The sequence below is a fragment of the Podarcis bocagei genome (genome assembly GCF_964188305.1).
Source record: "Podarcis bocagei genome assembly, chromosome: 10".
In the NCBI taxonomy this organism is placed as follows: Eukaryota; Metazoa; Chordata; class Lepidosauria; order Squamata; family Lacertidae; genus Podarcis; species Podarcis bocagei.
This window is the reverse complement of record NC_138135.1, coordinates 22,683,877-23,202,812: the sequence shown is the minus strand read 5'-3', so window position 1 is coordinate 23,202,812 and position 518,936 is coordinate 22,683,877. Positions and strand designations below refer to the sequence as shown.

At 42.8% G+C, this 518,936-nt stretch overlaps 7 protein-coding genes, 1 long non-coding RNA gene and 1 pseudogene across 50 annotated transcripts; 5 read left to right on the top strand and 4 right to left on the bottom strand.

The window, feature by feature from the left end:
* Positions 1 to 88,421: 88,421 nt before the first annotated feature.
* On the top strand, positions 88,422 to 144,770 carry PKP2 (plakophilin 2). 2 transcript variants are annotated; one of them, XM_081212040.1, is made up of 13 exons: positions 88,422 to 88,737; positions 103,346 to 103,452; positions 104,837 to 105,525; positions 116,230 to 116,365; positions 124,688 to 124,895; positions 130,081 to 130,258; positions 137,047 to 137,164; positions 137,554 to 137,715; positions 138,531 to 138,704; positions 140,138 to 140,291; positions 141,110 to 141,299; positions 143,204 to 143,279; positions 143,931 to 144,770. In XM_081212040.1, the coding sequence occupies exons 1-13, from the start codon at positions 88,533 to 88,535 to the stop codon at positions 143,997 to 143,999; spliced, it is 2,466 nt and encodes an 821-aa protein (XP_081068166.1). In that variant the 5' UTR covers positions 88,422 to 88,532; the 3' UTR covers positions 144,000 to 144,770. The 2 variants fall into 2 exon arrangements, with proteins under 2 accessions (XP_081068166.1, XP_081068165.1); XM_081212039.1 differs by having other exon boundaries at positions 88,425 to 88,737; positions 138,534 to 138,704.
* A 14,932-nt stretch (positions 144,771 to 159,702) lies between these two features.
* Positions 159,703 to 173,115, top strand: YARS2 (tyrosyl-tRNA synthetase 2). 5 transcript variants are annotated; one of them, XM_081212065.1, is made up of 7 exons: positions 159,703 to 160,514; positions 163,430 to 163,597; positions 164,990 to 165,145; positions 165,340 to 165,510; positions 165,926 to 166,334; positions 168,526 to 168,667; positions 172,884 to 173,115. In XM_081212065.1, the coding sequence occupies exons 1-5, from the start codon at positions 159,718 to 159,720 to the stop codon at positions 166,104 to 166,106; spliced, it is 1,473 nt and encodes a 490-aa protein (XP_081068191.1). In that variant the 5' UTR covers positions 159,703 to 159,717; the 3' UTR covers positions 166,107 to 166,334; positions 168,526 to 168,667; positions 172,884 to 173,115. The 5 variants fall into 5 exon arrangements, with proteins under 5 accessions (XP_081068191.1, XP_081068190.1, XP_081068192.1 ...); XM_081212064.1 differs by lacking the exon at positions 172,884 to 173,115 and adding an exon at positions 169,983 to 170,571; XM_081212066.1 differs by lacking the exon at positions 168,526 to 168,667.
* DNM1L (dynamin 1 like) lies at positions 169,854 to 206,203 on the bottom strand. Of its 4 annotated transcripts, XM_081212043.1 has the most exons (20): positions 205,964 to 206,203; positions 195,625 to 195,772; positions 188,162 to 188,200; positions 185,840 to 185,886; positions 185,294 to 185,365; positions 184,560 to 184,646; positions 183,918 to 184,080; positions 182,980 to 183,100; positions 181,886 to 182,017; positions 180,098 to 180,304; positions 179,797 to 179,917; positions 179,442 to 179,597; positions 178,742 to 178,831; positions 177,743 to 177,835; positions 176,971 to 177,027; positions 176,635 to 176,712; positions 174,423 to 174,590; positions 173,126 to 173,235; positions 171,818 to 171,977; positions 169,854 to 171,031 (listed from the first exon to the last, which is right to left on the bottom strand). In XM_081212043.1, the coding sequence occupies exons 1-20, from the start codon at positions 206,063 to 206,065 to the stop codon at positions 170,975 to 170,977; spliced, it is 2,208 nt and encodes a 735-aa protein (XP_081068169.1). In that variant the 5' UTR covers positions 206,066 to 206,203; the 3' UTR covers positions 169,854 to 170,974. The 4 variants fall into 4 exon arrangements, with proteins under 4 accessions (XP_081068169.1, XP_081068171.1, XP_081068170.1 ...); XM_081212045.1 differs by lacking the exon at positions 176,635 to 176,712; XM_081212044.1 differs by lacking the exon at positions 188,162 to 188,200.
* DHX58 (DExH-box helicase 58) lies at positions 190,423 to 227,817 on the top strand. Of its 4 annotated transcripts, XM_081212049.1 has the most exons (15): positions 206,517 to 206,594; positions 207,441 to 207,573; positions 209,683 to 209,818; positions 211,707 to 211,909; positions 212,022 to 212,223; positions 213,107 to 213,297; positions 214,424 to 214,540; positions 214,697 to 214,823; positions 215,772 to 215,963; positions 219,536 to 219,792; positions 221,133 to 221,282; positions 221,921 to 222,094; positions 224,143 to 224,333; positions 225,504 to 225,600; positions 227,079 to 227,817. In XM_081212049.1, exons 4-15 carry the CDS (start codon positions 211,742 to 211,744, stop codon positions 227,256 to 227,258), a joined length of 2,046 nt encoding a protein of 681 aa, XP_081068175.1. In that variant the 5' UTR covers positions 206,517 to 206,594; positions 207,441 to 207,573; positions 209,683 to 209,818; positions 211,707 to 211,741; the 3' UTR covers positions 227,259 to 227,817. The 4 variants fall into 4 exon arrangements, 3 of the variants coding, with proteins under 3 accessions (XP_081068173.1, XP_081068174.1, XP_081068175.1); XM_081212047.1 differs by lacking the exons at positions 206,517 to 206,594; positions 207,441 to 207,573 and adding an exon at positions 190,423 to 191,213; XM_081212048.1 differs by lacking the exon at positions 207,441 to 207,573 and having other exon boundaries at positions 206,465 to 206,594.
* Positions 216,285 to 218,809, top strand: LOC308596795 (general transcription factor IIF subunit 1 pseudogene; annotated as a pseudogene). The gene has a single exon. The product of its transcript is annotated as a general transcription factor IIF subunit 1 pseudogene (transcript).
* Positions 226,045 to 342,204, bottom strand: FGD4 (FYVE, RhoGEF and PH domain containing 4). Of its 9 annotated transcripts, XR_014012707.1 has the most exons (19): positions 341,880 to 342,204; positions 274,780 to 274,941; positions 262,700 to 262,880; positions 259,035 to 259,512; positions 256,046 to 256,135; positions 254,060 to 254,205; positions 252,788 to 252,944; positions 250,841 to 250,979; positions 249,328 to 249,386; positions 247,890 to 248,036; positions 244,088 to 244,260; positions 241,156 to 241,186; positions 240,786 to 240,881; positions 239,896 to 240,021; positions 238,398 to 238,538; positions 237,133 to 237,273; positions 236,280 to 236,554; positions 228,964 to 230,833; positions 226,045 to 226,140 (listed from the first exon to the last, which is right to left on the bottom strand). XR_014012707.1 is itself a non-coding variant. In XM_081212031.1 (18 exons), the coding sequence occupies exons 1-17, from the start codon at positions 342,055 to 342,057 to the stop codon at positions 236,291 to 236,293; spliced, it is 2,709 nt and encodes a 902-aa protein (XP_081068157.1). In that variant the 5' UTR covers positions 342,058 to 342,204; the 3' UTR covers positions 228,009 to 230,833; positions 236,280 to 236,290. The 9 variants fall into 9 exon arrangements, 7 of the variants coding, with proteins under 7 accessions (XP_081068157.1, XP_081068156.1, XP_081068162.1 ...); XM_081212031.1 differs by lacking the exon at positions 226,045 to 226,140 and having other exon boundaries at positions 228,009 to 230,833; XR_014012708.1 differs by lacking the exons at positions 226,045 to 226,140; positions 228,964 to 230,833 and adding an exon at positions 233,452 to 234,953 and having other exon boundaries at positions 235,068 to 236,554.
* Positions 342,205 to 342,373: 169 nt separating this feature from the next.
* LOC308596815 lies at positions 342,374 to 345,926 on the top strand. Its single transcript, XR_014012711.1, has 2 exons — positions 342,374 to 342,512; positions 344,165 to 345,926. It is a non-coding gene; the product is annotated as an uncharacterized lncRNA (long non-coding RNA).
* BICD1 (BICD cargo adaptor 1) lies at positions 345,601 to 482,039 on the bottom strand. 21 transcript variants are annotated; one of them, XM_081212008.1, is made up of 11 exons: positions 481,560 to 482,039; positions 423,490 to 423,702; positions 399,152 to 399,304; positions 395,755 to 396,192; positions 391,687 to 392,778; positions 384,934 to 385,085; positions 382,384 to 382,701; positions 380,976 to 381,175; positions 378,184 to 378,294; positions 354,184 to 354,259; positions 345,601 to 351,484 (listed from the first exon to the last, which is right to left on the bottom strand). In XM_081212008.1, exons 1-11 carry the CDS (start codon positions 481,770 to 481,772, stop codon positions 351,400 to 351,402), a joined length of 3,051 nt encoding a protein of 1,016 aa, XP_081068134.1. In that variant the 5' UTR covers positions 481,773 to 482,039; the 3' UTR covers positions 345,601 to 351,399. The 21 variants fall into 21 exon arrangements, 19 of the variants coding, with proteins under 19 accessions (XP_081068134.1, XP_081068151.1, XP_081068148.1 ...); XM_081212025.1 differs by having other exon boundaries at positions 380,976 to 381,147; positions 382,494 to 382,701; XM_081212020.1 differs by having other exon boundaries at positions 351,348 to 351,484; positions 354,184 to 354,269.
* Positions 482,040 to 500,393: 18,354 nt separating this feature from the next.
* RESF1 (retroelement silencing factor 1) lies at positions 500,394 to 518,580 on the bottom strand. 3 transcript variants are annotated; one of them, XM_081211986.1, is made up of 5 exons: positions 518,448 to 518,580; positions 512,057 to 512,124; positions 505,360 to 510,679; positions 502,838 to 502,915; positions 500,394 to 502,046 (listed from the first exon to the last, which is right to left on the bottom strand). In XM_081211986.1, exons 3-5 carry the CDS (start codon positions 510,647 to 510,649, stop codon positions 501,904 to 501,906), a joined length of 5,511 nt encoding a protein of 1,836 aa, XP_081068112.1. In that variant the 5' UTR covers positions 510,650 to 510,679; positions 512,057 to 512,124; positions 518,448 to 518,580; the 3' UTR covers positions 500,394 to 501,903. The 3 variants fall into 3 exon arrangements, 2 of the variants coding, with proteins under 2 accessions (XP_081068112.1, XP_081068113.1); XM_081211987.1 differs by lacking the exon at positions 518,448 to 518,580 and adding an exon at positions 518,300 to 518,430; XR_014012703.1 differs by having other exon boundaries at positions 501,908 to 502,046; positions 502,702 to 502,915.
* Between the last annotated feature and the right edge of the window lie 356 nt (positions 518,581 to 518,936).

Genomic DNA, 518,936 nt, shown 5'->3' with positions numbered 1-518,936 from the left:
ATACCCTGCCCATCTGGCTGGGTTTCCCCAGCTACTCTGGGCGGCTCCCAACCGAATATTAAAAACACAATACAGCATTAAATATTAAAAACTTCTCTAAACCCCAAAACAGTGACAGCCTGGAAGCATCCAAAATCTTAATCATGCATGCAACAAAAAAATCTATACGCTCTTCATAACTGATGGACACTGTGTATATTTTGTGCTTGCGTAGCTATATAAAAAACTCCAGGAGCACAAAATACCCTGGGAAAAGTCAGCCTCCTAAAAGATGAACCGGCAATGACTGGTCAATTTAGGTGACATCTTTCTTCACGTTACTCCTCTTATTTCTTCCTCCTTCTCTTCGCCCAGATCTATTATTCTTTTCTACCAAGAGTAGGAGACATCAAGTGTTAGGGACAATGGTTGTCAAAAGATGAGGGATTTGCCTGCCATCCCATTTTGCACGCTGCAAGATTCTCCAGGGACATTGTGTTCAGTTTCTCTCTGTACATGGAGTTCACAAACTCTGTCATATACCCCTTTAGAAAAATCATAACCACCTCAATGCTCTTTAGAGTCCAGCCAAATAGATTACAGCTCTATGCTGTCGTAACAGAAGTTCATCGCCCTCAGGCTGCCAAGTATGGAGTCAACAGGTTTGCTTAGCAATCTGCCTTTGTAAGGTTGGTTAGAGGTCCAAACAGGACACTGATAATCACTCCATTTCTCCTCCTTTATAATATTGTATTCAGGGAATCTACTCCATGGAAATGAGGTGGACAGAGTCTGGCTTTTGATATATATTTTATTCATCAGAGACTATTTTAGCTTTTACCACAGATATATATATATATATATATAGAACAGACATGCTTATTTTTTAAACAAAGTGATTATAAGGATTAACTGTCTGAAATGGGATGGTGGGGGGACTCATGCAGGGATAGCTAGCTGCTGGAAATCTTGAAAGCAAAAACTGTAATAGTGCACTTTTTAAAATAAGTTTTTTTAAAAAAAAATACATAAAGTTGGTGTGCTACCTACAGCCTGGTGCAATGCCCACTATAGACTTCTATCCACATGGTTAATAGATAAGATGCTCCCAATGGATTCACAAGACTGGCCTTTCCCAACCTGGTACCCTCTAGGTGTGGTGGGACTTCCATCATCCCTGCCCAGTGGCCATGCTGACTGAGAATGACAGGAATTGTAGACCAAAACACCTAGAGAGCAGCAGGTTTCAGTAGGCTGTGCTAGGCTTCTGAATCTCCATTTTCCTTCCACCACTAAAGTCAATGGACACCATTTCTAGATATATACTTATGGAACTGCCACATGTGTTCTCTGGCCTAATGGAAGCTCCTGCGGGGGAAGTAAAATGTAGCACACTTCAATCTGGAATCTAGGGTGCATGCATATGGACACAAACATAGCCCATAAAACCTTGCTTTACAGGATAATAGTCCTGTCCCAATAGAGGATACTGGGTTTGCATATGCTACAAATGTGCTGAATTGTGCATCATTCCGGCATGCCTCCCACGTAATCCTATTTTATTACAATGGAGCTAAGGCAAGGCTAGGAGCAGCCACTATTCCTACGAGCAGTTTTGCCAATTAACTTTGGTATATGCATCAGTTTATCAGGCTCTGAGCAGCCCAAACTCAGCTCAACTGAACTGCCTATCTGTGTGGAATAATCTAAGTCACAGGGCCAGGTCAATGTAGCCTATGAAGGACGAATTTGTTCTTCAAACCATCTGCCTAGTCTTTGCTATTTGATGTTGGCTGAATGGGATCTTTTCTGGTACCCTTTATGCAGTGTTAATTCTGTGACTTTTTCAAGGCAGTTTGTGGTTTGGTACTTAGCCATTGTTCATGTTGGCACCTTTGGCTTCTGCATTTGATAGACAGAATTTTTTAAAGCACACTTCTCCCACCTCCCAACCCATGTTCCTGGCTTTTTGTATGCGCTATAAACCGCCGTTTGTGGAAACTTGAGAGTATATAATTGTTATTAATGATATAGTAACTGTATTTTTGCACTAGCCTTTAAGAGATGTACAACATGTTTCTGTATTTTTACAATGTATCACCTAGAATGTGTGAAAAATCATTTTGTCAACAGAGAGAGAGAACTCAAACTATGTAATGACAACACCTCAAATATACGTTAACAAGTGTACAGTTTGTGATAATTTTATATCTTAAAAAACAATAAACATTTGATATAATTTTATTCTATTTGTTTCATATGTATTTTGAAGAAGAAATAAAGTAATCTAAAATTACCTACTTTGCATTTCTTGAAGTCATTCATGATGGCATGTTTGCTTTTGTGTCAATACAGAAATAACAAATACAGAATTTGGCTATGAAAGACCAGCCACTGAAATCTAGAAATTAGGTAAAACACAGATATTAGTATATTAATAAGAATTAATTCATAACTCTAAAGGTCCTGAAACCAAGAATAATAAAATTGCAAATCTCATTAGAAAGCAACATAAACAATCTACCATTTTTCCACTCTTCGTTTTTCCACATTTCCACATTTAAAAAATGCAAAGTTTAAGTCCTCATGAAAATTCAATGGAGCTTGTGCATAGAACTTCAACTTAAATTTCAGAGGGTACTTATTTCCCCTGACCTTTCTTGAGTCATCACAGATCAAACATCACAGATAGAACATTAATATACCTCCCACCACCTCAAACACAAGGAAATGACCAGTGGGAATCAATTCACACACTCATCAGGTGGTATACATGCATTTCTGTTCAAGCCCCAAGAACAGTATAGTTGTTCATGACTTTCAGCTCTATTAATATTCTTTACTAGTGTTGAATGTAACCACAGCCAAGCATGCATTTCCTAGTATGAGCAAGCTTGGGGCTACGGATTGTGTCTGTGTTAAAAGCGCACTTATTGTTCCACCTTTGCAAATGTGTGCAAATGGTTTTGTCTTAAAACAGGTGACACAAGACACCAGAATGGATTTTGCAACATACGGAATACTGCAAACCCAAAACACTGTTTAATTACTGCATTTATATCATCTTCCTGCTAAAGCACTCAAGCTGGGTTTATAGTTTATAAAACAGGGGTTGGAAATCTTTTCAGCCCAAGAGCCACTTTCCTTCCTGGGAAACCTTTTGGGGGCCACATGAATGGGTACATTGACCATTGCTGGAGGCAGCACTCAAGGGGGAGGAGTCAAAGGGCAGTTGGGCCCAGCCAGGCCAGTGGAGGGGGTTTGGCACTGTCCTGCCTCTTCCCTGCCCCCCCCCATGCAGCCAAGTAAAATGACTACTGATTTACTGCTATTTACTCTTCTGCTGCCAAACAGCCTATGAAATGTGGCAAACAGAAAGCATTCATAATTTGGATGTGATTTGTTTGAACGTAAAATAAATTGCCCCATGCTGTGCTCATTGGATTCCTAAATGGAGAGGCCTGATTTATTGATTTGGATCTCTACTCTTATCATGTTTCTTATCTCCAGTGACATCAAAATTCATTTGCTCCTACCAAACTGTCCACTTAAGAAACAAAATGCAATTTACCTTGGAGGCTTGTTGTGGGAATTCATGCTTGCAGTGGAGAAACTGATTATTTAAATTCACTGCCAAAGATTTGGGTGCAACTGCTGCTTTGGCTCTTTCCAGGAGAACAAGGACACAGTGCCCATTGAGACAGGGCTGGCGTATAGAGATGAAACAAAATACACCCATTTTGTCCTTCGCACATTACAAAATGTACAAATGTACACAAGTGAAAGTGCAGGCAACCAAACAAAATACAGCCATACCTTGGATCCTGAATGCCTTGCAAGTCGAAAGTTTTGGATCCCAAATGCCGCAAACCCAGAAGTGAGTGTTCCAGTTTGTGAATGCTCTTTGGAACCCAAACGTCTGACGTGGCTTACACGGCTTCCAATTGGCTGCAGGAGCTTCCTGCAGCCAATCGGAAGCTATGCCTTGGTTTCCAAACATTTTTGATGTCAAACAGACTTCCGGAATGGATTCCATTTGACTTCCAAGGTACCACTGTATGGGCAATTGATAAGAAAACAGCACAAGAATTCTCACCTCCACAAAGGAACCCCCACCACTTCTTCCAGCTAGATATTCAGCACCAGTCAACTTGCAGTATAGCTGAGCCAGTGTAAGTTTGCAACAGTCTTCACCAACCAGGCAACCTCCAGAAGTTCTCCAGATGTTCCAATCCCCACCATCCCTGATAGTTGGGCATAGTTTCTGAGGCTGATGGGAGTTGAGGTCCAGCAACCTGCACCACGACCATGGGCTGAAGGGCAGGTAACATATGGCAATAATAGTAACAGCAACAGCAACAGCAGCAAGAAGACATCCAGTTGGCTATGGCTTGTCCATAATACTGGAACATAGGAAGCTGTCTTCCACCATTTTATCATGCAAGATATATATAAATTTAATAATAGCAAGTCAGACCACTGACCCAACTTGCTCAGTATTTAAACAGAGCCTGGCAGGGGCTCTCCAGGGATTCAGACAGGAGTCTTTCTGGAGATACCATGGATGGATCCTGAGACTAAACCTAGGACCTTTAGCACATGAAGCACGTACTCTACCACTGATCTGAACTACTTCTATCAAGAGTTTTGCTCTGTGTTCAAAATAATAATAATATAATAATAATAATTTATTATTTATACCCTGCCCATCTGGCTGGGTTTCCCCAGCCACTCTGGGCAGCTTCCAACAGAATATTAAAATACAATAAACATTAAAAGCTTCCCTAAACAGGGCTGCCTTCAGATGTCTTCTAAAAGTCTAGTAGTTTGACATCTGGTGGGAGGGCGTTCCACAGGGCGGGCACCACTACCGGGAAGGCCCTCTGCCTAGTTCCCTGCAACTTGGCTTCTCGCAGTGAGGGAATCGCCAGAAGGCCTTCGGCGCTGGACCTCAGTGTCCGGGCTGAATGATGGGGGTGGAGACGCTCCTTCAGGTATACTGGACCGAGGCCGTTTAGGGCTTTAAAACATGGTGTAGTGGTTAGTATGTTGGACTAGGAGCTGGACTAGGAGCTGGAAGACCAGGGTTCTGAGCCCCACACAGTCACTGGGTGGTGACCTCAGATCTGTCCCCATCCCTCAGCCTAACCTACCTGATGGAGTTGTCAAGAAATTAAGCAGGATTCAAGCACATATGCACTCTTGCCTCCTGGGGTTTCCAGCAATTTGTATTTTGCAGCATTGCTGCCACAGAACATGGAGGCAGAGCACAGCCAACATGGCTGGTAGCTATTTATAGCCTTGTCCTCCATGAATTTGGCTAATCCTCTTTTAAAGCCATCCAGATTGGCCACCACTCCCTCTTGTGGGAGGAAATCCCAAAGTTTAACTATGTGCTCTGTGAAGGACTACTCTGTTTTAAATTTTCCAACATATATGTATGCAATAATACAAATCTAAATGTATAGATAATCTTTCAACAAAACAACAACACCACAAACTGGCTTATAAGTATAAAACCAAATTTACTAGAATAATAGCTAGAATAGAGACGGACTTGTAACCATTCAGACAACAAACATACTAAGGTGCCATGTGCAAGACAAAGCCTGGAGATACTGTAAACATAGAGCAGATAAATGTACAACTGTATCTTAACTAGTTACATGTGCAGTAAACTAGTTACATGTGCAGATAATCTTTCAGCCACAATGCAATACCAGTTATGGCAACAGCCCACACTAAGTTTGTTTTTTGTTTAAAAACTTGTTCTGACAGAGCCTGGTCTCCATTCCAGCTGTGACTGCTGCTGATCCACTCCTTCCCAATTATACTAAAAGCTGGTCCCATCTGCAAGGTTGTCATCACTCGCTGACTTGTTAATACCAGTGATGACTTGTATGCATGAACGAGGTATTAGAGGTCAATTAACCTTTCCCAATGTCAACCCACAGAAATGTATTTTCGGTGGAGGCAGTTCACGCACGTGACTGAAGGTAAGCAAAGACGGAAAGAGCCAGTGATGAGAAGTTACATAAATAAAGGAGTGGTGTGCCTCCCTTGCCTCATTAATGCCAGAAGTGAAGCCAAGGGCTGCGAGACAGAACAGACAAAAGCAGTGTCGACCCTACCATTAGACAGAATGAGACAGCTGCCTCAGGCAGCGGATAGTGACAGATCCCCATCTAGTCCTCTTTGCTGGAGGAGAAATGTGTTGCTGCCATACAGCCTCCCTTTAGCTTCCTAAACTGTTGCCCTCAGGCGAGGTGGTGGACACTGGCCCATTGCTGGCGTTGAAGTCCAGGTGGCTTCTGTACATAAAAACGGAGGGAGGGCACCATCTTGTCCACCCCAGGCAGCAAAATGTCTCAAACAAAAGGGAGTCCTTCTTCACAAAGTGCTTAGTTAACCTGTGGGATTCACTGCGACAAGGTAGCCTAACCAACTTTATCTGTTGATGGATGGCCATCCTGACTCGGCCCCAGACACACTGACCAGATGTCTGGAAGCTGTGGCTGGATGGTTACGTGGGAGCCGGTTGAAGTTAAATCCTTCGAAGACAGAGGTCCTCTGGCTGGGACGGGACGATATGGGATTGGGGGGGGGCAACTCCCATCTCTTGCGGGGGTGCAATTAGTGCCAGCACCGTCCGTTAAGAGTTTGGGTGTAATCTTCGACACCTCCCTTTCCATGGAGGCGCAGATTGCAGCTATAACAAAGGCGGCATTTTTTCATCTCCGCCAAGCTAAGCAGTTGGCCCCTTATCTCTCTCGCCCTGGCCTAGCCACTGTGATCCATGCGACAGTCACCTCCAGACTGGATTATTGTAACTCGCTCTACGTGGGGCTGCCCTTGAGACTGACCCAGAAACTCCAGCGGGTGCAGAATGCCGCAGCGAGACTCCTTATGGGGTCTTCGCTGCGAGATCACATTCATCCGGTACTATACCAGCTGCACTGGCTCCCGGTGGAGTACAGGATCAGGTTTAAGGTGCTGGTTTTAACCTTTAAAGCCCTATACGACCTAGGACCCTCGTACCTACGGGACCGCCTCTCCTGGTATGCCCCACAGAGATATTTACGGTCTGCAAATAACAACATCCTCAAGGTCCCAGGCCTCAGAGAGGTTAGGCTGGCCTCAACTAGAGCCAGGGCCTTCTCGGCTGCGGCTCCAATCTGGTGGAATGCTCTGTCACAAAAGACTAGGGCCCTGCGGGACCTGACATCTTTCCGCAGGGCCTGCAAGACAGAGTTGTTCCGCCAGGCCTTTGGTCAGGGCGCAGCCTGACTCCCTCCTCTGGCAACCTGCACAGAATTTTGCTTAATTGGTTGCCATCAATTTGATTTAATTAATTTTTATAATGAAATATTTTTAGATTGTGTGACTATTTGACTGTTTGATTATTTGATTGTTGTTAGCCGCCCTGAGCCCGGCTTCGGCTGGGGAGGGCGGGATATAAATAAAATTTATTATTATTATAAAAGGGGATTAATCAATGTGGAGAATAAGGCTATCAATGGCTGCTGTCAGTGAGGGCGATATGCCAACTCCAAATTGGGAGACAGTGTGTTTCTGAATGGCCAGTTGCTGGAGAACAACAGTGGCAGACGAGAACAGATTCCTTAATTTTCTGTTCATGGTCTTTCCAGAGGCAGAAAGTTGGCCTCTGTGGGTAACAGGATGCTGTTCTAGAGAGGCCTTTGGCCTGACCTAGCAGGGCTCTTTTTATATTCATTAGTGTAACCCGGTCCAAAATATTTCCAAAAGGGAAACCAGGGGTAAAATTCAGGGCATGAGCCCAGCCTGCCTAGCTATTCTTGCATTGGGTTGTCAGTAGTTAACCTTTTACTTGAGATAGATTAGCGGGAACTTGTTTTAATCAAAATAGCATATATGGTATATAATATTTATGTCACCCATTAAAAAGACTACTGAAGGTTCTGGATTGCCTCAGATTCTTCACAGAATCATAGAGTTGGAAGGGACCACGAGGGTCATCTAGTCCAAACCCCTGCAATGCAGGAATCTTTTGCCCAACCAATTTGGGGCTCAAACCCATGGTTGTATATTGGTTTAGCTCACTTCTTGTCCTGGGGTGCTCAAAGCTGAATGATAGCCCATGGGTAGCAAGGAGAGTCATGGCTTCATCTAATGCAGGGGTCAGCAAACTTTTTCAGCAGGAAGCCAGTCCACTGTCCCTCAGATCTTGTGGGGGGCCGGACTATATTTTTGGGGGGGGGGAAATGAATGAATTCATATGCCCCACAAATAACCCAGAGATGCATTTTAAATAAAAGGACACATTCTACTCATGTAGAAACATGCTGATTCCCAGACCGTCCTCAGGCTGGATTTAGAAGGCGATTGGGCCAGATCCAGCCCCTGGACCTTAGTTTGCCTACCCATGATCTAATGTGTTAGGTGCCTAATATCACCTGTGGAGAGCCACCTAGTTCCTGAGCAACAATTCCACCTCTGGATGAAACTGCCACAGAGGAAGGTTCCTGCACTATAGGCAGACAAGCATGAATGAATATCCATATTTGAAATAATTCAAAATTTGACGCACTCCTACACTCACAGCCATCTCCCATCCAAGCGATTGATCAGACCTTCCAGCAGTTTTGCTTCAGCAATACCTCAGTGTCAGATGGCTCCCGGACCAGCCTCTGAACCTCTACAAAATTGTGACAGTTGTTTTGTCAGAAGAGGGCTCAAAACTCTGTATTGGGCTATGTTTTCTTGGGAGATTTCCTGTCCTGCTCCAGACAGTACCATTCCTTTGAAATACAACCTCTGATCTTTTCAAATCTCACTCACGTCAGTGGGCATTACAAATGACTGCTAAGTTCCTGGCAATGCTGCCAAGGAGTTTTCCTCATGAAAAATGGTCTGATGCCTCCAGAGTAAGGAGCAAGCTGAAGAAGTCTTAAAACGGAAAAGGAAAGCGACTGGGCTCAGACCTCGCTAGAAGGAAGGTTATGTTCTCATAACAAGCCAAAGTTCAATTTGTTTCTTAAATTCCCCCCGCAAAGGTCAGCAAAGGTTTCTATGGAGAGCATCTTCAAAGCGTTCTGCTGGGTTGTTGAAAGAAAGCCGTCTCCCATGGGAAGCTATAACTAGCCCGATCACTAGAAGGGAAATGAGCCTATCACTTCATCAATGCAAAAGCTCTCAGAGTGGGAGCTGATAGCAAGTTAAATAACATCTCTGACCGTGTATCAGTTGCAGCCAATAAGGCCTAAAATAATGTCTTCTGGCTTTGCAGTACCTAGTGTTTCAGAATTCAATTAGTCACCAGCAGTATGCGATTCCTCTTGTGATTCACTAGCGAAAAGCTTGCTAAGGCCAATATAAATCAGAATGCCCCAGGGTGGGAGCACGAAAGTGCAGCTAGATTTTCAGCAGCTGCTTTGCCCAGGGAGAAGGAAATTCAATGAGTTTTGTCATCCATCTTCTGCAGCGGTGCTTGGAAACAGCAGCAGTCAGAGTCATTCACCATTGCTTCAAAAATCTGTGACCCTTTTAGATTCTCTCTCTCTCTCTCTCTCTCTCTCTCTCTCTCTCTCTCTCTCTTTCCCTCTTTCCTTCTCTCAGTGGTCCTAGAATATGGAAAGAAGCATTATTCAAAAAGAGTAAGTGGTTATTTGAAAGAAGTTACAGAAAGTAATCTCTGCTTCCAAACAATATGGAGCTACATCTTCAGTTGCATTTGGTGTCTGTTCAGAACCCAGGGAAAAGCTTTGAAGTTTCACAGCTGATGATAAGTTTGTGGTGTTCAGAAAGGTCCTTCTCTCCATTTCCCCATGCTTTGGGAGCTTCTTTCAGTTCCTGCCAGGTAGGGATGGGGGAGAAACTGTATTCAGTTTGCATCTGCAGGTGAACCTACCTAATCTGCATTTCCCAAAATAATATGCAAGCCTGACACAGCCAAAATTCAAAATTCACACTTCTTAGAATAGCTCTCCAACCATGTTAGCCAGGTAATGCATACAAAATTTTTTTTTGCATATTCTTGGGTAACGTTAGTGGAAATAACATACGCAAATAACGTTAGGAAAAGTTGTTTTGCAATTATGTGTATATTCAGAGAATATTCACACTAAAATGCTGATGAATTTTCATGATACATTATATATATTATAGACAGACGGACAGACAGACTGCAAGTCCTGGAAGGCCTTTTCCACCTGGCCTGGGAGTGCGAAGCCCTGATTGACTCCAACTACAAAAGCTGAGCTGCTGAATAGACTCTTGGGTATTGTTTAAGGGGTGGGGGCTGTTGGGAGTGGTGCTATTTCTGTTGTTAATATTTTGTATCTTTATTTTAGAATTTATTATGATTTATGTGGAAACTGATTTGGTTGAGTACTTTTTGATGTAAGATTTATTGTTTATTACGTTTATTAATTGCATGTTATTTTTGTAATTGTATAATTTTTTTCATGTTGTAAGCCACCTTGAGCATGGTTTTAACTATGCAAAAGGCAGCATACAAATAAAATTATGCATGCATGTATATTTGGAGAACTGAATTTAAGTTTGGAAAAATCAAAGAAAGGTTTGAACATCCCTACTGCTACCCACCCCACCCCACACAAAAATGCCCCCCTTCGCTCTTCCCTCTTACTCTTCAGTAAGCAATGCTTTGAGAATCACATCACAATGATGCTTGAGACCTGCATGGCATGTGAAACTCTCTGGTTCCTCTCTCCACCTATTTGCATGATGACTAATATCCCTTTGCCCATCACATGAGCAATTATCAAGCCAGTTATTGTAATTATTTCCTGGGAAGTGCGCTGTAAAATGTGCTTGCCTTGAAACTATTTGTTAAACAACACAGACTGTGGAGCAGGAAGTGGGGGGAGGGGGTTCCCTTTAGGTTCTGTTGTTCTTTCCTGGCAGTTTAATTGCACCACTGTCAGATGGATCATAGTTAACATCACTCCTCTCTCATCCATGCTGTCTGACTGTCTTTCCATTTAATATCCACATTTGCAAAGTATTAAAAAGCAAGCAACGATAAGTGATTAAACGGTGAGGACTTGAAATCACAAGGACTGTGTTGAAGGAAAGGGAGGGAGGAGACTGGGAGATACAATGGGTGATAAACACAGAAGTTGTTGGAAACGAATATGTTGATTGGCATGCACTAAAATTAAGAAGATTTCGCTTTTAAAAGAGTGGGCAAACAAATCTCAACTCTGAAATGAGCTTACAGCTCCAGTTCAATTAGGAGAAATGAAATGGGTGAAGGGCAACAGCCTTAGCCATCAAAAACCTTCCTCCATTTTTCAACCAAGCTCCCTTTGCTTGTGCTAAGCAAACTTTGAGTTTCAGCACACACACCTTTTCTACCCCCATAATCTCAACTGTAATATACATGGTGCAACAGCTGTTGTCTTCTTGCAAGTTTTGCCTCTTTCCTGTTTTCCAGTCTGGCCTGCGACTCCACTCCCACCCCATCTCTTACACCATCAAGGTCAGTAGAGCCCTAACCTTGCGGACACCTTGGTTCTTGGCTACAGGTTGGCACGTTGCAAACACACCAGTAGGATTGCCAGATAGGCCCTGCCGGTGAGTTTGCACCACACTGACCTCTCCACTGCCTTGCCTCTCCCCTTCTTCCTCCCAGGTAGCAACAGCAACCCGCATTCTGTGAAGCTAGCACAGAGGCTCCGCTGAATCCAACAAGCTTCTTCTTCTTAATAGTTTAACGTGGGGTCTTTGGGGAGGGAGAGTATTCATAACATTTTTTATCCTGACTTCTTTTCTTTTTTCAGAGGGAGTACTTTGCCATACTGAATTGTCCTGTGTCTCTTGTTTGTTTGTTTGTTTGCTTGTTTGCTTGTTTGTTTGTTCATTTTTGTTGTTTTCCAGTCCAAAGTGTGGTTTGCTCATAGTTAACAAGGTCATGTGAGGATGCTTCCAGAGGCTCAGATTTACACTTGGGTGCACCACTGAGTCAAGAAATCAATGGGAAAGCAGCGAAATTTCATAAAGCTCTCCTTAATGCTGCAGAAGCTGTTCTCATAAACTCTAGGAGGAATAAACAGTAAAAGCAGGAGCTATAAATTTGGTTGCCTCCCCAAAGGTTTTGGTGTCATCCAGTGCTTCATCTGTGTGTGGACTTATATGTAGTTGAAAAGAGGTTGATGATTTCAAAAGATGGCTTGTTTTTTAAAATTCTTCTGATAGTATGGCTATGCCTCCAGGGCCTCCTCCTTTAGAGCTGATTTGGGGTTTATGTTTAGATCATGAAAGACAATTTTTAGAAGTACATCTTGCTTTTAAACACAAAGACCATCTCTACATAGGGATATTGCCTATAGCAACTGTATAAAAAATGGAAACCCGAACACAAAATCAAAGAAGCTATTGAGACAAACAATTCTTTAATGCACCTGACTAATAAATGCATATTTTTCCAGCTTCTTGATGCTTAGTTTTTTATTGCTTTGGAGAACAGAGACATGCATGTCCACAAAGTCCTTTTTTCCCTTGACATTCATTTCTATTAGCTATTCCCCTGAAGAAGAGAAATTTGCTCAAAATGCATTGGGAACTCTGGAATTGCTTTCATAAATCTTTGTACACCCCTTAGGAGTCTGCTGTTAGCTTTGCCAAAGCCTAGTAGAATTGCAGTGATATTTATTTTCAGCTTTTCTGGATTGCCTTAATACCAAAAGTATCCAACACAGACCAGTCTCTCTCACCAAGTTATTTTTGCTCTTTTTACCACGAGTCAAGCCATCCATAGCTTGCCACACTTTACAAGTGACCCAAGGTTGATTTCACATGTTGTATTACTTACATCATAATTGCAATTACCAAATGAATAACATTGCTGCGTTCACTTTAAGCGGCAAGAGACCCAGGGTTCAGTTTCCTTGGAATGAAGATCAATGGAGACTGTGATATCTTTAGGATATATAGTTTTATTTACACATTTATATAGAAGACTCCCTGGAAAAGACCCTGATGCTGGGAAAGATAGAGGGCACAAGGAGAAGGGGATAACAAAGGACGAGATAGTTGGATAGTGTTCTCGAAGCTACCCGCATGAGTTTGACCAAACTGCGGGAGGCAGTGGAAGACAGAGGTGCCTGGTGTGCTCTGGTCCATGGGGTCACGAAGAGTCGGACACGACTAAACGATTAAACAACAACAACAATAGCCTGGGCATAGAAAGGAGTCACTCACAGCATTAACACCCCAATAGATCTTGCTTCCATCTTAGGTTTCCAGAGAATTCCCAAGTCATAGCTTTGGGTCCAGACAGAACAGTCAGGCCTCCAGCTTCCAACATTAGTCCAAACTCACACAGAGAATTCTGGCTATTGTTCTTCTCCCTAGGATGATGCAGCATTCAGTCAGATATGGAGGATGGGGAGAAATATAGTTTGTTAAGAGTGCTGAGAATTTTAGCTCTGGTTTTAAGCAGAGGAAGCCTTTTGGATTGAGAGCACTGGAGGAAGCACTTTGAATCCCAACTTCTTCCTCCAGTACCTTGGTTGCACCGGGCAATGCTAATCAACTGATTCACCCTTTCCAAGCATGGCTCCATGTCAGAACCAATCAGAAGCTCCCTTTAAGCTCCTGCTTGTTCTTTTCTAGCAGCATTCAACCCTTATAGCCCAGACACCTCATTCAGGGTCTGGTTCAAGTATTAATTTGCAAGGGCTTAACAATTTGGGAATGGCTTTGAGGGCCAGATTGGGACCTATGCTGAGCCCAGTTGGGCTAGCATGGCCTAGAATATCCCAATCCTGCTGTAATGGATGATCACTTTCTTCCGAATAACTCAGCAATGCTCAGTAATTGCAATATAACTTCCTTAGAGCTTCTCACAGAAACTGTATTCTCTATTTTCAGGAAGAAGTAGAAGAAGAAGAAGAAGAAGATTTGTACCCCGCCCCACTCTGTGCAGTTTCCAGCATATACAAAAACATAATAAAACATTAAACATTAAAAACTCCACTATACAGTAGTACCTTGGGTTAAGTACTTAATTCGTTCCGGAGGTCCGTACTTAACCTGAAATTGTTCTTAACCTGAAGCACCACTTTAGCTAATGGGGCCTTCTGCTGCCGCCACACCGCCAGAGCACGATTTCTGTTTTCATCCTGAAGCAAAGTTCTTAACCCGAGGTAATATTTCTGGGTTAACGGAGTCTGTAACCTGAAGCGTATGTAACCTGAAGCGTATGTAACCTGAGGTACCACTGTACAGAACTGCCTTCAGATATCTTCTAAAGGTTGTATCGTTATTAATCTCCTCAACATCTGATTGGAGGGCATTCCACAGTGCAGGTGCCACTGCCAAGAAGGCCCTCTGCCTGGTTCCCTGTAACCTCGCAGTGTGGGAACCACCAGAAGGCCCTCAGAGCTGGACCTCAGTGTCCGGGCTAAACAATAGGGTGGAGATGCTTCCTTCTATCGCCGCTTGTTGTATCAAAAGTGTAATCAAGCCTACACTTTTAATGTTGAGAATTAATGTCTAGAAGAGGCCTCTTTGCTCTTCTGCATCCAATGCCAGCAACTAATAAAACCAAGCAATGGGTGGAATCACAGACGATCACTGTTACCGAAGATGGGGATGAAAAGCTGGTATGTACATGCCTTGTTTAAAAAATAATACCCACATGTGCCAAGCTCATTCTCCCCCCTGCCACCCTACAGGTTCCTCTTGTTTTCCTGGAGTAGCTTTAACTATAGGAGGGCTAGAAGCAAAATCTATCAAGTTTATACTTCCCCCGCTAATGTCTGTCTGTCTCTCTCAGCTCTTTCTGCTCATGAAATTGACAATGACATTACAAGCTTTGACATTTTCCTGACCACAAGAAAGACAGCTGCAATAAAAAATACCAATAACTGGTAAACATCAATCAGAAAGATGGAGCACTGAGATTTCAAATTATAGATATTTATATAATTTGAGATATAACAAAATGCTGCAGTGGGGGAGGGTTGCACCTAAGCAGAAGAACATCTGCTTTGCATGCAGAAGCGGCTGGTATCAATCCCTGGCACCTCCAGGTAAGGCTTGGCGATAACTTAGTCTGAAACCCCAGAGATTCACTGCCAGCCATTGCAATCAATACTGAGCTTGGATGGACCAATTATCAGACTCAGTGTGAGGCAGATTCCTATGCTGTTCAGGATTTTGCCCACTCCATTCTGTTCCCCACTCCTCAGATTCCATCCCCCTACAACTTGCTCAGTCCTCGCTGGGCTGTTAGGGGCCCCCAAAGGGTTTCCCCCCTAAATATTGGGGGAGGGTTTTGGAAAAAATGGCTGATCTCTATCTCTGGTATGCTGGGGGTAGTAAAGGTAAAGGGACCCCTGACCATTAGGTCCAGTCGTGGCCGACTCTGGGGTTGCGGCGCTCATCCTGCTTTATTGGCCGAGGGAGCCGGCATACAGCTTCCGGGTCATGTGGCCAGCATGACTAAGCCGCTTCTGGTGAACCAGAACAACGCATGGAAACACCGTTTACCTTCCCGCCGGAGCGGTACCTCTTTATCTGCTTGCACCTTGATGTGCTTTTGAACTGCTAGGTTGGCAGGAGCAGGGACCGAGCAACGGGAGCTCACCCTATCGCGGGGATTCGAACCGCTGACCTTCTGATCAGCAAGTCCTAGGCTCTGTGGTTTAACCCACAGCGCCACCCACGTGGGGGTATTTTGGCTATAAAAACAATGGGGCAAGCACGCTGAACAGCATTGCAGGAAAGTATCACTACAAACACAGAGAGACTATTTTGAAAAGACCAGCAAAAGCATGCCCCCAAAACCATTCAAATAGGAAATATCAGTGGAGTACAGGCATTTATTTAATTACACTTATACCCTACTTTTCTTCCATTATGGAGCTCAGGGAACTGCATGTAAAAGAGCTCCTGCCCAGCAACAGACCTGATTGAGACCTGCTTAGTTGTATAAGCAGGTCTTTGTTTGGTTTCAGAGCATTTTGAGCCAGGATGGAGAACTTGTGGCCCTCTAGATGTTGCTGGACTACAACTACAAATCACTGGCTATTGGCTATGCTGGCTGTTGCTGATGGGAGCTAGAGTCCAATAACATCTGGGGCAGCATCTGCTTGGAGGACATCAATTGTGAGGATGGAAACATAGGTAGGGAATTTGTACTATCTTAAAGAGGTGTTTCCTTGTTAGAGTAGACCAACGCCAACCTAGTTCAACATTGTGTTTCCAATGGGATCACCTTCCTGGTGTTCATAAACCAAGCTTGGATGTAACAGCCATCCTCCCTTTGTTTATCCCCATCCCAAGTAGGGATGGTCAGATCATTCTGTTTCTGGTCCATGTCAGTTTTACATGTATGCATTCAAACATCTGTACCATCCCATTTTCATATTTATCTGTCATTTTCTTAAAAAGCCTGGAACTTCGCTCCTAAACATGTACCAAAGTATGCATCTTATCATATTTTATCTTAGCGCATGTATTTCCAAACACATTTTATCCTAAAATATGCAAAAAAAAAAGTATGCATTTTAGTATGGAGTTTTTGAGCCAAAAACTTTGTCACAAAATTTGGAGAAGTGCAAAATCCCAAGTATAATTATGTTCTGATCTGTGTATGAGATCAAATTAAGTGCAGATTAGGTCAGTTTACTGCAGATGTGGACCAAACGAAATTCTCTCCCATCTCTATCAGGTATACTTCATGAAAACATAGAAATTCCATAGAACCCCAGATGGGTGGGGTAGAAATAAATTTATTATTATTATTATTATTATTATTATTATTATTATTATTATTATTATTATTATAGCAAATCATTGTTAATAAAATGACGAATTTGCCTACCCCAGGATCCACTCCATATTATGGTTATGGATTCCATAGGTTAAGATCTATATTGTGAGTTTGGGTCATAGCTGTCAACTTTTCCCTTTTCTTGCGAGGAATCCTATTCGGAATAAGGGGATTTCCCTTAAAAAGGGGAAAACATTGACAGCTATGGTTTGGGTCCACTTCATGGATGCATGCAGTAGGAAGAGATCCTGCAGTGGATCATACAAATGGACCGCACTGGCCACAGATGAGATGTGAAGCCGACCAGGATGGCACAGCAACAGTCTATAGCACTCGACTGAGACATTTGAATGAAGTGTCATTTGCTTTCAGATCCAACTGTGAGCAAAGTGCTATGTGACAGGGTGACTCTGCCTCTGTTCCCCTTAAAATAAAGGCGGTAGAAAATGAAGAGGGAGCGATGGCATAGAAATGGGCTGGTACGCGAGCTCTGCAGGAAGTTGTGGATAATTGCATACTGACTTGTATCTAAATTTATCTGACTAATGAACGCTTTTCTTGATAAGTAAGGCTATCCAAGGTCTTTGCCACCCTGAGTCATTGTCACATGTCCCTATAATCCAATGACTTCTTGTTATACCACTGCAAAGACCAAGTATTGCTTTGGCCCTAATTTATCTACATTTAATTGCATTTCTCACTAAGCTGCATTTAGAATGGTTTAGGTATTTATGCATCTCATACATACTCATCTGTGTTGTTTACAGATGCCCAAATCCAAGCAGGGTCACTGAGGCAGACCTCTACATATATCCACAAGCTAGATGATGAAGAAGAAGAGTTTGGATTTGATATCCCGCCTTTCACTCACCTTCAGGAGTCTCAAAGCGGCTAACATTCTCCTTTCCCTTCCTCCCCCACAACAAACACTCTGTGAGGTGAGTGGGGCTGAGAGACTTCAAAGAAGTGTGACTGGCCCAAGGTCACCCAGCAACTACATGTGGAGGAATCATAGAATCATAGAATCATAGAATCATAGAGTTGGAAGAGACCACAAGGGCCATCGAGTCCAACCCCCTGCCAAGCAGGAAACACCATCAGAGCACTCCTGACATATGGTTGTCAAGCCTCTGCTTAAAGACCTCCAAAGAAGGAGACTCCACCACACTCCTTGGCGGAGTCTCCTTCTTTGGAGGTCTTTAAGCAGAGGCTTGACAACCATATGTCAGGAGTGCTCTGATGGTGTTTCCTGCTTGGCAGGGGGTTGGACTCGATGGCCCTTGTGGTCTCTTCCAACTCTATGATTCTATGATTCTATGATTCTATGATTCTATGATTCCTCCACATGCAGTTGCTGGGTGACCTTGGGCCAGTCACACTTCTTTGAAGTCTCTCAGCCCCACTCACCTCACAGAGTGTTTGTTGTGGGGGAGGAAGGGAAAGGAGAATGTTAGCCGCTTTGAGACTCCTGAAGGTGAGTGAAAGGCGGGATATCAAATCCAAACTCTTCTTCTTCATCATCTAGCTTGTGGATATATGTAGAGGTCTGCCTCAGTGACCCTGCTTGGATTTGGGCATCTGTAAACAACACAGATGAGTATGTATGAGATGCATAAATACCTAAACCATTCTAAATGCAGCTTAGTGAGAAATGCAATTAAATGTAGATAAATTAGGGCCAAAGCAATACTTGGTCTTTGCAGTGGTATAACAAGAAGTCATAACAAGTGGTATAACAAGAAGTAATACTTGGTCTTTGCAGTGGTATAACAAGAAGGAGCGGAGACGCAAACCCGGTTCCCCAGATTACGAGACTACCGCTCTTAACCAATACACCACACTGGATGAGTATTCAGTGCAATCAGACGTGCAAAGTGCAATTCACCACGGACCAATTCAGAAACCGGGGAAGAACTTCCACAGCCCTGTCAGGAAGTCAGGGAGACCACCAGTCAGTTGTTCAGCTGCATTTTAGTCTACCAAAAAGCTGTTGTTATTTGGTAATTAACTTTTTATTGTATTTTCAACAGTGCATTGCCGGGGGGGGGGTTCTAGATTACGGTACCCCTGGGATCACTTCGAACTCTGCAATTCTATGATTCTATGACTGTATACAAAAAAATGACGAGAACATAGAAAAAGAGAGGAGCAAAGAGGGAGAAAGAAGAAAGGTGCACACAGAAGACAAAATGTATCGAGGAGTAAGTGGTCTGTCATGGAGCCCTTCCTGCCTCTGTTCCTTCTCCCTCCCTCTCCTGTTAAGTTTTTGATGGAATGTATTTTGGTTTCTCATCGCTATTTTGCAATGTGAATGTTTTGAGAACAGTTTTAAATGTTTTGGGGCCATTGGAGGTGAAGCCTGCCTTGTCAGGGAGGATAGTGCTTCGTGAGGCATTGGGAAGGGGTGGCCAAGGGATTATCTGCACATGGCCAGTCTTCAAAGCTACACAGGTTGTCTATAAAATCTGATGGTTTGGGCAGAGGTTCTCTGAAGCTTGTGCACAGACTGATCAGCCGCAGGGCTTTGCAAACTGAGGCGACCTGGGAGAGTCGCTTTGCCGCTTCTTGAGGGCTTCCAAGTGGCAGGTTGAGGTGTTTGCTTGGTATGAATGCATTGCTTGCTGTTTTAGAATAAAATCTTTCATCTTCTCACTCACTTGTGCATTTTGTATTGCTTCTCAATCTCATCTTAAAAGAACCACCTTGCCTTTGGCAAGACAAAAGGGCAAGGCAGTGACAAGATCAGCACTCCAGATTGGCTCCACCAGTCAGTATGTTTGCACCAGGCCAGACTCACTGCCACCTCACCTCTCACCCTCTACGTCCCAGAAAGTAGCAGTGATCAGAGGTCAAGGAAGTGGCAGTCACCCAGCACACCATAAGCTGCTGCATTCATGAATTGACCCATACTGCATGTGATCAGCAATAGGCTCATGTTTACATGGAGCTATTGACTAGAAGAAATAATGTCTGTGTTCTAACTTATACACTAAGCGGATTAGCTCTGAGCATGATTTATAATATAGACAGGCACAATTTATTGGATAGCTGTAGCTACATCCTCTCTGCTCAGTGACACAGTCTCACCTCTGTGTCCCTAAGTAACTCCTGCCACTACTTAGCAACATCACTTGCCTTCCAAGAACAAACACTCGGTTAGAAATGTTCCAATAGGGGCTCTAATAAAATAGTTATTTGGTGTATACAGTAATTTACCATCATTACCTGACATTAATACAATATCCCAGGGAGATGGGTCATTATTACAAGTGTTAAACAGCGGAGAAACTCATGCAGAAAAGGACAATACTTTGCCGAGAGCTGCCAGGCAAAGGCATGACTCAACAAGGACATGACCCTGGTTGTCAGAGAACTAAGGCCTTTGTTAGAAAATCTATTCTCTTGGGAGTAGAAAAGGCTGCGTAGGCTACATCAAAATGGCTGTGATCCTAAATGTATTTCTCCAGGAAGAAAGGTCCCTTTGCCTGAGGTAGATTTCCTACATGGAGTTCTGCAACCATGTGAGCTGCAGGACTGATTTTAGAATCAATGGAGGCGACTTGTTTTTCCTATGTAGTCTACACACAATCTAGACCTATTGCCCTTGAAAAATGCTTTCTTGGAAACTGGTTTCATTCCAAAAATAAAAGCTCAGTGAAGATCAATTCCACATTACCCCTCAGTGCATCCACAGCACAGAGGAACACATGTGCATTAAGCTTGGATTGGCCATTGTTTTTCTGGCTAGGTTCCTATTCTTTCAGGCAAAGCAAACCAAAAACCATGGTTTTGTCAACATGGAAAGCTGGTGTAGTGTAGTGGTTGGCATGTAGGACTAGGACTGGGGAGATCTGGGTTTGATCCCTGATCAGCCATAAGGATTCACTATCTCTTAGCCTAGGCATAGGCAAACTCGGCCCTCCAGATGTTTTGGGACTACAACTCCCATCATCCCTAGCTAACAGGACCAGTGGTCAGGGATGGTGGGAACTGTAGTCCCAAAACATCTGGAGGGTCAAGTTTACCTATGCCTGTCTTAGCCTACCCTACTTCATAGCAACAGCATGTGACATTAGCTGCAACCCATAAAAGTAGGTTGTAGCTTTCTGGGAAATGCCCCTATTTTACGCGCTTTTGCTTAAACCCATGTCCATCCGATTTGAAAACAGAAGCCATGGTTGTATACATTTCAGGCAGCCATAGTGCATGAGCAGATGGCAGCTTCTGTGAATTGGAGTTTGGTGTTGGGAAAGTAAATCAGGTAAATCAGGTGAAGACATCTCCCCCCTCTGATCTGAACAGCAAGATAAAAAAATTAACTTGCAATGCAGAAGGGCAGCGAGATCCTTGCTGTGTTTCAAACTGCTGGTGTGTATATCAATCTATATTCAGTGTGTGTCTGTGTTTGATTGTTTTTCATTGAGTATATTTTTCCAAGGGGAATTTTGCTTTGGATTCCCACCCCGAAACATCCTCAACTAGGTAATCCCACAAACGTGAGAATTCCTATTGTGTTTGTTCTGAGATAGTCATGATTTCCAGAGAAGTATGGGGAGTAGCTGTGTTGCAAATGAGAGCCACCGGCTGCAGCAGCCCAGAGCACAACTTATAATGCCCTAGGAACAGATCCAGCTACAGTCTGTGAAAGCAAAGGAATTAGTGCTGTTTTCAATCATTGATTTTAGTGGGCCAACAGTGCAATCCTAACCAAGCCTACTCAGAAGTAAGTACCACCGAATTCAGTAGGGTTTACTGCAAGGTAAGTGGAGCCTTAGGCATGACTAAGTTAGCTCATGGCCACTGATTTCCGTGGGACCTTTGTGGTTCATTTTCTACCTAAGACTCAAGTCAGCCTTCTAAACACAGCTATTTGACAATCTCTTGGGAAAGGAGAGGTTGGCAAGACAGAATCACAAGCTAGAGGAAACTGCAGCTGCCCAGATTTCCTTTATAGCTAAACTCAATCTGTCCACAAACATTTGTTGAAAGGAGCAAAGGCTAATGAGAGGACCAGTTGCATGCTGGCAGAATTGTTATAAAGGTCAGGACTTATTGTGTGTAACAGGAAGAGATGAGGTGGGGCAGAGACTTAACGAAACACAGCTGAATAAAATAGTTGGAAGCTGTTAACAGCTGTTATTCTTAAGAACTTTTTAAAGCCCTGTATTTGTTAAAAAAAGAAAAATCCAGGTCAGCTGCAAATTAAGGTTATAGTAGTGCCAGGATTTTAAGTCAGGTGAATCATGGCTTTAATCTACCCAGCCAACCAGCCAAAGGGGGGAAAGAGTGGATTCTACTATCCATATAAAAAGAGAAGGAAGCAACAAGGAAGACTGATTTCACAAGCAGCATTTGGGGAGGCTGGTTTATGAGGGTTTTACAGTAGGGCTGGTGATCCAATTTCCTTTTCTGAATCACTTTTAGTTCCAAGGAGAGACATTATACTGTAAAAGCAGTTTGCAACTTGAAAGGGGAACAGTTTAACAGCTTGATGCTACTGAGGGTTATTTTAACAGCAGAAGTTGAAATATTGAAACCTGCTTTTACTTCTAAGGAGGGACATTGTGCTGTAAAGGTAGAATTTGTTACTAGATAAGGAGCAACAAGTAACAAGGGTTATTTAACAGTAGAAGCTGAACCTTAAATTTACAAAGCAAATATCTCTCTAGATCTTCTTAACAAACTCTCCAGTTTGGGCAAACCTTTTGTGTACTTGCTCTTATCTTAGGAAGGTGCAAGGCAAAGATAAAGGACTGGTAGAAAATGCCTTTTTTTCTAGATACAGTTGTTTTATCTTTTCAAATCCTAGATAAGCTTTGTGAGGTGATAGCAATTAGTTACCTAGGAAACAGTTGCATTGTAGTAGAACTATATCCAAGAGGTTGTAAGTGTTTGTTGAGAGAAACAATAGAGGCCCATGCTTCAGGCTTCTATATATTGACAGGAGGGGCAATTTTCAGATATACCTGGGTCAATTCTAATATTCCACTAAGTACAGTTAATGGCGGAAGCTCAGTTGCTTCAACAGTAAAGAAAGCAGTGGTCCTTAAGAGAAGAATAGCACTCCTGCAGCTAAGCAAACCAAATGCCCATGAACTGAGAACAACAAACAAATATCTTAAGATTAGATGCTCAGTGTAATACTTGAGATTCATATACAAATTTATTGAACAATGATAGGTGGTAGAACAGCTTATTTTTTTTCTACATTCAAGTTTCCTTCTTCCACATCTTATATGTAGAGGCAGCTAGTGCCCCAAGATGCTGTTAGCTTACAGAGTCCCCAAATTCTACTCTCTCTCTCTCTTCAGGTCTTCCACAAAATGCAGTTTATTCTCTGCTAGTAGCCATCTTGCATCCTCCCTCTGGCTAGCATATCCTCTGACCTCATCCTCTGACCTCATCACTTTGCCTTAAGTGCATTTAGGAGGTGTTTTCCTAACAAAACAAAAAAATACCTTGCAGTTTGGTGGACCATAGAGAAACATTTGCGGTCATTCTGTACTAGCCCCCTCTCTCTTCTCCAAACTTAAACCATATGTTCAAAAAGATACCTGGTAGTATTAAAGGCACACACCTGGTAGCTTTGCCTCCTAAAGAAACATACTCAACTGCTTTTGAATTCAACTTTCATTCTGTATTTGGAGAACTCACTAGCATTTTTCTTTGCCTTCAAAAACTGTTCTGTTCATTCCACCACCATTACTCCTTTTTTCCCTCTTGAAAGCTTGCATAGTATGGTGGCCAGAACTGAATCAACCAGAAAGACCCCACTCAAGTTTCAAGTTTGATTGCGGCCAAAGCCAGTGACACTAAACACCACAAGATCAGACAACAAGAAATCAGCAACAACCTCAGAAAAGAAAAAAGGTTACACAAGGGAACTTCGCAGTGTGCCATTCAACAGAAGAGATTTACGCTTCCTAATTACTAAAGTGCAAAATTTAGCCACCTCATATGATATTGAGCTTGAGGAATCTTCCAGGAGGTATTTTCGAAGAATTTCAGGGGAGGGTTCCAAATAATATTGAAGGGGTATAAATTTTGATAGAAGCGGTAAAATAAGTTGAACTCATTCTCATAGTGAACTCATTCACTATAAAATTCGCAAAATAGAAGAATGTGTGTGACAGATTCTACCTTATTAGACATACAAGAGCAGAGACGCGCATGCATTGGAACCCGCGTGAATTTGCCATACAGCACTGCTGAGGGCATTGTCTCAAAGCGGGCTCTAGAGAAAGCCCATCTATAGGCTTCGTTAGTGATGTTAGTTAAGTAAGGGGCAGCTGCAAAATTAGGCCAAGCTTTTAAACATCTATACGTCTCCGGGAGTAGGGCGCCTTCTTGTTGTAATTCGATATCATAAAGTCTCTGAGTGATAATAGCTTTTGCCTTGTTCAGAGTTCCAATAAAAAGATTTTCAGGGTTTAGGCCAATTTGTTTGATCTTGTTAGTTATTTGCATAAGCCAAGGAGGATAGGGAACTGCGGCCAGGAAGCAAGGTAATAGACCCTTAGGACTGTAATGGATTTTCAGCCAGAGGGATATTGCTTGTTCCCAGACTTTTAATTCCACTCTGGGCAGTCCTGCCTCTTGCCTTAAGACTGCATTAGGTGTACACTTAGGGGTAGCAAATAATGATCTTAAGAATTTAGATTGTACTGTTTCAAGGGTCTTAAGGTTGGCAGAGGGGCTAATTTGAGAGCCATATAGAAGTTGGGCTAAAGATTTTGCCTGAAAGACTGTTAGGGCCATCGGGAGGAAGCCAGCTCCTTTCCTTCTGAATAATCTAAGGATAGCATTTGCACTTCTTTCTGCTGATATAGCTGATGTGGTCAAGTGCGTTGACAATTTGGCATTATAAGATAAAGTAATGCCTAAGTATTGGAAGGTCTTAGTCTGTTCAATGGCGTTTCCCTTTACGCTCCAATTATCTTTCCTGAAGGAGCGGTTAAAATGTACAATTTTGGTTTTGGCAAAGTTAATTGTTAACAGTTCAGTGTTACATTGGTCACTAAACTTTCCTAAGGCACGTTTCAGACCCACTTTGGTTTGAGAGAGAAGAACAGCGTCATCCGCATACATTAAAACTGGTACTTTTCTGCCGTTAGAGAACACAGGGGGGTGGGTTTCAATTTCACGGCAGCATGTGACCAGGGAGTTAACATAGATGTTAAATAGGAATGGGGCTAATAGGCATCCTTGTCTAACTCCTCTTTGGACTGGGATTTCTCTAGAGAGTCTGCCATCCTGTGCAAGTCTTATCTGGAGGGTATTGTTCTCATGAAGCTTAATCATCAGAAGTAATAACCTTCTGTTAATACCCATATTGGCCAATTTGGCCCAGAGCCTACTCCTGGATACAGAATCAAATGCTGCCTTTAGGTCCACAAAGGCCGCATATAATGACTTTTTCCAATGTTTCGCATACTTATAGACAAAGTAATCTAACACTAAGCAGTGATCAATGGTGGAATGTCCGGATGTAAACCCTGCTTGTTCAATTTCTAGCAAGTTATTATGATCTAACCATTCACATAATTTTAGGCATAGATGTTTTGTATAGAGTTTACAGATCACATTCAGGAGACTAATTGGTCTATAATTAGACAGATCAGAGGGGTTGCCCTTTTTAAATATGGGAACAATTATAGCTAGTCCCCAATCTTTAGGGATTTCAGTTGGAAAGACCCCACTTCAAGCCTCTAGGTGCTCCTCAGCAAGCTATGTCCCCTTGTCTGAGATATGCTGCCCCTTAATGATGACAGAAAATGCATGTGGACAGACCCAAGATGTTCTAGGCTGATATACAAAATGCAAGTTATTCTACTGATGCACAAAAGTTTGTAACCTTTTTCTTTCTTTCTTTCTTTTTTGGCTTAGCCTCCCCTTTTTATAGAGGGTAAATCCCAGGATCTTGTATATGTATACAATCTGCCTGAACTGCAAGATTTATCTAATATACAGAACCACTAGGAAGTGTAATAAGAGCTTTTAAAAGATTCTTATTCTTTGGTGACCACTCATAGCTGAGTAAGATTGTCTTCCATGAACATGGGCTTAACAGTAAGTCCATAAGTGACTGTGGAGGCCAATTCTGGATCCACACGTCCTTCCACAGTGGGGACATAAGTTTCCAGGTGGGAGTTGATCACAGTGAGGGTTTGCCAAACGATACGATAATCTTTATTGTCATTGTCCCATACAGAACAACGAAACTGAAAAAAATCTACATCACACATTCAAAAACCCACAAGCCTGCTATCCCAGCCTGGTCAGCCCCTAAAAACTCTGATACCCCATAATTGAATAAAATATACCTACATAAAGACTACATTAGACTGTGTTTAAAACCAAAATCGCATTTGGATAGAAACTGTTTCTCAGGCGGCTAGTTCTAGTCTTTATAACCCTCTACCTTCTTCCAGAAGGTACGTGCCTTCCTCTTAGCACCTTTCTCCTTTTTGCCCTGAGTTCATGCTTCTTCAAAGTCCATGACCCCTTTTGTAAAGCCTGTTCTTAATAGCTTGTAAAAACAAGCACCGTGTTACGTAACTCCTCCACAACTGATCACCCTCTTCCAGATTTATTTATTAAATTTGTATCCCACATCTTCTCGCAAAAGGAGCCCCTCTTTTCTTAGGATATTAATTCTTAAAGGTTAGAAACTGTTAAAGCTAATATAGGGATCACTAAAGGGATCACTTTTGTTATTTGTTATTATTAACCTTGTTTTGAACCACCTATGCTCTTCAGATGGTGGTATATATAATTTTAGGAATATGATTATGAAGTTATGAACAAGGTTACAGCCAAACAAGTTCATTATGAATACAACCAGAGCATCTGTAATTCATCAAGAAGCTGTATGGAAGGCAGAAAAACTCCGCCTTGCAGTATCAATAGTTACTGCTGTTGTAAAATGATCGCTCTGCTTATTTTGCATAACTTTAAGCTTTAATTTAATTGTATCTTTTGCATCCTATTAACGCTTGACCAAACGGGAGCTGGGCATGTTTAGCCTGGAGAAGAGGAGGTTAAGGGGTGATATGATAGCCATGTTCAAATATATAAAAGGATGTCACATAGAGGAGGGAGAAAGGTTGTTTTCTGCTGCTCCAGAGAAGCGGACACGGAGCAATGGAGCCAAACTACAAGAAAGAAGATTCCACCTAAACATTAGGAAGAACTTCCTGACAGTAAGAGCTGTTCGACAGTGGAATTTGCTGCCAAGGAGTGTGGTGGAGTCTCCTACTTTGGAGGTCTTTAAGCAGAGGCTTGACAACCATATGTCAGGAGTGCTCTGATGGTGTTTCCTGCTTGGCAGGGGGTTGGACTCGATGGCCCTTGTGGTCTCTTCCAACTCTATGATTCTATGAAACAGTGTTTTCCCCCTCTCTGCACTCATGTATATAAATCAGAGTACATAAAAACAATTAAAAATAGAAACTGGATTGTTTCTTTTTAGTTTTAAATGCAAATACTCAGTTTCTCCTTTTAAAAAAACATTTTATTTCAAGCTTAAGTTATATCCAGTTCTACAATACTAATGACTTCACACTCACCCACCATCAATGTTTAAAATCCAAATTTCATACATACACATTTTATAAGTCCACCAAATTATCATCGTCTTTAACAGGTTTCATAATATGTTCTGGGGGGTTTTTCCTCCTTTAAATTCAAACTTTGCTGTGGACTTCACATATGGAAAGTAACATTTAATAGTTGCCTAGAAGAGTGAATGTCAGCAGGTATTTCTTGCAAACATCTGGGAAGCTACACATGCTAAAAAATCTCTGCTGCACAACTTTTAAAGATGCAGCAACTCTATAGCATTTTTGTTGTTTTTGTGAAGGTGCAGCTTCACAAAAATAATACACCACTTATTGTCACTGCTTAACAGCTCAATACTTGTCCCCAATACTGCTTATTCCAAGATACAATGCTGTCATGCTCCTCCTCCTAATATAATTGGGAGAATAAACCTATTTGCAACATTTTTTGAAACAGGCCTATGAGAAATCCTTGAAATCCAGTTAACTCTTTGGGTTCCAATGGCATATTTGGTTACTAGAAAGGTCATTTATTATGGCAGTATCATATCAAACCATTTTGAGCATCCAACATCATAAACACTTTATATTGTTTATGTCTGTATAGTGGTTTCAAAAGCCAAATCATAAGAGTTGACTCATAATCTGTAAATGTCTTCCTTTTAAAAAAGGAAAGGAAAACCAAATGGATGAGAAGTTTATTGTAAACTGCTTTCACCTAGTCAGGTTGACTATAACTGTACAGGACACCTGCATAGAGACTACAGATTCTGAGATAGTAGTATTAACTTGCCACATGACAGCTTCGGACAAAATGAAAGAATGCAAGAACTTGAATAGAAAATGGCGGAAGACTTGTTCCCCATACCTGTGACCATTGTACAGTAGGCCAATGTGGAGGCTATGCAGACTCTGTCAGCAAACTGGATCGAAAAATTACCGTACTCCACATTAGCATCTCACAATTTCTTCTTCAGGGGAACTAGCTTTGTCGACAACAGGAAGTAGATGGCAAGGCTGGCTCTTTTTGAAACTAACATGTTTGCAACTTGCTCTATGAAACTGGCCAAGTTGGTATCCTACTCCAAGCCTGCAAACTTATGGGTGTTTAAGTTTAGGTGAGCCTTGTAGTAGACATTGAACCAAAGAGAATGTTGGTCCAATTTTTCTGCCTGTAGAGTTCCTCTGTTCTCGTCCATAAATCCAAAGGACTGGTTGAAGTCCTTGAAGTGAAACTCTTTGTAAAAGCCATTATAGCTAGTAAGGATGACACCAATGTCATCTTAAATCCCAGCCCTTTCACCACCACCCTGAGAAGTATTCTCAGCATGAGAGGATAGCTGTTTGCCCCCCAAGGAATGGATCCCTTCCAAGAGACTGTCTCTACTCCCTCAAAGAAATCCACCCTTTCCTCATGGCTCAACTAACAAATAGGTTAAGAGGTAACACCAAACAATTATTTTCTCAAAAATGGGAAATGTGTAAGAGATACTTACAAAAAAATAACAGTGACATATTATCTATGGTAGTGTTTGAATGACCCTTGTGTACATAAAATATTACAAGATAAAGGAAAATCAGAATGCTAGGTTGTAAGAAAGTATTAGAAAGTATATTAAATGTAAGGTAATAATTATAAGTACATTCAAAATCACAAATGTCAACTATATATGATGGGAAGTCTATATTTATTTTACTTCAGTTTGTTGTTGTTTTGTTTTATTTTATGTACCATTATATGATTTTAGCTTAGCTGATATCTAAGTGGAATTGCTATCAATTGCTTTCTTGTGCAATGGTGCTATCAATTGTTTTCTGTATTTGGTCACTAATGTTGGAGACTTCATTTTTTACAGTCAAAACTTCTGCCTTAGATCTTTGAATTAATAATGGCATCAAATTAAAAGAGCATTTGTTCAATATGGCTATCCATTTGTGTTTGAAATCCACATCATTTTGAAACGAAGTAGGTGCCCTTTGTAATCTTAAGCCTCTAGGAATTCGACTATTTTTAAGGTAGTTACTTAAAGAGGTGGCATGGAATTCATATTGAACCTTACGTATACGTGCATTCAAAAGTTGAGTAAAGTCCATGGATAGTAAGTTCTTATCAAGATTAAAAGCAGGTATGTCACTCAATATTTCATGAGAATCCAAATCTGAGAAAGCTAAAGTTTGTGCCCATTTAGCCATGGTACAACAATATACAACAAAGGAAATCCCCTGTGTGGCAAAAACAGAAAACTCTGAACAACTGCAAGCAACACATGGCTAATAATGTTCTAACAAAATATTTATAACATTATATTGTTTCACAAATAATAAGCAAGAAACTATGTAATCCTTGCATCAAGTCACAAATAATAGGAGTCAAATAAATGTTCCATGAATAGAGTTAGAAAGCATAGTCAGTCAGCATCAGAGACCTCTGAGATGAAGGCAAATTAATAATAATAAATAATAATAGGGGGGCCACTAGGGGTGCATTGGAAGATGGCTGACAATAACATCTCTCCGACCCACAGGAGGTAATTAGGAGGCTGTGATTGGAGTAAATAGCCTCCCTACCCCCCCCCCAGGATTGTGGGGTGGCTGCCTTTGCCTGCTGTGCCCTATACCACCCCCGAATTTGTGGGGATGGGGGCACTACATGGACTTCAAATAGCAATGGATCAGCAATCACTTAACAAGTGTAGCAGATTCATAGTCCTGAAAGTCACAAGCAAATTTATGTAATTTCTGGAGATAGTCAAATGCTCCTTTAAGAAAGGCAGCAAATAATTTTATTTTACTTTTAACAAAGTATTAATAATACAAATAAAAATGTACCCCCTGCCCCAAGAAGAAGAAGAGTTTGGATTTGATATCCCGCTTTATCATTACCCGAAGGAGTTTCAAAGCGGCTAACATTCTCCTTTCCCTTCCTCCCCCACAACAAACACTCTGTGAGGTGAGTGGGGCTGAGAGACTTCAGAGAAGTGTGACTAGCCCAAGGTCACCCAGCAGCTGCATGTGGAGGAGCAGGGACGCGAACCCGGTTCACCAGATTACGAGTCTACTGCTCTTAACCACTACACCACACAAGACCATTATTTATCATAATTACCCAACTTTCCCAAAATTTAACAGTTATTGATTATTATTTTTTCTGTAACTGATAAATTCTCAAAGGGTATGCCAGAAACTACAGTAGTACCTCGGGTTACAGACGCTTCAGGTTACAGACTCCGCTAACCCAGAAATAGTACCTTGGGTTAAGAAGTTTACTTCAGGATGAGAACAGAAATTGCACGGCGGCGGCAACGGGAGGCCCCATTAGCTAAAGTGGTACCTCAGGTTAAGAACAGTTAATTGATTATTAATTTTCCTGTAGCTGATAAATTCTCAAAAGGTATGCCAGAAACTACACTGGTACCTCAGGTTACATACGCTTCAGATTACAGACTCCGCTAACCCAGAAATATTACCTCGGGTAATTAAGAGGCTGCTATGGGAAGTATGCAGTCTTCCTACCCCCCCCCAAGGAGATGGGGGGGCTGCCTTGCCAGCAGTGTCCACAATGCACCCCAGATCCAAGGTCTGGGGGTGCCGGTCACTTGGCACGAGCCCTCGATGCGGTCAGCTCTTCCTGACGCCGATTCCAATCAGCGCGTGCTGGTTAGCTTCAGCTCGGAATTATAATTGGAAACATACGATTGGAATGAAGCTGAAGCACATACATCAAGTAACGCTCGAGAGATAAGACTGCTGATTAATGGATCTCTGTGACCGGGAGTGACGGACGGATAAATAAATCTTCTGATGAATCACCATTAAGAGACTGTATGTTTGGAATGAAGGGGGGTGGAGGAAAAAACCTTTTTTCTTTGTACTATGTGATATTAATAACCCTTCACCCCAGAAAGAAACAAGATCGTTGTGTTTTACTAATCACAAGCAGGAAGTTAAGAACTGTGTGGGATGGAATATAGCTAAAGAAAGGATTGGTAAACAATGAGAACAGAGGAAAATTCTATGACGCAGTCAAAAAATGGCGTCTCGCCAAGACAGGCTTGCCGTAGAAAGAAGGACAGGGGAGGAGAATCGGGACCATTGGAACGAGAAGGATTGCTGAAATGTAATTTTGACCTGACAGAGCCTCCTGATATACTGGGCAAGTCTGAGAAAAGTAAAGGACAGATCGAAGATTTTTTTTTTTTTTATGGAAGCGAGGAACAGCGGCTGTCCCTGAGCGATATGATCTTTGGAGAGTACAAAACCCACACAGAGCATGTCTGTTTCCAATCTGCTTGTGAAAATTATCAGAGATCGCAAAGAAAGGAATATACGATAACAACAAGAAGATGAAGAAAGTAATAAAGGACTATCTGGATTGAACTGGATAGAACTGTTTAATTAATGCAGCAATATAAGTGATGTTTGGACTCGTCCGGAGCTTAATGTATGGGTACCCCCAACAAAATTTAAAATTCGGCTGTATAATTTGGAACTAATGTGATTTGGATAATGTGATGTGATTGGCCTGTTAATAAAAATTATTTTTTAAAAAAAAAAACAGTTTCAGGTTAAGAACGGACCTCCGGAATGAATTAAGTACGTAACCAGAGGTACCACTGTATGTGCACATGAAAGGTTTCCATTCTCTCCCCAGCGTCTCCACTCCACCTCTCACCAAGAGATCAGGTTAGGCCCACACCCTTTCTCCCAGTTGCCCCTGCTTCTCACTCTGGGCGGGGGGGGGACGACCCAGTTTTTTATTTATTTTACTTTTGAAATATATGACAGGAAATGCCCCAGCCCCACCCACCCCCAGGAATTCTGGGTGCTATAGTTTGTGGAAGGTGAAGGGGGCAGAGTTAACGCAGTGGCCGATAGAAGGGCCAATCTGGTCACTTGGAGTGGACCACATAAATTCCAAACCCAAAGGCTCCACCCACAAACTGCTCGGTTTGTGCTTACAGCGCTGAGCGCAGAATGTTGCTGATAGATTCAAAGAAAGGAAAGGAGATCGAAAGAGGAAGGGCAAACTTTCTTTATCCAGAGCATTAAGGGGAGAGGCTGAGGCCGCTTGAAGGATTGAACTGGGTTGCCTGAGGGAGGGTTATCTTTTTTATTAAAAAAAATTGAATTAATACTGGACTGTCTGAAAAATGTCTGAAAAAATGCACTTGAAAAAACATCCATTTTCTTCACAAGAGGAGTCAAGGAATGTATGAATGAAAAGAAAAATGGTGTCTTTATTAAAGACAGTGAAGCTGAATGCTTCTCTTGCATCAAAGATCAGAACAAAAACGATAAATAACTCCACTATAATTAAGTTCTCCCTACAACAGAACAACAAAGCATTGGCTTTGACTCTCAATGCTGCAAAGACAGCCAGTCAAAGACTAACTTATGAAAAGATGCTATTGCAGAAAGAAATGGAGTTGTGTCACTTAGAACAGCCTTTGGTGCAGTGAAGCATTTTCAAAGTGAACAAATATATTAATGAACTACACCAATATATGAACAGCTACTTGCAAATAGCAATGAAGTTGAGCAGACTTCCTGAGAATGGTTCATGCTCTGGGGTGCTGGATGCTGGATATTACCAAAAAAAACCCACCAAAACCCACTAGAATGCCTATACTATGCAAATCTAATTTAAAAAACTCATAAACGTAATAAGCCATATAGTAACAATTGCAAACTTATTTACTAGAAACTACTTCTTTAAAAAATAGATACAGCTTCTTATAATGTAAAAATCAACATTGTGGCACAATATATTAAAATGCAGCTTTCCAGTTGACCACAAAATCCAGTATGTACAAAATACAAGTCCTATTGTCAGTGCCGTAATACATTCTTTTCTAATTTCTTCATCTTCTCTTGTATGTTTCTGTCTGTTGTATTCCTTAGAAGAGTGGCATGAAATAATCTTCTAAGTGTCTAATGAAGATGGTTGGGTTGGCAGACAAAAGAACGTGACACTGATGGATGCTGGCACAGGCAGACAAGACAAGGATTCCTGGGTATTCCTCTGTTTCGTCCGAAGGGGCTTCATCAAAACACAGCACAAGGAAAAAGAGCACAAGGTCCTGAAAGATTTGACCAGCTCTGGACAGCACCTGCAACACAGCCAAAAAGAAAAAGAAAAGAATTTTCGTGTGCAGAGCCCAAGCTTAACACCAAACAGAGACATGGTAACCCACAGACAGTATCTTCCTAGAAGCTGACCAGAGGATCTGGAAAGTCCAAGAAAACCTAAAAGAAGTTAATTGAACCAAGTTATGAATTCATGGCTTTTCCTTGGGGAACAATTTTGTTACTGTTTTTTAAAACTTTGGGGTCCCCAGTATTCCTTCTTACCTAGTCTTTTTTATCTTTGTATTTGCATTTCATAAATCATTTTTCCCTGGAAGAAAAAAATAAATTTATTAATCTGGATTTCCAAGATAGCCTACAAAAGAGAACCATAAAACAGATCAAAAACATAAAATACAAAAGGCAGTAGATATAAAATCAGTTAAAATCCCGGGCATTTTTTATTTTTTATTTATTTTGAAAAATGTCTAAAATGTGGCTCTCCCAAAAAAGGCTAGGGTATCCCCTGCCCAACACAAGTAGTGTGCCACCTCCTCCCTCCTGAGTAGTCTCAACGCCTATTTAGCTGAAATTAGGGGCAGAGGCAAATAATGGAGATGAAACTTCAACATGTTTAATTCTGGTTTGTTTGACTGGGGGTTAAGATCACTATCCTAAACACCCAGTGTTCTTTGAAATTAGATAATGTTTCTACCAAATTTCCTCTTTCTTTTTGTGCATAGCTGTCAACTGTCCCTTATTTGGCGGGAAACTCCCTTATCCCAGCGCCGTGTCCCGCTGCTGTCCCTTATTGATGATGTCCCTTAAATTTCCCGGGTTTCAAAGGAAGCAGCTCCTCTCCCTCCCTCCCTGCCGGCCAGGGAGGAGGGAGGCTCTAACTGTGTTGCTTGGCTGCGTTGCTCACCCAATAAGGAGTTTAAGAACGACTGGGGGGTGCAGCTTGCATGCCTTGTGCCAATCAAATCGCCTTTGCTCAGCGCTTCCCAGCGGATAGGTGACGGTGGTTTTCTTTGCTTTGCCGGGTTGCTGCGATGTGGGAACCACCGCTTGAGGCTTCGTTTGGCTGCTGGACTGGGCTTTCTGCCTTTGGCTCGGAGGAGCTCAGATGTTGAACTTACCTGTGCTGGGAAATCCCTTATTTTGGCTGCTGATCCCTTATTTTTGAGGCTGCTAGTCCCTTATTTTCAAATCTGTAAGTTGACAGCTATGTTTCTGTGCATGTGTGCCTTATGCCAGCATCCACTAATCTGGTGCCCTCCAGCTGTCCAGCCTTGCTCTCACTCTGGATGTACTTGGATTGCATTTTAAAAAGTTCAGGGAGCACCAATACAGCTGCTTGCCAAGGGTGCAAGAAACCCTAGGTACACCTCTGCAGAAAATCTAGTGTATTCGTGCTGAAATGAATAAATCATAAATGAAGTGGTCTGACTATAATTGCAACTTGTTCTGCACGTTGCTGGATACAGTTCAGATGTTGCTTCCTTGACCTACTTTTATAGTAATTGTGTATATATCTGCCCATGATAGCAGAGAAAAGGGTTGCACTGTTGTGAATAAAATGCACTATTCACTCATTTCAATTGCATAGCAACCATCTTTTATCTTTGTAATCATAGAACATGCACAATAGAAACAACCCCATTGTGAGAAGCTCTTTTTCAATACAGTGGACGCTCAGGTTGCGAACGTGATCTGTGCGGGAGGCACGTTCGCAACCCACAGTGTTCGCAAACGCAATCCGCAGCACCGCATCTGTGCACACGTGGGTTGTGATTTGGCGCTTCTGCACATGCACAAGCGCTGAAACCCAGAAGTAACCCATTCCAGTACTTCCAGGTTTGGTGTGGTGAGCAACCCGAAATTGTGTAACTTGAAACGTCTGTAACCCGAGGTACCACTGTATATATAGTAAAATGTGTAGCAAAAATCATTATACATCCATCATCCTTGCTTCTCAAGCAAAACAAGAAAGCAAGTGAAATAAGGGGGGGGAGAGAGAAAGGAACAAGAAAATGGTAAATGAAAAGGGGAAATAAACAACCTAACTCAAGTACTGTATACGTTCCCACTTACTAACACTTTGAGTTGTGACCCACATAACTTTCTGATACAGGAGTAGGTTCTTACAACTCCCTCTTACAACTCATATGCTATCTACAACCAGAATCAATAATGTAATTCAGAGAACGATTGGTCAGTTTTACAGTCATGGCTCTCTTTTTCACGAAACATTGCTTCTGCTGCCTCTGATGCTGTCGAGACAACCCTCCAGATACTCCACTCTGCATCTTCCAGCAATCACTTGTGCACTTGCAACGCCTTTGAATTTTCAGTTGCTTGAAACCTTTGTCCTGTAGCAACTCGCTTTGGGGACTTGTGGGCTTGTTTTGACTCAGTGTTCCCATTCTGCCATTAAGCGCCCATAAATAAAGTCCAGCGATAATTGCACCTCCAGCAGGGATTCCAAATTTGTGATAATAACATCCCACATGTCATTCAAGGAAAATAATATAATGTATGCTTTGCAGTGACTGTAAAGTCCATGACCTGTGGATGTAATTCATTGAACAGCACTGTCTCCTTTAACAGAATTAGATTTGCGTCTGGTTGCAATTCTGGGAGTCTCTTCCCTCACAGAGTTGATCATTTTAACAATAAAATACTGGAGTTTAAAAGTCTAAAACTGGAGAATCTTTACACACAGATTATCCTCAATCTCTTACACTGCAGATTCCTGTGTTTAGGTGTGTTTTTACTTTTAAATCATTGTGAGGGACACAATTTTGCCTGGGGACAGAGCAGAGGCCCAGACCTAAGCCACTGTCTTTATCTGCACGCACCCTCCACCTTTCAAGGTTTATTGAAAGCCATTCTTCCTCTTCCTGGGGGCCAATTGCTCACAAGCAGAGTAGTTTGGAGGTGGCTGCTCCCTATTGCTTGACCCTGGCGTTTTGTGCACAGATTCAATAAACACACAAGACGTAACCGGCTGTACTTTTGAATAAATAAGGTATACTATCCATTGTATCAAATTGTAGATTTCAACAGAAGTCTCAAAGTTCAACAAAAAAGCAGAAGACCCAGTGGATCAGTTCATTCTCTAGTCAGTTCATGCATAAGGTCCATACATGTATAAGTGTCTATTCCACCTGTCTGTTTGTAGAGTCCAATAATCTACATGAAGGGTTGTTACAGTTCCATAGAATCCTTTCCCAGAGTCTAAGACAAGGATTTCCGGAATATTAGCCTTGTTTCGCCATCCTAGGCTTCAACATTAGTGCAGGCTCTAGGTAATGCAAATAAATACAATTTGGAATCTCACACATTTTTACAGGAAAAAATAATATAGAAACCATAAACATATGGTACATACCATATGTAATATTGCAAGATAGTGGATCTTATAGCATAGTGGTGGTTGCAGTAAACAGCAACTGTAACAAAGGAGGATTATATGGACAAGCACAATATTGGTTTGAGTAACAGGTGTTGGCAATCCACAGATACAAAATTTTTCTTAAAGTGATCCATATGGCACAACAGAGGTAAAGCAAACTTAATCCATGCTCAGATGTTATACATGTAAACTCATACATAAATGTAATCAATTTTCAGATTTAAAGTAATAGCAATCCACAAATATAAAATTTGTTTTTCAAAGCAATCCACTCGGCCCACAGAGGTAAAACAGATTTAGCCAATGCTCAGGTGTTCTACATATAGTGCATTACTATATGTAAACTTGCCAGATTTTCAAGGTGAGAGCATTTTATCTGAGCCACTGCAGTATTTTAATACTCCAGAGAGCATTTCCACAGCTGACAGTGTTGGCTTAGTGGTTGCCTAGAGTAATTATCCAATATTTCTTTTTCTTCTTTTAATTATATCCCAAGGTTGGCTGAGTACAGCTTCATTACAAACAAGTCCATGCAGGGTCACTGCAAGATTGGGAAGAAGAAAATGTGGGCGTATCAATCACTTTGATGAAAAGGTTGATTGAAATTCATCCTCACATACCACCAAACCTCTAATGTCTCTGGAACACAGCCTATTAATATGGTCTTTTAACTTTATCATTGTGATAAAAGATAGCAGCAATGTTTCAGTGCAAAGCCTTTTGCAAAAGGATTATCACTGTGCATGGTATATACATAACCACCTTATACGCTTGATAAAAAAAATTATTCAATGTCAAGCTCACCAGTTGATAGTTATGAAGTCCCACCAGATTGCATAGGAATGTTCCACAGGTTCTTTTCCTTCCATGACTGAGACTCTGTTATGTTCCCAGCAACTGCTATGTCCCATACATATTTATACCATAGTTTTATAAGCCTTGCAAGTTCTTCCATTTTTTTTAATATACTCTGGCAGTTGCAAGAAACCATGCAAGGCTGTCCTTCACAGGGGCTATCATACCTTTCTGGGTGCTTCCTGGTTATCAGTGGGGCTGAAAGGGCAATAGCAGCCACTCCCCAAATCCCACCAACATCAACAGAAGGAGGACTTTATGAGTGTATTGTGCAAGGTCTCTTTGTCCCTTTCTTTCAGATGCAACTTCCTTTCCCAGGCTGGCTTCTGCAGGGAGGCTAGTAAATATTTCAACCATCCTCTGCCTCTGAAATGTCTGCCTTAAGCCAGTTTTCTCCTTCAGAATATTGCCACTCAGCCTGTGCTGTTTCACCTTTCAGTTGAATCTCAGCCTCAACTCGTTGTAAAACTTGAAGACAGTGTTACATTTTGGATATGAATGGGTAAAAAATGTGCAAGAATTCAAGTTCTCCTTTATTTTAAAATGCAGCCTCGGGGCAGGTTTCACAGTACCTCTGAAGATATATATATATTCACCTTACTATTTTCACCTTTTTAAAAGTGGCCTTGTTTTGTCTGTGCTTAAAGAAAAAGAAAGAAAAAGAAACAAACACTTTCATTTTGTCAAGTTGCTTCCAATATCTTAGTGTTGTCTCAGCATCACTTTTTTGTGGGGGGGGGGGGTACATAGTGAAGAGTTGGAAATAAGTGGAGAGAACAATAGCACACTTCATTAGACATGATTATCTTGGCAAATCAATTAGAATGTAATAATGTAAATAACTACATGATTTGTAAGAGGACTGTGTGATTTTGTTAGTTTCTCGGTGAGATGTTTTCATTAATTTAAATTAATAAAACAGTATTTTTTGTTATATTTGGCAACTTAGTTGACTATGTCTGTTTTTTCATGTTGTGAGCTTCCATGAACAGAATTTACTACGGAAAGGTGGCATACAAATAAATGGTAACATGCATTGTCTTTTTGCTTTTAGAACTTTATTCATATGCAAATTTATGTGGATTTTAATCACAACTCATATGATGGAACAACCAAGACTTATTTAATAGGCTGTCAGCCTTTAGCTGTTTCATTAGAGTTTTAGTGCATGCATTTTGATGAAAAAGTGAACTCTTATCCTTAAAATCTGGATTCTGACCCCTGGCAATCAATCTCTGGTGCTTATGTCAGTCTGCTGTTCTCTAATTCTGAGAAAGAAAACTTAAGCTTTGAAAGTAGGCTACGAGGCACAACATCTTGATTACCTAGTAAGCATGAGCGGAATAAGATCCACTTCATCTGAACGTTACCCACTTGGCTACTGAATTTTCTGCACTAATAACCATGAAAATAGTGTGTGTCGCTTAAGAACAAGACTCTAGAAATCTCCACAGCTAGCGATGATCTAGGAACTGAACTTCATCTTAAAACTGAATTAACTGTTATGAAGCAACATACATCCAAATTGGGACCCCTGCTGTAAAAGTAATTACATAGGAGCTCTCTGCTGTGGAATGTGCCTAGTATTATGTCAAAAGGGGGGGGGAGAATGCTTGCTCCCATTTGCTATTGAGGACACATTTATAGCACAGAGTCAAATGAGATAGTCAGCACCCACAGTGCTGCCAGGGGTGGCTGTACTTAATCTGTGATGGGGACTTGCACCCTATAACCAATGGGACACCACCACCAGTGCTACACCACACAGACAGCTCAGCCCATGACTGTTTTGCCAAATGCAAACAGGTTATTTTCCTGACGGATCTTTGATAAACAACAAGCCACTTTGGGTGGGGGGAGGCTGAGCTTTATTGAACAAAATGGGCCTTTATACCCACCTGCAACAGTGCAAAACCTTCCCAGAGACAACCAATGAACTCTCTTTTTTCTAAGCACAAACACACAAATAGACAAAAAACAAACAAACCACAAAACATTTATCCAAACAACCAATGTAGAGTACCAGATCATTAACCCAAATCCCTCCTCACAGCTGCAAGAGCCTGAGGAACAGCAGATCTTTTGTCTGGCTTGCAATATGGCAGCTTTGCCCCACATCCAGGCCCCCTCTGGCCCAGTCCTATTATTTATACCCACCCCAGGTAAGCAAGGCTTCATGCCTCAACAGCCTCCACCTGTGGTAATTTGTGCTGCTTTTACCGCCTCCCAGTCCCATAAGCTGGGCCATCTCCAAGGGCAGAAGTGTTCTTGCAAGGACTTAAATGAAGAATTTCCATGTTTTCACTACAATGGCCACATACTTTTGTCACTGGAAGCCACGGAATCAGCCCAACAAAAAATGATGGAGAAAGCAAGGTTAGGCAACATGGGATATTTTGTATTCAAAGCAGCATACAAAACTGGGGGGGGGGGAGAGGCACATTGAGAGAAGGAGTCCCCCAAGTGCAATGATCCCTCGATGCCCAAGGCAGCCAGTTGCTCTGCTTCCACCGCCACTGTTGCAACTATGATGATGGTGTAGGCAGTGGTGTAGCAAGGTCAGGTGGTACAACTTCATCAACTCCATCCTCCACCCACCCTTCTGACCTTGCCTGAGGAGAAGTTGTGACAATCCTGTATCACACTGCATTTCTTCAATCCTGGCCTTGACCCTGGCTGACTTTAACCAGATCAGCTGTGCTCGGAGCTGGAACAGACCCCTCTGGAGACTTGGAGGCAGAGGAAACAGCCTCAGTCGCCTGGAGAGCACTCTCAAAAGACATGCCCTCAAAGCTGAGCACGCTTTTCCTACTTCCAGACTGCAGGCTAGAGAACGTCGCAGCACGCTTGCGACCCATTCCCTGGGCAGTGCATGGGAAGAAGAAACCTCATCCAGAGATGGATTTTCTCACCCTGGGAGGGAAGCACTTCGGCCATTGCCATAACAGGACATTTTCTGGCGGTAGTCCTGTAAAAACACTGTGACCCACATCCATAGATGTGAGCACGCTTAGCAGAGTACAGTAAAAAGACAGTTGCGTCGGAAATGTCGCATCGGAGTCTTTATTTACAGAAAAATAAACCAAAGTATCATGACGAGCGGTAAGCTGCATCTTCTCACACAGTCTCTCAGAAGAGAGTGAGAGAACAAAGGGCAGAAGTTCTCACAGACTTACTTCTGTTCCCACACATACAACCGTATGGAATGTAAACAGGATCACATGATCCAGCGATGGAGAATGAAACACTGACATGCCAAGGAGTGATGAGCCCTCCCTGAGAGACAGCCATTCTTCAACCTGGGAGGAAGCTCTTTGGTGGATGCCAGAGCATATCACGCAGTGGCGTAGCGTGGGTTGTCAGCACTCGGCAAGGCAAGTAATTTGCGTCCCCCCCCCCAGATGAGAGAGAGTGAGCCAGGTAGGAGCAGAGAGCTGCGAGTGCGCCCCCCCCCCGATGTTGCGCCCGGTGCGGCCGGCCCCCCTGCACCCCCCACACTACGCCACTGATATCACGGCCTCCCTGGGAGTTGCCCATTCTTGGCTTCTGGTGACTCAAATGTTGGATGAAACAAAAATACTGGGACCTTTCTTCGGAAAGCTGCTCGGGGACCTGCAATGGAGCACTGCCCAAGGAGGAGGATGTGTGGGAGACCTGCTGGGAAGGCTGCTGGGACCCCGACTCTTCCTGGCTAAGGGGAGCAGCTCTTCCAATGGTAGCTCTGGGAACAGAGGGTGTCAAAGTGAGCTGGAAATGAGAAGGCTCAGCCAGATGGGAGCCAGAGGTCTTTGTGATTGCACCCAGGGATTCGTTGGACAAACTTTTCTTCTCCATTCTGTGGACACGAAGACAAGTCTTCTGACCACTGTACCAGCTGGTTTCAAAGGCTATTTTTTATGAAAGCTTGAAAAACAAAGAAAACACAATATATAGAAATCAATGTCAGATATCAGGAATTTTTAAAACATAAAAAAGAAAAGAAAAGAAACAGAAGAAAAGACTTCTGATTCTTCATTTATCAACTTTAAAACTTGTGCAAAACTTACTTCATATTAACACCCAATTCTTCTACTTTCGATAAACCAACCTCCCCCCCCCCCCCGGGTCTTCGAACCCAGATTATCACAAGTTCGTTCCTTTTTGTGCAAAAATGGGTTCCCCATCATTAATAAATGTCAACAGTGAATTTTCTGTAATTAAGCATATCAACTTCACTATCTCAGCCAAATCCATTTATTTCAATAACCATTCTTCCATTGTAGGTAATAAGGAGTCCGTCCATCTTCATGCATGCAACAATCTGGCTGCTGTGATCATATACTGCAGGTGCCTTCCTTATTCTTTTTCTAGTTAGAATCATAGAATTGTAGAATTGGAAGGGACCCTGAGGGTCATCAAGACCAACCCTCTTCAATGCAGGAATCCCAACACATGGTCCGCCATCCAATATGAAACCACACTGGACCCTGCTTACCTTTGCAAGTGTGCTGGCCAGTGGCGTAGCAAGGTCAGGTGGTACCCGGTGCAGAAAATTTCTTGTCACCCCCCCCCCACCCACACACACACATTGAAATATATATATATATTGCCTGCAAAAATGGTTTGACTTTATTTCATATTTTCTTACAAAGGAATGTGGATTCTAGGCCTCTGATAACAAGAAAGTGACTATGGACAGATATTTAAATCTACAGGATGGATTGTGTTTTGGCTTGTGTTATTTTATTTATATTTATTGTTTATTTAATAAAATTTATTTTAAAAAACCTGCATAGTGGTTTACCAAAAAAAACACCATAGCAGTAAAATCAAGAAAAAATAACAATCCTACTTTAAAACATACAAAAGCTAAAATGTGTCAAAACACTACGGACACCATTGCACAGTCATTGCTGGTTCCATCATGATCACCTGGCCACAACCCCGCTTCCTCTGGGCGGAGGTGTATCGTGGCAACTGGGATAATGCTTCCCCTTTCCAGGCAAGGAATGATCCATGAAGTTGTTTGCCACTTCTGTTCATTTGAAAGCGATATGCATCCTAAAGCAAGCCTGGGGTGGTTTATTGAACAAATAAAGAGTTTTAAAAAATTAAATTAAAACTTCTCACTAATAAATTTGGTCAGGCAATTTTTCTTTCTTTACAGCTTGTAATTTTTCAAAACAATAATTAAACTTGGTTACTTTATTCCATGTCAAAGTGGGAAAGGTGCCAACCGTTTTAATGCAGAAAATGATTTGAGTGTACTTAAAGGAATCAGCTGTGATAAGCAATTAAGCCTGAGGTGTAAAATGTCATTTAAAGAACACCTTTTCAACTACCAAGACTAAGAACTTGGAATTGACAAATGGGTAAAATATCTGTCGCATTTAATCTTTCATCTTCTTACGTCTTCCATTGTATTCTTTGACTTTCTCATCATTTACTTAGATAATATAAATCTGCGTTGGCCCCATCTCTGCAGGTACAGCAGGAGTCATAAGGGCTGTTTCACTCAGCGGCATTGGGTTCAAGGGCAGGTGGGGTTGCCAAAGTCTTTCTCCCCGGATTCCTGCCCCCCCAAAAAAAGATGAAAACTGCTAAGTACAGGAAGCTGGATGAACACAAGTAAAATGCACATAAGTTGCAAGTCATCTATAATATCATCTTGCTACATCTCCCAAAGACTCCCAGATGGAGCTGTAAACACTCTGGATAATATTGCTACTGAAACATCACAATCACATTGTCGTTCCTGTTGCTATGGGAAGAAAAGGGAAGGGGAGAAATGCTGTACTGTTATTACTGGGGGTTTTTTTTACAATTCTGATGTATTCTGCTATATATTTACAATTAAACAGGAAAAAATGACATTAGTAGCTGCTTATCTACATCAAACTGCCTTGTGGATAAGCCCTTTGCCGATTTAAAACTATGCCATGGAACCTGAAAATGTTGTGTATTATTTGGTTGTCCCCCTTCTTCTCCCATTGCTCATATTTGCTCTTGAATTTCTTACAAATGTGTGAGCTTGGCTAAGAAGTCACAGAATCGGTTTCTAAAATGGAGGCTTTCCTGTGTGAGACGAACTCAAACTCCAAGTGCCTGCTTGAATTTTTTTTTTTTAATAAAAGTTTTATTGCATTTTTTCCAGATAAAAGTAACCAGTCAGATATGCAAAGAAACAAGAACAGCAAGAAAATAAAAGAAAAAGAGAATCGTTTCAAAACTTATTTCAGTCATCTATCGAACTTCCCCACATCTCCCTCAATGCATTCTTAACAATAAAGTTATCAGCAAATTGTAACCTTGTGTCATGTATTTCCTTTATACTTTCAAATCCTTGTATTTTAAGTTTAAATTACTTATTATCCATTTACCTTATAACCAAATATAATATCATTTTAGACATTTAAACATTTAATCTTTTCATTAGTGTTACCTAATTTCAATGTTATCAACTCTCATTGCTGGAGCTAACGTTTCCTAATCATGCGAGTTTTTATAGTTCATATAACTTATAAAATTTTTGCAAATAGTCCTTAAATTTTTTCCAGTCCTCCTCAAATGTTTCTTCTCCCAAATCTCGGATTCTGGCAGTCATCTCGGCCAATTCCATATAGTCCATCAATTGCGTTTGCCACTCTTCCAAGGTGGGCAAATCTTGAGTCTTCCAGTATTTTGTGATAAGAATTCTTGCTGCTGTAGTTGCGTACATAAAAAACGTTCTATCCTTCTTCAACACCTTCTGGCCGACAATGCCCAAAAGCAAGGCCTCTGGTTTCTTAGGAAAGGTGTACTTAAACACCTTTTTTAACTCATTATAAATCATTTCCCAGAAGGCCTTCACTCTTGGACAGGTCCACCAGAGGTGAAAGAATGTCCCTTCAGCCTCCTTACATTTCCAACATTTATTATCAGACAAATGGTATATCTTAGCAAGCTTGACTGGGGTCATGTACCACCTGTATATCATTTTCATAATGTTTTCTTTCAGGGCATTACATGCCGTAAATTTCATACCGGTGGTCCATAACCTTTCCCAGTCTTCAAACATGATGTTGTACCCAATGTCTTGAGCCCATTTTATCATGGCTGATTTAACTGTTTCATCCTGAGTATTCCATTTAAGCAGCAAGTTATACATTCTTGATAGTAACTTAGTCTTTGGTTCTAACAGTTCTGTCTCTAGTTTTGATTTTTCCACCTGGAATCCTGTTTTTTTGTCCAACTTAAAAACCTCATGAATTTGGGCATAGTGAAACCAATCCTGCACCTTATTCTTTAGTTTTTCATAGCTCTGCAATTTCCAATTATCTCCAATTTTTTCTACTATTTCCCAATATTTCGGCCAGCCGGCCTCCATATTGGGGTTTTTCCGAGCCTTGGCCTCCACTGGTGATAACCACCTCGGGGTCTTGCTTTCTAATAAGTCTTTGTATTTTGTCCAGAACAAAAATATTGCTTTTCTGACAATATGATTCTTGAACATTTTGTGTATTTTTACCTTGTCGTACCACAGATAAGCATGCCATCCTAACGAGTTATTAAAACCCTCCAGATCTAGGACATCAGTGTTCTCTAACAAAAACCAATCTTTCATCCAGCAGAAGGCTGCAGCTTCGTAATATAACCTTAAGTCTGGCAGGGCAAACCCCCCTCTTTCTTTTGCATCAGTTAGTATTTTAAACTTTATTTGGGGCTTTTTGCCCTGCCAGACAAACTTTGAAATATCCTTCTGCCACTTTCCAAAGCATTCCACTCTGTCCACGATCTGTAAGGTTTGGAACAAGAACAACATCTTTGGCAATACATTCATCTTTATAGCTGCAATTCGGCCCAACAAGGAAAGTTTCAATCTTGACCAAATTTCTAGGTCTTTTTTAACTTCTGACCAACATTTTTCATAGTTATCTTTAAATAAGTTCAGATTTTTGGAAGACAAGTTGACCCCCAGGTATTTCACTTTTTTAACCACATTTAATTCTGTTTCCTTCTGAAACCCATCTGTTTCTGAAAGTGTCAAGTTCTTTCCCAAAACCTTGGTTTTTTGTTTATTCAACTTAAATCCCGCCACCCGACCAAATTCCTGAATCAGTTCTAAAACTCTTTTTGTACTAGATTCTGGCTCCTGTAGTGTTAAAACCAAGTCATCTGCAAAGGCTTTCAGTTTATATTGTTTCGCTCCGACCCGTATTCCTTGTACCTGCCGGTCCTTCCTAATCATGTTCAGGAGTACCTCCAGGACTGAGATAAATAATAGGGGGGATAGGGGGCACCCCTGCCGTGTTCCTTTTTCAATTTGGAACTCCTCTGTCACCACATTGTTCACTATCAACTTAGCTTTTTGTTCTGAGTAAATTGCTTCTATACCATTTTCAAACCCCCGTCCCACTCCCATCCCTTCCAAGTTTTTCTTCATAAACTTCCAAGAAATGTTATCAAAGGCCTTCTCTGCATCAATAAAGATTAGCACTGCTTTAGTGTTAATATTTGTTTGCAAAAGTTCCAGAATATCAATAATGTTCCTGGTATTGTCAAACAAATGCCTGCCTGGGAGAAAGCCTGCTTGGTCCTTGTGAATTACTTCATTTAGTACCTTTTTAAGTCTACTTGCCAAAATGTCTGCAAATATTTTGTAATCCACATTTAGGAGTGAGATGGGACGGTAGTTCTTAAGCTGGGTCTTTTCAGTTTCCACTTTGGGTATCAATGTGATGAAAGCTTCTTTCCACGTTTCCGGTGCCTTTCCTCCCCCCATAATCTGATTGCAAACCTCCATTAATGGTTGTATCAAATAGTCCTTTAACATCCTATAATACTTGGAGGTAAGTCCATCTGGGCCTGGAGATTTACCCAACTGCATGTTCTGAATGGCATCCTCAATTTCCTGTTGTGTTATTTTGTAATTCAAGATTGATTTCTTCTCCTGAGATAGTTCTGGTAAACCATTAGTTTTTAAAAATTGATCCATCTCAGACACTTCCTCAGGCCCTTGTGTGTACAATTTTTAAAAATATTTCTGGAAACACTTTCTAATTTCAACTGGTTTCTGGATATTCTTCCCTTCAACCTCTAGATTGGTGACATAGTTTAATTTTTGTCTTCTTTTCAACTGCCATGCTAGCAGTTTCCCACATTTGTTCGCTGATTCAAAAGATCTTTGTTTCATTTGTTTAATCTTCCATTCCACTTCTTGATTTATCAATTTCATGTATTGTGACTGATGGAATTTAATTTCTCTCAGAATCTCTTTTGATTTTGGTTTTGATCTCAATTTTTTCTCTCCATCTCTTATCTTCTCTAATATCTTATCCTTTTTTCCATTCCAGAGTTTTTTCTTAATCGTGTTCTGTTGTATCAGAAACCCTCTCATTACGGCTTTACTTGCGTCCCAGATTATTCTTTTTTCTACCGAGGTGTTCATGTTAATTTCAAAATAGTCCTTTAAAACTTTTTGGGCCTTCTTTACAATCTCTTGATCTCTTAGCAGGTTGTCATTCATTTTCCATCTGAAGGAACCGGGTAAGGTAAATCTCATTTCCATTTTCAGGGCGTTATGGTCGGAGCAGGTCTTTGGGCAGATTTCCACTTTTATAGTCTTAGGTGCCAGCCCTCTAGTTGTCCAGATTTGGTCGATTCTTGTCCATGACTGGTGGGCCTCAGAATAGAAAGTTCCATCTTTACCCAGAGGGTTCCTTGTCCTCCAAATATCAATCAAGTCCATATTGTCTGTCAGTTCAAAAAAAGTTTTAGATAGTCTGCCATCCTTGGTTAAATTTTGATTTTGTGACTTATCCATAAAAGTAGAAACCACCCCGTTCATATCTCCCAAGTGCCTGCTTGAATTTAGAGAGATGCATGAGTAAGAGAATTGCTTGAGAACCTTTGCATGCTGGCCTTTTAAAAGAACTGCAAGTGTACTCCTGGAAATATGGCCAGGGCTGGCTTTATTCATCATCCAGGCCCAAAAGAACCTGACTTGGCAAAGTATTTCTTCTGCTTCTTGGAGTTGGAGAGCTGGGAGCCAGAACATGATCCCTGGTTGGAAGACTCCAAGCGTACCAGAGACTCTTGTGGGCTTTTGTCCCTTTCTAAGAGTTTTGACAACCCAGCAGTTGAAGAATACTACAAACTAGAGATGGAGTGGGTTAGGGTTTTTCTTAGCAAAACTTGCCGGAGTGTAATAAATGCCTTTGAGAAAGAAGTGTCCGGCAACCTAAAAGCAACACGACAGGCTAATAATTTGATTACAGCACTTTATATAGCTAAATGGTATCTTCATTCAGAGTCAAGTGGCATACAATATATACAAGGTAATGGTAAAGCGACCCCTGACCATTAGGTCCAGTCATGGCCGACTCTGGGGTTGCGGTGCTCATCTTGCTTTATTGGCCGAGGGAGCCGGCGTACAGCTTCCGGGTCATGTGGCCAGCATGACTAAGCCGCTTCTGGCGAACCAGAGCAGCGCACGGAAACGCTGTTTACCTTTCCACTGGAGCCGTACCTATTTATCTACTTGCACTTTGATGTGCTTTCGAACTGCTAGGTTGGCAGGAGATATACAAGGTACCACCAACTAATGTGACTTCAGAGAATTTCCCAAAGTAGGGGATTTTTTCAATGGTGTATCAAACAGAGAATGATTCAAGCTTGAGGCAACACATCTTCCAAAATAACTATAAAGTCCCAACCACAGCACAGATGTGCCTGGTTATATTCATGACTTACTCATATATTTAGCAGTGAACATGCTGAAAGAAGTTGGTGCTCCAGAGGCAGTAGCAGGACAGTCCTTCCTGAATAACCGACTGTTTCAAACTTTCTTTCTCAGCTAATAAGAATGATGCCAAATAAAATTAATTCAGATACAATCAATGAGATGATATACCAAAACATTCTACATTCGGTTATAAAACATAATAATGATACTTTACCAAATGAGAGGTCCAAGAGGGTACATAGGTTACAAATGGTTTAGCTTTCACTAAGTAGTGTAATGAGCTGACACTGTTAGTTAGTACAAAGTTGCATTATAAAGACCTCCAGCAGGTGAATTAGATGACATCCAGATTTAAAGGTACAGCACCTAATACAGGCATCCCCAAACTCTGCCCTCCAGCCCCACCCCCATCATCCCTAGCTAACAGGACCAATGGTCAGGGATGATGGGAATTTTAGTCCCAAAACAGCTGGAGGGCCAAGTTTGGGGATGCCTGACCTAATATATACAACACCAGGAATAAGATAACAGCAACATTTACAACTGCAAGCCCAAACATAGAATTACACAAAACAATTTAGATCTAGTTCAGTATTTAAACCTTTAGGGTGTAAGGATTTAAAAAGGAAAATCAACCTGGCTTCTTGCTGATGTAATAGTTTGACAATGTCCTTCTTTATCCCAGATTGAAAATAAAAGTGATCTAAAAAACTAAAGTTATTTTTTTCAAAAACTATATCTAATAAATCTAGCAAAAACTCGGTGGGCGGATGCGAGTCCTGTCTGGATTCCCACAATTGTTGAATGAGATGGCATATTTCTTCCGGAGGAATATTAGTGTATAGTGAAGCCACATCCAAAGAAGCTAAAATAGCGGCCTCAGATACTTGCAGCTGTTCAACCTGTTGGATGAAATGTGCTGTATCTTGAATATATGCAGGGGTGTCTTTAGCATATTTTTGTAAGAACCAGTCTAAGCATTTAGCAACGGGCTCAAACATAGAGCGCATTGCAGTAGTCCAAGCGAGAGATAACCAGAACATGCACCACTCTGGTGAGACAGTCCGTGGGCAGCCTGCATACCAGGTGGAGCTGGTAGACAGCTGCCCTGGACACAGAATTGATCTGCACCTCCATGGACAGCTGAGAGTCCAAAATGACTCCCAGGCTGCTCACCTGGTCCTTCAGGGGCACAGTTACCCCATTCAGGACCAGGGAGTCCTCCACACCTGCCTGCCCCCTGTCCCCCCCAAAACAGTACTGCATCATGACCCTCTTCACCATCTGCCTTAGGAAGTGGATATTTGAAACTGGTCAATAGTTAACCCAAACCAACCAGTTTTTGATTGGACCAGCTCCTTTTCCAAGGCAACGGGGAACACCCCCTCATGTCACTTCCCAGTTCCCTTTCCAGCATCAAGGTTCCAAGACGGGACCTTCTATGAAGCTGACCAGGCTTGCTTATTCTTTGTAAACTTGAATGCCAAGTGTATTGAATAGTTTGGGGGGCATAGCTAGGTTTGACATCCTGGGTATCAGTGAACTAAAATGGATGGGAATGGGTGAATTCAGTTCGGATGACCATCATATCTACTACTGTGGGCAAGAATCCCGTAAAAGAAATGGAGTGGCCCTCATAGTCAACAAAAGAGTGGCGAAAGCTGTACTGGGATGCAATCTCAAAAATGATAGAATGATCTCGATACGAATCCAAGGCAGACCTTTTAACATCACAGTAATGCAAGTTTATGCACCAACCACTGGTGCTGAAGAAACTGAAATTGACCAATTCTATGAAGACTTACAACACCTTATAGAAATGACACCAAAGAAGGATGTTCTTCTCATTATAGGGGATTGGGAGTCAAGAGATAAAAGGAACAACTGGCAAGTTTGGCCTTGGAGTTCAAAACGAAGCAGGGCAAAGGCTAATAGAGTTCTGCCAAGAGAACAAGCTGGTCATCACAAACACTCTTTTCCAACAGCACAAGAGACGACTCTACACATGGACATCACCAGATGGGCAGCATTGAAATCAGATTGATTATATTCTCTGCAGCCAAAGATGGAGAAGCTCTATACAGTCAGCAAAAACAAGACCTGGAGTTGACTGTGGCTCAGATCATGAGCTTCTTATAGCAAAATTCAAGCTTAAACTGAAGAAAGTAGGAAAAACCACTGGGCCGGTAAGATGCAATCTAAGTCAAATCCCTTATGAATACACAGTGGAAGTGAGGAACAGGTTTAAGGATTTAGATTTGGTGGACAGAGTGCCTGAAGAACTATGGATGGAGGCTCGTAACATTATACAGGAGGCAGCAACTAAAACCATCCCAACGAAAAGGAAATGCAAGAAAGCAAATTGGCTGTCCAACGAGGCCTTAGAAATAGCGGGGGAGAGAAGGCAAGCAAAATGCGAGGGAGATAGTGAAAGATACAGGAAATTGAATGCAGATTTCCAAAGAATAGCAAGGAGAGACAAGAAGGCCTTCTTAAACGAGCAATGTAAAGAAATAGAGGAAAACAATAGAATGGGAAAAACCAGAGATCTGTTCAAGAAAATTGGAGATATGAAAGGAACATTTCGTACAAAGATTACCATAATAAAAGACAAAAGTGGAAAGGACCTAACAGAAGCAGAAGACATCAAGAAGAGGTGGCAAGAATACACAGAGGAACTATACCAGAAAGAAATGGATGGCTCGTACACCCCAGGTAGTGTGGTTGCTGACCTTGAGCCAGACATCCTGGAGAGTGAAGTCAAATGGGCCTTAGAAAGCACTGCTAATAACAAGGCCAGTGGAAGTGATGATATTCCAGCTGAACTATTTAAAATTTTAAACGTTGATGCTGTTAAGGTGCTACACTCAATATGCCAACAAGTTTGGAAAACTCAGCAGTGGCCAGAGGATTGGAGAAGATCAGTCTACATCCCAATCCCAAAGAAGGGCAGTGCCAAAGAATGCTCCAACTATCACACAATTGCACTCATTTCACACGCTAGCAAGGTTATGCTTAAAATTCTACAAGGAAGGCTCAAGCAGTATGTGGACCGAGAACTCCCAGAAGTGCAAGCTGGATTTAGAAGAGGCAGAGGAACCAGAGACCAAATTGCAAACATGCGCTGGATTATGGAGAAAGCTAGAGAGTTCCAGAAAGACATCTACTTCTGCTTCATTGACTATGCAAAAGCCTTTGACTGTGTCGACCACAGCAAACTATGGCAAGTTCTTAAAGAAATGGGAGTGCCTGATCACCTCATCTGTCTCCTGAGAAATCTCTATGTGGGACAAGAAGCTACAGTTAGAACTGGATATGGAACAACTGATTGGTTCAAAATTGGGAAAGGAGTACGGCAAGGCTGCATATTGTCTCCCTGCTTATTTAACTTATATGCAGAATTCATCATGCGAAAGGCTGGGCTGGATGAATCCCAAGTTGGAATTAAGATTGCCGGAAGAAATATCAACAACCTCAGATATGCAGATGACACAACCTTGATGGCAGAAAGTGAGGAGGAATTAAAGAACCTTTTAATGAGGGTGAAAGAGGAGAGCGCAAAATATGGTCTGAAGCTCAACATCAAAAAAATGAAGATCATGGCCACTGCTCCCATCACCTCCTGGCAAATAGAAGGGGAAGAAATGGAGGCAGTGAGAGATTTTACTTTCTTAGGCTCCGTGATCACTGCAGATGGTGACAGCAGTCACGAAATTAAGAGACGCGATGGCAAACTTAGACAGTGTCTTAAAAAGCAGAGACATCACCTTGCCAACAAAGGTCCGTATAGTTAAAGCCATGGTTTTCCCAGTAGTGATGTATGGAAGTGAGAGCTGTTAAAGAGCGGCCACCCTTGGAGACCGGGAGGATTGTTTATTTAAGACTGAAACCACTGCCTGGTTGTCCGTCCAAAAGCAGACCCTGTGGTCTTTGATCTGCTCAGTCCATAAATGAATTGCCACTACAATGTCGAAAAATTCTAAGAATGTTAAATCCCGCAGTATAGGTTTACCCTGCCACGATGAAGGCCACCACTGCGCGCACCACTGACCTCTGAAGTAGACGCCAAATCCCAAGGAACCTGCTGCATCTGAATGCACCTGAAAATCTGCCTGAATAGCCATGCTATCTTGCCAAAGAGAGATGCCGTTATATTCGTCCAAAAATTCCAACCAGACCTGGAGATCTGATTTTACTGCTTTAGAGAGACGCACCCTATGGTGTGGTGCCCGTAAGCCTGCTGACAATTTTGCCAGTCGCCCGCAGAAGGGGCGGCCTGGGGAAACCACTCGACAGGCAAAGTTAAGGTGACCTAAGAGGGATTGGATTTGTTTAAGAGTAACCTTCCTTAGTGGAATAGCTGTGAAATAAGCTCTTTCAGAGTGGTAAGCTTATCAGAAGGAAAGTGTGATGTTTGAGCAATTGTGTCAAGCTCGATGCCTAAGTAGGTCATAGTTGTGACTGGGCCTTCCGTTTTTTCATTAGCCAAAGGGACACCCAGCTCCTCGGCCAAGGACTTGAAAGCGTGTAACAGGGTTGCGCAGTCGTGTGCATTACTTGCGACGAGAATAAAGTCACCCAAATAATGCCCCACCCCCTCAGAACCAGTTTTAAATTTCAAAGCCCAGTCCAGGAATGTACTAAATGTCTCAAAGGCCACACAGGCAATCGAGCATCCCATGGGCATGGCTTTATCTATGAAATAAGCCCCTTCAAATTTGAAACCCAACCAGCGAAAATTGTGGGGGGTGGACTGGAAGGAGGCGAAAAGCCGAAAAGGTGAAAAGGATGATGGTGGGTGTGAGCCCGCAACCCACCCCCCTCCTGATGTCGGGAGTGGCTTTTTCAAAAAACTCCCTTCCAGTTTAATTGTTAACACTAAAAATGAAAACTGCCTTGCCTCTTCAGCATGTGGTGGAAAGCCAAAAGAAAATTCAATTCTAGGTGTTCAGGATTTTCCTTAGGAACAACATGAAAGTGTAACAGCTAACATTGCTGTTAACGCCGATGAAAGTTTAATGCCAACCACTCTTGTCTTAATTCTACTTTAGCTGCATCCAATCCCTTCATTTTTCTGTGTCCTTCAAGTTTGACTTAAAGGTTGTTCTATCCTTCTGAATTTGTTCCCTTGTTATAACTTAGTGGACCTTGATGAAATATTTCCTGTTGACAGCTCTTACCATTTGTAAATTGTCATTTTTTTATATATGTCTATAATGGCTACAAAAGCTTTATGCCTTAGCAACAGCAAACTCCTTTTTAAACAGGAAGAAGAAGGCAGTCAGGGTTAGTGCCAGCTAGGTTTATTGACAGGAAGAGGGCTGAAAAATTAAATTCTTTTGAAACTTACCTTGGTTTTCTTTTTTTAACTAAGTACATTCAACATGATCTTCACAAAAAAGAGAATTTTTCATCCAGATCTTCCGCTTCAAATAAAATCCTTCCCATGTCAGTGCTTGACAACATAGCACTTGACATACTGAACTGACATAGCAGGAAATAATGACAAGCATCTGAGAGCCAGTGTGGTGTAGTGGTTAAGAGCGGTGGACTCGTAATCTGGGGAACCGGGTTCGCGTCTCCGCTCCTCCACATGCAGCTGCTGGGTGACCTTGGGCCAGTCACACTTCCTTGAAGTCTCTCAGCCCCACTCACCTCACAGAGTGTTTGTTGTGGGGGAGGAAGGGAAAGGAGAATGTTAGCCGCTTTGAGACTCCTTAAAGGGAGTGAAAGGCGGGATATCAAATCCAAACTCCTCCTCCATTACAAAAGCACCTAAAACCACAGGAGAACAATGAGTGTAGATAACTGTTGGGTTGCAGAGTGCAAATGAAGTCATTAGACACCAGTCCCTGGGGATTCTAGGCCATTAGTTCACAGGTCTTTTCAACTCAAAAACAGTCAAAACACGGAAGGTCCACAAAGCAGTGTGATCTCTACAATGTCAGTATTCTGCATAAAGGATTCAAGCAGATCCTGGAAATTTCATATCCTCCAACATTCCTCATGGAATGACATGATTCAGAGATGGTAAGGGTATATAGGGGCTTGATTTTATTGTGCAGATATTCTGATGATTATGATCATTCTTACTTCCTAGTCTCTTTTTAATTCTTATACCAGATAGCTGCATTGTTATATATTGTATTTGTGTGTTTGACCCCCCCCCCCCCGTATTATACTCTGGAAAGATAAGAGATTTTCTTAAAGGACTTTTTGCAGACAGAAAAGTGCCAGGTAAATGCATTGAAAAGTGTGGGATGAATAGTCAACAAGGAGATACCCACCTTGCAAGCAGACCAAGATGAATTCAGGATGAAATGCTCATAGTCATATAAACTTCCTGAAAACATATTGGAATGAATGCTCAATAAAGACTGTGCATAGGCTGTGAACGCATTACTACTTACTCCATAGAATCATAGAGTTGGAAGGGACCCAAAAGGCCATCTACTCCAACCCCATGCAATGCAGGAATCACAGCTAAATATTTCCTGTCAGGTGGTCGTCCAACCTCCAATGAGCTCCAGCTCCAGCACATTCCCACTGCTGGTGTTTGAAGCAGTGTACACATGGCTTCTTGAGAAATGAAACCATTTGATGTGCTTTCCTTCAAAGCAGCTTTCATCTGATTAGAAAACGGAAGCTGCAGTTACGGTGAGGTATATACATATCAGACAGGCATTGCACATGCACAGATCATAGCTCATGTGCTGATGACGGCTTCAGTGGATTGGCGTTTGGTGCAAGGAAACAAATCAGGTAATGGGCATTAGATGGAGACATCGCTCCTCTCTCTCTCTCTCTGGTGTGACTAGCAACATAAAGGAAACTATTTGAAACACAGCAGGGGGGAAGATTTTGCTGCATTTCAAGCCAGTAGTGCACATAGCCATAGTCAAACCTTCATTGAAGCTTTGTGCGGGCAAGCCAGGATGACTCATCAATAAATAGGTTATGTAGAGGAGCCCGGAAACAGCAGCAGATGGTCTTCTTCTTCTTCTTTTGGCGGGCACTAGTAACCAAGTAAGATTGTCTTCCATAAACACAGTTTTAACAATGAGTCCATAAGTGACTGTGGAGGCCAATTCTGGATCCACACGTCCCTCCATAGTGGGGACATTGGTTTCCGGATGGGAGTTGATCACAGTGTGGATTTGCCAAGCGTGCCTTCCTCTTAGCACATTTCTCCCTTGTGTCCTGAGTTCGAGCAGAGCAAACATGGTGGGAAGTGCCTGCCTTGAATTCTGTCTGCAATCCTAAATTTAAGGGTATGAGGGGGTCTAAGTTTTATGTATGCACTAAGTATCACAAAAGAATTGAAATGAAATAAATGCTAGTCAACCAAATGATCAGCTAACAAATATGTTCCAATCAAAGAGAAAATTATCAGACATAAATGAATTCACTACACTAATCCCCCCCCCCCGATTTTTTTTATTATTTTTATTGTATTCTCTTTGCTTGGCTTTCCCTGGAAGACAGAAAAGCAAAGGAATGTTTTGTAGTTCCTGAGATGGGGAGCTGATACCAGTGTGCACTTCTTCTTCCTCTAACGCAACATGGTATCTGCTGAGAACCTCATTTGGATGTCTGCTACTTGCGGGTCCAGGAATGACCGCTCCCCACATTTAACAGGGGGGCACCCTTTGCGTGGACGTACCCTGGAAAAGTGAAACCATGGAAAAGTGAAACCAGGAAAAGTGAAACCATGAGAGGAGGGAGACTAACACACAGTTAAGACAAAAAGTAAGACACAAAACACTGTGCTGAGCTCAAAATGATCTTCATCAGCCTCTCCCATCACTCAAGGAGGATTCAGAAAAGGTATGTCACCTTCTTCAAACTTCTGATGGTTTCCCCACCACTGTAACATTCCAAAATGTTCTAAAAGCTGCTGGTAGTGTTTTAACGCTTTTAACAAAAACTGCATGTTTTATGTTTTACTGAATTTTCACTTGAACGACTGCTAGACATTAGCAATGACCAAATAAAAATGCATGCATATACAGTACATAAACAGCCTTGGCCTTTATGGCAGCAACCCTGCATTTGTCTTTAAAAAAACAGTCCCAGCTTTTCTCTTTCTGCACCAGAAAAGAGAACTTGACCACAGGTACATCAAGCTCATTAGGAGCTGTGCTGCTGCGCAGAGTTAAACCATAATGCAGAGAGAAAGCAAGCTCTTACCAAAAAAAAAACCTTCCTGTAGCTGAGTATGCCCATTTAAAAAATAACAGTAATAATGAAAAGGATTGTGGAAGACAGAAGAACTTGTGTGCGACTAAGTGCTTTCTGAGCTGAGCTGCGCCTGTTCACTTAGTGCTAGCACTTTGCCAAATAAATGTAAAAAAATAAAAAAAGGGTGCAGCTCATTTCCTGCAGGTTAAGTGCTACATGAGCTGTCCTCTCTGTGGAACATTGCTTTGAATCTCATCCCCAGGTCATTAACGGAAGTGGGCTCTTTAAAAAAACACACAAATTAATGGAGATGGAATGGGAGGGGCTATTTTGTACATCAAAAAAGCCCCTAACCACCCACCACCCCACAGCACATTTGGAAGAGAACCCACCCAATGAGAAAGAGAGTTAGCATTGTATGTGGAAACTTACTTCCGTTGTATTACAGCTCAGGTGTAGCTAAAAAGTTGCTTTGGTCTCCATTGGCCCTGCCTGCTTCAGTGTATGGTTCTCATTGAAAGGGCATTTTGGTAGGGATATCAGAGCAGCAAAAAACATCTAGACCATACCTGAGTGGTTTTATGGTGGATATTGGTTGTGTATGTAGGTGCGCACACAAGCCGCATTCACACCATACATTTAGGGTAAAGCGCTATGATATCTCTTTAAATAGCCATGGCTACTCCTGGCATTTAAGGCTACTCTGTGCTCTTTTTTACCTTTGTGTACCTTTGTAGCACCCTCCCTCCCTCTCTTTAAGATATGGGCTTCAGCTAGCCACCTTTTCTGAGGCCGAGTAGCAATTTTAGGGGAGGCCCTGGTTGGCACCTGGGACTCCCACTTGTTGCCTTGGAATAATTTGGTTGTTTGGGATGTGCAGGCAGGTAAGGAAAGGCAAGACCTCCATTCACTGCTACCTTGAGGCATTATGGAGGTAAGGGATACTCTTGAGTCATCACACCTAGCCTGAGCCTTGCACTGCATGATGAACTCTAGACAGCGGGGCCCAGACGCGCAGGGTAGACTTCACTTATCCAAGGCTCATTTAGCAGGGAGGGAGATGCTTCTTCCAATCCTTGGTTGGGGAGCAAAAAAATGTGTTGGCTTACATCCCCAGGGCGACAAGGGATGCGACAAGACTGAAAAGTTTTTAAAGAAAAGATTTAGGAATGCAAACAACTAATGCCCTCAGTAACCGTGTGCTTCGTTCACCTACTGCGATGCCATGAATGTTGTCTCTCCATGAGCTGTGTATTACCATAAATAAAGGTACAGCTCATAGAGACGAGATACGGAATTATTGAGTCTCTTTACCCGGAATAAACCCTAGATTTGGTATTTCCAAGCACGTACTCATTTAAACAAGGCATATTTGTATTCATGAGTGCCCTCTGCTGGTAAGAAAAAAAGCCAGTTCCTTGCCTGATCGGTAGATGTATGCTCAAAGCCAGTGTTTCCCAAACTTGGGTCTCCAACTCTTTATAAACTACAACTCCCATGATCCCTATCTAGCAGGGCTAGTGGTCAGGGATGATGGGGATTGTAGTCCAAAAACAGCTGGAGACCCAAGTCTGGGAAACGCTGCTCAAAGCTATTAAGTTTGTGAGAACGGACTTCGTTCATGAAGAGTGTGTTTGACAAAGTCTGGAAGTTTCTACATTTTGGATTTTGCTTTGAATAAAGCATATTCTTTATTTGTTGCGGTCGTATCAAGCTAAGTTATATTCATTGCAATCAATAGATTTAAAGGTGTCTCAAAGTGATGTTACATAATAAAAAAATAATTAAGACATTGTTGCCCTTTTTATAGCTGGTTTCAAACTTAAATGAAAATATACTATTTCAAGGAACCTAAAGAGGTGCATATACCAATATTTCAAGCAATAAATCTTACCCACTTTAAGGATACAGCAAAAGCTAACTACCCTCTCAATTAACAGAAAACCCCACAAAAACCCACTCTTTAAAGGTCAGTTGGAAGAAACATCAATCCAGAGAAAACCCAAACTGACATTTGCTCCCGTCCAGCTTAAAAGAGCGGTTTTTCACAAGGAAAGCTCAGAGTGCAAAAAAAGAAAAAGCAAGCTTGGATATGGAGCGTTGGAGTGTGAACCTCTGCCTGGAAAGAGCAGGGCAAAAGGTAAGTTTGGAGAAACTCTTAAGTTCTACTAAGGGTTCAGCACACTTCCGTTTGGCCCATGACCTCCAGGCACGAGTCCAAGAGGTTTTTCTTTTATCTCACCATTTTCTTTGGGGGGAAAAACCACTGTTTGCTGCTGAATCGAAGCAGACATCAGTAAGGTTTGCTGCTGGACCTCAGTGTCCGGGCAGAACAATGGGGGTGGAGATGCCCCTTCAGATATACTGGACCGAGGCCATTTAGGGCTTTAAAGGTCAGCACCAACACTTTGAATTGTGCTCGGAAACATACTGGGAGCCAATGTAGGTCTTTCAAGACCGGTGTTATATGGTCTCGGCGGCCGCTCCCAGTCACCAGTCTAGCTGCCGCATTCTGGATTAGTTGTAGTTTCCGGGTCACCTTCAAAGGTAGCCCCACGTAGAGTGCATTGCAATAGTCCAAGCGGGAGATAACCAGAGCATGCACCACTCTGGCGAGACAGTCTGCAGGCAGATAGGGTCTCAGCCTACGTACCAGATGGAGCTGGTAAACAGCTGCCCTGGACACAGATTTGACCTGTGCCTCCATGGACAGCTGTGAGTCCAAAATGACTCCCAGGCTGCGCACCTGGTCCTTCAGGGGCACAGTTACCCCATTCAGGACCAGGGAATCCTCCACACCTGCCCGCCTCCTGTCCCCCAAAAACAGTACTTCTGTCTTGTCAGGATTCAACCTCAATCTGTTAGCCGCCATCCATCCTCCAACCGCCTCCAGACACTCACACAGGACCTTCACCGCCTTCACTGGTTCTGATTTAAAAGAGAGGTAGAGGTAGGACGGCACACATAAGTAAAGGAAAACATAGGCAAGTGAGCATTAAGGCCAAGTACAAGTGCAGTCTGTATTTGGGAGAAAGAAAAGTTAGGGGAGAAAATGGGTGGATAGGACAACTAATTGTTTGTTCCTGTGCATTTGTTGTTGATTCTGAGATTATCGCAATTAAGACTCTTTGGAGTTTCCAGAGACTCCTGCTGGGAACCTTTCCACAGAACATCTGTTGACAGCTTAGGCTACCACTTGACTGCTTTAAAAACATACTTACCTTAAATTCAGAAGTTTTCAGGCTGTTGGATGGTGTTTCCAGTTGCAGTCATGAATGGGATACAAATTTGGACCCCTGTGCCATTCTATCCTATTCTCCTACAGTTGCTATTTTTATATTGATTAGTATCCCTTACCAGCAGCACAAGAGGCAGAGATTTAACTTGTGAAGCTGTTTTTAGCATAGAAAGAAACTGATTGGAGGTGGTGGATGGGAGCTGCAACTACTTAATAGCTAAGACAGGCCCAAGACATTTCACTGCCTGAAATGAAGGTCAAGATTTTGCCTCCCTTGTACCCATTCAGTGTTCAAAAACCACCCCAAGAGTGTCCTCTTCTCCCCCTAAGTGCAGCAAGGTAGCTTAAGGGACATAGGTCAGTCAACGCAGCATGCCCTGTTCTGCCCATTACCCACCCTTCAGCATTTGCCATCTGAGGTGACTGGCTCAATTTGTCTCATAGCAGGACTAGCCCTCTTAATCGTAGCATGCTGGGCTCCTGTTGACAGACAGAAACAGTGTGTTAAAAGTAAAGAAGACCATTCATAACCCTTTTTCTCAATATTAAGACAAAAGACTGGCCAGTATAGGAACTTTCTGCCTTCCGGAATTGATAAACTTCATCGATATCCCTATAGAAGACTATGAAGATATGAAATATCCCACACAAATTAAACACAGCAAACAGTGTTTGCCTGTAACTTTACACCATTTCAGTGGAGGACAGCCACTTACAGATGGTTTGTGTATGTTAATATGCTCTAGGCATAAGAACTAGCCAAGATGGATCTCTGTCAAATTTACGGGGTAGAGTTAGAATGAATGGGGAGGCAGAGAAAGGGGAGAAAGAACTCATTTTTATTCAGTGCCCCCCCTCTTTCTTTCCCCTGAGGCAAAATAATAAAGAAAGCCTTTAGCCCAGGTTTCCTCAACCTCAGCCCTCCAGATGTTTTGGCCTACAACTCCCATGCTCCCTAGCTAGCAGGACCAGTGGTCAGGGATGACTGGAATTGTAGTCTCAAAACATCTGGAGGGCTGAGGTTGAGGAAGCCTGCTTTAGCCTCATATCTCGGACCCATGGGTTGTATCCAACAGAAAATAATTGACATGACCAGCTTAGGTCCATTCATTTCAATGAGTCTACTCTGAGTAGGACTTAGTTGGATAAACCCCAATGACTACTGTAGGGGCAGAGGGACTGTTGGGAGTGGAGATAGGTGAGTTTTGAGATAGTTCCCGAACACTCACGTCTATGAGCCCAAGTTCCCCTTCCCCACAATCACCTAAGAGGGGAAAGGATGGCTCCACCTAGTGTCTTTGTAACAGTATTCACTGGCACGGAGTACCATCACAATTTCTTTTCTTTCTTTTTCTTTTCTTTTTGCTGCCATGGCAGCCATTTTGTGCTGACAACCAACACACTTTTTTTCCAAGATAGATGTACTGGCTCCTCATTTCTTATCCAAAAAAAGAGCACCAGCTTCACCTGCCTTCAGTCCCAATGTGACTATTGGTAGCATGCATTCACAGCTCCTTGTGCTGTCTCCACTATACTAAGGCAACACAACTGTCTTCCTAGCTCCTTACTCATAGATACAAGTAGGACCCAAAACAAATGTTGCAGTGTGGAAAACTCCTGTTTGGCTCTGCCCTTGTCCACGACAGTCCAATCCATTCACCCTCTCTCCTGGTTTTCTGTTGGTTTTCATTACTGCACAACTTTAAAAAACCAACCCCAGAGACTTTGCAGAGGGGCTGGGGAAACCCCAAATATAGCTCAGTTAGGACGAAGAATACTCAGTAGCCACAAAATACTATTTATTTTTATTTATTTTTATTTATTTTTTTGCTTCTTTTGTACCTAGACTAAATCCATATGGTCCTTGGCATGTTAGCAAACCCCTCCTGAGAGCCCGTGTGGTGTAGTGGTTAAGAGCAGTGGACTCGTAATCTGGTGAACCGGGTTCGCTTCCCTGCTTCTCCACATGTAGCTACTGGGTGACCTTGGGCCAGTCACACTTCTCTGAAGTCTCTCAGCCCCACTCACCTCACAGAGTGTTTGTTGTGGGGGAGGAAGGGAAAGGAGAATGTTAGCCACTTTAAGACTCTTTAGGGTAGTGATAAAGCAGGATATCAAATCCAAACTACTGCTACTACTACTCCTCTTCTTCTTCTTCTTCTCCTCCTCCTCCTCCTCCTCCTCCTTACAGTTGTTTAGGGCAAAAGAGAGGAAGCGATATTCACATTTAAAAGGTGGCAGAAATTTTTAAAGACAGCAATGTACATCTCAAAAAGGACAAGTAAGCTGTCATCATCCAAAAGTTTGCTATTAAATGCTTGATATTTCATTTTGCAAAGTAAACATATTTTCTTCCTGGTAGCACAACCTAAGCAATTGCTGGCACCTTTCTTCCCCACCCTTCTCCCAAGGCACTTTTTTCTCCTGAGAAGGGGGAGGGTGAGAATGAGTGTGTCATTTTTTAGCCCCTATGTAAACATGACGGTTGCCATAGGAACCAGAACGCAACTATGATTACTGCCTGTAGCTGTCACATTTGCAGGAGCCCAATTACTTTGCCCATTACTTTAACTCCAAGGGAGAACAAGCACAATACGCATTATTAAAGCGACCGTTTTTTTCTTGTTGGCAAGCAGAGGGCTGGGCTGGAGATTCTGTGACTGACAGCACGCAGCTGTTCCTGTCCTATTGGGTTCCATAATTGCAAATCATACACAAAGAACCAGTGGGTGCAAGGGGAAAAGGAGTTGAAGGGATGAAGCAAAACTAATGTGCAAGTTTCCAGTGGGCAGCATTTGTCTGGCGTATTTGGGATAGCAAATGCACTCTTCCCCCAGCTTTCATTGGCTAAAAGATCCAAGAAGAAGAGAATTCCATTTTCTCTTGAATGCATCCCTTGTCTCACTTGCTTGAATCAGGTAATCAACTATCAAGTGTGAAACAGCAATGTAAAATGCAACTTGAAATCCAGAAGGGGGGATTTTCAACTGCATTTTCAGCAGCTAAGTTGTTTCTTGCAGAACTCACAGGAATATGAATGATAGGAAATATTATACTTTATCGCTTTTAACATGTCAGTTTTCAACATGTTGAGAAAAGGAAGTTATATTATTGAGAGGAGCTTATATCATTTCAGTTTTTGAATGTGGATCAAATATAAACAAAGCATACTGCATATCTAGCATTAGTGTGAAATTCCACAAGAGTGCAGGCAGAGAGTCTCACCACATACTGTAGTGGGTCTGCATTATACTTTCTTTCTTCTGGGCCAGTCTAGGGGAAATTGGCTTCTTGGCCCTAGCTAAAGAAAGATCAACAGGAACAGAAGATAGTCTGCTGAACCCTCTTAATTTACAGGGTCTTGATTAGAATGATATTACACATTATTTTCCTCTGCATATGGGCCACAAATGGACAGTGCAGCCAAAGCTTTATACACATTACGAGATTTCTATACCAATAATCAACCCATATTGTTTTAGCCAAATAAAAGTAACATTTTCAAGCCTTAACACAAACTGGATTTTAATTAAATGCATGGTTCCCAAGTTCAGGGGATTCAGCCATGGATTCAAGTGAAGTGTAAAGAGTGAGAAAGAGAATCACCTACAATGCTGACCTCAGGTGACATTCCACCCCCGCCCTGAAGTCTCTCCTGTCCTTGCCTCCTAAGAGGTTAGACTGCCGTATGTCCCATGAACTGGCCTGAAACCCCATGTTGTCCTTCTATGTTGTCCAAGCCAATGGCTGTTGAAGTAGGCGAAGCCACTTTAATGTGAAATGGCTTCTGCCAGCAGAGATGGAGCAAACCATCTATTTAGGAGTAAAGCCCTATTTAGGTCTCAGTCTGGGGTTGTCTATGGGGGAAGCAATATTTGAATCTGTGCATATGAATAGCAGGACTGTGCTCCACATGGAGCTATCCAGGGTGCTGAATCTTTTTCTTTTCTTTTTCCCTTTGCCTTATTGGAAACTGAAGTTTCACTGGCTTTGCTTGCCTGGCTGGAATATGAATTCTTGCTTAGGAGCCTCTGCTTGGGCTTGAACCCCCATGTGGCTGAAACCATCACCTAGGACAAAACACTTATAAACAAAACAAAACTACATCTATTAATACCAGGTTTATAAACAAACTTCAGATAAAATAAATCTGGACACTTTATACTCTAATTCAGTTATTTTTTCCTCCAATAATAGGAAATGGGATTGATTAATCTGATGAGCAACATGAAACACAGCTGAAGCCTTGTTTAATTAAATGAGCAGAGAAGAATTTAAATGAGCAAAGGCTGAGCCGACAATGTGATAGTCTGATGTTGACACCCCTTGACAATTGGAGAAGCTGTGGTAATCTTGTATAAAAGGCATCTGCCTACTTCCATGGGAAATTGGAACTGAACTAGATGGCCAAACTAGATGTGAGGAGGCTAGTTTGGTTTGCTCATCTGACTGCCCCATTTTATGTATATGTGTGAGGCCGATCAGAGTTGGTGCCAAGTCTAGGAGGACCCTGGGCAAACTGTCCTTGATGGGCACTTTTCCTTAACTGTGAAGAGTTTGCAAGTGGTTGCAATCTTTTTGCGCCCTCCCATCAGATGTCAGGGAGATAAATTACTATTCATCTGAAGGCAGCCCTGTACAGGGGAAGTTTTTAATGTTTGATGTTTTTATTATGTTTTTATATCTGTTAGAAGCTCCCCAGAGTGGTTGGGGCAACCCAATCAGGGGTAACAACAACAACAACAACTCCAGAACAAAAAATGTTGGAATTGCTATTCTTTGATTAAAACAGGGAATCTGAGGGCAGAATGATTAGCTAAGGTTCTCTCAACTATAATCAACATGATAGTGTATGGAGCTTCTGACAGAGTTGTAGAGATAAATCACAGAATAGATGTTTTATATGAGTGTATGTAAATATGGACAGTGTGCCCCTACAACTTGAAAGACTTTCTATGCAGTATTTCTCTGTGGCATACTCCCCAGAGAGAGATTACCACAAAGACCTGTGGGGTTGGAAGTCAATATCTAGCTGCACAACCAACCCAGGGAACACTGGCTATCCATCTGCTTGTCAGAAGGAAAAAGACTAATTAAATTCCTGGTTTTTTTAAAAAAAAATGCTGTTGGCATTCTCCAGAACACCCGCTGATTCCCAAGGCCATCATGAAATTTCAAAGGAAACAATGCCAACAATGCCTTTCATCCTAGACAACTACAAATCCTAGGCTCTGTGGTCTGTAGCTACCTACCATTGCATAGTTATTCTACAGCACTGCCGTAATGGCCTAGTACTTAAACAGGTTCAAGAACTGTATTCTTATTACTTAGAAATAAATGATCCAGGAGGGGAACAAACTGTAAACAAAAAGAAGAGTATGTCCAGACATTTTTCAGATATGTTCCAACCAACACAGAGCTGCGTATCCTGCAGCCGTTTTCATAGCTGTGTTTCCCAAGAAAGCACCCTCTGGGGGATTAAATAATTTTTGTCCTGCTGCTGCTGCTGTTGTTGTTTTCTTTTGTACCTATAAAGCAATCGCATGCAGTCAGTATATTGAGCTAAGGACATTTTTGAAATTTTATTGTTACAGCTGCAGTGGGAAGCAATACACAGCAGAAATATGATAAACTGATGCAGGCAAGAGCGCAATCTGCCTTTGCAGATCATCTTGGCTGTGAGTCCTGAAAGACGTGTTCCCTCCCTTGCATACCTTTTCCCACCTGGCCTGGGAGGGCAGGACCCTGACTGACTCCAACTACAATAGCTGACGCTGCTGGATAGACTCTTGCTCAGCCCTTGTTAGATTGGGGAACTTCCCCCCACAGGGGTTTTTTATTTTATTTAAAAACAAGAAGGATTGCATCTCTACAACCCTAAAAGTTCTCCCAAGGCTGCCAATGTATCCCTCTTCTGTATGGTGCTGCTAAGCAATGGCATCCCAGCCTGAACATTAAGAATAGAAAGATTGATAGTGAGCTCAGGGGTTGAGTTATGACAGCTATGTAGCCAAAATGAAGCTGTTGGGGTGCAGAAGGGAATACTCAGGTTTGCAGGAGTGGATAAAAACCAAGGAGAAAAGATATAAGGGAATGCAAAAACTGCAAAGAACAGTGGTGATGGAATGGTGAGTGTCTGTTTGGGCTGGAGGACCTGAAAACCAGGCAGGAAAGGGAATGGAATGGAATGGAATGGAGTGTTATTGGAGAGGGCATGGCTGAATGGCTGAAACACTGAGATACTCTGAGCTGCAGCAACTAGTTGCAGGTCCCATTTACAATTAACTGGTTTCTCAAATAGTCGTCCATCTTGAATCCTATCAGAAAAAGAGCAGCTCTTCCCCAAGGGGTTGTCATCCTGCATCTGACTTCTAAAGCTTCATATAAAAGTGATACAGGGCTACAAAAAAAGAAACAGAAAAGAAGTCAGACTGCCATTTACACATTTTGCTCTTGCAGTTTGCAACTCAGAATCACTCCTAAAAGTGCCAAGAACAGATGGAAGGAGCCAGCTAAGTGCTGCAAAGGGATTTCAGAAAAAGGACAGGAAGAAAAATGGAGATTAAAAAACGAATAGATTCCGATTAAAGGGGAAAGCTACCTTCAAAGACAGAGGAGATTTTTTAAAAGTGGGTCTGCTGGGTCATATTCTTGTGTTCAGAGGGAGAAATGTCTAAAGTACTAGGAAATGCTAATGCTGCCTCAACATTCCACCCCTCTGAGAATTGTAGCTCTGTGGGGGGATAAGGGCCTCCTGACAACTCTCAGCAACCTTAACAAACTAAAATCCTTTGGGGGAAGCCATGGCTCCTTAAAGTGGTATCTTTAAATGTATGGTGTGGATGTGGCTTACATCCCATTCACAGATATCCCACGCTGATGTGGATTTAGCTGAGTACCAGCAAGTTAAGGAGGAACAAAGAACGAGTGCAAGGTTTTAAACAGCGGTGGGGAACCTCAGGCAAACTTCCAGGCCTCTTCATCTGGCCCAGGGTATGCCCTTCACTGGCCTCACTTTGTCCATCCCCCCAAAGTGTTTTTGCCTTGCCGAAATGTGTATTTGAACTCTGCTAATGCTCTATCTTGTCTGGATGAGGAGAGGGAGAGGGGAGTGAGTGTTTGTAGGAACAAGTCTGCTATATATAGGTAAAACCTGAATTTGTTGCTCATTTTGCCTCTGGCCCCACTGGCATGTGGCCCTCAAAAGCTTGCCTGGAAGGGAATGTGGCCCTTGTGTCATGGCAGAATACACTCAAGAAGGGTGCAAAGCAACGCCAGGGAGGGGTGTCACCTGAAACAGTGCTGTGGTCTGGGGCGAGGCCCAAGGACCAGATAAAGGAGCCTGGGTAGGGGTACATTTGTATGCCAGACCAGAGGTTCCCCATACCTTTTGTAATGTATTCCATTAAATCCTATGTGCAACCCTAATGAAAAGTAGTTTATCTAGTTGGGTCTGACACTTGTTTGCCTGTCTTTTTTGGTGTCTTCTCGAGGATTTTAATATTATTATTTAGCATTGTAATTTATTAAATTTGTATACCGCCCTTCATCCAAAGATCACAAGGTGGTTCACAACATAAAAAAGACAAAATACATATTAAACAAACAAACAAACAAACCAATAGCCATGCTCCCAAAAACACATTTAATGGCCAAAGAACATTAATCAGCTAAAGGCCTGGTTATAGAGAAATGCCGTTGTCTGGAGCCTAAAGATATGTAATGAAGGTGCCAGACAAGCCTCCTTGGTATTGCGAAGGTTACTGGTATTTTAAGAAAATAATGAAAAATAGTGACAGTAAATGACATGACATTTCAGTAATCAGCTTCCAGATTTTCACCTCCATGGCTTCATGCTTTGGTGACACAAGTATTTTCTTTTAAGGATTACTTTTGTCTAGTAAATTTCAATTGGAGGTGAAGTGTGACCTTATAAAATATTGCAGATTTCTGCGAACATGGAAAATGTTCCCTAAATACCTTGCATTACATACAGAAATATATCTATATATTGTCACAGGTTTGGGGGTGCTAAATGCCTGGGCTTAGTAAAAGTTAGAATTTAATTAGAGTTTATGTGTTAAAATGGAGTATCAGGCCTGTCTTAAGATGTGTGTTAGATGCCTTAATCCTTTGATTAGCAAGTGTGCAAGACTAATTGTTGTTGTTGTTTAGTCATTTAGTCGTGTCTGACTCTTTGTGACCCTGTGGACCAGAGCACGCCAGGCACTCCTGTCTTCCACTGCCTCCCACAGTTTGGTCAAACTCATGCTGGTAGCTTCAAGAACACTGTCCAACCATCTCGTCCTCTGTTGTCCCCTTCTCCTGGTGCCCTCAATCTTTCCCAACATCAGGGTCTTTTCCAGGGAGTCTTCTCTTGCCATGAGGTGGCCAAAGTATTGGAGCCTCAGCTTCACGATCTGTCCTTCCAGTGAGCACTCAGGGCTGATTTCCTTCAGAATGGATAGGTTTGATCTTCTTGCAGTCCATTGGACTCTCAAGAGTCTCCTCCAGCACCATCATTCAAAAGCATCAATTCTTCGGCGATCAGCCTTCTTTATGGTCCAGCTCTCACTTCCATACATCACTACTGGGAAAACCATAGCTTTAACTATACGGACCTTTGTTGGCAAGGTGATGTCTCAAACTTCCTAAATTGTGTATTAGGTACTTCTTAAGCCTAGGAAATCAACATGAGTTGAAAGGTAATGGATTCAGCCAGGGAGGTATTACCCCTCCTTTAATACCCCTTATATAACTAATGCAATACACACATGTGGTAGTAACCAAGTAATAACGATGGCTAAATAAAACGCTTTGCTGAGTATTGCAATGAACTATAGAAACTTCAGGATCAACAAGTAGCTTGTTAACTACTGAAACATGTGTGCTGTAGTATTTGCCCATATGAATCATTGTTCCTGTCTCAGTAAAACAACAAAAAATGACTTTCCCTACAAGTTAGTAGGGCCTCATCTGTCAAAGTTTAAAACAAGTGAACTCCTAATTTAATTGTCACAAAATTAGATTCAGGGATTAGGCTATCGTTAATGTGATTATGTTGATTATTGGTTGTGATCTCATTAGAAAGAATCCTAGATGTCTGCAGGCTCCTTCTTCTTCCAACGTGAGGGTTTTTTTTAGCATCAAGTTCTTTGAATCACAGTCTTTAAGAATAATGTCAGTATCGTGACACTGAATTAAAAAATGTTCGTCAGTTTCAATCCCAGGTTCTATTGATGGGATTCCAGAGTCTTTTTTGCTTTTGTTCTGTGGTTTATGATTATTTTAAACTATGTAACCTCGCATGAAACTGGTATTCATTTAATCCAGGAATGGCCCTACCATTCAGTCTAATTTAAGGAGTTTGGTTTAAGGGCAACAATTTGTCAATTATTTTATTATCATTTTACCATCGTAGGGAAAATTTTGATTTTCTTTCTCAGGCACTCAAATGTCCACTCACCTTCAAACAGAGACATAGTCACTTCAGATGATTGGCAGGTGGGTGGCACCAGTGCATGCAAAACAGTGGACAAGTCATCTCTGTCCAGAAGGGGCTTTAGCTGGTGAACTTTCAAAACAGGAAACAGGCATTTCAAATCATCAAGGCTACCTGTGCCTCCGGTGACAATGCCAGATCCACTATATCTGAAAGCTACTGACCTGCTCCTTCCAGGGGGTACAACCCCATTCAAAACAGGCCACCTTCCTACCCCATGGACACAAGAAGACGGATCACATAGCACCTCTTTCATATCAGAGTTCAGCTTCTATTTATTCAACCACATCCAGCCCATCTCCACCTGCAAGCACTGGTCCAGCATTTGAACTTCCTCTCCTGATTCAGATGGAACAGACAGATAGACCTGGGTGACGTCCACAATTGATTCCACTTCATTCCCAAACTCCTGTTGATTATTCCCGGCAGCTTCAAAACAATGTTAAATGGCCATGAGGGACAAATGAATCTCTATGGGAAACACCAGTTGCTTCCCCAGAGGGGATAGAGCTAGAAGCTCTGCCTTTTGCCTGTTTAAACCACAGGTAGCTCCATACTACTACTACTACTAATAATAATAATAATAATAATAATAATAATAATAATAATAATTTATTTATACCCCACCCATCTGGCTGGGTTTCCCCAGCCACTCTGGGCGGCTTCCAACAAAGTATTAAAATACAGTAGTTAAACATTAAAAGCTTCCCTAAAGAGGGCTGCCTTCAGATGTCTTCTAAAAGTCTGGTAGTTATTCTTCTCTTTGACATCTGGTGGGAGGGCGTTACACAGGGAGGGCGCCACTACCGAGAAGGCCCTCTGCCTGGTTCCCTGTAACTTGGTTTCTCGTAGTGAGGGGAACCCCCAGAAGGCCCTCTGAGCTGGACCTCAGTGTCCGGGCTGAACGATGCGGGTAGAGACGCTCCTTCAGGTATACTGGGTGAGGCCGTTTACGGCTTTAAAGGTCAGCACCAACACTTTGAATTGTGCTCGGAAACGTACTGGGATCCAATGTAGGTCTTTCAAGACCAGTGTTATGTGGTCTTGACGGCCGCTCCCAGTCACCAGTCTAGCTGCCACATTCTGGATTAGTTGTAGTTTCCAGGTCACCTTCAAAGGTAGCCCCACGTAGAGCACATTGCAGTAGTCCAAGCGGGACTTAAACTAAACACCCTGCTCTTGAGCTTACAGCTGTTTCTTTTTTTTTAATGATATTTATTGGGAATTTAAAGTTACAGAAAAGAGAAAAGAAAGAAAAGCAAAGAAAAAAGAGATTAAACAATACAAATCAATAAAAAGAAAATAAAAAGTACCAAACATACCATACAGCAAAATCAAAAACAAGAACAAAAAAATAAATTTAAAAACAAATCCAATATTCCCATACCCTTATCTTCATTAACTTATTTCCTCGACCTCCTCACACCTCCCTTTTTTGTATTCTAATTATTAATTATCTCAGCAAATCCTTTCCAACTTTCACTGTATTCTGTCCTTTAGTTGTCTTAATTTATTTTAGCCTTATCTTACCATAAAAAACCCTAAAACTTAAAAACTTATTTATACATAACACCTTATAACATTTCTACTAAAGACTAATAGTTTCATTCCAAGATTTTCCTAACAGTCGTTAATTTTACAATATTTCTCTAAATGAATTTTTAAACTTTATGCCAATCTTCATCCACCGTCTCTTCTTCCTGGTCTCGGGTTCTGTCAGTCCTTTCTATCTGTTCCATCTAGTCCATCAACCTGGTGATCTTATGTCCAAGGCTCTTAACTCTTTTCCATGTCCCTTCTGCAGATCTTCTTCATAATTGTACCTGCACTTTACTTTGTCTTCTGCTGGTCTTGTTCTTAATTTCCTACCTTTGTCTCTGAGGAGTAGATCTCGGGGGAACAACCTAAGAGTGTCTTTATCCCTTCTCGGCCGATCAGCCCGTTCTCCATGGTTAGCACTAAAATCCAAAAAATATTCCAAAACATACTTCAATGTCCCTCCAAAGTTGAGTGCCTCAACCACTCCAATCTCCTCCTGGCCCAAAACCAAATCCCAAAGATCAGAGCATCCCTGCATAGGAGGATCTGACCAACTTGCCATCTCCAGTCCCAACAGGACTCCGTCTCTCCAAGTCTGCCTCACTCCAGATTCAGTCCTCAGAAACGACAGCTTATGCTCCTGCAGGGCCGCATCTCTCTCAACTTGTATTACTTGAGGTTCAACAACAACCTCCTTCTTTGTCTTCTCCGCAACTTGCCCTATCAGGGCAGATTCCTGGGTCAGTTGTTGAGCAGGTTCTATATCAGTGGTCACTGTTTGACCGAAATTATCAATTGCAGTAGTCATCAAATCCATCGTCGCATGAAGCTGCTCCAACAAAGCACTTGTCCTGCACAAAGCAGACACTAAGGTTTCCTGTGTCAACATTCTTATCCAAGGTCAGAGCCTGTTTCTCACGCTCTCTAATCTCTACAGCTGTAGAGTTCCCCAGGTCCACTCCAACAACAGTTCAAAAGCTCCCTCTAGAGGAAACAATTTCTATTTGTATCCATCCTTTTACAAGCAGATCCAGCAACAAAGTTGCTTTCGTTTTTCAAATCTTTGTTCCTTTTTAGTGCAAAAGGAAACATTGGAATCAATATGTTTCTCTTATTTAACTATCTGTCAACATGCATTATTATTCACAGTCAATGAACTTTCCCCAAACGTCTATCTTTGACAGCCCATTCCCAGGTTCAAGACAATAGAAATTTATCTTTCTTTACTCCCTCTCCTGCAGGCTTGAACTATTTAAGATTTCCCCCCTCTTCTCCTGCTTCCAAGGGGGGTTTGTAGTTTTAACCTATGGAAATTTAGTCCTTTACAGATGACTTTCCAGACTTTAGCTTGCGATGTCTTTGCTTCAAGCTGTTTACAAAAGCGGAAGGTGGACTTCCTGTTTAGACCTTCCCGCTCCGGTGCCAAATTACGAAGTTTAATAATCCAATTTTCCGTTCTACTCACGGGTACTTGTTTAGAGTCCAATTGTCCACAGGAAAAAAGTCAGCGCTCTCCGACAACAGCAATGCGGCTTCACTCCGTGAAAAGAGCAATCGATTCGAAGCACCGCGCCGCTCACCCCACGTCACTCCGGATCCCCGTAGTCGGGTTTCCCCGCGAGTAGGGGAGGCGCTAAAGGTGCCAGCCGAATCCCAGGTCCACAGGCTTCTCCCACCTGTGGTTTTTGATGGGTCTCCGCCTCGCCGTGGCGGTCGAGACCCTGATTTTCACGGAGCGGGTTCCTCCAGATCCATTGCCGGTGGCGCTAACCCGGAAGTCCGAGCTTACAGCTGTTTCAGGCTTCACTCAGAGCTGTCCATACTCCTGGCTCCTTGCCTGAACTTTTGCCCCATTTTCCTGGTTTCCCCCTGCAACACGGGGGGGGGGGGCATGGCCCTCTGGGTGTTCAATAGAGCTCCAATTCCCATCATCCCCAACCAGCATGACCAATGGTAAGGCATGATGGGAGTTGTGGTCCAGAAATATCTGGAAGACCATAGTTGTGTCCCATCCCATCCCCACACTTTTGTAAGAAATTGAGAGTAGCAAGTGGCTGTGCTAAGCCCTTAAAGTTCAGGGTGAGTTTATGTAATAGGTTTTGTGAGGAAATGTGCCTTTATCCATTCTCCCCTTTCCATGCCTTCATTTTTTTTTTTTTATTGTGGCAGTTTTTAAAAGGGAGGGGGACAGTGAAGGACTAGTGTCCTTTTGACTATAGAGGTCAAGATTTAGGAGGAAAAGATTATTTAGTGCTTTGAGGGAAAGGAGTCGCTGATTCAATTTCCTAAGGTCCTTTAATATAAGCCCAAGAACTCATTCTGTCACAAATGCAGATTCCTGGGCTTTAATTTGGCCCTTAATTATTTCCAGTTCCATTTCTGAAGAGTAAAATGTGGCCTCCCCCCTCTGCTAACATAAAGAGGCCAGTCTCTGGTTCCAGACTAATGAGGCTACCCTGTGCAATCGTCTCTACAGCTACGATTTATCACTTCTGTAGCACCATCAGGGAGCAAGCGCTACAGTTATAGAGGAAAAATTAAGCCTCTCTATCAAGCTTCCTGATAATGGTTGTCTGAGTAGCTCAAGTCACCCGGGGTCCTTCTAAGCCCTGTATAAAGTGTTGACTATGGGAACATAGCTGATGCTAAATGTGAAGATACATTAGTTTAAGATACGTAGTTTAAGAGTTATCACTCGACTTTCTTTTCTCACAAGAAGCATGCTTAAGGATATGGTTGTGACATCTGGGGCCAGGATTTCCTTCTACATTAAGTGTGGGGAACTTTTGGGCCTCCATACGTTGCTCCCATCATCCCTGATACACGTCAAGAATCCTAATATCAGAGGTTGTCTTTATAAAATAAAATAAAATTGGCAGGATTCTGCAAAAACATTAAATAAACTCTCAGTTTTTAAAAATTTATTTATAGCATTCATACTGTGATGCAGGTGGCGCTGTAGGTTAAACCACAGAGCCTAGGGCTTGCCGATCAGAAGGTTGGCGGTTCGAATCCCCGTGATGGGATGAGCTCCTGTTGCTTGGTCCCAGCTCCTGCCAACCTAGCAATCCGAAAGCACATAATGCAAGTAGATAAATAGGTACCGCTCTGGCGGGAAGGTAAACGGTGTTTCCATGTGCTGCTCTGGTTCACCAGAAGTGGCTTAGACATGCTGGCCACATGACCCGGAAGCTGTACGCCGGCTCCCTCAGCCAGTAAAGCGAGATGAGCGCCGCAACCCCAGAGTCGTCCGTGATTGGACCTAATGGTCAGGGGTCCCTTTACCTTTACCTTATAGCATTCATATCCCATCTTTTCCTCCAATGAGCTCAAGGTGGAATACGTAGTTCTTCCTCTCCTTGTTTAATGTCCACAACAACCCTGAGAGGTAGGTTGTGATGCAAGGGAGTGACAGATCCAAGGTCGCCCAGTGAGTTTCATCCCAATGAGTGTGGATTTGAACCCAGGTCTCCCAGGTCCTCTAACCACTGCAACACACTGGCACACTCACTTTTTAAAACATTGGTATTTGCTCAGCATTTCCATGTGATGAAAGAAATATTTAACCTGGAAGGCTGCTGCCTTTATGCATCTCTCTAACGAATATTTAAAAAACCCTTCTCACTGCCACTTCCATAGTTTCTGCAGCTGCATAGATTTTATTTTTATTTTTAACAGCACTTAAGTTATAGACAGAGGACAAGTTCTTGACATTTTATCTCACTATTCGTATCATTCGAAGAAAAAGAAGCAAATGTCTAGACTCCTCTAATTTCTAATGAGACATTTTATGGCATTTTGAATACAGAGCTCATTTATGTGGTGCCTTCAATAATTTATTCCCCCTCCCGTTTAAGTTTCTGTTGGTTTTTTTTACATTTTTATTACAACCGCTTGGAATTTATATTCACATGTAAATGTATTTGTACACAGTAAACACAGAACATTTCACAAACATCTTTCCTCCGGATGTGCAAAGAGGAGACCAAGGATCCCCACAATGTTAACCTTCCCCTGCTTAATCTGTGCAAATTCCTGAAACCATTTCCATCCTCATTAGAAGTTTCTTCTTGAAAGGATCTAAAGCTGCCTGTTTCAAGAGTTTTTGCTTTTCTCCTTGAGGTAGGGACAAGGGAAAATTTTAAAGGCAAATTTGTTACATTTGACTTTCCAAAGCAACAGGAGAACCGAAACCCTAGCCATCCTTCGAAATTCTCACTTATCTGGATATTGTGATGCATCTATTGGAAGTGTGCGTAAAAAATAAATACATTACTGAAAATGACACACAAAAGACACAGTTTATTAGGGGGAATGGCTTTCAGAAATGTGAACATCAGTCCAAACAGCATACAAAAATGTGATTATTATTAGGAGAAATTCACACTAACATGCTGGTGAATTTTTCATGAGGTTTTTTTAAAAAAAGAAAAAGAAAGAAAAGCTAATTGCTGCAGAAATGTGGAGAACTAAATTTAAGAGTGGAACAATGAGAGAACAGAAATTGAGAGATCCTTTCATGCCTGTAATCTCTGGTCGCCTGGGAAAGGATAAGGTGGAAGGCTGGAAGACAATTGCTATCCTGCCATTGCAAGGAGATGCCTGCCCAGTGTTCTGGGATTCAATGGAAGAAAATTAAAAGTAAAGATCAAATGTGCCTTCCATATTTAATTCAGACGGGACATCTAGCCCGTGCCCCAGTTATCAAAATTTAGGAAACAACTGCTATAACCTAACTCTTGAACTTCTATTAGACAGAATCCAAAGAACTGCACAACTAATTCATTGTGCCCAAGGTGAATTTTGGCTTGTGCTTCTGCACCAGCAGACTAGGGATGGTTAGTAGCCTGGGGAAGGTCCCAAGGGCCAGATAAAGAGTCCTGGGGGCCACATTCAGCCCACACCCTCCTTTAAAGCCATAAATACAATTCATGAAAATGACCAAGTCAAGATATCTAGGGATGGATATAATAGCAGCTTGCTATTATATCTATAATGTGTCGTCTATATTCAATTTCTTCTCTTCAGATGGATGCACATATATAAGCAATATAAGCAATCATTTTGCACTAAGCAGGAATTGTGAGGAACATTTCCCCATCCACAGTTAGCAGCGATATTGGCTGCTATGAATCAGTACATGGCAAGCCTCTCTAAGTCATCATTAAAAGATGCTTTAAGGATGTGCTTTGCCAACACAAATTAGAATGATTCAATATGGGCATCACGGTTCACATTAGGGACTAGTGAATCATCACCATTATCAATGGTGCCACACAAGAGGGATGATGATGGGTCCATAGTTCCAGGAACTGCTTTACAAAATTTCATCCATTGCTTATCAAATGGAAAAAACCTTAGCACCGCGGAGTCCAGATGGTCTAAATAAAAAACGACCTACAGTGTGGAAAAGGGTGCCATAACCGAAAGAGAACTTAGTGTGGTTATTGGAAGATTTTTAAAAATAATTGGCAATGGAAGGAAGATGTTCCAAGAATCTAGATGAGAGTAAACTGGCTTGAAATTGGTCACCTGGGTAGAAGCAACTCTGGAGAACGTGGGTTAGCAGAGCTGAACACCTGGGCTAACAGATGGCAAATGCAAGATGCCCAATGAATAAGCCACACAACAGAGAGAGAAACAGAAGAAATGGGAGGGAGCAGTTTGACCAAGCAGCAGCCAAAGGAACACAGGAAGCTGTCTCATACAGACTCAGTATTGTCTACACTGATGGGCAACAGCTCTCTGGGGTTTCAGGTTGGAAACATCCCCAATCTGGAGATGCCAGGGTACCTGCTACATGCAAAGCAGATGTTCCAGCACTGAGCTACAGTCCTTCCTGAGCTACTGGGGACCTGGCCTCAGACTACTGGGAAGACTGCTGTCAGCAGCCACCATACTGACCGATGCTCTCGCTCAAACTTCTTGCTTCTTGTTCTCAATGAACATCTAAGGGAAATACAGTGGTGGAGTAAATATGGGCAGGTAGATGTGCCATTTGAAGCCCTGTACAATGAGGGATACTTGAAGCAAGTCCCACTAAGTTCAATAAGACTTACTTTCATGTAAATTCTATACCCACCATACTTGGGCATTATCCCTATTAAGTCTTGTGACTCAATATGCAGCTCTGGGTTGCAAGGGTACAAAGCATTTCATGCCCATTCCAGTTATCCTTCCAGAAATCCCATCACATAGGCCAACATACTTATTCCTGTATTCCAGATTGGGGTTTGGCCACCCAATGGATTCATGGAGAAGGCGAGATCTGAACCAGGGATTTGGCGTTTTGTAGCAAGTGCTGTTAACTAGTAGGTTGAAAACAGTGCATTTGAAACACTACAAGATTGTGTTGGATGTGGATCCAGTACAGTGGTACCTCTGGTTAAGAACTTAATTCGTTCCGGAGGTCCATTCTTAACCTGAAACTGTTCTTAACCTGAGGTACCGCTTTAGCTAATGGGGCCTCCCGCTGCTGCCGTGCCGCCAGTGAGCGATTTCTGTTCTCATCCTGAGGTAAAGTTCTTAACCCAAGTTACTACTTCCAGGTTAGCGGAGTCCGTAATCTGAAGGGTTTGTAATCCAAAGCGTTTGTAACCCGAGGTACCACTATGTTGATTTTGACCAGGGGATCCAGTACTGGTTTTGTTCAGGTATCATAGCGGTGGTTCATTTAATAACAGCAGCCAGAATGTTAATCTGCCAAAACAGGGAAAATTCCAAACCACCATCTATGAAGACATGGTTTTCCAAGGTGTGGGAAATGGTTGATCTGACAGGTTTAATAAGAGTAAGAAAAGGTATAGTAAAATACCATAGGTTTGTGAGAAAATGCAGTTTTACCAATTATTGGAACGATAAAATGCATTATTCCATCAACCCGTGCATATCATCATATATGAAGTATATATGAAGTGGTTCAAATCTGTGCAATGGGGTGAGCTCCTGTTGCTCTGGCCCAGTTCCTGCCAGTGTAGCAGTTCAAAAGCACACCAGTGCAAGTAGATAAATAGGTACTGCTGCAGTGGGAAGGTAAACAGTGTTTCTATGTGCTCTGCATGGTGTCCCGATGCACCAGAAGACTTTTAGTCATGCTGGCCACATGACCCAGAAAGCTGTCTGAGGACTAATGCCGGCTCCCTTGGCCTGAAGCGAAATGAACCCCATAGTCACCTTTGACTGGACTTAACCATCTAGGGATCCTTTATCTTTTTTACCTTTATATAAAGTGTACAAATAACTGATCATTTGGACAAACTTGGGTATTAAAAAAAATAAATTGTAGTTGGAAAAAGCCCCCAAACATTATAATAGTGTGAGAGAGAGAGAGAACCAGAGACAAATGTGCATGTTATGGAACGGCTGGGTTTCCCTAAGTCAGTGTTTCCCAACCTTTTTTGGGCAAAGGCACACTTGTTTCATGAAAAAAATCTCGAGGCACACCACCATGCCAGATGGGGAAAGGTCACTTTTTACTTATGTAAAAAAAAAATAAAAAAATAGTAACAGCATAGAAGGTAATGGTTAGGCTAGCATCCCTCTTCCAAATATGCTAGGTTTTTATTTGCAGGGACTGTTCTACATGGGAAAGCATTCAGCACTGTCATTCTCCCATCTGCCATCTGAATTGGTACTATTCTGGGTCAACTTACTCTGCTGCATGTGTAGATGAAAATGGCACCAAGTGTGGGGGAGGGGGCAGAGCAGGTTTCAGATACAGGATATTAAGCATACACGTACTTCAGATTGAACTGGTTGCTTGCTTTGCAAGTTTTCATTTCCCAAATGACTGCCTTGGCAAGCGCAATACCTACCAGGCTCAACGCCGGTCTCGCGCTGCCGCTTCCCGCGCTCTCAAGGACCCGGGAGGAGGAAGGCGTGAAGGGAATCCCGAAGGCGCGAAAACCTCGCGCATGCGCAGGCCTTCCGCCTGCGACAGCCCAGTAGGCCGGCCGAAGCGAGCGGCGATGGGATGTGGGAGGGAGCTCGCTCGCCGCCCCGCGTGTGCCTATGTGGTGCACGTTACAGCCCTGTGACGTCAGCGCCACGCAGGCAGCCAGGCAGGCAGACGGCGAGAGCCCCGCGCTGGGCGGCCTCTCCTCGCCGCCGCCGCCCCACCTCTCGCCGCCCGACTCGCCCGCCTCCCTCCCACGGCACACCAGGCAACGTCTCGCGGCACACTAGTGTGCCGCGGAACACCGGTTGGGAAACACTGCCCTAAGTTTCGCCTAAGAACTTAAAAGTTAACTTTTTGTGGTAACTGGCAGACATTTCTTAATGGGTGTTGTTCCTCAAATTAGCCACAAGATGACACTGCAGCATCTTTTCTGCTATTGAGTTCATTTATATGGGCAAAAAAAGAAAAGAAAAGTTGCTACTAGGTCAGCGGTTCAAATCACAGTCATGTTTGCAAAGTGCATATTAGTGTTTAATTGCAAAACACTTGGGGTTGTATTCTGCCCAGAGTAGACCCTCTGAAATTAATGAACTTAAGTCAGTCATGCTGATTAGCTTCAGTGGGTCTACGTGGTCCCTGGCATCACCAGGTAGGAAAGGGGTTGTCTTGAAAGCCAGGAGAGCCAATGAGCCAGAAGGAGCAGTGGCCTGATAAAGCAGCTTCCTGTGAGCCTAATAATAATAATAATTAATAATAATAATAATTTATACCCCACCCATCTGGCTGGGTTTCCCCAGGCACTCTGGGTGGCTTCCAACACAATATTAAAATACAATAATGCATTAAACATTAAAAGTTTCCCTAAACAGGACTGCCTTTAGAATGTCCTAAAAAATTGATATCAACACGATTCATAGGGTAGGGGAACTGATGGCAGGTGATCCAAGAGCAATGTTTGTTTGCTAGTTTCCCAGGATTTTTTTTAGTACTTATTTGCAATTTCCCTTCCATTGTTTCCAAGGGGAGGGAAAATACATTTGATAGTACTGGGGCTGGGATATTGAAATATACTCAGAATCGCAAAGTGATTTCATGCTCTTTATTCAGCTCATAGTGGTGAGGAGGAATGAATGGAAGTCCCCTCAAAGTATCTGCTTATATACATTATTTACACAATGGGCTGCACATGATTGGTTAATTCTTGAATTCTACTGTAAGCCAATCAGGTTGTGGATTCACTTATATCTGGAGCATGATTGGGTGGTTCCTGCCAACCAATCATACTGCTGCATTGTTCTTGGACCAATCAGACTGCTGCATTCTGAATCCTATTGTTCTAGGACCAATCAGACTGCTGCAATTTGGATCCTATTGTTCTAGGACCAATCAGACTGCTGCAGTTTGGATCCTATTCAACTCAGTACATAACAGATATATTACCCTGCTGCCCATTTCAGGGGTGGGTTGGGAGGCTGAGAAATATTGGGTGTCGTCATTTTCTCTCCCTTGCACCCCCACTTTTCCCTTTTCTGATGTTGGAGCTCAGCCATCAGTAAGGCAAGAGCCATGGAGGTTTCCACAGTGGCAGAAAGAGGCTTCGCAGAGTCATAGCTTCCTCTCCAAGAGCAGACATTCTCTCTCTCTCTCTCCACTCCTTGATAGGGAAATCCAAAACATTCCACAGACCCTAGGAAGCCCTCCTAGGGGACATGGGATTTGTCTTACCTTTAGATTTTAATGATAACTGAATATTTAATATTTTGTAATAGAGTCCTGCTACAGATGGGAGGTCTTTTCTATTGCATTTCACAGCTCTTGAAGGTTGTTTGCTTTGCTTTGCTTTGCTTTGCTTACTGTCAAAAACAGTTACAGTGAGGGGGGGGGGAATATTTGATCCCCTGCTAAATTTCCCCGTTTGCCCTCTGATGAAAAAATGACGAGTCCATAATTTTAATGGTAGGTTTATTGTAGCTGTAAGAGACAGAATAACAACAGGAAAAACCCCAGAAACCCCAGAAGACAAAAGTCAGAGATGGATGTGCATTATAATGAGTCAAATAAGTATTTGATCCCCTGTCAACCAGCCAGATGTCAGGCTAACTGGTATCTTCACTGTATGTAACGAGCCGAGATTAGAAGCACCTGGAATATATACCTGGTTTGAAAAGGTAGGTTTTATCTCATGTATGCATGATCACTCAGCTTCTGTCTGCAAAAGGTGAATCGATAACATATCCCTCCTCACAATTTTTTAAACCCCTATTTCCTGCAAAACATGAAGAACAACTTTGCGACAAGGCAACTACTGCTGCTGTTTTGAGAATGCGTTCCACAAAAAGGTTGTCCCCACCACCTGTGCAAAATGCCCAAAGGTGCATATTTGACTTAGCTCAGGACTCCAACGTGCTTTGCTCACGTGAGGACCTTTCAGGCCCGATGGAGTGCACAAGAAAAGCCTGCCGGATTAGGCCAATGGCCCATCTAGTCCACCATCCTGTTCTCACAGTGACCAGCCAAATGCCTGCAGGAAACTGGCAAGCAGGACCCATGCATGAGAGCATGCGAGAACTCTCCTCTCCTGTGGTTTCCAAAAACTGGTATTCAGAAGCATTAGTGCCTCCAACCATGGAGCCAGAGAGTAGCCATCATGGCTCGTATCCATTGACAGCATTATCCTCCATGCAGCGGCGTAGCGTGAGTTGTCAGCACCCGGGGCAACGCAAGTAATTTGCGCCCCCTAACCCGGGGCAAGGCAAGTAATTTGCGCCCCCCCAACCCCTAACCTGCGAGTTTCCGCTGGCGCTGCCGCGCAAACAATGCTGCTTGCCCGGAGGAGGATGGAGGCAGAAGCAGCCGCCGCCTGTGCCTGGGCCGAGGGGATGGCGGCGGCGGCAGGGTGCAGAGGCTGCCCGTGCCCGGCCAGGCGTCGGTGGCGGCGTCGGCGCTGCTGCAGCGGCTGCTCCTCCTGCGAGCAGTGAGCGGAGCGCAGCCACAGCGACGGCGGGGGGCGCGCGCGCTAGGGCGCAAGGCTGGCGGTGGCGGCGGGGAGCCCGGCGGAGGAAGGAACTTGTCCCTTCCCTCTGGACTCGCGCCCCCCCCCCAGATGTTGCGCCCGGTGCGGTCGGCACCCCTGGCACCCCCCACGCTACGCCACTGCCTCCATGAATTTGCCAATCCTCTTTTAAAAGCTGCCCAAGTATGTCTTTCCCCCAGACGTTCTACAGTGGTACCTCCAGATGCAGAAGGGATCCATTCTGGAGCTCTGGTCAGATCCCGAGGTTTCCGCAACCAGAGGCACCTGTTCTGCGCATGCGCACAGCGCGCTTCTCTGCATGCGCGAGCGGCGAAACCCAGAAAAATACTTCCAGGTTTGCTTTCACAACCAAAGTTTACGTTACCCAAGGGTAGCATAAGCCAAGGTTCTGCTGCAGGTGTCAGCAAACTTTTTCAGCAGGGGGCCAGTCCACTGTCCCTCAGACCTTGTGGGGGGCCGGACTATATTTTGAAAGGGAAAAAATGAACGAATTCCTATGCCACACAAATAACCCAGAGATGCATTTTAAATAAAAGCACACATTCTACTCATGTAAAAACATGCTGATTCCCAGACCGTCCGCAGGCTGGATTTAGGTGATTGGGCCGCATCCGGCCCCCAGGCCTTAGTTTGCCTACCCATGTTCTATTGTATTTCTTATTTTGGTTTTTTTAATATGTTTCTATCCTGCCTTTCCTTTCTGTTTAACTAACGGGTTAGGAAGCATTAGAAGCAGGTAACAAGCAAAAAAAAAAAAAAAGGACAGATGGTGATGATGATAAACAATTCTAAAGTGCCTTAAATTGTTCAAATAATTTCTCATCTAGTTATAACCCTTACATTGGCCCTGTAAAGCAAGGGTAGGGAACCTGCAGGCTGGGGCTGATGGGGTTGGAGTCCCACAACAACTGAAGGCTCACAGGCCACTGTTTGCCCATTACTGCCGTCATAGGTCTGTATTATCAAACACGCACACCCCATATTGCAGATGGGGGTGGACTGAGACTGGCTTACCAAACTCTATCTTGGTGAAGTGAGATGAAGTGAGGTGCAGAGATGAAAACTGAACTGGGGAACCTCCTCATCGGAAGTTGAATCACTTAGCCGCTGCACAGCGCCAAGTAAACTGCAGCAGGAAAACCAAAATATAATAGCCAAAAGAGCAGCAAGCTCTCTTGAAATAAAGTCAGCAGAAGGGAACAAGAAAGACAGAAACTAAAGGAAGGTTAGACAAGGCTGATTCTAAAGCAGGCTTCCTCAACCTCGGCCCTCCAGATGTTTTTGGCCTACAACTCCCATGATCCCTAGCTAGCAGGACCAGTGGTCAGGGAGCTGGAGGGCTGAGGTTGAGGAAGCCTGTTCTAAAGGGTTGACCCAAATAATAATAATAATAATAATAATAATAATAATAATAATAATAATAATAATAATAAATTATTTATACCCCGCCCATCTGGCTGAGTTTCCCCAGCCACTCTGGGCGGCTTCCAATCAAGTGTTAAAAACAATACAGCATTAAATATTAAAAACTTCCCTAAACAGGGCTGCCTTCAGATGTCTTTTAAAGATAAGATAGCTGCTTATTTCCTTCACATCTGAAGGGTGTTCCACAGGGCGGGCGCCACTACCAAGAAGGCCCTCTGTCTGGTTCCCTGTAACCTCACTTCTCGCAATGAGGGAACCGCCAGAAGGCCCTTGGCGCTGGATCTCAGTGTCCGGGCTGAACAATGGGGGTGCCTTCTGAAAGGAAAGCCAAGATTAAGGGGTGGGGTCTGACAAACTTCTTAGGTAAGAGGTTTCAAGAGCCTGGATGCCATGGCCAGTTAGACCTTGCCTTGCATGCTCACTCTCTTCACCTCAGACAATAAGGAGATGCACAGCATGATGCCTTTTCCATCTGAATGCAAAGGTTCCTGTGGAAAGGTCCAAATCTGGTTAGGGAGACAGTTAATGATTAAATCTATGAGTCAGGAATGGGGGCAGCTCTGCCATGAAGCAGGGTAAAGTGACCTGCTTTGAGTGGCACCATGAAGGGTGTGGAAGATAAAGGCAGGAGCTAGTGGTGTCTGAATGGGACAGCAAGTTTTGTTGTTTTTTTTAAAGTCTTAGCCTTCATGGGCTAGGACATCAATTGGGATCTGCTTCAGGCAACTAAATGCCACAGCTTTGTGTATTTATTAAATTTATATCCTGCCCTTCCTCCCGAAGGAGCTGAGGGCAGCACACAAGTGATAAAACAACAAAAACAACTCCAATAGACAGTTTGCAAACCACCATGTGGCCTGATAAAGCTGCCTAATTTAAAGTACCCTGAGAATTAAAAAGTTTCAAGTAGCAACTAGTTTGAGGCAGTTTCAACAACTGCTCATAAACCTATTTCTCCTTTGAAGCTTTCTCTTATGACACCCCCAAGGTGCTTCAAATTATCCAGTGATAGGTCATCTCCTGGGTTGCCCACAGTAAGTGAAAGACACTTAAAAAACCTGACAGCAATTGCAAGATTCTGAGAACACAGTATACAGACGCAGAAAACTTTCCCAAACTGTGAGAAATTTATTCATTCATTCATAGATAATGCCCTCTCATAAAATATCAAGCAGTGTGTGGTGATGTAAAAACTTTTTAATTAAAATAAAACCCATTAAAAGCAGTACAAAACAATCATTAAAACAACTGGCTACTCAATAAGATTTTAAACAACTGTATAGGTCTGTCGGCATAAGAAAGTCTTCAAGAGAGACCTAAAAGTCAACATTTTAGGAAACGCATTGCAGAGCTGTCTATGAGACAGTATTGGAGACACTGGGTATCTTCGTCAAAATATTTCTCAATGTGATGTTACAATTGGAGCATGTTGAAGACACTCCTATTTCTCAAAGGAGAGAGGGTACCCCAAGCTGCTTTATTGTCAGACCGCTGTTCTCTCTTAGTTCAAACTGAAAATTTGGTTCCAAACTGGTTCTTCAGTCCTCCATTTGCCCTGAAGGAGTCACCTCCTGAAGGCTCAATTCAGCCCTCAGGAAAACCATGTGCCCTTTCCTTAAGGTCTTCAAGCAAAGACTCTGTTGTGGGCGGACTAAGCCCTTGATTTCCTGCGCTTGTATCTTTAAGGATCCTGGTAAGCTTTTGTTCAAGTCTGTGACCACTCATTCACAATTCCATGATAAGGAATCTTCAAGAAAGGTTAGAATCTCAGGCATGACTAATGGAATGTAGAAGTTAAGTGTTCTTAGAATGCTAACTGGAGAAGATAATAGGGGAGAGCCCTGGCCAATTTCAGCACACATTCCTTCTGGGGTAGGGAAGGGGTGGGGACTGGGGGGCTGGGGAAGCAAGCTTTGAAGATTTCCAAACATGGATTGGCTTCTACCTGAGACTCCCTGAGACTGACAAAACCAGGATACCAATGTGCAAAGCATTGCGTCACAGCTGAAAATAGTAATTCTGTGGAGGAAAAGATAATTTGTTATCTGCACAGACGTTATCTGTCTCTGATATTTAGGAAAGTTTAGGTTTATGCGACGTTTTCTGAAAGTTTAAGAATGAAATTGGCATGAGAGTGAAATGTACATAAAAATGTTCACAAGTAAGTCCATGACCCTGCTTTTTTACCTTGTTTATCTAGAAAAAGAATCACCACTTATTCTGTGCTCAAATGACAGAATCAGGTTGGGGGTTAAGGGAATTGCTATTAAAAGCCATTGAATTTTTATTTTTTCCATGAGCCTCTTTATACTGCCCTTTGATTCAAAAATTCCCAGGGCTTTTTACTATGAACCAAGGCTGATTGCCGAAGAATTGATGCTTTTGAATTACAGTGGTACCCCGCAAGACGAATGCCTCGCAAGACGGAAAACCCGCAAGACGAAAGGGTTTTCTGTTTTGGAGGCGCTTCGCAAGACGAATTTCCCTATGGGCTTGCATCGCAAGACGAAAGCCCATAGGGAAATGCTGGCGGTCAGGAGCAAAGACTTTCGCCCACAGCCAGCCTTCAGAAGAGGACCTCTTCTGAAGGCCGGCGGGGGGCAAAAGTCTTTGCTCCCCCCCGCCTGCCTCCCCCCCGCCTGCCCCGGGCGATCTTAAAATGCTGGCGGGCGGGAGCGAAGCGTTCGCTGCCGACCCCCAGCATTTTAAAATCTCCCCGTGTCCTGGGAAGATTTTAAAATGCTGGGGGTCGGGAGCGAAGCGCTGCCGACCCCCAGCATTTTAAAACCTCCCCAGGACACAGGGAGATTTTAAAATGCTGGGGGTCGGCAGCGCTTCGCTCCCGACCCCCAGCATTTTAAAACGCTGTTCCGAAGTGGGGAGTGGGGGCGGGGACACCTGCCCCCACCACCCCACTTCGGAAAGCTCTTCCGAAGTGGAGACGGGGGGCGGGAACACCTGGCCCCGCCGCCCCACTTCGGAAAGCTCTTCCGAAGTGGGGAGGGGGGCGGGAACACCTGGCCCCGCCGCCCCACTTCGGAAAGCTCTTCCGAAGTGGGGAGGGGGGGCGGGAACACCTGGCCCCGCCGCCCCACTTCGGAAAGCTCTTCCGAAGTGGGGACGGGGGGCGGGAACACCTGGCCCCGCCGCCCCACTTCGGAAAGCTCTTCCGAAGTGGGGCGGGGGGCGGGGACACCTGGCCCCGCCGCCCCACTTCGGAAAGCTCTTCCGAAGTGGGGACGGGGGGCGGGAACACCTGGCCCCGCCGCCCCACTTCGGAAAGCTCTTCCGAAGTGGGGAGGGGGGGCGGGGACACCTGGCCCCGCTGCCCCACTTCGGAAAGCTGTTCCGAAGTGGGGCGGGGGGGGCGGGACACCTGCCCCATCCGCCCCACTTCGGAAAGCTGTTCCGAAGTGGGGCTGGGGGCGGGAACACCTTCTGAAGGCGGGCAGGGGGCGAAAGTCTTTGTCCCCCCTGCCTGCCTTCCCAGGGGCTTTTAAATCGCCCCGGACAGCGGAGAAGTCCTCCGCAGTCCGGAGCGATTTTAAAATGCCGCCCGCCAGCATTTTAAGATAGCCCCGCACAGCGGAGAAGTCCTCCGCTGTCCCAGGGTTTTTTAAAATGCTGGGGGTGGGAAGAAAAGCCCTTGTCCCCCCTCCCCAGCCTTCAGAAGAGGTCCGGGGACAGACTGTCCCCGGACCTGGCCTGAAGGTGGTTTCCCTAGGAACGCATTAATTGATTTTCAATGCATTCCTATGGGAAACCGTGCATCGCAAGACGAAAAAACTGCAAGACGAAGAGAATTGCGGAACGAATTAATTTCGTCTTGCGAGGCACCACTGTATGGTGCTGGAGGAGACTCTTGAGAGTCCCATGGACTGCAAGAAGATCAAACCTATCCATTCTTAAGGAAATCAGCCCGGAGTGCCCACTGGAAGGACAGATTGTGAAGCTGAGGCTCCAATACTTTGGCCACCTCATGACAAGAGAAGACTCCCTGGAAAATACCCTGATGTTGGGAGGGATTGAGGGCACCAGGAGAAGGGGATGACAGAGGACAAGATGGTTGGACAGTGTTCTCGAAGCTTCCAGCATGAGTTTGACCAAACTGCGGGAGGCAGTGGAAGACAGGAGTGCCTGGCGTGCTCTGGTCCATGGGGTCACAAAGAGTCAGACACAACTAAACAACAACAATACAAATCCCAGGGGAAAGGACTCAGACTGAAATTCTATACATCTCACTAGCAGGACTCAATAGGACTTGCTTCTGAGTAGGCATGAGTCAATCACAACCAGCTAACACTGATCACCCCCACTTGTGAGTGGAAAAGATGGAATAATCTACTATCCACAAACTGTTAAAGCAGGAGTGGCTAAAACACTTTGGGCCTCGGGGCCCAAATTCACCATTAGCTCATCCATTTTGTTTCATTTTCATCTCCCACTGCATAGAAATAGAGAGAACAAAACTTTACGAAGAACATCTGGCGCACAACCAGCGTTGGATTACAAAAACTGGCATGCATTGGCAGCACTTAAACCCTGTGCTGTTTTCTGGGGGAGACACAGGGGTACGCTCACCCCTAAACACTTTGTGAATCTTTTTGTCCATTTACTGTATTTGTTTTTCCTGATTTGAACTATAAAATGGTGATTTTCTTGAGTCAAAATGAGAGTACCCCTAAACATTTTTTAAAGAAAAAAAAGCACTGCTTAAACCTATGAGTTGTCAAAAAATAAACTGTGTCCGTGTCCAACGTTACCAGGAAGGCCGCAGGCTTCCCACCACCAGCAGCCGCGTGTAAATGAAACACCAGACGGGGCGGGGCGCGCTTTCCCGCCTGCACCTGTGTGAGGCCTGGCTCTCTGTCCAATAAACATTCAAGCCGATCCCGTCCGCCCCACCCGACGCCGGTTCTTGAATCCGGAGTCAGCCGAGCTGTGCGCCGTCGATTGGGACTTGCTCCCACGGAAGTGCCTGCAAACCGGAGTCACTTGGGTTCGCTTTATTATTCTCGGAGGAAAGTCAAGCTGCTCACGACGGTTTCAAATTTGGTTAGCGAAACGTTACTGAACCAGGCCGGTTAAAGGTGAAGAGCGGCGCGCCCAGCCCAGGCAGGCAGGCGAGGGAGGGCCGGCAGGTCTGTCCTTTTGGCCCCGTCGGGCGTGGCGCTCCGAGGGGCGGGCGGAGGGAGGGGCCCGAGCTGCGCGGCCTCCCGCTCTCCGCCAGGGGGTGGAGGCTTCGTCGCGGCCGCTGCAAACTGCGCTCGGCAGGTCCCTCAGGCACCGACGGCCGCCCGTTCTCTTGGCCGGCTTTTCCGACCTGCCTGCTCGCCTGCCCCTCTCCGGCCATGGCAGGTCCCGGCGTCGGCGTCGATTCTCCCGGCTACATCCGCACCGTCCTGGGCCAGGAGTTCCTGGGCGGGCTGGACAGCTCCACGCTGGCTTTGCCCCCGCAGCTGTCGGGCGGCCGGGCCGAGGCGCAGAAGTCGCTGCGCATCCAGCGGCAGGTCCAGCAGACCCTGGCGAGGAAAAGCAGAGGCTCCATGGTCAACGGTGAGTGGCCCTTTCCGGCCTCCCTCCAACTACTTTTTATTTTAAATGAACAACCCCAAACTTTGGACGGTTTCTTTAGTCTCACCCCACCCGCATTGCAGCGTCCTTTAACTTCCCCCTCCCGCGGGGCATGATCTAGCCAAAGTTTTCAGAAATTAAATCTCATGGGTGAGGGCGCGAGAGCCGCGCTTTTCCCGTTGGAAAGCTGCCTTAGAGTCGGACCGTTGCTTCCGTCAAGCCTAGTATTGTCGGCACTGACCGGCAGCGGCCCTCAAGGGTTTCCAGATAAGAAGCCGGGAGTCTCCGTGCAAAGGTTTTCCTTCGTGAGACTTTTTTTTTTTTAGTGCTTAACTTTTGACTTTGTGGTGTGCATGCGTTTGGCCAAGGCACAGCCTGACCTCCTCCTTTGGTAATCCTCATATGTAGAACTTTAGCCCAATGGTTGCCATTAATTTGATTTTGAATTGATTTTAGAATGCTGTGTTAGCCGCTCTGAGCCCGGTTTCGGCTGGGGAGGGCGGGATATAAATAAAAATTTATTATTAGGTAAACTTGTCTGGATTGCATTCTGTTGTGGATAATGGGGTGTGTGCCTTGGTGAATATTAATATTTGCACCTGGCCAGGTACTTTCCGGGTAATGAGGTCTTCCCACTGTTCCTTCATTGGCACCTTTCTTCAGCTTGTTATCTCCTTTGTCTCTCCTGCCCATCTTTCTTCTTTCAAATACTTGTGGCTCTCCTCCCACGCCCCCACTATCTTATCAAAAACTTGAGAAGGGGAGAGGGGTCTGTTTTGATTTTCCTCCAGATCTAGTACAGACCCTTTAAGATTTATAATCTGCATGGGTTTTACTGTGTGGAGTAGTCAGTAATTCACATGTTTCTTCCATACCTGGTGGGGTAGGACTTAATGTTGTAAATATTGTAAAAATCGTGAATGAATAGTTGGTGGCAGGTTTGTTTTTTAAAAAACATACCAGATTTTCCCTGAAAAAGGTAAATCTGGATTAAATGGGGCAGAGTGTTTCAATGACAACCATATTGTGTAGATGCTGCCCCCATATTTATAAATGGAGAAGATTTAGAGAGGGAGAGAGAGGTGTTTTTCTCAGAGTAGACTCCCTGAAATGAATTAACCTGACCAAGTTAGGTCCATTAATTTCAGTGACTCTATTCAAAGTAAAACTTGAATACTACCCAGTGATTTTTAATGCATTAAGTACAATAATATGTATTAAATTGCTTATATTTCACACAGAAAGACTTGTGTTACAACAAATTCTGTACCTGAACTCAAACATTTTGTGGCTTAGGTGTGTCATTCCAATATAATATGAAAGGGTTCCAGCCTAGATCATAATGAAGTTGTTCGTAGTATTCACATTTCCTACCTTATTATGTGTAATTGCAGTTATTTCCTCCATAAACATAATGCCCCATGTTTTATAGAGCTAGTAACATATGGAAGGTGGTTAGTTATGTGCCAGCTTTGCAACAATAAAAATGCCCAATATGGTGGATGCAGTGGGACAACAACAGTGAAATCACAGTACGTAGAATTGTTTCTTTAAAAACAACAACACGCAGTTGTCAATTTAAAACATTGCAAGAGTGGTGTGGTTGCTGCTGGCATGTGATTTATTCCATGCTGCTTCTTGACTTTAGGATGTTGAGATCATGTGAGAAGAAACTGCAGCTGCTTTTTGCTTCTCTCTCAGTTGCCCAACCCTCCAAGAAGAGGCAACATTGGTGTGAGAAGTAGTTGCATCATCAGCTCCTCCCATGTGACCTCCAAGTTGAATCATTGCCATAGCATCCTGCAAAGTGACCACAGGGGAATGGGACTGACACTCCAATCGTGTAAGAGCTAGTCATGTGGGGCTGGGCTCTACAAATAACCTGCTCCGCACACAGTTGCAGTCTGCCCTGTTGTGGCTGTGCAAATTATTTCCGCTCATCTGTATCTCTGTCCAGAGTTTTATCTCTCAGTGGCGAAACTGCTACCTTTTGCGCGTAACTCATTCGGCACGTCTTAGTGTGAAATCATGTTGCCACATTACCTCATTCATCAACCAGTGAACTACATGTTATCTACTCACATAAAAGTTCATACATTTGGCCTTTCCATTTTAGGTCTTATCTGTATGGGCTGTGTTTGCATGCAGCCCGTCTTGGCTTTCGTACGATTTCCCCCCTGCCCCGCAGGGCTGGTGACTCAAGGCTGAGTGGTTCACCAGATAGTCTGAATTCTCAACCCAGTGTTTGACTCATGTATTTATTACCCCTTGCCCTGAAGGCACCTTTCCTAAATTGGTCTGCCTTCATCTGACTGCCTGTCCACACATGATAGGCAGTGTTAGAAACTCAGATATACTGTATATAAGCTAGGTGCCAAATGGTTCCTTAAACCAGGGTTACAGTTGCCAAAACAATGCCTAGTTGCCATTATGGCGCCAGGCAGCTCAAAAGTCATATTTTTCAATACAACTTTTTGGTTCCTGAAATACATCCTGCTTGTGCAGATAAAATATAACAGACAGAAATCTACAGGATTTGTTGCTAGTGTGTGAAACGGTCAAGATCCAAGGAACCCCCAGATGGTGGAGACGTCAGACACCATCCTGGCGCCTCGGCATCTTCACTTGGTCACAAGTGGCTGATAACCACGTGCATAATGCGCCTGGTGAACTTTGAGCACTGACTGTAGGCATGTCATTAGCATTCTGCATTTGGATGGTGTAGACCAAGGGTAGAGAATGCAGTGTCCTGCAGATGTAGTTCAGCTTTCGTCAGTCCCAGTTAGCATGACCAACGGTCATGACTGATGGGAGTTGTAGTCCCAACAACATCTGGAGTTCACCATTCTACCACAGGTATATAGTACTACAGGAAATTGACAGGATAAGATCAGGTGGCCTTTGGCTATGGTACATTGTGTTCTGGATCTGTAGTGCCAATGTTGCTCTGTGGGTGAATGGGTGGTCCAGCCTCCCAGCAGTCAACTAGGCCAGATATGGGATGTCCTTAATTCTCTCCTAGCTCTGCTGAACACAGAGTGAGAACAATGTGATGTATTAGTTTGCGTGTCCAGGACTGGGGAGATCCAAGTTGAAATCCATGCTCAGCTATGAAGCTCACTGGGTGACTTGGCATCACTCGTAGAGGGTTGCTTTGAGCATAAAATGTGGGGCAGAAGGAAAACTTGGGACTCCTCAGAAGAAAGGTGGCCTATCAAGTGAAATAACAAACAGGAAAATTTAGGGGCCAGTTCCCACATGATTTGATGATCCACCCAATGTTACTCTAAGCTGCACATAGCTGTTACATGAATCTGATGTGTGGTTTTGAACTCCTCCTATTCATTGGGGAAGACTGAACCAAATGCATTTGCTTAAGATCACATGAGTGTATCCCACTGACATCTGACTTGTGTTTGGCTGGGATATGGGGGATGCCATGCCTAGACTGTGGAATTCCCTTCTGAGGACTTCCAACAGCTCACACAAGTTTTCTCTCTTAGCAGGCATTTCACTTGCCAACAGAATAAAAACTCAAAAGTCAAGAGAGTTTGTCTGCTGTTTCCTGATCTTTTAAAAATCCTTTAAAAATTCTATTTCCTGATAGATTACTTACCTTGGAACCTAACTCCTCACTCCTTTCTTGGTGCAAAGAAGATAAACAAACCAGGAAACCTTGGATTTCCATTCTGTCTGAACCTAGGATCATGGTTTGTTGCTCCATAACAAGCCACAGTTAACCTGAAGCCATGGTTTGTTGCTGCATCGCCTATCATGACTGGTTGCAAAGCAACAAACCACAGTCCCACATCCAGGTGTACTGGGAAGACAAGGCTTCATGGTTGGTTTATCCTGTGTGCACCAGAGGAGGAGAGAAGCAGGAACAATCGGGCAGCATCCTGCTCATTCCTGAGAAGCCATAAAAACTTTGGGTCATCCTGGGTGTGTAATTTGTAATTATAAAAAGAGAACTGAGAGAGAAAAGCTTCTGGATGTTGAACAATGTCTCTGGTTTTACGGTAAATGCCACCCAATTGTTTACTCAGAGTGTATCGAAAGAGCTCTGTAAAATACTTCTTTATCTGAAGCCAGCCAATGAGGAGGCAAGGCAAGCTGGAACAATGCCTATGCATGCAAAGCTACCAAAATATACCTACAAAGGGGAAAGCTCCAGAAACACTTAACTTTCCTACAAAGCATTTGCACTTGACCAGCTGGGACATTGTTATGTTACTTGGAGTTGTTTTGTTGCTTTTGGCCAACATTGTTTTTCCCCAATACGCTGGTATTTGGGGCATCTTGCATTTTTGAAATGTCAGGGATTTTGAGAGGATAATGTTCATAAACAAAAGCATGAGATGAAAAACTGAGAGAGCTTGCACACTCATTAACGTAAGCTAGATTTTCTACGTAGAAGATTCTTTTGTGTAGGAAAGGATATGCATTGCATGTGGTGACTCTACTTGTGTGCGCTTTGTTGGGTGTATGTCTGCTGGAAAGGCGCAGAGCTGTGGCTGCAGAGTTATACCCTGCCTGCATGTTTGCGTGCATGCACTTATCAGATGTGACAGTCTGCACAGCAGACCATTTTAAGAATTTCCCTACATGGAAATGGATTGTCACTCATTCAAAACAAATAAGGACTTTGCACCTGACAATTTCCTCCGCTGCATTGCTTCCTAGGGCCAACTGTATTCTGCACCTTTGAGCGTTATTATTTTCTGCAAGGTAGAGCAAGAAGAACAAATTGGTCTTGTTTCTGCTTCATAGTAAACTTGCATTAATGAATACAAGCAAATACCTGTGTTCTTCGGTCATTTATAAATACTTTGAGCATACGTCATTGCATAGAATCATAGAATCATAGAGTTGGAAGAGACCACAAGGGCCATCGAGTCCAACCCCCTGCCAAGCAGGAAACACCATCAGAGCACTCCTGACATATGGTTGTCAAGCCTATGCTTAAAGACCTCCAAAGTAGGAGACTCCACCACACTCCTTGGCAGCAAATTCCACTGTCAAACAGCTCTTACTGTCAGGAAGTTCTTCCTAATGTTTAGGTGGAATCTTCTTTCTTGTAGTTTGGATCCATTACTCCGTGTCCGCTTCTCTGGAGCAGCAGAAAACAACCTTTCTCCCTCCTCTATGTGACATCCTTTTATATATTTGAACATGGCTATCATATCACCCCTTAACCTCCTCTTCTCCAGACTAAACATGCCCAGCTCCCTTAGCCGTTCCTCATAAGGCATCGTTTCCAGGCCTTTGACCATTTTGGTTGCCCTCCTCTGGACACGTTCCAGTTTGTCAGTGTCCTTCTTGAACTGTGGTGCCCAGAACTGGACACAGTACTCCAGGTGAGGTCTGACCAGAGCAGAATAACAGTGGCACTATTACTTCCCTTGATCTAGATGCTATACTCCGATTGATGCAGCCCAGAATTGCATTGGCTTTTTTGGAGAATTGCATTGCAATTTGGATATTAATAGTAATCATGAGGACTAGTCAGTTGAGGGCCTAGTGACATCAATGGCTTCTCTTTCCAGATTCATCACCTTTAAAAACAGTGTACCATTGGATGTTTAAAGGGGGTGTAGGTGATCTTGCATCTTTATCGACTTTATGTGAATTACTGCTGGGATAGCTCAGTTGGTAGAGCGTGAGACTTAATCTCAGGGCCCTGGATTCAAGCCCCACGTTGTGGGGGGAAATTCCCGCATTGCAGGGGGTGGCCTAAATGACACCCATGGTCCTTTCCAACTCTACGATTCTATGATTCCATGAAATATATCCTAAATGAGGGATTGCTCTGTAAATAAATTATTGCAGTCAATACTTGGGGTAGGGCCCAATTTTGCACTGTGGTTTCCCTTTTGCCCTCCCTCAGTTAGACCGTGCTCTGGGAACATAAAACCAGCCATTTATTCACAATTGCTGCAACGTTTGCCAAACAGTAAACATCACTGAACAAATAGGCGTGTACGCAACAGACTCACATATTTTGTGGATATCGTTCAGTTTCTTTTCTGCAATACTGTGTATCAGCATAAGGGGAATTATCGCCCTGATTACAAATTAGCCACAACCCCAGGGAGGGAGGAGCAGGGAAATCATGTCACCTTGAGGGCCACTGTCCCTTCTGAGCAACCTTTTGAGGGCCATATGCCAGTGGTGGGCAGGGCCAAAGGCAAAAGTGGGCGAAGCAACAGCTGTAAAAGTAACCTTTGTACAGGAGGCTTGTTTCTACACATACTCTGACACACCCCTCTCTATCCTCCGTTCAGACAATCAACAGGCATTATCTGAGTTCAAGGATGAATTCCTGCCAGGCAAAAATATTTGCAGTGCATATTGGGACAATGAGAGGTGTGTCCTTGGGGGAGACAGTTTTGAGGGGCAGCGAGAGAGGCTTGTTGGTGATCTGCTTTTTGTCCCTGGAATTGTGGTTTCCTACCCCTGAAGTAACAATGTTTATTTAGGACCACTCTGAAGGCATCCAAAGGCTATTGACAAATCCCATTGTTTATTTACTTCAGATACTTTTATTGTGGTAGGTTCCAAAATGTGTTGCATCTTAATTCTTCAATGTTATGAGCTACACTTTCTCCTTGTGTGTGCAGCTTAGGGATAGGCCTGCCAACTCTCCAGCTTTGAAGAAGAGACATCTAGTGTTAAGGCTGTAAAGCCTCTCTTCCTTCTCGCATTGAAATCTAATCTCCCTGCTTAGCCTTTGTTCTCCATAATTGCTTCTGCTTTGAACAAACCTGGAAGAGTTTTCTGGCACCTTAAAACACCTAAATCATTTATTGTGGCATACACATTCATAGAGTAGCGCCCACCAACTGGTTAAGCGTACTCTAGTCAACAAAATCATGGGACGTGGGTGGCGCTGTGGGTAAAACCTCAGCGCCTAGGACTTGCCATCAGGTCGGCGGTTCGAATCCCCGTGGCGGGGTGTGCTCCCGTTGCTCGGTCCCAGCGCCTGCCAACCTAGCAGTTTGAAAGCACGTCAAAGTGCAAGTAGATAAATAGGGACCGCTTACTAGCGGGAAGGTAAACGGCGTTTCCGTGTGCTGCGCTGGCTCGCCAGATGCAGCTTGTCATGCTGGCCACATGACCCGTAAGTGTCTGCAGACAGCGCTGGCCCCCAGCTTCTTAAGTGAGATGGGCGCACAACCCTAGAGTCGGACACAACTGGCCCGTACGGGCAGGGGTACCTTTACCTTTACCTTAGTCAACAAAATATTATGTCTTAATATATCATAGAATCATAGTTGGAAGGGACTCCGAGGGTCATCTAGTCCAACCCCCTGCAATGCCGGAATCCTAATAATTCTGTTAGTCTTAAAGTTCATCCACAAGACTCTCTTCCACATTTGCAGACAGGCATGGAGCTATCTCTCTGAAACGGGTCAGCCAGCCTTCTAGGAAACCTTAAAGATGATGTTCCTGGCAATTAAAGAAAGTTGCCCAAGAGCTCAACTAGCCTGATAGAATTGCCAGAGCCTGCAAGCTAACCAAAATGAACTTTGTGTAACCCAATTGCTAGATCAGAGCAGAGCCCTTGACAAGCCCAGTTTGCTAATTAAATGAGATAAAGCTGCTGAAGGAAAGCCACTAAATCTATCTCTAGACAGACATGGTATTCATGTATTTCTGGCAAAAAAACATTAGCAGGAGATGCCTAAATTAGATTAGTTACATACCGAATAGAATAATAAGGAATTGTGGACATAACATAATGATGGCTGACTGGGAACGGTTATGGACCACAGGTATGAAATTTACGGCATGTAATGCCCTAAGAGAAAATTTAATGAAAATGATTTATAGGTGGTACATGACACCAGTTAAGCTTGAAAAAAATTACCATTTGCCCGATAATGTTGGAAATGTAATGAGACTGAAGGTACATTCTTTCACCTTTGGTGGACATGCCCAAGGATTAAGACATTCTGGGAGATGATTTATAATGAAACGAAAAAGGTATTTAAATATACCTTCCTTAAGAAACCAGAGGCCTTTCTCCTGGGCATGGTCGGCCAATTGGTGCTAAAGAAGGATAGAACTTTTTTTATGTATGCAACAACAGCAGCAAGAATACTCATCGCGAAGTATTGGAAGACACAAGATTTACCCACCAGGGAAGAATGGCAGATGAAGCTGATGGACTACATGGAATTGGCAGAAATGACTGGCAGAATCCGAGACCAGGGAGAAGAGTCGGTGGAAGAAGACCGGAAAAAGTTTTAAGACTATTTACAGAAATATTGTAAAATTAAGGAATGCTAGAAGAATGTTGGAATGAAGTGATATGGCTTTAGTAGAAAGGTTATAAGGAATTAAGTACAAATAGATTAATAGAGTATTAAAAGAAAAATAAGGTTGAAATGTGTTAAGATAATTATAGGATAGGAAACGGGAAGATGGAAAGGTATTGCTGAAATAATTAATAGAAGTGGAATACAAAAAGGGAGGTGTGAGGAGGTCGTGGAAATATGTGAAAGAAAGATAAGACATTGAATTTTCCCCCCTCTTTTTTCTTTGTTGATGTGTTTTTGTTGATGTGTTTTTAAATTGTTTAAACTAACAAGACAAAACAAAAACAATTTAAAAAAACAATTTAATGTTTTAGTGTAAGGCAGTGTCTTTGTATTGTAATGTATTGTTTTTTCTTTGTTTTTTTTTGTAGTGTTTAAATTGTTGTAAAAGCAATAAATATTATTTAAAAAAAATAGAATAATAAGGAATTGTACTAATGTTTAAAACTCTGCTTTAAGGGTTCTGATGCTATGTTTATCTGTAAAGCAGGGTAAATGTAAAACATCTTGATTTTAAGGCTGAAGTCTTATTTGAATGTTACTGAAATTTGTTTATTTCTTTTTAAACAAAATTTATACACTACTTGTTTGTAATAAAACCTTTAGGTGTTTTACAAAAAACAAAGCAATTGTCCAGTAGCACCTTAGAGACCAACTAAGTTTGTTCTTAGTATGAGCTTGTGTGCATGCACACTTCTTCAGATACACAGAAACAGAAGTCACCAGACCTTTATAAATAATAATAATAATAATAATAATAATAATAATAATAATTAATAATAATAATAATTAATAGGGAAGGGGTATTACTCAGAAGGGTGGTGGGACTGGGTGATTGGCTGATAGGTGTGGTAAACCTGTTGACGACTGTTAACGACTGCAATTGGTCTTACAGGAAAAAGCGAGGGATGAGATGGCCAAAAATAGCTTTATCGTGTATAATGAGATAAGAAAGCTCATACCAAGAACAAACTTTGTTGGTCTCTAAGGTGCTACTGGACAATTTTTAAATTTTTAAAATATATTTCTACTGCGTCAGACCAACACAGCTACCTACCTGAATAAAAAACAAAGCATTCAGATTATCAATACAAGACTGTTAAAAACAGGTATAAACAGGTATTAAAGACATTCAAAAGATAATCGACTTTCGAAAATCTGCATGGGTTTTTGAAAACAAAAAAAAAAAAATCTGCATAGGGCTTTCAAAAACAAAAATGGTTTAAGCATGCCTGACCCATTATATGCTTTTTGCATATTGCTGGCAAGATGCCCAACATCCTGTTAATTTGGGGACCAGGAGGCTGTGTGAAGGAGCCGTATAAGATAAGGGTCCCTGGGGAGGAAACAGAACAGATTGCAGATACTGCAGGATCCCTGCAAATGTGTTGCTGGGCTATTCAGCATCAGTTGTGAAGTGAATCTTTGCACAGCCAGTGTTGCAAATGCGTTGGCAACCATTCACTGATACATACGAGAGAAAGTCAAAACAGGTGCTCTGTAAGGCACCAGAGATGTGAGCCAATCTATCTTGTCTCCGCAATTCCTGTAACCCTAAGCCTTTGACAACTATGCCTGCTTTAATCTACACTGGAACGGGATGGCTGTTGGTAACTGGCTTCTGGATGTAATGGACCTGCAGCAAAATGTTGCAGTGTGTTCTCCTTCCTAACAGGATCCTTTCTGTTCCGGCTTGCGGCCAGCAACTTCCTCTGAACAGGGCATTCAACTCCTCCCATTGGACTCCTCTCGCCTCCTCTCCCAATGCTTGAATACCTGCAGGGAGGATTCTAATGGTATTCTGCTGAACAGGGTTAGAGTCTCCAGACTTTCATGCTGAATGTATAAAGGTTGGGACAGGAAGGGGTGGGTCTGATTTGTGCAAAAGCAGCACCTGAACACATACACACCCTTACCTGATTTGAGCTGTACAAAGAAGGCTTGTCTTTCTTTTCCAACTGACTCGGCATTCCGTGGTGACTGAGTGTCCTCTGTACTCACTTGGTTATTGGGCTGGTTGTCTGTAAAAAGCGTTATTGTGTCTCTGCAAACATCAGCGTTCATCTGAGCATGCTGATAATCTCCTCCTTTCTCAGTGGCCCTGTTTTAGATCCACTTCTGTCAGCAAGCACCACCTGAGTTCAGTATTAGATGTGAATCCCACCCTGCACAGGTAGAAGAACAGCATCCATTTTTTAATCCACATCCTTACAACTTTCCTGTGAGTTAGCTGCAGAGCCGGCCCATCTATTAGACCAGGGACGTCCAGCTCTCAAGAGACTGCGATCTACTCACAGAATAAAAAACTGGCAGTGATCTACCCCTTTTGGGGGTGGGGTTCAGGTCAAAGCTGTTGGCCTTTTTTTAGAGGGGCAGGTCTTTAGGGGGAAAGGAAAAAGTCACTCACCAAAAGATCACTCAGGAAACAATCAGCCTTTGGCAGAGCAGGCAAGCAAATACAGTGGTACCTCAGGTTACATACACTTCAGGTTACATACGTTTCAGGTTGCAGACTCCACTAGCCCAGAAATATTACCTCAGGTTAAGAACTTTGCTTCAGGATGAGAATAGAAATTGTGCTCCGGCGGCACAGCGGCAGCGGGAGGCCCCATTAGCTAAAGTGGTGCTTCAGGTTAAGAACAGTTTCAGGTTAAGAACGGACCTCCGGAACGAATTAAGTACTTAACCCGAGGTACCACTGTACTTTATGCAACAGAAAATTTAATAAATAATAATATTGGGGGTGGTATTGTCTGTTTGTTATTATGGTATGTATTTTTGTTTTTTTAATATTGTAAGCTGCCCTGTGATCTTCGGATAAAGGGCAGTACAGAAATTTAATAAATAATAGTAATAGCCAAAAACAAAAAAACAAAAAAGGAAACAATCAGCCTCACAGCAAAAACTCCATCTTTCGTTCTAGCGATCATGTGCGAATGGAGGACAGGGCGAGGGGCCGGGGCCGGGTGTTCTTTTTTCCTCCACAAAGGAAAAGTGTGGGCACTTAGAGAGCCCACAATTGACTGTAACCTCCCAGGGATCAACCAGTCGATCACGGTCGACCAGTTGGAAATCCCTGTATTAAACAAATGGGTTGAGTATGAATTATAAGCAGGCTGTGTGTGTGTGTGTGTGTGTGTGTGTGTGTGTGTGTGTGTGATTGGTTTGTTTTTGTTACATATTTTGTGTTCTTGTTTTTTATGCTGTGAACCACCTGTGATCTTCAGATGAAGGGTGGTATGCAAATTTAATAAATAAAAATAATAAGCAGTCAGAGACACATGGACACACCTAGGAAGATTTCCAGAAAGGATTGGGAATTTTTCTGGCTTATCTCCCCCCCACCCTCGAGGGCCACCTTTGGCAGGTGGGTAGGACAACACTTTACAAAGCACCTATATAAACTACCATTGTATTGTCAGACGATGGCAGGTGATTGACAGGTGGGATGTCCCATCCATCTGTCAAAGTCCCTTGTACAGCGCTTGCCAAGCATCTATAACAGCCGGTTGAACCGACAACCAGTTGAACCACAGTGCAAGGGGCTTTGCCAGCCTTTGCTTAACACTTAGGGAAATGCTGAGTGAAAGACTTACTGTGGTTCCTGGCTTTCATGTGTTTAGGAGCCCCCATACATAGTACTTTGCAAGCCAGCAAAAAGCAGGATTTATTCCTTCTGCCCGTCAGCTGACAGTGGGACATACAATGTCAGGTGTGGGGCAGGTGGCCATCATTTGAGTAAAACGGCCTCGTGGGTTAGCACAGTTGGTTAGAGCATGGTGCTGATAATCCCTGTATGGGTCTAGATGGCTAGATGATCCATGGGGTCCCTTCCAACTCTATGATTCTATCATTTGGCTAGATTTGGCCCAAAGCCTGGTGATTCCCCACCTGTGGTTTTATAGCGCCATCAATGGAACTGCAGCCTGCTCCATTGAAGTGGATATCTGTGAAGTTGGTTTACAGTACCATCCTAGCTGAACGTTGCTTCTGAGGGCACAGCTCTGATTTAGTCCAATTAGAGACAGGGCAGTGGTTGATTTATCGCCCTGATTAAGATGGCAAATGCTTTAAGCCCTAATCTGTAGAAACTTAAATTGAAATCTCGGTTAACAACTGATCATCCACAAAACCGTTCCTTGAGGATTATCACTTTCTAATCTGATGCTGGAAGTTGCACGAATGCCATCACAGCAAACGTGCAGTATCTGTGTCAGTGGTGGATATGGACAAGCATCTACTGTTTGCTGATCTTTGGCTATATGTGAAACAGGCAAGCTATAAATTGTTTCATTTTCCGTGTGAAATTTTTCCCATCTCAATATCATTTGCATCTTTACTCTAACTGATCTTGCACCTTCTACCTCTGCTCTGTTTGCATGACATGTTTAGTCTGTTGTTTAGAAGCCAACCCTGAGGCCAGGGCCTGTGTATTCTGAATCGAAATCAAAACAACACTTTATAGAGCACCTATATAAACTTTCATAGGACTTGGCTGATTTTCTATGGTGTGATGCACAAGGCATGGGGTCAGTTGAAAAGACAGCACTGCAGTATACAAAACTGGGAAGGGTAGAGGTGTTCTGTGCAGTGCCTAGTAGCAATCGGAGTGGACCGAGAGGAGTAGGACAGAGGAACAGCAACCCAGGTCACAAACTTCTGTCTGCCAACAGGATTGACTTATCCCATCACATCAGTTCACTGTGGTAGCTACCAAGCACTTCAAAACCACAAACACTGAGTTTCAGTGCTTATACACACCATCCCCTAAGGAGCCAGCTAGGATCGGCTTGCGACAGAGGAGGGGGAGCCCAGTTTGTACACTAGAAGTACCACCACTCTGCCTGAACAGGGGGCTAACAGCTGGCACTGTCATTGTACCAACTGACTGCACAGGTTATTATAAGCTTCTGCATTAGGTGCAGGTAGCAGGACCTACAACATATGAACCAGACACTCCTCATCAGTTACAACCGGTCCATCCATCAGCTCTCCTCATCTACCTGTGGGTGGTAGCTAGTGGCTGTCTTTTCAACATACATTGCCTGTGCTTTCCATAGGAATGTATAAACCAGCCTGGTGCACTCCAGATATTTTGATCTACCGCAGCTCCCATCAGCCCCAGCCAGGACATAAGAGTTGTGGTCCAAACCTTCTGGAGGGCGCCAGGATGGAGTGTTACACTAAAAGATGTTTCTCTAGCCTTTTCTCTGAAAATATCCATTGAGGAAAATCCCACAGTGTTCTTGGCTAGGTCTCCTTTTAAGGTTTTGACCAAGTAACCTCTTTCACCACTTTTTAAAACCTGCTGCCATCTAGAGTAATCCCTCCCAGCTTTTCTGACCTCAAAAGAGTCCCGCAGCCCCATCATTGCATAGACAAATAATCCATTTTAATCAGCAGACTTGATTTGCTGGGGGACCGTATGTTGAGAGATACAGCCTGGGAGAATTTTTTGTTTCAAATTAGGACAGAAACCAGATTGTGGCTGAGGAGACAGAGCAACAGTTCAAATAGCATGACCTCCTCGGATCCAGTGCTCTCTGCCTCTCCCATTTGCAATAGAACCTTCCAGGTATGGATGTGAGAGTTTCATTATCTTTCAGTCCTGCCCTGCACACCATGTGCCATATGTCTGCTCTAAATGTGCAGAATTTTGCTGGTTGCCTTTCAAGTAATGTGAGGATAGGGATTAGAACAGTATTGCTTGCTGTGGTTTGTAACTGAGTGATTAAAGAGATGTCAAAGCAGGGAGATCAGCTGTAGAGGTAGAGGAATGAAGAAACACAGCGGTTTATGGACACACCCACAGCGTGAAAGTGTGTAGTTGTCATCTTGCATGAACAGTTTCCTCAATTTAAGATCACCTATGGCAAGGATAGACTTGCAAACTGTTATGCACTTCTAAGCTATTGTTGGTATTGTTGCTCTTATTAATACTGACCTCACTAATGTAACACATTTATTTATTTAATTTTATTCATATTCCTTCCATCATGGAAGCCATGATATGTGAGTCGCCCATCCAAAGCACTAACCAGACCCAGAGTTGCTGAGCTTCAGCCAGGTAGTTGGCTCAGCATTTTGACCCTCTTAAAATTATCCCTCCTACTTATGCAAATTTGCAGGGTTCTCTTGAGCATGTTGATGCGCCTCTCTTAATTTTCAGTGAGTCCTATTTTGACAGTAAAGCCGTCATATCTCAGCACCTGAGTTCACTATTAATGTGTGCAATGTGCTGTGAACGTATTTCTCATGCCTTTGTACAGGGAGTCTGCATCGGACCGCCAGCGTTCCAGAATATGTGTTCATAGCAGATGAAACAGACTTTGCTTCAAGACCTCCTCATGGAACTTCATACTATCCATCTTATCAGGTAAGGAACACTGAAGGAATATGCACACACACAGTGGATGTATAAATGAATTCAGATGCCTGTCCTCCTTGCTTTGCTGCGATGGATAATGGCTGGATCAGAGTCAGGTTCATCCATTTTATACTCTTGAGAATGCCTGCTGAGTTTTCCTCTCATGCTTGAAGGCCACCCATATCTTAAGCGTTGCTATAATTCCACAAACAAAAGTAATCTCCTAAATAGAAGACTTGCTGAGGAAAATTGGCTTAGTCACCCAGTTCCATTGTGTGACAAATGGGCTCCATTTTATGTTATCGATAATGTGATAATCGAAGGACGGAAAGAGAGATTGTTGCTACAAAAGCGATGTGTTTGAGGTTGAGGAAGGAATGGTGTATTTAGTTTTACAAAGCAGGATCAGAAATGTTTAAGGGAGCTAACTATTCTTGCGTACAATATTAGATTCCAGGAAGGAAACTAATCCTTATTTCAGACACTAGAGCTTTTGATTGTACATGAGCCAAGAGGAATTCTGCCTTTGTTTATATTTGTCAGACAGGTTGTGGACCCTGTGTAGACTAAATCATCTTGTGTGGCTTAACTTAAGTACATCTCCCAGCTTTTAATTACAGTGTCTGAATTTATCTAATTACTTGCTTTCTCCATTAGCAATAGCCTCCTTTGCACCTGCCTCACAGAGTTCTCTGTGTTCTCAGTCTTGGATTCTGTTGTAGTTGCATGTAGTTTTCTTGCTAGATTACAAAAAAAAAGTAACTGCTCTGGAAAGGAGGTAGAATGGGAAAGTTGTGCAAGCCTTTGAGGAAATACCGAAGTTTTTATATGTTGTATAGGGCAATGGAAATGCTTTGGAAACTGTACAACTGTAACTTAACCTCCTGTGAAGGACTCTCATTGCTAATAACCTCCGAGACATCTATTGGACAGATGGGACATTTGTCCCAGGAACTCATAATGCAAAGAATACTGAACAGCTAAGTGCTAGGAAAGAAGGAGTGGGGAATTATGCTAGCCAGGGTGATGAAACAGGTAGAGCATTCTACTTCAGATCCCCACTCATTCAAGAAAATCACCGGATAATATTGGGCCAACCAATATCTCTTAGCCTAACCTGCCTCACAGGCTTATCATGATGGTAAAATGCAGCTTCCCTGAGCTTCCTGGAGGAATGAGCAGCTGTAAATGTAATAAATACAAAGGGCTCAGGACATACTTCCTCACAAAGTGCATACAGACTCAGTTTCCAGAAGACGTGGTGATGGCCACATTTTTCCATGGGATCATATACCAAAGGAATTTCCCCCCGGAAAACATTCCACCCCATATCACTGCCTTATCGTGATGTTCTTTTCTTGACTGTATTGTCCCTTTTTCATGTGTTTAACAGATAGGATCGCAAAGCAGTTATGAAAATGGCTGGGAGCCTAGAATCCTTTCCTATAGCTCCTACAGGGGCATGGAAGAGACATCTCAAAGGCAGCCCTTGAAGAGATTAGAGGTTTCCCCCAATGGCAGCCCTGGCAAGCTGGCACACTACCCAAACGACTTCCATTACCACAGGGCTCTAACTGTGAGGCATGGCGAAAGCAAGAGATCCGGTGCCGTGCCTCCAAGGTACGCTCGCTCCGAAATCCTTGGCTACGGTGGCCAGAATGCTGCAAGCAGAAGGTATGCTGTGCAGAGGCAGTTCTACATTGGGTCTGGTAATGACACGGAGGTTGACAGCGTCCCAAACAGCCCACGGGTACCAGTCTATCAGCGCATCGGGACCAGTCGGAGCATGAACAACCTTTTGGAGAAAGAGAGTTACCCAACTTCTGGTTATGCCACGGGACAAGTCAGGACTCCTGTTGCTTCCCAAAATTGGTCTCAGAACAGGCAGTCTCAGAACAGGTCCAGCTGGCACCAGACAACGGTTAGGTCGCAGAGCACAAGGGAGGCCTCTCAACCAGCTTCGATCACCAGCACCACCGCCGAGACAGGGAGGAGGATGGCGATGACAGCAGCTATGGCAGCCACAGCAGGAAGTGGACACATGCTTCAAGAACGGTCCAGCGCCATTGGATCTCAAGCAGGGTAAGGTTTAACTCCACCCCCTTGCCATCAGTGCATAAGAATATGCTTTGGATTGCTCTGTGCACCTTGCAGTAATGAAGTATGGTCTAAAGCAGGGTTTCCCAGCTGTTTCTAGACTACAGTTCCCATCATCCCCAACCATTGGTCCTGCTACCTAGGGGTGATGGGAGTTGTAGGCCAAAAACATCTGGAGACTCAAGCTTTGGAAAGCCTGGTCTAAAATCAGGCTGCTTACGGTAAAATAATTATTTTAGTTTACGTTTTATATCCCACTGTTCTTCCAGAAAGCCTAGCGAATTTCCTGAATGCTTCTTTGAAAGCAACCTCTATGGATGTTGGTGATCTGACACTAAGTAAAAGCGAAACGAAAGAAGTGCCATGGTCAGATCACTTCCTGGTGCAACTGGACTTCTCTGCGACCCATCCCCTCTGCAGGGAGGTGGGACCAATTCGGATGGTCCGCCCCCGCCACTTAATGGATCCAAATGGTTTCCAGAGAGTGGTAGGGGATGCTTTATCCCATGTTGATGGCCTTTCAGCTGATTCCCTGGTGGCCCGCTGGAATGTGGAGTTAACCAGGGCTATTGACTGTTTGGCTCCGAAGCGCCCTCTCCGATTGCATGGAGCCCGGACAGCCCCGTGGTTTTCCACGGATCTGAGGGCAATGAAACAATCGTTGAGACGGCTAGAGCGCCGGTGGCGGATAACTCATTCCGAATCTGACCGGACACAGGTTAGAGCTCAACGTCGAGCCTACCAAGTGGCGATAGCGACGGCGAAGAAGAATTTCTTCACCGCCTCTATTGCATCTGCAGAAAACAGCAGCAGGAGACTTTTTCAGGTGGTTCACAATTTAGCGGAACCACCTGCAACATCGGGGCCCAGTACGGGCCACATGTTCTCCTGCAATGATTTTGCAGTTTTTTGCAGATAAAATTGCTCAGATTCGGGAAGAAGTAGACTCCACCGTGGGAGCAGGGCCGGGGCGGGAGAGTGCTAGAGTTCTGTCTAGTCAAGTTGAGTGGGATCAATTCCAATCTGTTACCTCCGAGGATGTGGACAGGCTGCTTGGACGAGTGAAACCAACCACCTGTCTCCTGGATCCTTGCCCATCCTGGCTTATAAAAGCTAGCCGGGAAGGACTGGGCAATGGGCTTCGTGGGGTGGTGAATGCTTCCCTCCGTGAGGGAGCCTTCCCAGACCCGCTGAAAGAGGCGGTGTGCTGGTCCCGGGGTAAGGTACCGTGAGTGTAGCAGAGTCCACACGAAGCGGGGCGAGGTCCGATGCAGAGAGACGGGCGGGGAACAGGAACGCTGGAACAGAAGGCTGAGCAGGTAACAGGAACACCGGATGGTCGGGAACAGGAGGCCGAGCAGGGAACAGGAGTACTGGATAGTCAGGAACAGGAAGCCGAGCAGGGAACAGGAGTACCGGTTAGTCAGGAACAGGAGGCCGAGCAAGGATCAGGATCACAGGAAGGTCCGAAGCCAACAACGATGTTGCTCCCGCAACCTGGGGCCGGGATGAGTGGGCTTTTATCCTCTTCTAAGGTCAGGGGCGGTCCCGACCCCCAGGAGCCCCGCCTACTCTGGCCTTAAGGCGAGCACTCCTCCTGGGGGCAACCAGTTCCCTTCGCCTCTCTGCCCTAAGCCTCTGCAGATCAGGAGAGGCCGAAGGGTTACTGGGCCCTGGAGGAGGCTCACCTGTGGCCACTGAGTCTTCCAGCACCTCTGGGGCCAGAATGGCTTCACCTGGTGCCTGCTCTTGAGTTTCCTCAGCATCTAGGCCTTGCCCCAGTTCAGCCGGCCCTGGAGGCGGGGACTCCTGTGCCGGCTGGGATTCCTCCGGATCGCTCTCAGACTCAGAATCCCAGGCCATCACACCATCCCCCCTCCCAGGCCCCCCCCTCACTTGAGGGTCCGGACCCGGCTTGCTGGGGTACGCCGCATGAAACTCTCGGATGCAGGCAGGCGCGTGGACGTTGGCCGCTGGTTCCCAGGAACGGTCCTCTGGCCCATATCCCTTCCAGTCAATGAGATACTGCAGCCTTCCCCTGCGGTATCGGGAGTCCAGAATGCGTTCCACCTCGTACTCAGGCTCTCCCTGCACCAAAACTGGCTGCGGTCGGGGACGGTTCGGGTGGAACTCGTCGGGTGGGGCCACCGGACTCAGAAGGGACCTGTGGAATACCGGGTGAACCTTCAGGTGTGCTGGCAACCGGAGACGGAATGCCACAGGCGAGACCTGGTTCACGATAGGGAACGGGCCGGTGAACCGGGCGTCCAGCTTCCGCGAAGGTCGAGAAGGGTGGAGATGGCGAGTGGAGAGCCAAACCAGGTCACCGACGCGAAGTTCCGGCCCCACCTGGCGGTGGCGGTCGGCCTGGGCTTTGTACGCTTCCTTGGCCTGGTGCAGTTGCTCCACCAAAAGCTGTTGCTGGGACTGGAGCTCTTGAAGCCACTCCGTCACTGCCGGGACCGCGGATGCCGGCAGCACCTCTGGAAACAGCCGTGGATGATAACCATAGCTGGCCTGGAACGGGGTCTGCTGGGTGGACGCATTCACCGCGTTGTTATAGGTGAACTCCGCCAATGCCAGGTGGTCGACCCAGTCATCCTGCTGGTAGCTGCAGTAACACCGGAGGTACTGCTCTAGCACCGCGTTCGCCCGTTCCGTCTGGCCATCGGTCTGTGGGTGGTAGGCTGACGAGAGACAGACCTCTGTCCCGAGGGTCTGGTGTAATGCTCGCCAGAACCGGGATGTGAACTGAACGCCCCGGTCGGACACCACGCGCTCAGGTAGTCCATGCAGGCGGAAGACATGCTGAAGATACAGCTGCGCAGTTTCCTTGGCTGTGGGTACAGATGGACAGGGAGCGCAGTGTACCATCTTGGTGAAATGGTCGGAGAAAACCAGAAGGCAGGTACAGCCACGAGACGAGGGTAATTCCACTATAAAGTCCAACGAAACCGTGTGCCAAGGGCGCGGTGGAACTGGCAATGGCTGAAGTAGGCCGGGGGGTCGCCCGGTAGGACCCTTGGCGCGACGGCAGACATCACAACCAGCAACGTAACGAGCCACGTCAGCCTTCAGGCGGGGCCACCAAAACTCCCGACTGACCAAATGGGTGGTCCGATACCGTCCAAAGTGCCCCGCTGCTGGGGCATCATGGGCCATCCGGAGAACCTCCAGCCGTAGTGGCCCTGGCGGGACGTACAGACGACCGTGGTGCAGCAGCAGGCCCTGATGCAGGACCAGCCCCGGATATTGTGGACTGGACCCTTCAGCCAGCTCCCGGAGACGATCCTGGGCCCAAGCGTCGACCCGCTGCTGTTCCCGCACCCGAACCTGCAGTGGCTGCGCCTCCTGGGTGGCCAGGAATGCAGCCGAAGGTAGAATCGTGGTGGGTTCTGCTTGCTGTACCGTGTCTGCGTTGTCTTCAGGTTTCCGGGACAGAGCATCCGCCTTCTGATTCTGAGAGCTAGGGATGTAGCGGATCCGAAACTGGAACCGGGAAAAGAACAACGCCCACCGGATCTGTCTCTGGTTCAGCTTGCGGGTGGTCTGGAGGTACTCCAGGTTCCGGTGGTCGGTTCTCACCTCCACCGGATGTCGTGCCCCCTCAAGATGGTGGCGCCAGACCTCAAAGGCTACCTTGATGGCCAGTAGTTCCCGCTCCCACACAGTATAGTTACGCTCCGCTGGGAGGAGCTGGCAGGAATAGAAGGCGCAGGGTAAAAGTGGCGCTTCCGGTCCGTGCTGCTGAGACAAGACGGCACCGAGAGCCGTACTGGAGGCGTCAGTCTCTACCACAAAGGGTCGAGAAGGATCCGGATGTTGCAAGATTGGCGCTCTCTGGAAACAGGCCTTCAACCCTTGAAACGCCTCCTCCGCCTCCTTGTCCCAGGAAAACGGCGTCTTGGGGCGCAGTAGTCGGGTCAACGGGGTGGTGCGGTGAGCATAGTCCGCAATGAAGGTTCGGTAATAGTTGGCGAACCCCAGGAAACGCTGTAGGTCCTTGCGGTTCCGAGGTGCCGCCCATTCTCGAACCGCTGCCACCTTCCCAGGATCCATCTGCACCCCACCTGGTGAGAGTCGGTGACCCAGGAAGTCCACTGACCGCTGATGAAACTCGCACTTGCTGAGCTTTGCATACAGACGATGCTCGCGCAAGCGCTGCAGCACGGTCCGGACATGGCCTTCGTGGCACGCCGGGTCACGGGAGTAAACCAGAATGTCATCCAAGTACACCACCACATACTTGTCTAGCAAGTCCTGGAACACGTGGTTGATGTACCGTTGGAACACAGCAGGCGCGTTGCACAAACCAAAGGGCATAACCAAGTATTCGAACTGACCGTACCGGGTCCCAAATGCGGTCTTCCACTCATCCCCGGCGCGGATCCGAATCAAATTGTAGGCACCCCGGAGGTCTAGCTTGGTGAACACCTGCGCCCCTTGCACCCGCTCCAGTAACTCCGAAATAAGGGGCAAAGGGTACCGGTCCGGGATGGTGATTTTGTTCAGGGCCCGGTAATCATGGCAAAGGCGGAGCTCCCCACATTTCTTTTTAACAAAGAGCACTGGCGCAGCAGTGGGCGAGGTAGAAGGCCTAATGAACCCACGCTCCAGGTTCTTGCGCAAGAAGTCCTGTAAAGCCTCGCGCTCTGGCTCGGTTAACGAGTATAAGCGACTCACCGGTAGAGGCGCTCCGGGCTGGAGGTCTATGCCACAGTCAAAGGACCGATGCGGCGGCAGCTGGTCTGCCCCCCGTTCCTCAAACACGTCGTGATAGTCCCGGTATTCAGCGGGGAGCGTTGCAGCAACCTCCTCAGTGGGCGCAGCCGCTAGCATCTCAGTCTCAGCTGGAGAACTGGGGTCTGGGAAGTGTACAGTCCGTTTGACCCAGTCAATCCGCACATTGTGAGCCTCCAGCCAGTCCATCCCAAGCACCAGGGGGAACCGGGGCATGGAGGCAATATCCAGAGTTCGCATCTCACGGTGCTGCTGGAGGCACAGGACCAGGGGCTGGGTCTCTTGAGTGACGGCACCCGAACGCAGGGGCCGTCCGTCGATTGCCTCCACCTGCACCGGTTCTGGCTTGTTCCGCAGTGGCACCCGATGCTGGGCAGCAAAAGCAGCGTCCATATAAGAGCGGGTTGCGCCCGAATCCACCAGCGCATGGGTAAGAATCCATGGCCCTCCTGGAGGGTATAGATGTACCGGAACCATAAGGTGTTGTAATTCAATTGGTGCGGCCCCGTTCTGTGCTGTTTGGGACCCCCGGTAGCCAGGGCCATCAGCTACTGGGGTTTGGTGGTTTCCCTGCGGCTGGCGTTTCTCAGGACAGGACCTTGCATAGTGTCCGCTTCCGCCACAATAGAGACAAAGATTCCCCTCCCGACGCCGCGACTTCTCTGCGGGGGAGAGGCGTGGCCGCACTGCCCCAAGCTGCATAGGTTCCTCCAATGACTTAGCTGGGCCCGTGGGGCTGCTGGTCGACACTGGGGCCAAGAACTGGAGGTGCCGGCGGTCCCGAGCCTGACGACGATCCTCCAACCGGTCGTCTATTTGTAGACTCCGTTGAATGAGAGTGTCTAGCGTGGTGGGGCGTTCCATTGTGGCCAACTGGTCCAGTACCTCATCCGAAAGCCCTTCGAGATACTGGTCCCGCAGTGCCGAATCATTCCAGGTCAAGTCCTGTGCCAACAGCCGAAACTCCGTGGTATATGCGGCCACCGTGGACTTGCCCTGTTTCAAACGCCGAATCGCCCGGTTGGCTTGACTCCCTTTCTGGGGGTTGCCGAACGCGGCCTCCAAACGATTGCAAAATCCCGTATAGTCTGCTAGCAAGGGGGAGTCTTGCCTGAGTAGCGGCAACGCCCACTTGGCCGCCTGGTCCTTTAACAAACTAATCAAAAAGTGCACCTTGGTGCGGTCGTCAGGAAAGTTCCGGGCTCGCCCCTGGATATATAACTTGGCCTGGGCCAGGAACATAGGAAAGCTGGCCGGGGCTCCATCAAATTTCTCAGGCAAAGCCACTGGGTACTTGCCAGGAGCCGGGGCGTCGGCCCCAGGAGCCGGTAGGGCTTCTAAGCGTTGCTGAAGTGCCACGACCGCGTCACTGAGCTGCTGCACGGTGTGGGTCAAGGCCTGGTTCTCCTGGGCCAAAGTCACTAGTGCAGCCGCCTGGTCCTCCATGGCCTCTGGCTATTCCCGAACGCACCCCTACGAAGGGGGAGTGCGGGTGTGGCGGGAGCAAACTGTGCTGGTCCCGGGGTAAGGTACCGTGAGTGTAGCAGAGTCCACACGAAGCGGGGCGAGGTCCGATGCAGAGAGACGGGCGGGGAACAGGAACGCTGGAACAGAAGGCTGAGCAGGTAACAGGAACACCGGATGGTCGGGAACAGGAGGCCGAGCAGGGAACAGGAGTACTGGATAGTCAGGAACAGGAAGCCGAGCAGGGAACAGGAGTACCGGTTAGTCAGGAACAGGAGGCCGAGCAAGGATCAGGATCACAGGAAGGTCCGAAGCCAACAACGATGTTGCTCCCGCAACCTGGGGCCGGGATGAGTGGGCTTTTATCCTCTTCTAAGGTCAGGGGCGGTCCCGACCCCCAGGAGCCCCGCCTACTCTGGCCTTAAGGCGAGCACTCCTCCTGGGGGCAACCAGTTCCCTTCGCCTCTCTGCCCTAAGCCTCTGCAGATCAGGAGAGGCCGAAGGGTTACTGGGCCCTGGAGGAGGCTCACCTGTGGCCACTGAGTCTTCCAGCACCTCTGGGGCCAGAATGGCTTCACCTGGTGCCTGCTCTTGAGTTTCCTCAGCATCTAGGCCTTGCCCCAGTTCAGCCGGCCCTGGAGGCGGGGACTCCTGTGCCGGCTGGGATTCCTCCGGATCGCTCTCAGACTCGGAATCCCAGGCCATCACAGGCGGTTATTAAACCGCTTCTTAAAAAACCATCTTTAGATGCGGCCACGATGGCCAACTATCGCCCAGTCTCAAATCTTCCATTCCTGGGCAAGGTGATTGAGCGAGCGGTTGCCGAACAACTCCAGGCACGCCTGGAAGAAGCGGACCATTTGGATCCCTTCCAGTCGGGATTCAGGCCTCATCATGGGACTGAAACTGCCTTGGTCGCACTGGTTGATGATCTCCGGCGGGCTAGGGACAAAGGTGAGAGCTGTTTCCTAGTTCTGCTGGATCTCTCAGCGGCGTTTGATACCATCGACCATAGCATCCTTCTGGACCGTCTTGAGGGGCTGGGAGCTGGGGGCACTGTTATACAGTGGTTCCGCTCCTTCCTCCTGGGCCGTGTTCAGAAAGTGGTGGTGGGGGATGAGTGTTCAGACCCCTGGGCTCTCACTTGTGGGGTGCCTCAGGGTTCTGTCCTCTCCCCCATGCTTTTCAACATTTACATGCGGCCGCTGGGAGAGATCATCAGGAGGTTTGGGCTGGGTGTTCATCAGTATGCGGATGATACCCAGCTCTACCTCTCTTTTAAATCAGAACCAGTGAAGGCGGTGAAGGTCCTGTGTGAGTGTCTGGACGCGGTTGGAGGATGGATGGCGGCTAACAGATTGAGGTTGAATCCTGACAAGACAGAAGTACTGTTTTTGGGGGACAGGAGGCGGGCAGGTGTGGAGGATTCCCTGGTCCTGAATGGCGTAACTGTGCCCCTGAAGGACCAGGTGCGCAGCCTGGGAGTCATTTTGGACTCACAGCTGTCCATGGAGGCACAGGTCAAATCTGTGTCCAGGGCAGCTGTTTACCAGCTCCATCTGGTACGTAGGCTGAGACCCTATCTGCCTGCGGACTGTCTCGCCAGAGTGGTGCATGCTCTTGTTATCTCCCGCTTGGACTACTGCAATGCACTCTACGTGGGGCTACCTTTGAAGGTGACTCGGAAACTACAACTAATCCAGAATGCGGCAGCTAGACTGGTGACTGGGAGCGGCCGCCGAGACCATATAACACCGGTCTTGAAAGACCTGCATTGGCTCCCAGTACGTTTCCGAGCACAATTCAAAGTGTTGGTGCTGACCTTTAAAGCCCTAAACGGCCTCGGTCCAGTATACCTGAAGGAGCGTCTCCACCCCCATCATTCTGCCCGGACGCTGAGGTCCAGCGCCGAGGGCCTTCTGGCGGTTCCCTCATTGCGAGAAGCAAAGCTACAGGGAACCAGGCAGAGGGCCTTCTCGGTAGTGGCGCCCGCCCTGTGGAACGCCCTTCCAGCAGATGTCAAAGCGATAAACAACTACCTGACATTCAGGAGACATCTTAAGGCAGCCCTGTTCAGGGAAGTTTTTAACATGTGATATTTTATTGTATTTTTGGTTTTTATGGAAGCCGCCCAGAGTGGCTGGGGAGGCCCAGCCAGATGGGCGGGGTATAAATAATAAATTATTATTATTATTATTATTATTATTATTACTTAACGGGTGAAATTAGACTTGGCTGTAAGTGTGTCATTTGAAAGCACACCAGAGACTCTTGGGTTGCAGCGCTCATCTCACTTTACTGGCCGAGGGAGCCGGCATTTGTCCACTTCCACAGACAGTTTTTCCGGGTCATGTGGCCAGCATAACTAAGCCGCTTCTAGCAAAACCAGAGCAGTGCATGGAAATACTGTTTACCATCCCGTCAGAGCGGTCTGACTTCGTCTAAGGCTGCTCCCTATGTTTTTTTAGACACACCAGGCACCAGTGCTTTACATCTTGCTCTTATCTAGTTTTCATGAACAGTGCACCCAGTTCATGAGACTTTGCAAATCCAGCAAAGATCCTGACAAGGCTTAGCAATGTAAGAAAGCATCCAGCTCATCTTGTCTCCGCGCATACTCAGCAAGTAGGCACTCTTGGAGCTTATTTTATTTTAACCTTCCCATGTTGACATGGAGCTTACTGCACATGTATCTTACATAACATATCCTTTAGCCACTGCACATTTCCCTCCCATTGAACTAAAGGGGCTTCTGAGCAGTCATGCTCAGGATTGTGTTGTCGGAATAAACTATTTTCCAAAGGCAGCAGATCATTTTTATTTCCACTGCTATTGAACCACTGAATGTATTGTTTTCATAACGATATCTTGCTTTACTCATTGCTGGAATTCCTACTCCAGTCTACTGAGTCATAAGAACATGATTTTCTGTACTCGGAAATTAACTTTGCAGCTGTTAAGGTATACAATGTCAGGACAGAAAGGGTTTGTTCAAGATGTCAGGTCAGAACAAGAACTGAACTTCTGGTTAGGATAACAACTGGATTGAACAGGACAGCTGAAATTCCCCAGGTGACTGTGATGTTTGCTGTCGATTCCAGGTTGGCTCAGTAGTGCAGATATAAGCAGCTGACATTTTGAGTTCATCATCACTTGAGAAGTGTAGGAGAAAATGGATAGAGCTCAAAACACATTGCTTGAAACCGGCATTGAATAGGGCAGGGCATAATGAGTTGACTATCCAGTTAGAACCATTTAATCATTTTCAGTCAATTAAATTTAATCTGGTTGCTGTTTTCTAATGTTTAATATTACTTAATTTATAAGGCTATTTTGGGGGGGTTTTTAAGTACATGCAAAAATGTGGGTAAAGACTACTCCCTCTTAAGAGTCACATGTTGGTTTCTCTGTCATGCTAGTTTGATGCATTAACACAACAGGCTAACTGGGGCTGTAGTCCAGCATCTAAGGTAGAACCTTGGAAAGGAGGAATCCTGTTGTGTACAGAGATATACGACAGTAGCGGTAATTTATTTATTTGCAACTGTACCGCAAGTGACATCTGAAGCATGTGATGGTGCCACTCTTACCTATTACATTCTACATAATGTGCTGAGATCAAGCAGGGCTAGCCCTACCGTTGGGTAAAGTGAGTCGGCCGTCTCAGGCGGCTGATTCTTAGCATCATGAAAGGACAGCCGAACATTGGCTATTTAATTTATTGTTGTTGCATTGTTGAGAAAGGAGAGGTGCTTGCCTGCTCCCAGAGCTACCATTCTCAGAGCGGCTTAATCTCTCTTCCCAAGGATCTCTATGAGGAGAGTTCTCCTAACAAGTCTCAGCACCTTTAGCCAACTACAGCTCCCAGAATTCTTTGGGGGATTCATAGTGCTTTAGATGTAGGGTATGGGCATGTTCCTTACTTTAATTTGTGCTTTTCCTGGTATTTTATACCCACTGTTTACTTTCCCCTCCTCTGTACCCATCTCTTTACTTACCTTTGCCAACTGCGGTAAGTTCATGTATTTCACAAAACAGGATATGTCCCATAAAAGCTTATAGCACAGAAAGTATGTTAATCCAGCCTTCCCCAACCTAGTGTTCTTTAGCAGTTGTTGGGCCACAACCCCCATCAGTCCCAGCCAGCATGGCCAGCAGTCAACATAGGCCAGGCTTCCTCAAACTCAGCCCTCCAGATGTTTTGAGACTACACTTCCCATCATCCCTGACCAGTGGTCCTGCTAGCTAGGGATCATGGGAGTTGTAGGCCAAAAACATCTGGAGGGCCGAGTTTGAGGAAGCCTGCCATAGGCGATGGGTGTTACAATCTAGCAACATCTGGAGGGCTCCAGGTCTATTACTTATTTACAGTGTTGTTTTTAAGCAGGCTTGTTGCCTGACATTCACAGCCTGCTGAAGAACATCCATTAGTTCCACTGGTGCTCATTTTGGGCTTACAAAGTGTTCATGTTTAAATCACCCCAGGAATCCAGAAGGAGAGATGACTCTGGAGCGTGCGGTAAATATATTGCAGACTGAAAATGCTTTGTCCCCTCGAGTCCTTCCAGCAGTTGTCTTCATACAGCATGAGAGTTTCCAGAGAGCAGAAGCCAGGAGGAAAGTGAGTAAACCATTTTCTTACTTAATGTGGCTCTTTACAGAGGCTACTCTTCCACACAGAGTATTGCACCTGGAGCTGGTATGGGAGAATAATGGAACTAAGAGATACTAGGGTTGGAAGGACCTTCTGGATGAAATTCTCTTTGGATATTAGTGCATTTACCTCTGGATGAACCCCTTCCGTGCACTGAATATGCAGAGGGATCAGACTGGAGACAAACAAATCTACCTTTCAGCTTGAAATCCAATTTTATCTAGACTCCAAATCTTGGAGGAAAGGCTACATAAGTGCCATATTGTTACTTGAAGTTGCCGTAAATAAAATATTTTTTGGAATCTGTAACTTTTAAAAAATCCTTTGGTAGAAGTACTTAGGTGAGACGGAGAAATAATAATCCAGTTGACATTTTCTTTACTTTTACTTCTAAGGCCTCGGTGCTCTCTTATTTCAAACATGCTTTTCAATATTGCATGTGACTGACTGTGTGATCAAGTATCTGAGAGAGGTCCAGTGCTCAAAGTGGGCAGGGATGCCATCCCATTGCTTTGCAGTGGCTGTAAGAACACAAAAGGAGCCTGCTGGATCAGGCCAATGGCCAATCTAGTCCAACATCCTGTTCTCACCAGATGCTTATAGGAAGCCTTCGCCTTCAATCAGGACTTGCACCAGGGCCCTCTCCCTTCCTGTGGTTCCCAGCATCTGGTATTCAGAAGCATACTGCCTCTGACCATCCTGGGATGCTACAGAAAGCAAGATTACACTAGTGTCGCAGAAGTCTCTTAACCTAGGCCCACAGTTGTTTCTGGACCTGAGGGAAGCAAATACTGCAGCAACAGGCCCTTGCCCCAACCTTGCTGGGAATTAGGCCTTGGACTGGAAAAAGAAGCTCTCTACTGCAGTGCCACTCCAGCTCCACTGTTTCTGAGTTTTAACAAACAAAGCTCACACAATGATGCAGATGGTCTTTAACTTCACATGTCTTTTAAGCGCTCCGAATGACTAGCTTATTGGCCAACAAACCTTGGTTCCTCCCAAAGAGGGTGGCCAAAAATAAAGGCTATAAGTTTGCATAAAATTTATTTGTGCACTTTTCAGTATAGATGGAGATTTAGAAAGAATGGGATGTGTCCAGTGCTGGCAATACTCTGAGTAGTCCCATTGAAAGTTATAGACATGATAAATGGGTTCATGAATTTACATAGGTCTAATTCTGAGTAGACCACAACCCACTTACTGTAACATAGTCTATCTCACCACAGAATGGAAGTTTGTAGGGAAGTCTGTGTGCCTGCCAAGTCTACTGCCCTGGCGCTGCCTGTTGATGTGTAACTTCCAAGCCTGCCCTCCCTTTAAACTGGACTTGGACTAGTGAGCCTTGCAGATAGAGGATGTACAGGATGAAGCATGGTCACCCTTTTCCCAAATGGAGGTTCATAATTTTTTTAAACCATCAGTTAAATCAAGCTTGAGCCCATCATAGCACCAGATATCAGCATCTTGCTCAGTATGGGTGTTAGTCCCTATGAACAAGAATAGGGTTCTCCAAACATTGTGGACACATTTGGAAATCGTAAGAAACCGCCATAGGCACAACAAAATACCCATTTTACTGGGGGGAGGGAGAGAACTTGTGGTACACACACCCCTAGACAAAGCACCAACACACACAACAAAACAAATTAACTGCAGGCAAAAAAGCAGTCAATATCCCCACCAAAGCAGACCACACAAACAACAACAAAATCCGTTTTTTAAAAAATGGAAGTGGCCTTGGTGAGCCTCAAGGGTAGCATCGGAGGGTGCCATGGTGCCCACAGACACCATGTTGGAGGCTCCAGAGAAGAGTCCTGTAGACCTGCTTCATGAACTGGGTATCTGAGGGGGAAAGGTTCTTGGTGTGTGCAAAGGCATGACTCTTTCTAAATCTGTATTTAGAAGTCTCCAGCCAGAAAAGGAAGAGAGGACCCAGTGTTCCTTTACCAAAGAACATGTCCTCACTCCAGGGGTTTAGACTGGACAATCTTTGAGACACCTCCATCCTCCATAATTCAGTGTCAGTTCCAAGTCTATATTTAATATAACAGTAGCTGTGAAAGCGTGTTGTGAAGCTGTTTACATAACGGCTCAAAAACTATTCAGACAACAGTATCTAATCTCTGTGGTCCATAACAGAGCAAGAGGAATAGACCAAACAGGAAGGGAGGAGGAATAGCATTGTATATAAAAGATGTGTACTCTTGTGAAGAAATCCATGAACTGGAGTATGAAAAGCAGATTGAGAGTATATGGATAAAAAATATCTTTGAGAATTCTTGGAGAACAGGTGAGGTCCCTACAGACTGGAGGCAGGCAAATGTTGTCCACATCTTCAAAAAGGGAGGAAAGGATGACCCAGGTAACTACCAACCAGTGAGCTTGACCTCGATACCAGGGAAGCACCTAGAAGAGATAATTCAACAGTCAGTCTGTGAGCATTTAGAAAAGGATACTGTGATTACTAAGACCCAGCATGGGTTTCTCAAAAATAAGTCATACCAGACCAATTTGATTTCTTTTTTTGATGGAATTACAAACTTGGTGGATCAAGGAAATGCTGTGGACACAGTGTATCTTGATTTCAGTAAGGCTTTTGACAAAGTCCCCCATGATATTCTCACAGTAAGGTAAAGGTAAAGGGACCCCTGACCATTAGGTCCAGTCATGACCGACTCTGGGGTTGTGGCGCTCATCTCACTTTATTGGCCGAGGGAGCCAGCGTACAGCTTCCAGGTCATGTGGCCAGCATGACTAAGCTGCTTCTGGTGAACCAGAGCAGCACACGGAAACGCTGTTTACCTTCCCGCAGGAGCGGTACCTATTTATCTACTTGCACTTTGATGTGCTTTCAGACTGCTAGGTTGGCAGGAGCAGGGACCGAGCAATGGGAGCTCACCCCGTCACGGGGATTCGAACCGCCGACCTTCTGATCGGCAAGTCCTAGGCTCTGTGTTTTAACCCACAGCGCCACCTGCGCCCCTGATATTCTCACAAGGAAGCTAGTAAAATGTGGGTTGAACCAGGTAACTATTAGGTGAATTGGTAGCTGGTTGACTGAACCCAAAGAGTACACATTAATGGTTCCTCAGTGACAAGTGGGATGCTGCAAGGTTCTGTCCTGGGTCCATTGTTGTTCAACGCCTTTATAAATGACTTTGATGAAGGAATTGAGGGGATGCTCATCAAATTTGCAGATGACACCAAACTGGGAGGGGTAGCTAATGCCTCAGAAGACAGAATCAGAATTCAAAATGGCCATAACAGATTGGAGAACTGGGCGCAAGCCAACAAAATTATTTTCAATTGGGACAAATGTAAGGTTCTGCACTTAGGCAGGAAGAACCAGATGCACAAATGTGGGATGGGGGACACCTGGCTTACTAGCAGTACTTGTGAAATGGATCTAGGTGTCTTGGTGGACCACAAGCTTAACATGAGTCTACAGTGTGATGCAGCAGCAAAAAAACCTAATGCTATTCTAGGCTGCATCAACAGATGTATAGTGTCCATATCAAGGGAAATAATAGTCCCACTCTAGTTAGACCACACTTGGAATACTGTGTCCAATTCTGGGCACCACAGTTTAAGAAGGATGTTGACAAGCTGGAACATGTGCAGAAGAGGGCAAGCAAGATGATCAAGGATCTGGAAACCAAGCATTATGAGGAGCGCTTGAAGGAGCTGGGTATGTTTATCCTGGAGAAGAGGAGAATGAGAGGAGACTGGGAGGAGATAGGATAGCCATCTTCAAATACAGAAGACGGAACAAGCTTGTTTTCTCCTGGTCTGGAGGGTAGGACTTGAACCAATGACTTCAAGTTGCAAGAAAGAAGATTCTGACTAAACATTCGGAAAAACTTTCTGACAGCAGGAGCTGTTCAGCAGTGGAACAGACTCCCACAAGAAGTGGTGTACTCTCCTTCCTTGGAGGTTTTTAAGCAGAGGTTGGAGGGCCATCTGTCATGGATGCTTTAGTTGAGATTCCTGCACTGCAGGGGGTTGGACTAGGTGTCCCTCAGGGTCCCTTCCAACTCTTAAGATTCTACAAAGAGCCGCCTCTGTATCTCAGCCGCTGATTTATAGCAAGTTGTTGAGCATTCCCAAGGTGAGCTCTCCAAGACAAAATATTGTCACTTTATCAGTGTTTTTCCTGGGAACCCTTTGTCCTAATATGGGAGGGAAAAGATAGCTCTGTGAAGACTCTAGCCTACTTATCAGCAAAAGTCTAGTTTACCCAGCCTATTTTTTCCTCATGCACTGGATTTCACTTAAGTCTTCTGCAGCTATATCTATTGCTGGCAAAACTATTTTTAAAAGCCATAATTGCCTTTGACTTTTCCGACCAGAGGTGGCAAGTCAGCTATTGATGTGGTCCATCTAAAGTTTGCGAATCAATCATATTGCACCAATTAAAGAACAATTCTATAGACACTTCAGCATTTCACATGGAACCATGATAGAATAAAATAGGCATTGGTTTCCTGTTTCAAGTGTAGCCAGTGGCTCCCTCCAGTTACTGACTGCAGCTCCTGTTTGGCCATGCTGGCCGGGACTGGAGAGCGTTGGAGTTCATGAACACCTGGAGAGCACTATGCAGCTACTCCTGTTCTGTTTTACTGAATTTATCTTCATAATTGAAGTCAGTCGCATAATTGAACCCTTTCAAATGCAATTCCCCATCACTTCCTAACCACAGAAAGTCTGTGTTTGTATTTCTAAATAGATTTGTTGCACCGGAGTGTTTAAATTGACTAACTGTGCAAACCTCCAGTTTTGGTATGTGGAGGTTTACACGGTTTAGTCAGTTTAAACACTCTGGTGCAACAGACCCTCTAGTTCTGGTCTGTGAAGGAATCCCTCCCACAAAAGACTGTAATAGTCTAGAAGCAAACAGTCTTGTCTGCAACTCATTCCACCAAAAATAAGGGTATTTTTAAAGGCTTAGAAATGGGTAAGAAAAGCATTTGTAGGAAAGTGTGTGGAAATGACTGAAAGCAAGAGGTGGTGTTCATGGTTCCATGCCAAAGCATGAGGGTAACGGGAGCTTTTGTTGAGTTTCACTTCTGCGTGTTCTCAGCACCTGCCAGCTAAATTCTTCATTCTACCACAAAGCTCCTCATCGCTGCTAAGGATTATGTAACATTTCCAAGTTTTTGTACGTGCATTTCTGTCTCCACAAAGAGAGGTTTGTTCACCAGAGAAACCATTGCATTATATAACTTTGGACTAAAAGAATAAACAAGTTACTTCACTATAAACCATTCGATTCTGAAGAAGCTGCTTGCAAAACTGAATGTGTCATTTGACAAATTTCTCTGGAGTTAGAGCCCTAACAATTTCACCAATCTCGCCTATAGATAGGGGTATACCACCCAATGTACCAGCATACTATCAATGTTACATTATATTGATGTCACTATGCCAGCACTGCAGGGAAATGTATCCATGCAGATGTTTATTTGAAGAGAAATTCAGCTGTTTGGCTCTCTCTGGGTTCCACCCATTTATCTGATCCAGGAGTGGGGAAATGTCTGATCAGAGGCCAAATGCCTCTCTGCATCTGGCCCTCTGAACTCTCTCTAGACTATAGTTCCTCCTCTGCCACACCCCTGTCTTCCCAAGCCACACCCCCTCACTGTCCCTGCTTCACAGCTTCCTTCAGGTTTTTTGCCCGGATGTGTCCTTGAACTCTGATCTTGCTTCTGGTTTGCCTGGATGAAGGGGTGTGCAAGTTTGTGTAAAAACTAGAGTTGGAATGCAGCTCAGCTTGTCTTGAAGACTGGTGGGTCTGCCTGGGGAGAAAGTGAATAGACAAAGAGAAACCTCAAAACATTTCAAGGTTATTGACCTCATTTCCTACTTCATATTTGTATGTCTCCTGCTGAGAACATGCAAGCATGGGTCCTTGAATCTCCACCTTAGAAAAGATCCTGCTTCTATCTACCTATCAAGCACGTATTTCCTTCAATAAACTGAGCTTTCCTCGTTTTCCAAACTCGGAGTCTCAGTGTGCTCCTCCAGTAGGGAGGGATTCAGTGCTCAGTTCCAGCTTCTGCTGATACATTTAAATTTCACATGCCTTCAGCAGGCCTATTATACAAAGGTCAAAAAGGGCACCCATTGCTCTGTCCCCTTTTGCCCCTGGGCCTTCTCACCGCCAACTTCTAGGCATAAGGCTGCCCAGAATTTGACCCTCAGACTGAAAAGGGCTTTCCCACCCCACTTTAAATGTTGTTGAACTGCATCTCCCACCATTCCTAGCCAGCATGACCAATGGTTGTGGATGATGGGAGTTGTAGCCCAACGTTTGGAGGGCACCAGGTTGGGAAAATTTGGTCTAATCCGTAGGAGATAGGATGGAATGATTCTGTACCCTTCTGTATTCAGACTGACTGGCATGAGAAGAAGCTGCTACCAAGCCTGCTCCTACCTAAAAACATCAAAGGCCTTCATAAAGATAACATCACACACCCCAGGGCCATAGACAGCAGTCTTTGGCCAGCCAGATACCACTGGAAAGTGATAAGTAAATTGTGAAGGTCACGCCCTTTTCCTCTTTGCTTCTCATCTCACTTCCAGTGACATGCATGTTCCTGCTAAACTCAGAGGTGTCATTTTAGCCAAAGTATTCAATAGCCTCATAGCTAATAAACATGGGGTTGTTAGAAGCTTGACACAGAGTGGACCTAATGAAATTAAAAGACCTGCACTATTCACCTCTATTTGTATGACTTTATTTGCAAAAGCATTTTCATGCTGCTTTTCAGCCCTAACAGGGGGCCCCCATGGTGGTTGACAAGAAAAGAAAAATGCCACAAAACCCGTTTAAACCATAGCAATTAACACTGAGCATGAAAAGCCCCAGAGCAAGAGTTTAAAACCTTCCATCCCAGATTTAAAAGCATCAAAAGCCAAGCAGAATGTTTTTATTTTCCCCACTCCATCGGGGATGGAGCCAGTCTGGCCTCACTCGAGAGGCAGTTCCATAACAGGGGGCTGCCACAGAAAATGTCCTGTCCCACATTCCCACCCACTAAATGCCTTTATCCAATCCTATTTAAAATTACCTTGGGTTGATTATTTGTTTATATATCACTTAATGTCCAGATAAGCTTTTAAGCCATTTACACGTATAAAAATTCCATTTTTATATGTTGCTTGACCAAGTGTCGACTTCTGCCTCCAGATCATTTCCTCCTCCCTTTTTCATCACATAAATAGAGTTTCACTGGAAAAAGTACAAAAAAACTATAAATCACCCTGATAAAGAAAGCAAACCTTCCCACCCCTAGTTGTTTTTGTAAAACAGGGTTGGATGTGCACACGCAAATGTGCTTTTAAAGATGCATGCAGATGCCATGTGCCCAGATCAAAATGCACACCCCTTTCCGAGGGGCAACTTGTGACCTATAAGATTAAATTATCTAAGAAACATCTTTATTATGTTGAACAGTGGAGCAAAGGAACTCTGCTCCCTAACTGACCTCTACTCCCATTCATCTGCTGCGCCCAATACCACCCATGCACAAAACCACAAAGAGATATGCCAGGAAGCACAGAGATGAGCCAGATACACAAGAGGCAGTAGAGGGAGAAAGATACAGATGGGCAATAACAATCATTCCCTCTATATCTGATGTTCAAGCTGTGAGAGCTATTGGTTATGCGGCCAAAACAGAAACACCCATGCACAAGAATCATACTTTGGGAAACCTAAGTGATTGTAGAAGTACAAAAAAGTGGGGTGCATAAGGAAGACTACCACCCCTCAAATAAACCACTAAGGACCCAGTGTGTTCAATGGTCATCTGAATTAGATCATACCACATGTGGAAAGGCAGATCTAAAACAGTACAGGAGATACTTTTTTTACCAGTAGTTTGAAGGTGCAGATTTACAGCACAATATTTGCATCCTTGCTACCGGATAAAGATACTGAAAATACTAAGGAAGAAAGTATTATGTTCATTGTTGGAACTTTGGATGGTATTTTTAATAGCTAGTCCATGTGCATCAGGTAGCGACTGTATCTCATGAGTGTATTAAGAACTGGAAGGTCATAAGTTCTTCCTTATTTCTGTCCCCAGTGTATTCTAAGCTCAACTGCACACACTCCCTGTTTGGGGAGATTGGCTTTGTTTTATCATGTCAAAAAGCAATTATCCTGGCTTAACTCCAGCCCCACCTATTGACTTCCAAACATTAGACTCCTTAGCATGCTCTGCAGCTGCTATCTTTTCTTAATGTTTTTCTTTGCTTACACACCTTCCTCTTTCTCCTCAACAGGTTTACTTGCTAGGTGGGATTCCCAAGCTACTAGATCTTCTGAGTGTGCCGAATGAGGATGTGCAGAGGGCAGCATGCGGCGCTTTGAGAAACCTAGTCTTTGAAGACAATGACAATAAGCTGGAAGTGTCAGAGCAGAAAGGGATCACGACCCTGCTGAGATTGTTACGGCAGACCAGAGATGTGGAGACTAAGAAGCAAATTACAGGTAATTAAAGCAGCACTGATGCATTGGAGTGCCACCTTCAAAGTGCACAGACCTTTTGTTAACAAATGCTCTTGATTGTTACAGACACCCAAGGTCTAAATGTGGGGCTATGCTTAGTTTGGGGGAGGGGATTCCTAGTATTTTTATATGCATGTGGGAGCATCATCCCCAACCTGTAAGCACATCAGCTGCACATCACGGTAAGCCAGACTGTGGTTCCCCAGAACTGCACAAGCTTCCAAAAGGGGTTAGGATTAGCTGCATCTCATGGTTGGTGAAGAGAAAGGTTAACCAAGAGCCTGGCTTTTGCATGACACACTACATATAATCTTGGGTTTGCTCAGTGCATGGCAAGACTAAAAAAACATAAGGGAGGATATGTGTATGATACTCCTCTCCCGGAGCCTGAATGTTCACTCCATCACAGTAAACCAAAGCTGGCCACTTCAGTCTGCAGGTGGGGGTGCACATTTTGTGTGTTCTTCAGGAGTGGGGACTCCCTTAACTTAGAAAGCCAGCATGTCAGGGCGAAATGTAGCTCCACCACCCAATTCTGCTGATTATATTTAAAGAGAGGCAATTAGGTGAAAAATACTATGGGATTACAATATTGTGCATGTTACATTTTCTAAGGGATTGTTCCTGAGATTGAGACAAAATGTTGGAAAGGGGACAACTTTGCCTTCATTTATCCCAACTTGTGGAATAACTTCCAGTGTTCCAGGAAGCTGTGAATTTCTTGTTCTTAAGCTGATTCAGGAATTACTGCATGAGCAAAGCCCTGATGTTCTTAACCCATCAATTGCAGATGATTAAATAGAGGCCTGTGTAATAATGTAACGGCATTGCGCATGATAACAGAGAGTGGAAAGGCTTGGGAAAGGAACAGCACGCCAGAATTTCCCACTCTCTGAAATGCTGACAGCCCCTCTCCAGATTAATCACCACAAATTAGGCTGTTGGGGCTGCGGAAGGGGCGGGGGGGTGAAGAGTCTTCAGAGAAGCTGATAATGTTAACCTCTGGTAACACCTCTGCTGATTTTGTAGCTAGCATGTCACTGTTCAGGAATGTTTGTGGAGTCGGGCAGCACCTGATATAGCTCTCGTAGGAGTTGTCGAAATCTCTGGTGGGAGGATGGGTGCCTCTTTCTTGGTGCTTTTTTCGAGGTTTGTTTTTTTTGAGAAGCCAGTGTGAAAAACCTGCAGGATGTCTTGCAGATGTCAGCAGAAATTCCCTGTGTGATGGTGGGGAGGGATAAGGTCTGCTTTTCATAGCTAGACTTCATTTTTAAGTACCGAGGCGTCTTAGATCTTTCCAGGTGCAAGGTTTGCTTTAATCTCAAGGTTGTATTGCTCTTTCCTTCCCGGAGCTGTGAGCTCCACCTGTCAGAGATAACAAAAGTCCTATTGTTAAAAGCCACGAGGATAAAATATTAGAAAAGTCCTGCTGGAACAGCCAAAAGACCTGCTTTAGTCAAGGATCTAGTTTCCTACAGTGGCCAACCAGGTACTACCGGGAAGCCTACAAGGAAGGGCTTAAAGGCAACATCCCTCTGTTGCGCCTGTTCCCAACGCCTGGCAGCTTGCCACTCCATAGAGCCAGCATGCCTAATGGCCCGTGGCCTGTTTTGCATGTCACAGCAAGCCAGAGTGGCTGTCCGTGGCTGCATGAAGATGCTGGCTGCCAGAGAGGAACTTGCACATGTTTCACTCCTCCCTGGGCTTTTCAGGTCAAAGCCAGAGGGCAACTAAGCAAAGGGTTTGTCTTGGCATGTACTGTAATCTGAACCTGAGATACGTCTCCTTAAACTGTGACCTGTAACCATAAGACAAACCTTAGCTACAGATTGTGGTTAAGGAGAAGAAACATAAACCATAACTGCACAAAACCCTATGCCGAACCTTGACTTAGCTGCAGTGCTGCCCTGACCTAAAAAGCCTAGGGATGATGATGATGATGATGATGATGATGATGATGATGATGATGCCACCCATCAGACTGGGTTGCCCCAGCCACTCTAGGCATCTCCCAACAAAAAACAGTAAAAACACAATGCAACATCAAACACTAGGTGTGATATCCTCTTTGGGAATAAGCACATTCATACTAAGCCATGCGCCAAGCCATGCTTTTGGCGCTGCCAGATGTGCAAACCTTACCTTCCATGAATTTGCCTAATCCCCCTTGAAAGCCATCTAACCTCCAATCTTATCAAGAGTTGTTTACTCAGTCCAACTCTTGTTTTGTCCCACTAAGCAAAAGTAAACTAAGGTGAAATCCTCTTGCATGCACTGGCTTTGTCTTTCAGCATTCGTCTGCTGCCAGGGAGGGAAAAGGTTCCCTCCTATTTGCTCAACCATTGAACATGAAAACACATGTAAACAGTGGCTCATGAAACTGTAGCATTGGAAGGGACCACGAGGGTCATCTAGTCCAGCCCCCTGCAATGCAGGAATCTTTTGCCCAGCGTGGGGCTTGAACTCACAGCCCTGAGATTAAGAGTCTCATGCTCTAGAAACTGAGCTATGCAAGGAGCATTGCCACAATTCAAAGGCCTTTAAGGCTGCAATCCTGAACATGCTAAGGAGTATTTCATCCTGCTGGTAAAGGGCAGGTAATACATTTCATAGTTGTTAATAATAATGTGTGCTTTGTCACTCTGATCAGTAGCCAAGGAGTAGGGCTGGCAGAGATGGATGTGCCGTGGTAAAGGAGAAGGGTGTCCATTGTCCTCTGTAATCCCTTTCCCTGACGCACAAGAAAAAGCAGAATAAATTATACAAAATGAGGAAATTATGCACATCTGCATGGTTTAACTTATGCAAATCTGCGTGGTTTTAGTATTCAGATCAGATGCTGGTGCACATTCTAAGCAATAGAATTTTGTTTTTGTTTTCTTAAACACTGTTTCATGTGCACAAACGTGGCTTCATGAGTCCAAGGGAAATTCTCAAATGTATACAGTACATGGAAGTTGCTTTCTCTTCCATCGCTTAGCTGCCAGGACTACTAAAGCGCCTTTCTCAAGGTCATACAGAAAGCCATGAAGCTGTAGCTCCAAGAAACTGGCTTCATTTCCCATTCCATCAGCAACAAATGCTTTGCAGGGGTTGAAAGGCACTTGGAAGAGGAGCTAGGAGCGAGTGAGTGCCAGGGCTGATAGGAACCAAAGCTTTCTTTATTATGGGGTAATCTCGGTAGCGACGGAGAGAGGCAAAGCCGAGGCAGCCAAAACAAGCTTTTGAAGGGGAGCCAGCCAAGCCTTCAGGGAGTGTCTAACCTCTTGATCTTGTCTCATACTGCATACATCTGAGAAATGGAAGAACATTCCTTCTGCAAGGAGGATTATAGCACAGACAGACAGACCTGTCGTGAAATAAAACATGCATAGGAAAGGCAGCCACACCCATCCTGTTCTAAGTCTCCTACCATGGAAAGTCCCAAGGGGTATGGAAGTCACATGCATGCGGTGCAGCTACGTCCCAACGACCTGGTTCTGCAAGTACCTCTCTCTGCAAGATTTCCTTTAACTCACGTGCCCATCAGAGTACAGTTAATTAAGCTAGTTCATCCATCTTTCCGACTTCTTTTTGCAATTTTGATCCATCCCACTGTTCTCCACGTCAGGCAATGCAGATAATAATACACAAGAACTTAGCACTTAACAGTGGTTTAGGACAGGGATGGGAAATCCATTGTTAGACTCCAGCTCCCATCAGCCTCAGCCACCATGGTCAGGAATGATGGGAGTTATAGTCCAACAACATATCGAAAGCCTCAGATCCCCCACCTCTGCTATCTGAATAGAGCTGCCAACTTTTTAATCTCTCCCTACGTCTGGGCTTTAGACAGCAGCCGCGATGTGCAAGAATTAGCCAGTGAAGCCACTATGTACCTCCACACTTTAAAGAGCTTCAGCTGTTGCTTCCTACATATCATGCCAGAGTTTGCAGTGGCACACTGAAAAGTTGGCAAAACTACTGAGGCTATATAGTTGTGAAAGTGAGATTTAACCGAGGTCTTTCTGATTCACAACTCACTCACTTAACCATTGCACTGCACTAGTTCCTGGCTTTTGCTTTTAAGTAAGGGGTGGGAAACCTTTGAACCTTCCAAATGTTGTTGGACTCCCAACATCCCAGCTACCATGTCCAGTGGTCAGGGATGATGAGAGTGGTAGTCCAACATCTGGAGTGCCACATGTTCCCAACTCTTTCTTTACCTTTCTTGGCTCCTAAACTATAATACTTCTCAAGTATGCAAATTATTTTACTGTGCTTAGCTCATTCAAGGTTCCCATATTTATTTTCTGATAGGTTTCCTGTGAAATAACTGCTGGACATGGCAGATAAGGGAATGGGAGGCATTCATGTTTATATCAGTTTATATCAGTCATATTTTAGTCTAACAAATAGTGAGTTGCTCAGTCAACCACTGAGATGTATGATTAATCCACAATTTGAACCTTTTTCTCTCATTCCCAACCCCAAAATTCTATCCACCCCAACACATTAACTATTACACTACCTTCAGTGGGGTTTATTTACCTTGTTTCTTAGCTTCTGCTGTCATAACATGCACAGGTATGGCAATAATGCCAAAGTTGTGCATACTGCTATTCCACCTCCCCCACTGAGATGACAATGCAATTACTGTATCTGCATATTACAAAAGGGTGATTATCCTTGAGCCAAAGGTCAGAGGAGAGGTTTGGTGCTGAGATTGAAATGCCATCTGCCTTGAGCTAAGACTTTAGGAGATGTGTTTTGAAATCTAGAGCAGTTAACTGAACAAACAATAGTTCTCTTTGTAGAGGGGAGCCACTGTGCGTGTGATATATTGCCAGATGATACTTGCAAAATCTATTTCCAAAAAAAACAAAAAAAAAACCAGAAAGCACAGCTGTTAAATCTCTTGCATTCACATTTTTTAATATGTGCAGATCTCCAGATCAGACCCAGGTTTCCTTTTCTCCTTGACACCCAACACAATGAAAGTAACAGGTTGCTTTCGGAAAGTTTTGACAACCTGGTAGATCCATGACCAGATTGTCAAAGAAGCTCTTCATGCAATTGGAGCTTGACTTAGTTTTATCAAAGAGCCAGGGAAATGCCTGTCACTACCAGATGAAGTCCTGTGAATGGAGAGCCAATGTTGTTTTCTTGTTCCCTATGCTTTTTGCAGGTTTGCTATGGAATCTCTCCTCCAATGACCAGCTGAAGATCTTGCTGGTCCGAGAAGCCCTGCAGCCATTGACGGAGACTGTTCTCATCCCTTACTCGGGCTGGCCAGATAGAGATTATACGAAATCAAGCATTGTACCTGACCCAGATATCTTCTACAACGCTACAGGATGCCTGAGGTAAGCTGGGTGCAGGGAAAGGGCCTGTCATTCAGGGGGCAGAAAGTCCCAGGTTCACAATCTCCAGGCAAGACTCGAGATGTCCTGAACTCAAGAGCCACCGCTAGTCAATGTAGACGATACTGAGATAGATGGACCAATGGTCCAACTTGGTCTGGGCAGCTTCCTATGATGTCTTGTGTTTTTATTCAAACCATAGTCATTTAGTTCTTCGTTTATTTGGTGAAACTGTTCCTATTTTTTTGCCATCTTAGACAACCTGGAGGTTTCCCCACAAAGCACTCTAGAATTCATAGAGGATTTGATAGCAGCCTGGTTTTTCATCCTGGGCCAGGTCTCTGAAGGTTATTGGGCACCCCTTGGTGGTTGTTTAAGGGAGCTTATGCCCAGGCAACCAAAGTCACCACAAATGGAGATGATGCAGGCAAACATGTTCGCTGGCAGGAAGCATCATTCTCTGCAGCCATCAAGAGCTGCTCTGCAACAGTTTCAGCCAAACACTCAGCGGACAAAAGCAGCACAGCAGAAAGCCTAAGAAGTAACCCAGTTTTACTAAGAAGTAACAAACAAGAAGAAAACATGTAGGCAATATTTGGTCTCATTCATTCTCCCAAAGTATCTAAAACCTGATGACTTTTAATATTGATTATAGTCAAGGCTTCGTACACACTGTGTTGCGCTAAAGTAACTCAAATTCTCTGCAGAGGACTAACAGAAAGCTCTGACAGAAGGAGGATAATCTGTTGGGTTGCAAAGAAAAGTGGGGGGGGACACCACAGGAGATTCTGGAAAGAAGTTTTGCTTATTTAAAACGTTTTTAGAATAAATACGGTTTTTTAAAGTGTGTAAAAATGGCCGGATATCCCTGCAAGGGAGTGGATCCTGCTGTTTGCAACCTTATATTTTCAGATTTGTAGTTTTGTTTTGTTTTTAATTGTTAAAACTTGGAAGTGTGACACATGTGTCCCTCTACGTATTGGACTACAACACTCATCATCCCTGGCCATTAACTGTGCTTTCTGGGGCTGATGGGAGCTGGAGTCCAGCTTCTGGAGTGTCACATTCCTGGGCCTAAATTTCCTCCCTCCTGCCTTTGATTTCCCTGTCAGCACTTCCTTGCAATTTGATCACTATGGAATCCACTACTCTTAACATTAGGCTGGGCTTAGCGTGGTTTGTGCTGTCAAAGGTTCAACATGCGGGCACAGGATGTTGACTCCATGTTTCTACTTTTCCTCAAGGAAAAGGCAAGGGTCTGCATTTCCTGCCAGGAAAAGCTTTGGGAGCACTTTGGATAATCTAGCAAAAATTGTGGGTGGGTACAGAGGACTTGCCAATCAGAAGGTCGGCGATTCAAATCCCTGCGACAGGGTGAGCTCCCATTGCTCGGTCCCTGCTCCTGCCAACCTAGCAATTCGAAAGCATGTCAAAGTGCAAGTAGATAAATAGGTACCGCTCCGGCGGGAAGGTAAACGGCGTTTCCGTGCGCTGCTCTGGTTCGCCAGAAGCGGCTTAGTCATGCTGGCCACATGACCCGGAATCTGTACGCCGGCTCCCTTGGCCAAAAAAGCGAGGTGAGCGCCGCAACCCCAGAGTCGGTCATGACTGGACCTAATGGTCAGGGGTCCCTTTACCTTTACCTTGCAGAGGCCAGCTATCAGGATGTCCAGTCATCAGAGGGTAGAATTTCCATGGAAAAGGTTGTTGTTGTTTCTCAGGTCCTTGATCCTTGGTTGCACAAGGAAGCAAACAGTGTTTCTGTTGCACACAGTCGTAGCTGAACGGATTCAGTTACATTCGCCTGGCTGTGGGAGTGCTACAAGGCCACTGATGTAATTCTGCAAAGAATAATTAACCGGGGGGGGGGGAGAGAGAGAGCATAGGCTCTTCACTTTAGTAAACTGTAATAAAACAGATATATGCTTTATTTCACAATGAGTGAATTTCAGTGTCATAAAAGCTGGCATTCTAATTACTGTGTTGTACGGAATTAAGCTGTAACCTTGACAGTTCTGAACCCTGCCTGTCTTGAAAAGATCTTTCCTACACCTGCTTCTTAAACTTCACAAAGCAGGCAACTAACTACCATTTCCCTTATCCCAGGACCCTTGAAAGCACTGCTGCCTGGATATAGCTCAGCTCAGGTTCAAAAGATCTTCCAAGGACAGAATGTCCTACAATGGGGAAATCCCTTCCTGCCTTCTCCTGATGTTTTGCTATTGCAGAGATGAAAACATAAGGCAGGAGTGGGGGGTGCTTGGCCCTCCATATGGACTACAGCTCCCATCAGCCTTGACAATTGGCTGTGTTGTGGTTGATGAGAGGTATAGCTGAGCAACATAAAGGTTCCCCATTCCTTGCTTAAAGGGATGCTATCTAAGCTATAGTTTGCCAACTAAGATTTTAAAATACAGACACGGGTTTGCTGCATTGCCTTGTAGGGAGGGCAATTGTGTTTTCCCTGAAAATGTTCTCTATTTCCTTGCTTATGCACTAAGCATATGCGGAGCTGCAGGCTTCTGGAGCACTAAAAATATCCTTTTTGAATGCCAAATTAACATTCCCAGAGCCTTTCTACTTTGTGAAGTTATATATGTTGCGGTGTGTATCTTAAAAGAGATCTGCAAAAGCTGGTGACAGAGCACACAGGGAAACCTGCTAACAAACAATTTACCTAACTACTTGTACATCTGCCAGATTACAAATCCCTAATTAGTTCTTCCTTTTGTAATAGCTGATACATTTGCTGCTCAGGTGTTTTTTAAAACCTATAGCCTGCAGCCTATATTGCATAAAGAAGACTATATTGTTGATGTAATGGTACATTATGCATAACACACCTGAGCTGCTCTTAATAAAGGTTTTAGACTTGCAGAGATAACAGCTGGGCTAAATTATTTGACCTGCTTTCCAGCAAAAACAAAATTGTAGTAATTTTCAGCGAGGGTAGGATGCTCTTGCTGTTAAGATAAGACGACAGAAGATTTTGAAGTTCTTCTTTTACACAGTTTTGCCAATGCTTTGACCAGTGGTGGATCTATATGGTGAAATTCAAACCTATGCAATGTCTGCTTGAGAGTGACACTGTGCCATGTCACATACTGTCTTTCCAAGGGGAATTCCTGATATTAGCGTAGTGGCAAATTTAGAAGTGCAGGCTCCCACACTAGTGGGCCTGGTGTGGCACAACAGCAGAAGTCATTGGGCAATGTCACTGCTCCCCCACCCTTTCTGCGCATGCGTGCTCCTGTTCCTCCATGATTTGCCCATTAAAATGGCCAGAAAGAACAGTTTGCCTGTATACCACCCCTAATCCCATCAGTTCACACCCACAACTTTCTTGGTTAATGGAGTTGCAAGCAAATTTCTGGAGAACAGTTAACACAGTAATGAGCACAAGACTTCCACCATATTTCCAGAAGTAGGTTTTACATCGTGTGAAGACTCAAATATAATACGGAAAGTAACAGTTAGGGAAACAGAACAAATTGCCATGTGAATGCAGCCATACACGCAGTTTATTGTAGGCAGAATTTGTGTAAGTCTTCGACAAGCTCATTAAATAGTAAAACCAATTTTGTTAGATGGTTAGGCAACAAGCATGTCCCTTTTGATTTCACTCGCCTTGCCTACCCAGGACACGATGCCTGTGTGTGTGTGTGTGTGTGTGTGTGTGTGTTTCTCCCTCAGCTATCAACACAGCTGCTGTTATAGAGGCCCAGTACCTGATTTGCAGGAACACGCCTCTCTGTGTACACAGTTATCATTTCCTCATTTCCTACAACTGATATTGGAGCGAAGTTTGTGAATGGCACAACAAATACCAGTTTCTTAATTATATACTGCTCCTCTCAAGGTACATCAATATGTTTATCCCAGGGGTAGGCAACCTGCAGCCCAATCGCCTTCTCAATCCGGCCCATGGACGATCTGGGAATCAGCTTGTTTTTACATGAGTAGAATGTGTCCTTTTATTTAAAATGCATCTCTGGGTTATTTGTTGGGCATAGGAATTCGTTCATTTTTTTTTTTCAAAATATAGTCCGGCCCACCACATGGTCTGAGTGCAGTTTTTTATTGTTGAGCTTGCTTCACTTTCCAACTGTGGAATAAATTTGGGAAGCAAAGTAAACTTATTTCCTTAGACATTCAAAGTACTAGATAGATGTTTGACATTTTGCCTTTGTTGTGGTGTTTGTGTTAATTACTGCATAACTGGCACTGTGTCCAACACAAGGCTTTCTGTTACACTATAAACACTAAAGAATCTGATCTTCTCTTTGGCATGAAATATTCATTCAAATTGTAGGGGTTTAAATTTTTTTGTTAAGGCTTACCTCCTTAAAATGTTCTGCCTCAGCTGTTAAACAAGCCGATTTACACAAAGCAAGTCCTGCTCTTTCTCTCATGCTCAGATCTCAACATCTTTGTTCTGTAGCCAAAAAAGCAAAAACAAAAGTACCAGGAGAGGCTGGGAGTTGTATGCCATCTTCCAGCTGCTGAGTTGGGTAACAAATGTAAGCTACTAAAAAAGCACGTAGCAGCTTGTTCACCATAGCACAAGTCCAGTTTTGAAACATGTGTGATAGATATACATACCAGTAAGTCAAACTCCTCCTTTTCAGCCCTATGTCTCACATATCCCCACATCACCAGGTGGTACCATCTGCCTTGTTAAAAAAAAAAGTGGCACAACACTGTTCCAGGGATTAGAGGAGGGTAGTGTGTTTGTGACGTCACAGATGTTAGCCAATATGTGCTGTTCGTGGCTCAGCATTTCCCATTCAAGCTGAACCACCCAGAAAATCAGCAGAACCATTGTATTTCCAGAGCCATGCCCCCAGAGAGAGAAATGCACGTGTTGCAGAGCAGCAGGGCCACTGTCAATATCTCTGTTCTGTAACTGCAGCTACTCACTTTGTTTTGAAATCCGCCCACTGCACTGCTCTTCAAGCATCAGTGCTGAAAACTCCATCCCTATCGTTTTTGTTTTATTTAGCTCTGGCATACCTACAAAACTCTCTGTGTGTGCATGAGCAAGGCCACGGCAAACATGCTACTGTCAACAAAGCTTGCAAACTGGCAAAAGAAAGAACATGTTCTTTCCAGCAGGCATCTCTGTGTAAAACAGAGCACAGTGGTGGCTGCTTTTGGGCTAATAATGATCTGGAAGTTTATAGAGAGGAGAAGAAGAAGAAAAGTCCTCAGGGAGTGTTAGGAAGTACAGTTGTACCTTGGATCCTGAACGCCTTGCGAGTTGAACATTTTGGCTCCCGAACACCGCAAACCCAGAAGTGAGTGTTCCAGTTTGTGAACGTTCTTTGGAACCCGATTGCAGGAGCCAGTCAGAAGCCACACTTTGGTTTCTGAATGTTTTGGAAGTTGAACCGACTTCCGGAACGAATTCTATTAAACTTCTGAAGTACCACTGTAACTAGGCTAGGGCTGACCGAGAGGAGAGCTCAGGAACTTCAGTTGGTTCAGAATGCAGTTTTTGCTGGGGCAGGAGATCAGAAGACACTACTCTGATCCTTTATCAAGGCTTTCCCTATGGTTAACTGTAATTACACCACACTTTGCCATTTGTTAAAAACTAGTGTTTTAACTTGCTTTAGTGATGTATTTTGCCTTCTTTTATTCATGGGTTCACTGATGTGAGATTCTGATTCCCCCCCCCACACACACACACAAACACACACTTTTTAACCTTTATTTGTAAAGAGGTAAGCCAATCAACAGGAGGCTGAAGAAAAAAGTTTCTTAGTGTCATATTTTCAGCCCAATCCTATGTATATTTACTGATGAATACACTTTGCGGTCTTCAAAGGGGATTGCTCCCCTATAAACATGGATTGAATTCTCAAGAGGACGTTTGCAGATAACATGATACCTATTAGATACGTGCTTGCTTTAATGAAACACAGGAAATAAGTTCAAATCCCCAATTATACACCAGTTAGGTACTTTAGAGTCGCAAGGAGGCATAAACAGCTTTGCTAGAGGGGATGTGGCTTCCAAGGCACACTGTGGCATATGTGGTGACCTTGCCCAATGGTGGAAGCTTTGGGGGATTTAATTGTAACTAGAATCAACCTAAGAACGGACTCCTTCATCGAGATGGACCCTAAATCGTGTGTATTTTCTTTGTGCTGCTGTATTGTCTGTTGTATGTTGCATCAATAGTGCTATGTAGCTTCCAGTGGTACTTGCACATTGACTAGTAAAGAGCTTTTGCATAATAATGGAAAGCAAAAATATGGACCAAATTGCTGGAAACATCCCTGTAGATCCTATGTCTTATGGTAGGAAAATTCTTGCTGTTTCTGGCCTGTTAGAAATTTTTAAGGAGCTTGGGTCAGGATAACCACCCAAGACACAACAGCATTTGGATGAGTTATAACTTTAACAACCCAATTCTTGGGAAGGTGTGCCTGAGCTCATTGACTCCAGTGGGCTTAGGGATGCCTAAGTCTGCAGGGTCAGGCTGCCCATCTAGGGTAAACAACACAGCTCTCATCTTTACAGATTGCATCATCAGTGCAAGCAAAGCATTGCATTGGCGTTCCCTGCTGGCTGTTTGAAGAGCTGGTTTCCTCCTGTATAAACCAGAGCATTTTCAGTGCTGAGTTTGCTTTCCTGCCTTTTACGTGTATTCTTAAGTAGCAACCTGAAGTTGGAGCCCTTCTGCACAGGGACTAGCACCCTCTGCTACAGAAACAGAAACCTGTCATAGAGCTGAAGCTGATTGTACAGCATCCTTGTAACCAATTTTATTTCCCTTTTTGTAGAAACATGAGCTCTGCTGGCCCTGAAGGGAGGAAAAAGATGAGAGAATGTGAAGGGTTGATTGAATCGCTGGTGTATTATATCCAAGGCACCACCGCAGACCACCAGCCAGATGATAAGGTAAGCTTTCCAAATGAAGGGATTTTCTGAGTCTCTAGGACAGAAATAACCAATGTTGTGCCTGATGTCAATGGCCTACAACTCCCATCATCCCTCACCATTGACCATGCCAGCTGGGGCTGATGGGGATTGTGGTGCAGCAACATCTGGAAGTCACCAGATGAGGGAAGGCTGCCCTACTCAGGATCCAGAGCTGACCTGAGACATTAAATGTTTGGGGCGCTTTTCACCTGGGCTACCACTGGAGAAAATCAAGACAGCAGTGCAATGTTCTGAAATTCTAATGCCAGACATCTAAGCGCCAGTTACAAAAGTGCATTGCAGGTCTTTAGCGATTGCTTCCAGTTATTTACACAGCCAGAATAATGCACATTTGTTTTCCCATCCAGGCCACGGAGAACTGTGTGTGCATCCTTCACAATCTCTCCTACCAACTGGAGTCCGAACTCCCTGGTAGCTATGCACAGAATATCTACATGCAAAGAAGAAATGTTCCTACTAGTGACAGCAGCATTGGATGCTTTGGAACAAGGAGCAGAAAAGCGAAGCAGGTAATAGAGGGCTGTTATTTGGGGGAAGGAGCTTCAAGCAGCCTAGTGTGCAGAGGACACGTTTTGTATGCAGAAGGTCCCATTTCCAGGTAGAGTAGGGCTGTGCAAGACCCTGGTCTGAAACCCTTTAAGAGTGCTCCTGCCAGGCTTCTCCAGAAGCATCTGCTCTGAAGGCAACAACATCCAGATCAGGGGGAGAGGTTCATGGCAGCTCCTGCCACAGCTGGCAATGTGTTTCATTGATTCAGCTACACAGAGCGAGGAAAGTACCATATTTTTCGCTCCATAAGATGCACCTGACCTGTCCCTAGTTTTTAGAGGGGGAATGCAAGAAAAAAAATATTTTTAAAGGGAGCGCTGAGCAGAGCCTGTATGCATCCCAGGCTCTGCTCAGCGCTCCCCTTTCACGAGCCGCGTGGAGCGCCAAGAGCTGGGGGCTTTTCCCGCCTGCCTCCCACCTGCATTCACTCCATAAGACACACACACACATTTTCCCTTACTTTTTAGGAGGGAAAAAGTGTGTCTTATGGAGTGAAAAAACGGTAAAATAGACGGCCTTGTGGTCCTTTCTGATGCTGCGATGGACTCGCGGACAAAATGGTTTGGCTTAACATCTAGTACCTGCTGAGCTTCATCCTGCAAGGATTTTCAGACAGCATTTCACTCTGATTCAGGGTTACTGATTTAGGATTGGCAGCCCATTGTTAGGAGGCATTAGCGCTGGGCTCCTTTTGGTTAGATCCAGAAAGGTGAGCCTTACTGGGGGTGGTTTTAACTGTTTTGTTTCTGGTTGTTTAATGCATCTGCATGTTTAGCAGCAGCAGGACCTGCCGCTCCCTGAGGAAAAGAGCAACCCCCGAGGTGTTGAAACCCTCTGGCATTCCACCCTGATAAGGATATATCTGTCCTTAATAGCAAAAAGCACAAGGAACTTTACCCAGGAAGCATCGCTGGGAGCTTTGCAGAACCTCACAGCGGGAAGTGGACCTGTAAGTAGAAAGAGAGGGATTCACCCTTTTATCTTTCTTTCCTTTCAGCCCCTCCCCTGTAGTTCAATATGCTTTTGATGACCTCATGAGACGGATTTACAGTTTCCTGCTGTATTGGCTCTCAATACAGAGAGCCAGTGAGGTGTAATGGTTACAGCACTGGACTATGACCTGAGGGAGAACTACTTTTGCCTCCTTGATCTTCCAGTAAATATCATCTGAAGAAATGCTTTTCACATTGTTCAGTAAAGGAGATCTGATTCTAAACTTTCAGGGCCAGAGTCAGGGGTTGGAATTGTTGGGCCCCCATCTCAACAGGAAGCTCCACTGCTGATTGCCAGAGCTCCCTTGTGCCAGTGGTGGTCCTCTCTTGCCATGGCTACCTCTTCACCCACTTCATCTCTCTGCCTCCAGAGGGACAGGGCCAGAGAACAATGGAAGAGAGGCAGCAGAAGGAACAAGAGCTGCCACCAACTCATTTGTCTGCCATTTTCTCCCAAGGCAGCAGTGGAAGATAGTTACTAGAAGCAGAGGCAGAACAGGGCGGCAATTGCAGGAAGGAAGAGAAGGGGGCCCCTTGCCAACAGACACGCACACAAACCTGAGGCCATCACTGTCCCCTGTGCTGTGCATTATATATATATATATATATTTCTACCCCATCCTCTTTCAAAGGAGCTTCAGGTGGCATGTTTTTATCCTCACAACAACCCTGTTCAGAGAATCTGTGATCCTCCAGAAGCTGCTGGACTCCAACTCTCATCAGCCCCAGCCCAGATGGTCAATGCTTATGGAGCTGTAGTCCAGCACAGGTTCCCTATCTCTGTCCTAGTCTGATATACCGCTCCATGCTGGATCTCACATCATTCTCCTGCTGTGCCTTTGCCACTTAACTCCGTTCTCCAATGTTAGTTGAGTAGCAGCCATCAGTGCTGCTGCATCCACCAAAGAAGTTTCTTCTGAGACCAGCTGCACTATTTCTGACCAGGCTATTCCCTTTCCTTATCTGCTGTGCGTAGGGGGCAGGCGGCAATATTGTTGCGGGAGCACCTTGCAAAGGCTGAAATGGAACTGGGACATCCTATTAGGTGTCTAGTACAGCTCTGGAACTGAATTAGCTCTAATGTCTCTCAGTGGCATGCAATGAAATTATAATTGGTTTAGACCAGTTTAGCTGGCATGGCTGCACCCAAAAAGATCCTGGGAACTATAGTTGGATATGGGAGCTGAGAATTCCTTTCGCTTACCATAGAGCAGAAGCTGTCCTTGAGAGAGGGAATGGTTTGTAAACCTGCCATGTCTATGGTGTAGACACGTTTGAACAACATGGTGTCCTCCAGATATTGTTGGACTACAACTCCCATCATCTCTGACAACTGGCCGTGCTGGTGGTTTCGCTTATGCCTGAAGAAGCTGTGTGTGTTTTCTGACAGATGCCATTTGGAGTAGCCCAAGTCATTGTCAAGAAGGCCAACGGTCTCCCAAGTATTCGAAACATGCTGCATGTGAGCTGTCCAAGTGTTAAGAAAACGGCCGTCTCCTTGCTCAGGAACTTGTCTCGCAACACCTCGCTGCAGAATGAAATAGGTAAATAAATGTGCAATGACTGGCCAAAATTACTTCAGTGTCAGATTACTGTTAAATGCATTGTAAGTATATAAAGAAAGCTGAGCTTGATGAAAATCCCCTTCCATTAATAATAGGAATAATAAAGGATTGCCTTAATAAACAATCACAGCTGCGTGTGTGGACTTGATTCATCTTAATGTTTTCTATCTGGGATGATAATGGAAGTTCAGTCTGTGTTGTTTCATCTGTGCTGGTTGTTTCCATTAGCTCTATAATAGCATTCAAATCCTGTTCACACTAGGGAATCAAGATTGGACTGGCACCACTTCTGCTGTGCCCCACTCCAGAACAAATAATCCTGGCACATTTTAAAGTCCATAGATGGTTTAATCAATCAAGAGGAACGTTTTCACCTGGCACCTACATATATGTAATGGCAGTGCCAGTGAACCTCTCTGGGGAGAGCATTCCACAAGCGGGGAGCCACCACAGAAAAGGCCCCCTCTCATGTTGCCACCCTCCGGACCTCTCATGGAGGGGACACCTTTAAAAAGTCCTCAGATAATCGCAGGGGGCCCTTCTACTCATCCTGGTGAGTGGGGCCCTAGATGCACAGTGGATCACTGGTAAACAGAAGCCAACCTCTGGATAAACCTAATGAAAAAGTGCCATGCCCCATAAAGTTTTTGTGGAGTAAGCATCTTTAAAGAAAACTCCATCTAAAGTGTTTTGCAAATTAAAAATGCTGAATATTACTTGCTGGATACTGTTTGAGCAGACAGCTGCAGAGCTTTAGACTTGAGGATTCTAAGGGCACATCATGTTTCACCTTCTAGCCAGAGAAGTGTTGCCAGATTTGGTTGCCGTGCTTCCAGATGCTGCCCCAACCTCTGACATTGCCAACGAGACCACGGCTTCCGCTTGCTACGCTTTATACAACCTGACTCAGAACAGCTCCCAGAATGCTCGGCTTCTCTTGAACTCTGATGGCATCTCAAAGGTTCTGAACATCAGCTTAAGTGACAGGTGAGCCACTTTCATATCTGCCTGCCCCCCCGCCCCCCAAAAAAGCATAAAATAAGCAGTGTCCCCAGCATTGTCCTGCTGTCCAGAGATCCCTGTGTGGTATCCCGGCAGTGCGAAAGAACTACCTTGTTTCAGGGCAATACTTGGCATGCTCTGCTGTGAGCAATTACAGTGGTACCTCAGGTTAAGTACTTCATTCATTCCAGAGGTCCGTTCTTCACCTGAAACTGTTCTTAACCTGAAGCACCACTTTAGCTAATGGGGCCTCCCGCTGCTGCCGCGCCGCCACCTTGCAATTTCTGTTCTCATCCTGAAGCAAAGTTCTTAATCCAAGGTACTATTTCTGGGTTAGCGGAGTCTGTAACCTGAAGCGTCTGTAACCCGAGGTACCACTGTATTTGTTTAGGTTGGCATCAGCATGCAATTGAGTTTAGTGAGTGGTATAATTGATATAAAAACATTTCAATACTTTCAAGAGGTTGCACTCAAGTGATAACTACATTTCCTTGATACTGTTTCTGCCTGCAGTTATGTGGTCCAGTTACTGTATCCCTTTGTTTTCTTACAGAATCACTGGCATTGTAGACCTAGTTCTCAAACCCATGCCAGTGTTGTGCCATTTCCAACTTTTATATATTCCTAAAATGCATCCATTTCAATCTCCCTCCACTGGAAATATTTTATTTTCTCATTTCTTCTTGTTTTCCCTTTCTGCTTTACCTTTTTCTTAGCCACACTTCTTTACCATGGCATTTGATACTAGAGAGAGACAGATATTCATTCCTATCCTCTTGAGTAGGGTTATTTGCTTTCAACTGATTTTTAAACTGTATTTTTAAATTTGATGTAATCCACCCTGTGATCTCATGGTGAAGGGTGGATAAGAAATTAATTAAATAATAATAATAATAATAATAATAATTATTATTATTATTATTATTATTATTATTATTATTGGGGATTTCATCTACCTAAACCCATTGAAGTTAATGGAATCTAAGTTAATCATGTATATTTAACTTCTCTGTTTTGCATTACTAGCATTGGATACAACCCAATAATAATTGCCCCTCTTTTATTCTTGATTCTGCTGGGGGCGGGGCTTTTCTGTGTCTTATTTTGCCCACATTTCTTCTTTGTTACATTCCCTCTGTTGCTCTCTGTTGGTTTACTGCAGCATGTGCTCCTGCTCTTTTTCTTTTAAATATCTTCACACTATCTTCTCTAAAGTCTCTTTCCCATTTGCCTTCTCATCATCTTGATTCTGCCAAAATCCCTTCCTCCTTGCTAAACCTCAGGTTATGATTTGTATTTTGTGCCTGCATCACCCCTTCTCCAACTCCCCTTTCTCTTTGGCAACTCACTGCTTCCTGAAATCCACCTTAAAGACCTCCTCCTTCCTCTGTATATACCTACACAGACATTGAGTTCCTCTTCTGGGCTTGGTTCAAGGTGGCCTTGCCAAGTGAAATTAGGTGAGCAAGTACCAAATTGAAGGTCTTCTTGGGGTTAGTACCTCTGCTATACAACAGCCTCCACAGAGAGGCTCACCTGCTGCTTTATCCATGGTCTTTTTAGTGACAGGTGAAGGAAGACCTTTTTATTCACCTGGGCTGTGTTTTAGATCATCTGTCTAAACTATTTTAAACCCAGGGAATGGGCAGCTGTATAAATTTAATGAGCATTAAACTAATAATAATCTACATGTCTCGTTCCTTGTGCTTCTTTCCTTTCCTACCTTTTAACCTAGATTCCCTCCCTCTTCGTTCCCCCTTTCTGTTGTGTACCTTCCTGTGTCTTTTTGAGACGCAATGCCCCATGGGCAAAGCCTGTTCTTTTTAACTTAGCTGAGCTGCTTTGCAAATAATGCTGATTGCTGTTGTTGTTGTTATTCTCCTCCTTAGCAAAGCCGGCAGAGCTGCCTCCATCCTCTTGTATTCTTTATGGTCTCATACCGATCTCCACAGTGCCTACAAAAAGGTAAGCTGTCAACTAGCTCTGTGGCGATAACCTTCCTGTTGGTCACAGTTGTTGTTTTTCAATTGATTTTAAGTATTACAGGTCTGTTTGCAAAGTCAATTCTCCAACTGCACAATCCTAACCATGTCTACTCTCAAGTAAGTCCTTATTGGATTCAGTGGTGCTTACTCTCAGTTAAGTGTGTTAGGATTGTAGCCTTAGTCCTCAAGAGACAAGCCAGTGACACATTTTCTCTGATTTATACTTCAGTTTAAAAGTATAATCGTTAAAGAAAAGTTCAGTGTTTCATAATAAAATGAAGCAGTTTCTTCTCTGAACTTTTAGTCTGTGTTTTGTACCAAAAAGTAATAAAGGTAGTCCACATTTCATTAAAAGTATTAATTTCCTGTCTCCCTTTTCTTACCCAAATATCCTGCAAGTTCTCCAGAAAGCTGTTTGCCTAGTAGTGTTTGCATATCTTCCTCCAAACCACGTGGTCAGCTCTGTAGAGAGGTCTGAAACCAACATCGTTTTCTGCATCATGCACAGATCCATCTTTCCCAAACCACCTCCGCTCCATGTGTTCATGGATGACCCTGGGTTCTAATATTGTGAAAGCAGGAGAATTTAAACTCTTTTGGTTTAATCTCTCTTATTTTTTTCATTTACAAGGCTAACTTTAAGAAGACTGATTTCATCAATAACAAGACAATAAGAGCCTACAATTCACTGAAAGACTGAAAAGTAGGCAACAAAGTCCTTCAGGACCGATGAGACCATGCAGGAAATGGTATTACCATATCTTCAGCATTAACTCACCAGCAAGAGCTGCACGGCATCCTCCAAGAGACTGATTTTATACTTCCCAAAGGATAACCAGAAGAAAGTGCCCCCTCCCTTCCCAGATAATATCTGCCTTACACCACTGCTTCTTATTCCTTTTGAACTCAAGACTCATTTGCAAATCCTGCGGCCCTTCAAGTTGCATCAAAGTAAATAATTTGAGTACCAACTCTGATATTTACAACCATTCACACATTATATGTTGGCCCGCTTTTGGACAAGGAGCAACTCAGTATCCTGGTTTTATATTATGAGAAACTAAATAACCAAGGAAAATGGGATTTCAGAAATTTCTATGATTTTTTTTTTTTTTGCTTGCTGTTTTTTGCTATGCCTAATTACTAATCAGTGCTTCCTACAAAACTGCCCTAGTCTGCAAGATCTGTTGAAAAATGGAGGCAGATTCTTTATAGACTGCTTTTGAAACATTTTCCTGGGCTGTTGTGGGTTTTTTTTAGCGTAATGCTCCAATGACCATTGCTGCATATGTGTGTGTGTGTTTTTTGCTAAAACCTAACTTTCTAGCAATGTGGAAGTGAAAGAATGTACCAATGGAGCTATTTTTAAAATGCCTGTGAACTTGGGGGTTCCCCTTTTGTATTTCTTTTAGACAGCCACACTTGTGAGTGTCCCAAATCACAAGACTATTCAGTTTGAGGACTCAACCAATTCATGTTTCGTGTGTGATTATTTATTCCCTTTTCCTTAAGTTTGCCAGCTGGACAGGAAAATGTCCTGACTTGCTGCAGTAGCTTGGTCTGCAAAAAATGGATGTTTATCACAGCATAGAGATAGCATCATCGCTTGCTAAAAGAGGTGTTCAGATGACCTGGCTCACATGCTCAGAGAATGGGCAGGCCAGGAGGGGCACAAGAACTAGCCCTGCTCCCTTCTAGCAAAATGTTTACCAGCCACATCCCTCCATAGCTGTCAAGTGTCCCTTATTTGAAGGGACAGTCACTTATTCCAGCGCCATGTCCCGCTGCTGTCCCTTATTGATGGATGTCCCTTAAATGATGTCCCTTAAATTTCAAAGGAAGCAGCTCCTCTCCCTCCCTTCCGGCCAGGGAGGAGGGAAGCTCCAACTGTATTGCTTGGCTGTGTTGCTCACCCAATAAGAAGTCTAAGAACAACTGGAGGGTGGAGCTTGCATGCCTTGTGTGTGGCTAGTTAATGCAAGCTGAGGGGGGTTTTGAATGCTGGACGCCATTTTGTTGCACGTGCTGCTGCAAACTTTGCAGTGCAAAGCCAGGCCGGGGAGCCATCTTAAGTTGAGGCTGCATAGGCCTTGTGGTGCATGTGATTCAGATTCTATTCAGTTGAACCTCTGGTTACAAAGTTGGTTGGACAGTGTTCTCGAAGCTACCAGCATGAGTTTGACCAGACTGCAGGAGGACAGAAAGACTGGAGTGCCTGGAACAGGTGAGGCTGCAGGTCCCTTATTTTGGCTGCTGGGCCCTTATTTTCAAATCTGTAAGTTGACAGCTATGCATCCCTCCAGCATGTGAGCATTCAAAGAAGGCCTCTAGGAATGTACCACTGGAGGTGCATGTGTGCTGAATGCAGAGACAGTGGGGCATGGCTGCCAGGCACTTTGGCAATGGGACTAGTCTCTATCAAACAGTATTGGAACACATGGGGGGAAGGTCACCTGAAACCACCTTCAAGTTGGTGTTAAACAGGAGTAAGGAACCTGTTAGAAACAAATAGGCAACCCTGCTTTTCACCTGTGCCTTTAGGAGCAGGCTTGGTCTTCCAGCTTTTCAGCCAGGTTTTGCAGCAGTGCCTTATAAGAGCCGCTTGATCTGCAGCAGAAAATGGCAGTTGAAGTTTGTCTTCATGCTGTGAATCTGCTCATTCTTTGCAATTGAAGGCGCAAGCGCAGAGGCCAGCTGAACATCTCGCAGCCCTACAGGAGCATGACATTCTGAAATGAAGCAGTCCAGTCTTTTCCCCTTGCTTTATCTTCCTGCCAGAATAAGTATGTTCTACCACATTTCTATGTACCTTAGGTTACAGACGCTTCAGGTTACAGACTCCGCTAACCCAGAAATAGTACCTCAGGTTAAGAATTTTGCTTCAAGATGAGAACAGAAATCATGCTCCGGCAGCACAGTGGCAGTGGGAAGCCCCATTAGCTAAAGTGGTACCTCAGGTTAAGAACAGTTTCAGGTTAAGAACAGACCTCCTGAACAAATTAAGTTCTTAACCCAAGGTACCACTGTATCACTGCTGCTGTTAAAGGCACAGGAGCAGGGAAGTTGACAAGTTTCTACTACTGCAACAATTAGCAAGAGTGCAACTCGATGAGCGAAACTTCATCCTCTTCTTGCATGAAAATTGCCTGCATTCCCTTGAGTACGGGCAGAAGCTGCTTTCTTTTGGTTCATTTCAACCACTGGGAAAGGTTTTCCCTGCTCATTTTCTGCATGGCATGCAGCTGTTAAAGGCACAGGATCCAGGGTCATAAAAAAAGTTGGCAACACAGCAGTTGTGTGCTGTTTCCTATATCAAGCAAATGAAAATATGGCTTGTTGGTTTTTCTTCAAAAAATGAGAAATATGATTATGAATTTTTTAATCGCCCTTGACACTCATCTCAAGTGGTGATTACAAGCATACAATTAAAACTGCTAAAAATGGTATTGAAAACAGCTCAAAGAAACCTTGAAAGTAGGTGTTCATGTTCTATTGTTTATAAACCTAAGGCAGACACCTTTTCATACAACTGGAAAAGCTTGTTGAAACAAAAATGTCTCAGTGATTTACAGAAAGTAAGGAGTGGGCACCTGTCATATCTCAGCAGGGGCGCTGCTCAGCAAAACGGGGGCAGCCACACTGAGATTATCAGTGTGTGTGTGTGTGTGTGTGTGTGTGTGTGTGTGTGTTTGTGTTTTCCCTAAAAATGCAATCCTGTATGTGCCTACTTGGAAAATAGACCTGTTGGGTGATACCTAGCTAGGTTGTACTTGGAGTAGACTGAATGAGATGGAGGGACTTGTTACTGTTGATTTTAATGAAGTATGACTAATGCTGGATGTCGCCTGTTGGGTTCAGTAGGCTTGCTCTCAGGTAGGTGTGTGTTGTGCAGGTGGGCCTCAGCCACATTTCAAAAGCAATCAGTTCAGACCTCTTCCTCTTTCCTAACAGCTTGTGGGGCAGGGAGAGCAATAGAGTCCCTCTGCATCCATACCCACCCATTGCTGGGTATGACCCACTGGCATCCAGGTGGAAATGTGGCCCTCAAAAGAAAAATGTCTTCCTCACTCCAGTAAGGAGGACAGCACTCTCTAGGTAGATTGTCCAGGTGACAATCTTGCTGAAGCTAAACTGGCCTGCATCTGTTCAGTGCCTGGATGGGTGGCTGCCTGGCCTCCTTGGGGTCCAGGATAGAAGAAAGGTGGGGTATTAATGGAATAAATCCCTTGCTAACTGCTGTGTGGTGCATCTGGGAATCATGGGTCAGTAGATTCACTGCAATCAAATCTGGCTGGTACTTTCACTTGCTTGCTTGTTTATGCGCCTTCATAAATCTTCCTTTTCTGTTGTTGCAACGGTCAGTCTCTTCCCCTTTCATACTAGTTTATTTCTAGCTATCCTGGCCATCTACAATAGCTGTTTTTCTAAGTATATGCCAGGAGATATTTATTTAGCCTTCCTCACACCCCTCCCAGCAATGCATTCTTTCTCCGAGAAGCCAGGAGAGTCACGCAAGGGTGTGACCTGCTCTATCCTGCTGTGAAATTCTGTTTGTTGTTGCATTGCTGAGCAATTTGCTTTTGAGAGCCAAAGGGAGTGTGTCGAACCCACTGGAGCTGCCAGTATTTTTAGAAATTGTCTTTTGAGTTCCCTCTCCTGTGCTTATGCACACTTAAGTCTGCAGTCCTGTGCTCACATACCGGGGAGTAAACTCCACTGAAATCAGTGGGATTGACTGCTGAATATATAGGTTTAGGATTGCGCTGTTGTTAGAGCTTCCCATTATTTTTTTTACAAAGCAGCAAATGCAAGTTTGTGCCCATGTATCTCCAATACAATTTATTTGATGCAAACGGCTTACAGGTTTTGATGATTAAGCAGTATAGAAATCCTATTTATTAAATGCAAACATACATGAACAAGGAGCACAGAACATTACTCTACAGTTGTACCTCTGGTTAGTACTGAATTCATTCTGGAGGTCCGTTCTTAACCTGAAACTGTTCTTAACCTGAGGTACCAATTTAGCTAACGGGGCCTCCCACTGCCACCGCGCCGTGATTTCTGTTCTCATCCTGAAGCAAAGTTCTTAACCCAAGGTACTATTTCTGGGTTAGCAGAGTCTGTAACCTGAAGCGTGTATAACCCGAGGTACCACTGTATTGCTTTTCACTGGTGCTGCTTTGAGTCTAGCTTTAGTATAGCCCCAAGACAGGGCTGGACCGTGTGATAGCCTTCTGATGTAGGACTACAGCTCTCATAATCCCTGAACATTGGTCATGATGGCTGAGGCTGATGGGAACTGGAGTCCAGGAACAACTAGAAGGCAGCACATGGGCTAATCCTGCACAAAGGAGAGAACAGCTCATTCAGTTGTTGGCAGGAAGCCCTAATGCCAGCGTTGCTTACATTATTATTATGCTTCAGCATGAACCCCAGAGATAAACAACGGGCTTTACCTGCCCTTGTACTACGATACAGTTCTTAACTTTCCCACGCCCAGTCATAATCTGTTTCCAACGGCTCTGCTTTCAGATTGACAGATTGCTTTTGGACTGGAGACAGAGACAGCTTTAACCTGAAGTGCTGCATATTCCCAAGCAGTAGCTGTTCTTTAAAATGGGTGGCTCACCTGTAGCCATCCAAACTCAACTATAACTCCCAACAGTTTCAGCCAACGTGGCCAGTGGCCATGGATGATGGCCGCTGCAGTCCAGCAACATTTGGAGATCCCCAGGTGAACAGCCTCTGCTTTATTTCTTAGATTTTGGCCCCGCTTTTCAGAAAAATAGTCCTTCACCTAAAAACTCTCTGAAATTTAAAAGATGTGCCCTGCCTTTTGGTTCGCAAGCTAAAAAGAAAGAATGCAAGAAAGTAGGAAAGTGCAAAGGCAGGGGAAGGTCAGTCTGACAATACAAGAACTAAGTACTGAATTATATGCAGGCACTCATATCCATTTGTGTGGCACCCTTCCTCCATTTAAATGTATTCAACTATGATACTGCCTTCTTCCAACACTAAGCCCTAAGCATTAACAACAAAACTAGCTTGGCCAACAAGAAACAACATCCCCGTTTTAAATCTAGCCAGCCATAGCTGTAGGTTCAACATTTGACTGCAATGCCTGGGCCCTTGGTCTTCCCTGTTTGTGATGGGGCTTCTTTGAGTAATCTGGACCTGCCTATCATTCACACACAGTGAGTGTGTTTGTGCATGCAGAATGTCCCCGTTTCAATCCCTGAACCACAATTCCCATCAGACCCAGACAGCATGGTCAATAGGAAAGGTTAAAAGGATCAAGCAGCAGGTGCCGAACAAGACCTCTTTCTGCCCGAGACCCTTGAAACCAAGTGCCAGGGTAGACAATATTGGACAGTGGACAAATGGTCTGACTTGGTATAATAAGGCAATATCCTATGTTCTTAAGCCATGTTCCAGAAGTCAAAATGGCATTCAATGAGCACATGCTGGGGGTCAAAGATCAGCAGGCTCTACCCTACATGTTTGTTAACTGGACACAGTTTGAACATCTCAAAAGGTCTATGGGGGGGTGGCGAAGCATCACTTACCAGGCTGACCTGATTATAATGCAATTGACATACAACACACAACCGTAGGGCTCATCCACATTTCCACTTGTCCCATGACTAGAAAGCATGGGTCCAAGTGATTTCTGCTTTTCCCATGCTTTCCAGATATGGGTCCAAGTAGTTTTGCCTTTGCCCCATTGTTTCCCCCCAGAAAACCTGCTCTTTTGTGCTGAATTGGAGCAAATGTCAATCCGGACAAAACACAATTGTTCCAATTCAGCAGTAAACAGCAGGTTTTCCTGGGTGAAAGCAGCAGGGTAAGTAGAAGCATGAATGAACCATATGCTATATTTCTGAATTAGTAGTGTTGAATGAGCGCTAGCAAGCATGCAAAAAAAAAGAAAAGACAAATGACAGTACCAAAAAGGACTCAAATGCATCTGTATGATGCTCCAGAAACCAATACAAGTGGCTGTGTACATGCCGTATATTTAAAGCAAAGCCCCCCCCCCCGAATCCTGGGAGTTGCAGTTTACCCCCTCACAGAGGTACAATTCTGAGCACCCTTAGCAAACTACAGTTCCCAGGATTCTTGAGAGGGTGCTCTAAATGTATGGTGTGTACCCAGCCTGAGCTTGATTACTTTTTTTTCTTCACTTGGGAGTTGTGCTCTAGACTTCACAGCTCCCAGGCAGAACTTGCTTTGGGCCATCTCTAGGAGAGCATTCTTGCATACAACTCAGACGGGAGTTCCAGTCACCCCCAGACAGTATGCCCCAGAAGTGGGGACTGAGCTTAAGGGTCCAGTGTGGTCCTCCAGACGTCTCTTTGTGCCCTCCTCCCCAGGTCACCCCACCTCTCTCCAGGCCACAACCCTCACCAGCCCTGCCCTGCACGTTCGTGTCTTTGCACTGTAGCAATGCCTTCTGCTTGCTTGAATGAAGGGTGGAGGTGTGTGGGCACAAATCTATGACTCTACTTGTCTGGAAAACAGCCGACTGCACACAGGCAAGAGGCACAAGGGTTGCCCTGCTGACTTTTGGCTCCATCCCTGCCCACCACTGGCCTGCAGTCCCTGGAGAGCTGCCCAGGTGGAAATGCAGTCGGTGGGCTGAAAGAGGTGGTCCACCCCTTAACCAACATCCCTGCTTAGAGCCCTTTAGAAGCAGAGTTAGGAACACAGGAAGCTGCCTTATACAGAGAGCATTTGCCCATCTCGCTTCATCTACAATGACTGGCAGCAGCTTTTGAGGATTTCAAACTGGAGTCTCTTCTGGTCCTACCTAGAGATGCCAGGGCTTGGACCTGGGACCTTCGGCATGCAAAGCAAATGGTCTGCCATTGAGCTGCAGCACATTTCTATGACATGGGATTGCAATGGCGAAAGGTGATACTCTACCGGGGTGCGAGTGCATTTTATAAGCTGAGATACAGTATGCCAAACACAAGCACATTTGGCAAGTACAATTTGCTCTTAAGCAAAATTTGATTATACTCCTACAAAAAGCAGAAACCTCTCTTGCCCCATTCTCTAGCTCCACCACCACTGTTGCTAAACAGGTTTTCTGGGGAGAAAGGATAAATCATGGAAATCATGTAATTTATTTTGACAAATGCTGGTCACTCCCTCTGATGTTAAAAAAAAAAGGAGGGGGGGAGAAAGCAAGCTAGAGGCTATCTGGAAAAAAATACAAGGCCTGACAACATTCTTCCTGCACGTTTAGTATTCTGGTGTCTTCAAACTATGACCAGAATTTCTTTCAAAAGCTGCCTGCCCTCAGGGTTCAGTAATTAGCAGCCCAGTTTGCACGTAGCATGAAGTCAAATGATGGTGTACCATTAGCAAGCAAACACACTGTGGCACAGGGAGAAAATCATGACCAACTATTTCACCCCTCTCTCCTGGCACACTATGGGAGCTCAGTCATGGTTTGCCTTGGCAGTGCATTGCTTGAAGCCAAACTCGTTGCTTGCTTTCTCCTAACAAACCATGTAGGGGGTTGTACTAGATCACCCTTGGGGTTGTTGTAAACAAAATCTGCCCTTTTTCCCTTATGGGGTATCCAAGAGCCCATACAGAGTCCTTATGCCCCATTTTCCTTCGACCTTGCCGAGAAATATTTGAGGTCAATTTGGGAGGGACAAAATGGTTTCAGGACTTTTTCTGTGGGGTTTCAGACATGTGGTTTATATATGCAGTTATGAACATTTATCTTTTATATATAAGACCTTAATTTTTTTTTAATTTCAGGGTCCTTTCTAACTCTACAATTCTGTGAGTGGCAAGCTAAAATGTATGGAGGGAGATGGACTATGAGCACAAGTTCGGAATTAGCACAGTTTAGATCCTAGAGGAAGAGTGAAGTGGCTGTGATTTTTAAGTATTAGTTTGGTTTAGCATTATGTGCTAACCAGGCATTGTAAACTGCTTTGAGGGTTGTTGTTGTTTTACAATCAAGCGGCGTACACTTTTATTAAGAAAGAAAACTCAAAATGTCACAGCAACTACTGCATAGCAGTTGCAGAACTTTTGCCCCTTTCAGATGTTATCTCATGTCATACGTAGAGGGGGACTAGCAAATCTTCCAGTTTGAGTTTTGCTCAGTTTCACGTTTCCACCTTTCTACATCACTTTATGAACTTTTCAAAGTGCTTGTGAAAATTTACCAGCCTCTTAGTGCAAATGTCTTTCAATATGCACATTTTTTTGCAAGCAATTTCCCCTAATATACTGCATTTCTTTCTGCCCACTCATTCTCTTCCTCTCAAGGGAAGTATATCTGTCATGTCACAAGAATGTACAGGACTCCAGTACAGAAATACACTTTTCTTAGGGCAGTAAAGGTACATTCAAAGTTCTTACATCAATCTTCACCCTAGCTAGGGAGAAGAGAGCAGAAGATATGTTGTGGTGGGGGTGTTTGCTCAGAGATTAGTGCTGGCTTTGTCTTACGAGGTGCTGTGCCTTCATGTACAATGGGTCAGCAGATCTGCACTGGGAGGAACAATTGTAAAGAACAATTTAGCTGTGTTTGATGAACAATAGCTGGTTCCTGCTGGGCGTAAACCTTTGCATGAGGGGTTTCATTGTGATGGCTGGCTGGATTTCACACAAGGAAAGCTGCACCCATGTGCAGGCTGTGTTTAAACTGGGCCCAGCTGTTTTGCATTAGGTTTCACTGAACTGTTTACACAGAATTCACCGGTGCCATTATTTACTCATTGGAATGAACAACAGAAAATGGAAGCGATGGGTGGAAAAGATCTAGTGGCCCTCCTTGTGGGAAAAGTAGAGTACAGAGTATGTGATGCACCGTTTCTCTCAGGTAAAATTAAGACCTTACAATTACACCTTAAAACATGAGTGGAGAACCTCAAGTTTAGAAAATTCTGAAGACCTAGTATCATTTTGCAAATTTTGATACAGGTGAATATTTTAAAAAGTGCTCTCTTTGTGCTGTGAGACACCTTCTGGTGACTCTGAGAAATCCTATTTATGCAAGAAGATGCACTAATGTGCTAGATTGTTTTTTATATCCCTTCATTCCTAAATACTTCCATCTTCAAGATCTTGCTTTATTCATAGTAATTTAGCAAAGGCTTGTGACTGTGCATAAGCCTATTGCCCAGAAAAGGGGATTACCCAAACATCTCAGTGACAGGAGTCTGCTGAGCAGCCTTTTAGAATTTCTGAGAAGTGAGGGGGTCTGCAACTGCAGAAATGGAATTATTTGGAATCCAGACTTTTATCTGATCTAGATATAACACACAATGCAAAACAAGTTTGCCATGTCCTTTTTGTCCTGTAGCACGTTGTGTCAGGCTAGTAGGGGCGACTTCTCTAGATCAGGCTCAAGGTTTCCTCATATATACCGGCTTTACTTCCGACAAGAAGCAGGAGCCCTGCATCTCTGAGCTGAAGCACAAAATTTGAAAATATGATGGCAGAGTTTAAAAAGCAATCAATAAAACTAGTGTGGAGTTTTGGTTAGAGTGTTGGACTAGTTCATGTCTCCAATCGGCTGTGACCTTGGGCCAGTCACAGTTCTTGAGCCTAACCTACCTCACAGGGTTGTTGTCAGGAGATAACAGGGAAGGGAAGAATACAGTGTATGCCACCTTGGGCTCCTTGGAGGAAATGTGGAGGGAATTTATTGTAAATGTAATAAAAATGTGCATAAACAGTTGCATAGGCCTGCCTGTGTAAAAAGCTCTTCAAGAGATGCCAGGATTTCTAACGTAAGGATGCTTACCTAATCTCTGCTGGGAAAGCATTCCATAGTACAGTATCTATTTACATTAATCATATGTTTTAGATACGAATATGAAGATAGGAGGGAGAAACAATATGACTGCCTCCATCACACCTAGCTTGGCCCTCTAACTAAACTGAACCTTACCTGTCGGGCCCCTGCTGGGATATTCTTTTCTTTCTAAATAACCTCGGATGTGCAGGGTCTGACTAATCCTAAATAGCCAGAAATACTACCTTTCATGGAGCTTCCTGTTTAGAGAGCTCCCAAGATGGGTTTGTTCAGCAATATGAGCTTCTGACTAAGCCGGCTGACTTGAGCTAAGATTTCTAAACACTGGCAGTTGTTTACACAGTCGCATCTAGATTCACAGACCCAACCCCAAGCAAATCTTCCAAATACACAACACAGGCCTCAGTTTGGTTTTTAGTTTACTTTACGAAGCAGGAGCTTCACCAGTTTATAGTGTGCAGATACACCAGGCAAGAGGTGGTTTAGATCCAGTCAGGGCCGGATTTCGGTTTGATGAGGCCCTAAGCTACTGAAGGTAATGGGGCCCTTTATATGTCCAGCTGTCCTTTGTCAACAACAAATTGTCAACAGTTTTTTTGTGTTAAATATATGCTATATGGTAATTTATGGACCTCATGGGTATCTAAAGCCATTTGCACATAACAAATAGGATTTATTTTATTTGTTTTTTAGCTTATATTTTGGAAATGTACACCCAGTTTTTTTCCTTTAAATTTTTTGGGGGTCCCAAGAGAGTGGGGTCCTATGCTATAACTTGTTTAGCTTATACGTAAATCCGGCACTGGATCCAGTGTAAATTCATTTGGCTATAACAACCAAAATAAGCCCCAAACTCTCAAATAAATCTCTCCTCTGTCCTGCCTTCATTCTCTCTCTCTCTCTCTCTCTCTCTCTCTCTCTCTCTCTCTCTCTCTCTCTCTCTCTGTGTGTGTGTGTGTGTGAGAGAGAGAGAGAGAGAGAGAGAGAGAGCGCAATACATATTCATTTTTTAAAAAATCAAGAGTGGTTTACAACAATTTTATGTATACAATAAATACTATATTGAAAGGCTCAAATAAGAAATCAGCTGTTACAGAAATGTGTATTATTAATTGCCTGTCTAAGCCCGGTGGAATAGAAAGGTTTTTAGCAGTTGTTTAAAAGTTGGCTCAGAAGGTGCCTGTTCCAGATTTATTGACAGAGTGTTCCACAATAGAAGCGCCATTTCTTGTTGCTGTCAAATGAGTCTCGCCAACTCGGCGCATGACCAGTGATGCTCCTGCAGATTATTTCAGTGACTGAGCTGAGACATAAGGGTTCGGGTGGTCCCATAGAAACTTAGGTCCCTGGATCTAAGTTTTCAATACAATACAAGGACCCTGAACCTGCCTCAGTAGCAGATGTAAAACAACATTTCAGTAAGCCTCTCCTTCTGTTCAGTTTCCAAATAATTCTCTTAGCACACCTTCTGATGTGAACAATACATTTAGAGTCGATAATGAATTATATCTAAGACTAATGTTTTGGCAGTTGTGAAGTCCCACCCAAATGTAAACACCGTATAATGTGACTGGCTCTAATCTGTCAACGTAAACTCTAGATAGGGGGAATCCTGGCCCTGAAGGAGCGTGAGACCCTGAGGAGTCTACTGGACGTTCTCTTATTTGGCTATCTCTACTACATGGCCTTGGATTGCTCAGCTCTGTTGCAATTTATCAGGAACACTTCTTTATCTTGGCGTTACCCCTAGTGGAGGCATCATTCTTCTTAAACTCCCTCAGATTTGTAGAAGTTCCAGCTCTGGGCCTTCATGCTGATTCAGAAGGGAGTCTCTTGGTCCTGGAGTTAAGATTCAGGAAATGTTAATAGTGAGGACAGATCAAGAGGTATGATAGCAGCAGTTCAGGGTGGGGTGGGAAGAAGTCATTTGTTATCTTTATGTGATTTCTTATCTGCCCTTCTTCATAAGGTCCCAGGGCAGGTTTACAGCAACGTAATATACATTTTAAAAAAGCAACAACCAGAGAAAACAGTTCCATTTTAAAAGAAGAAGAAGAACCATCGCAGCTGGAACAGAAGAGTATAAAATCAGTGGAGGAGTTGGGAAAAACAAAACAAAGTACCTTAACCATCAAAGGCCAGGGTGTATGTGTTCAGCATACAGCAAAAGCTATACGAGAAAAATGTTAGACACCCCCACCCCTCTGTGGGAAGGCAGTTCCTCAATTTAGGGCTGTCATGGAGGGGGAAACCCTCCCAGGCTGCCATTGCCCAGACTTTTGATGATGTCAGAACTACCAAGAGAGCCCCCTCTGTCAGTCTTGAGAAGCGATAGGGATGGAAGCAGCTTTTTGAGTATTTGGGATCTAAGGCTTTAAGGCTTTAAACACCAATGTGAGCACCTTGGATTTGGTATGGGAGCAAACTGGCTGTTTTAAAATCGGGGTTATGCGAGCTCTAAATGGAACCCTGGCCAGTAACCTATGTTTTGGACCAGTTGACTCTACCAAATTAAGTCTGGAATGGCAGCCCCGTGAGGAGTGCATTGCAATAGTCAGTTCTGGGGGCTGTGTGGAGTTCAGTGGCCAAGTCATATCTGCCCAGGAGGGACCACAGCTGGAAAAGCAGCTATAGCTGGAAATCAGCACTCCCAGCCCCTAAAACCACCTGAACCTCCATTGACAGTGTTGGATACAGGCGCATCCCACAAGATGTGGACTTGTTCATTCCAGAGGAATGCATCCCCATTCAGAATAGGCAGGCTCTGCACCTCCCATACTTGAAAACAGAGAACATCTTTTTAGGATTTACATAGCTTCAATTTATTGGCCCGCATCCAAATGTACTAGCCCCCTTGAAATGAGCATCGGAAGCAAGGGAGGTGGTGCATCTGGAAAGCAGAAGAAATACATTTGTGGGGGCAGACAAGAGATGTGTGGTGTAAACGAGGAAGGACAAGACAACCATTCCCTGGAAATGTATTTCTTCTGGTTAATGTAAGGCTATTCTATTCCCATCGTTATTCATGAGTGCCGACTTGCAGAATTGACTGCCAGCTATTGACATTGCGTTGTGTTATCTTCCTGGAATGCATCTGCAGAAATTGAAACACAAAAATGCTAACCAGGCCTCTCCTTATCTTGTGAAATCTGCTAGGAGCTCAGACAGAGATCTGCAGGACTGTGATGCGTGCATTTAAAAGATGGAGAGTACAACAACTAAAACATGGAAATTTCTCTCAGAGGACTTGCCAGTTCTAGTTAGCACATCTGTTAAACTAAGTGTGGTTTCTAAATGATCCACTCTGAGTTCATTTATTTGAATGAGTCTAGCCCAACACCACCAAAAGGATTGGCAAAATGCTGGCAACTCTAATTACAGTACTGGGTTTCAGAGAGCTGCAAATCCCAGCAAAAAAAAACTTGCCGGGTGACCTTGGGCTAGTAACTGTTTCTCAGCCTAATCTACCTCACAGGGTTGCTGCAAAGATAAACCACCGTGAGCTCCTTGGAGGAAAAGTGGGATGCAAATGTGTGACAGCCCCTACACTTTAGAACTTCCTGCCTATTGACATCAGGCAAGTGCCTTAGCTGTATGCTTTTTGGCATGTGCCTAAAATGTTTTTGTTTAGGCAATTCTATACAGACATATAGAACTTACTGTCAAATAAATAAATAAAACACATGTAACACTTGCTGTGTGAGCATTTTGAGCTTTCTCGGTTACTAAAACATTTGAGCAAAATATGTTGAATGGCCCAAAGGTTACAGAGTGGCATCAGCACATAAAGGAGATTATACAATGAAAACTTGTTTGGCACACCAAAATTCCAGGTTGAGTCAAAATGCAGCATTTAGCACACTGGTTACCAGGGATCACATAGAATGCTGGCGTTACTACGTACAGGTTAAGTGCAATTCTGCCACCCAGTGGAAAGCTGAGATTCCGTAACATTTTAAAATAGTTATCAGTTTCTTTTCAGATTTTTGTGAGCAACAGCAGGGTATCATTGTTGCACAGAGGTCAGAGCCACAGATTCTTTGATCAAAGAAAACCCTGTTTTTGTTTTGCAGAGTTTTCGTGGGGACGAATATATACCATTGCCCTGCCCCCTCATCTGTTTAGCTCAAATGGTGGCTTTCTGACCATAGGAGATCATTTCTGCTGTGAAATAAGTAGCAGTATGCTGTTTCTGTCCCACTACTCCACTGGTTATACATCTTATAATGAATGTTTGCGTTTAATCATCTTTCCTATTGAGATTCTCTGTGCTGTGCATGTTTCCAGGAACTGGTAAAATGCTCCTGTTTCCATTTTGTTTAATACATGAACCAAAAATGCCCAATTATGGCTCATGTCACAAAGGAATGTGGAATGCCTCACCCTACGTATGATTGGCTGCCCTCTGTACCACTGTTTTTTCATTAACTAGATTCTCAGAATTAAATCAATTTTGAAATTTGGCTTCCTCCCAAGTAAGCATGCATAAGATTCCATTTTACTTTTTCAGAAAATTTGTTGGTATTCCTGCTGATTCAGTTGGTTATTTTAGCTATTGCTCTGTAGTTGGATTAATGCTTTTATTGTTGTTTGCCATTTGTATTCCTTTTGATATTTCTAAATAAAAAAATTCCTTCCAGTAGCACCTTAAAGACCAACTAAGTTAGTTCTTGGTATGAGCTTTCGTGTGCATGCACACTGAAGAAGTGTGCATGCACACGAAAGCTCATACCAAGAACTAACTTAGTTGGTCTTTAAGGTGCTACTGGAAGGAATTTTTTTATTTTGACTATGGCAGACCAACACGGCTACCTATCTACTATTGATAATTCTAGTTGTGCAAGATGTATTCAGTGTGTCCAAAAAAGGCAGAATGTTTTGGTTTTTTTCCTAGGCAGTAAGGCTATAGTCTGGAAACTACTTACCTTGGGAGTAAGCCTCACTAAATTCAGTACTTCTGATTAGGATTATAAAGCAATTAAAGAGCAGTCGCTGCTGCTATTTCTGCCCTTCTTGTTATGCTAATTTAACTCCTAAAGAAAGACAATTCCTTTCCATGCTTGATCTTGACTGAAACCGATTCAGTAACATTTAATTGCTCAGATATTCTAGTCCAGCAGTTCCTCCCTGGACCTTTCCTTTGAAAAAATTAAAACATACTGCTTTGTACAGGCAGTTTATTTCCCACGCCACTTTATTTAGTAATATACCCCCGATTGTGCGTTTAATAATTTAGGTCGGAGCAAGGGATCTCCAAGCACACTTCATTGCTTAAGGCCGCTTGTTTTTTGGGATTGCTGAGCATTAAGGAAACATCGTGGAGGGGGGAGAGCAAGTTCTGCTTCAATGTCCAGAACAGGCAAAGAAGGCAATTCTTAAAAAAAAAAAAACCTGTCTATGTTTTTATTATTATTTAAAATTTATCATTATTCCTTATTCGACGAAATAAGCAAGGATCCTGGTCAATAACTAATGCCACAAAGACGTCCGCGGCGGACGCCAAAGCTCCCCTCTAAGTGGCCCCATGAGGGCAGAAGGCGGAACGCTTCCACCCCGCCCCCTCCTCCCAGCATGCTCTGCGCCATGTGCGCGCGCGCGCGCGCACCACCTTCCGTTAGCTAAGATGGCGGCGCCCGCGCTACGAGCCGGCCGCCGTTGGCTTTTCGGCCTGAGGGCCGCTTCGCCCCGGCTCCAGGCGCCTGGGGGACGGCGGCAGTCCCACGACCAGCGGCCGCGAGCTCCGGCCAAGGGTCTCTTAGCGTCTCAGCTCGAGCGGGGCCTGTTCCAGGAGGTTTTCCCGCCCCAGGCCGCCGAGGAGCAGCTCCCCGGGTTGCTGGAGGCGGGCCGCCTTCCCGTCACGGCCTACTGCGGCTTCGACCCGACGGCCGACTCGCTGCACGTCGGGCACCTGCTGGCGGTGCAGGGCCTGCTCCACTTCCAGCGCGCGGGCCACGACGTGGTAGCCTTAGTGGGCGGCGCCACGGCGCGCCTGGGAGACCCCAGCGGCCGCGCGGAGGAGCGCGAGGTCCTCCCGGAGGAGCGCGCGCGGGAGAACGCGGCCTCTCTCCGCCGGGGGCTCCAGAGGCTCTTCGACAACCACCGCGAGCTCTTCTGGAGCGGGGAAGGGACTCGCCTGGGCCGCGCCGCCGTGCTGGACAACGCCAGCTGGCTGGAGCGCGAGCCCGTGGTGGGGTTCCTGTGCGCCGTCGGGGGCCACCTGCGCATGGGGACGCTGCTGAGCAGGCAGAGCTGCAAGGCCCGCCTGAGCAGCCCCGGCGGCATGGGGCTGGCCGAGTTCCTGTACCCGGCGCTGCAGGCCTACGACTTCCTGCACCTGCACCGACACCACGGCTGCCGCATCCAGCTGGGAGGAGCGGACCAGATGGGCAACATCATGTCCGGACACGACCTCGTCTCCAAGTACGAGATAAGGGGTGGTGGGGGAGGCCTGCATTTGGAGTGCGCTCACCCCATGCTCAAGGTGGGGTAGCTGGATGGAGGAGAGGTTATTGCGGAGCAGTAGCTTACATACCTAATCAATAGCAACAGGTGCGTTGCAAGCGAAGAGGCATAGGGTGGGGAGGGCAGAGGGAAAGCAAGCAGACAAAGCCAAGGATCCGTTCTCAACAAATAGTTGTGCACTTAACGGCCAGCTGAAATTGGAGCAGTTAGGAACCTAAGAAGAGCCTGCTGGATCCTGATCCAGCAAGCCCCATCTTGTATGGCATCCTGTTATCAATAGTGGCCAATTAGATCCCTGTGGGAAGTTCAGAGGCAAGAGGCTCCTGATTGAGCTGGTCTTTTAGCAGAGCTGATGAAATGGGCCCAGGTCTTGGAGCTACTCTTAAGCTAAACTTGAAGGAATTGACTTTGCCTTCCACCTCACCTACTGCAACAGCCTGATGGAACAGCTGCTGCTGAGGGACACGAGAGAGAAACAGTTGAGAGCCCCTATTGAGAGTTGATTCATTTTTTCATGTGTCATCGTTATTTTACAAAAATGTTCATACACTGAGTCAATAAAACAGTTCACTTAGATATAGAAATATGAGAGGCATTTTTTGGAAGTATTTTTTACCATTTTTCAAATTAAAGAATTGGAAATTTGAGGGGATGGAAAACTCTAGTGTACTCCTTTGAAATAACAAGCTCCTCAGAGTAGTTTCTGATATTTATTAATTATATTTATAAACTGTCCATCTAAGGTCTCTGGAGCAATTACATAGACAGAAGCATAATAATTGTAATATGATTTCTGTGTAATATAAACATGTACAACTTGAATCCAGAGATTGGGTTTTGTTGTTTTCTGGTATTTGATATGCGGTCAGGAGAAGAAACAAGCAGTATTGCCTAAAGTTACTATACAGCAGGATTGCGTCTTACGTGGGGGTTACGTTGGTTTTTTTGCAGGGAGGGGTAGCGTGTAAAGCTGAAATTGCATATACAGTGATACCTCAGGTTACATACACTTCAGGTTACAGACTCCACTAACCCAGAAATAGTACCTTGGGTTAAGAACTTTGCTTCAGGATGAGAACAGAAATCATGCTCCGGTGACGCTGCGGCAGCGGGAGGCCCCATTAGCTAAAGTGGTGCTTCAGGTTACGAACAGTTTCAGGTTAAGAACGGACCTCTGGAACGAATTAAGTACTTAACCCAAGGTACCACTGTAGTCAAAACAGCCCCCGGAACTGTCCCTGAATGGGCAATTTTATCTTCCAGAGTCAGTGTGAGATCTCTTGGAACCAGGGTGATGGCCTTCAGAGCCCATGCAAGAGTCTCCCAGAGCAGTAAGTGAGACAGAGAGCTTAAAAGCTCCTTCCATGCCAAAAAGTTCTTAAGCTCTCTGCCTTGCATGCATTTAATTTGTGCAGTTGCAGCTCGCTGGCTGTATAGCTGAGATGGAATCCATACAAGCTGTGGGCCTACTGTAAACTCCCACCCTGCCCTGGTATAGGTATGTTTGGCACTTCAGCATACAGTAGGCTGCTGCTCCATCACTAGCACTAGATATATTGATAATTAGTTTTTGAATAACACTTAAGGCATTTCTACCTTTAAAATGAATAAATATGAGAAACAGTGCACTATTATGTTATGTTAAGTTCCCATGGTGAAATCATCTCTTGCTCAGCAGATACAGCACACACCCTTCTCACAGAAGGTCCCATCATTGGTTCCCTCTACTTCTAGTTAGAAAGTTATTGGGTAACTGTACTTGAAAAGGTTACATGAGACTTTGAAACCTGCTTCTAATAAGAATAGATGAATGGACCAGTGGTCTAACATTATAAAGTAGATTCATATTTTTATATTCCTCTTATTTATTCATTTTTTGTTGTAAGCTGTTTGGAGACCTATACACAATAAGTGGCTAGCAAGTCTAATAAATACTATCTACCTTTCCCTAGAGGGACGCGGGTGGCGCTGTGGGTTAAACCACAGAGCCTAAGACTTGCCGATCAGAAGGTCGGCGGTTCGAATCCCCGTGACAGGGTGAGCTCCCATTGCTCAGTCCCTGCTCCTGCCAACCTAGCAGTTCGAAAGGACGTCAAAGTGCAAGTAGATAAATAGGTACCGCTCCGGCAGGAAGGTAAACGGCGTTTCCATGTGCTGCTCTGGTTTGCCAGAAGCGGCTTAGTCATGCTGGCCACATGACCCGGAAGCTGTACGCCGGCTCCCTCGGCCAATAAAGCGAGATGAGTGCCGCAACCCCAGAGTTGGTCACGCCTGGACCTAATGGTCAGGGGTCCCTTTACCTTTATATGGTGGATATATTAACACCACATGGCCTCAGTCTGGAGGACTGTACCAGCATCACTTAGCTTCCATCAAAAAAAGAAAAAGGTTGATTATCTTGAAAAGTCACCAGGTGGATGCTTGATATCATTATGCAGTAGACTGTCCAATCTAATTTATTTAATTTCCCCTTTAGTATCAGCTTTTTATGGCCAGTGCTTGTTTAAAGTATTTCTTGGAGGCAGTCTAACATTCAAGGCCTAGGGGTATTAAATGAACTAGTCAACCAAAATATCATATAACTTAGGTCTGAGTAATACTAGTTCTGCCATTACTAGTTCCTTCTAGAAGGGGCATGTATCTGCGCATGACATGTTGGGGCTCTGAGCTGTCAAGAGCTCTAAAAGAACTGGGCATAAAGAGGCAAGTGACTGATGGGAGAGGAGAGTTCATTGTGTAAGCAGATTAACAGATTTTTGACAGGTAGCTGATGCCTTCTGTTGCAGAAATGTTTGTAGGTCTTGAAATTAAATGTGTACCGTGTTCTGTTGACAAGTAACATAACTTAAGTATTGTAATTTGTTTCCTATTAGGGTGACAGGCGAAGATGTATTTGGAATAACGGTGCCTCTTGTTACAAGTACCACTGGAGATAAGTTGGGGAAATCTGCTGGCAATGCAGTTTGGCTAAACAGAAATAGGACCTCTCCCTTTGAGTTATATCAGTACTTTGTCAGACAGCCAGATAGCGCTGTTAAAAGGCAAGTACGTTTCTTATTGATCTATGCAAATTACTGTTCTAGAACAAAATGACTGCTTTGCTAGTGTGTGGTAGTGGTTAGCGTCAGATGAAAAATGGGAACTCAGGTTCAAAGCCACACCAAATCATCTTAGGCCAGCCACACACTCACCTAATCTACCTTCCAGGATTGTCATGACTCAAATGGGGGTAAAAACTATATATGCCATATTGAGCTCCTTTGGCAAGAGGTGGGGCATAAATTAAAATTTAGAATATATATGCAAAAGGGTCCAATCTAGCCTAGGCTAAAAATAACTAATGCAGCACTCAAAATGTGTCCAAGGTTTTAGAGGTTTGTTAGCAAAAAAATGTTATTAACCTTGCATAAACAATAACTTATTATCTGCTTTCCATCAGTGTTAGAAACAGATATGAAAACTAGGAGCTAAATGGCACCTTACACCTAGGTTATGGGCACAATAATGGAATGTCTAGGCACGCTTTTTTATCACAAGAATACAAGGCTGAAAATGAATGAACTGTAGCTAAAATATTATGTTCATTTTTCACATGGTCTAGTCCTTCCCCTGCCCCCCCCCCAAAAAAAAACATTCTTAAGAGGATCTCTTCTCCAGTCTTCAGAGAGTAGCTGGAAGTGGGGAGGCAGAAAAAGGCCATCCTTTCCTTTCATTCTGCAGTTTTAATCCAAAATCTTAGGCACAGTATTGCTCCCAGAGCTCAGAAACTGCTCGTACTAATGAAATTCCCTGTCGCAAAAGGTGCCTAGAACAATGGAAGTTTTGAACACTGAATTATATTATAAAACCTGCATATGGTGTTCTTCAACATTTTTATTAAGTCCCAAAATACTCTGAGGTTCTGCTACATCTTTGACCGCCTCTGATTTTACTGTGCAGAGGGCTTGTGCTGTTGTACTGGTGCAAGAAATAGTCTTGTCAATATCCTAAGCACATATTGTTACTGTAAAAACAATACAAAGTTACTCTTTAAGACTTTGGCTGGTTTTGCAAAAACTAGACTGACACAGACACCCCTCTGTATATTGTTCAGAAGACTTAGATTCAGTATTTTCAGTTTTTAAAAAAGCAAACATAAAAATACATTTTTGTTTTTACTTGGTCATTAACAAGATTATGCTACTACTTTAATATTTTAAAAATTTACGTAATCTAAAGCATGGATTGAGGGGCTGAAATTAGTGTATATCTGCATTGTCTGTTACAGAAGCGAAATGTGGCTCTGAAGGCAGTCTTGTATAGGGAAAATTTTAATGTTCAATGTTGTATCATGTTTTAATTTGTTAGACACCACCCAGAGTGGCTGGGGTAACCCAGTCAGATGGGGGGGCATATAAACAATAAATGATGATGGTGGCTATTTTCCCTTTAAGGTATCTGAAGCTTTTCACTTTCCTCCCTCTTCCGGAAATCCAACACATTATGGAAATGCATGCTAAAGAGCCTGAGAAGTGGGGGCCCCAGAAACGGCTTGCTGCTGAAGTAACTAAGCTTGTTCATGGGAAAGCAGGTCTGGAATCTGCTAAGAGGTAAAGGGAGACTTAGGCTGTGAATATGTTTATTTTTGGACCAAAATGTTAATGGAAATGCAAACAGGAAATTTCAGCTTTGCAAAGATGCAGAATTTCTAAATTGCTAACATTGATAAAAGCTACTTCTGCAAGTCTTGGTCATAATGTAAATATTGATTACTCTTTTTATTTTATTTTTTTAAAAAAACCAGGTGCACAAGGGCTCTTTATTACAGTGACATAACAGCACTAGAGACTATGTCTGACCAAGAGCTTCAAGAACTCTTCAGGGAAGCACCATATGTTGAGTTGATGCTTGAACCTGGGACAACAGTACTTGATTTGTGTCGGAAAGCGAATGCTATTGTAGATGGACCAAGGGGGTAAGTTAATATTTACATATTCTGCAGCATTAATTCTGTAGCTGCTTAGTCTAGAAACAAGCTTCACGCTTCTACTAAGTTTCTACTTAGTAGGCAGCCTCACTGTGTGAGACAGCCTTCCTGGTGAGGCTGCATCTCTTACCTGACCTCCCTCTGGCCAAATTGCCACTGGGTACCATGACCAGAGAGGGTGGTAGTACATACCTGATGGAAGATCCAATATGGTACTTCTGCTGCCACCTCCTCTTCCCCTCTCCTGTCACAGTATGCAGCAGGAGTTCAACTGTCTGCTATTGCCTGTATGTCTGTGGCTGAGTGAGTTTCTACCCTAATTTGTCATCACTGACAGCTTTAAACTATTGTAAGGTGGTCTAGCTCTAGCCGTGTCATTGACTGTACAATTTCTTTTTTCAAGGTATCGTGACATAACAAGTGGTGGAGTTTCTATAAACCACATTAAAGTAACTGATCCCGATGCTGTTCTTGTTCTTGGACAACATATCCTCAATAATGGCTTGTCACTCCTTAGAATTGGAAAAAGAAATTACTATGTTGTGAAATGGCTTCAGTTGTCACACGAAGAACAAAAATGCTGAGGTTCTTTTCAAGTATGTTATGAGTGCATTTTACTTCATGGACTGAGAACACACACCAAACAACTCGCAAGAACTGTGGTGTGAATTGCTTTTTCTCACTGTGTGAGACTTGGTATCGTCTAGAAATTGGATGGCATCTTAATTCGTACTTAAATCATGAAACGAGGAGGAACTCTATGGTACAATGCAGAGTCTATCCAAAGAACGCAACTGTTGAAATACGTATTGGTTATAAAACGTTTGTCTACAATAAAGGTAACTAAATTAATCCTGAAAGTTATTATTACTTGCATTGTTAGTGTGTTAAGGATGTGAATGGTAGTAAATGTGACACAAGAACCCATTTCCGTTTGAAGTAGTGACAAGCCAGGCAGCTAGCTTCTGAGCCCACAGATAACCTAAGCTTAATTGTTTTTAATGGGTTTTAACTTTTTAAAACCAAGTTATATTATCAACTATTTTATGTTCTGGAAGCTGGAGGACAGAAGAGTATGGCACTGTAATGCCAACAGCAATTAGGTTTTAATAAGACATAAAAATCAATTTTTTATCCTAAACAATATAGTGCTTGTTTCATTACACAGTTGAACTTTCTGCTTTGTAATCAAGCTGTTTTTGAGCAAAACATGGGCTGGGGTCGATGCCTTGAGGTTGCTCTACGATGAATGTATATAGAGATTATGCTCCCATGTAGCAGGTAATAGAGTGTGGGATTTGTAACTCAGGGTGTAATTTATCTTTCTAAGGATAGTACAGATGTCCAGCAGATCTAAAAGCTGTTCTTACAACATGCAGATTGGACTAGATGACCCTCACAGTTCCTTCCAACTGCAGTTCTACGATTCCCAGCTAATAGGAAGTTCCTTATGTTTTAAGCAAAGTATAGTTAATGTAGGTCTACTGCCTCAGTGTTACAGTATGTATACCCTGTGAACAGTTGGGCCTCTGATCCAATAGTGGTTTTGTCCAGTCTGCCATAGTAGGTAGAAGCTCCCTACCTCAAAAATTTGGGTTGAATTTTACACCTTTAAATAACACCCACTCAAAGAGGCTGCTTGTACAAATGAGTTAGCTGGCGAACTTCGCACCTTCTGAAAATTATTGTAGCTATATAACTTGACATAGTGACCCCTTAGCCATTAGCAACTGTCTCAGCAAGTGAAGTTAAAAACTGACCATATTTTAAAATGTGGTTTATTGATGTAAAACTGTCGTTTCTACACAATCAGCTTTATTTACAAAAGTAACTACATACAACTGATGCTGGATAAACTACCCTTCAGTCTGCATAGGTAAATGTTCTTTCAATTCGCTTATGTATTTTCAATTCTAAATTGGACTTGACAGTGATTTTTTAAAATACGTACAGCTGTGTCGTTCCATTGCCTTAGATACAGAAGCCTAAAAGGCAGGATGAAAATCACTCTAAATGCAGTCACACCCACCCGCACACCCTGATGACTCAAAGTGCATAATATAGTACATAGCATGCTAACCTTGTAGAAACGTGGTTTGTTCAATCCTGTGCAAGCAATACTGTAAGTGCTAGTACAGCAGTGGCATTAGTAACTGCCATTTTAAATATATTCACAGCTGCTATTACTTGAAACTATGTGAGATTGAAATGGTCTATTCGAAAACTTCATGGCAGTATGAAGAGATTTTCTAGTGAAGACTGACTGGCTTGCCCTTTAAAACCTTAGCGATCACAATTCAGATGGAGCAGGGCTTGGGAACTTTTTGGTCCCCAAAGCTGCATTTCCTCTCATCTCTCTGGGAACTGCATGCCACATGTGGCTATGGTGACCGCTGCAAACATAGAACACGGTCCTGCACCCCCCAAAAAAATACCGCTGAAGGAATGTGTGATGTTGGAGAATGTGGGTTAAGCTTCCATCAAGAACATTACTGCAATAGTTTTGACAAACACCGTTGGAGTCAGTAGAAAGTGTTTGTGTGGCTTGTAGGCTGGTGGGCTGGCAGTTCCCTGCTCCTTGTGTAGTTTAGTATTTTTTAGGGCAAGATTGCCTTTAGGAATTCTTTCAAGGGGTAGTAATCCACAGATGATCTATATACTCAGCATCTTGTTGAACATTGGCATGTGCTTCAAAATCCATGGTTATCACAGAAGTGTCATAAATTGAAACAATATTGAGGCTGAAAAGGTTAAGTTTCCACCATAAGACTTAATTCCCCACCTCTGTACCACCCTGAAATCTGATGGGAGGCAATGAGGCTATAAGTAATAAATAAATAAGCAATATATTAATGTGAGGAACCTTTTACTGGCTGAAAGCTGTATCCTGATGTCCACATGCCAGTTATGAATACAGCAAATGGGGGCAGAGCAACAAATGTAATTATAAATTTTAGTTTTTTACAGTCATTTCTACATATGTCCCCTCTATCCTCCATCCAGGCAACCAAGAGCCGTATCTGAATTCAAGGACCCATTCCAGCTATGCAAAAATGTTCAGGGTGCAAGGCCAGTGACCAGTGTGGCTTGGGAAAGAATTATGAGGGTCACATAAGGGGGCCTAGGCTGTGGTTCACCATACATGGTAACTATTTGCACATTACTGTACCTCTGATATCCAGCAAGCAAGGATATATGTTGAATCCCACTTCCATGGGACAGTGCTCATTGGTTTCACCAGGCCATGTCTTAATGTGTCTGGCAAAATCAATACCTTTTAAAACAGTGGATGAGACAGGCTAAATTAGAACTCATAGTAATTTGACATCTACTCAGAAATAATTCTAAGTTATCTTTTTTTTATCTTTTGACAAATTTATCAGTCAAACATCCTCTATAGGCCTTTAACCATTGCAGGTCAGCAACCTTGTTAATTTACACCAGATGTTGCTGAACTTCAACACCCATTGGTCCTAGCAAGCACAGCCAGGGATGGTGAATGTTGTAGCTAGTAACATCTAGTGGACCAAAGGCCCCCACACCTGATACTTACTATCACTGGGTTGTTGTTGTTTTTTTAAAAAAATAGTGACTTCTGGAAGTTTTCACCTTTACAGGTTAATTCTTTAGTGAAACATGATCACATCAATCTAGATATATAGCCCCATCAGTAGAGTGTTCTTGTTTCATGCCCTAAATTACTTTAGCCCATTCTTCCTTCTACCTGGCATGACCCCTACCACTCAACAGCACTTCATGGGTACTGGGTATCCTTACCCCTCACTGGACTGGGTTTCCCTCTAGTTAGTCTTACTTTTTTGTATTTCTGCAAACATAGGAGTTCTCCCACCCATGCTGCCCACTTGGGTATGGGGTGGTGCCATTTTGGTTACTTAAGTGACAGCATTCTTGCCTGAAGAACAGAAATAGAGGGAATGAGGTAATTCTACGTTAGCGGGCACTAGGTACAGGTTCACTGAACTTAGTAGGAGGTTAACATACCCCTCAGGAGGCTGACTTAAGTACCATCATGCCACAGATTTGCCAAAGCATCAGAAGTGATCTTAAAGCATGATTTTATTTTCAATATTCTTGCTGTATATATGATTTTTGAGGAGGGTTCCAAGTGCCTGCACCCTTAAAGGCACCATCTCAAATACGGTATGTTTAAATATACTGGAAGGGGAAGAAGAGAGAAATAGCATGTTTTCAAACTGCTACTGAACATTCTCATTTAATGTCCAATACCTTTTGTCTCAAGTATAAGCTGAGTTTACTCTTTTCAGCCAGTTGTGTAAGGACTGAGTCGATAAAATCCTGTACACAATGTGTGAAGGCCAAGGGTTTATTTTTTTCCACAAGTACACATGTTGAGGAAGGCAATATCTACTTAGGATATGCACCTCACAGCAATCTAAAAACAGTTCTTCCAACGTAACACATATTTCCCTTCCATGCAGGAAAAATGTTGTGTGTGAGCAGGTGTACTGTGCGTTAAACATAAACTTACAAAATCTTCAGGAACTAAAGTGTCATTACTGTCAATTTTGGTGACTATGGCAGACAATCAAGCAAGTTACCACACCAACAAGTAAGATGAAAGAAGCTCAGAAACAGTAATGGTTTGGGACCATTGAATTAGTCTAAAGGCCAGCTGCTTTTACATCAATATTTTCTGAAGTTTCTTTACTTTTCACAATGATTTAGGAGAAACCTGATCTGCAACAGTACCTTTTAATATTGCTGTTTTGTTAGTCTGGAACTCTACAAGTGGATGCTCCACGGGTTTTGGTCCCAGACAAGAGGATTCTTCAAATTCTGATTACTTCTTTATCGATAACGCTTCTTAGCAGAATCTCCACTTACTCCAGATTTATCTAGCTAAAGGACAAAAATAGCCAATGCGTTTTGGAAGTTAGCCAGATATTTCTTTTAAGGTTCTAAAACATGAGGGTACACATTACACAGTTTATAAGGCAGTATTTCTACTGTGCTGTTTATCTGTTTGAGACTTTAGAGTGCATGCAATTAAATTCATCTTAAAGAAAATATTGTGGTGTCCTTTCTTCATGGTTGAAAAACCTATATTGCAAAACCAGCTTAAAAGGCTACATCACAATACTACACTGTTCATCCTATCCACAGGCAACTCATTTAGCAAGCCAGGCACTGGAATTTTTACATGGTTCTTTCCTTAAGTTCAGTCCAGTCCAATTCCTCACAGGAGAACAGACCTTGGTCTTTGCACCAGGAAACTAGTAAAGAAAATACATTGATTATATGAGACTTGTTTTGCAAGTACAGCATACTTTTCTGTCCGTAGAAAGCCAAACTGAATTGTCTTTATGTGAGCAGATTTATACATACTGCAGTAAACATAGAAGTTCATAAGTATATATAATGCCTAGCAATTTTCAAGTCATCCGTTTCTTCATCCAGCTGGAGAAGCCCTTCACCAAAGGTGTGTCTCTCGAATCTCAGCAATAATATGACTGGCTCGCTGCAAGGCCTAGGACAAGAACAGAAATTGCTGAGATTTATACTTGTCAAGTCACAGGCAGAAATAAACCACAAAAGTAATACAATAATAATCATTGGGGAATAATTAAGTGATGGCTGAATATGGCAGCACGAGGGGTGAGGCCAACAAAGCACTGACCTCTGCAAGATGCAAGACCTCACATGCTGCAAGATTCAGGGAAGATGGGTTGGTTTGGTTCATAAACCAAGCCAAAACACTGCTTATTTCTGATCATGTCTATAGCCAATGAACTTTGCACACAGTCCTATCTGGAAAAGGAATGGTAGAAATTCTCAGGACCTCAGCCAAAGAGTGCACTAACTAGATCTTAAATTTTGGGTGCAGTACAACTGCATCTTGTGCACATTTAACTTGCACAGTTTCAACCCTGCACAGTTGAAGGCCATCTGGTTGAAATCCCACAAGTTAAAAGTTGAACCCGGCATATGGAAAGGGCCTTGCTTCCCAAGCAAGGCAGAGAGCTTTAAAGCTCTTTTTGTGCCACGTTCTTGCCTCTACGTGCCAGGTCTGGGATGCTCCCACAAGATCTCAGAGAAATTCAGATGGCCCCCATGAGAGCATCCCGGAGCTTGCGCAGAAGCAGTTCCAAGGGTTTGTGTATGTGTTTTTGGATATATGCAGAACCCTTAGAACCAAACCCCCATGTAAGACACAATTGTGAGGCTCACGGTGGCAGAGTATGAAAATAACTAAACTATACTAGTGTACATAACAAAACTAACTTGGCTTGTTATAGACAAGGGACTGCAGTACCTGTAACATATCAGCTGCCTCCTTCCTCCGCTGAGCCATGTCCTCTGATTCAGTCAAAAGGTCGTCCAGCAATAAGGCTTTGTACAGCTGTCCTACTAGCTCACTCTGAAGAGAGTCTTTCACGTGGTTAACCAGAAAATGCATCACTGCTTTTGGCACACTGCAAGCAAGCAAGCAAACAAACAGATCAAGCACATAAACCAGGGAGCTAGGGGTTCTTTCTTAAATTTATATACCACCCAATGATCACAGGGCAGATTACAACATAAAAACACAAAATACATAACAATGATTAATAACCTTCCCCCAAACACTTAAAAGACCATAGACTGTTTAACCATCAAAGGCCTGGTTGAAGAGGAATTATTTTTGTCTGTCACCTAAAAATATGTAATGAGGTGCCAGGTGAGCCTTCCTAGGGAGAACATTCCACAAGCAGGGAGCCACCACAGAAAAGGCCCATTCTCATGTTGCCACCCTTCAGACCTCTCATGGAGGGGGCATGTGAAGAATGACCTCAAGTGATGGTTGCAGGGCCCAGGTTAGTTCATATGGAAAGAGGCAGTCCTTGTATTGTGGTCCTGAGACTGTAGTCAAAACCAGCTGTTTGAATAGGGCCCAGAAGCCAAGTGGCAGCCAATACAGTTGGGTTAGGGTCAGTGCTATATGCTCAAACTGTTTTTCCTGGTGAGCAAGCTGGCTGCTGAATTCTGCAACAGCTGAAGTACCCAAACCATCTTCAGAGGCAGCCCAACGTATAACACATTGCAGCAATCTAGCCTACAGGTTACGAGTGCAGGTAACAGAAGTCAGACTACCCCTGTCCAGATAGGTGTGTAGCTAGAGCACCAGCCAAAGCTGGTATATGGCATTCCATGCTACTGAGGCCACCTCAGACTACTCTGAGCAGGCTCACTTAAATGAATGAACTTGTTACTTACATTCATTAATTTCAATGGATCTACTCTTGAGATAGACTAACATTGGTATTTATAACACATGGTTTTAGACTGAGTATCATTTGGTAATAAATTGGTTGTATGATACGTGTATTTTGTATTTACAGAATTTAGAAACAACAACCCTGAAGATAACTCACAATATAGCAACATTTGTTTCTGTGCTAAAGCACCAAAACACTAAAACCTCATCGTTATTTTTGTGAAACAGTCCGTTAGAACTGAAGTGCAGGAAAGAAACTACAAAGAGCCGTTCAACCATATTTATATTTTTAACAGTAAAAAATACTATCAGAATGAATAATAAAGCAATGAGAGGGTCAAATCCTGAAAAAGTAAGATCGCAAACCTGTCTTGTATGTTCTTCCTCACAATCAGGAAGTAGGATTTGATAAGGCGTTCAATCACCTCACAGTCTCGTTGCTCTCGGGCTGAAAGCTTGCGTGCAACAGGAACAGGCTGATGCAGGAAAAAGCAGAGTCAAAAATATTTCATGAGCCTGCAATTCCACTGGACTTCAAATAGGACAGTCAGGTTCAGACTGAACTACAAGAAGGTGGCAAATACACCTGGATTTTAGAGGTGGTTTCCATCTGGTGACATAACAATGCTGGCAAGTGTCAAAAGAATATTTATTTATTTTTTTAAACAGATTGTTAATATGAGGCTTTACAGATTAAAACCTTGGAGGTGACACAACATACCTGACTCTTGGGGGAAATGGTGGCATCATTGCTGTCACTTGTGAACAAGTCACAATAGATCCTAGGCCTTAAAAAAAGATGACATGCTGTTCTTTGCTGGAGTGAATGGACATTGTTCTTGAGAAATATGCCAGGTCTAAGAACAAAGCTCCTCAAAATTGAGATTTTTATTCTTTGTGTTTTTAAGAGCATGTTTCCAGCCCTTAATATTATAGAGTAAAGGTTATGGACATGACTACATTATCACTAACAAAGCCACAAACAGCCTGGGAAAACTCAAGCTACTCCATCCTACATATATTTCCTGTATAAACAGTGCATATCCTTGTTTAAAAATAACCCATGTCTCACCTCTCTCCATCTAACATTTCAACCTCTGCTAAAATGACAGTCTGTGCAATCGGCTACAAAAATCACAGTGGCAGGGTGGTACAGAATGCACAAACCAGTAGCATTTTGATATTAAACTATTAGTTGAATTATTGTACTGTCATTTATAAGCCACTCTGAGAGCCCTTTTAGATAAAGAGTGGGTTATAATGCTGCATTCCTCTCCTACTGCATGAAATCTGAACCACCCTGTCCATTTTGCTAATTTGCACATGATATTCCAACAGAAAGTATAAATATAGTAGTGCATAATTTGGTACAGAGTTAGCATGTAAAATATGCAGCTGATATAAATTAAGTACTTGTTTGCACAAACCAAAAGTACCTTTTAGAATTCATGGTAATCACTAAATTTGTATTCCCCCCCCCCAAAGAATACCTCTATCCTGGCTACTAGCTACAATATACTTTTGGCTGACAGCCATGTTTAAAAACGGGTGGAGAACATAACTCAGAAGGACCAAATCCTGCCCAGTCCTAAATTCTGTGAGGAGCACACCCTGCTCTTCTTGTACCAGCTTGCAAATTTTGTTCCTATGCTGAGAAACTCACCACATCCAGCAAATTTACAGCATGGCCTCTCTGAGGGCTAGCAGGTAGGACCGTTACTGGTTTTGATTTTTCCTCAGCTAGTATTTCCTCAGCTCTGGAGGTTTTCAGCATGCCTCTCCAGTTGCCTGTTCCGGCTTCCTGAGCTCCATCTCCCACAGCAGAGGATGTCTAATACAAAGAAAATATACAATACCCAAATTCCAATCAGTTATTTGCAAGGAAAATGTCCTGTGTTCCAAATGCTTGATTATTAGTGATTCATTTAATCCCATTCTACATGCAAGAAATTAAATCTTCAATTTAACACACACACCATTGAGGAAGGTTAGACTGAGTAGTGCCCTAAATACACATAGAAAGCCATCTCCAGAAAAGCCCAATGCCACCAACTTTGCCTGACTCCAAAAAGCCAAGAGACTTTCCAACTTGCCCAGGCATTCCAGCATGGTTTACAACTGGCATTAGTGTTTGTTTTTATGGCTCTGGTGGATTTTATTGATATTACGGCTGCATTTCCATGATATTCACTGTTTAATGGAGTTTTAATGTATTCAATATTTTAGTTTGGATGTAGCAGCCTTGGAAGCCACAACATGCTGGATGACGGGGAAGTTTATAAACTGCCTAAATAAATAAAAACAGTGACAAACTACCTGTTTCATCACTCAGGTTGACATGCAAACATACCTGGGTATTCAGCAAGAGAACTACAGGCAAACTTTATTAAGTACATGAGAAAGATGATAGGCTGTAGCAACCGATTATAATCAAGACTGAGTTTACATCAGAGCACACAAGGATGAGAGGAAGCATCAAACAAAGAGATGGGCGGATGTTTTAAAAAATGGTCATTTGGTGTTTTGATATGCCCAATAATTCAAGAGGCTTGGTTTGAATTATCATTCCTGGATCATAAACCATGAAGCACAGAAAGAGTGTTAAGGCTTTCAGCTTTCCTTGAGTGCCAGCTTCACTGTATTAAGCCCCACAGTTATATTTAGCTATGGGAACAATTGTCTGATCTGGACCAATGTTTCTGTCAGAGGCAAGAGAAACTTACGCTATCATGTTCTTCGACTGGGGGAAGCCTACTAGATTATGTGAACTTTTATCTGCTCCTTTGGTGAGCCTAGGTAGGTTGAATGGCTTTGAACCAGGATAGCTAACCTTTGGCCCTCCAAATGTTGTTGGACTACAGCTCCCACCATCTCCAACATCTGAAGAGCCGCAGGTTCCCCAGCCCAACTAAGAAAATCTCTCATCCTCATTAAGTGGGCTTTTTCCACTGAGCAGAACAAATGGCAAAACTCAGAGCATCCCAGTTTTGTTCTAAGCCCTCTTCAGTCATTCATGTGAACGCGTGAAGGTTAAAATGGTGTTTATGGGATGGGAATGTGTCCAAAGGCCTATCCCCAATCTCCTGCACATGCAGAGCCCTCTTAGACCTTTGATACATGTATGGTCTTCACTGGTACAATGGCTTAATACCCAAAATATGAATGTTAAATGGTTTGGTTTGGAATATGGGTTATTTCTGCACAGCAGATCTCCTACTTTATCAATCCCCTACTTTCAGAATTTCAGCTGGACACGCTCAGGGTGAAGGAGCTGTGGCAGGCAGGCTGGTAAATGTGCAATCTTGTATCCTGTTATGCACCAGAATAAACCTAACAGACTTTTAAAATTATCACGTTTTCAAGGTTAAAGTGGGTGTTGCAAGAGATTTGGGAATAGGTATCTTAGGGCACAATTTTGTTTGTAACAGATGCAACTTACAGCTGCAAAAACAGCTTTACCCAGAACAGTGCTATTCAACTTTGCATCTCCAGATGTTGCAGGGCTACCAACTCCCTTCATCCCTGACCCCTGGCTCTGATGGATGGGACTGTGGTCCAACCACCTCTGGTGATTCAACACTGAAGAACAATGCCCTAAGAACACACACCCAACAGCCTCCTGAAGCTGCCCACAACAGGGACAGAGCAGTAGTGGAAAGAAAGCTCCAAGGATCCTCAAGACATAACTTGAAACCTTCTACCTTAACGCAATTAAATTAACTAGCCAACTTTGTCAGCTGGCAAAGCTGTGATCTGGGACAGGCAAAATCAGGACAAAAATACTTATGCTTATGAGAATCATGTCCAACCACTACCAGAGTGCACCACAAAATGATTTCAGCATGCAGTGCTTAGAGGAAGAAACAAAGACAGACCTTGCCATCAACCTCGGCAGAACCAGCAGTAGAGGTCTCCTGGGTGGCTGGTGCCAAAACACCAGGAGGCTTAGTGGACTAAAGAAGCAAGAAGGGCAGAAAATGACATCAGCATTGCTTGTCTGATTATTTTAACTGAGCCTCCTTGATCCCCTCTTGGTGGCTGAAATTTCAGAAGACTGCATGCACTTGAAATTTTGGAACAGATCTCCCAACAACTCCAGACTCCCATGAATAAATGGAGCTCTTTGTTAATTACTGTGGTAACATTACAACTGACTTGATCTTAAGCACCACTTCCAAATTCCATGAAGTATATAAAGCCAAACAACTCACCTTGTCTCGTGACCCAGCAGAAGGCATCTCTCTGGCTGACCTGTTCCGCCTTTGCTCCTTTGAAAGAAAAAGCATAAAAAACATCAAAAGTCAATATGCTCACACCACATAAAAAGGAAAGCTGGGGTGTCCTGGAAAGACACGGCTATTTGGAATTCTTAGCAAAGTGGTTGAGCGGGTTCTCCCCTCATTTACACTCACATAATGACACTGGCGGACACTGGAGAGAATATATACGAAGAGGCGGCAGAAAAGGCTACCGGGTAAAGTTCCATAGGAATAACTCCTATCAGCAAACTTCCAAATGAGACACAAGCAACGTAAAACCAAGGTAGAAGAAAAAAAGGGGAGGGGGAATTCTCTTGCCACACAAGGACAAAGAACCAGCTGACTTTTCATTCAGAATACCAGGATGGACAGCATCTGCACACATCCATTCTGACTGCAGATATAAGAAAACCCTTCTGTTCAAAGCCAGATGACCACTGATTGCTAAATGTTGCAGTCACAGACCCACCTTATAAGCTTTTTATAATTATATTGCTGTCCTCTGAGAGACACTGCCATGCTATATGGGTCTATGGCCCAAGCCAGGCAAGAGCTACCTGGAGTCTGACCAATGTTTGATACCACCTTTAGAATCTTTATTCATACAAAGCAGCTGATGGGAAAATCTGGTAATTCCCATAAGATCAGAGATTGCAAAATAGAACTATCTCTGCACACGATGACAGACCCATTTGTAATTAATGGAGAGACTTTCTTCCCTTACCTCTATGTTGTTGTTTATTAGTCCACAGGCATCTGCAAAATCTGGATGCTTAGTGTTGATATAGGCCAACTCAATGGCTACCAAATTGTGAACCTATGAGAAAGAATATAATTAAAAGTTTAGAATTTTGACCATTGAAGTGACAAATAACTTGATCTCAGTAGCAAAAACATCCATAAAAATGCAGTTCAGTCACACAGCACTAACATAGGATGACCACAAAAAGACAGATCCTAAGATCTGCCAAGGGCAAATCATTTTACACCAGCCTTTGCCAACCTGTTGGCCTATCATGTCATGCTGGCAAGGGTTGATAAGAGTTACAGACACAAACTTCTGGAAGGTAGCAGGTTGGTGATGGCTGTTACACCATTGCATTTAACTCTGTGTCTCCTGAAGTTACTGGCTTAATGTATCACGTCAGCTATGGCTAGTCTTTTTCTGGCCCTTCTAGAGGTCACATGTCAAATTGGGTGTAGCCAAACTTTAAAAGTGAGTGTGGCCATTTCTCCTACAATGGAAATCATCTTTGCAGGAGATCACAAAAACCTTTTGGCAGGAGACCCACAGAGCGGTCAGGTTAAACAAAAAAAACCCGAACACTGTTTTTAAATGGATACATTTTGAGGGACCACAAAAAACCTTTTGGCGTCACAGTTTCACAGCAGGATACCTCTGAGAGCAGCCAGTAAAAAAAACGTTTTTGCAACTTCTTGGGACACAGACAAATCCCCCTTTTGTCCCCAAGGGACCAATAGAAGCAGGAAAAAATAAATTAAGACCAGAGGGGAGCTTACAACTGCAAGGAAATAATGGCATCCCTAGCTGGGAGCATCTTGGCACTGAGGAGTATTCAGCTGCAAATCTATTATGGTAAACCCCAAAATTATTCTTTACGCATCAGTCTAACTAGGCCCACAGTGGAATACAGAATTTTCACCAATATTCTCCATTAAAAGGAACATGCCACTGCACACAGCAAGCTCCACAATAGATTACCATTTCATTTGTAACTGGTAGCCTTCGACGCAAAAGACTAGTCACAACCTCAACGATGGCATCGTGGAGCTTCGGAAAACGCAACAATTCCTGAATACAAATGAAAAGCAACAAACTATCTAACTGAATTAATCATAGATCACACAAACCAAGTTCACATGATCACAGTTCAAGGAAACCTTCATTAGATGAGACTGCATGGCAGGGCAAGTGAGAGGTGTGGCTTGTGCTGCACAGAGAAGCCTGGGGGACCACATTCACCTGCCCACCCCAATATAATACAACAATGTGTATGCATACACACAACCCTATGTGAGTCCACATTAGTACTCTGGCAGTTTTCAGTTTAAAGTTGTCAACTCCATCTTCCAAGCAGAAGAGTTCTCTCAAAAGGCATTGTCCAAATAATGCATCCTAGTGGAACACCCTCCCGTCAGATGCCAAACAGATAAATAACTATGGCTTTTAGAAGACGTCTGAAGGCAGCCCTGTATAAGGAAGTTTTTAATGTTTTATGTTGATTTTGTATTTTGCTGCAAGCTGCCCAAAGCAGCTGGGGCAAACCAGTCAAGTCGGCTGCATGTAAATGATAAAATTATTTATATGCCACCCATATAAATCATCATCATCATATATTTCTTCTGAGATATTTTCACACCCTGTGAGACACACATTTTTGCAAATTAGCTCCTTTTTTTACCTGTGTACTGTAATTGCTACAATGCTGGATAATCCTCTGCATTTCCTCGTGAACAAGCTCCACACAACGCAAGCTGGGCTCTTCCAATCGTTTGATTTGCCTCTTTACTAAGAGCTCAAATGAAACTTCAGGCACAAACAGGGCCGGGCGGGGACCCTAGCCAAGCCAAAAGGAAGCAGATTCATTTTTATTCCGTTGTAATAATTTAGATTCCCCAGGGTGCTGTGCCCTTTCCCAAGGCAGCACTAAGCTGTATGCTCTACAAGCACTGAAACTCCACCCAGTGCATAGAGAGTGCAGGTCAGCAAAGTGATACTGCATCTTGTACAGGAAGTTAAAGAAGGATAATACCTACAGTAGCATTTCTAATGGCTGTCAATATGTCGATGGTGTTAAGGCCACCTAGTGGATCAACAGATTCTAAGGTACGCCCAAAGGTTTCATGGAAAATGTAGCAAATCCTAGCTCCGCCGCACCTGGAGAATGAAAAAACAGTCACTGAGACAACAGGGAAGAAAATAGGGAAGCCAAATAATATTGCCTATACTTGAGCTCATTGGATTCATAAAAATGTAGCAAATTTCAGTTTAATTGCAATGTTTCTAAACAATCTGCCATCCATGTCAACTTCACGCCAAAATAGAAGTTGTGCTTACAGTTCTGAAGTCTCGATGTACTTTGCTGTCCCTTCAATGGTGTTGCAATATTCGGTGGCAAATTTGGTAATCAGCTGCAGTAATGTGGCACTCTTGTCATCTACAGGCTCCCCATAGCCGTTCAGCAGAGACTGATACTGAGCAGCTAGAACATTGATTCTGGTTTTCAGTTCTGGCAAGCAATCCCTGATGTGATGCATAAGCAACCTAAAAACAGAATTTGAAAATGCAACACTTTAAGGAAAACAGCTCAAAACATACAATCCACTCAGTTTTTCAGGAGCACATTTCAGTTATTAAGCAACCATCATTTTCTTTTAAGCAAGTGGGACATTCTCCCAGCAGTAGCTTACTATGGGTTTAAATGCCTAATATTTCACCAGTCTAAAAGCCATCATGATTCTATGCTACTGCCATTCAACAGAAAACTATACAAAACTAACATACAGATTTTTTTGGGGGGGGTGTCAAACCTTACAGAGTAGGAGGCAAGGGCGATAGCTCAGTGGCAGAGAATCTGCCTTGCATGCAGAAGGTCTGTTTCAATCCCCAGCATCTCTAGGTAGAACTGGGAATGTAGCCAGACTGAATGAAACAATGGAGAAACACTGCCAATCAGTGTAGACAATACTGAGCTAATTGGACCAATGACTCATTATAAATCAAAGTTTCCATTTTTAAATAATTATTTATTTCAGTTAGGGCCAAACTCAACTTGATTTCAGAGACCTGGGATGATGATCTTCTGCATGTGTTTGTTTTCAGCTCATCTGGCTCACTGAGCATAGGGAAAGCAGCAGTTTGCGAGAAGGTATTTAACCAGCTCCCTCTTTCCAAATTTAAATCAGCTCCCCCAAGAACCTAATATGAGCTGCCTGTGGATGTCAGGTTGAAGTGAGGTGTGGTTTAGGGCAAAAGGAACCAGCACTACCAACAACCTCAGGAGATTTTAACTGCTGATCACTTTCTCTCTCTCTCTCATTCTTCAAGACATAAGCGGTAATTAATAAAGCATGTCTACGCAGACATAACTTCATCTTCTAATCCTATCCACAATCTTTCACAGACTAAAAAAATCTATCAGTTAAAGATCTTCTTCAGACAACAACCACAAATGATGTTGTTCAAAGACAATAAGGGAGGCAAAATTTATCTTACAGGTGTACCACTGCTGTAAAGTTAGCAGTGGCAATTACCTTAAAATATAGTCCTTTGTACACCACATACTTCCAGTACGATGTAGAGCACAATTCAAAATTCAGTACTGTAAGCAAAAAGTTGTATGTAACTAAGTTATTGCAAAAGTGAAACAATTTCCATGAGCTCAATGGAACTCCCCACCCCCACCCCCCTGAAATCTGCTCTGGAGGTTCTCCCAACACTCTGGAGCAGATCTGGTGGGGGGTGCGGGTGGCATGGGATAGAGAGTTCCTTTTTGCTTGCAGAAGCCATTGCACTCATGCAATGACTTGGTTGGATTCAACCCAATACTTCCCTATCAATGAAAACAGTCACTCATCCATTCTACATTTGGCACTGGCCATGCACACCAAAATCATCCTATCCCTCCCAAATAACTGCCAGCTTTCCATTCATGGCCTCCACCTGCAAGACTCAAAACTGCAAAAGAACTGAAAATATCAGGATGTTATCAGTCACTCGTCCCTTAAATACCGGCTTCACCAGCCAAGTGCAAAAAAGCTGTACACAACCGGGATGGGCCAGAACAAGTCAAAACAATTCTAACTGGAGAAAAATCTAAACTAGGATCAAAGCAGCTCCGTGTACCTATTGAGTGTCCTAGCAAGGTACTTTGTTCCATTCCGGTTGGCTAGAGAGGGGTACTTCTTCTGGAGAAAACCATACTCATCACGAATTGAATCAGCAACACTCTTCTTATTGTTAATATCTAACTGACTCCTAAAAATGAGACAGAAAATTAATCATGTTTCATTTAATTTAGATACCATTTCATTTTCTTTTCCTGTTGCCAAAATCTGGTTAACATGTTCTTCTGGCTGAGAAGGAACAGTGACATTATGCCTGATGCTATCTTAAATCAGTTGGCATCAGATTTATTTATTTTACTTCTCTTAACAAAATTTATAAACTGGTCACTTGCAAAAAAACCAAACATCTAAGTAATTTACACAAAAATAAAACACTGAAATTATCAACAAAAGACCAAGTTAAAAAGAACTTTAAAAACTAAAGTGTAATTGAAACCAATTGTTAAAAAACAAGATCAAAGTCCATGTCAGCTGCTACATGTCTAGATAGGAATGCCTGAACAAAACAGTCGTCGAAAAGAGTACAGCAAAGGCATCTGTGCACGATTTCAATAGGCAGGCAGTTCCAAAGTGTGGGTGATTGTCACCCTAGAAGATACATTTCTTACAATGTTATGTTGGCACTTGTACCGCAGAAGAGGTCAAATGGGCAGCGTGGAGTAGGGTAACCCCTCAAATAAACTGGTCCAAAGCTGTTAAGCACTTTATATACTAATAGTAACACCTCAAACTTGGCCCAGCAGCAATAAGATTGACTGGACAGTGAGCTACGACCAATACACTAAGCACGTTACCGCTACTAATGCAAAAGTTGCATGGATACTGAGGTGGTGCAGCGCCCCAACACTAGGCTTTTCCCATTTCCCCCCCTACAACTACCAGCGTAGGAGGCCACAATTCTCCTAGGCCTTCCCATCATACTAGTCTTAGAAATATGCCATTTGCACTTAACTAATTGTGATCCAACAATGATTTGAGGACCAAAGAGCCCTATAATTGCAATGGCCTCAACCCTCTCCCCACAGGGCACAAAAACACAGGAACACAAAGCGCTGCTGTGTAACGGAACGGCCACATTCTGATGCTACTCACCTATTCACCACGCCAATGATGCCGAGTTTAACAGGGATCACTCTTCCCATAAGTACGTCCATAGCGTCAGTGCCAGCATCCATGAGATCCAGCTTTGTGATCACAGCAAGGGTGCGCCGCCCTAACAGAGCAGCAGGAAAACTGTCATTTTACATTAAGCTGGTCATGGGTTAACTTTGTCAAGCCTAGGAAACAGCTACCCAAAGTAAAAACAAAAGGAAATGTGGAAAGGCGGTAGTGAGCACGGCTATGCAGGAGAAGAGAAATTCACCATTACTCATTTACTCATTCTCAGATTAATTGCGAGTTTGTACTATGACTATGGCTGGCTTGCTGTTTCTGCCAGAGGAGCTCATGGCTGCAAACACATCCATGACAAAGGCTAGCAAGGAACCCAGCTTTAGATGAGCCAAACTTTGGCTTAGCTCAGCATGGGGCAGCAGCAAAAAGAACCAGAAAGGACCAAGGTGCCTGAAAGGTCTTCTCTGGGAGCCCATGGTTGGTCTATGTATGTAGAGTTGTATCTATTTTTAGTCTTACTCAGGGTAGACCCACTGAAATTAATGGACCTGACTTCACTTTGAAAGCCTGAAAGCACTTCAACCAGGAAACTCTTCGAAGGCATCTTGCCATTTCAACTGCACAAATTACAATTGCAAACTAACCCTTCTTCAAATCACATTTGTAAGAGCAGGCAGTAGATACAGTAGATTAAGGGGTAACAGTTACAGGGATGGTGGAACTGTGGTCCTCCAGATATTGAACTCCAGCTCCCATCCCAGCCAGCATGGTCAACAGTCAGGGATGATGGGAGCTGCAGCCAAACAATATCTGGAAGGCCAAAGGTTCCCCATCCCTGAGTTACATAATCAACAAGTGTGTTTCCTAGAAAGAGAAAAAGCAGACATGCTGAAACCTGGTTTCCCCCCTCTACTTACCATCTGGATCCACTTCCCGTGCTATTTTGAGGGCCTCAGAAGTGGCCATGTCCGTGTTGGCAGCAGTGACCGCCAGAATAATTGAATTTGGGTTACTAATGAATCTAAGGATTAGTTCTCGGATCTGAAGTTCAATATCCTTTGGTTGATCACCTACAGGCACCTGTGTGAGGAAAAGAAGAAGAAAGTGGACCTTCCTTCTTTTAACCACATCTATTAAGAGCGATGCGTATGCAGGCAGGTCTCCTAATGCACAAAATCTAAAGGCCACTCCTAGGAGGAAGAGGAGAAGCCAGGAAGGAAATCCAAAAACATGAGAATTATATGGAGAGAAAGGTAGCTGACTGACTCTCCTAATTCCAGAAAGGCCTTGTGATGCTGTAGTTAAGATGAGGCAGCCAAGGGACAACAAAGGAGGAAGGCAAAAGGACCTGAGAGAGCCCACTGCAGAGTGTTGTGATGGAGTTTGCTGGGCATAGTGTGGGGAAGGAAGGGAGATAACTGGGGATCTTGGCGAGAAACATTTTTAAATGTCTGCTACAAGGTATTAATTGATCTCTCATATACATTTCACACTAGGCAAAAAAAACCCCAACCCAACAACATAGAACTCTACAGAAACAATAAGAAAAACCTTCTTACCTTTGTTATTCCTGGCAAATCTACAAGAGTCAGATTGACAACATTAGGGGAAAAAACCTTTAGATGAATTGGTTCAGGGCTGATCCCCTAGAAAGCCATGGAAAAAGGAACAAAGAATAATTTCTCCAGAACATGCTTAATCGTAACCTTCAGAAAACAAGACATCACTGAACCTAAATTAGCCTTTGAATCTAGGTTGTTTTTGTAATTTGGGCACCTGTCTTTATAATCTAGCATCTTGCTCAGTTCAGGTGTCCATGTCTGAAATTTTGCTTGGTCTACATGCTTCAGCATGTGCCTGATTTTTGTACGGAAGACAACATTTATGGGCCGCTAACATCTGGCCCTCCAGATGTTGCTGAACTACGGCTCCCACTGGGTCAGGGATGATGGGTATCAGCAACAACTGGAAGGCCTCAAGTTAACTCCTCTTGGTTCACAGAACAAGCCAATGCTCTTAGGACAATAATGCAAAGCCACCAAGGAAGATTGACAGGAGCTGTATCCTTGGAGATTATGAGCAACGTCAGTAGTAGATTCTGCCTCTTTGGCAACATAGAACTTAGATAAAAGTGACTTGGCTTAAGAAAGCAATAGCATGACTGTTTCTCAATTGCGGGCTCCAGATCCTGCGTCAAATAATAATTCTGAAGAATGTACATCATTGTTTCCCAACTGTGGTTTCTGTGTTGAAATTACTTCTTTTAAAAGATGAACCAACCGTAGTCACTCACCTTATTATTTCCTGAAATCCTTTCGGTTTCGCTTTCTATTTCTTGCCTAATTTCATCGAAATCTGAGTAGAGCTGAAGTTTAAAAAGGAAAGGGAAAAAAACCCTCAACATCAGCACCCAACATCCTCAGGCAGCTGCCAGGGTCCTAGCACCCTGACAGGACCCACCACTGATGTCTGCCCTGAAATCCCTTTCTTTCTTTCTTTCTTTCTTTCTTTCTTTCTTTCTTTCTTTATCCCTCCCTCCCTCCCTCCCTCCCTCCTGGCTGGTGCTTTGAGCAATACCAGGAGGCCACGGCAAGCTGCCATTTTTATTTCCCATAATGCCTGTGACACAGCACCACTCTGGGACATTGTAGGAAATTAAAAATGCACCCTTCAGCCATGCAATACTGTTTCTGCCCACCACTAATGCCAGCTAAACCCACCAACGGAAAAGGAGGCCCACCAGAGTGCATTTTCCTCAGGCCATCCTCCCCTGCCACATATGTACGCACACACCAAAATCCCTATGTGCTTTTGTGGCTTTACAATCAAGAAAATGTACCTTGTTTTTGGTGTGCAGAAACTTTCCCCATTCTTCAGTATCAACCCCTGGAAAGAGACAGTCATGGCATGAGAGAAGAAGTGGAGCAACACAACCAACTTTTTCAGCTTCAAGTACATTTTCTCCATTGAGCTTGTCTATGCTCAACCTTTGTGATGGAAAACAAAAGCCCCAAGCATTTAAGGAGCATTAGTCAAATGGACCTAGCGCAGGGTTGCCATATTTCAAAAAGGAAAAACCAGGACACCCCAAAAGTTGTGGAGCTTCTTTTAAGAAACCCAAAAAATTGTTGAGGGTTTTTTTGTTTGTTTGTTTTACAAAAATGCCAAAAAACCCCACAATTTCCGACTGACAAAGCGCCACCTTTCAGAAATCCCCCCCCCCAGACATCAATTCCGCCTTTGAAATCTTGGTAATATCTTGGGAAATCCAGACATATGGCAGCCCTAATCTAGTGTCAATTCGCCAGAAATCAAATGCCTCAATATTTACTAAGGTCTTCATTTCTGTTTGTAATTCTTATACTAATAAGATAAAAACTGGAGCCTAAGAATTACTCCTTATCATACATTACTATCACTTTGTTGACCAGAGTCCCACACGTGGCGATAAGAGTGATTGAACAAGTGTGTATGTGGCGTACAAGTGCAACATGCCATTATCTGCAATGGCCCCAATCTTATCAGACTCCTATTAGAATAAATGGTTTTAAATGGGGCTTTAGCCATGACTAACTGTAGCTTAAGTGGGGTCACTTAGTCATACAAGAGCAACACGTTTGGTGGTGGAGTGGGGGGGGGAGGACACTAATTTGTTGTCCGGTATGCTCTGTTCATATCATACACACCAAAACATCCTAAATTTTTGGCAATTTCCTTCAACATGTGCAAAATGAAGCTTTCGTATAAGCTTTCCAGGGGAGAAAAGGTGAAATGAAAAGAGACAAACATTCAAAAAAGAAAACTCTCAAAACAAAAACTAGGTATCTAAGAAGGTCCAGTTCATAAACCAGAGGACTTCACACCTTCAAATCAACTAGTATGCCTAATTTTGCCCATTATACTGACTTACCCGTGGCTTTCTGATACTTCACTTCCTAGAATCTTAAGGTAGCAGGTCTCACCATTGCTTGTTTGAGGAAATCTCTTTCAGGAAAGAAAGTGCATTGCACATGTGTCCTCTAGAGACACATTCTAGTTGTGGCGACCAGCAACATACATTGTATTATATGCTCAGGTCAATCTGATGTAAGGGTAAGAACACTGGCAAGATAGGTCTCCAACTCTGGATATGCAACTTTTAAGTTATTTAACCTTAGAGAGGCAGCCAGGTTTTGGTCATGGCCTGCAGTTGGTTCAAAGGCCAAGGACCTGTTTCAGGATCACTGTCGAGTGAAAGGCACCCTTGCAGGTGGGAAGGACTCTCTACTATGTGGTCACAAGGTGCTGAACCCTTTCCCTGCAGACTACGCAACATGCTTCTCAGTACCAGCAGGGAAGAGAACTGGAAGGGAGGAACACAGAAGTACAAGGGCAGGGCACACAATTCCTCCTCTCCTACCATTCTCCTGCCTACCTCTGCCCCCAGTGATTGTGATGTAGAGCCCTTGCTACTACAGCCAGTGGGAAAGCAGGACAGGAGAGCCACCAGACCTCTAATTCCTTACTAAAAACAAGTAGGAAAGCCCTTCTGGGTCCTTTTGATGAGAGGTCCGTTGCATTAAATAAATTATGGCCCTCCAGTGGTTGTTGGACTCTAAATCTCAGAATATTTGCCCACTGGCCAAGACTGGCAGGAGTCAACATCTGGTGGGCCACAGGATGCATTTATGCCACCATGTAGTCATAGAATCATAGAATCATAGAGTTAGAATAGACCACAAGGGCCATCGAGTCCAACCCCCTGCCAAGCAGGAAGCAGTCTTTCACATCCTGTTATTATTTAAGCACTTATTGAAATTCATCTCTCTTTGTTTTGCTATTCCCAACAGACTTCTTGCTACCACAGATTTAAAAGTACAATCTGGTAACAACAACAAAACAGAGATGGTTATTATGACACAGCACTTTATCACAATTTTCTTTTTTAAAAAATAGGTCAAGATTTCTACATTGCATTCTAGTTTGACACAGAGGCAGAAAGAAGGAAACGGCAAACTAAGCCAGCGGGCCCAGCAAAGCAACAGCTATTCAGCACAGCAGCCAGAGTGTAAATGTGCAAATAAAGGACAGCAGGCAGCAATAAAAGTGGCATGGTATGCATGTGGCTTGAATACAAAAGCATGCAGATTCTGTGTAGGAGGAAAAGAAGTGAATAGGAAACCTTTCGAAAGGTGCCTTGCATGTTTCCAAGTTGCAGGGTCTGCAGTTGAAAAGAAACAGCATCAAAAGTTTGGTTATTTTTCCCTCCCTCTGGACCCGCTGTGATAGGACATTATCAGTCTTGCAGGAATCACAACATACATTAAGACATATGTGCCACACGAGAAACGCATGCATGCTTAATGCAGAGTTAGAATGTAACATTCTGAAAACCAGTCTTAATATAGCAGCAGATATATTTCAAGATAACTGAGATAATTGCTGCTGTCAGTAACTCCCTCTAATTAGCTTAAATACTACAAAGTGAAGCACCACTATTTGGCAAATAGATTTTACCTAAGCTAGAAGGGGGAAATGAGCAAGGATGATTAGTTTATAAAGGTACCATCACTTACAGGAAATGAAAAACCATCACAGTGGCTCAGTTTGGGCAAGGCTTTAACATGTGTAGAAGCTAGTTACTAGTTGTGGGTGTATTGCCTCCAAACCCAGACACTCACATACTGGATATCATATACACTATTCAATATTCAGTGCAATGAAGGTCATCATACACAGGGCTGAACCACAGAGGTGTTTGCATAAAATCTTGAAACTGCCAGCACAGTTCAGGACTAGCTGCACTGACCCTTTCCCTTTTCTTTTCTTTTCCTTTCTTTTTTTTTTTGCAAGTAGGTCCTGCACAACTTTATACCCAACTAGCATAAGGAGAGGAACAGGTGCCATCTGGTGGGTGAGCAGGTGCTATCCTGCTTCCCATTGCACCCTGTTTTGTACGCTGATCCAAACCAGGTTCTTGAGCCAAAGTGATCTTAAGGATGCACAACCCGCAACTGTAGCAAACAAAACTGCCTATTTTTTTCTTTATTGTGAACCTCGCCACCCAAGTTTGTCTCTCTTTTTTTTTTTTACATCAAATTTCCCTCTGCCACCTACGTTTCTGGCCAAAAAACAACAAAACTAACATAACAAACCACCACAAATTCTGCAAAAGTATGGCAACGTTTGTTATTGCAGTCCATAATTGTGAACTGTGGCCACCATTCATACATTCTGCTAAGAAAGAACTACCTTGGATTTATAAATGTGGCTTATGAATAGGAAAAGATTGTCCAGTGTCACTTTATTTATCTCAGACTTTCTTCCAAAAAGCTTGATAACTTTACCTTTCAGAAACTGTATTGTTTATGTAAGACAACAATTTTTACACTCCGCATTCGGCCTGAGTTGTTTAAATTCAGTGAAAGGGTACCTTGACACTACTTCATTTAATGTCATGTTCCAAATTTAATGCTCCTCTCTCATCTTCAAACTAATTTATTTCCCTAAGAATGACATTTTTGTTTTGAGCCCAAAAGGAGTGACAAGAATATCAATTTCTTGTAGAGCTACTCATTCTTCCTTCCTCCTTAACACACCCAACCAGAAAAAAGAAAATTATCTATGAGAATAAATTTTTAGGTGAAAGGCCACTTTAAAAACTTATAAGGCTAGACATTTCACATCCAGACTCTTTCACAGCAAGATTAGCAGGAGGGAAAAGAAAAGAAAAAACTCTGTTAAGTCTCTTTATTATGCTGTTTTATACCAAAAGCAAGCCAAAATTCACAGACATTACAGAGAGCCCAGAGTTGCAGGGGCATGAATTAATTAATTACACCATGCTGATTGGGGGGGGTGTGAGAGAGAATGGCTTATTACCACTTTCTCCCCAAACTTACACATTTCTCATCAACAATAAAAGACCCCCTAAGAATAAGGCAGTTATGGTCTGCCTGCATTTATAGCAACACAAGATCAACGATCACTACCGTACTTCATAATTTGCATCTCTGTACAGTGGTACCTCTGGTTACGTACTTAATTCGTTCCGGAGGTCCGTTCTTAACCTGAAACTGTTCTTAAACTGAAGCACCACTTTAGCTAATGGGGCCTCCCGCTGCTACCGTGCTGCCGCCGCACGATTTCTGTTCTCATCCTGAAGCAAAGTTCTTAACCTGAAGCGTATATAACCCGAGGTACCACTGTAGTAAGATACACTACTGTGTTGTTTGTTACGTTTATCCCTTATATGGCTAGCTCCTTTTAAATACATCTTGCTGTGTTAGCCATATGAGAACATTAAAACTATTAAAAAGATGTATAAGGTATCACAACTTTCAAAAGTCAATGCTCAGAGTATTCAATCACCGAGGTCAGGGGAGTATGAAGTCATCTAAGTTATGGACTTATATGGACTTATATGGGCTTCTTCCTGTGAGACTGCCTGAGACTATTTCCTATGAGAGCAGAGGTTGAGGAAGAATGGAAATGCAGTGGATTTGAATGCAATGCAGAAATCCGTATGGCTTGCCTCTTTCCTGGGAAAATCTTGATCTGTAAGGGGCATTGCATTCTAGCAGGAATGATATGAAGGCCCATGAACTGTAAAAGCAACCTTGAGAGCTGTGAAGAAATCCTGCTTGTTTAAACTGTCTTTTAAAGGGTAGTGTATAGTGCATGCTAGCATTTGTATTGTGATATTATACACTGTAATGCATCTGATGGGGGAAGCCTTCTGCCTGCTCAGGTGAAAGTCGGTTTAACTTTCCCTGGGACTCCTTAACTGACACTTGAGGAGGAGTTGGAGATAGAACTCTCAGTATGCAAAATGATAGAAGACAGGCATGTTCTGGGTGGTGGCTGCAGGTTTAGAATATTTAGTCAGACAGTGTGATTGGCTGGGGCTGGACTAGAGGGGACAGAAGCAGCATATATATGGCCAGGTACTGGTCAGCAGCAGTTAGTTGGGATGGTCTGTCCAGGCTGGTTGGCACCTGTGCTGGACAGCCAGAAGGAGGAGGCAGCAGAGAGCATCAAAGAAGAAGAAAGAAGACCTGAAAGGCAAGCAAAGTGGCCAAAGATGTGCTGGGTTAGATGAATTACTGGGCTTAGGCTGAAGAGATAAGGGAGTAAGGAGAAGTGAGAGGCAGTTAAAAATGCCTGGCTCTGATTGTCTGGAGAGACAGAAAAAGATTCCAGGACAGGACAGGGGGATATCTGCACTTTAGTAGGTCAGTAGATGATGATGATGATGATGATGATGATGATTTATTTATATCCCGCCCATCTGGCTGGGTTTCCCCAGCCACTCTGGGTGGCTCCCAACAGAATTAAAAGCACAACAAAACATCAAACATTAAAAACTTCCCAGAACAGGGCTGCCTTCAGTAGAGGTTGAATCAGGAGCTTCAACAAAAGTCATCAGTTATAGCACCGGTGAGGCTTAACTGGGGTGGAGTAAGTACAAGGGCAATTTGGCAAAAGAGCTTCAAGAGGGTACCTAACTGCTTCCTCTTGGTTTAGTAGTGTAAAATAAACTTTTTGGTATTTAACAGTAATGAGTTAGCAAAGCGTATATACATTTAAAATGTGCTTACATTAAGGTAAGCGCATAAGTTTGTATACTGCATAATACAGTCATAAACAAACACTAATATATTTGTTAAATACTAGAACTGCACTTGGCTGGCTTTTTAATATGCTTATAGTTACAAGGGTTATTGGTAAGTTAAGGCTTCATGGGTTATAGGTGATATTAAATTGCGACAGTGGAATGGGTTCAAGAAAACCATTGGAATGGAAGTTGGGCTTTGTTGAAAGGATAAGTAAAGAAATAACGCCCTTTCTGTCCACACAAGCATACTCCCTCTTTTTACTGCTTAGACCTGGAAGACCAGAAGAGACAATCCCTTGCTTATTCCCATCACCTCTATCCAAACAAAGCGAAAGAAAAATGAGAATAAAGACCAGGCTCCTGGTTATCACATCCTTTGAATCTGGAAGCCAACAAGAAGCAGTGACAGAAAATGACATGGTATCATCATGGCAGGCTGTGCATTTGATTCCATGATGTCATTTTGCCTTAAACCAGTGTTTCCCAACCACTGTTCCGTGGCACACTAGTGTGCCGCGAGATGTTGCCTGGTGTGCCGCGGGAAAAATTAAAAAATTCGAAAGATTTTTTTTTTTAAAGTCAAATTTTCGATTGGGGCGCCGTCACTAGATGACCCCTGGGGTTCCCTCCCTCCCTCCCGCTCTGCGCCTCCCTCCTCCTCCGGGGAGGCCCTTCCTGGCTCTTGGCCAAGGCTTGGCGGCTGCCACTCACTCACTCGCTTGCCCACCCGTCCCTCCATCCCTGCACCCGGCCTCTCCCCCTCCGTCCCCGGCGCGGGGGCTGCCGGGATCCGTAGTCCCCTCGCCCTTGGGCTCCGCGCCCGCGCGGGGTGCGCAAACTACGTTTCCCAGCGTGGCCTGGCGGGCCGGGCGTTTTGTTTGAAGCGCTCTTCTCCCGGCCATGGAATGAGCGCAGCGGCGGCGGCCGGGCGGGCAGGGGCTCTTCCGCGCAGACCCCGCGCAGCCTGCCTGCGCCCCCACGGAGATCGGGCGGCAGGATGGAGCCCGGGGATCCCCGCAGAGGCGGAGCGGCGGAGGCTGCCCCCGAGGTAGGGCTGCGTCGGGGGGGTGTTATTTTTGCAATGCTGCATACGCGCCGGAGGGGACGCATCGGACCGCGGGGAGACCCCTTGGCGGGCATGCAAGGCAATGCATGCGTGCAGGCGTTGCATGGAGTGCAGTGCAATGCAATGGCAACGCGGCGCCCTGCATGCATGCATGCAACTTCCACCGGCGCTCCGGACTTGGCAGGTGAGGGGGGTCCCCAGTGGGCGGCAGAGAGAGCCGGGAGGGCGAAGGGGAGCTGGGGGGAGCAGCGCTGCTCCCCGAGCCGAGCCCGGGGGGAAACTTCGGCGTCGTTGCGCCGGGTGTTGGAAGCGGAGGCTGGCGGGGGCCCCTCACCTGCAAAACCTGGTCGCCTCTCATATATTTCGTGCATTGCATTCATCGCCCGCTTTCTCCTCCAAGGAGCTCCCGGGCGCGCGCGTGGTTCTCCCCGAGTTATCCTCACAACAACAGCCCTGTGAGGTGGGTCAGGCGAGTGGCCCAAGGGAGCACCCAGGGATTGTCCTGGCCAGGTGGGGTGATTTGAACCCTGCTCTCTGCCCGGTCTTCGTCCTCATTTAGCCCCCACATGTGCATGACTGTGCATGACTGAGGTTTTCCCCCCTCGTCTTGGCTATGGTGTGAGTCTGTCCTGTTAATTAATGGGGTTCTGCCTTCGGAGAAGATGAGCCAGCCCTCAAGGAGGTGATTATGTAATTTGCTAGCAATTCATGTCCCTCCCGGCGTGACGCTGCGCGCTGACGTCACGGGGCTGTAATGGTGGTGTGCCTCGAGATTTTTTTCATGAAACAAGTGTGCCCTTGCCCAAAAAAGGTTGGGAAACACTGCCTTAAACAACTTGGGTCTAGGATGCCTTAAGGACCATCTGGAGGTTATCTGGAGGAATGCTGTAAGTTACAGAGGCCTGGCTGGCCACAACTGGAAATCGAGCACTTAGTGTCACTGGTCCCATGCTGTGAAACATGCTTCCAGTAGAGATTCAACAGGAATCCTCCCTTTTGACTTTCTGGCATCTCTGAAATACAGTTTTATACCAACAGGTATAATGGGCAGCTAGTCGGAAAATGAGCTGATGTTTGATGCTACTAGGATAAAGAAACACAAGCATTGTTTCATATATTTCCTAGATAAAGGCAACAGCACAGAAGTGTCAACTTTCCTGCTGAAAAAGCTTGCACAGGATATTAAAAAGAACATATAGAACATATAGTTGTTGTTCCTATAATTAGAAAAGGTTCCACACAATCTCTTCCCCACCCTCAATTAAAATTATGGATATTCAAGGGAAGATGAAAGCTTTGGTGATCTCAAAGGCAAATGGACAATATCCTTAAATAAACAGGAGGCATCGCCAGATCACAAAACTTTGAACTGGTTAAGACAAGACACTACCACTCCTTTCCAGGTCAAATAGCTTCTGATGCAGCTTAAGAAACTGGTTGACAAAAACTCCCAAGTGGCTCCAAGTCTCTTTATTCCTTCAGAATTCTTTTGTTTTCATACGAGCCGGTATGGTGTAGCATCTAGAAGAGGAAGATCACCCTGCCCATTATATACCCAGTTGCTCACTGCAGCCTACTGGTGAGGGCCTCTTGCAGATACCATCTTATCAGGAAATCCCATTTTGCACAATACAGGAATCAAGCCTTTAGTGTTGTGGCACCTACCTTTTGGGATTTGCTCCCCTTAAATATTAGACAGACCTCTATTTAACACCTCCTGTTGCCTTTACAATGCCCACTGAAGGCCTCCATCTTCCTCCAAGACTTTTATGTAGAGAACTTTCACAGTCTGCATATATTTTGGAGACGTTTTTTGATATTTTGATTGATTTAACTCTTGTGTGTGTCCCACCCCAGACTGCTTTGGAAGGAAGGGCAGGATACACATTAATAAAGTAGCAACAAGTGAGAGCTGCAATCCATTTATTTATTACAGTTATCTCCTACCTTTCCTCCAAGAAGCCCAGCGCAGTGCACACAGTTCTGTTCCCACCATCTCCCGCCCTAAAAACACCTGAGGGCTCTCCAACCCATTACAGGAAACAGGCATCAGTTATTCTAAGCCAAAAACAAAGCAATCTCTCTAACAAATGAAGATTATCCAGTTACTGTAAGAATAATTGTCTCCTGTCAAAATGATTATTTTGGCCAAGATGAATGGAAAAAACCCCTGCAATAATGATGGATGGATGTGAATGCAATGATTCTCAGTTCCTATTTTTTATGGCAATCAGAAACACGTATAAATCTATTCCTAATCATCCAACTAATTTGGACCATCTTTCTGCCATCCTCTGCACCAGGCGGCCTTAGGTAGGCCCTATTCTCTCAACATCATTATAATACTGCCCTACCTTCCAGCGTTGAGAACTGAAGCAATCTCTGTCAAATGCTTTTAGCAAAGGAAAGGGGTATAGCTCAGTCACAGAGCATCTGCTAAGGCCCTAAATTTGATCCCCAGCATCTCCAGGTAGGACTAAAAGCATCTCCTGTCTGAAACCTTGGAGAGCCTCAGCCAATCAGCGTTGACAACACTGAGCTAGTCAGACCAATGTTCTGGCTCGGTATAAGGCAACTTCCTATGCATTCCATTAAAATTCTAAGTGCAATTGTGATGTACTCCACTACCCCCCAAATGAGGCAGCTGTAAATAGAAGACACACAACTTCAGTTCTAAAATTGCTGAATGCTATGAGCGAGTAACAGTAATACCACCCACAGGAATAGCAAAGGCACAAGCAAGCTTTCCTTGTTGTGCAGGTGGTACAAATCCAAAGCAGCTGTGCCTTGCCCTCAGGATATAAAGAGAGAGAAAAATGTGAAACACACGCAGGCCGTGGAAAGGCGTCAGCGGCTTTTAAAATTAAAATGCTGGCTATTTCTTAACTTGGCATGACTGTATAACGGCAACTGAGCAGTAGTTTCCTTTTAAGGATCACATCCCATTATGAGCAGCCCTTACCGTTTTCGTCTCCAGTTTTTTTCCGAAGATCCTCGGCAGAAACGTTAACCAGCTGCAGGATGAGGGGGCGCCGGGTGACAATCCCTGTGCCTCGTGGGAGCAGGTCTCTCCCCACCAGACTTTCCAGCACAGAACTTTTCCCACTGCTCTGAAAACAGAAAAGGAAGCAAAGGAATTGCATATTGCATTCTACTATTCCAATAGCCTTGAACAAATGACAGAGTTGGGAATTTCATAGGTTGTGGACAGGTGTCAATACAAACCTTCCCCCCAAAAATCAGGCTTTGGAGAAAAAGATGGATCTATCTGTTGCAATAAATCTAGACTGCCCTCTGTTGGCAATTCTGCTTTTATCCCATCATAGCATTTCATGAAAATCTAGCATGAAAGGGAGGGAAACTATAGCTGCCTCCCAGGCATGGGTGTAGGGGGGCAGCTGCCCCCCTAGATCAAGTAAAACAACAGATAATAATAATAATAATAATAATAATAATAATAATAATAATAATAATAATAATAATAATTTTTACCCCGCCCTCCCCAGCCAAGGCTGGGCTCAGGGCAGCTTACAAGCAATAATAAAAACAAGTTGAATGAATACAACTTAAAAACAAGATTAAAATACAACATTAAAATATCGAAACAATAAAATATTAAAATGCAGCCTCATCACAGGAGGAGAAAGGAAAAAGAAAAAAGAAAGAGGGGGAGGGAATCAAATTGGCTCCAAACCAAAGGCCAGGCGGAACAACTCTGTCTTACAGGTCCTGCGGAAAGAAATCAGATCCTGCAGGGCCCTGGTCTCATGAGGCAGAGCGTTCCACCGGGCCAGAGCCAGTGTTGAAAAGGCCCTAGCTCTGGTTGAAGCTAATCTAACTTCCTTAGGGCCCGGGGCCACTAGGGTGTTGCTATTTATGGACCTTAAGGTGGGGCATACCGGGAGAGGCGGTCCCGTAGGTACGAAGGTCCTAGGCCGTGAAGGGCTTTAAAGGTCAAAACCAGCACCTTAAATCTGACCCTGTACTCCACCGGGAGCCAGTGCAGCTGGAAAAGCACTGGGTGAATATGCTCCCATGGCAGAGACCCCGTGAGGAGCCTCACTGCTGCATTCTGCACCCGCTGGAGTTTCTGGGACAGCTTCAAGGGCAGCCCCGTGTAGAGCGAATTACAGTAGTTAAGCCTGGAGGTGACCGTCGCATGGATCACTGTTGGATGGGGTTGGAAAGTGAGAGAGGAGGTGCGCCAGACCAGACTCTGTTCCCAATTCTACAGTGAGTACAACTGGTGAGGGAGAAAAAGCCTCAGAAAGAGTCCCAAGAAAAGCAGGGGGGAAATCAACATTTAAAAGATGGGGCACTAATGCAAGTACACCATTACATGCTATTAATCCTTTCTGCAACTATAATTAAATAATTTCATCAATAATTTTGATGAACCTTTGCTGCAGTACTAACAGGCCGACCTATCAGAAGCAGCTAATTACGGATCATAATGCTCTGAAGCACGTGTTCAACTATCAGAAGCTCAGCTATGATTTTTAAAAGGCACTTACAATGTTATATGCCAAAGAGCTTAGAGTTTACAAAAGCATAAAAAGTCACTGAAAAATATTACAAGGCTAACCGTATTTAGTTACAGTCTAACCCAACTCAAACTATCCCTCGCCTGACCACGTTGGCAGGGGCAAATGGGAGTTTGAGTCCAACATCTTAAGGACCAAGGGTTCCCCATCTCTGACGTAATCTACCCTTACAGTGATCCTCATTACTCCAAAACGTGTTAACATATACTTCCAATAAACTCTAATCAATCTCCTTCCTCAAACTGAGCATAAATTACACTGACTGCAAATTAGTTTCTGGGCTCAATTCCAGAGACTGATTTCAACCTTTAAAGCCCTAAATGACAACTTGGGCCTGGCCTGGCTTCAAAATCTCCATTTGTCTCAATATAAATGGGTCATTTTTTTTTCTTTTTAGCTGCTGGTCTTACTGCTTATTGTTGTTTGTTGTTGTTTTTTTTACTGTGAACACTTCTGCATACATCCATAACCTCAACAGTCTCCGTCAAATGCTGTACTGTACATTTTCTCTCTCTCTCTTCCGACATATATATAGAGAGAGAAAGAGATAATGAATGAATGAATTTTACATAAACCTCCTATAGACACAAAACTGCAAGGCTGCCATTGCACAACCCCCATTGGAGGACTTCTTGCATCTCATTGCAATATTTCAGGAAGTCATGGCAGGGGAGCGGAGCAATAAAAGAGGGAGATTTTAAAGGGGTGGTTTTAAACAGCAGCCGAGGTCTGACTCAAACAGGGATGGAGGGACACAGGGGAAGTCTTGAGGATATGGGGGACTTGAAGGAGTTGTGAGGGGATGGAGATCTGACTGAGGTGTAAGGGGAGGAAGCTGTGGGGCTTGGTGAGCAATGCAAACAGGGGCGGTAGCCCCAAGACTGTGTGCGCGCGCGCACATATACACACACAAACATAGACAACTGCTTGCACTCACTTCCTCAGCTCATGAAGCAGTAGTGGGACTTCTAAGTAACTACAGTCATACCTTGGTTTTCGAATGCCTTGGTACTCATATGTTGTGGCTCCCGAACGCCGAAAACCCAGAAGTAAGTGTTCTGGTTTTCGAATGTTTCTTTTGGAACCCGAACGTCTGAAGCTCCTTCTGCTTGAGTGCAAGAAGCTCCTGCAGCCAATTGGAAGCCGCGCCTTGGTTTTGGAACAGTTTAAGGAGTCAAATGGACTCCCAGAACGGACTGAGTTCGAGAACCAAGGTTCCACTGTATGCATTTTTTCTACTTGCTATTAAAGGGGTACTTCTTAAAAGGCAAGGTATTTTGTCTGCAGTAACTTGCACCTTGTCTTTCAATTCATTAAAGGCAGTTTTGTATTTCAGCACTAGCCTGGTAGCTGTAAGCAACCACAAATGACAAGCAGGCAGGATGGATGGGGTGCTGCAACCCTCCTCTGCACCCAAGACAGAAACCATGTGGAATACTTCATAGAAAACAGGTTTAGTTCCATGCCTGACACAAAAATGACTCATTCCCTCTGTCCTTTGCTAGCCCCTAGCCGGCTAATAATTTTTTTGCAAGGACTTATTTCTGAGGCTGGTTAAAAGCTTCTAAGTAAGTCATCAGATTCCTCAACAATAAATAAATAAAATTGCTGGGCAGGAGTGGCTAAGCTGTGACCCTCCAGATGTTATTGGACTACAGCTCCCATCATCCCCAACTATTAGCCATGCTGGCTGCGGTGATTGGAACTGAGAGTCCACTGAGGGGCACAAGTTAGTCACCTCCACTGCAGAGTGATCAGTATGTTGGGGAGGAGGAATCTACTCCTTTACCACCTAGAGGGTTCTTAAGGAGCAGGTCTTGGGGTCCCTTCCAACTCTACAATTCCACTATCAGCTTAATTGAGCATCTGTAGTTACATTGAGGATGCATCAAGCTGCCATTTCTTTGGTTACTGACAAAACAGATTTTCAGGAAAAAAGGGGTTTTATTTATCAGTTAAACTATTTACATCCAACCTTTCTGGTGCAAGAACACAATTCAAAGCAGTGGTGTACAACATTTAAAATTACAATTTCATAAAACAAACAAACCAAGTAAACAAGATCAGCAGTTAAAAATCAAGTTTAAAAGCCATTATCTTCCTCATACAACAAAAGTCTGCTAGAACAGAAGAATCTTTTGTAATAAGATTATACATTTTCATCAAGAGTCTTCATCTGGATTTCAGCAACACTCCTCCATACACTGAATGGGGGCAACCTTGGCAGCAAGAAAGTGGGAAACAGCTGCCACACCTTCTTAATGCACCCTAGAATAGAACATGTCTATGCCCAACTAGTTACAACAGAGTAACTGAAGCAGTGTGAATCTGTAGCACACTGTCAACTCACTGTAGCACACAGCTCAACTGGATCCACACACACTCAAGCTGTGGAGAATTTACAATATAAACAGATAATTAGTGTCAGTTTCACTTTGCTGCACTTCCTCGATTTATAGACCAGAACAGGAAAAGCATCATCTTGCAAGGATGTAAAAAGAAGAAACCCAAGCTTCTCAAGGAAATTTACCAGGCCTGTTAAACTGAGATCAGCAATTAGATTTTATTCTGCCAGGCTGAGAATTGCCAGATGAGCGGCTGGGGCTGACTGGAGTCATAGTCCAAAATATCTGAAGGGTGCCAGGTTGGGAAAGATTCTTTCCTCATAGTGAGCCCCACATTGTTCAATGGGGCTTACTTCTGAGTGAACATGCATAGAATTACACTGTAATAAAGTACTGATTCAAATTCGTACAGTATTAAAGATACCTACTTAAATCATTGATTCAAACCAAGTTATCTATTCTGGAATAAACACATTTTCTAAAACACACACATTTTAATTTGTTGCTTTAACAATTAATGCATACTGACTTGCAACGTATTTCAAAACCTTTGTAAATGCAACTCACATGTATTTTGCACAACATAATTACATTTGGTTAGTGTTCAGGATGAGTGTGAAATTAATGACATTTTTCTAGAAATTCATGAATTTGACTCTTTCTGTATAAATGAGGAACTGTATATAAACAAAATCCTTTGTTTGAAGACTGACTGCCTTCCAGGATTTTATTTTCACACAAAGAAAAGCAGTCTGTGGTCACGTCTGCATATAATGCAAAGTCATGATCTGTTTTAACCATGGTTACTTCAACAAACCACAAGTCACAAGGCAGGCTTGTTTCTCCGAATCTTGGTTAGTTTTCCACAGCTGTTCTTGCCTCATGCTGCCATAGCATGGTCCCTGTGTGAGAACCCATATATATATATATTTGTATAAATGTAACATTCTAATATGGAACTGTATTTTTGTAATATTTTAAGATGTCTGTTGCTGCTTCAGTTTTCTGTATACTGTTAAGAGGTACAGAAATTAAATAATCAAATCAAATTGAACATAGGATGTTTAAGAAAGGCTGTTGGGTTTTGACATGCAGGCAATTCCCCATTTCCACGAGGGTTGCATCAGCAGAGCGTGCCCTGCCCCCATTCCTCCCTCTTTGGGGTCCAAAAGGATCCGCAAGTCAGCAGACACACGTCCATTATACTCGTTTAAAATGGTCACTGCCTGTACCGTGATGCCAAATGATAGTTAAAGCACGCCATGGTTCATAAACCAATGAGCCATTGTTTTACACCATAGTTTGGGGCCAAAAAACAAATCATGGTTAGTCTAGTCGGCTCGGCTACAAACCACACTTTGGCTAAATAAACCATGTATTAGCATTATGTGTGAACCAGGCCTTTAGCTTAACGTGTTCAATAGAAATTGGTCAAGTTTATAATATATTGGCATTGAATTTTGATTTTTAGATTTTTTAAAAGACATACTATAGCTGAAATGTGAAAAATCCTCACAATTCAATTTTTTTAGAATCATTTATCATCTGCTCTGCATTTCAGCTTTTTAGCATTTTTTTGACTTTCTACCTCTATTCCTAAACATGCATAGAGAGCCCACCTAGTGCCTCTACTTCTTGACCCACCTGAAGACATTTTTAAAAGTGTTGTGACAGGTACCGCACAGGCCTAAGCCTCAGGCCATTTCAAGCATCTATCTGGCAAGCATGAAAAGAATTAGATACCTCACCCAGGTAAAGAGGTACCTTAGAGGCCTACCAACTTTAACTCTTCCAATTTAGAAGATAAATATCAAAAATTAAGCCTGGTTTTCCCTATCAGCGTAGACAGAAATGCTGATGATAAGTTTCTAACCACAGAGCGTCATTCAGGAAGAGGGAGTCTCTCTTGGCTGGAAACCGATTTCCAGAGTTCCCTGGGAAGAAGTAGCTCTGTGAAAGGAATAGAGGTCTCCTAACAACTATCAGTATCCTTAAACTACAGTTCCCATTATTTTTGGGAGGAAGCCATGACTGTTTAAAGTGGCGGCATAATACTGCTTAAATGGGGTCCTGCCCAACCGGGAAATGCCAGGGATTGAACTTAGGACGTTCTGCATGCAACACAGATGCTCTACCGCTGAGCTACATCCCTTCTCTTCCTGATGTGTGTTCCTCCAACACTTGAAAAAAAATGGGATAGCCTCCACTTGCATGTGTACATCCAAAGCACAATTCCTCAAAAGCAACCATGAGGGGGAAGACTATGCCAGCCAGATGCTTCATTGCGTTTCCCCAACGTACACTGGAAAGAGTCCTAGATCTGTCAACGACTAAACAGAGTTCACCCAATCTTAAAAAAATGAGTTGTAACATTAATTTTTTATCTGCATAGAATATAGAGAAAAAAGTCAGTCAAGGACCTCTGTGTAATACTGCTCCAATTCCAACTGGGAAACACTAAGTAGGACTAAACCATGCCTACAGAGAATAAAAATTAGGTCACTTAAGTTCAACAGAGCATATTTCCAAAGAAAAGTAGTATCAGTGAAGCATGAAGCAAGGAGAGGCATGGGGGAAGGAAGGCATGCAGGGGGGAAACAAAAAATGTTTAATGCAAAATGAAGCAACATCCAAGGCTAACACAAGATTTCATGTTGCAAATGCAACACGTACAAGAAAAGGACAAGTACAAGAAAAGGAGTATATTCAGATAAAGACGTAAACAAGAGATTCATCTTAAACTGAAAGATTATCTGGATTTGAAAGCAAAATGCACTACCCATTAGTGTATCCTACTAGAACTCCAATAAACTTGTTTTAGGACCTGCAGTTCTGCATGTCTCAACCCTTTGACCAAGTCTAGGAATGTAGTGTTTCAACACACAACCCACCTTGGCCAAGACACACTCTGAGTGATAACCTCGGGTTATCACCCTCTCCAAGCCCCAAACTACCAAACAGGACTGTTAAGTGGGTAAAGGTGAAGAAAGAGAATAAAAGAAAACCCCAATGAGCTCTGTAAAAGAAAGTACAGTGTGTGTGAGTGTAAGTGTGTGACAGAGAGAGAGAGCTTTCCTTCCTAGTCATCAGCACACAATTTCTGACTTACAATTGGCAACTAGAAGTGTGCCTATTTACAAGCCAGATCATCTCTCATCCTACCCACTAATTCCCACTAATTCTTCAATGATACCAGAGCAACTCTAAGCAGAGGAACACAACTATAAATGCCCACTTAATGCATCCAGAAGCAGACTTAGGAAAACACAAGTCCTGCTTCACATGCCTGATAGAGTGAGTATGTTTTATCTTCCCTCTAGATCAGGTATCCCCAAACTCGGCCCTCCATATGTTAGGGACTACAATTCCCTTTATCCCTGACCACTGGTCCTGTTAGCTAGGGATGATGGGAGTAATAGTCCCAAAACAGCTGGAGGGCCGAGTTTGGGGATGCCTGCTCTAGATGACTGGAGTACAGCCAACTCTAAATTAAATTATAATGATAAATAACAAGCATAGGGCACATTTTCCTCTTTTTATCCTATAATGATCTTGATGACAGCAGAGATGTGCTTACTTCTGAGTAAACATGCATAGGATTGCACTGTTAGTTCTACAAATTGAAAACATATTAAAAATGGGGAACTAGGAATTGTTCTCAATGGACAGAATTCAACCAAGTTGCTACATGCATGGAATGAGATCTCACACAAGAGGACTCTTCACCCAACCCCTAAATCTGCTCTGGGGGGTGGGAATGAGAGGGGGAAAGTTTTGCCAGGAGTGGACCACATTCCATGCACACATACCCAATTAGCACTACACTAAATTCCTGAATGAGGGAAATTTGTTTTGCAAAAGTCTGCTGTGCTGCTGGAAAAGCAGCATTGGATATAACCCCAAGTTCTGTTAACTACATTGCTCTCAATGAAACAATGTCAGTATAAGAAGCTTCAAATGTACCTGCAAAATTATTCCCATGACAGCAGCTTGGATCACGGTGTAGCTATTTTGAGCGCAAGGGAGTTGGTATTTTTTGAAAGGCACACCTATTCACCAAAGAAGGTCAACCAAACCAATTGCACAAAAATCATAAATGAATGGGGGAAAGAGTTTGGATAAAAGATAGAACAGCTTATTACACTATTTCCCACATTGTCCTTTTAAAAAGAGCATTCCAAAAATAACAGGGAAGAGAGGCAAGGAACAATGACCTCTGGGGGTGTGGGGTGTGGAGAGATAAATCTGGACAAAAATAAGGGAAGTTAAAACTGAGTGTCCCCCGGGCTCTAGTTAAACCTGTCTAGATGGGGGAGCAGATACTAGAAGGTTGAGCTATTGAGGATTCCCATCCCTGGGCAGTAAGGTCACAGAACTCAAGAAAGGCTTACATTTTACAGTCCATATTGGAAACCATATAGCTAAAGTATGTTTATCCAGAAGAGAGTTCCACTGAGCTCAATGGGACCTACATCCCAGCAGAAAAGATATGGAATTTACCAGCAGATGTTCTCCTAGACCTGAATAAAAAAGGCAACATGTATGAAAAGTGTATAAATGTATAAATTACATTCCATATTTTATAGGTAAAAGCAGAGTTAGGATCCTTTACTACTCGCATATGTATATGAGCCAATATCTCACAGCTTGTGGGCTGATATATATCTGAAGTCAGATACATGGCTGAGTTTCAGAGAACTGGAGGAAGGGGTACGATACTTCAATATCCTAGCTCCTGCCATGACCATGAAATCTAGAGTAAATTACATCAAAATAGCCCCCAAATGCAGATTGATATTTTGCCCTCCAAAAAGCATGCCAATGTATACAGTTCATAGATTTTAGCTTCTCTTGACAATGCAATTACCTGGAAGGAGGTTTTTTAAAAGTATGTTGTACATACAGCCCTGATAATAGTCTGCCACTGATTCCCATTCCCTTCACATTATCACCCTGATAACCCCATGCCTACAAACCTTCTGACTTTTCTTATTCTCAAATCTTAGTTTGCCTTAATCCCCCCCCACACACACCTGATACCTCACATCAATTAAAATACATTGTTTCCAGGTTCTCATCCTTTGTGTATTGATTACTGTTTTTTTACACCACGCCCTTCCTTGGAAAAGCTGAGAGGCTCATGTGTGGTTCTCAGCTCATCACCAAGACAGGCAGATGAAAGGACAAGGCCCTGCTCAGTTTTAGCAGCAGAACCATATCATATCTCTAAACCATTATCTGGATAGTTTCTTAAACCCTCTAGCTTGCATTATCACCTCTCACCATTCAACCCCAAATAATCAATTCAGTAGTAGACGGTGCAACAGGATTTGGATAGTGTATATGTCTGTGTTCACAATCAATCTCAACTGAACTGACAAGGTAGTTCCCTGGTTTGTAAAAAAGTAGCATGGTGACCTACTTTTCTGGGTTGTTGTGAGGAGAACACACTTTATGTAGGGTCAGCATACATGAGGCCAGACCAATTCTGAAAACAGTGGGAGTTTCAATATTTCCTCAAATCTACATGATAAAGAACTTTTCTGATTTGTTTGTAATGTTTGATGTTTTGTTATATCTTTATATGTGTTGTAGGCCACCCAGAGATGTGCAGGATATAAATAAAATTATTATTACTATTATTATTATTATTAAGATGACATCAAAATTGCTTTCTTGGATCACACCAGTTCCCACAGCAGCCAGCCAGATAACCCTGGGAAGAAGCTTCACAACGAAGGCACAACCCTGTTCCACTAGTGCCCCGTTATCAGTTTCCTTGTTTATTTCTTCCGTATTACACATTCGACTAATTCCAAAGGGGCTAGTCTGTTCCAGCTAAGAGCGCGCGCGGGGGCGTGCGCGCGCGCGCGCGCGCGCACACACACACACACACAGAGCTACGGCACCAAAAATAAAGCTTTAAGCTGCCATGAACCGGCCAGTCTCTTAAGGGGCCACAGGCCACCTTTCCCCCTTCTTTGCATTTGCCACTCGACTAGCAAAGAAGAGAACCGAGCCGGTGCTCTGGAAGCGTCACGTGCTCTCCAAGCCCCGGGTCTCACGCCCAAGGAGTGACCTTCGCCTGGAGGCTGGGCGCGAGGGGGAGACCCGCCGAGGGGTCGCGAGGCGCCTTTTGCGCGCCACCCCACCGCAAACCATGAGGGAAATACGTGGAACTGCTGCGAGTCATAACATGAGCAGCAAGAAGCAGCGACGTCCATTCCCGCCCAGACACTGCAGGGCAAACCCAACCTCCCCTCAGAATAATCCCAAAACGAAAGCCAGCCCCATTGGGCGCCTCCACGCCCAGCCCCCCTCACAAGGGGCCATGAAGGACGACCCCTCCCTGGGCTGGGCGGACGCGGAGGAGGTCACCCTGGCGCAGGCCCCGCCCGCCTGCTCGCCTCACCTGCGTCCCGACCACCACGATCTGCGGCAGCTGGATGACATCGGCGCCCACCGTGTTGAAGACGTCCTGCAGCTTGTTGATGACCGGGATCAGCGCCTCCATGGCGGCGGAGGCGGCCGCAGGGAGAGGCAGGCGACGGCAATGAATGGAGGAGGGAGGCGGCGAGGAAGAGCGCCCGCGTTGCCACCTTCCCCCGCGCCGCCGCGGCCGACGACGACCATTGGCGCCGGCCCGCTCTCTCCCAGAGGCCTCTGCGCGCGCGCGCGCCCGCCGCCGCAGGGCACGGCGGGAGTTGTAGTGCTCGGGACGCCCCGCAGCGCCCTCTAGAGGGTGCTTGGAGGAACAGGGAGGGGCGCGTCCTGCCGCAGAACCCTTTTCTCGAGGTGCACGTGTCACCCTCAAGCGGAACTTGAGCACGTGAGGACGTTGTCCTACGCAGCTGGCTGGCCCGCTAGAGCATATTTCTGAATTGCGGGGTGGAAGAAATGGAAATAAAATAGATATGCCCTCCCCATGCCTCCCCAGTTCATTTTCCCCGCCCTCAGTGCCCCCGTTGTGGAAGACAAAGCTGCTCAGATATATCTTTGGAGAAATGCAACATTTTGAAGGTAGCTGTTTAAAATGAGGCCAGGTGAGGCAACCATCTCTAGAGGGCAATTTAAATACATAAGTGCTGTTATAAGAATTTTAAGGTCTTAGATATATAATACATGTTCATAAATGTACCAAGCAAACACGTACATAAATATATAAACAACATGTCTGGAGCAGTAAAGGAATACAGTCCTGAAACCATTTTGATTCCCAAACTGACCAGATGTTCCTCTGCAAGGAGGGAGAGGGTGAGGGAACCTTCCTATTGTCTCAGGAATTAAGTGATTACCATCTCAAAGGAATGGCCAGACTACCAGGAAAGGCAATCAGATAAGGCATTATCAAATAACCTGGCAGACAGGAGATAAACAAAGCACTCAGATTTCTGTTGTGGGCCACCTTTTCTATGATGTAGGGATGATGTATCTGGGGGGTGGTCTTGGGCTACACCCCTTCTGTATGTATGATGTTTCTGGGGGTGGTCTTGAGCTCCAGGGCAGGGAATTTCAAAATGTCTATATAAGGGGAGGCACACCTTTGTTCTGGGTCCTCCTCCTGTCCTGCGTGTGAGGGGAGCACCCTGTTGCAACAGTTTAATAAAGATCAGGCTTGCTAGCTGCTTTGCTTCTCAATATTCTCTGGTTGGCCTCTGTTATTTTCTCCACCGATGGAGAACCTACAAAGGACTCTATAAGGGCTCTTGTGTACCCCATAAGGGAACAAGACCAGGTTTTGTTCACAACAGATCATTTCCCTATTGTTTGTCTCTACCATCTGGAATTCAGAGAGAGTCCCATTTCTGTTACAACCGCTTTGTTGTTGTTGTTTAGTCGTACTTAGAGCTTATTAAAAATAGATCTCTCACTCTCTCTTATTCCCCAAGGTTGACTGTTCTGGTCCCATCCCTAAAGCAGATGCTTTCTGGAAAGTCCTCTCTACACATGCCTAATTTCTCAGTTATATAATACACAACGTGTGACTTGACTAACTTTCTTGAGTGAACTGGTGTGCACATGGTGATGGTTTTTTCTCTCTTTTACTTTCCATTTGTAGCAGAAATGGCTTTGAGCTGTGGTTGCTGGGTTTCATGTATGGATGATATTGACTAATGAAAGGAGATTTCTAAATTCATGCCGATGGAGAGTACAGGGGGGGGGGAGTGAGCAGTGGTGTAGCCTGGGGGGCACCACAGGGGCACTTGCCCAAGGTACAAAATAGATAGGGGTGCAGAATTTCATTACCCAGTGCTGCCTCCATGCAGCAGCGCGTTTCTATCTCTGGGCTCCATTGGAAATGGCTTCTCCATGCAAACCAGGAAGTGACCTCTCCAGACAATGGAACGCTTCTTTTCCTGAATCTGCAGCTGCAACATAGGCGCCGACTCCATGGGGCTTGAGGGGGCTCGAGCCCCCTCAAAAAAATTTTTGGGGGGGCTCAGCCCCCCCAATAATCTCGGGCGGGCGCCCTTCCAGCAGAGCGCCGCCGCCGTCCCCCGCCTCCTCCCCACCTACTCCTTCGCCAGCCAGCCAGCCGCGCGCCCTAATCGGAGAGCCCTGGCCATCCCCCACGAGATTAGGGAATCCCCGGGGGCGGGGGCTCCTGCCTCGCTGCTTCGCAGCACCACCTCCACTGCCAAGGCACTGCCGGAAATCCCGCGAGAACAGGGGAATCCCGACTGGCCACACCTCCCAGCCAGCCAATCGGCTGGCTGGGGGGCGTGGCTTGCCCTATTTAGGGCCGGAGCCACTTTATTTGCATATTCATGAGCTTATTTATTATTCATGAGCTTTCCCGGGCCCCCCCAATATTTTTTCTAAGTCCGCGTCCCTGAGCTGCAATCTGCTGGGTGACATGATTGCGCATGTGTACTCTGTCCGGTTGCCTCCCTCTGGGTGGCCCTGGGCACCCAGGCAACCCACGCTATGCCAGTGAGACTGAGTGAGTGTTGGGTGGATGGAGTGAGATTGTGTGAGTGGAAGTAGAGGAAGAGAGAAAGACTGCATGGATGTGCATGCGAATAAGTGTGGGAGAAGAGAGTGAGGGGGCTGAGCCTCATTAGATGTTGGACAAGCCTTTTTAAAGTTTAAATATGTACGTCAGCATTCATTCTTGCCCATTGATTGTGGGTGGGACAAAATGGGCAATCCACATACAGCGGACACGGAAAATCTTAAATACCCTGACAGCAAAAGCTAGTGTTTGTTTTTTCCCCCTTCTAAAAATTTATCTAAACTTGCATCTTTACATATAAATTAGCACCTGCAAAACATATGCAGATTGGTGTCATGGCCGGGGAGAGGGGAAATTTTGATAAAATTTGCACAGATAGTTGAACCTACCTAATAGTGCTTTCCAAAATAATTTTCAAAGCAAAATGCAGTCCTTCAAAATTTATACTTCTGTGAATTTGGCAGTGCAGTTCTCTAGCCAAGTGAAGTGTAGAAAAGGCACACAATAGTAAAAATGTTTTTATTATTACATTATTATAGCATAATATTGTAAAATTATTATTAATAATAATGAAATAATAATACACAAATGCTTTACATTAAGGAAGACTGGAGACAAACAAGTGTGTATTGGGATAAATTTGCACTATAATACTGATGAATTGAATTTATTGAACTTTCATGAGGACTTTAAAAAAAGAACATTCACAGACTAATTAGAGATGTAGAGAACTGACAATAATAATAATAATAATAATAATAATAATAATAATAATAATAACAACAACAACAACAACAACAACAACAATAATAAATTATTTATACCCCACCCTTCCCCGTTCAAAAACCAGGCTCAGGGCGGCTAACAGCAAATTTAAAACACTTAATTATAAAAGCAGCATAAAACATGTTTAACAGTATAAAAACATGAATAACAATACTGGAAAAATAAGATAAATAATAAATAAGTGTTGCATGTACGTATAAGGAACCAACTTTCGGAACAGTGTTTGGTTGTGTGTAAATAAGTGTGTGTGTTTGTGTATGTTAAGGAATTAAGGGAACCCTACAAGCAGGGTTGCTCGATAATATGCAGTCTGAAAAGGCCTGGTTTGTTGCTGTCAAGATACCCCTTGGTTGGGGCTCCGAAAGAGACTGTTTGCAAAATGCTTTTAGGTTTCGATTTTGGGCAGGAAGGAAACTAAAGAAAACACTGGTGGAACCAGGGATTTTCACCAAGCTGGGTTGAAGAAGGAGCCGAACAGTGGCAACGGCAGTGGCGTTCTTGTCTAGAAGAACTAAACGGAGACAGGTATGGTGTGTGATGATGAGGGGGAAATAGAGGGGGGTAGAAGCGTCTCGCTTCGGGGAGACCCAAGTGCATTCTGTGTGGGGAGAAGCAGAGTTACGGCAATCTGTTTAGCTCAGTTCTTTGTGAGCACAAGTTTCGTCTCCCACTAATGATGACGTTGTACAGTGGTGCCTCGCAAGACGAAATTAATTCGTTCCGCAAGTTTTTTCTTCTTGCGAGTTTTTCGTCTTGCGAAGCACGGTTTCCCATAGGAATGCATTGAAAATCAATTAATGCGTTCCTAGGGAAACCGCTTGCCAGGTTGGCGGTGCGGAGAAGGGCTTTTCTCCGCACCGCAAGCCTTCAGGACAGGTACGGGAACAGAGGGGAAGGCGTGCAGCGCTTTCCCTCTGTTCCCGGGGCTTGCGTGGGAGGAGGGTTTTTCCTCCCCACCGCCAACATTCAGAACAGCATTCTGAATGTTGGCGGTGGGAAGGAAAACCCTCCTCCCACCCCAAGTCTTCAGGAAAGCCATCCGATGCCGGGCGGCGGGAGGAGACGTTCCCCGCCCCCCGCGGGGCATCGGAGCTTCGTTCCGATGTCCGGCGGCGGGAGGAGACTTCCCCCCCCCCGCGGGGCATCGGAGCTTCGCTCCGATGTCCGGCGGCAGGAGGAGACGTTCCCCCCCCCGCGGGGCATCGGAGCTTCGTTCCGATGTCCGGCGGCGGGAGGAGACGTTCTCCCCCCCGCCGGGCATCGGAGCTTCGTTCCGATGTCCGGCGGCGGGAGGAGACGTTCTCCCCCCCCCCGCGGGGCATCGGAGCTTCGTTCCGATGTCCGGCGGCGGGAGGAGACGTTCCCCCCCCCCCGCGGGGCATCGGAGCTTCGTTCCGATGTCCGGCGGCGGGAGGAGGTCCGAGGACAGTGGGGAAGACGCGCTGCGCTTCCCCGCTGTCCCGGAGACTTCCCTATGGGCTGTCGTCTTGCGAAGCAAGCCCATAGGGAAATTCGTTTTGCGAAGCGCCTCCAAAACGGAAAACCCTTTCGTCTAGCGGGTTTTCCGTCTTGCGAGGCGTTCGTCTTGCGGGGTACCACTGTATAGAAAAGTCAGGCAGCTTCACAGCGTTATAAATGTTCATATATATATATATATATATATATATATATATATATATATATACACACACACACACACACACACACACACACATACATACATACATACACATGGCATTCAGTATTAAAATACCTTCTATGGTAAATGGGAACCTAGAAGTCCAGCTTTTAGGGAACCCACTGAAGACCCAAATTAAAATTTTATTTGGCATCTGTTTTGTTCTGTGAGCTTAGAGGTGCCCACATCTTGGGGGGGGGGGTGCTTCAGTTGTTGTCTCCAGACCTACTTAAATCTCCTGGCTGCTACATCCTCCTAGATGCCCTGGGCTGGATTCAACTATCCGGTTCAAGAAAAACAGGGCTTTCTTCCCCTTTTCTTTCTGCCCATCTTTTCCAACATACTCTTCAATGTTTCCAAGCTTTACACTTTCCAGTCTCATTATCTGCATACCTACCGTAAATTTAAGGCACCCCTCCCCCCTCAAAAAATAATAATACTAGGAACTGTAGTTTGTTAAGGGTGCTGGAATTGTAGCACTGTATGGGGTGAACTTCAGTTCCCAGGGTTCTTTGCAGTGGAGGGTGTGCTTTAAATGTATGGTGTGTAACGATGAGGCTGGGAGGGGTAAACAGAGATTGTGTTTGAATCTCTTTGCTGTGTGAACTTGACAATGTGGAGTCCTCCTGATAACCAAAGAGTTTCCCAGCCAGAAAAGTCTTGTCAACAAGTTATGGAAGGAGTAACTTGTGTCTGAGTGCTATGCTGAATTGACTTGACTCTTGGTCTTCCAAGTTTTTCCATAGACCAGCCCTCAAAACTGTGGCCACATGGAACTTCGGGATTATCAGTGGGAAGTCATTGATCCTGCCTTGGAGGGCAAAAATATCATAATTTGGCTGCCAACGGGTTCCGGAAAGACTCGGGCAGCTGTGTATGTGTGTAAGAGGCACATGGAGAGCGTACAGAAGAGCAAGGTGGCTGTGTTAGTCAACACGGTAAGGACCAGGTGATGTGGGTGGTTGGGAGACAGACAGTCCCTTACCAAAAGACAAGGTTTCAGTCTCATTTCCCGGAAAATGTTTCACTGCTGTATTCTTGCCCTGGCAGGTGCCTCTAGTAGACCAACACCTGAAGAATGAGTTTAGCGTCTTGCAGAATTGCTTCAACATTACAGCCATCAGTGGCGACAGCAACCAGAAGCTGTTCTTCTCAGAAGTGTTGAAGATGAGTGACTTAATAATCTGCACAGCACAGATCCTTCAAAATGCCCTTATCAGCCAAGAGGAGGAGATGCACGTGGACCTGACAGGTGAGCATCTGGTGGGAAAGAGGTGTTATAAGAGCTTGCTGGGCCAAACCAGTGACCCATCTAGTGCAGCATCTTCTTCTCTCAATGGCCCACCAGATGCCTATGGGAAGCCTGGAAGCAGGTCCTGAGAACAAGAGCTCTCTTCCATCCTGCACTTGGTATTCAGAAGGATACTGATTCTGACAGTAGAGGTAGAACATAGCCATCATGGTTAGTAGCCATTGATAGCCTTGTCCTACATGAATTTGTCTAATCCTATTTTAATGTGATCCCAGTTGATGGCCATAACTTCCTCTTGTGGGATGAACATAAGAGCCCAGCTGGATCAGATTAAAGCCCTATCTAGTCCAGCACCCTTTTCTCCACAGTGGCCAGCCAGTCGCTTCTGGAATGCCCACAAGGAGGACAGGAAGGAAACGTTGCTCCTCCACTGCTGAGTCATAATTCTGGGGCAACAAGCTTAAGTCTAATTAATGCGTGAAGGGGTTAATACCATGGAGTACGCTGTCCTGCCAGGTTTAGCTATGACACTTGCTTTACCTGGGGAGGAAATAGGTAATCAAGCCTATTATCTTCCAGCATGTGAAGAGGTTTGAACTGGTCATCAGCCATTCTCGAGTTCCTATGCCAGGAACTTTCACCACTTTGTAACTAAGATAAATTTTACTGCCTGCGCAATTTTCTGAAGTACATGAATCTGACCTCTGAAGTGTTCATAAATAAACCCTTTTTAACTTGTCACGTGTGGGGTTTTTTTCCTATGCTGGAGGAAGAGACAAAATTTGGAAATGAACTTTTTAAGGAGATATTAAAGATCTAACAGCCTATATTTCCATACTTGGCTGTATATTTTGTGATGTCGTCGTCATCATCATCTGTGCAGATTTCACCTTGTTGGTGATTGACGAGTGCCATCACACCCACAAAGGAACCGCCTACAACAAGATCATGGAAGGCTACCTCGAACGAAAGCTGAAGGGCGAAAAGAATTTACCACAGATCCTGGGGCTTACAGCCTCACTAGGTACGGGTGGTGCCAGCTCCCTGGAGGGAGCTCGGGAACACATTCTGCAGGTGAGTCCGATGGAAGACATTTGGCCCAAATATTGGAAGCATTGTCATGGTTGCTTTCCCCCTTTTTAACTTTATTTCTATTCAGAGGCTGCTTTGGTCTGCAGCTGCAGGCCCGTTTCACACAAACACTAAATACATAGAAGGAGCATAGTTCATGTTAGAGTACTAAATGCCTGGCATCTGCAGCTGCAAGAGTCTTGTACAGCAGGTAATGGGAAAGACATCTCTGCCTTGGACCCTTAAAACTTTCTACCAGTCAGAGAAGGCGGTACTACTTGGGGAGATTGACAAATAATCTCACCTGGTATAAGGTATCTTGCAATGCTCCAGATGAGGTGGTAACATATAGTACTGTTTCAACTGCAAGTGAGGGAATGCTCCACAAACACACACAGCCACAGCATATTAAGGAGAAAACCTTTTGCAGATACCGTATTTTTTGCTCTATAAGACTCACTTTTTCCGTCCTGAAAAGTAAGGGGAAATGTGTGTGCGTCTTATGGAGCGAATGCAGGCTGCGCAGCTATCCCAGAAGCCAGAACAGCAAGAGGAATCGCTGCTTTCACTGCGCAGTGATCCCTCTTGCTGTTCTGGCTTCTGGGATTCAGAATTTTTTTTTTCTTGTTTTCCTCCTCCAAAAACTAGGTGCGTCTTATGGTCTGGTTCGTCTTATAGAGCGAAAAATACGGTACTTGACATGTCTGCAAGTGACAAAGGCATACTTGGGTTCCTCACCCGTTTTCTTCCACTTTAATCACTTTTAAGTCAACTCCTACTGGTGTTTTAAGGGCTATAGGTCTGATCGTGGATTTAGCCGATGTCTCAAACGCTCGCGTGATTGACATAATCACTCCCTACAATTTGTTCTTTGAGCCAGTATAGCCTAGTAGCTAGGGCGTTGGGCTAGGACCCGGGAGACCAAGGTTCAAACCCCACTCAGCCATGAAGCTCACTGGGTGACGTTTGGCCAGTCATAGTCTCTCATCTCAGTATAATCTACCTCACAGAGTAGCTGCCAGGATCAAATGGGGAGGGGGAAAGCCATGGATGAAGAGCTCCTTGGAAGAAAAGTGGGATATAAATGTAATAATAAATGAGATATATATATATATATAACCCTTTCCAGATCTGTGCCAACCTGGACACTGAGAGAATCATGTCTTCTGATAAACACAAGTTCTACGTTGATACTTACGGCCCACAACCCAAGAAGCAATATAACCTGTCCCAACAAAGGCCTGAGGTAAGGTCCTCTTGCAACTACAGGGCAACTGTGAAGAGGCACCAGAGGCACCATGATGAGAAGGTGACTCTGGAGCTCTGAGCAAAGTAAAACATGCCCATAGGATTTTGTTTTCCTTGTCTGAATACGAACGCTCCTCTGATCTGTCATCTTCAGGACCCCTTTGCAGAACAACTGATGGAGATAATGGCACAGATATATAGTTACCTGAATGAGCCTGACTTGACTATGGATTTTGGTACCCAGATCTTTGAGCAGCAAATTGTGGTGCTTGAGAAGGAAGGTGAGTCCTCAATAAGCGGCTTTGTAGTACACGAATATGACGGGAGGGACAGGAAACATGTCCACAGGCAAGTTAAGTGGCTTCCTTCCTGGAAATGGCTCCCAGTATGTTTCCAAGCTGACCTTTAAGGCCCTAAATATTCTCAGTCCTGTATACCTGAAGGAGCGTCTCCACCCCCATCGTTCAGCCTGGACACTGAGGTTGAGCACCGAGGGCCTTCTGGTGGTTCCCTCACTGCGAGAAGTGAAGTTACAGGGAATCAGGCAGAGGGCCTTCTCAGTAGTGGCGCCTGCCCTGTGGAACACCCTCTCATCAGATGTCAAGGAAATAAGCAACTATCTTACTTTTAAAAGACATTTCGGGAAGTTTTTAATGTTTAATGCTATATTGTGTTTTTAACATTCAGTTGGGAGCCGCCCAGAGTAGCTGGGGAAACCCACCCAGATGGGCGGGGTATATATATATATATATATTTTATTATTATTATTCCACTTGCATCCTAAAATATTTTTTATTGAAAGTTTCAGGGATTGAATATAGGGTCTGTTACAAATGATCTTATCATAGAATGATAGAACCATAGAACTGTAGAGGTTGAAGAGAGTCCAAGTGTCATCTAGTCCAACCCCCTGCAATGCAGAAATCCCACCCCACCCTTCTCACAGTAAGGTTTACCTGGTGTGTTATTTATAGTCTTTCCATTGACAGCTGAAAGCCTTTTTATTCACCCAGGCTTTTTAACGGCATTATAAATCTGGGGTGTAAACTATTTCATGCTGCTTTTTTGCAAAAAGGGTTTTTGCCATCTTTTATTGTTGTTTTTTTAATTATCATTGCATGTTGCTTTCGTTGATAATTCTGTTCTAAGCCACTCAGGGAAAGTTGGTTGATGGGCAGCTATATGATTAATCATAACCATTATCTTATTTGTCTCTTTCACATTGTCAGGAGCAAAGCGCTTTTGCCAAAAGACCCGAGTGTGTGCCTTGCACCTACGTAAATACAATGATGCCCTGATGGTCAATGACACTGTGCGCATGATTGACGCCTACAAAATTCTGGATGAGTTTTACCTGCTGGAAAATGCTACTAAGGTGTTGCAGAACCCTGCTGAGCAGTACTTGGTCCGGCTCTTTGACAGTAAGTGTTCTCAGAGGAGGTACACTGAGAAATTTGATTCAGTTTGCATTTAAAGGTGAGCCTACCTGATTTGCACTATCCAGAACAATAATTGAACAGAAACACCACCATTTTGTTCTGCTTACGTTTTAATGTGAAACTACCTAATTTGAACTTCTCAAGCCAATACACAAGCTAAAGCCATTCTCTGAATTTTGCCATGCAGTTCTCCAACCAATGTGTACAGAAATGAATATATTGAGGAAAGTGTGTACCAAAATGCACATATTAGTGAAAATTATGTACAATAATGTATTATATTAGGGGTTTGGGTTTTGTTTGTTTTGTTTGCAAAAACATGTATGTTAGTCAAAACTGCATGCAAAATGTGTTTATTAGGAAAAATTCACACTAAAATGTTTATGAATGAGACCTTGTTAAAGGAAAATGCAGATTGCTGCAGAACTAAAGAAAACTGAATCAAAGACTGAAAAAATGAGAAATGGAGAGAAACCAAAACTGACTGATTGGTCCATTCCTTCTCTGAAATGAGGTGGGTGAGTTGGCCAAGAGAAGAGTCCATATAAACAGAGGCCAGGAACAAGTTCCCAGTTCCATGTAATCAGCTAGGTCAGCACTTAAAACTATCTCTTGAAGAGAGACTCTTGAAGAAAGGGGAAGAAAAAGAACTACATGGAAGTGGAAAGATGAAACTTCAGAAAAAAGAGGAGGAGGTGCTGCCCAGCAGACACATTCTTTTGGAGAGACTCTGCTGGATGCAGCACATCCAGGAATGACTTCTTTGGGCACCAGTAGTCAGACCGCAACTGTATATGTGGTCCATTTCCCCCCAAACACCTCCAAAAAATATAACATTATGGCATTCAGTGCTTCTGACAAAGTGAACTATGCCACTTGGCACCAAGCAAAGATGGAGCGAGATCTCAGCAGTAAGAAGATCTACCAGGAAGAAGAGATGCCGGAGTCGGGAGCTGGCAGCGAGTTCAACTGCAACCTGCGTGAGGAGGCACAGCACAAAAAATATGGCATTACCTTAAAGGAGTTCAAGCTTGAAAACCAGCCCTGGATCCTGAAAGTCAACGGCAAGACTGGGCGCAAGTTCAAAGGTGTGAAAAAGGGTGGGGTGATAGAAAACACCTCCTACCACATCTTCACTCGGTGTCCAGGTGGTGCCTTTGAATCCTTCCCAGTCAACAGCTGGCATAACTTCATACCCATTGCCAAGCATCGCACGTTGACTGCAGAGGAAGCTGAGGAGGAGTGGGAGAGGCAGAACAAGGTTCTGAACCACTTTAGCATCATGCAGCAGCAGCGGCTGAAAGACCAAGGCGATGAAGAAGAGCAGAAGGAGAAGAAAGACAAAAAAAAGGGAGCTACCAAAAAAATCCATGACCTGGAAGATGAGCTGGAGATGAGCTCAGATGACAGCGAGTTCAGCAATGTAGATGAGAATAAATACACCAAGTCCAAGAAGAAAGCCCCTTTGACGAAGAAAAAGAAGAAGGGATCTGACGATGAAGCCTTTGAAGACAGCGATGATGGGGACTTTGAAGGCCAAGAGGTTGACTACATGTCTGGCGGACCCAGCAGCTCTGTGGAAGAAGCAGTGGGCAAGCCCAAAGTGACCAAAGAGGAAGACATCCCAAAAGGTATAGACGAAGCAAGCAGGAGTAGTGAAGACAGCAAGGAGGAGAAGCCTGTGGAGGAGGAGAAGAGAAGAAGGCCCCGACTCCCCAGGATAAAAAGAAAAAGAAAGACACCAGTGATGAGTCTGAGATGTCTGAGGACAGCGACATTGACAGTGAAGCATCTTTCACAATTTTCATGATGAAAAAGAAAACTCCTCCCAAGAAATAACGCAAGGGCTTGGCTAGCAACTCACAAGGGGATGCCCTTGGATGCTGGCACGTCAGCTAACAAAGTGGAGCAAGGAAAGCAACAGGCAGGGTCTAGTGAGCTCACTGCAGCAAAGAGGCTGAAGTTGGACACTGGGCCCCAGGCCTCATCATCTCTGGGAAATCAATCCCCAGCCACAGTCGGGCAAGTCAGCAGTGTTGATGTGCAGCTGACGGAGGATGCCGTGTGCTACTCCTTGACCTGAGGGCCCATGACCACAAAGGATTTGCTGAAGAAACTGCAGACCAAGAAAACGGGGCTGAGCAGTGAGCAGACGGCCAATGCGCTGGCCCAGATCCTGAAGCGCCTCAATCCCGAGTGCAAGAACATCGATGACAAGATTCACTTCTTCCTCAAGGAATGTGGAGGGCAGAGGCTGGGCCAGATACAAACTGTCCTTTGGCATCCACCCTCCTGTTGGGCAGCTCTGAGCCCCCTTACATTTGGTTAGTAGCTGGGGGTGGCTACATGCTAGAACCATGTGGATTGGCATCCATACCCTTTGGGGAAAGCAAAAGAGCCATTCTCCTGCCTTTGTGCTGGTGGGATTCAGGGGCGGTGAAAGGGGGCAGAAGACTGGGACAGTCTCATGAGAGGCATTGAAGCCATGATCTCTCTGAATTGGAATAGTTTTCTCTTTCATGTGGAGGAGTTCACAAATGAAAAGTTGCCATTTTTAGAATGAACAGGGGCGTTTTTTTACACACCCACAAACACCCACCCCACACCCTGTGTGTTCTCAAATGCTGGAAGGCCTTGAGAGGTAAACCATTCTCCACTGCAACTTGTTTTGAAACCAGTTCCACTCTTCTCCCCTGGCCTCCCTCACCCAAAATCACAGAGACTCTGAGAAAGCCATTACTGGGACACAAATACTTTTCCTTGTATTTTATTTTTTTAACACATTCTACAATTGTGTGTGCTTTGGCAAACAGAGGAAGACACTGCTCAGCCTGAACCTGCCGTGAGTTGCTTCCTCTAGCTCAGGGGTCTGCAACCTTTAAGACAAAAAGAGCCACTTGGACCCGCTTCCGAAGAAAAAAAATCTGGGAGCCGCAAAACCATTGCGACATTTAAAACAAATATATCTGACAGTGGGCGGAAAGGTGGCGTCGGGACGGTGCGTGACTAACGCACGCACCGCCCCCATGCGACGTCACAGCCAGTACAGTGCCCGCCACAGTAAGGAGTGTCGGGGCGCACAATGCGCCTCCTCCCCTCGCTAGTATCCGCCCCGGAGCCGTGGCAAAGGTGTAAAAGAGCCACATGCGGCTCCGGAGCCGCGGGTTGCAGACCCCTGCTCTAGCTGGTTGCATAGAGTTGTTTTCAGTCTGCCCTAAAAAAGTTTTGGGGATTTTTGGGGGGTAAAGACAAGAAATGGGAATAAATTAAGCAAATTGGAAAAAGAAAGAAAGAAAAAAGAGGAGGAGCTAACGATTGAAAAGAAACTGTTTATGAGACTGACTGCTCTCCAACAGACACTGTTGCCATATGGTGACCAACATTGTGGTAAGCTACAGTGGGCCATTTGAAGTTTTGTGGGTTTTGTTTTTTCACTTACTGTTACATTGTTGATTGGTTGTGCTAACTGTTTTTAATCTGTAAGATAAAGCAAGATTCTTCCTAATCATCAGACTCAAGATCTGAGATCCGTGTGCTGTGCTCTTGCCTTGCAGGCTACAAAGCACGCCTCTTGGCCATTGCTCAAGACAAGGGCTTTGAGAATCCCAAACTTGAGGAGCTGCAGAAAGTCCTCCAGAATCAATTCCAAGAACTGGAGAGCTCGCGGGGCATTGTGTTCACCCGGACACGTCAGTGCGCTCATTGCCTTCATCAGTGGGTACAGGAGAACCAGAACTTGCGTGAACTCGGGATCAAGGCTGCTGTGTTGACCGGGGCTGGCTTCAGCAGTCAGACAAAACACATGACCCAGGTAACATCAACAGTTCTCCCACAGATCAAGTGAGGGATGTTGGAGACCGTACGGGGACCTTAGGGTAGATTCATAGTTGTATGCATATTACTTGATTTCTCTTGAGTTGATATATCCTAGAGGAACACGTCAACTGCCTCCATTGAAAGCCATTACATTAGAGGTAACACTAGGTGACAAGAGGTGACAAGGACTGAATACGCTTGTGTGAACTGACTTCAAGAGAGAGGGCAATGCAGCCCATTAAAACTAAGAAGAAAAATAGGCTACCAAATGCAAAAGAAGCCCAGTCTTTGTCACGTTCCACAGCTGTCTTGCAGCCACCAAGATTTTCTCTGAGGACAGATCCTGTATAACATAAAAACGGAGCACACAGATCACCATCAGCTGCAGGGTGGGCCTGGCTTCCTCCTAGCTTTGAAGCTGAATTGGCTGGTGTACCAATTATTGAATTAGAACAGTAGGTGGTCTATTAGATTTGTGCTTTTCTCCATGCTTCACACAGACACAAAGTTTTAATTCCAAAATTAGTCCAGGGATATTGGGGGAGGTGCCAGGGAAGCAGATTTATTGACAACATCTATTGGAATATTCTAGAAGAAACTTGTAAATGGCCTTGAACAAGTTGCTAGGCAATGGAAATTTCCCCCTCTACAGGTGTCCTTGTCAGGGCATGTGATCCACTAAGTCTGGGCCAGAGTAAATGAGTATGTGAATGAGCCAGCATTAGATCTCTGGCCAGATGGCTAAAAAGAGAAAAAGATTATGTTTCTTCATTTGTTTTTTATTTTATTATTAATGACCAGTGTAAAGTTTTGTACATAATAAAGACCCTGAGAAACAAAACCAAATGGTGTTTATTCCTGTAATGGGAATTTCACTAAGAGATAGCTGGAATGCTGCTGCTGCTGCTGTAAAGAAGTAAAAGATGCAGGAAAATATTTCTGTATAAAGAACTCTGCTACAGAAAGGAAAGAAAACCCAAGAGTTTTCTTTTTCTGCTCATGCACCAGCCATTCAACAATGTGCGCAGCTAGTTATTGTATCAAAGCTATAATTTTTTTCCAAATTTAGACCTGGAAAGGGATCATATGCTCAGATAGAATGCAAAGGTGCTTTCAGAGCTACCCAAGCGCTCTAAAAATGTTAGGAGCATCCTTTTGTGCCCTTATTGTCCTGCAAACACACATTTCAAGAGGCCAGTCCCAGTTGCTCCGAAGGCCAACGTTTATGTGATGTTAACCGCTTGCGCTCTGGGGTTGAGCACGCAAGAGAAGCTTCAGCCCAATGCCTCAACAAGCTCCACATCTTTTCACCCTCTCTTGGGTTGTTTCCTCCAGCAACAGCAGAAAGAAGTCATCTATCAGTTCCGCAAAGGGACCCTCAATCTGCTCTTCTCCACCAGCGTGGCTGAAGAGGGGCTGGACATCCCAGAGTGTAATATCATCGTCCGCTATGGACTGATGACGAACGAGATTGCCATGATGCAGGTCAGTCAGCACTACTCTTGGGGGGAGCTTGTTGGAATTCACTCTTGACCTCTGCCATGGGGAGCCTTACAGTGCTCAGTATATCCTGGGAGGACATGCTACAGAGGCCCAAACCCTGGTTCTTTTATTCCAGGCCCTGGGTCTCCTGCTTCCTTTTAGTTGCTTTTTTATACTCCTCATCACCGTAAAAAAATCAACCTTTGTTATAGGGCAGCTGGGCACACCGCAGAGTGCAGTGCCAATGAGACTCCTGTCATCCACCCTCTTCATTTCTCCATATACATATAAATTCTTGTATGGGAAAATTTATATGGGGGCGGGGGACTATGCCCCAAGTCCTTTAAGTAACCAGCAATTCCCCAATATAATGGCTATCCAGCATCACAGAGGACAATGCGGTTATAATGGGAAATGATGGCTGAGTGGACCACGTGGCTATACCTTGTTTGCCTCTACATAGTTCCATCCTTATTTCAGACATCACAATATAGTGATATATTGCGATGTTTAGCTGGTGATACATCGTGATGTTGAAAGCCAGGTATCGCCCAGCCCTACCTAAGGGGACAGGCAAAAGAGGAGCAGCTGGGCTGGATTTCTAGGGAAGGACGCAAGCACTCTTCTCGTCACCTTTTCAGGCCAGGGGACGTGCCCGTGCCCCGGACAGCACCTGCTGTGTTTTGGCCAAGGCCAACAGCAAGGAAGTCGCCCGTGAGAAGCTCAATGAGACCCTGGAGGTCCTGATGGAGAAAGCGATTGTGTGGGTGCAGCAGCTGCAGCTGCAACAGCCTCAACGAGAATACCGCCTAAAGGTAAAAGGACGTTTTTGGGAAAGGGGGTAGCCGGTGGATGCACAGAGCCGATAGAAGCAAGGGTGGAGGAAGCCATCGGTAAAGGAGTAAAACCATGCATTTTTTTGGGGGGTGGCCTTTTTTGGAGGTGGGGAGAGAATAACACACTTTGAGGCAAGTAATACATGCAGGAAAATCACATGGTTGAGCTCTTCCTGGACTATCTCTTCAGAATGTGGAGGGGAGAGATGCACATCTGAATGCTCCCTCATGTATAAACATTAAAAACAATGCCTGGAGAAACCAGTGTAGCTAGAGGGGGTTGTTGCTTTTTCAACTCAAGGCCCACATTCCCTAATTGGGAACCTTCGGAGGGCCATATGCCAGTGAGGGGGATGGGGAGGCTGGGGGCAAAACAGAGCAGACATGACTCTTATTTATCTATACAGTGGTACCTCTGGTTGTGAACGGGATCCGTTCCGGAGGCCCGTTCACAACATGAATAGAACACAACCCGCACCGGCGCGTCTGCACACGCACAGATTGCGATTTGCCACTTCTGCGCATGCATGGTATCATTTTGTGCATCAGCGCATGCACAAGCGGCAAAACTTTCCAGTACTTCTGGGTTGCCGCGGGACGCAACCTGAAAAAATGTATCATGAAGCAAACGTAACATGAGGTATGACTGTATATAGTAATTCCATTCCTGGCATACAAAAGTCAGAGGTCAATGCGTGCTCGCTCACACTCACACCCCTTTCTGTTTGGGCAAGCGAGAGACACTACCAGAGTTCAGGGACACTTGGGAGATGCCAGTTGAGGCAGGCGCATGCTCTGCTTTCCCCCACCAGCATATGGGGTGTGGGGGGGTGTAGTGGGGGGGGGAGAGCGAAGCTCGACACATGACTGAGAACAGCTGGCCTTGAGGGTTGAAAACAGTAGGATAAACAAGGCAAGTCAGTAATTTACTTAGAAATTAACTCCTAGAATAGAGGAACAGAATTGTAAGGGTTCTGCAATCACAATAATTGATCAAAAGAGATCTGGGTTTGCTCCTGTGGGAATACAGGACTCACCAGACCCCCTCAGTGAATGGTAGATGGTTAAAGAGCTCTTGAGGGCACAATGAGCCTAAGCAAAACCCTTATAACTGAAAGGAAATCCGTGAGTCATCTCACAGACATGTTCCTGCAAAAACATTCAAGTAAGGTCTGGGAAAGGGTGTGGCCTTGGAAAAATCCCAAGGGCTGTATTTGGCCCCTGTGCCTGAGTGTCCAACTAGGTCTAAGGGGACCCAGTTTCTAATCCGCTCACCCCCATGAAGCTCATTGGGTAGCCTTGGGCTACTCTAACCTACCTCACAGGGTTGTGAGGATAAAAGGGTGGAGGGAACCAAACTCTTTGGAGGTGATAGGGATATAAAACTAGTCCATTAGGGAGAAAGTTAGGTTAGGAACCTTCTCTCCAAAGCTCTGGGCTATCCTTGAACAGGAAGTTGTGCTGTTTCATTTTTAATTAGGGGGCATTCTGAAGTGGTACAGCCCTGCAAGACCTTCAACATCCTGAATATGTAGCTTTGCTGTGGGGAAAAGATGTTATTGCTCATTTAAGGCACACAGAGGGCTATTGCAATTTTCATTTGTGACAGTCCTAGGAAGGGAGGAAATTGCTCCCGTTTTGTATAGGGGGAATAGTGGCTAGGCATTACTTTTTCCAGATCTTTCAGGAACAGTTAAGCTGAAGAAGATGTGAAACATGAAATGGTATTAATTGGACCATGTTGTCTCTGAATAATTAAGCTATGAAACACTGAAAGAAAGTAAGCTAAGACTTAAGCAATGATTTGCTGTGCAGCTATTTTACGTTTTCAATGGGTAGAACAGAAGAAGCATCAATGGTAGTGCATTGGGAGAGGAATACTCTTCAGGCTGGCAAACCAGAAGAAATGGAGGGTGGTGGGAGGAGATTCTAGAATGATTTTTTAAGAACAAGATTCTCTGGCTACTTCTCACCTGCAGGCTCTCCCGGCTCAGACTCAATTAGCTAACTCCCTTTGTCCCTCCTAGATTGAAAAGCTTCAGCGTGACGCTGTTGTCGGCCGCAGGGTGCGGGATGCTGAACGCGAGCAACAACGCCGCCTGCACGATCCAGACTCTGTGTGCTTCTACTGCATCAACTGCAATGTGGCAGTCTGCTATGCCAGCGACCTGCGCCTAATAGAGAATATGCACCGCATAAACATCAATCCCGACTTCAGGTGAGTAAAGGTAAGAAGACCAGAAGCTTTTAGAATCTCCATTCTGCTTGCCTCATCCGAACAGGAAGCAATAGGGGAGACAACCCAGAGTGTGGCTGTTGCTCTGCCAACTTTGGCTGAGGTTGACCCAATGTTTTTCTAAGTCAGAGCTGGCCCAACCAACTTATGCTTGTTCACAGAATGGAAGGGAAAGGGACTTTGGTCCTCCTCCTCAGTATTTCTTAATAAAAAGAAGGGCCTCAGATGATCCGGGCACAGTTCTAAGACTATGCACAATATATCCCTAGATCATACCAAAAGGCCATCTGTCACCAGATGTTGTTGGACTACAGCTTCCATCATCTCTGACAATTGGCTTTGCTGGGTCTTGTGACTCCAGGAACATCTGGAGTGCCACAGATTGGCCATCCTGGTGGAAGGCACTATGTATGCTGATGGGAAACCATAAATACTGCTGCTGCTGGAGTTGAGGATCAGTTAAGAGCGTTGCAATGCAGCAGTAAAGTTTTAGCCTGCAAAGGGCTTTGTACTGTTTCAATGAAACTGTAACGGTAAGAGAATGAGAAGTGCTCTGGGGATGCAAACCTCTTTTGAGGTCACTTGTGACAAAAAGTGGTGTCTAAATACAGCAAACAATCCAGCACTTTTTTAAAAACCACAGCCAGACACAAGCAGGGCATAGATTAGAGCCTTCCCTTTTGTTTCCACCTGGAATTTAATTTTTAAGAGGGATACTGCTACTAACATGTAAATTCAGTTTTGTTATTATGGTTGCTACCTATTCATAGACCTATTTGCCTTGTAGTTGCACAGTCTTTTTCTTTTTTTAACACCTTCTAGGTAGTCAAAAGCCATTTCCTGTAGCAAACTCCATAAAGTGAGGAATGCCTTTTCAAAAAAATAATTGAACCTGTTAGATATGTAAAGTTTTATGTAGTTGTGCATGGGGTGGACACCTGGATGGAAGAGCTTTTGTATATGTAATGTTTATGGCATGTGGTGCAGTATTTACAACAGAACAAAAAGGAGGCTCTCTGAAAATGACCCTCAAACACCTTACCTTTCTACTCAGCAACTGAAATAGGTATCTAGGTTGCAACAGATTTGTGTATTCAGCTAGTCTCACAAGCAAGAAATTAAGTAACCAGTTTGTTGTTGTTCCCTATTTAGTCCGTACTACAGAGCGTCACATAGCCATGTGATGATTCCTCGCGAGTTTAGGGACTGGAAGCCAGGCAGCTCCATCAGCTGCAGTAATTGTGGGCAGGTAAGTGCAACCAGGGCTTAGGCATTACTGCCGTAGGGTGCATTTTTGTTAATTCGCCTACTTTTGGGACTTTTTGTTGTATTTGAGGAGAGAGAATGGGTGGCTAGGTAAAGGATTGTAAGATTTGAGACAAAGGATACAACCAGTCTCATAGCCACTAGATTCATTCCTGTGACAACACCCACCTTCAGCCAGTTTTTAAAACTTCCAAGGTCTGGAAACCTGGACATGTAAGAGATGCCAGATTCCATATTTGAACATGTAGCCATGTAGTTTCCTTGATCTCCCTAAGGTTTAAATGTTGTGTATCTCCCCCTTTCATGGGAATCTGTAATCAGTCTAGGGAGTAGCTACTCTACAGAAGAGGTCTTGGGAGCAAGGGGCGAGGGTGTATGAAGCCTGGCAGTAGGCTACATGTTTCACCATTAATTATGGGTTCTAGCCCATAATTGCTCGGCCTCCTGCTCTTCACATTACTTCTGTCCAACTGGGCATGAGAAAACCTGTCGTGTAGCTGAGTCTTCTAACTGGTCCTTGGAGCTAGAATAGAAGGCAGAACATGCATTACAGACCAGTAGGCAAGTGCTAAGAACCCAATCAGCCAAGCTCCAGTAATTAAACCTTTGCAAATATTAGTTGGGCGCAGCTGAAGGTGAAAGATGCAAAAGAGGACAGGTTGCATGACCACCTGCTGGAATTCCCTCTTCTCCCTAACTGGTCTGTATTTTGAAACTCTACACCTCTAGGCCACCCAGGTAGAACAAAGTTACATACAGTCAAGCTTGCTGAAATAAATTAGCCTCAGGGTGTTTAACTACATTGGATTGAGGAGCTGAACTACATATCTGAACGGCTGTTTAATAATAATAATAATAATAATAATAATAATAATAATAGTAATAATAGTAATAATAATATTTATACCCCAACAAAATATTAAAATACAGTAATGCATCAAACATTAAAAGCTTCCCTAAACAGGGCTGCCTTCAGATGTCTTCTAAAAGTCTGGTAGATGTTGTTCTCTTTGACATCTGGTGGGAGGGCGTTCCACAGGGCAGGTGCCACTACTGAGAAGGCCCTCTGCCTGGTTCCCTGTAACTTGGCATCTCGCAGTGAGGGAACCGCCAGAAGGCCCTCGCCTCTGGACCTCAGTGTCGGGGTAGAACAATGGGCCTGGAGACGCTCCTTCAGATATACTAGACCGAGGCCACTTCATAAATTCAGTATTCTATCAGACAAAACAAAATGCATCCATTTCTCCCTAGATATTATTGGCTTGATTATGAAACACTGTAGGGTTCCTTTCCTAATCGATTAGTCTTAAAATTCCTAGGTCACAGTTCAGTGAAAATGGTTTTGTGTTTTGTCTACTTTTGGCATGGGCTAATGCTTTCCCCAACTAAGTGTGTGGCACCCTTTTGAAACCTGGGTGGGCCTTGCCAATAACCTAACCGACCTGCTTTTTCTCCATACAGGAATGGGGCATGGAAATGATCTACCGGGAAGTCAAACTTCCCATGCTTGCCATCAAGCATTTTGTGGTGGAAACTCCAGACGGCCGAAGGACCTACAAGCAGTGGAGCAAAGTTACCTTTGACATCAAAGAGTTTGACTATTTTGAATACTGTTCTACTAATGCCTTGCTGGACAGCTAAGACATGGGGGGAAAGTGAAAAATGAACTAGTGCTCTCTAATATACCCAGTGTTTTGCATCCATAGGACATAATGTCAATACTCATAATGTCAAATCAATGCATAATGCCTTTGGGAAAACACCAGAGGCTGGAAGATGAAAGTTGGGGGAATTCTCAGGAACATTTCATGAAAAAGAACAGGTGATTAGGGTGGGAAGAGAAACTTCACGGCCACTAACAAGTCTTATCTACCTGAAACGGCTGTCTGGTTCTCTAAAACAAGAGGCTGGTCAGGGAAAATGCCTTATATGAGTGATGTCAAACTTGCAATTAAAATATATATTTTAGGGAGGGCTGGATTCTATGAAGGAAGTGTGTCTGTCTGTAGGATGTGTTTCTGTGTCTTGCTGTAAAATATTCCACATCCCTCATGCAGTCTGGTGTATAGTGTCACTCTATCAACCACTGCTTGTTGTTTTTTTTTAATTGGATCTTGCAGGGGCTGATCTATAACCTGGAAGCCCACTAGATTTGTAATTCTACTATGATATAGTCTATAAAATAAACAATATTAACCTACACTATGTAGAACGTGTCATTTTATTCCCCTATCTATTCCTTAAGTGTGTTATCCTTGCTTTATAAATCACCTGCATTTAATTCCTCAACATTACCAACAAGACTGACCACACTGGTGATGACAAAATAATTTTAAGCCTAGTATAACTACACAGAGAAATGCACAAGAGCACTGAAATCACAGAGAATAATTACTGATTTAATGATGCTTTTAATTTACAGGATACAAATTTTTAAAGTTTTCAACAAGAATTAAAGTGCGCAATTTTACAGTATTCCAGCTCTGACCATTATGGACCAAATATACATATGTTACAGAAATATATACACATATCTGCAAGTATTTTACATTCATGTACATTTTAACGATAACCACTCTCACAATCTTAAATGTTGCTTTTTCTTTTTGCATTTTATTTATGGTAGAGCAAAAAAACAAAGACGTATACCCTTTGAGATTTTACAATTTTTACAGCTTGTTCATCTGATACTATCAACTAAGACTTACCCCTGCTTCCACACAAGAATCATTCATGACATATTCCATATATTTCAGCTGCGTGACACTCTGAAGACTGTTGTGCAGTTGGTTGTTTTGTTTTTCCCCCCATGCCCTGCCTGCTTGTAACATTTTCCACCTTCTAAACTTCTTGAGACCAAGAGCAGGTGAGCTTCTATTCATTTTTATGTGGAACACTGGCTGGTATGTTGCATTTGTCGCAGAAAGGGAAATAGTTTCCCCTTCTTCCTAGAAAAAGGATTTAGATCTCTCATGAGATCTATTCCTTTTCTTTAATTTTTTAATTTAAAATATATTTATGCATTTGCAAGGAGTAACTCCAGACTGAGTAATACTGGAATTACATGTCCGGGGGGGGGGGAGTGTTTTTTATATATAAAACAGAACTCTTCTACTTCAGTAGAAAAATCTTGGGGGAAATCATATCTACATTCACTTTGAGAAAACGGGAAATAACAAAGTAGCCCCCAAACTGGAACATTATTTAATTTTTTCTCTTTAATGCATTTACACAATGGGTATCTCCCAATTAGATTTTAAATTGTTTACAGTGTACTTTGAGTGTAAAATATTGTGGAAACCAAGCCATCCCATAAATAAGATGTGCAAATTATAAAATTGGTTACCTTTTGTTAAACTGGATGAAGAAAGCTTTGAGTAGGGACTGAACTGTCATCAAGAGTTATTTTGCATGGATGAGAACATTCTAGTTTGCCCCGCAAAATTCTATCAAGAAAGAAACACATTTCTTCTTAAAAGATGGTGCTTAAATCCAGGGAAGAGGAGATAAGTAACCAATGGGGGGGGGATATAATTTACATGACTTGTGCTTAAACTGATCATCTCCTTTCCCATTTAATTTTGCTATGGTTGCTTACATCAGTGCTTCTCAAACTTTCTCATGGGGTGGACTGGCAAATCCCACCCCTTCTGATGTGCTAGGAGTTGGTACCATATTGGGTACCTGAAGCATCCCACCCATCCTGGGCTGTGGTGGAGTCACCACAGACCAGCAGCCGATGGCTCATGAACTGGACCGTCACTGAGTAGCACTGGCTTACATGAATGAAAGCAAGACAATCGTCACCATGGATTTTGTTTGGGCTCCTCAGTGACATAAACTGTAGACACCATCTAGAACCTTAATCCTATTATCCATCACACGTTAGCATTGTGGCAGAGGATGGTTACATCATTTTTCAGCAATGCAAAGATTACACCAATAAGGGACTTTTCATTTCAGGTGTGAAAGAATATGTGAAGTGCTAAAGCATGAACTCTTGAGGATGTTTGCTCCAAGGAGCTCTGATTGATCCTGGCTCACTGACCTGCTTTTGAACACTGTACAAACAAGTGGCAAAAATGTACACAGCTGCATTTCATGTACAGAAGTGAGTGCATGCTAAATATCTGTACAAACTTATACTGCCCACAGCATGCCCTAAAATTAATGCAAGTCTTTCTAAATGACAGGATCCACTGTCCTGTGTGTACATGCGGTTCCTACTGTAAACCCTGGCTGAGGCAATGGGCAATGATTTATTTGACAATCGTAATAGCCCCACATGCAAAAAGAGCTGCTTTCTACCTTATGTTTGCATTGCGGCAAGAAAGCTCATGTGTGTGCAAGCTTCCCCTCTCAGTTTAACCAACAGGGCAGCTCCATGTACACACCCCTTTGCACATGTTTTTCTTCTTCTTCTCTTAATGACATTTTTTAATGCAACAAAATATTTTTGGGAAGAGGGTGGCGTCATAGGCACCAGCCAGTCAGCACTGTGCACATCTGGCATTTGCTGAAACCAGCATAAAATTTCCCCTCAGCTCAACATGCTCTGAGAAGGAAGCAACGATTGTGCTTCCACACTGCTAACTCCTCTTTTCATGAACAATGTTTACATAGCCCTAGATTTAAGAGTGCACTAATCTATAATCATTTGAAAAATACAATGAAGAAAAGTGTTCCTTTTTTATGCCTTCAGGAAAAAAGCAGTTCACGGTTGTGAACCAATACACCAGTTACTTGCCCTGGGACACTCTTAGCACGATGAGCCTTGAGTTAGTCGGGAAAAATGAAGGATTGCAAGAAAAGGGAAAAGCCACTCCACAACAATTGATTTGCACCTGCACATACAAAATGCCACTGAAGATGGATAAATGCTTTTGAGTTAAAGACTAAGAAGTCAATAGAGCTAAAGGTATCAAGATGGCACAGCGCTACAGACTTCTTTCATTATTCAAGTATATTTACATCCAGCAACAATAAAAACAATAGTACACTTAGTCAAAGTACAACTGATAATTACATTTGGTATACCCATGCTTTATCAAACTACTTTAGTTTTTCCTATCACTGAAGCCATTTCCAGTGACCCAACCAAATTTCACTGTCCCACTGAAAGCAGAGAGACTTACGTTTACTAACTTTGGCAAGATTATGGCCAATATTCCACACACCCCAAATATGTCAAATTACAGCCAGCTGTAGATTCAAATCTAGCAAAGAAAAAAAAAAGGGGGTTTAAGCCAATAAATTTGCAAGTCCCAAATTCATTCTCAACTGAGCAATTACAAAATTACTGTATTTAAAAATCAACTTTTATCAGAATGCAAGAACGTTTAAATAAGGCAGAAAAGACACTAGCACATAGTATTTCTACACTGTAAGTTTACCTTGCTTATATTGGCAAAGTTGAAGGAGGAAAAATGCAGAAAATGTTCAGTTAAAAAAACAACATTTGACACACAAGCATTGTTTTGGGGTGGCTTATTGTCGGCAATGTGGATATTCCAAGTGGTCAGTCCTTTTGTGCACTACAGTTCATGGAATTTATTCTCTGACGCAGCAGTGGGTGGGTGGGTTTCTCATCACTACCAACCCCATGAGGATCATCCACCAAACACCAAGGTACAGTGGCGTAGCGTGGGTTGTCAGCACCCGGGGCAAGGCAAGTAATTTGCGCCCCCTAACCCGTGGATTTGCGCCCCCTAACCCTAACCCCCAGATGTTGCGCCCGGTGCGGCCGGCCCCCCCTGCACCCCCCCACGCTATGCCACTGCCAAGGTAACATTATGGTTTGAACTGGCAGGCATTTTTAAGCCAAGTGCTGCTCAAGTGGTCAAGCAAGAGAAGCATATGAAACACCATCAATGGATCGGTGCAGAAGGAGCACCAGGTCCTTGCTAACCACACTTAGCGAACGGGGATCCAGCTTCAGCAATGCATGCTTGGTCTCTGTCACTTCTACCTGCAGCAAGTTTTCCTTCTTCGGCATAGTTGAGCAGCTCATTGTCATTAACCACAGACCGTTATGGTTTCCCTTCATCTAGCATCAGAAGTAATTGGTAAAAGCACAAGGACATGCAGATTGGGTTACAAAAGCTGTCCCTCTCTCTCTACTGAAGCAATTACTTAAATTGGGTTGCAAAGTGTGTACATAAACACAAAGACAAAAACACACACTCCTTCCTTATTGCATCTTGCTGCATGCTAACTCCATACAGAACCAGTCAAACAGACAGTTAAATAAAAGAAGAAATGGGGTAACAGTTAAAAGGCCAATACAACATGAAAATTAAGACTTCTGAACACAAATTCCAGTATTTTCCAACGACACACAGAAGTTCTGCTTAGAATGAGATACAGCTTGAAAATGTTAACCAAGAAGCCAGAACTTTTGTTACCCATATGTGGGATGGCCTCGGGAGAAAACAAATTAAAAGGGCCACTTCTTTGTCCTAGAAATCCTACAGAAATAAGAATGTACCTTAAAAGGTTTTGGAGCCAGAATAGGGTAAGGAAATCAGACTATATATCTTATTTACCTCATCTTTATTACAAAGTAGTCATTAGCTGTGCTTTACGCAGGAGTCTTAAGGACCCCAGCACTTGAACATCGAAGTAAATCTCATTTCTTTCAATGGAACGTTGCTTCTATGCAAGTGTGCTTAGGATATTTAATAGGAAGTGCTCTCTAAGTGCTATATAGGGGCCATTATTATTATTATTATTATTATTATTATTATTATTATTATTGATGCTTTCCCTCCCCCCAAGGTTTCCACTACACACCTGCAAACTGGGAGGGGAAAGATGAAGGAAATCTGACATTACCTGTGTGCTTGTTTTCCATCCTCCAGCCCCCTCATCCCAAACATTATAGGGATAATTACAGCCCATTTCCATTCCTTTCCAACCCATATAGCATACCATGTGATCAACTATAAATGGTTACTAGCCCTGGTACAAAAAGTGTGCTTTCAAACAAGGTTCCCAGAACCAAAACCACCATATAGACACCCCTCCTATTCATCAGGGAAGGAACATAAGGCCTCTTTCTAAAAATCAACTGCCCATAATTTCATTGTAGTAGAAGTGTAATAGTTGGTTTTCCATTTTTAAAAAACCCCAACATTTAGGATAACTGCATGTACACAAAAAGGTTAACAGTCAATGATTAACTCTGCGCTGAGAGCCACATCAGAAATATACAATGAGTTAGAAGATTTTGTTTCCAACATGCTTATTTTAGGCCTGCTTTCCATATTACACCTTTCGTACAATTAAATATTTCAAATGGGTTTGAGGAATAAAGATACAGCCTGATTGTAGAGTGTCACACATGATAAACAAAAAACACACATTTTGTTGTTCATGCACATGCGCAATCGCCACATAGGGCAACTTATGCCTTGATGCATTCTTTTTCCTTGTTGGCACAACGTGATTGTGAGTAATTAACACAATTTTATGGTAAGAAGCAATGGACATTCTGTATACCAGATGACATCTGGCCGCACTTACTATGTGGTAGTAACAACAACAACAACCCTTCCCTCAAGGATGAAAAGTAAATAGCCTGTTCAAAGTCTAAAATGAAGAAGAAAGAGCGGCATTTATGAAAAGGGAAGAGTCCACTCAAAACTGTCCCTGAAATTAAATCCAACCTAAACAAAGGCGGATGCTGCATTACTCAAGAGATTCTGTGTTAGGGTGAATGAAAGGAGAGATCTCCCCAATCAGTTGGCAAAGGAATCTGGCACATCTCTGTGGATGGGAAGCATTTCCCAGCAGCAGCAATATGGAAAGTTCCAATAAAGACAAGGCAAAGTACTGGAAAATAATTCATTTTCTTTCTTTTGCATTAAGTTTTTTTAAAAACTATTTTTAAATGACACCTCAGCAGCAACATCAGCTAAAAAACCCCAGGAGTTGCAAAAGGAATCTCAGGCCTACAGTAGAGGAATAGGATTGGATCAAGGCTCATCCCTAATCTAGTAAGATTACTATTGCTCTAATAAAGAGCCCTATGCTTCCTCTGGATTTCCAGTTTTACTTTTCTCTCTAAAAGCCACAAGGTTCTTTCCATCATAGGCATGTTTACTTTTGTACTACATGCAGAAATGCAGACAGAAATTGTCTGCATAGAAACATTAGGAAGAAGACAGAATGCACAACCAGTGCAGGTCTATTCATTCACCAGAATATTACTGAATGAGTCTAGAACAGGGTCTGGTTTGTTGGCTCAGACTGGCAGTACAGCAAACTGTCACCTTGAGAATTCTGTTAGCTCCTTTATCTAGTTATTGGTGAAGCAAGCCCATCCGGAAGGCATTGGGTGGGCACTAATATTTCAATTCCACTGGTATTTTGGAAAGAGTGCTTTGCATATTTAATACTTAGCAAAAGTGAGTAAAGCATGAAAGAAGTATTTAAAATGGGATATATAAAACATCTCTTCAGACCTCCGTATTTTTAACATGAAGGCTTGAAGACAGTTTCCCTGCAATCAGAAGCCTGTCTTGTTGGGGTCACCTATCATACAGAGATTTCAAAGCAGTTTCAACAGAATGTACTTAGCATTCTCCTCAAACCTTCCTGCTAAATGCATGAATGCCTGAAGAACCATCACAGCCAAGGACTAGTGGGCGCAGATCCTGCATGCATTCTCCTGCCTCTTGCCCATGGGTAAGCCTTTGTGTTCAGGTAAATGTCTGACTATGCCTTTAGTCTCTTCAAATTGTGGCTATTTAGCAGAGAAATATTAAAAACTGGTATCTTCCCCCTGGCCAGGTAGATTTGAACTTAAGTAACTGAACACAGACCAATCCGGAGGTGCAAGATAAAATTAGCAAGTTACAACAAAACTGTTACTGTCCTTATTGGCTCAATACTGCAAAACGTAATGAAGATATAATTCCCTAAGAATCCTTTTATGCACTAAGTAAGGTCCAGGTATTCAGGTTTGTTTTTAAAAAAGCCATACCCCCTACAAAATCAGATTTCATGTCTATTATGTTATACAATCCAGTGTGTAATGTTCCATGTAAACAGTGGGTGCAATCACATATTGCAATGGCAGATCTGCCACCCACTGTATAAGTGGGTATGAGTCATATAATACAGTTAATACAGTAGTAATAACTGTTGCAACATGTGCATGGTTAGTGAGAGTTATAACAGCTAAATTCAAATATGCCACATCATTGTTTGTGTCAACCGTAATTTAGAATCCAAAGCACAATTTGAGTTTCCAAATCTACAGGAAACCATGGTTTAGGGAAACTTGCAGGCTTTCATATTTTCTGCTCAGCACTGCCGTCTCAATGTGGTTGCCTCTGACTTAGCTATGATTTGTCAACTACAGTTTGCACAAAGCATGTACAGTAAACCATGGGTTAGGGAAACTTCCATATTGTCTGCTCAGCACTACTGTCTCAATGCAGTTGCCTCTGACTTTTAACTATGATTTGTCAACTACAGTTTGCACAAGGCATGGTTTAATGGTGTTTTTTGCTGTCTTAAATCATGGCTTGTCAATTCAGACATCCTCCTAAGCTATGTATATTTAATATTTCTTAATCACGATTTGATGTGATGTCTAGATTGATTAATGATAATATTAAGGTCCGGGTGTTAGTGACCAACTATAAAGGCATAATACATGATCACAAGTGATCATTTAAGACCAGGCTGTTATTTACTGAAGCACTTGCTGTAATTTTAAAAAGGTAGCACCACCTTCTAAAGGTTAACAGGCACAGGACTGAGTAGAGGAATTATTATGTTTTTCAAAACACAGCCAGGACTTGCACATCCATTACATGCCATTTGACTTACTACTGCTTTTTAAGCTCTACGTTTATGTATAAAAATATCAATGCCATCAGATATAAACAAGTAACTAGTTGTTTTTAATTTAGAATCCTCTGCTTAAATTTTCAGGAGGATGCATGCTTTATAAATCATAGGCAAACAGCATGAACCTAGTATCAGGAAGTCAAATCAAAATTAAGTATATTACATTTTTCTCTCTAATAGCATACCCTGCAAATCTTATATATTGTACTTGTTTAATAATTTTTAAAATGGAAAAAAGAATGAGGGTTTTCAATAGACAATTTAGAAATTTTAGATACTCTGGGTATTGTTCTTTTCTCAAACACAAATTGATAGAATATATGTACAAGTCAGTGTAAATAGTGCTAGAATTTAGATACAATAAACCAAACTGTCTTTACATTCCACTACACATCTATTTTGGCAAAAGTGGAGGTATATCTTAAGACACAGCTACGAGTCCTAGAATGCAGCCAAGATATACCAGTACTGACATCAATATGAAACAAGCCATTTCTTTCTGAATAGCATTCATTTCATATGATGCTATTTTCTTGAGAAGAGTGGTATGGTTATATTGGTCACTCTTTGATAGACATTCATTTAATAAAAAGGAAATGTGGAAGGGTACATTAATTTTATTGACACAACATAAATATAAGAAAAAGTTCCCTAAAAAAAAGGATGAACATTGTTTTTCTTTTCCAACATAAAGTGCTAAGAAACGTGGTTGAGCCAGGAAGGCTGGCTTCTTTCTTGCTGATTTCAGAATTAGTGTCAACCAAAGTTTTGAGTGGAGAGAGAGAGAAATACATTACAGACCATCTGCTACGTCAAGTTTCAGCTTCCAGTTTTGCAGAGCTTTCATGCTGGTCCTCTAAACTCATCCGCAAATCATCGGGGCAGTCCGGTGTTTCGCCTTTGACGGCCAAATGGATGACCTTCAACCACTTCTGTTTTAGTTCCTCATTGTCTGCGGCAAAGCTGTGCACTGACTTGGACTGAGTCAATTTGAAACTGTGTGGAAGGTCAGCGCTTCTTGGAGTGTCATCTACTGTGTAGCCCAGCAAAGGGATGGTAGCTAGCGCTTTTACATCCTAAGCAAACAGAAATAATAACCTTTTAAAAAAGCTCTGGGTTTGGTAAGGAGGAGAGGAGAGTAATCGACCAACCGATTACATAACATTTTTTCCCCAACTTAACCCAAGACGTTCTAAAGGAAATCAGAGTGTAAGACTTCAGCCCCCGTCACACAAACCTCTCACACCAGCAGGGGCAGACAGGTGTTGGGAGGAAAGGAAAAGCTCTATTGTGGTGGTCTTTAGCAAGATAGAAATATGGAGATGGCATATGCACCTGCAGGAGAAAGTCCAGAAGTGGAGAAATCCTAATCCTACGATGTGCCTTCTTATCCTCTTATTACCTACCCCTCCACCCCACAATTATTCACATGATGAGCACTGGGGAAGCAGAATGATGCCATGGTCTCCGCAACAATTTATTTCTGTGAAAAACACCTTGTTTGTCTGCTGAAGGGAACAGATTAAAAAAATCAGAGGAAGTGGGACAGAGTGCACAGTCGATAATTGCAAAGCTGTTACTGGGAACAGTTGTACCCCACTTTTCATGCACCCTATCAGAGGATTTTTTTGTCCAACACATTCTCCCTACGTACCTGTGGAGCACCGTACATATATAATACAAGGGCTTCCTGCTTAGGAATCACACACCAAGCCTTCTGCCAAGTCTTAGATTTTTCCAAGTATTGGAGAAAACTACATATCACACTGTTCCCGGATACTTCTGCTGATTCAATCTGTAAGGGTGGAAGAGAAATATTTTATTTCAGAGAATTCCAATAGTTTAGTCTAGCTATAGCACAGTTCCTCAGATTATTATAGTTAGAACATAAGATGTTATCCATTTGCTGAGAGTTAAAGTACAGCAAATGTCAGTTGAGTCAAATATTAGAAGGAACCAGACAAGATAAATCTCAATCCCTGACACTGAATTCACTATTTTGGTCTTTGAAAAAATAACATGGCATGGAAGCAAGGAAGTGTTAGGACACAGAACTGATGCTGAGAGAATGGAGTGCTGTTATGTTTCTATAAGTTCCTGATAAAGATGGGAACTAGCTATTCTGACGCTGGGTGCCTCATAAAGGACAAAATGGTGAGTTTAAAGAACAGTTGAATGGGGGAAAAGAATAGTAATGGAAGCTTCTGCTGAAACAGAAGTCTCAAGATCATCTGCCAACCTTGGTTGGTTTTTAGTCAATAGCCCCCCACTCTCTGCAAATCTCACTCGAGTACAGACACGCTTCTCTCTTCTCCCTCTGCCCAAACTTCACCAGCTGTAAATGTCTGTAAGAATCCAGCAACCCTATAAAATGTGTCATATTCAAAAGGGGGGCCGGAAGTGTGGTCAAAGGATCATGACTTGAGCCAAATCCATCCACCTAAGTCAAAATGGTCTCCATATGCAGGCTATTTTTAAAATGTATGTATGGGTATACATATAGTGAGAGACAGATAGACAGACACAAAACTTGCTTGGTGGCTGATCCACACAGTTTTCCAGATGCTGCCATAAACTATTGACATAAAAGGCTTTGCAGAAGCAAAGAGATCCACTACATGACAGAGGCAAAAGCATGTGACTTGGTCTTTTTTTCCATGAATGGCTTGCCACACACAGCAGTTGCCATCCTGATGCAGCTCTAAGCAGCCACATCAAGGTGGCCGTTCTGTGAAACGATGGCTTTTATCTGTATCTAAACAAACACAGGATATGAATCCTAGTCTCAGGTCCAATCCAAAAGCTCTGTATCTTAGTACCATGCAAACCATCCAAGAAAAATGCATCATCTTCCACTGAAAGGTAAGCCAAAGAGCATATTACACACAACACAAATAAATAACTCTTTAAATGTCATACCTCCAAAATTCCTTTCTTCTTCTTTTCTTCGCTATCTGTGCATCCTGTTATAATGTGGTAGCAGTCCTTACAAACCTTGTTCAGCTTACCACCATCATACTCAAGATGAGCTTTGTAATCAGAACATTTCCAGCAAACCACCTTAAGAAGAGGAAGAGGGGAATGAATTATTCTGGAATATTATTTTCCCTCTTCCCCATTCATTCTATATGGTGAGATTTTGCCAAACACGTGCCTCCTGACAGTTCCAAAAATGAAAGTCATCCATACTTGTTCCAAGGAAGAAACCTCCCTGAATTAGCTCTGCCACCCAAATCAATGCAATCCAAGACCCACAAACAATTAATTCAGGCTTAGGTTGTGAGATTACAATGCTTTTGTGATTCCCTCTTCTTCCCCAATAGAATTAAACCTGAGATTCTCATTTTATTTTTTATTTTTTTGTTGCATTTATATACCACCTTTTCCTTCTAAGGAATACATGGTTCCCCTCTCCCATTTCATCCTCACAAGAACCCTATGAAGTAGGTGAGGCCAAGAGATGGTGGCTGGCCCAAATGACCCAACCTAGCTAAGGGCTCATTCAGACTTCTGCTTGTCCCGCCACTTTCCCCCAGGGAAATCTGATATTTACTGCTGAATCGGAGCAAACATCCATCAGGTTTACTGTAGATTGACGTCTGCTCTGATTCAGCGCTAAACAGAAAACAGGGGCAAATAGGAAACCACACAGACCCGAGCTTCCTAGGCACAGGACGAGCGGAAGTGTGGCCAAGCCGGGTTGTATCCACTACAGACATCCCATTGACACAAGGGCTTCTGCTTGAGCAACAAAACTTCAATTAGCTCTCCTCCCCCAATGCCCCACCACCAAACCTCCTCCATAGGATTGAGGCAAAACCCATAACAAACTGAGGGAGCAAGGAGCAGTTCCACGGAACAAGTAGAAGCCCTTGCACAAATGGGACGACTTCGTGGATATAGCTCAAAGGAAATAAAATTCTCTCAACTAGTAATGGAACCCTAGTCACCCTGACAAAGCTTCAAATTGAAGGTTAGTTGACTTAGTTGAACTAGGTTAGTTGAATTAGATTATCAGTTGAAAAATCAGGTTAGTTGAATTAGATTATCAGTTGAAAAATCAGGTTAGTTGAATTAGATTATCAGTTGAAAAATCAGATATTAGTGACAGCTTAGAGAATAAAAACAAAGCAAAAACTGTCTTCATCTTAGCTGCATCATCATCGAGGCAGGAAAAGACTTAAAAATCACCAACTGCTGAAAGAACAATTTAATGGGAAATTTCCTGAGCTGTCCGCAAAGGGAATCAGTTTGGCTCATACAGTGAAGCCGCCGCCCACATTTTGACCACTGCTCAATGGCTCGCTCAACGGCAACAAAGCAGCATTTAGAAGCCACCAGCAGATGGCGGATCTGAGCAGGTTTTGGGCTGATCCAGCATCTGTTAACCAACTAGTAGACATGGCTTTGTGCTTACATGCCCACATGCTCGGCAATGATGCCTCCTCCTCGTCAGCGCATTGAAGGATTCCTTGCATTTCATGCACATGGTCACTTCATTGTCCCGAATCCATCTTGGTGCTCTCTTCCCAAGCTCAGCAGTCTGAAGGGAGGTGTGCAGAAATTATGAAGTCATTCGCAGCAGCGAAGAAAACAAATCACTTTATTTCAGTGGGAAAGTAGCAGCACAACACAAGCAGTTTGGGAATATACATGTTTCTCGTTTTCTGTACTCCATAAAGTATTGACACTGTATTTTTTCTGCTCTTTGATCTGGTTTTCATAAATGCATTTTATTGATTATACTATGTTACATTATATATGCAAATAACTTTGGTGATTTGTCATATAAGTGAAAAGCAGCATCTTCTGCATAAAACAGAGCACCGTACATCTTGATAGCACAATAAACTATGGTAAGCAGCAGCAGCAACAACAGCAGTAATAAACCATATTCTCACATGAGCATCTAACAAGGGTAAAGGACATGCTCATATGGATGCAAATGTGTTTTGTGAATTAATACTAAGAAACCAAGGCTGGATACATATGATGTGTTTATAGTGTATTTGAAGCACATTTTTACACTCAAACAATTCTGGGCACTGCAGTTTGTTAAGGGTTGTTGGAAACTGTACCTCTGTAAGGGACAAACTACAATGTCCAGAATTCTTTGTGGGAAAGAAAGTTGCTTTGAATGTGCTTTAAAGGTACAGCGTGTACGCAGGCCTCAAAGTGGAAACCTAACTGGGACAAGGCTAAGTATGAGGCCTCACTTTCAAAAGCCATTCCCAGCATTTTCAGGTACAATTTTCACATCAGCAGCTTCAGACATACCCTATCAAAACGTTATGGGTGCCCACTTACAGAAACTTCAATAGGTATGTCCTCATATTCTTTTGCAATAGCAGTTCTGAATGTTTCATTCCTTTGCTGAAAAGCATCTATAGTATTCTGGAGAGCCTGGAATGAATAGCATGGGTCAGAACTACTAAAACTTCAAATCTAACCAATTTAATGACAAAACAAAGGAGGTCACACAGCACGCTTGATTTACAGCTAGCATATTCGTTAATTTTAAAAAGGAATAAGCATTGAAAGTTTTAGATTAAAGGAAGCACAGAAATAAGGCAGATTCCAAAGCAGCAGCAGTCTTAGGTTGTTGCAGCAAATACAAAATCCTTTCTAACAACTAGCAAACTTATTGTGGCATAGGTTTTTTAAAAATCACATTTACCTTTATCCATTCTTCTTTATCTTGTTCAGAACTACAGGAAACAGTTGGGACATAACAGTTAAAAGCAAGTTCAGGAAACATTCATTAGCTAGAGTCAAATCAATTTCTGTTTATTCAAGGCACCTATTACTTTGACTTGCCTACGATGTAAATCTGAACACAGAAGGCTTAAGTGAGAATACTGTACTGAAAATGCCCCATTAAAAGAAAAAAAAGCTTGGCATCCTGTACTCAAACGCTGATGCGCTTCAGTTGTGCAGGATTATTTCAAATGAAATTTTAATTATGAAGCATGATGGCATTCTTAGCAGTAGCCTCCTGTCTCTCTCCCCACCCCCCAATACATAGTGGTAAGGAAATGTCAAATGATTCCATCCAGAACACACAAACAGAAACTCTTTCCAACATTCACAAATCATTCAATTATAATTAGAGGTGGATTTCTCCCATCTTTCATAACTTCCCTCCACCCTCCAAAAGGTAAAGATATTTAATACTATAACCATCCATTTTTATAGCAAACCCTCTCAAATAAATCATATCTGTGACTCCACACAAATATTTTACTGCCCAATTTGAAGTCTATCTAAAAATAGTTTTGTAAGCCACCCAAAGAACTGATGTCACGGGGCAGCTACATAAAATTACTTAATAAAAAAATAACATCTAAACACAAAAGTGTACACACTAGGTGTACAAGATGTATAGGAATAGAGAGTTCTAACAGGCAACGGAGGGTGGTCTTCCCCCCATATTAAAATTGCCGTTAAAATACTCCTCTGTATCTTTGGGGAGACTGGAGTCATGCAATTCCTTCTACTTACTTAAATCTCTTGTGACGCACTAGAAGTTCTTTTGGGGCATTCTAATGCGCCCTTGCACAATTTGAAAATTATTGCTCCAGTGGTTTCAAATTCCAGCATTAGGACAGATTGTGCACTCTTATAATCATGGGTATCTCCTGTCTGATATTAAAGCAAAGTAAGATGGATAAGAAGGGACGCGGGTGGCGCTGTGGGTAAAACCTCAGTGCCTAGGACTTGCTGATCATAAGGTCGGCAGTTCGAATCCCCGCGGCGGGGTGAGCTCCCGTCGTTTGGTCCCAGCTCCTGCCCACCTAGCAGTTCGAAAGCACCCCTAAGTGCAAGTAGATAAATAGGTACTGCTGGCTCACCAGTGCAGCTTCGTCACACTGGCCACGTGACCTGGAAGTGTCTCCGGACAGCGCCGGCTCCCGGCCTCTTAAGTGAGATGAGCGCACAACCCTAGAGTCGGTCACGACTGGCCCGTACGGGCAGGGGTACCTTGACCTTTTAAGATGGATAAAGGCAGGTGTGAAGCCTGCTTCCACTTTTTCTGTTCATATAGATAGGGTAATAGCAGAGCAGGTCAAAACACCTGTTTATGATGAACAGCTGCAACACAGTCTTTGCAGTTTTTCTTCTTGTACAGTGGTACCTCTAGTTATGAACTTAATTCATTCCGGAGGTCCGTTCTTAACCTGAAACTGTTCTTAACTAGAGGCGTGCTTTCACTAACGGGGTCTCTTGCTGCTGCTGCGCCACTGGCACCCGATTTCCGTTCTCATCCTGAAGCAAAGTTCTCAGCTCAAGGTAACTCTTCCAAGGTTAGTGGAGTTTGTAACCTGAGGCGTTTGTAACTCAAGGTACCACTGTATTATATTGTTTTAAGCCTTGTAAAATGCAGCAAGTTGGGAAAATCTAAGTGGAGCTTTTACTGCTTCTTTTGAGACCCACAATACTGATTTACTGTTCACCTTCTCACATCTGCCTGAAAAAATGTGGCTGATCTTACTAAACACTAAATGAACAATAAAGGAAGTATCTGCATCATGAGCGTAACAGGAAGCAACGTTCTATAATGAAGTGAGCCTTACTGACCACCAACATAATTGTGCATTATAGTGGCAATCAGAAAGCATGCACACAGGCTTTTCTGGTAAAGAAAATCCTCTGGGCAAGCTAAGCTTTGCATCAGAGCTAATGCACATTTTATGGGATGAGGAAGATTAGTATTATCACTTATTAATATACTGAATGTGGAGGGAGGGAAAGCTAGCTAGGCTAATGTGATGAACAGAATATCACATTTTCGTTCAAGCATCTCTAAAAACTGGAAGAGATATGCAATGGGATGGACCCTTAATGGGTCTACTCTGAGTATGGCTTGATTCAATATTTCCATCAGTCTACAAGAGAACATTTTCTCACAGCTGCTTTTCTATCTCCCAAAGTGAGAATATCCTAGAGGCCCTTTGATATTCTCAGCACTGGAGACATCAGAGATTATCATCACCCCATAGATTGGACAGTGACCTGAGAGGGGCAGTTTTGCCTTCCCTTAGGTGCTTCAGCTAGTATGCAAGCATAATCAGAACTACCCTGGAGGCAGCTTAATAAAATTGCATCTTCCTCTCAGCCTGTGGTTCACCAAGGTTAAGGATATGGTTGATCGAGGAGTTGGAAGAAAATCCATGCATTCCAGGTGCAAAATGATTGTAGCCCAAGTTGTAAATACCTTTCCATGTGGGCCCTACCACTTTAACATGTATCTATTAAGTAAAATGTAGCATAAACACTGACAACTGGGAAACACTGGCCTGTGAGCGCTCCAGTTGGAGAACAGCCTTTACCAAAGGTGTCATGGGCTTTGAAGACACTCGAACTCAGGATGTAAGGGAGAAACGTGCTAAGAGGAAGGCACACTTGGCAAATCCACACCATGATCAACTCCCGCCCGGAAACCAATGTCCCCACTGTGGAAGGATGTGTGGATCCAGAATTGGCCTCCACAGTCACTTACAGACTCATTGTTAAAACCGTGTTTATGGAAGACAATCTTACTCGGCTTACGAGTGATTGCCAAAGATTAAGTACCACTATAATAACCTCAAATTTTCATCTTGCTTTACCTGGCCTGCAATTCCAAAGTTCGCTCTTTCCCAGAGACTTGGAATGTGTGGGGGTATTCTTCATTGTGCGTTTCCACGATTTTCATACCATCAATGCCAACTCTTGTCCGAACTGTGAACTTAGATCCCACCAAGCTGAATTTGGGGACACAGTATAGCAATCTGTTGTTGAACTGCAAAAAGCACAAGCCACACCAACTGATGTTAGCTGCCACAAAGACAAACCTCTCTTGAAAAAGGCTTGAAAAAGGTAGAGAAGCTTAAACAGCAAACACAACAAAAAAGGAATGTTCAAAAGTGTGGTATAGAGGAGTTCGGTCAAGTTATCAATAATAACGTCAAACATCTCACAATGTTCACCCAACCTTATTCCATACAGTAAGCACAACGTTCAATATGCTTTCGGAAAGAAATGCTAAATTTTCCAATTTACTAAATAAGAGGAACTTTTTACAAATTACATCAAACACTCATATTACAGCTGCCGCCTTCTGCCATGTCTTTTGCATTTCAAAAGCTGCTTACATTTAAAATTGGGGATGTGGGGAGGAAAGATGTGGGGGTAGGAAGCTAATCTGGAGTTCAGAAACTGTGGTGCTCTCCCCGCGCTGCTTCTCTGCTCTCAAGTCACTCCCTCCCAAAGCTGCTTCACTGGTGGGACGAAATGTCCCGAGGCTCTAAGGCACAGATTTGCTTGAAGCATGTAGTCAGCACTCAAGAATGAAGGTAAACACACATTCACACAGATGGGCAAACCCGAAGGAAGGCATGAGGAATGTGCAAAATAGATGAGGTACCCATGTGTATTTATTGCAGAAAGAAGCCTGCCACACAGTAACTTTGACCTATTAAGGACAGCCAAATGCACACTTGGCTGATCACTGTTCCATCAATTAATTTGAAATCTTCATTGTTTGGGACTGCATTTTTAAATCGTTATTATGCTCTCAACATCAATCAGCAGTGGGCAAAAGTGTTTGGAAGAGCTATTGTACAGCTGGGTAAGTGTAGGTGGCTTCCTAAAGCAAAAGGCAGAGCAAAATGGCGTTTGCTGCTGCTGCTGCTGCTGCTGCTGCTGCTGCCATTATTGCTGTCTCTGTTCTACAAAATGCCACAACTCCCTGCTATGCACAGCAATTTATCCAGTCAGCTGTGTTTATGAGCAATGTATTTGCACACATTCACGTTTCACGACATGGCAGCAATTGCCCCACCAGAGCAAGAGAACACAGTAGTAGCAGCAGTTAAGGCAGGAAGCAGCTGGGTAGCAATAAAAAAAAGTAAAGCAAACATGATAACATATGTTTCCAGGATGGCAAAACATTCTAGGGTTAAATTGTTGTATGCAGCACTTCGCAAAAGGCTTATTGAATCACCAACTTAGTTTTTTTTAGAAGCCTAGTCCATCTGGTGCTGGAGGAGACACTTGAGAGTCCCATGGACTGCAAGAAGATCAAACCTATCCATTCTTAAGGAAATCAGCCCTGAGGGCTCCCTGGAAGGACAGATCGTGAAGCTGAGGCTCCAATACTTTGGCCACCTCATGAGAAGCAAAGACTCCCTGGAAAAGACCCTGATGTTGGGAAAGATTGAGGGCACAAGGAGAAGAGGACGACAGAGGACGAGATGGTTGGACAGTGTTCTCGAAGCTACAAACATGAGTCTGACCAAACTGCGGGAGGCAGTGGAAGACAGGAGTGCCTGGCGTGCTCTGGTCCATGGGGTCATGAAGAGTCGGACACGACTAAACGACTAAACAACAACAAAGCCCATCTACAGTTATAAATTTTAGGGAAGTTTTTAATATTTAATGCTGTATTGTTTTTAACACTCAATTGGAAGCTGCCCAGAGTGGCTGGAGAAACTCAGCCAGATGGGCGGGGTATAAATAATAAATTATTATTATTATTATTATTATTATTATTAATGCAATCTTCATATGTATTGTTGAAACCACTGGTAATGAAATCTAACTACTTCCAAGGATTCAAAAGAAAAGCCAGTTTATTTGTACCCTACCGTTCTACATGCTTCTTAAAACCAATGCTGCAATGAATGCAAGTTGCAAGCACTAGTTTATTAAGTAGCTGGCATGTATTTTAATAGAGGGTAATATTCTGTGCCGACTTCTACTTCCCAAAACAGATGACTTTTTGACAACTACATTGACACTGGGGGGAAAGAGAGGGCTATTCCTCACATTTCAGATTTTCTTCATGTTGCATGGATTAACATATAAAACAGGCCTCAGAATTATGCTTGCTTGCTGGAATTAAAACTATTAACATATTCGGTTATTAATGATCAAACAAACCAGCAGCTCACTGAAAGGACATTTCATAGATAAATGACTTTAGTGGGTTGGTGTATGTAAGGGGCCTGGGATTCAGTTACACTGACTTGAAGCTCTCTCTTTTTATCTCTTGAGTATACCATAAAATGGCTTGCAAGGAAGGACTCATTATGGATTAGGCTGAGGGCAGATTAAGTATACATAAGGATTCTCCAGGATCACTTTGATGGTTTAATCCACATCTGTGTCATCTAAAGCTTAAATGGAGTATAAGTGAAGTTTTTTCCTCATGCAGGCTTTAAACATGCATATCCTTCACACCTGCTTGAAGCGGAATTAATAAATATGCCCATTAGGAGGAGGCGGGCCAGAAAAAAAATATGTAAAAATGCATCTCCTCGTTTACAAGGGAAAGAAAAAAAACCTGCCCATTTAATGGGTGGAAATGTGTTGCTAGCAGTAACAGAAGGTGCTTGAGCTTCACCAGCAAGGTAAAAAATAATAGATGTATTGTGCCTCCTCAGCCAAATTCACTGAGGCAGCAGGAATACTCCCATCAATCCAGTCTGCAAATTGGGAGGCTCCCTTCCCAAAAAGAATTCAATCCTTGTGTTTTCTGACTTAATAACGGTTTAGTGCTACAATTGCACCAACACAAGCCCAGAGAAGACTCTTTTATTGAATATTACAACATTGCCACAGGTGCGCTCGTTGCTGATTGGTTGATACAAACACAAAGCAACTTGTTGCTGATTGGTTAACACAAACACAAAGCAACTTGTTGCTGATTGGTTAACACAAGTACAAGGCAAGGGTTACATATAGGCATTAATCACCAATAGATTAAAGGCTGGGAAAGGGAGCACAGAACTAGACAGGCATGAAACCTCCTAATTAAATTATAACTAATGATTGATACAGCATGACTAAAACAATTACTAATGATTGATCATAACATGAAAGAATATAATAATCGTGTTCCATAGATGTGGTCAACTATGCATTAAGAACAGGTCAGTCAGAGTATAATGTTTTCATGAACTTAAGATGAACTGAACATCCTAGGGAAATGAGGGAATGTATTGGTATTTAGAACGGGTTGTGCAGTATGTACAGAAGCAGAGAAAAGCTTAGAAGCAAGACTTCCCATAATGCCAGAGAAAAACTTAGAAGCAGGACTTCCCATCATGCCACAGTCATGTGCAGAGACAGAACTTCCCTTCAGTTATGCTTACTCATAGTTTCAAAGTTTGCTAAAAGTGGTTAAGAGGGAACCTCATTAACATTAATTCAGATGCAACACTAAACAATGGTTAAGACAAATAAAGGGATAAGAGAAGGGAATTTGTACAGGATGAAGGCATGCTAGTTTGCAAGCATATTTTTTTTTCAGAGAGCCAGTATTATGTCTGCACCAAACCAACAAAATAGAAGATCCACCAAAAGATCAGATTTAGAAATGTTATGCACAGGCTAAAATTAAGTGGGGTGTAAGAAACAAATACTCACTAAGAAAAGGTATCTTTCTTGGGCAGATGTATTACGAGCAGCAAGTTTAAGTATTTGTCCTTCTTTTATGAGTTCATTTGAAGGATTGACAATGTCTTCTTCTTCTCCTAACATTTCATAAACCTCCAACAACTTCTTTAAGTTTTCCTTTTCCATCAAAACAAAATGCGACAACCGTTAGTGCACGCCACTTGTGAATTTATTTAATGAAAAAGGTTAAACCGTTAAGAAAAAAAACATGCAACTGTTTTAGCAAGAACTGTCCTCTATGAAAATGATTGGTGGCATTGCTACAATAAAAATTAGGAAACGGCTTGCAATTATGAACATCTCTTGCAACAAAATGACTTTCCCAATAAAATATTTGCACATATATGCTTGCTAAGAGAAAAATCCCATCAATAAACATCCTCAAAAGATACTATATTCAATGAGTGAAAAAGAAAGGAGCTTGGGAGCAAGCTAAGATGGGCAGAATCTAGGTTCAAATTCACCAACTCAGCCATACAAGCTCAATGGGTGACCTTCATTCAATCATTTTTTCTAAGTCTAACTCATGGGAAGGCAAACTAAGGCCCTGGGGCCGGATCCAGCCCAATCGCCTTCTAAATCCGGCCCGCAGATGGTCCGGGAATCAGAGTTTTTTTACATGAGTAGAATGTGTCCTTTTATTTAAAATTCATCTCTTGGTAATTTGTGGCGCATAGGAATTCGTTCATCCCCCCCCCCAAAAAAAATATAGTCCTGCTCCTCACAAGGTCTGAGGGGCAGTGGACTGGCCCCCTGCTGAAAAAGTTTGCTGACTCTGGTCTAACTTATCTCACAGGGATATTGTGAGGATAAAATGGGAAGGGGAGGACCATGTATGCTGCTCTGAACTCCTTGGATGAAAGGTGGGAGATAAATGTAACAAGCTTCATCCAGTAAAACACTTGAACCGTTTGATAACAGAGCTGCAACATTTAGCCACTAATTTATTAGAACAATGCATTTTTAAAAACTAATGACGAAAACAGTGACTCCAATTAATTGGCAATGCTTTAAAATATATTCTAAGGTAAGCCCTTAAAAGCTATATATGACAACTGTCATCTTAGAAGTATCCCCCAATGTAAATTACATCTTATGATATAATACCTGCTGTGAAACATACACATTCCTTGCTTTAAGGTGAGGAGTGTACTTTCCCCAAAACTGCATTTATTCATACAGATTTAATGAGAATCTAATACATATAATTGAATAAGGGTTTTTTCCAAGCATGAGACAGCCCTACCTTTCCATTTAAGTTACCTTAAAATGGTTGCATGAGACTTTGGAAAAAGCTAATATAAAAGGCTTAATTGCAATCTTTCATACTTAGATACCCGCCAAATTGCCTGCTTTATCTTCTGATGTGGATTATGCAAAGGAAAAAAATCTCACAGAAGTCACTCACCATTTTTCGGATGGCGCTATTAGAGTGACTTGCTGCCGTAGATATTATTTCCAAGGATTCTATAAGAGAAAAATGACCCCTCAAAAGTTAATTACTAGTACTATGATACATAAATAGTGGCTTCAAATGCTAACTTGCATGTTTCACTTTTTTATTGCCAACAAATTATAGTGAACTACAAGATTCAGGCTGTAACCCTTTACATACTTACTGGGAGCAAGTCCCACAGAACTCAATGAGACTTACTTATGAGTAGACATGTATAGGATTGTGCCCTCAGTCCAATAAGTTTCCTTAGACTTATGTGAACTTAAAGTAGATAAAGTCAAAACTTGGAGAAGTAAAAAAAAAAGACTTTGTGAAGTTAATATAGGTGCCTTAGTCCCTAGGTATAAAACAGACACAGGTTTGGTATTATATCTTTTGTTGGAATGAAGCATATGAAATAAGTTCTGGGTGGAACAGTGCTTTAGGACTAGAAACTACAAACTAACAATCAGTTCAAATTGCTATCTGCCCCTCTAGCCACCTCAAAACAAAATCCTTATGAGAATGACATATTTGCTCATCTTCCCACAACTAAAGAAATCACTAGAACCCAGTAAAAGGCTTTGCTTAAGGTGTATGTATTCCCACCCCCCCCACCCCCAGCTCCCATTGCTTGCGTAGTGGTGGTGGGGTCCTGAGCACCTCTAGCTTTCCTTCTATGAAATGTGTATTTTGCATTTATTGCATTTCCAAATGTGCGCCTAGGCCCAAACAGATCAGGGACCCTTGATCTACTTCAACATCCTATTTTCTACAGCAGTGATGGCCAAACTTGGCCCTCCAGCTGTTGTTGGACTACAACTCCCATCATCCCTAGCTAACAGGACCAGTGGTCAGGGATGATGGGAACTGTAGTCCCAAAACAGCTGGAGGGCCAAGTTTGGCCACCACTGTTCTACAGCAAAGAACCAGATTCCTTTGGGAAGCCAACCCTCTCCTGTTGCCATTCCCCAGTAAAGGCTATTGAGTGGCATGCTGCCTCTGAACCTGGTGCCATGAAGACCAATAGCCAGCGAGAGATTTGCACTCCATCAATTTTCCTAATCTCATTTTAAGCCCTCTAAACTAGAGACCACCACCACATCTTGTGGCACCAAATTCTACAAATTAATTATGTGCTGTGTCAAGGATTAATTCCTTTTGTCTGTCCCAAATCTCTTGCTAATCAGCTTTGAATTGTATTATTTGTGTGTTCGGAATCTGCACTCCATTTCAGAAAGGAAATTCTGAAAACACAGCATATTTTCATTTGTCCAGAAGGTCTGAACAAAGGGGATATAATAAATTTAGTAATAAATTTAGTAAATAAATAAATAATATAGTATTTAAACAAATTGCTTCTTGTGAAGTGCTGTTCTTTGTTTCCTTTTACTGGGATAGTTCTGAAATATTAATGGTCCACACACACCCCTTTTACAGATTTACTGTGTGATGCTGAATATATAACCCACACGAATGTATTTACTTTCAGCATCCTTCCAGTCTAGAGAGTCTTGAGGCAACTTTCTTAGATAGTCCTTCAGAAGCATCTCGTATCTTGGAATGCGCTGCACTGGTTCTAGCATGTGATGTTGCAAGGTGAGATTTCCACAGACTTTCTGCTTCTAAAAAGACAACATACATGTATTGAAACGGAGGGTCCAGAAACGCATCTCTTGCACTCTGCATCCGTTAAAAATACTTCATTTCAGTAACACTCTCTTAGTGATATTGGCAAATGAAAGCAATATATTTCATCCAGGGATTTTATTTAATAATTCAGAAAGCTGATTATTAAATGAAATCCTCAGCGAAATGTGTTGCTTTCATTAAATAATTTAAACCCTTTATACTATCTGTAAACAGACTTTATACTTCCCACTCTTTGTTATCTATTCTAAACCCAAAGGAATATCAAAAGAAAACATAGTCATATAAACCTAGTTTTAAAATATTGTTTTGATAACAGAATTCAAACACTGGGTGATATGCAATTGAAGCATTCTGCTTGTGCAACAGAAATTCCAGGTTTTCTTCTCCTTCACACCACTCCCAGCTCCATGTGTATGATAGGCTGAGGGAAGTGAGATATAATTTTCTCATTCTTTGAGAAAAAGAATACTATGCTTTCTGAAGTCAGTCCGTGTTTTGTGTGTGTGTGTGTGTGTGTGTGTGTGTGTACAAACTTGCATTGTGCTGCCCCAGACTAGCTTACTGACCATAAGGTACACTTGTTGGCGTTATTTCAGATTGTTTTACCAACAAGGCATAGTAAATGTCCCCTTTTAACCAGAAAAATGAAAGCCAGTCGTTTACCAGACAAATGTAAAAAGCTTTCTGACATTCCCCATTTGTTTCCTAAAGTTCAAAGGATAAAATGCTGAATAGATATGTACTGAATTTCGGACACCTCCATCAGCGCACACAGATACAAGCCAGAGATACGCTCCTTCTCCCTCCTCTCAACTTCATATACAACTACGAAGCTCTATACGACAAATACCACATTTTTCGCTCTATAGGACGCACCCGACGATAGGATGCACCTTGTTTAAGAGGAGGAGAACAAGAAAAAAAAATTCTCCCCCTCTCTGCTCAGCGCCCCTTCAGCGAGGCGGCAGGAGAAACGGAGCCACTTCCATTTCTCCTTCTGCTTTGCTGAAGGGGCGCTGCACAAATCTCCCTCTCTGCTGAAGCCAAGAGAGTCTTGCTCTCCCGGCTTCAGCGAAAGGATCCCAAAGCCTTTGGAGCGCAGCGTGAGGTCCTGCTGTGCTCCAGAGGCTTCAGGCGGCTATCCCTGAAGCCTGGGAGCGAGAGGGGTCAGTGCGCACCGATCCCTCTCGCTCTCCAGGCTTCAGCGAAAGCAACGCGTAGCCTCCGGAGTGCGGAGGGAGCGCTCCCTCTGCGCTTTGGAGGCTTCGCGTTGCTTTCACTGAAGCCAAGGAGCCTGCATTCGCTCCATAGGACGCACAAACATTTCCCCTTAATTTTTAGAGGGGGAAAAGTGCGTCCTATAGAGAGAAAAATACGGTACATGATAAGTATTACAATATAAATACTTATTTGGTACACAATGTAGGTATAAGAGACAAGCAGAGTAAACCAAACGGTGCATAATACTATTTCCTTAAATTAGCCTGGGATGGGTTCCAGTTCACACATGGAATATCACACAGGTAAGCACATACTCATTATCCACTGACAGGTTGCTCCCACTCGGGTACGTAAGTTCACCGTTACATGCATGGATAACTCACATAAATAAAAGGGTAAGAGTGCAAGCCTCTCACATCTGGAACTCCATGTGCCCTCAAAGCACCCATTTTGTTCACCCAACACACTATTATCAAGCAATGAGACAAAAGTGCCGCAGTCACAATCTTGACTGCCAAGAAATTTAGCATGTCACACATACAAACGCGCACCACACTACCTGAATTTCTTGAATAATACATTTGAAGACAGGTGATCGCTCAGTCCATGTTTTCACCAATTCCATTGCGTTGTCAAAATTCTTCACATACTCCCCATACATTTTGAGGAAAGGAGCTAGCTTCTGTAGGATGTCACTGATCCTGGGGTTTGTGTCCCTGGACAGACAAAAGAAAGCAGTTATAGAGATAAACATGGGAGGTCGGACAATATGTACCATGGGCACCTCAGTTCTGTCAAATATGTATCTTTTGGTTTATTCTGCTTGATAACTACCTTGTGATTGACTTTTTTTAAAAAATAAGAGTATTCCATAAACTAAACAAACAAATTATGTCTCTAACTCACAGCTTGGTCGAGTAACCCTAAGAAAAAAACATGAGTGAAGCACCTCTAATAACCCTACCAAATAAACACTGCAGCTCACCTATTAATATAAAATCCCCCTCCAGTAATTCATTCCAGTATTGGAACTTTCATTTTCAGAGTTGACAAACAATGAGAAAGGAAAATATTATTTCCCTCCCAAGGCAGGCTGCAAAAGCTGGAACTGTATTACAGTGGTATCTTGGGTTGCAGACACTTCAGGTTACAGACGCTTCAGGTTACAGACTCTGCTAACCCAGAAATAGTACCTCGGGTTAAGAATTTGTTTCAGGATGAGAACAGAAATCGTACAGCGGCAGCGCAGCGGCAGCAGGAGGCCCCATTAGCTTAAGTGGTGCTTCAGGTTAAGAACAGTTTCAGGTTAAGAACGAATTAAGTACTTAACCTGAGGTACCACTATACTTAGATCATGTATAGCTGCCAGTTTTCTAAATACATGCATGGTTCATCTCTCTTGATGCTCCTCTGCCTTGTGACACCCAGTATTTTTCAATAAATGTTAAGTGTGGTTGTGTATTTAAAATACCTGTTTTAAGGAAGAGGTTAAATATATCTTATACCGGGCATAGGCAAACTTGGCCCTCCAGATGTTTTGGCACTACAAATCCCATCATCCCTAGCTAACAGGACCAGTGGTCAGGGATAATGGGAATTGTAGTCCCAAAACAACTGGAGGGCTGAGTTTGCTTATGCCTGTCTTATAGATTTCTGGACATCTCATAGGAAATCATTCTGTGTTCTCTGACATTTCAAGACTATTATGATTCCCAATACTACAAAAACAACTTGCCAATTTATAATAGAATCATAGAACCTCCTACAGGCACAGATAACATGCACATGGTCTTTCACAGAGTACTATCTCCCAGTAATCTGCACTGCTTACCATTCTTTCATTCTTTTCTCAAGCTCTGGCAGCAAGAATTGACTGTGAAACTGATTAATGGATGAAATATTGGAAAATATTTTATTAACAACTTCAGCAGGAAATGAGCCCCTGTTAGCTTCATCCATCAATTTACAATAAAACTCCTGCAATGGATAAGAAGGGGAAAGAGAGTCAGCCACAAAACACGCATTCCTGGGCAAATAAAGCAGGCAGAAGGCAAACAAAAGTTTGCAGCCAATTTGCAGCTAATTAAAAATGTCCATTTATTATAACGACCTCCTTCCTCTTTCATAATAGCACCAGAACTATCTTGCCATTAATCACACTTCCTTGCAAAAAAAGAAGCAGCAGCAAAATGAAGCAAACAGAATGATCCTCAAGTCAACATTTTACTAGTTAAGATTCTAGGCAGTCTGCTGCACTTCATTTGTTTCTCCTTTTCTGCTGCCAAGGGGCAAAGGGCTTGAGGGGGTAAGGCTCATTATGCGGACTTGAACCTGCCAGCTGAATCTTTGGCTGTAGGGTTCTAGTATGAATTTTAATTAAAGGTCTGTTTGCTTCCTACACCTTTTAATCATATTATTTGCTTAACTTGTTAGCAAAGTCGTTTCTCAGAAAACTGAAGGCAGTTGTGCATGCATTAGTGCAGCCAACAGATGTAGTAAGATGTCAGCAGTCAACAGAACCTGAGCAGCAAGCAATTTAAAGCTAATAAGAGGTGTCAAGCTTCTTCTCCAAGAAAGGTAGCAATGTAGAGCTTCCTCTGTTTCATATTCAAATGGGAAATTCAGGATAAGCCAATAAGAAAAATGGGCCTCTTTGAAGAAAGCTGAAGCTATGATCCAATGAAAGGGAGGTAAATTAACCATGCAGTGAGTGAAGATGAGGAACATTCTCAGCAGACAGGCAATATATGATGAAAAATGTGGAGGCATTGGGAACAGAAGTGTTTTATTGCAATATTGGAGGGGGGGGCAGTACAGTACATTGAATCAGAACAGCAGAATCAGAGCTCGTGGGTTGTGTGACATTTACATGGCAAACAGAATATTTTTCTGTGCCACCTCCACAGAGTCCATAATTCCAACAGAAGTATGAGTAATTCCTAGTCATTTCAATTAATTCATTAGTCATAATTTAAATGGATTTTTTTTCCATTTGTAATTTGTAAATGTCAGTAGTGACCAATGCCATATACTTTTCCTGGCCAAACTGCAGGGTGGGCGAAGAAACAAGCCTTTATTGAGCAAAGGAAAGAATTGATTTTGCATGTCTTAATGGCAATAGATCTAAAACATAGCAATAGGTTCAGGATTTTCTAAAGGTGTTGGTGGTGCTTTCTGAGATTGCTAAAAGATAGTGGGGTGGAGAAGGGCCATAGCTCAATAGAGGAGCATTCGTTCTGCATGCAATGATCCCATGTTCATCTCCAGGGAGGTCTGGAAATGTTACCTATCTGAAATGCTAGAGAGCCACTACCAGTCACTGGGGGCAATACTGAACGAGATGGACTCGTGATCTGACTCCTATGTTCCTACATCACTGCTGCAGTCCCAGTTACCATGGTCTGCGGGCAAGAGAAGAAGATACACAGAAAGAAATTGTGTAGAATGTGTGTGTGACGGTAGGAGATACATGCAAATTCATAAAGACAAAGGATGGAACTACAACTACAAGCAAGCAAACATGCAAATATTATTTTGAAGCCATCCACTGGTTAATTTAATAAGTTGATTTAGTGGTCAAAGCAGGTTTCCCATGCTAATGTAAGAGTTTCCTCTTATATTAGCTAGAAACAGCATTTCAGAAAGAAAGAAAAGAAAGAGAGAGAGAGAGAGAGAGAGAGAGAGAGAGAGAGAGAGAAAGAAAGAAAGAAAGAAAGAAAGAAAGAAAGAAAGAAAGAAAGAGAAAGAAAGAAAGAAAGAAAGAAAGAAAGAAAGAAAGAAAGAAAGAAAGAAAGAAAGAAAGAAATCCCACTCTTACCTGATCCAAGAGAGCAAGTCGGCAGACGTAAGCTCTTTCTGTGTGCAAAAGCTCATTGGCAATATTGTAACATTTCTGTTCATTTGTCTCCTGGAAATGCAGACAATTTTCAGAATGAAGAAATTGCAATATAATTACTGAATTTTTCCTGCAATTGCAGCTTTTGCATTTATCAAACAAGGGTTTTCTCCCCCTTCACCCAATTCAAGTCGTAGAAAATTGGGAGGGCCAAAGTGTGATAAACTAAGAACCTCTGCCTCCAGATTGGTAAACTAAAGACGGCTGCATTGGCTTAGATATAAACCAGGCATGAGAAGCCTTCAAAATTCTTCTAATTATTGCATTTTCTATGAATGGTTTTTCTTTCAAGCACATGAGATGCAATGTTGGGTGTGCTGCTGTATCCTGCTTTCAAGCATTAAGACAGGAGTGACTAATCAATGGCCTTACAGATGTTGCTAGACTACAGCTCCCACAATCCACTGGCCAGCCTAGCTTTGGCTGATGTAGTTGTGGTACAACATCTTCTAGTCCAGCTCTTCCTTAAGGGCTCGGCACACATGGTCCTTGGCTGTGAATCCAGGAAGTCCTGCTTCCTGCCCTGCAGGCCTTTCCCCACCTGGGCTGGGAGGGTTGGGCCCTGACTAACTGAGGCTGCTGAACAGATTCTTGGGTTGGGGAATTGTTTAGGTGTGTGTGTGGTTTTTTTTTGGGGGGGGGGTTGCTTCTGTTTCCGATATTAACTTTTTGTATCTTTATTTTAGATCTTATTTAGTTATGTGGAAATTGTTTAATTCGGTTGTGATTTTTTTCTATGTTTTATTTGTTGTTTATGACTTCTTTTGTTATGTTTGTAATTATGTATTTTTTTCATGTTGTAAACAGCCTTGAGCATGGTTTTAACTATGGAAAGATGGCATACAAATAAAATTATGTACATATATATGTATGTATGTATGTATGGACTCTGCTGTGCAAGGAAACTAGCCAGTTGAATGAGATTATGAGATTCCAGAGCACATAGGTTTAAATAACACTGCACTTAGCAGCATAAGCCTGTTCTACCCATGGTAGAAGGGTAGGATATCTAAAAGTCATGAATTCTGTTTTTTCTTTCTTTCTACACAAGTTATGTAATACTTTAATTGCTGGTCTATAGGAAAAACAGTATTCTCTGAACTCTCCCTGATTCTAATAGTGCCTTAAAAATAATGGCTTGTTGTGTGAGGAAACTTAAAAAGGGAACAATCAAGTGAAAGCAGAACATTAAGTCTAAAATTAGTCCTGGCATTTCACTAAACAAAAAACAGGGAGCATGGATTCTATACGCAGAACACTGGAAGAGGGGTCATCGGGGATAGATTTCAGGCAGGAAAAAACACAGTAAGGGAGTGAAGCCAGCCAGTGAGAGTTGCTGCCTAGGAAGCGTCCAGATACTGCAGGACTGCCTCCCCCCCCCAAAAAAAATCCTGAGGTTCTAGTTCTTTCCAAAGCTTTCCTTTTCTTCCCTATGTTTCTAGTCCATTTTGAAAGCTGGATTTGATAGATCTGCAACTGGCCAGGAACTCAAGAGTGCTGACCAGGATTAGGGAACGCTCAACTCCAAGGAGAAGCCCACCTTATTATGATTTTTTTTAATACAGTGGTACCTCGGGTTACATACGCTTCAGGTTACACACTCCGCTAACTCAGAAAGAGTGCTTCAGGTTAAGAACTTTGCTTCAGGATAAGAACAGAAATTGTGCTCCGGCGGCGTGGCGGCAGCAGGAGGCCCCATTAGCTAAAGTGGTGCTTCAGGTTAAGAACAGTTTCAGGTTAAGAACGGACCTCCGGAAGTACTTAACCCGAAGTACCACTGTACTCCGTACAAATCACAGCAGGATATCACAGCATGGAATATCACAGCAGCTGCCATTCTTCTGCTTTACTCTTTTTGTATTACAGAATGTCCAAACACTCCTTGCTGCTTGCATCTGCTGGGTGCCCTTTACCCATTGTAGCCCCTCTGAGGGAGACCATGGGTGTGTCATTTCCCAGTGCGCTGAGAATTCCAGGAAAAGGACCCATAGGAATGACCCTGTCCATAAGGTCACAGTCTATTAAACTAAATGTTACAGCTGAACTATGGCAATAACCCACAGAAAAACTGCTCCCACTGGGGTGTTGCAACATGTAAAGGCCACATGTCATAACATTAGTTCATCATCCAGAAGGTGAGAAGGCTCATACTGAACGGCTTCCTTCCGTTACCTTCTCCAGGTGTGTGCCCATTTACTTCCTGTATGTTCTTGTACTACCACCCTGTTGTCTCTGCCTTTTCCTGTAAATTACTGTCAACACCCTTTTCATAACTGGGATGTCCTTCCTGCAATCGTTGGCATTTGGCACGTTTTACTAATGAGGACACTCATAAAGAGGAAAAGAACTGTTCCAGCTATTCTGCTGAATGTAAAAGCCCTTCAGTGTCCGAGACCACACTGTGTAGACTGAAGTGTCCACACAATCAGGAAGTCTGTGTTCAGAGCCAGAACCTTCCTTTGCAGGAAAGCCCTCCAGGCAATCTCCCTCAACAGCTTCCATATCCAAGAGACAACACTGGTATTGCCTCTCTGATCTACATCTAAAATATTGATTCCTTCACAGCTTTTGCCTTGTATAAATAGAATGTGGTCTCCAACAGAAACTGACAAAAAAGATACATAGATTTTGTGTTGGTGTGTGTATATTGTATCTATGTTAAAAAGGGGAAGATACTTAAAATTTCAGTCGTTTGAAGGAAGTCTAGTTAAATGTATTGTTGAATTTCTTCGTTCCTTTGATATACTGTTCGTGCTGTAGAGTGGTCTAAAAAGCATTAGGGATACAGCTATCAGATTTGAATGCAAATACAAATGGTCTGTATGGCCTTCAGAGGCCTATATATTTCAATAATGCAGAAGGTACATTTTGTTTTTATAGCCTGCATTTCTTTATAAACTGCTTGCCTTACCTTTGTCTCCACATGCGAGTCTTGCTTATTGTGCTCCTCAATCTGCTTGTTCTTTGTATTGGTAATCATTTCTACACTTTCTTTTCCCGATGGAAACAACGTGTTCACACTTGGAGTCTGGCAACAGCTATTGATTGTTTGCCCTTTGCAGGCTGCTGTAGTTTGCAATGCGTCTGTACTAATGTTCTCTCGTTCTCCATTTACCAAGCTGCTGTCAAATGATGCATTTTGAATGGCCCTACTCGCATTATGAACCGGCAATGTGCTGTCCCTGCAGTCCAACTGGTTCTGTGCTACTTCTCCATTGGCTGTGCGATTCTGTACATCCTGAGAGTGATCTGTACTATAGCCCTGCTTCTGTAGTGGGTGTTGGGTGAGGAATTTTGGCTGAGGTGCTGGCGCTGGCCCATGCTTTCCTTGAGATTTAGCAACATTTAGAACAGAGGATTCTTTCTTCAGCTCACTAGGAATGGATGGGCTAAAGGGAATAAAAGAGAGCGAAAACTAATTCATATTACATTAACAATTTATGGGAATAGAACACCCTTCCTATCCTCTTTGCAAAAAACAAAAAAGCAGTATCTGTAGAGCAATGTTAAACAAAGTTGAGTCAAAAATTTGCACAGAGAATGGTGAGCATCGTTTCAGAGGCCAAGAATGGCTGCAATCCTATTCACGCTTACTTAGGACTTGCTTGGTAAAACTTGTGGCTAAACCCCATTGAAGTCAACATACTACAGTCAGTGCTGTTTGCTGCTTACTAAGGCTTACATCACATGCGTTTTTTAAGACTGGGTGCAGCCAAAGCAAACACAAAGTGGCAGGGATTTCTACAACTAATAAAGGTAAAGGTGAGAGAATCTGAACTTCTGCGTCCACTGCTCTTCTCCCAGCTAACTGATTCCCCATATCAGAGCTCAGGTTGGAGAAAATGATATTGGGAATGAAGACAAGCACCATCCCACCCTCTACTTTGCTGCATCACACAAAGATATGGCTATTAAAAACACAACATCCTTCGACATGAAATGAAGCCTTACTGCACTTCTTCCCACCGTATACTTCAATGTTCCCTTGCTACCTACATTAAACATACATCAATAGATCTTGCTGAAGCACTGAATTATTTTCCTTGGATTTTTCTCTATGGATTATTATGAACACATTGAAAAAGAACACAAAGCCTTGCATTGTTTACTCTGTCAGGCAGTGACTCTCCAAAGTCTCAAGCCGATGTCTTTCCCAGTACCTGTTACCTAACCCTTTTAATGGGAGAGGACGAGGATTGAACCTTGAACCTTCTGCATACAAAGTGTGTGCTCTTCCACTGTGCACTGGCCTCTCCCCATATAAGTGTTTGTTTACCTTACATTGTTATTCTGTATTTTTTCATCAGGGTCAGAAATTTGAGCAGTGGGGTGAAGGGAGACGATAGTTACAGAACAAACATCATAAAATCTACTTTTTCAAATTCAGGGTTAGAGAAGTAGATGTTGCTCAACTACAACTCACATCAACCCTGATCACTGGCCGTGATAGCTGGGACTGATGGGAGTTGGAGTTCAACGGCACCTGGAGCACTGAAGTTTCCTAGCCCTACATTACACAAACTGCCAATGTAGCAATGCCCCAACCTTTGCCCTAATGTTTGCCCAAGCTTTGTTATTTTCTTTTGGCATGTGCCTTCACCATTCCTCCAAACTCCACTTTATTTATTCCACTGCGATTGTTCAGAGTGAGAGTGTATGCACTACTGATGTTCTATTCCCCACTTTTTTGAACATGTAAATCATTTTGAGGTGATCTTTGTGAAAGGATCACCTTTCCCCTTTCCACCAAAGTATTTTGAGTGTTATCTCTTCCCACACCAGCCATGTTCCCTCTCCTTGCACCTGGGCTCACTCCCTCACTGCATCTCTCTTTCTTGAAATCCTACCACCTCACATAAAAGCCCACGCTTACCTCTCATTTTTCCTCCTTCAACATACCACTTTAGCTGGACTTTTTAAAAAAGTGAAATGATTTTGCTGTGTACTTTGGCAGCTCCCTGAACACTTCTATGCTTTGCTTTCTTCCTTGGTTCATTTTTAGCACCTGGTGCATCCACTCAAAGATTATCCACCAAGGTGCATAATCTACCTCTCTTCTTTTTTTAGCATAACCTAGCAACACTCCATACTTCAGAACAGAGCCCACTTCCACAGGTACACCATCTTCTTCTCACAACCAGCTTTTTTGTGTGTGGCATGCATAAGGCACAGTCGCTGGTACCTGCAGCCATTCTGCTCCAAGCAAGCCAGTACCTGGATGGGAGACCACCTGGGAAGCTTGGATGCTGCAGGCAAGGCATGTCACCTTTTTATCCCCAGCTAACTGCCTAAGCAAGCTGGTTGGGGATAAAATGGCTTAGAAGCTAAGGGTCCAAAGGGCTACTGGTCCTGTTGCGAGGATACTGGTCCGAATGACTCATATTCACACTAGTTTTAAGGACTGTAACTTTAAGAACTGGTGCCTGGGAGTGGATTCCCAGTAAAATTTAAAAGTCTATTCTGGGTTATTGAAGTAGTATATTATAAAAGCAATTCTGTTATAGTTACTTTTTGAATACTTTTTTTTACACTAGTTTACAAACTAAAATTTACAATCTGATACAAATCGTACTGCATCCTGTTTCTGAATCTTTCTATAATAATATACTGTGGTACCTCGGTTTACGAACTTAATCCGTTCCAGAAGTCCGTTCTTAAACCGAAACTGTTCTTAAGCCAAGGCGCACTTGCCCTAATGAGGCCTCCCGCTGCCGGTGCCCTTCCACCGTTCGGCTTACATTTTTAGACCGAGGTAAAGTTCACAAACTGGGACACTTCTCCGGTTTTGCGGAGTTCGTACAGTACAGTACAGTAAACACACAACTGATGCACATTTAACTTTTAACTTGTGCGCATTCAGCTTTACGAGCTTGACAAAAAATTATATATAAAGGGGGCGGGCATCCAGGGGGAAAGACTTTGGCAATTGCACCTTCCACTGTACCCAATGTGTTTTGACTATACACAATTTTGGCTTTAGGCGCAATCCTCAGAACATAACCGACATCTAAGTTGTGAAATCCCTCTTCACAAATATTGGTAACTGTTCTGGTATTTTAAATATGGTTATGGGTGCCGTAACTGAAACCGTGTTGTTTATATAATAATCAATCCTCATTGTCATGGGAAATCAAATCTGGATAACTGTTCGAGTGTGAGTGTTTAATGGAGCAGAAGCATGAGTGATAGCAGCCAAGTGTGGTGGCATGGTCGACGGAATCAGAGTGAGTGACAGATGGATAGCGTGGAGAAAGACTGTAAGAGAGTTAGACTGCCCTATCTAAAGGAACGGAATGCAAGCCTTTGACATCCATAACCAATATATAGACCCATTTATTTGACTAGCAAGAAGACACCTGGTGTGCAGAATGAACAAGTTGGCCCAATATAAAGGAGAGACAAAGGAATAATATATAGCCTTAAGAAACGTATCAGCTTCCCAATTTTGCATTTCACTAGAACACAACCATCCATCTATACTATAAAAGTGGAGCACACACCAGTTCCTCATTCACTGTCACTTATGCTTCTTTTAATCTGTACCCTTTTGAATAAAAATGAAACAAACTTGTTTACCTGCCTCCTTCAAAATGACTGATGAGATCAGACACTTTACTAGTTTTTTCTTTAGATACGCAAGAAGAGGTAGGTGTAACTTCCTCCATTCTTGGCTTCGTAGAATGTAAAGCTTTATGCCTGGGGGTTTGGTGGGCAATGGATGACTGTGAATTCTGCAGATGTAATGGCTTTGGAGGCACTGTGAAGAAAAAGGAACATACTATACTGTATTTTGCATTTGGAGGCATTTCATATATCAAAGCTGTTCAACACTGTGACTCCCGGAAAGGCCTATGGGATTCTTAAAACCCTTTCCAAAACCACCAGATTTCCCGGTTTTTTTATTTTCAGGAAAGCTCTGCTATTATTATAAACACTGCTATTATTATAAACACAAAAACTGTACTCTGTACACCCTGCCTTAACTCTACTCTTTTCAGTGCCTGCCCAGATATGTAGAAGGTTTACATGTGTTTTAATACATTTTTAGCTGATCACTGATTTTAATTATTATTTAAATGTTTTTAATAGCTCTTTTTGCTGGTAATTTTATTGTTTCGTTCTTTCTGTAAACCGGTTTGTGGGTGTTTTTGTTGTTTTATATAATCAAGTGATATATAAATTATATGAAAATAAATAAATACAGGCAACTCCCCACTTGTGCGTGATCAGCACGTGCGCTCCCATTGACACACATGCTGTTTTCAGCACCGAAAGGGGACAGAGTGGAACGGGGGATCCCAGTGATGCATGGGGTGGCCAGGAACAGAACCCCCGTACAATTGGGGTAAATGTAAATAAATGTTGTACTCTGTCTATTCTCTCTCTCTCTCTCTCTCTCTCTCACACACACACACACACACACACACACACACACACAAAAAACATCTTCTTAGGTACTTAAGCAAGATCTGCCTCATGTCCAACCTCCACAACTCCATCAAGAGATGTATAACTAATGAGCACAGCAGCAAGGCTAACCCACAAACCCACAGATGATTTGATACTGTAAAATAATGTTCTGGAACTTCCTACAGCTGAAGCAGCTCCAGGTTTTTGCGAGCCACAACTCTTTCCTCTTTGGCTTCTCTGCCTTTGTACTAAGATGTGCCTTGTCCAACAATTTCTTTCAAAATTATCTCAATGCCATGTACAAAACTCTCCCTGGCCTGCAATCCAAAATTCGCCAGAGAGCAACTTCTTCTGTACATAGTACACAGGCTTGCATAAGACGATGTGAATGAAAAAGACCCCACCTCAGAGCCCATCTCTGCTATGAAATGGGAACATAGGAAGGTGTCATACATAAAACCAGGCCATTGGTCTATCTAGCTCACTGACTGGCAGTGGCACTCCAGAATTTTGGGCAAAGGACATATCCAGCCCTAGCTGCAGGTGCCAGTTACTGAACCTGGGAATTTCTGCATACAAGGCAGATGCTCTACAGCCTTTTCCAATTTACTAGGTGACCTTAGGAAAGCCATCCTCTCAGCCTCTGCATTCTCTCAAACATTTGCAATATGAGAATTATAATAATGGCCTTACAGGACTGTTGCAAGGATAACTGAGATAATATATGCAAAACACTCTAAACATTCAATAATGGCTTTATGAATACAGTACCAAGTATTTATTCAACAGCAAGGAAGAGCACTCTGCATATGCTCAGAGGTAATTTCTAGCCTAATAAGCTCTTTCCAAGGCTGAGCAATAACTCAAAACAGACCACTCCCTTTATTTTAAACCACTTTGAGGTTTTATTACAATCAAATGGTATATAAATGTAAACCTATAGTCACTACAGAATAAAATACCACCAATGGATACATTGATGGGGCATGGATTTGAAGTTAAACACGCACACCCAAGCACCAAGGCTCAAACCTGAATCAGGCAGAGGAACAAGCAAAGCATATTCCACAATCCAAGTAAGTCATGGACAAGTCTCTGTTTGTCTGTCTCTCAGTGTTAGAAACTGAGATAGAAAATCTAGGAGCCAAATAGCACCTTAAATCTAGGCCAGTGTTTCCCAACCTTTTTTGGGCAAAGGCACACTTGTTTGATGAAAAAAATCTCGAGGCACACCACCATTACAGCCCCGTGACGTCAGCGCGCAGCGTCGCGCCGGGAGGGACGCACGAAAGTGTAAGTTTCAATTATTTTCCCTCCCCTCCTGTGTAAAGGGGAATGCACTCTGCTAAGTAAAGGCACTTGCCACAGCAGCGTCAACGTCACAGCACCCACCGGCACCCAAGAGAGAAGGGGTCTCAGCAGCCCTTTTGCCAGGAAGAGGAGCAAGAACGAGAGGAGGAGGAGGAAGAGGAAGAGAGTCCCCCCCCAAAAAACATTCTCCTTTTGATCTTCCTTATTTGCAATTCCTCATTGCAAAACAGCGGTTGATATACAGCTGATTTTTTTGTTATTACAGTCCCCACCCCCTCACCTAGAAAAACACCACCTGTCAATTTTATTATTATTATTATTATTATTATTATTATTATTATTATTATTATTTATTATTCCCCGCCACTCTGGGAGGCTGAAGCCCTTTAAGGCTTCCTTCTGTCCACTCTCTGTGAATTACCTGCCCGGAGCGGGTTTCTGGGGGGGGGGCGCTGCTGCCGGTGTCCTCCCCGTCGACACCGGCAGCATTTAACAACTTTAAAGATGTGCCCCCCCCCCTGTAATTTCCATAACAGTTGGAAGGTCAAAAATATAACCTCCTATGACAACTCCTGCAACCCATGAGCTTTCAGACAAAGATCATGCATGGACAAATGTAAAGATCTTTGGAAAGTATTGATCGAAACCACAGTAACAAACGAATCAATGTATCTTCAAGGGAAAGAATAAGTAGATCCATTTGCATATATAGCTCTGTAGGCTTAATTATATTCCATTGCTATTTTGTTATTGCTCTTTTCCTCTGCTTCTATTTATTTTTAATGCATGTAACCTTTTTATTCCCCCTCCCCCCCCCGCCAATTTAACTCCTTGTAATACTCTCAATAAAATATAAAGAAACAAGAAAGGAGATTCCCACAAAACATTAGGAAGGCCTTTCTGGTGGTGAGAGCAGTCAGACAGGGGAAGGGGCTTTTAGGGAGAGGTCGGGGGGGGCATCTGCCAGGGATGCTTTAGCTGTGAGTCCTGAATTGCTGGGGGTTGGACTGGATGACCTTTGGGTTCCTTCCACCTCTATGATTCCATGACCTTTAAGGGAAGTCACCTCCATCTTCCTCTCAGAGCAGATGCCCACAAGCCCTGGGTGGGAAGAGCCAGAGAGAGAGAGAGAGAGAGAGAGAGAGAGAGATGGAGAGAGAGAGAGAGGAGGACATTCCTAAGAACCGGCAGCTCAGCTCTCGCCTCCCTCCAGGAACCAGAAAAGCCAGTTTAGGGCTCAGAGTTCTTCTCCGGGGACACCCCAGGATGGCCAGAGCGTCACAAGAACCGCACCAGACATTCGCCAGACCCCAAATCTTTCCCCCTTCCTGGCCTGAGAGGCTGCAAATTCTACCTGCCTTCCCCCCTCCAATTGATCAACACACAGAGATGCAGGTGGCCAGGGACCCACCTGTGCACACCTGAGCCTGCAAGGGGCAGCCAAGCCCCCTTCACCGCCTGCCCCCCCGCCAGCCCCCTCTCCCCTCCTCCCTAGGCGGCAGCTCCGCCATGACCACAAACGGCGGCGGCAGCAGCCGCGCGCGGCCCGGGCTCCCCTCGCCGGCCACGGGAGCCAAGGCGCGCGACGAGGGAGCCAAGGTGCGCGATAATTTTCTCAAATTATGTCAGCGGCACCCGGCAGAGCAGCCCTCTCGGCCACGGCAGCCCGGCTCTCCCAGCCCCCGGGGGCCGCCCTCCTCCCTCGCGCACCCGCAGCGTTCCCGCCCGGAGAGGCGGCGGCGGCAGCAGCAGCCGCGCGCGGCCCGGGCTCCCCTCGCCGGCCGCGGGAGCCAAGGCGCGCGACGAGGGAGCCAAGGCGCGCGACAATTTTCTTAAATTATGTCAGCGGCGCCCGGCAGAGCAGCCCTCTCGGCCACGGCAGCCCGGCTCTCCCAGCCCCCGGGGGCCGCCCTCCTCCCTCGCGCACCCGCAGCGTTCCCGCCCGGAGAGGCGGCGGCGGCAGCAGCAGCCGCGCGCGGCCCGGGCTCCCCTCGCCGGCCGCAGGAGCCAAGGCGCGCGACGAGGGAGAGCCGCGAGGCGGGCGCTGTGGACGGAAGCGCTGCCCGCCGAGCTCGCAGGCAGCCAGGCAGGCAGACGGCGAGAGCCCCGCGCTGGGCGGCCTCTCCTCGCCGCCGCCGCCCCGCCTCTCGCCGCCCGACTCGCCCGCCTCCCTCCCACGGAACACAAGGCAACCTTCCACGGCACACTAGTGTGCCGCGGAACACCGGTTGGGAAACACTGATCTAGGCTACAGTCACCACAATGATATGCCTAGGTGCATTTTGTGTGTGTGCAAGATTACAAAGCAAATGGTCTGTGGGGAAGTGCGGCACCAAATGACACACGTCTCTTGGTGCCGCGCTGCCACATGAATTAGCTGATTTGTGGGGCAGCGCAACACCAAAAGAGGCATATCTTATGGTGCTGTGCTGCCCAACAGACCAGCTGAGTGGTGTGGCATTGCAGCCACACAAGCTAGCCAGATGGAGAAGTTAAGGGCCAAACCTGGCAACCAGATATCTCTACTTCATCACAAAAGGCCGGCTGCCTGTCGCAAAACACAACTGGCGCCCAGCTAATTTTGAATGCTGCTGCTATCCCTCTCTCTCTTTCACACACACAGGGGGAGATAGTGTAGCACCCTGCTTGTGGTTAACGCTTAGCTGGAATGAAATATTCAACGCAGCAATAGAAAAATTAAAATAATAATTTATTTGTCAGACAAATAAATGAGAAACACAGTGGTATATGGTTACCAAAGCTCTGCCCCCTCCAGCCCTGATGGCCAGCACTTATATTTCCTCAGCCTAGCCCCCTTGCTCCTCCTTTGGCTGCCTCTGTCCAATCAGCCTGGTTGAAACTCCTATTGGCTGTTTGCTAGAACCAATCATAAAAGATACACCCACTTCCTATTACCTTTTATGGGAGACAAAGAGCTATATTTTCCTTCTATCCATAAATGGCAGACAAGTAGCCAGCTGCTTTTCCCATTAGTTCTTGCCCTTTAACCTTAGGAAAATATGGCTAGAGTCTGCTGGGAGGCACATGGTATTATTTTCTGTTAAACAATAAATCTTACTATTTACCAACTCTTAATTAGTGTTTTTGCAGCTTGATTGTATTCTGTAATATGTATGGTCAGTGTAACCTTTGCTCCCAGCCTGTATTTCCCTTTTACAACTTTGAGAAACTTGTCTCCTGGTACTGCTATAAATCGGGGGGGGGGGCTTTTCAGGAGAGCAGGAAGATAAACAACTGCCAAAGTACTTAGCCAGCTGCTTTATGCCTGGCATGAAACATACAAACATTTGCAAATATATCTTTAAGCTCATTTTAAAATACAGGCCTTGATCAGATGCCTCAATAGTGCGTCTCAACACATGAGGGGTTATGGAATACAGCTTGTAGGCTACATACGCAGCTGCCAGAAGAAGAAGAAAGGAATTTCCCAGCTGAAGCCGCTGTCTCTCTCCAGTTTATTTATTGCACTTACTGCATCACACCTTTTCTTCAAGGAGTGCAAGATGGCATACATGGTTTTCTTCCTCCTCATTTAATCCCAACAGCAAACCTGTGAGGTGGTTAGGCTAAGAGGCAGCAATTCGCCCAAGGTTACTCAGTAAGCTTCATGGCTCAGTGGGGTTTTGAACCGTGGTCTACCAGGTCCCTGAATTCTAAACCCAATCAAAGAGTCAAAATGTTAAAATAAAAAAACAAAACCTCAAAACTTTGGCAAGCCAAAGGTGGTCGGTCACATGCCTTGTGTGGCAACCTTTGCGAAGTACAACTATAACCTGTGAGAAATGGGTATTTTCTGAGGACCAAGTTACCTGTAAGCTCATGAAAAAGTTTATGTATGCACACACAAACACATGCTCAGGACTCACAATAGCTTAAGAAAATCAGTCCAGCATGGAGAGCAAATGAACAGGATTCTAAAAAATAATTGTAACAAAAATCACAATCCCTACAAGCATCCCAGCAGGATCAAAACCAAGTGTTTCTTTCTGTAATGAAGCATCTGTAACTGACCCACCAACTCCTCCTACTCCCCATGTTAATGGAAGTCTTCTGAAAACTTAAGAAAATATTATGGAGGGACAGCCATCACCACCCTGTTTTTCTTTGAACTGTTGTAATTGCTCATTATAGCTGTTTTATCTGTCAGTGTTCTTCGAATCTGCTTTGACATCCACCTGCATGCTGTTAGAGACTGAGCTGTTTGCTACTCTGTGTTTTCTCTAGAAATGACAGGCAGATCTAGGCCAGTGAACATCAGCTAATTGCCATGAAATCGAACAGCTAGCTAACAGAGAGAGACGATAAAAAGTAAGGGGGTTGGAGGAGAACTCAAAACCACCAACATGGCTGAGAAACAAGGAGGCCACAGAACAATACTAGGAAATAAGTCTGAATGGAAGTAGCAGAAGCTTAGATGGTGTTAATGATAGCAAAGCTGTATCATACAGAAAGCATCTTGAGCAGGGTGGAGAATGTTAAAAGCAACCTTCCATTAAGCACCTAAGAGCAGCCCTGTTGAATTATACCAAGGACCCATCTAGTCTAGCATCCGGTTCCCATGGTGGCCAACAACTTACTTTATTTAATAAACTGTTTCACAGCCTGAAACCATTGATAAGTTCAAGATAAGATATTACGGTCAAAGACCAGCTCGTATTAACACAATAATGACAGCGTTCATAAAGGCAAAATATACAATTGGAGCAGATTGCAGCAGCAGCTCATGAATTAAAATTGAGATATATACAACTGAGATTTGGGCTACCATAAAAATTGACCCTGAGGCACCCCAAGGGTGACTTCAGCTTTTCCCTAGTAAGCTATTTTATTCTAGAGGATGACTTGTGCCTATAAATTTGGGCGCAGAATCTGGCTAATACAGTGTTTCCCAACCTTTTTTGGGCAAAGGCACACTTGTTTCATGAAAAAAGTCTCGAGGCACACCACCATTAGAAAATGTTTAAAAAATTAACTCTGTGCCTATATTGACTATATATAAAGTAACTCTCTTTAATAGGAATTAAATACACGGAACACCCTTTTCGAATTAAAACACACAGTCTCACAAGAGCAAGGAATAGCGATTTTATATTTTACGAAAAGAAGTCGCTAGTCCTCATGGTGACAGGGTGGAAAATATTTAAAAGCAGAACCACCTTGAGGAAGGTGGAGCCATATCACATCCCGGCAGGAGGCCTAAATTGGTGGAACGCTCAGGCCCCGCCTATTCAAAGAGAACTATTAATTTGGAGAGCTGCTATCTTCCAAACTGTGAGACGACGTGGCAAAAGGGGAGCCCTGAATGGAACTTTGCGTTTTTGTCTGTTCCGTTCATCAAGCTTTTGTTTGAGATCTGCCGCCTCTTCCAGTGCAGAAGATCCATTGTCTTGATTTGTGCTCGAGAACCCCCCCCCTGCGCGCACGCCCCGCTTCTCCTCCCCTTTCGGTTCATACACATAGTCTCCCCCTATTGCAATTGTAGGATTATTTATTTTTAAAACTCAACACAGGGGCGGGGAGAAAAGCTTAAACATTTCCCTTAAGTAAAGAGGAGGTTGTGTTAGCTCAACAAGGCTCCAATCCTAAACACAGTTCTTGAAAGCACACACCCTACAGAATACTGCGAGGTTTACGGTACATCCGAACGGCGGCGGCGATCTGCTGGAGGGGTGCCCGAGATTATTGGGGGGGCAGAGCCCCCCCAAACAAATTTTTGAGGGGGCTCGGGCCCCCTCAGGCCCCATGGAGTCGGCGCCTATGGCCTTGGCAAGCGCAATACCTACCAGGCTCAACGCCGGTCTCGCGCTGCCGCTTCCCGCGCTCTCAAGGACCCGGGAGGAGGAAGGCGTGAAGGGAATCCCGAAGGCGCGAAAACCTCGCGCATGCGCAGGCCTTCCGCCTGCGACAGCCCAGTAGGCCGGCCGAAGCGAGCGACGATGGGATGTGGGAGGGAGCTCGCTCGCCGCCCCGTGTGTGCTCGCCGCCGCCGCCCCGCCTCTCGCCACCCGCCTCGCCCGCCTCCCTCCCACGGCACACCAGGCAACGTCTCGCGGCACACTAGTGTGCCGCGGAACACCGGTTGGGAAACACTGGGCTAATAGCTGAGTTGTCTTGTGATCCTAAGAGGAGAGAATTAAGTTTAGACTTGTCTGGGAAGGTCAACAAGCCTCTTCAGCAAAGGGTCAATGGTGTCTCTATGAATCTCAACATAAAAAGGACATCTACAAAAATATGTGTTTCCTGGCTTCCTGTTTCCCCTAATGAGCAGGCGCAAAGTCTCTGTGCGTATGGGACTCTTCCGTAGGAGCCTTACAGAACCGGTGAGGGCAAGGCCAAACTTCTACCAAGAGTGAAAGCCCTTCTTGCATTTCTGGATGTGAGGAAGTAGAGATATGCTGCTGGAGCAGCTATGTATCTCCTGTTTTCTATGATTTTATAATCAAGGACCCTTGTACAGTCCTGTTGTCTCTCTATGTCCATGATTCTTTGCCTAACCATGGATCTAGCTTGGCCTAGGCCCATACTTATGAGGGTTTGGGGAGCAAGGCCCAGTTTCTGAAGAGTGTTTAAGACTGCTGTCTGCCAGCCAGACTGAAACTGGTCGCTCAGAATCAATGGAGCTATTCTTCGGGGGGGAGCAGTTTCAGAGTTAGCCACTTATATATTGATGTTAAACTAATATGAGCTTTTCATCATCCCTGTTTCTAGTCTGACCCATGCATTTGAAACGCATCTTGGGAACTTGTAGCAGGGCTCTGAGGAGTTTGGATTGCACTCTTTCAAGGGGAATGAAAGAGGAGGGATGTGGGCCCAGAAAGGATCCGTAAAGGAGCTGTGCCAACGTTTTGGCTTTATATAATTTTAGTGTCGTGGGACATAAAACCCCCCTTGAGTTCTAAAAAAATTAAGGATAACATTTGCAGATCTTTCTCCAGCACACCCATTTGAGTTAATATGAATTTTGTTGGATCCTGATGCCTGGAACGTCATTCCTAAATATTTATAGTTTGAGGCTTATTCTAAATTTTGGCCTTGAAGTTTCTAGTTTCTGAGCTTTGGTTTTTTCCCAAAAGCAGGAATTTTGGATAAGTTCAAGATAAAATGAAAGGAAACAAAAACTAACTTATTCCATTCCTACAAAGACTAAAAACAATAAAACCATTTCTACAGATGCACAATTAGTATTTCATGAGTCACATCTCATGGGGAAACCTCCTCAAGAAGGAAATGCCCACAGACAGAGTTCCCAGCAACTCGTATTCTGAGGAATATCATCTGAGATACTGAAGTATCTGAAGACAGTCATCCTTGACTAATAGCTACAGAAAGCTTTATACTCCAGTAAACTGTCTGATCTTTTAAAAGCAGTCCACACTAGTGATCATCACTATATAAAGGTAAAGGTAAAGGTACCCCTGACCATGTGGTCCAGTCGTGGATGACTCTGGGGTTGCGCGCTCATCTCGCTCTATAGGCCGAGGGAGCCAGTGTTTGTCCGCACACAATTTTTCCGGGTCATGTGGCCAGCATGACTAAGCTGCTTCTGACGAACCAGAGCAGTGCACAGAAATGCCGTTTACCTTCCCGCCGGAGTGGTACCTATTTATCTACTTGCACTTTGACGTGCTTTCAAACTGCTAGGTGGGCAGGAGCTGGGACCAAACAATGGGAGCTCACCCCGTTGCGGGGATTTGAACTGCCGACCTTCTGATCGGCAAGCCCTAGGCCCTATGGTTTAGACCACAGCGTCACCTGCGTCCCTCAATCATTATTATATATTTGGTAGCAAATTCCATAGTTTAAATATATATATATATATATATATATATATATATATATATATATATATATATTGCATTGTTAAACTATGGAATTTGCTACCAAATACTGCTTTTGTCTGTCCTGAACATTGTACCATTCAGCTTCATTAGATGACTTCAGGTTCTATTATTTTACTAGAAAACTTCTATCTATTTCATCATATACACCTCTCTCATGTCCCTCCTAACTCACTGTTTGTCTAAACAAAATTTCTGACTAAACACTTAAATATTAAACATATCCCATCCCATTGTTACAAGAATTGTTAGAACAGATAGTACAGGACTGGGACGACCATTGCTTTGGCATCTACACAAGTCCATTATTTTGAGCCATTGTATTACAAAACTTCAAAGTAATAGAAATACAGCAGACTGCCTATCCTCATGTTTCTCTGTTTACATTATTATGAAAGTGCAAGCTGTTCCAGGAATTTGGTTAGACTAACCATTTAGTTTAGGACCAAAAACCCTTAAAGACTACTCTGTGTCAATTACTTTGAGGTCTTGCTAAGCTGTATGCACATGTTGTTTCATCTTAGCAAACACTGTAAACACACACACTGTGCCTTGTTTTAAAGGCTAAACAAATGCTGAAATAAGTTGGCCATTGCCACCTACGCCACCCCTAAAAACCTCTCTGGAGATAAGATAACATGTGATATAGGATGATTAGGCCTACGCAGCTGTGGACAGCTTCCCATCCATACCATCCCACATGGTTCAGAAGGGAACCATGGTGAGGCATTATCAAGGGGCACAATTGGCTACAGAGTGAAGAGAAAAGAAGCTTTCATTCTGTGAACTTCATTCATGGATCCATGGATCCAAGCCTTAACTCTGGTAAAGAACTAGGAAACTTGCTCCAAAAACTCTTACTCTTTTCTAATGCCCTATTTGCACCCCTGGATCGTAATAACTAACATTTTCCAGGCTAAATTTATGTAGTTGTTTGCTTCAGATAGCAGCAATATAATGTTTAAAAAAGAAAAAGTTAAAGCAAGTTTAAACATCGCACATTTTTTCCCCTGGATTTGTTTTTCCATGCTGGGTGGGGACTCAATAGTTATATAAAATGATACAATTGGTTTCCAGAGATTTAAAGCTGCTTTTCAGAAAGAAACCAAGTATCAACTAACACTCTACAAAACCAGGTCAGGGCCTGTTGTTTGTTGGCAGAACAGATCTGGAATAGCAAAGACACCCTTTGAATATTTCCCACTCCATTCAGGGCAGACCTTTGATTGAACAAACATACGGAATAAAGAAAATGCCCTAAGTTTTCCTCAATTAGCAAGTTGGAGGAATTGTCTTTACGGCAAATAGGCCTGCAGTGCCATCTGAAGATGGTTCAGAAACTTCAGCTGGTGCGGAATTCAGAGGCCAGGTTGCTCACCAGAGCAAGACGGTGTGAGCATATTACACCGATCCTGGTCTGACTGCACTGGCTACCAATTAGTTTCTGGGCCCAATTTAAAGTGCTGGTTTTGACCATCTCTTTGCATATGAACCTACCCGGACCCCGAGATCATCTTCTGAGACCCTTCTTCATGTGCCTCCTCCTCAAGAGGTCCAGAGGGTGGCAACACGAGAACAGGCCTTCTCTGAAGTGGCTCCCTGTCTGTGGAATGCTCTCCCTAGGGAAGTTCGCCTGGCGCCTTCATTATACACCTTTAGGCGCCAGACAAAAAAGTTCCTTTTTAAGCAGCCTTTTGGTTGATTTGATTGACATCCTATGCCCTTTTAAAATGTGGTGGGGGCTTGAGGGGGCGTTATTGGGTTGTTTTTATTTTTATTTTGTGGTTTTATATTTTGATTTTATTCTGTGAACCGCCCTGAGACTTCCGGGTATAGGGCAGTATTTATAGGGCATAGGGCAGTATAAATAAACAAATAAACAAATAAGACAAGAATTGTATCCATCCCTTGCTATTTTCACCACAATGCATCCACAATCTCACAAAACCTGATCAGTTAGTGTGTGTGAGTGAGCCATTTTATTTGTGTCACAAAATACTGCATATTTGGTAAAGGTACTTGACTTGGTGGCCTCCGAGAGTCAACAGCTGGTCACAGATATGAGCTGCTACTGACCTTGTGGTTTTGGAATTGAAACTGGCTGTGGAGATGGCTTCTCTGGTACGATTCCATTTATTTTCTGAGCCACCTCATTGCCAATGTTTGGCTCATACAGTCTAGTTGTGCTGCTTGTCGTGCACAGTGGAGTTATGAAGATCTTTGGACATGTGCTGCCACCTGGAAGGAGAAAAGGCAACTGTGAGCATGACTGAACATATGGACTTCCTTGCTAGCTCATATAAGGAAGATGGGAAGAAATTCTGTTCCGTGTTAATAGCTGAGTTCAGAGTGGTTTATCTCCTCTTACAATATGGAGCAATAACTTGGAAAACCTGGATAGGCCTAACTTCTGCATGCACTTTTAGGAGAGTGCATTTCAGTGGAATTTGAAACTATGCATGGTATTGGAGAGCCCAATGCTCAAAGAGGCTGGTGATTTCTCATTTTTACAGCAAGCTGCGAAAACGTTCAAAATTTCCAGTTGTGGCTGTAATGTGTTTGTTATAATTATGCAAGAGCAAATTAATCTCAGCTTCTACTACATCAAAAAAGTGTGTTAAAAGACAGCCTTGGGAATTGGGCTGATAGTTTATCCTTCTGTCCACTACCTAATAGTCACATTGCCCAGTGGTTTTACAGGCCATAAGTATGATTGCCAGACAAGTATCAATTTCCACTGACTCTGGAAACCTTTTCTTGAAGGCAACTTTCATAGTAAAAGCTCTGCATTAAGTGGCTCAGGAATGATACTCCACAGCCATGAAAATAATTAATCAGAATTGGCCATCCATAGAGGAATCATGGGAATCATTCACAGTAAACAAGTTAAATATAAAACCCTGTTTTATATTAATTTCTCTTAACTGGTCCTTCAACATTTTACCATTGGTCATTTGGGCGAATTTTGTATCTGCTACCCTTTACTCACAAATTGTATTTTTTTCTTTCTTCACTAACCACCGTATCAGTAATGAGAGACATTTTTCAGCATTATCTTTTTCAGCAGTAGTTTTTGAAAAGATTAGGCTGTTTGCTTTGATTTAGACTTTTTACTCTTGAATAAGGGGGCGGGTGACGCTGTGGTCTAAATCAGTGAACCTCTTGGGCTTGCCAATTGGAAGGTTGGCAGTTCGAGTCCGCATGATGGGATGAGCTCCCATCACTCCCTCCCACCTTCTGCCAACCTAGCAGTTTGAAAGCATACCAGCGTGAATAGATAAATAGGTACCGCTGTGGCGGGAAGGTAAATGGCATTTATGTGCACTCTGCTACTCGTCATGGTGTCCCGTTGCACCAGAAGCTGTTTAGTCATGCTGGCCACATGACCCAGAAAGTTGTCTGCGGACAAATGCCGGCTCCCTTGGCCTGAAAGCAAGATGAGCGCCGCACCCCATAGCTAAGTTTGACTGGACTTAACCATCCAGGGGTCCTTTCCTTTACCTTTACCCTTGAATACTTATTTCTTGATGCCCACTGCTAAAAGAATAGAATATCTTTTACAGAGTCGCTCCAGATTTTTGAATCGTTTATTGTTCTTTCCATTTGACTGGGCCATTTGACTTCAGATGGAGTTAGCATTTTAGGTCAACCTTTTGCTGCTCTATCTATGGATTTGTCATCTCAACAGTATACTTTAACTACATTTAGGCATTATACAAATTTGATTTTGGTCCTGCTATTCTTGAATACTGTGTAAATATTTAATCATCTTTTATAAAACAAACAAACAAACAAATATGCTAGTAGGACAGGCTAGAATTTTGTGTTATTTTGTTGTACTGTCGAGGAAGACCATTTGGACAGAACCATTTCCAGTTTTATATGCATTTTCATTAATTTCTTATTTTAATATTTCAGTATTTGATTCATAACTAATATTTGATATATGCCAGTGCTGGGCATATTCTGTTATGCTTAGTTGATTCACATTACATATTTTAATTTTTGTTTTAAAACTGTTTTTGTCTGTGTTTGCAGTATTAGACTTCAACAGGGATTTTTCCTACGGGGAATAATAATTATTATTATTATACACACACACACACACACACACACACACACACACACACGCCACTCTGGGCAGCTTCCAACCAAATATTAAAATACAATAAGGCCTCAAACGTTAAAAGCTTCCCTAAACAGGAAGGAAAAATACTGCATTTATTCCAAACATTAAAATTTATTTTCAGAACTGAAAAATGATAATTGCTTCTTTATATATTTTAAATGTATAAGAAAATGAAGCTTGTGTTGTATAAACTGGGGAAAAATATTTTGGCAAAATGCAGAAAATTCATTTGAGATTTCACCTTGTGACTTTACATAACCACAAAGTCATCAGGTCTAAGTTCGCACAATTTCAAGTATCTCAGCATTTTCTATCTCTTTAAATCTGTGCTGCCTTAAAATGCTAAAATGAGCAGAAATGTTCAAGGTTAGTACATAGAAGGCTGCATTTGTTTGCTGAGATTTAATAGACAAGGCAGAATTTATGGCACTGCAGCTACCAAATAATTTAGAAGTCACCAATAAGAATTACACTTCTTATTACACTATCAATAGTCACTGTCAATTCACGAGGACAATTTACAGATTTAAATACCCCCTTTGTAAACCCTTTGCACATCCTTAGCTTTGTGTATTTTCCAAGACACACCATTTTGACTACTTTAGCCAAAAACTTTCTACTGTCTCTGTTCCACCCCAGAGCTGCACATGACAATTTTGCTTAGGCTTTACACTGCAAGACAGAAAACAATTACATCAGTTCAGCTAAGGGAATATCTTTGGCTAGATGAACAATATTAAGGAGAACTTCATTTAAAAGAAAAGTGTTCCAAAATTCTGTCAGATATTAGGAAAAATATGACACAAATGCAGCTGTAAAAACAATAGATGGGCACTGTCATGTGATGCTCTGAGAGAACAGCTGCAGAATTTGGCTACCTGTACTCAACAAGAGGCCAGCACAATATGTAGAATGAATTTCCTAATAGTGACATCAGCAAATGTGACATAGAGGACGATATGGGTTGGAACCTTAAGCTATGTTAGGCAGCAGTAGCTACTAAAAGTTAATGGACTGGATTGTGTCATTTATAACTTAAGACACAATTTAAAAAAGAAAGCCCTTATACCAACATTAGAAACACATGTGCAAGGAAAACGAAATGTTGAATAAACCATTGTGAGAATGGAAATCCTGCACTGATGTAGTCACAAGTAAGACACCATTGTTAATAGCTCCTTTTTGGAAAGGAAGAGAGGAAAGGATCAATTTCAGTGACAAAACTGTGGTGTACATCCTCTGTATGAATGCACTCTCTTATTTAGGGTTTGTATTTACAATGCCAATTTTGCAGTATAAGGATTTATACTGCAAAAGTGCCACTTCCCAAACTAAAACAGTAAACAATAAACCCTTCCCTTCAGTGCTTCAAACACATTTTGCAATTTAACAGGTTTCTGCTGAAGCAACCAACACAAAAATGCTAAATTGCACGTATGGATCTTCCTGTACTGTATAGGCTTGTAAATCACTCTATCTGCAGAGGACCACTTCAAAATGCAAAGTGCTTTTGTTAGAAAGTACAATTTGACAGAAAGAGATTTCTTTTGGGCATTTAGCTTTACTGAGGCCACCTCAACTAAAGTTTGTGAAGTTGCTCAGGAGAGAATGTGGGGCAGGTCAAGGGAGTGCAAAGAAAGTTGAAGGATTTCCAGCGGGAAGTTAAAGTTTAATACTGAGGAACTCTGAATGCAAATCAGCAGGAACTAGTTTCCTAATGTATAATTTTTATCCCAAACACTAAGTAATAACAACAACAAAAAATGCCTTCCAGTAGCATCTTAGAGAAAAACTAAGTTTGTTATTGGTATGAGCTTTCGTGCACACTAGAAGGAATTTTGTTTGTCTGTTTGTTTCAACTATGGCAGACCAACACGGCTGCCTACCTGTAACTAGAACTAAGTAATAAGAACAAGTTTTCCCAGTGTATCTGAAGAAGTGTGCTATTTACTATTAAAAGGGTCAGTCTTTAAACTTCTAGTATGTGTGTGAGCTTTCTGTGGCATCCTGTTTCTAAAAATACTGACCTAGTGGCTTTACTCGATTTCCTCACAATAAAGAGCTTTTTTTAAAAAATATGCTTGTTAAATATATAAATTAGTTGACTATGTGCACAATCTTTAATGCATGATCTTTAGTATGTAGTACTGGAAATTTATGTAATAATTCAATGGAATTTAACAACCCTGAACTATGATCCCCATCCTATGGCTCCTATTTCTTCTGAAGGAGGAGTGCCTGGAATTCAATCTCAGTCACATAACTATTTTTGGCTGGTGTTTTTCTACAGAAGAATCATGGTAGTTAATTTTAAACATGAATGTTAGCCCTAAAGCTGAATAGCAAATTCATTTTCTGGTTTGGTTAAAGAGCAAGGTCCAGGAATGCTTTAATAACAGAGCAGCAATTTCACTGTACTTATGTGACAATCTCTTTATGCAGTATTGCTTATTTCACAGCACACTTGCCAAGCTTAACAGCCACTAGCTTATACAATACAGAAGGAAAATGAACAGCCAGTCCTTCTTGCGTGTTCACATGAAGAATCTACCTGGATGTCTCATCAACACTCCTGCACTTCCTGTTTCTGCCTTGAAAATAATAATATTTTTTATTATTTATACCCTGTCCATCTGGCTGGGTTTCCCAGTTCCCTTGACTGAGATGGATGGATGGATGGATGGATGGATGGATGGGATGGATTTCTATACTTCTTAATATATTAAAAATATCTTTAAGCAGTGTGCAGAAAACTGAAGCAACAACAAACAACTTAAACAGAATATTACAAAAATGCACAGTTACACCTTCCCTATCCCCCACAAAAGTATCACTCTAGACTTGGTTTTTATGGGCAGGCCCAAAGTAGACAGTACTTCCTCAGGCTGTCTACAGTTCCAGGTACAGCAGGTGTGTTGAGTTTCCCAGGGGGTCCAAAGAATGGGAAGATGGGGGCCCTCCATCTCTCAGCTCTTTCTTCACCCTCTCCCCTCTCCTCCTCCAGCTGCTCTTCATGGGCAAAGTTCAAGCCAAGAAAGTCCTGCTCTATGAAGTTGGTCACCTGCAACATTTCTTTATATCTACTAAACCCACCAGTACAGGCCTCAGTATTATAGTAACTCAGAAAGCTCTCCAATATAAATTTGATGTTAAAAGCATTCATTTATATTCATTAACTGAATGAAAAGCTTGAGCTAATCTTACAGGTCAGTGCTCTGCGCAGTTGAACTTAGCTATGTATTAGTTGCATCAAAATAATTGGATTATTTTTGTCTGCAACTGAAATAAATAAAACACAACATGGCTGAAGAAGTTAGGAAACAACGGTGACCACAAAGACTCCCAAATGTAACCATTAGTTTTAGGAAAGTTGGGCAAGTACAATGAACACCAGAGACATCTCTTTCTGTAATCTATACATGATCAGGTATCCCCAAGTTATTTAGAAAATGTGCGTTCTTTTAACAGGAGTTGGAAGGGACCCAACTCCTTGCTCTGACTAAAGTTAACCCAGCAGAGAATTATGTAAAAGAAAACACAACAACAAAAAATTACTTTTGGCCTTCGAAAATAGATTGTACATTGCCTTTAGATATGAAGTTCCTCCAAATTTTAGGTTTTAAAAAACCAAGTCTCCCCCTATCTAATTGCTATCTGGAGGCCCTTGTGCTGGTTCTGAAGATACTTTGTTTTTATTCTTTCAGCACTTTCTCTCTTTTAAAAATTCTTTGCACATGTGTGATTCCTTTCCAGGATGCATTACAAACCACCTGAGGATTGTGAGGCAAGGGCTTCCCCAAGGTAACTGTGAGAAGCTCCTCCCCCCCCTTCCGTTCACATTTTGGAAACCAGAGCAGACCAGCAAGGAATCACCAAATGGGGTGGGAGTCTACTGAACTGGTTCTGAATATTGATCCCCCAGAGCAGGTGAGCTAGAATTGAACAAGTCACAACAGCAGGGATTTCATAGATCCCCCAGAGCAGGTGAGCTAGAATTGAACAAGTCACAACAGCAGGGATTTCACAGATTGTGAGGGCAGAAAGACAACCCTATCTTCTGATATTTCTGCAAGAAGATTGGAAATGCTAGGTGCATCTACAAGTCTTGGCTGGCATGTCAATGATGTTCCTGAGACATTTTTTCAATGCCCATTCAATTCATGACTCAGAAGTCAAATTTATGTTCTGCAAATTGCCTTTAAAGGTTTTAGTAAATTTCAGCCATGACAATTTCGTCAAGAATAAGGGAGTAGTAGAAAAGCAAAAGGAACTGAAAGCAAAAGTGTGGAAGGAAAGTCATATGGTATATGTATACATGCTGTATTGGCAAGGAAGTTGTAAGTGGGATGAGGGGGACACGGGGGGGGTTAAATATGCTCTCTGTTCCTGTTTTTGAAAATGCAAATAATTTAATAAATAAATAAGGGATTAAAGTAACTTCAGAAAATGGCCAACAATGCAGTTGGTTTTCAGTGTCAAATTTGATGAATCTGCATGAATAATAATGTGATATAACGTTTTCTTTAAAAAGTTTCATGTTTAATTGTAAACACCAGAAGAATTTTAGGGCAAGGAAGATCTTCTCCAAATATATCCGGGCAACCAATCTATTATTTCCAGACCTTGATGACATCATTACTTTTAACAACATTATATTTAAGTGTCTTCTTGCACTGATTTCTCCAGACCCTTCCTTTCCACAAAGCCAAAATAATTTCGACGCAACTATTTATACACTGCGTAAAAAAGGTAAACAGTGAACCAAGAGCCCCTAAAATTGTCCAGACTTTTAATCCCTTCAACACCCATCTGCCCCTAAAAAGTGTAAATGTACACAAGTGAAGATATAATATTGTGCTCAAAGGAAATGAGCATTTCTGGGGGAGTTGTAACAAACCAAACATGCATTTTAATTCGCACTAGCACCACAAAACTCATAGATAACTGTTGCTGCGTCAAACATATTAAAGGAAAAGCTGTTTCTTAATATTCCAGGAAGGACAGCTATTTTACAGATGAGAGAGGTAATGGATCTCTCAGTACTATCACTAATGATTTATAGGAACAGGAACTAGGAATGATTTGACTGTAAACAGAGAATTCCCAACTGGAAATAGAAATCACTTAACAATCCATTTAGTTGCTCAAGAAAACTTCCAAGCACGCTAAAACAACAGAAGAGAGCCAAAACACAGTTTTTATGCATGCTATACTAACTGGCCATTATGTTTTCCTAACTAATAATACCAACTGAAACTAAGAAAGGGCGGGGGCGAGAGAGAGAGAGAAAAGGCATTCCACAAGTATTACACACAAGCAACATTTGTGAAAGTTTAGATTTTCAAACATACAGCTACGTTTTTCCTGAATCTGGGTATGCTTAAAACTATCAGAAGTGCATGCACACAGGAAGGAACAATGTGGATTAGGGCAACTTTGGTAAACACACAAAAATAACAGCAGCAGCAACAAAACCAGAATGAAACCCTTTACCTGGATCAGATGACATGGCAGTCATGTATGCAGATACACACACGTCAATCTAGTGCCGTTAAGCGTGCAGAGACTCAGTTTTGCAATGAGCAAGGATCATATGATAGGTTCACATACTCCTTAGCTGCGAGCTTTGCTGACCACATCTAGGAGGAGTTCTAAAATCATTACACACTGGAAGTTTACACTTCAGTGAGCGAGAGTCATGACCGGACCCACTGTCCCTTGAGGCACAGCTGTTTTTGCACTGTGGAGTGTGTATCGGCAAACATGCAAACGAGCAAGAAGGGGGGGGGGAGCACAAGGTTTCATTCCAGCTAAAAGAGTTAACAGGGAAGTTCAACTTATGTAACTTTCAAACTGCTGGAGAAAAGCATTCTGTAAAACTACAAAGGCTGTTTTCATCTAGTGCCTCAGCTGCTTAAAAACTCTGAACTCTGTCACAGTTTAAATGCAATAACAGCTCTTTCCACAAGCAGGCCAGCAGTATCTTTTTTGCCTCCTAAACTTGTGGTTATTTTGCCTTCAGCAACTTCCCTGAATGAGCAAACATTTCAGCTGCTTATTGGAGGTGAACTGGGGGGAACTTTTTTTTTTAACCAAATCAAAAGGAAACTAAGAGTTGTGGTTATATACTAATTATTAAGAAATCCACTGATGTATAAATTGTGGTGAACAGAAAGGAACACCCTCTTGCATACTACATTTAGATAAAAACAGAGTAGCATTTAGACACACATTAGCAAAGATAAAACTACTCACAAAACGGCCAAACCACTGGCCCACAAATAATTTTGGTCTTGGAACATCTCTAGGCTCAGCAAGTTTCATTTTTAAAAAAATGAAAATGAAAATTTTCTAGTCGTAGTTTTGCCAAAACAACACCTAGCAAATGTGATATTGCAAAGCCCAAATTATTGCCCTGTGCTGTTTGATTTAACATGGATATTCATAGCTGTCTACTTCTTGCTAGAAATAATAGAAACTGAGTTGGAAGAAATCTCATGGAATCATAGAATTGTAGAGTCGGAAGAGGCCACAGGGGTCATCTAGTCCAACCCTCTGCAAAGCAGGAATTTTTTTTTGCCCAAGGTGGGGCTCAAACCCATGACGCTGAGATTAAGAGTCTCATGTTATAGCAACTCAGGTCCCTGATAAGCAGCCATATAGGCTCCACTTTAATTGGTTTCACTTTTTTAAAAAGGAAGAGGGAGTCTACCCTCTTACCAAGAGGCCTACTATAGGAGTATGAATATAGCACCATTTCTGCTGTGCAAGCCTACTGTTTGCATTCTCCAGAACAAATATTGGCTATAGGTCATAGTTTGTTCGAAGCAAGACACACCACAGACCTCGGTTCGGATGTAACAAACCACAAGCCTGGTTTGGGATGCAATACTAAGCTAAAGGTGAGGTGCCTTTTTCAATCTGAGGGCCACATTCACTTCCAGGCACATCACCATGGTCCATCATGGCAGCCATAAAGTTCTGATCCGATCGCCTTGGCATGAATGTTGAATTCCCATCAAATCAACTGTCTGGGAGCCCTCAACACTGCCTCCAAGACCAGCTCAGGCAGGGAGACTGCTGGGCAATGTAGTGGGTGCTCCTGCACGTATGCATTTAGATGAAGAAAGGCCCTAGGCTACTCCACTTGTGAGGCCCCTCCCAATCCCCCACCCTCACGACTAGAAGAAAATGAAAGAGTGTTATAAACAAAATTGAATGACGCCAAGGATGATGATGGGTATTTAAAATTCTGCAATTCACAATTTCTCCTCTAAAGGACATCAGAAAACGTCATCAAAATTTGTTTACAAACTTGCACAATAACTCAATAACAGGTCTGATTTCTGAAGGACTTTGCTGACCTTGTGATAATGACCCAGCACATGGACTTATATCTCTAAGATTCTGCCCCATAGAGCCCCACAAAAAAAATTCAAGTTGGGCCCTAGAGTTTCAAATTGGGACCCACTGGCTGGCCCCAGGTCTCATAGTTGCTGGGCCCGAGTTGCCCTGCCATCGCATGAAGTCTTGGGTTTGCAATTTTGGGAGAGGGGAGACTACCCGCTGGGGGGAGGGTGGGCTGGGGAGGCCCCCTAGATTTAAAGGCCCTCGGCTTCAGCCTACTTAGCCTATACATAAATCCGGCACTGCCCACTGCAAAGCAGGCAACCACAGGCCCCTGGCTCCTCCCCCTCCAGTGTACCTGGGGTCCTCCCTCTCTCACACAGGGGTGCTGGGCAACCATGCCAATGTGTTTCAAGTGTTCTGAGCATTTGAATTACATTAAAAGGGGTCTTCAAACTTTCCACCACATGGTATACCTGCAACAACTAAAAACTATGGTTTATGTGTGAGACAACAAAAACTGTGTTTTTTTAAAAAAAGAGAGAGAAAAGGAGCGACTGAGAGGCATAGAAAGTTGATTGGGGGCTCTGTAAACTACCATAGTCCCAAATCAGCTTGCTGTCTCTTCTAGGCTAATGTACAAATGCTGAACTCAAGACGTCTGCTTATGGCCAGGGGTCAGTAAGGTTTATCTTGCCTAGGCCGGATTGGTCCCGCAGAGATCCTTCCGTGGGCCGGATTGCGCATGCGTGTGAGCGCACGTGCCTGCGATTTCCAACATCTGCGCATGCGCAGACGCGATTTCTGGCGCTGCAGAAGCGAATTCCCGCGCCACACTGCGCTGGTTTAGCGCAGTGCACAAACGGGCAGCTCCGTTAAGGGGTGGCTCTTGGGCCGGTCAGACGACCTCCACGGGCCGCTTCCGGCCCATGGGCCTTAGGTTGTTGACCTCTGGTTTAAGCTATGCCTTTTCCTTGCACTCAAACTTTATATTTACAAATAAATATTGTAAAATACCATAAGCTACCAGAAACGTCCTTTCAAAGGAAACTAAACCCAGGTAAGCAAACACATCCCTGAAACTTGTCAACACTAGATGTGGGCTGGGCCTAACAATGGGGTAATTTTGAAATCAAAGACCAACTTTTTCAAATAAAAATAAAGTCTACATATTGGCATTTTTAGGTTGAAGCAACAAGGTGAAATTAAGGGGCACAGCCATACCATATGAAACACATTTCAGGTATGCTATTACAAACCCATGCCATAGTTAGGGAAAATAAAAGTCTTCAGTATAAAAGATGGCACAGGCTTATGTGAAAACCATTTCACTCTCAATTAAAAGCTTGGTCTATCATTCCTAGAAACCTCAGTTTTCTAAAAGGAAAGTTAAGAGATCAACCGCTTTATCCGTGGATGATTAAAAAGATAAGGGGATACATGAGAGATTAAGGGAGATACAGTGCTGACCATCTCATTAATCTAATCCAAAAAGTCTACAACTGATTTTGTACTTAGCAGTGCTTAGACTAACCAAGGTCAATGAAATAAAGCTGTTCAAGCGCCTAGCAAGCAAAGCTCAGATCCCTCCACTTTGAAATGGTAATAGTAAATTCACACATTCCTATTGTAAAGATGTCAATATGGTGATCAGAGATCAAACTACAATAATTTTTGTTGTGCCCAGTGGTGTGTTGGTGCAGTGGTTACTCCTACACTCCTTTCTATTAACAGAATTTTAAAAGCTCAAGAATCAATGTATTTGCTTCTTTGTAGAGAAGACAGTATGGAGTATGTGGGATGCAGATTCAGTTCTTCCCATGTGTCCCCACCCCCACCACGGAGCCCTTGTTTACAAACTGCTTCCAAGGCTGCTCAATGTGGCAGAACCCAAAGCCAAATTCCCATTTACAACAACAAAGTATCACCCTCCATTATGAGGAATTTTCAACGACTACATCAGGGGTAGGCAACCTAAGGCCCAGGGGCCAGATGCGGCCCAATCGCCTTCTCAATCATGCTGGCCAAATGACCCGGAAGCTGTACACCAGCTCCCTCAGCCAATAAAGCGAGATGAGCGCCGCAACCCCAGAGTCAGCCATGACTGGACCTAATTGTCGGGGGTCCCTTTACCTAAAGGTAAAGGACCCCGACAGTTAAGTCCAGTCGTGAACAACAGTTTTTCCGGGTCATGTGGCCAGCATGACTAAGCCACTTCTGGCGAAACCAGAGCAGCACACAGAAACGCCATTTACCTTCCCGCTGGAGCAGTACCTATTTATCTATTTGCAATTTGACATGCTTTCGAACTGCTAGGTTGGCAGGAGCTGGGACCAAACAATGGGAGCTCACCCCGTCGAGGGGATTCGAACCGCCGACCTTCCGATCAGCAAGCCCAAGGTTCAGTGGTTTACACCACAGCGCCACCCGCATCCCATTTTACTTGATAAAATAACACTGAATCACTGAGGCCTCAATCTAAAGGGCATTATACACACACACACACACACACACACACACACACGTGTGTGTGTGTGTGTGTGTGTAGCTCCTATTTTTAAGAGGAAGGTATCCTACAGATCTTTTAAACAATCTGAAACAAAGAGCTTAATAGTTCTCCATTTTAAAGGTTATGTGTTCCATTTAAATTGCTCTCCACATTAACATTTCTTTAGGTTTCTCTGATGCAACACCAGTTTTAATTAAAAGAAGCAGAAGAACATTGCATGCAGCAGGTTCCAGATTCAATCCCTCAGAGCCCGGGTGGCCCCTGGAATGTCTTGCAATTTTTCTTTAGAACTCACCTCGGAAACGAAAACATACACACATAGAACTGAATAATGGTTTCTGATATTTTCACTATTAGTTATTGGCAGCAAACACTATACTAGTCAATAAACGGTGTGTAATGAAGTTCCTTCTCAGCAGAAGTGGTTAGATAAAGCTTGTGATTAATAGAATTTATTGACTCACCAAAGGTTAGCAAGTTTAGGCGAGTTTAAGTCAGAGGTGCTTGGGACTTTTCTTCCAGTTCATCACTATATAGATAAATGGGGGTAAGTTTTTCCTTTATCACTGGGTAAGGTACAGTACAGACTCCCTACCCAATCTCAAAAAATATGAACACTTGTCCAGAAGAGAAGAGTTGTCAAGAAATACAGAGAACCTAACTAGAATAGAATAGAATAGAATAGATTCTTTATTGTCATTACACAAGTGCAACATTGTACAAAGTGCAACGAAATTGGATGCCATCCCTTAAAACATCAAAAGCAAGACAACAACAACAACCAAACAAACCACATTCCAGCCACACCCACACCACACCCATCAAACTCCCAGGTCACACTATCGAGTTACAGCATTCAAAAAGGCCACAGCTCTTGGATAGAAACTGTTTTTCAGTCTATTTGTCTTTGACTTGATGTTTCTATATCTCCTGCCAGAAGGCAGTAGTGCAAACAGACCGTGTCCCGGGTGAGATGAATCCTGCAGGATGTTATTTGCTTTCCTAAGACAACGGGAACCGTACAGTTCTTCCAAAGATGGGAAACTAGCAAACAGTTGTAGCATACAGGCGGCAACCATTTTAGGCACATCCAATTGATGTGTGGGTCCTTTTGGACCTGGAAGAAGACAAAACAGGGATGGAACAGGGTGGGGTGTACTTATATGTGCTCAGCCTACGCACTTGGGGATCGGGAACAAAAACACCGTGCAAAATGGCTGTCGCCTGTACAGCAGAAAGCATGTTCCATTTACAAAAGCATTTGTATATAGGCAGATGGAGGGTTTTATGGCAAGGCTCCAGCATTTTCAGACCAAATGAGGGCAAAGCAATGCTTATTTCATACAAGCGGTCAGTCTGTAGGGAAAACAGACTTGTGAGATATGCAACGGCTCTATTCCGGATCAAAACAAAAAGGGCTTTCTGTAAGTAGCAGCAAAGCATTGTTCGCAAGGGCCATGTAGGAATAGTGGCTTCTATTATCAGATGGCCTGGATAAATCTTCTGGCTCCCACTAGGAATAGGGAAGGCCTCATTGTGACCACAATTTTCAAACTTTTATGTTGTATGTATGTTGTAGTAGTTTCCAAGATAAAGAAGCCTCTGTCCAAACTAGATACCAACTTCCCGCCACAATGCGTCTGAAAGAGGAACACCAGCCTGTCATGGAACGTATCGGCAGCTTGCCAAGAAAAGTCTCTGTACTGTATGAAATGCCCCTCGCATAAAAAGTCTATCTCAAAAGAGTTCCTTGAATTCCCATCAATCTCAAAATTTGTTATTTATTTAAAACATTTCTGTCCTACTCTTCAGCCGAACAAGGATCCCAAAGCAGCTTACAAGTTATCGATGCCCCTCAGGGTCACAATCAAAATATATGATCAAGGGTTGTGACAGAGGCAAAGCAAAAAACCTTTGGATAAAAGCAGAGGATATTGTCTTCAAGATTAAACAGAAAATAATCTGACAGTGAAACAATTCAAAGGCAATTCATGGTGGCTCAATGGCCATCAAAGGTCATATATGAAAAACAGGTGGTTATCCTGTGGCACACCAGGTGTTTCTGGAATACAACTCACATAATTTGCAGCAACTGGTCATGCTGGCTGGGGCTGATGGGAGTTGGCATCCAATGACATCTGCAGGGCCAGAGATGAAACCCCCCCCCCATCCTTAGCACTTCTAAATGGTGAACCCACAGCTGACAGGCCCGTTCAGGCCCACCATCAGAAAAATCAGTGGCACCTCTCGTACCATTATTGCTAGGAGGTCTTAGCACTCCTAGGTCCCTCCTAAAAGACAAGTAAAGCTGAAAGAGCTTGCATTTGAAGTCATAAGATAAGGTAAAGCCATAACTTGATATTTCTTCCCTTTGTTCTCCCCAATTCTGTTAAAGGAGAACAGCTGAGCAAGAACACTAGATACTAAAATGAAACATCCCACCAGTAGACATCATCCCTCTCAGTGGACATCACTCCCTCTCAGGGCAACCCCAAGACAATACCACTTGTACCCCATCTTTCCTTGACTGTCATTAAAGAGCTTTTACATTTCCAAACCATTTGAGTCTGGCTGCTTTTCAAATGGCAAGTGGACAAACAGCCTCATCCATAAACCCCATCACCTAATCATGTACTTTGGCAATATAATTTTGGAACTCTTCACAATCTGTATGGGACGGCACACTATTTTCAGGTCATCTGCAACCTGGGTTACCTTGCCCCTGACACTAGTAAATTTATGAACAAGTTGTACGGCAATGGTCCACATGCAGATAGCTTGAGGGACCCCACTATTTACTTCCCTCCATTATGAAAACTGTCTGTTGATTCCTTTCCTGTTTTTCAGCCAATTTTGATGGAGGCTGGGTTTATATTATGAACAACAGAAAGAGAAACACTGTGATTAGGTTCAGGTCAAACAAAAGGAAATATTGCTTCACGCTACATGTAAGTAATGTATGCAATTGATACAAAATATGATGACTAGACAAATTCAGAATGTATTGGTAATGAGCTATCCTATAGTTTGTAACAGTGAATGTGAACTCAGTTCTCCTTGTGTATATCTGTACATAGACAAAATGATTCCGTAAGTTAAAAATCCTAAGGGCGAGGAGAAACTCCAACATAGCCTAATGAGGATTGAGAATGCTAAGTGGAAGGAATGCAATATCCTTAAAGATAACACGGTTGGGCTGGAACACTGAACAAGAGCCGTCCAGATTGCAATATTTTGTTCCACTAACCACTTGTTAGCTATAATAAATAAAATATAACTTGAAATAGATAGAGGTAAAAATATCATTTCCAGTTGTTGGAGACAACAAGTAGGGAGAGGTCACCTTCATCATGCCCTGGGCCAACGTGTTCAAATGAAATGTTAGATTCTGATGCAGCATTGCATTTCCCCAGCAACAACAAAAAACTGGCATCTGACTGCTGTGAACATGTTCTCACATATTATAGAATTAAATCATCTGGACAAGTGACATGAAAAACAGATCAATATGCAGATAATAGCTTTCACATAAAAGGTTAGAATAAGCTACAGGTTTAAAGTCAAGCCATGTTGAATATTACACACACACACGTATCCATTTGTGGGACCTTTCTGTCCCCCATAAAGTGGGAAGGGAAACAGAAGAGTTTGCAGATGCAGGTAGCCTTAACATTTTAAGGAGGAGGTGGCAAAGGCATTTTACCAAAGGGAACAAATTGTCACTGCTTCAGGTGGTAGGTTAGCTGCCCTCAGCAGCCTACCTGTGTTCATTTGGGACAGAATGCCCCATAGGAACCATGGCTATATCCTGATGTAGTACAACCTTCACCAATGTAGTATCTGCTAGGTTGGTAATGGCTTTGGTCCCCACTCAGCTCTCACCTGTGGCTCCTAGAAGCTGTCAGCTTGCGACAGCAGCCACAACCTGCAAAATGGCTTCGACTAGCTGGCAAAACCAGTTGAGGGTAGCCGATGAGTCTTAAACCCTCAGTGAAATAGGGACTTCCCCTTCATGAGAAGGCAGGCTCTGGCGGATTGAGCAGACAAGACCAATAGTAGGTCCAATGATCAAGAAGGTGGTTTCTGCATGTGCTGCGAAGTGAGGGACAGATGGCTAACAAGGATAGTCCTAAGAATTCTACGTCATGATGTAGCACTGTTCCCCTGTCTCAACTTTCAAAGGGAATGCCACTGGGATGCTGACCAGATGTTAACCAAGCCACCTCATAGTTAGCCTACCCAACTCAAAGCTTTGATTTCACCCATCCCAAAAGTTAAACCAATGTTGAGAGTGCATTTTTTTTGCCCAACTCCCTGGAAACGCTGAAAATCCATGGACGGGATAATATGCAATATATGTTTAGATTCAATAGGAAGAAAAGCCTATAGAATTCAGTAATGAAACACTTCCTAAAAGTGCTGCAGAATTTCCTTCTTGGGGGGTGGGATGGATCTCCATATGAGGCATAATATATGAAGCATCCTTCAGATACAATACATTCCTATCTTAGCATGGCAAACGAGGCTCACACAGCCCTTCCAGCTAGGATTCTAAGGTCATTACATTATATTTTCTGTTAGCACCATGTGGAAGCATGGCCTGTTTTGTGAAATATGAAACAGACTCTTATTGCACACACAAAAACTAAAGACACAGCACAGGAAACAAGCAGAAGAGGTCACTTGATGCACTCTAGAGGACAGAACATTGATTTTTTTGTTAGTAACAGCCAGCTGCATCCAGGCAGACAAGATTAGCAGCTTCCAACATGGGGGAGGATCCTTTTAAAAATCTAAACCTAAACTGAAAACGCAGGTATTAATTGGTAAAGAAAATATGACCAATGATTATTTATTTAATCCAGGCTATTAAACTGTGGCTTTAATAATGACCAATGGAAGGATTCCCCCCCCCCCATATATTCCCATCTTAATTGAGGTAGTCATTCTGAGGGGGATAAGAAGCCTGCATCCATATCAGACTTCCTCACCCCACTTTCATTACAGGGAGGATGAGAAATACCACTTTCCTGCTTACTCCTATTTCACTGAATGCTGCACAACTTGCTTTGATTGTCTGTGCTTTGACTTTGTGGAAGCAAAGGCTTTTTGAGTGAATATAGCTGAATGGTCCACTGAAACCAGGAAGGGAATGTGGACACGGCCAGTTCAGGATTGTTGTGCCTTGATTCGGGGTCCACATAAACCTGGAGCTGGTCCAAGCCGAATTCATTCTTAGTTGCATAGTTACATTTTATTGCCAAAGACAAAAGGAAGAAGAAAGAAATTCAGTTTTTACAATCTGACCATATTTATTTTTAAAAGGAACACAGAGTGAACAGCAGCTTCATCCTGTCATGTGTGATTATAGAATCATAGAATCATAGAGTTGGAAGAGACCACAAGGGCCATCGAGTCCAACCCCCTGCCAAGCAGGAAACACCATCAGAGCACTCCTGACATATGGTTTGGATTTGATATCCCGCCTTTCACTCCCCTTCAGGAGTCTCAAAGCGGCTAACATTCTCCTTTCCCTTCCTCCCCCACAACAAACACTCTGTGAGGTGAGTGGGGCTGAGAGACTTCAGAGAAATGTGACTGGCCCAAGGTCACCCAGCAGCTGCATGTGGAGGAGCGGGGAATCGAACCTGGTTCACCAGATTACGAGACTACCGCTCTTAACCACTACACCACACTGGCTCTCAAGTTGTCAAGCCTCTGCTTAAAGACCTCCAAAGTAGGAGACTCCACCACACTCCTTGGCAGCAAATTCCACTGTCGAACAGCTCTTACTGTCAGGAAGTTCTTCCTAATGTTTAGGTGGAATCTTCTTTCTTGTAGTTTGACTCCATTGCTCCGTGTCCGCTTCTCTGGAGCAGCAGAAAACAACCTTTCTCCCTCATCTATGTGACATCCTTTTATATATTTGAACATGGCTATCATATCACCCCTTAACCTCCTCTTCTCCAGGCTAAACATGCCCAGCTCCCTTAGCCGTTCCTCATAAGGCATCGTTTCCAGGCCTTTGACCATTTTGGTTGCCCTCCTCTGGACACGTTCCAGTTTGTCAGTGTCCTTCTTGAATTGTGGTGCCCAGAACTGGACACAGTACTCCAGGTGAGGTCTGACCAGAGCAGAATACAGTGGCACTATTACTTCCCTTGATCTAGATGCTATACTCCTATTGATGAGGCCCAGAATTGCATTGGCTTTTTTAGCTGCCGCGTCACACTGTTGGCTCATGTCAAGTTTGTGGTCAACCAAGACTCCTAGATCCTTTTCACATGTACTGCTCTCAAGCCAGGTGTCACCCATCTTGTATTTGTGCCTCTCATTTTTTTTGCCCAAGTGAAATACTTTACATTTCTCCCTGTTAAAATTCATCTTGTTTGTTTTGGCCCAGTTTTCTAATCTGTCAAGGTCGTTTTGAAGTGTGATCCTGTCCTCTGGGGTGTTAGCCACCCCTCCCAGTTTGGTGTCATCTGCAAATTTGATCAGGATGCCCTTGAGTCCATCATCCAAGTCGTTGATAAAGATGTTGAATAAGACTGGGCCCAAGACAGAACCCTGTGGCACCCCACTAGTCACTCTTCTCCAGGATGAAGAGGAACCATTGATGAGCACCCTTTGGGTTCGGTCAGTCAGCCAGTTACAAATCCACTGAGTGGTAGCATAGTCAAGACCGCATTTTACCAGCTTCTTTACAAGAATATCATGGGGCACCTTGTCAAATGCCTTACTGAAATCAAGGTAGGCTATATCCACTGAGTTCCCTTCATCTACCAGGCTTGTAATTCTGTCAAAAAACGAGATCAGGTTAGTCTGACATGACTTATTTTTCAGAAATCCATGCTGACTATTGGTATCACAGCATTCCTTTCTAGGTGCTCACAAACTGTTTGCTTAATGATCTGCTCCAGAATCTTCCCTGCTATTGATGTCAGACTGACTGGGCGGTAATTATTTGGGTCCTCTCTTTTCCCCTTTTTGAAAATAGGGACAACATTTGCCCTCCTCCAGTCTGCCGGGACTTCGCCTGTTCTCCAGGAATTCTCAAAGATGACTGCCAGTGGTTCTGAGAGCACATCTGCCAGTTCTTTTAATACTCTTGGATGCAGTTCATCTGGCCCTGGAGACTTGAATACATCTAAACTAGCCAAATATTCTTGTACTATCTCCTTAGTTATTCTGGGCTGTGTTTCCTTTGCTGAATCATTTGCTCCAAATTCTTCAGGTTGGGCATTGTTTTCTTTATCGGAGAAGACTGAGGCAAAGAAGGCATTGAGGAGTTCAGCCCTTTCTGTGTCCCCTGTTTGCATTTCACCATCTTCTCCTCTGAGTGACCCCACTGTTTCTTTGTTCTTCCTTTTGCTACGAACATACCCATAAAAGCCTTTTTTGTTGCTTTTAACCTCTCTAGCAAGCCTGAGTTCATTCTGTGCTTTAACTTTTCTGACTTTATGTCTACACGTGCTGGCTATTTGTTTGAATTCCTCTTTGGTGGTTTCCCCCCTTTTCCATTTTTTGTACACATTCTTTTTTAATCTTAACTCAGTTAAAAGTTCTTTAGATAGCCACCCTGGCATCTTTAGGCACCTTCCATGTTTCCGTCTCATTGGTATTGCCTGACGTTGTGCTTTTACTATCTCCCTCTTAACAAACTCCCAGCCATCATGAACTCCCTTTCCTTTTAGTATTACAGTCCATGGGATCTCACCCAGCACTTCCCTAAGTTTTATGAAGTCGGCTTTCTTAAAGTCAAGAAATTGAGTCCTAGTATGCTTGGCTGCTCCTTTCCGCTGTATAGTAAACTTCAGAAGAGCATGATCACTCGCGCCTAATGATCCTTCCACTTCTACCCCACTAACCAGCTCATCAATATTGGTTAGGACCAGATCTAAAATGGCTGTTCCTCTTGTTGCTTCTCCCACTTTCTGGACAATGAAGTTGTCTGCAAGGCCAGTGAGGAATCTGTTTGACCTTATGCTCTTGGCTGAGTTTGACATCCAACAAATATCCGGGTAATTGAAGTCCCCCATTACTACTATCTCCCTTCCTTTTGCATGCTTGGCCATCTGTTCCAGGAAGGCATCATCTATGTCCTCCGTTTGGCTTTGGGATCTATAGTAAACTCCCACAATGAGGGCTCTGTTATTCTTCTCTCCCTTAATTTTGACCCAAATGCTCTCACTTTGGCTTTGAGGTTCTAAATCTTGGATCTCTTCACAGGTATACACATCCCTGACATATAACGCCACTCCTCCTCCTTTCTTGTCTGGTCTGTTTCTCCGAAATAGATTGTATCCCCCCATTATTACATTCCAATCGTGGGACTTATCCCACCAGGTTTCAGTGATGCCTATTATGTCATATTTAGTTTGCTGTACCAAGAGCTCAAGCTCATCTTGTTTATTTCCCATGCTTTGCGCATTAGTGTACAGACATTGAAGTCCATTAATCATTCCCCCATGTCTCTTATTTAAGGATTTTTTCCTCCCACCACTAGGTCTGCGTGCTGTTTGCTCCATTTGGTCTATGACATTTGGATGATCATCTTCATCAATTGATAGACTCCTACCTTCAGGAGCACTGTCTCCCTCCCCCACATTAGTCAGTTTAAAGCCCTCCTGATGAGGTTTCTGAGATTTTTCGCAAAAACATTTCTCCCAACCGTTGTGAGGTGCAGCCCATCGCTTGCCAGAAGTCCATCTTCAAGAAACTGCAGTCCATGATCTAAGAATCCAAACCGTTCCTGTTTACACCATTTGCGAAGCCAGCTGTTCACTTCCACTATTTTTCCCTCTCTCCCTGGGCCACGTCGTTCAACTGGGAGGACAGATGAGATGGCAATTTGTGCATTTAATTGCTTCAATTTCCTGCCCAGAGCCTTGTAGTCTCTTTTGATCTTCTGGAGGCTATTGCTTGCAGTGTCATTGGTTCCCACATGAACCAAGAGGAAGGGGTATTTGTCAGTGGGTTTTATGATTCCTTGCACTCGTTCAGTTACATCTTGGATCTTAGCCCCGGGGAGACAGCACACTTCCCGAGACATCTTGTCAGGCCCACAGATCCCCTCAGTAGGGAATCCCCTATCACCACTACACGCCTCCTCTTAGGTTTGGTCGGGGTTCTTCCATGAGCTGTCCGTTACAAGGTCGCCTGCACATTCCCTGAGGACTGACTTTGCTGCTCGTCTTCATATACCTGATCGACTGAAATGAGGGAGAGATCCTCAAATGGAGTCTGCTCTTCGTCTTCCATGCTAGGGGAGAGGACCTCAAAGCGATTTGTGTATTTCTAAACTATCAGAACGAACCCTGGGCCTCCTACTTCTTTGAGTCACTTTTCTCCATATATCTGGCTCCTGTGTTGATGAACTAGCCTCCTTCTCAGGGGAGTCCCCTGTCTCCTCCTTGGTGGAGACGGTGTGCTCTGTTGCTTCCAAGAAGAGCTCCAGATCTCTAATTCTTTGGAGCGTAGCTACACGTTCCTCCAGTTGCTGGACTTTGTCTTTTAAGAGGGCAATCAACATGCAATTGCTGCAGGTAAAGCTGCCTGCAACCTTTGGCAAGATGGCAAACATTGCGCAGGAACCGCAGGCGACTGCAGCTGTTCCCTCCCCCTCCATCTTGAGAACGTCGTTGGGGTGGCTACAGCGGTCCTCCATCATAAAAAGCGTGAAGAATGTTGATCAAATGTTGATCAAAAAAGCAAAATCCTGGCTAACAGCAGAATATAACTGAAACAACTAGCTGTGAAGAAATCAGAAGCAACTAATATATCACTTTGCTGGATTGGTTGAATTTCCCCACAAACAGAAATATGCAGTGCTTATTTCTAAAGCTGGGTGTGAACTGATTTGCCCAGGAACAAAGCAGCTCTAGAAAACTTAAGCTAACAAAGAAAACTCAAGTGTATACAATATCAAGGTACAGTGGTACCTCAGAAGTTGAACGGAATCCGTTCCAGAGGTCCAGTCAACTTCCAAAGCGTTCAGAAACCAAGGTGCGGCTTCTGATTGGCTGCAGGAAATTCCTGCAGCCAATCGGAAGCCATGGAAGCCACGTCAGATTCCAAAGAAAGCTTGCAAACCGGAACACTCAATGCTGAGTTTGCGGCATTCGGGAGCCAAAACATTCAACTCACAAGGTGTTTGGGATCCAAGGTATGACTGTACACAGAACTGCGGAGCACTAGATTTCTGCCTTTAGGAACCTTTTCCACATTAGCTTGTGTGCCAAGGAACTTTTTTGCATGTGGCATGAATTCCCTGAATATTTTGGATCATGTTCTGGGTCAAGTGTGTGAATACTGTAGTCCCTACCTCAATTGTGCATTACAGAGGAAGCTCTGCAGTAGACAAGCAGTCTTTTACAGAACATTGGAGGCTGCCTTATACAGAGTCAAACCATTGGTCCCTCTGCTTGAGAGGCACCTTAAAACTACACACAGAAATAGGAAATTACACCTCCCTGAAAAACTGATTCCTTCACCATTTTGCAGGCAATTTTATTGGGGTTTTTCCTGGTTTAGCCACTGATTGTGCAAAATATCATCTTACCATTTTCACACTTCTAAAAGAAAATAGGATGCATCTAATGGTGGCACTGCAGTAGGTGGAAAGTACATGAACGAGAACAAGTTTTGGGCAGGCAAAACACATTGCCCCAACTTGAATGTAAGCACTTTCTACTAGTGCTAAGTCACCACAATTCCCAATTTGCGAGGAATTGAAGAAAAGGGGAGAAACATCAGAATTTTACCTTAGCTTGCAAAAGTACAGATCATATTATATCTCAGTGATTTGCCCAGAAATGGCAAAAACCATGTCAGCTCATTTCCCCTCCAACATGGAATGCTGTTCTCACTCCCTCACTGCTCAGAAGTTGAAGGCATGGTTTGTAAGCAGGGCCCATGTCTTCTTTCTTTCTTTCTTTCTTTCTTTCTTTCTTTCTTTCTTTCTTTCTTTCTTTCTTCAAGTCATGCCTTTTCAAACTGACTAATAGCTTTAACCTTGAGTCAGAGAGACTCCTTTGAAAACAAAATCCCACAAGCTTTTAGCAATATGTTTTAAATTAAAACCTTGAAAATGTAACAAAAAAATTAAATTCTGCAGGGCAAGAGCCTGAATGCAGTAGATGAATCTAAGTCATGCCCAACAGCATTCCAGAATAATGTGTCAAAGGGAAAAGCAGAAAGCCTTCTCTGTTTCTGGGAAACAATTGGGTCAGTTTTATTTGCCATTCATTTTGACTCTATGAATTTAGTCAAACTCAATTACTCGATGTCAGACTTCCTTTCAACCAACTACTCCTTCCATATGAGAGCAGAAACACACATTAAGCATGTTATGTTGTGTATCCACATGTCTGATATGACAAAAGAAATAGGACAGTGCTTCTGCTTCTATAGAAAGAAAATCAGGATTCATTTTTGACGTCTTTTGTAACCTTGTAGAACAGCATTAATAAAGACTCTTGTTCCGAATCGCCAGAGGGAAAGATGAATTTCCTAAAGTGAGTCGCCTGAATGGCACATGTAAAGGCTATGATCAGGGTAAACAGCAACCAGCTGGGCCACCTATCACACAAGTATAAACATTACCACTTGGAAAATAAGTTCCATTAGAACAAAGTTCATCAAGCTAGAAAAATACAAAACTTAGGACCAACTGCATTTCAGAATGCAGCATACAGACTTTTGAGCTACACAGGTTAGACCTCCAGGACTTTTTCTTTTTAACAAGTGGATTTTTAAAGTGATGGCATAGCATTAATTCCTGCTCATCCTAGGCTCATGTTTCTTGCTGGATGCTCAGCATGAGAATATTTGGAGCAAGCAGATCATTCATCCAAGTTATCAGCTAGGAAAAGCCTACATTAAATGGGCACGGGCATCTCCATATGGGTTCTGTACCACAATCACTACAATCTGTGTAACAGTGGTACCAAGAAAAGGGACTACCACAAGTGTACAAATTACAGCTGCCTTGTGTACAACCCCGCAGATGTGGCAGTACAGGTAGAGTTTCATAAAAACAAATGCCAGAATCAAATTAGCTAGGTACCAATCACATGTGAAATCAACACGCTATCACAGAACAGAACATCTTCAGGGTTTCAGGCCAGAGAGTCTTTCCCAGGGCCCAGCACTACCAGAAGATAACAGGGACTGAACCTGGGGTCTTCCGTGTGCAAAGCAGATACTCTGCCACTGAGCCACAACTCTTCTCCAGCTTACTTCTGAGTAACTGAGGGATTTACTTCTGAGTCAACATGCATTTGTGTGTCATATACCACTACATAAACCCATAACTTCTAGCATATTGAATTATTTGTTTAATATAGCCCTATCAACGTGCACAGTTGCTCTGTAGAAAACCACAGGCCAGGTCCCAGGCCTAAGGAGGTTACTGTCAAAAACTCAACACAGGAGAAACAGCAGAGGTGATAAAGTAACATGAAAGCAGTATGTGATTGTTTCAGTTCAGTGCTTCAGATTAATTATAGGTCAAGTTATATGGGAATATAGGAGCTGGTGGCAAAGGTTTCATGGAAAAAGTGAGCTGGGCTAAGAATCTGAAAGAAGTGGTGCCACACAGGTGTTCTTGGAGGCAGTTTCAAGCATAGAATGGACAAGGGAGGAAGGTGAGAGTCTTTTGAGAAAGCAATAGACCATTAGATGGTGATGGGTGTTTGGATGGGAGAAGCAAAGATCACAAGTCATATCAGGAAAGCTCCTGCTGCATTTGGGAACAGACAGAAATTTAAGGAAGCGCATCATGAGGTCACAGCAATGAGGGAGGCCCAATTTCAGTAGAAAATGCTGCATATAAAAATGTGAAATATAATGCAATGCACCTTAAAAACCAACGTATCCCATGAGAACTAAACTCAGAACTCCTGCTCATACGTATTCACTGCCTTAGAAGATGTTGTGTGTTGCCCCTGAGCTTGGGCTCTGCTGAGCCTCTCTGGGGAAGGATTTCTGTGGCTGTTACTCAGAGAGCTTTATGAAAAAGGCCACCCTTGACTACCCACAGATTGAAAGGGGTTTGTCTCAGATTGTCTCTAAAGTAAGTCAGGCTCACATCACTTTCATACAAGACTAGGATTTGCTGCCACTGTGAAATGCAGATACTCTTTTTTAGCAAATGAAACAAAAATCTAACGATGAAACATCTGATACCTCCCCCATTTCTGCTTCCCAGCCTGGTGATTCATGAACCATTTTCTTGTTCCTCCCAGACACTGACCTACTAACATGTGAAGCACACGAACAGACAGATGTATTGGTTGAATTAAAAGACAGGCAGAGCTTAATTAAAAGGTTACATCTTCACATATAAAATAAATATTGTAGTCCATGGATATTTGTAGCATATGAGCTCCAAAGTGATAGAGGGGTTCAGGTACCCTAACACAGGCAACGCTGCTCTTAGTATTTTTTTGTTACAATAATGCTTGTACCATTGTTCAATCAAAGACTATATCTTATTTGTACACAAAAACATTAACCATGCATTTGACATAAACCACACACCCAAAAATAATTGTAATAAAAACCATCACCAACCATATCATTTTTCTTAAAAAGGCATTAGGAAATGAATGACACCTTCCCGTGTTGCCCCAGTTTTTGCTTTTACTAAAACACAGCGCATTGTTTCCTACATGCACACACCCCCTGAAAACTTGTTCAAAAAAGTCTCTAGACAATAATGTCTAATGGGGCGAGTCCATGATGTTTGAAGAGAAATGAGCCTCCCTCCTGTCCAGTCATTGCTATTTCCTGCATCATCTGCACAAATACCTCACACCAAAACCACATTATCTATTCTGTTCCATAACAGTACCATAGAAATTAGCAGACACCTAAAAGACATAGATCTTTAAATAGCAATCATGTTGATATCATTATTCAGTGAAACGCAGCATGCCTATCTACCGTGTCCCTCAGAATGCTATTGCAGAAATGCAATGTAATGTACATGGGGTAACAGTATCTAAAAGCAAATTCAAGCGAGGTCTGTTAAGACTTTCTCCTTTAAAAAAAATAAAGCCATAAAATAAAGCCACTGAAAAATAAGACAATAGAGCCTTGCCCCCTCCCCCATTTTCTTGCTCCGCCATACAGAAACAAACACACACACACACACACACACACACACACACACACCCTCTTGCTGATCAGCATCTATAGAAAGAATGGCTGACAATAAGAGCTCATTGATAAATATCAATATCATAAGCCACATTGGCATCAATGAAACAATAGCACCGTGCATTTAGTGCTTACCTTTTATGAACTGAATTCGCTTCTCTTGGTGAGAAATCGCTTATGCTTTCGATTTTTTTTTAAGCATCTCTTCTTGTGTCGTTCTCCGGCACACTAATCCAAGCCTTCCATTAACACACTCCATTGCAGATAATTGCAGGCAGCACACACTCCCCTGCTTTTCCCAGTTCCCAACACAGCAAGGATAATCACATTCCAGTGGGGAGCGAACAGATGGTGGATTCCATGGTAACCAACCCTCCTAAGGCTATTGGTAGAACTGTGTGACTACAGCTTATTTGGTAACAATCACTCTTTGTGCTTCAGCTTTGCAAATCCCCAACGATGGGACCATACAGCGTTTAGCACATATTGGGCAAGGCTAGCAGGTGCTTTGCCATGTCAAACAACACTGCAGCATAAACAAAACCGGGTTTAACCTTGATGATATGTTCACCCCGGGCAGACTTCGTGTTCCAACAGAGCAATCATTTCATTTATTTTAAATTGCTTGCCTACCCCACCGCAAGGGCTTGAGGCAGTTAACAACAAAGGGCAAGCATATACAGAAGTCCAATTAAAATCAGATTAGAATTAAAATAATGCAAAGTACATACCAAAGCCTATCTAAAAGTGAGCTTCCAACTGCTTACATGTATTTACTATCTTACTCCAGGATTTATTATTTAGGTTAGAGGTTTCCAGATGGTGTGGAAGTGTGCTCATTCAACCTTACTTTTCAATTAATTAATGTTATTGCAATGCATGCAATTTATACGTCATAAGCCAAAGCAAAAAAGGCTATGATTGATCACCACAGGAAAACAAAAAAAACAGGTTCCTAATGTAGCGTTAAAATATCTATTAGTGTCCTGTAGCAACAAATATAGGAATAAACAAAACACTGACTCCTCAAGTGTGTTAATGAAAAGATGTACAACAAAGATTGCTTCCATATTGATTTGCTAGAAAAAGTGGTTTATACTACTTGGCAGCCTTTGTTGCATGCTGTTGTTTTCTGTATTTTCAAGTGGCCTTACCAAGGAATGCTGCGATATTCTAATATATGAATTTATTAAGCAATGATATTGCATTTGGCCTTAGTGCTTCTGCTGGATTCATCTGCCTCAGTATCCACCAAGCCTAGAGCTGACTGAGCAGCCAAAAGTTATCTCTGTTGCATATATTTAGACTTTGGGCAAGAGGGGATGTTCTGAAAAGCCACTGTGGATCACTGCTATGCCTGCAGCAACTCATCTTATACCACAAGTATATCTTATAATAATGCAGCATAATAGCTCACTGAAGCATGCTTAGCAAAATCCCCAATGTCATTACCTTGAGGGATAGCAGATGGGAAAACATTATTTTTACAATCTTGCCTGAAGAGGAAAAAATGAAGCTTTCTAATGGTAACACATCCAGAGATGCTAATAATGGTTGCTGCTACATATCAAAAAGAGCAGGTTGACCATACATTCCTTTTTGACTGTGCATAAATATAGCCTCTTGCTCCTTCTGTTCCATAGACACAATACTGCTGTGGCTGGCAAATACATCAAGTGATGGGCAGGGCCGTCTTAAGCACTTCTGGCGCCATGGTGCAAAGATCCCTCCGGCGCCCCCTCCCTTTCCCAGAATTTAGAACTCAAGGTCCAACTTGCGGACCACCTCGCTTGCGAGGTTCCAGGGCACCTACCCCTTCTCCACTGCCTGACAACGACAACCTGCTGCCGGCGCTCTCGCTGCTGCCCAGCGGCCCAAGGAGCATGAGGCGATTGCCACACCGCCACCTGTGCCGCGTGGTGGTGGTGGGGCGGCGGGCACCAGTGACGCAGAGGAGACTCTGTTATGTACTGAAGTTTTCACCCTGGACCAGCAGGGGGATACTGTAGATAGTCGAAAGTGACGTTCAGTGATTGGATAGTTACAGAAAGTTGTTAAGTTACGTTGTACTGGAGCTCTATATAAGCAGGCTGGCTGAACCCTTCAGTTCTGTTCTGGCCTGTGAATAAACAATAGCTGTTTGAAGAATCGCTGTGTCGTCTGATATGTTCACCCACAACTTAACAGACCCCTCGGGAGCCGCTCCCTCAGATGACAGTAGCTAGGTGGGCGGCGGCTGAGGGGATTCATGCGGCCAAGGGAGAGAAGGCAGCGGCCCATCCTCGGCCAACGCCTCAGAGTCAAGGAGTGGCTCCTCATCTGTTGCAGCCCACGCTGTTGCCACAGAGCGCTTGTGGGAGCAGAACAAGCAGCAGCAGCACCAATTCACCTGCCCGCAGAGGGGGGCGGCCCGAGGAGGGTAGGAAGGAAAGATGGTTGGCGGGGCGCAGCTGGGGAGGCCGCCAGCAAAGCCGTGCAGCTCCCCCACTCACTGGGGCACCCCTGAGAGGCCGGCGCCCTGGCGCAACAAGCCACTAAGCCCTATGGGAAAGAACGCCTCTGCTGATGGGCAGTCAAGAACAAGTCTACACAACCTAGAACTGGCGCACAGGCCAGCTGGTTGCAGCCCCTTCCCTAGTGGAAGCTATCCGGGCAAATTTGCACTACTCCTTATTTGCAGCAATGGTTGCCAATGATTGCCATGAGTTGCAACATGGATTCCTCCACATGGGCTGGGCCTTGTCATATCTCCTATACAGCAAAGCACAGCATAAGAAAGGGAGCTCAGACAGTACCCACACTCACGAAAAGTGGAGATAGCAGAAAGCCTGCATTGCTTTGCTTCCCCCCGATTGTTTTCAAATTCCTCCTAAAAGTGAATAATGATAGACACAGGCACACCTCACTAGGAGGGCATTCCATAACCAGGGAACCATCACTGAAAAGGCCCTACCATGAGTCAGTGCCAACCAAGCAAACCCTGGTGGTGGCACCACTTACAAGGCCTCAGCTGCTGATCATAGCTTCTGAGATGGTTCATACTAGGGAACACACTCTTTAAGGTAGTTGGTGCATGGTCCATGGTGTCAAAAACTGATGAGAGGTCAAGGAGAACCAACAGGGTTCCATCCTCCCTGTCTCTCTCCCAATAGAGGTCATCAATCAGGGAAACCAAGGCTGTTTCAATGTCAAAATCAGGTCTGAAACCAGACTGGAATGGATCTAGAATGCTTTCTCCAGGCAAACCTGCAGCTGGCTGGCCACTGCCCTGTCAACCACTTTGCCCAGGAAAGAAATATTAGAGACTCAGCCTGGGAGAGGGCATTCACTGTGGCAGCCCCTAAGTTGTGGAACTTCCTCCCCACAGAGATGCACAGATGCACCAGGCACCTTCATTATACACCAGGCACCTTCAGCTTTTGATGAAAGCTGAAGATACACCTCTTGACTCTGGCTTTTAACAACTGAAATGCACATTTTTAGGACCCACCTTGCTTCTGTTATTGTAAGTTGTTTTTAACAAACAAAAATGGAACGAATTCTACTGGTTTTTAGTGTCGATCTTAAAATACTGAAAAGGCCCTTACTCCTTTAATTCTCCCCAGATGAAATGAAAAGCTACAAACCCTTTCTAGACCTAAGCTACTTAATACTAACTAGTGAACTGCACAGAGTACTCCAGCAACACTGAATTAATTGGCCACTAAGAGCCTTCTGTTATTAATAAGCCCCATTAAGACACCAAGCTTGTCAGACTGATCAGAAAACACCGCTTTCAAGCACTGCTCCTTTCCTGCTGAAGAATATATTTGCCATAGGAAGCAAGAGATCTCTGTTCCAGGAAGTTAATAGGACTCACATATATTTATCTTGAACAAGCACTATGTTTATTACTGTTCTAGATGCAAGTTATACAAATCCTCAAACAAACAGCATTGATAGGCCCCTACTAGGAATGGATAGCAAAGGAAATATTTATAGACTTTTGCATGAAATACATCTCAATCTGACACATGTGTACTGAAGCCAAGCTACTTTTGACAGCTACAGCTACCTTTTTGACAGCTACAGCTACCCACAGTTGTCTTCAACTTTAATTAGAGGTATCCTTTTAAAAACAAGATTTTAATATCTGCAGAATTAATTTCCATGCACGCTAACCACCTGCTGAGAAGGAAATGTTCATTCTTCATAGCATAGGTGGTGTGGATGAAGAGTCACACACCAGAAAGGAAGGGACCTCATGTTCTTCAAGAATTAACAACATGGAGATTTTAGAGAATACAGTTTTGCTCCTTGAGGCCTCTAGCTAATAGGAAACCTCTGAGGTCTGTCTCAACATGCATGGGCTGATGACAGAAAGCAGTAAGAGCAGAAGCATCATACTAGGGGCCAGTATGAAGGAAGAGGGCAGATAAGAGAGAGTCTTAAATCAAAGACAATATTGGATCTCCCAGATGAAGGACAAACCTTCAAAGACTCTTACAAGCTACACCAGGGGGCCACTAACCTTTTTGGACCAGCAGAGACAAGTGCTGTGGGTGCCAGCCATAAAACAGCTGCCATATGGGGCACAATCTTGCAATATTGATAACACTCCCCAGTGCCCCCCCCCCACACGATGGCCACACCACCATACCCTCCAACACAACGTGGCCGAAATATGAAACGCTATCTTCCGGGTCTCCACCTGTGTGAGAGTCGCATGACCTACACGAGATAGTGGACCCGAAAAAGCATGTTTTGACATGCCGCGTGAGATCACAGACCTGAAGAAAACACTTTTTGAGGGGTTAGATGTTGGCCCCAAATCACATAAGAGCAAGGTGCCCAAAATGGCTGCCATTGTCTCGCAGGAAAGAACGGGATGTCCCAGTTTTTCTGGGGCAGTTGGGTACGCACCACACTCAATCTTTTACACACTCACATTGCTTTCTCACCTGTTCTCTCTCTGTCACACTCTCCCACCTTCTCACAGATTGCACATACAAAACAGACCACACATACAAAGTTCCCCACCTGTTTCCCCTCCACACACCATACATTTCTTCTTCTCCTACCCGTGCATCTCTCCATCCCCCCTCCTTTTCACTGGGCTGGTGATCCACCTCTGATCTAGGAGTAACTCCTGGTTGTCCTTGTCCTGTAGGTCTAGATAGAGCGAACAAATATTAAAAGATACAAAGCAGAGCCCCTAAGAAACATTTGTCATGCTTTTGGTAAGGATCAACAAAGGCAGAGTCTTAGCAAGCAAGTAGGTTACCTGGAGGGCTCATACTGCTCAGTAATAACAATAATAAGCTACATTTCTATAGCGCCCTTCATCCAAGAATCACCAGGTAGTTTACAATACAAAAACACAAAAAATGTATAGCATAGTAACAAATAAAACAATAATCCACCCACCCCACTCACAGTTTAAAAGACTATAGATTGTTTAATCAGCCGAAGGCATGGGAGAAAAGAAATCTTTTTGTCTGGTGCCTAAAGATATAATATGATGGACGTTACTGAGTTTCAAGTCTGGGGCTTCTTCTACTGAGATTTTGATGGCCTGTTCTTTTTTCTTTCTTTCTTTCTTTCTTTCTTTCTTTCTTTCTTTCTTTCTTCTTCTTCTTCTTCTTCTTCTTCTTCTTCTTCTTCTTCTTCTTCTTCTTCTTCTTCTTTTTGATGACTTTATCAAGTTCAGATGCTGCTACCTAGCTTCCCGACATCGCATTTTGGTGAATTTATAGCATTTCTTAACTTCTTAAATGTATGGAACAACTGTTCTCCAGTTCATGTGCTCCTCTCCATCTCTCCACCCTTAAGACTCTCACTAGCTGTTCTGATTGCCTCTTGGAGGTTTCATAACATCTTGCACCTCCATCCTATGATATTCCACACTATCAGGCTATTAAGATACTGGAGATACTTCACCCCCTTTCTATAAGGGAGCTCTAAATTCTAAGGCCTATACCAAGAACATTGCTATTAAATATTTATGGAATGGTAGTGTCCAGAGGTCAGCAATTATGAACCTATTGTGCTGAGTGTGCATGGAACATGATAAGCTCAGTTGCAAAGTTATTACAATATGAGAGAAGGAAGCTGATGAACATATCTGAGTGTCTGATATCCAATTGCAGTGCTTGCAGCATGCCTAACAATTATCCATAATAAGTGACATTTCAGAGTACACGATATTTTGTCAGCAATTCATGCTGCATCACTCCTACTCTCTCTTCTGTAGCTGGAATTTAATGGAATTAAACCTTGCCATCCGCTGTGAAGAATGAGAATTCCTCTCCTAGGTTACTGCATATCTTTCTCCAAATACTACTGAGAAATTAGGCCTCGCATATTAATTTTCTGAGAAGCTGGCATGAGGCTCCATTTTATAAGCAGTTAAAGCTCAAATCTAGTGGCCTGAGGCAGGTCTTAGGTTAAGGCAGCAGCTCAGCTCGCTAACATGCCAGGTCTTGGCATTTGATCATGAAATCACAGCATCTAATCCATCCGTGACCACAGCTGTGTGCCTTAGCGTCAGTCCAGGAGAATCAAGCAGAAGAGCGAAGGAAAACAGCACTATCCTCAATATCTGGTACATAAATAATGAGTCAGTCTGCATGGTTAACAGGTTTTCCTTTAATTAACAGTAATGTTAGTCAACAATTAAAATAACTTTTGCTTCTGAGTTTCAAGCCAGAAACTTTGGTATATGTTGAAGTCTCTTCCTCCTACCTCAACTGTCATCAATTCTCTAATGAAAAGAGGAACAAAAAAAGTTCCTATATTAAAAAAAACAAAAGCCCACAGCTTCACAAAACTAAAAGTGCACCAAGACACATAACAGACCTCAACAAGATATTTATTTTCAAAACTAACAGCATTTGTTAGATTTTGACCAATTAGCTTTCTGCAGAAATTTCTTACTACTATGCCAGAACTTGGGATCTGGTCATTAATTTCCTATATCTAGCTCATCTATGGCCTGTGCTATCATGCACAGGATAGGAGAAAGGGGGGGAGGAAAGGAGATAAAGAGGAAAGGAAAGCAGATAAAAGAGAAGCATTCCATCAACAAATAAGACTTCGCCAGCTAATCATAATGAAGGAGGAACAAGATAACAAACTAGATATTTGTAGACTAGGAAGCGAAATGAGAGAATAACATAGCTTGAAACTTTAAAACACTGAACTACTCATTCATTTGAAATGGGTCAAGGTTATCAATGACATTATCAGGGGAGTGCTTTGCACATGGAGAAAAGCTCATCTTGGGAACAAGAACCCTTTTGACACTTGACTGATAGGACAATACCTTTGGTTATCCCTGTATAGCCTCTTGTGGGCATTTTTGCCTCACCAAAGCCAGCCATCTCAAATACATCCTGATCCAACATGAGTACCACCACCAGCAATCTCTTTGCAATCAAGAAATGAAAAGGATTGGATTCTAGCTGTAACTGCATGAGCCACTATATACGCCACAGTTGGTTGATCTGCAGAACTGAGCTTCCTTATTCATAGTATAAGAGAATATTTTGTGAGTAATAGCAAAACATAAAGCATTGGGTTTTTTCTTTGGTTTTTTTAATCATCTCCAGACTGCACATGACCAGTCTTTTGACAGAGGCATGTCTCTCAACAAGCATTTTCTTCTCCCAAACTAATCTGTGGACTTGGGAGGAAACATTGGAGAAAACTGGCTACTTAAAACTGCTGGAAAATCTGTGCTATAGTGGGATCTCCAAAGGACTTCTGAAGGGAAGGGTCACATGAAAAAACAGACTGAATAGTTTGGATGAGTTGTAATAATAAACTCACATATACAAAGACAAAAGAAGTTCACCAAGGCGAAGTATCAAAATTATTGTAATAGAAAACTCCAAGCACTGATGCATTTAGACCCCAGACACTTTTCATTAGGGAGTATAAAGCACATTAGTAGATCCCTCAGTAGTTAGGCATCAAAACTTCAGTTTAGAAGTAACTAAGCAAAGAAGACATACTAAACACCTACTCCAACAAGACTAGGAAGATCAGACAAATATCTGAAGCAGTAATTGGCAAGTAGATTTACTTACAGATCCCCATGAACATATACATCAAGCAAGGTGTCAACTACACTTCTTAGTTGTAAACGTTTCCTTCAAGGAGCTTAATGTACTGGGAAGCTCAGAATATTTCAAAAAAGGAAGTACTGAATTTCATCACAGTTCCCCCCTGTGATGTGTGCCAGGAAACACGCAATAATGATTTAAAATAGAGCAACAGCCGTTTGCAGAGAAAAATGCTAAAAATCAATTTTCAAAGAGTTTTTCAAAGTTTTAAAACAAACTGTTAATGTATTAGGCACAAATCTAAGCACTTCTGGGTCCTATTGATTCCACTAGGTTTAAACACATGCTTCACTCTTCCAGGGAAATCAAAAAACTGTGTTAGGTTAAACTCTTGGCTGCTTTATCCCCACTCCCCCTGCCCTATTGCACAGGTGAAATTTGTGTTTACTTACTGCATCCCATTTTACTTAAGGCTGTTCTGCTACTTCAGCTGGAGGAATAAACATTCTTTTGATTAGAAAAGAGAAGTGCTATGCAGCAACATCAAAGAGAGAATACATCCCACACACAAGGAGAGGTGTTTCAAATTGTGGATTAATTATGATTCTTCTTCTTTTATTATGTTCTACTGGGGCGGGGAAGATGTTCTCTTGCAGCTGCTGCTTACAGCCACATAAAGGTGTAAGATCCTACCAAAAAATGTTGGAATTATTTATTACATTGATATCCCACCTTTGATCCAAAGAGCTTGAGGAATGAAACCAGTTTCTAAATACATGGTTCTTCTACATACAGGCATGGCCAAACTTGGCCCTCCAGATGTTTTGGGACTACAATTCCCATCATCCCTGACCACTGGCCCTGTTAGCTAGGGATGATGGGAGTTGTAGTCCCAAAACATCTGGAGGGCCAAGTTTGGCCATGCCTGAATACACAAAGACTTTGTCCTCATAACCCTGCTAGGCTTCGAGTTAGTGACTGGCCCAAGGTCACAGCTTCATGGCTGTGTGGAGATTTGAACCTGTGTTACCCTTCAATCCTTGTCTAACACTAACCACTGCATCACAATGATTTAACAAATATTAGGTATCATTTCTCAAAGTGGTGCTCCATATTACAGGCAACAAGGGGCTGCTCCAGAAAAGGGCACCCCAATTATTTTCACCCTCATGTGTAAAACCACTTAACCCATGCTATGGGTTTCCTTCCCTCCCCACCAGCAGCAGACAGTTATGGGGAATGCGGGTGGGGAAAAGCACAATGAAGGGTAAGCTTTCCTATCTGAGGAGGGACAACTTAGGTTGCATACACACATTTTACTCTAGAATCAATGGAGGGTGGGGTATTTGTTTTCTGTATATAGTCTACACACATACAGTGGTGCCCCGCAAGACAAATGCCTCGCAAGACGAAAAACTCGCTAGACGAAAGGGTTTTTTGGTTTTGTGTTGCTTCGCTAGACGAATTTCCCTATGGGCTTGCTTCGCAAGACGAAAACGTCTTGCGCTTTTTTCTTAAAGCCGCTTGAAGAGGCGCAGTTGCGACGGACCGTGCTTCGCAAGACAAAAAGACTCGCAGAACGAATTATTTTCGTCTTGCGAGGCACCACTGTACACACAAACACTACTGCCCTTGAAAAGTGCTTATTTATAAACTGGTTTCATTCCAAAAATAAAAAATCATTGCATGGATTGATTGATTGATTGATTGATTGATTGAGCATTATCCTGCTGGACACCAATGGAAACTGATGTAGACAGTCCCAGCAATTGGGTGGGGAGGTACCAAGATTGCAGTCAGCACTTCCTCCTCCTTTCACTCGGGGCACAAGCAGGGAGGAATAACCTAATCAAGGGGAGGGTTTTCAGATGTATATCAGTTAACCACACTCAGCCTTGTGGGTGGCAGGATCTAGAATCAATCTTGAATGAAAGCAGCATGCTGAAGATGAGCATGAATTATTCTGGACTGAGAAAAACTACAATCCTACAGAAGGGTGTGTACACAGCCTGGATGTTGGGATGCAATTTTTAGTGGCATCCCTGCATTGTTAGTAACATGAGGTCCCGGCATAACTTTTCAAAGAACTGTACACTGTCTTTCAACAATTACCTGAAGACCAACATTGTTGCTGATTGGTTACAGCACTACTTGTACTCACATAAAATATGCTTACAGAATTAGGACAGTCCTGCAAAGTTGTTTATTTTATTTACTTTATTCAACAAAACTTACACACTGCTTGATTGTAAGAAAATCTTCAGCAGCAGTTTACAAAAATAGAAAACAACACATTAAAATTATCAATAAAAAAGAGAAACAAGTTTTTAAGAACAACCAAAGGATTATTAAAAAGGAAATAAAACACAAGCAATCTTTACATGTCTGGGTAGGTTTGCCTACACAAATGCTTTTTAAGCAATACTGACTTTTACTAAGATTTCAGCCACGTGCCCTTTCCAATTTCTGACGTTTTCACTTGCATCACTATCTCCTTCCTATGAGCGATGTGATTGCTGACATTTGAATTCTGCACTGTCTTCAAATAGCTTTTCCCAGATCATCTCCCACTTAGGTATTCGCCAGACAACTCTGGGCAACCCAGAATTCCAAGACTTGCTTTCTGTTTTTTCCATAAATCGTTATCCCTAATGTTCAAGGAGTAGCTTTTTTATATCCCTCCTTACCTAGCTATGATAGAGGATAGTTCCCAAGGTATGATCTTCCAGTAAGACAGGGCTTGTACCACTTGGTATCTATCAAGTCAAGTACTATGACTTGCCGGGTTTTTGACAGCCTTATGGCTTTTGCTAACATAGGCGGGAGAAAGCATATATTTTTAACTGAAGCACCCTAAGCCATGTAAACTGATTTAGAAGTACTTTGGAATTTAAAAGTCAGAACTTGACATTATCTTGCGCCTGTCACATGGGCTGAAATGCAGACAAGCTAATCAAACATTCCGCACGTTGACATTACTGAGAACAAAGGTTTCTCGACTGCTGAATGCATGGCATTTGCTAACATTAGAACTGTTTCATATACTTCCTATAACCAGGGAGCGTTATCTTATCATAAAATAATTACTTCCACTCTCTGAAGCAGAAGCCTCATTAGACTATCAAAATACTAGCTTTCCCCATTAAAGCTACTTTTATGGTTGGTACTCTTAACACAGTTCCTCTATTGATTCCCTCCTCATTATTAAAATGAAAAAGAAATCCAAGGTCTTGTGCTGCTTTCCCCCCTATTGCTTTTTTTTTCTAAGCAAAAACACCCCAGCTACTTAGTTTTTCTTCAATGCTTTGATCAGTTTAAAAGTCTTCCAGATCAATAATGTCTCATTTGAATTCATTAGGAACTCCCAACTGAATACCATACTATACTCCTTATAATATACTTCTTGAGACTCATTAACCAAAAAAACAATGGCTCAGATGTACTGTAACACCTCTGGCAGTGAAAAATTATTTTTATTTATGTGATTTATTATCCCATCTTTCCTCCAAGGAGCACAATAAAGATGTGAAGAATTCATTTACCTTCTCTGAAATTTCTTCACTATCATTTTGACATTGTCATCTATGGTTAAGATCCTTCTGCCTCTTAGCTGATATGCTTCTAGAAATATTTGTAGTTTGTAAATATTATTATTTTTTACCAAATTACTCTTCAATTTCCTTCACTGCTTTATACTGTTATTTTGGAATAGAATTTATTGCTCTTTCAGAAGCGATCTTCTGGCATTTAAAAATCCATGACTTTGCTATTCAGCCGTGCTGGCATCCTTTTGCACCTAACTTCTTCTAACCTGTGGAATAGGTTTTGTTTTAAAACAGGAAGGTATCAAATGCAGGATAATGGGGAAAGTCCCCCAGAAGCTTTTTGCATCCATGTTTTAGAGATCGAAGACTCACATTCCACCATACAAATTTAGAACTTAAATGAGATTTTAGCATGTGTGAATTTGCAAAGATTAAGAAATAGTGATTATTGGAGACCAGACAAAAATGACAGCTCATAAAGGCGATATGTTGTATCCATGGCAACTGAAAGAACTTCCTTTGTTTTTGAACTGTTGTTCCACTTAAAATTTAGCATAAAATAATTACAATCCACTTCAGCAATGCATTCTTTGCAATTCAGTGACAGGAGGACAAAATACAACATGTGCTTAAACTTGCAACTCTGCAGTGAAATCAGTGTGTTCTTCCCATGACACGTTTCTTTCTTGCACTGTATTACACTAAAACACCCTCATATGGGAATCCAAGAATGATTTCAGGAACGCTTGCCTTGCAAAGAGATTCTGGAGGAAGTGCTGCATAAGTCAAGTCTGCAGAATTTGTGATCCAGCAAGCCACAGACAGCCCAAGAGACACATAGCATACGTTGCCAATAGATATTTGACACTCTTGCAAGTTTCAAGTTTCAAGTTTTATTACGGCCGAGGCCAGTGACACTAAATACCACAAGATCAAACAACAAGGAATCAACAACAACCTCAGAAAAGAAAGAAGGTTACACAAGGAAACTTCGCAGTGTGCCATTCAAATGACACTCTTGCAAAGCTGGGCAGATAGCAAAAGCAGGAAGCTTCACAACCCTTGATGAGTTGCTGTACATTGATTTACAGTGGTACCTCAGGTTAAGTACTTAATTCGTTCTGGAGGTCCATTCTTAACCTGAAACTGTTCTTAACCTGAAGCACCACTTTAGCTAATGGGGCCTCCTGCTGCTGCCGCGCCGCCGGAGCGCAATTTCTGTTCTCATCCTGAAGCAAAGTTCTGAACCCGAGGTACTATTTCTGGGTTAGCGGAGTCTGTAACCTGAAGCATATGTAACCTGAAGCATATGTAACCCGAGGTACCACTGTATTGTCTTTCTGTGCCACTTTCCATGAATGCCAAAGCTGTTTACAAACAACAAATAACATAAGAGCATCACGAGTACAGCACAAATCATATAATGTAATTAGCAAAACATCAGTAAAAGAATTACAATCAACCCAGACCTTGAGATCATCCTCTGAGATCCTTCTTCATGTGCCTCTAACACAAGAGGTCCAGAGGATGACAACACGAGAACAGGCCTTTTCTGCAGTGGCTCCTCATTTGTGGAATGCTCTCCAGAGGGAGATTCAGCTGGCATCTTGATTCTACACCTTCAGGCACCAAGTGAAAACATCCCTCTTCAACCAAGCCTTTGGCTGATTAAAATCAGCAGAGCGGAGGAGGGGTTATTGGTTTGTGGTTTTTCCTCACCCCTTGTTTTAATCATGAATTTTGTGTTTTTATATTGTATTTTTATGTTGTGAACTGCCCTGAGGCCAACGGATGAAGGGCGGCATACAAATTAAATAAATAAATACATAAATAAATAAATGCAACTAAAATTAAGTTCATACATGCCTACTTCTCCCCAATGACTAATGATCTTTTACTCTAGCCAGTTCGCTTAAATACACATACACATCCATCACAGAGGAGGACCCTGATCTAACAGAAATACCCCCAGATATGTTTCTGCAGGGGAGCTTTTTCACCACCCATGCAAATAACTGGTGTGGGGCCCTGATCCAGATGGGGGCTGTAGAAAAGCCAAAGGGCTACAATTCTCTCTCACCCCCAAGGTCCCATTCCAGTTTGGGGAGATCACACTGGAAATTGTTTTAGAAAGATGCACACCACATACAACGCAGAAGATGCTTTTCTTCTCTCCTCTCTCTCTTTCTCTTTCTCTCTCTCTCTCTCTCTCTCTCTCTCTCTCTCTCACACACACACACACACACACACACACTCTCACACACTCACACACTCACACAGAACTGAATACCTCTTTTGAGATGGCTTATGAGGTGGCCAAGGTTCATTTTCCCAGGTGGCTTGTTCCCAAGGGCTCCTGGATAGAATTGAATCCGTCTACCAACATTTTATATGTGGGGTGGATACATGAGTGACAGAGTGTACCTGCTCCCATCTTGTTTAGTTTTGACTTTAGCTAGAACTCTAGAAGGATCAACATTAGAGCCAATCTTTAGTGTTCTTGAGAGATGCTACCTTACCAGAATAATCCAGTGTGCATAATTCTTTTCCACCAAAATGCATTGAAATGTTTACTGTATATAAATTCAATAAATAAAAATGTTGTTAAAGTTCATTACATTTTTCAATCCCATTTTTGAGAGTACACCCCTCCCCCCATCCTTGTCTTTTAAATGCAACATCAGTGTTGCAAAATCCAGAACTCACTTCTAATAGGGATGGTTTGCTCATCTTCTTCTTCAACTGCCTGCGCTCTCTTCCCCTTACATGCTCTGCTCCCCCTTCCTCTTTTCACACACCACCTACCCTCTGCTTCTACAGCTCATGGTGAGTAAGGGCCAAATTACATAATTGGAACTGCTAACTATTTTCCTTAAAAGAAGAACAAGAACAGGTGCTAAAGATGCAGTCAGCCAAAGGTGGGGAGATGTACGGAGAAAGCTTGATTTACAAATGACAGTAAGCTTGCCTGCAAGGGAACCCAACGATAAAGTGCTTTTAAAATGCATGTGTGATTTTGGCCCAAGTTAGTGGCTCAGAGATTGCAAAATGAGTCAAGAATCCATTCCATGGCCAAAGTGAAGCAGACCACATTTCTGTCAATGGTTTCCTTCCTACTGTTAAGTTTGTATAACACAGAGGCAGCGTTGGACAGAGCACATCCCTTGTACAGAACCTGGAGAGATTCAGTGTGGATAGATTCACTTCTAGAAACAGGGTTCTGAAAGTGCAAGGAAGAGGAAGTGCCCATTATGGTTTGTTTTTTTTAAATAAAAAAACGGATTTGCTACTGAAGCTGTGTGTGCTGGGTTCTCCCATTCCTTTCTCATCTTAAAAGAGTCAATAGCATTTCAAATTCAATGAGAATGTAAATGTCGTGCAACCCTAGTCCAGCAGTACACAAGACTCACCCACTAGCCGTTTTCATTCTCAACAGGTGACTAGAGTAAACATCTTTACCTTTTACCTGGAGTAAAAGTCTATATTACAGCCCATATTTAAAAATTTACAAGCTTCAGTCTGTGGGTCACTGAATGTCACTGGTTTTAGCATAAAGGGAAAAAAGGAGGGCGGTGGGGAGAAAAGCCCCATGTGCTAACATGCCAGCAGCATTTCTTTTTACAATTCAAATGTGTTTACACACATTTCTTCTTACGACAAATTGCTCTGGTAATTCAGTTTTAAACACTAAAATGCACAAGTACGTATAAACCCAGTGAAACAACCAGCAGCACCTCTTCTGTTCAGAGACACCAAGAGTGCCTCCAGATGGCCCTCTGTGCTATGCAATGGTTGTTATTCCTATACCAGGTATGGTAGGAAAAGCAAATGTCTCTCTTATAGAGAGACGGAAGGAAAGAGGGACAGAATCTGGTGTTGCCTGTAGCACCTCTGACCATTATTCAAGGGACCCCAGGATGCCACAGCACACTGGTTGAAAACCAAATGATCTTCAGTGGGCAGGCAGTTTCCAATTCCTATGTTGCCAGTAAAGATCTCTTTGTAAAGTGGCACCTTAACTAATAATTTCCTGAGGTTCACTCCACTTTCCTTTTTCAAAATCCGCTTTGCCTCCTGATATGTAACCCTCCTCTTTTGTGCCACCTCTAAGGGAAACAGAAGGTGAGGGCTTTGCTTTTGTTTCCACTGATGAGATTTGGGGATTTATGGGAGATCACCCACCATTATCTTTCTCTACCTAGTTTCTTTTTTTCTATATCCTCACCCACCCCCTGCACAGTGACTTGTGCATACTTTCACTTTCACCCCTCATCACCCCTGGCTGTTTTGCCATCAATATAAAGGTAAAGGGACCCCTGACCATTAGATCCAGTCGTGACCGACTCTGGGGTTGCGGCACTCATCTCGCTTTATTGGCCGAGGGAGCCGGCGTACAGCTTCCGAGTCATGTGGCCAGCATGACTAAGCCGCTTCTGGCGAACCAGAGCAGCGCACAGAAACACCATTTACCTTCCTGCCGGAGCGGTATCTATTTATCTACTTGCCCTTTGATGTGCTTTCGAACTGCTAGGTTGGCAGGAGCAGGGACCGAGCAACAGGAGCTCACCCTGTCGAGAGCCAGTGTGGTGTAGTGGTTAAGAGCGGTAGTCTCGTAATCTGGGAAACCGGGTTCGCGTCTCCGCTCCTCCACATGCAGCTGCTGGGTGACCTTGGGCCAGTCACACTTCTTTGAAGTCTCTCAGCCCCACTCACCTCACAGAGTGTTTGTTGTGGGGGAGGAAGGGAAAGGAGAATGGTAGCCGCTTTGAGACTCCTTAAAGGGAGTGAAAGGCGGGATATCAAATCCAAACTCTTCTTCTTCTTCTTCTTCTTCTTCTTCTTCTGTCGCGGGGATTCGAACCGCCGACCTTCTGATTGGCAAGTCCTAGGCTCTGTGGTTTAACCCACAGTGCCACCCGCGTCCCAACGCCATCAATATAGCTCCTACCTAAATGTTGCTAAAAATGCAAGTGAAAAATGGGCATGTTGTGGCTGCCTCCAGTTGTGGTTCCAGGTTGGCACTCATTTCCTAAGAAATGTTTGCCTGCCTTTCTTGGGAGCCTGTGTGGTGTAGTGGTCAGAGTGCTGGACTAAGACCTGGTAGACTGGGGTCCCAGACCCACTCCCATCAGGAAGTTCACTGGGTCATTCACTGTCTCTCAGCCTAACCCATCTCACAAGGTTCTTGTGAGGATAAAATGTGGCGAGAGAGAACCACATATGCCTTCTTAGCTCTTTGGTGGAAAGGTGGTATATTAATATAATGTTTCTTTGAAAATCCTATGTTTCATGAAATTTTATTTATTATGCAAATAAGAAATCAAGTCAGATGAGGGAGCTTTCTTAGCACCCAAGAGGAAATAGGAGCCTTCCATCAGGTTGGGGACTACAACTGCTTTCAGGGAATGCAACGCCTTCCTGCATTGCAGGGGGGTTGGACTAGATGACCCTCATGGTCCCTTCCAACTCTACTATTCTGTGATTCCATGCTATACCATGATTCCCTCAATGAACTTTGTTTCAGCAAGGCCCCTCATCCTCTCCTCCCATATGGCTGGGGCAGAAACAAAAGAAGTAGCCGAAGGGCACAGGCAGGCACCAGGGTCAAAGGACAAGTAACTGCTGCTGCGGCAAGGGGCATGGGAGAAAGGGGAAGGGGAAGGGGAGGGGAAAGAGGGAAGCAGCCAACTTTCTGGATTGAAACTATAAAAAAAAAGTAAACGCATTTCAGTACATTGCTCCAGCAGGGCAGGTGTTTCCCAAGTGGGCAAGCAGGGGGGAAATCGATATGAGGAGGAACAATGGAGGGGGAGGGGAAGAGGAAAAGAGGATGTAAAGAGGCACAGCACTCAGCCAATGAAATACAACAGCGCACATCAAAGCCACTTCTTAAAACATGGGGCTTCTTTTAGAAAAGGGGAGGGAATAGCACTAAAAGCCGTGCACGCCTGTGAAGATTGCGAGAACAAAAGAGAAGTGCAAACATTGGGTTTGGAGAGCTTCCAGGATATTTGAGTAAGATCAGTGCAGCCAACAAAAATATTGACCTTGTGAAGATGAGCAAACTAGGGGTTCCTACTAAATGAGTTTTAGTTCACTCAGTACATTTTCTGTACCCAAGAGCAGCCCTGGCCACCATCAGAAACCCATTCAAGGTATGCTAACTAATACCTATAAAGCCCTAAATGATGTAGGACCTATGTTTTTAAAGGTCACTTCTCCCTATAAGCAGCCTTCCTGGGTCGTTAGAGCTGCAGGAGAAGCCATTCTGAAGGTATTGCCACAAGATACAGCTCATTGAGTCAGGGTAGGGTCTTCTCTGTAGTGGCACCTGGCTATGGAATTCCATCATTGTATGATTTTCTGCACCATCTGCAAGCATCTCTTCACTACGTTTTTGAGGGGTGACTGATTTGGTTTTGGTCAGCTTTAACTAAGGAATGCCCATACATATGTTTGGGTTTGACAAATAAACTGCAAACCTTACTACAAAATTGTCTCAATCTCGCAAACATGGCCTGAAGATTATTTGCCTCTGTCACACATTCTTCAGATTCTCCTGCGTGGAGCCAAATTCATTTGCGATGTTAATTCATGAATGTAATGTACAAAGAATTTGATGACAAAAATAAGCCTAGTGGAGTCCTCCTTCAAAGCAGGATTTTATTCTGATTATTTGGATGCCTGAAACACCAAGAGTGGGAAAAAGCCTAACTGCATGCTCAAAAGACCTCCAATGTGTCTCGGATAATTTCCAGTTCTCTTGGAAAGCAAGATTATTTACTGCAGTAATAAGGTCGCCAGTAAATCTTCAGCTGAGCTATGCTACTGGACAGCTGGTAGTGAAACATGTCAACAAGCAGGGTACTATAGTAAACACAGCTTTTCTTTGTTTTGCTTTAAAGGGCAGGGGAAGTATCACAAATATCTGCCCAGTTTATCCCTTTTTAATTTCTTGTCTGCAACTGAACTCTGCACCGCAAGCATACCAATCAACTTGCCTGAGAGATAATTTTGCTTCCTGAAATAAAGAATAAGCAAAAATCCACAGACAAACATCTGTACAGTGGACACTTCAAATGCAACCATATGGTGGCTGCTCCACATTTCAGCTTTTGTGTGCAACAACCGGCCACCACAAAATCTCACACACGGCCACATGTTCCTCAGGTGGCACAAAGAAAGAGTCACTGGATCTTTGTGGTTAGCTGCTGCACATGAATGAACACAGCTGCCTCCATATGGCTGCTTTTCAAGCAAACACCAGCACTCCCTTCTTCATATTCCTCCTTTAGATAAGGGAAGCGGGGGATTTGTAAGCGCTTGTGACTGTTTCCTTTGCTACAAAGCTGGAAGGATTTTTTGTTCTTTCAGAAGTAGCTAACACAGTGCCCTCCAGATGCTGCTGTAGTATCATCATCCCTGAACAATGGTTTAACTGGCTGTGGCAGTTGTAGTTCCCAACACATCTGGAAGGTACCACGTTGGCTCTCTTCGCCCTGTGAACTCATTCCAGAGCAAGGCAGTCACATACATGCTTAACAATACTGAGCAATATTTCAAGGGAAATAATGTATAGTACACTAGAAAATAAATTATTTGGTCTGATTTATGTGTTAGGTTTAGCTTAACAAAGCCAGCATATAATTTGAGGAGAAACAAACAGGTAGGTTCTCTCTCTCTTACTTCAGGCTTAGTACATAGCAGGAAGACATTCAACCAAACATACAGAGGAAAAAAGCCCTCAGGGCTATACAGCCAATCAGAGTACCGTGCTACTTCAGCAAACATCCCACCACTCTGCCTGGTTGCTAACTTACACCTCCAGTTGTCCCCTTCTTGGTTAGTTGGCCTTAATAGAATTTACCCTTTAGTTGCACACAGTAAGATATCTGCTGCTGCACCCCAATGCATTTTCCACAGGGAATTCCCAATGGTCAAAGCTTACTGCTGAATGCTCCTGTGTAGATTTTACCTTTGTAAATTATGAAAGGAGATGACCTTTGTGGAAGAAGAGAGTTGCTTTTGAAACATGGCACCATTATTTATTTTGTCACAAGAATACTGGTCAGGAATCCACTGCATAGGTTATACAACATGAATACTTTAGCAGAAGAAACGTATTATGTTACACTTGAAGGATATATTTCTGTGTATCAGATTCCTATGTATAATGTGGTCTATATAGACTACTAAGCAAATATGTTACAAAAGAAATCAATTCAGCAAACTACATGGAATTTACTTTCAAGTACAGTGGTGCCCCGCAAGACGAATGCTTCGCAAGACGGAAAACTCGCTAGACGAAAGAGTTTTCCGTTTTGGAGGTGCTTCGCAAAACGAATCTCCTATGGGCTTGCTTCGCAAGACAACAATGTCTTGCGAGTTCCTGCTGTTTTTTCCCCTTCCCCCCCTTTTTCTAAGCCGCTAAGCCGCTTATCAGCTGATCCAATCAGCAGATAAGCCTCTAAAAGCCTCTAATAGCGCTAATAGCGCTAATCCGCTAATCCTTCAATGGGCTTGCTTTGCAAGACGAAAAAAAACCGCTAGACGAAGAGAATCACAGAACGGATTCTTTTTGTCTTGTGAGGCACCACTGTAATGCATTTGCACTGGAGAGTTAATGAAGTACCCAGATATAGATTTCCTACTCAGAGGCTGTCACAGCATCCAGTACAATAATCTTAGCAGCACATTGGAGTTATACATTACACAACTTGCATTTTTCTTTTCTTTTTTTGTCAAGAGTTTTACTAACAAGGAACATTTGCAGAACCCAAGCATATAAAAAAAGAAAAAGATTAACATTTGGAAAGCAATGATAAAGTCTAGTCATTGGAATAGATTAAACTCACCAGAGAAGCCATCATCTCAGAAAATCTGCTCAGAAAAGAATGTGTTAATTTGGTCGTACCATGTTTAACCTCAGTTCTTTCCCCTTAGCCAACTTCCTGTTCGTATCTTAAATGCTAACACATCTATCTAGTGCAGGGGATGAAAAGTTTAAAAATTAAAGACCTAGCAATGTCTCACTTCCTTTGTGGCTTTTAAGGCTAAAAGAAATGAGTAGCAGTATTGTCTATCAAAAAAATATTCCTTTGAAACTTCAAGTGTTATTTATAGAACTGCTTAAACCTAATCTTAAAGGTAAAGGGACCCCTGACCGTTAGGTCCAGTCACAGACAACTCTGGGGTTGTGGCGCTCATCTCGCTTTACTGGCTCAGGGAGCAGCGCACAGAAACGCCATTTACTTTCCCGCCGGAGTGGTTCCTATTTATCTACTTGCACTTTGACGTGTTTTCGAACTGCTAGGTTGGCAAGAGCAGGGACCAAGCAACGGGAACTTTCCCTCTTGCAGGGATTCGAACTGCCAAGCAACTGATCGGCAAGCCCTAGGCTCTGTGGTTTAGACCACAGCACCACCCGCATCCCTAACCTTAGGGGCAAACAAAGTTTAAGATCTGTGTACTACAACCAGGATAGTGAAATATTAATTAAATTCAGCCATTCCCTCTTCCATGCCCAAACAGTAGTAGACTGGCACCGTGAGAGCCTTCATATTGCCAGTCAGCAGTGGCAGGAAGATGTTTAGGGAGGGGTTCCCCACACACACACACAAAATGAAAGGCTATTTTCAAGGACTGGGAAAGGCAGGCAGACCTAACAAGCAATAGGTAATGACTACTTTGCAGAGCATGAATACTTATCTCATAGCTCAAGCACTAGACTTCTATCATAGTCTCCATTTCTCTTGGTGTTGTTAGACCAGGCAAAGACGATTTTTATTATGTATTACTTTTTCCAGTTAGATACAGCCAATTCTAACACTGGATACTAGAAAACTGAAGGAAATGAAAGCTTTTGACTACAGTCATTTCATGCAGTGGAGATGTAGAACAGTCAGTAATGACCCTCCTACAGATTTCCTCCACTGACCTCTATTGGTTGAAAAGATTTAGTGCAAGTTAAAGAGGAGCATATTCCTACATTGTTTCAGTAAATAATACAGTGGTGCCCCGCAAGACGAATGCCTCGCAAGACGAAAAACCCGCTAGACGAAAGGGTTTTCCGTTTTTTGATGCGCTTCGCAAGACGAATTTCCCTATGGGCTTGCTTCGCAAGACGAAAACATCTTGCGAGTCTTGCGATTTTTTTCGCTCCCCCCCACCTTTTTCTAAGCCGCTAAGCCGCTAATAGCCTTTTAGCCGCTAAGCCGCTAAGCCTTTAACAGCCGCTAAACCGCTAATAGCGTTAATCCGCTAATAGTGTTGCTTCAGAAGACGAAAAACCGCTAGACGAAGAGACTCGCGGAACGGATTATTTTCGTCTTGCGAGGCACCACTGTACAACACAGTAAGACACAGAATAACATGTTTCTTCAGTTGTTCTAAACCTCCTGACTAGGTGCTCTCTTCTTTCCTATACTTTTTCAAGAAAGCTATACAGTATAAGCATATCATTTATGAATCGCTTCCCATGAAGCATGTTGAAAAGATTTCACAACACACTAAGTTATTTACCATGCTTCATAATTCTGTGTTCCACTACTGGTCTTTGCATCTTTCATATAAAACTATCCAGTACAACAGCAGTAGAAGCAGCAGCAGCACAGAAGTGACAATAATACCCATTTTCTGTGTTAGCCATCCTACTTGAAGTCTTAATGAATCATCTATTGTGGCATGCAATTAAATCATTTGTTTTGCATATATCTGCATACCACTTAAACACTAGAGCAGTTTCTATGCAGTTAACAAAACCATAACCAAAAACAACTAATGAGAATTAAAAGAGGAGTTTTTTTGCTGATAATAATTGAATGTTAATAGACCTTTGGAATTGTTAATTTAAAAACAAAACACATTTTGCTGAAAACTATGGTGTTTCCTTTTCTTTCTTTCTTTTTTGGTAGTAGCAAAATATAACATTTTCCTGCTGTCACAACATGTATTGGAAATTGTTAGTTCTGTGACTACAGGCTGCATTAGCTAACAGCACTCAACAAACATTGCTTGATAATACTGATAGAATTTTTGATCAATAACATGGATAGAACCATAGGATGACATTACTGAGTATTGCCACCGTCCTACATAATTTGTGACAAATACAATCACTGAGAACATGCACTAGACAAGGCAGTTCTTTGCTCCCGACCCCCAGCATTTTAAAACCTTCCCGGGACACGGGGAGATTTTAAAATGCTGGGGGTCGGCAGCGCTTCGCTCCCGACCCCCAGCATTTTAAAATCTCCCCGGGACAGGGGGAGATTTTAAAATGCTGGGGGTCGGCAGCTAACGCTTCGCTCCCGACCCCCAGCATTTTAAAACCTTCCCGGGACACGGGGAGATTTTAAAATGCTGGGGGTCGGCAGCGCTTCGCTCCCGACCCCCAGCATTTTAAAATCTCCCCGGGACAGGGGGAGATTTTAAAATGCTGGGGGTCGGCACCTAACGCTTCGCTCCCGACCCCCAGCATTTTAAAATCTCCCCGGGACAGAGACTTCTCTGCTGTCCCTTGGAGATTTTAAAATGCTGGGGGTCGGCAGCGAACGCTTCGCTCCCGCCCGCCAGCATTTTAAGATCGCCCGGGGCAGGCGGGGGGGGGGAAGGCAGGCGGGGGGGAGCAAAGACTTTTGCCCCCCGCCGGCCTTCAGAAGAGGTCCTCTTCTGAAGGCCGGCTGTGGGCGAAAGTCTTTGCTCCCGACCGCCAGCATTTCCCTATGGGCTTTCGTCTTGCGATGCAAGCCCATAGGGAAATTCGTCTTGCGAAGCGCCTCCAAAACAGAAAACCCTTTCGTCTTGCGGGTTTTCCGTCTTGCGAGGCATTCGTCTTGCGGGGTACCACTGTATGTGCTTTTGTAGACTAGAGTTCAGTTCATCAGATGCTAGACTCCTACTGTTTTAACAGCAGGAGACCAACATGACTACAGTGGTACCTCAGGTTAAGAACTTAATTTGTTCCGGAGGTCCGTTCTTAACCTGAGGTACCACTTTACCTGCTGCTGCTGCTGCTACTGCTGCTGCTGCCGCTGCCACCACCGCCGCACGGTTTCTGTTCTCATCCTGAAACAAAGTTCTTAACCCGAGGTACTATTTTTGGGTTAGCGGTGTCTGTAACCTGAAGCGTCTGTAACCCGAGGTACCACTGTATTTATCTTTTGGTCAGTTTCCAGGTGATTTGAGGGACAGAAGAAAAGACGCTGAATCACTAATGGAATTTAATATCTCCTTCTAAGGCTTATAGGCAAGAAAGACGAATGAAAATTCATCCCAATGTGATAATTTAGCAGAGCAATATATATGGAATGTCACTATTGGCTCAGCCCCCAATAAACTGGGGAAATCGCCTCTCTGCAGATGCAGATGCCGGAAATCCCGCATGCACGATGCCACCCACGGAGGGATATCTGCTGAAGTGAACCAGTCCAGGCAAGGTAAACCTTGCCAACCCCTGGTTTATTCCATCCAACTCTACAATTCTATGATTCTATGTTCTTGTTCAGATCAAGAATGTAGATTTGTGCCCCAGGAGTTAGATTTGGTACATAGGCCTTTTTTCTTGCCTTTCAGAATCTTAAGAAAAGAAGGGTGAGGGGTGAGAACACACTTGCAGAAGGGTAGTCATGTCCTTTTATTTCATGCTAAACTTCTTCCCTTCCCATGGAAATAAAACTACCAGAATAACTGATAGAGGGGGTTCTCTCTAATCCAAGCAAATTTTATTCACTCAAACAGCAAGAAGAAGAAGAAGAAGAGGAAGAAGAAGAAGAAGAAGAAGAAGAAGAAGAAGAAGAAGAAGAAGAAGAAGAAGAGCAGCAGCAGCAGCAGCAGCAGCAGCAACAACAACAACAGAGAAATGGGAGTATCTTCAAGAGTTAGAGAACAATTATGTGTATGGCTACTCAGAAGCAACACAAGTACTGCAGCTCAATAACTGTGCAATCCTCCGCAAAAAAAGCTCAAGAACTCTGGGCAATCTCCCCCCATTTATTTTTAGTCCCCCAAAATAGGGGGTGTCTTATACATGGGGGCGTGTTATACATGGAAAAGTATGGTCACTAACGACACACAATTACAAGTCACCAGAGCAGTTCATTTACAGGCATCTATCATACACTGAGAAATAAATATTTTTTAAAGCCAATAATTTAGAAGGGGAAAAATCCCCACCTTCTACCTGAGCCTTTTCCATAAGCCTATCAGGATATCTTCAGAAAAACAGAAGCAGCTTTGCAAGTTTTGTAGTAACTACCAGCTATCTGATATGCAGTGAAACTTTTACAAGCTATACCTAAACAAGTAATGCCAACTTTCACTTTACAAAGAGATGTAAACTGCAAGTACCTATGTTGGCTTATTAGGGGAGAAATGAAAAACATTCTCGCGGCAGACACATTAGGATCAACTAAAAAAAAAAGAGCTTGAGTGAGCCGACATTCAAATTCATTATAATTATTCATAGGGCATAGAAGAGAGAGGGAATCAAGATGATGATTCAGGGCACAATGACAAAATATTACTCTGCAGTTTGCAATAGCATGTGGGAGAGCTATTATGCAGTCGCATGCACACTTAGCGTGGGAGTTGAGCTCCACTGAAACAGAGTAGAACTTCCAAAGCCAACATGCATAGAATTCAGCTATTAATTACGTTAGGGCAATGCCTGGAGAAAGACCTCAAGTTTCCACAAGGTTACTCGCACAAAGATAATGATAACAAAGATATCCCCTTAAGTATCTTTGATAAGGTTTAAACAGGAAGGTGAGGTAATAAATGATAAAGCATCTGCTCAACAGGAGATATATGGTATATTAGTCCTACTTTCCTATTTCTGGTGGAATTTAATTTTCTTTCTGCTGCTTAGGTAATTTTTAGTTGAAAGTGAATTTATTTTTAAATGTGCACTTGCCTGCACTGCAAGATATGAAGCAACCAGGTATTCAGAGACTCTCCTCTGAAGCTGCTCTGGGCACCTACTGCAGCCATGAAGCCTCCTCAAGGTCAGAGGGAGGCAACAGGTAAGATGGGAGAGAGCTTGAGTCAGGGAAAAGCAGTAAGAAATAACCCATAATTCACTATGAGATTTCACAGGCACTTAACTACTAAATTCCATATCCGAATCTAGACACAGAATTCCATTATTTCACATTCATGTGGATTTTAGACTTTTCTGCACTGCAGATTATTACTCACACTTAAAAGCAACAGCACAGCTTTGTACTTTAAGGCAAGAATCAAACATGTAAATATTGAATCCTAGAATTTAGTTAAAACAGGTAAAATCTTCACTCTGACTAATTTTTTAATCTGGCACTTCCCAAGATATCATCCACCAGGAGTAGTTTTACAAATGCAGCAATGGTTTGTGAAAACTGGTGGACAAGTAAGGTGAGCTTGTAGTGAGTGGGGTAATATTATAAATATATAGTATTTAATATTATAAATATATAATACCAATATATAATATTGGTAGTGGGTGGCTCCACACAGCACAGAATTACTTATAGTACTCAGGTACAAAAACAAATGCCATCAGCTTTCAGTATAATATACCCCTATTAAATACATTTATTACTAAGCAGGAATTTGTTGTTGTTTAGTCATGTCCAACTCTTTGTGACCCCATGGACAAGAGCACGCCAGGCACTCCTGTCTTCCACTGCCTCCCGCAGTTTGGTCAAACACATGCTGGTAGCTTCGAGAACACTGCCCAACCATCTCGTCCTCTGTCATCCCCTTCTCCTCAGTCTTTCCCAACATCAGGGTCTTTCCCAGAGAGTCTTCTCTTCTCATGAGGTGGCCAAAGTATTGGAGCCTCAGCTTCAGGATCTGTCGGGCTGATTTCCTTAAGAATGGATAGGTGATCATCTTGCAGTCCATGGGTCTCTCAAGAGTCTCCTCCAGCACCATAATTCAAAAGCATCAATTCTTCGGCGATCAGCCTTCTTTATGGTCCAGCTCTCACTTCCATACATCACTACTGGGAAAACCATAGTTTTTACTATACGGACCTTTGTTGGCAAGGTGATGTCTCTGCTTTTTAAGATGCTGTCTAGGTTTGTCATTGCTTTTCTCCCAAGAAGCAGGCATCTTTTAATTTCGTGACTGCTGTCACCATCTGCAGTGATCATGGAGCCCAAGAAAGTAAAATCTCTCACTGCCTCCATTTCTTCTCCTTCGATTTGTCAGGTTATGGGACCAGTGGCCATGATCTTAGTTTTTTTGATATTGAGCTTTAGACCATATTTTGCGCTCTCCTCTTTCACCCTTATTAAAAGGTTATTTAATTCCACCTCATTTTCTGCCATCAAGGTTGTGTCATCTGCATATCTGAGGTTGTTGATATTTCTTCCAGTAATCTTAATTCCGTCTTGGGATTCAACCAGTCTAGCCTTTCGCATGATGAATTCTGTGTATAAGTTAAATAAGCAGGGAGACAATATACAGCCTTGTCGTACTCCTTTCCCAATTTTGAACCAATCAGTTGTTCCATATCCAGTTCTAACTGTAGCTTCTTGTCCCACATAGAGATTTATCAGGAGACAAATGAGGTGATCAGACACTCCCATTTCTTTAAGAGCTTGCCATAGTTTGCTGTGGTCGACACAGTCAAAGGCTTTTGCATAGTCAATGAAGCAGAAGTAGATGTTTTTCTGGAACTCTCTAGCTTTCTCCATAATCTAGCACATGTTTGCAATTTGGTCTCTGGCTCCTCTGCCCCTTCGAAATCCAGCTTGCACTTCTGGGAGTTCTCAGTCCACATACTGTTTAAGCCTGCCTTGTAGAATTTTAAGCATAACCTTGCTATCATGTGAAATGAGCGCAATTGTGCGGTAGCTGGAGCATTCTACATGGAATAAATTTACATAAACCTGAATATATTATCCACTTACATGTGTGCAGAATAACCCCGGAGACTAGAGTTGAAGTTCTGTCCTTCTACCAAAGCAGAAAGAATGCACTGAAAGTATGTTTTAACACCATCAATTTCTAAAATAAATCTAGAAAATACAGAACTTTTAAAAAGTAAACAAGAGCACATTATTTCTATCCAATTTAGTTTACCCTTTCAGAAACTAGAGATGCCAAGAAAAGCAGCTTCTTAGCATTAGCACAAAAGTAGCACTTCACAGGCTAACAGGAAGAACATAATTTGTTTTGGCAGCCAGTTGTATCTGTATAACACTATTGGAGCAATTTGCTTGATTCCTAGAAATCTGTAATCTCTCAAACAAATCTGTATACAACCCTAAGAGGAAAAGTATACATTAATGCTTTGGGAGACTGCTGTTTCATTTCTAACAACCTGTGTACTAAAAAAGTGATTTTCAGGGATGTGAACTGTATGGACCTGTTCTTAATCTCTCTCTCTGACCTTGCTTATCTTTGCAACACCCTTGGATTTGTTTTTACTGTGTGTTTCTGTTCTCGGTCTGTTTGCAGTTACTCAGGGCTAGAGGCTACCATAATACCGTGCTCAGTGACAATAAACATTCAAACACAAAACTCAAACGCATAATATGGATCAGAAATGTTTTGCGATATCAAAACAAATTTTTCCATAACGTTTTCATCATAGTTAGTAGCCATCAATAGTCCTTTCATCCATTAATTTGTCCAGGCCTCTTTTAAAGCTACCTAAATCAGCAGCCATCAGAAACTTCTCCATGGTCTCAAGGGCTAGAATCTGCCATCTCATGAAAAATAAGCAATGCTGAAATGCTCAGGAGTTCAGAGACTATTCCTTATATCAGGGGCCAGCAAACTTTTTCAGCAGGGGGCCGGTCCACTGTCCCTCAGACCTTGTGGGGGGCCTGACTATATTTTCTTGGGGGGGGATGAATGAATTCCTATGCCCCACAAATAACCCAGAGATGCATTTTAAATAAAAGCACACATTCTACTCATGTAAAAACACGCTGATTGCCGGACCATCCATGGGATTTAGAAGGATCTGGCCCCTGGCCTTAGTTTGCCTACCCATGCCTTACATCAAGCTAGAAAGGCAAATAGCACTCCCCACAGTCCTAAATCACAACTGTGCATGCTACTTGGGGGCACCCTAGCTTAGTGGCACAAGTTAAGGAAATCATACCTTTCATAGGCTCAGCTGTAGAAGTAGGTTTTTCATTTGCACACCTCTTTGCTGCATGTAGCAGGCAGATACTGGTCCTTTGCTCCAAGGTGAAGGCTAACTGCCTGCCCTTTACTGTTACATTCAACAAAGGGGAAATGCACACCCGGAACACACAAATCACATGTTCCTGAGATAACTAATCTAAATAGTACTTGGATTACGTAGCAGATGGAGGGGGTGTAACGAACTTAATTTATTACAAACAAGCAATAAAAAGTCTGACAAAGGGCTGTTTAACAAAGACTGATGATGGAGAAAGCAGGAAGTGACTTTAGAATCTATGGGGAACTTCTGAGCTCTCTGTTACCTATTACTTGGAACTATCACTTTTAAAATCATTCCCTCTTTTATCAAGTGGTGTGTCTGCAAGTGGACAGTCTTAAATGGAATGGGAGCTCTATCAATGATAGATGTTCCTACATTTGCAGGGAAGTTGTAGTGGTGAGAGTGATAAGCTACAGTTTTATATGGCTTTTCTATCCAAGTTTTGTATTTCTTACAAATCAAAACTTTGTTATTTTTGCTACCAAAATCTCTGCATGTGTTTGCAACAGGTAATGACCACTCTTCAGCCGTTTCACAAGTCATGCCCTGCACACCAAAGGTCAATAAATCTGAAGATAAATTGTTTCTATTAGATTTCTCTTGAAATGTCTGACTTGTACCCACAGATGGGCAGCCAAATATCATCGGTCAAATCTTGATCTAATTATCTGCTAAGATCTTTCTCACGTTACTTCATATTGACAAAATCCGTAAAGTACTGCATCACAAGGTCCATTTACTTCAGACCTTTAAAAATGCCACATGCTGCAGCATAAATAATTATGTGGTTTTTTAAGCATTCAGACAAGTTAGACAGGTTATCCTCATCACAGAAATGCTAATGAATCTCTGTTAATATGGAGCCTAAATACAAGCATGATTGAGCTTGAAGCCTGATTTATATACAGTGGTACCCCGCAAGACGAATGCCTCGCAAGACGGAAAACCCGCAAGACGAAAGGGTTTTCTGTTTCGGAGGCGCTTCGCAAGACGAATTTCCCTATGGGCTTGCTTCGCAAGACGAAAGCCCATAGGGAAATCTCCGGGGACCTGTTTTAAATTGCTGGCGGTCGGGAGCAAAGACTTTCGCCCACAGCCGGCCTTCAGAAGAGGTCCTGGACCTCTTCTGAAGGCCGGCGGGGGGCAAAAGTCTTTCCTCCCCCCCGCCTGCCTTCCCGGGACAGTGGAGACTTCTCCGCTGCCCCGGGCGATCTTAAAATGCTGGCGGGCGGGAGCGAAGCGTTCGCTGCCGACCCCCAGCATTTTAAAATCTCCCCGGGACAGCAGAGAAGTCCCGCCCCGCTCGGGATGGCGGCGCAGAGCTGTCTGCCGTGCCGGGATCAGCGCGGGCTCTGAACGGCCATCGGGAGCCGGGGGCAAAGCCCGCCCCGCTCCAGATGGCCGCGCAAAGCTGCCTGCAGTCCAGGGACTGCAGGCGGATCTGCGCCACCATCCCGAGCGGGGCGCTAAGTCCCGCCCCGCTCGGGATGGCGGCGCAGAGCTGTCTGCCCTGCCGGGACTGCAGGCACATCTGCGCCACCATCCGGAGCGGGGCGCTAAGTCCCGCCCCACTCTGGATGCCGGCGCAGAGCTGTCTGCCATCCGGGGACTGCAGGCACATCTGCGCCGCCATCCCGAGCGGGGCGCTAAGTCCCGCCCCGCTCTGGATGCCGGCGCAGAGCTGTCTGCCGTCCGGGGACTGCAGGCACATCTGTGCCGCCATCCCGAGCGGGGCGCTAAGTCCCGCCCCGCTCGGGATGCCGGCGCAGAGCTGTCTGCCCTGCCGGGACTGCAGGCACATCTGCGCCACCATCCCGAGCGGGGCGCTAAGTCCCGCCCCGCTCTGGATGCCGGCGCAGAGCTGTCTGCCGTCCGGGGACTGCAGGCACATCTGCGCCGCCATCCCGAGTGGGGCGCTAAGTCCCGCCCCGCTCTGGATGCCGGCGCAGAGCTGTCTGCCGTCCGGGGACTGCAGGCACATCTGTGCCTCCATCCCGAGCGGGGCGCTAAGTCCCGCCCCGCTCGGGATGGCGGCGCAGAGCTGTCTGCCGTCCCGGGTTCAGCGCAGCTCTGCGCGTCCATCGGGAGCCGGGGGCGAAGCCCGCCCCGCTCCAGATGGCCGCGCAAAGCTGCCTGCGGGGACTGCAGGCAGATCTGCGCCACCATCCCGAGCGGGGCGCTAAGTCCCGCCCCGCTCGGGATGGCGGCGCAGAGCTGTCTGCCCTGCCGGGACTGCAGGCACATCTGCGCCGCCATCCCAAGCGGGGCGCTAAGTCCCGCCCCGCTCTGGATGCCAGCGCAGAGCTGTCTGCCGTCCCGGGACTGCAGGCAGATGTGTGCCGCCATCCCGAGCGGGGCGCTAAGTCCCGCCCCGCTCTGGATGCCGGCGCAGAGCTGTCTGCCGTCCCGGGACTGCCATCCCGAGCAGGGCAGGAGCCTCCATAGGCGCGCGTCACCTCTCCAGCTGGGAGAGGGCGCGCGGGGCTAAAGCAGCCCCCTGCGACCCTCTCCCGGTTGGAGAGGTGACGCGCGCCTATGGCAGGAGCCTCCATAGGCGCGGGTCACCTCTCCAGCTGGGAGAGCGCGCGGGGGGGGGCTAAAGCAGCCCCCTGCGACCCTCCCCCGGCTGGAGAGGTGACGCGCGCCTATGGCAGTTGCCTCCATAGGCGCGTGTCACCTCTCCAGCCGGGGGAGGGTCGCAGGGGGCTGCTTTAGCCCCCCGCGCGCTCTCCCAGCTGGAGAGGTGACGCGCGCCTATGGAGGCTCCTGCCATAGGCGCGCGTCACCTCTCCAGCCGGGGGAGGGTCGCAGGGGGCTGCTTTAGCCCCGCGCGCGCTCTCCCAGCTGGAGAGGTGACGCGCGCCTATGGAGGCTCCTGCCATAGGCGCGTGTCACCTCTCCAGCCGGGGGAGGGTCGCAGGGGGCTGCTTTAGCCCCCCGCGCGCTCTCCCAGCTGGAGAGGTGACCCGCGCCTATGGAGGCTCCTGCCATAGGCGCGTGTCACCTCTCCAGCCGGGGGAGGGTCGCAGGGGGCTGCTTTAGCCCCCCGCGCGCTCTCCCAGCTGAAGAGGTGACGCGCGCCTATGGAGGCTCCTGCCATAGGCGCACCTCACCTCTCCAGCCGGGAGAGGGTCGCAGGGGGCTGCTTCTCTGCTCCCGCCCGCCAGCATTTTAAAATCGCCCCGGGACAGCAGGGGCTTTTAAAATGCTGGAAGTCGGCAGCAAAGCCCTCCTGTCCCCGGAGCTTGCGGGGCGGGAGGTGGGAAGAAGGGCTTTTCTTCCCACCACCAGCCTTCAGAACAGCTTTCTGAAGGCTGGGGGTGGGAAGAAAAGCCCTTGTTCCCCCCCCCCCTCAGCCTTCAGAAGAGGTCGGGGGACAGACTGTCCCCGGACCTGGTCTGAAGGCGGTTTCCCTAGGAACGCATTAATTGATTTTCAATGCATTCCTATGGGAAACCGTGCATCGCAAGACGAAAAACTCGCAAGAAGAAAAAACTTGCGGAACGAATTAATTTCGTCTTGCGAGGCACCACTGTACCACAGAATGCCACCACCTTGTTCACTTCAGCGAAACCGAAAATACCATACATTTTTACTCCACAAGCATAAACTGTATAGTGTTTTTTAAAAAGATATGCATTTTAAAAAGTTAATACTAACATAATTATATCTTACTATCTCTCATGCAATACACATACAAGACTCATTTGATAATTGAGGTTAATTGTACTAAATTCAGGAGAAAATACTTGGATGAGGCTCTCTCAAAATGACACCTGCAAGAAGCAGGGTTGAACATTTTCTTGATTTTAATTAGCACATGTTATTCAAGGGAACCAAGTGACTAGACATTTGTACTGTTTATAGTTTCTCCCCTGTCCAATCCACTTGCTATGTTAATTTCTCAGAAGACCTGTTTGCCCAGATCCTGTTAAAACACAACAATGTGGAGGGAAAACCTCCTTTACTCTTCTAGAAGTGTGCTGTCATACTTCTGGCAATAAGGGGTATTCTATTATATCTCTGTTGGTTTTACTCTATCTGGAATGTATTTCTCTCTCATGGAATGAGTTGGTTCAGGTACTAAAAAAAAACAGTAAATTTAGAAGACCAGAACAGCGGATGGTTTCATACAGCTTAGCAGCCAATTACAGCAACATTTAGTTCTTTGTTCCATTGGAGTGGTAAGATTTCCAATCTCCGCTCAACCTTTCTTGCCTTTTCCATTGCTCTTGTTTGATAGTTTTATTTCTGTGCCCTTTTCTCTACTTGCTTTCAGCTGTAATCCACTTAATGCTCTATTTCTCTCAGCCTTTGTGCTGTTTGTAGCACCAGACCACAAAGCCTGAAACAATTCTTTTAAATGCCTCTTTGGTGTATCCCTCTCTCTCTTAGTCCCAGCTTTCCCCTTTTTACTTGTGGCATGTAACTTCTCACAACGCTCTCATGCTTTTCCGCCTTCCTGGAATCCCCATCTCACCCTCTCTCAATTTATCTTAAAAATGAAAGAAAACAATGTTATCAACCACCCTTCTCTGAAGGGCATGGTTTCCCCATTTCCAACACCACACACACACACACACACACACACACACACACCCCAGGCTGAGAGAACAAGACTGGAACAAGGTCTACACCACACAGGTTCCTTCTGTCCCACTTAATTCCAGAAGGAATCTTTCTTAAACCAAAAAGCTGCAATCCCCCCATAAAAAAACTCATGCTCAAGGACCAGCTTTATCAACCTCCACTACCATTGGTGCACCATCTACCAAGTTTAATGGGGCAACATTCCTAACATATGCAAAAATACTGGGCAATTTCCCAACCTATACTAATTGAAATTGCCCTGTGTTATGAAACTCTTGCCATAATTCTTGGAGCAACAGACAAAGCCCCTGAAGCGCAGTTACCAAAACAAACCCCCCACAACCTACCCATCTTTGTTGTACTTTTCCATCCTTAAAAAAGAAAGGAGGGGGAAACCGGAGAGGGAGGGCACTTTACCCTGATTAAATGCACACTAGAACCCCTGCTGCAGAAGGTACTGTGTTTATTTAGTTAATAAAATTCAGATTCCAACTGATTGTAAAAGCAGCAACAACCTCAAAAGCAATTTGCCATGGCTCACAACTTAAAAGAAAAACTGCCCACAACACGGAAAAACTCCAAGCAGTGTGCTGTCTCTCCCCAGGAGTCTGTGATAGCTCAGTTGGTAGAGCATAAGACTCTTAATCTCAGGGTTGTGGGTTTGAGCCCCACACTGGGCAAAAGATTCCTTCATTGCAGGGGGCTGGGCTAGATGACCCTTGTGTTCCCTTCCAACTCTACTATTGATTCAGTGAGCCAAGTTCTGCCCAACATGCTAATTTTATACATGCAAAAACTTGTGTGTAGAGAAGCATTCACTTATGCAAATTTCCATCTGAAGCGTAAACTGGTGTAGCTCAGAGACAGCTTTCCATCTCAGATAGAAGTAGGATCCAGATCTTTAACTGGTCAGGATGTTCACAGCTCTGCCTCTCCAGGCAGCTAAGGACAGATAAACCAGGAATGCACTGCACTGAATATAAAGGAGCTGCTGGGAGCACTAACAAATCTAGTGAATCACTGTTCCATTGTTCTCAGTACTGACAGAGGCCTGTTTCTGCAATGCTGGGGAAAAGCTTCTGAATCAGAGGTGAGCTTGCCTAGCTGCTGTGCATCAACGCTTTGCATTTGTTCAGTAGAGACACAGTTTATTCCTGTCAGAAGACTTCAGCATGTTTTGCAAGGCACAGAGGCATGAGAATCACACACTTGTTACCGAAAGTTGACAATTCTGACAAATATACCTATCCCACTGCCTAGAGTGCACCCGTACCAAGAAGACTGAAGCCCCTGATTTGGAGTACAGTGACACCTCGGGTTACATACGCTTCAGGTTACATACGCTTCAGGTTACAAACTCTGCTGACCCAGAAATAGTACCTCGGGTTAAGAACTTTGCTTCAGGATGAGAACAGAAATCGTGCTCCGGCAGCGCGGCAGCAGTGGGAGGCCCCATTAGCTAAAGTGGTGCTTCAGGTTAAGAACAGTTTCAGGTTAAGAACAGACCTCCGGAAAAAATTAAGTACGTAACCAGAGGTACCACTGTAGAGCCCCAGGCTGCTGGGAGATCAACATTCATGCTGTGGCCCCTCTGGTTGCAGCAGCTCAGTGTTTCAGAGTCACCAAGATAACTGAAGAGGCTGCCCCAACATAGCAAAGGACCCATACATGGACAGGCCATGCATTAGATGTGGCGTTTCTTCCCCAGGACTGGTGAGCAGTGGAGGAGTTTAAAGCTCCACTGCTAGAAAGAACATTAACTGGGTAACATTCAATATTCTGGTGGCTTCTGGTCCATGCAGAAATGTGTGCCAATTTACGTGGTCTGCTACCCCAAAATGGGATGAAGCCAATTGATTTTAATCAGTAATATGGTAGCTGATGCCATCAGCTGCCTTGCTGGAGCTGCAATGGGTCGCTGGAAGTCAACACCTTCCTAGACAGTTGTGACCACAGTTCTCAAATACTTGTCACTGCTTTCTAAAAATCATGGTAGCAGGAATTCATGAAGCAATTTGATTATACTGTAGTAGTATAGTAGTGAAGTATTGGTGTCTATACCCACTCTGGAATGGCCATTCCTTCTGCAACTGCAAATGCCAGTGATTGCTGTTCAGTGGAACAGACTGCCACAAGAGGTGGTGGACTCTCCTTCCTTGGAGGTTTCTAAGCAGAGTTTGGATGGCCAGCTGTCATATATGTTCTCACTGAGATTCCTGCATTGCAGGGAGTTGGACTACATGACCCTCAGAGTCCCTTCCAAATAAGGATGCTTATCCCTATGAACAACAAAAAGATGCATCCAATTCAATGTGGTTGGGCGAATAGTAAAAAGATGGAGATGATCAGATAAATATGCAGGAAGCTTCTGTACAACAATCTCCCTTTCTGAAATAAGGCAAATTCCTTTAAAGCCAAGGGTTACAAGAGGTCTGGACTCAAGCCATATGTCACAATTCTGCCAATATTAACCATAAGCCCTGTTCATTTAAAGAGATAAGTGCATGATCCCACACCAAAATCAATACAATATACATTGGCAGAATTGTGTCCTATGAACCTGATAATCCAAATCTACAGAAATTTGCTTTAAATGACTTTTCAGTCTCTATTTGGACAGTAATTTACTTTCAGCTCCACAAAATATTTTTACGGATCTTACTAGACCCCACAACATTGATTGATTGATTGATTGATTGATCTTCTGACCAGTGCAAAAGCACCACTCAGTATGTTATAGGACTATTGAATGGTCAACTCTTCCTGGTAGGTATTATATGAACTTGTCAATTTAGTAGTTGTTTGGGTAAATGCTGATAGCTCAAATTATAAAAGCAGAAAATTAAAACTTCTCCAAAAACACAAAGTCGGAAGTAAGAAACTACGTAGAACTTTTAGCTGTATGAGCGGAAATAGACTCTAGAAAACATGGAGAAGCTGCAACCTTTGAAGAGAGTCTTTTTCATAGTTGTTTATGATGCAGAACTTCCTTATGAGATATATTAAGTCCATGCTGCAATGTTCTGTTTCTCTTCAGGCACCCAACTGAAGAACTGTGCAAAGGAGGATACAGTATTTTTCTTATAACTTATCCTGCTTGGGTAACTCAACTGGCAGAGCACGAGACTGTTAATCTAGGGTTGTGTGTCCAAGTCCCACGTTGCATTGCAGGGGGTTGACCCTCGTGGCCCCCTTCCAACTCTACAATACAATGATATATTGCATGTGACTATAGAATATATGTATTTCTTTCTGTTGCATGATGCTTTTTATTATAAAATATTATCAAGGACTCCCATGTATTTTACACATACACCACATTCAGCTCAGTCATTCTTTGCATTAAACAATACAAGAACAAAATTACTCATCAATGTGTTTCAGTCAAGAGCACAGCAGTGAGTAGCAAATCATTCCCAGCAGGACAGCTTGTGCCCAAAGGTATTTATTCTCGGCACTGCAGTGGCGGAGAGGGATGGAGGGGGAGGTTAATTCACACCAGTTTATGTACTTAGTTTAGAGCTTCCAACTTTCATATCATAAAACATTAACAAGCTCAGCACTGCATTACTAAAGTAACAAATTAGTCTACTGAAAGCTTTCACAAATAGATAGCAACAATAATAAGAAACATTAGATAAACACAGCAACAAATGAAGAACAAATGCAGCTTTTCTTGCAGCTTTTTCCCATGCTGCAGGAAGCACTGAACTGAATACAGATAGTCTTCTGGTTCCCTTCTGGGTATCACTGCAGTAGCTGATGCTTATAGGCAATAGAGAGAATCCACTGCAGACAGGGGAAACAGCATTTCAGGCAAATCTGCTCCACTGAGCTATGGCCCCCATTGTTAAAAAGTCCTACAGTACTAGCAATTTTGTTTATAACAGGAATTGGTATTGCTACTTTTGTACTTTGAAACTGGTTTTCTGTGCGCAGCCCATTAATGGTAGTGATTAACCAAAGTGCTCTACCCTACTGCATTTGCAGTATGTTTCCTCATGTTCCACACCTCCAATACTTGCAAGTTCTTAGCAGAGAGCAGCCATCATGGCTAGTAACTACAGTGGTGCCCCGCAAGACGAATGCCTCGCAAGACGAAAAACTCGCTAGACGAAAGGGTTTTTCGGTTTTGCGTTGCTTCGCTAGACGAATTTCCCTATGGGCTTGCTTCGCAAGACGAAAACGTCTTGCGCTTTTTTCTTAAAGCCGCTTGAAGAGGCGCAGTTGTGACGGACCGTGCTTCGCAAGACGAAAAACATCTCAAGACGAAAAGACTCGCGGAACGAATTATTTTCGTCTTGCGAGGCACCACTGTATCACCAGCCCTGTCCTCCAGGAATTTGCCCAGTCCTCTTTTAAAGCCATCAAAGTTTCCCAGTTTAACTATGCACTACATAAGTACTTTCTTTTACCTGTCCTGACTCTTCCAACATTCAGCTTCACTGGATGTCCACGAACCCTAGGGTTATAGAATCTTTTTTCTGTTGCTCAGCACCCCAGCAAATAAGGAAATCACTACTAAGCATGTAGGAGACAAGGTTTCATAGATATTACCAGAAGTTACCCATGTTTGTGAAGTGAGGAAGGATTCTCCATAACCACAAAGGCTACGTTTTGGAAAATAAGTTGTTTTCTTCTGAGATGACTATTAATTTAAACATCATGTGGCTGTCTGACTGGAGGGCCTGATAGTGGAAGTATCACATTGAAGGTAAGCAGCATCTTGAAGATATGCAGTTTTATATAATCTGAACTCAAATAAATGCAGTATCTTATCCCCCTACATACATCCCAAATGTACCTTGACCCATGATACAAAAGTGCATTTAATCTAATTTGCACTCACTTCCTTAAGAGAATACCTTTTTACCATGAGAAATCAGAACGAACTTCCTTCTCCTTGTATCTTGCTTTGGTACTAGGCAACTAGTGGGCAGGCAAAAAGGACTGGCCAGTGTGATATGGCTTTGCTGCTACTCATGCTGGCTCACAACTGCCTCCATCCATTTACCTTCTACCTCAAATACTGAACCAGTTTGTGCACTGACCAAAAGCTAAGTAGATTACCTGGAAACCTATGGATTCTCACACATCATGGCAACCATTTACATGAGGTTAACCTAACATAGCAATTTCCAGGACCACTTATCCATCAATGTGCAACCAATTCTGATTTTTGTTCACTGTGATCTCCATTCCCAATTTAATGTTTCTCTCAAACTTGAGCAACTTTCTTTGTGTTGGTAAAGTTGGTAAAGGACCCTTGGATGGTTAAGTCCAGTCAAAGGCAACTATGGGGTGTGGCGCTCATCTCACTTTTCAGGCCAAGCAGTACCTATTTATCTATTTGCACCAGTATGCTTTCAAATTGGTATGTTGGCAGGAGCTAGGACAGAGCAACGGGAGCTCACCCCATGGTGGGGATTCTTTGTGTTACAGATGTACGTGTTACACTCCCTTTCTCTCAATGTATACATATTTGTCATTCCAATTTTTACAGCTCTTTACTAGGCAAAAACAAAGCAGCAACCCACAAAGGGGATGCTGTAAATAAAAATCTATAAATCAGCATTACCATCTGTTTAAACAGGAAATACACAAACAGAATAGTTCCCCACGCTCTAAGCTATCCAGCACTCTGGATGCAGTACTGTTGCTTTCGTGAAAATTCTCTGCCCCCTAGCAATAACCTAAATAGTTGACATATTTCCAAACGCCTTACATGAAACAAATATTTGCACTCATGCCCATTTTGTTTATTTTCATCCAACATGGAACTGATGTCATGCAGTTAAATTGAGTGATTTTTTAAAAGGTCTAGTTTACCTTTCACAAGTAGATAAAAAGAAGCTACAGTCTACTCAGCAAGTATCTTATCCTTAATGGGCACAGTGCTTCTTCCTTTAACATGCATACACAAAAACCACTTCCAGCAACTGTTCACCAAAGCTTTTGCCAGCACTCTACAAGATTAGCACCTCCCCAAAGGAAAGCTTTCTGTAGAGCAATACCTTTTCACTGTACAGTGGTACCGCGGGTTAAGTACTTAATTCGTTCTGGAGGTCTGTTCTTAACCTGAAACTGTTCTTAACCTGAAGCACCACTTTAGCTAATGGGGCCTCCTGCTGCTGCCACGCTGCCGGAGCACAATTTCTGTTCTCATCCTGAAACAAAGTTCTTAACCCGAGGTACTATTTCTGGGCTGGCGGAGTCTGTAACCTGAAGCGTACGTAACCTGAAGCATATGTAACCCGAGGTACCACTGTACAGTGAACGTGGCTCACCGGTGGCCCTCCAAATATTGTTGGATTCTAGCTCCCATCAGTGTCAGCCAGCATGGTCAATGGTGGAAGAAGATGGGAGTTGTAGTCCATAGCATCTGGAGGTCAGCATGTTGGCTACCCTGGCATAGAAACCTATGATTGCTCAGAGGATCTCTGCATCCATTATGTTCATTTACCTAGAGTGCAGAAAGTATCTTCCACTGATATCTTTGTTGGTTCTAGATGGTTTGCTCACTGAAAACAAGCAGGTTTGCTAAGGTGTGAGAGGGATGGAGAATTTTTATTTCAAAGAAGTCCTCTTTACCAGGAAAGAAAACAGAACTTTAAAGTTTACATGCATAGGACTAACACTGCAAAACAGAATCATATAGACAACAACACATTTTCACACTATTTTGATAGAAAAAAGTGTTCCACACAAATTAGAAAAAGTAAGCACTTTAAATTAAAAACTTGCAATTGGCATAAGAGACTTCTTTCATCTTTCAGTGGGCGAGAGTTAAAACCACCTTAGAATTTTAAAAGTATACTTGCACAAAACTTCATCCCAAACATGCAATGGCACCAATATCGGACAAAAACAAAACATGGAGCTCCCTCCTCTTTTTCCATACCTAAAGTGGGGAGGACACAGAACTTGATCGTAAACAAGTTTACTTAAGAATTCAGCCAAGTTTATACAAAGAGAGAGGGTGTGTTTGGGAACACTGTATCGGCAAGGGATTCTGCAGTAAAATGCAGCTGGCCCTTCAAATATATATATATATATATATATATATATATATATATATATATATATATATACATACATATACATATATATATATATATATATATATATATATATATATATATAGCAAGAGCCTGCTGGATCAGGCCAATAGTCTTATCTACTCTAGCATCCTGTTCTCACAGTGGCAGACCAGATGCCTGTGGGAAGCCTGCAAGAGAGATCTCTTCCCTCTTGCATTTTCCAACGACTATTACTCAGAAGCATTTCTGCCTCTGGCCAGGGACACCACACCTTACAACATATTGAAGTCTAAACTTTATGTTGATCTATGAGTGCATGTATATTTGCAATAGTACAATACTATCGTCTATTTTGCTGCGAGAGGGCTACCCCACAGCAACTTCTGGAAGTTTGGCCGCAGGGTCTCCCCCGGTGTGTGTGGGGAGACAGCCCAGCTGCAGTTTTGCAGAGTACGCCTTTCCAACTCCTGCTGCACTTTACTTTTCCCTCGGCGCGACCTTAGACCCGAAGCTGCTGGGCGCGACGGGCCACGCCAGGACAGCCAACAAACCGCAGGAAGGAAAGGAGAGGGAAGGGAAGGGAGGTCCCGGCTCAGAGCCCAAAGGTGAAGCCCGAGTTGTACCTGCTGCTGCCGCTGTTGGCGCCGCTTCCCTGGCAACGTCTCTCCTCCTCTCCGGGTGGGAAAGAGGCGAAGCGGCGGCGGCGGCCTGGGAGAAGACCAAGGCGCTGCTGCTGAGGCTGGGGCTGGATTTCCTCCGGATAGCCACCCGCCTGAAGCCCATGCTCTCGGGCCCCTCCATCTTCCCCTCTCGCCGCCGGCTGCGCAAGTGAGGAAAGGGGGCAGAGAGAGACCAGACGCCAGGCAGCGGGCAGAAAGCCGCCCTTCCTCAGCCCCTGACAGGAATGGCCACGGCCATTTCCCACGCCCCCTACAGGCTGAGAGAGGTCGGCGGCTGCTGCCACTTGCTCCTCCGGCTGCTCTGTGGGGCGCTTTGCAAAGCGGGAAGGGGCGTCGGGAGATAGGGAGGCGGAGAAAACCACCGCCTGCCTCTTTGCCCCGCCTGGTGTCGCAACTCTGCCCGAGCGCCAGACGCCGCCCGCGAGGAGGAGGAAAGAGAGGCGCGCAGAGATTTTTGGCCGCCTTGAAGTTCCCGCTCAAATCTGGCCGGGCGCCAGAAGCGCGCGCCTGGCCGGCGTTGCCTTGCCTCCGCCGCAGGCGCGCGCACTCTCGGCTCTGAGCTCCTTCACCTGCCAGGTGAGACAGGGGAGGAGAGCCCGCCCTTCCTCCTCAGGCGAGGCAGCCGCGCGCTGCTGTTACGAAAGTTCTGCTCGAGTTGCAGCCCCTGAGAGCCTGTCGGCCGCGGGCGGATTTCACGCGGGCTTTTTTAAGCGGGCTCTTATGCCAGGGTTGTTACAGCTCGACTCGGTTTACTCTGCGGTAAATCCCGGCTGAGCTCCGTTGGATTGACTCCCGCGAGTGCCTAGGACGGGGGCGCCTACTTAATAAGATGCTTTCCACTTGATATTATAGAATCGATAATATAGATGCCTAAGGGGCATCTAGTCCAACGCACTGCAGCGCAGGACTCCGGCCCACAACTAACCACCTTACCGTCTGATTAACAGCCAGACATTGCACCGTGCTTCTCTGTCCTTTCGTTCCCATTTCGGCCCACTTTTTGGTCCAAGGCAATGGTGGAAATAATGAAGCCGTTTCCAGTCTTCTGTTTATTATTATTCTTCAGGTTTGTGGTCCTTATACTGCTGTTTTTACTGCTGTCTGCAATACCTATTCCTCCACTGTCTAGGCAAATATGCCTCTGAATAAGAGTTGCTGAGAACTGCAGGTGGGGACAGTTGCTGTTGCACTCAAGTTCATAGCTGTCAACCTTCCCTTTTTTTGGCGGGAAATTCCCTTATTCCAGTGCCATTTCCCGCTGCTATCCCGGATTGTTAGATATCCCAGAGACTGTCTGTGGGACAGGTGAGGCTGCTGATCCCTTATTTTCAAATCTGAAAGTTGACAGCTATGCTCAAGTTCTCCCTGCAGGCATCTATTTGGCCACTGTGAGAACAAGATGCTGGACTAGATAGGCCTTTGGTCTGACCCAGAAGGTCTCTTCTGCCGTTTTTAATTGCTTGTTCTATTCTTGTGACTGCCCTTGGCTCCCCCTTTGGGTATGAAGGGCTGGTTAGAAATGTGAAATAAATAATAGGTGGTTTCTATTTTTCGGGCCCCTCTAGTCCAGCCTCCTGGTCTCACAATGGCCAACTGGGATATAAGCAGGTATCTAGCTCCAAAACAATTCCAGAAACTATTTGCAAAGCTGTGACCATCCTGCCTAGGTCTCTGTTGCAAAATTGGCTAGAAGACAGCACTTTGAGTGCTGGTGTCAGGGTCACAGGACATGAGCCACAGATTACGTGCAACACCACCTGTCCCTGCCCGAAGTGAGGAAGCTACAGAGAAGTCAGGCACAGTAGATAACCAACAGAGGACCACAGCAGGTCAGCTGACACTCCCTCACCCCTGTTATAAAGACTGGGCCAGGCTTCCTCAAGGTGATCTAAGCAATGAAGAGAACAGTTCTTACTGATTTCACCATCCTAGGGTTGGTAGCTGTTCAGAGAGTATGCCCTAGCCTCTACACTCTGACAGGTGACATTTCAGAAGCCAGAATGGTGACTAAGCAGGATTTCCAGAGGGTTATGTTTCAGCGTTCTCCTGCTGCTTAGATCTCCTGTGCCTAGCAGAGCAGGACTGCAATTTAAGGAAAGTGCTTAATATGCATAATTTATACATATTTCACAAGTCAGATTGTTGTACATGGGGGGGGGAAGAATTATACACAATTTTAGTTACCTTGATGCTGAATTTTGATTATTTTTTGAAAATGTTTTGAACAGGCAGCCCTTGCTTCCTGAGGCAAAGGACAAGATCTTACTCCCCATCTTCAATTTAAAGTACAGAAGCTGACTGAACATTTACTTGAACATTGGCAGCATGATAGTGTTTCCCAGTGTACCTGAGACTGCATGACAGGCCAGTGGCATGCATAGCTCTGATCCCCATCACAGGAATTATTGGGACCCCTGAATCTAGCAGTCAGAGGGGCACTGAGTTGGAGGCTGCAGGGGCACCTGTTGGTATCCCTATATTCAGCAGCCAGCTCCATGCCCTGAATCTGAATACAGGAATACCATTGCACCTGAGGCTGTTAGACAGAAGTCCCCTGATGAACTTCCCAGATCACCAGGGCCAATAGCAGGAGTCAGCAACCTAAGGCCCATGGGCCAGAAGTGGCCCACAGAGTTTGTGGCCCACAAGCCGCATTGCGTGCGGTGCTAAACCGGCACGGTGCAGGGACTCGCTTCCGCGGTGCCAAAAATCATGTCTGCGCATGCGCAGATGCCGAAAATTGCGGGGACACACATGATCTGGCCCACAGAGAGATCTTCACGGGACCAATCTGGCCCAGGCAAGATAAACCTTGCTGACCCCTGGCCTATAGGGCCAAACCCTCAGGGCACCTTCTCCTGAGCCTGAAGAGCTGAAGGTCTTCCATTGCACATCACCAGTCCATGGGTGCAGGCAGCAATGGAACAGAGTAGGAGTGCCTATTTTCAGGCCAGGGTTTATGTCCTTTAAGATGCTTAAGTTATCTCAAGGGGATGAATCTATGCTCCAGTAACCTCCCAGCTGAATTACTGTCAGGCGTTGTACATGAGGCTGCCCTTGAATACAACTGAGAAACTCCAATTATTGAAGAATTTATCTGCCACAATTCAACTACAACAGCCAGGTTTATTCATATTACACACAAAAATTGCTATGTATTCATTTCCAGAGCGATTTCAAGGTGCTGGTACTTACCTTAAAATATCTAAATGGCTTGGGATCCAAATGTCAGAAGGAGTGCCTCTTCTCTGTGGTCAAGATCTTATGTCAAGGTCCTCTTCCAAAGCCTTCCAAGTGCTTTTTCACTGGTAGTGTCCTGGCACCACCAATAAAGAGGTGTGCCTTTTGCCTACTTTACAAATTTCAGGCACCAAATCAATACTTTTTTAAAAAACCAGGCATTCTAAGATGCATACAATAATTCAGTGTGCTGTGTGGTTTTATTGCCTGAAACTTTAATAACTGTCACACAAGAGAGAAATCTAAAAAGGTTTGCTGCTCTCTCACCAGGGTGAGGCAAAATTTGATATTCTGGATAATTCTGCCATCTGATGATTTTGCAGAGTCCTGTTTCCTTCCTTTCTTCAGAGAATCGGAGGTGTGGGCACACACAGACCACAGCAACACACAGTGACATACTAAAGAATACAGATACAGCACAAAGTTCAAGGAACAAAAAATGGCCAGTTTATTTACTGGGATAGTTATGCATTACACCATAATTTTAATCGGAACATAATGATATAAGAATCAGTATATTAGCTTCTAATTTAGTTTCTTCAGTTCTGGAGCGTCTTATTTTCCCAACCATTCAACCCGCATGATAATACCACACATGTAAAAGCACATGATTCCCTCACAAAGCAATGTTTCTAGGATTGTCTACAGTTTCAAGACTGGGATGGGAGAGAGTTTGACATGGCAATAATTCAAAGCCTTCAAAACGAGTTGTTTTGGAATCCAGAATTGGTCAATACTCTTGTCTTAAAATCAGAATTGCAACACAATAAAAGTTTCTGACATTCAACCTTTAAGTCAATTAGCACATCTGTCTGTATCCTCCACCATCTAGAAATACTCCATTCAACCTCAAAAAGGCTTTACAACAGAATTTCAGTTTAGTTTAGGAACAGCCGACTTTTACAGCAGTATACAAATTGTATTTTAATGCAAACTGCACCATTATTTAAAACCATTTGGAATACAGTATAACACAGTATGTCCTTTCGTGTGGTTAATTAGATAAGGATTTTCATGCAAAGGGGAACATTCATAGATTACAAAATCACAAAACATCAGGATTTTAAGGTTCTCTCTCTCTCTTTACATATAAAGGATTGATTTAATCAACCCTTTAACAGTCAAACCACAGGGTTTGAAGCACTAGGTCTATAACTAGTGAGGTGTACTTAGGTCTAATTCAAAGATATGGTGCACAAAGCCATACCCCTGAAGAAATTAGTTTTCAAAGCTAGATTACTCTTCTTTCTCTCCCCACCCCCACCCTCCAGAGCTGGTTAGCAAGATTGTTTACCTAACATTTGTACCAAACACTTCTGACAAATCTCCAAAACAGATATAATAATAAAGTCAAAGTTGCAATAAAAACAAAATCTGTTTATGCTGCAAAAAATCAAAACAATCAGTGCATAATAATAATAATGAGCAGCACATGTACCTTCATATCAAGACACTAATTGAAACACAAGGCCCCCATCCCTCCAGAGTCTGACAGCAAATTATCTCCACTCGCAGCAACATATTTTTTCCTTTGTGTCTTGTCAATTTATCACTTTGTTACCTTCAGATTTAATAGAGGGGATTATCAAGAGCTCTGCGGGAGAGAGATTAAAATGCAATGAGGATTTAAGCCGTGCGTCTCTTGATGAAAGTTATATTGGACGTGCATTTCCAATATGCAGTAAGCGGGAAAGACTATCTCATGAAATAAGAATTATTCAGCTTCATCATCAGGGTTATGGGAAAGGGTACATGAAATCACATCATGCAAGCTTTTAAATATATTGCATATTTAGATGCATTTCTGCCTTAAGGCTGAATGCAATTAATTGCTTTTCTTTTTTTCTTTTATGCAGAATATGAACCAAAAAAATTAAATATATGGAATAAAAAATCTGATTACTATATGTCCCTTTTAGGTATAGAAATGAACAACTGAAAGAAACCTTGAAGGAAGAAAAAAGTCTATTTTTAAAGCAAGAAATAAATAAGGAAATGGCTGTGCTTCTAATGTACCTGGATTCTAATGTACCTTAGTACCTGGAATTTTGAAATAAAGGACACCTTTATAAACAAAGGAAATAACATAATTTAAAGTCAAACAGTCACCAGATGAAAAGAACCAACCAAGAAAGAGATCATTTGTAATCTCGTTGAATTAGATACCAGGTTGAACCCTTTCTGGCTTCAGTAGTACAGGATTACTCAATAGTTATTTTTTGTCCCACTCCTCTGCCATAGTTAAGTTTAAGGTCCAATGTTACTAATACCAGTAATATCCAGATAAGCAAGTTTTGTTAGCAAAGTGTTGACTTGTTTTGAAACCACTCCACTCGTAGACTTGTAGGTTCTCATGACTAAACCTTACCCTTTGGGTTATATATAGCTTTGAGGGGGCCTTCTGAGAACTATTGGTAGGTATTCTACCATTTTTGCACTCAGACCTTGAGTTTCTAGTAATTAATCTTGACATAATTATGACCCAGCCATTACTGCAGGCATAATGCAGCAGCCTTCCTACATCCAGAAACGTGTGGTGCATACTAACCTGCACAGCACACAGGGAAGAAAGTGCAGGTCTATATATTTGCCTTCCATGAATGAAGGTCAGCACTGGATATTTTCACGTCCAGATAAAACAGGGTACATGTATGGAGGTGGGTGCAAATCCATAGCAAATCCCCCACCTCTCATTTGCATCTGCACAGTGTGGGTGAACAAGTGCATTCTCATCTTCTGATATAGATAGGAACGTGTAACTTCATCGCTTTGCGGGGTACTCATGACCATCTCTGCATTGGAGCTCTATTATGTTTGCATTCAATTTTTTATTCTTTCGATGCGACCCAAAATTATAATTTTCAGTACTTTGAATGCTCTGGAAATAAACATTTCAAAAGAATAACCTCCCTACCCCCAACTGCAATATATATTAGAAAGAAAAACTGAAATTCTCAACACAATTACTTGGAAGTATGTTCCCTGGAGTTCAGTGGAACTTAGGTCAGAGCAAATGTGCTTAGGGCAGAAGCTTAACAGTGCTATCCTATGCATTTTTTACTTTCAAGTCTCACTTTGTTCAGTAGGGTTTATTTCCTGGTAAGTATGCATAGGATTGCAGCCATTAATGTACTTCATTGGAATAATTTTAATAATAATATCTTCGTAGTTCTAAAAGATGTTTGGTAAGAATAAGAGGCAGTTGCAGTAGTGCTGCTTAAGCAGCAACGCTCATGTTTTCATATCTGAACAAGACCCAGTATTCTGAGGGGTACATTGGCCTAGCTGAAACATATCCTTAATAAAATCAATTAGATATAAAGAGCATGTTCCAACCAATTTTAAGCATTTTTAAGGCATATCGATTTCAGTGAATGAGATTTAAGCATGTGCTTAGCTCTCTCTTTCTGTCTGAAATCATCATGCATAATTTAGAGTAGATCGTACCCAACTGAAAAACAAAACAAACTCCATGTAAGGGCTCATTTCAGTGTTTGCCAAAATTATGCCAACAAGGTTGCCACCTCTACCCCTCAATGGGATTCCCGTGTCAGTAGACTAGTAGGTACTTAGTTTAATCACAGACCCCTGTGCAATAGCTTTAAGAAGGTTAGCTGTGTTAAGTCCATGTTGCAGCAAAACAACAGAAAGTCGCATAGAACCTTAAAGGCAAGCACGTTCATTGTGGTGCAACATTTGGTGTAAGCTTTCACCAAAATAAATGTGTTGGGTCTCTTAAGTTGTCACAAGGCTCCTTGTTTCCCTTCACCCCACTTATTAGGTTTTTAGAAATTTTATTTGATGAAAGAACCCCATCTAAAGCTAGAGGTGGCAGCCCTAGATGCTGTTTACATGAAAGAATTGAAGACATTCACTTGTTACATAAGAATATGAGGATAAGATACAGTATTAAAATGTTAAACATATCACAAGATAAGGAACATGGAAACAAAAAGGATAAATGAGTACAAAGCACTGTTAGGTTTCTAACAGCAGACTTACATACAAGTTTGACTATCAGTCACAAGCCATTTAAAGCCAATGCATTGCTGTTTAATTAAGTCCCCAAAGTACCACATATTTGCCCTTAAGGATCAAAATATGTTGCTTTCAAGTGGCTTGTAGATTCCACTGCTAAATTACTTTTTACCTCTGAAACTCTAATCCATTACAAAAGCTCAGCTGTTCTGTTGTGATTCTATTACAGGAATTGCTGTTTAGGACTATTCTGTTTTTTAGCACCTTGGTTACTGGTTTTGTAATGATTGTTAGGCACAATGATTGGCCATCTAGACTATCCTTGTCTTAAAGTCCTCCCTTTATTTTTCTTTTTGGTAATGAATGCATCATCTTCTTTCTCTCAAATTCAGATGGCTTAGGCCAAATTATCCCAGCTGCCTTTGATTTATGTCAAGGCTGCTGCATGGTTCAGGACATCTTCACATTTCTGCCTTGTGGATCATATGAACACTGCACAAGTAGGAAAGACAAAGAGACGTGAATCTGTCCAGGCCTTATTTTAAATGTATTAAGGCTACCTGTTTGAGAGCAAGAATTCTGCTAATTAGCACGGATGGGTAGAATTGTATCTGGGGAATGCAACAGATGGATAAAAGTGATGACTCTAAGCCTAGTCAGCAGTCTGACTCGCTGCCAGGCAATGTGCAAAATAAATCTGAATATTCTTGGTTTTCTTCTATACTCACTGCTCCTCAAAACATTTGTTAAAGGAGAGATTCTTAAGAGTGGGAACGCTGTGCAGTGCAGGAACAGAATCTGCTTCCTGTGTGTCACCTGAGTATTTGTCATCAAACTGACAATGAGATAGATCTTTATAGTAGCTGGGGGGTTTGGCAAGGAAAAAAATGCACTAGAGCAATAATTTAAAACAATTATCTTCAGTCCAAGACATCAATCCCACCTGCACAGCTAAATTCACCACCCAATGCAGCTGGAAATGTACTATTTTTTGTTACATTTAGTTACCTCTTCTTTTTTCCTTGACTTTCTTTTGCCAAGGGAAGGCTTTAACCTGGTTAACACTGAACTTGGGAGCAGCAAGTGAAGAACATCCTGAACATTTCAGTTATAATATAACACAGCATGTTTACTTCAAGTTCATTTCCTTTTTTTTTTTTGTCCAGATACCAAACAGAAAAATGAGCAGCACCAAGTCATCAGCTTATCTGAAATGCAAAAAAGGAGGGAGGGAAGTCCCTAAAACAAAACAAGCTCCTCCCCAAAACACAAAGGTTAACCACAGGGAAACAATTATTAAATGCACTGTTCACTAAAACCCATTTTCAGCTTAATCAGATCCTAGTGAAATATTAAAACAACAACCAGCAGCTAATATCATATTAGTTATAAAATAAGTGCGTAAACAATACCAGTGCAGCAGAAAAGTACAAGTCAATGGGCACAATACAGGAAAAGTTAGACGTGCCTGAATTCTGTTGATGTTGGTGGGTTTCAAGTGCTTCACCGTGTGCCTATTTATTTCAACGGGATTTAGGCACATCCAGCTTTTTCTGCAATGCCCCCAAAGTTCACATTCCAATTCAACACACTTTCAACATTTTTTGTGCAATTAAGAAAAAGAGAACACCAGGCCACACACTTTGGCCAAGTGAACAATCCTCAGTTACAAAACAAAAACCCTAGGTAAACTATTTCTGCGTCACTTAAAAAAAACAAAAACAACCCAGAAGAAAAACATTCACACGGCATGGACTGTATTTCTAATAAACTCATGGTGCAAATATGATAAAATGAAAACAAAGATATTTAACACCCTTTAATCCACATAAAGAAAAACTAGAGTTGTGGCTGTGGCTCAACTGTCAAAATCAGGTTTTGTAACACATTTTCTTTGTTTTGTTTCAGTAGTTTTAACTTCCCAGCATATTAGCAGTACAAGCCAAATGGCTGGGACAAACATGTTTTGACATCCAAACTGTAGCCGTGATTATCTGGATGTAACCAGAGGAACCTTAAATGATCTTCTTGAACAGTTCGGGCACTGTACTTTGTGCTCTTCCATACATCCTCAGTTGTTTTAAGACCATAGATATGTGTCCGGACTCATCAATGCAGCAAAAAGGCAGCAATGCCTAATGGTTCCTTCGGCGCAAACTGTACCTTTGCTGTGAGAACCCCGACTCAGTTTCTTTGTGGGGGCTTCCCCGCCCCCCGACTCTTAGGTTGCATATGAAGATTAGGCTTAAGGAGGAGGCTTAGGTAGACAGCTGATGGGAGCACACTGAGAGCTGGAATGTGGCTGTTCTTCTGGAAGAGCTACATCAGGACTGAAAATAAAAGGGGGGGGAATGATTAATATATCACCAAGTCTCTGTGCACTCTTGCTATGCCGATTATCATCAACATCATCATCTGTTACCAGCAGGTGCCAGGTGGGTTACAACAATTTAAAATTCAACATTAAAAGCAGTTAAGATAAATTGCAGCCACAGGATGGATCCTGAAAACACATTATCTTAAGTTTTAAAAGTCAGAGTATTACTATTATTATTACATTTATATACCGCTCTTCATGCAAGGCTCACAGGATAGCTTACAATATAAAAACACAAAAATACATAACATAGTACCAAACAAAAACAGTAACCGCCCCCCGCTTCACGCAGTTTAAAAAGCCATAGATTGTTTAATTAGCCAAAGGCCGGGAAGAAAAATGTTTTTTTCCGGGCACCTAAAGGTATGTAACAAAGGTGTCAGGCAAGCCTCCCTGGGGAGAGTATTTCACAAACAGGGAGCCTTCCCAACTGAAACTCCTGCAACGTAACAGGACTAGACAGGGCTCTGGACACCTCTAAAGAGGTGGAGTTAATGTCCTAGTAGGAACAAGCAATTTTATCCTCTAAATGCTTTACAAACAAGTCACAGCAAGTTACTGTTCATTCTGTCACCTCTTTGGGGCCAGAATGTAGCAAACCCCATAACCCCCCACAAAAAAGCTCTGCTGGACAACACAAAGATGCAATGCATGAACTTCTATGCTGCTTTTACTGCCACGAGGATGGCTTAATGATGAGCCCTCAGCATTGCATTTGACTGGAGTTTTTCTCCACTCATATGTTCAGACCATCTCCCAGCTTGTTTCCTCGCGCTAAGCTCTGGAGTATACCAAGGAGCCAAGCAGGCTCAGCAAAGTGGGAGAGGTCATTCAGGGGCGATCGTATCAATGGCCCTAGCCATTTGGATGTCCCAGAGGTCGGTCAGGGCTTCAACAGGAGTGACAGTCATAGCAGCCAGAAAACTCCCTAGAGCCATCTGGAAGCCCATCAGCCTCCAGCGGCAGACCATCCTTATAGGTCCCCCGCTTCAGCAGTGGGAAGAAGGTGCTAAAATCATAAATCTCAACAGCAAGTGATCTGATTATGACAAGAGATTGATGTAAATATTCTCTACTTTCTGATCACCCTCTTCCTGTCCAGTTGTGAAAACAAGGTTCAGAGTGTGGCCTGCCATGTGTGTTGGGCCGATGACATGCTGGGACAGCCCCATGGTCATCATAGCAGTCATGAAGTCCTGAGCCACCCCAGAGCCAGTTGCCTCAGCATGGATGTTGGAGTCCCCCCAAAACAGCAGTCTGGGAGTCCTCAACACTGCCTCCGAGACCAGCTCTGTCAGCGAGACTGCTGGGCAGTGAGGCTGGCAGTGAGGCTAGAGAGAAAGAGAATTTCTATAGACCACAGCAACTCCCCCTCCCTGATCCTTAGGTCTGCCTTGATGCTGCACTGAGTGCCTAGGTGGGCACAGTTGGGTGAGACCAACTCCCACCTGCTCATCCATCCAGGTTTCAGTGAAACAGACCAAATTGGCCTCCACAATCAGCTCATGGATGAAGGAGATCTTACTCTGAGCCGACCAACTACGGATTGTAGATTCAATGGACCAATTAATACTAAAAAAATGAATTAGCTAAGCTTTCTAGTGGCAGTTCTAAGAGTGCATCCATTTTTCTTAATTTCACTACATCCATTTCCCAACTGACTGAAGCCTGTGCTGTTGGTTTTTCGTTGGTGGTTCCAGAGAAGGGCACAAGGCTGTCCTTGCAGGTTACACAATTTTACTTGATGAGAAAGGTGAAATCAAGTTACATTATTTTCTGAACATTTCAGAAGTTATGGGTCTTAAATTGTAACCGCTGAAAAGAGGTCTTGTGAGAGGCAGGGAACTGCAAAACAGCACCTATAATTTGGCCAGTAATCTCCCATTGTGACTGAAATAGCTCCCAATGAGCAAACATACACACCCAGCTTTAATTATTTTGCAATTCTTAAGAAATCCTAACCCTATCCCATCATAGCAAGGCAGCAGCACATTACTCATGGACTGTGTTAACAAAATCAAAAATAATCTATTTCTCAAAGATTTTAGATTGTAACACCCTTTTCTCAGCAAAGAAACAGAACTTTGCTGAGTGGCCAAAAAATGCCTCATGGCCGGGTTGTCATTTAATAAAATTAAGTCAGGCTGTCTCAGGAACTTCTCCTTCCATGTTTTTGTCATTAACTGTTACTCAGTAACAAGCCCAGACTCTCTCTGCAAGGTTGCTTATGAAATGAATGGTGATGTTAATCAAGAGCTTTCAGTGTAACTGAGTGCATGAGACATCCCTGAATTGTTCTGCTTTGAGGGACATTTCAAGGATGCTGATAATTTGTCCTAAAACACATTGTCCTTGCTGCAGACCACAACAGCAGTCTTCTTGCTTTCCTCTGCTAGGCTTTAGCTAGACTCTCAGTTGGTATTCACACATACTAATGCAAAAAATCAAATATATATTTGACTTTTCTTTTTTAAAAAAAACACAAGCCATGTAGAAACTCAGAAATGGAAGGATGGAATGGAGGTGGGGTGAGGAGTGACAGCTGCATAGAAAAGAAGTGGGGTGGGAAGCTTGGCTGTTGTCCGTGGCAGACTGACCACAGCATGCAGTGAAGAGCAAGAGGAGAAGAGAGAAGAGTTAGCCAAGTATTACCTGACAGTCTGGCAGTCTTGCCTCCTGGCTAGTTGTGAGCCGTGTGGCGGTATGGAGGCAGCAGGCTGCTGACAATCTACAAGAAACTGATAAATTAGACATATATACAAAGAGATGACACAAGGGGTTAGTAAGCTATAAACAGACAAGGCAGGTGGTGGAAGAGATTTAGTGAGGAATTTGTGCTCTGTTTAAGAGCTGGTCGGAATAAACGGTGAAGATCATTATGGGTTCTTTCACAAATGCCAATTTACCACTTGGTAAAAGGTTACTTGTATCCTTGCAAAATCTGGCAGGAACACTGCTGCCTGTTGATAATATGATGAACAATAGCAGTTCTTCATATTGCTGAGGGGAGCAGGGGATAAGTCTGAATCCATTATAATTAAATATTTTGTTAATACTGTTGTATTATGTTCCTATTACGGACATACACATAAAAACAACATGAGAATGTGTTGTGCATGTCTATTTTTTTATCAGGAAAGTGTATGCACATGGCCATAATTACGTCTTTTAAAATATTCAAATATGAATTTCCAAGTACTGTACAAAAATTAAACGCAAGAGTCATGTAGCCTATGAATTATAGATTATCTCCCTTTATTCTCACTAGGTGCTATAAAGAGGCTAAAAATCCTTGAGAACCTACCCAAACAAAAAAAATAGTAACATTCTCAATATGCCCCTAGGAGATCCCTTCAAAATAGAAGGTGCTTCTAGACTACCATGTGTGGTGAACCTATGGCCATTCATATGTTGCTGAACTACCAACTCCATCCCTGGCTACTGGCAGGCTTGCTGGGGCTGATGGGAGTTGCCATTAAGCAACACTGGGAAGGCGAAAGGTTCCCCACTCGTATTCCAGACAGAGACGTAATAATTCTGGTGAGTTATTGGCAACAGATTAAAAACAACAGCAGCAATGGGGTTTTCTGTAGAAAGGGTAAATACATATGAAATGTGGATTTTTAAAATGGATTTTTTGATGCCAACAACAATGGTGCGTGAAACTTCCATGCCTGAGGAGCACTGATCCCACAATAAACATGGAAGCATTGTCACAGATATATTTGTTTTGGATGTGATTAAAACACTACTAAGGCACAGAAGATAGTGAAACTCTTTTTCCATCCCCTGGTCAAGTTACTGGGCGCTGATTCATGTCAGCCTTAAAGTGCATGGCTGACTGTTTTCTTCTCTCAGATGAGATTTCAAATGTGACAAAACCGTAAGATGCTATTCAGCATGTCATTCCTCAGCTCATTTCAGGGTTGACTGCATGCAAAAATCCCAGCTTGTGGCAAAGCACTCATTACATCTATTTCACACAACTGTAACTTGAAATCAGAATGTCAGCAAAGATACGCCTGCTGCATACCTAATGGGCCAGGGTTAACTATACGTAGGTTCTGGTGACTCAGAGTGTGTTTTTCTTTTCTTTTTTTCTTTTCTTTCCTTCCCATCTTATTTCATACCCAGGCTGCCTCCAATTCCTTACTCTTCCTAGAGATCCACACTGCCCTCCAGTGGCACACAGAAATAAGCAAATTTTGTATTTGGACCAGAGAATGGCAGTATATTTATGACCTTGAGAAAAATTACCTTCCGCAGGAGGGTTATTACATGCCACAATGTGTGAAGATATTTTACCGACACAGTTGAATTGCAAAATGCTCTGAAATGCTGGGCAGAGCTTGGGAGTTATTCTTTGAGTAATGTAATATATAATTAAGAAGATGTATTATTATAGAATTATTAGCCACCTTGAAATACTGTGCAGAAAGGTAGGGTAGAAAAAAATAGAGATTAAGATTTTTTTTATCAAGTGAACTCAGTGTTGAACTGATGAAGTCACAATGGGGAGAAAGCATGTTTCCAAAAACAAGATTTATTTTTTTGGGGTGACTTTATAGGGAAACTATTCTAGTCATGATCATGATTCCAAAAAGTTATATACCCGCTGGATTTTTCATACGGAGCTTTACAGTGTTTTTTGACCAAACAAAGGAGAATTGGTCAGTGTACTTTATTGCTAGGGGGAAAAAATCAAGGTTGAAATCCTATGCAAGCTCCAGTATTTTTAGAAAAAGTTATGAATTTGGGAACTTTACAAATTTAATATTCTGGATAAATGATGAACGTTAATAATAACTATTATATAAGAAATGTTTTTTTAAAAAATCCTGTTCCATGTGAGAAGAAATTATTTTATACACCTTAGCTATATTAAATGAGAGCAAAAGTAAGAGAAGTTGGGGTTCATGCATTATACCAAGTTAGCAGACACCACCCCTAATATTATTTAGTTCTACGTATATTATCATCCTCTCATTTCAATCGTTTAAATAGAGCTCAAATCATTTCAAACCTCCTTGCCCTTTCAAATATTCTGTCCTATGTTAAATGGATTTGTGTCTAGTATAGGAAAATAAAACTCAGCAAAGATGCATCTGTTAACATTAGGTCTTAATTTAACCCTGTCACCTATTAATGGCTTCAGAATGTTTTCCTTCTTTTTATTTCTGGCTCTAGCAATGTAACCGTTTATTTCCTGGTTATCACAAGGTGTTCTCTGCCCTTATGACCATAAGACACAAAAGCATTAAAGCCGCCTATACAAATAATGTGTATTATCTTACAAATGGATAGGCTTTCATTTTGCTGTCAGCAAAATATTAAACTTTAAAATGCTATATGCTTTTCTATCTACCCCATATGGAGCCATATTATAGTGTTGGTTTCGTAGGGTACAAGCCTCATATAGCTCTAGCATGTATTAATCTAATTAATGCATGAAGGGGTTAAAAACATAAACTGTCCTGCCAGGCTTAGCCTATGTCATCACCCTTCAGCTTGAGAAGAATTGGATTACCAAACCCTTGTTCTCTCTCTCTCTCTCCCCCCCCCCAAAAAAAATGTGGATTTCACTATGAGAGGAGTTCTGAGCAAGGTTTTAAAAAGCCTTATTTTGTTTAAGACCAGAATGGATTCTGAAACTAGTATGTAGCATAGCTTGGAAAGAGCTTTTAAAATGGATATTTTGGGACTCACTGGACGGGCACATTTTAAAGGGTTTACAGCCTATATTTCCAGGATTATCTTTGCTGTGTGTTTTGTGATATTAAGTCTCTACTCGGGTTCTCTCAAGATGTTTTGAGACTACAATTCCCATCATCCCTGACCACTGGTCCTGCTAGCTAGGGATCATGGGAGTTGTAGGCCAAAAACATCTGGAGGGCCGAGGTTGAGGAAGCCTCTCCTAGAGGCTACTAAGCATGCTCAGACTGCACTGGGCTGTTCTGGGAGGAGCATTCCCTTTGTGAGGTTTAACAAACATTTTGTATTTCTGCGTACTTTCAGAGTCCACTACACTACAGCATCCAGAGACCTCCCATTTGTTTCTCAGTGGCCCTATTTTGGCTAAAATCCCGTCAGCACTCAACCACCTATGTTTGTTATTAGAGAGGGTGGTGCTCAATCAAAGGTCCATCTGGTCTAGCATTCTGGACAATATCTCTGGGCGCTACAAGGAGGTCATGAAAGGTATATCCTTCATCCCTTGTTTGTCCCCTGCATCTTACGTTCTTACATTCTTACACTTACACACACACACAGTCTCCATACATTGAGGTTCTATTGACAAATCACATCTCATAGCTGTTTCATCTTTTCTCCCAAGACCCAACCTTGTAACCATCAACACATCTTGCAGATGTGAGTGCAAGCTTGTTCATCTGGACAAATCTCTGTTGTTTGGATATATGCCTGACCACTTGTCACACTTACTCGTTTTAAAAAAAAAAATACTCAAAGCACATAACAATATAAACCTCATCAACAATAGAACAATTACAAATATTAAAACAAACAATTTAGGAGCCATCAGCAATAAGTCAGGAATTCAAAAAATAAAAAATAGCCTCCAGCAGACTGTTATTAAAATGTAGCACATAAAGCCTCCTAGAGATATGTGTTTTTGCTATCTACCCAAAAGCAAATATAGCTGGGGCCACACAGAACTTCTCTGGAAGGGCATTCCGTAAGCAGAGAAGTACAGTGACATACTGAGTGCCTCAGAAGCTGACCTCATTGCTCAGGCATTGTTTGTTATACTGCTGATAACACTATGTTAATGTAGCAGTATTTGCTACTAGCATGAATTAAACTGTTCTTGCTCCCCCAGAATAAATTACAGTATGCAGGAACAGAAAATGCCTTTTTCAATCTTCCTGTAGGAAGCTGGAGTCCTCTTGTAAATTAGTTTCACTCTTCTCTCATAGTGCAAACTGTATTGATTTGAACCATGATGATTGTATTAAAATCTGTATAGAATATTACTTGGAAGGGGGAGGGAATATATTAATACAAAACTGTGGCAACAAAGCCAACACTCAGCAGAAATGGTGCTGGAGAACCAGGCTGTCACTGCATAGTTGTACTGTATTAAGACTGAGGGTGTATTCTTTAATGTAACATCAGACGATGAACGCAAGCCTCCGGTTAGTGAAAAGCATTTCTCATGTTACACTTCAAAGACATGAGAAAGTGCTTATGTGTCACTCTTGGGTCAGTCTTAATGTGTTGACTCCCAAACTGACCTATGATCTTCAGAGTTCTGTCCTTTATAAGTGAATCTAGGAGGAGCAAGCCATGTGCACCACTCATTCAGCAAGGTATTTGCAGGTGCTAGAATTACTGCCTTGTTTTTAAAGCTCAAAAGAAGCAGAAGCCATTGGACAATTCTATAAAAGCAATTTGTTCATTGTAAAATGGAAGGAATATTTCCCCCAGGTCAGAATTTCCAATTATGCTGGGTGGGGGGGATATGTGGCACTCCCTGTAGGGTATATTGGTCTCCTTGCTTTAATTATCTGTTTCATAGGCTCCTTAAATTATCTGTCTTTCTAGACACTAGACTAGACCTCTGCTTATGGCTGATTGAGGCTGGCAGCACTAAAATTATATTTGCTTCTGCCCTGCTTCTGCTCCATGGATGTAAAATCTTTCTTCCCCGATGAGTTTATAATGCCCTTTGTTCAAGACTCAGGATGTATTTTCACATAAAATTAAGTAAAAATTTAAGGCTCAGATAATCCACTACTGCATTTTTTCCTCCCCAGATTTCAGGTTTTTCCTCTTTTTTTTCTTGCCAGAAATAGATGTTTCAATAATATACATAATGTATACCTGAAGGAGAGTCTCTACTCCCATTATTCAGCCCAGACACTGAGGTTCAGTTCCAATCCCTTCTGGAGGTTCCCTCACTGTGGAAAGTGAAGTTACGGGGAACCAGGCAGAGGGTCTTCTCTGTAGTGGCACCTGCCCTGTGGAACAACCTCCCACCGGACGTCAAACAAATAAACAACTACACAACCTTCCAAAGACATCTGAAGGCAGTCCTATATTGGGAATTTTTTAACGTTTGAGGTTTTGCTGTGTTTTTATTATGTTGGAAGCCACCCAGAGTGCCTGGGTCAACCCAGTCAGATGAGTAGGGTATAAGTAAGTTGTTGTCGTTGTTGACAGAAGGTAATAAAGAACAGAAGGGCTTCACTGTTTCCTCAGCAGTTCAGAAAACCAATTGTTAATAAAGAAGTTCTGAAGTTATTTCAGAACTAGTTGCTAACATTTCATGATTTCTCAGCTAGTTTAAACTTTAGTTTATTGGAACAAGCCAAGTTCAGAAATCATACTTTGATATAGGTTTATTTCAATAAACCATAGTTCAGACTAACCACAATTTTCCTTGTTGGGGTGTAATAACAAATCAGTCACTTTAAATCCAGAAGCAAATGGTTCCCATTTCTTCTACCTGCACTCAAGACAACGCAAGAGAATGTGATTTCAAAACTGGACAATGTTTCTTTGAACTCTGGTGATTGATCATGTGAATAGATTTAACAAAATATGAGTAGCCTGAAAATCAAAAGTGGTGCAGAAAATCTCTCTTAAACTATCAAATGTATCTTAGTCTACAATTGAGGCATCTGATCAAGACCTGTATTTTAAAATGAGCTTAAAGATATATTTGCAAATGTTTGTATGTTTCATGCCAGGCATAAAGCAGCTGGCTAAGTACTTTGGCAGTTGTTTATCTTCCTGCTCTCCTGGAAAGGGCCCCCCTGATTTATAGCAGTACCTCAAAGTTGTAAAAGGGAATTACAGGCTGGGAGCAAAGGTCATACTGACCATACATATTTCATATTTTCCTAAGGTTAAAGGGCAAGAGCTAATGGGAAAAGCAGCTGGCTGAAAACCATGAGCCATCTGTTTTAGCCATTTGTTTTGGAGTGTAGGGGTAAAAGGGCAAAAGGTGAATTAAGGTGCCTTGTCGAGGCAAATGTAAGATATATGGCTACTTGTCTGCCATTTATGGATAGAAGGAAATATAGCTCTTTGTCTCCCATAAAAGGTAATAGGAAGTGGGTGTATCTTTTATGATTGATTCTAGCAAACAGCCAATAGGAATTTCAACCAGGCTGATTGGACAGAGGCAGCCAAAGGAGGAGCAAGGGGGCTGGGCTGAGGAAATATAAGTGCTGGCCATCAGGGCTGGAGGGGGCAGAGCTTTTGGTAACCATATACCACTGTGCCTATCATTTATTTGTCTGACAAATAAATTATTATTTTAATTTCTCTATTGCTGCGTTGAATATTTCATTCCAGCTAAGCGTTAACCACAAGCAGGGTGCTACACAATTGCACTATAATCATAAATGAGATTCAAAGCAAAACATGGCTTCATTTCAGGAAGTCAGGATGATGGTTATTGAAAACCACTATGACAAATGCTCAGATAAAATATGAACCACAAATTGTGAAAGATGCGAACAGTTCTAATAGGATGTCTGTGTGTGGGCTAACAGGATAAAGGAAGCTATTAAAGATAAGAAAGTTCCCATTAATAAGAGAAATCTTGCCCAAATTAAGTGATAGGAAGAGGAAAACCTCTGGCGTAAAGCTTGCGTAACTATATTCTCATCTAAACCGGTTTACCTTGGGTTCCATAATAACCAGAGAGACAAGGATCCTGCAGACTCTAGAAGCATCTCCAACTAAGAGAATGAACTTCACTTACCATGTTGCTGCTCAAAATAAGTTGCATAAGAAAAGTAATGCATTTTGGGAGTAAAAGATCCTGTTATACAAAATTGGGGTGCATGTAGATAAATGTGCCTTGAAATAGTTGTACAGATAAAACATGAACCAGGCAAATGCACAGAGCAAGAGTGAGCCTCCAGTTTAATTCTGAGACCCCTCCGAACAGGTAGCAGGAAGTTCTTGATAACATCATTCCTCCACAACAAAGCTTTACACTTGCAAATCACTCAGGAAGACCTGTCAAAAGTGAATAATGTATTTGAATAAGGGCCAATCTTTGTCAATTAGCTCTGACCCCAAGGTGTTCACCAATTCAACAGAAGGCTCCAGCAAGCCTGGGAAAGCAATTAACATGCGTTATTCAAATATGAGTGACAGACTTGTAAATATGTTACAGAAACATAATGGAGCATTTACATGTACAACCCATTTCCATGTATTACATTTTGGGTGTTCTTTGGGTAAGGGGCTGGACCATTTCTAAAGGTTTTAGAAGTTGTTCCCTATTTTTGTTCCGAGGTCCCTCACTTTCCTTGCATGGTGGGGGCAGGAAGGACTTTGCAAATAGACCCATAAAGAAAAAGTCCGCCTTGCTTTCTACTACCTGGCCTTGCCTCTGTTTCCTATTTCTCTGACCTACAAGATGATCCTTTGAGGGAGGGAAGCCTGTAAGAGTGCCCCTCCCTAATTTGTATAACAATCATAACATCATGTATATACTGAAGCAGTCTGAGCTTCTGCCTTCTGGAAGAAGGTATAGGGTTATAAAGGCCAGGACTAGCCTCCTGAGAAACAGTTTCTACGCAAATGCAATTCTGGTTCTAAACGCAGCATAAGGGGTCTCTATAGTATAGTATATTTTAAAATGGGGTTTCAGAGTTTTTAGGGGGGGTTGAATGTTTTGTGTAGTTTTTATGTAGTTTTATGTAGTTTTTATGTAGTTTTATGTAGTTTTTCAATTTCAATGTTCTGCATGGGACAATGATTGATTTGTTTGAAATATCTGAAGATGCATTCTTCAGATGGTATCTGAAGAAGTGTCCATGTACATGAAAGATCATGCCAAGAGCAAACTTAGTTGGTCTCTAAGGTGCTACTGGACAATTGTTTTATTTTTTATTTTTTATATATTTCTACTGCGTCAGACCAACACAGCTACCTACCTGAATCTAGGAAAGGGATGTTAGCAAAGTATCCCACACACTAACCACACTGTATCAGGTCTCTCATACCCAGACAACAGAATTAGAACTCTATATTGTTTTTAAGTTATAATAATAATAATAATAATAATAATAATAATAATAATAATAATAATAATAATAATAATAATTTTTTATTTATACCCCGCCCTTCCCGGCCAGGGCCGGGCTCAGAGCAGCTAACACCAAATCTAAATTACAATAAAAAGTAATGGGGGGGAACCAGTTAATTAAAATACGGTTTAAAATACAGCTTAAAATGCAGCCTCATTTTAGTATTCACCCGTGCCAGCTATCCACGCTGGTCCTACATGGGCTAGCAAAAAAGCCAAGGGAAAATTTATATACCAAATCCCATATAAGGGGTCAGAGTGAGTCCAAGCCGAAGGCCAGGTGGAACAGCTCCATCTTGCAGGCCCTGCGGAAAAATGTCAAATCCCATAGGGCCCTAGTCTCTTGTGACAGAGCGTTCCACCAAGTCGGGGCCAGTGCTGAAAAGGCCCTGGCCCTAGTTGAGACCAATCTAACCTCCTTGAAGCTCGGGACCTCCAAAGTGTTGTTATTTATGGACCTTAAGGTCCTCCTTGGGGCATACCGGGAGAGGCAGTCCCATAGGTATGAGGGTCCTAGGCCGCATAGGGCTTTAAAGGTCAAAACCAGCACTTTAAACCTTACCCTGTACTCCACTGGGAGCCAGTTCAGCTGGTAAAGAACTGGATGAATGTGATCCCGCGGCAAGGACCCCGTAAGGAGCCTTGCCGCAGCATTCTGCACCCGATGGAGTTTCTGGGTTAGCTTCAAGAACTTCTTTTTAAAAAGCAACTATTTAATGGTTGTTTGAGGTCATATGTTGACTATGCCTAAAGAGTGCTTACTAATGGTTCCTGATAATTATGGGGAAAGTGGCAAGTGGGGTGCCGCAGGGTTTTGTCCTGGGCCCATTGTTGTTCAACATCTTTATAAGTGATTTGCATATAGGAATTGAGGAGATGCTCATCAAACTTGCACATGACACTGTTGTGGGAAAACTCCACACTGCCAAGTTCGTTTTCAGATGCAACTGTTACAAATTGACTGAGACCAATCCGTAAAGGAAGAGCACCCAGGAGGGTGATATTTATTACTGCTGCAGCAGGATCCCCAGTCCACCAAAAAATGGTGGGCATTGAGATATAACTTATGGCGCAGCACGCTGTGATTGGTTACATTCTGCTGCAGAATCGCGCCTGCAGTTTTCATTCATTCTTTCTTATCAGCTGTTGCATTACCAATGTACCATTTCAGCAGCTACCACTATGGCTACGTGACAAGCTCCACTCTGCTATGGTTATCAGCTTACACAATTGTCAGTCTACATAAAATATCAGGCATACTTGAACATTCCATATGTCAGGCCTTTCTCTGCTCATTCTCCTCACAACATCAAGCTAGGAAAGGTAGCTAATGTCACAGAAGGCAGAAGCAGGATTCAAGATGACCTTAACAGATTGCAGCACTGGGCCCAAACTAACAAACCACCTGCACATCTGGCAAGAGCGGTGGATCAAGGAGCATCCCCAAACTACATGCCTAATCATAGGGAATCCAACTCCCTTCCAATCAGGCTGTATAAGACATATTGTCTACTCACTAGCAGTACTTCTGTTTTGCCAGGTTTAAGTTTCAACTTGTTCTGCCCCTCCAGCCCATCACAGCTATGAAGCAGCAGTTCAGCCTTTTAACTGCCTCCCTAAGATCAAATGTCTAGCTTTGATGAAGGGCCTGTGGTCCTTTCTCAGAGCCAAGGTACCAGAGAATCATCACCATGGCTTCCACGCTGTGCTCTTCAGATGAACGGCTGTATATAAATCTATCTATCTATCTATCTATCTATCTATCTATCTATCTATCTATCTATCTAATAATGAAAGAGATTTAACCACAATTGCTGCTACCAAAAGTTCACCATGGTTCCCACTTATCAAAATGGAGCACATCCAAGCTAGATATCTGACAAAGCTCCCACCTGCTGCACTAAGAATCGCTTTTACAGAATTACGATTCCAACTGATGGTGGATGGTCGGTACGCAAAGTACAATACAAGGAGAGACTTTGTCTGTGTGGGCAACCTTGTGTAGAGGACCTGTTGTTGTTGTTGTTGAGTCGTTTAGTCATGTCCGACTCTTCGTGACCTCATGGACCAGAGCACGCCAGGCACTCCTGTCTTCCACTGGCTCCTGTAGTTTGGTCAAACTCATGTTGGTAGCTTCGAGAACACTGTCCAACCATCTTGTCTTCTGTCGTCCCCTTCTCCTTGTGCCCTCAATCTTTCCCAGCATCAGGGTCTTTTCCAGGGAATCTTCTCTTCTCAAGAGGTGGCCAAAGTATTGGAGCCTCGGTTTCAGGATCTGTACCACTATTTATTGCAATGCCCGCTATATATAGAACCAAGAGACCAATTTATAAAACCCGTTTATGAATGGAATACACTCGAACAAGGTGGAAAGGGGGAAATGGCTGCTGACTGATACTGATGACTTCGTAACTTATAAAGTAGCACTATATGCATTTGCAGCTAAGAAGATCAGGAGAAAAGAACTAGATAAAATAGCGGTCAATTGCAAAGGTGATTCGGACATTTAAGCTGGCACATTCTACCTGAGAACCCCCTGCTACTCAATCGTATGCAACAAATAATTTCTAGGAGACACAACTGTGGTTTATCATATTTGCAGTGCCTGATGTTTTTATGGTTTATGTTATTTAATAATGGGTCAAGAAGAGGGTGCTGCTGTCCACAGCTAAGAGGAGCAAGGGAGCAACAGCCAGATTATGCTCACATAGTCTGGTACTGGCTCTGTCGTGCATATTTAACTTATGAAATTTTCTGCCGCAAGATATGAAGATTGAGATACAGAGTTCTACTTCAGGAATGGGAAAGCTGTGGCCCTCAAGATGATGTCCTCCATCTCTAAACATCCCTGACATCTGGCCATGTTGGATGGAAATTGGAGTCAAACAACATCTGGAGGGCTATAGATTTCATATGCCTCTGCTAGGGATGAATTAAATTGTCAATTTCATTTCTCTAAGTTTCTCATTTTTCCAGTCTTAAATATACTGCTGCACATTTCCACACAGGTTTTTTTCCTCTTATTCTCATGGGGGGAAATCTGCCTTTTTGTGTAAATTTATTCTACTAAACACGTTTGTATGCATTGTTGACTAATATACACATTTTTACAAGCAATTTCCCCATATATAAAGCGTTTTGGGATATTCTTCCTCCTAATATATGCAAATTGTATGCAGATTTTCCCCAATACATTTATATTGGTTGGAGAACTTCACTGTAGAATTTGGGTGTGTGCAAATGTAATTTTGGTTTGGGGAATGGTTTGAGAAGTGTGAATTAGTTTCTCATTAAATTACAAAACAAAATCAAATATCTCCTCAATTTCTACTCTTTACAACAGATAAGCCTTCTATTAGAGATTTATAGCTCACTTACAGAACTGACAGAACGCCTTGCTCAAAAGCAAGTGACAGTTAAAAGTAGTCCATCTGTAGTGTATTTGTGCATTTCTATTACACTTCTACAAAATGTAACAAATACATGTATACAAAGAATAATTGTGAAACCCTGTAATTAAAATATAATCGTGATATATTTTTAAGAATTTGAAAAAAAATATAGTGTTTTAATCATTCCTCACTAAATCTACTGAGAGTCTAGCCAGCAGGTCAACAGGTTAGTGAAGTAACAGACAGAGAAGATTATTTTTTAAAATGATTTTTTCATTGCCTTATACAGTACACAGCAAAAAACATTTAGCACTAGGAGTGCACATGCTCATATTAAAAATGTGGCATGTAATTTCCATACTACAGTAGGAAAAGATCTTGTAAGCACCTTGATTTTGATATCATTCCACATGGCATCAGTCTGAAGTGAAACATAATCTGCTGGGCACATTCAATTTAAAATATCAATGGGCACTGGATCAAGAGTTTAAAGGCACAACCAAAAGGCATTCCTGGAATACCGTATTTTTCGCTCTATAACACGCACCCGACCATAACACGCACATAGTTTTTAGAGGAGGAAAATCCGTAGGCATGCCACCCGTAGGCATTCCCTCCATAACACGCACAGACATTTCCCCTTACTTTTTAGGAGGAAAAAAGGGAGTGCTATGGTGCAAAAAATACGGTATATTACATACTGCATAACCGAACATAAATTCCATTAATCTTGATGTTATTATTAGCTGGTCGTATTAGGAGAGGCAGTTATGTTGTAAATAATATTATGCCACAGCTAATAAACCCATTGGATCCCAAGCTGCTTTCACTGCCATTGCTTGGCAGCATCAGACCCATCAGATCCAGATCCTCCCCAACCTTCCAAAATGCTCAATGTGAGCAGTAGAGCTGCAGATGCAGAAGTGGCCCTGTTGCTCCTCAAAGCCCCATCAGCACGGGGAATAGTTGGGATTGGGAAACAGTTAAGCTGAATTCCGTGGTGCACATTAAATTCATGCAGGGCTATCAGTAAGCTCCACAAACCACACTAGTTCCCCCCAAATGCACCCCAAAATCCTCTGCAAAATGCAGGCAGACATACTCCTGGGTGGAAAGGCTCGCATGAAATTTCAATACAATCGGCTTGCACAACGAGCTTGCAACATGCACTCTGCAATCTGGGATGCAAAAGAAAAGGGGGCAGCCATTCACCAAGTCAACTTGTGTGAATCAGCCATCATTACTGATTGATACGCCTGCCTTCTCCAATGTCCAGCACAATGCAGTGTGCTCATATGGAATGGAAAAAGTAGGTTACACACACAAAAATCTCATTAAACCATTCTGGGGGCAGCAGGAACCTAAATATATCAAGGGTTTGTGCTAAGAATTCCTAAAATATGCCAACAAGTGTTGTAAACAACAAATGATTGAGGTTACAGTACAACATGCCAAAGATTGCTGTAGTATGGCTGAAACTGGTGCCTCCTTGTGGAGAGCTGATTGACACAGCTTGCAACTATACCCACTGTACTCAGCTTGCTGCTATATCCATGTGGGTTCATTTTTAAGAGGCAACCACATTACTGATAAACCAGGCTAAGCTTGGAACCTGTAAAGACCAACTTCGAGAAGAATGCATTTTTAAATTTATTTTAGCTATGTTCTACTCTATCTGTTAGTGTGCTCACAATTGCTAGTAGCAAATTATGATATATCTGATGTTTATGCATGTATTCTGCTTCAATACTTTCCAGCTGTTTTATTTAGCAAGTTTTGGCTGAAGGTACACATGGCTTGCTTGCCAGTAAAATATATGATTTTAATAAGGTGGTCCTGTTGTATAAAACTCAAGATGAAAATTTGGAAGAGAAAGTAATAAGCAAAGCACAGCAGTGAATTTGTGTCATCACAACTATTAAATCATATTGCTCAGCATGAAATGTATGCTTCAGTCTTGTCTGTAGTGCTTGGAAACATAACCAGACCAGAGGAAAAAGCACAAAGCAGTGGCACCAAGAGGTAAAAGTATGTTTTGCTGGGTTGATAAGAAGTTAAAACCAAGAAAGGCCCTTAGCAAACTTTCCCCCCACCATTTGGAATTAGCTTTCACAAGGACTTGTACCACAGCTGGAATGAATATATATGCACATGTAATGCTTATTGGTTTGATTCAATGAGCATATCAAATATGGTAGAGCTAAAATAATAATGAGACAAACACAGGATAAGACATGATATGTGAAAACTGCAGAGAAAAATTAAAAGTTACTATGATACTAGGGGCTATAACAGGGCTGCGGAGCCTGTACCCTGCAGATGTTGTTAGATTCCATCTTGGATGAGCCCTGGTCAACACAGCCAGTGGTCACTGTAGTCCAGAGTCATCTGCAGGGCAACAGTTTCCCCCATCCCTGCTCTATAAGAAGCATCTGTTTTCATTTCAGAGCAGCATAGAATGAATTGGTTGGATGTAGAATACAAAAGGGTTGCAATCTGCCTGATAATAATTTTGATCCACCTGCATTGGTACACATTTGGTTGCTCCAATATTCAAACAGAATTGCTTGCAATTCATTTCAAAATGATGTGTGAGAGAGATGGGATCATACCTAGGAAACATCAGACTACAAGAATCAAGTTACTATTTGCATATTAAAGAGGCCATTATTGCTTTCAGAAGAGTTACTGAATTTTTAAAAATATATATATTTAAAAATGGGATCTGTGGTCTGTCACCACAATCACCCTTCATTTATTGACCAGAATCCAAGAGGATTTGAATATATAGCACCTAGAGGGACTATTGAACTTTTTCTTTTTTGACTTACACACACCCATGCCATGTCACAAACAACTGTGAAACATTTCCTTGATTTCCTCAGCAGTGGTTAGCTATTGTTATGACAAATCTCCATAGAGGGAACTGCAATAAAAGCTTCCTTTGATTTGTACAAGAAGGGATTAGATATGCTAATCCAAGTTTGTAGGTCAGAGAACCAATGGATCCTGAGCAATGGTTCAGCAAACTGCCTATGCCAACACACTCTATAAAACACGAGTCATTTTTATATGAGTCAATGTACTCTTTTGAATAATCAGAAAAATATTAAAACAGCAATTATGTAGCATGGGACTATTGTTTCACAGTTGGGCATGTGGAAGTTATTGTGCAGTTCTTTGGATTCTGGACACTGTAAGTTACATGGAGCAGTCCATGTAGCTGGTCCCTTATGAAAGGCCAACAAGCCAATTGGATAACTGAAAATGTCCCACCACAATCTTGCAACGTTCCGTAAATTAAGAACCAAGCACATAGATCATACTTCTGCAGAAGACATTATACTTCCACTTGTTCCACTGGGAGAGTTTGCACTAAACCAAGGGTTGGGTGATGGGAAGTTTTCCTTCTGCACATTCTTTCCTCACCCACCCTAGAATGTTTAGCTCACATTGAGTTCATGGAACATCGTACCCTGACCTGTTCTTAATGCATGGTTGACCACATCTACGGAATGTGATAGTTATGTTCTTTTACGTCTTGCTATATCAATCACTAGTAATTGTTTAATAAGGAGGTTTTCACGGCTGTCCAATTCTGTGTTCCCTTTCCCAACCTTTAATGTATTGATGATTAATGCCTATATGCAACCCTTGCATTGTATTTGTGTTAACCAATCAGCAACAAGCACATATGTGGCAATGCTGTAATATTCAATAAAAGGGACTCCCCGAGACATGCTCGGGAGATGCCTCCCATATGACACTTGTCACTCGTCTGTCGTTTATTTCAACCCAACAGTTGGGAATCTCAGAACTCTATGTGAATGTGGTCCACCAAGCTTATCTCTTTGGCCCTCGGATTCTCTGCAGCCTGTTCCGCCTCCTAAGCCACACACCTCTACTGCCTCTGCTTCAAACCAAGTGTTTCTGCCTCCGATAATGTCTCTTTCTTGCATAAATGGAAGACAGATAAGTGTTTGGGTAGAAACTACCCTACTGCACAAAAGTAAATTTGCATGCATTTCTCCTCCCACTTTTGTACCTGGCCCATCAGATGCAGGTACTTGTCCCCTGCAACGTTGCCCAAAAGTGAGCGTAGACCTGAGGCTGAAAAAGGTTCCCCATTCCTGCACTGAACTATGATTTAGTGTGAGTGACAAGATCTCGCTGCTGTGAGCCTGAGCTTTGCATGCTCTATGTGATGCCTCTTTTCTGATGCTCCACCAACCCAGCTGCGCCCAAAGCCTGCTGCTCCCTTTGACTATGGTACTAATCCTTGTTTAAGGGTTGAGGAACGTGACCCTCCATATGGTGCAAGTCCTATGTCAATTTCAGCTGGCTTCTAATCATAGATTCTTGGGAGGCCTGTATATTTTTCTCACTGGCCATTGACTTTATACTCCCCCCGGGGCTTTTCTCTTCCTCTAGTATGCCCTCTCCCCTTTTCAGTAGGCTCACATCTCTCCCCTCCCTCAGTCTTTTTTTCTCCCAGTTCCTTTGACCCTACCTCCTTCCTGGAGCTGTCCTCTCTGACCTTGCCTGGCTCTTTCCAAAGCTTCTGCAGTCTCTCCCTTTTCGGTGCAACTCTCTCTCCTTCGTGATGTGTCTTTAGCTCTATCCTGTCCGGACAGCCTCTCTTCCCCTGTTCCCTCTCTGGATTGTGGCCTTTTCAAATGGCTGCTTCTTGGTGAATCTGTCTCCCCGTTCACACCAGTCTGTTGTTCCTCATCTCTTCGCCAGTCTTCAGGTTGGTCTCTAAGTCCTTGGCCTCCACATCTGACATCAGCAGCAGGTGCCAAAATATATAGCTGCTCCAGATCAGCCCCACTACGGTATTTCAGGGAAGAAGTGACTGCGCTGAGCTGAAACAGTGGTCGACACTTGCCCATAAATTTAAAGTATAGGATTTAACCCTTTCATCTTTGCATAGATTATTGATAAACAACGGAAATGCATTCAAAACAACATTTTAAGAATAATCATTTAAATAATCTCAGGAACTAAACCTGAGCTATATACAATAACCGTCTGAATCTCTCCCCCCTCCCCTGAACTGGAACAGATTCCAATCTGAATTGATAACAGCTAGATCAGCTGCAATAAGAAATATGGGGTGGAATTCACCTAACGCACCCCACCGTGTAATTTTGGTGCAAGGCCTTCAGCTGTAAGCCACCCAGAGTTGCTGGGGAAACTCAGTCAGATGGGTGGTATATAAATAATAAAATTATTATTTTTATTATTAATGGGGCTTTACCCTCCTACACCTCTGTTCTCCTACCCCCTGAAACAGGCTGGGGGGGGGGAGATTCAGGAGAACCCCAGAGCAACATGCAGGGGAAGGAGACGGGCAATCATTCCACCTGGCAAGCTGCAATGCTTGTGCAGATGGAATGTTCATAAGAGCGCAACACTGAATTCCATCCAGTATTCTACCAACTATTGTAGCACAGCAGTTGTGCTGTATGGTTTTTGAGCCCTAGATATGCTTGGGGTTCTCAGGGGGGCTAAGTTGGACCAGAGAGGAAAGCAGCAGCACAGAATTCTGCATGTGCTGTGAATAAAGCCCTTGATTTTAGATGACTAAACAAGAACATAACCCCACTGGGAACTTCTCCTGCATGAGCTCTATTGGAAGAAATGCTGTGTTTTTGTACAGGTTTCATTCATTCCAGTGGGGTTTGTGCAAGTTAACTATCAGATGGATTGTGATATTAGGTGGGAACATAAAATTACTTCCATGCTTTGTTTGTTGTATCCTCCTCACTTTAAAAAAATGAGTAATTTGGAATTATGCACAGGAATTATGTGCTTTTCATTTATTTCTTTGGAAATGAAACTCATAAATAACTCATAAATAAGTAGGGATGGGGATACTTTTTAAGAACATAAGGCTAAGAAACCGAAGACCTGTCCTGATAGAAAAAAAGGTTTATCTCTGACTAGCAGAAGCCCTAGCTGTGCAGCCTCTGGTTTTGAAAACATCAGCACAAACTGTCAAACTCTCAAGTAACTATGTGGCTAGAAAGGTTCTAAAATGGAGCTGTTTTCCACATACAAAAATGTCACAGATGAAACAGATCTTTAAAGCATACAATTGCACCCCAGATTACCATCACTGGGTGTAAGGATGGAGAGAAAAAGAAACCTACTCCATCTTGTTTTGGAACACTTCCCAAATTTATTGTTAAATGAAAGGAAGGAACAATAGGTTTTCACCTTCTTTCCCCATGATGCCTTTAGAACTTTTGGGGCATCCCACACACAAGTATTACTAAGTCAGTCCCAGCAGATAAATATGAAATATTTGTTAAGTACAAACACAGCACTTCATAGTGTGCTAGGAACGATCAACGCTTATTTAGTGTCATCTTCTTTGGAACATCTCTTCCAGTGACAACTGAACTCCAGCATAAACATCCATAGAGAAGGATATTAGCTTATATTAAGTAAGCTCTCAGATCTGGAGTACTTTCAAAAAAACATTTTATTTTCAAATGTCCTCTTAAGTATTTTTTTTAAGCTTTTAAAATATCACATGATTTAAATCTGATCCCTCTAAAGCTGATTTTTCAACTGAAAGAAGAGATGTAATCAAGTTCAGTGAAAACACAGGGAGGCCGAAGAATGCAGCAGACAATATTATACAATTCCCCAAAGTTCAAAACAACCAGGACTATGGTATTTTCCGATGAAGCTTCAAGGGTGCAATCTGGTACTCAACACCCTCTGGCTAAGAAGCTTTATGATTTAGCAAAACCCTACTATGCTAATAGAACACACAATGTGCCTCTGCCATGGAAAAGTACACCGATGGAACCCCCCCCCCCCCGATACATATGTGGGTCTGTTAGCACTGGAGTTTCCTGTCTATTCCAAAACCCAAGCTTATGGAACTCCATCTTGCTTGGGCAGTTGCCCTCTCTTGAGCACGGGCCTCACAATGGATCAGGACATATGTCTTTCTGTGTGCCAAAGGTAAGTGTGCTGTAACCACCTGCTCTTATGCAGCAATGTGTACATTTGGCTTCACATCCTATGCTTCACTCCCCTGAAACCCATTGGTGGAAGGGAAAGGAAGCATGCTCCTGTGCGGTTCCTAGCTTAGGCAGAGCATTTCCTTAGCAAAATGCTTGATGCTCGTGAGCTGAATGCTCGTTGCCCACTTGCCCACCTGCCTCCCCCTATGCTATCCTGGACCTTCCCACCAATGTGGTGTGTGTAAGCTGTCTATAAAATGTATTTTCATTGGGGTATTGAGCTACTGCCCCAGGAAGCAGGTGAACCTTTGTTGGTGTGTCTACGCAATTGTACTGGCCATCACATTTTCACTAAATGATGACCACCAGGAACAAGGGGGGGGGGAGAATCTGTGTGGATTTGAATTAGAGCATGCTTGTTCCAACTTTGCAGAATACCAAGCACAAAAACAGGTAAGCACCACTGGCAGGCAAAGGCAAAACAAAACAAAGAGGAAACCAAGGGCTTGAAATTAAATTTAGTCCAAGCCTTACACTTTTTATTCTATTTTGGCAGCAATTATTACCAAGTTCATGAAATGCTATAGCAAATCCTGCTCCTGAGAAATAATTTATTTCAATATGTGTCACACCTACAACATATTTCATTTCAAGGATCTGGAGTCTGGTAGTTTTATTTCTTTCCTCCACTAGGGATGAGGATGGGGTGAAGTTAATGATTTGCTCTTTGTGTGGAATTAAACCAGTGAACTCCTGGGTGTGTTTCTGTCTGCTTTGAGGACCACAGCACAGAATTTCTCTGGTTGTATCTGTGGACACTACCTTATTCTCTGTGCTTCTTCCATGTTGGGGCCATGACAACATGGCTTTGTTCCCTTCATGCATGGAAAACATATTGCCATTGTTGCTGGCCCACCTCTTCCTGGTCGACACTGGCCATGTTTCTAGGAGCACTGGGGATATGTCTGTTATTTTTGTACCATTTTTGTATTTTGTGTGTTTTCCCCTCCCCTCCCAGAGTTAGCATGCTTAGGATATGGCAGCTGTTCCACCAATGCAGCAGCAGCATATCCTCTTCCCTGGCATAGCAAGCATATAGGATTGCCACTGCACCTCTAACACTTGAAATAAAACAAAAATCTAATTCCATGCAGTACCAAAACATTTTAAATGTTCTTTTAAAATGTGAAATGGTATTTAAAAATGTAGCACCAAGCAAGTCAGCACCTGCTGCCTAAGAATATATTATAAAGAATATGCATCAGATGGGTTCCCCCAACTGTATCTGATGCACCAGAGCTAAAAGATGCAGCATTTTTATTTAAGAAACTGCACATAGTTTAAAAAGGACTTTCAATTTTTTAAAAAGACCTTTTGAGGCATCTGATCAAGGCCTGTATTTTAAAATGAGCTTAAAGATATATTTGCAAATGTTTGTATGTTTCATGCCAGGCAGAAACCAGCTGGCTAAGTACTTTGGCAGTTGTTTATCTTCCTGCTCTCCTGAACAAGGCCCCCCCCCCCTGATTTATAGCATTTATATACTGAGAGAGTTAAAGGGCAATAAATTTTGGGAAGAGCTAATGGGAAAAGCAGCTGGCTGGGTAAGCCTCACAGAACATGTGGCATCTGAATATAGACTGCATTTTTAATCAAGGCTTATATTGGCTTATATCTTGATCAGGTTCCTAAATTAAATGGGCTTAGATTTTCAAATGTTTCATGCCAGGCAGAAGGCCAGCTGTTTAAAGAACACAGGCAATGTTTTCCTCCTAGACAAGGGGCCCCTTGATTTATAGCAGAAAACAATTCTCAAAGTCGTAAAAGCTGGAATTACAGACTGAGTGAGGACACTGACCCTACATGTTACAGAAGATAAAAAAGGCAGAGATAAATATAATTAATAGTTGGTAAATAGTAAAATAATACCAATGTGCCTCCCAGTAAAATGAGCCAGATCTTCTTTCTAAGGTTAAAGACCAAATGGAGAAGCATTTAGCTGGCAGAAAGAGAGCATTTTTGGGAAGTCCTTTTTAAAAGCTGTTTCTTTCTTAAACTGAGAGAGTTAGAGGGCAATAAATGTTGGGAAAAGCAGCTGGCTGAAGGGGGGTGTGTGTAAACTGAAGAGGCTTCTTTTAAAGCGGTTTTTTACTGTGTTCCTTTTTACTGAGTTCCTTTTCTACTTTACAAAGGCCTTATTCCTTTTAAAAGGCTACCTATGTTATGTATTAAATATATTTGCTTAAATGTAATTATGCAAAGGATTTAAGAAATGCTAAATTCTTATTTCATATAATTGTAAGAGTTGTATTTATCCTGAAATTAAGTCAGCCACCAGTCTAGCCCCCCTGCCAGACAGGAAGACGCCATCCAAGCAGTCCTGATATATAGCTGTCAGGCATTTGTTTAACCATTTGTTTTAGAAGGCAATAGGGCAAGGAGGGCAAGAGGTGAGCTGGTAATTAAGATTCCTTGTTGAGACACATGTAAGATATATTACTACTTATTTGTCATTTATAGATGTAACAATATATAGCTCTTTGTGTTCCATATAAGGACAGGAGGATATGGGTGTATCTTTTAGGATTGGTTATAGCAATCAGCCAATAGGAAATCCAACCAGGCTGATTGGACAGAGGCAGCCACAGGAGGAGCAAAGGGGGCTGGATTAAGGGAATATAAGTGCTGGCCATAATGGCAGGAGGCCAGGCCAGAGCTTGGTAACCATATACCACTGTGCCTCTCATTTATTTGTCTGACAAATAAATAATTATTTTAATTTCTCTATTGCTGCGTTGAATATTTCATTCCAGCTAAGCGTTAACCACAAGCAGGGTGCTACAAACACAGTAGGAAGTCCTTCTAAGTACATATTATAGGATTGTGCTGCACAGGTCAGCATACAGCACCTTTAGGGTCAAATGGCAGCTGGGATGGGAGAAGATTGGATTAGTATTTTTTTTTGAACCAGGGGGCAGGAGCTGACCTGAAAGAACGTAACATGTAGTTTGGCCCTAATACATGTGACTGGCACTGTACAGAGACACATCCCACGAACTGATATCTCTATAGCGTGTTAATTTATTTTTTATAGCTAAGTTGGAAGCCACCCAGAGTGGCTGGGGCAAGCCACTCAGTGGGGTATAACTAATAAAATTAGTAGTAGCAGCAGCTGCATGTACTGTATACTGTGAAACATGGCAGAAAATTTCCAAGTTGAAGAACGGCCTACCAGGTTAGGAGCTGTAATGGAGCTATATCATGGGACTATATTTGTGGCTCAGTCACAAGGTGTTTAACTTACAGTCACATGAAAGAGATAGTATTTCAGATCTATGCATATGCTAATCTGGTAGGCATCCATGTTGGGTTCGGTGTCTTTTTGTTTAAGATACTGAAGAAAACAGGTGTTTTCTCTCCAGCAAACAGCCTGAGGCTGCATTGGAGAAGAGACAGAGCTTTGATTTTAGCACAGAATACAAGTTATTTGTAATCTATTATGTGAAGAGATGTTCTCTTTATGTGCCAGTATAGTAAAACACTGGTTCTCTTTCTCTTGCATTCTGGGAACTTTTCTAGCTTCCTTTCCTTGGCTTCTGAAGAGACTAAAGTCTTGCTTATAATCTTTCTCTGCTTCTCTCCTTCATGCACAGTGTGTAAAGCCGTCCCAGGCACCCAAATCCCTAAATTCCATTCCTTACATTCCATTCTTTTTTACTCAGATCACCTTAAGTTCACAATGTTCTGTTATTCTTCAATGTATAATTAATTATGTGATTTTATATTATGATCATAACATTAGTAATTGCTTTAGTCATATTATAATCAATCTTTAGTTGTAAGTGGATTAGGAGCTTTCATACCTGTCTAAGGTCCAGCTCTCTCTTACCCTTTGATGTATCAGAGATTAATGAATTTATGTAAGCCCGCCTTATACTTATGTTACCCAATCAGGAGTGAGTCTCTTTGTCTGTGTATTGACCAATCAGCCACTAGCACACCGGTGGCAATGCTTTTTAATATTGAATAAAAGAGAGACGCGTGGGTTTTTTAGACAGACTCAGAAGACGCTCTCTGAACACCATCTCCTTGTCTGTCTTGATTCATCATCCCAACAATTATGCCTTATGCTGGGACCAGTATAAGAAATACAGAACTAACTGAATGTAATTTTTATTGTTTAAAGTTATTTTGAAATTAAGTCCTGTGTGTAAAGCTTTTGAACCATATTTTTAGACTGGAGAATTTTTATTTCAATACAAGAATCAGTTTTTGTTCATCCAGCGGCTTCCACATGCACAATATTAATAATCTCAATAAGAAAAGCTTTCTGAATTGCACTTCACATGTTTAAAACTCTCTGAATAACTGTTGGCTCCAACAGATACTAGAAGCACATGTGACTGCACACCTCTCAGTCTCATACTGCTCTGCACTCTATACAATGAGAGAACTGCTGTTGCTTACAAGCACCTTTTACGGCATGAAGGAACAAGGATGTCACTCCTGCTGCTTTCATTCACTTTTCTATCCCCTCTTGACTGCTCTTACGTGTAACTAGGAAAAGAGCAGGAAAAATCTGCCGGTATCGGAAGTTACCTTGTATATTTCTAATTCACAACATAAAGAGCTTAAGAAGGTATTTTCAGTGGGAGCTCTCGCAAGAGCCCCCCAGAAGCCTGTCTGAGCCTACATTTTAGAAGCAAACTTATTTTTGTTTGGTGATAACAAAAAGTCTGGGCATGTTGTCTTTATTTTTAGTTAAGTGTCTACTGGTTTTATTGGAAAATTTATATTTCTGTTTTTGCAATGGGTTGTATTCAAGTAATTTTTCCTCACAGTAGACCCATTGAAATTAATAGATCTAAGTTAGTCATGACCATTAATGTAAATGAGCCTACTCTAAGTAGGGCTTTTTTGGAGTTGCAGTTAAAAGACAAATAAAAAAAGATAAGCATTTCTTATAATAGATGATAATGAAGTATCTAAGTCAAAAGGCAGAGTGCAAGTTCGTATTATTGGAAGGGCAATGGGGCTGGAAAGAGGAACTTTTTCATTTAAAAGAACTCTTCCATTTAAAAGAATTAAAAATACATCAGATCATTTCCACCAAAAGCATGTCAGATTTGGATCAACTTTAGCACATTCCAACAGCGTAATTATCAGTGGTGGAGGAACTATGCATAATGACCAAAAGTACCCCCACCTTGTATATGGTAACATGTACTGGGCCTAGATGCAAAATCCATGAAAATTCCTCTCAAGTGCTCCTCATGAGGGATGTCCTGCCTTTTGCAACGTTCCACTGGTGCCAGAACTTTTGAGAGGTAGAAAAGAGGTGGTTATAAGTAATAAGCAGGGTACAGGGGAGACATGAAGGCAAGAATGGAAATGACTTTATTCTGATTGCCTCTCACAATTCATTATGGTGATATCCTGGCCTGACATTTTTGCGACATGCCGAAATCCAGTGTATAGCTGAACTAATCAATCTGACATAATTTGCCATATATAACACTGCCCTAGGCAACCGGAACCAACAACTAGTTTTCTAGCAGAATTTAGATGTTGAGCTGCACTCTAAAAAGGAGGTCTCTGCTCAATCTATTGTATGCTATTTGAAGGTGTGTTCAGGCAACATGGGAACAGGGGCTGGGTGTGCACAAAAGCCCCACCCCCAGTATCCATATGCACATCACCCCACCCCCACTGCTTGGTCTCCCACCTACATGGGACTTTTATCTGTGTATGTTTGAACGCAAACAGAATAACTCTGTGCAGTTCAGGTCCCTGCTTCATCAGAGTCCCCAGCCACACAGAGGGTTCTACTTGCATTTAACTAAAATTGAGTAGAAGCTCCATTTAGACTAGAGGGGGGAGCGAGGGTGTTAGGGGCAGGTCTTGGGTGAATGCCACTGTCCTCAGCCACACTTTACCTACACTGGTTATCAATATGCTTTGCTTTTATAGTTAATCATATGCTTCCTAAATCTTTCTGGTGAAAATTTGGTTTGGCTTATAGAAAAAAATTGCTTCAAGATTTACAAACATCTTGCTGTCCTTTACACATTATTACCACATAAATCACAAGCACTGGGTCAGGGAGCTGACCTAGAATGTTTTTGAAATTTCTGACAAATACATTTGCTTTATTTAAGTCTGTGATTTTGTTACAGTGGAAACTACTGTACTCCTCCTCTAAAAATAAAGCCTTTGCTTTTCTGAAGCTTTGGAGGCTATCTATTCTTCCATGCTTCTGAGCTTAGAGATGATTTTGCAGAAGCAGACAAGGGTGATCAGAAGCCACATTATAAGAAGAGTTTTGCACCCCAGAATGTATATCAACAGGCCAAAGGGCTTCTCCCCACTATAGCTGGTTTCAGACTGAAAAACAAAGATACTCCCCTTTTACTAAGAGGAGGCATGGCACTGCTTTATGTATTTCCCCCCTCAACTTTTACATAATGATTCTAAGTAATCATTATGGTTCTCCAGGAAACAGACTTCAATTCCACAGGATACTATTTCAAATACTTTCTTTGTGAAAAATGCCATTTCCTACAGTATATATAAACAAGCTGTTCCATCTACAACTGTAGCACAAAGTTGCAGATGAAGGGCACTATCCAGCTATGTATTTCTGCTACTGCAAGGACTTTTGGCTGTGCAATGGAACTTATTCCCCCAGACCTTTTGAGCAGATCTGGAGAGGGGGCAAGAGGCATATGGGGAGAAAAGAAAGAAGGGAAGTTCCATATTGCAAGAAGAAATCCTTGCACTAACAGAACTACTTTGTTGGAGACCACCGAGAGCTTTTAACCTGTAAGTGTCTCTCATTACACAGCACTGTAATGTTAATGGCTTAATGTTTCCATGTTGTTTCCAGTTGGCCAAACTGTCAGTAAGCAAGATACAAGGGCATGAAAGGAACACTAGTGGTAAATCCAGGGTAAATGTTCAAGTCCTGGCCTCAACCCAACATAGTTAAGCAGTTAAACCACTGAAATTACCTCTGTTAGGTTGTGCACATTGTGTCAAAACTCAATAAGGTTTTTTCGTTCTTCTAACTTTTCCTAAAATTTCACACCATTCAAAAGTTCCCCTGCACTTGGAAGGTTTCTTTGAATTATGCTATCAGTACCTTGCAGGGTAAACACAACTGGCACATGGTAAGAAAAGGCAATATGTTAGCTCTGAATATATGCATTTATCTGTTGAGAGATACATTATTATATACTGTTCAACCAAGTCATCATAGCTGTTTCATTTCACCAGTTTATTATTTCATCAAATGGCTTCAAATGAAACACTGGATCAAGCTCAACCAAGGCACTAACAGAACTCCACTTGAAATTATCATCTTGACTACAGTAACATGACCCAGTTCAGGCAATCATTCAAGGCTTCATAATCTATGCATTATGAAGCTCTAAACGACCACTGGGTCCCAGCACTGCTCCCCTTGCTTCTCTTCTCCTGCCTTATAGTAAGTCTGAGTTCCCTGCTACATCCAACCATGGGAATTCTGGCTTAACAAACAGGAATGGTTAGTTAGTTAACATACCAGAATTTCCTGGCTCAGGTATAAGAGGAGCTCTGGCTTAATACAAGCCAGGATCTTTGCGCCCAAGTCAGTGCACAATGGGGAGGGGGCAAGGGAAGAGTATTTTACACAGTATTGCCTTCCTGGCTTCATAAAGCACTGCTTCTGAAGCCTTGATTGACTATCTGACCTGGGCCAGAGGGAAATGTGACACATTGAGAATTTTGCTTGAAATGAGCAGAGGGCACTTCGGATGAAATCTTCCAATCACATACTCCAGAACAGTTTCGCTGATTATCATGTAGGAGTAGTCTGGGGCAGTCTAAAGATGCAAATCTATAAAAGACGGAAGAATGTGCCCTAATTAAAAATTGTATGTGCAGTGTTTGGCGGGGATTCCCACTATACTCAGCTAATCATTTTGCACTACATGCACCCAAGGAAAAAATGTTTACCTGGGATGGCCACGGTTAACCTTTTTTCCTTGCTGAGACGGTGCCCATAGAAGAATTCATTCATGGAGGCCATGGAAGGGGGGCCCCTCAGAAGAAATGATTCTGTGGAGGTGTGATCAGGGGGGGTTCTTAATAAAGGCAGTAGGTGGGTCCCTGAAGTCCTGGGATGGCTCTGATCACAAGGGGAAGGTGAGAATAGTCTTGCAGGAGATCCAAGAAAAAATACATACGAAAACAAAAGAGTTTTTACTTTAATTACTGAGCAATGGCTCCTTGAATGACATTAGCACATTCCTTTCCCCACCACCACCCTCCACAAAGCAAACCAGCATGTTGTCACCACCCCTATCATTGCTGCCAACCCACAGGAAAACGTATTTCCTATAAAGGGAAGCTTTGCTTATAAAATTTAGAAAGAGAAAATACAAGCTGCTCAACATGACCCATCAAGCTGAGTATAGATCACCTGCCATGTACAATGGCCCACCATAGGGTCAATAAAATCTGTTTTTTGCTGCTTGCTTGGGGCTCTTCTTCAGTGTTGTCACGAATTTGAGGCCATAATACATGGTGGTGGTGTGGCTTGGTGGGTTACATCTTGTGCAGGCCCCCACATCCAATTCTCATCCCCCAATATAGGTTTTTAATTATTATTTAGGCATCATGCATATTTTCCATTTCATTTATAATATCTGTATTTAACATTTATGCTGAACATGTAGTACACAGACAATGAAAGTTTGCCCTAAAAGTCTCTGAACAGGGGGAATCTTGTTTAGATACTGTTTGTGGAAGTTGTTCCCACAAAGTGGGGGGATCTTTTGTCCACCATCTTCTCCTTGACCTTCCTCCCCCTGTTGGTGGGACTGCCACAGAACTATATGCAACTCTGCAAACCACTAGCATTTGTTTCTGGGTTTGAATAAAAGTCATCTGCTATTGAACATTTATTCATTTTAACACAGGTGTTGAGAAGCACATCAGGGTAATCACATTCCTTGCCCACATTTCAATAATAAAGAGAAAAAGGAAAGTTTATAAGCACCTTAGTTTATCAGAGGATCATTTCCCTCTGGATGTGGATATGCCTCTTAGACATGCCCCTCCACTTCACCCCGCCCCATCAAGAGGTTTATTTTTGCTATGTATTAAGCAGATACATTCAAAACATACAGAATATGCTGAAATGCTAACAGAATATGATCTATGACTATATCAAAAGGAAGAAAAAAATATTATGGGCAGATGGAATTACTAGCCAGGCTTCACATTTTGAAAAGTCGCTTCTTCACACAGCCCCATCTCTCAACGACCCCAGCCAAAATATATTCATTATTTGCAATTCAGTGAATGACCTTAATTCAAGTCAGGCCACTGCACTGTACTATAAAGACGACTGCATGCATACCTTTTCCTCTGAGTGCCACTGCTGACCAGTATGTTTGGTTGCTGTGGGCCCTGACTATGCAGGAGGAAAGTGTCTATGGTTGGCACGGTGGCTGATGCCTCCTCACTTACTTTAGGGCTGCCGATCTTGCTCTTTCCAAGTTTGCCTTTGCTCCGCCGGGACTGCTCGTGATCAAACTCTAAGTCTTCCAGACGCTGGGTGAGGGCGAGCTTTTGCTGGATAGCCATCCGCAGCAAAGAGTTTAAGGTCTTCTTCTCATCCTCTGCAGCCGCCAATTGCCTCTGCATCTCATCCAACTGTGTTACGTATTCATCACACCTGGGGAGAGAGACAGAGGGAGAGAGAAGTGTCTTTCAGATTATGTGAATGTCCCTCATGGAGAAATGTCAGCAAGAACCAGCTACATATAAAGAAAGTACCCATCACCTGTTATCATGGCAGCTGGAAAAAGCTATGCCTAAAGTAACCGATGTTGCTGCCTGCTGGCTATATTTATGTGCAGTCTGGGCAAATTTAATGCTTTTCCATGACAGAAAAAGGTACTAAATTTGCCTGAGTCAATGGGCCATAAGACATTTCTAACATGGACCTGCCCTGAATTATTCTCAATTCAATGAGAGAGAAAAACAAAACAATATGCAATCAAAAATGGTCAGCCAAGCAAAAGGCTCCAAGAAACCCACTGAACAAAACCAATTTGAGTGAAAAACCCTCTCAGTCCCGTGACTTGAAATCATGCAACAAGCACAAGTGTAGATAGGCCTAAGACATTGAAGAAGACTATTTCCTCAGTTTCCCATCTCTTACTTGCTCTGAAACTTATATATGGTGCTACTAACATTTATCTGATCTGCTGGAAAGGTGGAAGGTGTGGCGGGACTTGCTTAAGGAAATTAAATTAAATTAATGTAATCTATATTGCAATGTAAATTAAAAATGGACATGACCCCAGGACGTTTTAGGTAGAAATATTCCTAACAGAGCCAAGACATTATGTCATAGTATTAGTAATCAGCTGGAGGGAAGCATATTTAATTATACTGAAAGCAGAGCTTCTTTGCTTACAGGAACTCTCTTTCAGTATACAAGCCAAGCACTCAAAAAGTCACAATGTTCTGCACTTAAGTGGACTTTGATGCTTATCAATAACTGATTTGTTTTTTGTTCCCAACTGTCTAAATGCTTTATTAATGGCAAATTTGTTAATATAAAAGAACCACTGCTTTATATATTAACTGCTACATGGATGGCATTTGAAAAGAATTGAAACTCTCCAGTGAAGCTCAGAAAGAAAGAACGATCAAATTAAGTAACTCCCAAATTTTACTAAAGTATAAGCTCATCAGAAATTCTGCAGTAAAAATAGGAAAGATTTAGGGAATTTGAAAACTTTTATTATTTATATGCCTAATACCTCTCCATACTAAAGTATCAATTTTTCCTCTTAATTTAATTCAAAGTACTGTTAAGTATACCCAAATCTCTTGATATTACTGCTTCATAAGCCTGTTTCTCCCCCCTTTTTAAGATTATAAGTTTGAATTTTGTGCCTTTATTTTTTTGTTGTTTCCTTTAAAAGTAATTTGAATACATTATAAAAAGAATCTTGGCCATATTCAGCTTGTAATAACTGATAACCTCATATCCCAACTGAAATGAACCTGTGCCCTTATGACATAAATATGTGTTTGTCTTATTTTCTCTTGGGAAAGAAGGCCATATTTCTGAAAGAGTGTGATTGCTGGAAGCACAAGACGTCATAACAGGGATCTGCATTTTATCACAGTTGATAATAGAGATTGCTGTAAAGACTGACGGGGGAATGGACTTGTGAAGTTGGGGTGTTTGACTTGGGCTGCAATCCCAACCACACTTACCTGAAAGTACCAGTAAGCCCTATTTAAGTCAGCTGGGCTGCACTGCACTATAAGATAGTAAGCAGTAACTATCTGCCTGCTAAGCAAGAATGAACTTTGAGAACTCTTAATGAGAAAAAGAAATAAATGGACTACAGTGGTACTTCAGTTCTTGAAAGGAATCCGTTCTGGAAGTTTGTTCGGCTTCCAAAATGTTTGAAAACCGAGGCGCGGCTTCCCATTGGTTGCAAGAGCATGTTCGGGTTCTGCAAAATGTTCGAAAATTGAAGCATTTACCATATAACACGCCCCTGTGTATACGTTGTTGGGCTTTTTGGGGGGAGGATTGCACAGAGTTGTTGAGCTCTGGGGGGGGGGGATGGAACCAAACACCCATCACCCATACCCACTACCCGTGTATAAGACGCCCCCAGTTTTAAAACATTATTATAAAGTAAACAGAGCTCGTCTTATATGCAGAAAAGTACAGTACTTCTGGGTTTTTGGCGTTTGGGAGCCGAAATGTACAATAACAGAGGTGTTCGGGAAACAAGGTTCCACTGTATTCTTTAAAATCACTTGCATTATCCCAATGTACTATCTTTCTTTATTATTTAGATTGCTTTATGTCAAGGTATATATGATAACGAAATTAAATTTATTTATTTATTTATTTATAAAAGTATTTCGGTACCTGGTTGCGAACATGGCTCTCAAGGATGAGAAGGTTGCTGCATCTTCTTTCAAAGCCTTTAACTCATTACGTAGTTTAGTCATGGTTTCTGTCACCATGGCCTTCTCATTCTCATACTTATTCTTCAGATTAGCCAGAGCCACTTCAGCTGTCTGAAGCAAAGACACAGCCATTATATATGTATGTATATTTAAGAACACAAAATAAGAAGAGTCTGCTGAATCAGGCCCGTGGCCCACCCAGTCCAGCACCCTTTTCTCACAGTGGCCAACCAGATGCCTGGGGAAAACCAGTAAGCAGGACCTGAGGACATCCGCACTGTCCCCTCCTGTGGTTTCCAGCAAACGAGATTGAGAAGCATACGGATTGTGACAGTAAAGGGAGGCCGGATGGAACAGAAACTACAAGCAACAGAAGCGAAGATGCTATGTTTAGCTCAACAACTGTAATATTTAACCAGCTGAGACAATATACTCACATTTACACAGCATGTCATTAGTGCAAATTTATTTCTGTCTGGCTTATACAATACAACTGGAACACACTGCATTTCAAACATATGAGGCAAAAGTTTTCTTTGGCTGAAAAAAGGTGAAAGCAGTCTGAGGGATACTTCATCCCGATGGTGCAGTGGTACCTCTGGTTACGAACTTAATTCTTTCCAGATGTCTGTTCTTAACCTAAAACTGTTCTTAACCTGAAGTACCACTTTAGCTAATGGGGCCTCCTGTGCGATTTCTGTTCTCATCCTGGGGCAAAGTTCTTAACCCAATATACTACTCCCGGGTTAGCAGGGTCTGTAACCTGCAGTGTTTGTAACCCAAGGTACCACTGTATAATGTTCTTTTGCCCCACTGTCAACTCCAGTCAAGTGTTTTGAAACAATACAAATATCTGCAAACCCCATTTACTGGAAGCCAAGTGGGATTGAGGCAATGATGCTATCCACATAATCAGTTATCAGTAATCAATATATTCAATATATATTCATATATGCTTACACATAATCAAGGATTACAGTATTTTATAATCCATTTTGAATCAAAGGGAAACTGTGCCTTAGCTAACTGCAAACTGCTTGGAACAGCAAAGTTAGGAACCGACCTTTCCCCTACAAACATCCGTGTACCCTGGACAAGGGGAAGACGTGAATCAGAGATTCTGGTACAAAATCCCCTCAGATAGAGGCTAAATCAATCCACAGAACAGGAAGAGCAAAACCACAAAATCTCCAAACTCCCTGTCCTGTCATAACTAGGGGAAAGGTTAGACTAAGCGTCACTGCAAGCATCGGAAAGCAGAACTAGAACCCTGTGCTTGACCAGTGCTTGACCAGGAGCTGGTAGCGTGACAACAGCTTGCTGATTGGCTGATTCTCGCTGACAATATTGTGAATCCCTCTTGGTTGTCTCATGATCTATGATTTGCTGTGATTTGCTCAGGTATAAAGACCTCTGGATTTCTGTCAATCGGGGTCCCAGTTCCTTTTGGCAGAGATTCCAAACTGGGTCCTTATTGCCTGGCAATAAACCTCACCTTCTTATTCTCCATTGCTGAGTCTGCCTGATCCTTATTTTGCACCTAGCAAGCACCACTAACTTTCACATGCTTCAGGATGAGTGTACACATGACACTCTTTCAAACTGCCTTCAAATCTCTGAAATACTAGTGCCTACATCCAATCTCAACTCTTTAGAAGAATGCTATCAAAACAGTTTGAATCGTAGAGTTGGAAGGGGCCTCCAATGTCAACTACAAGCCAATACCTTGTAGTAGAAATAACACTATTACAGCATCCTTTATTGGTGTCCAACTAATGTCTCATTGCTTGATTCCATGTGCCACCGTAGTAGCAAATACACAGGGTGATTGTTCCAGTGCCTCAGTTGTAAAAGAAAAGGTAAGAGGGCCTTCAATAACTAAAACACGTCCCCCACAGCCTTCTAAAAACTGGAGCTAAGGCAGCTATCACAACAGATAAAGGACCTGGGCCTCTTTTGAACATCTTTAATCCTAGCACAAAATTCCAGCCCTATCACCTGGAAAAGCTAGATTTTAACCTGCTGTATGTGCATTCCCTGTAACTGTCGCTGAACATGGCAGCTTGCAACAGCAAAATTAAACGATCCTGTTGGAATAAGTTATGCTTGCAGATAAAAGTCAAGACAGGGTTACACTGTTCTTGTACCTGCAGCTTGTTAGGTGTGAATCAAGGAACATGGGTTGTGGTTCTGGATAGTTAAGAGTTAACACTCCAGAAGTGTTCTTATTAACTGGGTACACTGCCCACATGACCCAGGCATTTTCCTTTGATCTGTGCTCTGTGGGGCTGAGCTCTCTCTGGAGAGCAGTCTGTCTGAGAATGTGAGCAAGGTAGTTTCGTTTTTGTTAGAGGCAGAAAGCTGCAAGCGTGCAGTAAATTCTGTAGGTTTTTCTTTTCTGTTTGTTATGCTTCTAAATAACGAGTTATAGATTAGAAGCACTGGTGTTGAGCTGAGTTATTGAAGACACCACATCGACACAGACAAGCCATTTTATGCTGCGTGTGAACTCTGCTATTATCCGGCAACTGAGAAGAGTGGCAGTGTGCGGAATGGAAGCGTGTGGGCGCCATTGGAGTTTGACGGAGTGGCAATAAGTCAAATTTATTGCATGGCCATTGCAGCAGACTCAGTGGGTCAAAGGGATTACGACCCACAAACTTTAACAACATGTAAGGCATGAGTCAGAACCAGATGCCAATGATTCAGCACAAAGTAGAGTATAAGTAGCCCTGAATTTGTAACAAGGTGTTGGTAGTGTGGCTGGCTGGAAATCAACTGTGTTGAATTTCTGCTGGGAGAACATTTGCTGGCACACCTTCTATTTGTAAGCTGTCTGCCTAGAACAAGAGGCAGTCAGAGGTAGAAACTCTGTTGTACTTTTTTAGTGAACTACCTGTCAGTAAATATACTGACTGCACTGCGCTGTCTAGTGTTGTTACATATAGTATAGGAAAGGTAAAAAGTTAAGGTAAATGACCCTAGGACAATTAAGTCCGGTCAAAGGCGACTGTGGGTTGCGGCACTCATCTTGCTTCAGGCTGAGAAAGCCGGTGTATGTTCACAGACAGCTTTCTGGGTCATGTGACCAGCATGACTAAACCGCTTCTGGAGAAACAGAACACCACGATGGAAACCAGAGTGTATGGAAACACCGTTTACCTTCCTGCTGCAGTGGTACCTATTTATCTACTTGCACTGGAGTGCTTCCGAACTGCTAGGTTGGCAGATGCTGGGACAGAGCAATGGGAGCTCAATCCATCACAAGGATTTGAACCACGAACCTTCTGATTGGAAAGCCCAAGGGGCTCAGTGGTTTAGACCAGTGTTTTTCAACCTTTTTTGGGCAAAGGCGCACTTGTTTCATGAAAAAAATCACGAGGCACACCACCACTGTGTGCGGAGAGGGAGATGTCAGAGCCCCGCTGCTCTCTATGGGGAATCGGATGAGAGCGGACCCCCTGTCCGCTCTCATCCGATCCCATCCGATCTGATCCCCACCCAGGACGGATGGAAAATAGGGTGGACACAGTCCGGTGCCCGCCTAGTGGGCAAAAATTTGACTTTTTTTTAAAAAAAAAATCTTTCGAATTTTTCAATTTTTCCCACGGCACACCAGGCAACATCTCGCGGTACACTAGTGTGCCGCGGAACAGTGGTGGAAAAACACTGGTTTAGACCACAGCGTCACCCACATCCCTTTACAGGAAAAACGGGGGGGGGGGTGACAGAGTTGGATCAATGACTAAAGTTTTGGCAATTAGACCATTTGCGTTTGTTGTAGCTGTATTTAGGATTGATCATGTTTTTGGAAGAGTTTTACCTTATGTATAACCTTATGCCTTATGCATAACCATGTATCCTAATAATGCTTAATTGTTAACGCTAAACATGCCTAAAATCTTAAGACCCAAAGTCTCTCTCTGCCCTGTTGCTGTGCTTGCAGAAAGCAAATATATATTTAGCTACATCTGCATTCTTTCTGTAAGGAACATTCCTCAGACTGTTTCTCAGGCTCACGAAAAAAGCATGAGACGGACATGCTGACCTGAGAAACAGGAAATTGGATGTTTGCCACATAACGTAATGTATCTGCCTGGTAACAGAAAAGGGGGATTTTGGCTTCAACTGGCAAAGGGGTTTCTTTTTCCTCTTTATGCTTTATTTGCTGAAAATAGGGTAAAGGCTGTTGGTGATTTCTTATGAACTTACATTGAAAAGCAGAAGCAATCTTTACATGGACATAGGAAGGGCTTTGCCCCTGTTCATTGGTTTGATTTTGCTGAAATATATGAATATGTAATGTTTAATGCTGTTTGGAATAAGGTACAGTGGTACCTCGGGTTAAGTACCGGTAATTAATTCGTTCTGGAGGTCCGTTCTTAACCTAAAACTGTTCTTAACCTGAAGCATCACTTTAGCTAATGGGGCCTCCTGCTGCCGCCGCACCGCCGGAGCATGATTTCTGTTCTCATCCTGAAGCAGAGTTCTTAACCCAAGGTACTATTTCTGGGTTAGCAGAGTCTGTAACCTGAAGCGTATGTAACCCGAGGTACCACTGTATATAAACCCAAAGCCCCCAGGGCTCAGGGCCCAGGCTCTGGAAATCATTCCTCTGGGTCTCTATTGCTCAGCAATAAATTTTTACTTTCTTTTTCTCCATTACTGTGTCTATTGATTCTTGAGCATATCTTGAACGGGTAACAGGTATTCCTGATCTCCTTGCAACACTAGCAAGAATAATTCAGAGGTACAGAATATAGAATAACATGAAGCTGGTAGCACATGACATTATAGCATATAAACAACACTACCAAAACAAGGTTGTGCAGAGCTGAGGCATGATCTTCAGAGCCGCTTATCTATCTTCGCGTAAGCAAGGTGTGGGAGCAACTCGGGCAGAGAGCTCCTGACTGGTTCAAAAAGTGGTGTTTTTTATGCATTTTGCACATTTTGATATGTATCGGAATTTCTTATTACACACACCCTTATTAACGTTTGTTCATTTCATAAAAAGTATATACCACTTGATTGTAAAAAAGTCAAAGCAGTTTATAAAAAAGATAAAACAAGAAAATCAAGAAGAATTACACCCCTATTTTAAAATATACAGTACCAAAGTTAAAATACTAAAATAGATTAAAATTACCTCAACTTTCTGGGTAGGCTGTCTATACAATTTTTTTAAGCTAAGTTAATTGCTAGCTAGCACAATTAAAAGATGAGAAGAAACATTCCTTCCTAGCTGGTTTATGGTTTGTTTGCTTTTATTGCTTTATGGTAGCGTAATTAGCTGGTTTGCACCTCGTATTTTAGTATTTTACTATCAGCAGACCAAAAGGTTGGTATATGTGTAATCAGTCTTTTTCAATCCCATCTATTTAATCTAGCATCCAGGGGAAGTTTGATAATACCACACTCCTGAAGAAACATATCCACAACGTTCACATGCATTACTTCATGTGCATTTCATATACAAATGGATGGAACTGAAAGAAACTGATTAGCCAAAACAGACTTTCAACTGGTTGTTTTTTTTCTGATATGTATTATACATTTGTGTTTAACTGCCCTCATCTTCTGTCCTCCCAGCTCAAGCCTCCTGGGCAATGGAAAATACATCTACCTAGATTTCTCCCTTCCCATAGGACTGCTCTACCCATGTTCTACTGCAGCAAAAAAGTAGCTCAAGTCAAATCCACACTAGTCTTTTTTAACATGTTTGTGTATCCACTCAGGTCTTTACGAACTCTGAATAATTAACTATTTCTATGATTCCATGATACACATTCTTGTAAAGTGCGTTAGTTATCAATTTTTGGACACTATGAGTTGGTTCGGATTTAATGCTCTGAACAGGAGTATGCCACAGGTTCAAGCAGCCTCCTCCACTCATAAGCTCCAGTTCCTTCCTTTGTCTCCTCGTTTATAGTTTGCTATTACATTCAAGCCTCACTATAGTTTGTTTGAAGCAACTTCCAATCCCAAACTTGCATATAATGTCAAACTATTGTTTGCTTGAACAAGACAAGGAGGAAAGGAATTGGGATTACATGAAAGATGAGGGACAGAGAAAAAGGAGCTTGTTTGAAGGTTTGAGAAGGTCTGAGCTGACCCCATGTAAAAGCAAAATATGATTGGTTCCCTAGGCCTCTGGGATTCAATGCAATCTTGAGTGTATGCCACATTTATTATTATGTAGAATGCTCAAATTTGTTCAATAAAAACTAAGTGAAATAAGTTCACTGTTGCAATAAATTAATTAAACTGTTCTTTTAAAGTAATTTTGGGTTAAGAGTACCTAAAATAAAATAAATTATGTGAGAGAGCATGAGTTTGAACAACTGTGAAAGGAAGTGGAAGGCATTCCATTCTTAAGGAAATCAGCCCTGAGTGCTCACTGGAAGAACAGATCGTGAAGCTGAGACTCCAATACTCTGGCCACCTCATGAGAAGAGAAGACTCCCTAGAAAAGACCCTGATGTTGGGAAAGATTGAGGGCACAAGGAGAAGGGGACGACAGAGGACGAGATGGTTGGACAGTGTTCTCAAAGCTGCCAGTATGCGTTTGACCAAACTGCGGGAGGCAGTGGAAGACAAGAGTGCCTGGCATGCTCTGGTCCATGGGGTCATGAAGAGTCGGACACAACTAAACGACTAAACAACAACAACAACAACCTTTCTAATGGCAGATGGGCAGTTAACAGCTTACCTGCTTGTTGGCTTTCAACACAGCCCTTAGGGTCGCTATCTGCTCTCGTTTCGTACTCAGCAGGGACTTCAATTTCAGTATTTCTTCCATTAAGGCCTCCTTGTCCTTATCAATCATAGGTACTAGTTCACGGGCTGCTGCACGCTGCCGGGACAGCTGCAGCGACCGATCTACAGCCTTCTGCAAGTGCTTGATTTGGTCCCTTATTATGGCATTCAGGTTGTAAATATTCATCGGTTCTTTGCGAATGTCACTAGTGTCGGAAACTGGGGAGGAAGGGGGGGCTGTGATGACTGGAGAAATTGTGGGTGTCTTTGTTGGACTTTGCTCTTTGTTGGCTTCTGCACTCTCCCTTGAAATCTGCTCAGTCGGTGTCCTCACTTCTATTGGAGATGCCATCCCTCTCCTAGCCAGCCGTGGGGACAGAAGCCCCCTTGGATCATCAGGTCCCTTGAGGCTCCCACTTCTAGTAACTCTGCTTTGCCTGTAATAATCTAGCATAACCCTATTAGGAGTTTCGTTGTTACACAAACACACGTGGTGATAGAGCTGAGCCAGCTCCTCGCTGAAAGTCACCAGCTCATCCTGGGCCGTGTTGAGTGTATTGTGGTTCTCATTTGCAACACCTGTAATTCTTTGCAAGTCTTTTTCCATCTGCATCATTTTCTCGTGGCTATCCTTAGTTGACTTTTCCAGGTTTGTCACCTGCTCATCATATATCTGGATCCTGCTCTCATACTTCGCCTTTTCTTCGGTGTAGTTTTCAACACATTTATTGTATTTCTCCTTCAAGGCCTTTATTTCAGCTTTGAGGTCAATCACCTCCGTGACAGCTACTTTGTATTTGCACTCTAGAATCTCCAAGCCATTGATGTCCACTTCATAGTCATGGGTTTCTTCCCCAGAATCCCGGCCTTTCTCAAAATCTAGCTCCTTCAATTCTTTGTTGCTTTGTAAACCCCTCATAGCGTTGACATGCTCAGTGAGCCTGTGGACCCGTTCATGTTGCTCAGTAAGCGCCCCCTTTGTGTGTTCCAGCTGGGTCTGTGACTCCTGAAGATTAGCCAGGAGAATAGCTTTCTCGCGCTCCACCTGCAATAACCCAGCGAGAAAAATATTAATGTCTCAAAAAAGAACCTGGGTGCAAAAATAACTGCTCAGTACCCATCGGTATCTTAAAAAGACTGAGCCTAAGAAATGGCACCTCAGCTACTGCTGAGGTCAGAAAGTTCCTCCTCCTAAGAAATCACACAGTATCTTAAATTTTGCAAGAAAGTTGCAATTTATTTATTTAAGGCATTTGTATGATGCCCTTCATAAAAATACATCCTAGGTCAGTTCACAATAAAAAAGTACACTAAAATAATAGCACAACAAAAAAGCACAAGTTAAAAAACAAGAAAAGCACCTTCCACATACATCACAACTTCAAAGTCAATTAAGACAGCAAAATCGATGACTTCGCTTCAGTGCTTAAAATATAGCTTCCTTGTCAATCAGACCTAAAAAATAATGTCATTTAAAATGCCAGAGAAACAATGTCTTAACCTGTACCTTTGCTGGTTATTATGGTGGTGATGGTGGTTTTTCTCGTTCCTGTTATTTATAAAGCAATTGGTATTGTGCTAGCAAAAGTAAATAAACAATTTCTTCTCATGTTCTGTGTTCATGGGCCCAGTTAAGGCATCATATTAAACTATAGCTACGTGAGCAAGCAGCACTGCTGGCGCACACTACTCAAAAGCTGCCACAATGCTCCTCTCTCACTCTTGCTGCAGTTGCACCATGGACAAAATAAGCAAGAATCTGGCTTATGTTGTCTGAATCCAGGCTTGTGGTTTATATCCTCCTTATTAACTGCTTCCAGTTTCTTGAGCCCAGATTCGGATGAGACAACATGTTGGCCTGCAGCTGGCTTTGTCCACCAGAAAGGGAGCAGCATGAGACCCTTTCTGGGCAGTGTGCATTTGCATGCTGCTCGTTCATGTGAAACCATAGTTTGTTTCCAATTATGGTTTAATGGGGCATGCAAATAAGCCAATATTTGTGTCACCAGTCATAGGCAACAATATTTTCCACCAAACCTGGATAATTTTAGTTGAGATATGCACACCATTCCAAATACTTTAGATATATTTTAATAGCAATTTGAGGGGGAAATGCCATTAGACTAGCAGTGTATTATTATTTTTTTAAAAGAAAAGAACAGCAGCAAATGAGCTCTATCAAGTGTGAGTGGTGCAACTTGTTTGATGAGATGTAATAAAACCAAACCTAATTAGTTTAGTAGATGGTGGCCATTATTATTTCAAACCCCATGACACATAAAGGATAGTAATTTATGGAAATGTTAGGTGAATATATAATTAGGAAGAGAGATAATTAGGAACAGTGTTCCTGGCTCTAGGCAATAATCTTGATAGGTAATACATCTGTATTACTGTTGTCATACACAAGCTATATAGGCCTTGTACTGACAAACAATCTACTATAAAATAGTAATCTATCTTGTTCCATGCCACCCCCAGTCTCAAAGTTATTTGGATGCTCTGTTGGCTATCACCTTATGAGGAAGTTAAAGGTAAAGGTAAGGTACCCCTGACCATTAGGTTCAGCCGCGGACGACTCTGGGGTTGTGGCGCACATCTCGCTCTATAGGATGAGGGAGCTGGCGTTTGTCCGCAGACAGCTTCCGGGTCATGTGGCCAGCATGACTAAGCAGCTTCTGGCAAACCAGAGCAGCGCACGGAAACGCCATTTACCTTCCCGCTGGAGCGGTACCAATTTTATCTACTTGCACTTTAACATGCTTTCGAACTGCTAGGGAGCTAACCCCGCCACAGGGATTCGAACCACCGACCTTCTGGTCGGCAAGCCCTAGGCTCTGTGGTTTAGACCATAGCACCACCCGCGTCCCTTGAGGAAGTTAGCCTTGCTTAATTAGCTAATTCCAGAGGAATTAAGTCTAGCTTAATTAGCTATTACAGAAATTAGGTGTCCAACACACAGCTTAATACACACAGGTGTGTCCTAATACAAATACCAGTAACTCTAATACACACTGGTCTGGCTGGTCTAGCTATTTCCCAGTTGTAACACTGGAAATTTAAGAGTGTCTAGCACCCATAAACTTATAACTTGAAACTCATCTGCTTCTATGGAAAAATAATTTAAACTGTATGTAAAAAAGCAAACTTTATCCTAACTCTATAAATATATGTATCTGCAATGTTGGGCTATAAGTAGTTGGAATGGAGGGACAGGATTGCACAGGAGAAGAATCCAGGGAGACTGCCTGAGGATCAGGATAGTTAAAGGAAGTAAGGAATTGTATGCACATAGGAGGAAACAGTGAGGGACGCGGGTGGCGCTGTGGGTAAAACCTCAGCACCTAGGACTTGCCGATCGCATGGTTGGAGGTTCGAATCCCCACGGCGGGGTGAGCTGCCGTCGTTCGGTCCCAGCTCCTGCCCACCTAGCAGTTCGAAAGCACAATTAAGTGCAAGTAGATAAATAGGTACCGCTTTCTAGCGGGAAGGTAAACGGCGTTCCGTGTGCTGCTCTGGTGCCGGTTCACCGGAGCAGCTTCGTCACGCTGGCCACGTGACCCGGAAGTGTCTGCGGGCAGCACTGGCTCCCGGCCTCTAGAGTGAGATGAGCGCACAACCCTAGAGTCTGTCAAGACTGGCCCGTACGGGCAGGGGTACCTTTACCTTTAGGAGGAAACAGTAGATGCAGCATAGGAGGAAACTGTAGATGCAGAGGTATATATAGTATATATAGTTGAAGAAAACTTAGGCACAGGGCACAGGAGAGGAGAATAAAAAGGAAGGCAAGATAAAACAGGGAGGCATAGGCTTGTCAAAGCAGCACAGAACATAAAATTCTGCATCTGACATTTTTTCTGTCACTATAATGGGAAAAAGCACATCTGGTGGAATTCTTTCTCCTATGCGGTTACCAGAACTACAAAGCACCCTCCCACCGTGTGGATGCAAAATGTAGTTGGGCCCAATATCTGGTACATTATATGAAACTCCCTTTTTAATGGTCCATGTCAAATGTTACCTGCATGAGCTGCTGTTTCAGTTTTTGCATTTCAGAGATGTTGAGCTCACTGAAGAGATCTGAGACTGGGTGCAGTGATTCTGCTTTCCTAACTGTGGGAGTCCGAAAGTCACCATTCATTTTCATGTGGGGTCCATGAATGTGTCCATTCATTTTGTCATCATTATTAGGTTCGTTCCCATCCTCTCCAAACTTTAATCCATCTACCGAGATATTAATATGGTTATTATACATGCTATCATTTAGATTGATATACTGGGAGAGTTCCTTCCTCAGATTGTTCTTTTGCTCTCTCTCATTCTTTAACGTCTCCAGGGCTTCCTCTAGCTGATGCTCCGCAATCTCCTTTAACCGGATGGCATCTTCTAGCTGGCTATTAAGCAATACAGTTTCTTCCTCAAATCGTTTTATCTCGTGTTTCAGGCCTTCATATTCAACCTGAATTAGGTAAGATAAAGAACATTCAAAATACTAAAAGTTGGATTTACAAACAACCTGCCATTTGCTGCATCTGTTAAACAAGGTACCAAAAAGAGAGAGAGAGAGAGAGAGAGAGAGAGAAGAAAGACTGAACATACGTACTTAAAATTGTTGGATGGAGAAAGGACTCAGATTCTACTGACTATATAAATTGGTCAGTAGAAAGATGCCCTGAAACCACTGTAATTCTATTGTTAGTTTGTTATATGTTACATCTTTCATAATGATGATTATGTAGTGCAAACCAAGTCAGGGGGAGGTTAACAGTTTTTCAGAATAAATATTATCAGGCATATTTCATGAAATTTACCTCTTAACTAAAATGTATTGATTTTGTACCATCAAATGTGACAAAGTATTTTTTTGTAATTTAACAGAAAATCCAAGATGTTTCAGGTGCTTATACATATTGCTTAGCCCAAGGCTTATAGACATATATGGAAAAATGTATTAACTCAAATTTGTAGAGCATGAGACTCTTAATCTCAGATTTGTGGGTTTCAGCCCAACGTTGGGCAAAACGATTCCTGCATTGCTGGGGGTTGGACTGGACGACCGTCATAGTCCCTTCCATCTCTACAATTGTATGATACTATGACTCTATAACCATTTTTTAAAAAAACTTTAAAGACACAAATGAAAAATATATGTTCACTACATAAAAACATGAATTCAGGGAACACTGGGAGAGAAAGTTGCTCAAAAACAGATCAGGTAAATTGTTGTTTTTTGAAGGAAAATGGTGTAACAAAAGCAACTGAGCAAAAGGTTTTAATGAAAATACTAATTGAGACATACATATGACTTATTTTGTCAATCATCTTTTTGTGTATGTTAAGAATGATTAAATAAAAAAATAAAATGTTATGAATAAAAGCAGACACAGCAAAATAAAATTGTGAGAAGGTAAAGGTTTGAAAGATGGCATAGAAATATATAAATGTTCCCTGGAAACTACAGTCCAAAATCACTAGTCAAGCTGATCAATATTCATTTATAATGAGAGACAGTTGGCTCTTTGCAAGCAGCAGAAACATAAATTAACTCCTTTGTTAAAGATACAACATATATTTATATACTATTCAAGTAACACAATTACTATATAATGAGCAATCTCAGAAGTTAATCAGCTCTTTATCTATGGTATAATTAGCAGTGAAATTTTTTTGCTGAAAATGGGAGCAATTTTCTGCATAACAAAAAAACAAAAGTGATTAGAAATTGTCCATTTTTACAAAAAGAAAGAAAATGAAACACAGCCTCTGCTTACAATCTGCTATTTGTGTTTATAGGGTAGAATAATGTTGGATAGCAATTACTTCTAAATATAGTCTGGGTTCCAAAGAGCTATTTTAGGCAAGTGTAAGTGCTTGCGAGTCCCCAATGGGATTTTGACTTTATTGCTTTGAACATCAGACCCACAAGGATGCAATATCACAGATTGCTTCTGAGACTCCCTTCAGTTTTGGAAATGTTCTCTCACAAACAACTGCTTCCTTCTTTGGACCCTGCATAAGCTTCTGGCCCAATTGGCTTGGCAGCCAACTCCCCACCCATCTTCAGAGCCTGACCCTAAGGCTTAATAATGCTTCACAAAGGGGTTGTGGTGGGCTGGAGCTAGCAACTGCTAAACTGACATCAAAACATTTAGCGAAATGCACCACTATACACCCAGCTCACAACTCATGGCATTTTAAAATCTCTTAACGGAGCAGAGCTGTCACATGATAGACTGCAATCTAATCATGTGGAGTAATCAGATTACTCTTTTCTGTGGGTTCAGCATCCACCACTTACAGTACATTTTATTCCATATTTTAAACCATGAACATGATTTTGTGGCACTGGTCAACTAAGTTACTGGTCTTCAGCTGGTGGGTCAGAACTTACCGCTGAGTTGCAGGCTGGCCAAATGTGGGTTTCCAGCAACACTATGACCATACAAATGTATGGTAATAAAATGAAGAAATAAAGTTGCTTCCAGCCCAACTATATTGTAGCACCCTGCTTGTGGTTAACGCTTAGCTGGAATGAAATATTCAACGCAGCAACAGAGAAATTAAAATAATAATTTATTTGTCAGACAAATAAATGAGAGGCACAGTGGTATATGGTTACCAAGCTCTGGCCTGCCTCCTGCCATTATGGCCAGCCCTTATATTTCCTTAATCCACCCCCCTTTGCTCCTCCTGTGGCTGCCTCTGTTCAATCAGCCTGCTTGAATTTCCTATTGGCTGATTGCTATAACCAATTTTTAAGATACACCCATATCCTTCTGTCCTTATATGGCAGACAAAGAGCTATATATTGTTACATCTATAAATGACAAATAAGTAGTAATATATCTTACATGTGTCTCAACAAAGAATCTTAATTACCAGCTCACCTCTTGCCCTCCTTGCCCTCCAAAACAGATGGTTAATAATTTTTATCTTAAACATATGTCAGAGACCTTGGGTTCACATCAACATTGAAAGATCTCCTTCATTTGAAGGTTTCTAAACAAATGTCTGACAACTAATATATCTGGATGGCGTCTCCTTGTCTAGGAGGAAAACACTGTCAAGGTTCTCTAAAAACAGCTGGCCTGCCTGGCATGAAACTTTTGAAAATCTAAGCCCATTTAATTTAGGAACCTGATCAAGATATAAGCCAATATATGCCTTGATTAAAAATGCAGTCTATATTCAGATGCCACAATATAAATGCCCTTTTAAACCAAGAGATGCCAGGCACTGAACTTGGAACCCTCTGCATGCAAAGCATGTTTTCTGGCAAACCTCCTTCAACAGTGTCTTCTGTTGCTTGCTCCCATTATCTGGTAATGAATGTACACTGTATTCAAAAATGGCATGTAATTCAGATCTTGGTGTTGTTCCTTTTGCAACCTGTTTCTGAAAATCTAGTTAGTGCTCACCTGGTTCTGTTTCAGCGTGGAAACCAACTTTTGCAATGTAATGTTTTCTTCTTCAAGTTCTGTATAGTCCTGAAGGAGTCTTGCCTCTCTGAACTTGTATTCTCTTATCTCATCTTTCATCCGAATTCTCTGCAGCTCTGCCATTTCATTGCTCTGAAAAGGAGAAAGAAATGAAATATATTGTCATTGTTTCATTTCCAGTGTTATAGGAATTTTAATGTCTTATATATATAAAATAAATGTTTATAACACATACATAAATATATAAACCACATGTCTGGAAACAGTACAGGAAAACAGTCCTAAGGCTTTTTTGACTCTTTCAGCCACCTCAAATATTTCTCTGCGAGGAAGGAAATGGAAAAGCTTCCCCATTGTATCTTTGTTCACAAATCCTGTCTTAAGGGTGTGTTTGTGTATGAATAGGGTGAGTCTGTGATCTGGATTCAGTAATTAAGTAGTTATCATCACAAAAAAGTGGCCAAATGGCCCAGGTAATGCAATCAGTGATGCATTATCAGGTAGCTTGACAGACAGGAGAAAAACAACACATTCAGATTTCTGCTGTAGACCGCCCCTTCTGTGATGTATGTATGATGTATTGGGGGGTATGACCTTTGCTCCCAGCCTGTAATTCCCTTTTACAACTTTGAGGTACTGCTATAAATCGGGGGGGGGGGGCCTTGAGCAGGAAGATAAACAACTGCCAAAGTACTTAGCCAGCTGCTTTATGCCTGGCATGAAACATACAAACATTTGCAAATATATCTTTAAGCTCATTTTAAAATACAGGCCTTGATCAGATGCCTCATTACAAAAAGACTCTATATGGGCTCTTGAGCAACCGATAAGGGAAAAGGGAAAAGTTGTTTTCTTACAACACCAGCAAAACAGTAATGGTAAACTTAACATATACATAAAAATCTGTTCAACCAGACATGCCTGCTATTTATAATGCCACTCAAACTCCACAAATAAGTAAAGGTGGAAGGAAAAACAAGCAATATAGCCCTGATTAAACTTTTCTTTTGAGATGAAAAAATCACCTCCTCCCCCTTCTCACAGTTTTTAGAATCTCATTACTTTCATTTACTGAATAAAGGATGGAATCAAATACAATTACTAAGTGTTCTTTCACTCCTCTAAGGGTTTAAAGCAGAACAATGAGCAATGAAGTCTGTCCTGCAGAGATAACTACTAACAACCTTGACAAAGGAATGCAAGTTCCAGAGCCCAGCAATTTGTGTCCCAGTGTAAAAGTAAAAGCCTCTTGCAAAATATCAAGCACAAACACTGGAAGAAAACTTACTTCTTTTCTAATGATATATGTGGGCCTATTTCTCAACAGAAAAATGCATTCTCGCTTCATGCAAACAGCCAACAACAGCAAGTAGGACACTGTCCAGGGAAGACTACAAGAAGACTCCAAAGACAGCAAGGGCATAAACTATTTTTCAAAGGCCAAAATATTGCTGCTCCAAAGTAACACCAATGCTGTCCAGAGTGATGTAAGCATGACAGGACATTGCACCCTTTTCTTTTGTTCACAACTGGATTTGGGAGTGTAGCACAGTGTAGCTCTCTTTGGCTTACTCTTCTTTGTGACATGAATTTAAATATCAGACTTCCTGACTCCTGGGCTGCAATAATTGATAGTGATTGGCATTACAGAGGTTGACCTTGTGAAAACCCTTCCATTAAAACTTAACTTGCCCTAAAGGAGCAGATTTCCTCCTGTCAGACAGAGATGTTATTGTGGTGTAAATTAAGCTAGGGATTTATGACTCTTCTAACCTGTTTACCCCAGGTTTCCGGATAAATAAGAAAGGTAACGTCAAGCACACCTTGTAAAAAGAATGGTAATCTGATGGTCCATCCTGATTGAATGTTTAAGCTTTTAAAACAATAAATATATCTTTAAATCTTTTTAGCTTTGTGAAACTTACACCCTTTTAGAAGACCCCAATATTTTTAGTCTTTAAAGGATGTGAATGAATTAGGGAAGTGGTTCTCAATTAGCTAAACACTGTGGACACTATTTTTCAAATGCCAAGCCATGGACCCCCTACTTTTAAAAATCTCTATAGTAGTTTTTGTTACGTGACTGGTGCCACAGAGCCTTGTGGTCTGCAGACCACCCATTGGGAACTACTTATTAGGGTATTAGGATTAAGCATGTTCATGGTTTCATGCTGATAAATCATTATCACATTAATTGCTTTAAATCTGAATGTTTCCTCTACCCTGCAGTAATTATGTTATTGTTTCAGACTGAATTATTATGGATGTGGATTTCTGGGCTCAAAGTAACTTAGATACATCATCAAGGCAGTTCACAGATGACTCATATAAATAGCAACATGTTTTAAGTGTCATGTGTGAAGTCAATACACATGGAGGCTCTTAGAGTGTAGCAGAAAGGTCCCTGCCCCAATGAGTTTACAAACTAAAATTAGACAGCAGGCGGACACCAAAAGATGCTGCCAGTTTGCCATTCTAAAACTCTCATCTCTTATTCATATATTCATAATAATATGATTTATTAACCACCCTTCACCATAAGGTCTCAGGGCACTTTAGAGCAATTTAAAATATGATATTAAAACAATTTACATTTTCCCCTCTCTACTCCCTTCCCTTGTGTTGGGTTGGAATAACGACAGACGAGTAGCAGCTGCCATGTGAGAGAGGCGTCTGCCGGGGCGAGCCCCGGGAACTCTCTTTTATTGAATATTACAACCATTGCCACAGGTGTGCTTGTTGCTGATTGGTTAACACAAGTACAAAGCAAAGATTACATATAGGCATTATCTGTGTATCTGAAGAAGTGTGCATGCACACGAAAGCTCATACCAAGAACTAACTTAGTTGGTCTTTAAGGTGCTACTGGAAGGAATTTTTTTATTTTGATATAGGCATTAATTACCAATAGAAGAAAGGCTGGGAAAGGGAACACAGGGAACACGGAATTGGACAGGCATGAAAACCTCCTTAACTAATGATTGATATGGCAAGACTAAAACAATTACTAATGATTGATCATAACATGAAAGAATACAACAATCACGTTCCGTAGATGTGGTCAGCAATGCATTAAGAACAGGTCAGGGTATACTGTTTCATGAACTCAATGGGAACTGATCAGAACATTCTCAGACTCATGTGCAGAGGCAAAAACTTCCCAGCACCCTTGCATGTCTCATCCCTGAGGACAGAGTCTATTCTCTTGTTTTGATTTATGCAATTATTATTATGAAAAGAAAAAATGATACAAAATAATAGTGAAATAAATAAATTAAGGTCTTATGTATATAATAAAGGTTCATAAATGTACCAAGCAAACGCGTACATAGATATATAGGCCACATGTCTGAAGCTGCACAGGAGAGCAGCCATGGAGCCATTTTGACTCCCAGGCTGACCAGGTGTTTTCTCTGCAAGGTCAAATGGAGGAGCCTCCCCATTGTCTTTTCCTTCACAAATCCTGTCTTAAGGGTATGTCTGTGTATGAATAGGGTGAGCCTGTGACCTGGCTCAGGAACTAAGTACTTATCATTACAAAAGACTGGCCAGGCTCCCCAGGGTGTCAATCCAGTAAACATTAACAGGTAACTTGCCAGACAGGAGGTAAACAACCCACTCAGATTATGAGGTAAAGAACCCACTCAGATTTCTGCTTTAGCCCGCCCTTTCTGTGATGTAGATATGATGTATCTGGGGGTGCTCTTGGACTCCAAGGTAGGCAATTTAAAATGTCTATACTACTGTGGGCAAGAATCCTGTAAAAGAAATGGAGTGGCCCTCATAGTCAACAAAAGAGTGGCAAAAGCTGTATTGGGATGCAATCTCAAAAATGATAGAATGATCTCGATACGAATCCAAGGCAGACCTTTTAACATCACAGTAATCCAAGTTTATGCACCAACCACTGGTGCTGAAGAAACTGAAATTGTCCAATTCTATGAAGACTTACAACACCTTATAGAATTGACACCAAAGAAGGATGTTCTTCTCATTATAGGGGATTGGAATGCTAAAGTAGGGAGTCAAGAGATAAGAGGAACAACTGGCAAGTGGACTGAGAACTCCCAGAAGTGCAAGCTGGATTTAGAAGAGGCAGAGGAACCAGAGACCAAATTGCAAACATGCGCTGGATTATGGAGAAAGCTAGAGAGTTCCAGAAAGACATCTACTTTTGCTTCACTGACTATGCAAAAGCCTTTGACTGTGTCGACCACAGCAAACTATGGCAAGTTCTTAAAGAAATGGGAGTGCCTGATCACCTCATCTGTCTCCTGAGAAATCTCTATGTGGGACAAGAAGCTACAGTTAGAACTGGATATGGAACAACTGATTGGTTCAAAATTGGGAAAGGAGTACGGCAAGGCTGTATATTGTTTCCCTGCTTATTTAACTTATATGCAGAATTCATCATGCGAAAGGCTGGGCTGGATGAATCTCAAACCGGAATTAAGATTGCCGGAAGAAATATCAACAACCTCAGATATGCAGATGACACAACCTTGATGGCAGAAAATGAGGTGGAATTAAATAACCTTTTAATAAGGATGAAAGAGGAGAGCGCAAAATATGGTCTGAAGCTCAACATAAAAAAAAAAATGAAGATCATGGCCACTGGGCCCATCACCTCCTGGCAAATAGAAGGGGAAGAAATGGAGGCAGTGAGAGATTTTACTTTCTTGGGCTCCATGATCACTGCAGATGGTGACAGCAGTCATGAAATTAAAAGACGCCTGCTCCTTGGGAGAAAGGCGATGGCAAACCTAGACAGCATCTTAAAAAGCAGAGACATCACCTTGCCAACAAAGGTCCGTATAGTTAAAGCCATGGTTTTCCCAGTAGTGATGTATGGAAGTGAGAGCTGGACCATAAAGGCCGATCGCCAAAGAATTGATGCTTTTGAATTATGGTGCTGGAGGAGACTCTTGAGAGTCCCATGGACTGCAAGAAGATCAAACGCATCCATTCTTAAGGAAATTAGCCCTGAGTGCTCACTGGAAGGACAGATTGTGAAGCTGAGGCTCCAGTACTTTGGCCACCTCATGAGAAGAGAAGTCTCCCCGGAAAAGACCCTGATGTTGGGAAAGATTGAGGGCACAAGGAGAAGGGGACGACAGAGGATGAGATGGTTGGACGATGTTCTCGAAGCTACAAACATGAGTCTGACCAAACTGTGGGAGACAGTGGAAGACAGAAGTTCCTGGCGTGCTCTGGTCCATGGGGTCACGAAGAGTCGGACACGACTAAACGGCTAAACAACAACAACAATATAAGGGGAGGTACACCTTTGTTCTGGGTCCTCCTCTGCTCTCTTGCCTGTGAGGGGAGCACCCTTTTGCAACAGTTCAATAAAGATCAGGCTTACAAGCTGCTTTGCTTCTCAATATTCTCTGGTTGGCTTCTGTTTTTTTCTCCAACTTATGGAGAACCTACATAAGGGCTCTTTTGTCCCCCATAAGGGAATAAGGGCAGATTTTCGTTTATTACAATAGTATTAAACACTTTACATGGATTTTTAATTTCACCCATGTCATGCTTTCAGGGTACAGTTGGGAACAAGTAAAATTTCCCTTTATTTCTTTTAAAAAAAAAAGATTAATCCAATCATTGGTCTGCATCTATGCTGTTTTCACAGTTCTAAACCATGCAACATAAATCTGCTGTGACTGCTGCCAGAGGTTTGGTTCACTTTAAATATTAATATGACATAGAAACAAAAATACTCTGTGCAAAAACATTTCTACAAAAAATGTATAAATCTTGTCTGAGAAACTGGTCAGTGCTTGCTGGCTATATTCTGGCCACAGAGAATACCTGCATTGTGCTGCATGGAATTCAACACCAGCTCCACAACATTCCAGTTGTCATCATTATCATAATTTTAAAAAATCAACTAGTTTGCATGTATCAGATAAGATGCTTCTTGTGTCTCAAGGCATGTGATGGGTTCGGTTTTATTGATGCACACAAGTATGCAGCCACCAGGCAAGATCAAGGCATATAAGGTTATGGCCAATTAAGTTCTACTCAGAATAGACCCAGTGTAACTACTAGACCTTTGTGAAAGAAAAACCAAGCTTTCACATTAGGAATAGGGTAAAAGACTGTTCAAGACTCTGTTTATTAAGACAAGGCAATTGCATTGAAGAAGACCCCATTAACTTACTTACAGAGGTTAACAACTTTTATAGGGATGGCAGTGTTATCACTTAGCTTTCAAAGAAAAACACAGGAAATCAACATTGCTGGTCAAAACCCTCAATCATTTTTCTATATTCCTTTCACCTTTTCAACTTCTCACCCCCTTCATGCTGACTCTGCTTTTTTACACTTCAAGGGAGATAAGGCCTTAAGATCCAAACAGGCTCAAATGTTGCAGACCCCAGATGCATACATTCTGCTCCAATGCATCTATCAGTCAGTTCCCTGTGGGAGATATGTTGCCTTTTCATTATCTCCCTTGTCTCCGTAAAGATTAAGGATACCTTTAGTAATGCTTTTTATTAAGACATGCTTACTTCAATGTATTGCTTGGCAATTTTTATGTTTCTGAGCAATTATCTGATAGAACTAGAAATTGCTTCTCTTTGCCTTTCCATTGCTTCTTCATTTAAATGAAGCTTTTATTTGCTTTTTCATAAACGTCTAAAAGAGCAGCGGCCTGCTAGGATATCATTGAGCATAGAATTTGATAGTTTATAGCTGATAAGGTATAAACACGAACCTTATATAGACATGAAAACAGCTCACACCTGTAACTAGGGCATTTGGTGGTTGAACTGGGGTTTGTCTTTTTAACTTTATCAGATAAGAAACTAGCTTATGCTTGCATTGGGAACAAATAATGGTTAACACTTTGTAACTAGGACCACTGGCAGAGGAAGGGGTTGCGGGGGGGGGGTGCAGTCTGCCCCAGGTGTCATCACTGAGGGGGGTACTATTGCCACACCGCCCCCTGGGACACTCGTCGCAGGCAGCAGCGCCCTGTGGATGGCTCACCCCACCCCCAGGTGCATAGAATGTACGCCGCTCTGGGTGCCAGAGCAGCTAGCTCCGCCTCTGACTAGGAAACCTGCAGTCAACACATACGGAATTAAAGGTAAAAAGGTAAAGGCAAAGGACCCCCGGACGGTTAAGTCCAGTCAAAGGGTTGTGGCGCTCATCTCACTTTCAGGCCGAGAGAGCCGGCGTTTGTCCACAGACAGCTTTCCGGGTCATGTGGCCAGCATGACTAAAGCACTACTGGCGCAATGGGACACTGTGACGGAAAACAGAGGGCACTGAAATGCCATTTACCTTCCCACCACAGTGGTACCTATTTATCTACTTGCACTGGCATGCTTTCAAAATGCTAGGTTGGCAAGAGCTGGGACAGAGCAGCGGGAGCTAAGCCCATCACTGGGATTCAAACCTCTGACCTTCTGATCAGCAAGCCCAAGAGACCACAGTGCCACCCCCGTCCCTTCGTATGTAATTAGGACAATCTTGCAATAAAAATATACTGATTATACATCAATAAATTTATATAAGGGGGCTTTTGACCATATTTGTAGAATGATTAACATAGGAAGTGGGATGTTAATACTGTATGTTAATAAGGCAGAAGCGATATGCTATAAACTCTGCATGCCTTTTCCCATGGCTGTGTCGAGGAGGGACTTTCGTCCAGACTAAGGACTTTATAAACTGTGTTTTTCCTGATCCAGGCATGCCTGCTATTCGGTCACCCCACTTAATTTTGCCCAGATCATTTTATTTAAAGGATCCTGGGACTTTAAGTCTTAAGGAACCAGGTTTTTTTTATTATCTCTCACAGTACCTTAATTTCAATAAGTCTATTTCCAGTAGAACTTAGTTGGCTACAACTCATAGGGTAACTGTATGTAATTTTCGTTTCTGGAACAATATATACATACACACGAACACACACAGTATTTTCCCCTTACAGGACTCAATACAGCTTATAGATAAAAACAAGAATCTCTAAAAACATGGAAAGAACAATCATTAAAGAACAATTAAACATTAATAGAATTAAAACTATATACATTTATAAAATATGTTTTAAATAATTACAATAATACCAGCACAGCACCAACTCTTTCATTAAAAGCAGTCAATTCCCCAAAACCTGTTGGAACAAGGTCTTCACCTGCCAGCAGAAGGACAACAAGAAGGGAGCCAGTCTAATTCTTCAAGGAGGGAGGTACAGAGTCTGGAAGCGGCCACTGAGAAGGTCCCCACCAAGCTTGTCTCTGAAGGCGGTAGGACCGAGAGAAGGGCCTCCTCTGAAGATCTCAGAGTCTGGGCAGGTTTGTATGAGGTCTTTCAGATACCTTGGACCTGAGTCATGTAGGGCTTCATAGGTCATAACCAACATTGAATTGTGCCTGGAAACAGACCAGTAGCCAGTGAAGCCTATAACCAGCCCTGGTCAGCAAACTGGCTGCAACTCTCTGAGCCTGTTGAAGTTTCTGAGCAGTTTTCAAAGGCGGCCCCCACTTAGAGGAGGTTACAGTAATGCAAACAGGATGTAACTAAGGTGTGTGCTGCTGTGGCCAAATCAGACATCTCAAGGAACGGGTGCAGCTGGCACACTAGCAACAAACATAATGTGTACAGATTCTTTCAAGTTTTCTAAAGAACATGCTGACATTCGATATCCTCATGTGAAAGCAACTTACATTCCCCAAACACAAGCAACTGTGACAGCCTTGAGGAATTCGATTTTGCTATTTAGCCCTTTAAATGTTTAAATGTTTTGACCAGACTAGTGTCCTGAAAATGTCATATTCTCTTGTAGCACTAGTAGTAACAATATTGTATGTTGAGCTCCTATGCAGACTTACTTGGGAGTAAGTCCCACTGGATTCACTGAGCCTTCCTTCCAAAAAAACATACACAGAATCAGGCTATGAACGTCCAATCACAAGTGTCTTAAAAATGAAAACAGGGAATATGGCTTCTGGCTGCTAGGCAAGATATCATTAGGGAGCGTGGAGGTGTACATGTTAGAATCTCACTGCCAAGATGAAGGACAAAGACTGTCTTGCATATACCTGCATTTCAGGGATTGCTGCAGCTAAAGAAAAAGTGCCACAAGAATAATAGAAGCAGGGATGGAGCGTTGTTGACCATAGTACAGGAAGGGAAAATGGAAAGGACTAGATTCAGTTGACCAGTCATTTGTTTTTAATCCAAGAGGAACTGCATTTCCAGAGTGTTAGTGAGCTTAATTTCTCATATCCAACAGCCAGACATTTTTCAAAATACATTGGGAAAACATTTTTTAGATATTATAGTGGAGATTGTCTGTGTCTGTCAACACCAACATAACCCATTAGGTGGAGCTAAAATTATACAAGTATTTATTTTGATGCCTTGAGAATTTTGCAATTCCAATCACCAGGAGAGAAAGTTGGAATGGTTATAATTAAACCAATTAAATATTGGCATTGAGAAAGAGGGGGTGGTTTTTTTGAAAGGGTTGGAAGGTTTGTTTTGTTTCTGCTGGATTTTGCATTTAATCATAAAATGTGCACATCAATCTCCAGTGCTGAAGAAATGCTCAAGTTAAATTGCTATTATCAAAATATTTAGAGTGTGCATCTATGGTATGTAGCTATTCAGACTACTACAAATTAGCTTTTCTTATATTCCAAATACAAGTGCTTTGCATTTGTTGCCCCTTGCTTTTCATTGCTCAGACTGAATACTGGTTCAGCCATGCATGTTCATAACTGATTGGCTGTAGCATCAAATGATGGACTGCATATGTGAAGGACAGCTGGACCATAAAGAAGGCTGATCGCCAAATAATGGATGCTTTTGAATTATGGTGCTGGAGGAGACTCTTGAGAGTCCCATGGACTGCAAGAAGATCAAACCTATCCATTCTTAAGGAAATCAGCCTGAGTGCTCACTGGAAGGACAGATCGTGAAGCTGAGGCTCCAATACTTTGGCCACCTCATGAGAAGAGAAGACTCCCTTGAAAAGACCCTGATGTTGGGAAAGATGGAGGGCACAAGGAGAAGGGGACGACAGAGGACGAGATGGTTGGACAGTGTTTTCGAAGCTACCAGCATGTGTTTGACCAAACTGTGGGAGGCAGTGGAAGACAGGAGTGCCTGGTGTGCTCTGGTCCATGGGGTCACGAAGAGTCGGACACTACTAAACGACTAAACAACAACAATAAAAGAGGGAGCACCCCTTTGTTCAGGGGTGCTTTTTCTGTGGGGTGGATGGAAGACCTGTTGCAACAGTCTTTGAACAAAGATCAGGCCTACAGGCTGCTGTTTTGCTCCTATACTCCTGGCTGGTGTCTTTGTTTGGCAATCCAAGTGAGCCCAAGGATTTTCCTATAACAAGGCCAACATATGGTGAATTAGCCAAGCCATGAGTGACACTCGCTGTAAAGGATTCTCCTGAACCTGTTTCATGAAACAAAGAGGATGAAACAGCTTTCAAGGCTCTTAAATTTGCTCTTTCCACAGCCCCTGGTTGGAGCCTACCATTTTTTCCTAAAATATTCACTCTTTTTGTCCTTGAAAGACAGGAGAGTAGGGTCTGATATATTAACTCAATCCCTGGATCCTTCAAAATACCCTATATAGCATATTTTCCTGCCCAAATGGACCCAGAAGCAAAAGGAGCAGGGGGCTGCCTGCGAGCTGTAGAGGCCACTGCCTAGTTGGTGGAAATGGCAAACAAAGTTTTGGGCCACCCATTTAAAGTGTCCCACATTGTAATAGTCTTCTTGTTACAAAACCACACTCATGGTTTTTCAGCAAAAAGACTGAAAAAATGTGGATCCATTTTGTTAGCTGCCTAAAATTTATCTATTTAATGATGCACAAGCCTTAATCCCGCAGCTTTGTTTCCCTCTACTTAGGATGGAAGGGCGGGGGGGCGGTGATCCAGATAGAACAATTACAGGACAAACCCAGACAAGATCTACTGATGCGGTCCTACATAACCCAAAACTAATCCTTTTGTCAATGGGTCCTCCAGAATTATAAATGGAATGAGAAAATCTTGATATACTGTGGCCAATTTAAAGTTCTAAAAGCCGAACCACAGGACCTTGGGTGTAGTGCACAGATAGCTGAACTGAACGCCCTAACAAAGGCATGCCACCTAGCTGCAAAGACATTAACATCTACACAGATAGCAAATATGTCTTCAGAATTTGGCAGGCTACTGGTCAACTGTGGAAACGAGGCTTCATTATCACTTTTGGGGCAAAAGTAGCAAATGGACCCAAAGTATTGAACTTGTTAGACACCAACTTGTTAGACACTATCCAGTTAAAAATCAGGATAAATTTTCAAATTACAAATTACAGAATACAATCAAGCTGCAAAAACACTAATTAAGAGTTGGTAAATAGTAAAATTTATTGTAATACCATGTGCCTCCCATTAGATTTGAGCCACATCTTCCTAAGGTTAAAGGGCAAGAGCTAATAGAAACAGCAGCTGGCTTGAAAGGGGAGTTGTAAATTGAAGAAGTTGCTTCTGGAAACTGTTTTAAGTTCTTTTTTACTTTGAAAAGACCTTTCCTTCTAAAAATCTATCTATGTTATGTATGAAATATATTGGCTTAAATGTAAGTATGCAAAGGATTTAGAAAGTAAGAAATGTTAGATTCTTATGTTAGATTCTTATTTCATTGATGGTGTGTGAGAAGGTGAACCCAAGATCTCTGTTTAAGATAAAAATTAAAAACCATGCACCATCTGTTTTAGCCATCTGTTTTGCAGTGAATAGGGCAATAGGGCAAAAGGTGAAATGTTAATTAAGGTGCCTGGTCGAGGCAAATGTAAGATATATGGCTACTTGTCTGCCATTTATGGATAGAAGGAAATATAGCTCTTTGTCTCCCATAAAAGGTAATAGGAAATGGGTATATCTTTTATGATTGGTTCTAGCAAACAGCCAATAGGAATTTCAACCAGGCTGATTGGACAGAGGCAGCCAAAGGAGGAGCAAGGGGGCTGGGCTGAGGAAATATAAGTGCTGGCCAACACTGGAGCTTTGGTAACCATATACCACTGTGTTTCTCATTTATTTGTCTGACAAATAAATTATTATTTTAATTTCTCTATTGCTGCGTTGAATATTTCATTCCAGCTAAGCGTTAACCACAAGCAGGGTGCTACAAGAGAACCCCTTTTGGTGTTTTAGTGGAAACAGGAATTAATCTATTTGGGTCAGAAGATTGGGAAGATATTGCCTAACAGAAAGTAGGTGATATTCAACATTAGTCAGAATACACCCATTTAAATCAATTATTTCAAAGAGTCTATTCTAGCTAATATTGGATGCCATCCATCTATATAAGAAGTTGGTGCACCATACTAAAATATGATAAACAATAATTTAACAATGTCAATGACAATATTGTCACCTTGGTTTTTCTATAAAAAACAACCCAGCAAATAGGGAAGCTGCAAAAGGCAGCTATATATATCTGAAGCATTTGTCACCCAATACCTCATTGAATCCTGAAGCTTAGCAGTGGATTTGACCATTACAATGAAAGAGTGAGACCACTGTCTGACCTCCGAATGACCCTGTGTCCTCTTCCTGGATGCTGACTGGATTTGGCTGTTGAGAATGGCTAAAAGTAAACAGCTTGCCTGGCACAGAATCATACATTTAAAAAGTCATTAAAGTGGAGTGCATGGGTTTCTCACTATCCACCTTCCTGCCATTTTCATCACTGCCATTTTTCACTTAGGGGTTCTGAGAGAAATCACAGAACAAACTATTAGATTGGATGATGAGAGCCAAGAACCTATTTGCAGTATCAAGAAAGTGCCAAATTGATAAAGAGTTTTAGGGTTTGAGTCAAAGAGAGAATTAAGGCATAAAGCATAATCTTCATGGAGAATGGAATCCAAGCACACATTGTAATGCATAGCATTGTCTCTTTTGCCTTTATCATTAGGACATCATTTTCTCTTTGGTATATTGTCATAACTGTCCCAGAAAAACAGGCAAAGTCTTTATTTTTATTTCTGTTTCATGAAAAACTATGCGAGTTGTATAATAGTAACAAACTAGAAGCCAAAGTGGTGTTTGTTCAGTGGGAACCAACACAAAGGATGTTTTTCATGGATGCCATTCACAGAAATTGTTTACGAAGAAGGTCTCATTTTAGTGGACACTATAAGGAAACTATGTAAGAGCTGCTGTAAGAGCTGTAAAGTGCTGAAGTAAAACACTGCTTTTCACCATACTCTATTCTTGTTGTACATAGTTTTGCAGAGGTTGCAGCAATGAATGCTTCACTTGCTTTGTTGGTAATTGGTAAAAACCTGTTTTCACTCTAATGTACCAAATAAGATAAAGTAAGAAACTGCATTATGATAAAGAAAATTGCATTATGATAAAGTAAGAATGAAAGCTTGTTCTCACAGTGTCTGTTAGCCACACAGGAAAACACTTTGTCTGAGTAAGGTCACCTCGTAGCGAGTCAGTTATGCGTTCTTGCAGTCATGCACAGCATGTGAATTTTGTCTCATCTATACAAATGTAACTTTTTCAGCAGATGCATAAAGCCAGCTCACAACATGGGCAAAGCTTTTCCGCCGCTGCTGTACACTGAAGTTGCTATGGGAGGGGGTTGGTGCAGGGGGTGCTCTGTGTCAAATACATAACAAACAAAAGAGGGATAAAACCCCCAGCAAAACACAGGAACAGTGGGGACTTTAGAAGCCATCCAGATTTGTGAAGCACGGTAGACAATGCGTTAAAACTTATCTGATCTGGGCAGATAACTGTACAACAGCTGCTGGGCTTGCAAAAAATAAAAAAAGAGCAGCCACTGGAGATTCTGGTGTGCCTGCAGGTTAGAAGACAGAATTAATGAACAGAAAATCTTCCATGATAGGAATGTTAATTAGTTCAACTAACACTATACACCTGGTTTTCAAGATATAAGATTGAAGGGGAAGGAGGTCAGAGGATCTGTCTTCTACACAGTATGTGTTTTGCCCTTCTATAAGACCTTATTCAGCAACAATTACAATGGTGCCTCGCAAGACGAAATTAATTCGTTCCGCAAGTCTCTTCGTCTTGCGAGTTTTTCGTCTTGCGATGCACGGTTTCCCATAGGAATGCATTGAAAATCAATTAATGCGTTCCTAGGGAAACCGCCTTCAGACCAGGTCCGGGGACAGTCTGTCCCCGGACCTCTTCTGAAGGCTGGGGGGGGGACAAGGGCTTTTCTTCCCACCCCCAGCATTTTAAAAAACCACGGGACAGCGGAGGACTTCTCCGCTGTCCGGGCGATCTTAAAATGCTGGCGGGCGGCATTTTAAAATCGCCCCGGACAGCGGAGGACTTCTCCGCTGTCCGGGGCGATTTAAAAGCCCCTGGGAAGGCAGGCAGGGGGGACAAAGACTTTTGCCCCCCGCCCGCCTTCAGAAGAGGTCCTGGACCTCTTCTGAAGGCGGGCGGGGGGCGAAAGTCTTTGCTCCCCCCGCCTGCCTTCAAAAGCCCTCCGGGACAGGCAGGCAGGGGGGAGCAAAGACTTTCGCCCCCCGCCCGCCTTCAGAAGGTGTTCCCTCCCCGCCGCCCGGCTTCGGAACGATGCTCCGAAGCCGGGCGGCGGGGGCAGGCGTTCCCGCCCCACCGCCCGGCTTCGGAGCACCGTTCCGAAGCCCGGCGTCGGCGGGAGGAGGCGTTCCCGCCCCGCCGCCCGGCTTCGGAGGAGGTCCGAGGACAGTGGGGAAGACGCGCTGCGCTTCCCCGCTGTCCCGGATATTTCCCTATGGGCTGTCGTCTTGCGAAGCAAGCCCATAGGGAAATTCGTCTTGTGAAGCGCCTCCAAAACGGAAAACCCTTTCGTCTAGCGGGTTTTCCGTCTTGCGAGGCGTTCGTCTTGCGAGGTACCACTGTATAGGATAGTTGAGCAACTGGGCTTACTGCAGCTCCAAACAGGAAGTGAAAGAATGGGTATTTCACATGAGGAAAGAGATTCCAAGTAGAAAGGATATCTCTTTGCATAGTTCAAAATCTTCTTTGCTCTTTCACAGCTAATTTTGGCCATCTGAACTGATCTGTTGTATGGGCACAATGGGCCACCAATAATCTTCTGCTTTTAGAATGGAATCTGTGCCCATTTCCCAGAAATAAGTCCAATTTAGCCATTTAACAGCTTTACTGAAACTTCAAAGCACGCAAGTAACAAATCAAAGATAAACTAAAGAAAGATAATTGATTACATAAACAATAGTTTAAAAATCATAGTTATAAAGTTATTTTTCTCTACTACTGTTCAATAAAGAAAGCTATAATGATATTACAAGGAAGGAAATGAACATAACCCTCCAAAGGCTACCAGTCATCCAAACCTAAATTAATAATTCTGTGGTTAAAATATTCCTACCAATGTTATAGCAATTAAAGGTTAAATCAAAATAAGCTAGCAATCAATCAATCAATAGACTTTATTTGCGTAGCCGACAGGCCATAGCATCGAAGGACAAACACCGACAAAAATACACTACAAATATAGATACCATTCCCCCCCCCCAATGGCGACGGAGGTAGCAGCCTAGCCAGAACCTCCCATCTTCAATTAAGCTTTTAATTAGGTTTTAGCCATCTTCTGACCCTATGTTTATATTTTTAGTTGTCATTTTGTTTCCTTTGCTTTTAGCCTAATGGTTTATTGTGGTGCCTCGCAAGACGAAAAGAATCCGTTCTGTGATTCTCTTCGTCTAGCGGTTTTTTTTTGTCTTGAGAAGCAAGCCCATTGAAGGATTAGCGCTATTAGAGGCTTTTAGAGGCTTTTAGCGGCTTATCTGCTGATTGGATCAGCTGATAAGCGGCTTAGCGCTATTAGCGCTATTAGCAGCTTTTAGCGGCTTATCTGCTGATTGGATCAGCTGATAAGCGGCTTAGCGCTATTAGCGCTATTAGCAGCTTTTAGCGGCTTATCTGCTGATCGGATCAGCTGATAAGCGGCTTAGCGGCTTAGAAAAAGGGGGGAAATGAAAAAAACCAGCAGGAACTCGCAAGACATTGTCGTCTTGCGAAGCAAGCCCATAGGAGATTCGTTTTGCGAAGCACCTCCAAAACGGAAAACTCTTTCGTCTAGCGAGTTTTCCGTCTTGCGAGGCATTCGTCTTGCGGGGCACCACTGTATTTTATTATCTACTGTTTTATGGCTCAACTCGATTTAGCGTAACAAGGAACGCTAAAGAAGATAGATTGCAGTCTTTGCAACTAACGCACAGCTTTCATCCATTGAAGGGAGGCATGAACCCGTTGTATCGTCAAGGCTGAGGTAAATTATTCCCCTTCCCAAAAATATTTCCGCGGTGAGCCTTGAAAGCTTTAAACCTGAGAACTAGAGATGGAATAAGGAGCAGAAACCCTAGAGGCCCACCGAGATAAGGGGCAAGCATAAAACCTTGCTTGTAAAACACCACCATTCGAAGGTGGGAAACTGGAAGATAAACATAATCCATCTTGTGATTGAGACAAGTGAAGCCAAAAAACCCAGGACTAAGAGACTCCAGCAAACTGCTCCCAATTACCTTTTTCCACGCTCAACATGGTCCTTACAAGAAAGAACTATATGGATCTGGGAATTGCACCAATATCACCTCAGGGGGAGTGGGAGCCCCGAAGGAAGCAAAGTAAATCCACCAATTACTTCTCCCATAAAGAAGGGAGTAAGAATCCACAGCACTCCAAAAGAAATTGCCCCTACTGTGCTGGATTGGTCATTACAACACAAAGACTTACAAACTGAGTTTGAAAGACCAAATTATTCAATGAGCTGGGCTCAGGAACTGGACCTAGCTGAGAACGCCTTGATGACCAATTCCCCCAACCCCAATGACCTCGAGCACCAAAAATCAACCCAGAATCTCAGGGAAAATCAGCAAGACCCTCAGAATCTCAGGGGAAACCAGCAACTGAATTAGAAGATTAACATACTTTCCTCTTAATTTGGTGTAAATTATTCATAGTTACCAGGGTACAGCTTTTAGTCTTAATCTGGAGTAGTCAAGACCACTCAAGTGCAACTTTGAGGCAAAGTTCAGTTGGAAAACTGGTGCAGGGCGAAAGAGTTATCCTACTTCCCCCAGTAGTGTAGCGTGATTCCAAACTACTCCCTCCTTTAGTTACCATTTTTTGTTGTTATTTTTTTTAAAAAGCGAGTGATTCTATTCATAGATCTCCTGTCCCACATCTAGTTTGGCTCCCAAATGTTAGGCAACATTTCACTCCTTCATTTGGAACATTTTATTAAAACAGTACTGTAACATAATTATTATTCTGGCCTGGTAAAAAAAAAATCTAGCATTCCCCCCCCCCCATCACATTAGATTTAAAAGCATTGGGTAATGAAGGGACAGGTTACCCAAACCTAAAGTGCAGCCACCCGAGCAGGGGCCCAAACTTCCCAAATTCTTTCTTCAAGGATTCATGGCAGATCTTATAGACTGTAAATATCCTGACCCCGCTGACGCAAAGACCTTGCAAGACAGGCTGTCAGCCCACGTGCCCAGAGATGGCACCAGGAGTACTCCTATAGTGGGGTGACCTTTCTACCCCAAGATAAGAGTGCAGAAACAGGAATATCTGTTCATGCTCAAGGATGTAAACTTACGTATACATAACCTGTCCCTTCAGTAGTTTGCCTCAAATTGTAATTATTCCCAAAACATGGACACAATGACATCTGGATGTTTGCAAATCAACATTTCAGATTAACAACAGGCAGCTGTTCATCTTCCATCCTTTTCATATTTCAATGAATGCATTACCTCCTCAAGCTCTAAATCTTAACAAAACAGCAACATCTAAATTACTCATTAATATGTTCCTCGCTTCTATCACAAGCCAGAAATGGGGGACCAACTAATCAAGAAATAAAGGATTCAAAAGAACCTCTAGGGATCAAACAGTCCAATTAGCTTCTCTGAGACAAGTTATAGTTCTGAGGTCTGCAATCCAACAGGATATTTGCTTTACACCAAAACAAATGAAATCAAACAAGGGAGTGAAGAAAAAGGAACAAGAGTCTTAGCACTATATACCGTATTTTTCGCTCTATAACACGCACGCGACCATAACACACACATAGTTTTTAGAGGAGGAAAACAAGAAAAAAAATATTCTAAATGAAACAGTGGATGTATGATTTTTGTGGTTTGTGCTGTGGCCACAGACGTGATCTGACGGTGAGTTTGGGGTAGCCCAATGCAAAAATCCTGAGGATCCATGTGGATCCATGCTTTGTAAGCACGTTTTTGCACCACTGCGGCCCCAGGCAACAGTGGGTACGTGATTTTTTTGGTGCAAGCTGTAGCCATGGACATGCTATGTTATCTGATGGTGAATTTGGGGTGACCCAGTGCAAAAATCATGAGGATCCATGTGGATCCGTGCTTTGTAACCACGTTTTAAGTGGGGAGGGAAGGAAAAGCACTCAAGGGACAAGGAGCACGCGTGGGGTGTGTGGAGAAGGATGCTGCTAATAATGCAGAAGAGGGGTTTAAGGGAAGAAGGAACACGCGTGGGGTGGGTGGAGAAGGATGCTGCTAATAATGCAGAAGAGGGGTTTAAGGGGAGAAGGAACACGCATGGGGTGGATGGAGAAGGATGCTGCTAATAATGCAGGCAAGGGGTATAAGAGGAGAAGGCTCCTCTCCTCTCCCGCTTTGCTCCTTTAAAGCAAGCAGGCTCTGCTTCTCTCCCACCTCCCCGCTCATCCCCGGCTTAGCAAGCTGAAAAACTTTGCTGCTATTTAGCCAGCTGAGTGGGGAGGAGAGAGGGAGAGAGAGCCTGCTTGCTTTAAAGAAGCCAACCGGACAGGAGCCGCTTACACTCGTGTAAGCGGCTCCTCTCCTCTCCCGCTTTGCTCCTTTAAAGCAAGCATGCTCTCTGTCCCTCTCTCCTCCCCACTCAGCAGCTCTTCTCCCGCTTTGCTGTTTCAAAGCAAGCCACAGAGGAGGGAAGGAAGGGGAACCATGGATCCTCTGCTCACGACTGCAGCAGATCCCCCCGCCATCCGCAGGCATTTGCTCCATAACACACACTGACATTTCCCCTTACTTTCTAGGAGGGAAAAAGTGAGTGTTATGGAGCAAAAAATACGGTACTATATCACAAGCTCAAAACAGCTTTCTAAAATACCAAGGAATACAGACAATTGGACATGTTTTATATTGTCATTGTTATGGGAATTCTAAGGCCTTATATATATAAAATAAATGTTCATAAATGTACAAGGCAAACACATACATAAGCATACAAACGTGTCTGAAATAGTACAGAAGAACAATCCTGAAGCCATTTTGACTCTCCCAAATTGATCTCAAATATTTATCTGAGAGGAGGAAGGAAATGGGGAAAGCTTTCAATTTGTCTTTGGACTGTAGGGGTTTACACCTCCCTGTAAATACAGTCTGGCAAGTATCTGTTAAGCTGAGTGTTATGTATTAAAGTTCTCACCCTGGCCACCAGGATTATCGTGTATATAGTTTTCACTCAGGTGCATGTCAGTTAATCTAGGCGGGAAACCCTGGGTTGTTGTTGTTACAATGTTGACAGCCGGCTGCCTATAAAAGCAGGCCGGCTGAGCTGTTTGCTGTTCAGTTCAGTTCAGTTCAGTTCCAGCTTACAAATAAAGAGCTGCTTTGCAGAAATTGCTGCGTCGTCTGATATGTTCACCCACAACTTAACACTGAGCACACTATCAATATGCGTAATAGATTCAGGAACTAAGTATTTACCATCTCAAAGGAATGGCCAGGCTACCCAGAAAAGGCAATCAGATACAGCATTATCAGGTATCCTGGCAGACAGGGAAGCAACACACTCAAATTTCTGCTGGGGACCACTTATTTCTGTGATGTATGTATGATGTTTTTGGGGGTGGTCGTGAACTACAGGGTAGGCAATTTCAAAAGTCTATATAAGAGCTTGCACACCGATGTTCTGGGTTCCTCTCCTCCCTCCCTGCGTGGCAGGACCCTGCTGCAATAGTTTAATAAAAATCATGCTTACTAGCTGCTTTGCTTCTCAATACTCTCTGGTTGGCCTCTGTTATTTTCTCCTGATAGAGAACCTACATAGGAACTCTATATGGGCTCTTGGATACTCCATAAAGGAAAAAGGAGCAGTTTTTTCTTAAGACAGTCACAATATTTTTTTAAAAAAATAAGAAGACAGATTTATTAAAGATGCATGTCAAGAAGTACAGTTAACACAAGGAAAAAACAATGGACCAATTCAACGAATAAATGAAAAAAACCAAGATATAATAATGTCATAACTTAAAATTACCGTATTTTTCGCCCCATAGGACGCACCGGCCCATAGGACGCATCAAGTTTTTTGGGGGGGGAAATAAAGAAAAAAAAATTATTTCCCCCCCAGGCGCTTGTGGGGCAGGCAGCGGGGAGAAGCGCTCTTCTCCCCGTCTCCCACCTTCAGATCAGGTCCGGGGACAGCAGGGAGACGCGCTGCGTCTCCCTGCTGTCCCCAGAGTGGTGGGGCAGGCAGTGGGGAGAAGCGCTCTTCTCCCCGCCACCCGCCTTCAGATCAGGTCCGGGGACAGCCTGGAGACGCGCTGCGTCTCCCTGCTGTCCCCAGAGTGGTGGGGCAGGCAGTGGGGAGAAGCGCTCTTCTCCCCGCCGCCCGCCTTCAGATCAGGTCCGGGGACAGCCTGGAGACGCGCTGCGTCTCCCTGCTGTCCCCAGAGTGGTGGGGCAGGCAGTGGGGAGAAGCGCTCTTCTCCCCGCCGCCCGCCTTCAGATCAGGTCCGGGGACAGCCTGGAGACGCGCTGCGTCTCCCTGCTGTCCCCAGAGTGGTGGGGCAGGCAGTGGGGAGAAGCGCTCTTCTCCCCGCCGCCCGCCTTGAGATCAGGTCCGGGGACAGCCTGGAGACATGCTGCGTCTCCCTGCTGTCCCCGGAGTGGTGGGGCAGGCAGTGGGGAGAAGCGCTCTTCTCCCCGCCGTCAGCCTCCAAACCACTTCGGGAGACAGCGGGATGGCGGCGTTCCGCCTCCCTCTGTCCCCCGACCTTGTGGGGCTGGCGCTGGGGCTCTCCTGAAGCCTGGAGAGCGAGAGGGGTCGGTGCGCACCAACCCCTCTCGCTCTCCAGGCTTCAGTGAAAGCCTGCATTCGCCCCATAGGACGCACCCACATTTCCCCTTCATTTTTGGAGGGGAAGAAGTGCGTCCTATAGGGCGAAAAATACGGTAGGTGCTCTACCCCACTTATGGTTTATACTATATGCTCTTAGTATGTGACTGGTGTGGCAAGTTGTTCAATCAAAAATAGCTTTATGGGTGGAGATTCAGTCAACTGAGAGAAATCCTTTACAATTTATGTCTTGCTTGTGCTTCCAATGTTGCTTTGAATACAAAATAATTTACCTAACTTCACAGCACACTCCGACTCACAAACTTTCATCTTAAAGTTACTAGAATTCACCCAATGTAATAACTAATGACTGAACCATCTAGATTTATACAGATGAGAGAGCACTACTGAGAAACATGAGTGCTGATCCGCCTTTTTGTGTATTGATTTGCTGGTTAAAAATAACTTATGTCAATTCCAGACTGCTCAAACACTGAGGTGGATAAGTCAATTACTGGCAGCTTTTGTACTTGCTATTAACAGCTGAAGAGACACTTTTTGCAAACTTTGCAGCCTGATGTAGGTTCTTGATAAACAGCAGGGCAGGCTTGGCTCTGATTTACAACCCATGATTTACCAGCATTTGCTGCAGGTCTCCTACTACTGCAACTTTGCAACAAAAATTATCCTGCAATTACTATATCACAAAAACACTAAATTAATTTACTTGCCGACTAATATGATTACGGCAAACTCTAAGGATTAGAGGATGGTGATGATGATTATTTTATTTGTACCTTGCCCATCTGACTGGGTTGCCCCAGCCTCTCTGGGTGGCTTAAATATTAAACATGTGAAAACAGTGTAAGCTCTTGAGATACAGAGCCCCCTGTGTGTGCCATGATAAAAATCTGCACCCTCTTTGCTTAGCATACATAGGCAATCTCAACTCACCAATCTACAGAAAATCCCAAGGATTACTTCTGGCAATAAAGAGCCAATAAACAAAGGATCATTCATTAAAAGCAAGTAGGCAGGAAGGCTTCCAGCTAAGTTAATTGACCTTTGAGGGAGAAAATGCAGCTTCCTAAACTGCAAGAAATGATGCAACCAATATGTTAAAGAACTAACTGCTTAAGGCACTTTGAGAAACAGTGAAAAACACTCAATGCAGATGAGGCACTGAATTTTCTGGTGAAAAAAATATTTCTGAAGAAAATAAACATTTGACTATAGAAGAATTCTGATCTGAGAAAGAACAGGGGCTAGCATAACCAACCAACCAACCTCCTTTATTGGTATAAAAAAGTGCATCATATACATGGATCAGAACACAGCACAGTTAACAAAACATAGTAGGAGATACTTTAGGATAAAATTGGCCAGACATCATGAGGAAATTTCATAGCATCGCTCAAAAATCATGTCACATTCTCCACAATGTCATTACTATAATTGTTCAGCAGATGAGACACTCTGGAAGAATCAGTGCAATAAATCCCATCCTTCAATAAGAGGGCCAAAAATATATTTTTGCATAAAATGGACAATAAAATAAAACAAAACAAAACGTGTGTGATGGTTTTGATCTGTTTTGTGCCAGCCACAACGGCAGTATCTTTCAGATTATGGGATTTTCAAGAATCTACCTTGCAAAACTGCAGATGGTAAAACATTAAATATTGCGAGGGAAAGAGCTCTGTGTAGGTGGGGATCATAAAGCTGGTGTAAATATGGAGTGTCCTGGCCAAATGAGGGTGGAATTCCCAACCCCAATAGGGAACAGGTTTTGTTGGCTGCACTGCAAAGGGTTTGGAATTCAACATCTAGGATTCTGCGCTTGATTGTCTGAAATGCTTCCAATTGTGGGAGCATAAGCGGTGACTCGAGTGATAGGCCACAGGTTCTGATTTTGCTCTCAATGCAAGGGCTAGCATAACATAAAAATGGACTTGATCTCAACCATTTTTTGAGGACCAAACTAGATGTTTCATGACTGGAATTTCCAGCATCTATTTATTTCTCAAAAAACACCTGCAAGGCTGGGATTTAGATTAAAGCTATGATGAAGCAGAAGTCTAATACATCTTGGAAAAGAGGGAACTAGCCACAGATTGGATGATTTAGCTATTGTGCAAATAATTTGTATGCTTGTTGCAACATGGAAAATGAAAAAGTGTGTCTATTGTCATGTCTCGGGCATCCAGGTTGGCCACACCTACACAGCCACTTCATGTACAAAGACACTTGTGAGAACTGCTGCTAGAGGAAATTGCTGCTGATCTTTATACACCCTTATACTGGTCAATGTGTGTGATGGATTGCCTATAAAAATGAGCCTGGACTGGAGCCAGATCAGAGCACCAAGGAAGTGGACAAGCACACACAGAAAGCATAAAGAAAACCTGCAAGTACCACCATGAGTATTTGACTCTGCTCTCTGCAAAACCAAACAGCAGACATGGCCTTGATTGTCTGGAGACTTGATTCATCTTTGTTCTCTTCCACTAGGGTAAAGGGACTGACCACCTGTCTAAACCAGAGGGACAGCAATGTAGGGGAGAGGGGAAATCCTTTGTGTGTGCTTTTATTATCTGCTTATTAACAGGGACACAGGTGGCACTGTGGTCCAAACCACTGAGCCTCTTGGGCTTGCTGATCAGAAGGTTGGTATTTTGAATCCGCTCAATGGTGGTCCATTGCTCTGTCCCAGCTTCTGCCAACCCAGCAGTTTGAAAGCACTCCAGTGCAAGTAGATAAATAGGTATTGCTGCGGTGGAAAGGTAAAACGATGTTTCTGTGCGCTCAGCCACTTGTCACAGTGTCCCGTTGTGCCAGAAACAGTTTAGTCATGCTGGCCACATGACCCGGAAAGCTGTCTGTGGACAAATGCCGGCCCTCTCGGCCTGAAAAGTGAGATGAGCGCTGCACCCCATAGTCGCCTTTGACTGGACTTAACCATCCAAGGGTCCTTTACCTTTACCTATCTGCTTATTGCTAAAATGTTGTGGTATTCTGCTTAAAGAGATTAAGTCATGAATTGTTCTAGTTTGGCATAGCATTGTCTTCATTCAGATGGAATCTAAACAAACCTGTGACTACTTTTAATTGGCCTAAAAATGGAAATACAATGCTACATTTTAAACAAACTGTAATTAGAATCCAGTCTACATCTCACACCACTTTTTAACCGGATTTACCTCTTTTAAGTCGTGCACAATCGCCGTCAGTCGTTCATTCTCTGCCTGAACGTTGGTAACAACAGCCCTACTTTGTTTCAATTCATTCTGCATTTCCAAAATCTTCCCTAGGTAATAGGCTTCCTTGGATGCAGACTCCTGGAGGAGTGTCTCCTCACGTGTCTCACCATCTTCAGCTACTTTGCGGTGTACGGAGAATGACTGTCCAAATGCCTGCAAGAGTAAAAAAAAGGACTATTGAAATGAAAAAATATAAATGTCCTTAGGGATGTGCTGTATAATTTGAGAGACTAACTGTCACTATATAAAATGCTACTGTCATTAGAAATAAGAAAAAAATCTGAATATTCATAGAAGTTAGAATGCTGGATTAGTGCTGGTCAGACTCAGGTTCAAATCTGCACTCAGCTATGAAGCTCACTTGATAACACTGGCCTACTCCCTATCTCTTAGCCTAGCCTATCTCCCACCTTGAGCACCTTGTAAGGAAGGGTAAGACATAAACCACATAAATGATCAATAGCAGAAGCTAAGCAAAAGATATCCCATACAAATCAGTGTGATCAATTAATTACAGATTGAAAATATGTATGTTTCTTAAACAGGTGTAAGAGATTCCCCAAGCAAACACTATTAACTGAATAACTGCAAAACAGATTTTTCATAAACAATAATAACAATGAAAACAATTAAAATATATCACAGTTGCAGAACTAGATTACACCAAGCTGGAAACTAAGTTCTGGATATCTTACAAAAATCAGGTCAATTCTCTTTGAAACATGCCCTTCTACAACACTTAGACAAACGTCATATGGTTTGAACACACACACACACACACACACACACACACACACACACACATTCATAAATATGTTTTTCACCTACATATGTGATGGGTGGAAAGCAATGTTGTAATAGTAGTAGTAAACATTAAACATTTAAAAAACCTCCCTATACAGGATTGCTTTCAGACAGCTCAAGGGTTGGATAACTCCATAATCTCCAACATTTCTCCAATGAAAATAGGAACATCCTAAGGAAAAGCGGGATGTTCTGGGATCAAATCAGAAATTGCGACTGCTTCTCTAAATTAGGGGTGTCCCTGGAAAATAGGGACACTTGGTGGGTTTGCTGTTGGTATTTCCAGAAGACACTTGAGTGTTAAAACTAACTTACTAAGATTGTTAAATTTCAACACAACTGGGACTTTTAATGTTGATTTCAATACTCCCAAGTTGTTCATCCATAGCAGTGACCAGAGGAGGAATGTGTAGTGCCAGGGAAGAGGCACCAGATGGTGGTGCTCCTGTTTAAACTTAACTGTTATTCTTAGGCATTAATCTTATGTGCTATGATCTACGCATAGCCAGCATAAAGTAATGGCTTAGCCAGCGGCAGAGATAAGAAGCATGATAACAAAGGAACTAGCTCACTTCAAAGACAGCCTTTGGCTGAACTCTGAATGACATCACTAACATCTGTATCAAAGACTATGTAATCTTGCCAGAGGGCCTCTGCAGACACTATACAGTGGTGCCTCGCAAGACGAAATTAATTCGTTCCGCAAGTTTTTTCTTCATGCGAGTTTTTCGTCTTGCGAAGCATCGTTTCCCATAGGAATGCATTGAAAATCAATTAATGCGTTCCTATGGAAACCGCTTGCCAGGCTGGCGGTGCGGAGAAGGGCTTTTCTCCCCACCGCAAGCCTTCAGGACAGGTACGGGAACAGAGGGGAAGGGGCGCAGCGCTTCTCCTCTGTTCCCGGGGCTTGCGGTGGGAGGAGGGTTTTTCCTCCCCACCGCCAACATTCAGAACAGCATTCTGAATGTTGGCGGTGGGAAGGAAAACCCTCCTCCCACCGCAAGTCTTCAGGACAGCCATCCGAAGGCTGGCGCGGGGAGAAGGTCTCTCCGCCCCACCGCCAGCCTTCGGAGGAGCCTTCCGAAGCCTGGCGGCGGGAGGAGGTCTCTCCGCCCCACCGCCAGGCTTCAGAGCAGCCTTCCGAAGCCTGGCAGTGGGGCGGAGAGACCTCCTCCCGCCGCCAGGCTTCGGAGCAGCCTTCCGAAGGCTGGCGGTGGGGCGGAGAGACCTCCTCCCGCCGCCAGCCTTCGGAGCAGCCTTCCGAAGCCTGGCGGTGGGGCGGAGAGACCTCCTCCCGCCGCCAGCCTTCGGAGCAGCCTTCCGAAGCCTGGTGGCGGGAGGAGGTCTCTCTGCCCCACCGCCAGCCTTCGGAGGAGGTCCGAGGACAGTGGGGAAGACGCGCTGCGCTTCCCCGCTGTCCCGGAGATTTCCCTATGGGCTTTTGTCTTGCGAAGGAAGCCCATAGGGAAATTTGTTTTGCGAAGCGCCTCCAAAACGGAAAACCATTTCGTCTAGCGGGTTTTCCGTCTTGCGAGGCGTTCGTCTTGCGGGGCACCACTGTATAAGGCCCCAGCTCCAGCAATTCAATGGTACTTCGGCCATGGGCTTTCCAGGAGCGTCTGGCACCTCACACTGGCCTGATAAGGGGTGCCATCAGCCGTTGTAGTTAGGGTCCCCCATGGCAGGAATGACACATGGCTGAGCTAGCTTTGCAACTTTATCTTTAAGTATTCCGTTATATCCTTTAATTATCTTTACTTTGTATATCAGCACCTGTTTCTGTTTCTGTGCTTATTATTTTAGTAATTAATAAAGTTTTCTTCTGCTATTTAAAAGTTTGTTGTCCTCCATTTAGGGACGCGGGTGGCGCTGTGGGTAAAACCTCAGCGCCTAGGACTTGCCGATCGTCAGGTCGGCGGTTCAAATCCCTGCGACGGGGTGCACTCCCGTTGCTCGGTCCCAGCGCCTGCCAACCTAGCAGTTCAAAAGCACCCCCGGGTGCAAGTAGATAAATAGGGACCGCTCACTAGCGGGAAGGTAAACGGCGTTTCCGTGTGCTGCGCTGCCTCGCCAGATGCAGCTTGTCACGCTGGCCACATGACCCGGAAGTGTCTGCGGACAGCGCTGGCTCCCGGCCTCTAGAGTGAGATCAGCGCACAACCCTAGAGTCTGGCAAGACTGGCCCGTACGGGCAGGGGTACCTTTAGCTTTACCTGTCCTCCATTTACTGAGAATCGAAAGAACCTGATGCTTAGTGGTTGCTCCTGACCAGGTTGCTCCTAGGTAATTATTGAACAGACAGGACAGAATGATCCCTGGGAGAATACCTTCATCTGCCCCAGCTACAACAGTATCTCCCATATTGGTCTCTACAGCTGAGGCATCTGATGAAGATCTGCATTTTAAAATGAGCTTAAAAAATATATTTATAAATGTTTGTATCTCTCAATCTCTCATGCCAGGCTGCCTGGGTGCTGGCAGATGTTTTCCTAAACAGGGCCCCTCTGATTTATTTATAGAAGGAGCCAAAATTCTCAAAGTTGTAAAAAGGGAATTACAGGCTGAGAGCAAAGGTTACTAGGTTACTGACCCTACAGAATACAATTAAGCTGCAAAGATACAATTAAGAATTGGTAAATAGTGAAATTTATTGTTTAACAGATAATATACCATGTGTCTCCCATTAGAGACTTGAGCCAAAGGTTAAAAGGGCAAATAGGAACAGCAGCTGAACTAGACAAAGCAGCTCTCTGAATAATAATTCTCTTAATTTTTATCAATATAATTAAGCTACTATATCTACCTCCCAGGCTGCTGGGTTGTCCCTGCAATGGTGCTGTTGCAGCATGTTCTCCAGCAATGTGCTGGTACCATAGTCACCAGCTTTCTAGCCTAAGTACAACAACTGAGTAACCGGATGGATTTAACTGGTTGACAGCTATGAATAATAAATGATTTTACTGTTTCACAAAAAAATATACATTCAAGTCACAACTTAGTGAGTTCCTGTTACACGTGCTTAAAAAAATATCCCTGTACTTTTTACTGCTGCTTGATATATAGCATAATGAAAACTGTACCAAGGATGAGTTAAAGAGAAATGAAAGTGAATATATCATTTTTCCTTTAAACACTAGTTTTAATGCATATTGCCTTTTGAATATGTAACTACTAGAGTACCACTGAACTGCTAGAGTGGCTTTTTCTTTGTGTCTGCCAAATACCTCTCAATAATGCTAGAGATTATGCATGCACACATATCAAGGGTATAAGAAATATCCATATTCTGAGAGCATAACAATATTCATGCAAAAGAGCTGGATTTTTGCCAAACAGTTAAACCATTAACTATTAGCATGCAAAGGTTTAATGGGGAAACATGTCCTTACATTTATGATCAAATCGCTAAAGGAAGTTTTATGTGAAAGTTAGAAAAGAGAATTGGCAGAGGAAAGAAGGCTACAAAAATAACATTAATGTTTCTAAATATTATGAATAAAGTAAAATTGTTCTTTATTTGAAAGTCCAACATATTTATCTTCACTGTTCACATTTCAATATTGTCTGAAAGCAGACCTCTGTTCAAAATGTCACATTGCCATGGATCACACAACATGCTAGACCATGGTTTGTTTATCCAAAGTGTATACCACCATATCATAAAACAGCAAGGCAGTACAGAACAATAAGCATGCAATAAAACATAATACGCTATTAAAACACAGTACAAAATAATCTTTAAAATAAATGGACAATCAAGAACTGGCTAGGCCTTTTGGCATAAAAATTAATTCAAAGGACATGTGAATGTCAAAAGTGAGCATGTCTGATGGAAGAGTACACCACAGTATGGGACCATTGACACAGTTGGCCTCTAACATGGGGGGAAACTAGCACTAGTGCTCTGGATGACCTCGGTGCCTGAGTTGGGATACTAGGACTCAGGCAATCCTTAAAGTATACTGGATCCAAATTGTTTGGGGCTTTTCATATCAACACAAGAGCTTTAAACTTGGTCCAGCAGCATATGGGCAGCAAAGGTGTCACAAGCTGTCAGTCATCTGCCCCCCCCATCAGAAGTCTACTCTCTGAATTCAGCACAATCTGGAATGCCCAGAGCAGCCCCAAGGCAAGTGTCACATAGAGAGCATAGCAGTATTCCAGTCTTGAGCTTACCAACGCAGGTTACCAAAACTATAACAGATAACTCTATCTGGGATTCATGCCAATATATTCTAAAAGGCATGGGAAGCATTTGAATGACATATCTGGCTTCCCAGAATGGCTGTTATTAAGGGAAAGAAAGTATCTACCTTTGTGACAAACAGAAATTCTTATATTCTGCTGGGAACAAATCTATTAGTCCAAGATGAGTTATAGATTTTCTTTTCATAGCAAAATATCCTCCTAGTATGTAAGAGAAATAGATGGTTGGACTACAAATACAGCATAACATGATAAATGCAAACTTTAACAAAGCACAGAAAAGCCATTCAAGCTGCTCACCAGATAATGCTCATATCCAACAATGAGCTTCTCAATGACCTGGTTTGTATGCAACAATAGGTCAAATCATGGCTTATTGCAGAAGTAGGAAATATGATCTAGCCTCCCATGAACCAAATTTGACAGGAAGTGGGGCTTTGACACAATGATGTCAAATCTGACACAGTGGTGTCAAATCTGACACAGTGATGTCAGGACCTCAAAGCATCACACGCAGCTTGCAAGAGCCCCTTGTGCTGCTTTTAAGTGCCACTTGTTGTCAAACCCTGGCTCCTGGCTTGTCTTCCTTCAGACAAACTGCAAGCTCTAGCCAAGCTTTGTTCTATAACTTAGCAAAAAGTAGTAGGCAAGCCATGAGCCTACTTTCTCCTTCTTTGGAGGTCTTTAAGCAGAGGCTTGACAACCATATGTCAGGAGTGCTCTGATGGTGTTTCCTGCTTGGTAGGGGGTTGGACTCGATGGCCCTTGTGGTCTATTCCAACTCAATGATTCTATGATTCTATGATTTATTATGGCATAGGCTTTTGCGAATGGGACAGTCCACTTCATCAGTTGCTTCTTGTTGTTGTTGGCATCTGTTTGTCTTTATAGACAATGCAGTGTGCCTCTGAGGATGAAGTCAAACTGCTGCATTAGCAGCACCAAAGTGAGCTCCCTGGGTACAAGCCCGGTGTATCCTGAGTTGCCCAGATGCCCTTGGCCTCACTGATGTGGTCCAAAGGAAAGCAGAGCAAAACAGCTTGGCTGCAGGAGTTGCTGGAAGGAGACCTACAAGGCGCCATTCAACCATCTTAGGGACTCCACTCTGGATTTGTGTAGGGTTTACTCCTTAGTCTTTTCTTTTCCCAAAAATACTCTGCAAGGTAGTGGAGGTTTCAGATCAGAGTTTTTCTTCTCCTAGATGGGCTGCCTTCCCAGCTTGATGAACCCCATCTGCTCCTCATCATTAAATGCATACATTAAATATTCTCATGTACAAGTGTATATTTTAGGGAAGAGGGAGTCTTTTCCTGAAAAATTCTAACATGGTTACCCCTTTAGGAATCTATATAATTCCTATTTAAAAAAACCAAACCAAACAAACACTGAAACCATCGTGACTATTCTATAAATTAGGGGGGAAATGGGTTTTCTTTCTTCTGTTTCAGTACAGCAATACAGACAGATGCCAGACCATAGGCATAGAGACTACTTTCTCCCTGCGCAGCTTGCTCACTTTCCTCCTGTGCTGGGCAGGGGAAAAAGAGATTTATGCCAGGTGTTATATGGGTCCTCTCCCCACCTGTCAATCTGACGAGCATTTTGCATATAAAAATCAGCAGCTCTGAATACAAATTTAACTTTAACAAGCTTATTTGTAATAGTTGCCACATAACTACACAATCTTGGATGTCTCCTGCCCATGGCAGCAGTCCATTTATTCAAAGCAGCTGTGGGATATTGGGTCGGTGGAGCGGAATTCTAAATACTATTTTCAAGTGCATAAAATTAGTAATGGAAAAATGCTACTTAAAATATTCCTTATCTTCAAAAAAGCTTATTTGAAACTGGCACCACTACAAACATGAAGCACACTCTCTCACACTTACTGATTAGCTGCATATGTTGATTAGCTGCATTTTCATTATAACCTTTTTTTTTACTTTGGAAAAAATGATGCATAAAACACTGTTTTCTTGATATAGCAAGAAAATATAGCAAGAAAATTTATTTTAGAAAATAATTGAACTGGAAAGTTGAAATGGTAGTAGACACTGGCCATGTTCACACATCACTTAATGTGCATAAGAGTATCATGGGGGATACACTATGTCCACATCATTTCCCTGATCCACCAAGTTTGTCATTCCATCAAAAAAAGAAATCAGATTATTCTGACATGACTTATTTTTGAGAAACCCATGCTGGGTCTTAGTAATTATAGCATCCTTTCTTACATGCTCACAGACCAACTGTTGAATTATCTGTTCTAGGACCTTCTGTGATAACGATATTAAGTTCATCGGTCAGTAGTTACCTGGGTCTTCCTTTTCCCCACTTCTGGGACATTTGCCCAATGTTAGCTGTATACCACTGATATGTATAAATGCAGCACTTATTGGGCTTTACTCTCCTGGTAAAAGTATTCAAGCTTTCAAATTATTTTTGAAATATTTTTGATTCGCCCCAATCCCCCCAAAAAATTCTGGGAGTGAATCCCTGCCCATTATCCCTCAGATGACCAGCAAGTAAAATGGAAGACATGGTACATGCAAAATCCAGTCCATGTACATTTTGGAATCCATCTGAAGCTCGTGCAAATTTGCTAAATAGGCTTTATTTTGAAAACAGCCCACCAAGCAATGCTCTTTTATTAAAAACTAAAATGCTAACATAGCAACATATGCTGAGCACCTAAAAAACACGTTTTTCTGCTTACCATTGGTTTTCTGCTTCTGTAAGAACTGTGCAATTAATTTAGAATCTCCACTACTAAATTGTCTATGTTCCAGACAATTTTAGAAATGGAAGCACTAATTTTGTGCTTCTCGCTCTGTGCATGCTTTTCTATCATCAGTATGTATCAAAACTATTTTTATTACTTATTTTTCCTAATGTAATACTCATTCCTGATTGATAAATAAAATCAAGCTAAATGGTATCAAGCTAAGGCACATGCTATTTAAAGAATAGTGATGTGGCAATTAAAAGAAAGACAAAAAACAGATCTTCTTCCTTCCTCACTTTCCTTGTCATAACACATCCTACCTTCATGTTTCATTTTTTATTTATTACTGCATGTAACAAGCTTTGTGTTTAATTATTTATAAAATTTAATAGTCTCATATGTCATATCTAGCATTGAGGCATCCGATGAAGATCTGCATTTTAAAATGAGCTTAAAAATATATTTATAAATGTTTGTATCTCTCAATCTCTCATGCCAGGCAGCTGGGTGCTTTAGCAGATGCTCATCCTGAACAAAGGCCCCACTGATCTATAAGCAGGAGACGAGCGCCTCAGGGTTGTAAAAGGAAATTACAGGCTAGGAGCAAAAGGTCACACTGACCATACAAATTACAGAATACAATTAAGCTGCAAAGACACAATTAAGAATTGGTAAATAGTGAAATTTATTGTTTAACAGATAATATACCATGTGTCTCCCATTAGAGACTTGAGCCAAAGGTTAAAAGGGCAAATAGAAAAAGCAGCTGGCCAGGAAAGAGTTGTAAACTAAAAGGCTGCTTTCGAAGATGTTTTACTGAGTCCTTCTCTTTGAAAAGACCTTTCCTTTGACTTCCGGGTTGGCGCCATCGCTGAATGGCGGACTCCCTCCGAGCTCCGGAGGGAGTCTGCTCGGCAGGGGCTGGGTCCTACCGCGCCGGCGACGCGGGGACCCTTAAAAACCACGGGCACGGAGCCCGTGGACATGGGGACCCAGCTGGCACCGCTAGCGCCCTCCCAACTCGTGAAGGAGCCTTTTTAAAGGCTTTGGATCGGGTGCCAGGGAGTGGCGTGGTGCTTTGGGTCTATCGCTTCCCCTGCCGAGCGCAGCCGCATGCCATTCGACGGAGAGCGCTGGCTTCTTCCATTTGAAATTCGGGCTATCAACAACAACCCGTGAGTAATTGGGAAACCGGGTACAAAAGGAGAAAAAAAGAAATTTTTTTTCGGATTCGGCACGAGCGGGGGTGATCTAAAAAGGAAGTCAGTCCCCCCCTGATTGTAAACATTCTAAAACAAGGACTGGGTAACCAAGATCGAAAGAGAAGTTTATTGCTGATAAAAATCATTAATTCCACGATGTGAAATTACAAGAATTGTGCTGGAGGAGAAGAGTGGAGGGTGAGAGGGAAAATGCAACCCCCCCTGGGAACCGGGGTGATTCGTAGAACCTGGCGAAGAGAGATGGAGACTTTGACAGCTGTCAAAGTAACTGTCAAAGTTGGAGAATATAAAGAGGACTTTGTTACAAGGATTTTGCTGGCTAATTCTGTTACAATTTGACATAATATGGATATAAACTGTCGGAAAATAATGAACAACAAGTTGACTTTTGGATTAGAGGATACAAAGTTACTGCAATCCCCCTAGAGGGGTTTCGGGACGTTACAAGCGGTCGTACGTGGAAAATTACTCTGGGACTGGCACAGGACTAATCTTCTGGGAAAGCTGCAAAACTGAAATAGTATTTTGTCTACAGGGGTGTTTACATTAAAAGGAGACAATAGAATTTTCTATTGAAGAAAGGAAGGGACTGGACGTAAGTTTTTGTTCCTGAATAACAAACCTCTGTAGAGATACCAGATCTCGGAATAAGAACGTTTTAGCAGCTGAACAAGACAAGAAACCTGAGAAAGTAAGAAATAAAAAGAACAAAGGACTAACTACGACACGGAAAGAACAATGGGAGGAGCAACAAAGACCAAGGAAATTAAAGGCCTCTATTAGACTGGATTTTTTGGAAGCTAAATATCATTAAAATAAACAAATTAAAAGAAAACCGGCAAGGCGGAAGGGGAAAAATTTGGCTATGGACTTGAGACCTCCAGGCTGACAACATATAGACTGATGGACATGGGAATCCAAACCGGGGAAGGGAGGGGGGAGCTTTGGAATCCAAAGGCTATATAACCAACTTTTTGAATTTACTTATATTTCTTATTTTCTATTTCTTTATATAACTTTTCTATATTATGGTATTTTGATCTGACATGTTTTTTAAAAAAAGGGAATTCGTGGAAGGAAATTGGGGCAGATCTTGGGGAAAAATCTTTTTTCTTTTTCTGTTAAAGATGAGGGGTGATGGTAAAATTGTATAATTTAAATTGGCTAATGGGTTAAACATATTAAGTTTCAAACTGGGAGTGAGAGCTTGTGGAACCAAATTAATGAAAGGGGAATATAGTCGGGAGGGGGAGAAGGGAGTCCTAGAAAGAAGGTAATGAAAGTAAGGTTTTAAATATATTTCTTTCTTTTCTTTCTTTTCTCTTCTGTTATATTGGAAACTTTAATAAATATGATTTTAAAAAAAATAATGAAAAGACCTTTCCTTTCCTTCTAAAAATCTATATATGTTAATGTATGAAATACTGTATTTTTCGCTCTATAACACGCACCAGACCATAACACGCACGTAGTTTTTAGAGGAGGAAAACAAGAAAAAAAATATTCTAAACGAAATAGTGGATATATGATTTTTGTGGTTCATGCTGTGGCCACAGACATGTGATCTGACAGTGAGTTTGGAGTAGCTCAATGCAAAAATCCTGAGGATCCATGTGGATCCATGCTTTGTAACCACGGAGGAGGGAAGGAAGGGGAACCATGGATCCTCTGCTCACGACTGCAGCAGATCCCCCCCGCCACCCACAGGCATTCGCTCCATAACACGCACAGACATTTCCCCTTACTTTCTAGGAGGAAAAAAGTGAGTGTTATGGTGCAAAAAATACGGTATATTGGCTTAAATGTAATTATGCAAAAGATTTAGAAAGTAAGAAATGTTAGATTCTTATGTTAGATTCTTATTTCATAGAATCATAGAATCATGGAGTTGGAAGAGACCACAAGGGCCATTGAGTCCAACCCCCTGCCGGGCAGGAAACACCATTAGAACACTCCTGACATATGGTTGTCAGGCCTCTGCTTAAAGACCTCCAAAGAAGGAGATCTTTCATTGATGATGCGTGAGAATGTGAACCCAAGATCTCTGACCTCTGTTTAAGATAAAAATTTAAAACCATTAGCCATCTGTTTGGGAGGGCAATAGGGCAAGGAGGGCAAGAGGTGAGCTGGTAATTAAGGTGCCTGGTTGAGGCAAATGTAAGATATATGACTACCGCATTTTTCGCCCCATAGGACGCACTTTTTCCCCTCCAAAAAAGAAGGGGAAATGTGTGTGCGTCCTATGGGGCGAATGCAGGCTTTCACTGAAGCCTGGAGAGCGAGAGGCATCCGTGCGCACCGACCCCTCTCGCTCTCCAGGCAACAGGAAGCTATCCGCAAGCCTTGCAAGCCCGGTGGGAGTTCCCGCGGGCTCACAAGGCTTGCGGGCAGCAGCCTGCAGCCCCCGCGAGTGTCCGCAAGCCTTGCCCGCCCAGCAGGAGGTCCCGCCAAGCGCGCGAGGCTTTGGGCGGCAGCCTGTCACCCGAAGCACGGGGAGCCCTCCGGAGGGTGCCCCGTGCTTCGGGCAGGTGAGCGCAAGGCTTGGGGCGGCAGCCAGGGCGGAGGGGGGGAAAATAATTTTTTTTAGTTCATTTCCCCCCCAAAAAACGAGGTGCGTCCTATGGGCCGGTGCGCCCTATAGGACGAAAAATACGGTACTTGTTTGCCATTTATAGATAGAAGGAAATAAAGCTCTTTGTCTCCCATAAAAGGTAATAGGAAATGGGTGTATCTTTTATGATTGGTTCTAGCAAACAGCCAATAGGAATTTCAACCAGGCTGATTGGACAGAGGCAGCCAAAGGAGGAGCAAGGGGGCTGGGCTGAGGGAATATAAGTGCTGGTCATCAGGGCTAGAAGGGCAGAGCATTGGTAACCATATACCACTGTGTCTCTCATTTATTTGTCTGACAAATAAATAATTATTTTAATTTCTCTATTGCTGCGTTGAATATTTCATTCCAGCTAAGCGTTAACCACAAGCAGGGTGCTACAGAATTACATATGCCAGCAGTCTTTCATTACCAGTTTCCAGAAACCTGGCCAGAAGGTTATTTGTGAGTTCCTTAATCCTGGGGTCTTTTAATAAGAGCATGCATTATAGAAAACAAAAGGAGAAAAGAAAAACAAATCCAAGCTACTGTGGGCTTCGCATGCAGGTGAAGTTCCTAACTCAAGGACGGTTTGATACCCATCAGCTGTAAACTAGACCTGTAAACAACAGTTATTTAACGTAACTAAATGTGCTATAAAACAATAGGTTCTTCACATATTATATGCTTTACACATTAATTCAAATACCTGTTCATTGTGTGCATTACAAATGTTCACTGCTGGCCCCATATATCACCAGATGCAACTACAAAGGATCTGTGTTGGGTCATACCTCCCTACTGGCCACATGACACAGAAAGCTGTCTGTGGAGAAATGCCGGCTCCCTCGGCCTGAAGCGAGATGAACACCGCACCCCAGTTGCCTTTGACTGGACTCAACTGTCCAGGGATCATTTACCTTTATTTTATCTTACTCAAGGCAGCCAGTGCACATTTACTGACACCTCTGTGAAGCTTTTTTATAATCTTGATTGTTCTACTTTTGCAGTCACTACTAGAAATAAAAAGCTGATACAAAGGCTTTGTATTTCAGTTATCTTCGGGTGAGAATTAAAGCACCCAACTAGTAGCCTCAATCTTAAGTGCTTCCTCTGCTAAATTGCTTAATGAACTGGAGTCTATGCAGATTCTTTGGTACGTTTCCACAGGCAAACATGGCAGAGATCGGCATTCACTACATGCCCTTACTGCCTATACAGATCACATTCTTTATAAGTGACACTTTAATGTATGACAACATCATTATTAACCTATCATTTATGAACAGCTAGAGTTGACAACATGATGGGCAAGGCCAAACAGCTGACAAGAGAAGCACAATTTCACTACTTTCTCTACCTCTGAGGCAGATAATTCTACTGCAAATTCATATCAGAAGTGAATGAATGATCCAATCGCAGCTGATACAGAGATGTGGCAGGACAATTTGCTGATAGAATTTTTTTTTTTTTTTAGAAAGAGCCAACAGGAACATCTCTGATGAATGTTGACTATCAATAATTAAACTTATTTCTTCTTGTACAGTATCAGTCTTCCCATAGTGCACTAGTGTGCCCCACATACAGTTTGGAAATTCCTGATCTAGGCTAAGCATGTCCATTATCTGGGACCCCATCGCTCACTCTGAACTGCACAATAACTAGAATAAACAACTTGCACAAAGCTACCCCAGTGTACATAAAAAGCAGTCTTATATCAAGCCAGACTATTGGATTGTGTAGCTCAGTATTGCCTACGCTGACTGCCACCATCTTCCCAGGATTTCATATAGGAGTCTTTACCAGCCTTACCTGGAGATGGCAAGGAATGAATCCGAGACCTTCTGCTTGCAAGGCAGATGCTCTACCACTCACTGAGCTACAGCCCTTCCCTGATATTTGTATGACAGTGTTGTAAATAAAAATATGCCCTTTTCCCTTGTGGGGTATCCAAGAGCCCATATAGAGTCCTTACATAGGTTCCCTATTGGTAGGAGAAAATAACAGAGGCCAACCAGAGAATATTGAGAAGCAAAGCAGCTAGTAAGCCTGATCTTTATTGATCTGTTGCAACAGGGTGCTCCCCTCACACGCAGGAGAGGAAGAGGACCCCCTTAAAATGCCGTGCAAGGGCTTATAAAGACTTTTGAAATTCCCATTCTCTAGATCAAGACCACCCACAGAAACATTATGCATACATCACAGAAGGGGTGTAACCTAAGACCACCCCTCAGATACATCCCACCTACATCACAGAAATTTTAATATTGTTTTTCTCCTGTTGTTTATCTCCTGTCTAGCAGGTTACTTGATTGGATTTCCTGGGGAGCCTGGCCATTCTTTTGTAGTGGTAAAATACTTATTTCCTGGGCCAGGTCACAGGCTCACACCTTATTCAAACAGACATATCCTTGAGACAGGATTTGTGAGGAAAGAGACAATGGGGAGGCTTTTCCAGTTTAACCTTGCAGAGAAAGGATTTGGTCAGTTTAGGAATCAAAATGGTTCCAGGTTGGTCTTCCTGTGTTGATCTATGTATGTGCAGTTATGAACATTACCATATATCTAAGACCATAAAATTCCTATCACAACAGCATATACTGAATCCTCCCTGCCACCTACTAATGTCAGTGCAACTCTGACTTACCAGAAACACAAGATACCAGCATGAAAGCTTCCGATTATTTTACTCAAAGAAGCAAGAGACACCTTCCCATTCTCAACAGAGCTTTCAACAGCCATTCTGTGGCATCAGATGCGCCAGACAGGGATGAGGAGAGAGGAAGTACCAGCAGCAAAGCATTAAAAGAATGTGGACTTGTCCCAGCTCAAGGGAACACTTGAAGACACATCAGCTCCCTCAGTTCAGGGGGAGGTATTTGTTGTATTTCAAGACACTCAAAACAATTTGGTTCTTGACAAAGGGGCTTCTGTTTTAATCTACTGCGCAAATAAAAAGCTTTCCCTCACTACTTCAGCCAACAGACATTTGTCAGGATTAGTCTAAGAACAGACAACCAGCATCCTTTATGTAGTGATGCTTAGGATTTATCTATCTCAGCTTCTTGGGGCATAGAAATGAATTATTATGTTTTAATTCCATGGGCAAAGATAATCTTCATTGCTTTACAATGCCCTTTACCACGTCCCGAAGCCTTGTAAACAGGTCAGATGTGATCCTCTAATATTCCTGAACAAATTAATTTTCAGTCTCATTTTAGCCTTAATCATAGAACCAAGAATATACTGTAGACCAGGGGTAGTCAACCTTTTTATACCTAGCACCCACTAATGCATATTTCTTGATGGTAAAATTTCCTTACCGCCCACCAGTGTTCGATGGAAGGAGGATTCAGCTTTTCTGTGGACTGTGATTTGTTCCAATTTAGAGCTAAAGAGCGGGTTTTCCCTTAGAAAGGAGCAGAGCAAGGGCAAAACCGCATGGATCAAGCCTAGAAAGTGCAGGTCAAGGGGAAAACTGCTCAGACCCATGCTTTCTAGGCATGGGACTGTAACCAGCAAAACTACCTGCCACTGTACACTGACTAACAAAGCACATCACACCAAAGCAGCTTTTTGTTTGTCAATGAAAAACTGAGGGCAGTATTTAATTATTTTTTGTGGTAGCACAAGGGGATTCATCCCCACCTCCTCCCCCCAAGTGAGCCTTGCATACTTCTGGAGAAAGCCCAGAACAGACCAGGAAGGCACAGAGGGAGATGAGAAGAATGTTCTGCTGTGAGAAATCCATGTTCTGATGGACTGCTCAACGTAGTGCTATGCTGAAAACAACTCTGACTTTTTAGGAGCTGGATTTTCTTGTAAATGATTTACACTATAACTTCTTTAACAAGTATCTTGGGAGAAAATGCTATCATGACCACAAGTTTTAATCAATAAGTAAGTGTGATCAATTAAAAAAAAGTAAGTTAAAACTAGCTAACAGCCTCCTGCAACAGATACTGTTGGGCTCCTAAAAGTAACAGTACTCAAGTAAGGGAGTTTGGACCTCAAAGGAAATTCTCCCCCTGCCGCCATCTCATCAGTACCTGATGAAAGAGTGCTAGCAGTGAACGAGCTATTCAACTTATGAATATTGTATCTTATTTATTAATAGTAGTTAATTATGTTTTTATCACATATTATTCTCTAAAAGTTAGCTAGCTACATGCTGAAATGGTACAGCTTGTGTCTCATGGTTTCACCTGGTAGAGGATATCTGGATAGTTTTAGAAGTTATCTGTGTTGGCCACTTGCCATATACAGTGGTACCCCGCAAGACGAACGCCTCGCGAGATGAAAAACTCGCAAAACGAAAGGTTTTTTCGTTTTCGAGTTGCCTCGCTAGACGAATTTCCCTATGGGCTTGCTTCGCAAAACGAAGCTTGCCCCGGGGACAGCGGGTCTTCTCTTTTGAAGCAAGGAGCTGCGGGGAGATAGCGATCTCCCTGCAGCCCCTTGCTGCAAAAGACGTCCGGGGGAAGCGGGGAAGCGAAGCGCTTCGCTTCCCGCTGCCCCCGACCTCTTCTGAAGCAAGGGGCTGGGGGGAGATAGCGATCTCCCTGCAGCCCCTTGCTGCAAAAGACGTCCGGGGGAAGCGGGGAAGCGAAGCGCTTCGCTTCCCGCTGCCCCCGACCTCTTCTGAAGCAAGGGGCTGGGGGGAGATAGCGATCTCCCTGCAGCCCCTTGCTGCAAAAGACGTCCGGGGGAAGCGGGGAAGCGAAGCGCTTCGCTTCCCGCTGCCCCCGACCTCTTCTGAAGCAAGGGGCTGGGGGGAGATAGTGATCTCCCTGCAGCCCCTTGCTGCAAAAGACGTCCGGGGGAAGCGGGAAGCGAAGCGCTTCGCTTCCCGCTGCCCCCGACCTCTTCTGAAGCAAGGGGCTGGGGGGAGATAGCGATCTCCCCCTAGCCCCTTGCTTCAGAAGAGGTCGGGGGCAGCGGGAAGCGAAGCGCTTCGCTTCCCCGCTTCCCCCGGACGTCTTTTGCAGCAAGGGGCTGCAGGGAGATCGCTTCTCCCGGTGCTCCGAAGCCGGGCGGGGGGCAGGGGACACCTCCCGCCGCCGCGGGGACACCTTTTGAAGGCAGGCAGGGGGGGAGCAAAGACTTTCGCCCCCCGTCCGCCTTCAGAAGAGGTCCAGGACCTCTTCTGAAGGCTGGCGGGGGGCAAAAGTCTTTGTCCCCCCTGCCTGCCTTCCCAGGGGCTTTTAAATCGCCCCGGACAGCGGAGAAGTCCCCAGCCTTCAGAAGAGGTCCGGGGACAGACTGTCCCCGGACCTGGTCTGAAGTCGGTTTCCCTAGGAACGCATTAATTGATTTTCAATGCATTCCTATGGGAAACCGTGCATCGCAAGACGAAAAAACCGCAAGACGAAGAGACTTGCGGAACGAATTAATTTCGTCTTGCGAGGCACCACTGTATAAAGCAATCCTTCACACTTGCAAGAATGTTTGAATGTGGTATGTCAGGGTCACTGAAGTATAATCCATATAGCAGGTGTGATCAATGTGAACATAATAGTATATAAGACAGAACCTTATCACAGACCAAAGCTGTTGCGTATCAGTGAGCTCCATCTTTAAGGGTCTGTCTGTTGTCATTCTCTGAGGGGTTCTCAAAAAAAACAGAAGGGACATAAGCATAATTAATCTTGCTCTATAGTTTCTCTTAGCTGTTGCATAAAATCTTTATCCTTCACCACATCAGTGTTAATTGTGTACGGATCTGGAAAAGAAACCCTACTTTTGGCAGAACACTTCTACTGTGCGTTCAAAAGATTTCTGATCTGAAGTGTTTCCTCGCAGAAGTAAGGGATGGGTTCCAACCGCATATACTTAAAAATAGAATCTACTCCAAATATAGCGAGAGATGACGTAAAAAAGTAGAACATTTAAATAAAGATGCTGTCCCTCTAGCTCTCGTTCTTGATCTCTCTTTCTCCCTATATATATGCACAAAAAGAATATGTAAATGTATGTATAAATAAAAAATGTATCCCTGCATCACTAGGTGTAAAGCAAAAAAGAAGGCAGGCTTGTGGTGCCGACAGCCATGGCAAAGGCAGGAGCCCCTTCTTAGGGCAACTCAGGAGACAGACAGCCACTGCAGCATTGGGGAAGGGGAGTGAGGGGGAAAGCTTGGAGAGGATGTATTTTAGAAGATTACGGTAAACTGATTTCTTGATGCCTTAGATTGTGATTATAAAAGATGTATTACATGAATTTAGGATGTTATTTTCCCTTTTCTTCCCTTCCCTCTTATCCATTCTATCCCCCCCCCCTTGTAACAGCATCTTTCATGTTGTTCATATTTTGTCCTTATTTCAAAAATTAATGAAGTTTCTTCTTTTAAGAAAATGGCAAAACAGGATGCACTGCCCCTGGCCCTGTACAACAGATTATTATTCTTGTTTTTATTCTTAAAGAAATTAATATACCACTTTTCACTTCAAGGAGAAATGCCAAGATGTTTCTTCTATGTAACTTCTAAAATATACAGGAGAGGTGGGCTTAACCAGGACTTTTGTTAGGGGGACAGAACCAACGTGATTGGTCAGTTAGTTAAGTATTTCTATTGTTTTACTTGTTCTGGGGAGTCAGCTGCCCCCCTCTGCTCCACCCACGACAGGAGCCCTTTTTGTCTCTAGGCTCTAATATATACATGTAAGTTTAAAACAGTAAAAGTAGTTCCATGTTACATGCTGTAATTGGAAGTGCATCCTGCTTCTACAAAGGTTGAATATTACTGGATAGATTGTTCATATAGCTGAATTATTGCTGTATGTCCTGTGCTTGAAAGACAGAGAAATATCAAGACTGATGTGGGAAATTGCTCCACATGAATCATAACATGTGTATTGCCACATAGCAATTACCATTTTTAAAGGTCATATAATATGCAGGGAGCGATGACTTTTATACAGAAATACATGTTACATATGTAAACATTTTGGGTTTTTCCCCGTTTTGTTAAATTTTGGTAAATAGCATATGTAAACGTTTTGTTAACTTACATCATAGTTTTGAAAACAAAATAAATCTCCAAAGCAAGCCAGATAAAGGCCAAACCTCAGCTAGAAATGCAACTTTAGACTTCTTATATAGGAAACTGTAGCACCCTGCTTGTGGTTAACGCTTAGCTGGAATGAAATATTCAATGCAGCAATAGAGAAATTAAAATAATAATTTATTTGTCAGACAAATAAATGAGAGACACAGTGGTATATAGTTACCAAAGCTCTGCCCACTCCAGCCCTGATGGCCAGCACTTATATTCCCTCAGCCCAGCCCCCTTGCTCCTCCTTTGGCTGCCTCTGTCCAATCAGCCTGGTTGAAATTCCTATTGGCTGTTTGCTAGAACCAATCATAAAAGATACACCCATTTCCTATTACCTTTTATGGGAGACAAAGAGCTATATTTCCTTCTATCTATAAATGGCAAACAAGTAGCCATATATCTTACATTTGCCTCAACAAGGCACCTTAATTACAAGATCACCTTTGGCCCCTGCTGCCCTATTCACTCCAAAACAGATGGCTAATTGTTCTAATTTTATCTTAAACAGAGATCTTGGGTTCACCTTCTCACACACCATCAATGAAATAAGAATCTAACATAAGAATCTAACATTTCTTACTTTCTAAATCCTTTGCATAATTACATTTAAGCCAATATATTTCATACATAACATAGATAGATTTTTAGAAGGAAAGGTCTTTTCAAAGTAAAAAAGGAACTTTAATAAAAACAGTTTCCAGAAGCAACTTCAGAGAGAAGCCTCTTGGTCTTCCCAGCCAGCTGCTGTTCCCATTTGCCCTTTAACCTTATGAAGATGTGGCTCTCTGATGGGAGGCACATGGTATATTATCTGTTAAACAATAAATTTCACTATTTACCAATTCTTAATTGTGTCTTTGCAGCTTGATTGTATTCTGTAATTTGTATGGTCAGTGTGACCTTTTGCTCCTAGCCTGTAATTTCCTTTTACAACCCTGAGGCACTGCTTATAGATCAGTGGGGCCCTGTTTAGGAAGATAAACATCTGCCAAAGCACCCAGCTGGTTTCTGCCTGGCATGAGAGATACAAAACATTTACAAATATATATATATTTAAGCTCATTTTAAAAATGCAGGTCTTGATCAGATGCCTCAAAACAATCTTGAAAACAAGGTTAATTTCAGTTGGGAAAGGGTTAAGATTGTTCTGCTGAATTGCTAAAACTGGTGACACTGTACTGCACTGGGATATACAGGCAAGGGCAATTGCTCTCTATGGAAATGCAGTATCCGGGCAGTAGACAGAGCAGTCCTAAGGGAGTTATTTGATGAGAATCATGGCAGAACCAAGGAGTCTGAACTTAGTGCTTATTGCTTGTTTTATTAACAAAGCAAATCAACAGAAATGGGATGAATTAATGAGCTGAATCCCAGTGAGAAGGTTAGAAAAGCCATCTGTCTATATGTAAGCAAACAGATAAAATGGAACAGCTTGAGACCAAATGGCAAAAAATAATAATAATGGGTTGTGCATCTGCAAGTACATCATGGGTTGACATTATGCATCACGTTAACATATATGTTCATTTTTCTAATCTTTATATTTTGGCAAATGGTTTGCCTGTCTTTCTGTCTGCTGTCTTTGCATTCAGATCCCTCTCTTATCATCACTAAACTTGGCATGAAAGTTCCTGAGGTGGAGGCAGTAGTTTCATCAATGTTGTGATGCCGGCTGCCATTCTGAATATAGATGGCAGTTCAAAATGTGACTTTGGCATGACTTTGCCCAATTTTTGACATGGTGGGTCCAACTTGGATGCCTCTGAAGATATCATCACCTCATTTGGTGGGAGTGGGCCAAATTTGTTGTGCCGGAACCAAATTGTACCAATTTGTATGGCTCTAAAGAACCATCCCAATCTGGCATGATGGTTCCAACCTGTGCCAGCACAAGGGCTCCCAAAGGTGATGTGGCAATCTTCATCTACATTTGGATACCAGGTGCCATTTTGAATCAAGATGGTGGACTGAAACATGACTTCAGTGTGACTTCATCCAAATTGGTGTTAAGCATCCAAACAGCACTGATTAGGATACATCTGCAGATATCATCACCCAGTTTGACATAGCTGCGCCAAAATTGGGGAAACGTTTCCAATCAATGCCAATTTAGATGCTCTGAAGATATTGTCAACCAACTCAGAATGAAGGTTCCTGAGGTGTACGAAGCAGTTTTTGTGCATGTTTGGATGTCAGACACTATGTTGAATCAAGATGGTGGACCAAATAAACCATAATTTAACTTTAACAGCCTCCCTCCCAAATTGATTCAGAACAAGATCAGGTGTCCCACAGGTCAGGTTGGAGCCCTCAGTTTGTGTGTGTGTGCATGTGTGTACATGCAGAGCCCTAAAACTAACACATTACAACAGCCATATAAAATTCATATAAAAATTACCCCCCCTTTTTTATTCCCAGGCAGCACCAGGTACTTCCTGCTAGTGACAATTTTTAAGTTGAAGAAGAATCCATTTTATTGTGAATTGCTCTTTAGCTTGTTTTCGCTGGGACAGTATGTATGAAGAAAGTAACAGGAAAAGGCCGTGGTTTGTGGTAAAACTGTCTGATTGCTAAAGGAAGAGCTTTGCTTTGTATTTCTTAGTATTGTTTTTATTCAGGATCCCTACCAGAGAAACAAACTGCTTGACTGGATTCTCTTGACATAAGGATTAATATACAAACAGTTGTCCATGCTTACCCCACAAAGATTAGGCTGAAGACAATACACATGCCCAAGAAGTTGGGTAATGTAATGTGCCATAAAAGGCCGTGTATACCATGGAAAGCCATGATTGGTTGTTTTAAATCTTTCTGTGTATGTGAATCTGTAACTGTACTTCCTCTGCTCCTTCAGAGTATGGTGTGGTATAATTTGCAGTGCATTCCTCTTTGTGTGCAGAAATAAGCTAAATATTTGTGTGCACAGATCAGTAAAAGTGCCTCATCAAGCAGCACTTTTGCACAGTAGATAAATAAAAGTGCTGCATCAAGCAGCACTTTTGCACAGTAGTCTATGTGCTACTTGGCTCCCATCCAGAGCAGACAACATTGTATTGTGTGGAATCAAGAACGGCAACATGGATGTGAGCTGAGTGTTGAGTAGCACATTTAGCACAGGGCATTGACTGGTCATGGCAGCGTTGTCTGGTTGTGGTGAGTGGGGGCCTGATGACAGTGGGGGGGGGGAGCAGCAGTGTGATCATGTAAGAAAGCTTCTGTTTCTTTCAGTAAAGAGAAGATAGGTCTCTGTCTTATTCCAGGTCAGACTACGGTCTGGTTCACATATCACACTATGCCAAACCATGGGATAGAGTGAGCATGTGAACGTATTTCAGCCACTTTGTTTGTGAGCATATTGTAGCGAGTTTTGTTGCTGCACTGCACTGCACTAACTTATGGTTTGGCTTAGTGTGTTGTTCAAATCAAAGGTCATGGTTTATTCATAAGAGTTAAACAATAAACTACCAAGCATTTCATCTTCCTCCCATGGCTCTTCAGAGAGAGAGGGAAAGCTAAAATGAGAGTGGCATGTGTATGTAAGTGAGTGAAAGAACTATTTCTGCATGTGTGGTGAGTGTGTAGACGGCATGTGTGGGTTTGTTTGCATTGGAGGTGTATTGGCCATTCCCACCTCTGGAATTTAACCCTTGGAAGGTGGTTGACTTTCAGTGCAGCCCTCAGACTGAAAAAGATTAACTATTCATGGAATGCATAGTGCACCTCTCCAAGAGACACCATAATAACAGGTCTAAGTGAAGGGAACAGTTATCTCATGGAGATCCAGGAAAATGTATATAGGACTGTGATGTCAGCATTGATGGAAAATAATCTGTCATATTGACATACTGTTAATGGACTCTGCATCTCTAATGGAATATTGATTTCACTAATGTCCTTTCATCCTGTCATCTGAGAGTATAATATCCTTGTTTGTTATGCAGTACTTCAGTTCACACAAGGTAACACTCAACGTAACTGTTCGCTGTAATTCAGTAAGAAAATTTGTTCTCAGTTTTGTATTCAGAAGTACTTACTAATATTGTGAAAGGCATATATCCCAGAAGGGAAAAGCAATCCATATCTACTCTTAACAGCTGCTCAATGCTGGAAAGGACATTATTATTTTGTTACTGTTAATTTTTATTAATGTACCATCAATGCACATGACACTGCATAGAGTACCATAAAAGATATCCAGGCCCTGCCTTAAGCAGCTGCCCCAAAGTTCAACAGAGAAGGATATAACAGGGAGAGAGGAGGGAATGCCAGAATAACGAGGGAATGATATGTGGAAATGCAGTTGCAGAGACTAAGGCTTAATTTCAGCTGGAAATGAGGGATAAGGGGCTGAACCAAGGACTTTGTGGAAGAGGTAGGAGGCATCAGAAGGATGAGAAGGAGGCCAATTGGTCAGATGTGGCTAACATTCAGGTGTTACTAAAATACAATTCCCATTACCCCTAACTATGCTGACTATGCTGACTGGGACTGATGGGAGCTGGAGTCTAACAACATTTGAAGGCCAACAGGCTTGACAACCCAGCACAGGTCTTCTAGCAGGCATATTAGGTATAAGAGGCAAAAAAAGAGGATGGCCTGAGTTCTCTATTGGAGGAACTCTTTGGACAGTTTAGGGTGGTAGGTCTGCAAGAGCAAAAGCTTGGATAAACTGGAATTTGACAGAAACAGATAAGGTGGTAAAGATCAGTAATAAGAACAATAAGTTTGTGCTGGATATTAGAGTGGACAAGATTAAAGGTAGGGGTGGGCAGACTTCAAACTTGCTATATATACCAACCAGAGCCAGCTGGAAAATAGTGGCAGAGAAGAAGCACAAAGTACAGTTGTACCTCAGAAATCGAACAGAATCCATTCTGGAAATCCGTTCGACTTCCAAAACGTTTGACTTCCAAAGCGCAGCTTCTGATTGGCAGCAGGAAGTCCCAGCTTCCAAAAGAACGTTTGAAAACCGGAACACTCACTTCCAGTTTTTGATCATTTGGGAGCTGAAACGTTCCAACTCCCAAGGCATTTGGGAGCCAAGGTACGGCTGTACTCATAGAATTATGTTCTCAATGCCAGAATGGAGCTCACAGTCATGTCACACAAATCCATTCCTGATTCTTCATCCCATGCTTTCATCCTCTCAGATGCCTAATTTAGAAGCAGGGAGAAGCTCCTGATCAAGTGAAGGCGGTGAAGGTCCTGTGTGAGTGCCTGGAGGCGGTTGGAGGATGGATGGCGGCTAATGGATTGAGGTTGAATCCTGACAAGACAGAAGTACTGTTTTTGGGGGACAGGGGGCGGGCTGGTGTGGAGGACTCCCTGGTCCTGAATAGGGTAACTGTGCCCCTGAAGGACCAGGTGCGTAGCCTGGGAGTCATTTTGGACTCACAGCTGTCCATGGAGGCACAGGTCAATTCTGTATCCAGGGCAGCTGTCTACCAACTCCACCGTGTACGCAGGCTGAGACCCTACCTGCCTGCGGACTGTCTGGCCAGAGTGGTGCATGCTCTAGTTATCTCCCACTTGGACTACTGCAATGCGCTCTACGTGGGGCTACCTTTGAAGGTGACTCGGAAACTACAGCTAATCCAGAATGCGGCAGCTAGACTGGTGACCGCCGAGACCACATAACACCGGTCTTGAAAGACCTACACTGGCTCCCAGTACGTTTCCGAGCACAATTCAAAGTGCTGGTGTTGACCTTTAAAGCCCTAAACGGCTTCGGCCCAGTATACCTGAAGGAGCGTCTCCACCCCCATCGTTCTGCCCGGACACTGAGGTCCAGTGCCGAGGGCCTTCTGGCGGTTCCCTCATTGCGAGAAGCAAAGCTACAAGGAACCAGGCAGAGGGCCTTTTCGGTAGTGGCGCCCGCCCTGTGGAATGCCCTCCCATCGGATGTCAAGGTGATGGACAACTACCTGACATTCAGAAGACATCTTAAGGCGGCCCTATTCAGGGAAGTTTTTAATGTATGATATTTTAGTGCTTTTTGGTTTCTGTGGAAGCCGCCCAGAGTGGCTGGGAAACCCAGCCAGATGGGCGGGGTACAAATAAATTATTATTATTATTATTATTATTATTATTATTATTATTATTATTATGCCTCAGTACCACTGTATATTGCTTGCTGTTTGGAATAAAATCTGTAACCTTCTCACTCACTTGTGTTTGTGTTGCTTCTGAATCTAATTTTGAAAGAACCATCTTGCATTTGGCAAGACAGAATGACAAATACATTTTTTAAAAATCCTACTATCCTTGGAATCTAAGAGGTTTCTATTATTTTTCTTCATTATATGCTTGTGTGAAGCTATGAGCATGTATCTTTCAAATAAAGCTCCAGTTAATTCATAACCTCATTAGATTACTTTGCATTCATGGCTTAAATTCTGAGGTCACTGCCTCTAAATACTGCATGGACATGTTGAGTTTTCAGTGAAATACTCTGTACACATATCCTGCTTCCAGAAAATCCTATAAGCATCAGCCATCTTCTGTTCACAAATGTATTGCCTCATTAGTAAATTTTGTGGGTCTCTCTCTCACAAGTATACACACATCAAAATTACTTCAGGAATAATCTAACATTTCCCAATTACCTAATTGGATTGGAAATGAGCTTCTTTGAAATGAATGGGGCTGTGCTGCATATTGTGCAAGTTTCTATATAGCTTCTTATTTCATTCATCCCCACAACAGCTCCATTAGCCAGAATACTATTTCTTGCTGAGAGAGCAGAAGACTTGCACAGAAACAGGAAGGGCTACAGAATCAAAGTTCTCAGATCTTAGTCCAAAACTGTGTTGTGAACTACACCAGCTCTCAAACTGTTATTTTCCATACTGATAAAGAAAGGTGTTTGCTATAAAAATAACACCATAAAAGCCCTCGCACAGGGAACCGTTGCCATGGAGAAGCAACATTAAACGCACCCATTGCTCATCAGGAACTGAAATGACAAAGGGCAACCCCCAGAGAACGGAATTACCTCATGCAGCACAATCATCACACCAGCTAATTAAGAAGTGTTGGTAGGTTACCAAGATGGTTAGGGTTTTTTTTTACACAGGATTCATTTTCCGGAGGGATGGAGTTAAAGCTTTATCAGGATCCCAGCAACACTACAAGTGAAGCTGGCAGAGTATAATGGTATAAATACGGGCAATAGAGGTAGAATTTATGAGGAACATGCATATCCTTAGTGGGTTTGTTGTCTTTTTAAGAAAAAAGGTGCCTGTACTCAGCATGAAGTTGTTATAGTAGGTGCCACACTTTTAACATTTGGGGGGTGGGGAGAAGATGCTAGTACTGCGTATCTTTGAGTACTCCCAGAAAAAAGCACTGTCCTTACTAAGGAGGGAGCTGCCTAGATTCTGCTCCTCCATTCCCACAATCCTTTGTGAAACACTGTGGCATGGACAATGGACAGGGCCCAATCCTCCTGTTGAAGGACTAGAAGCTGTGCCACAATTCCTTGCTACTGTGTGCTTCTACCAACAGATCAGTTTGTATAAGACTTTAAGTGATCCCTTCCTTCCTCACATTCCATTCAGTGCTTATGAATAAAAATAGCTCCTGCACCACAACTACTATTATCTAATAGCATGTTTAGAGGCAGGTACACAACAGATTTGTACACAACAGATTTGTTCTTTGATTCTCTACAAGGGACTGAGAAAAAGTTCTGGATTCAGATCAAAAGCATGATATGAAAAAGTTAATAGGACAACTGAAGTTACAAAGAAAGAATCTACTTTTGCCCTTGGACATGTTAGTTTCCCATGCAGGATTTACAGTCTTCTTTCATGTTGGATTCACAGCCCTTTTTTAGATGGCAAAACTTAGCTGGCTGGAAGGTGTCATCTATGAACAATTTGTCAGCATGAAGGGAGAGGGGAAGGGTTAATCATTAATATTATCTGCACATAGTGAGTTTCTGCACTAAGCTTACTTCTGCAATTGTGGTTAAGCAGCTAGCAAAGACTGCAGTTGCTTGCTAAATCTAATCAGACAGGTCAAGAGGCCATTTCCTGCCTTCCGCTTCTGCTTCAGTAATGCAAGATAAGAAAAGACACGTACAAGGAAAAAGGGGAAGGGGTGCTTAGCCAGCAGAAAGACACACGTACAGGGGAAAGAGGAAGGGGTGCTTAGAAGGGGTGCTTAGCTAGCAATATAGATATGCCATAAAAGGGAATGAGTTGAAAACTTGCCAGCTGATTGGGGGGATTTGGGAGGTGGGTGAGTGCTTTCAGGTATAAGAATGCTTGCTGGACACAGTAAAGTTGCAGCCAGATTTCAGAAGCTATTCTGCTGGTTGTCTCTGTGCGCAGATTGCAATAAACTCTTTTCTCCAAAGAAGCAGTTGCTTTCCTGGTACTTTTTTGTACTCTCCTCGATCCTGGGCAAGCGGGCAAACGATTCCCTGGTGAAATAAGGCTTCAAGCAGTATTTAGCACTCAAAACAACTAAGTTTATTAAAAAATTATATTTCACATCTAGTATGCCTAGTACTGTATTCTTCCTGCTTGTCCTCAAAACAAACCTGTGAAACAATTCGTCCGCTATTATTCCTATTTTGCATTATGGAACTAGATTAGGAATTACTTATTTCTCTATCAGAATATATATTAACTGAGGCATAGAATGTAGGATTGGGCCCCACACTCTGCACACAATGGTAATGCATATTTCCATCTTGAATATTGCTGTTGTGTAAATGGTGCATAATTAATTTATTTTCTTATGCAACATATAAGTAAATGCTATTTCTCTAATGTTATAGCCCCACACCCTAAAAAAGAATCTTCTCAACATTTAGGTAGGTATTGGGACGTGGGTGGTGCTGTGGGTTAAACCACAGAGCCTAGGACTTGCCGATCAGAAGGTCGGCGGTTTGAATCCCCGTGACGGGGAGAGCTCCCATTGTTCGGTCCCTGCTCCTGCCAACCTAGCAGTTCGAAAGCACGTCAAAGTGCAAGTAGATAAAAAAATACCGCTCCAGCGGGAAGGTAAACGGCGTTTCCGTGCGCTGCTCTGGTTTGCCAGAAGCGGCTTAGTCATGCTGGCCACATGACTTGGAAGCTGTACACTGGCTCCCTCGGCCAATAAAGAGAGATGAGCACCGCAATCCCAGAGTCGCTCATGACTGGACCTAATGGTCAGGGGTCCCTTTACCTTTACCATATTAGGGTTGGCTGCACCAGCTCCACACAGTAGGAGATCATGGCTAGTCTAGTCAAACAAATGCAGTGGCATGCTGGATAGAGCGTAAATACTTTTTCTGCTTCTAGTTACTTATTTAGGCATGCTTTAGTCTGCCCTTCCTTGACAATGAGCTCAGAGCAGAGTACATTAAAACAGAGTAGAATATAAAACAATCCAACCATATAAATACAAAGGCATATGAAACACCAGGACAGAAATAATACAGGAATATAACTAACCCACCAAAACTAACCATCACCATGTTCCTGAGAAAACATATGTTTTTCAGTTGGTGGCAAAAAAACCCAACAACACAGTAGAGTCAAAACTAGATGTTCCTTGGAGAAGAGGGCATTCCACAGTTGAGGTGCCACAGCAAAGAAGGCCCTTTGACTGATAACAGCATAAGTGATTTCAATCTGCTGCGGAACAAGCAAAAGCGCTTCCCCTGCAGATTGTAATTTCTGGGCAGGGTGATATAGGAGAAGGCACTCTTCCATGTATTTAGTTTCCAAGTTATTTAGGGCTTTAAAAACCATTAAAAACACCTGGAATCTTGTCCTGCAGAATAAAAGCAGGTGGTGCAATACTTTCGGGACTAGTGTTATGTGGTCCAAATATGCAGATCCACTCAACAACGAAGTGTCCATATTTTATATGAGCTGCAACTTCTAGACAGTCTTCAAAAGCAGCCAATCTAGAGTACAAGGGCACAGTGCCTAGGCTTTTTCTGTCCAAAAGCTATAGCTGGTGAATGAGCTAAAGCAGATGAAAAACAGTCCAGCTCATCAAGACAACTTGTGCCTCTAGTGACAGTGATGGATCTGTTAGCACCCCAAAGCCACAAACCTGCTCTTCCAAAGGGCATGTGACCCCCTGTAGAACAATTTCTGTTCATTTCGCAGGTTTGGCAACTACCCACCCACAAGGTCTCCATTTTGTTGACATTCAGCCTCTGCTTTGTTTCATTTTGCATCAACTTTTTATCCATCCAGAGTCTTGCACATGCCTTTATTTCTCTCACGAGTGTCTACTCCTCGCTTGGACCCAGCTAACATCACTCATGGTACTCCTCAAAAAGTCCCATTCCATGGTGTGAGGAAAATATCTTTCTTTTCTTACTCAACCTTCCTCTCCCTCTTGCTACCTCACCAACACCTTCCTATTTTTCTTCCACCCCTTTCACATAATCTTTTCCCCCTTATATACTGGGGTAAAGGATCCCAACTCTTTCTGTCACCCCTCCCTCTATTTATTTCCCTTGCTCTACCATAGTTTATTCCTTCCTGCCTGCCATTGTCCAACCCTTCAGGGTCTGGCTGACCCTTTAGATCAGCTTTTCTTAACCTGTGGGTCCCCAGATGTTGTTGGACTACAACTCCCATCACTCCCAGCTAGCAAGGCCAGAGCTCTGGGATGATAGGAGTTGTAGTCCAACAGCATCTGGGGACCCATAGGTTGAGAACCACTGCTTTAGGTGCTGCTGTTAATAGCAAATCAGGTAAAGTCTGGGTCAGTCCCCAAGGAGTTCACTCATTTCCTGTTATAGCAAGAAGTAGTACATCCATCATTAGAATGCAATGCTGTAAGATCATTGCTATAATTTGTGTGAGCATGCACAGAATGTTTACCATTTTGAGTTCTTACTGACAGGATAAATCAATTATAATTATAGCTGTCAAATGAAAGATTCTGTCATTAAATAAATACCACTGAGAACCTACTGAATCCCATGTATTATACCATCATGTATTACATATTTTTTAATTAGCAAAAGAAAACATTGCATCTCAATTGCATGAATTTTTCAGCATTTATTTGAAAATGATTATCAAATTAGTGGTCCCCCTTCATTTGAACGAAAAGTAACATCCAACAATGAAGCAACTTAATTGATGGATTATCACTAAGCCCATTTGAAAGAGCATTAGGTTTTCTATAATCTTTTTTCTTAGCAGAGCTAAGATTGATTTCTAAATTCAAGTCCTGACATAATCATCCAATTCCCCACATCAATACAGTTGCAATCCTAAACAAAATGAATGCGAGCAATGGTATATATTAGAACAGGGGTCCTCAAACTAGTCCATGGGCCAGATCCGGCCTGCCAGGGTCCTGAACCCGGTCCACCTGGGCAGAGCCAGCACCAAGGCGTTATTCCCAAGGGAACGAGGCGCAGGATCACCGCTGCTAGATTTCCCTATTACAAGCTCTGAAACGCGCTTGCAACCAGGGTACCCTCCGAGGGGCTTGCTCATGAACAAACAAGGCGGGCGTTCATCTGATCCGGCCGTGTCACAGTGCCCCTACCTTGGCAGCCGCCCCCGACACTTGCGGGTCTCCTCAGAGGTATACATAAAGGTTCTCCCCACATCAATCTGCAAAATTCAATAGCAACCATATTTGGGGATGTTAAAAAAACTGAATTAAGATAATATAAATTAGAAGTTTTATAAGCAAATTGTAGTTAGGAGAACTTACCTAATAATTTATTTTCAATCTTTCTAATACAGGGCCCTCAAACTTTTAAAAGAGGGGACCAGTTCACTGTCCCTCACACACTGCTGGGGGCCGGAAAATAGTTTGAAAAACATATGAACGAATTCCTATGCACACTGCACATATTTTATTTGTAGTGCACAAAAAGATCGCAATCTGAAACTGCTGCCGGTCAGTGTAGGCAATACTGAGCTAGGTAGAACAATGGTTGGAAACTAGCTTAGGGCAAAAGCGTAGGAGGCTGAGGACATCTGGAGAGTGCTGCGGCTGGATCAAGTCAAAGGCTCACTTAGTCAAAAGTCTTTAAAGGTTCTTGCCCACTTTTGTTCAGGGTCTCTCCCTCCTTGGAAGGAGGAGAGGGAACTCTGTTGCAACAGAAAAATAAGTATCTGCCTTGCTTTCCACTGGATCCTGCCTCCATCCATTCTTCTGTGACCGATCATAGACTTAGGGGACCCAAGAGTTCCATGGGGAATTGGGCAGCAAAAGCCAAACCCCAATTTTTACATCAGGGTTACGTTCCAGAGATAAAACCTAACACCAAAAGCATGTATAGTCAAAACACACTGGGTGCAATGGTGGGTGAGATTGTCCAAGTATTTTTTGCCTGGATGCCTACCCTCTTTTTAATGCTAAGTAATTCCTTCTCCCATTCTCCTTTCACATTCAACTGTGCCTATTCCCAACAGCCAGTTTCTTTCTTTCCTCCTACCAAATTCTGTCAGTCACTTCCAAAGCAACTCTCATCCTCTTCCTCATCATCTTATTTTCATCATCTTATTTTCTTGTTTCCTTCACTACCTCTCTTACCACTTTCTCCTAAACATCTCACCTTCAACACATCCCCTGCCGCTTTCCAGCATGCAAGGAGTTACTGGTGCTGGCATGAGGCCAGCCAAATTCTATGGCATGGCTAGGTGAGAAGGCAGAGAAGTCTGCCTTAATGTGGTCCAGAGCCAACTACAGTAGATGTATGTAATGCTGAGTTAATCTGATTACTCTTTCCTTTCAGCCACTGTGCTAATGTACAGTAGCTGAGTCACCAACGCCAGCAACCAATCAAACATATTTAGTAGTGATGTGTTACACTCTGGGGAGAGTATTTGTTGACTGCACTTCTCATCGCCTAAAGCTGACACATACCTCAGTGATAGGAAATCATAGGTAGCTAAAAGAGAATGTTTTATCACTACCAGCTGATGAACAGCCTTCCTAAAAGCATGCCCTCCAAGGACAGATGATCGTCATTTGCTTGTGCTATTGTGACAACATGAACACACTCATACATATTACAGTGAAAAGTTACCAGCAAGCCTGGGAAATGTGTGTTCAATCTTTCATGAAGCAGCAGAAGTTGACTTTAGGCACCATGCTTTGCAGACACTGGAGTCATGGAATACCAAAGTGCATAAAAACATAAGTCAGAATTGGACTTCACTCTGTGATGTATGAAGCCACTGGAGTCTTACACAAATCCTTTTTAATTTTTGTCCACAAGATAGAAGATCGGTTGGCAGTGACAGTTTCAAGGCACTTACCAAAGGAAGCTCAAACTAAACAAAGAAATATATGCATCTAAAATGAAAGCAAGGAATGAGTGTGGAGGAGGGAGGAGAGTTTGACAGATTCCAGAAGAGGCACCAATTCACTCTGAAGTATTACAAACCTTGAATTTATTCTTTCATATGAAGATTAGATTCCTTAGGATAAATGTGTAGCAATATCATTTGATAGTCTATGGTCTTCAAAGAAAGGAACAGCAGGTCATAAAAGAAATATAGGTGGTCTGCATATCTAAACACTAACTTTCCCACAAATATAAGTAATAATATTTAAGCTTAGGCCAATCTAGCTGGCAATTGCCAGCAATCTACTGCAATGGAAGTAGTAGTAGTGTAGCACCCTGCTTGTGGTTAATGCTTAGCTGGAATGAAATATTCAACGCAGCGATAGAGAAATTAAAATAATAATTTATTTGTCAGACAAATAAATGAGAGACACAGTGGTATACCAAAGCTCTGCCCTTCCAGCCCTGATGGCCAGCACTTATATTCCCTCAGCCCAGCCCCCTTGCTCCTCCTTTGGCTGCCTCTGTCCAATCAGCCTGGTTGAAATTCCTATTGGCTGTTTGCTAGAACCAATCATAAAAGATACACCCATTTCCTATTACCTTTTATGGGAGACAAAGAGCTATATTTCCTTCTATCTATAAATGGCAAACAAGTAGCTGTATATCTTACATTTACCTCGACAAGGCACCTTAATTAACATTTCACCTTTTGCCCTCTTGCCCTATTCACTGCAAAACAGATGGCTAAAACAGATGCTCATTCTGTCTTAAACAGAGGTCAGAGATCTTGGGTTCACATTCTCACACACCATCAATGAAATAAGAATCTAACATAAGAATCTAACATTTCTTACTTTCTAAATCCTTTGCATATTTACATTTAAGCCAATATATTTCATACATAACATATATAGATTTTTAGAAGAAAAGGAACTTTAGTAAAAGCTAAGTTCTCTAAGTTCTCTGAAGCTTCAAAGCAGCTTCAGAGAGAAGCCTCTTTCCCTAGTCCAGCTGCTGTTTCTATTTGCCCTTTTAACCTTAGGAAATGTGGCTCAAATCTCTAATGGGAGACACATGGTATTATATTTTGTTAAACAATGAATCCTACTATTTACCAACTCTTAATTAGTGCTTTTGCAGCTTGGTTGTATTCTGTAGGGTCAGTAACCTAGTAACCTTTGCTCCCAGCCTGTAATTCCCTTTTTTACAACTTTGAGAATGTTGGCTCCTGCTATAAATAAACCAGGGCGGCCTTTGTCCAGGAAGATAAACAGCTGCCAGAGTATGGTTTCTGCCTGGCATGAGAGATACAAACATTTACAAATATATTTTTTAAGCTCATTTTAAAATGCAGATCTTGATCAGATGCCTCATAATACAGATCTTGATCAGATGCCTCATTAGTAGTAATAGTATTTGGTGATAACCAAACAGCTCGCACTTTGATTTCTCTATTATTAATTACTTTTGATGAATGTGATTTCTCCATTTCTTATGTTTTTGCCTTTTCAGTGTCAGTAATTATTTTTTAAAAAAAATGATTTAACACATATTAAAAATGATAGTTGATATATTACTATACAGTTACAATAAAGCTTTTCTGAAAATCTCCCATGTTTATTTAAGATACTAAAAATAACTAAAAATAATAAATTAAATAATAACTAAAAATAATAAATTAAAAGCCTTTGCTGATGATTTAGTGTTAACTCTACAGGATCCGGAGTCCAGTGTAGTGAAAGCACTGGAGATCATACAGGAGCATGGGCAGCTGGCAGGTTTTAAATTGAATAAGAGTAAAACTAAAGTAATAGAAAAGAATTTAGATAAAGATGAAAGGAATACCATTACTGAAAAAACAGGCTTGGCATTTACGAAGAAGGTTAAATATTTGGGGGTGAACTTAACAGCAAAAAATCTGAATTTATATAAAGATAACTATGAGAAGGTATGGAATGAAGTAAAAAGAGATTTGGAGATATGGTCAAATTTAAAATTCTCACTTATGGGTCAAATATCGGTGGTGAAGATGAATGTATTGCTGAAAATGTTGTTTTTGTTTCAAACTTTGCCTATTATTGGCAATGTTAAATGCTTTAAAGAATGGCAGAAGACCCTGTCTAAATTAATATGGCAGGGGGAAAAACCGAGAATTACCATATTTTTCGCCCTATAGGACGCACCGTCCCATAAGACGCACCTAGTTTTTTGGGGGGGAAATAAAGGGGGGAAAAATTTTCCCCCCAGGCAGCCCGAGCTTCCCCCAACCCCAGCCCCCAAACAGGCAGCTCTCTGCAAGCCGTGGGAGCCCAGCGGTGGCTCCCACTGCTTGGGGAGAGATCCGCGAAGCCTGGACGCGCTGAGATCAGCGCGCGCAGGCTTCGGGATGCCGGCAACTCTCCCCAAGCAGCGGGAACGTTCCCGCTGCTTGGGGAGAGATCCGCGAAGCCTGGACGCGCTGAGATCAGCGCGCGCAGGCTTCGGGATGCCGGCAACTCTCCCCAAGCAGCGGGAGCGTTCCCGCTGCTTGGGGAGAGATCCGCGAAGCCTGGACACGCTGAGATCAGCGCGCGCAGGCTTCGGGATGCCAGCAACTCTCCCCAAGCAGCGGGAGCGTTCCCGCTGCTTGGGGAGAGATCCGCGAAGCCTGGACGCGCTGAGATCAGCGCGCGCAGGCTTCGGGATGCCGGCAACTCTCCCCAAGCAGCGGGAACGTTCCCGCTGCTTGAGGAGAGGTCCGCGAAGCCTGGACGCGCTGAGATCAGCGCGCGCAGGCTTCGGGATGCCGGCAACTCTCCCCAAGCAGCGGGAACGTTCCCGCTGCTTGAGGAGAGGTCCGCGAAGCCTGGACGCGCTGAGATCAGCGCGTGCAGGCTTCGGGATGCCGGCAACTCTCCCCAAGCAGCGGGAACGTTCCCGCTGCTTGAGGAGAGGTCCGCGAAGCCTGGACGCGCTGAGATCAGCGCGCGCAGGCTTCGGGATGCCGGCAACTCTCCCCAAGCAGCGGGAACGTTCCCGCTGCTTGAGGAGAGGTCCGCGAAGCCTGGAGAGCGAGAGGGGTCGGTGCGCACCTACCGCTCTCGCTCTCCAGGCTTCAGCGAAAGCCTGCATTCGCCCCATAAGACGCACCCACATTTCCCCTTCATTTTTGGAGGGGAAAAAGTGCGTCTTATAGGGCGAAAAATACGGTAAGTATAAATTGCTTACGGATATAAAAGAAAGAGGTTTTTCCCTACCAAATTTGAAGATATATTTTGAAGCAGCGGCCTTCTACTGGATTAAAGACTGGATTAAATTAGAAAATGAGGATATTTTGGACTTGGAGGGTCTGGATAATAGGTTTGGATGGCATGCATATCTTTGGTATGATAAAGTAAAGGCCCATAGTGGTTTCAAGAATCATATAATCAGGAAGGCACTTTATAATGTGTGGATTAGATATCAGGATCTCATGGTAAGAAAAACACCCAAATGGATTTCACCGATGGAAGCCCAGGCACAAAAAAAGTTAAATATGGAGAATAAGTGGTTGAGATACTCTGATTTCTTGATAGAGGATGCTGAGAGATTTAAATTAAAACCATTTGAATTAAAGATAAAATAAACTGGCTTCAATATTATCAAATTAATGAGCTATTTAAGATTGACAAAAAAAAGGTTTTGCAACAGAAAAAACAAATTGGAAACGGAGTTGTTAGATACTAATGTTAAGAATATGTCTAGGATGTATAGCTTGCTATTGGAGTGGCACATGAAAGATGAACAAGTCGGTTATGATTGATTGGGCACAAGATGTTGGGCACAACATAATGATGGAGGATTGGGAGAGACTTTGGAAGAAAGGGGTTAAGTTTACCGCATGTAGTTTGTTAAAGGAAAATATTATGAAAATGATGTATAGATGGTACCTAACTCCTGATAACTTGGCAATTTAACTCCTGTTAAATTGGCAAAGATGTACCATAACTGTGACAATGTATGTTGGAAATGTAAAGAAAAAGAAGGTACCTTCTATCATATGTGGTGGACTTGTCCCAAGGTAAAGGACTTCTGGGGGGAAAATTATAATGAATTAAAAAAAATGATGAAATATACATTTATTAAGAAACCAGGGTCCTTTCTCCTTAGGATAGTTGGTGCTGAACTGCCCAAAAAAAGAGGTGAAAGTATTTTTGTATGCCACAACAGCTGCTAGGATTTTACTAGCCAGTAAATGGAAAACACAAGAATTACCAATGGTAGAAGAATGGCAGATGAAGATGATGGAATATATGGAGCTGGCGGACTTCACCGGGAGAATCCGCGACAAGAAAGAAGAGGACTACCAAGAAGATTGGAGGAAATTTAAAGACTATTTGAATAAATATTCTAATATTAAAGATATGTAACCACTTGAAAGAACCAACTAGGCCTAGGACAAAATTAGATTTATATGTATAATTAAGAAAATGAACTATGAGAAAGGTAAAGAAAGTGGAATATAACTGAAATATTGTTTTATGAAACAATGATATTGGAAATTGCTACATTCAATTTAAGAGGAAATTCAGATGGAGGAGATTAGAGTAAGTCAACTAAAATGTTTATGAAAACGGATCTTAAATAATTAATTGATTTTTTTCTGTTTAGGTATGTTAAGTCTGTTATTCTTTTTTCTTTCTTTATTTCTATATTGTTGTTATGGTGTTGTGTTATTGTAAATTCTTTTTTGTTTGTTTGTTATGTTTATTGAAAACTAATAAATATTATTGTAAAAAATAAATAAATAAATAAATAAAATAAAAACTTAATTTTAATTCCTTATCCCACAACTGTATAATATTCTTAAGTTGCACCAGTCTTCTTACCTTCTGTATGGCACTCTTATATGTTTTGCAAGACAGCAATATAAAATAGAAACCTCACTTATAAAATCTGAACTTTTGATTACGCTGCCATAACAGATTTATGCGTGGGATGAAAAAATCCTATTTCAATTACACCAGACTAATTCCATTAAAAATCCACAGGGTGGCAGCAATTTGAATAAGCAATGCTTGAGTCGGTTCTAGACAATGCATTATTTAAAACATTTATATCCTGCCTCTTCAAGGTTTGAGGTGGCTTCCAAAAGAAAACAAACAATTAAAACAATTAAAATGGTCAGAAAAACAAATTACATTCTACTATGTATTTTGGGAAAGTTGTTTGTCTGTTTGCTATGCATTTGAACACCTCTTAAGATATCATGACCAGATTTTGCATGATAGCTCCTGAGATCAAGGAGCAGGTTTTCGTCAATGTTTGGATACAACTGGACACCATTCAAGAAGCCAGACTGAACCTTTCGAAACTGCACTGATTTTTTGGTTTCTCAGAATTCCCAAGCAATGCTGGGTACGAGGCTGTTAGTAAGCGATAAATAAAATATAATCCACAGTATGCAAAAGACAGGGATGCAATGCCCACACTTTCGGAAAAGATAGTTTTGCATCCTTTCTGAAATGCAGCAAGACCAGAGCAATTAAGGAATTTATCAGACAGATTTTTCACAGTCTTGAAGCAAATGCAGCATGCCGCTTGCCACATATTTATGTATTATTATTAATTCATTATATTTATATCCACTATTTCTTCCATAGGATTCCATGGTGGAATATGTTTAAACAAATATTGATTTGCAATGCTTCTCATCCCAGCCATTATACCACTTTCCTCTTTCCTCTTTCTTTCTCCTTTTCTAAAAAATGTGATGTCCAACCACTTTGCAAGAGATATTTTTGTTCATCTCTCTTGGTCTGGGGGATGAGATAATTACTGACCTTGCCAAGTTTGTATACTTTGAAATTCAGGTGTGTCTAAGGTAGGGTTGCCATATCTTGAAAAGCAAAAAGAGGACAGCCCAAGATGCTGCCAGTCCGAGCTGGGGAAAGACACCTCTTTCCCTGGCTCGGGCTGGCAGCAGCTGCAGTGTGTATGCAGTGCAGGCCAAGCCCAAGCTGAATCCCAAAAAAACCTGGAAATTTCCTTTAAAATGTAAAAATCTGCCCAGGTGGGCAAGTTGGTCCCCCAAAAGAGGACATGTCCAGGTTTTCCCGGACATATGGGAAGCCCTAGGGTCCTTTTTCTTTCCTCTTTTCCCACCCCTACCTAGCACAGCAATGTTTGATGACTGCACAAAGGAGAAAGTACAGTGGTACCTCGGGTTACATATGCTTCAGGTTACAGAGTCCGCTAACCCAGAAATAGTGCTTCAGGTTAAGAACTTTGCTTCAGGATGAGAACAGAAATCGTGCTCTGGCGGCGCGGCAACAGCAGGAGGCCCCATTAGCTAAAGTGGTGCTTCAGGTTAAGAACAGTTTCAGGTTAAGAACGGACCTCTGGAACAAAGTAAGTACTTAACCTGAGGTACCACTGTAGTTGTCTGTGAGCATATACAGTAATACCTCCATGAACGTCCGCCTCATCTAGCGTCTGTTCCCGAGAGTATCCGCGGCAAACCTGCGTGCACAGACGTGGCGCTTTGCCCTGCGTCCTTTTCGGCTAGCGGCCAGGGCTCTGGAACGGATCCCGGTTGCAAAACAAGGTACGACTGTACTGTGTTATCTTTAAAAATAAGCGCATAACCTGGATCCACAGTCCATAGCCAGGAAGACTACATATATGGCAAATGCTAGAATAATAGTTTGTGACTAAAGAATGGAGAAAATAAGACACACATTTTAGACACAAGGTGAAAAAGCAGAATGAAAGTGGCAAGTCCCTCTTGCATAAATGCAGGGATCTTGTTTTTGCAGCTGTAGGTATACAAGCACATTGCAGTTGTGTAAGGAAACAATCCTGTTTCCTCCTGCGCTATTCAACATATGTAAATTAAGTTATGTGAGCAAATTAAGTTATGTGAATGTAGCTAACATTTATCAGGAGGTAAAGGCCACCAAAGAAAAAGGCCTCTTTAAATACTAACATTATGGCTCACAGTAATCCACAAAATGAACAGTCAACATAATAACACTTGTTTTATATGCATCCTTTCCTTCCTTTATTTCCCCCAGATGGTCCTTTGTCTTTTTCACACTTCTCAGTCATATGTTTTCATCACACTGCTTGGTATTGATTGCTCTGTGTTCAGTCAGCCGTGACAGAGAGGCCTTGATGCTCAGTTCACAGCAATATGTGAAAGGGAAGGGTACCTTGAGGAAAATATAAGTTGCAAGCATGGGCACAGCTCAAAGCCCCCTGGCCATGCTCCCTAATGCGCTCTCTTCCCAAACACATTAATTTTGTCTGCAAGCCAGAGAACAATGGGATTTCTTCCCATTTACCCTCCCCTCCAGCTTCCTGTCCTCCCTCTGCTGCCCCCACATTTCCCCACCTTGGGGTAGGGACCTGTTTTTATTACTCTGTATAGCTCCACTGATATTTATGATTAATTGGAATAAACTCCATGTTGGATAGTTTACATACATGTGCAAAATATCTGTTCATCTTTCTTTCCCCTCCTCAGTTACCAGGCTCCGCTGTGAAGACTTCAATTATACACTAATAGTGTCACAAAAAAAGAAACTGGTTTGTTTGCTTAGTATTTCCATATATAAGTTACCTAATTTAAAAAATAGTCTATGGATAACATACAGCAGCAAAAAGAACACAGAAAACAGTAACAACTAAACCAGCCTAGCAATAGTTCAACCTCGGTTTACGAACTTAATCCGTTCCAGAAGTCTGTTCTTAAACCGAAACCGTTCTTAAACTGAGGCACGCTTTCCCTGATGAGGTCTCCCGCCACCGGTGCCCTTCCACCATTCTTACACCACGGTAAAATTCGCAAACAGGGACACTACTTCCTGTTTTGCGGAGTTCGTAAACCGAATACTTCGTAAACAGGGCTGTTCTTAAACCGAGGTACCACTGTAATATCCCACTACAAGGTGTAACACAGAATAAAATAGATGCAAATGAACCACTGGTAACCACTTTAAGGACTCACAGACTAAGAAACTCCCTTGAATAAGAGGGAGGTTTCCCAAGTTTCTGCATGACAAAAATTCATATCTGTTCAAGAAATATCAGACTTGAATAAACTCTAGCTTGGAATCAGGCTTCTTTTACAGCTACAAACTCAGGAGCTAACCTAGCAGCCTAATAAAGGTTCTTATACTGGCCACCAGTCATCACTTCAAACTGTCATCAGCAACAAAGGCCTAGGACCGCCAATGACACTATTTTGTTTTCTGCAACAGCCGCAAAAATAACAGCACTTGGAAAGTTCAAGTTGACGTAAAGGACATCATACGCTGCTGCAAATGAGACAAATCACGCTTTCAAAATTAGCATAAGTATAAAAGCAGTTGATTAGAAAAATATTGTTTTTGCTGTTCTAATATATATATATATATATATATATATATATATATATATATATATATATATGCTTTCGTAGATTTTCACGGGTACAGTATATATATACAGTGGTGCCTCACAAGACGAAAAGAATCCGTTCTGTGATTCTCTTCGTCTAGCGGTTTTTTCGTCTTGCGAAGCAAGCCCATTGAAGGATTAGCGGATTAGCGCTATTAGCGGCTTTTAGCGGCTTATCTGCTGATCGGATCAGCTGATAAGCGGCTTAACGGCTTAGAAAAAGGGGGGGAGGGGGAAAAACCAGCAGGAACTCGCAAGACATTGTCGTCTTGCGAAGCAAGCCCATAGGAAATTCGTTTTGCGAAGCACCTCCAAAACGGAAAACTCTTTCGTCTAGCGAGTTTTCCGTCTTGCGGGGCACCACTGTATATTTTAAAAACACATTTGTCAATTGACTCTTTTTTTAATGAGTCAAATGCTCAACCCTGCTTTAAGAGCTAGTATGGCATATTGTGTGAAAAGGTTAGACTTGGATTGGTTCATAAGAAAATAAGAAGCGCCTGCTGGATCAGGTCAATGGCCCATCTAGTCCAACATCCTGTTTATACAGTGGTGAACCAGGATTTGAGCACAAGAGCACTCTCCCATTCTTTATTTTCCAGCAACTGGTATTTGAAGCATTGCTGGTCACAACTGTAGAGGCAGAATATAGTCACCATGGCTAGTATTAGTTAATATTCTTCTCCTCCATGAATTTATCTAATCCTCTTATACAGTTATCTAGGTTGGTGGCCACAACTGCCTCCTGTAGGAGTGAGTTCCATAGGGGGTCAATTCCCATTCAGGCTTTCAGTTCACTAGAAGGCATGGGACAAGTCACTGGCAGCATCTGATGCAATGCAAGACCATGGTTTAGTGTTACATCACCAAACATAGTGTCCTCCCAGACTTGTGCACTGCCCCCCTCCCCTCTCATGGAACTAGGAACAGTAGCGTGAAAGCTTTTACTTTCCCCTAACCACAGCTTTTCATTTCATCTGAATGGAGGGGTTGTGGTATAACACTACCTATGGTTAGTTTAAAAACAAGTCATTTTCAAATCATGGGTTATGAAGCTAACTTGTAGAAACTAACCACAGATAGTGTAAAAGCCACAATCCCCCATTCAGGTGAAAAGAACAAGCTGTGTTTAAGTGGAAGTGAAAGCTTCTAAATTCCTCTTCCTGGCTGCATGGGAGGAGGGAAGGGGAGCGGGAAATATGCATGTGTAGAAGACAGCTAGGCTCCTTCATGTAGCAGTAAACCATGGTTTCGCATTACATGCAATGTGGCCATGAGTTCACAATAAGCACACATGAAGAGTCTGCTTTTCCAGTGAACTAACAAATAAACTATGATAACTGAAGGAACAGCCGCAAAAAGACAGCTTAACAACGATTTGGTGTAATTTTATTATGCATACAAATCTCCCAGATAATAATCAACCCCTCACCAAAAACATATAGCTCAATATGGCTAGAACAATCCTATAAAAGGAAACGGTTTTGAGACCCCAGGTTCTCTTTATTTCATCACAGTCATAATTATATTCATAATTATTTTCATATTCACATCTGTATAACCATCCCTGCTCCAAACTTACTGGACTCTTCAAGTTTTTATTACATGATAACTGCTCCTCAACTAATGTTGACAAATGTTGTATGGTTTTTTAAAAACTCATTCATAATTTTTTATGCTTATTTCTTTTTCTCCCTTCCCCCCTTTCCTCCCGTTTTGTTTTCTCTTTTCTGTTTTTGCTGTTGTTGCTGATGATCACTATAATATCTAAATCAGACATTTTTCTTATTTGCTAGGCATATTCCATAGAGAAATTATGTAACTGCCACACATTGTCAAATAGTTATACTGTTGTGTTGTTAGAATTGAATAAAAGTTATTTAAAATGAAAAGAGCCTGCTAGATCAGATGACTGACCAATCTAGCCCAGCATCCTGTTCTCACTGTGGCCAACCAGATGCCTGTGGGAAATTCATAAGTAGGATCTGAGCAGAACAGCAGTCTACCCTCCTGTGGTTTCTCAACCTACCTTGCAGAGCTGTTGTAAGGTTAACATAGGATAATCCCATGTATAATGTCTTAGGCTTGCTGGTGGGGTGCAAATGTAATAATAAAAAATATGGAAAAGCTGTGTACTACATTTCATGATCATAGTTTCTTAAGAATGTCCTCACAGGCCATGTCCCCACAATCTACAGCTAAGAGCTGTTTCCTTAATTTTTCTAAAGCTCTCTCTGTAATGGTCATTTCAGTGAATATGCATACATTTAAAAGGAAATTCCTGATTTGCAGTTGGAAGGAGAAAGGAAAGGTGTTTCAATATTTAGACTACGGCAGTAATAATTTATGAAATACTCTGTGACTTCCTTAAACTAAGATAATTAATCGTACCAGGACAAAATTATCCTGACCACACTAAGCAGAAAATAATATTTAAACAGAACTTCTCTTGTTGATGCTGCAGAAATTTAATAGCTCTTTTCCTGACTACAAAAATCAAGCAGTCTATTGATGCTATAACATATTACAGGTCATTTGAACTTTAGTGAAGTATTTTTAAGCAGTGCACATCTGCTTGTGTTGTTGATGAAAATTAATGCAGGAGGGAAATTAGACAATGATAATGTACACCAGCAAAGGACCTGTTTTTGCGCTACAAGTGCCAAATGATTATCAATAATTTTAGATTTTTACAGCAGAATCATAAGCATGTCTATTCAGAAGCAAGTTTAATAGGGTTCATCTGGCTCACTCCAAGGTATAGGATATATATAGGATTGCAGCGTGGGCAACTCCCCATTTGCATGCGACCTCTGACACATGCACTGTTTTCAGCACTGCAAGGGGGCAAAAAGAGGCAGTGAGGCATCTGATCAAGGCCTGTATTTTAAAATGAGCTTAAAGATATATTTGCAAATGTTTGTATGTTTCATGTCAGGCATAAAGCAGCTGGCTAAGTACTTTGGCAGTTGTTTATCTTCCTGCTCTCCTGAAAAGGCCCCCCTGATTTATAGCAGTACCAGGAGACAAGTTTCTCAAAGTTGTAAAAGGGAAATACAGGCTGGGAGCAAATGTTACATTGACCCTACAAATTACAGAATACAATCAAGCTGCAAAAAAACTAATTAAGAGTTGGTAAATAGTAAGATTTATTGTTTAACAGAAAATAATACCATGTGCCACCCATCAGACTCGAGCCATATTTTCCTAAGGTTAAAGGGCAAGAGCTAATGGGAAAAGCAGCTGGCTGGGAAAGGGGGGTGTAAATTGAAGAGGCTGCTTTTGAAGCTGTTTTTACTGAGTTCCTTTTCTTCTAAAAAGCTATCTATGTTATGTATGAAATTTATTGGCTTAATGTAATTATGCAAAGGATTTAGAAAGTAAGAAATGTTAGATTCTTATGTTAGATTCTTATTTCATTGATGGTGTGTGAGAATGTGAACCCAAGATCTCTGTTTAGATAGAATTTAAAACCATGAGCCATCTGTTTTAGCCATTTGTTTTGGAGTGCAGGGGCAACAGGGCAAAAGGTGATCTGGTAATTAAGGTGCCTTGTTGAGGCAAATGTAAGATATATGGCTACTTGTCTGCCATTTATGGATAGAAGGAAATATAGCTCTTTGTCTCCCATAAAAGGTAATAGGAAATGGGTGTATCTTTTATGCTTGGTTCTAGCAAACAGCCAATAGGAATTTCAACCAGGCTGATTGGACAGAGGCAGCCAAAGGAGGAGCAAGGGGGCTGGGCTGAGGAAATATAAGTGCTGGCCATCAGGGCTGGAGTGGGCAGAGCTTTGGTTACCATATACCACTGTGCCTATCATTTATTTGTCTGACAAATAAATTATTATTTTAATTTCTCTATTGCTGCGTTGAATATTTCATTCCAGCTAAGCGTTAACCACAAGCAGGGTGCTACAGCAGAACATGGTGGACTTATGCACATCCTGCCAACACGCATGGTGCCTCAGAACACAACCCCTGCATAAATGGGGAGTTGCCTGAATATAGACAAGACCCAAACCCTGAGGCAAAGATGGATTCCTTGAGGGAAATTTTTTATTATCATTGGTAAAGGGTAATCTGCACCAGTAGCAGAGTAGGGAGGGGCAAAGCTGCCTTCCCAACACTAGCATCTCTGCTATTTACCTGGACAGGTGACTGCGAGGTTGGGGCCATGTGGGTATTCACCCATATAACCCCGCCCTTGCCACAACCTCATATGCAGATATGAAGTATTGGTTCCAGTGTCAGGAGGGCAATTCCACCACACCACACATACTGTTACTTATCTGTAAAAGGGCCCCTGATGTATTTCATGGCATCTCTACAATCAAAATATCAAAAAAAAATGCTGCAGAGAAGTGTCTGTTGAAAGCTAAAATAACATCTCTAAACTTGTCATAATGCTGTAACACCAGGGTAGTTGATAGGGGAAGGAGAGCTCCATTGTTACCAGAGGGAATTATTTTAACCATAAATTGAATCCCATTTGCTTCCCACTCCAAAATCTACTAAGTTGACTATTCTGCCATGTCTATTACTGCCTGTGCGATTGAGTGTTTTAAATAGGAAAAGTTTTATACCATTATATGCCTTTCCTGTCTGAGATCCCTACTGATGTCATCCACTGTTCAGGCTGCATGCATTAGCCACTGCTTTGGCAAGAGCCAAGGTGATGCTGACTCACTTCCCTGGCTCTCTCCCAGCCTCCTCTGCTGCAGCTCCCCATCCTCATTCCCCAAGATGTTCTCAAATTCATAATCTTCCTGTCACTTGCAAAGCTGCACTACCTCTCTTTACAAATGACATGAGGTGGAGGGCAGAATCAATTGCAGTTATTTAAAGCATTTCACACTATCTCGTTTCTGATTCCTGCATGCATTGCAGATGAACAGCACACTGCTATTTAAGTGTGCTATTTATCCTGAGGAACCTAAACATCAAAGGCAGAATAACCAGCCTTCAATGTAGTCACTGTATCCCTGAAATTCCAGGAACATCCCTGGAACATGGGATTAGGACACTTAACATTTGGGTTAATTATCAGAAATCTACAGGACACGGGTGGCGCTGTGGGTTAAACCACAGAGCCTAGGACTTGCCGATCAGATGAGCTCCTGTTGCTCGGTCCCTGCTCCTGCCCACCTAGCAGTTCAAAAGCACATCAAAGTGCAAGTAGATAAATAGGTACCGCTCTGGCGGGAAGGTAAACGGCGTTTCCGTGCGCTGCTCTGGTTTGCCAGAAGTGGTTTAGTCATGCTGCCCACATGACCCGGAAGATGTACGTCGGCTCCCTCGGCTAATAAAGTGAGATAAGCGCCGTGACCCCAGGGTCGGCCACGACTGGATCTAATGGTCAGGGGTCCCTTTACCTTTACCAGAAATCTCTGGTAGCTTCACATGGGGGGTGGGGTTTTACCATGGGTTGACCACATATTTTCTGCTGCATTTGAAAAGTCTCTGCATTTCTGGAAAAATGGGGTAAGCACGTACCTAGACAATCACAGCAAAAAATGAATAGATCAAGTTTGTGCAGCTACAGTCATGGGGAAAAGAGTCATCTGTTCCTTAGGTGGTCTTAAAATTAAGTAAATATAACTTCATATTACACCATGTCATGATTTATTTAACAGAAATAAAGGCAACATGGAGAAGCCACAGCTATTGACCAGGATAAAAATCTGAAGTCTGACTGATTCAAGGAATTTAAAAATTGTGCCCCTTTTGCGGAATTGTGGAATAAAGGAAACTCACTTTCTAGTTATGACAGCTTCTGGAAACTGATGCACACTAAGAAATGATTTCATCCCTAGCCACACAAAAAGTAAGAGAATAGAACACATTATCTGTCACAAACTGTTATACCCCAATTAAGCCAAGTCAGTTGAAGCTTTTAATTCCCCAATGTCTTCTCTAGCAGTTTTTTAGATTCTTGAATCCCATTCAAATCACATAGATGTTATCTCCCATTAAGGCAATTTCCATCTGAATTGGTTGTCAAAGACCTATTTAAATACTCTTTCTCCCATTCTAATAAGGTGATCTCTCCAAGGATGCCAATGTCATTAATATATTTGGAAATAAATAAAATTAAAATGGTATCCTCTCACTTTCTCTCTTGCATTCATACAAGGCATAAATACAGTACCATGAGAAAGGTTTACAATTGCATTTAGTATCATATATAAAAGTGCCCTATACCGATTTTTGTGTAACTTTTCAAAAATAATTTCCCCCTTGCCTTCCTTCTATGCAACCCAACTTGCAAACATAGCTTTGAAAATATCACACAGAGGCGGTTAACAATGGGGCCATTTTATCTGACTGAAATTGGCAGTATAACTGCATTATTTTGCTCTCACTCATAAGTCTCCTGCTTTTTTGTGTGCCTACTGAAGTTTTGCTCCTAAAAAGCTATGAATCTCAGCCTTTTTTGCTAAAACAAAAAAGTTATTAACTCTTAAGAGTTACAGATATCTGCCTCAAAATACCAACTGTATCACCCCAAAAGTACAGAAGGCTTTACTACAAAGAAAGCTAAAAGAGTTGCATTTTTTTAAAATTGTTTAAATACTGTGGCTACCAGTTCAAAGGCTTTGGTTCACATATATTGAATTCCTTTACATGCCAGGTTCTCTCCATTCACTTCAATGGCAAAAACAATTCTGTTCTCTGGGCAGTTTGTTATACTGCTGAACTGCTTCTATAGTTAGGAATAAATGTGGAAAAACTGCTTTTGAAGTTGCTATGAAAGATATTTGTGTGCACACAAATTCAACTGTGATAGTCCCAAGATTGAGCTATTTGCTGCATATACATAGCTAGGTATTTATTCCTTGGCCTCACAACCAGATCTGATTGCAAGTAATAATATTTTCCAGGTCTGTGTGTGTTTTTAATTACATTTCTCCCATTTGGGAAGATGGAAATGGGGAAGTGAGAACACAGCAGAAATATGAAGGAGTAATTATACACCAGATTGTGGAAGACATAGCAACTCATTTTCTAAATATAATATGAGATATAAAGGGAAAGGGTCAGATCTATCGTTGATGGAATTATGGGTTTTAAAAGGATTATAGGGCCAAACTGAACTTGACATTAATTGTGTGAATGCAATTAATGCCATTATAAGACACAATGCATAAATCACATTAATTGCATTCACACAGTTAATGTAATTTTTAAAATATAAACATGTAAATCGCAGGTGCACAAGCAGCAATTGGACTGAAGTGGTGGAGAAGTAGAGTTTAAAGCTTCCCTGCCGTGCCATGGTCTGAGTAAAATTCTCATCCCTGAAGATGGTTTTTTGGAGACAAGCCTCAATTGCTGCTATTTATTCCTGTAACTACTATTTACATTTTATTTTAAAATGTGCATGTTAATTGCCCCACCCTTACACCACTGCAATGCCACAAGATGTGATGTTAAATCAGTGCAATAAAACACTCAAGACATTGAACACAGGCCAGTGGAAGTGAAATGACATGTGAACACTGACACAACTAAATATGTTGGTATAAAGGTAACAAAATCCAGGATCTTTCTTCTATTGAGTTAAGTCTGCCTCCATTAGAAAACAGTAAGATAGTGCACACCTTTGCATAGATGAACCTGTCTGAATCCTCAGGAGACTGGTTCTCTGGTCCATCCCTAGTGGATGATCAGCTGGTGGGTACCAGCAATATGACATTCTCAGTGGTAGCTCCCCAGTTATGGATCCCCTCCTCAGTGAATTTGAAGAAGCTTCCTCACTTCTAACCTTTAGATAATCTTTGGAAACCTTTTAGTATTTGACTTCTGTTACTTAAATGCTCTGCAGTTTCAAATAATGCTGGTGTTAGTGATGTCAGGTTTTTTAAAAATTGCCAGTAATTTTGAGAAGTGTTAATTACATGTGTCCAATTTATTGTGTTAATGTATTAATTTTTTATATATTGGATGTCTATATATAGGATAGAAATAAATAGAACAGTAAAAGGAATTACTTATCTTTGTCACTGTAATCTGCATATTTCATTTTTGTAATTATATAAACTCCATTTTGGTCTCCCATATAGCTCCAGTTCACTGTAACCCTACGCTGCACAATGCTCTTCCATACAGCATGCAGATATGGTTACACTGGAGACGAAACACTGAGACTGGGCTTCCCTTTTCTCTGGGTTGCTCTTAACCTTTTAACCTTGCCATGCTGCAGTTTTTACTGTCAGAACAATGCTACATGATTCTTTTGGAAGCAAATGTACAAAAACTGATCGGTGTCAAAATACATTCGGGTTAGGAAAACAATTATGGTTCACAGCCACTTGCCATTATGACAGTAGATAGTACATACAAACCTAGAAAAATACAATCATGTCTCTCTAATCCATCTACAATCAGTTTTTCCTAATTATCATTATTTTAAGAGGTGTTTTTTTAAAAAAAATAAAAAGTAGAAACATCTGTTTTCTTTTAAAATGCTTGCTCCACCCCAACACATGCGCAATTTACATTTTCCCAATTCATTTAATAGAGGATGATACCCATACCTACAACTGTGAATCAGAAGGATTACGAAAACATGCATGACTGCCTGCCACAAACCCATAAACTGCAGATCTTTAAAAGCAGTTCTTCTGTTGACTGATCTACAATGGAGCCAATGGAAATTACTATGGGATTCCCATAGAATTCACATAATTTTGCTGCTGGAGCAGCATCTTACTGGAATCACAATGATGAGGCTATAGCCCTGTGGTTAACAAGAAAATGAATGAGGAAGAGAGGGGAACAGTGATGCATAGAAGACAATTAATCCAATATTGCATTTTTAAAAGCTCAAGGGTACAGTACATTTCCACTGAAACCAACATGGCTTCCAATAGAATTCAGGGAAATGTAGATTTTTCTACTTGTATACTCTTGAACCTGCCTAGGAAATATTTATTTATTTATTTATTCATTCATTCATTCATTCCCCGCCCATCTGGCTGGGTTTCCCCAGCCACTCTGGGTGGCTTCCAACAAAATATTACAAATACATTAAAACAAATTCTTTTGTAGTAAGACAGCTTGTAATAAGACTGGTCTTGTGAGAAACCAGTAGGAGAACATTTCAATCTCCCAGGACATTCTATACAAGATCTCAAAGTAGCTATCTTATTACAAAAGAATTTCAGAAATAGACTGGAAAGAGAAGTTGCTGAATTGCAACTTATTACCAAACTTAAAACCATGGAGAGACCTGGTCTGAATAAAGACATTGGATTCTTATCTCATTATATATGATAAAGCTAATTTTAGCCATCTCACCCCTTGCTTTTTCCTGTAAGACCAACTGAAGTTGTTAACAGTTGTCAACAGGTTTACCACACCTATCAGCCAATCACCCATTCCCACCACCTTTCTGAGTAATTCCCCTCTATATATAAAGGTCTGGTGACTTCTGTTTCAGTGTATCTGAAGAAGCGTGCATGCACACGAAATGTTATTGGCTCATACCAATAACAAACTTAGTTGGTCTCTAAGGGGCTACTGGAAGGGGGGGGGATTATTTTGTTTTGACTACGGCAGACATAGGCGCCGACTCCATGGGGCTTGAGGGGACCCGAGCCCCCTCAAAAATTCGTTTGGGGGGGCTCTGCCCCCCAATAATCTCCGGCGCCCCTCCAGCAGAGCGCCATCGCAGCCCCTCCCCCAGCCCAAAATGCACAGGGTCGGGCTGCATGCCTCCTGCCCTCCCTCCCAAGCAAAAGCTCCACCCAATTTCCTTCGGAGCTGATTAATAGGCGCAGCACGCTCTCCCCTATTCGCTCACGAGGAGGCGGCGCCACTTTATTTGCATATTCATGAGCTTATTTATTATTCATGAGCTTTCCCGGGGGGGCCCCCCATATTTTTTATAAGTCCGCGTCCCTGACGGCAGACCAACACAGCTACCTACCTGTAACTGGAGTAGGGGAGACACTGATGCTAGAGAAGCCACCCTGACAGGGTGACAATTGAGTTGCCCCTTCAAGGTTGCTACTCAAGCAAAGGTTAAAACCCTGAATTCTTTGTTGAACAGTGGTAAATAGTGTGAGGTGGAAGGATATAAAAGTTGCTCAAAAAATGGAGTAGAACCGGTGCAAATTTTAATCTGGGTATGACTGATAGGATACCAGCTGCTCTGATGTCTGCTTTTTGGAGTTACTGCCTGCCTGTGAATGATAATGTATTTGACTGCTTAGTGGGTCTCATAGAATGTATGTGTGCAAGGTTAGTTTTGGGCAACAAGTGGGAGGGGTCCCCATTTCAGTGCTATCAGGCAGAGGGAAGTAGGTTAAGGATGGAGGGGATGATCATTATACACTGTCATGCTCTCCATCCCTTTCCAAATTGCAGATACCTGGATTCTCTTTCCCCTTGCCTCTAGCCTGGTGGTGCTGTTTCTAAACTTCAGACTGCTTCATAATAAGACCTCATAGATACAGGACTTAGGTGGAATCAACAAACATATAAAAACCATTTTGAAAATGCTTTTTTAAAAGCGTTTTTAAAAATACATTGAATTTTCCATAAGGCTCACCATTGCCATCTAGTGTCACATTGTATATCACACTTAAAACACACTTTAAACGTTTTATTTGCAGCTGTATAGCTGAATCCTTAATTGTGGATGAGGGAGTTGATGTAGTACTGAACTGGGCGGAGTTTATTTGACCCAGATTTCTTCACCCAGGTTCTCTCAGTACAGCACCAGCACATGCTGGGGAGCCAGGAGGGAAATCACCATGGTTCGTAAGAATTTACCAGAAGACTTATTCAACTTAGGGTGGAGCTAAAGGGCCTGCATCTGATGCTAGGCCAGAGACAGTTTTGGGATACTGTTGGTGTACTACCTGTCTTGCTACCCAATAACCTCCCTGGCAGAGGCAATCTCAATTCAAGGACCACAGAAAGGTGAATTTCCCCCTGTATAACTGCCCATTTGCTGCAGCCATCTGGGGGGTGGGGTCCTCTTTGTGATGCCACAAGAGCTGGAGGTTCATTCCACGGGGTTTTGGACTAGGACTTTCAGTACAGCAGAATCCAGCATGGAATATACTGAGCACTGAAGTTAGGCTCCAACACTGTATACAGTTTGTCAGGTGCTAAAAACATTTTTATTTTTGCAGCTTTCACAGACGTATGAGTTGGCTTGTGGGCAGGATCAGATTTCTTTCACCTTCTCTCTCTTTTACAACTGTTTTGCTTACTTTTACTTGTATGTTTGTGTTATTGTTCTATTCCTCTATGTAATTTTGTAACGTTTAGCAGTTTACATGTTATCAAAAGAAATATAAATAAACTTCACTGGTAGCAACAGATAATTTTTGAACTTGAATCTTGCAGTTAAGCATTCAATTTGTATGCAACACAATAAACAATGAATTCAGAAATCACACTTTAGCTGCATGACAAATAAAATAGTTTAGTTTTAAATATGTTTCAATAAGCAACATGTTTGTACCCAGTTCATGAAAACTTTATTCTGACATACAACCTCACACCAGTCATGATTAGAATGACCTTGAATAATTTTCCTTTCAAATGCAATATGGTGAATATCTGAATATGGACTCTCCCCCACACACAACAGTTTTGAACTACTTGGCATATTATTATTATTATTATTATTATTATTATTATTATTACTACTACTACTACTACTACTACTACTACTACTGCTGCTGCTGCTACTATTACTACCACCTTGCCCATCTGGCTGGGTTGTCTTCTCAAACAGGATTTTTGTCTCTTGATCACAGGATTGCCACTAAGTTTGTATGTCATCCTCTAAAACATAATCTCTAAACTACCTTATGAACAAGAACAGAAATTTTACACAGTACTGAGCACTTTTTGAGTAGAATCTGAACTACCATTATAACAACCTGAAAGGTTAGTCAGCATGCTTAGCCCCATATTTGAGAGCACGTCACAGCTTTCCAGACTCTTGCATTGTCATTCAAGTTTGGTTCAGACAATAGCTGTTGTTTTTGAGGCTGTTAGTATAACAATGTTTTTGCCTTTCCTTAGTATGTAAAAGAAAGTGTATTGGTTGCTAGTCATGGAACTACAATTTACATTGTTTCTAAGCATTGGCCATACTAGCTGGGGGTTATGGGAGTTTGATTCCAGCAACATCTAAAGGTCCATTGGTATCCCAATAGAGTCATGGCTCAGACAGTCCTGAGATGGAAAAGGGTGTTCCCTTCCAGAGCAAAGGTTGCAGGTGACCCAAACATATCACATTATAGCCCAATCCTTCTCAGCTTTCAGACAGAATCATAGTTTCATAGAATTGTAGAGTTGGAAGGGATCCCAAGGGTCATCTGGTCCAAGTCCCCGCAATGTAGGAATTTCAACACATGGTCTCTCATACAATTTGAAACCATACTGGAGCCTGCATAGGTTTGCAAATGTGCTAACAGTTTTATTGCTGCACCACTAGTAATACACATCCCACTCATTCCAGCAAAGTGCTCCAAAGGGACAGGGCAAATGGACAGACTTGAAAGATAAGGGACAATAACATTCCTCTTTAAGGACATCATTCCTCACATACTATTATCAGCTTCTAAAGACTTGCATTCCTTTTAACATTTCATTCAGTCTTCCCTAAAGCTGTAAAACTGCCTTACTGCATCCACATTGCAACCTTGAAAGCTGTATAGTCAGCAAAACAGTATTTGTCTTTTCACCCTCTTACTAATTGGTCCAGTTCTTTGAAAACCTAAATGCAATAGAATGATTCCTCACTCTTCAAAGAATGCTCTTAGATCAAGGTAGCAGACATAATGCCTGCCTAGCTTACTGGAATTCATATTCCTTATTAGATCATTGATTACCATATTCCTTTTTCTCTACCACATATCACATCAGGTCCACAAAACACAAAACTAATACTAACACAAACAACCCAAACTAATATACCAATATACCAACATAACGTATTGGTATGCACAATCTGCATCAAGCAGAGCATGGTCTAAAATGATTAGTATGGAAATAAATATTTAGGGTAATCATGTCCTAAATTGCATTACATTTTTACTTTCCTATCTCAGTATTATGTATATTTTAATGCACTGTGGCTTGTGGTGGTGACAGTAATACCGAACCAGGGAACAAGATGAAGGATTTGTGGATTGTCATTGGGTGTACTACTCTGGCCCCTGGTTGCCATTGACAGTGCTCCTTTGACCCTAGGGAGATTCAGTGCAAGGGAAAGAACCTTGTGGCTATTCAAAAGGAAGTCCCTCTGAGTTCAATAGGGGCTGCTTCCAGGTATAGGATATAACCCAGGTATAGGATTATAGCCTCAAGAAATCAGGAGTATGTCATAGGGAGATGGACCCAAAAGGAAAAAAGCAGGAGCCTGAGATTGCAGGCCAAAGAAAGAAAGGGTGTCTGGGAAAAGAAAATTAAGGAAGTAGTCCAGAGTAATAAGGGGAAAGGAAGACCAAAGACTGGAAGAGGAAATAAAAGTGGTCTATCAATACTGTTAAATAAAAAATAGCTGGAATTAACACAGCATGAACCTTGCTCTTCTGAAAGGATGTACAGCACTTATAAGCTGACAGGACAGTAATGATATTGTCTAGTATTGTAAATAAGTTACAATAAGCTGGATGAACACAATTATATGTATCCTTTAATAAATATGGAGTAATGTCCACTGTTGGGATGGGGGTGGTGCTGTGGTCTAAACCACAGAGCCTAGGGCTTGCTGATTGGAAGGTCAGCGGTTCGAATCCCCGCAACAGGGTGAGCTCCAGTTGTTCGGTCCCAGCTCCTGCCAACTTAGCAGTTCGAAAGCATGTCAAAGTGCAAGTAGATAAATAGGTACCGCTATGGTGGGAAGGTAAACAGTGTTTCCGTGTGCTGCTCTGGTTCGCCAGAAGTGGCTTAGTCATGCTGGCCACATGACTCGGAAGCTGTCTGTGGACAAACACTGGTTTCCTCGGCCTATAGAGTGAGATGAGCGCCGCAACCCCAGAGTCGTCTGCGACTGGACCTAACGGTCAGGGGTACCTTTACCTAATATCCACTGTAGCATATGAAGTAATCCTCATTCATTAATTTTGACTGGTTTGCACCATAATCCTGTAAATACTATCCCAGACTGTAAGTACTATAAGAACTACCTAAGACGACTTGCTGGTTGTATCTCATCTACTGTAAACACAAGGTCTACATGAGGTTCCATTGCAGAAGAGGGGAGCTGCCCAGGCAATGTCATTATCTATTTAGAGACACTTAGAGCTGCAGTAATGTACTGGTATTTGCATTTTTTTGCAAACTGGTTTTACAAAAAAGAAAAAAGATTCATTGCTCATCAGTATGACAGTTATATGCTGTACATTTATCTGTACAGTGGTACCTCTGGTTACGAACTTAATTCATTCCAGAGGTCCGTTCTTAACCTGAAACCGTTCTTAACCTAAGGTATCACTTTAGCTACTGGGGCCTCCCGCTGCCACCGTGCAATTTCTGTTCTCATCCTGGGGCAAAGTTCTTAACCTGAGGTACTACTTCCGGGTTAGTGGAGTCTGTAACCCAAAGTGTTTGCAACCCGAGGTGCTTGTAACCCGATGTACCACTGTATCTCCACCTTCATTTTACATATAGTGGTACCTCAGGTTAAGTACTTAATTTGTTCCGGAGGTCCGTTCCTAACCTGAAACTGTTCTTAACCTGAAGCACCACTTTAGCTAATGGGGCCTCCTGCTTCTGCTGCACCGCCGGAGCACGATTTCTGTTTGCATCCTGAAGCAAAGTTCTTAACCCGAGGTACTATTTCTGGGTTAGCGGAGTCTGTAACCTGAAGCGTATGAAACCTGAAGCATATGTAACCCGAGGTACTACTGTATAGGGAACAGATGCTGAAAATGGATTTCTATCCACTACTTAGAAGATGAGCTGAAAACTAGTTTGAAACTGTGGCTTGGCAAAGGTTTCAAAAAATGTATGAGATACCTGGAATAGAATACTGTAAATTATATTAAATTATATATATGTGTTATATTACAAAAATGATTCACACTGGGGAACCAAAAAGAAATAACAATACCTGGAACTTGTATATAATACGTATTCTCTCCACTGTAGATATGTTAAGAACTCCAAAAATGAACCACCACTTTTAAATTGTTTCACTATCCATTACCACCTTTTTCTCACAAGGCGTCTTTGCTATTAATAGCTGCATATCAGGCAGAAATTCAATATGTAAAGGTTTACACGTCACTATATTTTCATGCTTGCAAAAACTGCTGCTCTTGAATTTCTAGCTGTCACATGGCTCTTTTTAAGTGACACTAAAAAGTTGACAAATCTAATATTGGAAGTCAACATAGAGTCATGGGATTCTATCAAAATCATCTCAAAATAAAAGCTATGCAAGATTTCTATATAGCATTAATTTCATTTTCTTAAGGGGGTTTAAACAATGTCCTTCCAGTGTAGACAGAACTACAAGATAATTTTCCAATTCTGATGAGGCTTTTCAAGACTTAATTCAGTACTGTTTTAAATTGATCATGAACCAAACCAATCTACTGGAGAATCCTTTGGAGGGAAGCAATTACACTTTAGATAAGAATATACCGGTAATTCAGGCAGAATATTTCTGTCAGGGCCCAATATATTTAGCAGCTTCTTTATGATATCTTATTACTGGTGCATCAAGCTATAAACACACAAATCTTCAAAACACTTGCTACTTGTAACTGGGCAAGATCTTAAATAGTTCCTCGCTCAGTTTCCTGCTTGATGGAAAGTATCAGCCATCTTCATGACAATCCTGTCTAGTCGTCTCTCCTGTTGAACTTGTTATGACTGTATCCCAAATATATTACTTGAACATTTACTTTCATCAGCAATAGCTCTACCTCAAATATTAAGACTATTACTTCAAGTGACTATTGCTTAAATTGAGAAAAGTTAAATTTATTATGCATTGAAATTTGTATGTCAAACTTTTGAAAATTTAATTAAAAATTATTACAAATAAATACTATTGCTTAAGGCATTACTCTAAGTCTCTAAGCAATAACTTGTACCTCCCTTATATGCTTAGGGCAGAGGGGTTATGTTGATTTTTATTTGTTATATAAAAATAAAAATCTTTTTTTTAAAAGTAATACCTGTCTCAATCAATTTTTCTCACATATTGAGATTCAGAAAGTTTTGGGGAACAAGACCAAGTCAAGCTTTCATTATAGTTGACACAGAATACCAGTTGTTGTGGTTCAGGAAAGTCTCTGGGAATTTTTTGTACCAAGAAAGTTGAAATTTACTGTGGAGATTTTGATCATATTGTGGCACATATATTTACAAACATAAACAAAAAAGTAATAGTTTATATACTCAGGTGTCCCAAGCAAATGCAAACTGCATTTACAAAATCTTACTAAACAGAGTGAGATGTCTCAGGAACTTTTGAAAAAAGCAAAAAGCAACATAAAGTTTAATTTATAGTATGACATATGTAGCAATATAGCTTTATAAAATAAATAAAACAGTGATTCCTCATGTCTACAGAATTCATCTCAAATATAATCCAGCATAATAGAAACACTTTTAAGTTACACTGATTTCAGTGGAAGATTTAAAGCATTAAGGGCTGAATCTTATTAGATCCTGCCCATTATACTTTACCTTTTATATAAAGATGTTGTCTATGTGCCATGTGATCCTATGAATATTTATGTGGAAACAGGTCATATTGTATGCAATCAGGCTTACTCCTATACCCCTTACTCCTTCACCCCTTGATACCTATTATCATGTGTAAGTGAAATATCATGATTCCTGGACACAAAAAATGAACATATATCAGAATTCTGAACTTGATCAACTTAATTGAACTTAACAGAATTCAGAACCCTCTGGAAATAGTTAAATGCACTAAATATAAACCTTTGTTGCATCTCTTCTCAAAACACACAAATGGGAAAAATATAAAGAACCCAATGAAACACAAAGATTAGCTACACATATGAGTTGTATGTGATTGTCTACCTTTGTTAGACAAGCTTGGTTGCTTAAGATCAAGCAAATCTTTCTGTGCTGGTACAGAAACAGATTTTGAAGGAAAGATGGTGGATGCCACTGACAGGTGAAACTACAGCAAACATATCAATAACCTCAAAGTCTGTCAACACATAAAGTCAGCACACACAGTTTGCTGTAGCTTATATTGTTATAAAAATATGTGGGGTTTTTTTAAAAGGTTAAATGTTCATACCATTTTTCTGAATAGGAGCCAAGCCACCCACTTACGGCAATAAATCAAAATGCTTGCATAAAAATATCTGAAAGCCGGAAGTTTTTTCTATGCAAGTTTAAGCAATGCTGGGATTTTAGTCAGTAGTAGGTTTAAAATATCACATCCATAATCCATTCTTAAGCATCTTCTATGATCAGGGCTGATCCTTGAGTCCTGTGATAAATCACACCTTGCAATGTCAGTCTCCAGCAAACATAGCTCCAGGATAACTATAATCATCTGGCCTACAATACAAAGCCTTATCAGACGCAGCAGTTCAGAGGACAATTCTAAGCAGAAGAGATACTGAGCTGCTTTTCCATCCTTTTTTTAAAAAATGTAGTGAGGGATGGAGTGAAAAAGTGGAGGATGGGGGGGGGAACCAGCACACTGGGGTGGGGGGTAGGGAAACACACCACAAATCTTCAAAGCCAACTCACCTCTCTCAGCTGCTCGAGCTCCTGCTTAAGGACATCATATTCCGCTTCCAGCTCATCATATTGCTGCTTGAGGGTGAGTTTTTCTTCCAAGACCACCAGCCCATATTCCGCAGCCTGGATCTTCTCATGGGTTGTTTCCGTGAGCTCTTTGGTCAGCCTCTCGATCTCGGACTTGTAGTGATCCACCGTCTCCAACACCTCTTCCGCAGCCATAGCCTTGGAGGTCGGAAGGGTGGGGGAGGCAAAGAGAAGGGTGGATGGCGAGAGTGAGATGAAAGGGGAAAGGGAGGAGGAGGAGGGACGGGCGGGCAGATGGAGGAGGGATGGGAAGATGCAGGAGGCACAGGGCAGCCGGCGATTCTCCCCGGGAGGCTCCTCCTGAGAAGCAGCCAGCTACATCGGCTCAAGGGAGGGGATGCGGCGCACCATGAAGGAGCGGAAAGGAGGAATTCAAAGCCCCCCCGAGGCTGCTGCACCATTTGTCCTCAACCCGGCATCATAACTGGCCCTGGAGACCGAGGAGGAGAAGGGAGAGGGAGGCAGAGGGGGATTTATTTGTTTATTTTAACCCCCCCCCTTTTTCCCTTCCTTTTTTTTTTGCTTATTCAGAGGCATTGGTCCGCCATGTCTCCAGGGTAGCTTCACTGCAGTCTCTCAACTCTCCACCTGCTCCCCCTCTCCCGGCCGCCGCCGCCGCCGCCGCCGCCGTCACTGCTGCAGCCTGTGGGGGGAGAAGGGGTTTGGAGAAAATAAATATATCAATTAAAACAGACCTGGCCGTATCGGTCACCTGCCCCCCCCCCCCGGGAAATAAATAATGGGAAGCGGGGCGGGTGAATTTATTACCATAGCAGAGCAGCCAGAAAGGCTACCGACAGACACGTCCTGAGGCCGCCTCGCCTCGCCTGCCTCTCTCTCTCTCTCCCGCTTAACCGCCTCTCCTCCCTCCACTCCCCTCCCAGCCGCCGGGAAAAAGGGACAGATGGGGAGATGACAGCGCCGCCTCCGCCGCCGCCGCCGCCTCTTCCTTCTCCTCCTCACGGCGGCGGCGTCTCTCTTCCCGCGCTCTTGGACGACGGCGGGGCGGAGGCTGCGTGTCTACCGCACAGTCGTCCCCCCCCCCTTCACGCTTCCCACAGCTCTCCTCGAAACACACAAGTGACACACACTCCCCTCTTCACTGCCAAGGCTGAGGTGGTGCTTGTGCACACACTTCTGAGCTTTGCCATATATTTCCCTCAGGTTTGCTACTGAAGTTTCTAGAGGCATTCTCTAGACCACCCCATTGCCTTTGAACAATGTTCAGGGCCGGCCCTACCCTTGGGCAAGGCAGGGGTGCCGGCTTGAATGAGATATTGGGCGGGCAGGTAAGCCCCACCCAACATAATATATCACAAGATGTGGTACATGCACACCCAGTGGCGTAGCGTGGGTTGTCAGCACCCGGGGCAAGGCAAGTAATTTGCGCCCCCTAACCCGTGGATTTGCGCCCCCCAACCCTAACCCCCAGATGTTGCGCCCGGTGCGGCCGGCCCCCCTGCACCCCCCACGCTACGCCACTGTGCACACCATGCAATTCCCATCAACTTTGGGGGAGCCTGGCCCTCTCAAATGTTTCATTGGTTGGCTCCTATGAGACAGAGTGAGGAAACCCCTCTCCAGGTGGCAGGTGCTGGGGCAGCAGCTGAGGGGGTCTGGGAGGCAAGAGTCTTTTCTAAGCCTCCAGATGTTCCACTTGGTTGCTGTGCCACCTCTCCTGGACCCCGCTCCTCACAAATCTGCTGCCTCAGGAGCAGTGGAGGACTCTATCTCCCATCCCTAGTGTAAGATTGAGTTGTCAGTCCGGATACCACCTGTACATGATGAGAAGTGGGACCCTATAGTGCTTTGCCTCAGGGAACAAAATGTCTTGGGACAGCCTTATGGAGCATCATCGGTGTCCCGTGAGAACACAAGGATCATCCAGCTGAATCAGGTCTGGCCCATCGAGTCCATCATCCTGCTCTCCCAGTGGCCAGTCGGGTGCCCATGGAAAGGCTTTTGTTGTCCCCCTTCACACGTGGGTCCACAGAGATTCATATATTTAATTGCCCCATGCTGACAAATGTTGTTGCCACCATAATTAGTGTCAACTGTAACCATCACTATTATTATTTGAATACAATGGTGGTGTGGAAGTGGTCTGCTGTGAGTTGAGCCCCAAATGCCCTGCATCATATCTCACCTCAGCTATTAACTCACGAGATGCCCCACATTTCACCTCAATCAGTCCACCAATATATAAGGGAATAATAAATACCATACTGACCTATGCAGGGCTGTTGTAAGGATTTATGAGATAATGTGAAAGCTCCATGAATGTACAGTATTTCATTTTTTCAGTCTCGTGCCTGATGTTGGGGATCTGGCGATGGCACAAATATTTCAAGATAATAAATCATGGTGGGGTGCCTGTGGCACAAGCATTTCAATTTCATTTTGTTTCCTATCTTTAGGTACCAGGCGAAAACATTCCTCTTTTCCCAGGCCTTTGGCTAACTAAACAATCTATGACTTTTTTAAACCGGGGAGAGAGTTATTGTTTTCATTTTTTTACCATGTTGTGTACAGTATTTTTGTTTTTATATTGTAAACTGCCTCGTAATCCTCAGATGAAGGGCAGTATAGAAATTTAATAAATTATACACACACACACACACCTTTCTACCTGCTGGGTACTAATTTATATTTTTTTCTTTCTGTGGTTGCTCTGCTCAGTTGCTGCTTGTCAGTCAATATTTAGGATTCACAGCAGAAACTTATGCATGGTTACTCAGATGTCAGTTTCACTAAGTTTGGTTGGCCTTACAGGTGAGTGTGCATAGGGTTGCAGACTTAGCCGCCTTCCTAGGGTCTCTAAAATTGATCTAATGATTGGTATTGATGCATCTTATCTCTGGGTGTACATATGTTGATATGTGCACACTACAATAATACACCATGCATTGCAAAGGTGATGTCCTGTAACCCTGGCCTACCTGACAGCAAGTCAGTATGGCAAGCCCCTAGTCTAGGGTCAGTCCAGAGTCCAAATCAAAGCACAGTCCTGCAGAGATCCTCGAGCATTCAAGTTAAGGTCCTTCACCATGGGCATCTGAGCAGACACAGCACCTCAGCTCTGCCGCTCTTTTATACTATGCCTGCTGATTGAAGCATCTGGGCTGGATGAGGCTTGCGACCCTAACCTGAGCTTACTCCAGCTGAGGAATCACACACCTTCTGCCAGAGCTAGCAAGCCCCACCTGGCCATCTAGGGAGCTGGGCTGTCTGCCTCAGCCTCCTAGAGTGCTGCTCCCTTTGCCTCAGAGCCTGCCATGTTTGTGGAGACAGGGGCCCCTCTGACTCTGGTGAAGGGTTCTACTGCTCTGGTTCTTGTGCACTGATCCCTGTCCCCTCGTCACCCTCTGTTACCCCGTGAGTACTTTCTACACCAACCTCTTCTTCCCCTTCCCCAGCTTGCCCCAGTTCCAGCTACACCCCTCACCAGGATCCTCCTTCCTCCTCCCCATTGTCCTGCCAGTTCTTGACAGGTGGTCATTTTGCACAGAATGGCTTGTGCTGAACTGTGTACTGTAAGACAAAGATGTTCTTTCCAACTATATCTATTTTAAATTTTATTTCATTCCATTTATCAGTTGGAAATAAAGGTACATGGTCCCTTCCCCCGCACCTTTTCTGCTCACAACAATCCTATTAGATTAGGTTGAGAGGTTAGAATTGGCTCAAGGTGGCCATGTGAGCTTTATGGGGAAGTTGAGATTTAAACCTGATATCTGAGTGTGTTACTATGTGCATTGGGTAGGCAGGGTGGGGACAACACAGAGCTCACACAATAATCCTTGGTATCAAAACTGGAATGCTAGAAGTATATAACCTGGAAAGTTCCAGAGAGTAGAAAACACTACAAATTGATTTTTGTGTGCTTCATTGTGTGGGGACTACAGAGTGGTATGTGTTGGAGTTGTGTTCAGAAGTCTGATTTTGTACTTTTTCCAGATAAAGTAAAATATATTCCACACGATCACCTCCATCTGCCAGCAGCAGGGGAGAGACGCCATTGTGTGGTTCGCTTCAGGTGACTAAATGTATTGGGCCAGCCACAAGCTTTCCTAATTTTCAGACAAGGAGCAGTCCCAGGTCATAAAACAATATGAAACCTGCAAAACAGATTACCCAGTGCGTAAGTGATCAATAAGCAGCGATACCTTTTTCAAACTGCCTTCAATTATGCAGGGGGTGGGGAACAAACAAACAAAACCATTGACAATCTGTCTTCAGCCTTTGATTACTTCCATCTGGGCTCCGAAAATACCATGGCAACCTCTTCATAAGATTCTACATCACATCTAATATTTCTTTCCGAGGGATGCTACCCAGAAGCCATTCTTCATTATGTCCACTGATAAATTATGTGTATGTCTTAACTTGGTTTTGTAAATTAAACAACAAAACCTAAATCATGTCTCTAGCACATACTTATTCTTTTGACAGTGAAGTAAAGCTGATAAATTACTATGGTGCCTTAAACCTTTTGGGGGTTTCCCCCCCTGTTCATGTAATAATAGCAGTGGGTACAATACCGACTGTGCTATTCTAAATCGGAAGCTGAAATTCATTCCATCATTTGGCTCAGTGGCTTTGAGAAGAACACAGCCTATAGAGTTCACTTGCTATTCCACATGCTGGTTGCTATGGAATAATTGCCTGGTCCAATCACAGAGGAAACATTTTAGAATATATTATTTCCATAAAGTCAGGCTGGGAAAGTAAGAAATATCACTCAGTTGAAATAACATACAGTTTTGGCATTGACACAACACTTTATATTTCAAGTTCTTCAAACCTTGTCTGCAAAGGTAAATAGCACAGGGCTCAGAAAGAAATAGGTCTTTGCAGCCAAATGAGATTTTGTCCAGTGGATGAGGACAGTAAATGGCTCCTTAAAGGAAAGTAGAGTTACATTTGGCCTTCAGAAGGGCATGATAAGACCTTAAGCTACAATAAAAGCTTAAAGATTTGTGGTAGTTTAAGATCTTAAAAACTAAGGTGACTTTGTTGGTATTGTCCCCAAACTGTTTATGTAAAAAACAGTCTGCACTTGTCATTCCAAAAATTCCAAAATGGTATCTTTATCAATAAATCAGTTCTAACAATTAGTTCCCATAAAGAGGCATTCATTGCACAGCCTGGCAATGCACAGCTCCACTTGTACTTCCACCAATGGTGTTTCAAGCTGAGTACACATAACATTAGGCACAATCCATATGTATCCTAGAGTTTATTGAGGGGGCAGGCATTTCCCCTCAAACCACCTTCCAACTGATTTGAAAACACAAGTTTCAGTTAAACTGAGGTGTGTATAGTTCAGACAGCCTTTGAACATGTGCAGATGACAGTGCATGCACAGACAGCAACTTCATTGAACAGGAGTTCAGGGCAGTTGCAAGCACAGGATAAAACTGGCCCTATGTCTTGGGTGAAGACACCCCAGCCACCTCTCTGGCGTGCAGCCTTCAGGGTTTTCTTACAATCAAGCTATAACAGGAAGCTGGACATACTCAGTGCACACATGGAAGCACATGAGTGCACACTCAGGTAGCTTGATCCAAGCCATAAACAAGTAGGATATTATCCTTCCAACTCCTTTTTCTAGGGTCCTAATTTATGGTCTTAACTCGCTTTTCCAGTTCAAAAGTTTGGTATGCACAAACAAAGTTTTTCCCTTTATTAGTTGATTTATGTTTTTGTTCTGCTCCAACAAATCTTGATTGGTTGGGAAAGGCAAGGACTTTTACAAGGACTTTGGGAGGGGATTCTCTGAGCCTTCAAAGTTTCTTGTGCCATTAACTGTTCTGTCACCTTCTATTTATACCACTAACTTATTTTCTTTGTCCAGATAAATGTGAAGTTTGCCTTTGTAGACCAGGCCAAAAATCCATGCAGATTGACACACCAAACGCATCTAAAAAGCCTTTACTGCAGCCAGCACAAAGCTGCTGGTGGTGAACGTTACATGCAGCTGGAAAGGGTGCTAGTGCTCAGTGTGCACCTCTGAGGCTGGACATGGAGCTGTGTGGCTCCAGGGTGAGATCACTTCAAGGGTAGGACTCAGGTAGGGAGGCTATGACACTGTTAGAGCTCTCATCCTGGTGGCTTACCCAATACAGCTCAGTTAAGTCTACTCGCATAGTCTGCAGAGTGTTGCTTTTCTAAGAGCCAATATAAATAGTTTAATAAAAATTAAGATTGTTCAATGACAGTTTAAAATACCAAAACCAACCAAACAAAATCTATTTTGAACAGAGCTCTCTTAGCTGTTGTTGGAGGTCTCTTCAGGAGGTCATGGTGCAAGTTCAATGGTTTGGGCTTCTCTCTTTTCTTCTCAGTACATGCAGGTTTTTAAATAGTTCTTGAAACAGATGGGGAAGAGCTGCTTCATTTGAATTCTCTGAGGCCAATCATGGTCTGTACTTAACGTTTCTTTCCAGACAGAACACATACAGAAAACACCATCTTATTCCCTGTAGCTTAACGCATGGAATATGTACATCAAGAACAAACCAGGGTGCATAAATATAGAATTCTTACCACTTCTGGCTCAAGATCTCAGAAAGCAAAAGGGAAAGGCAAGATGCTATATCTAGATATTAGCTTACTTACCAACGCACGGCCAGAGTCTGAGGTTGGGCTAATTTGCAAGCATGTCACACAGCCACATTAAGAAGCCTGTCAAAGCAGGTACATGTCTTGAAACTGAATGATTTCGACATGGGAATTATTCAGAATTGGGAACAGAGAAGAAGGCATGTCAGATTGCTGATCTTGCATGGCAGCTGTTTTGCTATTCTTTGAGGTCAGCACCCAGCAAGATGGAACATGAGGTACTCAACAGTAGGAAAGATTTGTGATCTATATATGTATATACTAGAATTTGTATTCAGCCCTGTTCTGCTGTCTCGTGGGTAACAAAACAGGATTATGTCAGGAAGATGACTTGCACTTTGGACTTCTGCCTCTCTGGACTGATAAAACTAGTAGGGAGGGTACAGCTGGCTGGACCAAGGAGGTGATTAATGCCTCCTTGCAAGAGGGGGTGTTCCCTGCCTGCTTGAAGGAAGCACTGCTAAAATCACACCTCAAGAAACCCTCCATGGATTTGGAAAATCTAAGTAGATTTATTTATTTATATTTTTTTGTGAACCACCTTGTGATCTTCAGGTGAAGGGCAGTATTTTTTTTTTAATAATAGTGATAATGATGTCCATCAAAAATCTAACTACATATAAAACTGGGCTGCAACACCCCCATAAGGAAAGAAAATTAAAAGTTGGGAGGCCTTATCCAGAGCAAATAGTGAGACCGACTGAAATGGAAATACAGCTCTGTATTTCAAAACAACCATACTAGATAAAGGGCGTAAATAGAAAGGGCAAACATGACTAGTGAGATCATGCAAAGTTACTTCTGGAAGGGACTATGGATTCATGCACGGGAGGAGAAGAGATCTGGTCCTTAATAGCTTATGCCACAATAAAACAGTCGGTCATCCAAGTGCCAGAATTCTCTTGGTGGGTTTTAGCTGAACAGGTTAACCTAGCCATCCCCTGACACTTGCCTCAAGGATTCCTCTTATTCCGAAACGATATATAATGAAATGAAAAGGATGTTTAAAATAACATTTTAAAAAAACCAAAACCTGAAGCTTTTCTTTTGGGAATTATAGGGACACAACTACCAAAACTGTATAGAAACTTATTCATGTATACTACTACAGCGGCAAAAGTGTTACTTGCCCCAAAATAGAAAGAAGCAGAAGTCCCAGCAAAGGAAGAATGGATACAAAAACTTAGGGAATATGCAGAAATGGCAAAACTTAAAGGAAAAATAAGAAATCAAAATAACAAACTTTTTATAAAAGAATGGAAATGGTTTATTGAATATTTACAGATAAATTGTAAACAGATAAGAACATTGGCAGGATTATTGTAATAGCTTGCAGTTTCATAAGAGTATATATTTGATAAGTAAATAAGCAAATTAAGTTAATTTGGATATGCATAAGGTATTAAAAATAAATTTAAGGAACCATAGAAAGGGGGGGGGAGGAAGTCAAGTTTTGAAATGTCAAAAGGATTGTAAAATCAGTGAAATGTATAAACCTGAAAGGACGCAGGTGGCGCTGTGGGTAAAAGCCTCAGTGCCTAGGACTTGCCGATCGAAAGGTCGGCGGTTCAAATTCCCGCAGTGGGGTGCGCTCCCGTTGCTTGGTACCAGTGCCTGCCAACCTAGCAGTTTGAAAGCACCCCCGGGTGCAAGTAGATAAATAGGGACCGCTTACTGGCGGGAAGGTAAACGGCGTTTCCGTGTGCTGTGCTGGCTCGCCAGATGCAGCTTTGTCACACTGGCCACGTGACCTGGAAGTGTCTCCGGACAGTGCTGGCCCCCGGCCTCTTAAGTGAGATGGGCGCACAACCCTAGAGTCGGACACGACTGGCCCGTATGGGCAGGGGTACCTTTACCTATAAACCTGAAAAGTATAATTTTTTATATAAAAAAGGATCCCTCTGATTCCAGAAGTTCTTATGGATGTTTATTAAAGATGGGAGCCCACTGAAGTATGATTGATTCAGGGCAAGGGCTGAAGCTCAGTGGTAGAGCAGATGCTAGCATGCAAAAGGTCCCAGGTTCACTCCTGGAGTGTCTAGATAGGGCTGGGAAGGAATGGCCGTCTGAAATCCTGGAAAGATGTTGCCCGTGTCAATGATATTAAGCCATATGGACAAATGGTCTAACTCGGTATAATGTTCCTTCTGAGTTAAACATGCTTAGAATTGTGCCACATGTCACTTAAGTGTACATTAGGTTGCACCCACTATAAAAGGCACATGCTATGTAAAAGGACCACGCAGCACAATTCAGAGTGAAGGGAGAGAGTGCATGGGTGAATGGTGAGATCAGAAGTGGTAGCAGCAATGACTGCTGCTCTTGTTTGCCAGTTTGTTGGGCCCAGGTAAAGAGGAAGCAACTAGCCAGCCAGCCAGCCAACCAACCAACCAACCAACCAACCAACCAAAGAAGGAGCTGGTGGTCAAGGTGGTAGAGAAGAAGAGATGGAACCTCAGCAGCTATAGGCATTTAGCAGGTCCCCAGCAAAGACAATCTTCAATACTGGGCCTGTACTTAATTCTTTTGATACAAGAGGAGAAGCACTGCAGGGGTTGGCACAAATATACATACTGTTTTTGTCATGTTAACAGGTTTGCTCTTTACTAAGCCAACCAGGTTGGTTTGCATAAGATGGCCCAGGAATTCCATATGGCACAGCTATGCAGTTTGTACTTTAACCCATATCTCAATTAATCAAAATCCTGGTATTTATTCATTTCTAGAGTTTAGAGGCCCCCTCCTTAAATTTATAGCAATATGAAATCTGTCACAGGAAGGAAGGAAAGAATTTATTTCTATAGCACCTGTTTGTTACCCAGGTGAGGGAACAGCTTTTCAATAAAATATGGAACCAATAGAATTAGAAGCATCAGCAGATCCAGTTTGGGACCCAGTTTATTAACTGTTGCAACAGGATGGTCTTGCCGTCCAGTTGCTCAGCAGACCTAGTTAGAAAAGACTGTCCAGAGCAAATCTGTAACAAAGCTTACAAGGGCTTTTAATTTCAAATACAGCACACACAGAGTCATAAAACATCAAACTTTCTTCTACATACATCAATAAAGGTTACAGGTCATGAGAAGCAAAACATGCATGGCTCCATACTGGTAACTCTACCCCCACAATTACCTTGGGATGCCCCTAACTGCCTCAGGCCATTTGGGTCTCAAATGTCTTTTTTATCACTGTTTCCTTAGCAACCAGGCCTTTGACACGGTTGTTGACATTCCAGATGTCCCTATCTGTTCCTTGGAACCTCTGGAGATGATAGATTTCACTCTGGTGCCAACTCAAAACAGACATAGCAAACTATCCTGAATGACCATTTATGCCACTTTCAGGGTCAGATAGGAAAGCAATACTGCGTAAGAGTCGTAAAATCCAGCCACACAAATGCAAGCCTAATACATTCTAGCCAAAGGTTCAATACAATTAATATTGGAACATTTTTAAAATAAAAAAGATACACCCTGGATCTCTAATTCTTATATCAGAAGGAAGGAAGGAAGGAAGGAAGGAAGGAAGGAAGGAAGGAAGGAAGGAAGGAAGGACTGTATAAAAAAGTTTTTAGTTGTTGTTTAGTCATTTAATTGTGTCCGACTCTTTGTGACCCCATGGACCAAAGCACGCCAGGCACTTCTGTCTTCCACTGCCTCCCGCACTTTGGTCAAACTCATGCTGGTAGCTTCAAGAACACTGTCCAACCATCTTGTCCTCTGTCCTCCCCTTCTCCTTGTGCCCTCAATCTTTCCCAACACTAGTGTAATAAACGAAAATCTGCCCTTATTCCCTTATGGGGGACACAAGAGCCCTTATAGAGTCCTTTGTAGGTTCTCCATCGGTCGGAGGAAAGAACAGAGGCCAACTAGAGAATATTGAGAAGCAAAGCAGCTAGTAAGCCTGACCCTTATTAACTGTTGCAACAGGGTGCTCACAGCCACACGCAGGTGGCAGGAGGGACCCCGAACCAAAGTGTGTCCGCCCTTATATAGACATTTTAAATTGCCCACCAATTTAAAGTGGAGTCCAAGACCACCCCCAGAAATATCATACATACATCACAGAAGGGGCGTAGCTTAAGACCACCCCCCCAGACACATCATACCTACATCACAGAAAGGGCGGGCTAAAGCTGAAATCTGAGTGGGTTGTTTACCTCATAATCTGAGTGGGTTGTTTACCTCCTGTCTGGCAAGTTACCTGTTAATGTTTACTGGCAAGTTACCTGTTAATGTTTACTTTTGTAATGATAAGTACTTAGTTCCTGAGCCAGGTCACAGGCTCACCCTATTCAAACACAGACATACCCTTAAGACAGGATTTGTGAAGGAAAAGACAATGGGGAGGCTTTTCCATTTGACTTTGCAAAGAAAACACCTGGTCAGTTTGGGAGTCAAAATGGCTCCATGGCTGCTCTCCTGTGCAGCTTCAGACATGTGGTTTATATATTTATGTACGTGTTTGCTTGGTACATTTATGAACCTTTATTATATACATAAGACCTCAATTATTTTTATTTCACTAGCTTAATATCAGTTACCAATTTTAATACTTTTTTTTTAAATGTTACTCAGTAGTAATTTGAAGAAGAGCATCTCAGAGCCCCCATTGGTTTTTTATTTGTTGAATGTGGGGTGGGTTTTTTTATATAAAAACACTTAGACATCTGTTCTCAAGCCACTTTGACCTCTTATTCACAGTACAAAAGAGCCATTTGTTTGTTTCTGAAAGGCCCTTGGCTTTTTCTTGTATCCCATTTGGGCAAATGGCAAAATGACATCATACTTTCCTATTTCCTGTTTTCTCAGGGTTTCCCTGGCATACACCAGGCTAGATGAAAAAATCCAGCTCTTCAAGCAGCCCCCAAAGGGGCCTCAAGAAACCAGTGGCATTCGTCTCTGATACCCTATCAAAATGACTATATTTTTGTAGGCATTCTTTCAGTGGAATGCAATTGTGTACTTCTAGCTGGATATTACCAGTATTTTAAAGATTTACTGCATCCCCTCCTTCACAGTATTGCCAGTTTGCATCCATTCCAGGCTGACTGCACTGGGATAGAATGAAGCTTCATGCCCCTCACCCCTAGTGTTAAGTCTAAGCTATAGGCATCTGGATCATCCAGGAGCTAGGAGACTGTATTCAAGCAGCAACATGGGCAATCAGAGCTGAGAAAAATCAGGTGTCAGAGTTGAGGAAGAAAAAGGAATTGGAACCAAAGGGCAAGCTGAAAATCAGAGCTGAGGGCAAGACCCAGGAGTCAGCAGAAAGGATTGAAAAGCAAAGCCTTACATCAGGATTGGTGAGCAAAGGTGAATAACCCTTTTTGCTTTGCAGGTAGAGGCAGCTGCTGGCCTCTAACCATATATTGTGGTCAACTTGCTCACCTTTTGACATCCACCACCACCTCCATTTCTTAAGGATTCCCTTTGTTGCTGCAGAAAAGCCATTTAGATTGCTTGAGAACAAATCAGAAAGAACAGTAAGGCAACCAGGCTTACTGCAGTTTGTATGTGTATATTGTGTGCTGGCACCCCTCTGTCTTACGCCTTTGAGGGTGAAGTCAAACCATCGAAGAATTACAGTGCCTGCTGTGGCTGTAGAGACAGATGCAGAAGAGATGAAGGTGTCTGGTTGTGCGGTGCAGGTGTACCACGGTGCTGCTTCTTTCTGCGCTCCTCCCAGAAGCCATTCTTCTTCTGGTCATTGCTGTAGATATACAACCTGTCTCCAGGAATATATACAGTACATGTGAAAAAACATATGTATGTATCATGTGTTGTTTTTGTCAACTGCTTACAGATTGTCTTGAGGTATATAAATATATTGTTGTGAGTTTGGTAGGCTAGTCTGCATGATGCAGGAGTACCTTCTGATTCCTAGGTTACACAATCCATCAAGGGTTAACATCTAATGGGGGATTCCATTGTTGAATTAGCCTCAAGCACCTAGTTACCACCTAAGCATGGTCATTGGTATAACAAAGAAAGCTGCTCTGTGCCTGAGGGTGGGCTCCTGTCCCTCACCTGGCTGGTAAGTGAAGAAGACAAAAGCTAAAATGTGTGTGAGCTGAGAGGTGGGCCAGGAGCAGGCAGAAGCTGGAGGGTGAGAGCCATACTTGATTTCTGCTTGATTCCAACGCTGTGACTGTGGGAGAGACAAGACCATCTGGGTTGTTGATGCTGTGAGCCTCTCCATAGTAGACCAAGGTTGTATATATGTGTAAATAAACCATAAATGTAAAGGTAAAAGGTAAAGGACCCCTGGACCATTAAGTCCAGTCAACGCTGACTATGGGGTTGCAGTGCTCATCTTGCTTTCAGACTGAGGGAGCCGGATTTGTCCACAGACAGCTTTCCAGGTCATGTGGCCAGCGTGACTAAACTGCTTCTGGTGCAACGGAAACACCGTGACGGAAACCAGAGTGCACAGAAAAGCCATTTACCATCCCACCGCAGCAGCACCTATTTATTTACCGGTACTTGCACTGTCGTGTTTCGAACTGCTAGGTTGGCAGGATCAGAAAGTCGGCGGTTCGAATCCATGCGACGGGGTGAGCTCCCATTGCTCTGTCCCAGCTCCTGCCAACTAAATAAACTATACGTCATAAAGACACCACGGTCTCCACAGTCCTTCATGCCATGAACCCCTGGAATCTCGCAATGCTTGGAGACTGGGGCAGTGTGCAACAATATGAAACAAATACATAAATCTCTGCCTTCCACTTATGATTGATATACGTACTTCTCATAGCTGCCATCTTTGCCACTCTGATGATCCCTGTTGCTTTCTTCTGCTGCTGTCTGCTCCTGCTGTTTATACAACCACGAGGAGAGCAGGAGAGCATTACACCGCCAGCTGCCACTACACAACCTGTTTACAGCCTGCTCACTTTTACTTCTGGGAGGCATGGGGAGCTGGAGATAGCTGCACTGGGCTCCTCACTCCCACATTCCTTTGTGCTTTTTAAAATTGTTTGTAAACTAATAATGATACATAAGCAAAAGCTTAAGTTTTATCCGCTAAACTTTGCTGAAATGTAAGAATTCCCTTAAGTGTCTATGCATTACAAACCACTCTGCATGAGTTCATTATTTCATCATTAATGTTTCAGTTGCAAGGTCTCGTAAAAATACCATTACTGATGCAGATATTTTATGACATTTTACTTCAACACTGATGCAGCGACTAGCCATTGTTATCAAATCTTCAAAATATGAAATTTTGCTGCAAACTAATCAATCAAAATACAATATAGTCCAATATATAGTCCACAAGAAATATGGCTTTAATTTTGGTTTAATTTCATAACATATGCCAGTATTCCAGAAACTGAACAATCCCCCACCTCAAACAGTATTTGGTTCAATCTGGTTGATCTTAATTTAAATTGAAAATAAATGATTATCTTCACTTTGAACCCCTCTCCCACATTTATCAATAGATCAACACCTTATATTGGGAAAGGGCACATAATGGCTCTTTTTCAACAAATTAAACCATTAATATAAGATTTAACCAATGATTGGGTGAATGCCCTGAAGCTACTTGAAACCCTTATGAAATAGTGAGATATCTGACACAGCAGAGGCAGATAATGAGGCTTTGGATCTCAGCCTGAAACACTTAAGTCTTGGGTAAAAAGAGAGATTTCAGGCATCTAAAACCAATAAGTTTTTTGCGCATGGGTATAACACATCCATAAACTTGCTAGAATATTTTTAAACCAAACCAATTACAGGTAATTTATGCTTAGTTGTAATTTGCTTTGACATCTGACTCATTGCTGTGGGTTTTTTTAATGCTGAATATTTGCCTTTATTATAATGTAAATTGTGATTTTGTTCTAAATGTGGCTTTCTATAGCCCCCCCCCCCCGATTTCTATCGGCTTCAAACAGGTTGAGTAATATGGGTATAATTTTTAATTGTTTGCATTATTTACAAAGTTCAAATTGTCACTTTGAGATTACTATAAATACAGCTAAAATGATCTATTTTAAATCCAATAAAATATTAGAGATGTTTTCATGGGTTCTGTGACCTTTCATTTCATAAGCAATGGCATTGGTACAGAGTGGTCGTCGTGTAAGGTACTTGAAGATTCTTAGTTTAATTCTATTTTTCCAATAGCCTTATTCTCCCCCCTTAATTCTTTTGAGTTGTGCATGTATTGAGTCCAGTTAATGCTGAAAGTAGAAAAAAGTATTTATCTAAAAAATAAATAAATAAAAGCTATTGGGGAAGGGAAACATTGAATGCATCCATTTGTACATGATTTACATGCTGTGGATGCCTTGTAAACATTTTCCTGCTTGTTTAAAACTATGTTTCAATGAGGATGTAGTTGCCCTTAAGCCAACGACAGTCATCAGCTGGTGTTTTTCTGTAGCACACTTGAGTGTAGATCCATGTACACTCTTGTAACCTGGTGCCTATAGCCAGCTTTCCCGATCATTTGGTTCTTCGTGTATCTGATTTTGGGGGGAGGGTGGCGGTGGGGAGGGGCTAGATTATTGCACAATATATTTTATTTATTCATTAGATTTTAGCCTTGTAAGTTAAAGTATTCTAAATGACGATGTTAACAAGTATTTGTCCCTAGTGATTTTTTTTTTTGGGGGGGGAGTTATTTAAAAGCTAGGGAATGAAGAATGCAAAATGATTTACTGTTCAGACTCTCTGCTCTGGTCCAATCCTGTACTGATAGTACCTTCCCAATATATTGTGATGTTTCATACAATACAGTGAACATAACCAACTTGTTATCTTCAGTAAAGGATTGCTAAAACAGTGAGAAGCACAATTTTGCAGGAAAGAAATTAGCGACAAAACAATTATTTGCTTCTGTTATTGTAAATCCTATTTATTGGTATATGATCAACAAGCTGTTGATTTATAAGGACTCCGGACTTTACTGTGATATTTGGTTCCAAAGAACAATTGCATATCAATAATGCACAAGTCTGTATAAGCACCTAGTTCTTTAAAATCATCACTGCTTGAAATTTGGTCCAGGAGGTTAGAAATGAATTAAACTGTAAGTGAAACAAAACCAAACAAAAAGGAAAGGAAAGGAAGTGGTCAGGGCACTGCAATTTCCACTAGAAGATTCTCAGGATCATTATAGCCACCAACATATTCAAAAAGGAAGGAAAGGATACAGTGGCTTTTGTAGTGAACTGGTTAATGGATTTGGACAAATATCAGATGATCTAGCAAGGGCTACAGTGGGTGCTTGGACAGTCAAGAAAGATTGCAGTCCCTCAAGGGATCTCATTGTATGGTTTGAATATTACAGAAAAAATAGGTTAGGTTTACACTGCCCTCCAGAGCCTGTACTTTTACCATCCTATCAGGAGATCTATTCCATGCAATATAGGAATTGAGACTTTAGTGTGGTGGCACCTACCTATTGTATTTCTCTCCCATTAAATATTAGACAGGTGCCTTTTCGGTGCCTATTGAAGACTCTTCTTTCAACCAGTCTTTTAACTGGAGACCTTTCTCCCAGTCTGCATCTCTGTTGTGGTTATTTTTGACTGTTTTATATATGGAATTTTAAATATTTGTTTTATATATTGAACTATTTGTTTTTATGTTTGGGATGAAACTATTTCATTCGCTTTATACGACAGAACAACACCTGGCACTGGAGATAAATCGCTTCATTGGTGCACAAGAAACTGAGATAGTGCTCCAGAAACCTGCTAAAGTACAAGAAAGTACAAGAAGGAAGCGGCTGGAGGGAACGACTTATGGTTTTAGTTGTCTCTACACAAATGCAGAATATGGGAAATAAGCAAGATGAATTGGAGCTTTTATTACAGGGTAGAAAATATGACCTGGTAGGTATTACTGAAACCTGGTGGGATGAGACTCATGACTGGAATGTAGGAATTGAGGGACATAACCTGCTCAATCCAAACAGACCAAACAAGAGTTGAATACATGGAGCTGGTGGGTGGAGGGCACTACCCTCAATTCCTTCTCTAAATTAGTCACATTTCATAGACCCAGATATATATGGGCACTATAACGGATGGGAGAAAAAGGGTTTGTACAGCACACAAGTCTAATTTACCAAGGGAAAACCCTTGACATTGTAGCAGTTAGACCTCCAAGTTAAGAGATTTGAAGGCAAATGGTTTCCAAAAGGCTATGATTAGGTCTCTTATGACAAAATTGCACAGAACCAATGGAGTCTATCAGTCGCTAACTTGATCTTAAAAACTTTTGTTTAATCCCTGGCAAACTTGGGGGGGGAGGGTGTGGCAGTAGCCATCTATTGTATGCTGCTATGTCATCACTAGGGACGCGGGTGGTGCTGTGGTCTAAACCACTGAGCCTTGGGCTAGCTGATCAAAAGGTTGGAGATTTGAATCCCTGCGACGGGGTGAGCTCCCGTTGCTCGGTCCCAGCTCCTGCCAACCTAGCAGTTTGAAAGCACGCCAAAAAGTGCAAGTAGATTAATTGGTACCGCTCCGGTGTGAAGGTAAACGGCGTGTCTGTGTTCCGCTGCACCAGAAGTGGCTTACTCATGCTGGCCACATGACCCGGGAAAACTGTCTGCAGAGTGGACAAACGCCGGCTCCCTCAGCCTGTAAAGCGAGATGAGGCCACAACCCCGTGCTTTTTGGTGCCTGCGTCTGCGCATACAAGATTTTCAGCGCCGCGGAAGCAAGTCCCTGCGCCGCACTGTGCTGGTTTAGTGCAACATGAGAGCAGGTGGCTCAGTTTGGGGGTGGATTGGGGGCCGGCCAAACAACCTCCGCAGGCCACTTCCGGCCCATGGGCCTAAGGTTGCTGACCTCTGCCTTAGACCATGTGAGAGGTATTAGGTTGGAAAATTTCCATTTTGAAGGGAGTTGCCTTTGAGTCTTTCTCCAAAACTCAGTGATGGATATAAAATAAACTCTCCTGAAGGAAAGAGTAAATAGTCTGCAGGCTGGAATGTAGACTGTGGAGAGAGACCTTTGCTTTTAGGTCTGTTTGAATTATTTCATATTTTGGAAGATGCTGAGCCGGTGCCGAACAGCGCAAAACATTGCATGGATAGTCTGGCCAAGGGGTCAGCAAATTACAGCCTGCGGGCCAGATCCGGCCCACTTACCCTCTGGATCTGGCCCTCAAACAGTTCTGCAATCGCCGCTTGGATCGGTGTGGTCGCCATTTTTTCCCCCTTTTTCTTTCCTGGCTCCATTTTTTTGTGATTTTTCCCTCCCTCCTTCTTCCTGGCTTCTCCCCACCCTGCAGAGGAAGGGGGCTGGGCTTTGATAGGAAGCCTCGCCGCTCGCCTCTCCCCATGGCTGTGCTGTGGGCTGGAGCTTGGTGTGCCTGCTGGCCCCGTGGCCTGGCGCCCAGGAAAGTTGACCCAAAAAGGAGAGGCGCTGCCACCGCCGCCGATTCCCAACCCCAGGCAGAGCAGTGGAGGAGGTAGGCAGGGGGAGGGGAAGGGCTGCAGGAGAGATGGGGAGAGCGAGAAGCCCCCTCCGCTGCATGTGCACCTGCCACTAGGTCTGGGGGCGGTCAACCAGCCCCCTCCCAAAAAGGTTTGCTGACCAATGGTCTGGACATATCATTTGATGTATTCTGTTTTCTTTTATTAAAGATTTCTGCCATAAGTTTTAATAATATTTTTATGGGTCTGGACAATGATTTATTCCAAAAGGAGTCTTTTCTTATGCGTCCAGTCGCTTCAAACTGCACAATATTAATATCTGCAACAGTCTGGTACTTCTAGGCAAATGGGGATGTAAAACTATAAAGGCCCCTGTGGGAAAGGAATGTAAGTCAGGCTCTAGCAAGTGGCTGAAATGCTGCTCTGCAGCTACATGAAGCTAAAATTGAGATGTTATCTGATCACATAGCTGATGTAACGCAAACAGTACATGAAGTGCTCGATGATAGTCATACATGAGAGCTTTTGTTTTAAATTGCTTTGGCAGTTTGAATCTAGACGCCCCACCCACTCACCTCCATTGACATTATACGAGCTTACAGAATAGGTGGACCCCAAACAAAGGCCTTGGACGTACCTAGGGATATTGTTGTATGTTTGGAAAGATTACTTCAACCACTCAGATTAAAATTCAAGCAAGTATTCTTTCAAATACACAAAAAACAACCATTGCCAAAATAAGTATGCTTTTAATTGCATTAAGAAACAGAAGCACTGAGTTCATGTAACTTTTTTAATAAAAAACCACAATCAATAAATGACAATGTTATAAAGTATCATCAAATATACCAAATAATACAAAAGGCACTTAAAAATGAATATTAAACATCAGAATAGTTTCTAGGGCATATATTTGGAAGCATACTTGGTTGTATCCCAGAGTGTTGTTCAACTGACAATAAGGCTTTTAGCAGTGGAACGGGGAAGGAAACAATTTCAGAGTGGGTGATCTACCCCCTGATGCACCCACCCTGACATTTGCTCCGGATGGTTGGGGATCTTCCAGAGTAGATTCAGTGGGGCATAAGAGCTGCTGGAGGAGGGGGAAATCATTTTTGTTTCCCTTCGGCTGAAAGAAGCCTTAAAGTCAGCTGAGTAATACAGTTAAGTACAACCCTTAGCTAATATAGCTTACAGAGGATTTGTTTAAATAACTGGCTGGTGAATCCTGATAATATTTTGACTCACAAAGTTTTGGTCAAAATGAATGCAAACTGGGTTTTCAAATACAATTACATTTCAATCGAAGTAGAGATATTCAACAGAGGTATTTGCAACTTTTCCTTTTAAAAAAACACATCTGAAAACCAACAAGCCTCAAATAACAGAAAATTATAAATAAAGTAAAAAGTAACTTTCTGAAAAGTTTGTAAAGTTCAGCAAAACTGGATAGCAGCACACAGTTTCCAGTGCTCCCTGGTGCATACCCAAGGCTTATCTGCTTTTGTTCATGTTTTTAACTATCTCTCCAAAGTTCAGACAAAACAAAATTGCTCTCTCTTAAAAATGCTATGATTGTTACAGATACAGGACAGTTAACAACAATATAACAATATAAGTTAACATCATCACAATGAGGACCATCAAACTGGAAAAAGAAACAAGTATTTATATGGCATGTTACAATTTTATTGATTACGCAGAATCTATTGAACATTGCTTCTGTCCATCAACTGCTCATGGGACACTGTGGAATGACACTTTGGTCTATTCTCATTACGTCTTGATTCTAATGTATTATTCTTTAACACTATCTCTGCTCTTCAGAGAGGGGGGCGAGTTGAAAATATTGTTATTGTTTTCTTAGTTTTTATAGGAAACCGATAAACCAATAAACTATATTTTCATTACATGTCTTTTTAAAAAGAAGGATAAAATCCACTGGCTTCTTTCTGCAATTACAGTGCTATCATCCTCGTTTTTTAGACAAAATGATGGAATTAAACAGTCAGGGGAATATATTAATTGCAAAATGTGATACATTCAATTGTTAAAATTATTTGTAAATTATATCGGTAAACAATTTTTGAATCTTTTCTTGAACACAAAACATCCCAGTGTGTGCAATAATCATTTTTACAGTGCCCACCCCTGTCAGTCACTTTTACTTTATGGCCCAATTCCATCAAATACATACACCATAAAGACATGCCCATGATATTACTCACATTTATGACATTTAGTTTAAGGGAGTGCTATCTAGGCTTTGGCTTCTTTTTTCCAGATGCATTTTCTTGTAGGTCTGAAATGTAGCTTTAGAATCCTTCACAGGCATTCCATCCAATAATTTTATCGCAGTATCAAGAGGAATGCCATCATTAACTGCAGAATAGTGACAAACAATTGCACTGTTAATTTGGAGGATTTATAGAGATAGACAGACTTGCGAAATTCAGCTTTTCCTGCCAAAACTCCAAAGCTATATATAAAAAACAATACTGGGAGTAAGTCCCATTGAATCTGCTAAAACTTAGTTTTGAGCAGGCAAGTATAGAAGTGCATCATTACTATTCAACCATGATATTCAGCTCGCAAATAAGTTTGGTTTAACACGCTATGCTGTGTTAAGGCTTTCCAAGTTCACTCAAGCTTCAAAATACTAGACAAGTCACAACCTTAACAGGCATGTTATTGAGGCAATATAGGTATGCCATTGTATACTGTGCTGTGGCTAGTTCCACCACTATCTTGGAGCTGCCAGGGCAGAGTGGTATTCCCAAGTCAGTAGTTACATCTGTTCTCTGCAATAGACATATATGTTGTCCATAACTAGACCACCTTGGACAATATTAATGTGGAGAGTTGGTTGAAGTCTGGACTTTGGCACATAGGGAAGCTTTTGACACCAACTACTCTTCTGAGAATGAAGGGTCCTCCCTCCATCAAGTGCCTCACTAAGTGCCAAGTCAGTTTCAAGCTAGCATTCAACCTCACAAAATCAAGTTTATTGATTTAGAACAGAAAATCAAAAAGTTACCTTACTTTTTGCTGCCTCCCATTTATTTCATTTGCAAATTTTCTGATGAGGAATTCTGCAGAACTTCTGCACTATTTTGCGATATTCTGGTTGACCCTAATTTTGGCATTATCCTTATATGGATTTTAGAAGTTACCTTGAGTTTCATATTCTTCAGTTTTTCTTCTCTTAACAGGGTTGTAATTTAACCAGTCTTCTCTTTTACTTTTGACAGCTGCAAGTGATAATTGCAAGTTATGAGTAAACAGTCAGTTGTCTGTGAAATGCAGGCTAATATACTTGGGTCAGGGACAACCACAATCACCCCACAGTCAATGTAGTAGAATGATCTGAAGCAACCCATGCATTCATAGATCACAAAATATACAAAGTTGTTCTCTCACAGGCTATTTCTCAACTATTAACTTCCTTTATTTGGAAACCCTCTAGAGCCAAGCACTGGTGAAACACACTGCAAAAAATGCCCGCCTTGTCAATACTCAAGGGAATTTACCTGGAGGCTGTTGCACCTAAAAGCCTGAGCTACATGAAACTTTGGTCTGTTTCAGCAGGGTTTTCAGAATGTTCAAGAAAATAAAGTGACATTTTATCATGCTTGAATGATGTGTAAAAAAGTTTCAAAATATTACATGCAAGTACATAAACTGATACTGAGGGTTTTGAAGGTCAATTTTCAACTGAAACCAAAACTCTTCCAATGTACTGTATTTTTCGCTCCATAAGGCGCACCTAGGTGTTTTTTTTTGGGGGGGGGTCAAGAAAAAAAATTATTCCCCCCCCCCAGGCTCAAAGAGCAAAGAAGCCAAGACAGTGAGCGGGATCCATCCTGCTGGCTGTCTTGGCTTCGTTTTTCGCTGCGGGGCTGCGGCGGGGGAAGCCGGAGCTTCCCCGGACCCCAGAACAGGTACGGGAGCAGCGGTAAGGTTGCGAAGCCTTTGGAGCACAGACTGAGTTCCCGCTGCGCTCCAGAGGCTTCAGGGATAGCCGCCTGAAGCCTCTGGAGCACAGCGGGAACTCACGCTGTGCTCCAAAGGCTTTGGGTTCCTTTTGCTGAAGCCAGGAGTGTCTTGCTCTCCCGGCTTCAGCAAAAGGAACCCAAAGCCTTTAGAGCGCAGTGCGAGGTCCCGCTGTGCTCCAAAGGCTTCAGGCGGCTATCCCTGAAGCCTGGAGAGCAACTCCTCTCGCTCTCCAGGCTTCAGCGAAAGCAACGCATAGCCTCCAGAGCGTGGAGGGAGCGCTCCCTCTGCGCTTTGGAGGCTACGCGTTGATATCGCTGAAGCCAAGGAGCCTGCATTCGCTCCATAAGACGCACACACGGTTCCCTTAATTTTTGGAGGGGGAAAAGTGCATCCTATAGAGCGAAAAATACGGCATGTTGAAATTACTGGACTTAGATGAGATGGTGAATCGAGTGTTTAATCAGAGAAAAATCAGTGTCAACATTTACTAAAGATTGGAAACTTCTTATAGACTTTTTGAATAAAAAAATGAACATATGACATCTGGGTGTGAGTACTGAAGAGAATATTGGTCTATAGAAGGTGGATTGTTCAGTGTTACCTTGGAGTGGATGTGTTGAATAATTATCTATATAGCTAGCAGATGAAGAATGGGATGTTCTTTCTTTATTTCCCCTCCTCCTCCTCCTTCCATTTTTATTTATCCTATGTAACCAGAATGGCACCATCCACACACAATAGGTTTCTCCCAATGTTAGAAGCCAATAAAAACCTTTAGATGAAAAACCTAAGGCAGATCTTTAAAAAGCCCCCTAGATCCTTTTCACATGTAGTATTGGAAAGCCAGGCGTTCTCCCATCTTCTCCACGCAGACTACCTACTACTTGCTCTAGGAAGGCAAAATCCAACTATTCAGTCTAGCTTAGCAGTCTATAGCAGACATCCACAGTAAGGTCACTGTTGTTTCTCTGTCTTCTATGCTTCAGATGCTGGATCTCTTCACCAGTGAACACATCCTTTACATATAATTCTACTCCTCCTCCCTTCCTGTTTGTTCTATTCATTTTGAGCAGGCTATACCCTCCAATTCCTACATTCCAATCATGAGTCTCATCCCACCAGGTTTCAGCAATGCCCACCAGGTCATATTTGCCATCCTGTATTATGAGCTCAAATTCATCTTGCTTGAATCCCTTACTCCGTGCATTAGTATAGAGACAACATAAACCATGATTCATTCCCTCCAGCTGCTTCCTTCTCGTAGTTTCTTGTCCTTTAGCAGATTTCTGGATGCTTAAATGTTAATTAATCATATCATTCATGTTAACCCTAAAAAGAAATGTACTCAAGCTCACCACTGTTACGTATATGCATTTTAATTATCTAAGTTAGCTAAGTACCTCTAAGATTACTTCACTGGTAACTGCTAAGACAGTCTTTGTGAAGCAGTGAGGAACTCTGCTATGCTGTTACTTTCTGTTAATAAAAGTTAAAAGCATTTTGTGTCTCAAGTTCTTTCCTGCCTTGTGGATGAGCTGTGCTTGACTGACAGCTCCTTGACACCAACACGCACACACAAAACACATTTTAAAATGTAAACTTAAGCAGGGGAAATACTAAAACTAATACCAGTCTGCATTTACAACTTCCTATTTAACAGGAGTTTATTATAGATTGGCTTGATCATATCATACTGTACCTGTGATAGGGGTTTTGTCTTTTTCAGGAAGATTCTTTCTATCTAAAAGTTGTTCTTCTGAGACTGATTTTCCAAACAATATCTCTGGGCACATTTTGAACTCAAGCATTTTCGGTTTCTCCACTTCTGGCTGCTGAGAGGATGCGCTGCTGTTCTTTTGATCCTCACACAATGATGAAACACTACTGGATTTCACATGCCATACTGGTTTGGAATGTGAATCTAAGTTTGTCAAACAAATTGTTTTCTGTGCAATCCTTTTGAATGCAACTTGGTTCAAATATTTTTTCTTTTGTTCTCTTTGAAGAGAAATTGGCAGTATACCAGTTCTTCTACTGAAACATGTTTTTTTATCAGAAAGAGATCTCTCAAGTCGCTTGTCTCTATTACGAGTATCTAGCACACCCTCTTTAACCGAGAAGGGAGCTTTAAGTATATTGGAAGCGTGGCTCATGTGTTTTGGTGATGCATCTAAATGACTTCTGTAATTGCCTACATTTTTCTTCTCTTTCGAATACGCAAATTTTTCCAAATTTATCTTCAGACTTTTCCTTTGAATATTTTCTTCATTGTGTTCAATATGCTCAGTCCTACTTGGTTCATTGTTTATCCTCATGTGCCCCAAATTTTTTTTGTATCCGTAGTTTTTCTCAAAATCTAATTTCTTCCTTATATTTAAATGTTCTGGTGAAAGCATGGTAGATTTATGTTGAGGGCTCTTAATTTTAATACTGTTTATATTTGGGGACTTTATGGCATCATTTTGCTGGTTTACCAAAGCCTTATGCTTTTTTCCTATTGCCATTTTTCTCTTCAAACCCTTACTCAAAGTTGGTCCCTTAATAATGCGTGTTTCATTGGAGTCCCGTTTAATTTTATATCTTTCTTGGTATGTGTTGCGCTTTATTTCTATTCTCCTTCGATGATCTGTCTTTGATCTTACAACAAGTTTTTCTTTTGATGTTCTCTGTTTAACTGAGGTTTCAATCTTGGAGAGAGTTCTAGCAGCAACCACTTTTAAATCTTTTGTGCTTGAAGGACACTGTGTTTTATCTGCAGAGACATTATCTCTTTCACGTGTGTGGTTCTGTATTTTAATTTCAACTGTTTCAGTTATCAAAGTAGGAGAAGATGTATGGAGTGGCAATTCTTCCATTTCCTGCTTGACAGGTATATTAAGTTCTTGAGAGCCTAGTTTTTCTAGAGATGAAAGTGGAATTTCAGGATCTATTTTTGATTCATTTTCTTGAATACCAGTTTTTGCATCAGCTTCTGGTTTGACTTTAGATATAGTTTTAGACTGTGGACAAATGTCCACCTTCTGCTTTGAGGCAACTTTTTCAGGCAGTATGCACTTACACGGCTCCACTCCCATTGTTAAAGCTAGCCAACCCTGGAGGCAGCAATATTTATGCTTACTGGGTTTTGCAGCTGTTGTTTCTGCTGAGATATTTTGGCTGTCATAAGGTACAGCTTGATCAGTTTGACTATGCCTTTTATTCTCTTCCATCAAGTCATCTTTAAATTCTGTTGAAAACTGGTCAACTTCACAGTTTTTGGGTATGTTAGAGGAAGATTGACTACGTTCAGGAAACATTTCTTTCATCTGTTCAGAAGTTAATATTGTTATTTGTATTTGTGAGGGAGTTTCCACAGAACTTTGAGGCTTTTCTTCATCTTCTTTCTCACTTAGTTTAGTCACAAAATCGTTATTCTCTGGGGGTTTTAAAGCCTTTGGAAAACTGATTCCATAAGGAAATTCTTTCAAGAGTTCAGTCAGCTGATCGTTTAGTACTATTTTAGGATCTTCAGTGTCGATTCCAGAATCTGGTTGATTTTCTTCACACAGCGCATTTTTTGTGGCATCCTCTTTTGCAGTAGCGTTCGTTCCATCTGCAATACTACTGCTGAATATGTTTCCCTTATTTACAGGTAAAACCTCATTATCACTGCTGAAGTCTGCACTATGAATACAATCATAGAGTGTATCCTGCTTAAGTTTCTCTCCTGAAAGAGTTGTACTTTGGGGCATGGAACTGCTTTTTCCTTCCTCAGAATCAATGACATTCCCCTCATTTGAAGCTTTCCCACTTTGAGGAATCTCTAAATTCGACAATTCGTCTAACAGCTTTTCTGTAGTGGCATCTGATAAGCGGTCTTGGGATGGCAAAAAGGTATCTCCTTCTGAGGCACTCGTGATAATTTCAGATTCACTTTTCAAAAGGCCAGAATGCTGCTCACTATGATGGAAATACGGCATATATTTTTCTGAAGTGTCATTTTCCTTACTAGACTTCAAAGGGCTACTATTAAAAATACATGCTATTTGTGAATTGTAAAACTCATCACCTTGTACAAGAGTACACACACTGGATATCTCGAACACAGTGTCATTCAGCACTTCAACAGCATCTCCTGGTTCTTGCAAATCTGAACTACTTTTGTAAGATTTTACATCTTTCTGAGGAACTTGATGAATTAAGCAATCCTTGTTCTTTTCAGCTTTCACTATCAAGTTTTCTTCACTGGATTTGGTGGTTTTTTCATGCATATCTATATCTTCTTTCTTAATAGTAATACCTGTGTTTGAAGATGAACGAAGAGTTCCTCCTGCACCTTCATCAGCAGCTGGTACTAAGGAACTAAGCTCTTGTAAACTACATACACTGTTTTCTTCAATAATTGGATACATTTCTTCCAACAGAGATGAATGAGTTTTTTTCTGCACTTCATGTTGAATACTCTCTTTTGACATTATCAATGGAGTGACAATGGCAACTTGAAGTTCAGAACCCTTCAGTAAATTGGAATTTACGGCATCAAGTTTTTTTCCAAGAGAGGAAGATGCAGAAGACGCAGTTGTTTCATTTGATCCAACTGGAACTTTAGTTTGGTCTTTCTGAGTTAATGCACTGGGAAGATTTTCCAAAATCTGCTGTGTTTTTCCCCCATCTAATCCAACTTCTGATAAGGACAAAGACACAGTTGAATCTTTATTTTTACCTAAGTGTTTCAAAGTTTCTCGCAAATTTTTGGTCCATAAAGCAAGACCTTTTTTTACTACCTCCCAACTAACGTCTGTCATTATAGAAGGATTTCCAGTAACTGAGGACTTCTGCATTATGCCTGCTTCTTGAACAGTTGCTTCCTGAAGAGAAGCTGAATTATATGTATCACAAATATTTTCATTGCTCCCAGCTACAGTTTTTCTTTCAATTTTTTGCAGACAAGTGTTACTCTGCTCAATGCACTCTCTTTCTTCTTTTTTTGATAAGGATAATCCATTTGAGCCAGGTGGGTTCTGATTTGAACTCGGAACATTGTCAGTAAAGTACTGGCCAGGGATTTCCATTTTACTCTTACACCAACTCCCCAAGTGATCGATGGCAGATCTTGTAGTCAGTTCATAACCATTACCATTTTTTGTGCATGTCAAAGGCACTTGGGTAGAATCCATTGTAATATTTGATCTCAGTCTAGAAGCATCATCAATATTATTCACACGAGTTTCAGATACATCACTGCTAGAAGGCATAGGAGCACTAGATGAATGATCTTTGATGGCCAAATGATGGGACCCTCCTTTTCCAACATAATCATTAAATAACATATTTTCATCAGTAGTACCTTTAAGCATATGCCTTAGAATTGGCTCTAAGTGATTATTGGTTTTCAGTGATAAAGGAGCATATTTGACTTCACCAGAACTGTAGGACATAGGAGGAAGTGATTGAGTGGTATCATGTGGAAGAAGCTGAATTGCTTGATTGGAATCCTTTGGCAGCGGTAAAGACGGATTGAGATTGGTATTATAAGAAGGAAGTGAGGTGGCAGCATTTTGACTCTGAACAGCATTTTGATTGTGAACAGAAGTGTCAGCAGCCTGGCCATTCTGTACTGAAGATAGGTACATTTTATATCTCATTTTCAAGTCCTTATCTATTATTGACACTGCCTTCTTCAATTCATGCAGTTTTTTCCCATCCAGTGCTAGTCTCTCTCTTGTTATTTTATCCTTCAAGTTCTCAGGAAAATGTCTTGAGCCATTAGCTAGATTCTTTTCTTGTTCCAAAGTCCTACCCGTTTGTGGTGTTAAAGCGGCATCAGAAGGAACTGTTCCAACAACTCGCACACTGTTACAAAGGCTTGCTCCAACTTCAACTGATGACTTGGCCAGTTCATTAGGAAGCTGATTTGCAGTCCTATATCCACTTACACTATATGGAGTGTTGCCTACTGCATTGGTTTCTTGGGTGAATGGTACAGATTGATGTTTTTCACTAAGCTGAGCTGAATACAGATTACTACTTTGATCCAACCTAGGACTGTGATAGTTCTGTACATTTTCATGGGATATATTTGCAACTGCCTGTCGAAGTACAAACTGTCCATAGTTTTTTTGTGCAGGAGGAACTGGGTATGGTGGTAGATTTCGATCTTGAGGGAAGGTCTGTGCTGCATTCTTAGAATTATGATGAGCTGGTACTACATACTGTATAGGACTTACAGTATTAGGGGCATAGTATTGTGAATGCAAAGCTGCTTTCAGGCTTGAACTTGGGCCATTGATTTGGTTTTGAGTATTTTGCTGTAATGGGAAAACAAGGCATGAAAGGTTCTGCTGAGAATTTGAGTACTGACTTGATGCCTGGTTAAAAGGCACTGTAGTATCTATTTGGGAGGTAGCAGGTCCATTAACATGATAGTAGCGCATCGGCGTTGGCAGTCCTGTATTACTTTGGCTCTTTTGCCAATATACTGAAGTAGTCATAGAAGTAGAATGATTCTGTAATGGTCGATTATTGTAGCTATCCAAGGCAATAGGCACATTAACTGTTTTCTGAGGTATATTTTGCATAGGATTTTCAGTACTACCTTGTACGCCTACAGGGGAGGAAATATGCACATTCTTTGTCAAACTTGAATTCTGAGTCATGCCAGCAGCCATCTGGACATTCTCAGAGGAAACATGTCCAAGTGAATTGGGATGTAGCGTAAGAACAAGGTGGGCTGGCTGAACGTCATTATGTACAGATGTTTTAGGCAGAATAGGACGTAAAGTATTGGAGCCTCCAGGATTTTGAAAAGGCAAGTTATTTGCAAGGGTATTCATTCTATTAGAGAGTATTTTTATGGTTTGATCATTTCCAGAGTAAGTTCCAGAATTTTGAACAGATGCATTTGCTTGAAAAGCTACTGCAGTAAATTGTTGTGACTGATGTTGTTCCTGAATTTGAACACTGTTTGTCTGAAAGTTGGAGGTCAGGGTAGATCTTGTGCTCCAATCCATTGTGCTGATAGTTCTTTTCTTTTCAGGAATCTGACAAGTGAGGGAGAAAATAAAAGATTTTAAACAAATATACTTTCATGTATGCAGTAATATTTAAAAAGTAGGAACTGCAGAATAATTCCCTGTGGGTTGGGCTGACAACACACCAATAAAAAAAGTTCACTGTTAAGTTCAGGGAGGAAATACATAAAGGTAGTTTTGTGAATTCTCAGACATATAGCAATCCTATGCACATGTATGTGGGAGCAAGTAACAAATTTACTTCCAAATAAACCAGCACAGGAACAGGCTGCCAATAATAATAATTCAGTGCAAGGAGATAATGCAAAGCTAGGGACAACAAGACAACAGCACAGCACTATCATGCCTTTAATATGTGGAACTGGCTGTTCTGTAAACAGCTGGCTTGGGGACAATTCCAGTTGGGAATGCAGCAGGGCTAGGGGTTAAAGTCCTCCCCCCCATACACCATGGTCTCAGTCAAGATCAGGTTAACTAGGCAAGGGGTAACTGGTGTGACTATTCAACTAAGGCTGGGCAATACCTGGTTTTCAACATATTAGTAGCTAAATGCCACAACATGCTAATGTATCACAATGCATGGGATTTATCTCAGCTGCTTCTTCCCACCTCAGGGAAGGAAGAAGCAATCAAGATACACTGACCAGCCCTAAATGGTGAGCAAGCCCTGGTGTCTCTCAGTCTCACATACAAGTAAGAGGAGTGTGCGGGCTTTGTTGAACCACTCCGCTCAGCTGGGAAGGAGCCTCCCACTGCTAGCCGAGTTAGTGAGTCAGAGGTAGAGCTTCATTAAAGTGCTCTGCTGAGGCGCAGGCGGCCACGCACCCCTCAGTGTAGAGCAGCGTAGAACAATTTAAAGAAGCCCCCTACCACCGTTTGAGGGCCAGAGAACAATAGCAGCTTCACCTAATGGTATGCCGCAAGTGAAATCAGCGCTGCTCCCAAGTCCCTCCGCCGCCAGGTGAAGGTGTCATCGTACTCTGGCCCTCAAACTGGTCCTGGTAGATGTGTTGATACATTGCCCAAGCTTACCACCAACCCCCCAGCTCAACTTTCTGGTCACTAAAGGCAGGTGGGTGGGACAGACATGGTCTGCCGAGAGAGCTGCTTCCCAGCCCCTCTCAACCGCACCCTTCCCACTTTACCCGATTTCAAGTATACACACAGGATCTGGAAACATAAGTCCAGCATAAGTGGGGGGGGGGGCAATGATGACAGCTGCATTAAAAACAGGTTGTGTATGTTTCTGCTTCATAAACTCATGGAAGCTGTGATTAGCCATGACAGGCCACTGTAATGCAGCACATTAAAATATACATATCCCCTAGTTTCTATGATCTGCAAAAAATGAACAGCAACTGAATTAAGTAACAAATCAATACTTACGACTGGTTATTTCTGAATTTATCCAAGTTTATTTAATCTTCAGTAGTATCAGTATTCTCATAAGGTTTCTGAAAAACAAACAAAAATAATGCATGGTTCCCATACATCTATACTTTTTCAATACATACGGAATTGCTACACAGAAAGATAATACAGACGATATTCAAAGAGAAGTGACAAATTTTGGTTAAGATTGACCTGCGACTTAAAAGCATAACATCCCTCAATACACAAGTATCCTTCACAAAAAGATGCACGAAAATATCTTAAGGGACGGGGGTGGGGGGGAGAAAACAAAGGTTTAAAATTAGCTTAGGTCACAGTGCCCAAAATAAGGAAATGTAAAGTTAGCCACTTTTGCTCTAGCAGCAAACATTAGCTCTAGTACAACATGAGACAATAAAATAATTAAAATCTCTACAAAACTGAAAGGATATCTATTTAATTGTGCTAAGAAACTGAGGGGAAAGGATTGCATTTTTTTTTTAAATGACTTATAAGATTGGTTGCTGATTAGTTACTGGTTATTATATATACACTAGTGGCCAAAATTGTGTAAACCCTTTGGAAAAAGTATTTCAGAGGCTTGATGGTTCATAACACCACTTTTTTGGGGTAATACTATAAAATTACATCAATAGAAAGATAATTTTATGAAGAATGTAATGCAATAACATTTATGAAGGATTATTTATTACAATACCAGTCAAAGAAGAAATGTGAAACACAGAAAAAATGATGTATACTAAGATTCTCAGAGTGTCAGTTAATACTTAGTTGGGTAACCTTTAGCTTTAATTACGACCTAACAACACCTTCCCATGGAATGAACCAATTTTTTTAGTTCTGCAGCTGTAATATTGTGAAACCAAGATTGAATTATTGTCTCTATTAATTTGGTTTTATTGCTGCATAGCTTCTGACATAACCAGTTTTTTTAGTTGGATCCATTCCATAGATTTTTAATTGGGTTAGGGTCTGGGCTATGTATATTTGGGCATTTACATTCCCATTAATGATGCAATTCTGCCCACACATTTTGTTGTCATACAACTCCAGATCATAACACTAACTAGGTGTTTCATGTTAGGTGTAGTACAAGTAGGATGTAAATCTCCGATTCTTCTCCTCACATATTTCATGCCATCACTACCAAGCAAGGAGATTTGGGTCTCATCACTCAAAGTAACTGTCCCATTGTTCCGCTGTTCAATTAACATGGGTTTTAGCCCAGTTTAATCTTTTCAAACAGAGGTATCAATGGCTTTTTCCTTGGAATTTAGACCATATTCCTGCAGTCTGCGCCAAATAGTCCTTGCAGTCAACTTCACATTACACTGCGCCATGTCATCTTGAATACATCCAGATGATTTTCTTCTGTTACGTAGGCAGTCTCTTAATTCTTCTATCATCACTTGCTGTTGTGCACCTCTTCTTGCCTTTATGAGTCTGATTTTCTAGTAACAGTCTCCTTAGGTAAAGGTAAAAGGACCCCTGACCATTAGGTCCAGTCGTGACTGACTCTGGGGTTGAGGCGCTCATCTCACTTTATTGGCCGAGGGAGCCGGCGTATAGCTTCCAGGTCATGTGGCCAGCATGACTAAGCCACTTCTGGCGAACCAGAGCAGCACACGGAAACGCTGTTTACCTTCCCGCTGGAGCGGTACCTATTTATCTACTTGAACTTTGACGTGCTTTTGAACTGCTAGGTTGGCAGAAGCAGGGACCGAGCAACGGGAGCTCACCCCGTCATGGGATTCGAACCGCCGATCTTCTCATCGACAAGTCCTAGGCTCTGTGGTTTAACCCACAGCACCACCTGTGTCCGAGTCTCCTTACACCTCTTCAAAATTTAGAAATGCCACCTTTGGTTTAGTTTCCACCAATTTTTCTTCTAATTTCTTCATAATTGTAGCCTTGTTCACTTAATAGTACTATTTTACATTGCTTTCTGGGTCACCAGTCCTCTTTGCACCATTTCTTTAATTTTATAATATTTTTTTTTATACCCCGCCCATCTGGCTGGCTTTCCCCAGCCACTCTGGGCGGCCTCCAACAGAATAAAAACACAGTAAGAGACCAAACATTAAAAACTTCCTTAAAATGGCTGCTTCAGGTGTCTTCTAAAAGTCAGGCAGCTGTTTGTTTATTTTTTTGACATCTGGTGGGAGGGCATTTATTACAAGCTTACTAAATGAAAGGGGAAAAAACCTCAACCAACTAGATAGCAATCATATAACATGCTGACAAACATCCTCCTCTCAGCTCCAGTACATAACATCGATAGCTGAATCCTACTGTGACCTGATTGGATCATTGCCATAACAAGATGACACCTGATTGGCTCTTTAAAAACTCATGCTCATTCACTACTTTCAAATGAAGGAAAGCCACTGCATATCAACCTAAGCAAGCTGTGCTTCCTTTGTCTAGCTATTTGGCCAAAACTTTAGATAGAATACAGATAATTAAACAAACTGTTGCATTACATTCTCCATTAAATTATATTTCCACTGATAACTGCAACCTTAATATTTCAGTGTTGATTAGGGCTGGGCAATATCTGGTTGTTCAACACTGAACGAGCTAAACATTGAGATTTCGATATATCACAGTATCTGAAATAAGGCTGAAGCTATGTAGAGGCAAACAAGGCAATATCCTGGCAACAGCTACTACGTATGAGTCTAACTCTGTAAAACTGATAATTTTTTACTTACAGTTAACATATTGTTACAACGGTTATAGTACTATTGTACCAATAATGTTTAAATTAGCACAATTTCTCTAAAATTAATCAGTAGCATACCGTATTTTTCGCCCTATAAGACGCACTTTTTCCCCTCCAAAAATGAAGGGGAAATGTGTGTGCGTCCTATGGGGCGAATGCACCGACCTCTCTTGTTCTCCAGGCTTCAGGAAGCTATCCGCTAGCCGTGGGAGACCCAGCTCTCCCAGGGCTAGCGGAGACCTTGCCGGCACCCAGAAGCTTGGGGCGCACTGAGCTCCGCACACCCCAAGCTTCGGGATTAGCGCAGTACTCCGCTAGCCCTGGGAGAGCCGCAGGGCTCTCCCACGGCTAGCAGAGACCTTGCCGGCACCCAAAAGCTTGGGGCGCGCTGAGCTCCGCACGCCCCAAACTTCAGGATTAGCACAGCGGTCCGCTAGCTGTGGGAGAGCCGTGCGAAGTCGTGCGGCTCTCCCACGGCTAGCGGAGACCTTGCCAGCACTCAGAAGCTTGGGGCGCGCTGAGCTCCGCACGCCCCAAGCTTCGGGCTTAGCACAGTGCACCTGGGGGGGAAATAAAAAATTTTCCCCTTTATTTCCCCCCAAAAAAACTAGGTGCGTCCTATGGGCCGGTGCGTCCTATGGGGCGAAAAATACGGTAGATATCAAAAGGTAAGAGAATGTCCCCTAAAAAATTAAAGTCAGTGTAACACTTTAAGATATGCAAATATAAATCACTATTGAATCTGATTGTTAATTTTCTTTTCTAAACCAAGCCAAAAAAGAATGGTACAGATACATTTTAACAGAAAATATAAACAAAAATTATATTTTTATTGCCAGAAAAATTTGCATTTCTTTTATAAACCAAGCCAAATCAGAAAGAACAGATAAAATTTTACAGAACAAAAATTATTAAATTAAATTTCTGTTTTTTTCAAGGGTAATTTGCATTTTGGCAATCTCTGGCAATAGAGATGCCTTTTGTATTTGAAGAACATTGCCAGCTATGCTGAACACACTTTCCCTCCCCCTTTTATTCTGAAGCAACTTACAAGCCAAGCATGGTACTGGGGGGGGGGGGGAGGAAGAGTTCCTTCCAACTTGCAGCAGGGTAGTGCCACAGAGGAGCTCCTCTCTGGCTTCACAAAACCAAGCACACCAACAAGGGAGGGGAGAGATAGAATATCACACATACACACGGGAGGAGGGAGGGGGAGAGAGGGAGAGGGAGGGAGAGAGAGAGAGAGAGAGAGAGAGAGAGAGAGAGAGAGAGAGAGAAGCAGGGGAGGAGAATAGGGGCTGGATCACCAGAGCAAGGAAGGAAGCAACTTAGAACTGGAATGGAAAGTTAACAGAGAGGAGAGGCTGGGGACAGTTTTAGAAACTGGGATAGCAAAGCTAGTAGCCAAAGCGATTTCTTGCCGTTGTGGGAGGCAGGGAACTGAGGTGGAGTTGGCAAGAGCTGCACACACAGAAGGAAGTTGGCTTCCCTGTTTTTCCAATATTGTGCTTTTTGTATACCACACACACATTTGCGATAAATTGCAATGTCAACATTTATCACGATTTGATGTAAAACCCAGTATCAAACGATATATCGATTTATAGCACAGTCCTAGTGTTGCTTTGCAGTGAAAACTAGTCAGGGCTTTAGTTTTAGTTTATTTAGTTGCCTTTTAAAAGAGCTGTAAAATGGCAAGGTGCTGCAAACAAAAAGAAAATACTTGTTTTGGAAGTACAACTTCAGCGGGGGAAACACTGTTTCCCTACACACACAAAAGGCTACAGCACCCAACAAAGAGCCAATATTGGGTCCTAAGGGTGATGGACATTCCCCAATTTTATTTTCTGTATATCTGATTGTCATCACCAGGAGATGGCACAAACTGTTTTGCAGACTTTATTCTCCAAACAGATAGCATACCAAAGAGTCAAACAGCAGGCCCAGGAGTTTGTGTTCCCTCAGGGAGGCCAAGCCAGCAAAATACTCATAGCAACTGGGGGGTGGGGGGAAATCTGGCAAACCAGCCAACCAAGTGACGTGTTCATGTTCAACACGGCTCAATTAAAAACAGCTGCTCTGCTGAACAATCAATTCATGATATCCCTTTTTTTCTTAGATGAAATTTCTAGATGCTAGAATTTCATCTTAAGTAGGCCACAAATACAGTATATTTACTATAACATGCCCGTATCTCAATACTAAAACCAGTTCTACACAGAAATAGTAACAGCATAAAGAAGTTATAAAATCACAATACCAAATAAAACAGAGATTAAAATAGCTCTAATCCTCATGATCCACATTGTTCATCTAGAACCTATCAGCATCAAGTTAGAGAATAGGGAACATACATCACACAGGAATAAAACATTAAATAACTTAAGCAACTGTTATCAAAATCAAAATCCTGGAGTGTAAGGCTCCACCTTAAAAGCTTTGGAGTTTCTTCACTATCTAGCCAACACCAGATTTAACTTGTGGCATTAAGCCAATAATATCCCAGAGGAAACAGACTGTTTTCACAGGACTAAACAAACAAACAAATATCCTACCAATTCACAAACTTCATCAGGTTGATTTACATTTCTACTGAAAGACCATTAACTGACTAGGTTATTTACAGAAAGTTAACTCTTCAGGGTCAGAACACAGCTCTTTTTGCTGCTAAACCAAATATTGTCTAAAGGCGAGATCACTGCCTATCACGCAAGATGTAAAAGCATCATCTTCATGTATCAAAACAGGTAAGGACCCTTTAAAATATTTATATTCAGAATCCACCAGAGCCAGATTAGTTTTTATAAATCTTGCAACTGAAAATCGCCACTTGGTCACAAGCGGGTGTTCCTGTGTCGCAAAAAAACAAACATGACTAGGACTGAGCTGAAGATACACAAGTAGAAAATAGATTATATTTATTTCAAAGTCAATTCAGAGTTTTTCACTTTTATCCACTGAATTTCCCAGTACTGTACTGTTTTAAGAATATGTATTCTTAAAACAGAATACATATATACATATATACATATAAATAATTACTCAAGGGGAATTTGTTCTGGTACAGCAAAAGTCAGCTAAAGATAATCTTTGAAAAACAGCAAGATTCAATCCTGGCCTGATTTTTAAAAATACATATTTAGCTTTTTACCAAAAAAAAGTGTAGTAACGGACTTTGCTTTGGATTCAGATAATATTTTACCATTGGGAAATAGCACCTTGTGAAGATCACCCAGTCACATCTGTGAGGGAGGAATAAAATCAAGTCTCCAGAGTAACAGCACTACCAACTCAACACAAGCTAGGAAATTTCAGAGTTTCTTTTATGTGGGGGCTTTGAGAAGAAGGGATATCAGAGCCCTAGCAGTGCAGTCACACGGTTACAGAACCCTAAAAAGGAGATAAGGGGGTCGGAGAGAAACTAACTCTGCTTATCTCCCCCCATCACTATAACAAAATATGAAACAATCTCTCTCTTCCCCCCCCCCCCCGCTCAGAGATCAACAACTTACCTCTGACCAGGCGGGAAACAAGTCCTCTCTCCACACTTTATGGACTCTTTAAATGGAAAAAGTAGATGGTGCGGTGGGTGGGGGCGCGTCGGGACGGGACAACGGAATATAAAAATGCATCTAATGACAAAATAAACGTGACACTTACGGCGGGCCCATTTATCCTCGCCAAGTGTGGAGCCGTTTCGACATCGTTTCCCTTCCACGGGGCGGCAGCAGCCCTCGGGATCTTCGCGCGAAACGGATATTCACGCCTCGCAAAGCAGCACCTCCTCGGCCAGGTTTGCGATGCCCGGAATCGAGTCTCTCTCTCTCTCTCTCTCTCTGCTGTTCGAGGGAGGCGGTCGTAGTGGGGAGCAGGAAAAGAGAAAGGGAGAAAGCCATTAGGATTCGGTGAGGAGAGAAACGCGGAGGGGAAACCGAAAGCTAAGTGAGCGCTCGCCTTCGCCCGACCAGCGCGCGCGCGCAATTCTCGCCTCAGACGCCGGGAGGCTTGGGAAATAATCCACAGCGGCGCGAGAGAAGAGGAGGATACCTCAGCGCCGCAGACGCAGCCGCCAACCCCCTCTGCAATTAGCTGCGTTAATTGGGGCGGCGTTTTTTATTCCCCCCCCCCTCTTCCCGCTCGCCATTTTGA

What these genes read in the sequence shown, in the direction of transcription:
- PKP2 (XM_081212040.1), top strand. Translation starts at nt 88,533, where the DNA reads ATGGCAGGTCCCGGCGTCGGCGTCGATTCTCCCGGCTACATCCGCACC. An exon ending in CAGAGGCTCCATGGTCAACG is followed by an intron (nt 88,738 to 103,345) that starts GTGAGTGGCCCT and finishes GCCTTTGTACAG; the next exon opens with GGAGTCTGCATCGGACCGCC. An exon ending in CTCGCTGCAGAATGAAATAG is followed by an intron (nt 140,292 to 141,109) that starts GTAAATAAATGT and finishes TTCACCTTCTAG; the next exon opens with CCAGAGAAGTGTTGCCAGAT.
- YARS2 (XM_081212066.1), top strand. Translation starts at nt 159,718, where the DNA reads ATGGCGGCGCCCGCGCTACGAGCCGGCCGCCGTTGGCTTTTCGGCCTG. An exon ending in GGACACGACCTCGTCTCCAA is followed by an intron (nt 160,515 to 163,429) that starts GTACGAGATAAG and finishes GTTTCCTATTAG; the next exon opens with GGTGACAGGCGAAGATGTAT. An exon ending in CCAGATAGCGCTGTTAAAAG is followed by an intron (nt 163,598 to 164,989) that starts GCAAGTACGTTT and finishes TTTCCCTTTAAG; the next exon opens with GTATCTGAAGCTTTTCACTT.
- DNM1L (XM_081212043.1), bottom strand. Translation starts at nt 206,065, where the DNA reads ATGGAGGCGCTGATCCCGGTCATCAACAAGCTGCAGGACGTCTTCAAC. An exon ending in AAAAACTGGAGACGAAAACG is followed by an intron (nt 188,201 to 195,624) that starts GTAAGGGCTGCT and finishes TTTCAACTGCAG; the next exon opens with ACCCTGCAACTTGGAAACAT. An exon ending in TGCAAGGCACCTTTCGAAAG is followed by an intron (nt 185,887 to 188,161) that starts GTTTCCTATTCA and finishes GTCTCTTTCCAG; the next exon opens with GGGTTGATACTGAAGAATGG.
- DHX58 (XM_081212047.1), top strand. Translation starts at nt 211,742, where the DNA reads ATGGAACTTCGGGATTATCAGTGGGAAGTCATTGATCCTGCCTTGGAG. An exon ending in TGGCTGTGTTAGTCAACACG is followed by an intron (nt 211,910 to 212,021) that starts GTAAGGACCAGG and finishes TTGCCCTGGCAG; the next exon opens with GTGCCTCTAGTAGACCAACA. An exon ending in GCTGCAGTAATTGTGGGCAG is followed by an intron (nt 225,601 to 227,078) that starts GTAAGTGCAACC and finishes TTCTCCATACAG; the next exon opens with GAATGGGGCATGGAAATGAT.
- FGD4 (XM_081212031.1), bottom strand. Translation starts at nt 342,057, where the DNA reads ATGGAGGGGCCCGAGAGCATGGGCTTCAGGCGGGTGGCTATCCGGAGG. An exon ending in GCCAACAGCGGCAGCAGCAG is followed by an intron (nt 274,942 to 341,879) that starts GTACAACTCGGG and finishes TTCTCCTTCCAG; the next exon opens with GTGGCAGCACATGTCCAAAG. An exon ending in ATAAAGAAGAATGGATAAAG is followed by an intron (nt 240,882 to 241,155) that starts GTAAATGTGATT and finishes TATTCATTCCAG; the next exon opens with GCTCTCCAGAATACTATAGA.
- BICD1 (XM_081212008.1), bottom strand. Translation starts at nt 481,772, where the DNA reads ATGGCTGCGGAAGAGGTGTTGGAGACGGTGGATCACTACAAGTCCGAG. An exon ending in AGAGCCATGTTCGCAACCAG is followed by an intron (nt 382,702 to 384,933) that starts GTACCGAAATAC and finishes CTCTCTCCCCAG; the next exon opens with GTGTGATGAATACGTAACAC. An exon ending in AGTGGCACTCAGAGGAAAAG is followed by an intron (nt 381,176 to 382,383) that starts GTATGCATGCAG and finishes ATCTCCTGCAAG; the next exon opens with ACTATTCTCACCTTCCCCTT.
- RESF1 (XM_081211986.1), bottom strand. Translation starts at nt 510,649, where the DNA reads ATGGATTGGAGCACAAGATCTACCCTGACCTCCAACTTTCAGACAAAC. An exon ending in AGACAAAACCCCTATCACAG is followed by an intron (nt 502,916 to 505,359) that starts GTACAGTATGAT and finishes TATCACTTGCAG; the next exon opens with CTGTCAAAAGTAAAAGAGAA. An exon ending in TGAAGAATATGAAACTCAAG is followed by an intron (nt 502,047 to 502,837) that starts GTAACTTCTAAA and finishes ACTATTCTGCAG; the next exon opens with TTAATGATGGCATTCCTCTT.